This window comes from Pristis pectinata, chromosome 4 (genome assembly GCF_009764475.1).
Source record: "Pristis pectinata isolate sPriPec2 chromosome 4, sPriPec2.1.pri, whole genome shotgun sequence".
Lineage (NCBI taxonomy): Eukaryota > Metazoa > Chordata > Chondrichthyes > Rhinopristiformes > Pristidae > Pristis > Pristis pectinata.
The window spans coordinates 93,234,031-93,810,746 of NC_067408.1; the positions used below are offsets into that span (position 1 = coordinate 93,234,031).

A 576,716-nucleotide genomic window follows, 5' to 3' on the forward strand; every position below is an offset into this window, starting at 1 on the left:
TTTTTTTTCATTAAATCTAATTTTATTCCTACAACCTAGAGTTAGAGTCAATACAGCAACTAGGGTTGCTAACATCTCTGTAAGTCAACAGGAATAATAGATTAATCACCTGATTCCTGTCAGAACAATCATAGAGAATATTTAAATTGTGCTGGAATGCTGAAAAGATGTCTAAGTCAGTAAGTTTCTGTTCTAACTTAGACAAGTTGGAGGTTGGAGATTTCCATAATAAGAAGAGAAAATGCTGAAAATGTTGAGTAGGTCAAACAACATCAGTGGAGGGAGCTAGATATAATGCTTCCATTAAGTTCTAATGTAAGTTATAGACCAAAAGCATTACCTCTGATTCTCTACATAGATTCTGCCTGACATACTGAGACTCTTATAGACTTCTGGACATTAAGGGAATCAAGGGATATGAGGATAGGGCTGGAAAATGGCTCCAAGATAGACAATCACTATTGTCTTACAACATAGAAAATAGAACATTATAGCACAGTACAGGTCCTTTGGCCCACAATGTTGTGCCAACATTTTATCCTGCTCTAAGATCTATCTAACACTTCCCTCCCACGTAGCCCTCAATTTCTCTATCATTCACGTATCTATCTAAGAGTCTCTTAAATGTCCCTAATGTATCTGCCCCCACAACCTCTGACGGCAGTGCGTTCCATGCACCCACCACTCTCTGTGTAAAAAACTTACCCCTGACATCCCCCCTTATTTCTTCCTCCAGTCATCTTAAAATTATGCCCCCTCGTGTTAGCCATTGTCGCCCTGGGAAAAAGTCTCTGACTGTCCACTCGATCTATGCCTCTTATCATCTTGTACATCTCTATCAAGTCACCTCATATCCTCCTTCTCTCCAAAGAGAAAAGCCCTAGCTCACTCAACCTATCTTCATAAGACATGCTCTCCAATCCAGGTAGTATCCTGGTAAATCTCCTCTGCACCCTCTCTAAAGCTTCCACATCCTTCCTATAATGAGGTGACTAGAACTGAACACAATACTCCAAGTGTGGTCTAACCAGAGTTCTACAGAGCTGCAACATTACCTCATGGCTCTTGAACTCAATATCCCGACTAATGAAGACCAACACACCATACGCCTTCTTAATAACCCTATCAACCTTCGCGGCAACCTTGAGAGATCTATGGACGTGGACCCCAAGATCCCTCTGTTCCTCCACACTGCTAAGAGTCCTGCCATTAACCTTGTATTGTGCCTTCAAATTCGATCTCTTGAAGTGTATCACTTCACACTTTTCCGGGTTGAACTCCATCTGCCACTTCTCAGCTTAGGTCTGCATTCTATTAATATCCTGTTGTAATCTACAGCAACCTTCTACACTATCCACAACACCACCAACCTTTGTATCACCAGCAAACCTACTAACCCACCCTTCCACATCCTCATCCAAGTCATTTATAAGAATCACAAAGAGCAGGGGTTCCAGAACAGATTCCTGCAAATCACCTCTGGTCACCAACCTCCAGGCAGAATATGTTACATCTACCACCACCCTCTGTCTTCTATGAGCAAGCCTATTCTGAATCCACACAGCCAAGTTTCCCTGGATCCCATGCCTCCTGACTTTCTCAATGAAACTTCCATGAGGAACCTTATCAAACGCCTTACTAAAATCCCCCTTCACCACATCCACTGCTCTACCTTCATCAATGTGCTTTGTCACATCCTCAAAGAATTCAATCAGGCTCGTGAGGCATGACCTGTCCCTCACAAAGCCTCTTGATGCTTGATGCTCTTATCTTGATGCTCTTATGTTCTAAAGCATCAAGTTAAAGTACAGAACAAACATTTTTGCCATGTTTACCTCAGGATACGTGAACTGGTATTAATCTGTTTCCTCTGTTACTGATACTCTGCAGTCAATTGTTTAATAGAACAATTATAGGCAGCTTTAATTATACTTTTGGAAGTTTCCTTTTGCCTCTTCATCAACACTTATTTATACAGTAGATCTACAAATTACTGCATTATTGTGTCTCCTTAGCCACCATACTTTTTTCCAGCCAAGTCTATGCACAATTGCATGAAGGTCAAATTTTAACATATTTTGTTAATTGTGAAAAACAAATGTCCCATCATATTTTCCAGGGAGGGGTGGGGGATGGTGGTGGTGGGCTGTATATACTTTGGATGAAAGTCAATTCACAAATAGAAGAAAAGATAGCAAAAATTGGTACATTTTATGTGCTTAAGGATTAACTAACAGTGGGCAGTGCTTGTACCAAATTATTGTACAGGGTTTCTGTTCAGTTCAGTGTGCATCATTCATCTCTGTGAGTTTTTTACAATATTGTTTCGTTAAGTAATGTAATTGAGCTTTATGCGTAGAAGAAAATAATCTTATTCATATACCGCTCTTTATCTTCCACAAGGACTAAGCTGTACAGAAACTGTCTGCTTCAAAGTGGATGAGTTTTGAGTAACCCTGTTCTTGACCTTCTGAGATGAAACATTCTGGAATCTTATCTAACCAGAATTGGCAGCCCTGGCAACAATAGTTTATTAAAAGTTAATTATTAAGATTGTAAATGCTTTTATAGTCTTCTTTCACCTTAGATGCATAACTGCAGAATTAATATAGTGCAAGTGAATGAACATCTCTCTGACTGTTGTGAAACACAGTAAATGAATTAGGATTGCACAGATACATCAGATTGAGAACCAAAGGATTAAATGATCCTCATAAGCACAGTGAAAAATCTGCTGTGTTACCTTGAATACAATTTGATCTTTCACAGCTTTGATTCGGTTGTGAACAGTTAATGCAGTGGGAAATGTGGAAAAAAAACATATCAAAAAGTAGGGATGTTTAAGTCATCTTAGATTTTAAAAACAATAAATTGCAAGTAAATTGGATTAAAGGATATAGTCATGTGGTTGAGTTTTCAAAACAATATAAATTTTTTGTAATCCCATTATGCTCTCATTCAGGAGTCTAATATAATGTTACACCTTCTGGCTAACTGTTAGTACTAACTCTACAAATGAAATTACAGGACAAATGAAACATGCAAAAATGTGTTCATGAAATTGTTGTCAGAATGGGCAGCAATTGCAAAATACAGCCAGGATATATACATCATAAAGAAGCTGACAAATTTAAATTGCATCGTTCTGGTGAGTCAAATTAAATGCAGGAAAATGAAACGGTGCAATGGTAGACTGAAACAAAAATAAAGTTTTAGAACTATGGTATGTGTGGGACAAAGTTCTTTCACAGAGTTGACACATTCATAATGGACTAAATGTCTTCCTTCTGCGTGTAAGATTCTAAGATCCTGCAAAGAAATTGCTTTTCATGTCATATTAAAATGTTTATATGCAGGCACAATTTAACTTAATTTATATGATCTAGTGACATGAATTGAATTTTAACTTATTAATTTTTGATGAAGCATCTGTTTATGTGCTGGTAAGTTGAATTACAGTTAGCTTTATGTTGAGTCAAATTGCCTCTCTATGTCAATTCAATGCATGCAAATGTTGCAAGTATAATCCAGAGAGACAGAACAGACATGTCAATCATAACCACCCACTATTACAGCACTCAAAAGCAACTTGTGAACTTTAATTAAAAATAATTTGAATTATTAGCATAAAAACAGTCTATTGTAACCACAGCAATGTTTGTCTGAGCTGAGTTTGCTGATTTCATCTAAGGGGCAGGAACCCTGAAATGATATACTTCACTTTCAAATAGCCTACAAGCATGATAGTCTATGCTTACAAATGAAATGTGATCTTTTTGATAGAATGGCAGGAGTTAGTTCCCATGGATAGGTACTCCACTGTTAGTTACTGCCCTCAGGAAACTGTTGCACAACATCTCCCTCTTAATTTATCAGTGGGTAAGACAGATGTCTTCCAGCATAGCTAAATAGTTATGTGCAGATTATGGGGGTGTAATTGATATCTAGGAAGAGCACAAAACCAGTGCTAATGAGTCAGCAGAGCATTTTACACCCACTCTGGTTTCCTAATCCACTGAAGTCAACAATGAAATAATAATGCTCACCACTGACCTTGTAGAACAGTCCCCACAAAGTTATAATGATTTCTGCAGTGATCTCTGTCAGGTGTCAATCAAGGGGATGTCTTATATCTTGGAGCTGTGATATCATCAAGCTGGCTGAATACATTAAGGAATTCTCAAAGACAGCACATCCTGAAGCAAAAATCATGAATTTAATTTAGTTTTTAAACACTGAGTGTTAAATTAAGACTGTGACATATACAAATAATTAAAGTTGAAGCTCAGGTATTAAATGAACATTTTAAAATTCCATGCATTTTGAGTTATAAGTGCAATGAAATTACAATACACAAGCATAAAATTAATCCTTTGGGTCTGGACGGTTTGCTAGTGGTAGCTGTAGTTTTATATGCCACTTAGATCTTACAGAACAAAGAGTAAGATTTTCAGCGTATTTTGTAGCAGGGCATTTATAAATATTCACATCAGGTGAAATGATTTACCTTTTGCAGTATGGAAGTCTACAACCAGCTCAGCCTTTGGAGGAGTACTGAATCACTCTCAACAACCTTGGGATTTCATATTGAACTACGAATACACTGAAATCACAGATCTTCAAAGGAGTGATCGCAGCAAATAGTTTTGCCACCATTACTCCAAAAATGTGCATACCAGTAAGGCAGTGTACAAAATATGCTGTTGATCCACTGTAACTCAAACACAAATTTCACCCTTTATGTATATCTTAGCAGTTGACTCTCCAAAACTACAGGTCGCCTCCAAAAACAGCCAACTGAACTTCCTGGGTCTGAATAACTTGGTATCATATATGGAAACAATTAGCCATCATAAACAAATCATATAATGAGGGGAATTTTAATCAAGGATGGTGGACTGATGTGCTTCAGAAGGTAAAAATTTTGATATCTCCATCTGGACGCTGCTTAATCCTTAAACCTCACTTTGGAAAGAAAATGGAGGCTATGTGCATCATTTCAGCACACTTTTTATTTTCAACTGCTAGATGTGGTCCCAGGCTTTGGGGATCTAGTCAGGTTAAAAAGAGGTGAGAGGGGCCAGATCCAAGCATGCCTTTACTGCACTGGCAAAGAAAGGGGAAGGCGTTTCACCCAGGCCCAACTATCATACCTGCCTCAGTCAGATGTTCACAATTATATAACCTGTACCCACTCCCCCGTGTCTCATTGATCCCTCCCACCCTACTGCAGTGTTAGATTCATCCCTTATTTCTTCTGATTTGTCCCCCAGAATGTCTGATTTGATAAACCACCCACACTTGCCACAGGGTCCCATTCGGTCTACCCATAACTACCCAGACCCTCACAATGGCTCCCCTCACTTCCACTATTACCCTCAATTACTTGGAATCCACTCCAGTCTGCCTCTCTTGGTTGCCTGTTGTGACAAAAATAAATGAGAAAATATCCTGCATTTAATTTCCTTCCGATGTCAGGTTATCCCATTCTTCCAAGATTTCCATGTAAAATTCTTCTATCTTGCTCTTTTCCTAACCCTGAGAAAATATCAGGACTGTTATAGGAAAGCTCAAATGCAACTTACTACCTCACTGGAGTTTTACTGAAGATATTTAGATATTTTTAGATTAGATATTTCAAATTGCAACATTTTATCTATGATTTCACTTTGTGAAGATTTTAGTTTTAGATTTTGTTCTAATCACTTTAATACTGAACTAATATTAGGCAATATACTAGGAAGATTCATACAACCTGTACAGACGTGGGAGGAAAATCAATTCAAATTATTCTGTAAAATTCCTTGCCCTATAATCATCCAATGTATTTCCTATCATTCCATAGACAACTTGATTGACGTGGATGAGTTGGGCCAAAAGGCCTGTTTCCGTGCTGTATAACTTTATGTCTCTATGATGACAATACTGGACACAAGAGATACCTGTTCATCACCAGCACCCAGTGGTAAGGGAAAGAATTAAATATTAAAAGGAATGCAGAAAACTAGCCAATCTAAAAAATATTTTTTGCTATTCTCTGGGTTTTACTATTTATGTCACAGCAAAATGTCTATTACAAAATACATTGGCGAAACATTTTTGCCAGCCACAAGCTAAATGAATTTAGCTCCTTGTCTACTTTTATCTCTGTCTGCTGTGGCCTCCCTTTTAGCAAGTTAATCTCCAGCAATATGCTATATTCTTAGTGAATCTACCTTCCCTACATAAATAAATCTACTATTAATGTACCTATCTGGCTTCAGTTGCCTGCTAAAAAAAGCACGTAAGATAGGAAGTAGATTATAATGTACCCTAAAAACAAACACTTATCAAAATACACAACACTGCACGTCAAAGCTTCCATGTGGCTTTTGCATTGTGAAAATGAATTATGACTTCTGTATAACCAGAAGGTAAAAATTGAATGCCTGCTATAGCAGCATATCAATTGTTTGGGAGCAGTAGGAACTGCGCTGGTGATGCAGAAGCTGGTGTTCATTTGTCTAGAATCTCATGCAGGAACAACAGTAATCCAAATGATGTACTTCCTTATAAATAATGCATGTCTCCTCTTTGCATACAGCTCCAGGATGACATGTATGATGTGGAAAATATTGCCTTGCTATATATGTACTTTCCTTCTGCGAGTGAGTACTCTTCAGAGGAGGCAATAGCCCTTTTTCAGCTGCTTAATTTGAAATCCTGCCTTCTGACCCTGGTGTACTTACTGTGCATCCTGTGTCATGATGATTTGCATTATTCTGCAAATTCAGCTCAGTTCATTGTGGGAGCACAAAAAGCAACCCCAGTACAACTGCAGACAGTCCATATTCCTGATTATTTCTGGTATGTCCTTTCTGCTTTGGGCCCATTATATTTATTAACTATTTGCATATTCAGTCTTGAATTTCAGTGTGGGTTTGAGGACAATAAAATACACTGATGGAGCTGTTGTCATTTGGATCCAAAGTAAATTCTCAGTTTTTGAATTTACTGCCTAATGTTGATTATTGGTTAAGAGAGAATGAATTAATTCATGTCGTATCATATGAGTATTCTAATTGTTGGTGTAACAGTAAATTTATATTCAATGTAAAATCAGTATTCTAAGTCAATTCAGTATGCCAAATTTGGCATAATTTCTCCTTAGCTCAGAACTGGACAGTAAATCCTGCAATATTTTGTGAGGAATTATGTAGAATCACAAATGACACACGGCATTCTCTCCAGTACCTCTATAATATTATATTGCTTGACAGCCAGAATTGTACATTCTATTCCATGTCTGCTGTGATCAAGAGATGAAAATTTTTTTTAAAACTGCAATAGTTGGAAATCTGAAATAAAAACAGAAAATGCTGGAAATGGTCAGCAGATCAGACAGCTTCTGTGGAAGGAGAAACATAACTAACATTTCAGGTCAGAGATTTTTCATCAGAGCTGGGAAAATCTGTCAAATCATATGAAGGAAAATATATACAGGGAAATTACTATATAATAATGGTTTTCATTGTTATGAATGCAATATGTTGCTGAAATTTCAGATTTTGAAGTACTATAACCACCTTCTCAAGGACATTGGGGGATGGGCAATATATATCAACCTTCCTGCAGCTGCCCATATAAATAAATAACAATATAGGCTGCTGTGTTTGCTTAAAAAAAGCTGTGATTATGCTTCAACAGCAATTATTTAGCTATAAAGATTTTGGGGGTGTCCTGAAGATGAAGTTGCTATGTAGATGCATTCTTTCACATTTGCCTTAAGAATTCAAGGAAACATGAAGTCAGAACAGAAAATGCCACAAATACTCGGTGAAACAGGCAGTACTTGTGGAGAAGGAAACTGAGTTAATGACCTGGATTTTAAGATCCGTAGGCAGATGAAACTAGGAACAAATTAACTGACAGCTGTTTTGAAAGTAACAGAATATCACAAGGTACCCTCCAACCTACCAACATCCGCATTCAGCCCAAGCACACCAGGCTGCATGCAAGTAGCCCCACCTTGGGAAGGTGGTTTGCCAAGTTCTACAAAGGAATAGCTCACTAAGAGCAATGTTAACAGAATTTTTTAACTTTAACTCAGTGCACACAGGCTTTATAAGTTTTTTGGAACCCTCTAGTGAAGGAAAGAAGAGAGCAGAGCAGAATCAGATGAGTTGTGAATTGACAGGCATATCTATGACTAACTATTGCAAAATGTGGCTGAGTATCAGTGGCTGCTGCACAGACAGAAAATGAGGGATTTCACGGACAGAAAGTGTTGGGTATTTCTACAGAGTAAATTGGAGTAAGAAAAAATTTAGAAGGGCAGATTGAGGAGGTTCGATGAAACACTCACATTCTGCAAATGTATGTGTTACTGAACTCACATTTCTTGATCAGATGAGATCAGTAATCTGTTCACAGCATTGAATTTCCATGTCTTTCATATGTTTACACTTCTATACAACATAGGAGAATATCGAACCCTTCGAGTGTGTGCCAATTCTCAGAGCAATCCCATCAATCCCATTCCCCTACTTGTTTCCCTGTAGCCTGTTACCTCACATGCCCACTACCAACCCCTTTTCCCCCTCCACAAATTCTCCCATCTGTTACCTATATTAATCCACACTGTTAATATATAGTGGACAATTAACCTAACAACCAGGATGTTCTGGGGATGTGAGAGGAAACCAGTGAATGTGAGGGAAACCCATTTGGTCACAGGGAGAATGTGCAAATCCACATGGACAGCACAGAGTCTCTTAAGCTGTGAGACAGCTGTATCATCTACACTGCCAATTCAAGTGGGAGGGATCATATTCCTGCTACTTTCCTTACCTCCAGGCAGGCATTCTTATTCTTTTTGTTAGACTGCTTCCTCCCATTATTATGTCTCTGCAGAACCTGACAGTTCTTAAATGGATCTCAACTAACTTCAAACTAAAGTCACTAAACCCAAGGACACCTTGACTGGTTGGATCTCTATTTTTGCTATTGCTTTCCCTGTGCAGCCAATTCCAGAATTGATCAAATATCATATTTGCAATGTCCCTTTAAATAGAAGAACTGACTTTGAGTCATATATGTCCTTGTCAACTGCACTGAACCTAATTGGTTAGGAAACCTGGGTTAAAAAGCTACTAGTAAACATATTGGAGAAATCGATGGGTCCCTCGTGTGCTATTGGATCCCAAGTCCAATCCCAGCCTATTGGAATGTTAAAATTCAGCTCATTGCCTTTCATCTGCAATTTGAAAGTTACCTCTATTTACCTTTTTGCAGGTGCTCTTGATATTTCTTTAAATGTGAGATAAGAGTATATATTTTTTGTAAACTCTCAGTCTTCCTGTATGTTAAACAGAGACTCTTTAGAGTAGAAATTGCATTGTTGGCACATAGTTCAGCTTCTCTATTTGGAATCAGAGTAGATTTTACTCACATTGATAAAATATTGCTTTATAAAGCAGATAATTATTTTTTAATAAAGCTATTAAGTTATTACAGTTTAACATCTGTAAAAGGGACTGTTGGTTAATTATACAATGTAACATTTAAGGTGCAGAGGGTACAAAATATTAATCCATCTGATACAAGCCGATTAAACTATGAAGAAAGACATAACTACATTCCACGTATTATTTTTTAATCTTAAATTATTTGGATTTAAGTTACAACATTCCAGTTGCAGCTTCAATGTTATTGAATATATCGGGACCTTAGATTGCATGTTCAACATTTTTTATGCACATATAAACATGTAAACATTTCTCAGATCTCATACTTTGCTTTAAACCTAGCGATTGATATGGTAGGATAGGGAGATACATTATAACAAAGGCAGCTGGAAGGGATTTTGAATCTAAAGCCAAATATGTAAATTTCTGCTGTGGGTACCTGAGGCTCTAGCAAAAGAAACAATAATAAAAGCAGGAATGAAGAGGAGCTTTATGTTTCCATCTTGATATAGGGAAATCAGATGTATCTGATTCACTAGCTTAAAATCAAAATACTGCAGATGCTGAAAATCTGAAATGAAAATGGAATTGCTGAAAATACTCAGCAGGTTTGGCAACATGCATGGAGAAAGAAACAGAGTAACATTTTAGCTTGATGACCTTTTATCAGAATATTAAAAAACTAGATATCAAACATATTTTAAGTGCAGAAAGTGGTCAGAGGTTGAGAGAACACTGGGGATGTCAGTGATAGGGTGGAGACCAAGAGAGACCAGGACGTATTTCCAAATCAGAGAGGGTAGCTAAGGCTTGTTAATGACAGACGATGTGTCCAGTGAAGATGTACATCGGAGATAAATGAAAACAGAGAAGACAAAAAAGTACAGAGAAAAATGCTGAATCTGTAATATATAGACAGAGAGATAAAACACAGCAGATGTTGGAAATCTGAAATAAAAACAATGTGCCAGAAATATCTAGCAGTCTGTTTTCTTGGTTTTGATGAAAGCTCAGCAACCCGAAAAGTTGACTATGTTTTTCTCTCCAGTGGTGCTGCCTGACTTGCTGAGTAATTCCAGCATTTTCTGTTTTTATTTTTGGTTCACTCTTGTCCTTCAGGGAAGGAAATCTGCTGTCAGTATTGTCTATATGTGGTACTGAACCTGCATCAATGTGTTGACTCTGAAATGGCCCAGCAATTATAATCAAACTGCTATGTTTAAATAAAATAAACAAAACAAAGAGGGTGGACTTATACACTAAGCAAGGCATTGGATTTGGACATGGCAAAGTTGCTGTCATCCCAGAAGACCTTGCAAAGTGTTCTTCATTAATATCTGGGATTAGTGCCTAGACTGAAAGAGCCAACCTACAGACTAGTCAGAAACAACCTGAGACATTTGCATTCACAAATCATAGTTCTCTGCCAATGTCCCAGTCTCTCCCGAAATAACCCCTGAATACGTCCTGTCCCAGTGGCATGACATGCTCAGCAGAAGTGGCAGCAAAGTATCTACTACGCAAACAGGAAAGAGTGATTCTGGGAGTCCCCAACTTTGTCTCTGAACCTTGTGGAGGTTTGAGGACATCTCATAGAATCATAGAATCATAGAACAGTGCAGCACAATACAGGCCCTTCAGTCCACAATGTTGTGCCGCCCTTTAAACCTCGCCTAAAACTATCTACCCTCTCCCTCCCCCATATCCCTCTATTTTAAATTCCTCCATATGCTTATCTAGCAATCTCTTGAATTTGACCAATGTTCCTGCCTCCACCACCACCCCAGGCAGCGCATTCCATGCTCCAACCACTCTCTGGGTAAAAAACCTTCCTCTGGCATCTCTCTTGAACTTCCCACTCATTACTTTAAAGTCATGCCCTCTTGTATTGAGCATTGGTGCCCTGGGGAAGAGGCGCTGGCCATCTACTCTATCTATTCCTCTTAATATCTTGTGCACCTCTATCATGTCTCCTCTCATCTTCCTTCTCTCCAAAGTGTAAAGCCCTAGCTCCCTTAGTCTTTCCTCATAATCCATACTCTCTAAACCAGGCAGCATTCTGGTTAATCTCCTCTACACCCTTTCCAATGCTTCCACATCCTTCCTATAATGAGGTGACTAGATCTGATCAAATACAGCTAAAGAAGCCTATAGGCAGCCATCCTGTCTCAGGTGATGAACCTGCACCCCCAACATTGAGCCACAGTTGGAAGAGACAATGAGAGTAATAAGGGTACAGAATGTACTCTGAGTTGGGAACTTCAATATCCACTGACAAGAGTGGCATGGTAGTATGACCACTATCTGAGCTGCCCAAGTCCAGAAGGACATAACTAATACAATGGGTCAGTAGCAGTTGGTGAAAGAACCAACATTAAGGATACTTGTCATCACCAACCTACCTGTTGCAGATACATCTGTCCATGACAGAAATGGTGGAGGTGAACTCTACAAAGTCATTGTGAAGCTAAAGCCATATTTACATTAAGGATTTTCTCCACTATGTCATGTGATGTTATCTTCATTTCTAATGGGATAGATCAAGTGCAGATATAGCAGCTCAAAACTGGGCATCCATAAGGTGCCACGGGCCATCTACTGGGTAATGAAGCTGTGGATGCTTAACAGGGATATCCCCAAATAATCTTCTTCCTGTTGCTATTCAGTTTCAGCCTCATGGGTCTCAAATTCCAGGTTTCCTTGCTTCTCAAACTCTAACTTGCTTCTCAGTTTACAGATAGTGCAGCATGCACAATGAAGAAGTATCTGCATCTGCTTTGAGTGTGCTATACATCAATCCTGGGCTGATTCAAACAAGGAAATCACATATTGAGAAATCACTCCTATCCTGGTAGTTTTGTGGCTCTCACTGTGTCTGTGCTCAGCTTCTGCAGTTGGAGAGTACATGGTGTGAGGGGGAAGGGAAGAAGAGGCCGTTTCTTCTTCTCCTGTAGGCAGTGCAGTCTCACTGAAGATGAATCTTCATACTTCTGGAAAAATGGCCTTCCACATAAAGAAGCCCTGGGTTTACTATCCTTGAAGTTATTCTCCTTAAATTCTTTCCCAGGTCCTTAAAATCTGCCTACTAGATCTCATTCTTTTTTTATCCTAGGTTGTTGGTTCCAAAGTGTACCATAACTATTTTTCACTTCCTTCCCCCAACAGAATATCCTGCACAATGTCAACCATGTGCTTTATCTCAGCACCAGGAGGTAATAGCCCATGGGGACTCTTGTTGATAGCTATAGAAATGCCTATCTGCCCCTCACAAGCCCCCCCCCCAACAATAGAATACCTTATGACTAATGTATTTCTATGCTTCCATGACTCTACATCCGCTCAAAAACCCAGACAATCCTTTTCCCCATGGCTTCATGTTCAGGAAGTCCTTCAAAATGTTGTCACTTCCACTAGTCTCTAATGCTGAATATCACAGGCTTTGAAGGTTCCTGCTCTTCTTGCTTTTTCCAATGGCCACCTACTTGCTATCCTAAGCTCTCTCTGACCACAGGGTACCCATCTGCTAGAACACTGATTTCTGGAAATTCCCAGCCTCTCTAATGTTCTTCATGGATGCCAGCTGCCCCTCAACTCAGGAAGCTATAATCATAGCAACTAGAGGCACTTCCTGCACACAGGCAGAATCCAGAAGTTCCTACATGGTACAGGAATGACAGACAGTAGGTCTTGGTATTACTGCATTGTGGCTCCGGGGAATCAAAAGACTTACAAATGAGTTGTTCGGAAGCTGAAATGGAGTTATTATTAATTTCTGTCAATGGAATTACTGTTTCTGTCAATGTCAAGTTAGAATATGAAGATTGCAAAATGGAACATCATTGTTTGGCTGTAATTCAATTAACGTAGTTAATGTGTAAGTCAGTTTAAATATCTTTATTCCAAATATACAAAAAAATAAGGACTATTGACAATTCTAAAACATGAAGAGATAGCTAATAACATATAAAGTCATTTAGCCAATCATCTCCACTCCACTCCACTCCACTCCTCCAACAAGCTATATACAAACTGTGTTCTCTCAACATATTATTTCTGTTGATTAAATCCATTGATTTTTTTCCCTAATTATCAAAGTGCATAAGGACAAATATCAGGATCGCACACTAATATCACCATCTATAACATTTAACCATGCTCAATTCACAGTTGTTATTTGCAGAATTGTAATCATAGTATTTTGTAAGTTATTTGAACATCTGTATCCATAATTAATCTTTCGTCCCTTTCTTAACTACAGTCATCCAACAAAAAGTTAGTAATCGTCATTATATTTACTGCTTCTGAAGGAACATGAGAGTGAATCATAGGATCACATTATCATTGCAGATTATTTACCCTATCAAGGCTACACCAACTATTTGTAAAAGAAACCCAACTAGTCTAATCTATTTTTTTCTTTAAATACTTATCCAGTTCCTCTTTCAAATCCACCTCTCAGACAGTGTGTTTGAGATAAAACCTGGGCAATACAGGATTAGGTTTCTTCTAATGTCTCATTTGGAGCTTTTGCTAATTATCTTTGATTCTTGTTCCTTCTTCCAATGGAAACAACTTCATTATAATAATTAATATATATCAAGAAAACCAATGGACCCAGAAGAACATTCCTGCAAATTTTATTTTAATTCAAAATACTGTTTACTACTCCTCCTTGTTTCCACTGCCTCTTTAGTTCCGTTGGCTTATATAACATTACATAGGATTTTTTTGTATTTCCTGGGATCTGAGCATCACTGGTAAGGCCAGCATTTATTGCCCGTTCTTAATTGCCCTTGAGAAATTGAGCTGCTTTCTTGAATCACTGCAGTTCCTTTGGACAAGGTGCTATTAATTCCAGGATTTAGGCAACGAAGGACCACTGATAAGCAAGGATGGTATACAACTTGCAGGATAACCATGTATCTGCTGCCCTTTTTCATCTTGGTGGCAGAGCTCATGGGTTTGGGGATTGGTATTAGAGTAACTGCAGTGTATTTTGTAGATAGTATACACTGAAGTCTCTGTTCACTGATGGTGGAGCTAATGGAATGTTTAGGGTAGTGGATAGGATGCCAGTCAAGAGGACTGCTTTGTCCTCGATGGTGTTGAGCTACTTGAGAGTTGTTGGAAATGCACCTACTCAGGCAAGTAGAGAGTATTCCATCACACATTTCAGTCCTGATGCAGGGGTTTGACCTGAAAGTCGATAGTTCCTTTCAAATCCGCTTGCTAGAAATTTGGAGCTATCTGTTGTGCCATTGTACTGCCCACACACATCCCTTTTCTTTAGTGTATTTATCATCTTAGGTACCTACTGGTACTGTGGCACTGTAATAGGGCTCTGCTGTCTCTTCCATGGATTTTTAAAAATTATGTGGATGCAATTCATCAGAATTATGTTTTATTCTATTTGAGTGTGATTAGTTTCCTTAATCTATCCCCATTCCTGGATGAAATGCACTCGTTTCTTTACTCACCTCATTTAGCAGTATCATGTTTATTTCCTTCATCATCCTGGAAAATAACGAAGCATGTTGATGTTTTAATATTTCTACTATTTCCCTGTGTATTGTCCATGGGATTCAAATTTGCTGATAAGCATCTTGTGGCACTTCATCAAATGTCTTCTGAAAGGTGATATATGCAACGTCAACATCATTTCCCTCTATAAAAGTATCACAGTAAACAGAATGAAATAAAATTTTCCTTTTTTAACAGTTCGAGACTGGCTTTTGTCTACTAATCCTCTCCTGTCTAAGTGACTATTTATTTTGTCTGGGTAATTCTTTTTGAGCACTATCCCACCAAGGTTAGACAGGGCCACTGCTTTCATGAAAATAAGAGATAAATCAGAAGTCAAATTTTAGAATGAAGCAAAGATGTCAATGAAGTTATTTATTTTCAGAAAGTAATTGAATGTTATATTGATTAAAACAATAGATTGCTGAAAATTAAAATTCAAAAAAGCACACATCCAAAAGATAGAACATATTATTGAAACAGTATTTAATATAACCTTTGCAGCAAATATAATAACACAGTAGTAGATCAGCCCTGTTGCATGGTCACAGATTTGATTTCATTTAGGTAACTTTTTCATTGAATATCTAAAAAGGACAATTGCCTTTGATAATTTAATTTCCATTCTGAAGGGCTGGTAGGAGAAAACAAAAATATGTAGTAATCCAGTGCAAGTTTAGCTTTTTGGTAGATATAATTCAGAAATATCACAGTGGGGGTCTAGAGATGGTCAGGACAAAAGTACAGAACATAGATCAGTTGAAGCAGAGAATTGTAAGTTTTGTGCTTAATTATCCCTGAAGAAAGTGACAAAGAGCTCCAAATTAAGTAAATAATGTATTCCTATTGCTGATAACATACAAACTTTATTAAAAACAACAGAATTCAACTGCCTTTGGAGATAAATATTAAATTTCATTACAATGCACTATGGCTTACTACTTCCTGAATCTGGTATAGCAGAGCAAAGCTCAATCTAATGGATCAAAGTTATTTTCTTGAGAAAATTGGAATTGGAATTGGTTTATTATTGTCACTTGTACCAAAGTACAGTGAAAAACTTGTCTTGCATACCGTTCAAACAGATTAATTCATTACTCAGTGCATTGAGGTAGTACAAGGTAAAACAGTAACAGAATGCAGAATAAAGTGTAACAGCTACATCAGTGCAGGTAGACAATTAGGTGCAAGGTCATAACGAAGTAGATTGTGAGGTCAAGAGTCCATCTTATTGTACTAGCGAACCATTCAATGGTCTTGTAACAATGGGATAGGAGCTGTCCTTGAGCCTGGTGATACATGCTCTCAGGCTTTTGTATCTTCTGCCTTATGGGAGAGGGGAGAAGAGATAATGTCTGGAGTGGATGGCATCTTTGATTATGCTGGCTGCTTTACAGAGGCAGTGAGAAGTATAGACAGAGTCCATGGAGGGGAGGCTTGTTTCATGATGTGCTAAGCTGTGTGCAGAACTCTCTGAAGTTTCTTGCAGTCATGGGCTGAGCAGTTGCCATACCAAGCCATGATGCATCCAGATAGGATGCTTTCTGTGGTGCATCAATAAAAATTGGTGAGTGTCAGAGGGATAATAAACAATAGTCTAATGTTGGTGTCTTTACTGTCTAGATGTTCCAGAGATGAGTGTAGGGCTAAGGAGATGGCGTCCGCCGTAGACCTGTTTCAGCAATGGGTGAATTGCAGTGGGTTGAGGTTGTCTGGGAGGCTGGAGTTAATAAGCTAAGGCTGGAGTTAAGCCTTTTGAAGCACTTCATGATGGTAGATGTCAGAGCCACCAGAGCTACCTTGTTTTTCTTAGGCACTGGATGATGGTGGTCTTCTTAAAGCAGATGGGAACCTTAGTTTGAAGCAGCGAGAGGTTAAAAATGTCTTCAAATACCCTGCCAGCTGATCCGCACAGGATCTAAGGACACGGCCAGGGACAACATCTGATCCAGTTGCAAAGAGAAGTGTTGAGTCCCAGGTCTCGGAGTTTGGTGATAAATCTGCTTGGAACTATAGTGTTGAAGGCAGAGCCAGGCCAGATACTTTCCGTGGGTTCACCCTCTAGAAGACTGATCTTACATCCACAATGGTGACTATGGGTTCAGGTGCATTTGAGACTGTCAGGGTGGATGGTGACATACTAATCCCCTTCTGTTCAAAATGTGCATAGAATCAGGAAGGGATGCGCTGTTGTCGGCGATGCTGCCCGACTTCGTTTTGTGACTCATTATAGCATGTAAGCCCTGCCACAACTGGCAGCTGGTCTGGGACTCAATTTTAGACTGGTATTATCTCTTGGCATCCCTGGTAGCTTTACAGAAGTTGTATCTCGATTTCTTGAATAGGTCAGGGTCACCTGATCTGAATGTTGCAGTCTTAGACTGCAGTAGGGAGTGGATCTCCTGGTTCATCCATGGTTTCCATTTGGGAACACCCAAATTGTCTTCTTTGGTACACAGTCCTCAAGACAGTTGTTGATAAAGTCTGTGATGGTGATGACATACTCATCTAGGCTGGTAGCTGAGTCTTTGAACATGGACCAGTCTACCAATTCAAAGCAGTCGCGTAGAAGCTCATCTGTTTCCTCAGACCAGCACTGCACAGCTTTCTGTACTGGATCCTCCTGTTTCAGCTTCTGTTTCTGCAGGGAGAAGGAGCACAGCCTGGTCGTCTGATTTACCAAAGTGTGGGCGAGGGGTGGCTTGGTAGGCATCTTTGATGGTTGTATAGCAATGATCAACGGTGCTTAGGCCTCACCTTGCTGGCTGATTTTGCTGTGTAAGCTGTATGAAAAATTGTCTTATATGTTTTCATTGACCAGAAATTTAATCGCTTCTAAAAGTAATTTAAGGCTAAGTACTATGCATGGGCGGAATACTTATTATTATTAATATTTTCTTGTGGAATTAAAAAAATAATTGAAGATTTACTGACTTTTTTACTATGATAGTTTGTAATAATAACGTGCAACTTGAACATAAAATCTGCAATATATTTGTATTTTAAATTAGTAATTAATTAAAACATTCATATAATTATAATTTACAAAGATTAACAAAAACTAGTTGATACAAATGGATTGGGTTATTTACAAAAAACAATCATTTGAAGGTTTATGAAAGTCAGTCGTGGAAAAATATGTTTCTCACTCGGTTTGCTACAAACTTGCTTAATATTATTCTCATGACAATAATATTTATTGCGAAAGACATTACAGTATCAGTAATCTACCTTTCTGTCGATCATGTCAATAATTGTTACAGTCGAATAAAGTAATCAAATAATGGCCGTCAAGTATATAAGTGTCCACACATGTGAGGAAATGACCTATTGCCCAAAACGTAGAACAATGTAATGAGTAAGCGGGAGAATTTTCTGAAAGTAGATATTCTAATTACAAGATTTTAATAAAGCACCTATTCAAGTACTGATTTTTCTTAAATTCCGCAGCGCATAACTTCTTTTTACCTCTGTAGACCACTTGAACTAAACTCACAATGCTACAATATTAAAAACAAAGTAACAGGTTGCTATGAGAGTGTGCTGATTTATTCTATTGGCGAATTACAAAGAAATTAAAAAGAATGCCGCTAGTCTTAACCTGTTTAACGGGATTGTATGACAGCTTCCATGTTTGCAGGACAACCCCTTGTGTTCTATGATGCTTCCCCAACCTCGTGAATAGACGATTCATCTCTGAGAAACGCTCTGCAAACCTATCAAAGGGATAGGTCCGCAGTGAAGGAAACATATTTATACTAAAACTGAAAACGTAATTATTTCGGACAGGCATAAGCGCTTCAGCGAACCCTTGAATCATAGTAGTCTGCAATCCCTATGTACATTGCGATGATCGCTCAGAGAATGCCTCCCCGTCTAAATGGATACAAAGGATTGGGAAACGGAGATGAATGAATCAAAAGTAACGTTAAGGATTGCATCCTCAGGGCAAATAGTTGTTTATTTCATAGGAGCCGGTTTCTGATCTGAAACTCCAACTTATTTCACTGCAAATTGATTTTCTTCTCAGATTGCTTCACAACCTGGGCTGGTCTATAATTTCCTGAATGGAGGGGTTGCGCAAGAAAAAGGTTGGAATCAAGTCACATGTCAATCAAGGGGATTTTCGGTTTCTTTGATCCAATCGGATCCAGAACAGGCAGGATTGACTACAATTCCCATCATCCCTGGCGGTAGACTCAAGCGGTACGTCAATCAGGAATGGAACAGTCCAATGAGGTGCCAGGTTCCAGTCTGGACTTCCGGTTGGTGAGATTTCGACCGTTAGCGCAAATTTTCTCAGTGCGAGTGAGGCATGGCACCTGTATGAGGGACATCTGGTCGGACAGCTCTTGTCATCAATGCCTTCTTCGAAAATGCTTTTTAATGTAATTAAATATATATATTTATTACCAGGTGATAATTCCATTATCTCCATAATTTAATTTTTGTTTTCTCGAGAGAATAATTTTGAGGATTGGGGAAGAGGCGACGGCGAGGTGTCCAGTTTTTTTAAAAAAAAATATAATAATAAAATTTAGGGAATAAATACATGATGAAGAAGTTTAATTTCCGCAAGGTGTTGGACGGTTTGACAGCGGCGTCTTCGCCGGCTCACCCTGGCAGCGGTGGACTCGGATCCGGGGCAGGGGGCAGTGGAGGCGGTGTCAGTAGCGGAGGAGGCAGCGGCAGTGGTAGCGGCGGCGGTGGTACCTCGGGAGGAGGGAGAGGAGGAGCTGGGGATGCGGAAATACCCGAGACACTCACGTCGGATCACTTCCAGATCTGTAAGGTAATGGAAATAAACATCTTCAGAGAAAAAGACTGTAGGCAAAGGGCGAATGGAATGCACTTGACTTATTGTTGATATGCAATTAAAATAAGGTGCATTGATCTCCGCGTGACTATTGGAGTCTGAAATAACGTTTGAAAACTTTTACACTAAGAGCTCAGTCACGATTTTTCTAATACCGAGTCCAAATAATGAAGGTGGATGTTAGAATTATTGGTAATCCTAAGGGACTGATTGTATTAATATCTAATTAATTTTCTCAATGACTATTAAAGGTATATTATGATTAATATAAAAAAGCATTGTAGATAATGCTAATCGTTTTTGTAAGGGGAGAGAAAGCATCGTTTTGTTTTTGTTTTAAAATTAATTTAATTTATTGTATTTGAATCATTGCAAATCGTAATGAGGGAATTAATGAATAATGCAGGAATATTTAAATTTAAATTAAATTGTATGTAAATTAATCGAAATCAAAATATTGCATGTAAAAGCAAGCTCAATTTATGAAACATACTTGAAGTCAGTAAGTGTATCCTACATACATGCAGTGCTAAGGAGGTGGAGGTGCCAGAAACGTCTCACCTTAGAAGATACTAAGAAGAGACAACGTATGCTATGTTGACATGATAAAATAGGATGCAGTTACTTAAAATGCCTATCCTTGAACTTGTCAAAATGAGTTTAGCACTTACATTACCTTTCTTTAGATATATTCATTTCAAACTAAGATGTCAAACATAAATTGAAGTAAGCAGCAAGCTAAGAGAATTCAAGGGCAAAATGAAAAGGCTGTTTTTATTCTCCCCCCCCCCACCCTTCCCCATGTCGTGAAAGGTCTTAGTCTGTGAAAATATCACTCAGAAACACTACTATGTAAACAAAGATATGTATTTGAAACAGTGCCTCTTATTGGAAATGGATAATTCTTGGTCACAAGGAATGTAGCTTTCTTCTGTAAGTGCAATATATAATAGGTGATATTGTGATTTTTTTTCAAAAGGATAGCAGTCACTGATGACATTAACATTTTGAAACTTGAAATAAACATGTAAGGCATTTACTACAATAATTCTGTTTAAAAAGGTTGTCAGTAGATATTTTATTCTTAATTTTGAAAATGTTTTTATATGTAAGATAGGCATACAAAAATGAACTAAATGTGCAATCTGTTCTTTATAGAATATGTAAAGGTTTAAAACTATTTCTAGAATTACTGAGTTGTTTATAACAACTATGTGTGGAATATGAAAGTTATTTCTTCCTTGCAAAATAAATGATGCAATGATGTTGAGCTTCTGAAATGCTAAGGACCAGTTGTATGTCAAAATATGTGTTACTTACAAATCACCATATGTGAACTGCAATTCAAATAAAACATCTTAGTTGTGATTATCTTACACCAGAGAGCAATTTAGGGGGGTGGGGGGTTGGTTTCACTGGGCAAAGTAAGTTTTCAGAAAGTAGATTTAATTCTATGCATTCTGTAGTGACGCAGCAATTGACGTGATAGCCTTGCAAAGATTATCGTGCTGTTGGTTCATGCTATCATGCAGATGTTTGATTGCTGAGAATCTCTGAATATTGTAATGTAACTGTGAATCAATGATATTCTTGTGGCAGAAATTTTAGTCATGTATACAAATATACCGCAGAAATAATTTCCTGTAACGTATTTTAATATTTTAGAAAAAAAAATGTATACTGGAATATCAAAGATACGTTAATAAGTAACCATGCAACTAAATGTTGTAACAGACTTGGGTAACCAATTCTTTCTTTGGTCTCTTGTCTAGTGTTTGAAATGTGCATAAATTATTTCCTGTAATTTAAGAATATTACAAGTATTATCAAGGTGTAATGAGTACAACAGTTTGCATTAAAGTATAAGAAGGGAGTTTAAACCACTTAAATGACAATAGATGTGACAGACAGTTAGGTTGAGGGGGAGTGGGTGGAGTAAGGGTGTTCAACGTTCCAAAAAAATTGTGTTTCTGCCAAACACAATTATTTTTTTAATTTAAAATCCAGCCAATTTACACTTTTCATTGGTATCTATGCTTGGCAAATTCATTGTTATTAAAATTCAGTTTAATGAACTTAAAGTTGGTGAATTGATTATGAACATTCCAACCCTATAAATGTGTCCTGAATAGGTTCAGGATGTGGAGGGACTAACCAGCAGTTTAGAAGCCTACAGATGTTCTTCGCTCATGCTTATTCTTATATTTATTTACTGTAATGCATTTTTGGTCGATTATGTACCTGATTACATATTTGTAATCATGTATGTTCTCTAATTTTAATGAAACATCCTGTGGAAGGGTTAACTATTCTTTCATTCATGCTTAGATAATTAAAACATGTTTGAATATCCCTTTGGGCATTAAATATGAAGGGAAGTGATTTATTGATTTTTTTTAAATATTGAAGTGAGCAACTGCATAACTAATGAGCATTGCAGACTTGAGAACTAGGCGGTCTTTTTAAAATCAATAACAATTAATTTCTGTTTTAGGTTTGTAGTTTCAGAGAAAAGCTTAGTTCATTTTTTTAAAAATGGACATTACTTGGGTATGTTGTGGTACAAACAGTATATCGGGTACAGTCTATGCAAACTGAGGTGGTGACGTTTGGTAAAAATGCTTTATTGGATGTCAACAAAATAATATACAGACAAAATATTGATATCTAACGAAATGAAAGGGAAAACTCTGAAGGAAAGGTGCTGCAGGTCCCTTGCCAACAATAACAACTACTTTAAGGGGATGGATGGGGCATGAGGGAAGCATAATATTTGGTAATGCAGTTCAGTTGATTGAATATTCTACACATTTATGGATACCTTTCATTCCCCAGATAAAAGACGGACATTAGACTTGATGTTCTGGATATATGGTTTTGATTGTATACAGCGAGGAGCTTAACACTGTATGCATCAAAAATGAGACCATTTTATATATGATATGTGACTTACAAAAGAGAAAAAAAATCGATAAACTTCAGTTTAGATTTTAAATGACTGAAACCTGGAATAGAAAATTGTACAATTGTATTTTCCTAGTACAGAAATGATCCTCTCCTGGAATTGGGTAATAGGCAGTTTAGAGTAAGAGTTAAGTGGAAATGCTGTTTTTTTTTCTTAATTGCATAGCCTCTGTGAAATTAAAATATTGCTTTAACTCAGTTATTTGTCCTTTACAGTTACGATTCATTAATTCAATGCATTAGTCAAAGCCTAATCTCCTTTGGGGCAAGCGATATATTCTTGGAAATCTCAGAATTCCTGTATCAACAGGATTGGTGCCATGATACAGAAATTTCATCTTTCTCAGTGATGTGTTAATCATATTCCCTGCCGATATATGAATAAATCTGTCAGAATTCCTGTAACAAACACTTTGATATAAAGATCTTGCCAGGATTGAATAAAACTTTCTTTATTATTGCGTCACCTTTCAACAGTTAGTTGAAGATAACAGATATTTCTCCAGATAACATTTGGAGTACTTGACTAGTGCAGTTGCTGTGATCTTTTTGCTTCACAGTTCTAGAGATCCAGTTTTGATTTTGACTTTTGGTGCTGTCTCTGTGGAGTTTGTACATTTTCCCTGTGACTGCATGGGTTTTCCCTGGGTACTCTGGTTTCCTCCCCATCCTAAAACATTTGCTGGTAGTTGGATTAATTGGTTGCTAAGAATTGTTGCTCTAGTACAGCTGAGTGGTAGGAGATTCAAGGAAGTGATGATAGGCAGGTGTGAGAGAATAGATTGTAGGTAAATAAATGGGGCAGTGGAATGCTCAGAGCTGGCTTGGACTCAGTAGGCCAAATGGTCTCTTTCTCTGTCATCTGGAAAATATGAAATGGTGTAGGTATCTAAATGCAGTTTCTTGCTGACACAAAGGATGCTCACATGATGAAATTGAAATATGATTTTGAAACTTAGTTGTATTGTTTTCATAGGAATTTGGTGTTACATTGTGTGAAATATGTGAAATTCCTGTGCATTTAAAGTAATTCTTTGTATTACAAAATGTTAATTAATTTTAAAATCAATGGTTGGCAAAAAATGACATTTTGCATGAATAACATTAATTTATGTATTTTTTTATTTTGTCAGATAAAACTTAGACTTTTAGGCTGTGGTTATTGTGGAGATTAGATGGGCAGAGAAACTTGATCATGGGTTTTTGATCACGATTGAATCAAGTAGAAAGGAAGCGAGCTGAAAATGCATTTAATTTTTTCATATCAGGAGGGAAAATTGGAGGAGCATTGGGCTCAGCTGAGCTGGACTTGGCTAGCTGCCTGTGATTCCCACCTTCCTGCATTACAGAAGGCCAAACAAGCTGTCTCTCTATACTCAGAAGGTGTAGGCCTTGGGCAGCATACTACTGATTCCCTGTCCCAGAACATCCTGACAGCCCTTGACAAGTAAAAAGTTGGAAGTGGCACCTTTTTATCTGATATTCACACACATTTAAACAAAATCAAGATGGTGTTAAATACATTTTAAAAATTGTAAAAAATAATTAAAAGTCAACACAAATTATTTGTGTTTAGTTAATTTTAATGGCGAAAATAAATTAAAAAAAACAATTTAGCTTGTGTCTTTCTTCCTGATCTCCAGGCCAGAAATTCCCATTCAAATAAATGGTAATTGCATTCCTACAGTGGTGTGGCGGGTATAGTGTTGGAGTGTCAAGTTTCTTCAGTGTGATGTTAGGGAATCCCAGCACGATTGAGTTCTGCCATTGGACTCCATGTCAAGTCCAGCAACAGAGCAGAGTGACAGACGTTCTGGCATTTACTGCTCAGCACGTCCTGGACTTGCATGTGGATCCATGTAAATATGGGAATTAAAATCTGGGAACTGCTGAGCTCTGCCAGTTCCCTTTAGAACCACAAGCCACAGCTAGCATGGTGTGATTTAGTATGTCAGGCTGATTTGTTTCTTGCATGGACTTTTATATTTCATAGGAACTGGGCATTCAACCAGATGATTCCTATCTTCAGATAAGATTGACAATTAAAAGAAAGTAAAAATAATGACTGAAGCTCATTTAATAAAATAATAATTAAGCTGAATTTTATTATTTTTGACTACTTGTAAAGCTATAATAAGCTGCTTTTCTCTCATAATCACCTCAACTTTATCCAATGTGAATCTGAAATCTTAAAAGCATATTTAATTAACTAAGCATAAAAAAGTTTGCTTTTATGAATACACCTCAAGGTTAATTTTGATTGTTTAAAATTTTGGACTGTCCCATGAACATAAGCCTATTCTGCTATTCAATGAAATCCTCATTCATAAGGCCCTTGCTTGAACTCTACTTTCTTGGCCAATCCCTGTAACCCTTTACTCTTGGGCTTTTTATTTCTTAAGTGTTGGGGCTCAAACTTTTTTTATGTCAGGACCCAGAAGCAATGGCTTCTTCAAGAGCGATCTTATGTTTCACTATGGAAATATTTTCCAGTTCTTTTCCTGGCATCCTTTATGTTTGCTGATTGATTTTCAAAGTTTCCATGACGCAGCACTTGGAATATTGTGTTCAGTTTTGGTCACCCAGCTATAGGAAAAATGTAACTAAACTGGAAAGAGTGCAGAAAAGATTTAGAAGGATGCTGCCAGGACTTAAGGGACTGAGTTATAGGGCAAGGTTGGACAGGCTAGGATTTTATTCCTTAAAGTGTAAGATACTGAGAGGTGATCTTACAGAGGTGTATAAAATCATGAGGGGCATAGATAGGGTGAATGCACTGTCTTTTTCCCAGAGTTGGGGTATCAAGAACTGGGCATAGGTTTAAGGTGAGAGGGGAAAGATTTAAGAGGAACTTAAGGGGCAATTTATTTTACACAAAGGGTGGTATCCATGTGGAATGAGCTGCAGAGGAAGTGGTTCAGGCAGGTACAATAACAACTTTTACAAGACTGTTGGATAGCTACATTGATTAAAAAGTTTAGAAGGTTATGGGCTAAACACTGATATATGGGACTAGCTTGGATGGGGCACCTTGTTTGGCATGGACCAGTTGGGCTAAAGGGCCTGTTTTTGTACCCTATGACCTAATGACTATTAATTGCATTTATGATGTGACCAACTATTAAACATTTTAGCTGCTTTTAGTGCTTTAACTGTTGGAGATAATTCCATTTAGGTCCCAACTTAGTACTTTATATGAGAACTCGGTTTGAATGAAAACCTGCAGACATTATGACTCAGTAGGAGCAACATTGGGAAACCCTGGACTATGAAAATAAAATGTGGTAAAAACAAAAATATACTGAATTAATAAATTAAAGAACAAATTTGTAAAGAAAAAACAAACATTACAATGAGAGCAGTGAGACACTGAAATTTGCTGTGAGGATGTCCATTCTTGGCTCAATCCATTCTTGGCTCAATCTTTGATAAGGCCAGTCTATGCTTATGCTCTGGTCTCTGTTGATTTGTCCATTTTGTTTTTCAGATGTTAAAGTTGAGAAATCAATATTTGCATTGGCTGGAGGTTCCTCATTGTAGCAGTTTTGGAAAAGCATGAGAGATCTCCATGCTAGAGATGAGCTAGCCAGAATTCTCTGATTTTCTTTGCTTCAAAACCATATTTTGTTGCTTTAATCAGCTTGCACTGACACCAATGCTTCCATTTCAGTCAGGCTTAAACTCGTTGCTGAGAATATGGCTGCTACTGAGGGATGCCTTACCCACTAATACTTAAAAATTAATGTTTTTAAGAAAATAATTCTGAAAGTTCTCCTGAGTGCTAGTAATTTGCTCCAATTTGTCAAGGTTTTTATTTAATGTGATATGGAATGAGCTGCCAGAGGAAGTGGTTGAGGCAGCTACATCAACATTTAAAAGGCACTTGGACAGGTACATAGATTGGGAATGTTTAAAGGGATATGGGCCAAGCGTGGGCAAATGAGACTAGCTTAGCTGGGAATATTGATCGGCATGGACCAGTTGGGCCAAAGGGCCTGTTTCCATGCTGTATGACTCTAATGTGAGAGAATTACTATCCCCTTCAAGAAAGGCAGGAAGTACAGGGAATATTCCATGTTCTTCCAGTGCCAGTCTAGTTATGCCAGAATTTCAGATACTGTATGACATGAACCTTTGAAATGAGTTTCAGAGTGATGGGACCTTAGATTCCCTGCCATGAAAAACAACTTTAGTTTGTTCAGCTTTTTGAATATGTCCACCAAATAAGCAACTCTTGACAACCAATTGGTATCAAGAAAAAGGCTTGAAAATTCAGACTTGTTATTCTCCAGAAATGCTTGCACCTCCTCTCTGGGTTCATCCCCATAGATAATCAGCTGAAATCTTTATGGAATTGCAAGTGCTTGTTGGCAGCCCACATCTCTTTACAGAGAGCACTGAACAATCTAGTTTGCATTGGACATGTCTTAATCAAGTTCACTATTTTGACATCTGTGTCTTGCATTTCACTCACGTTAAAATTGCAAAGATTTGGATATCATAGCCTCCTTGTGTAAAATGCAGTGAGTCATTGTTACATTGGGCACATGTTTTTAAATATGAATAAAGCTTGACTTCCAGCCCATTAAATTCCTGGTCTTATCTGTACAGGTCTTGGTGGTTCCTCATTGCAGCAGTTTTGGATAAGCATGAAATATCTCCCAGAGAGATGTGCTAGCCAGAATTCTCTGATTTTGTTTGCTTCAAAACATATTTTGTTGTCTTAATCAGCTTGCACTAATACCAATGCTTCCATATCTCCCTTAAACTTTCCCTATCTCACCTTAGACCTATGCCCTCTACTATTTGACATTTCCACCCTGGGGAAAAAGATTTCATCTACCCTAACTATGCCTCTCATAATTTTGTATAGTTTTATCAGGTCATCCCTCAGCCTCAGATGCTCTGGACAAAACAATCCAAGTTTATCCAACCTCTCTAATAGCTAATAATCTCCAATCCAGTCAACATACTCTTCTGCACCCTCTCCAAAGCCTCCAAGTCCTTCCTGTTGTATGACGACCAGAAATAGATGCAATCCTCCAAATGTGTCTTAACCAAAGTTTTATACAACTGCAACATGACTTCCTGACTTTCCTGATGAATGGCATGCTTGCCTTCACATTCTTTACCACCCTGTCTACTTGTGTTGCCACTTTCAGGGAGCTACGGACTTGCACCCCTAGATTCCTCTCTACAACAATGCTACTGAAGGTCCTGCCATTTACTGTATTACTTTCCTTTTGCATTTGACTTCCCAAAATGCAACTGCAACACCTGACACTTGTCCGGATTAAACCCCATCTCCATCTATTGATCTTCAGCCAGAGACCTGCTCTGACACCACACATCTACGCGAACACGCATTCTACTCACGGCCACAATCTCTCTTGCCTTCTTGTGCTATCCTTATTCTTGCACTCCCCCATGCACAAGCTCCCTTCACCACATACACTTGCAAACTCCTCCACCCTTTCTCTCCCGCTCGCTCTAGGTCAGTTGGCATTTTTCAAACTAATATTTGGAAAGTTAACTTAAAAGAAAATTACAACTTTGCTTAAACCCCTTTGATTAGGGTGAAACATGGAAAATCTTTTACACAATGGCACTAGTATAGTGCAGTTAGAGCTGCTGCCTCACAGTTCCTGTGCCCCAGGTTCAATCTCATCCTCTGGTGCTCTCTGTGGAATATGCCCATTTTCCCTATGACTAAATGGTTCTCCACATTCCCAAGGATGCAATGTTAAGTTAATTGATTGCTGTAAGTTACCCCTAAGTGTAGGTGAGTGGCAGGAGAATTGGGGGAGGGGGGGAGTTGATGGGCATGTGATGGAGAATAGGTTACAGGGAATCAAGTGCACAATAGGACTGATTGGATTGCTCTGAGAGTGGGCATAGATTCAGGGGGCCTAAATACAAGTTATGATCTGAAACTAACTGTCTGATCAATATAGATTCCATTGTGGTTTACCAAGAGAACTGAATAAAAATTTGAAGGCAAGATATTAGCAAGGTTATGGGGAAGGAGCAGATGCTTGGGCAGATGGGATTGCTCTACAAAGTGGCACAGACTTAACAAGCTGAATGACCACCACCTGTGCTGTAAGAAAATGATCTGTGATTATTTTGTAAAACATATGTGGAATACTGAATCACAACGTACATTTTGAATGCTATAGCTCAAATAGTTTTGCATTGTCCTTGCGCTCATTGCCATCAGTTTCATCTTGATGTTCATTTTAATGGAAGAATTGTAACCTTACACAAGGTTGGTGTAGAATAGTAACTCAAGGTTGGTGTAGAATAGTGACTTAAGGTTGCAACTCAATTGATTTTTTTTTGTTATATAATGCTTTAATCTTAAAGGGTTTGGAGTTGTTGATCAAATTCCAGACTTTTGGGTAAAGGTTGCTAGTTTTCAAAATTAATGGCAGCATGTGATGAAGTAATATATGCCAGAGGTAAGAAATATTATTGAGTGACTTGTCTAGTTTTGCTTTTAAAAGGTTTGCATGTATTCAAACAGATACAGTAATAGCTTATATTTCTATAGCATATTTTAACAAAAGAGAATGTTCTTTGTGTTCAATTGTTGGGTGTCAGATGTGAGCAAGGGAGAAATTAAAGGTCTGGCAAAATTGAAAATGGGAAAAGGTTTTGTAAAGTAGTTGTGTTTATGGTGAACACAACAATCCGGAAGCAAAATGGCTAAAAACTCTGCTGTTAAGTGAAAAGGTCTGGTGCAACATGCATGCTAAAGTGAAGCACGTAAGAGAGAAATAAAGGACTGCAGATGCAGGAATCTAGGTGAAAAACACTGATGCTGGATGAACTCAGCAGGCCAGCCAGCCTCCGTGGAGGTAAGCAGGCGGTCAATATTTCGGGTCAGGACCCTTCTTCAGGACTGAAGATAGGAAAAGCGGAAGCCCAATATATAGGATGGAAAAGCAGAGCAGTGATAGGTGGACAAAAGAGGGGAGGTGGGGTGGGTACAAGGTGGTGATAGGTAGATGCAGGTAAGAGATAGTGATAGGCAGGTGTGGGGGAGGAGGGTAGAGCAGATCCACTGGGGGATGGGTCAAAGTGAAGGAGAGAAAGGGAAAAAGAAGGATAGTCTAAGAAAGGGAAGAAGCATGGTGGTGGGGGGGGTGTTTGGGGAAAGGGGGTGGGGATTACTTAAAGTGGGAATTCAATATTCATGCCATTGGGCTGCAAGATTCCAAGACGGAAAATGAGGTGCTGTTCCTCCAGTTTGCGCTTGGAATTCTCCTGGCAGTAGAGGATGCCGAGGACTGACATATCGTGGTAGTGTGGGAGGGGGAGTTGAAGTGACTGGCAACGGGGAGATGCAGATCACGGTTACAGAGGGAGGAGCTGTAATTGAGGTAGCTGTGGGCTTCAGTGGGTTTGTAGAAAATGTTGGTGGATAAGGAATCTCCTGAGATGGAGACGGAAAGATCAAGGAAGGAGAGAGAAGTGTCAGAGATGGTCCAAGTGAATTGAGAGCAGGGTGAAAATTGGTGGCGGAATTTATGAAACTGTTGAGTTCTGCATGGGTACAAGTGGTGGCACCAATGCAGTCATCGATATAGTGGAGAAAGAGTTGAGGAATGGGGCCAGAGTAGACTTGGAACAGAGACTATTCAACGTAGCTAACGAAGAGGTTGGGGCTCGCGCGAGTGCCCATGGCTACACCCTTGGTCTGTAGAAGATGAGAGGAATCGAAGCATATAAGAGCCCAGAGTTGTATTTGTTGTATTTCCCAGGGTTGCAGGGATAGAAGTGATTACAGAGATGGGAGAGAGGTGATGGACATATTTGTTGAGGAAGCTATCAGTGTGGAAGCTGATGCACTAAGGAATAGAGTCAGTAGAAATGGCCAAGAGCAGTGGTGGTAGATTGAAGAGATTTTGGTTAGGGCAGGATGGAATGCAGGGGATAAAGTCTGGATGAATAGGAATTTATAATGGGTAGAACTTGAAAGCCACTAAGAAAGCATTAAAGATTTCAGTGAAAGTATGGAAAGTCAGCATATGGGTAATATTTTGAAATTGGCAATAAGTGTTTGTTGGGATGGATTAATTTTAACCTCAGATAGGGCCCTGAGATTTTATGTTCTCTGGTTGAATTTAAGTGGCACCCAGGAAGGTGTTGGGTCCAAAGACTGAAATGCAGCATTTCTGGGTGGGAAGTAAGAGTATGGATATTGACCTGCTGACGTTGAACCTCAAAGATGGCCCTCATTCCTGACTTGGTAGTCAGATAGTTATGTAGCAGAATACTAGGTTGTAATTGAGGACTATGACAGAGATGTGAACATAATGTGTTGAAAGAGGGAAAGATTGGAAATGAGGTGACAATTAACAAGGGCTAAGTGACTGGGTAATTTCAAGATATTATAACAATTTGGAAAGGGAAAAGATCTGTCTGAAGGGAGCTTAGAAAGCCATTCATCTTATCAAAGTTGTTCTGACTGGGGAAGATCTATTCACTGAGTGTCTTTTATAAAACCATAGAACAATACAGGCCCTTTGGCCCACCATGTTGTGCTGACCTTCAAATCACACCTAAGACTATCTAACCCCTTCCTCCCACATATCCCTCTAACTTAAATTCCTCCACATGCTTATTTAACAATCTCTTGAACTTGACCAACGTATCAGCCTCCACCACCACCCGAGGCAGCGCATTCCATGCACCAACCACTCTCTGAGTAAAAAAACCTCCCTCTGACGTCTCCCTTGAACTTCCCCCCCCCCCCCTCATTACCTTAAAGCCATGCCCTCTTGTATTGAGCATTAGTGCCCTGGGAAAGAGGTGCTGGTTGTCCACTCTATCTATTCCTCTTAATATTTTGTATACCTCTATCATGTCTCCCCTCATCCTCCTCCGCTCCAATGAGTAAAGCCCTAGCTCCTTTAGTCTCTCCTCATAATCCATACTCTCTAATCCAGGCAGCATCCTGGTAAATCTTCTCTGCACCCTTTCCAACGCCTTCACATCCTTCCTGTAATGAGGCGACCAGAACTGGACACAGTACTCCAAGTGTGGCCTAACCAGAGTTTTGTAAAGCTGCATCGTTACTTCGCGGCTCTTAAACTCGATCCCATGGCTTATGAAAGCTAACATCCCATAAGCTTTCTTAACTACCCTATCCACCTGTGTGGCAACTTTCAGTGATCTGTGGATATGAACCCCCAGATCCCTCTGCTCCTCTACACTGCCCAGAATCCTGCCATTTACCTTGTATTCCACCTTGGAGTTTGTTCTTCCAAAGTGTACCACCTCACACTTCTCCAGATTGAACTCCATCTGCCAATTGTCAGCCCAGCTCTGCATCCTATCAATATCCCTCTGTAAGCTTCGACAGCCCGCCACACTATCCACAACACCACCGATCTTTGTGTTATCTGCAAACTTGCTAACCGACCCTTCTACCCCCTCATCTAAGTCATTAATAAATATCACAAAAAGTAGAGGTCCCGGAACCGATCTCTGTGGGACACCACTAGTCACAGCCCTCCAATCCGAATGCACTCCCTCCACCACAACCCTCTGCTTTCTACAGGCAAGCAAATTCTGAATCCACACGGCCAAGCCTCCCTGGATCCCTTGGCCTCTGACCTTCTGAAGAAGCCTACCATGTGGAACCTTGTCAAACGCCTTACTAAAATCCATGTAGACCACATCTACTGCACTACCCTCATCAATCTTCCTGGTCACGTCCTCAAAGAACCCTATCAGGCTAGTGAGGCAAGATCTTCCCTTCACAAATCCATGCTGGCTGTCCCTAATCAGTCCATGATTCTCTAAATGATCATAGATCCTATCTCTTAGAATCCTTTCTAGCAGCTTACCCACCACAGACGTAAGGCTCACTGGTCTGTAATTCCCTGGACTATCCCTAATACCTTTTCTGAATAAGGGGACAACATTCGCCACACTCCAATCCTCCGGTACCATCCCTGTGGACAACGAGGACTCAAAGATCCTAGCCAACGGTTCAGCAATCTCCTCCCTCACCTCACGAAGCAGCCTGGGGAATATTCCGTCAGGCCCCGGGGACTTACCTGTCCTAATATTTTCTAACAGCTCCAACACATCCTCTCTCTTGATATTTACATACTCTAGAACATTACCCTTACCAACACTGTCCTCAGCGTCATCAAGACCCCTCTCCTTGGTGAATACTGAAGAGAAGTATTCATTGAGAACCTCACCCACTTCCACAGCTTCCAGGCACAGCTTCCCACCTTTGTCTTTAATCGGATCTACCTTTACTCTAGCCATCCTTCTCTTCACGTACGAGTAAAAAGCCTTGGGATTCTCCTTAACCCTACTCGCCAAAGCCTTTTCATGTCCCCTTCTTGCTCTCCTCAGCCCCTTCTTAAGTTCCCTCCTTGCTACTCTATATTCCTCACGAGCCCTGTCTGATCCTTGCTGCTTACACCTTATGTATACTGCCGCCTTCTTCCTAACTAGTTTTTCCACCTCTCTTGTCACCCATGGTTCCTTCACCCTGCCATTCCTTCCCTGCCTCACCGGGAAAAATTTATCCCTAACGTCCTGCAAGAGATCCCTGAACATCGACCACATCTCTATAGTACATTTCCCTTCAAAAATGTCATCCCAATTCGCACTCTCAAGTTCTCACCTTATGGCCTCATAATTCGCCTTTCCCCAATTAAATATCTTCCTGTCCTCTTTGCTCCTGTCCCTGTCCATGACAATTCTAAAGGTTATGGAGCAGTGGTCGCTGTCCCCCAAATGCTCACCCACTGATAGATCTGTCACCTGACCCGGTTCATTACCTAAAACTAGATCTAATATGGCATTCCTTCTAGTCGGCCTGTCAGCATACTGTGACAGGAATCCATCCTGGACACACTTAACAAACTCTGCCCCGTCTAAACCTTTAGGACTAAGCAGGTGCCAATCAATATTTGGGAAGTTGAAGTCTCCTACTATAATAACTCTGTTATTTTTGCATCTTTCCAAAATCTGCCTCCCAATCTGCTCCTCAGTATCCCTACTGCTACCGGGGGGCCTATAGAATACTCCCAGTAGAGTGACTGCTCCTTTCTTGTTCCTAACTTCCACCCATATTGACTCTAGAGAGGATCCTTCTACATTATCCACCCTTTCTACAGCTGTAATAATGTCCCTGACCAGTATCGCCACCCCTCCTCCTCTTCTCCCTACCCCCATCTCTTTTAAAGCACTGAAAGCCAGGAATATTCAATATCCATTCCTGCCCTGCTATCAGCCATGTCTCTGTAATAGCTACAATATTGTAGTCCCATGTACTTATCCAAGCTCTCAGTTCATCTCCCTTATTCCTGATGCTTCTTGCATTTAAGTAAGTGCACTTTAGCCCATCCACCTTACTACTTTTATAGCCTGTACTCCGCTTCTCCTTCCTCAAAGCCTCTTTACCTGTTAGATCTGACTTTTCCCCATCCCCTTCTTCCTCTGACTTACTCCTCCAGTTCCCATCCCCTCGCAAACTAGTTTAAAACTAGTTTATGTAAATCTTTTTATCAAATTGTTATTTGCTTTCTTTCTTAAAAAAAAATCTATTATGGATTCTTCTACCACTGTTATAAGTACTAATAATTCTTGGAGTCAAAAGCTCCAATCATTTATTTTGCTGTTCATAAGTTTATGTGGCCCTGGTACTGACTCACTAGATAATGTTTCCTCTAAATTAATCCTTTCATGATTCTGAATTCCTCTATCAGATCACTTCATTATCTTTTATTTCTATTGCTCTATTATATCTTCATTAGTAAAATGTCCTCTAGTAAATATTAGTGTATTTCTTCATTCAAGGCCATTTCCCAATATTATAATTGAGCAGTATCTGAAACACATGGAGCCAAGAGGCTTGGTTCCTAGGGCACTTTGGGTTCCTTGGACAATCACACCAGAATCCTGCATGTTGTCTTCATTGATGACTTGCCACAGAACTTGAATTGACTAAGGAAGACCATGGTTGATGAAGATGTGCAGAATTGAGGTTGCCTGAAAAGATTAAGTACAGAATGGGGTCACTTTGTAACGTCTTGTGGGGATTGCTCTGCCACATCCAGGGGCACTTGACTGACAGGTAATTAAGATTGACCTTGCCAGTGAGGCCAATGTCTGGTAAATGGAGTTAAAAGAAAAACTTGGAGAACCTGTCTTGTAATTTCTGGGGTAGACAATGGAGAGAAGTTAGAAAGGCAAAAAGAGGAAAAATCCTAAGCCAGCCATGACTTTAGATTCTGCATTCTGTTATTGCTTTTCCCTTTGTACTTGATGTACTTGTGTTTGGAATGATCTGTCTGAATGTCATGCAAAACAGTTTTTCGCTGTATCTTGGCATATGTGACAAAATAATAAACCAATTACCAATTTAGGGAAATAATTTGGTAATATTCTCTTTGTCCCCAAAGTCTAACAAACAAATTCCAGGAGATTCCACTGACTAGAAAACTTATCCACTGATACCTTGCCTATCTTTTATATACTGAAGGCAGTAACTTGTTTGGATCACTTTTGAATAATTGCAGTGAGGTTGCAGTCATTGAACAAGTGGCATTTTGTTCCATGTGTCCATTATCTGTGAAAGGATTATCCTAGCATCCAAGTTAGGTCTGATTCTGTAAATAACTAGCATTTGCAGACTCTTAACCTATCCAGGTCAAGCAGCCTGGTCAGGAGGACGGAATTTAATTCCTCATTTACTTTGAAGATATTGGAAATTGTTGTCTTGTCCCCCTGAAGCTGTTTTTGTTCCTCATCATCCACAAACGAGACTAAAACTGAAAATAGTATTCTAGAGGCAGCTTAACCAAAGTTTTCATAAAATGATAATGCTTGTGCTGTTTGATTATCCATGACCAATAAATCTGACTTTCCTTTGCTTTTGAAGTATGTTTCCTCACTCAACAGCCCAAACTCTCTATTGTGCATGAGTGCTTAGTGATAGTTCCATTTAAGTCTGTATTGCTTTTTTATTGATTATTTAGTGACATTTGTTAGACATGTCAATACCTCATCTCATCACATTTAGATCTGCTTGCAATTTGTATTTCTCTTCTAAATCTTAATATTTGCACAAATTTTGGTTTCATCCTGGAACTTCTCAATTAGTACCCATTGATGAAGATTTGGAAGAGTAATGGCCATAGTCAAGAATGCTTTTCGAACTCCACACATATCCGGTCATAACACAGAAGCACTACCATTACAGGCTCCTGTTGCTTACAAGAATGCTCTGGAGTTCTCCCTAAACCGCAGATGTTTTGTAATTTTGAAGTTAATATTTGTAGAACATTTGAGCTTTCTTCCTTTTGTTCCAATTGTAACTCTTCCCAGTATGTGCTCTGGTTTGTAACAGAAATTATGGATTTCTGTAGGTAGCCATAACATTTGGAGATCCCTTGTCACAGAATTCCTTTAATCCAGTGATCTGGATAGAAGAGAGTCACTAGTGAGAACTGGTGTACTTAAAGGTGTCATGAAACCTAGCTCAGACCTGTATAAGTGCTTTTTGTTGTCATATGCAAGGCAGATTTTCAGGGAATGTGTTTCCTTGCAGTTCATATGTAGTTCCAGATCTTGTGACACATGCATGTCATTTTGCGTGAAACCTAGTGATCATGGCAAAACTAACAGCTCTCCATTTCTTCACTGCCTTTTATGGGTTATGAAGTGCATTGTTTTGTCAAGGAGTGCTTCCATCACATCTCTAGCTCAAACTTTATGATTGCTTATATTTATTGCAGTTTGGAATGTCTCTAAAATAATGTTTGAAGGCTACAGGCAACTTCCCAACGCAGGGAATTTTCCTGAAATAGTCGGAGATTAAAGTCACTCATTCATAATGGGAAGGATCCAGAAATGATAATTGGAGACATGAATTAATTGATTTTCTCATTGAGCATATTAGTTATAAACATGTATTGACTTAGTGTCTTACTGCAGGGAAGAATCCTGCACCTAGTTTAGGAAGAGTTTGTTGGCTTTCTGATTGGCATGCAAAATCAATGCTTTGTGGGGATAGTTGTGCCAGGGAACCAGTGATGGAGTGGGGAAGGGGCAACTGGAGGCAAGAAACTGTCCAACCAGAGTTGATCACCCTACCTCATCCATCAGGTTTGGAATGGAAGAGTGATTTGTGAAATACCCATGTCAAGGAACTCTTGCACTTTTTCGCCCTCTGAATGGCATCCTCTGTACTCCTTACTGGTGCTATGACTCCTCTTTCTCCTGCCACAGATTTTAAAAGAACAACCTAGAGTGAAAATCATAATGCTGCAGTCCAGTGGTCTTTTCATGTAGCATTGACGATGGATTAATTTGCGAAGAGCATTAATGAACAGGATTAAATTACTTGTTATTATGGATGGATTTTAAATCTCTGATGGTGTGGGAGTGGCTTAGACCGTCCGGTATGCATAGGAAACTTGAAATATGTGCAGCATCTCTGTCGATGACTTACAATCCTGGCTACAACACTGTTTGATTATTTCTGTGTTTTTTGGCCAATTTGAATGACTCATTCTCAACTGTATTTAATGGAACACCACACATATGAAAGGTGATGCAGTTGGAGTTGCCAGACAGAGATAAACATTAGTGAAATGAGGCAAGACAAACAAATACTGCAGCTCATTTTAGTAACTCATCCCTGTTTTTAAGTGCCATAAGGTTCTGCAGGGAAAGTCTCTTCACTACTAATGGGAGGAAGAAACCTGCTGCTGAATTAGAGAAGCTGTAGTTAGAGCTTGCCAGTCAGATCCATGGCAGGGGCAGGAAAGGTGATTACCGTGGCATGTTAACTTGCGTTTGATGTGTGTGCTATCCTAACTGTTTTTACTGTCTTAAGCCTACAACATATCACTTGTCACATCAACATAACTTGCACTTGTACCAATCCCTTCTTGTCTGTGCACTTCCTTGCATATTAGAATGGTCCTCACCATTGATCCTAACCTTTATGGAGCCATGCCTTTCCCAACAATAAATTTTCTCCATCCATCTGTTCAACACACATTACTCTCACTTGTAGGTCTCTTCTTTCCCTTCATACTGGAAAAATGAGCACTGAACATGAGAAATAGTGATAGGGAGAGAGGGAGAACCAGAAGTGGCTCTGCAATCACTTTTCAAATGACAGTTGCAGAGGAGGAGGTGCTGTACATCAGTGGAGTTGCTGCATATTTAGTTATTGGAAGTGGGAGACTACCCACCATCCATTTTCCACTTGGTGACAAAATTAAATAGTAGCCACATGACATTGCCATATAGAGTAAAATATAAACAGTCCATAAAACTCACTTAAAACTTTTTTTCTTGGTTCTAATTCATGGTTTTAACATCACACAAGGCCTTCAAGATTCTGCTAAAGTTGCCAGAGAAGAACAATGATGCTTTCATAGAGGTGGTCATTCCTTCAGACAGTACACAGTCATAGGACTTGTGCAAATGAAGTGCCAGCTTGCATGCTTGTACTTCAGTGGGTCTGATTGGACAGAGAGGTTTTCACCTGGTCACGTGGATCTCGAGAGAGCAAGAGCAGATTGGACTGCCTGAACAGCAGTGGAATCATTTTCAGAGGTTGCAGGATCTTTCACATTCTGCTTATAGCTCGATGCAGGTGTTGTGCCCAGGTGGCCATCAAATAGGCTGATGGAATTGCAGCAAACAACATGAGCTAAACTGGAGGGCATTGCTTCTTTATTTGGATATTGGAGGAGCATATTTCAAGCGTGACTGTTATGGTGTCACAGTCTTTTCAGTGATGCCTTCATCCATAGAAAGGGTGGCTTTCCTCATAGAGCATTATACCTAGTAATCAAATAAATTCAGGCAGTACTTCATTAATGGCTTGCACACTAAACTTATTTTTCACAATTGTGCTTTATTCTGTCAGTACTGTACACCCCACCTTGTCCTGATGTAATAATTGGTGTACAGTACATTAAGCAGCTTTTGTAGAAACCATATAGGTTTCAAAGTCCAGAGGAGCCTGTCAATAGCCAAATTGGGTATCCAATCAGTCTGTCTGTCTCTCTGCTGAAGCCACAGAGCTTGCACTTGGAAGTGGTTGGAAGAAGAAGTGTAAAAATTGTAGTGACACAAGGCAGTAAACATAGATATTTAATACAATGTCAGATTGATTCTGCCTTATTTTTAAGCCATATGTATATTTCTTTTTATATTGCCAGTTCTGCTCATTGAATATAACATAAGAAATTAAAACAAGAAGAAACCAGTCTGATCCTTGGCCTTCACTTTCTAACCTGATTCCATAACTGTTTACTCTGCTAAGATCCAAAATTCTTTCTGAGTTTTGAATATATTTAATGGGGCAGAACTTCTGTTGGCCCAAAGTTGCTTCCACCTTCCATTGGCCATGCTGTTAGTTTCAGTGGGGCTCCAGCACATTCCTTCAATGGGACCTTAGCATAGCCAAGCACAGCATTTGGTCCGCTTCAGCGGAGACAGCCAGCTGGACTGAAAAAAACACTTTGACAGCTGCTGAGGCCTCACAATCAGAGTCGTGGGCTTTCAAGTTGTCACGTGATCGGGACATTAAATGTTTGGGATGTCTTTCAAATTCATAAGTATTCAGTAGCACTTAGGGCATGCAAAATCTAAATGTTTTATTAAAAATAATTTATATTTGGAGTTATAGAGTCCACAGAAGCAGGCCCTCAGCCCATTATGAATTACAAGCAACCGTGGCATTACAGCAGTGCGGGTTATGGAAATTGGCCCTTAGAAAATTTGTGAATTACTACCAAAAAATCTGAGATACAGAATAAAAATTCACCCTTATGAAATTTAAATAAACACACAAATTTTTTTTCAGCCCACATTTCTTGATACATGTGCAAATAACATGGCTTCACATTACAAAAAAATTGCAGCTATGGACTGTTTACTGGAAACACACCCCTTTTCTTCCCTGTAACATGGAGGTTGCCTTTACCTATCTGTGCTAATCCCTTTCACCAGCACTTAGTCAGTAGCCTATTTTGCCTTGGTGATTCAAGTGCTCTTCCAGATGCTTCTGAATTGTTATGATCATATCTTCCTCCACCACCATCTCGGGCAGTGGATTCCAGGGTGCAATCACCTTCTAGGTGGGGGAAAAAAATACTTCCTCCAATCTCCCCTAAACTACTTATTCTTCACCTTAAACCTATGCCCTCTGGTCTTAGACATGTCTGCTATGGGGAGAAGTTTCTTCCTAGATACCCTATCTATTCCTCTCATAATTTTGTATACCTTTACCACATCACCTCTCAGCCTCATGTGCTCTAAGGAAAACAAATGCAGTCTCTCTTGGTAACTGAAATATTCCATTCCAGACAACATGCTGATGAATCTTCTCTGCACCCTCTCCAGTGCAATCATGCCTACTCTACAGTATGGTGACCAGAACTGCACACAGTATTCCAGCTGTGGCCTAGCCAATGTTTTATAAAGCTGTATCAAGATCACCCTGCTCTTAATTGCTATGCCCTGAATAACGTGCACTGTTCACCATCCTGTCTACCTGTTCTATCACCTTCAGGGGTTTCTGGATTTGTATACCAAGGTCCCTTTGTTCCTCAGTTCTGAGCCCTACCATTCATGATATATGTTCTACCCTTATTTGAATTGCCCACCCCCCAAAAATGCATCACTTCATACTTATCAGGATTAAGTTCCATGTGCTATTACCCTGCCCTATTTAGCAGTTGATCAATATCATTGACATTAGATTAACAGGCCTATAATGATGTAGCCTAATCCTGCTGGTCATCTTGAATAAGTACCACAATTGCTGTCTTCCAGTCATCTGGCATTTCAACTGTGGCCGGTAAAGATCTAACTATTTCTGTCAGGACTCCAGTAATGTCCTCCCTCTTCTCCATGGATTGCCACTTTGTCGTGGTGGAGAAGCTTGTGTGGTCCTGAGATCCCAAGAACGATGCTGTCTGGAGCTATGCTCCTGGTAGGGTCACCCATGGCGGTAAGATCGATGGTGAGGTCCCTGCCAAAGAACAATCTAACCAAGACCTCAGCGGTGGAACAGGCAGATGAAGTTATTTTGAACTCAACGGCTGTGAAGGCAGATGAAGGCTGCAACAAATCCATCAGCTCCAATCGTCGTGGTTTCCATGCCATTGGAATCAGTTGGTTGATTTGTGAAGTATCATGTGCTTCTTGTAGTGCAACATCAAGTACACATTAAACAAATACACGCACAGGCGTCTTCGCTCTGTGGGCTACTTGGAGCCAAGATTGGACTCAAGCCACTTGAGAGCCCATGAATAGATCAACGGAATGAAGACCATCATCCTTGACCTTGAGGGATAGCCACAACGATGGGAATATCCTCCCATAGCAGCCTTAAATGCATCTCTTGAGACCCTGGGTACTTATCAACTTTTATGCCCACTAAGGCATCTAAATGCCTCCTTTTTAATGTTAACAAGTTTTAGAATTTTGAATTCCAACCAAAGTCTCTAACCGCAATATCTCTTTTTCTTCTTGGTAAATACAGATTTTTTAAAAAAGTCATTTAAGACCTCACCTGTGTTCTCTGGCTCCACATACAGATTGCCCCTTTGGTCCCTAATAGATTCCACTCTTTCCACAGTTATCCTCTTGCTCTTAATATATTTATGAAATTCCTTGGGGGTTTTCCTTAATCATATCTTCTACTGATATTTTGTGGCCCCTCTTTGCCCCCACTACATCTCACCAAATTCCAGTGCACATATAACTAGACTTCCTTACTCTTGTACACCACTCTCCTTGCAATAAAGGCCAATGTTCCATTTGCCATCTTTTTTATTTCCTGCATGCATATTTTGTGTATGTGGACACTCAAAGCTCTCTGAACACTGACATTTAATAATCTCACATCAATTACACGATTTTCCATTCTTTTTCCTTGCATTATATTCATCTGCCATTTTCATTTGGTCAGTCACTAAAACGGTTATTCTCCCTTTGCAGCCCTTTCCTAAAGGACCTCCAAAACTGGGGTATCCTAGTTGCAGACTGCCGACTTGAAAACAACACATTTATTCTGCTGCTTTCTGTCTGTTAAATGATTCTCCATCCATGCTAATACACTATCACCGTCTAACCCATGAACCCTTATCTTGTGCAGCAGCCTTTTACATGGCATCTTACCAAATATATTTTGGTAATCTACTCACAATGTTCACTGACTCCTAATTATGCTTTCAACTGCAAGCAAAAGTTGTAAAAAAGAAAAACTGATAGGATCTTATGCCATATTTTACTATTGAAAATTTAAATGTCATTATAGTAGCTGCCCAAGCTAATTTAAAAAAAAATGTAATTCCTTTTATCTTCTGAACCTGTCATTGTTTGCTGAGGATGTTGGGAAAGTTTGAGCTGCTACAGGTGCTCTTTGGTGAGAGTCTCCTGTGAATGAAAAATGCATCATGGAATTTGTAACTTTGTCACAATATCTACAGAGTGAAATTATATAAAGCATTAATCATATTAACATTGGTTTCTTAAACAAACCTTATAACTGTAAATGGAAACATACCAATTACTATTTACTTCTTGAGTTCAGAGAAACCCCTGAGTAATATGAGCACAAAATCTACTCTGGGTAGACAGAAGGGATTTTAATATCCGTTGCCAAGAGTTGCTCATTAGCATTACTACAGACCAAGCTGGCCAATTTCTGAAGGACATAGTTGGCAGACTGGGCCTGCAGCAGGTGGTGAGAGAACAAACACAAAGGATAACTTTCTTAACCTGCTCTTTGCCTATCTGCCTTTTGCATTGAAACCATCTTAAACCAGATGTTCTCAGTGCATGATCTAACTTGCTTTCCTTCTGATATCCCACATTTCAGTTAGCCATCATCAGTAGTAGGAAAATGATCAAATCAATTATGAAGGACACCTTTATTAAAAATAAAATCATTTTAGGTAGAGCCAACATGTATTTATAAAGGGGAAATCATGTTTAACAAATCTATTAGAGATTTTTTTTTGAGGTTGTAACTAGCAGAATAAAACAAGGGGGAAACCGGTGGATGTGATATATTTGGACGTTCAGAAGGTCTTTCAGAAGGTGCCATGCAAAGGAAATAAATACAATTAGTGCACATGGGATTAGGGGTAATATATTGATGTAAATTGAGGATTAGTTAATAGACAGAAAATATGGAATGGTTGTTTTATTATAGAATTCATGTTGAGGTTGGGAGCTGTGATTAATGGAGTGCTACAGGGATTAGTACGACGCCTCAGTGATTTGGATAAGGAGCAAAGTGTAATATATCCAGGTTTGCTAATAATTCAAAGCTGGGTTAAATCTGGCATAATGATAATACACAGGTTTTATGGAAATATGGACAGGATAAATGAATGGACAAAGACAGGACAAATGGAATATAAAGTGGAAAAATGTGAGGTCATCCACTTTGACGGAAAGAAAAGAGCAGCATTTTTTTTAAATGGTGAGAGGTTGAAAGTTGTTGGTATCAGAGGGACCAAGGTATTCTTGTACGTGAATCACTGAAGGTTAACTTGCAGGTGTATGAAGCAATTAAGAAGCAAATAGTATGTTGGCCTTTATTGCAAAAGGTTTAAATGCAAGTGTAAAGACATCTTGCTGCAATAATACAAGGCCCTGATGAAACCACATCCAGAATATTGTATTTGGGCCATGAAGTCATATAATTGGAAACGGGCTCTTTGGCTCATGCCAGTATTAGTGCCAATACATAGCTATATTGTTTCTCAGTACTCTGTCCTTAACTTCTATACCATGGGAAGTGCTTCCTAAATGTTGTGACAGTACCTGCCTCCACAATGTTCACATGCAGTGTGTTTCAGGTTTCAAGCACCATGTGGGCTGAAAAATTTCTTTCTCCAAGTCCCTTCTAAATCTCCTCCACTTAAATCTATATCCTCTGGTTATATACATCTCCCTCTGGGGAAAAGTTTCTCACTATTTACCCTAGCTCTGCCCCTCATCATTTTGTATACCTCAATCAGCTCCTTCCTCAGCTTTTTCACACTAAACCCAGCCCATCCCAATCTGTCCTCATATGTAGTTCTGTACTTCCAAAACAAAGAGAGCTTGTGAGGCTGTATGGCTTACTCCTCCTCTTATTTCTTATGTGCTTATCATAGAAGTTAGTTCACAACCAGTTCTATTCACTCCTTATGATGTTGAGAGAGTGCCAAGTGTACAGGATACGGCTGGAGTTACTGATGCAGAGAATGTTGTGGTTGCAGTGCTGAGGACTTGTGCATCAAAATAAGCCATGCCTTTAGCCATGCTGCTTAGTATAGCTAAATTGCTGGTATCTACCTGCCAGTGTGAAAAATTACTCGGATGTGACTTGTATGCAAAAACATATATTAGGAGCAGGAGTAGGCACTTTACACCTTAAGCCTGCTCTGCCATTTAATAAGATCATCACTGGTCTGGTCTTCAATTTCACATTCTCAACCACCCTTCCATCCACTTGTTTATCAAGTGTCTATCTACCTCTTCTTCAAAGGTATTCAAAGACACTGCTTCCATCATTCTGTGAGGAAGAGTTCCAAAGCCTCATGAGATTCAGAGAGGGAAAAAAAAAAGACCTCATCATCTGTGTTTTAAACAAACACTTGTTTTTAAAAAGTGACCTCCTGTTCTAGATTCTTCCACGAAAAGAAACTATCTCCCTACATCCACTCTTTCATAACTCTACAGGATCATATCTGTTTCACAGAGTCATAGAGTTGTACAGCATAGAAACAGGGCCTTTGGCCCATTTCTATGTTGACCAGCATGCCTCTCTCTATACTAATCCCTCTGTGTCCCTTCCATATCCCTCTGTGCCCTGCTCTTTCAAGTACTTGTCAAGATGCCTCTTAAATGTTGTTATTATTCCTGTCTCCTCCTCCACCTCTGGCAGCTCATTCCAGTTACCAGCTGTTCTCTAGGTGAAAATATTTACCCCCTCAGATCTCCTTTAAACCTCCTTCCTCTCGTCTTAAAGCTATACCCGCTAGTTTCAGACCCCTATCATGGGAAACCGTCTGGCTATCTGCCCTATCTATGCCTCTCATAATTTTATATACCTCCAAGTCACCTCTCAGCCTCCTTCGCTCCAGGGAAAATAGACCCAGCCTGTCCAATCGCTCCTGATAACTCAAGGCCTCCAATTCAGGTAATATCCTTGTGAATCTTTTCTGTACACTTTCTAGCTTAATTGCATCCTTCCTATGGTGTGGTGACCAGAACTGCGCACATTACTTCAAGTGCAGCCTAACCAACGTTTTCTACAACTGTAACACGACATCCGAACTCTTGTACTCAGTCTTTTGGCTGACAAAAGCAAGCCTGCTTTCATCACCACACCATCGACCTGTGTTGCTACTTAAAGGGAATTTGTACCCCTAGGTCTCTCTGTTCAATAATACTCCCCAGGGCCTGCTATTCAATGCCAATCCCTCAATCAAATCCCCTCTACTCTTCTAAACTCCAGCAGATAGAAACCTAGACTGACCTCCCTTTCCTCATTTAATATTCTACCCATTCCAAATATTAGTCTAGTATAGCTTCTCTGAACTCTTTCTAATGCTTTAATCAGAGAAACAAAGGACTGCAGATGCTGGAATCTAGAAGAAAAACACTATGAAGGGTCCTGACCTGAAACGTTGACCACCTGCTTTTCTCCACGGATGCTGCCTGGCCTGCTGAGTTCCTCCAGCATCATTGTGTTTTTCATCGATGCTTTAACCATCCTTGAATAAGGCCAAAACTGTATTGCTTTCCAGGCGAGGTCTTGCCAGTGCCCCATATAACTGAATCATAACACCCTACTTTTGTATTCAATTTCCCTTGCAATAAACAATAACATTAGCCTTCATAATTACTTGCTGTATCTACATACCAGCCTTTTGTGAGTCAATTCAGTAGCATACCTGGATCCTTCTACATCTCATAGCTTTGCAATCTCTCACAATTAGGTAATATACTGTTTTATTTTTCCTGCCTAAGTAGAAAAGTCACATTTACAACATTATTACCCCATCTGCTAGATCTTCAAACACTTAATTAATCTACCTTGGTAGCCTCCTAACATCCTCTTCATAACATGCTTTCCTACTGATCTATGTATCATCAGCAAACTTAGCAACCATCCCTGTGGCATATCTCTCATTTCATTTTGCCTGCCAGATAAAGACCCATTTATGTCTACCCATCGGCTCCATGCCAGCTCCCTGAGAGCAATCCTATTAGTCCCATTCTTCCTCTTCCTATCTCTTTGTACTCCTGCACACATGTCTATCAATTTGATTTATTTTGCCATCAACCTACTCTAAATATACAGTCACCAATCAAACTATCAGCATATCTTTGGGATGTGAAAGGAAACTGGAGCACCTGGAAGAAACCCACGTAGTCATAAAGAGAACATGCAAGGTCTGCCCACTGTCACCTTGCCATTTTGAGCAAAGTAATAGAAGGTGTTTTTGACGATGTTATGGGATGGCACTCACTCACCACTTACCAAGTTTGAGTTTTGATAGAACTACCTGGCTTCAGAACTCATTAAGTACAGTCCTCATCCAATCATGGACGAAAGAGCTGAATTCCAGTGACAAGGTGAGAATGATAATGACATCATGGCTGCATTGACCCATCATGGCATCAAAGAACCTTGGCAAAACCAAAGTCAATAGGAATCGATAGGACATCTCTCCATTGCCTGGAGTAGTATCTCGCACAAAGAGCTTTGGTTGTTTGTTACAGATCAATCATCTCAGCTCCAGGGCATTGCTGCAGAAGTTCCCAGGGGCAATGTGGACTAATCTCCTGCAGCTACTTCCTTCCATTCTAAGGTCAGAAATGGGGAGGTTTGTTAATATGTGTACAATTTTCAGTACCTGGGTGACATTCAGGCATGGTGCTAATAAATGCCAAGTGACATTTGTGCTGTGTAAGTGCCAGCCAATGACCATATTCAGATGAGTGTATAACCATTTGCTCTTGGCATTACTATGACCGGGTCCCTCACCTTTGACACCCTGTGATAAATAGAAAATGTTGGGAATTATCAGCAGGTCAGGAGACATCCGTGGAAAGAGAAACGAGGTGATAGAAATATGTGAGAGATAGTAAAGGTGCAGGAGTACAAAGAAATAGGAAGAGGGAGAATGGGACTAATAGGATTGCTCTCAGGCAGTTGGCATGAATCATAACAGAGGAAACTTCAAAATTAAGTTGCAGAGATGGGGGAAAAAGGGAAATAGTGGAAGTGTCTGTTTTGGGGTTGAGACTAAGAGGGGCTAAGTGGTGGTGGTGCTTGCTGATAGAGGATTGTGAAGGGTTTTTAATTGCAGATAATCTGCCTGGAGGAGATGCAAGAAGAAGATGAATGAAAATGGAGGAGGAAAGGGAAAAAGTGTTAAAGCAATGCCAGGTTTGTAAAATATGCTGGAAATATGAAAACCCTTTCCCAATGCACAGTCTTCTGCACTGAATTCATAACAGTTCCTTGTGAATATCCCTATTGTTCAGGTGTGCAGTCTCAGTTTGGCACAACCAGGACTGGCAGGCACAGTTAACACTGAAATGATAAACTCCAGGGAGAGCTCAGTATTGCAGCAGAGGCTTCTGCTAATTTGGCAGGAGGCTGATCGGAAGATAGGCAAGCAGGTGCCCTTGCCTGATTGTCTGTCTTATGATAAAAGCCTTGCTAATGTTTCCCTGTAACTCATGAATTTACTGGAAGATAGCTGATTGTTTGAACTAACAGTGCTTTATTAAACAATGGAACTAGTAGAGAAGGAAGCATCATTTCTGTACTGTGTGCCCACAACATGACAGCCAGGCAACTTCTACATAGAGGCAGAAAGGTACTCTCAAATCATCTAGCTTGAACATCTTTGCAGTATACTCTCAGAGGATGTAGTCATGCAGTACACTTCATAAAGTGGTATCAACTAGTGTTATGTAAGCCATACCTGCTATGGTAAGAGCTGTCAGGCCAATGGAAGATGTGCCCCTGCTAGCTCTATTTCTCCCAATAGCCTGACCTGCCAAGTATTTTCTGTTTTATTTCTGATTTCCATCAGTTACAGTGCTTTGCTACAATTATTAAATTGCACTTTAATCATTCATGTATGTTGATATTTGGCACTATTGAGAAAAGATCTCATTGAAATACACAATGGATAAAGGTTACCACTTCTCGCTCCTTCAGTATTGACTTTTACTGTGAGGGGCTTTGGTTAGTATAATTCTATTTAAATAGAAATGGATTAGATTCTTGTGTTCTTTTGAGATAATGGCACCAGGTTCCTAAGCTCTATGTGTGTGTGTATATATAAAAAACAGGCCTAATGATAACCATAGAAGGGGTTCCAAAAATATCAGATTTTTGAGAAGCTGCTGAGGTGGAGATCCTGGAACCTCTTAAGCATTGGAGCAGTTCCAGAATGAGGGAGTACTGGAAATATGCTCTCTAGAATCATAGCTGCTTTTGAGAATGCTCCAGGCCTGAAAGTATTGGGAGGGTGAACCTTGAAAGAGTGTTTCTGGATCCTTAAACTGCCTTGGATTGTATGAGGGCAGTTTTGGAGATTGCTGGTTTTTGTCAATATTGTAATGGTGGTGTCCAAAAGCCTTACTGTGGAATGTATTCATGCTTTACACAGGCCTCTTCCTACCCTACATCATTTATCCCTGTCATCATGCCCTTCTCTTTACTTTTCTTTCAGCTTCCTCTTGAATGCCTGTATGTGAAATGTTTTATTTAATTTAGCAGTGGAGTTGGCACAGGATGGTAGTGTTGAATAGGAGAAAAAATAATGCAGAGAGGATTGGGGGAGAGAACTTGCAATTTTTTGTTGAGAGGACCACACTGAGAATAGTAGTAGATATAAGGTAGGTTAAGGTGTGTGTACGTAAATGTAAAAAGCATGGTGAACTCTTGACATATTTAAATGCGTGAAATCATTATGTTGTGCCAGTAACAGATGTCTGACATGGGGTGGGGGGAACACGGGAAAAGGTTGTAAATATTCCCAGATACAAGGTATTCAGGAAAGATGGAGAAGGGAAAAAAAAGAGTAGCAATATTTATTGTAGAGTACTTTGCAGTGCTGCAGAGAGTGGATATTTTAGAACTCCGTTTTAGAGTTAAGTAACAGTAGGTACAATTATGTTACTGGGACAGCTCTTTGGGCTCAAAACTAACTGGAAGTATATTGAGGACCAGATTGCAGGGAAATTACAGAGATATTACAGAGATATGCAAAAGCCATAGTCTTTATGGGAACATCAACTGTCCAAATATAGGATATTAATAATATAAGATGGGGAGAATTTCTGAAGTGTGTTCAGGAGAACTTTCTTGATTGATATATTTTTCGCTCATTGAAGATGATATTGCTAGACTTGAAAATGAGCCAAGCCAAATGGGTAAGTATCTTGAAAACAATGATTATAATGTTTAAATTAGCCAGCAAAAAGTATGTAGACCACTTCAGGCAAAAAACAGTCAACTGGGGAAGGGCCAATTTCACTGAGATAAGAGAGTATAAATTGAAATCAAACCCTGGTAGATAAAACTGTATTTGAGACATTTAAGTTGGAGATATTTTAGCGACTGTCTCAGTGCATCTCCATGAGGGAGAAAGTTACCTGGATGACCGAAAAGATTACTCTTTTTGCTGTGTTATTCCATCTAGGAAGATAGTAGGTTGTTAACACAAGTGGGAGCTAGACTGATAATGGAAAATTCAAGAGAAGTGAAAGATGAATTAAGGGAGACAAAAATGAGGAAAGATTGGCAGCAAGTATAAAAATGAACTCAAAAATCGTTCATTACTCTGAACAGGAATATGGTTGTAAGAGGAGAAAAAGGAAATCCCACTCATCATGGCAGAGGGTATGATTATGATACTAAGGTGCTTGAGGAATGGAAAATTACAAATGTTGCACTTTTGTTCAAAAACGAGTGTATGGACATATCCAGTTATTTTTACCTCGTAGTGGGGAAAGTTCTAGAAATCGTAATTATGGACAGAATTAATAGTCACATGGCAACTGTGGATTGATTAGAGAAAGCCAGTATGGATTTGTTGAAAGCAAATTCTGTCTAATTGATGATGTAATAGAGAAAGTTGTTGAAGGAAATGCTATTGGTGTGGTATATATGAACTTTCAAAAGACATTTGATAAAGGGCAAATAGGATCTTGGCAAGATTGAAGGCCATAGAATAAAATGCCCTTTTGCAGCATGGATAGAAAATTGGCTGAACAGATTACAGTTTAGTACTAAGGGTCAGAACAAGAACTACTGCTTTTCTTAATATATTTTTGATGACTTGGACTTCTGTGTACTGGGCACAATTTCATGGCGGTGTGGTGTACTAGAACTATGATGTAGACAGGATGGTGGAATGATAGATGAAATTTAATGATGAGAAGTACAAAGTGTTGCATTTTGGTGGGAAGAAAGAGAAGAGGCAATATAAACCACAGAACACAATTCAAAAAGGGTTACAAGAAGATGGGGGAAAATATGGTATATCTGCACTTCATTGAAAGTAGTAGAGCAGGTTGAGAAAGTGATTTTAAAAAAAACATGCAGGATCCTGGGCTTTATAAAGGAAAGAGTACAATCATGATCCATCCTAATTCCCTGACGGAAAGAATCTCAAGTGATATTCTACTCGATTCCACTCTCCACAGATGAAGAAGCATTTGGTTTCATCTTTTCAAAGATATTCTCCTTGTTCTACCCATTCTTCCCTCTTCTTCTGTGCTACTGAAAACTAACTTGTTTTTCTATCTTTCCTAGTTCTTGTTGATGGGTCCTGGACCTGAAATATTAACTGTTTCTCTTTCTAAAAATGCTGCTTGCTGAGGGTTTCCAGCACTTTCTGCTTGTGCTTTGGATTTCCAGCATCTACATTTTTTTTTTGATGAACCATAATGTTTTATGTACAGCTAGATGATGATATGATTGGCAATATTTTTGCCTATAACTATGAGCTCATTATTACTGTTGCAGGAGTCAGTTACAGATACTTACTGATTCATAATGTATGAGGATTGTGCTCTGGAGTCTTAATTTGTTACGATCTCATCTTGAAGTTTTTTAATTATATTCACCTTGCCATCTTAGGCTAAATGACTTGTTTCTTTACTGCAGTACTTTGATTCCATCATGCAATGTTCAGACCTTTCAGCATTTCAAAAGCTTGATTATAAATTCTCTGACATTGCATTTAAACATAGGTTTAAAAATTGGACATTTGGTATATGGGAAATTCTTTATCTTTTCATTGTGGGGTTAGGAGCATAAACAAGTGGAAGAATTAGGGCTGGCCTGCATTGAATGGGGTAAATTGGGGCTGGTCTGCATGAATGGAGACATTGGGGAAAAAGTGCCTACGAAAAGGAAAGTGGGATAAAGAAGCAATAAATGGGGAATTACAGCAGATTAGAGAAAAAAAGAGAACTTCAAGAAGGGCAGTAGTAAAAGGAAGGTGGAAGCAGGCACCATTAAGTGGATGAGTGAACTAATAATCTAGGATATTTGGGAGCTATTTGTAAATAAAGAAATTGGGCTGGGACACTAAGGAGAATAATTGGGCAACTGCTCTTTCAAAGAGTTAATACAGGCTTGACAGCTCATCTTTTTTTGTATTAGGTGTGATAATGCATGAACAGAGTTCCTAAAATTATCTTGTATTAAATCTGGGGTGAATCAGGGCAGATGGGTGCAATCTATGGATTGAACCTGGTTATGGGATATAACGATGAAAGAGAAAGTAATATTTGTTATTAAGGGTATCTTGCGAATCTTTGAGATGGAAATAGATGTCTGTCTGTGAACTGCTAAAACTGTGATACAAAAAAACCTGAAAAAATTCATGTCAAGTTCTTTGAACCCTGACTATATTATCAAGTAGCATTTATGTTGAAAATGTGAAATGTAAATATCTGTTTGCAGTTACAAAAAGGATATACAAGAGTCAAATATATTTGGAATTTTAAAAGGGTATCAAAAATGCCTTACTAGACACTGTGTTGAGAAGATATTGAATCAAGTGTCAAGGAGAAAGTGAATAGCAAGCTGGCCACAGGACAAAAAGTAGAGTAACAGTGAAAAGTGATGTTACATAAGGATTAAAGGTGAAACTACTGTTGTTCATCTCAGGCATGAATGACTTGGACTGGTATTGGAACCACAACTTTTGTAGAGTACACAAACTTAAGTTGTAGTTAATGCAGAGGAGGAATGCAGCAAAGTACAAGACAAATAAACTTGTAGACTGAGGAGTAGTTAGCAAATGAGCAATACAGATAAGTATACAGATAAGGTAGGTGGTTTACTTGGTAGGAAGAACAAGGAAACCATATACTCTTTGGAAAATAAATGTATAGGAGCATTGAGATTTGGATTACTGATGTCTAATCCACAAAAAAGCAAATTATTGGGCTTCACTTTTGGAAGGATGTGTAATTTGGTCCAATCTTGGTTATATAAAGGCATTGGAGAAGGTGCGAATTTTAATTTTGCAAAGATGATAACAGAATGGAGAGGTTACAATAAAACTCTGTTAATCTGCATGTTTGGTACTCTGGTGGTGCCAGACTAGCAGATTTTTTTGGACAATTGGATGTTATTCCAATTAATACTCCAACACTTGTTATTCGCATTTTTATATGTTACAAAGTAGTATGATGTATCTTCCAGTGAACCTGGTATGTTTAAAGGGAGCACAGGAACCTGGTTCCCGGTGTGTTAAAGGGAGCACAGGAAACAGAATCCCAGTGTGCTGAAGGGAGTGTGAGAACTAGTGCTTGATGACCGAGATGCTGAGCCATTAGGATTTCCAAACGATGAGATAGCAGATTATCAAAATTTTACTAGTATACCAATCAGGAAAGAGTGAACGGGCTGGGCTAATGTAAGGCAATAACAGTGAGTTCAGGAGAACATTATTTCCCAGAGTGTGGTCATACATTTGTCACTATGGGTAGTAGCTGCAGCAACCAGCATAGACGTATTTAAAGTGAAGGCAGGTGAGCATGTGGGAGAAATGTTAATAGGAATTAGGTTGGTTGGAGAAGGGGGAGGGAGAGGCATAAACATTGATAAGGATCAATTGTACTGGAAGGCCTGCTACTGCACTGTAAATTCTAAGTTTGTTTATTTGTTGATATTTGACAGATTCGGTATGTTTTATGCTATTTGAAAGAATTTTAAATAAGAATGTATAGATTTGAATGCAGGTTTATGACCCACAAAAGCTTTTAATGTACAATATATTACTTCAGTGAAAAGGATGCAAAATCAGTTTTTAATTTTTCCTTCGGTCCCACCTTTTATTTTGCAGACTGTACGTCATGGCTTCCCCTGCCAACCGACGGCCTTAGCTTTTGATCCAGTGCAAAAAATTCTGGCCATTGGGTGCCGCACAGGAGCTCTACGAATGTATCCTTTTTTCAAATAAAATGAAATTTTTGACTAGTTTCCAAGACGGACACTTGCATGTTCCCACCTACTGGTCATACAGCTTTCTTCTCCATTGAATCCAGAACATTTGCACTTCAGTCATGAATAATAAATTGTCTTTTCTAAAGCTTGTTCCAAAACTAAATATTATTTGAGTGAGTTGTGTTGAGCAGTGTTACACTTATTTGGGGCTGTGTTGGAATATGATAATACAATTCAAATTTGGAGGAGTTGCTTCTTCTTGTTCCATTTCACTTTGTATTTCTAAATATACTTTATTCATAAAATTCTAAAATATATAAGTAAAGAACTTTCAAGTTAACATTTGCATAACAAGTAATGTTATTCCATTAGCATTAACACATTATCATTTATCGTCTATTTGTAAACTTAAGGTAAATTGGTCATGAGGTTTTAACACAAATTGCAACTAATTTGTGTGCCATGCAAGTGGATCCTGAACTGTGTCCCTTCCTCTTGAAACAGTATATATTTTTAAGTTATTTATTATGTTTACAACAATTTTAGTTCCTTGCTGTCCAGGATGTACTCTCACCCCTGCAGTGCCCACCAATCCCAGAAGACCTCCAGTGAGTCAGCAAGCACAGTGTGCTCCCTCTCCGTGGACACCTGGGCATGGACGTATCCTCTGAAGAGAGGTGGGTAATCTGCTTGGACAGATTCTTCGGCCCACTGCCTGGACTTATGGAGGTCATCTTTGGCCAGCCCCGGGACTAGATGAACGTGCAGGTCCTCTGATTGATCTGCCCTCTCCGTTCCGGGTGCCCAAAGATCAACATTGTGGGGCTCAAGTGCAACCAGAACTTGAGCAGTCCTTTCAGATACTCAGACAGGGTTGTGCCATATCATTTGAGTTTGTAATCAATTTATAAAAGTTGAACAGCTTGGTGAGGAAATCTGTGATGATCTCTTAGCATTGAAATTACCATAATTTTTTAAACTTTATTTTTTATTTTAGTGCTTCTGTCTGTACAATTCAATACATACTTTCCAATCACTGTAAGGTCGAAATTCCTTTGTAGCTTTTAGGATTTACACCATGTGTTGCTAAAAATATACTTGCATTTCTTTCATCTTAATTTGTGAAAAATGCTGCTTACTTAATGGGGAAATATCTCGTGGAGCCACTCAGTACATATGCTTTTATCATGATTCAGGCTTACTAAAACTTTGGAATTCAAATCATGTATTAATAGTGACTCTCGATATAATTGAAAAAATTGAATGAAACTGCAGAAGGGGAACGCACAGAATCTTGGTTGTAATGTGAAATCCCTAATGAATGGAAAGATGCAATAAGTATACTTTTGAAGAAAATGTAGTAAATATTTGTAGAACTGTATATTTAACTCTTTAAAATTGGATCATTACTTTATGGAAGAAAATAACATGTAGAGATATTTCCTCTTTGTATTTCTTTATGTCTCTTATTGTTTTACACTTTGTGTGGCCTGGCAATCTGCTATCAGACATTGGCCAATGCAAATTTTTAGTTAACTTTAAAGGTTGTCTTGTAATACTCCTTGTTTTTGAAAAAAAGTTAAATTTTTACTTATGAAAATATATCATAATTTTCTACATCTCAAATAAATTTCCTCCTTTGTCTCCTTTGTTTCAAAAACATACCTGGTCTCTTCTTGTAAGTATAATTCTCCAGCCCCTGCATCATTTTTTAAATCTCTTGGGTGCTATCAAATTCTTCCTGTTGTGATAACTGTAAAAATACACAGTACTCTAAATGTAGCCTAATGCCTTGGATTGTGCTTTTCTTTAGACAGCAGTTCTGGAAGTCAGGTGCTAGTGAGTGTTGGGGTACAACTCTGTCCTACTAAGCTGAAGGTCAGGATACACTTCGGATCTGTCCCCTCAGCTTTGTGCATATTTGGAATGGGTCACCAACCTGGATTGAAAAAGTAAACGTTTTATTTCAGTAGTGTTTAATTTTAAATTAATATCAATTAATATATTTAAATATTTTTTAAAAATTTAAAAATCTTTTAAACCTATTTCAATTCTGAATCTCTAATTATCAGGGGCATTTGGAAACAATTGAAAAGGCCTTTAACAGAACACGCTGTGGTGGTGGTGTTGGGGGGGAGGCTGGAAATGAGGAGAGGTGAGAGAATCCAGTCCATCATTTTATATAGTGATAGTGTGCTCTCCCTATTCTTGTCTTGTGCTTCAGCTAATAAAGGCAAGGATCTTGTGTACTGCTGTAACCACCTGATCTACTTTGTCTTGCTACCTTCAGGAAATTGTGGGCAAGCACTCCAAGATCTCTGTGATCCTCTATACATCTTTATATCCTGTGATTTATAGTGTATTCCATGACCTTTTGCCTTCCCCAAATGCATTACCTCAGGCTTCTCTGAATTACATTTGTACCTTTTGTTCCATTAGGACGGCATGTTGTATATTGACATTTATTGCAAGGAAGTTGGTGTACAAAAATAAGTATGTCTTATGGTTCAGCATGGGTCCTCACTTGTAGTAGTATGTACGGTTTTGTTCTTTGTATGTGAATAAAGTGCATTATTGTTGTGGAATCAGCGCAGCATAAATTTACTGGGAGGGTGGTCTCCATTGTGGAGAGATTCTGGAAAATTGGTTTTTACTTGGAGTTAAGAAGAATGAGAGGCGATCTCATTGTGATGTACAAAATTCTAACGGGGATTAACAGATTCTGAGTTATTCTCAGATTGACAAAGTAGCAGCTGATTTGTTAAATTTAAACCTTAAAGGAAAATGGGAAATTCTCTATGCTTTATTCAGAATTTTCTTCTCTCAACCAACACCAAATCATATTTCTAGTTTATCTCACTGGTTTTTATAGGATGTTGTGATCTATATATGAAATAGATGTTACATTTTCCCATATAGTAGCAGTGACTGGGTTTCCAAATTAGGTATGATAAAAGGTCTAGAGCTAGTGAGTATAATCTCAGGATTAAAGGTTATCCATTTAAGATCGAGATATGACGACATTTCTTGATACAGCAAGTTGGAAAATTGTTGAAATTCTCCATTTGAGAGGGCAGTGAATGCATAGTCATTGAGAATTTAGAGACCAAGATCAGTAGATTTTTGGATTCTGGGTTGGACAGAACACAAGTTAAGCCATCTTGTTTCATAGTGGAGTATGCATGTAGGGCCATGTGGCCTATATTTCTGCTTTTACTTTACATGTTCTTGCAAAGGCAGACAAATTTAGAATTCTTTGAACTATATAGGTGAAAGTACATGTTGAATTTCAGAAGGAGTTTGATATCACAAGTGTTTGGTAAATTATATGTGCCAAACTGAAAACTAGTTTTCCAGAGCAGTGTTGTCTCTCTTGTACATTTTGACCTTAATGATGTATTGAGAAAATGCTAATAAAAATGGTCCATGCTGCTAATAAATGCTGATTTGTATTCCTGTCTGATGAAAATCATTTACGCTGCTAGCATAAACTGCCTTAAGGTGAATGCCAACTTAGATCACTTAAATTGATTTAATTTTGCTCCTATTGTTTAAACGCCATCTTTAATTTTGCATGGTGTATTAATTATTTTCATAGGGATATGTTCACCCAGCCCTCTCTTCCACTCATTAATTTTCATATGGCTTTGCCTTTATTTTTTTTCTGTCAAAATATTAACAAAATGAAATAAATTTGATACAGATTGTGATGTCAGTCTGATGCACAAACTTTTTTCAAAAGTCGTTATTCCAGTATGCGTTAAGGTTGGATGTCAGTGCTACTAAGAATATTAATTGTAAGATTAAATTATTTTATAATATTACCAAAAAATACTAATAAAAGTAAAAAAAAAATGAAAAATTTCAAACATGCATTTTAGTAAAATTGTTAAGACAAGTAATTTCGACTCCCAGTGGGGTTGAAAGTGGGTGAGAAATGTCAACTGCCTTGTCCCAAAGAGTGTCTGCAACTTGCCCATTACTTAATGGTGTAACTTTAAAGAAAAGTCTCCATCCTATCATAGCCATTCTGTTTGTCTCCACCTCTACTCTTCCTCTCAACCTTTTCACTTTTCCAATTCTGATGAAATGTCATTGAATTGAAATGTTAACTTTGTTTTTCCCTGTACAAATGTTGCCTGACCTGCAAAGTGTTTCCATCATTTTTTTTGCTTTTATTTGAGGTTTCTAGTATGTGCATTTTTTTTCGCTTTTTGATCACAACACTAAAGGGGCATTATGTCACTAGGTTGGAGTACTGGTGGGAATGGGTCTCTTGATGGCTACATCTGCATTTTCAAAATGGGTGGGGGGGGGTACAGGCACAGCAGTATGTAAGATGCTTTAAATTACCATTGTTGTATAGTTTCCCCTTTAAGATTTTGCTCATGTTAAAGAAGGTACATGGATGGTTTCCTTCTGAGATATCCATCATCACAGGGGGGAGAAAAAAGCCAATTTGATTCACTCTGCATGATATCACGAGGCAGCTGAGAACACTGGATATAGCAAAAAGCACAAGACTAGACAACATCCCAGCTGTGGTAATGAAGACCCATGCACAAACTGCCCATCTAATCAGACTGCTCCAGTATAGTTCCAACAGTTACAACTACCCAACAGTGTGGAAAATTGCACAGATGTGACTTGTTAACAAAATATTATATGACCAACTACATAAACACTATTGCTACAAAAATGAGTCAGAGGCTGGTGAGTGACTCGTCTCCAAACACCCCAAGACCTTTTCACCATCTACATGTCAGGAGTGTGATGGAAAACTGTCCACTTGCCTGGATGAATGCACCAGCAAGAAGCTCAGGACCATCTAGGACATTCTAACTACCTATATTGGCACCATATCCTACACCCTAAACATTGATTCCCTACACCACCAGCTAACAGTAGCTATGATGTATACGACCTACAAAATGCATTGCAGGCTACTCTAACAGCAGCTCTCAAGTTCTTGACCTCTCTTACCAAGGAATTCAAGAACAGCAGGTGCATAGGAAGATTGCCATCTGCAGGTTGCCATCTAAGTTGCACACATCCGACTGAGAAATATATTGCCGGTCCTTCATTACTGAGTCTAAATCCTGGAACACCCTAGCCAACTGCACATTGGGAGTATTTCACCAGAAGGACTGCAGCACTTCAAGGCAGTAGCTCACCATTACCTTCTCAAGAGCAATTAATGCTGGCAATGCCCAGATTCCTAAAATGAACTTAAAGGAAATTAACAAGATATTCCCAGATAAAGTTGTTACTACGAAGTGCTGGTCTTGGAGGTTAGAAAGTGAGGAAGTGCATCCAGCTTACTAAGTTAGTAGAGTTGGAAATGTTTGTCCTGAGAGGAATACATAAACATCTAGCTTGCTGTCTTAAAAGATCTTTTATGTGTTTTTCAGAATGGCTTGGAGTATTGCCTTTTGTTGTTTCCCTAAAGTGCAAAGTTTATCTGTGCTTCAGCAACTCCATAGTGTTGTGTTGACAACTGGCTTTGATTGGACTGTCCAAGTAAAAATCTTTTCCTCCTTGCCAACAAAGGAAGATGCAAACGATTTTTCAAAAGGACATGGGGGATATTTAAAAAGTAAAATAACTGATGTTGAGAATCTGAAATAAGACGGAAAATGCTGCAAGTGTTCAGCAGATTAGGCAGCATCTGCACAGAGAGAAACAGTTAATGCTTCAGGTCAGTGAGCTTTCATCAGTTCTGATGCAAGATCATCAATCTGAAACATTAATTCTGTTTCTCTCTGAGTGTTTACAAAATCTTTTTTTTTGGAGAGATGTTGAAGTCATTGACAAGGTGGAAAGAAGCACCAGAAATGAATTGAGTAGGTCAACAAGAGCACAGCAGATGGAGCAGTGAGGATTATTAGTGTCTTTAAACATAACCAAAAATATCAGTATCTGAGTTATGTACAGTTAAAATGTTTGTATATGGCCATTGTAAATTGTTTAGATTGTAAACCTGGTTCTTCCCACAAAAAAATTGCACCAGTGATTGAGAAAATACCTGATTTCTGTCCAGTTATTCATTAATTGAAGTGGGGATAACAAGCATTGTGGTTCATAAGATATTGAATTTTAGGCTGTATTTGAAGAAATTATTCTTGTTTCTTGGGTTGCAGATCCTGGACTAGGGAATGTCCTAATGATTAAAGCTGGGCACACTATAGTTTCTAATCTGCATGATAGGCACAGATTCAGAAGCCAATGCAGATAATTCATAAGATGAAATGTTTAATGTGAGAACTAATGATCTTTGGCAGGATAATTAGTTCTCATATTGAATTCTAAATGGACAAAGCACTACTAAGATGAAATTCAATATAGGTAATCACAAGTCTTGAACACCGGATTAAAAAATACAGTGCCATGTTTACTTGATGAATCATGTTGACTAGTTGGAGGAAAAAAACTGAAGAAATTGGAGAATGATGGTAGATGTGACATTTACTGAGCTGGTCCATTGTACAGGATGTTGTATGAGCTGTAAATAGGTAATGCTAGAGATGGATAGAATAAAGGGATTGAAGCTCAGTGCAGAATGGCAGATAACATTCTGATGTAATCTGCCATTTGGGTCAGTTTGAGATAGGGTGATGAAATTAGGACTCGGTTGTGGACTTTTCTGGATGGGTGCTTCACAGCACAACTTCATCCATGTTAATGAACTGTAGGAAGTACTGGCTCACTTGTGATTGAATAATAGGAACTGACCTGGCAGAATAATGGTGATCATGGAGCTCTGTTAATCATGCCATTTTAAACAAAAAGCTACAGACAAGCTTGTTGTCCAGACTTTGCCAGAGTCATCCTGGACAAGATCTTTGGAAATGTTAGGGTGGCTTCTACTAACTTCCAACCACTCACTTTATGGGTAGGTATCACCTGTCTTTTGCTTCAGAGACTTTGATTTTGCTTATTAGAAATGCAGCATGCAACACTGTGCTGAAGATTTTTTTTAAGTACATAATATTGCTGTTGATGCTTTTTAGCTAAAGTTTAATTTTCCTTTCAAGTTTTCATTAGGATGTGTGGTGTGGTTAATGCTGTATTCTTAATACTAAAATGAATTGTGTAGCATTATTCTTGTTTTTGATGCTGTTTACAGTGGCAGATTGCAAGAGCTATTGTCAGCCTTCAATACACTTGCAAAGATCAATGCATGCAATTTCTAGAGCAATCTCTCTAATGATATTTAATATTTCTTTCAATTTTTGTGTGGATTTTTCTCCACAAGCAATGGAAAGGAGATCGAGAAAAAATGTTGCAGACAATTAGAGGGAAATGCAAAACACTAGGGTCATAATATTGTAAGAATTTCCTTTTGCCATGTCCACTTTTGGATAATGTAAATGATAAACAATGCAGTATCTAGATCATTGTGTCATTAATTCAATAAGGAAATTGTGCATCTAGTTCCAGAAAATGACTAAGGTCACCTCACAATAACAACAGATAGATAGATAAATTCTTGGATATTATGGGAATTGAGGGATATAGTTATAGTGCACGGAAATGATGCTGAAATAAAAGATCAGCCAAGATCTTACTGAATGGTGTAGCACAGACTAATGGTTACTCCTGATATTTCTTGTGTTCTTAGTCTCTATTTAGATGGCACCTTTAATGTGGTCTTAAAAAAAGTGTTCTTTTTCCACAGATGTTGCCTTGACCTGAGTATTTCCAATATTTTCTGTTTTTGTTCCATGTTAAGGAGGGTATGAAGCTGAAAGAGAAAACATATAAGGAGGCAAAAGTTAGCAGTGGACCCGAAGACTGGGATAAATTCATAATCCAGCAATGGAGGACAAAAAAAGATGATGAAGAGAAAATAAATATTGAAGGCAAACTGGAGAGGAATATACAGTATATATAACAAGACAACAAGAACTTATTAAGTGTATGAAAATAAAGAGAGCAGTCCAAGTGAATGTATTCCCCCTATACGATGAGACTAGTGCATTAGTTGTGTGGAACAATGAAGTGGCAGAGGTATTAAAGACTGATGCAAAATAGCTCTTTGTGGTAGAACATTTGGCAAATAACTCATTAAGACTGAATAATCCCAGGGTAGAAATAAACATATCAATATCACTAAAGAAACTGTATTGGGCAAACTAATGGGTCTAAAGACAGATAATGCCCCTGGGACAGATAGCTTGCATTCTAGTATACTAAATGAAGTGGTTACTGAATTAGTGAATGTGTAGGTTGTAATCTTCCAAAAATACTTAGTTTCTGGAGAAATATCAGAGGTTTGGAAAACTGCTATTGTGAAATCCCTATTCAGAAGGGAGGGAGGCAAAAAGCAGGTAACGATAGGCAATTAGCCTAACATCTATTGTTGGAAAAAATATTAGAATCAATTTATAAGGAAGCAATAGCAACACATTTGGAAAATTGTAATCTAACCAGAGTCAATGAGTCAACATGACTTGATGATAATAAAATTATGGCTGAAAAAATATCGAGTTTTTTGAAGAAGCATCAACCAGAGTGGCTACAGAGGAACCAGTAGATGCATTGTTTTTGAACTTCCAGCATTTGACAAGGTCCCTCACAAATGGTTAAGACACAAGGGCTCATGGTAATATATTGGTATGGTTGAAGGACTGGCCAACAGATAGGAAGTTGTGTATGGGGATAAGGAGAATATTTTCAACACTGGCAACTTGTGAGCAATGTGGTGCCATAGGAATTGGTGCTGGGATTGCAGTTGTTTATAATATATGTTAATGACTTGGAAGAAGGAAGAGAAGATATTGTAGCCAAACTTGCACAAAATGGAAAATGAAGGGGAAAGCAAGTTGCAAAGTGGATACAAATAGCTTGCAAAGAGATTGATAGGTTAAATGAGTGAACTAAATGTTGTCAAATAAAGAATAATGCGGAAAATTGTGAAGTTGTTCATCTTGAAAGGAAGAACAATAAAATGGTATTACTTAAATAGAGAAAAAACACAGAAAACTGCAGTACAAAGGGAATTGGGAATTCTTGTGCATGAAAACTACTTTACAAGTACAGGAGGAGATAGAGAAGGCTAATGAAATGCTGGCTCTTATTCAAGAATATTGGAGTATATTACAACTGTACAAGGCACCAGTGAGATCACATCGAGAGTACCGAGAACAGTTTTGGTCCCCCTGTTTAAGGAAATTTTAAGGTTATTTTGATTGAGGTGGTTCAGGGAAGGTTCAGTAGGATGATCTTGGCTGTAAGAAAAATGGAGGGTTATGGGCTGTGAAGGAGGGAAGGATTAGATTGATCATGGAGGAGGTGCTCATATAGTTCAGCACAACATCATGGGCCGAAGGGCCCGCACTGTGCTGTACTCTTCTATGTTCTAAAATAAAGGGGTTATCCTATAAGGAAAGTTTAATTGGGTTGTGATAATTGGAATTTAGAAGAATGAGAGGCAATCTTATTGAAACATAAGATTTTTAAGTAAATAGGGTAAATACTGAGAGGATGTTTCCTGTAATGGGAGAGTCCAGAACCAGAGGGTATGGTTTTAGAATAAGGGTCTGCCCATTTAAGACTTGAGGAAGAATTTCTTCTGAGTATTTGGAATTATACTACAGAGTTGTGAAGGCAAAGTCATTTTTTGTTTTTAATTAAGGTACGAAAGAAATTTCTGCCCTTTCCCCAAAATCATCGCCTTAACAATTAGAAAAGTAGATGAGTAATGTCAGGTCAGCCATGAATTGAATATTGGAACAGACTTAATTGGCTGAATGGTGCACTCCTGTTCCTACTTCCTATGGTCTTAACAGGACAAATGAAGGAATGCTTTGTCAGACAAGTGGGCTTGTCATAAAGGAGGAAAGATGGAGTGATTTTGGGAGGGAATTCAATGGTTTGAGGCCTTTGCAGCTGAAGATATGGCTGCTAGTAGTGAAGCAATTTAATTGGATTTGGGGCTGGAAGAAATACATTGGGCATAGAAGCAATAACAGATATTGAGGGCAGAAGACATGGAGAGATTTGAAATGAATATGAGAATTTTAAAATCAAGGAACTGGTTAACTGTGAACTATTGTAGGTCAGGAAGATTGATAGATGATAATAGTTGGCAATAACCTTGACATTGACAACAGGGTTTTGAATGTCATGTATGGTGATTTGAGGAGAAGGAATAGGGTAGCAAAGTTAATTGAAGTGCACTGTGATCAGCTGTGACACTAACGATGCAAATAGTCTAGTTTTCTTTCAGATAGTTGCCAACGGAGAGGGCGTGAGTCCATGGCTCACAAATAGAGTTTATGATGGATTGTGAAGATAATACCTTCAGCCTTTCCATTAACTGGGTGATGTTCCATCATAATAAAGATTTAGTAGAGGAATGGGAGAGTCCAAGAATAGATCTTCATGGATTACCAGAGGCAGGGGTTCAGCTGGGGTAAGATAAGCTGTTACTACTGGTTCTCTAACTATGACTAGATGGATAATGTTGAAGGATTTTTAAAAATTAATTGTTTCAATTATGCAATTAAAAATAATTATCATTCCATTCACTGTTGAAAAGGGAATTAATAGCTTTATGGCTGATCCAGACAAAAATAGAACCTTAAATTTTGAATGATCTAACATAAATGTTTTGCCTTAATATATTATTATATACTTTAAGACTATCAACATGTTCAAATCCCACGATCAGTTGCCACTTGATCTTTCAACCCCACCGGTCTTCAACCATTCTGAACTTGGCATTCCATAAATTATGCAGTCTTGTGCATCCCTGATTTTCCTTTGCTCCATCATTGGCAACAAACCAATGTACTGTTATCACATAGTTTGATTAAATTCAGTACTAAACTTGTACAATAATACCTGTATTCTGATTTAGATAATGCATGGGGGAAAAAGAATGAGAGGCTAGAAGAAAGAGAGAGGGGGAGGAAGGAGGAGACATGTTAAGGGTACTTGCAAATCTCTCTTACCTTATCTCCGTTTGCTTCTGTTATTCAGGGGCCCAATGTCATGAGGTAATGGGTGCACTAGGCCTAACCTTGGTGGGTGAGGCCACGGCAAAGGGTGGAGAAGATGGCAAAGGGTTGAAAAGGGTGGTTTGCTTAAAGAGCTGGGGGTTATTTTTGCAGGCCCAGTGTAGTTTGATGGTTGTACTTTATGGTCCAGTAAGATCAGATGGTGGATAGTTAAGCTGTTTTAGCTGCCTAATATATTCAAGTGCATCTTCCATGAATTTCAAGGAGCAGCGATGAGAATTGTATCAAATATAGTGGAGACACATCAAAAATAGTGCATTGATTGTTGTGTAACCAATTAACCAATGTGGCAGGTATTTCATACGAGTAACATCCTATAAACAACTGAGATACTTAAAGGTTTTTAAGAGTATTGCACTTGACAAATTTGCTGCTGTATATTCTGTATTGCAATGGTAATTCTAGTTTCATAATACTTGTAAAGAACTCTGGGACATTTTGAGGCTATCAAGGATCTGTGGGAATACAAGTCATTTTCATTTTAGAATTTAGCACATGAATGTACATCAATGTAACTGAAAACATCAGAATTGCTTTTGAGGTATTTTGCATAATTCATTGGCTTGGAACTTGCATGGCATAGTGCCTACTTTATGGTTGTTCAACCCAGAATAAGAAACAAGAAGCACAAACATATTTCTGGCCAGAGGTTCACCCACCTACTTACAGAATGAAGAGAAACCAAGGGCATTCTTTTGCACATATAGTGTAGGCTTTAGAGTGTTAAAGTATGCAAATAGGTGGCCTACAGTCTGGTTGTGTCCTAAAGCCTGGTTGTGTCCTCTGTTCAGGATTGTTTTGTCCTAGCTACTGATCTCACCTGCTCCTATCCCCAAGTACTTGGCTTCTGATTCTTTTCCACCCTTTGACACAAATGACTCTGGTCTCCCTCAATATAGTCTTCAGCCCAATGTATTGTATTCTGCACTCTGGCAGCCCAAGCCAAAGAAACTCCAGGCCTATCAACTGTCAGCTGGTACCTTACCTATGCAACAGCTTGATTTTTCTTCATCTGACCTTCTCTGGTAGCTTGTTTGAAAGGTCAGATCACCAGATTTCACCACCTTCCCCAGGCTATTGTGCATCAGATTGAGAACTTGGAGTGGTTTCCAAACTGATGGTTATTATGCCTTTTTCCTATCTGCAATCTAACTCGCAAAGTGGGTATCTGTGAACAGAACATACAAAAAATATTAACTTGATTGTAATGTAATTTCTAAGGCCATTATAGTCATCCTTGTTCAACTATTCTAATTTATCAGTGAATATAATAATTACCAGTCCTGCTTCCCACTAAAATGGGGTTACAGCTTTAGTATTGTAATTGAAGATGTTTTTCTATTTGCAGATTTATTTATGGTGCTTATATGAAAACATATGCTGGCTTCAGCGCAGAGATTGGAATTCTATGAAGGTTAATTATCATTGGTGATTATACATTTGAAAGCTTCCTACTGCTTCTCCAGCTGTCTGCTTGTCTTCAATTTGTACTAACTTAAATCTTAAAAATTTTGTATCCACTACAATACATCACAGATGTGTCTTAATTTAATCATATTTAGACAGAAGGAAAACTTGTGTTTATTGTTAAAATTGTTATTTACAAAGCATGTAAAGCTAAGTTATGATTAAGTTTATTCTGTTTCAAAACTGAAATATAGTATTATGTAAAATTGCAAGACTCTGCTAGAAATTAAACTTGCAAGATCAGATGCAAGCAATTTTACCACCCCTTTGACATTTTGAAATTGTAGTTGTGTGGACTGATTACTCCCATTCTGTGCAGATTGCACTGTTGTGATCTTAGATTGCCTTTTATCCCACCTTTTTTAAACTTTCCATTTCACAGAAATCATTGAAATTAATATTTTTTATCATTAGTTTTTTTTTTATGTAAAATGGTGTGGAAATTTGATGTGGGTTTCTTTTTTGCCTGTTCCTCAGGTCTGAAATAGGCACCACAAAGTCAGATTTTGCAGTGTGACATCAAATGCACAAAAACACTGATGGCCATATTGGTTGGGGTGCCTGTTAAGCAGCTAGAAATGCAAATATCATTACAATGCCCTGTACCTGATTCCAAGTCTTTCAGTGAACTTGGTATTTGGGAATCCCTGAATCAGTTCCTAAAGTTGCTCAGTAAATTTCCACACTTTTATCTGGTATCCATAAGGTAAGCAACCTGCTCCATTATCTTTCATTTCACTGTAACAGCAATGTTAATTTACACCCATCATTTTTATTGGAGTATTTTGTAGGAATATAAGAGTTAGGGTGCAGTAGACCAGGTTAGAAGAGATGTAGCTGAACCTCTGCCTCACTTGGAAGGACTGTTTAGGCCCCTGGATGGTGGTGATGGAGGAGGTGTAGGGACACCTTCTGTGGTTGCAAAGGAAAGTACCAAGGGACAGGGAGGGATGGGTGGGAAAAGATGAGCAGACCAGGTAGTCATGGAGAGAACCATCCCTGTGGAAAGCAGAAAGAGGGGAAGATGTGGTAGGTGGTGGGATCCCGTTGGAGCTGGCAGTGGTGGTGAAGGATGATGTGCTGAATGCAGAGGATAGTGGGGTGAAGGTTAAGGACTGGGGAACTCTATCTCTGTTCTGTCTGAGGAGAGGGAGAGTGAGAGCAGGCATGGGGGAAATGGAAGTGACAAATGTACTGCTTGCTTCAGAATGCTTAATATTTGTGATGTGACAAATGTAACTACCATCCGCCCCATGAGTTCATGTGAAGATTACTGCAAAAGTGCAATTAGGATACAAAACAAATTTGCAATGCAGAACAGCTTCACCAAAGGACTGTCAGGAGCTCAGAAATCAATAATAAATTCAACTTTTACTTTCACCCACTTTGCTCCCAGCTGAAACAAGGATAGAATTCCCTTTGTCCTTGTCTTCCATCCCATTAGTCTCCACATTCAACATCCATAATTTCTGCCAGCTTCAAAGGATTCCACCATCAAACACATATTCCTATTTGAGCTCCTGTCAGCATTCTGAAGGGATCTTCCCTACATGACTCCCTGGTCTGCTCCCCCGTTTCCACCGACTTGCACCCGTTCTCACGGCTCTTCACCGTGCAACTGCAGGAGATGTAACACCTACCCGTCTACCTTTTTCCAACATCCATGGACCCAAACTCTTTATGGTCAAGCAACAATTCACTTGCATTTCCAAGTTAATATTGTTGTAAATGGTGCTCTAATTGATAAATGAAATGCAGATTGGGTGACTTTTGTGGAAAACCTCCATTCACTCCTTCGCTTCCTGACTTCCATTTGCCTACTATTTTAATTCTCCATGCTAATCCTGGTCTGACCTCTGTATTTGGCATTCTACATTGCTCCAACAATGCACAACCTGAGGAACAACATCTTTTATGCAGACACGTTGCTGCCCTTGAGACACAGTATTCAATTTAACAATTTTTGGGAAACCACCCTTTTTTCTCATCAGAGATAAGGCTATACTTCTCTGCTTCAAATTGTATTGCTCTCTTCTATGTCAAGCTGATGGTTTTTAAAGTTCAGGTGACCACCGCATTATGGGGAGGGGGGAAGAGGGTTGTGATCCTATAAACCATGAATTGAAAAAAAAAATCTGATTTTTTTGTTTATTTAGTTTTTTTTCCACATAAATTCTGTAAGAGTGAATTTTATTCTGTGTCTCAAACTTTTGGGTAGTGATTTGTGAATTCTGTCAGGGTGAATTTCCATTACCCAAAAGGCTAGAACATGGAGGTTGCCTGTAATTGTAACTCTGACAACTTTAGTCTGTACATTGTGGCAGACATTCTCTCGGTTCTCTGCATCCCTCCCCTGCTCTGCTTTCTCACTTATCTGGTTCTGATGAAGGATCCTTGACGTGAAATGTTGACTGTTTCTTTCCTTACAAAATGCTGCATGACCTGCTGACTGCTTCTGGCATTTTTTGATTATGCTTTGGAGTTATAGCATCTGCTCCATTCATCAAAGGACAAGTGAATAATGAGTTTCTTTTATGCTTCTAATGGGAACTATGTAGGTACAGGATATATTTTTCAGACCCACCATATATCTCGTCTCATTTTAGAGTCATAGAGTAATACAGCACAGAAACAGGCCCTTCAGCTCAACCAGTCCATGCCAACCAAAGTGCCTACCTGAGCTAGTCCCATTTACCTGCCGTGGCCCATATCCCTCTAAACCTTACCTATCCCTACACCTGTCCAAATGTCTTTTAAATATAGTAATTTTACCTGCCTCTACCGCTTCTCTGGCAGCTTGGTCCATATACCCACCACCCTCTGAGTAGGGGAGAAACTTGCCCCTCAGATCTCCTTGAAATCTTTCTCCTCTCACCTTGAACCAATGCCCTCTAGTTTTAGACTCCCCTAACCCTAGGAAAAAGACTGTTACTATCTGCCCCATCTGTGCCCCTCATGATTTTATAAACCTCTAAAACACCCTTCAGTCTCCTTCACTCCAGGGAAAATAGTCTCAGCTTATCCATTCTCTCCTTATAACTCAAGATCTCCAGTCCCAGAAGCATTATTGTGAATCTTTTCTGCACCTGCTCCAGCTTAATGACATCCTTCCTATACCCAGGTGACCAGAACTGCGGTCTCACCAATGTCTTGTACAGGTGTAACATGATGTCCCAACTCCTGTACTCAAAGCCCCAACTAATGAAGGCAAGTAATCTATACAGCTCCTTCAACACCCTGTCTACTTGTGTTGCCACTTTCAGGGAAGTATGTACTTGTGCCTGCAGGTCTCTCTGTTCAACAACACTCTCCAGGGCTCTGCTATTCATTATCTATGTCTTGCCCTGGTCTAGCTTCCCAAAATGTATCATTATTTTGTGGGAATACACTGAAATCTCACAAAGCCAATGGATTATATTGAGACTGGGAGTTTCAAAGATTTGGCAGGTTTTCGTGGCAATTATTTGAAATCTGGCCTTTTGGACTGGGCTAAAGCTGTTTACCTTTATAAAATACTTCTCAGCTGGAAGTGATAATTCAGTCTTGTCATCTGAATACTTAACACATTTGAGTAATTCAAATTTGAGTATATTTTAAAACATATTTATGTAATTTGTGCTGAATATTATGCGATTTACTCAATTAGAAATTCTAATGCCAGGCAAGTGAATTCAAATAATGTTCATTTTTTTCACCTCACTGGATCCAGCGATAGCAGGTTTGCCATTTCAAGAGAGATTGAGTAGATTAGACTTGTGTTCTATGGAGTTAAGAAGAAATAGAGGAGATCTCATGAAGCTGGACCATCTGGAAGCAGGGGTGATGTTTTCCTTGGCTGAACAGTCTAGAACCAGGGGTCATAGTGCCAGAATAAGAGGTAGGCCATTTACAACTAAGATGAAGAAAACATTCTTCATGCAGAGGGTGATGAATATTTGGAATTCTTTATCCTAAAGTGTGGTAGAGGCTCAGTTATTGAGTTCTCTCAAAACAGTGGTTAATGTAGGAAAACGACATTGAGGACAAAAGTCACCATGATCTGGATGAGTGGCAGAGAAGGCTCAAAGGAACATACAACCATCTGCTGCTCCTATTCTTTTTAGTTCTCAGCTTTGCTGAGAAAACCCCAGTCAATTCAGATGAGTAAAGAATGGTTTTGATATGAATCTTTTGCAATGAGGCAAATTTCAATTTCTCAGATTGGCATAATGCATATTGGCACAAATTTTGCTGACTGATAGCAAGCAATTCCGAAGGAAACTCTTTCATTCATTAGCATCCCTACACATCTTGATCTTAAATGTTCGCACAGGCAAAGGCAGAGGTCTTGGATGTGTTGGATGACAAATGTTGGTGCATCTGAATGTGTGCTCTGCTTCTGGATTTGCCATTGAGCCTAGTGGCAGAACAATGGCAAAGAGAGGATGCAGTCTTGCTTTACATCATGGAGAGCTGCAACGCAAACAACGACCTAATTGATAGGGTTGCTGACCCTGTGGGGAAAAGAAAGTTAAGTGCATTACCTATTTTACATCAGTTTACTGATTCCCTGCATTATTTAAATGTATCTAAGTGTCTCCTGACTATCACAAAGATTTAAAAAAAAATGCTAAAATCCTTTGGTTGTCAAGATGCTCTTGGAATGAAGCTTCATGATATGCTGCCTTATGCTTAGTTGGGTTCTTGCCACACGTATATTGGGTGTGGAGGTTGTGTCTATCTAGCTTCCCTGCATAGGGGAAAGAAGTTTGGGAATATGGGCATTTGGGGATCACTGATGGAAGTCTGGGCAGTGAACTGGGAATTGTCCATTTTATAATCTTTCATTATCAGTGATTCATTTCTAATATTGTTACAGCAGGTTGGTGATCTAACCAATAGAATTGGTCTTGTGGACTTTAACCATTTAAGAGTTTAATATATATTAATATATCAACTGCCTTGAGAATGCATATTTTTTTTCTTGAAGCTTGGTGTTCTAATCGGTTAACTTGTTTAATCACTCAATCATTAATAGTACATTTTCCATTCTTAATAAGGCTGCAGCTCATAAGACATGAAATGCAAACTTAATCACCTATTTGTACATCATATAACATTGATAAAATTATATCTAACTCTTAAAGAGAATTATAACATGGTTTTGTTCTTTCACTGAAAAAAGGGTCGAGTAGAGCATAAGTGTTTGGGCCAAATGGCCTGTGTCTGTGCATGTTTCAGATAAACTCAAAGGAGTAACATTTCTGAAGAAATGAGAAGTTGTTTTGAATTTCTTCTCACCATCTCCCCTAACCTGCCAAATATAAAAACATAATGAAATATAACAACAGAAAATCAAATCTTGTGACCATTTTTAAAATTCTGGTCAACTTAGTTCCCCTGAAGGATTGGCCTTTGTTGTGGTAGGGAATTTTGCCTAAAGCATAGTTTTTTTCATCTCTTTTGCTTTTGGATCAGAAAATTTTATTTTTGGGTGTACACTAATCCTTGTTGGCATCCTTGACCTCATTATCTCTTCTGTCTCAAATGAGTATTCCACTTTTTCAGTTCAAATATAAAATTAGAGATTTCATATTTTCATGTAACAAACTTTCTTAACACTGGGAATTTTTAACCTTGATGTATCAAAATTCATACTGAGCTTGAATATTGTTTCATATCCAGATATTTTTTCAGCATCTGCTTTGTCATTATTAGCATCATGTTTGCTGGCATTTTGCATGTGAGTCAGAAAATTATGCTAAAAAGATCCTATTCCAAAGATTTGAGCATGTAACCTAGGCAAACACTTCAATGTAGCATTAAAGGAATGCTGTTTTGCCCATGTTTGCTTTAGTCTTTCCAATAAATTATTTTCTTCCCTCCAGATGGATGTAAAAGATCTCAAAGCATTATTATAAAATGAGCAAAGAGCTGCTTCCTGCTTTGTTACCCATTTCCACCCTGCTTTCACTTTCACGTATTCCATCTCTAACGTTTCCTTTATTTCCATCTCAGGAGATAGGATAGTGACCAGTATCCACTACAAGCCGTGGACTCCCATAGCTATCTTCATTACATGTTGTTCAATCCTGCTTCCTGTAAGGACTCCATTCCAGTTTTCTATCAGAACTGTCTAGTATTTCCAGTATTTTCTGTTTTGGTGTGTTAGCTGATATTTATTCCATTGCCAAAAACTATAGGTGGAATGATTACGTTCAAGGATACATGAGATGTAGAATTGGAAGAGTGCAGAGATTTCATAAGTTAAAAGGCTGGTGGTGGTAAATCAGGAAGGAAGAAAGAATATAGTTTGTTTCATAACTTGTGGTTTCACAATGAATGAATTACTTTTGAAAATTAGTCACAGAGACCAATGGACAAAACAATATCCCATAAATGGCAACAATGTAAATGAACAAATAATTAAACTTTTTTTGTTAGCTACTTGTTTCTTGGTTCCACATGTTCTGAACTTAGTTTTTTAAGTAATTCATCTGCATTAACTATGGGTATCAGTGGACCTGGAAGAGTGGACCAGAGCATTTCAGAGTATGTGGTGGCTTTGGACTAAAAGGGGAAGGGAGAGGAAGATGTGTATGGTGATAGCATCCTGTGGAGGTGTTTGAAATTGTGGAGAATGATGGATTGAATGCAGAGGCTAGTGGAGTTGAAGGTGAGGAGAAAGTGAACCCTATCCTTGTTCTGGGTGGAAACAGAGAAATGTGCGTTGAAGTATATGAGAGCCCTGTTAACAGATGGAAAGGAAACCCTGGTTGAAGAAAAAGGAAGACATTGGAAACACAAGTGTGGAAAGTGGCATCAGAACAAATGTAATGGAGATCTTGCATATGCTGGACCTTTCCTTGGAATTTGTGTTGACTTTTAACATTTTCAGTTTCCAGATGTCTTCCATTACTTTGATTAATGATTCCATTATCTTTCTACCATTGACCTTAAATTAATTGGTTTACAGTTCCTTAGGCCTGTTCCTTTTACTATAAAGAAATCATTAGGATACTGCAAACCATTACAAATAGGAATTTGAGATTAAAGATGATCGCTAGAAAGAAACTAATTGTAACTTCTGTGAAATATAATTAAAATACTTTTGACTAGATATGGGCTAACTGATGGAGGCAGAAAGAGCATAATTCTTGCTTATGAAGTCCATTGTGCTCAGGGAAATGGAATAGATGGTGTAGTATACAGATATACTGGTTTTATGCACAAACTCTAATTCAAATTTCTAAAAATTGTACTTGAACCAAACATTTGGAAAATCTTGAAAGACAGAAATATAGAAAGATTGATGATAGCTACCAAAAAGGGAACCTTGGATTTCATGCGAAAATTTGGGATGTAAAGGGCATAAATTGAATGTCATCATTTTGCCCACTAGAAAGGTTTTTAAATTATTTTCTCACATATTCTAAATGTCCTTGCAGAGCATCATCGTTGATAGTGAATAATAAATAACTATACTTTAAATATGTCAATGTGTGTTAATTTCTAAATGTAATGATATATATTGGTAAATCCTGACATTGAAATCCTTGATGTTCTAACATTATGTTGTGTTCTAACATCAGATACAAGCAAATATTATTTTGCTTACCAGGCTTGGTCAGACATTGTTTTGCCCATGAGCCTTGATCATTAAAACATAGCAATGTGTTAATACACCTGTACCTCTTAAAGAAAGTTTTGATGTAGCCTTGAGACAGCTATTCTCTATTTAATGAGATAAACATTCGCTTGTAAGATTGGACTACTCCAGCAGCGATGATCTTGGTTAGTAAGTAAGTGTTAGCAGTTTATAAAGTCCACAACACCAGCAGGCTCACCTGCTCCATTCTAAGTTATTTGGTGGTTTAAACTTTTAGGCTGCAGGGTAACTTGCATATTTTCTTCATTCCACAAATGGAAGTGTGAATTCTGGTAGCAAATGTGTAGCTTGTGCTGGATTCCTTTTGCCTGTTTGTAAAAATAAATTTCATTACAACTTTAGGTAATCTAATATATACATATTGACTAGTAGGTTATGTAAAGTCTATATTTGGAGTGGAAAATGGAAGGTGCAATGACTTGCAATATCTACAGGCATATAAGACTTGTTGGTTGACAACTTGTGCCTATTTTCTTGCAGAAATTTGTGACCAAGCATTTCTTGATAAACATATAGGCCGTCCCCAGGCTACGAACACCTGACTTGCATACACTCGTGCATATGAATATGCTCACATAATATTAAATTCACAAGTCCAATGTACATACATACGTTCACTCCTATAAATGGCAGAACTGGTTTCCTCTCTCTCTACTTTAGGTCTCGCATAGTGTTAGGCCTCTAGGTTTCCTCTTTTCTAAAGAAAATAACTCCACTTTAGTCTGTCTGTCCTTCTAATTATAATTCATCAGTCCTGGCAGCAGCCATATAAATCTCCTCTGTGTCCTCTCCAGTGCTATCAAGTTCTTCCAGTAGTGTGGGGACGTGAACTAGACAAGGTACTCTGGCTGTGGCCTAACCAGAATTTTAAATGGCTCTTGCATGACCTTCCTGCTCTTCATATACTATACTCATTTGTTCCAGGCAAATATGCTAAATGTGTTTTAACCACTTTATCCACCTATCCTGCTACCTTCAGAGATTTGTGGACTTGCACTCCAAGATCCCCTACTCCTCTACAATAGTTGAGAGTTCTTCACTCATTATTTGTTTACCTTTTGTTATTTGCCCTTCCCAACTGCATTACTTCACACTTACTTAATTGAATGTAATATGCCTCTTTTGTGCCCACTTAGCTAGTTCAATATCCCTTTGCAGCCTCAAACTCTTTCTCACTGTCAACCACATCATCAATTTTGGTATCAGCAAACTTAATCATGGCCTTGTATGTAATTAAGTACAAGTTATTAATACATAATGAATGCAAGTTTTGTTTTAAAAGATGCCAAAATTTAAATTTTGTCCTAATGTTTAGAAAGAAAGTGAAGCTAATTCATTGTCATACGAAATGGAAATTACTAACTCAGTGCAATAACATTACTAAACAGTAACTTGTTCTTTCATAAGCTTTTCTGACATGCAGACAAAAGTTTTTCACTGTATCTCGGTATGCATGACGATACTATACCAATATCCAACTTAGTACAACTGTGTTAAACTTCATATGGAACTGAGTAGCCTATTGGAACGTATTTATTAAATTACTAATAACTATATGCAACCAGTGCGAGTAATATACAGTAGGCTGATTTGTTTTTGAATGTTCATAGTTTATGTTTAATTGGAGAAAGTAGATGATCCTGAAAACATCCATCACTGAAGGGATACATCAAAGTGTATGGGCAACAAGAGTATCGAAGAAGCTTTTAGTCAGTTTGGCAAAATAAATCATGGCCTACTTGAATTGGAATTATCTCAACACCTGCTATACCCCATCTGCTGGTGCATGGAATAAAATAGAATCATACAATAGTTATTACACAAGAGAAGTATTCAGCTCATTGATGAGAACAGTCTTCAGTCCCATTCCCTTGCACTATCCAAATAGCCCAACAAACTATTCTCTGAATTACTTCCTAATTCCTTTTTGAACATCCTGATTCCACGTTCGCTAGATTTACAGGAAGTACATTCCTGATTGTATCTGCCTTATAGTTTTTTAAACAAAGTTTTTTTCTTGCATCTCCTTTGTCTCTTTGCCCATAATTTTAAATCTCCTGTGCAAGTTTTTGAGACATATAATAATGGGAAGAGTTTCCTTCTATCTATTCTATATAATTCAGTCCTAATCTTGTTCATCTCTATCACATTTCCCCTCAATCGTTTTTGCATATTCTAACCTGATAGCAGAAACTAAATATGTTTAAGAAGTGGAATAGAAAATATCAAGAGAATTGTAGACCAGTCAGCTCAACATGGATGTCAGGAAAAATAGTGGGATCTCTTCCAGGAAGAACGATAGAAGGAAACATGTAGAAGAACATTCAAAAACAAAAGTCATAATCATAAATATTCAGCATGGACTTCAGAAGGGAAGGTCTTGCTTTACCAACCTTATTGAATTCTGTGAAGAGGTACCTGAGAGAGTGCTAAATTATAATGCTGGATATGTATTTTATCTTAATTATCAAAAGGCTTTTGAAAATATATCATGTAGTAGATAAACAAATAAGATGAGAAAATGTGGATTTAGGGAAGAGATAACAGAATGGATTCCCATCTGGCTTCAAGGTAAAACAGAGACAAAGTCAAGGGTAGTTATTCACAGTGAAAGAAGGTAGTTAGCAGTTTTCCCACAAGGATCCGTGCTAAGACCACTGCAGACTCTAAGACTTTCACTTCCTTATTAAAGTCAGGTAATTAGGATTAAACACAGCACCTCATTTGAGGTCAAATCACTGTTTTACACATAGTGAGCATAATTTCCTTGCTTTTCTATTATGTCTGTAATCCAGCATCCCATTGGTTTTGCTTATCACTCTCTCAATGTACCCCTATATAAGGCTGAAGCCCCAACCCTCAGATGAGTCTTGACAAAAGGCAAAGCTAGGGATTGAGCTTTGCCTCCTATAAATTTCTCTGATATTCAGAGATATTAAAAAAAACTAAAGTTGTAAATAATTTTAAAATTAAATTTAAAAAGTGAATACTTTAGAAACATTAGAAATAATTAAAACTATTTAAAATAAATAAAACCCAGAGGTATAGGCCTCAGGCAGTGCACTACAAAGTCTCCATAACCAGAATATCCTGCAGCCTTTGACAAATGAAAAGCTAGAGATGGAGCAGTCTTGCTGATATAAGGAAACTTGAAAGTTTGAGACTTGCTTACCTGGGAGTAGCAGAAAGCTAGTGGTTTCCTGAGCCAGCACAATTTGTCTTACTGTTTAATGCTTTCAAATAAATTGAAATGAATATCTGTCTTTCTTTTGGCATGGTCACATGAGAATTGCCAATGGCTTAAGGAAGGAGATGTCTCCTGTGAAATATAACAGCAATAATGTAGGGACAATAGTTATAAAAAAGATAACCATTTAATTTTTAAATATTTCATAAGCATTTTCAGAATTCTGTTCAGGAATGAAATAATACTAAACATGCCAAATATGGGTAGACAGAACTGGCTTACCTGTTTACCTTTTGTGGATCCACCTTTGTTGACTTGGTTGTAAATGCAGCTCAGCCTTGGCCAATGTAAAGTTGACACATGGAAGCAGATTGCATGCTGGCATACTTTCAGAGTGAGTTTTGGTGATCAAGTGCAAGAGTTTGAGATCAGAAATTGATTACCTGTACTTCATTTTCCTCATCATCCATGTACACAATGCAGACCAACTTTTCCTTCATTTTTGTAAATGGGGAAGTTTCGGTTTCTATTCATTTCTTGCATATTCCTTTGTATATTACAGAAATATTTATATTTGGTCACAGTGAATGCATTTCAAACCTTAAAGGTAAGTTGAAAATACTGTTATTCACCAATATATGAACAATGAGGACAGCAGAATACCAAAGCATAATCACAACCTCCAGCAGTAGATTCTCACAACCACTTTCTACTTCCAATTGCTATGCCAATTTTAAATATACCCATCATTTTTCATTTGAACTATCATAAGGAAACTAGGAGACAATAACAGTCTTGTCAGCCTTATATTATTGCATCTGAGATAATTGCCTTTCTTGTTAGAAAGTATAATTACAACATGAAACATTTGAATGGGAAATTTGTAGGAATTTGTGTTGAGTAAAACAAAATGGTCGAAATATGTGACTTTGCATTAATAGTTGAATTTCATCTGAACACCTTAGCCAGTTTTCCTCCACCCTCTATCCTGTTTTAAATGAAGACTATATTTGTCCTTAATTGCCAAGGGTTAATTTTGACTTTGTACAATAATGTAAACTGACATACTAATTTTAGATCTTTGAAATGTTAAATAGCTATTTCACTTTAATGTTTAAATTAGCTTCTCAGAATTTTGAATAATTTACTTAATAATTAAATTCTATCAAATTCTCTGTGATTTAACTTCAATGACCTCTCTCGATTTGCCTACAAAAACATCAGAGGTTAGGGAAATGGTTTTGAAAGAGAACAAGTGGTACCAAAGGAGAAAATTATTGAGCCTGATAAATCATAGTTAAATTCAAGGAAGAATAAATGTAGCATGGGTATTTGACATGTTGTATATTGCTGGATGTATTCATAAATATATTGTGGAAATGATTTTAAATTTTCAATTTGGATTAATAATCCTTATCTACATGCACCATATCTGCTCTTCCAGTAATAACCCTGGTCAGATTTTAATCCTTCATTTATGCACATTTTATTGTATTAGTTTGTATGATTTTCACCTTTTTGTAAATTGGATTTTCTTAGTTTCCATTTCAGTTTTATTAACGTTTGAATAAGTTTATAAATTGGTGCAAATTGTATATTTTGTGTAAGTTGGTGAAATATTGATAAGTAACCTCCATATTTGTGAACAGGCGGGGAGGGGTCAAAATCAGCTGAAGAACTTGGCAGGGTCAATTTTATTATGGAGGCTCTGCCAATCATAAGAACCATAATTCTAGACCCACCATCCATCTTGTAGGCCAAATGGACAGCTTTGCTGATGGGTAGGAAGGCTGGGAACAGTTATCCTCTAATTGGAAGGATAGCAGGGAAAGCCTCATGGTTGACCTTCTCATCTCTCAACGAGAATAAAATCGAATGGATCACTTGGATAAACCAAGGCACTGTACTCAGACACTGTTAATGTTTCAGTGACATCTCAGAAACCAAAGAGAGAGAACTCCTGCCTTGAGGGCATGGTTGCCCTCCGTACTAGGTGCTCCAGTCAGTTGTTTAATTGGGAGCATTGCCCTGTCAGCAGTCAAACAACAGCATGCAGCAGTTACACCCGGATCACTTCTTATAGCTGACATTCTAGATACCTCCACATTCCCTGGGTGCATCCAGTGTCACTGGCAAAATGGATGCTCCAGTTCTGCTGGCACAGTGAGGAAGGAGTGGTCCTGGGTCAAAGTAGAGTTTATTGTTGTATGCACAAGTACATGTATGCACAGGTGCAATGAAAAACTTACCTACAGCAGCATCACAGGCACATAGCATCATATAAGCAGCATTCAACAGAAAAACATAAATTACACACAACATTAACTCTGGATGTCATGGAAAAGGAATCTTATGCAGATTACCACTTAATGTCTCTCCTCTTGATGGAATATTACTTCATAGTGAATGCTTCATTGTAGAATTAAAAGAAACAGGTATATATTCTGAGTGGATATGCAAATCACCAAAAGTGGCTTTCAAGCACCACAACTGACTGAGCTGGCCAAGTCTTGAAGGACACAGCTGTCATACTGAGGCTGCTGCAGGTGGTAAGTGAACTAACATAAGGGATAAACATACTTGTTCTGGAATGTGGTGTACAAAAAAGCATGGAAAATTCAGATTGTGTAATTACTGTCCTGTGATTATACTTTCAATCTGAAGAACATAGATGCTCAGGGGGTCTGTGGTAGATGGTGAGTGAAATAACATGAAGGTTAGACCTTCTTGACCTCATCTTCATCAGTCTACCTGAAGCAGATGCATTTGTCTGAATAGCATTGGTAGAAGTGGCCACTGCACAGTCCTTGTGGAAGTCCAGCAGGAGCATGGGAGCATGGCCACTTGCAGTTCCTAGAGGGCTTGAATTAAAGGAAGAGGTTGGCCAGGCTAGGTCTTTATTCCTTGGAACGTAGGTAAATGAAGGGCAACCTTAAAGAAGTGTTTAAAGTTATGAGAGGCATAGGTAAGGTGGATGATAAGAGTCTTTTCCTCAGGGTAGAGGAGTCCAAAACCAGGGCGCATAGATTTAGGGTGAGAGGGCAAAGATTTAAAAGGGACCTGAATGGCAACTTTTTCACACAGACGGTGGTGAGTATATGGAATGAGCTGCCAGAGGAAGTGGTTGAGGCAGGTACAATAGTATCATTTAAGAAGCACTTGGATAGGTACATGGAGTGGTGGTTCTTGGAGGGATATGGGCCAAAAGCAGGAAATTGGAACTAGCTGGGTGGCCAATGTGGTCGGCATGGACTGGTTGGCCAAAGGGCCTGAATCTGTGCTGTATTGCTCTATGACATGATACTAATCTATTAAATTTTATCCAGCCATTTATTTGCCCACTCTGCAAGCAAATGTACATTTTTTTTTGCAGTTTATTTCTATCCTCAGTTTGTTACACTTCCAAGCATTGTGACATCTGTGAAAGATTTTGCCTTTCACACTAATGTCTGCCATTATTATATATCAAACAAGCATTGGCCAACACTGACCATCATCCAATCAAAAAAATAACTTTACCATTATTCTTGATTTCTGCATTGATGGCAATTTGCTTGCCATGCTGATACTAACTCTTTAATTGCATGGTCCTCAATCGTGCAAACTGTCTTTTTTATTGGACTTTATTGAAAGCCTTTTCTAAAAGCAAAACATGCTCCGCATGCTCTTAACCTTCTCTCTTCCCTCATCAAAAAAAGATTAGTCAGATTAGTGGATCATGGTTTGTCTTTAACAAAACCTCTTGGCTCTTTTATCAACTCAAACTTTTCCAAGTTCCTGTTATTTTTTTTTCAGCAAAAAATAAACTGCTGGAATTAAGCAGGTCAAGCAGCATCTGTGGAAGTAAAGGGATAATCGAAGTTTTGGGTCGGGACCCTGCATCGGAGCGCTGCTTGACTTGCTGGATTCTTTTAGCAAAGTATCTTTTGCTCCAGATTCCAGTATCTACAGTCCTTTGTGTCCCCTATTAATTTTTTCCTTGATTATTGTTTCTAAAAGCTTCCCATGACTAGAAGTAAACAGATTGGCCTTTGCTAGCTTGGGATGACCTTGTATCTCTCAATTTGCCTGATCTTCCTGCTTTCATTCTTGTGAATATATGAATAATTCAGAGATTAGTTTTTACTGTCCTGCTTTTTAATTCTTAATCTTAATCTCTGATGGAAGGACCTCAACTCTTCAACTCTGTCATTGGTTCCAAGGTAAACCAGTATTTCTGGCTCTTCCTTCCTCAATGTCCCAAATTCTCTCATGACATCTTTTACTGTGACATCAAGAAGGCAACACATGTAATTCTTGGCCCAAACGTCAAAATAAGAAGTTAATTCCAGCAGCTAAGTAAGAGTGAATGGTCTTGATATCAACGCAGCAATTGACCAAGCATAGCATCAAGGAGCCCAAGTAGTACTAGTCAATGGGAATCTCTTTTTACTGACTATATGCAGCAATGTCTGTACTTAAATTACAAAATATTTCGAAAGAATGTAATGATGTATATAAATCACAGTTACTTATTAATTATTTGGACAAGTTGTACAAGGTTGTCAAAAAGATAGTACACTTGTAGATGGACATGTCATTCAAAGCATGTTATTTTGTTACCAGTGGAGAATTACAAGTCAAAGACTAACTACATGGAATGAGCCCAGAGGAAGTGGTACAATTACAATGTTTAAGAGACATTTACATAGGTACATGGACAGGAAAGGTTTAGAAAGATATGGCCAAATGCAGGGAAATGGGACTAGCTCAAGCAGACAACTTGGTCAACATAGACAAGTTGGGCTGAAGAGCCTGCTTCCATGCTGTATAACTCTATAACTAGAATTATATCTTGTAGAAAGGAAGATGGTTGTGGTTCTCTGTTATCTAACAAAGAACCACAACCATTTTGTTTTTAAAGAAAACTTCCACGTTTTTATGCAAGGCCTGACCCATCTGCAGTTGCTTCATCCATGACCAGCCTACCATCAAGAAGTAGAGATATTCGCTGATGATTGTACGATATTTAATTACATGTGCAATTACTTGGGAAATGAAGTAGCCTCGCCTGCATGCAAGAAGATCTCACAACATTCAGGATGGGCTGATAATTGGCAAATAATGCTCTAGCCACATTGTCGGATGCCAAATACTGCATATCTCCAATGAGAGTCAAACTGCTTATCCTTGGCATTCAGTGGCGTTGATATCATTCCTCACTCAGCAACATTTAGGGTTCACCATTGATCAGAAACTCAACTGGACCAGGCACTTAAATACTGTGACTACAAAACAGGTCAGGGGCTAGGTATCTTGAAGCAAGTGACTCGTTTTCTGACTCCAAAAGCCCTTCCAACTTCAATAAGTCAGAACGTGGTGGAGAACTTCCCACTTGCATAGGTAAGCAGAGTTCCAATAACCCTCAAGGAACTCAAGACTGTCTAGTACAAAGCAGTTGGCTTGATTAAATGTCTGATCAGTAAGTTTATTAATACTGCCACTGTGCACCAGGATAATGTAACATCAACTGTATTTACTTGCCTAAGGTATTGCTGACACACAGAACAGAGAACATAGACAATAGAACAGCACAATAACAGGCCCTTCATCCCCTGATGTCTGTGCTAATCATGATACCAATCCAAACTAATCCCATCTGCCTGCACATGGTCTATCTCCCTCCATTCTCAGCCTGTTCGTGTGCCTGTGCAAATGCTTCATAAACATTGCTATTGTGTCTGCTTCCACCACTTCTCCTGGCAGTGCATTCCAGGCACCTGCTGTGTGTGTGTGGGAAGGGGAAAAGCTTGCCTCGTAAATTTCCTTCACACTTTCCCTTCTCACCTTAAAGCTATACCCGTAGTGTTTGACATTTTCACCCTGGGAAAAAGATGCTGACTATTCTCCCTGTCAATGCCTCTCATGATTTTATATTTCTATCAGGCCAGTATTTAGTCTCCGATGTTCCAGAGAAACCAGTCTAAGTTTGTCCAACCTCTCCTTATAGCTTATGCTCTCTAATCCAGGCAACATCCTGGTGAATCCCTTCTATACCCTCTCTAAAGCCTCCACATTCTTCCTGCAATACAGCAACCAGAACTGCTCACAATACTCCAAATGTGGTCTAACCAACATTTTATACAGTTGCAACATGACTTCCAAGTCTTATACTCAACACCCTGACCAATGAAGGCAAGTATGTTGAACACCGCCTTTACCACTTTCAGTAGGCTATGGATTTGCACCCCAAGATCACTCAGTGCATCAATGTTCCTAAGGGTTCTGTCATTTACTGTATACTTTCCTCTAGCATTTGACCTCCCAAAGTGGAATACCTCAACTTGTCTGGATTAATTTCTATCTGCCATTTTCCACCCATATTTCCAACTGGTCTATATCCTGCTGAATACTTTGACAACCTTCCTCACTGTCTACAACTCCTCCAATTCTCCTATACTAAAGTCCACATATACAACATCCTTTGCCCTACCCTCATCAATCATCATTGTCACTGCCTCAAAAAAAAACTCAATCATTTGTAAGACATGATCTCCCCTGCATAAAGTCATTCTAACTATCCCTGATAAGTCCATGGTTTTCCAAATGGGAGTAAATCCTGTCTCTAGGAATATTCTTCAATAATTTCCCTACCACTGATATAAGGCTCATTGGCCTACGATTTCCTGATTTCCCTTAAACGAAGGAACAACATTGGCTATTCTCCAGTCTTCTGGGCACCTTACCCATGGCTAAAGAGGATACAGAGACGTAGGTCAAAGCACCAGCAATCTTCTTTCTTGCCTTTCTCAATAACCTGGGATAGATTCCATCAGGCCCTGGTGACTTATCTACCTTAATGTTCTTCAATAGCTCCAACACCACCTCCTTAATATCAACATGCTCTAGAATATCAACATGTCCCTCCCTGATCTTGCTATCCTCCATGTCCCTCTCCTTGGTGATTACCAATGCAAAGTATTCATTTAGTACATTGTCCACTTCCTTTCCCTCCTTTGTCCTTGAGTGGTCCTACCTTCTCCCCAGTTACTCTCTTGTTTTTAATGTTTGTGTAAAATGCCTTAGGATTCTCTTAATCCTATTCATTGAAGACATTTCATGGCCCCATTTAGCCCTCCTGATTCCCTGATTCTTTCCTGCTTCCTTTATATTCTTCAAAGGCACTGCCTGATTTCAGCTTCCTGAACCTTGTATATGCTTATTTTTCCTTTTTGACTAAATTTGTGACATCTCTTGTCATTCCAAGGTTCCCAAACCTTGCCATCCTGTTGGTTTTTGACATGGGAACATGTTAGTCCTGAATTCTGACCAGCTAGCCTTTAAATGATTTCCACATTTCAGATGTGGACTTTCCCAATAACTGCTTCCAATCTACCCTCCCAAGATCCTATCTAATACTGTTGTAATTAGCCTTTCCCCAGTTTAGCACTTGCCCCAAGATCCAGTCTTATCCTTATCCATAACTAAAGGAGATCTGATCACTGTTCCCAAAATGCTCTCTCCAATCACATGGCTAGGCTGATTTCCCAATACAAGGTCTACTATGGCCCCTGCTGTGGTTGAATTATCTACATACTGTGTCAAGAAAACTTCCTAGATGCATTTAACAAATTCTGCTCCATCTAAGCCTCTGCCACTAAAGGAATACCATTCGCCCACTATAACTACCTTGTTGCTTTTACATCTTTCTGCCTACATATGTTTCTCTATCTCCCACTGGCTATTGGGAGGTCTGTAGTATTGCCCATCATGGTGATTGCACCTTTCTTATGCCTGAGCTCTACCGATATTGCCTCACTGGATGAGCCTTCCAGGACATTCTCTCCAAGTGCTGCTGTGACATTCTCCCTAATCAGTAGTGCAACTCCCCCACCTCTCTCATCCCTCGCTATTGCATCTCAAACATCTGAATCCTGGAATATTGAGCTGCCTGTCCCGCCCTTCTCTCAACCAAGTCTGTAATGGCTACAACATAGTTCCATGTACTAATGTAAGCCCTAAGTTCATCTGCCTTGTGCATGATACTCCTTGCATTGAAATAAATATACTTCAGCCCATTATCCCCACCTTGTTCATTAACCTGGCCCAGCCTGTCTGTCCTTTCGGCCTTACTTGACCTAACCTCTAACTTCTCAATTCCACCCACCCCCCCCCCCACCCCCCATTTGCTGTCCTACTGCTCTGGTTCTCATATCCCAAAAATGTACAAGTTGACAGGTTAATTAGCCACTGTAAATCAAACCTAGCATGTAGTTGAGTGGTAAAATCTGGAGGGGGGTGGTGGGGTGGATTTGGGAAGAATAAAGAAAATGGAATTGGTATAGGATTAGCATAAACGGATACTTGATGATTTTTATGCATTTGGTGGGCTAAAGAGCCTGTTTCTGTGATGTTATGGCTCTAAGAAAAATGATTAGTTAAATTTAGCAAATGTACATCACTGTCTTTTATCACAGTGTTTACATTTAAAGAGTCCTCCATTACCAGTCTAAACCTTATGATGTGATGGTCACTTGCATCTCCTACTGTAGGCATTCTCCTTCATGACACTTGGTGCACTTAGACAAACTCATTCCCCAGCATCAGATCCAGCAATGCTTCTTTCTTACGTGAGCTGAGAACATACCATGTTATTAGTCCTGGTGTGGGAAACGACCCTCCCCCTTCACAATGTTTTGTGGTTTACTCAGTGACATATTTAAACATATCATCCTGGAATCACATCTGTGGTTACCTAAATGCCTGTCTGCACACCTAACCATTGAATTTAGTGTTACTGTACCTCATACTGTACAGCTGCATCACCTATGATGCCATGGACTTGATTGTGGCTATGTTCTTCTGAAGTCCTTGTGCTCTCCTGTTTTCCAAACTGGTAGAGAACAGGATGCTCACAGTGGACCCCAGCAATATGAGTTTGGACCTCCATGTCAGCCTTGCCCCTTCACTCTGTGTGGAGATGTTCAAACTGTGGGATGGCCACCTCCTGAAACTTGCCACTGACTTAACATCTAGATTGTTATTCTGCATTCTGTTATTGTTTTCCCTTGCACTACCTCGGTGTACTGATGTGTAAATGATCTGTATGGATGGCATTCAAAACAAAGTTTTTCACTGTACCTCGGTATATGTGACAATAATAAACCAATGACCAACTAATGTGATGTCAGAGGCTGCTCAGGTCTTAATTTGAGTTCCTTGGTTGATCACACGTCATGCACATATAGTTAGGATGCAAGAAGCATTCAGAATTTCTGACATGGTGGGGTTGTGCATTCAATAGGACTGAGGAGCCGTGCCATGCATCTATTTGTTATAAAACCAGAAGTCCCACCTGAAGTCAACACTTAACAGCTGGACACTTTATTGTTTTATTTAATAATCATTATTTTCTTCTTGTCTGTAGAGATTCCAAGGCTTACCATACTCCTGACCTTCACATTCTTTTGAAATTGCACTCCACTTGAGCTGCACTCTCTAACCACCATCCACTCTGGCATCTACTTTGGCATTCGATGTAAATTAGATATGGGTACTTTGTTAGAAATAATGGTGGAGTTCTGAATAAAATGAAAATGTATCCAACATTAAAAAGCTTTAACTAGAAGAAACTTCAAGTTTTTGGTTTAAGTAAACACTGCTATAAAGCTAGCAGTTTTTACACCTCTGTTTTTTGTGTGAACAGTTAATGGCAGATTCTTTGACTTGTGTTCAATCAGACTAGGTCGTCCTGGAGTTGACTGCTACTGCCAGCATGATAGTGGGGCAGCTGTACTGCAGCTTCAGTTCCTGATAAATGAGGTAAGCTAACAATTCTAATTACATGGTTTTTGATAAACACAGTGTCTCATTGTCATGCAGTGGTCTACATTTAAAGGATGTAAGATTCTCTAGATTTAGAAGTGCAGCCCAGACCCTCGACTGATTTACAAGATCAACTCACTTAAATAATTTGGCAAGCTGATTGATTAGCCCAGAATACCATCTCAGAGTAGGTGGCTGTCACAGAATGGCTATGATATTGCCATGGCCTTTGAGCTGGGGAAAAGTGCTATATTTTTATGTGCTTCAGTCTGACCAATTGCACAGGATTTCCACACCAGTTCATTTTTATACTCTTTCCTTCCCTTGTTTTGCTGATAGGTCAGTGGTTACAAAAAGCGTTCACACCAGTTGCAAAATTTACTGTTGAGTTTGAGTAGTTGAATTTAACTCTACAAGTTTAGGTGATGGTGGGAAAGGTTATCTTCTGAAGAAGGGTCCTGACCCAAAAGGTTGACCACCTCATTTTCTCATCAGATGCTGCCTGGCCTGCTGAGTTCCTCCAGCATCATTGTGTTTTTCATCTAGATTCCAGCATCTGCAGTCCTTTCTAAGGTTATTTTTCACTTAGTAAACTGTCAATAAATCTATGTTGCCATCCATAGATGTATACATTTTATGTTCCTTAATGGCTTCATCTTTACGAAGTCTTTTAAAACCAGAGTATCTCAGTTCACTCCTCACAGTAAGCATCACTACTTATACATCTTGAGTTCATGAGGCAATATCATTCCTCATCACATCACTTTCCTGCTCCCTTCCCTTTTCCCTTTGGCTCTCTTGTAAGTTTCTTTAAGATTCTGCCTTAAGTATATTTAATGATTCCACCTCCACATCTCTTGGAGATAGTGACAACCCTCTGAGATATGAAATTCCTCTTTGTGTCTATCTTAAATGGGCAATCCTTTATTCTGAAACGTCCTCTAGTTCTAGATACCTCAGCTAGGGGAAACAGCCTCTGTGTCTATCCTGTCAATTCCCCTCAGAATTGCATGTTTCCATTTGATCATTCTGCCTCACCTGTTCATCCTCTTTTCCAATGTCAACCACTTCATCGAGGTGTGGTCCCATCAAAGCTCTATAAAGTTGCATCAAAATGCCCCTTTTTTACTCCATACCCTTTGCAGTAAAGATCGATTTCCCATTAGCCTTCCTAATTACCTGCTGAATCTGCATGCCAATCCTTTATGCATAAGGAACACCAGGTACTTTTGTACAACATTTTACAGTTTCATTCCATTAAAAAAATAATTTTGCCTTTTTCTTCCAAAGTTTCTAACCTCTCATTTTTCCACATTATATCCCATTTGTCAACTTCTTGCCTTGTACACTTAATATATCTATATCCCTTTGCAGCTTCTTCATAACTTGCTAACCCACTTATCTTTGTATCATCAGGAAACTTGTCTGCAGTGCATTCAGTTCTTCTTCCAAGCCATTGATATATATTGTAAATAGTTGAGGGGCCGGCACTGATCCCTGCAGCATCCCATTATTGCCAATCTGAAAATGACCCATTTATCTCAATCCTCTATTATTTAGCCAATCCTCTATTCATGCCAATATGCACTTAGAATCTCTGCCATTTGTCTATTTATCTGTTTATTTGTCATAGAGCCATTCATTCTCCCTGAAATACACCCTTGCAGTGATTTATGAAATATCTCCTTCTATTCTGCCACTGGTGATTTACTGTTTTACAATTTAATCTACTTTCCCAGTCCCCACTTTAGTCAATTCTATTCTCACAGCAATGTAATTGCCTTTATTTAAGCTTAGGGTGTTTGTTTCAGACCCAAGTTACTCACCCTCAGTCTGAAGTTGAAATTCTGCCATACTCTTTCCTTGGGCATCCAAGACATTATTAATCAATCATGTTAATTATTAATTAATCAACACAGCTCTAAAATAGCCTGCTCCTTTATTGGTTCCTCATCCATTAACTCCGTGGTACTTTTCTTAAAAGCCCTGATTATCTTTTGATTTATACTCTATTCCACAGCATAGTTGCTGTTTGGGAGCCTATCTGCTACTCCAACCAGAGATGTCTTACCCTTGCTGTTTCTTATCTTCATCCAGACTGATTCTACATCTTGAGCTCATGAGGCAATATCATTCCTCATTACTGTGGTGATCTCATCCTCTGTTGACAGAGCCACCCCAATTTTCCCTTTCTGCCTGACCTTCTGAAATGTCAAAAGCCCCTGAATATTCCAGTCTTGGTTACCTTGCTACCATGTCTCTAATGGCTCATGGATCATATTCATTTATTTCTATGCAACAAAATATCCTCCACCATTTCCAGTACTTCCAGGGTAATGGCAACACCAAAAGCATCTATCTCTTTCCTCCCCTTTCAGCATTCCAAGAGAGATTCTCCACATCCCCCGGTCTAAGCATAAGTCACCATCAACTTTCCCCTCCTGTTGAAGCCACAGATGAAACAGGTACCCTTTCAACTTATCCCTTCTCATCATCCAGAGCCCCAAAGACTCTTTCCTGATGAAATTCCAAACTGCTTTCAGTTAATCATATGATTCACTTTGCTCATGATATGGTCTCCTAAGTAAGCAAGACAAAACCCAGTTTGGCAATATCTTTAGTGGCTGTTGAACAGAGTTTCTGCAGGTCCAGTACTAAAAGCAGTCATTGCTTTTGAATTATGCTGGTTCCTTGTGTCACTGTTAATCTAATAAAACCACAAAGCTACAGGACAATTATTGGGTGGACTGGGACCTGCACCCTGGTTGAAGTGTGTGACTCCAATCAAGTATCTATGTTCTGCTACAGTAAGAGCCATTCTTCCATTAGAAATTTTTTTAAGCATAAACTTCTGTGTACCAGCAATGTTTTTACCTTCTTGAGGACAATTGGGTATGAGGAATAAGTGCATCCCAAAAAATGAATAGAACAAAAGTAGAATTGTGGAATCTGTTATTCTCACTTGACATGATGGGCAGTTTCAACTAACCATTTCATAATCAAAATGACCACAAGAATGTATACCTCCAGCTAGCCACTTTTTTTTACTAAATTTATTATTATTACTATTGGATTGCTTTTGTGCCAGTGTTGGCTCTTTCAGAAGTTATTAATCCCCTGTCCTTGCTTCATCATTGCTCTGCAAGTTTTTTTCCAATTATTTCCAAATTTTCCTTGAAAGGTACAATTGAATTTGCTTCTATTGTTTCAGGCAGTGAAGCCAGACTATAGTTGGCTTTGTAAACAAGATTTTTTTCCTCATGTCACTTCTGTTCTTTTTGCCAATTGCAACTGATCTGTGTGTGGTGACTGATTCCCCAACCACTAGAAGCAGATTCTCTTTTATTTCCCCATCGGCGATAATTTTGAACATCTCTAGCACTTCCCATTGACCTTGCAAACTTGCAGCCCCTGTAATCAATCGATACAAATGAAGTAACTTCAATGAACTATTTTATACTGTGGGAAGAAAGAATCAATCATTTCTACATTTTCTTTTTTTCACATCTCTGCAGGGAGCTTTAGTAAGTGCATGTGCAGATGACACACTTCATCTGTGGAATCTTCGGCAAAAGCGCCCAGCTATTCTTCACTCGCTTAAATTCAACAGAGAGAGGTAAGAGATCATTCTTGTTGCTATTTTATTGTATGATATAATTTTAAGTGTGGTTCATAGTTCACCGTTGTGATAATCTCAAAGGCATATTAATATTTTGAGAAAATCTGAAAAGTATATGGACCTTTTTTCTATACCAAAGATAACATGCAAGAATGTTTTCTTTTTATGTTAATTATGGAAGTGAGTGTGATTGGCATGGCCAAGATATAATATTCATCCTGTCCTTGTGAAACAACCATTTTGAATTGCTCTTTCTAGTTAAGGTGATGTTATTGGATACAGTAGTGAACAAGAAATGATGCATTCATATGATATGTGCAAGTTGGAGTGATGGCATTCCAGGCCTGTGCTTTCTGCATGTATCCTTGGTGGGAGAGAGTAAAGTTTTAGCAATTACCGGAAGGTCTCGAGCTTTTTAGGAACAAAAGAAATGAACGGGAATAGGTCTTTCAAACTCTCGTCTTCTCTGATGTTCATAAAAATCATCACCTCAACAATATTTTCTCGCTCTATCCCTACCACTCGAGTACACTAATATCTAAAAATCTACCAATCTCAGTGAATGCATCTTCTACCCTCAAGTAGGGTAGTTAAAAGATTCATCACTGTTTGGGTAAAGAAACTTCTCATTTCAATTTTAAATGGCTTAATCTTTATTCCAAGACTGAGCCCTGGATTTAGACTCTTCAGTCAGGGAAAGTGCTATCCATCATTTTGAGACATAAGAGACTGCAGATGCTGGAGTCTGGAGTAAGAAACAATCTGCTGGAGGAACCCAATGGGTCAGGCAGCATCTGTTGGGGGATGAGTGGGTGGGGTGGGGAAGGATAGGAATTTGTTGATGTTTTGAGTCAAAACCCTGCATCAGGACTAGGGTGGAGAGGGAAGATAGCCAGTATAAAGAAGACACGGGGAGTGGTGAGATGGGCCAGTAAGTGATTCAGCCAAGGAGGGGTGAAGGATGATCAGCAGTTGGAGCCAGTTTGAGGGGAGGGGAGGGTGAAGGTTGTGAATGGAATTGAGCATTGTGCATTGATCATTATTAGTGAACATCCTCACTTCTGACAGTATGGTTGAAGGAAGGGCATTGCTGATGAAGTTTAAGATAGCCCAAGGACATTGCCCTATAGAGATGTGTTGGAGTGATATATATAACTTGTAATCATCTTCCTTTGTGCAAGATATGACTCCAGCTAGTGGAGAGTTTCCCTGTTGTTGCCTTTTGTCTTCAGTTTTGCCTCGATAGGATGTGACATTTGGTTAGATGCTGCCTTGATGTCAAGGGTAGTCACTTTCACATCCCCTTGGAATTCAGCTTTTTTAACCATATTTGGGTGAAGGTTGAACAGAGATCTGGAACGTACAAAACTCAAACTAAGCAATGACGAGCAGGTTATTGGTGAGAAAGTGCTACTTGATAACAAGTGCTGATGATGTGGGAGCAGACTCGTTGGTAACTAGCTAGATTGGATTTTTCTTGGTTTTTGAGGACATAGGGTGTCACATGGCTTGGGGAACATGTATCCACACTGCTTAGTCTGGGATGTTGTTTGGACCCATTGTCTTCATTTACTATGTATCAAATTGACTAGCTTCTGTGATGGTGAAGATCTTGGTAGGAATCCAACGTGGACCATTCACTTGACACTTTCAAATGTGGTTGCAAACACTTCAAGCTTATCTTTGGCAATTAGCTCTTTATTGCAAGTTATTTTTGCTGTTTAGCAGGCATGCAGTCGTGTGTTGCAGCTTCAGGTTGACACTTCACTTTTTGTTGAACCTGAAGCTGTTTCCTGGAGGCCCATCTATACTTATTCAACCAGGACCGGTTTCCTACTTAGTAGTAATGATTGAGTGAGGGAAATTCTCTGTCATGAGATCACAGATGCAATACAATTCTGCTGTTGTTGATGGCCCACTGTGTCTCATGGATACCAAATTTTGAATTGCCAGATCTGTTCTGCATCCACCCCACTTAGAAAAATTAGTAATTGCAACATAATAGTATTCCTTATAGGTATCTCTGTTAAAGTTTAATCGGACTTGTTATTTTTCCTTTTCACCTTTTTGTGGCAATTTCCTCTGAATCTAATGAATTAAAGTAGAACAAAGCAGTTTCACTCAGGCCAGCGACATTGATCAAATGTGAATTCCTCGTGTGTGCTTAGACTGTTGAGTGTAGATATAATTAATATGGGTATTACTGTTGAATATGATTTTGTGCTTTAAGGCATCCAACTCTACACACTTTGCAATTAGAGTCTTTGGATAATCATCAGAAGCAGGATCCTGGATTTACCTCAATTCCACATCACTCCTGCTGTCAATTCGCATCTCCCAAACACCTAACCAGTTTATTAGAACTAACATCTGTTGTGTTATCTCACAGCTGACGTTGCTTTGATCAACCAACTAAAGAATATTAATCCAATACTGTATGTGTGTTTCTTGACCCTTGAAGAGAGTCATTTTGTTTAGTTTTTGACAGAATTTAGTTTTTGAATCAGATTTATTATCACTGACATATAGAACAGAGAACAGTACAGCACAGTACAGGCTCTTCAGCCCACAATGTTGTGCTCACCTATATAAACATACTCCATGATCAAACTAACCCATTCCTCCTACACAGCCTTTAACTCTCCATTTTGCTTACATCCATGTGCCTGTCTAAGAGTCTTTTAAATTTCCCTATTGTATCAGCCTCTCCCCGTCAGTGTGTTCCATGCATCCACCACTCTCTGTGACATCTCCCCTAAGCTTTCCTCCTCTGACCTTAAACTGATGTCCTCTGGTATTGGCCATTGCCACCCTGGGGAAAAGGTGCTGACTGTCCACTCTATCTATTATGCCCTTCTTCATCTTTTACACCTATCAAGTCGCCTCTCATCCTGAGTCACTCCAATGAGAAAAGCCCTAGCTTGCTCAACCTGTCCTCATAAGACTTGTTCTCTAATCCAGGCAGCATCCTGGTATATCTCCTCTGCACCCTCTCTAAAGCTTCCACATCCTTCCTATTATGAGGTGAACACAATACTCCAAGTGTGGTCTAACCAGAGCTGCAACATTACCTCACAGTTCTTGAACTCAATATCCCAACTAATGAAAGCCAGCACACCATACGTCGTCTTATCAACCCTATCAACCTGGGCAACAACTTTGAAGGATCCATGGACTTAGACCCCAAGATCCCTCTGTTCCTTCACTCTGCTAAGAATCCTGCCATTCACCTTGTACTCTGCCTTCAAGTTGGTTCTTCCAAAGTGTATCACTTCACACTTTTACAGATTGAACTCCATCTGCCACTTCTCTGCCCAACTCTGCATCCTGTCCCATTGTAACCCACGACAAACTTCTACACTATCCACAACGCCTCCAAACTTCGTGTCATCTGCAAACTTAGTAACCCATCCCTCCACTTCCTCATCCAAGTCATTTATAAAAATCACAAAAAGCAGGGGTCCCAGAACAAATCCCTGCAGAACACCACTAGTCACTGACCTCCAGGCAGAATATTCTCCATCTACCACCACCCTCTGCCTTCTGTGGGCAAGCCAATTCCAAATCCATGCAGCCAAGTCTCCATGGATCCTATGCTTCATGACTTTCTGGATTACGTGAAATTTGTTGTTTTGTGGCAACAATTTTATAAAAATGTATAAGTTACAAAAATAAGTAGTGCAAAAAATGGAATAATGAGGAAGTGTTCATTCGTTCATGGATTTTTCAGAAATCTAATGGCGGAGGGGATGCAGCTGTTTCTGAATTGTTGAGTTTGGATCTTCGGGCTCCTGTACCTCCTTCCTGGATGTAGGAAGGGCAAGACTGGCAGCTTAATGTTCCGGGGTTCCGTTGTTTCAGACGTGATAGAGGGGGAGGGATGAAAGGGGGAGGAGTGGTATTACTAGTCAGGGAAAATATCACAGCTGTGCATAGACAGGACAGCCTGGAGGGCTCATCTACAGAGGCCATATGGGTGGAGCTGAGGAACCAGAAAGGTGTGGCCACACTAATAGGGTTGTATTATAGACCGCCCAATAGTCAGAGAGAATTGGAGGAACAAATCTGTAGTGAGATGTAAGAAACAGAAAGTTGTAATAGTAGAGGATTTTAACTTTCCACATATTGACTGGGACTCCCACACTGTGAAAGGGCTGGATGGCTTGGAATTTGTCAGATGTGTTCAGGAAAGTTTTCTAAATCAATATATAGAGGTACCAACAAGAGAGAATGCAATACTTGATCTCCTATTAGGGAACCAGACAGGTCAGGTGACAGAAGTATGTGTAGGTGAGCATTTTGGGTCCAGTGACCATAATGTCAATAGTTTCAAGTTAATTATGGATAAGGACAGATCTGGTCCTCGAGTTGAGGTTCTAAATTGGAGAAAGGCCAATTTTGTGGAAATGAGAAAGGATCTAGGAAGAGTGGATTGGGATAAGTTGTTTTCTGGCAAGGATGTGTTCAGTAAGTGGAAGGCCTTCAAAGGCGAAATTTTGAGAGTGCAGAGTTTGCATGTTCCTGCCAGGTTTAAAGGCAAAGTTAACAAGCACAGGGAACCTTGGTTTTCAAGGGATATTGGCGAACTGGTTAAGAAAAAGAGAGAGGTGTATAGCAGGTATAGGCAACTAGGAACAAATGAGGTACTTGAAGAGTATAGAAAAAGTAAGAAAATACTAAAGAAGGAAATCAGGAAGGCAAAAAGAAGACATGAGGTTGCTTCGGCAGATAATGTGAAGGTAAACCCGAAGGGTTTCTACAAGTATATTAAGAGTAAAAGGATAGTAAGGGACAAAATTGGTCCCCTAGAAGATCAGAGTGGTCGTCTATGTGTGGATCCTCAGGAGATGGAGGCGATCTTAAACAGTTTTTTTGCATCAGTATTTACTCAGGAAACTGGCATAGTGGATATGGAAGGAAGGGAAACAAGCAATAGTGTCATGGAACATATAGAGATTAAAGAGGAGGAGGTGCTTGCTGCTTTACAGCGAATAAAGGTAGATAAATTCCCCAGGCCTGATAAGATATTTCCTTGGACATTGAGAGAGACTAGTGTAGAAATTGCAGGGGCCCTGGCAGATATATTTAAAACGTCCTTAGCCACTGGAGGGTAGCCACTGGAGGACTAGAGGGTAGCTCATGTTGTTCCGTTGTTTAAAAAAGGCTCTAAAAGTAAACCAGGTAATTACAGGCCAGTGAGCCTGACATCAGTAGTAGGTAAATTATTGGAAGGTGTTCTGAGAGATCGGATATACAAGTATTTGGATGGCCAAGGGCTGATTAAGGATAGTTAGCATGGCTTTGTGCATGGTAGATCGTGTTTAACGAACCTTGTAGAGTTTTTCGAGGAGGTTACCAAGAAAGTAGATGAAGGAAAGGCTGTGGATGTTGTCTACGTGGACTTTAGTAAGGCCTAAGTAAGGTTAGTTCAGAAGGTTCAGACACTAGGTATCCATGGAGAGGTTGTAAACTGGATTCGAAATTGGCTGTGTGGGAGAAGACAGAGAGTGGTAGTGGATGATTGTTTCTCAGACTGGAGGCCTGTGACTAGTGGTGTGCCTCAGGGATCTGTGCTGGGGCCATTGTTGTTTGTTGTCTATATCAATGATCTAGATGATAATGTGGTAAATTGGATCAGCAAGCTTGCTGATGACACTAAGATTGGAGGCGTAGTGGACAGCGAGGAAGGCTTTCAAAGCTTGCAGAGGGATCTGAACCAACTGGAAGAAAGTATTGAGTATAGGAGTTGGGATGTTATGGTGAGGTTGTATAAGACATTGGTGAGGCCAAATTTGGAATATTGTGTGCAGTTCTGGTCACCTAACTGTAGGAAGGATATCAGTAAGATTGAAAGAGTGCAGAGGAGATTTACTAGAATGTTGCTGGGTCTTCAGGAGTTGAGTTACAGGGAAAGATTGAACAAGTTAGGACTTTATTCCTTGGAGTGTAGAAGAATGAGGGGAGATTTGATAGAGGTTTACAAAATTATGAGGGGTATAGACAGAGTTAATGCGAGTAGGCTCTTTCCACCTAGATTAGGAGAGATGAGTACGAGAGGACATGGCTTTAGGGTGAAAGGGGAAAAGTTTAGGGGGAAATTCTTCACTCAGTGGTGGGAGTATGGAACGGGCTGCCATCTGATGTAGTAAATGCAGCTCACTCTTGAGTTTTAAGAATAAATTGGATAGATACATGGACGGGAGAGGTCTGGAGGGTTATGGACTAGGTGCAGGTAAATGGGACTAGCGGAATACCATTTCAGCACAGACTAGAAGGGCCGAATGGCCTGTTTTCTGTGCTGTAGTGTTCTATGGTTCCCGATGGTAGTAATGAGAATAGGGCATGTCCTGAATGGTGACAATGATGGATGCCACCTTCTTGAGGCACTGCCTCTTGAAGATGACCTTGAAGGTGGGGAGGGTTGTGCCTGTGGTGGAGCTGGCTGAGTCTATAACCCTTTGCAGCCTCTTGTGGTCCTGTGCATCGGCGGTTCCATACCAGGCTGTGATGCAACCAGTCAGAATGCTCTCCACCATACATCTATCAAAATCTGTAAGAGTCTTTGGTGGCATACCAAATCTCCTCAAACTCCTAACGAAGTAGAGTCACTGGTGTGCCTTCTTCATGATTGCATCAATGTGTTGGGCCTAGGATAGATCCTCTGAGATGTTGATGCCCAGGAACTTGAGCTGCTCACCCTTGCCACTGCTGATCCCTCAATGAGGACTGGTGTGTGTTCTCCTGATTTCCCCCTTCCTGAAGTCCACAATCATTTCCTTGGTCTTGCTGACATCGAGTGCAAGGTAGTTGTTGCGACGTCACTCAACCAGCCGATCTATCTCACTCCTGTAAGCCTCATCATCTGAGATTTGACCAACAACAGTGGTGTCATTGGCAAATTTATAGATGGTGTTTGAGCTGTGCTTAGCCACACAGTCAGGAGTGTAGAGAGAGAGAGAGTAGAGCAGTGGGCTAAGCACACATCGTTGATGTGTACCTGTGTTGATGGTCAGTGAGGAGATGTTATTACTAATCCACACTGACTGTGGTCTCCCTACAAGGACGTTTCTAAGGAAATATAAGGAAAGGTCTGAAGGACATTTCTCAAACTCCTGTCAAGATTCCAAGTGCCATGTGATAAAACAATATTTTTCATCCTTTCATTGGGTTATAGTATTGCTGTGACTGCACTCCTAAATCCATTGGGCAGCATTATGTAGGGAGATGGGGAAAAAATTTCCAAGTTTGAAAGTAATTGACATGATGGTTTCATTCACTGTATTAAAACTAAATGGCTGATATCAAATTTCAAGTTCCTGCTCAGTGGTCACAATATTGTGCTGCATTTCTGTTGAACATATCTCCTCATCTAATGTTTAAAAGCATTTTGTTGTTCTACACTGTATTCTCATGTAACTTTGAGATTTTGTACAGATCTTAGTTTCTTTCTAAAACATCTAAGTGTGTACATCCTATGATATTTTGATACTTCATTACCAATAAATATGGTTAAGAAATGTTACTCCAACTGAACACATTTGAAGACTGACCAGTTCTTTGTACCCACTGTTTTATTTCATGAATGCATATCTGCAGAACAAAGAGTAAGACTCCTCATTTGTTGAGTTCTGCATTGTTAGACCATATTTGAATTTGGTGAAGGTACAGTCCTTGACAATATTTTATTCTGGTGTAGCAAATAAAGACATCAGTAGTGAGAATTGAGCACAAAGGCAACAGCAGGAGGATTGGCTGCAAATTGTCCTTGGGCTTTTCTAAATATGTTCAACAGAAATGCAGCACAATATAGTGACCACTGAGCAGGATCTTGAAAGTTGACACCAGCCATTTAGTTTTAATACAGCAAATGAAACTACCAGCTTTAAGTAATTGAAAATTCCATCAGTCTCTGATTGCCTTGCATGTACTGCACTGCTGAATGTTGGAGACTAAGACCATACTCATTTGTCTCTGGACTACACATGGAGTCCAGGCACAGGGGCCAGTTATCGTATTCAGGAATCACCTCTCTGATTCCCAGCCAGTCCAAAGCCTTTTCATCACCTCTATAAGGCTCAACTCAGGAGTATGATGGAATACTCTCCACTTGTTTGGGTAAGTGGGGGTCCAACAACAGTCATAATGTTCAATGTCACCCAGGCAAACTAGCTTGTATGATTGGCACCCTAAATATTAATTCCCTGTATTACCAGCACACTGTGGGCACAGTGTTTGCAATCTATAAAATGCGTGTAATGCCTACCAAACCTGTGATCTTTGTCACCAAGAAGGACAAGGGCAGCAGGCACGTTGAAACACCACCAACTGTAGGTTGCCTTTTAAGTTGCAAGTTATTCAAATTTTGGAATCACATTCCCTTAGTTGTTGCTGAGTCTAAATCCTGAAACCGCCTATCCAACAGCCTTTTAGGAGTACGTTCACTCAAAGGACTACAGAATTTCAAGGGCATTTAGGTATGGGCAATAAGTTCTAGCTTTGCCAATGAATCTGAAAAATGAATCAGTGGGGATTCTAGGACTATAGATTAGGAGACAAGCAATGCCAAGTAATTTTCAAAATCATTTTATTTTTAGTTTAATGTTTTAAATTATTTTTAAATGTTCTGTATCTTAAATTAAATCTTTCTTTAAATAAACTTTATTTGTTTCAATTTTAATAGTGTTTATATGTCTGTCAGAGACATTAAAAGAACTCTTAAAGATCCTTGACAGATTTAATACATTTGCAAAGTTTTGTCCCCACTTTCACCTTCTGCCAAATCCTGTTAGGTGTATTTGACCCTTGCTTCTGGATCAGATGAATGCAGGTGTGCAGGGACTGCAGTTGGTGACTCCTGTACCTGGCCAAGTCCAATAAGATCCAACCCAATATGTTTGTGGGAGAAGGATTTGTAAGTCCAGTGCCCACTAAGTGGATGGAGGAATGCTGCTGACTTTCAGTATGGGCACTGCTGAACACTTTGAAAGATGACCTTGAGAAATTCAGGACACAGGAGGACCAACTTTGTACTGTACCACTCAAAACATATGCTGGAAATCTGATCTGGGATTGGCTAATGGGCAACAAAAGGGCATTAATGGTGTGGCTGTAATGGGATCACAAATATTTTTGTTTAGAGACAAAACAGCAGATTTGTGATCTATGGGATAATTACTTTTCTCCTGGATAGTAATTTAGCAGTCTTTGTAATCTGTTGAAACTAATTTCTGTATTTTTGCAAACAGTGGCAGCCACAGTCTTGATGGCAATGTCCTGAGCTGCCATGCCAGCAATTTAATCCTGGCTGACAAAGGTCTGAGATTTCACTGCAGCATCCAGCCTGTGAATGGCTTTCTGTTTGTGCTACAGTGGAAGATGGGACTGGCAGTCAAAAACTAATTTGAGGTTGGCTATACAAGTGCAGTTGCTCACCTCATACAGGATGGAAAGAATAAGCTAAAGGTTCTACATAAAGGAAAATAAATAAAACTGTAGATACTGGAATCTAAATCAAAAATAGGAAATGTTGGAAGAACTTGTTGGAAGAAACAATATTGGTGGAAAGGGAGATCAGTTAACACTTTGGGTCAGGGACCCTTCTTCAAAACTGAGGGAAGAGTGGAGGGTTTGCAGATTTCAAAGCAGAGCTGGTAACCCCTCCACTCTTCCCCCAGTTCTGGGAAGGGTCCCTGACCCGAAAATTTAACCAGCTTCTCTTTCCACAGATGCTGCTTGACTGGCTGAGTTCTTCCAACGTTTTCTGGTTTTGTTTCAGGTTCTGTAGAGTGCCTTTTGCAAGGATGATGCTTGAAGCCTCCGTGTTAATGTTGCATTTGGTCATTCTGGCCAGCTAACATTTCATTTTGCATATCCATCAGCCTTGTGTAGACTTCCTGTAGAAGTACTCATCCAAGTTCTCTGCAGTAGAACTTGTACATTATCCTGCTCTTTTAGCAGTTAGCATCTGTATCTGTAGATTTGAAGATGAGAGGGGGAATGTAAGTGTTGCTTATACTACCGGCTCCTCTTCTAAGTTGAGAAATTTTTGGATACCCAAGGAGAAGGAGGGCAGGAAAATTAAAATATGAGGATACAATCATATTCTATGGTTCAGCCTGCCATTGGTTACTAATTCAATAATTGGTACTCCAATGAGAGTGGGGACTATCTTAACGAATAAACGTAGAAAATCTTAGAAACACTCAGCAGGTCAGGTACCATTTGTGGAAAGGTGAACAGAGTTAATGTTTCAGTTGAAGATCCTTTGTCAAAACTAGAAAAGATAGAAAACAAGTTACTTTTAAACTGCAGAGAGGATGGAGGAGTGTTGGGATAGGGCAAGTAGTGTTTCTTGATGTATTGAAGCCAGGGTTGCTGTGGTGATAATCTGTTTATGGAACTGTCTGTTGATAGGTTATGCATTCTTGCACAGTGAGAGAGAACAAAGAAACATAATCAAGTGAAGGCCATTCGAGAGAGAGAGAGAGAGAACAGATAAAGGAATGTAAAAGCTGCAAATGCCCAGCAAGTCAGGCACTGCTAATTGAGAGAGAAAATTGAATTGATATTACAGATGGATGACTTGTTCTAATATGAACAGAGAAAGCAAGTTACCTAAAGTTGTAACATTTGATCTTGAGTGGAAAACTGCAAAACTTGCAGTATGGAAGATATTGGTACGAGTCCAGTTTGAGTATCCTGAGGTTTTAAGCAGGTAAATGAGGGGGCATGGTATATTAGAGTCTTAAAGAGATACAGCATGAAAACAGGACCTTTAGCTCACCAACTCCATGCCAACCATCAAGCATCCATTTTCGCACTAATCCAACCTTAACTAATTTTATCCTCCCCACATTCCCATTAACCCACACCCCACCCCAGATTACATCTGTTATCTATACATCAGGGGCAATTTACAGTGTTCAGTTAACCTACTAACTTGTTTATTGAATAGCGTCACAGTCTACTGACATTTGTGGAACTAGATGATGTGTCCACTGACTTTGACGATGGCCATTAAACTTACTACACAATGGCATTTAGATCTTTGGATCTTGACTGCTGGCTTTTCTGTGCCACAGCCTTGTCTTCCCATTTATTTTCGTTGCATGTCAGGAGAGGCTCCAGCAGGAACAGGATATCTCTTCTCTTCTCATCACCATCTCCTGCAAAAAAAGGCCTTCAGTGTGCACACTCAAGTTTTACCACTTCTGAATGTCTCCCAGGTCAGAATGAGTTCCAGCTGCAGGTATAATGCATTCCCTTTCAAGATATGCTGGCTGGCTTTGGGTAATGCATTCAGGCTTTGAGTGGGACTAGCCACACACAGTTGTGCTCTTTAATAACACATTTGATGCTAACTGAATGTAGCAACCATGTGAACAAGCAACTAACTTTGTGCAGCCAGCACAAAGTTGCTATACATTTAATTATGTGGAAGATGTTTGTCTCTTATTTAGGGACTAATCAATCAAGCCCCCATTTCATGATTCCAATCTTCTTTAAAGACTCATTCTCCTCTTATTAGGCAGTCCATCAGCATCCAGAATGACTTGCTTCTGCTTCAGTTCTACGAGTGAAGTCAGTGAAGAACCTGTGGCCTCGACCACAAATGAGGCAAAAGGTGCTTGATGGAACAGTGGAGTGAATAGTTTGGGAGGTCATGCACTCCTTCCACCATGTATGCTGGGCTTCTGTTTTCACCAGCAAAAGGAGCCAAAGCCCTCACTGCGTCTTCAAATTCACCTTTTTTTTTGAGTGATAATGGATTCTACATGTTGGTGGTTATGTTACCCCTTTTTCAAGTAAGCTTTGAGATCAACCTTGAATTTTTTTGTTTGTCATCTTTGCCCTAGCTGAACTTGGAGTATGCCCCATGTTCTGGCAGTCTGGAATCAGGCATGTGAATGATGTGGCATAACCATCAGAGCTGGGTGAGTGTAATTGGAGCCTCAAAGCTAGGGATATTGGCCTGGGAGGGATTGCTAATGTTAATTCGCTAATCCTGCTAGTGGATTTGGAGGATTTTGCAGAGACATCATTGGTGGTATCTCTTCAGCACTTTGTTGTGGCTACTGTAAGTATTTCTGTCTCAGAAGCATTGAGGAGGATGGAGATCACTGTGTTAGGTTTGAGGCCCTAATCTTCAACCATTGAGGGTCCAAGTCTGCACTAGTACATTGAAGTTACACTACTTCATCAACATTTGTGTTCATTGAGAGGTAGCTGCTGAAATATGTGGTGATCTACTTTTCCAGGATCTTGCTAGTCTTTATTATCGGGGAATGGTGTTGTGCAGTAAGGACAGATTGGTAGCCACACTTTTGTTTTCTGGATGTTTAGTGTAAGGCCCACTTTCTCATATTCTTCTGTGAACCAATCAATGATGACTTGAAGCTTGGCCTCTGAACGTGCACAAGTATGGTCTGCTCACTACTTTGTATTTACTAAGGTTGAAGTGACCTTGATTCTGAAGTGGAAGTGACATGGTTTGAAAGTTTACTTTTTGTCATTTAGATTAGCTCCACTCCAGTAGAAAGTTCGTCTGGAGCGAGGTGCGACAAGAAAGATTGAGAAAAGTGTTGGAGTGATCAGTTTTGCTTGGCACCATTCAGCACTGAGGTTGGGTCTGTTGTGGACTCATTGCTTAAAGACCTAAAAGGCTGCAGCCAGATTAAATCCAGCAATTTTATGATGCCCATGAAATTCAATGTGGTGTATATGATAAGACAGCAATTTCTTGTGTTTTGTTAAGGCTAATGTCAGAGGTGTGCATATCATCCATCAGTATGTGGCGATCACATGGCATAAATGATTCACATTGCAAACTTGTGAATATTCTTTACTAGCTGATATTGGAGAGCATTTATTCTAAAATTTATTTTCTCATCTCTATCAGGTTCCTAAACTGAATTCCCAGCCCATTTTTTTGCATTTATCATCTAAAATCTTTAATCCATCATGTTATCCACCATCTAGCTCTCAGTAGTTTCAGGAATTCCCTGCAGCAAAAAAACAAACTGCAAGAGGAACTCAGTGGGTCAGGCAGCATTTGTAGAGGGAAATGGACAGTTGACATTTTGGGTCAAGATCCTTCACCTGGACTGAAACAATAGAGTAGAGATACCAGTATAAAGAGGCAAGGGAGAATGCTGGGCAAGAGCTTGCAAGTAATAGGTGGATCCAGGTGAGGAGGAGTGATTGGCAGATGGAGTTGGGTGGGGGAGGGAAGGGTGGAAGTGCCAACAGAGGCTGGGAGATGATAGGTGGAGGAGAAAGATCTGCATATGATAAAATCTGATAAGAAAGGAAGGTGGAGCATGGAACCAAGTAAGGGGGTGGGATGAGGAGAGGGGTCCCAGCAGGAGGAGTGTGTGACTGGGCAGATGGAGTAGGTGGAGGAGGGGAAAGAAATCGGGTGAAAAGAATCCCCTCTTCTCTCAATTGTTTCACGTTTTTTTTGTCTTTTTTATGAATTTTTCCTTTGGAAAAGGGAAGGAATGTTATGAGGAGTTTGAAAAAGTAAGGAGGAAGAAAATATTTTCACTGGGAATAGGGTCAATTAACTGATTTATGCAGAGGATTATTTTTTATGTGGAGCATATGGTTATTGTCTTAGAATCAAAGAATGAACTCTGGTCCACCAAGCCTGCACCACCCACCGTTTACACTAATCTTACATGAATCCCATTTTATTTTTACTCTACCCTTATTCTCATCAGTTCCTCCCTAGATTCTACCACTCACTGACACACCAGGAGTAATTTTCAGCAGCCAATTAACCAAGCAGTCTTTGGGATGTGGAGGAAATCAGAGCATGCAGCGGAGACCCAAGGAGTCACAGGGAAAACTAGTAACTCCATATGGACAGTACCCAAGGTCAAGCTTGACCTCTGGTTGCGGGCAGTGCAAGGCAGCAGCTCTATTAGCAGTGCCGCTGGGCTGCCACAGTGGCAGAGCTAGTTTGTTTATTATTTGAAAAGCTCCAAATTCTATAGTAGAAAGGACTGCATATATACCTGAACATCAGTTTCGTGGAGAACGGGAGAAAGGAGGGGAATGGGACTAATTGGATAGCTTTAGTCAGCTTTGTCAAAAAACTTGAATGGCTTTCTCTACTGCATGATTCTATACTAATAACAGAAAGTGAGCTGTAGAACCAATTTATTATTGTGCACATATGTTTTACAAAGTCTTAGTAATTTTTTGTTTAACTTCCTGGCATCATCTTCATACTTCACCATCCTACATCCTTATTGCTTCTCTCTTAACAACATGACTAAACTGCCTTTCCAAACCCAATAGCAATTTCATCACGAAGAACCCCTCTCTGTGCTACTGTTTGCTACGAATTCCACATGTTTCATTTCTGTGTATGGGTAATCTCAAGCTTTGTATAAATATTTACAACAGTAATTACTTCAATTGTTGTCCTGTCAAAATGTTCTGTTTGCCTTTTTGATGTCTTGATCATGAGAGCTTACAACTTCCAAGTTCGTAAACTTCATTTCCTTCATTTTTACAAACTTCACCCTCTGGGGGAACAAATGTTCTTCTGCTTCATGGGTTTCTTCATTTCTAAGACTGAGATTATACATGCAGCTGTCTTTGACATCAATTCCGTGACCCACCCCCCTATTTTTCCAGCCTAATTCACATTCAACCCATTCTTTAATTCCAGTCACTTTGAAGTTTCTCTTTCCTCTCCCAATCTTGAGCATGCGTATAGTTGCTAGTCCTGCTTTCTCAACCATTGCATGGTCTTACCTTTGGGCTTGATTGCCTTTTGATATTGTAACTAATTTGGTCAAGGAGCACTCTTTTTTCCCTTCAAAACCACCTTCAGTAGGTATACTTCATTCTGATAAATGTTATTTCCTTTTGTACCTGTAGTCTTTTCTCACTGTTGGTGAATATGATACATATGAGTTGTTTTAGCCCATGAATATGCAGGGAATGGAGGGATATGGATCACGTGCAGGCAGAAGAGATTTAGTTTAATTTGGAATCGTGTTTGGTGCAGATGTGGTGGGCTGAAGGGCCTGTTCCTGTGCTGTACTGTTCTATGTTCTGTTCTAAACTCTCAGCCTCTAGCTGAAGATACAAAGTCTATGCTTAACAACTGTGATGTTTGCCTTCTGGTTTCAGTCTGCTTCATGATTGATTATGAAAAATTCTTAATTACCATTGTTTTCAACTCAGGGGAAATGTTCCTGATACAATTAATCAGAAGTAATAGCTTTTGTTGTGACATTTAGAGTTCCCAAAGGATTGATCTTTTAGCATTGTCTTGCTCCTCCATGCTCTTGGCAGATGAGATTCAATGTTGAGAAATGTGCGGTGGTACACATTGGAAGAAATAAACGGCAGATTATTTTCTAGATGGGGAGAAAATTCAAAATACAGAAGTGCAAAGGGACTTGGGGGTCCTTGTGTAAGATACCCTAAAGGTTAACCACCAGGTTGGATCAGTGGTAAGAAAAGCGAATGCTATGTTGGCATTCATTTGGAGAGGCATAACGTATAAAAGTAAGGATGTGTTGATGAGGCTCTATAGGGCACTGGTGAGACCTCATTTGGAATACTGTGTGCAGTCTTGGGCCCCTTATCTTAGGAGGGATGTACTGATGTTGCAGAGGGTTCAGAGAAGATTTACAAGGATGATTCCCAAAATGAAAGGGCTTACATACGATGAGCGACTGTCGGCTCTTGGGCTCTGCTCATTGGAGTACAGAAGAATGAGAGGGGACCTCATAGAAACATTTCGAATGTTGAAAGGACTGGACAGAGTAGATGTGGCTAAGTTGTTTCCCTTGGTGGGTGAGTCCAGGACCAGGGAGCACAGTCTTAGAATTAGAGGGTACCCATTTAGAACAGAGATGAGGAGAAATTTCTTTTGCCAGAGGATCGTGGATTTATGGAATTCATCACCAAATACATCTGTGGAGGCCTGATCATTGGGGGTGTTTAAGGAGGAGGTTGACAGGTATCTAATTAGTCAAGGGATATGGGGAAAAGGCCAGGAATTGGGGTCAGATGGGAGAATAGTTCAGCTCATGGTGAGGTAGCAGAGCAGACTTGATGGGCCGAATGACCTACTTATGTTCCTTTGTCTTGTGATCTTGTGACCACTTTCATATTTATACTGCCATGTGTATGATACCCAATTCTCCCTCTCCACCACTTCCCTAGCATTGATCGCTTTAATGCATTCAAATTATCTGATTGAATCTGTTGTCTACTCCACTCAAGTTCACCCATCCTCTTTCCAGTTATCCTGTAGCCAGCCAAGGCACCATACTGCAGGTCTGCCTTAATTTGCTGAGCAGCATTAAGATGCCTGTTTGACAGCAGTCAACTTGCCAATCAAATGTGGGTGAACTTTCTGTTTTATGGTCACTTCTTCATTCCCAATCAGCTGCTCAAAGCTTAAAACTATCCCTAGTATTTCTAACAGTGCCTACTTCAACCTCTTTCTCCAACATCAGTAAAGTTAATATTTCATGGTTATATAGAGTCATACAGCATGGTGGGTCAGGGGGCCTTTTTCCATGTCCATGCCTGTTATAAAGCACCTATCTTTACTAACCCCATTTTTCAGCACTCTACCCACAGCCTTCTACGGCATGGCATTTCTAAATATTTTCTAATTATTATGAGGGTACGTGCCTCCACCAACCCTCAGGTAGCGAGTTCTAAATTACTGCTATACACCGTACTCCAGCTGTGACCTAACTAATGTTTTATAATTATACCACAACCTCCCTGCTATTATGTTCTATGCCCAGTTCCCTTGCTAATGAAGGCAAGTATCCTATACATCATACTTGCTTACCTGTGCTGCTGCCTTTTGGGTTTCTTGTTCATGAACACCAAAATCCCTCTATTGCTTAATATTTCCAAGTCATTGTGTATGGCCTAGCCTAATAAGTCATTAAAAAATACATCATCTCACAATTCAAAACTCGTGTGTTTATATTCTAGTCTGTGTTAAACTCTGCTCATCAGTCACACCATGTTTGGTAAACTACACTAGCTCCTAGTCTGCCAAATTAACAAATTTAAGCTTGTTCAAATCACTCAGCAACTTCCACAGTTCTTCCTTTGCTATTCCCATAAGTTTAAACTTATTCCATACAGTTTAACCATCTCTTCCTCTTCCCTCTTTCTCTTGGATACAGCAATGGTGCATGCCATTAGTACTATTTTCTAAATATATTCTGCCTCTCTAATTCTTTCCATGCTTGAACTCTTTACTAAAACCTACATTCTTAATCCTCACCATCTGGGACATGCCCTCTTCTCGTTACTACCATTAGGGAGGAGGTACAGGAGCCTGAAGACTTGCACTCAATGATTCAGAAACAGCTTCTTCCCCTCTGCCATCATATTTCTGAACCCATGAGCACTACCTCATTATTCCTTTTTGCACCACTTATTTATTTTTGTAATTTATGGTAATTTTATGTCTTTGCACTGTACTGCTGCCTCAAAACAACAAATGTCAGGTCGTATAAGTCAGTAATAATAATTCTGATTCATGGTATAACTTTGTATTCATTGGAGAAAAGGAATAATGGTCCTCATTGCAATATTTAGAAAAAAATTAAGTGTCAGAGTCATGTCTTCTAGAATTTTAATAAATGTGCAGAGCAGTTTCTTTTGCTGTAGATTTGATTTTAAGTAAAAATGAGAATACTAATAATAATGTTTGACAGAAGTTGTCCATTTTTATGCAGATAAGTGAAGCAGCCACTTTTAAAGACCACATCACATTTCTCCTTTATCTAAATTAAAAATATGCAAATATAATAGAAATTATTTTATATCACCTGTTGGGTTTGTGTACTTGAGAATTTTGTGATTGATAATTCCAGCTATTCTAATGCATGGCAAATGCATGCATGCTTGCTAAGTTTGCAAACCATGTAATGAGAAAACTGCTGCTGTTTGAACCTCCTCCTTTTGGCAGAATGCCCGGACGATGGCATCATACCAGAGCAAATATAATTCAGTCATTAGCATCACAAGTAATATATTTAAATAATGTCACTCAAGAAAATATTTTTAATGGAATATAAACAAGCTCTGCAGGGGAGGAAAACCTTTTCATTAATTTCAGATTTCTGGAAGTTGGTAACTCTTTTGGAAATTCTGTTGTTATTCAGTAGATTTCCTTGCGTAAAATTCATGGGTTAATTCGTGCTTTATTTTAAAACGAAGTCCAAAGGTCAGGCCATTTTAAAGTCTTGCACAAATGAGCTGGAATTTGAGTTCCCCATGCTCACTGCTAAATTCAGAACAAAGTACAGTGCAAATTTAACATGTGGTAACCCAAAGAGTCAGGCTAATCCCTGTAGATGAGGCCCTGCACTGTAAAAGTGTCTTCCATATTGTAATAGTCATGCACAGCAATTGAGTAATTGTTGTGCATAAGACTATTACAATAAACTTTTTAAGACTATTACATACCCTTTTTTCTCATTAAACCATAAAAGTGAGAAAAATGGCAAGTGGTGAAGCATGCCCTGACATACCTAGAAATGTCAAAGACTGGATATTTCAGTGCATTTCAGATACTTCAACATATTCAAAACAATCAAACACTGCTAAAACCACTTACAATAGTTCATAAAAATTCAAGAAGACTTGAAAACAATTAAAGTTAGCAATATTAGCAAGTAATAACTTTACACCCTGGCTGCTATTTTCCTCCATTGAAAAGAATGATGAAGCATTAAATGCCCCAGTTCCAGCTTGGTGTGGATTTTCCTCTGTAATTGGTGAGGAATCTCTTCAACTTCTCACCCTCACACTGAACATTGTGAGGAGTTCAGTTTAGAGTCAGCAAAACAACATCAAACTGTCAAAGGCTTTTGAAAAGATCTCTCATGGTAGGTTTGTTCAGAAAGTTAAGACACAAGGCATCTGATATATTTTGGAAAAACTGGATCCAAAATTGGCTTGGTGATAGGACGCAGAGGGTAGTGGTGGATGGGTGTTCTTCTGACTGGAAGTCTGTTACAAGTGATGTACCACAGGGATCGGTGCTTTTTTCAGAATCAGATTTATTATCACTGACTTAAGTTGTGCAATTTGTTGTTTTGCGGCAGCAGTACAGTGCAAAGACATAAAAATTACTATAAATTACAAAATAATGCAAAAACAAAAGGAATAATGTAGTAGTGTTCTTGGGTTCATTGACTGTTCAGAAATCTGATGACAGAGAGGAAGAAGCTGGGACCTTTGTTGTTTGTAATATATATATAGATGCCTTGGATGAGAATGTACGTGCTCTGATTAGCAAGTTTGCAGGTGACGTGAAAATTTGTGAGCAAAGAGGGTTGTCTAAGGATGCAGCAAGACATTGATCAGCTGGAGAGTTGGGTGGATGGAATTTAGTCCAAACAACTGTGAGGAAATGTTCTTTGGGGAGTCAAATTCTGGTAGCACATAGAGAGTAAATGGCAGGGATCTTGCGAGTGTTGACAGTGGGACCTTGCCATCGCTTGCTGACACAGGTGGATAGGCAGCATTGATGTTACATGCCTTTAAGAAGGCACGGCACTGAATATAAGAGACACAAGAAATTCTGCAGATGCTGGAATCTGGAGCAATACACAAAAAGTGCTGGAGGAACTCAGCAGGTCAGGCAGCATCCATGGAGGGAAATAAGCAGTCGACTGTTTATTTCCCTCCATGGATGCTGCCTGACCTGCTGAGTTCCTCCAGCACATTTTGTGTATTGCACTGAATATAAGAGTTGAACAGTCATGTTACAGCCTCATAAAACATTGGTTCAACTGCACTTAAAGTATTGTGTACAGTTCTGGTAGCCACATTATTGGAAGTTTGTAGCAATAGAGAGAGTGCAGGTAAGATTAACCAGGATCTTATCTGGAATGGAGGACTCAAGGTAAAAGGAGAGATTGGATAGGCTGGCTTATGCTCACTAAACTGTAGGAGGCTGAGGGGTGACCTTAGAGGTTTATAAACTTATGAGGGGCATAGATAGGATGGATAGTCAGAGTCTTTTTTTCCAGGGCAGGAAAAATTCAAAGGAGATTTGAGGGGTTAAGTAAAGTTTCTCACTTACAAGTTAGTGGTTATCTGGAATGAGCTGCCAGGGGAGATGGTAGATGCAGATACAATTGCAACATTTAAAAGGCACTTGGATGGGTACTTAGACAGGAAAGGCATACAGGCCTAATCCAGGCAAATGAGGTTAGTGTAGATAGGCACTGAGTTCTGCATTGATTAGTTGGACCAAAAGGGTCCCTTTCTGTGCTGTATGATTCTATAATTTAACTGCAGATTGCAACTTCATGACCTTCACATGCATAAGTATAGAAATCTTGAAGTTGCATTTAATTATACAGATGAAGTTTAGTTTCTTTGACGTTGGTGCATAAAATCTGAGCCATTGGAGGTAAATGTGATGACAATTATGGAGAGTTGATCAAGCTCTTGGATCTGGTGTTGTATATTGGATAACTCTCTACTGATTACCAAATGACTAATGTTCTTATTTATCCAATAGATAGGCAAAAGTCTTCCAGAGAGGTGGAGTGTTAAAAATGATACACCATTCACTTTAAAAGAAAGCATGAGAGAGATATAGCAGATAATTAAGTACAAGCCAATGAACTTCATGTGTGTAAATTCTTAGAGACAGTAATTTGTGACAAAATGTTCACTCATTTATATGACAAGGGTTAATTGATAACATTTTTATAAGCAATTATATTTGTCAAGCATGATGAAGTAATGGAGAAGGTAGATGAGGACAGACCAACTGGTGTGCATGTGGACTTCCAAAAGACATTCTATATAGTGCAATGCAATAGATACGTATATTTACAAAATTAAATTCCAAGGGATTAAACAGCCAGTGATGTTGCAGATATGAAATTAGTTAAGAGATACAGTATATGGCAAGGAGCATTGGTGAACAATCATTTTCCAATAATTTTGGAGGGAAGTACACAGAGTGGATGTGGTTTAGGGCTACACCTTTTTTTTGTTCTATAGTAATTTTGTGGATGCTTGTATACCTCTATTTTAATTACTTGGATACAAACTATAACTTCAAGAGTTGCAGGTGATGCATAATCTTTCCCAAGGAAAGGGAATCAAAGACTAGAGGGCATAGGTTTAAGGTGAGAGGGGAAAGATTTGAAAGGGACCTCAGCAGCAGCAGCTTCATGAAGAGGGTGATGTGTATATGGAACAAGCTGCCAGAAGAAGTGGTTGAGGCAGGTACAATAACAACATTTAAAAGACACCTGGACAGGTACATGGATAGGAAAGTTTAGAAGGATATGGGCTAAACACAGGTAAATGGGACTGGCTTAGATGGGCATCTTGGTGGGCCTGGACCAGTTGGGCCAAAGGGCCTGTCTCCATGCTGGATTATTCTATGACTCTATTACGATGGATTTTGCAGGTAGATGCCAGCAAGTTCACTGTACATGTGTAATCCAACCCAGAAGTCTAGAACCTACTCACAATAGTTATGGCCATATGTTTTGATACCCTCTGGTGTTGGACCTCTCAATGGGTTCAGCTGCAGAACTCCATCTTGCTGTGATTCCAAAGCATTTAGGCTGGGGAATTGATTCTCAGATCCTGCACCAGATTAGATTTGGCACAGGATCCATGATCATTGGAATTCATAAGTTTTGTTTTTGCTTTCAATTATGTGTTTTTGTTTAGTTGAATTTATTTGAAATAATGCATTTATCATTTAATTCAGTTTTAGTAACTTATTAAGTGTTTCTAAATGGTGGAGTTTTGCCCACAGTCAAAGACTGTCAGTGAAATTTTGGAAGTGGGGCTTCTCCAGTCTTCCATTTGAGTCTGTTGCTCGGCCAACGAGGTGTGCAGGTCCTCTTTGGGTGCTGTGCGGATTCAGAGCAGGACCCAGGGGAGCTCGTCCACACAGTTAGGCCCTTTCAGGCGGACCATGAGAGCCAATTTCAAGTGACGGTGGAAACGTTCCACTAGTCCATTCGATTGTGGGTGGTAGGCAGTAGTGTGGTGTAACCGTGCTCCCAACAGGCTGGCCGCGGCCGACCACAGGCTGGAGGTGAACTGGGCGCCTCTGTCAGAGGTAATGTGGGCCAGTACCCCGAAGTGTGCTACCCAGGTTGCGATCAGCGCTCGGGTGCAGGAATCGGCGGAGGTGTCAGTGAGCAGAGCCGCCTCTGGCCATCTTGTGAACTGGTCTACCATAGTTAGGAGGTACCGCGCTCCTCTCGACACTGGCAGGGGCTCCACGATATCCACTTGAATGTGGTCGAACCTCTGGTGGGTGGGTTCGAACTGCTGCGGTGGGGCTTTGGTGTACTGCTGCACCTTGGCTGCTTGACACTGCACGCACGTTTTGGCCCATTCACTGACCTGTCTGCGAAGGCCGTGCCACACGAACCTGCTGGAGGCCATCCGGACAGTTGTCCTGATGGATGGGTGCGCCAAGTTGTGTATGGAGTCGAAAACTCATCGCCGCCAGGCTGCTGGGATGATGGGGCGAGGTTGGCCAGTAGCCACATCACACAGGAGGGTCCTCCCACCTGGGCTTACTAGAAAGTCCTGCAGCTGCAAACCCGAGACTGTGGTCCTGTAGCTGGGCAACTCGTCGTCTGCCTGCTGCGCCTCCGCTAGTGCTGCATAGTCCACCCCCTGGGACAGGGCCTGGATAGCTGGTCTGGAGAGTGCATCCGCCACGACGTTGTCCTTTCCCGAGACGTGCTGGTTGTCCGTCGTGTACTCGGAGATGTAGAACAGATGTCGCTGCTAGTGGGCCGACCAGGGATCGGATACCTTCGTGAATGCGAAGGTCAACGGTTTGTGGTCTGTGAACGCGGTGAACGGCCTGCCCTCTAAGAAATACCTGAAACGTCGGATGGCCAGATATAGTGCCAACAGCTCCCAGTTGAAAACACTGTACTTGAGTTCGGGTTGCCACAGGTGCCTGCTGAAGAATGCTAGGGGTTGCCAGTGCCCCTCGATGAGTTGCTCCAGCACCCCACTGACTGCCGTGTTGGATGTGTCCACTGTGAGGGCGGTTGGAACGTCCGTTCTGGGGTGCACCAGCATTGCGGTGTCTGCCAAGGCTTTCTTGGCTTTGACAAAAGCAGCCGCAGCCTCTTTGTCCCAAGTAATGTCCTTGCCTTTACCCGACATCAGGGTGAACAAAGGGCACATGACACGGGCTGCTGAGGGGAGGAAATGGCGGTAGAAGTTGACCATACCCACGAACTCCTGCAAGCCTTTGACTGTGTTGGGCCGGGCGAAGTGGTGGATCACGTCTACCTTGGTGGGCAGGGGCGCTGCCCTGTCTTTGGTAATCCTGTGGCCCAGGAAGTCGATGGTGTCGAGTCCGAACTGGCATTTGGCCGGGTTGATCGTGAGGCCAAAATCACTCACGCGGAGGTGAGACAGATGCTCCTGACGATTTCTGCTGGCTATGAGGATGTCGTCCAAATAGATGAACGCGAAGTCCAGGTCATGTCCCACCACATCCATTAGCCGCTGGAACGTCTGTGCGGCATTCTTCAGGCCAAATGGCATTCGGAGGAACTCAAACAGGCTGAATGGGGTAATGAGTGCTGTCTTGGGGATGTCTTCAGGGTGTACCGGGATTTGATGGTATCCCCGGACGAGGTCGACCTTGGAAAAGACGCTTGCCCCATGCAGGTTTGCTGCAAAGTCATGCATGTGCGGCATGGGGTAGCGGTCTGAGGTTGTAGCCTCATTCAGTCGATGGTAGTCGCCGCATGGTCTCCAGCCCCCGGCTGCTTTGCGCACCATGTGTAAAGGGGAAGCCCATGGGCTGTCTGACCTCTGTACGAGCCCCAATTCCTCCATCCTCTTGAACTCCTCCTTTGCCAGGCAGAGCTTGTCTGGGGGAAGCTGTCGTGCGTGGATGTGGAGGGGTGCTCCCTTGGTTGGAATGTGGTGCTGTACTCAGTGTCTGGGTATGGCTGCCGTGAACTGCGGTGCCAGAACTGATGGGAAGTCCGCCAGGATTCTGGTGAATTCATTGTCCGACAGCGTGACGCATTCCAGGTGTGGGGCCGGCAACTTGGCTTCGCCCAAAGAGAACGTCTGGAAAGTCTTGGCATGGACCAGCCTTCTCCTGTGCAAGTCGACTAGTAGGCTGTGAGCTCGCAAGAAGTCCAATCCCAGGAGTAGTTGGGCCATGGTGGCCAGTGTGAAGTCCCACGTGAACCGGCTGGCGCTGAACTGCAGTTGCACTGTGCGGGTGCCTTAGGTGCGCATCGTGCTGCCGTTTGCAGCCCTTAGGGTGGGTCCCGGCTCCCTGTTGCAGGTGTCGTACTCCATGGGGGGTAAGACGCTGATTTCTGCTCCGGTGTCGACCAAGAAGTGGTGTCCCGAACGGTTTGTCCCAGACGTACAAGAGGCTGTCCTGGTGACCAGCCGCCATAGCCATTAGCGGCGGCTGGCCTTGGCATTTCCAGAGAACTCGCAGGGCAGGCGACACCGGCGAGCTTCTGTGCCCCACCGCTGGTGGTAGAAACACCACTGTACAGTGGCCTCCTCACTCCTGCCTCTGGGTTGTGTGTGCTCCGTTGCTGGGCCTGGTTTGTCCTGGCGTTGGACACGTGGCTTGGTAATCTGGCCAATGGATGCCCCACTTTCCTTCTTGGCCTTCCACAGCATGTCTGCCCAGGCCACTACCTTCCGGGGGTCACTGAAATCTGCGTCAGCCAGTAGCAGATGTATGTCCTCGGGCAGTTGCTCTGGGAACGCCTGCTCGAACATGAGGCAGGGCTTGTGTCCGTCAGCCAGGGCCAGCATCTCGTTCATTAATGCTGACGGCGGCTAGTCCCCCAAACCGTCCAGGTGCAGCAAGTGGGCACTGCGCTCCCGTCGTGAGTGACCGAAGGTCTGTATGAGCAGCGCTTTGAATGCTTCCTCCAGGGGTGACTGTATGAAATCCTCAACCTGAGCGGCTGCCTCCTGGTCAAGGGAGCTCACCACATGATAGTAACGTGTGGAATCCGAAGATGTCTGCCGAATCTGGAACTGGGCTTCTGCTTGGTCAAACCACAGGCGTGGTCGCAGCATCCAGAAGGGTGGCAGTTTCAGCAAAACTGCGTGAACGGATGAAGAGTTGATCATCTTCGGTCCAAATCCCGTTTGGACCGTCGGGGTCACCAATGTAGCGATGGGCTACGCACTGAGCTAGGAATAACAACATGTAGTCGGTGGGTTGAACTTGAGACTGGTTTATTCGAATCTTGCCTTGCTGGCTTTTAAGCAGTTAACTTCCTGCGCTCGACATGTGGCGATGACGTCAGAGGTGCGCCAACCGAACCTCTTCCCGCACGTGGGCTTTCTCCCCTCACTGTTGAAGAAGAAGGCCCAGTGCCATTTTGTGGCTGGCCTATCTGCCGACGCACGCACTAACTTCAGAGCCGGTTCGCTTGTGTCGAAGGTGGGTCACCACAATATATAACTTATGCCCCAAAAATATGCCATGTGATAAAGAAACAGTTTTATTTTAAGAAACAGTTTAATTCTGGTGGTTGACCAAAGAAATATGTTTCACTTAATTTTGACAGTTTTGAATATTGGTAGAGATTGTAATTATTTTCATTGCATTTGTAATGAGTACTGCTCTCTAACTGTTTATTTTTTTGGGTTTATTGCACAGAATACAATTTGATTTATTTTTCTCTTTCTCCTCCAAATTGAAATTTGTTTCGATTTGTATTTTGGTTAACCATGACATTAAAGAAGAAAATACCAGAAAAATTATCAATGCAATGACACCTTGGGAACTAGTCCACAGTGCAAGGGGTTAAAAATAACACATTTGTCCTTTTTATTTTGACTCTGTAAGACAAGCTGAAAGCACTTGTTTCATAACCACAGATGGTAATGAGATATGAACCGTGTGTGGTCTGTAATTGCAGCATGTCTCATACTCAAGGAAATGAATTTTACTATTTTCCAAATGCCACCTGTGACGTGTCAACTTAGTGAATCACTTTCTTAGGTGTCAAGCATTGAGAAGCATTCTGAAAAGCATAAATGAGTACTTGAAGCATATATGCATTTAAAGCATAATTCCTTATAATGTAGACTCACTGGACTGAAATGGTTCCTTCCATGCCAGCTCACAGAGCAATCCCGTTCCTCCACTGATGTTTTCCCCTGTACTTAAACTCTGCACATTCCCATCAACTCTCCCACAGGTTCTACCCCTTACTTGCACACAAGGCAATTTACATCAACCATTTTACCTACCCTGCAGATCTTTGGGATATTGGGAGGAAACCGGAGCACACGGAGGAAACCCAGGTAGTCACGGGGACAATGTGCAAACTCCACACAGGAGATCAGGACTGGAAGAGTCTTTCATAATTTATTTACTATTGGAAATGTTTTAATTTTCTGCAGTGTGCCTTGAATTTGAAAAATAGAATTGAAAGGATCATGACTTAGGTTATTGTGTTGGTTTCTTGTGCTAAACTGAGCATACCATTACCTGCTTCTGTACAATCTGAATATCTATGGAACAGAAACTAAACTAAATGTAATGTCAATCAGAATTTAAAGAAAAATGAAATGAATTCTGAAGCCGTAAAATAAGAAGTTTGCACTTTATATTGGAGAAACCAGAGACTGCAAATGCTGGAATCTGGAGCAAAAGGAGGAACTCTGCAAGTTGGAGGAACTCAGCAAGTTGAGCAGCATCTGTGGGAGGAAAGGAATTGTCGACATTTCAGGTCGATAATTCCTTTCTTCCCACAGATGCTGCTTGACCCACTGAGTTCCTCCAGCAGCTTGTTTGTGGCATTTGATATTGTTCTGCATAGAAACTCTGTTGCAATGTTTTATGATGTCAAAATTAGTGTAAAATAGATTTTCAGCTAAAATGACTGATATATCCTCCTGGCATGTACAGTAGCACTGCATTACAAAATCTCCCCTAGCATCAATGTAAGTTAATCTACAAAATCTTATTTTAATGTAATCAGCTATAATGTGCTTATTATATTTATTTTGTTTGCTTCCAAAAGAAAATTGTTAAAATTCTTCTATTCTATCCATGAGTTGCCACAATTACTTGATCAGCTGTTTGAAGTGTTACCTCTAATCACATTGGTAAATCTCATTATCGTGCATTAAATAATCACTGCCTCAAAAAAAAAATCCAGCAGAGACAGTATTAAGAATCTATTCACTACTCAAGGGCTCTAATTTGTTTCCAAATGTTTTTACCACCAGCATCCTTTGAAATAAGATCTAAGATAAACACTTAAATTTTTTGAGATCCAATCTCTTTTTTTCCCCAAGATTAGAAGCTCAGGGATTCAAAAACCCTTGGATTTGTATTCCTGTTTACTGGAAAAAATAAAATTGTGGTTAGACAGATTAGGTGGTATTAATTGTTATCTTCCCAGTTTCTACTAGATAACTGGAATTTAAATTTACCCCGATAATTTGTAATAATCTTTTCAATGTGCCTGGCTTACAACATTCTACAAAACCATTATATTACCTTAGCATACTGCCATTACCTTTTTCATCTGGTCAATTCATTGTACTATATTTTAAATGTAGCTCAGTATATCACTTGGAAGAAGTGGTTCTTGACATAAAAGATGCCTTTGTCAATGTGATGTGATCTTACTACTGAGTTACAGTTGGACCTTGGAGATGGATTTGTTGTGGTATAGTATATGAATGCTTTACCTCATAGAACGTAAGGAATCTGGACATTGATAAAGACTGAATTTTGAAACCATTATAGTATAATATCTTCTCAATCTATGATGATGTGGACACTATTCAAGTCATTAACCCAGTATAATTTAGAACTTCCCAGCGGTGGTGGGCCATCTGCTTCTGCCGCTCATCTACCCACCAAGTCAAACTTTTAATATTTAAAATATTACTAAATGGGCAAGCTTGAATTGTTGCAATTTGGGAGGTCAAATGTAAGGGGAAAATATACAGTTAATGGCGGGACTCTTAACAGCACTGATGTACAGAGGGATCTTGGAGTCCAAGTTCATAGTCCACGGAAAGTGGCCATGCAAGTAGAAAGGGTGGATAAAGAAAGCATATGGCATGCTTGCCTTCATTGGTTAGGGCATTGAGTAGAAGAGTAAGGAAGTCACGTTGCAGCTATGTAAAACTTTGGTTAGGCTGCACTTCGAGGACTGTGTGCAATTCTGGTTGCCCCATTATAGGAAGGATGTGGAGGCTTTGGAAAGGGTACAGAAGAGGTATACCAGGATGCTGCCTGGATTAGAGGGCATGACCTATAAAGAGGTTGAACAAACGGGTTGTTTTCTCCGGAGTGTCGGAGGCTAAGTGGCGATGTTGATCTTATTGATGCTTCTCATAATGTCATAAGAAGTTTATAACATTATGAGAAGCGTCAATAGGGTAGACTGTCAGAATCTCTTACCCAGGGTAGAAATGTCAAATACTAGACAACATCCATTTAAGGTGAGGGGGAAGTTTAAAGGAGATGTGTGGGACAAGTTTTTTTTACACTGAGAGCGGTAGGTGCCTAGAACAGGCTGCTAGGGAAAAGGTGTAACCAGACAGGAGAGTGGTGTTTAAGAGGTTTCTAGATCGACACAAGAAGATAGACACAAGAATGGAGGGATATGGATCATGTGCAGCCAGAAGAGATTTAATTTAATTTGGCATCATGTTCAGCACAGACGTTGTGGGCTGAAAGGCTTGTTCCTGTGCTGCACATGTACTATGTTCTATTTAAAAGATAAAACCTCTAAAACATGCAAGAACATTTAATTAATCTCATTGAATTTAAACATATGTGAACTATCATATTCTTTGAGGCCTTCCTCACCATTGAAATGGATGCAATCTGCAGGCATCTATTTTATTCCCTTTTGAATCTATTTTGTATTTGCTCATTTGCCTTCTAGTCCCTTTTAATTTAAGGCTCTTCTAACATTTTCTACAGTGTCTAACCTGACATGTTCCTTCATGATGGTGATTTGCATGAAGTTGGTGCTCCATTGCCTGACACCATAAAGCAGTCCAACATTTGAGCATAGCAAATGCTTGTCAGGAAGTTTGTAGTTTTAGAGTAAGGAAGTCCTGATCGTCTTGAAGTGCCAGAAATTCCACCAGGACTTTAAATAAAGGGACTAGAAGGTTTGTATGGGGAGAGAAAAATTAGATTTTAAAGGAAAATAAATGGAAATTTGTGTATTGATAAGAGGGTGTGATAATCAGGGTCAGATAGTTTAATGGTAAGAGTACACAAGTAAATAAAGTCACTTCAAGGAACTAGAAATAAAAATAAAGGCATTGTATTTGAATACATGAAATACATGAAACAAAATAGATGAAGTGATGGAACAAATGGAGATGAATGGGTTTGATCAAATCAACATAAGAGACATGGTTGCATGTTGATCAAGGTCAGGAATTAAATATTCCAGAGTACTTGAAGTTTCAAAGAGACAAACAAATAAATATAGGGGTGGGAGTTTGTGGTGGGGAAGAGGGGAAGTTATATAAAGGCAGTACTGAAGAATATATTTCCAGAGCTAAAACCAGGGTGTTGAATCAGTAATTACAAGTGATAACATAATGTGGCTAAGGTGCTTTACAGCCTCCTAATAGCAGCATTACTGTTGATTCAAGAAATAAATTAAAAAGTAAGATAGTCTTGAAGCAAAAATGACTTAATTATATTAAGTAATTCTATTTAGATGGAGGAAGTTTTATATAGATTGAGGAAATACTATTGCAGGAGTCCTGGCTGAAATATATGCAGTCTCCGGAAGACTGGAGGCTGGCTAATGCTGTATCTTTATTTAAGAAGGCTCCAAAGAAAAACCTGGGAAGTATAGACCAGTAACCCAGCATCTGTGGTAAGTTACTGGAGGGGATTTTGAGGGATAAGGTGTACAAGCATTTGGGGAGACAGGTTAATTCGCGATAATCAGCATGGCTTTGTACATGGGAGATCATGTCTCATGAATTTGCTTGAGTTCTTTGAAGAAATAACCAAGAAGGTCAGTGAGGGCAAGGTGGTAGATGAGGTCTATATGAACTTCAGTAAGGCCTTTGATAAAATTCTGCATGGTAGGCTGCTATGGAAAGTTAGATTGCATGGGATCCATGGAGAACTGGCTAATTGGATGCAGAATTGGTTTGATGGTAGGAAGCAGAGGGTGGTGGTGACAGGTTGTTTTTCAGACTGGAGGCCCATTCCCCAGGGGTCGATGCTAGGCCCATTGCCATTTTTCATCTATATCAATGACTTGAATGAGAATGTACAAAGCATTGTTAGTAAATTTGCAGATGACACTAAAATAGGTGGTGTCATTGACAGTGAAGATGGTTATCAGGATTTACACAAGGATCTTGATCAGCTGGGTAAGTGGACTGAGGAATGATAAAAATGGAGTTTAATTCAGATAAGTGCAAGGTTTGCATTTTGGGAAGACAAATGAGCATAGGACTTTCATGGTGAACAGTAGGGCCTTGGCTAGTATTGTAAATCAGAGGGACCTAGGAGTACAAGTACATGGTTCCCTGAAAGTGGCATCACAGGTAGACAGGGTGGTAGAGAAGGCTTTTGGCACACTGATGTTTATCATTCAGGGCATTGAGTATAGAAGTTGGAATGTTATGTTGCATTTGTACAAGATGTTGGTGAGGCTGCATTTGGAATATTATGTTCCGTTTTGGTCACACTACTAAAGGAAAGATGCCATTAACCTGGAAAGGGTGCAGAGGAGATTTATGAGGATGTTGCCAGGACTCGAGGGACTGAATTAGAGATGTTGAGCAGGTTGGGACTTTTTTCACTGGAGCATAGGAGAATGAGCGGTGATCTTATAGAGGTGTTTAAGATTATGAGGGGCATTAGATAGGGTGAATGTGCACAATCTTTTTCCCAGGATTGGGGAATCAAGAAGTAGAAGGCATATGTTTAAGGTGAGAGGGGAGATTCTTAATAGGAACCTGAGGGGCAACTTTTTCACCCAGAGAGTGGTCAGTATATGGAATGAGCTGCCAGAGGAAGTGGTTGAGGCAGGTACATTAACGATATTTAAAAGGTACTTGGACACATACATGGATAGAAAAGACTTAGAGGGATATGTGCCAAACGCAGACAAATAGGACTAGCTTAGATGGGAATCTTAGTCGGCATGGACCATTTGGGCTGAAGGGCCTGTTTCCATGCTTTATGACTCTAAATCAAATAGGCAAAAAGTAACTTCGAGGATGAATTTATTCAGGATAGATTTCTGTAGGAATACATTGTGGAGCCAATTAAGCAAAAGGCAATTATAGATCGTATCCTGTATAATGAGTAATTAGTAACTTTAGACCAAGGGATTAATTAGTAATTTCAGAGTAAAGGGTTCTCAAGGAAAAGTGATCACAACAGGGCAGTTATTCACTGCTACCAACCCTTGAACCATGCCATTGGTTCCACCATGGTCCTGGATGCAGTCTTCTGCTGGAAACTTGGCTCCCGGTTTTTTTTGGCAAGAACCAGCACAGCATGGAGCATCAAGGGCCTCTCTAAATGTGACTGGCTAACTGACAGAACAACTTTGTCAACTTGTGAGGCCCTGTTCTCAGACTCACTAACTGGCAAAGCTGCCACTATCGTTGCATGTTTGTAAATGTCTTTAACGTGTGTAGTTTATGATCATCCTGGTTGGATTCAACTTATTTTAGCATTTAATTGCATACAGTGTTAATTAATTTCACTTCAAAGATTGTTTCTAAAAGTCTTCTATTTCATTAAGGTTTTTTTAGATTCCTGTATTTCATAGTTGGTTTTAAATTATGATATTGTATTCCTACACAATGCAAAATAAGATTGTTTGGTTTCAAAAAAGGACGCTGAATGCAATTATTAATTAATGAAACACTTGGAATCTATTAAGATTCTTGTGTCATAAGTATAGTCGGATGTACATAAAATCCAAATTTGTCATTTTGGGGGTGATGGCACTTTTGATCAGAATTTCATCCAGTAGTACAGAAAAATTATATTAAAGCAGAATATGGAAAATTAGAAAAAAATCAGTAAAAGCAAATGTTTTCCTACATAGAATTTTTTAGCAGAGAAGCAGTTCTTTGAACCTTTGTTCAAAATTAACCCCAAAACAAACGACTTCCCTCAAATGGCTTCCTGGAATGACCAAAAGTACCAACAGCACTTTCCTGGCAATGTGCCAGAAGCTCCACCCCTTTACAATTGAAATGCCCAATTGGACACAGAGAATGTCAAAGCCTTAGAGAGACTAAAAGAATGGTTTATTTGCATGATAGCAATAAGTGATTTCACTAATGTAGGACATTGGAGAAACTAAGATTATTCTTATTAATGTAGCATCTTTCAGACCTAACTAATCCTTAAAACCATGAAAATGGGTAAAGGTTTGGCAAATGAAGTATTTTTTTTATAAATAGAGGAGCTCCACTAGACACCAAAGTAAATATTACTTCAGGAGGCATGTCAAAGTGTAGCTAAGCACAGTATGAGAAATGACAGTGCCCCATTATTTTCCAATATAAGGACCATATGGATTCCTAAAAGGTTTCAGATGAGAGGCGATATATGATCCAAGGAGCAGAATGTTGAATCCATCTGGGTAGAGATTAGGAATAGTAAAGGGAGAAAATCACTGGTGGGAATTGTCAAAAGGCCACCAAATAATAACATTACAGTGGCATAGGCAATAAACAAAGAAATATCTGATGCATGTAAGAATGGAACAGCAGTTGTCATGGGGGAACTTTAACTTGCACATAGATTGGATGAATCAAGTTGGTCAAGGCAGTTTGAGGAGGACTTCATAGAATGCATCTGTGATAGCTTTCTTGAACAGCATGTTAGTGATGCTATCTTGGACCTAGTCCTGTGCAATGAGACAAGTAAAATTAACGATCTTGTAGTTAGGGATCCTCTTGGAAAGAGTGATCACGGTATGATTGAACTTCTCATACAAATGGAGAGTGAAGTAGTTCAATCTAAAACCAGTGTATTATGCCTAAACAAGGGAAATTACAACAGGATGAGGGAGGAGTTGGCTAAAGTAGTCTAGGAATACAGATTGTATGGTGGGACAGTTGAGGAACAGTGGAAGGCTTTCAAAGAGATTTTTCAAATTGCTCAACAAAAGTATATTCCAGTTAAAAGCAAGGATAATAAGGGTGGGGAAAGCTAGCCTTGGATAAGTAAAGGAAGGCATCAAACTAAAAGCTTATGCATACAAAGTCACCAGGAGTAGTGGGAAACTGGAAGACAGAAAACTTTAAAAAGCAACAAAGAACCACTAAGCAAGCAATAGGAAAGGGAAGATTGATTATGAAAGTAAACTATTACAAAATATAAAAACAGATAGTAAAAGCTGTTATAATTATATAAAGCAGAAAAGGGTGACTAAAGTAAACGCTGGTCTGTTGGAAGATGAGAAAGGGGAATTAATGTTGGGGAATGTGGAAATGGCCGAGATATTGAATGACTATTTTGTATCAGTCTTCCCAGAGAACACGTCTAACATACCAAAGAGAGATGTCATGGATGCAATGGGAGGTGTGGACCTCTGTACAATGGCTATTACTATAGAGCAAACTAGTGGGCCTAAAGGTAGATAAGTCCCCTGGTCCTGATGGAATGCATCTCAGGGTACTGAAAGAAATGGCGGAAGTTATAGTAGAGGCATTTGTGATTTACCAAAATTCTCTGGATTTTGGGCAGCTCTTGGCGGATTGGAAGACAGCGAATGTCACGCCACTGTTTAAAAAAGAATGTAGGCAAAAGGCAGGTAACTATAGGCTAGTTAGCTTAACTTCTGTAGTTGGGAAAATGCGTGAAGCTGTCATTAAGGAAAAAATAGTGAGACATCTGGATGGAAATGGTTCCATCGGGCATACACAGCATGGATTCAGGAAGGGCAAGTCCTGTTTGACAAATTTACTGGAGTTCTTTTCTCAAACTATATCATGTTTAAACTTGGAAAAAATTAGGAGTGGTACTTTTGATCCTTTGCTTAAATTTGAAGATATTTGGAGTCCATTTATTCAATATTTTCAAATGATATAGATCCCCTTTCAATAACTTTCCAATTTAGAGGAACGGAGTTGACGACATAATATTGCTCTGTTTCTACTGAGAAATTTTAGTCCAGTCTTTTTTGGTTTTTTTTGAATTTTTTTTGTTTAGCTTGTTATATTGTTAATAACAATTATATTAAAAAGAAATTAACAATTATATTGTTTATAATTTTTCTTATTGATTTGGGGATTTTTTTCTCTTTTTTTATTCATGTAATAAATCTTTTTCTTTCCTTTCTTTTATACTATATTCATTTACTAAGAGATCGTTGGATCTGCAGATTTTTTATATTTTATTGTTCTTTATGATCATCTAGGCCATGATTGTTCTCCTGATCTCTTTGTATTACATGTACAAACATTGATGTTATATATTAATCTGTATTAATTTTAAAACTAATAAAAAGATTGAAAAAGAAAGAAAGGAGTTCTTTGAGGATATAATGAGCACAGTGATTAGAGGGGAACAGGTGGATGTTCGATAAGGTGCTTCATTAAATACTTATCCATAAGATAGGGATGCATGGAGTTGAGGGTAATGTATTAGCATGGATAGAGGATTGGTTAACTAATAGAAGGCAGAGAGTTGGGATAAATGGATGTTTCTCTGGTTGGCAATCAGTGGTGAGCGGGTGCCGCAGGGGTCGGTGCTGGACCCGCAAATGTTCACTGCACACGTTAACGATTTGGAAGAGCGGACCGAGTATAGTGTATCTAAGTTTGCTGATACTAAATTAAGTGGCAAAGCAAATTGTGCAGAGGATGCAGAGAGTCTGCAGAGAGATATAGATAGGTTAAGTGAGTGGGCAAGGGTCTGGCAGGTGGAGTACAATGCTGGTAAATGTGAGCTCATCCACTTCAGAAGGAAAAATAGAAGATCAGATTATTATTTAAATGGTGAAAGATTGCAGCATGCTGTTGTGTAGAGAGACTTGGGAGTGCTTGTGCATGAATTGTAAAAGGTTGGTTTGCAGGTGCAACAGGCTATCAAGATGGAGGGATTGAATTTAAAAGCAGGGAGGTTATGCTGTACTGGTGAGGCTGCACCTGGAGTACTGTGTGCGGTTCTGGTCTCCTTACTTGAAAAGATATACTGGCTTTGGAGGTGGTACAGAGGAGGTTCACCAGGTTGATTCCGGAAATGAGGAGGTTAGCCTATGAGGAAAGATTGAGTTGCCTGGGACTATACTCACTGGAATTCAGAAGGATGAGAGGGGATCTTATAGAAACATATAAACGTATGAAAAGGATAGCTAAGATAGAAGCAGGAATGTTGTTTCTACTGGTAGGTGAGACTAGAACTAGGGGACATAGCCTCATGATTCGGGGAATAGATTTAAGATAGAGATGAGGAGGAACTGCTTTTCCCAGAGAGTAGTGAATCTGTGGAATTCTCTTCCCAGAGAAGCAGTAGAGGCTACCTCATTAAGTATATTTAAGACGCAGTTAGATAGATTTTTGCATAGGGGAATTGAGGATTATGGGGGAAAAAGCAGGTAGGTGGAGCTGAGTCCTTGGCCAGATCAGCCATGATCTTATTGAATGGTGGAGTAGGCTTGACGGGCCAGATGGCCTACTCCTGCTTCTATTTCTTATATTCTTATGAAGTGTGCTATAACTTTCTAGATGCCAAAAAGTTTGGAAGCATATCAAACACCCAATAATTCAGATAGTATGTCTTTAGTAATTGCAACAAACTGAACAAGCTATGATGCATTTTAACATAAATGTACTGAACACCCATGATGCCCCCTCCCTCCCCTCTTTATATGAAACAGTAAGGCACAAGGCAAAATGTTTCACTCCCCCAATTACAATTAGTATGATCCCTGACTCCCTTGATGGAGCAGTTCCTAATTTCTTTGAAGCCAGCCCTTCTCGGCTGTTGATATTCTTGGGCTGGAGTTCACATATCTCAACAAAGCAAATTTTCTTACCCTCTACCCTTTCCTGCTTCATGAGTATTACTTTCACAATTGGAACCAGCCTCCTTATTCAAAAATATCTCCTCCCTGTCATTGTGGTATTTAAATAGAATTAACCACTGTTTCTTTTCATTATGTCATCATCCTTATTTCTCCCTCTGTACTCTTTCCTTTATTTTGCCCTGCCTCCATTTTCTCCCATTTACTACCTTTTTCCCTTCTATCCCCACTCTTTACCCTGTTCTTTTCCTCTTCTTTCACTTTCCTGTTTATTTCCCTCTCCTCCTTCATTTCCCCTTTCTAACCTTCTTTTCCTTTCCTTTTCGCTCCACCTCTTTCATTCACTGCTTTTTCTTTCTCCATTTAATTATCTTCCCTTGTTATTCCACCTCATCCTCTCCACCCTCTCTTCTCATTCTCCTCCCTTTTCAAACAGCCCTTACTACATATTCCTATCTGTTGCATTCTTCCTTCTCAGTCCAGTTAAATGAGGCCAAGAATTTCATCTTGGTGGATTTTAAATATATTTTCTCATTTCCCATGCACATCATAACAAAATAAATGGTTTTTTTGGTAAATTATTGTTAATATTGCTGTTGAATTGCACATAAAATTGGCTTCTTAACTGGACATTTTCTTCTTGTTACATTTAAGAAAATTTTTGATGTTTTTGAAAAATATTGAATGTTATAACTGATTTTTTTTAAACCAGGATTACCTGCTGCCATCTCCCTTTCCAGAGTAAATGGTTATACGTGGGAACAGAGCGAGGAAACATGTATGTTGTAAATATTGAGTCTTTTGTCCTGTCGGGATACGTCATCATGTGGAATAAAGCAATAGAACTGTAAGTATCATCCATAAACCCAAGTACAAAATATTATTGTGGAAGAAAAGTCACATCAATTTACAATGGTCATTAATACTAAATATCCAGCATGATTTAAATTTATGTAATCCAATTCTGATAAGTGTGATTGGTCAGATGTAGATTTATTTTTCAAATTAATGTAATTTTCATTGTTCCTATTTAAATTGCATTGCATTATTTTATGAGGGTAAGCTATCAAAAAGTAATTGAGAAATTGTAACACCAGTGTCGTTTGCCTCAATATAGAAAGGGTTGAAGCTTGGGATTGCCTTTCTTGATATGATTGGTGAAGATATTTTGGTGGAGATGTTACTGATGAAGGTATCAGTGAAGAAGTCCAATTGGTGACATCATTTTGGCCACTTGGGGCAATTTTGTACAATAACATCCTGCATCAAATGGCTACAGAAGTATATCCAATGTTATCCTGGCTGTGTCTGAAACAAAAATTGCAAATAAGGGTTCTGTGCCTGAATATGGGCACTTCAGTAAAATTGGTGCAGGATTAGTCAGTCAGAAGAATGGGGTTAACTCTTAACTGCTCTCTGAAATCTACTAGAGAACCATTCTGCACTGTTGAGGGATAATTAGGGATTAACATCAAATGCAAAAGTTGTTGTGATATCACGTCCCATGGGCAAAAAAGCATGGGTAACAACTCGAAAGATGGTTGAGATATTTAAAGAATTTGTACCTCCATTAATATTTTTGATTAGTTTTTATAGGTTGTTGTTATATTTTTGAAGCAAATTGCACCCATCTATCTCTGTGTTTTTTCTATCAACTGGCAATATTCTATACTGGAAGGGAATTCATTCCATTAATATTAGACAGTCTGTGATCTGAGAATAAAGCAATTCTGTTCCTAGCTTTCTAAAGCTTTCATTCTGCACCAACTTTCAGTGTTTTCTGTATTTCACCCAGGCCATTGAGTAAAGGGCATGACAGTTTAGATAAATAGAAAACCTCCTAACCCCAGGCTTGTGTTTTTAGTTAGGAAGATGAGCACCAGTAAAGAACTTAACCATAATGAGTGCAGGAGTTTGCCTGAAGAAAGTATAGATGATGAGAAAGGATTGAACATTGTCGTAGTACAAAAGATTGCCCATCATGAAAAAAAAATGGAGGATTAAAAATATAGTGACTCTGATATTAGGGCAGGAAAAGCAGCAATTGTTTTCTATTAATTAGTTTATCCATTGGAAAGGAAAAGTCGTAGCTGTTTTCTAAAAATTGGATAACCCATAAGAAAAGAAACAAGCAAAAAACATAATGTTGGAAATCTAAATCTGTGATCGGGCATTTTGTTGGAATCTTAAAACAGAAATCCTGAAGTGTTGCGCATTAATATACAACTGGGAGGGATTGCCTCTGAAAATTCTTGATGTCGACTTGGTAGTCCAAATAGTCTCACATTAGGTCATATGTAGGTAAGAAATCTGCTGCAGGTTATCACCTGATAACACAAGTGAGAAAATAGTTGACCTTCCAAATTGGTGAATCACACAAAAAGAACTTAAACTAGCAAGAACAGAGAATGTATTTTCAGTAGGGAACTTGAATGTTCATCCCCCATAGTGGCTCACTAGCTCTAATGCTAATCTAGTCTTACTTAGAAACCAGACTGGGCTATTAAGAAAGAATGAAAAGGGGACAAAAATACTAGTTCCCTGTTGTAGCTGCATCTGCACTTGACAATATTGGTATGAGTGAACATGTCAAAATTCTCTTATGATTTAAAGTCTTATCTTCATAATAAGGACTCATTGCATGTTATGTGGCAATACTACCATTCTAAATGTTGATTAGGAACCAATCTAGCAGCCCACAACGGGACATTTATGAGGAGCCATGAGCTGTAGAAACAATTACAACAAATTGCATTTGTTATGATCCGTAACCTACAAAACTGACATTTCCCTCACTTTATCATTCAGCTATGAGGTCAATGTTAATTTAGAGTAGTTTGGAAGAATATGTCAGGTGATGCACCTAGGACTTTTAAGAATGAAGTGCTCAACTGTTGAATCTACAAGATACGATTACATGTCTGTTGAACAGCAGAAGCAGCTTGCTAGAAATAGACCTAAATGATTCTTCATCCAATGGGATGAGTCAAAGCTCTACTACCATATAATATTCAATCATGAAGAATGATTGACATTAGACTACTAAAGTGTGGATGAACCTCCATGAATATACCTTTTCTCAATGATGACATGCTCCTGTACAAATGCAAAATAACGCTGGAACAAATGAAAACTATCAGCCAGAAATTCTGAGTGGATGATCCATTTAAACTTCCTCCTGAGGTCCTCATTATCAGAGGCCAAACCTTTCAATTCACTATGCAATATCAAAATATGTCTGAACACACTGTACTCTTCAAACAATGAGTCCCAAACATCTCACTGCAGTATTGAAGATGTGCTCTGGAATTCACTGTACCTCCAATAAATTTATTCTTATACAGTTAAAACAGTGTTACACTTCACACACTGAACAATTGCCTGGGCATTGTCAGTCATAAAAAGCAAGTGAAATCCAGTCTGGCCAGTTACCATGCCTTCATGCTACTTGCAATAATCAGTGAAGTAATGGAAGAGGGTGTTGATGTGGCACTAATTCATTAATGACTTTCATACTGATGCTTATTTGAATTCTGCTGCGACCACTTTATTCCAGACCTCGTTAACCTAAAACAGGACAAAAGAGCTGAATTCCAAAGGCATGGTGAAAGTGACTGCCCTTGACATCAAGGCAACATTTGACAAAGTGTTGTTCCAGGAAGAATGAGTAAAATTTAATTCAATAGCAATTGAGGGAAACCTGGAGTCATGCCTTGCACAAAGCAAGCTCTTTTGTGGTTGTTGGAGACCAATCTTTTCAGTTTCCAGACATTCGTAGAGGATCTTGGTTAAAGGAAAAAAAATCTCATCTGTGGGACAGGATGATGTTTTAGAAGAATCATCAATTGAGGCTGTGTGGATTAAATGACAGAACAAAATGAACCATCACCCTGTTGGGGAGTGAAAAATCATGGGTGCAGATTTAACATAACTGGTAGAAAAATTAGAGGGGAGATAAGGAAAATATGTCTCATCCAGGGAGCACTAGGGGTCTGGAACTCACTGATTGAAGGGGTGGTAGAGGCAGAAAACCTTATCACATGTAAAATTTGGATTTTTCCTTGAAGAGTAAAAGCTAAATGCTGGAAGGAATGTGTAGGCTGGGTAGTCTTTTTAAACTGGCATGGGCAGGGTAGGCCAAATGGTGGCTTCCTGCATGGTTAATTTATATAATTTTGTATATTCCTTAGCAGTGCCCTAAACCCCATCTCCTCTTCTACTTCATCAGTGATGTTTTCAGCTCAGTCTATGCCCACATACAGCATGATTTGGATAACTTGATCTATTGAGTGGCAGGTAGTGTTCATATCATAAAGTCCTCGACAACAACCATCTCTGAATAAAAGTCTAGCCACCTTCCTTTGTCATTCAGTGACATTACCTTTATCATATTCCCCACCATCAACATTGATGGGGTAGAGTAGTTTACAATTTTCCTTAAACCTGTCAGCCCAAGTACATAAATATTCACATCTCCATGAGTTGTCCAGAGGTTGGGTGATCCTCTAGTGTGTGACTTAGCTCCTGACTCTCCAAAGCCATATTCTACCATTACCAGGGAACAAGTCAGAAATGTGATGGAGTACTGCCCTCCTACCTGGATGAATGCAACTGCAACAATATCCAAGAAGTTCAACTCCTAACAACGATGATTTCTATTTGCATGGTACCTTTAACATAGCAAGATATCTAAGGAATTTTACAAAAAACATTACTGTACAAAAAGAAATTATGAGGAAAACCATTAGGTAAAATTTAGCCAAATGATCACATGCTTGGTCAAAGAGATAAAAATAGTAGAAAGGTGGAGAAGTGAAGCAAATGAGTTTAAAGATGATCAAGAGGCTAGAAATAAAGGAGCACAGATATCTCAGTACTGAAGAAGACTACAGAGATGTTGGACTGTACAAGTGGACTGTTTTGAAAGCAAGGATGGGAGCCAATTGGGTATAGGGGCTGCGTGAGGAACAGGGAGATGTGTGGGTTAATTACGACTCATGGAATTGGAAGTGCTTATTCTTGCTTCTGTAAAAAGATTTTATTTTGACAGGGAAGCAATTGATTGACGGCATGAAAGAATCCTAGGCAGGGCAGACCCCCTTTTGATGTGCCCAATTTGTGGAAAAAATGTGTTTTAACAATCGTTGTATATCTACCTTCTTTCTCTTGTTGCACTCTCTCCAAAGCATTATACATCTTTTTTGTAAGAAAATGGCATATAATCTAAAAATCTGAAATTGTTACAGATCACTGGGTACCATTTTATTATAAGCTGCAACATGATTCAAGTGTTTGTGTATTAGTGCTAGCTCTACTTTGTATTTGAAGAAGATTTACTTGAAGTTTTTGAGGAGGCCGACCCATATAATCACATTTGCTCATTGATTTCCATTGTATATTTCCACCAGAAACTTGATGCATCTATTTGTCACTAGCTAGCCAAGCTCTGTGACAATTGCAGGTGATTTTGGGTGACCTTGGAAGACTGATCAGTTATTGCAAGCAACACTGATTTTTGTCAACTTGCAGAAAGACCAACTATGCAGAAGTTGATTAAGAGTATGAAATGCTCATGGTTGACATGTAAATAGAACTGCAGAAAGTTGGAACATTGAAATAGGCCATGGAATTTGCACTTAAGGCCAATGCTAATCATGTTCCCAAATCTCTTCCTGCATTCCTTCAACCCCTTTTTCTTTGTCCATCTGTCAAGTTTGGTGTTTTTAGGGTTGCATTATTTCTGCCTCAAACTACTAATTTTGGATGTGAATTCCATAACCTTATATGAAGAGTTATAAGGAAACCTCATGTAAACAGAAGTATGCCATTCTGTCCATTCCTGTCAGGAACGAGTAATAAGAAGGGGAAGCAAAGGGCCTGAAACAATATAATAGACAAAGGTAACAGACCCGAGTAGTGGGAAATAAAAACAGAAAATGCTGAAAGTAGTTAAGTCAGGCAGAATTCGTAGAAACACATATGGAGCCAGTGCTTCAACTGATTAACTTTGTGTCAACAAAGGGTGAGGGTCAAGAATAGCAGCCAAAATGTGCATGCAAGTACACACAGAAGAATTCGGGTTACAGTGGCAAATGTTAGGGAAGTCAGAGGAAGGCTGAAAACAAAATCATAGAAGCAATGCTAAGAGAGCCTAAAGTTTAAATATGACGTCTTCTAATAGTGTAGAGTTACTTTTGAAGACTGGAGAACCAGCACGGGGCATCAACAATAAATGTCAAGGTTTAGATTGTGCTGGAAAGAGGGCAAATCCAGGAGCTGATTGAAGAAAAGAGTGTTAGTGTACGCATTGCTGGAGGCTTACCACTATAAATAAAGAGATCGTGTAGTCTATCTTGAAGTAGCAGTTTAATGCGGGGGGTTAAATGTATAGTTACTTCAACTTTTCAAGTGCACTCCATTATGCTAGCAGAGGAGTAATGGCCAGTGGAAGAAAGATTGTTAACCTTAGCTTTCCTCTGGCAGTGTTGGTATGCAAAATTAACACCAATAGATAGCATTCTTATTACAGGAGGTGAAAGGTATGAAAGAATAGGGAGATTGAACAATGAGAGCAGGGAGTCAGGTGACTATGAAAGAAATACATATGATCCATACTGGTAAGATAGCTGACCTGTGCATCAACTGTTAGGAGGTAAGGAACATACAAGACAGGGGTGCAGTGGCAAGGATTGTGGGGCTTTTCCAACCAAAGTTTGTAGAAAGCAATATAGTTCTTTAAATTGCAGTGTGGCACTCTTGAGGGAACTGGTCCTGCACAGTGATGTCAATCAGCATGTGATGGACAATTAATGACACACACAATGTGGTTTACAAATGGTGCAGGCTTCAATCGCAAAAGTGGATCTTACCCAGAGGGTTAAGGTGTGTGTCTGCATTGCATAAGGAGTCTGGCCTAACTATGCCACAGAATTTGCCAGTGAAGCTTTATCCAGAATCCATCAATCTTATGGTGAGTTCCTGTTATTCTGCTTTCTTTTAACATCCTTACTGATTTCCCCTCACACGCCTATGCAATCTCCCTGCTCTTTGCCTCCGTGTCAACCCTATACTCTCTATCAATGCATTGAAGAATTTCTAGTTTGTTTAGCCAAAGAGAGAATAAATTTTACTAAGCATCCAAAATAAAAAAAAAGGTAGTGTGTAGCATAGCACCAAAGCTTTGCAGGTAGTTTGCGGGTTGACAATTTGGTCTGCATGGGTAACTTTGTAGCTACAAGTCATAGCTATGCCCTCAAGTCTAGAGCAGATCTCTGAATGTTGCATAAAACAGGCCGTATTTTTGTTGGCTAGATGGAAAGGTTTTGAGATTTTATAATTATTTCAATCTAGTAAACAAATTCAGAAACAGGATTAAGCATTCAGCCCTTGAGTTTGTCCTCCCATTCAGTTACATCATGACTGATCTGTTTATGATCTTCTTTATCCACTTATGGATTGGGGTATTAATGACAATACCAGAATCTATTACCTTTCCCTGATGGCCTTTGAGAAAGTGCTGGTGAGCCACTGCTGCAGAGTATCTGGTGAAGATACACCCACAGTGCTCTTGCATAGTGATTTCCAGGATTTAGACCTTCTGATGATATGAGCAGCAATATATTTCTGAGTCAGAATAGAATGTAGCCTGGAGGGGTATCTGCAGGAGCTGTTGTTCCATGTGCTTGTTGCCCCTTTTCTTCTATTTGTTGAAGGTTGTGGATTTGGGATGTACTATCAAAGAAGTCAAAATAAATCACTTAAATACATTTTATGGATTGTGTACGTGGTAGCCATGACTCACCAGTGAAGGACTGCATTGTGATGGGGTTCCAACTAGATAGGCTGCTTTGGTTTGGTTGATGATAGCTAAATGTTGGAATTGCATTCATCCTGGTAAAGGAAAAGTATTCCATCACACTGCTGATGTTCCTTGATGATGGTAAAAAGGCTTTGGGTGCCATCTGTTTGGAATTTGCACATTCTCCGTGCAACCATGTGCATTTCCTCTGGATGCTCCAGTTTCCTCCTGCATCCAAAGTAATGTGGGTGGGTAGGTTAATTACCCACTGTAAATTACCCATGGTGGTTTGTATAATTAATAGGAACACTGGGAGAATGAGTCATAGGGAAAATCAGTCAGGGGATGAATTACTCTGTGAGTCGGCATAGACTCAGTGTGGTCTGTGGTCTGTTTTTATGCCATAATGAAGTTGGGAGTCAAGGACTGAGTTACTCACCACAGAATACCCAGCCTTTATCCTGGTCTTGTATCTGCTCTATTTATGTCCAGTTATCTTTCTCATCAGGATACTGATGGCAGCAAATTTGGTGATGATATTGCTGTCGAACATTGTGGTTAGATGGACAATTCCTGACACTTGTGTGGCCAAATGTTCTTTGCCACACATCACGTATGCCTAGATGTTGATGTGTTTTGCTGCAAATATGCATGCATTGCAGTTTTTAAAGAGTTGCAAATGGAATTGAACATTGTGTTGTCATCAGCAAACATCCTCACTTCTGACCTTCTTAGAGGCTGAATCATTGAAACAGCTGAAGGTAATTGGGTGTTGATTTGTCTCCTAAAGAACTCCTGCAATGATTTCCTGGGTGAAGATGATTGACCCCATCAACCACAGCTATCTTCTTTTTCTGTGAGGTACAGCTCCAGACAGTAGGAGCTGTTTCCTCAATATTTGCATTGACATCAATTTTGTCATGGCTCCTTGATGCCACATTTGGTCACGTGCCACCTTGATGTCAGAGGCAGTCACCCTCACCTTGCCTCAGAAATTCAGCTCTTATTTGTGTCAACATAGATCTTTTGCTTCCACAGATGCTGTTTGACCCGCTGAGTTCTTCCAGCATTCTGTTTTTGTTCAGGAACACATTGAAGCCCTGCCTAGGCGGTGGAAGGAACACAGCATCCCACAAACCACCTACCCACTCACCCTGTCAGCCTCCTCCTGCCCCATCCGTGGAAGAGTCTGCTGTTTCCATGTTGACCTTATGAGCCAATGCAGAATCCACAAAACTAGAGTGGAAGTTATCTTTGATCCCGAGAAATTGCCTGATGTAGAAGACTACTTGGTTGTCAGGTAGATGGCAGTGTTGTATCTGTACTGGAAAACTTGTTAGGCACTGGTGACTCACCTTTGTTCCATATTTCCCGATGCCCTTACCTAATGAAGTATCTTTGCTTTCACAGGTCAACCTACATGCCCTTTTAGGGGGAGGATTCTGGATTTCCATTGCTGCATCTATGGAAAAATGCTTCTAAATAATTGGGCTTTAATTTTAAGATTGTGCCACCTTGTTTTAAATGCTTTCTCTGGAAAAACTTATATTTTCCAAATGCAAAATTCAGTTCCTAGTGTTTTGTTTTTGGGTGATAGAAATGCCATATTGCTTTCAAATAGAGTATAATGTGATGAATCAGTTAGTTGCTATATTGTTGAGGCCTTTAGTGCAGGTAACATCCGCCTTTTGTTTTATTTATACAGTTTTGGGGTCTGAGCCTTATTACGGGTAATGTCCTCAGCAACTCCAGTGATTGGTAGCCCTGTTTCCTACTATGGACAACATCATGCCACAGAGTCTGAACATTGACCCCCTAGTTAGCTGTTACCACCTTCAGTTGTACACCATCTTGTCCTGCTGGAAAGAGAAAAAATGTGAGGACATTGTGTGGTGTTTGACGGCTGAAATGTGGGCTTGAAGCTTGAACCAGTGCTAAAAGATTGAGGATAAGCTGAACTTAAAGTTGATCAATAGAAGCTTTTGATGGATGAATGTGACTAGTGGTGGAGTTGGTGGGATATGTCATTTGAAGATAAATTCATTAACCCTAAGGTCAGTGAACTTCCTTTATCCAACTCCTAGGGTCAGTTCTCCCTGTACTGTCTCCCATAGTCACCTGTTCCCCCTTCTTTCTGAGAGTTTGTCTGAAGGGTCTTCTAGACTCATTTAGCAGACAGCATGAAGGTTCTCTCCAATCAGCATGTATTTCGTCCTGCACCATAATCACCTTTCCATTTTCAGACGATACAAATTAGCCTTGCATTTACTCTATTGAAACGTAATGCTGTATAAATCTCAGTTAGATCCACCCCATATTTCCTTGATTGGGAATACAAGCCTTGTTTATGCACTTTTCTAAGCTCCTTTATTACTCTGGCAAGCCTGCACACTGCCCCCTCCCCCAACCCTCTCACCCTACACCACTCTTTCTCTGTTGCTGGTAAAGCTCTTCTGTGATACAAACTGTGTTCATTGATCCAGATGTAATCTAATGTAAATATAAATCTCTCTACAAATTTCAATAAATTATAATAATATTCTACATGTTAAATTAACATAACTCTTCAAGTGTGTAAACCCTGAGTTAAATGTCATTCAATGATTAGGAACATGTTTTTTGTGCTTTTACCCAAGTGACATTTATCCCATCTGCACAAAGAACAAGGAAAGAGGATGAAAACATGATGCTACCCTACTAACTCTAGTCCTTTTATTTTGACCCTTAATTGTGTGAGCTTCCCTCTGAAGGCTGACTTGTTTGCTATAGTTGTTGGTTAAGAGCTGTCGTGAGTGGGAAGAGGCAATAAAGGCTGACTTCATTTCTTTGTTTTCAGATGCTGTATCTTGGCATGTGGCAAAACTGCTCTAGGGGAGCTGCTGATCTTTGTCAGCATCCAACCATGCATTCAGAGCACTCTGCCCTGTAGCGATTTCTTGTACAGCTTTTGTTCCGACTAAGGTTTTCTTCTAATTGATTCAATTGAGTCGAGGTGGCAAAAAGAAATTTTTCATTGAAGGGACTCCATCAAGCAGAACCATGGATTGTGATCTTGCAAACAACATAATTTTATATGGGTGTGTTAATGTTTTTTTTAATTAAGTATTTTTTTCAATACTTTTTGTTATGAAAATTATATATTTTTTTGCAGGTCTACAAAAACTCACCCTGGCCCTGTTGTTCATTTAAGTGACAGCCCAAGGGACGAGGGGAAAGTAAGTAAGAAAGAAAAATAACATCATTGTTTTTTTGATATGTTTTTTTCTGTCAAGGAACAGAAGAGCTATTTGGACTCTTCAATCTCATATAAAAGTACCATATTCTCAATATCAATTATTTCTGGCATTTAGACAGGCAAACGCACAGGCAGGGAATAGAGGGATATGGACAATATGCAGGCAGATGGGATTAGTTAGATTGGCATTATGGTCAGCGCAGACATGGTGGGCTGAAGGACTTGTTCCCGTGCTGTACTTTCCTATGTTGTATGTTGTCATATTCATATTTTGCAGTTGAGAATTAAATCTGCCCACAAAGATCAGGTAAAATTATGGCATGAATTCCTGCTTTCTTGATGTCAGTTGCAGCCAGGTACCAATGATCAGGGATTTTAACACCCAGCAACCGTGATGGTGTTGAACTGACTGAGCAGCCAATCAAGTGAAGAATTGAGACAAATAGCAAACCAAGAAGGGAGCAGCAATAATTTTTAGCTGGCATTTTACAGAAAACAAACTAGAGATTGGATCATTTAAACTGAAGTACCATTTTAAAAAAAAATCAAATTATTTTAAACAGCATGGAACTTGAAGGAATTATTCTGAAGGAATGCAGCTGACATACACAAAATTAGCTTTTCAGCACCTGGGGGATTGTTCAGTTGTAATTATGAATTGGTGCGCCATTCAATATTGATTGAACTCTTCAGTTAATAAGGGATACCATTTACACGAAGAATAAAAGATTGAAGTCTATGTCAATTCACTAATTTACATTGGCTCAGCAAACTCTATGGAAGAGCAAGAATCACTGAAACAACTTCTGAGTTTGTACATTTAACCACATACGTGCATATTCCAGAAGTAGCTGTCAGATTTGTTGTTTCCCATTACAAATCCTGGGCTACAGATCTTCAGAGCATCACCACACACTTCTGTTTTAATGCAATTAAAAATGAAATGGCATTCTGTTTAAAATAAAACTACATAATTTTAAGGAGACATAAGACTGCAGATGCTGTAATCTGGAGCAAAGATCAAACCACTGGAGGAATTCAGCAGGTCAGGCAGAATCTGTGAAGGCAAAGGCATGATGCATGGTCTCGGCCTGAAACATCAACCATCCCTCTGCCTCCGCAGATGTTACCTGACCCACTGAATTCTTCCAGGGGCTTGATTTTTTGCTCCACAATTAAGGATATTTTTGTGAAAATGTATAGGTTTGGATTATATTGCATATTGCTAACAGTTCTGATTAGAAATGGCAGCATGCAATAATTAAAACTGAAGGAAGTCCCACTCGCGTGTTGTGAAATGTGGAAATCTGAGATAACCAAGATGATCAGTTTGTGGTGCCAGAGCCGTCTTGCTGGGACTCTGCAGCGTTATACTGGGGAGTTGCCTCCTGAATCCTGCACCAGGTGACCTGGTGCTCGTTCTATGACCCCAATTAATTTCATTAAGGTTTGAAGGGTGGGAATTTTGGGAACAAGGGGAAGGGTGAGTTACTTTTTAATTTTTTTGGTCTCTTTTATTGTTCTTAATTATTTAGTGATACTTTAGTGTTTTTAAATAATCTTTTTGAAAAAAGTTAATTTTTAATCTTTTTCGATAGCTTAATAGTTTGAGGCTGGTGAAGACATGTCCCTAACTTTGCCAGGCAAAGGCAATCAGGGGTGTTTCAGAATCAAGGTCTCCTCACTGCATTGGCCTGAGCTCGTGGACTGTGTGACACAGCTACTGAGGGTGGTGCTCTGCCTCCAATATCAAGAGATGTAGGGGACTAGGCCATGTGATCTGGCACATTTTACTTAATTCTTGCAATAGATGTAAATGGCATATTTTACCTGGGCATTGTTTCAGAGTTGGACAGCCATTTACATTTACAAAGTTACAAATATGTGTACATCATTTCTATTCTATTTATATTTTAAATACATAGAATTTTTTCCACTTGAGCCATCCAGTCTAATTTTATTTACAATTAAATAGCTATTTACCAGCTTAGATTCTATTTCATCCACTGGGTTGCAAAGGTTCTGCATTCCAATAACATCTTGCATAAAAAAAGTATTCAAACTCCCTTTAGTTTTTTTCAGAATTGACTTGAATTTTTGGCTACATCATTATCTTAGGAAACTAGGAAACAATTTATCATTATGCAATCTAATATTCCCCCAGTAAATACCTGTTGATAATCTCAATCTTCTCTGATACAGGGCATACGGAAATGTACATTGGAAGTAGGAGTAGGCCACTCAGTCTCTTAATGTTGTTCTGCCATTTGATAAGGTCACGGCTGATCTGATTGCAACCTCGGCTCCATGTTCCCATCTACCCACAGGAAACTTTCACCCCTTTGCTTATTAAATATCTATCAACCAATGCCTCAAAATATTCAATGACACTGCTTCCCTTCCCTTTTGAGGAAGAGAACTTCAAAGTTTTCTTTCATTTCTTTCTTAAATAGGCAACCTTTTATTTTTAAACAGTGGCATCCTGGTCTTAGATTCTCCCACAAGAGGAAATATCCTCTCCATATTCACCATGTCAAGACACCTTTGGATATTTGATGCTTTAATCAAGTCCCCTCTCACTCTTTTAAACTCCGGCACATGCAAGCCTAGCCTGCTCAAACTTTCCTTACACGACAACCCATCCATTCCAGGTATCAGTCTCATAAATCTTCTCTGAACTGCTTCCAACACACCAACATCCTTCCTTAAATAAGAAGATTAGTACTGTACTTAGTACTCCAGATGTGGTCTCACTGATGCCCTATACATCTGAAGCCTAATTACTTGTAGCACCTACCAACTAGTTCTTTGCAAATGATAAACCAGAATGCCCAAATCCCTCTGCATCTTACAGCTCTGCAACCTCTTGCTATTTACTTAATATGATTTTTTTTTATTTTTCCACATTTTCCCACATTATACTTACTATGTCAAGTCTGCATCCAGTCACTTAACTCATCTATGTCTCTTCTGTTGCCTCCTTGGGTCCTCTTCACAACTTATTTTCCTATCCACCTTTTGTCATCAGCAAATTTAGCAACTATACCTTTCAGCTCTATTTGCCTGTATGTTCTGTAAGAGCATGCTGCATTATCAGACTGTCACTTGTTGATTGATATATCATATGGTTGTACCCACAAAAATTTAACTTCATTCATTTTTTTAGGGAATCAAAATTAAGCAGGCACTTCTGTAGAAGGAGTCTGCTCTACCAGATTACCACCCAGTAATTAGTTCTGTTGTGCCCTCCAAATCACTAAGCAATGCTATGGGAAATCTGCTAGTTAGTCTGAAAGGTTACAAAAGATGTTATTTTTATTTCCATTGAAGTCATCTGGAATAACGTGCTCATGAGTTGTAGCTGCTGCAAGCAGATCAGTGGCCAATCAGCTTAGATCAAATAGGAACTTGTAATATGGTTAGGCTTGAGTTTAAAAGCTCCAGGGGATTTTTGGGGTGGGTGGATGGCTGCTGTAACAATGTATTTTGGTGGTGAGATTATCGTTTGACATCTATTTTAGGGAAGCAGACGGATGATGTTTCTGAATAAAGGAACTTTAGTTTGATTTTCAGTATGTTTGGGTTGAGGACAAGAAACATTACAATGAACAAATCTTTGAATGTTATTTTAAGCAGCAAATAGCAGATATTAATAAGTTGGCTGAACTGGACAGAATGAGAGCAAAACAAAGAAAGGTCAGTATTTAGGAAGGAGAGTCAAAAAGTAAAAGCTGGGGTTGCATTGCTAATGTAAGGAAAGATCAATGCAAAAGTGAGGAAGGCAGTTAGCTCAGATGTAGTATAATCTGTAATGGTAGAGCTAAGATATACCAACAGGCCGTATACAGATCCACAACTTGTAGGGGTGATGTTGGAAGTGGAATTAAACAGGAAATCAAAGGCATGTGGAATTAGGATACTACTGTAATCATGTGTGGCTTTATTCTACATATGGATTGGGCTAACCAAACAGCTAACAATACTGTGGGGGAGGAATTCCTGGAGCGTATACCAGATGGTTTTCTGGACTAAGGAACCAACTTGAGAACAGATCATTAACAGAACTTGGTATTGCGTAATGGGAGAAGGCGAAGGCCATTTGGGAAGGGGTGACCATAATATGATAGAATTCTTCATTAAGATGGAAGGTGAAGTAGTTGATTCTGAGACTAGGATCTGGTATCTAAATGAAGAAAACTACATAGGTATGAGGTGAAAATTGGCTAAGATAGATTGGGGAATGTTGCTTATTGGGTTGACATGGATGAACTACAACAATTGTTCATTCCTGACTGGCACCAAAATAGATTAGGAAGGATGGCACAATTATGGCTAACAATGGAAATTAAATCCAAGGAAGAAAAATAAAAATTGGCCTGAGGAGTAGGAAACAGTTTAGAACTCAGCAAACGAGGACCAAGGGATTAATTAAGAGGGAAAATTAGAATATGAGAGTAAGCTTGAAAAGAACATATAAACTGACTGTAAAAGCTTAAGATGTTTGAAGAGAAAAAGATGACTAAAGACAAAGTTAGGTATCTTGCTGTCAGAAACAGGAGAATTTATAATTGGGAATAAAGACAAGGCAGACTAATTGAGCAAATACTTTAGTTATGTTTTCACAAATTTAACCTTCCAGGAATGTTAGAGAACCTAGCTCTCATGAGAGGGCAGAACTGAAGAAAATGAGTATTAATAGGGAAATGGTGTTGGGGCCATTGAAATTGCTGATAAATCTCAGGACCCAATAGCCTGCATTCCAGCATAGTGAAGGAAGTAGCCCTAGAAATGGTGGTCATTTTCTAACATTCTTTGGACTCTGGGTCATTTCCTATTGATCACAAGGTGGCTAATGTAACCCAACCTTTTAAAGGGAGACAGAAAATAGAGAATTATTGACCAGTTAGCTTGATGTTGATGATGGGGGAAATGCTAGTAAAGATGTAGCAGCCATAAGTAACCAGGATCAGTCAAAGGCAGTGTGAATTGCCAAAAGGGAAATCATGCTTGACAAATTTACCAGAAATTTTTGATGATGTCACTTTTGGAGTAGGTGGAAGTTAATCAACAGATCTGGTGCATTTGGACTTTCTGAAGGCTTTCAACAAGGTCCCAAAAGAGATTACTGTGCAAAATCAAAGCACATGTGACTGGGGATAATGTACTGATATGGATAGAGAACTGGTTGGCAGGCAGGAAACAGAGCAGGAATTAACAGGTTCTTTTCAGAATAACAGGCAGTGACTAGTGGAGGACCACGGGTTCAGTGCTAGGACCCTAGCTGTACATCATATATTGGTCTAGGGAATTAAATGTGGTATCTCCAAGCTTGTGGATGACATATAGCTACTTGGGAGTGTGAGATGTGAGAAGGCTTCAGAATAATTTGGATAGGTTGAGTGAATGGACAGGAGCTGTGTTATGTCGATAAATGCCTTATGAGTATTGGTCCTATAGTGTCTCTGTGATCCCAGGTTTTCGTGCTGTTGCAGGGTTCAGTATGGAGTTAAATGGAATAAGAATGTACCACATGTTAATTCAGTTCAGATCAGACCCATTTCATCTATCTTTGTCCCTTTGCAGCTGGACTATTGGTTGCTACAGTGCCACCTTCATTTTCCACTTTTGTGACATCCTTGTTATTGGTACCAAGCCAATCAGGAACAGAGAACTGTGGAACTGATTGCTTCCAACGGTGTGTAGAAGACCTCATTCCCTTTCCAAGTCTAAACACTTGGGTATTTTTCTGTATTAACTTAGACCTCTAGCTATCTCCTATTATCATAGTAACAGCCAGTTTTTCTGTCTGTCTCTGAGACCTTGAATGCTATTAGAGGTATCTTAGAATGAATGTTTTTTATCTTGCTACAACCAGATGGCCAATTTTGCTGCTTCAAATTCATTAAGCCTCTGAGAGCTTGGACCTACTTTACTCCCTATGTACTCATGATTGTGTGGCAAAATGCTGCTCTAGCTTCATCTACAAGTTTGAAGATGACACCACTGTAGTGGGCTGGATCTCAAAAAACAAGACAGAGTAAAGGAAGTAGATAGAGAGCCTAGTGGCATGGTTTCAGGACAATAGCTTTTCCCTCAGTGTCAGCAAAACCAAAGAACCAGTCACTAACTTCGGTGAGTGGGGTGGAGCAGACACCCTTGCATGTATCAATGGTGCTGAGGTGGAGATGGTTGACAGCTTCAGGTTCCTAGGTGTAAATATCACTGTCCTGTCCTGGTCCAACCATGTAGATGTTATGGCCAAGGAAGCACACTAGCGCTTCTGCTTCCTCAGAAGGCTAAGGAAATTTGGCATGTCCCTGTTGATCCTCACCAATTTTTATAGATGCCCCATTGAAGGCATCCTATCTGGATGCATAACTGCACTGCTCAAGAATGCAAGAAATTGCAGAGAGTTGTGGGCATAGCTCAGTTCATCATGAAAACCAGCCTCCTCCCCATGGATCCTGTCTACACTTCTCGCTGCCTCAGAAAAGCAGCCAGCAGAATCAAAGACCCCTCCCACAGTGGACATTCTTTCTTCTCCCTCCTTCCATTGGGCAGAAGATACAAAAGCTTGAAAACACGCACCACCAGGCTCAAGGACAGCTTCTATTTCATGGTTATAAGACTCTTGAACAATCCTCTTGACCTCACAATCTACCTCGTCGTGGTCCTTGCACCTTATTGTCTACCTGCACTGCACTCTCTCTGTGACTGTAACGCTATTTCTGTGTTTTGTAAATGTTTTTCCCTTGTACTACCTCAAAGTACTTGTGTTTTGAAATTATCTGTAGGGATGGCTTGCAAAACAAAGTTTTTTCACTGTAGCTCGCTACATGTGACAATAATAAACCAATACCATTTACCAGCACTTGGTCTGTAGCTTATATGCCTCGGGAAATTCAGGTACTCAAACAGATACATTTTAAGTGTTTTAAGAGCACCTTACCTCCATGACTTTCTCAGGTAGTTCATTCCAGATTGCATCTACCCTCTGGTTTTATACATCTCTTATGTGGAAAGTTTTTCTTTATTCACCCTGTCTATGCCCCTCATGACTTTGTATACACCTAGCACTTTATTTGTCTCCCTGCACTGCAGATTAGGGCCCATGGGATCCAGGGCAAGTTGGTAAATTGCATCTAAAATTGTCTTGGCAATAGGAGCCAAAGGATGATGTTAGAGGGTTAATTTTTGTGATTGGATGCCTGTGACTAGTGGTGTTCCACAGAGATCAGTTCTAGAACCCTTGCTGTTTGTAATATTTGTGAATAATTTTCATGTAGATGTAGGAGACATGATTAGTAAATTTGCAGGTGGCATGGTGATCGGTGGAGTGTTGATAGTGTGGAAGAATTCTCAGGCTAAAGGGTGATATTGATGTGTTGGTGAAATGGCAGATGGAGTTTAATCCAGATAAATGTGAGGTGATGCATTTTGGGAGCACTAATGAAGCTAGGATATACACCACGAATGACAGGGTCCAAGGGAATATTGAGGAATGGAGGGACCTTGGCGTGCAAATCCAAAGATTCTTGAAGGTGGCGGCACAGGTAGATAATGTAGTTAAGAAGGCATATGGGACACTGGCCTTCATTAGTCGGGGCATTGAATACAAGATTCTGGGCACCACAGTATGGATGCAAGAGGGTGCAGAAAGATACACCAGGATGTTGCCTGAGATAGAGCGTTATAAGGAGAGACTGGGGAGGCTAGGTCTGGAACAGAGGAGACATGATTAAGGTGCTTATAAAACTATGAGGGGTATAGATCAGGTCGATTGCAGGAAACATTTCCCCATATCAGGAATAGATAAAACTAAAGAACATGGATGTAGGGTAAGTTATAAGAGATTTAGAGGGGATCTGAGGACCACCTTATTTCACCTATAGAGTGGTGAGTGCCTGGAATATGCTACTTGAGAGAATGGTAGAAACAGAGTCACTGACGGCACTTATGAAGCATCTAGATAAACCCTTGAATCACCTAGGCTTTGAAGGCCAAGGGCCAAGTGCTGGAAGATGGGATTAATATGGATGAGTGCCCACTGGTCAGCATGGATGTTGTGGTCTGAATGGCCTGTTTCCATGCTATATGATTCTATGACTCTGATTCTAATGGTGCTAGGCATCATCGAGACTGCACCTTGAATAATTTGTGCAATTTTGGTGTCCTCTGAGGAACAGTGTTTTTGCTGCAGAGCAAAGGCAGTGAAGGTTACTGATTCTTGGGATAGCAAGACTGAGGTATTAAGAGAGATTCAGACAACCTGCCTTGTGTATGTTAGTATTTAGAGAAATGAGAGGGAACCTTATTGAAATCTATAAAATCCTGATGGGCAGGGCAGAGTATGCGCAGAAAGGATGTTTTTGATGCTGGGGAGCTCCAGAACTGTGGGTCACAGCCTAAAGATAACAAGAAGGCCATTTAAGGCTGAGAAGAAGAGAAATGTCTTCAGCCAAAGAGTGGTGAATCTATAAGAATTCTCTACCACGTAAGTCAGCTGAGGCCAAATCATTGAATATACTTGAAGAGATCAAAGGAAGTGGGACAAAGGAGGGACAGGGTATTGAATTTGAATGACCAGCTGTGTGAAATGACAGAGTACGCTCAAAGCACTGAATGGTCTACTACTTCTCCTATTTTCTATGTTTCTATATCAAGGGAAAGAACAAGACTTGACCAAGATTTGGAAACATTGAAGTCCACTTCTAAAGAAAATTAGTTAATTATCACCTTTGAGCACATCTGCTACAATGAGCAATTAATAAATTAACAATTGTATTATTGTTGGGTATTTGGAGGTGGTATTGCTGAACAGGAGATGTGCATATTGTTGACTCATATGCATTGGATCTCATTATATTTCATTCTATAACAGTTATCATTGCCACCTAGATCTTTAAAAATAATGGGTGTAAATTTTGATGTTCATTGGACTTTTTTGTCTTCCGTAGCAGTTATGCTATTATTTAACTAGAAGGCTATACATTTGTGCTGACTACAGAAATATTACTCTGAAACTACAAGATACCACTTGTGTGTTGCTAAAAAGGAAGTGAATTTTAGTTCAATAGGACTTCCTATTCTCCATAATCATTACTTTTGAGGTAAGCAAGTGAACTTCAATTTTTGCAACTTAGTCCTGTTGGGAGTTCAAACTAAAGCTTTGGCTCACTTTTATATGGGAATACAACAAAGTGAATACAGGCAACAAAGCCTGACTGATTTTTTTTTTGAAGCAACAAAGTCTACTAATGCTCACCTTGCAGCTTCATAACAGAAGGACTTAAGACGAGAATTGGTTTACTGTCATGCCATGAGCCTTGGTTATAACATGAGCAGGTGCAGTGGTGGGAAATATTTTGACTATGCATGTGTTTCAGTAGGTTATCCCAATCAGTTAAAAGGGTGGGTACTGCTGCTGGCCCACATGTAAACTAAAATAACATTGAAAATATGTTGCCATAGTTCTGAACGTTGAACAATTCGATGGTTGGCAATCAAGCAACTAATGGAAGAAAGAGATTTCAGGAACATCATTCTTCAAAGATACTTGAACCCTGCACAAAATAAAATCAAACCAGAAGTGCCAAATGAATAATTAGTGCTGGAATATCAATGTTTTACCATTATATAAAGGTCTTGGATGACGGCATTAAAGGTACAGCTGCTAAATTTGCAGATGAAACAAAGATAGGTAGGAAAGTAACCTGTGAAAGGGACATAGAGACAACAAAGCAATGGAGATAGGTTAAATGAGTGGGCATAGATCTAGCAAATGGTGTCGTGAAATATCCATTTTAGTAGGAAAGATTTAAAAAAAACAATATCCTATCTAAATGGTGAGAGATTGCAGTGCTGTGAGATGCAGAAGAATCTGTATGTTCTAGTGAATGATTTGCAATGGCTAGTATGCAGGTACAGCAAATAATCAGGAGAGCTAACAGAATGTGTCATTTATTGTGTGGGGAATTGAACACAAAAGTAGGGAGGTTATGCTTCATTTGGTTCTTCTTGGGCTGGCCCTCATGATTGAGGATGACCTACTTGCTCTCCAGTTTTTTTTTGTTTCTGAGGTGTTTAATGTGTCCAGAGTGGTGACTCCAGTCCCTTCCACAGGTGGGACAGGTTGTGACCGATGAGGTGATTAGTTCATGAAGTGGACTGCTCCTATCACCACCCATTCAGGGCTTTTGTGCTTCTGATGCATGTTCACAAGTTTCTCAGTACTATCTAAATGATCTTTCTCTGAATTGCTGATGATGGAAATAAAAAATATTATTTGCTACTTATCAGTCCATGTCTTGCCACACACTTTTTGGGGAGTTCAGTGAGTGAAATGATAGAATCCTAGTGTAGGAGAAGCCCATTATCCAGCATGGCTGCACAGGCTTTCCTGAGTACTGACCCTCCTACAAAGAGGGCCATTTCTTTTTTAACTCCATCAGGAATTTCCATAATTTTGGACCTCAGTGAAATCTCTTTATCTTCTCTATGCTCTGAAGAACAATCACAGATCTTTGCAAACACCTGCAAACCCCTCATTGAAGGTAATGTTTTGTGTAAATCTCTTCATCTCTTCCTGTGTCTCCTAGACCTTTGGATTTCAGTTTGTTTTGATAATTATCACAGAGAATCAGAATACCAGAGAGGCACAAGAGAATGCAGATGCTGGAATCTGGAGCAAAAATCAAACTATTGGAGGAACTCAGCAGATCGAGCAACATATGTGGAGGCAAAGGCAAACAATGTTTCAGGTTGAGACTGTGCATCAGGACTGAGAGTGTGGAGGAGGATATAGGCAGGGTATGCCGGGGAGAAGAAACCCAGGTATATTTAGGTAGCCTACAATCCAATGGTATGAACAATGAATTCTCCAATTTCAAGTAACCCACTCCCTGTGTTCAGCAGGAATACAGAACGTTGGATTATTAGCAGCTTCTCCTCAGTGCTATTTTTCCCTAACTCAGTGGCCAGTGCAAGATTTGTCAACCTCCATTTCATTCTTTATTTAGTGCATCTCTTGCTTTTCTTCCTCTTTTTGTTCCATCTAACTCCATCTAATCTCTGCTTTTCTCAGAAATTATCATTTTGCAGGTATTAGCTTATTGCCGCGTAGTAGTATGCTTTGTGCAGTAGATAGGAGTATCAAGAAAATCCTTCTTTGTCAAGAAAGCATGAAGAGTCAGTAGAATTGCCCCAAGGTCATTCAGTGTGGATGGAGGAAAGTGTGGATGTACTCAAATCATTAAAAACAAGACCATGAGCACAAATGACGTGAACAAAACTGGATTTTATTTCAAGTGGTTTAGTGTTCAAAAGTTAAGAAATATTTCTTAAATTATGTAAAGGGTTTCATCAAACATTACCTTAAGGTACTGTTCAGTTTTGGCCACAAATTCCCAGGAAGGATACAGTGACTTTGGAAAGAATATATTGCAGGTTTATCAGCATGATACCAGACCTTGAAAGGATTAAATTGTGAACTTTTGGGTTGCAAAGGAAAGAAATTAAAAATAGAATCAGAAAATGACGGCAGCATGAAAATGCCAAAACAGAATAAAGAGGCAGTTTATAGAAAGGGAAGCAGATATGAAGTTGGCAGCACACAAAAATAACAAGTCAAAATAATTGGAGCTAAGCAACTCCAGCTTTGTGGGTGTAATATTACGTGAGATCTTCTGGAAATTTGTTGAGTTGTATATTCACTAGTTTTCACCAAATCTCTGGAGTTCGTTCCCTTAAATTTGATAATGTTGTTTACTCTCTACTTGTAGACTTTCAGGTCTAAACAGGTTGAATCTGTATTCTTTGGCGTTTAAAGAATGAAAAGTAATTGCATTGAAACCTATAAGATCTGAAAGGGGCAGGACAGGATAGATATTAAAATATTTTCACTAGTGGGAGAATGTTGAACAAGGGGGTGTAGTTTCAAGATAAGAAATCGGTCATTTAAAACCAAAGCGTATGTAAATTTCTTTTCACAATGGTGCTGAATCTCTTGAATTCTCTAACCTTGAAAGTTGTGGAGGCTAACTCATTAGAAATATTTAAATGGAGTTTGATAAATTTTTGCAAGATTGGGGGAATTGAAGGCTGAGGATCTAGCACAGGGATCACATTGAAGGCGGGGCAGGCTTGAGGGGCCAGATGGCCTATTCCTGCTTCTAATTTTTTTTGTATTTTTCTTGTATTCAAAACGTTATTAAATCTTCTCCATATTTCAACTGGTGTATTTCTACAATAATTTTCTAAAACAATTTTTTATAGGTGGTGCAGCTATGCCAAAAATATACCGTATGGTAGATTTTTGTATTTTTCCCCCAATTTCTGTATTTTTGTTTGCCCTTCATTTCATCTGTTCTGGTTATGCAGCCATTTGGCTGCAATGACCTGAGTTAACAGCATGCTGTCCTGCTTTCCCTCTTCTTACCCCCCCCCCCCCCCCCCCACCCCTCAACTATCATGCATGCCTTTTGCAGAAGAATTTAAAGTGTAATGAATATTCAGGAAATATGCTAGTTATTACAAATGGTTTTGATCTATATCTGTTCACTGTCTCTGTATACCAGGTGTGACAAAACAGCTGCTAAAATTGTGTGCTTATTGGGTAAAGCTTTTTCCATATATTCTGTTTCAAAGGAACTGACATTATGTCCTTTACATCTGAAATTGAAATTACCAGTTGTTTTCACATACTAACTGATTGTTTCCATAACTTTGAGAACCATGGGAACACTACCAAAGGACTTACTAGGTGTGTTTCTCTGTCTTTGTGCTTATGCTTTAGCCTGCATCAGCCTATATTTGCTCTACACCTCCATGATATATAGGACCACATGGAATATATGGTACTGAAAAAGACCATTTGATCTGACCGGTTATACCAGTATTTATGCACCTTCTGAGCATTCTCCTCTCTTTCCTCATCCAAGCCTATTAGTATATCTCTGCATTCCCTTGTATGCTTGTCCAGTCTCCCATTAAGTGCAGCCATATTATTTCCTTGGCCATTCCTTGTGGTAATGAGTTCCACGTTCTCATGCTTTCGGTAAATCTTCTTTTGAATTCCCTAATGGAATTCTCAGTGACCATCTTATATTGATAGCATCCCTTTATACTCTTCCCCACAATCTCTAAATATCTGAGCTATCAAATAATTCCTAATTTTAAAGACTTGTTTTTGGTTACCCCTCAGTCTTTTTCTCAAGACAGAAAAGACTAGACTTATCATCCTTTCCTGAAATGTATTCCCTCACATTTCTGGTATTATCTTTGCAAATCTTTGGTATCTCTCCAGTCCTGTACATCCATTTTATAATATGGTGACCAGAACTATATGTGATACTTTTAAATTTAGGTCAATCAAAGCTTGATACAATAATAGCATAACAAATCCCCACTCTTCAAATCTGTGCTTTGAGAAATAAACTATATTGCATGTTTATGTTTCATGATTGGGGTTGCAACCTTTAGTGATTACTGTATTTGTGCTCTGAGATCCCACTGTTCTTGCACTCCATCTAAACTTCCACCTTCGAAGTAATGTGACTTTTCTATATCTCCTATATCCCATATATCTGTGTTGAACTTCATTTTACAATTACTTGTCCATTCCGATGTTTATTAATGTTGTGCTGTAATGTTCTTGCAGTCCTCCTTACCCTCTTACCAAGTGACTTATCCCACACCAAACACTGCCCCCCACCCCACCTACCCACCTTCAGCTGATTTGGTTTCAACTGCAAATTTTATAAATTATGTTTTTATTCTAAAGTCTAAATCTTTAATGCAACCTTTAAACAGCAATAGTCCAGCAATGGTCTTTGTAAAACAAATGTTTCCCACCTTTCTCCCCCCCCCCCCCCACCAGGTATAATGAAGAGCTACACTTTACTCCCATTCTCTGTTTCCCCTCTTGAAGCCAGCGTGCAATCTATTCTGCTAAATTTTCCCTGATTTCACTTTCTCTGATGTTGTTCATTATTTTGTTCATTAGTATATTAAAGGGTACTTTATCAAAGGCCCTTTGCAAATCTAGGTAATTTACATCTACTCTCTGTTCTCCCTATTAGCTCCTTAAAAAATTCATTTGGATAGGTTGTAAGATTTTTTCCTTTTGAAATCTGCATGGTTTATTCATTATTATGTTTTTTTAAGATATTTTCTATTATTCTATTTAATAGGAGATCCATTATCTTTCCTATCACCAATATAAAGCTGACTGGTTTATAATTCCTGAGTACGTGCTGTCCCCCTTAAACATACATACAATATTAGCTATTCCTGAGTCCTCTGACATTACATGTTGAGTCACCTTTTTGAATCATTGCACTCCTTCCAGTGGAGGTACAACTGCAGTGTTATTGGGTGGGGAGTTGGAAAATCTGGATTAAACAGCAATGAAGGAGTAGAAATATAATTCTGAGTCAGAATGGCATGCAATTTAGAAGAAAACCTATAGGTCGTGGTATTCCCATGCACCTGCTGTCCTTGTCCTTCTTGGTGTAAAGCTTGAAGGTTTGGCAGGTACTGTCAGAATAGATCAGGCAATGAATTTTGTGCTGTCCACTGTACTCACCATGTTCTAGTGACAGGAAATGAATGTTCAGGGTGGTACATGGGTTTGCCAATCAAGCAGGCTGGTTTGTCCTAGATTGGCTTTGAGCTTCTTGAATATTGTTGGAGCTCCATTTGTTCAGGCAAGTGAAGAGTATTACATCATGTTCCTGACCTGAGCCTTGTAGATAGTCTGCCATGGAATTGGAGAGGAATTATCAAATGGAGCTGCTGGATAGTGGTAAAGTGTAGAGACAGATGCAGAGCCATCTGTCACAATATCATCTTGGACTCCTGTGTTTAGCATCACAGGAATATGGAACTCAGAAACTGATTGTTTAAATTTTCAGTGACTGAAAGCAGTCAGTCCTCAAATTTAAGTTCCTGGTCAGTTATCATTCCATTATGCTGCATTTCTGTTGAACAGCTAACCTTCACTGTTAGGGTTGTGTCCTCACCAAACTCGTACAGTTTAACAGCACTACATACAACAGAAGAGGAGGTTGATACTTGGTTTTGCAGATACGCATTTGCTAAATAAATAGTAGGTGAAGAGAACAAATCAGTCTTCAATTTTGATAACAGTAGAAGAAGCATTTCCCTATTTATTGATAATGAGGTATCAAAAAAATCATGGCATTCATGCATATAAATGCTTTGGAAAAGAAACCAGTAACTGTACATCTACTGTTCACTGGTGATTGAGGAAAGGCATGTTTGGGTGGTGGATGCATTGTGGTCAAACAGGCTGGTTTGGGTGGTGTCAAGTGTTGTTAGAACTGCACTCAATGCAATTAAAGAGTATTTCATCAAGGTCCTGAATTGTACATGGTGGAAAAAGCAGGTGGTGAGGCAGTTATCCAAGATACCCAATTTTCCATGCTGTATGACTCTAACTCTATTCCACTGCTTATGTAGCCACAGAATCTGTGTTTAGTTGAGTTGAGCTTTTGGTCATGGGTAATCTACTGCAGGTTGTTGATGATGAGGGACTCTGAAACGGTAATACTATTGAATTTCAGGTGTAAGCAGTTAGATTTTCTCTTATTGGAGATGGTGAATGCCTGGCACTTTCATAGTATAAATATTACTTGCCACATATAAAGTCATGCCTGAATGTTGTCTAGGTCTTGGTGTATGCACATGTGAACTGTCTTATTTATTAATTAGTTAGAAATTCTGCATTGTATTTTCTTTTTTCTACCTCAATGTAATTATGTATGGCATAATCTGTCTGAATGGCACACAAAACAAAAGCTTTTCACTGTATCTTGGTGCATGTGACAATAATAAACCAATACCAATATTAAACCAATACCAAATGGGGTTGACCATTGTAAAAAAAAATATCCCCACAACTAGATCCTACTGATTTCAGGGTTTCAGACTTAAAAATAAATTCTAGGATAGTCCACAGATCTTCTGCTACATTATCCCAGTGTGCCAAATATTCTCTGCCATGTATTGACTGCAGAGGAATTTAGGATCCTCTGTTATTCCATGGTTCTGGTCTAATTGTTTCCCATCATGTAACCCTGCCTTAAGAATTGTCCTTTACTTTGAATTCCCTGCATGCAGCACTATGGAAGATCAGCTAGTAGTCACAGATAGGTAGTTCAACTCTTTCTTGTTGGAGATGATCATTGCCTGGCACTTTTGTGATGTGAATGTCATTTGCATTTGTTACCTTACCTGAATGTTATCCAGCTCTTGCTGCATGTGGGCATGGACTGCTTAATTATGAGGATTGGAACTTTAATGCTGATATAGTAACTGTAATAGATGGTGACTTCACTACATTAAAACAAAAATCAAGGGATTTCACAAAGGTAAAATCAAACTCAAATAAGTTGAGTAATAACCTTGTAAGTGGCAAACAGATTCCATAAATGAAAGAATACAGCTGTTATAGTCAATCCTCAATTATTCAGAGTATGGAGGGAAGCACCTCTGTGGAGAACTTAAAAACAAATATGATATGAAATATCATTTGTATTAAGTGTATTAAAAGGCATCAGACATCTTACATAATACTTATAGTTTATTTAAATACTAGATCTTGTTTAAGATATTTTACAGTGGCATCTTTTTCCAGCTTCTTAAGCATCCATGCTTCTATTCAATGGTCCAAACCACATGTTTCCATTTATAGGTCTGTGCAGATATAATTACAATCCAGTATGACTCTAAGATACAATACTGTGTAAATAAACTTTTATAAGGTGGAAATGTTACTCGCATTTTAATGTACCCATTCTGTACTCTCCTGTAATTAATGCACTATTATGTACTTTTCCTTATTTTCTGGAGGCTGGCTTTTTGAGCCTGGAAGTGCAAACCTTTTAAACTGGCGGAACACAACTTTGAAACATTGTACAGCTAACTTGTTCGCTGGTAAATCTGCCCTCAGTAAATCGAGAGTCCACTATATTTTTAAATAATTAACTCTATTGTTGGCATGTTATAGAGGCTGCTGTTGTCTGTAAATGTTAGAAGGTGAATGGATCTTTCATTTAAAATGTCTCTGCGAGTGTACCTTCTCTCATTTTCTACACTGGCAAAGGAAAAGACTACACATATTTGGAATTTCTGTGCTACTAATACGTAAAAGGATAAGACTGCATCTGTGAAACATAAATGATCACAGCACATTTCATCCATATTAGAGTTGAAGCAAGCATATGGATCTGGAATTGACTATGTATCTTCTATTTCCTTTTGCAGCTCCTCTTGGGGTTTGAAAGTGGAACGGTTGTATTGTGGGACGTGAGGTCAAAGAGGGCAGATTTTAGGTTTTATTATGATGAGGTGAGTAAAATTTTTATGTTGGGAAATCATGAAATCACTGTTTGTGTGTGATGACAATATATTTTGACTGTGTCTATCAATATCTTCTACAAAATTTTTATTTTATGGATGTGTGCAAAATTGAGGTTTTATGATACAGAACAATTGGTACAAACAATACAAGCGATTGTAAGTCTTTGTATAAAGTTGGCGTGCTGTTGATGGCCTGTACAGCATTATTTAAAGAGAGACTGAAATTTGTTAAATTTCCTAAAGCGAGCTTTAGCAAGTAATGAATAGGATGTTGTGTATAATGATTTGATTGCACCACTACATATATTCCCACAAAATTATAAATACTGTAACTGCTTCAGTGAAAATATCTCATGATTTTTAAAATGGTGAAAAACAGTAATATTTTCAGAATAGGTTTTCCATTTACATTGTAAGACTGCTTACTTTATTTGAACAATTTAGCAAAGATTTAACTTTTTAAAGATGTTTTTGATGACTAAGCAAATGCAAGGCAAATTGATAATGAGAGAGATTTCTTTAAGTCTGTCCTAGTTAAGAATCTATGAAAGTATGGCCAAAATGGCCAGGTGCTAATAATATTCGAACTTGTGAATCTCAAATTTCCAAGATTAATCATAGTAGGAGATCCAGATTTTGACAGTAGCTTTTGCAATAATTACTAATTTTATATAGTCTGTGCTTAATAACAATATATATATATATGGTGTACTTGCAATTAATTTGTAGCAGTAAGCACTAAGTTGAATTAGAAAATTCAAGCAGTAAATAATTATTCCAAGGATTTGTGTACCAATTAAAAATGAGTAGCTGGAAAACCTCTGCAGATCAGGAAGCACTGGTGGAGAGATAGAAGGGTTAACAACCAAGATCTTGCTGAATCCAGATGCTACTCAGATTCACTGCCCGTGGTCCCCACCCATCCATACCCATTCAGAACACAGAGCCAATTTCACTGATCCTCTGCAACTGACAAGTATCCCGCAAGGCAGAGCGGGTTTGTACTGCAAGTAGGCTTCATGTGGCACAAACTGAAGCCCCACCTATAGAACACCTTGACAGTGATTGACAACTTCTATGCTGTAAATTTTTTTAAAGTTTTGAAATGTGCTGTGCGAACAGTTAATGACTTTCTGTATCATTGGAAGCTTACAGCCCTCTCAAAGTTGCCTGATGGCTCTACCTATTGATGTCTGGCAGGAGAGTGCAGACCGCCTTGCCAATAATTGTAAAGATGAAAATGACACAATTTCTGTGCCTCACATCCTTACCAGGCAGGTGCTGAGGCCATCAAAAAAAAGTAACATGATATGGAGAGCCCTGCTATATTAGAGGAACAGCAAATTCATCTCCATCTTCCAGGGCAGAGACCAGCAGACAATGTACTGTATATGCAGAAATTCATCAGGTTTGCAGGCTTCCCAGTAGTGCAGGCTATCTTTTGACTGCATCCATGTTGTCTTGAACACTACACTATGAAATGTGGAAATGTGCTTCTGTTGCCAGGGTTTCGGTCCTTGAATGGATATACAGAACATAATTTAAGAACATAACAAATAGAAATAGGAGTATCCCTTGAGTTAGCTTCACTATTCAGTAAGGCCGTATCTAACTGTGTGCCTGATTCCCATATCTTCTGATTCCTTGAGCTCAGTCTTGAATATATTCAATGGCTGAAGTAAAGAATTCCAAGAATTTACAACTCTTTGTAAAGGCATTTTTCCTCATCTCAACACCAAGTGGCTGACCCTTTATCCCAAGGCTTTGGTCTCTAATTCTAGATTCAGCAGAGAAAGAAAATGGCATCTATCCCCATTAATTGCTCTCAAAATTTTGTATGTCCGAAAGAGATCCCCCTTCATTCTTTTAAACTCCAGTGGGCATAGGCCAATCTTTCTTAACTTGTACAGTCCAATTGTATTCAAAGATCTTAACAATTGTCATCAGACCTGCTTGGAGCTTGAAGATCACTTTCATTTTATGGCCATCCATTGTGCGTTCTTTCTTTCAGACACTATGCCAGACAAAAATGACTGAATAAGAGCTATCCAGGCTCCTGACTCCATACACAAGAAGAGAATGTTCCCTAAATGGGAGACATGCTGCCACCACAAAATAATCAACTAGAACTTCATTGTAGGAAAACAATGATTCTTAATTCCTGGACCACTCTCAAGGTGTAATGCAATATCCTCAAGAAAGGGTCTTATGGTTTATTATTGCGTGCTGTATTCTCCAGAATCTAGTGATCATGTGGGTTTGGCCCTTGTCAGAGAGCAACTGAATGCATTACCCTTTCAGTGAGAAGAATTCTGAATCAAAATGCTGTACTCAGGGAAAGAAGTAGCCATGCCTGCATGCAGAAAGACATGAGGAACATTCAGGCATGAACTTATAAATGTAAAAATGTCAGACAGTCATTACCAGAAGATAATGTATTGTATGATTTTATTATGGTAGTCACATTATTTGTTATTTGCTTATCAGAGAAGTTGCAGATAGAACTGAGCATGATATAGTTGTCAGTGAACATCTGGATTTCTGGAACGTGAAGGTGTATTTTAAATATTTCTTTACAGCATGGAAGGAAGTCATTTGGCCCATCAAGTTTATGCCAGCTCTCAGAGTAATGCCATTACCCCACATTACCCTGTAATTTATTCTTTCTCAATGTCCATCAAATCCGCCCTGATTCTCCTACCACCACCTTCATGGTGTAATTTACAATAATGAATTATCTTACACCTGGCTCCTCTTCAGGATGTGGGAGGAAACAGGAGCACCCAGGGAAAACCAACTTGACACAGGATGAAGCTAGGATTGTATGCAATGGTTCTGTGATGTCCTAAGGCTGAAATGATTGAACTCCAGCAACCTTAACTACCTTTTGTGCTAGGTATAACTACAGAGTTTTATCCATTGATTTCAATTGGTTTAATTTTAATGAGACTTATCAATGTCATTGTTAGTCAAATACTCCAAGAGTAGTTAATCTCACCGTAATTCTTGAATTCAGCATTTATTGTCTTGTTGATAGCATCTTTCATCATTACATTGTGGGAGGAATTAGCCAAGTTGGATTTGTCCTTGTTTTTTCTGGACAGAATGTACCTGGATAATTTTCCATATTTTTGGGCAAATATCTAGGTTATTGCTGTACTAGAGCAGCTTGGTTTTGTCCACTAGTTTTGGGGGGGGTAAGATCTTCATCACTATAGCTGGGGCATTGTCTGGTTCCATAACCTTTGCTAGTGCTCTTAGCTATTTTTTAATAGCACAAGGTGAAGTGAATTGTCTGAAACCTGTCTTCAATAGTCAGGACTTCTAGAAGAGGCCAAGATTAACCATCTACTTGGCAGTTCTGCCTAAGTGTGGTTGCAAACAGTTCAGTCTCATCTTTTACATATGCCTGGTTCTCCATTGTTGAGAATGACTATATCCTTGAAGCCTTTCCTACTTATTAGATGCTTAATTGACCACCACCATTAATGACTACTTGTAGAGTTTTGATCTGATCTGTTGGTTGCATATAAGCTTAGCTTTGCCTACTGCTTGTTGCTTCCACTGCAAAGAATGCATGTGATCTTGTGTTGTAGCTTACAGTTGTGAGCACATCATTTTACATATGCCCAATTTGCTTTTCTCTACTTGCTTAACAGGGATTGGTCCTTGTCTTAGTACAGTGAAAGTTGTGCCAAGCCACAAGTTTTGGACTGTGTTATAATATTATTCCGCTGCTGCTGAGGACCCACAGCACCTCACAGATGCCTAGTTTTGTACTGCTGGATTTGTTATGAATCCATCCACTTAGCATGATGATGTCCTCAGTGTGAATTCTCCATAAGGATCAATGTATCATGCTCACATGTAGATTATAGATTGACAAGGATTAGATCACATTAATTCCTTGTTTTTTTTTTCCTCCTCATCTGCAGACCAAGTCCAGCAGCCACATCCATTATGTGTCAATCAGTATTGGTGACAGCAAGACATTTTTGGTGCTATACACTGAAGTACTCCACCAAGAGTGTATTTGCTGCCTTTGCTTCTGTCACGAACCAGCAACAAAAGAAACACACTGAGCATGATTCAGTGTTAAAAACTATTTTATTAATTACTACTTATGATAATACGTAAAATAAAAGTAAAAATGTTAGTATGTTAGAATTCAAAAATGTTAAACCTCGAACGTTAACCCCAAAACTAAACTCTTCATGTGTGTGTGGGTGTGGCAAAGTCCAAAACTCCCAGTTCCGGAATGGTTCTTAAAGTTCAGTTCCGCAAGCCATAAGGTGAAACATGAGCAAGGGCTTCTTCAACAACCACCGTTGTCTGAAGATAAGACGTAGACGTAGAGAAACATAGAGAGAGTACATATGAAATCCAAATGTTCCACGATGGAACCCAAACGACACTTCAGTGTTTACTCGGTAGTGACTTCCTCACCCCGAAAAGCATCCGAATCGTGGTCGTCCACACACAAATACCTGTTTCCCTCTACAGATCAGCAACAAAGTGAACTCCACCAGATTACTTCCAACTTCCATACATGGATTTCTGTGGCAAACACAGTTATTGTTTCTCATCCATCGATAGAGAAAACAAGCAGGCTGGTGTCTCTCTCCCCTTCTTCTGACTTCTTCAACAACGTCATTACATCCTTTATCTTCTATTGACGTAAGCACGCTCCACACACACATACACACACACTCTCTATCTTAAAGGGACTTTCACTGAGTCCGTAACACTTCTCTCTGCTTCCAAATTATGTTCAATATTGAAGTACCGTTTGATCAGCTGTGGGTGGGGATTGGGTGGGGTGGGTTGGGGGGAAGCAGTTAGTTGGTAATTATGTGGGTTTCCTTTCCAGGATTTGATCTAATACCATGAGACTTCATGGGGTCCAATCAAAATTGAGGACTCCCAAGGCATCCCCTCCACCAACTATTGTACCACCAGCTCTTGTGAGTGATTTCTTCCAGTGGAACAGGACATAACCAGTGGTGATAGAGGAAGAATTTGAAATGTTAGCTGAATAGGATGGTACTATATGAAGCTGCAGTTTGACTAAACCGTGGGACAGCTTTTCCAATTTAGGCACGTCTCCAGATGTTAGTGCAGAGGACTTTGTAGAATCAACTGGGCTGGATGTGCCTTTGCTTTCTTCAGATCTGGTGCACTGATGATCATCTAGTCTTGTTATGCTTAAGTTAACAGTTTAAATGGCTTCTTGGCCATTTCAGAAGATGGACATATATAGACAAGATTAACTAACACAGCAGATTTCCTTTTGTAAATTACATTTGTGAACAATTTATTATTACCATCTAATAATTCCATGGTTGTCAATTGTGACAGTATCCTTCTTTGCCATGTTTAACGTGAGCAGACTTTTTCTAGCACTGTCTACTGTATTTACAAAGATGTGGCTTAAACTAAGGCAAGAATGGTTACTAATAGGGTCCAGTTAAAAGAAAATTCTGGAGAAAGGGGTATTCAGAAAATTGGAATGAGAGGAGTGTTTAAAATATTCCATTATAGCAATGGAAAACAACTTATTGTTAAATAGGAAGGTAACCGTCAAAGTAGAGAAGAGGTTTTTGCAAAATGACCATGCTACTTTCAAGTTTGATATGTTCTAATTCAAACAAATACAAAAATATTCTGATTCCAGGGAATTAAGTGGAAAAACTAGGCAGTATTATGGTGTATCTAGGAATTTCAATTAATATTTAATTTTGCTATAAAAAGAGTGGTAAAATCTCATTTCAGTGAGATTAAGGGGAAATTTTGCTGATAAATTGTAAAGAGTAACACAGGACAAACAATAATTGGGATGCAGATTAACCATTTTCCCATGAGACTTCCTGCATAAGTACAGAAATTCATGTTAAAATAGCACGCAAATTTACCTGACAAATTTGGGATTAACATTAAAAAAAAGCAAAGTATCGATGGAAAGTTTTTAAAAAAGTTATATAGTACAGGCTAAGAGACAGAAAAGAAAATGGTAACAGTATAAAGAGTAATACTAAAGTATTTTATGCAGCCTATAAACAGAAGAATGGTAAAATATCTACTTTGTTACTTTGTAAATAGCAGTATAACCAAGCAGAGGTGATTTTTTTTTCTTCTTGTGCCCTCATTCAGTGGGTTTTCTGCGCAATGTTATGTCAAATAGAAGCTGTTTTCACATGTTAGTCACTCTTCAGGAACGGTTGTTCAGGAATGATCGCTTTTCTGGCCAGGATAGTAGAACAATAGAAAAACCTTTCCATTTATGATCAGGCCTTTTACCGGGCATGCAATTTCTCTCTTTTAAAGAAAGGCATAGCAAAAATCTTTGAATATCTTGCTATAATCTTTGTAATTCCCATGATTTATCAGAGACCCCTCTGTGGTTACTTGTTTATCCAACCTCAGACTTATGGATAGGTACATAAAGGTGTACTCAGCTGTAATAATATTTTGGATGTTTACCTTTTAACACCTTAAAATAAGTATATGAGTGTGATGGATACCCCTGTTGGGTGATGGGTGACCAGTGTGCAATGTGTATAAATGTGGAGAAGTTTCATCTATTCACGAATTTTGCATCAACAAACATTGTGAAGAGACTCTTTCCCATTTGCTATTGTCAGAATGATCAAACAAATTAGACTCTGTTACCATTTGATAAAAAGAGACCATATGAGTATGCCTTTTGGTTGCGTGACTACTCATCAACTTCAGCAAAAAATGCAGTGAATTCAAGAAACATCCGCACATGGGCTGGTAGCATGTCAACCCTTTTATATTACAAAAAAATCATCTCAGATTTTGTTATACAGTAGGAAGTATTTGACTGTGGGGGTGGTGGGGGAGTGGTGGTGGTGTTCCTGCTTTCCCTAGACAATGCTTTTCTCTTTTATCAACGTCTTCTGTGCTGCAAAAGCCTAGTGGACCTGCTGAACGCTGATCACTGCCTCATCAGCTGTGTTTGCTGGTAACCTGGACACTGTCAGTATTGTCATATTGTTATCAAGTGAGTCCTTTAGAGAGGAAATGGGAAAGATCTTAAGAAAGCAGTTAGGAGTGCGAAAGGGGACATGAAATGGCCCTGGTCAATGGAATTAGGGAGATTTTCAAAACCTTTTATAAATATATTAGAAGCAAAAGGGTAGTTAGGGAAAGAATAGGTCGCCTTGCAGATCTAAAGGGAAGTCTTTTTGTGTGGAGCCAGGGGAAGTGATTGGAGATTGCAGATGCTGTAATCTGGAGCAAAAAATGAGCTGCTGGAGGAACTCAGTGGGTCAGGCAGAATCTATAGAAGGAAATGGACAGTCGAGATGAAGGGTCTTGATGAAATCTATCCTAGGGTGTTCTGAGAAGAAAGGGAAGAGATTGCAGGGGATCTGGAGATTTTTGCATCATCTTTAACCACGAGTGAGATACCAGAAGACTGGAGGGTAGCTAATATTATTCCCATATTCATGAAGGTAGGGATAAGTCAGGAACCACAGGCCAGTGAGTCTTGTGTCAGTAGTAGGGAAACTATTGGAAAAAATTCTTAGGGATAGGATATATGATCACTTGGAAAGGCAGGGACTGATTAAGGAGAGTCAGCATGGTTTTGTGCATGGGAAATTCTGACTTACCTGTACCACAGGGATCAGTACTGGGACCTTTGTTGTCTGTCATATATACTTTTATTACTCTTTTTCTATTGTCTTTGGATATTGGGGTGACTCCTGAATATCTAAATGTGTAAATAGAATAAATTGATACTCTAGATCAATAAATATTACAAGGAACTATCTCTAATAATTAGTTTGAGATGTTGGAGTTTTAAAGTTCAACCAAGGAAAAATCCATTTTGCCACCAAACTTTTAGCCAACCACAGACCATCATTCAAATCTTCGGTCAAATCACAAAAATTCTTGCCTCAAAGCAGAATTATTTCATACTGCATAATTAGTCATTTATGTTGGCTATATTTGGTGAATGATTAATCTTTTGGAACCATGCACAGATATTTACAAAGTGGTATCATTTCAGTCAAAGGACTGATGTACTGTCCTTACCTATCTTTCCTACACACCTCTAATTTGCTGTATCTTGAAAACCTCTCTCAAAGGTTGCTCACCTTTTAACTGTAGCCAGATTCCTGACTGGCCAATAGATCTTCCTGAGATGAAAGTTTATTTATAACCAATATGGTGATTCAAAGGGATTAATATGCTATAGCAGTGGGGTGTATTGGAAAACATCCTAATTTGCAACCTCCAACATCTCAAACTAATTATTAGAGAGAGTTCCTTGTAATATTTATTTATCTAGAGCGTGGAAGGGGAAAAAGACAGGAAAACAAGTGTGCTCTAAGATATGCAATACTGGATGTGGTTGGAGACACAGCATGAAGATTCAAATAAGTGGATAAAGCATGTCCCCTTTATTGTTCGGCTATTAGGTATACAGCGAGAAGGGTACTTGAAGAAGCCAGGATTTAGCTCATGTTGAGTGGGGGTCTCTGTACAGTGAGTGAGGAAAGTCTTGTGAAAAGGCTGCAGATTTTCAAGGCTGGATGCTTGGGGGAATACCTAGTTTGATTGATCAGATGAACTGTATGGATAAAATTACTTCCATTTTTCACCCCTAGGTTGTGAAACTAATGACGGGATATTGTTTCAACTATGTAGAATATATTTTTTAAATTTATTGAGTTCTAATGAAATGTTTTTGTTACATGGGTGTTGAATAAAATTTAGAAGGTATGGGTAGATAATATTTTTTTTATCTATGTTTGTTGAACATAAGGTGCAAAAGTACATAGATCTGCAACAATTATTATGTTGTTTTAAAGATACCAGTGAATCATCGTATATTATCCAAAAGTATATAATGTACTCACCATAACTTCGTTTTTAGGCTATCCATTCTATCAGCTGGCATCACGAAGGGAAGCAATTCATGTGTAGCCATTCAGATGGTAGCTTAACTCTTTGGAACTTGAAAAACCCAAGCAAACCTTTTCAGATAATAGTACCACATGGTAAGCACTTGTGAAAACCAGTAGGTAAGTGCAGGTATATGTTGTGTTAATTTGCATAATGCCATTTAAAAAAATATACAAAATGATGTATAACACAGAAGAATTTGTTGTTTCCCATATTTTTGATTAAATGAATGCCTTCCAATAGCACATAAGATTGATCAGTCTGGCCTAATGGAGCAAACAGGGAGTAAGATAACTTATGCCAGAAAAGCTAAACTGAAGGCACATCCAGTATCTCATTTATTAGGTATCAAGCCACGAAGAGGATTTTAATTGTTAGCTTCTTCATGATTCACAGCAGCACATGGTTCTTAAAGGGAGGGGAGTGACCAGGATGGGAAGTGATGAAAAAGAGGAAGTGACTTAGAGAGGATGGGAGTGAAATAATCTTGAAAGAAAAGGTATCAGAGAAAGGGTAAGCAGTGTCTGTCAACAGTCTTCAGCTCTGCAATGTCATTCTTGGCTCCATATCCAAGTAAGTATCTTTTAACTTGCCTTTTTAGTATCAGTCTTCAGCCATCACTTTAAGGGTTGGTGATTAGGCCATGTGTAGACCATGTTTTCCTGAATGTATTTGGCCCAGTGCTGGTTCAGGGGATTTTGAAAAGGGGATTTCAAATAGGTGTTGGGCTCTGAATTTGCTTATGCAGAGGTGAGAACCCACTTTCCATTGACACCAAGATGGTCAGGAAAAATAAGGAGGCATATTGTCAGCTATAGGCAGCTGGGATCAAGCGAATCCCTTGAGTATAAGGGATGTAGGAATACACTTAAGAAAGAGATTGGGGGGGTCAAAAGGGGACATGAGCTATTCTTGGCAGAGAAGGTAAATTCAAGAGATTCTGTACGTATATTAAGAGCAAAAGAGTAACTAGGGAGAGAATAGGTCCCCTTAAGAATCAGTGTGGTTGACTGTGCGTGGAGCCACTGAAGATGGGCGAGGTCTCAAATGAATACTTCTCATATTTACCATGAGGAAGGTCATGGAAGCTTGGGAATTTGGGAAAGAGAGCAGTGATGACCTGAAACATATCGACCTTATGAAAAAGGAGGTACTGGTAGTATTGAGGCACATATACAGTAGGTGGATAAATCACTAGGGCTTGACCCTATGATATTGTGGGAAGCAAGGGAGGAAATTGCAGGTGCCTGGCGGAAACTTCAGTAACTTCCTTAGCCGCAGGTGAGGTACTAGAAGACTGGAGAGTGGCTAATGATATGCCTTTGGGTATAATAATAAACCAATTTACAATTTACTTTATTTAAGAAGGGGTGCAAGGACAAACCAGAGATCTACAGGCCAGTGAGCCCAACATCACTGGTGGGAAAGTTACTGGATGGGATTCTGAGAAACAGGATCTATCTGCATTTGGAAAGGCAAAGAATGAATAGGGATAATTTGCACGTCTCATGAATCTGACTGAGGTTTTTGGAAGAGGTGACCAAGAGGATTGACAAGGGCGGGGCAGTAGATGTTGTCCACCTGGATGTTAAGCCTTCTGACGAGGTGTTGCAAGGTAGACTGGTCCAGAAGGTTAGATCATATGGGATCCAGGCAGAGCTAGCCATCGGATGCAAAATTGGCTTGGTGGAAGGAGACAGAAGGTGGCAGGGAATTGGATACCTGAAACCATTCATGTGCTGTAGGATTGGTCCTGGTTCACTGTTGTTTGTCATGTATATTAACGATTTGGATGAGAATGTAGGTGGCAGGATTGGTCATTTGGTGGACAGTGAAGAAGGTTATCTAAGGTTTCAACAGGGATGATCAACAGAGATAGTGAGCAAAGGAATGGCAGATGGAATTTCACTCTGACAAGTGCTATGTGATGTGCTTTGGGAAGTTAAACAAGGCAGGACATACACAGTGAATGACAGGAACCTGGAGAGTGTTGTTGAACACAGAGACCTAGGGGTACAGGTACATATGTATCCGAAAGTGACAACACAGGTAGACAAGGTGATGAAGAAGGTGAATGGCAGGCTTGCTTTCATTGGGTAGGGAATTGAGTACAAGAGTTGGGACATCATATTACATTGGTACAAGGTGTTGATAAGATCACACCTGGAATATTGTGTGCACTTCTGGTCTTAGGAAAGATGTGATTAAGCTAGAGAGAGTGCAGAAAAGATTCACGAGTGTTGCTAGAACTGGAGGGGAGTTGTAAGGAGAGACTGGATAGGCTGGGACTCTTTTCCCTGGAACAAAGAAGGCTGATGGGTGACCATTATAGAAGTTTATAAAAATCACAAGGAGCATTGATAAGATAGATGGTCACAGTCTTTTTCCTAGGGTAGGGAGTCTAAAACTAGAGGGCATAGGTTTAAGGAGTGAGAGAAAAGATATAATGGGGACCTGAGAGACAAACGTTTTACACAGACGATGGTGGGTATATGCAACAAGTGGCCAGAGGAAGTTGTAGAAGTGGGTACAATTACAATGTTTAGAAGACGTTTGGACAGGCATGTGGATAGGAAAGATTCAAAAGGATATAGGCCAAATGCAGCCTAGTTCAGGAAGACATCTTGGCCAGCATGGACAAGTTGGGCTGAAGGTCCTGTTTCTGTGCCATATGACTCAATGACTGTCTCTTTATCTGCCTCACTAACTATAATGGACACTTAATTGCCCCCACCCTTCCCTGAATATTGCATAACTATAGGGAGAGACAAAATAAAAAGAATAAATTTTGGGTTAATATATATGGAAACAGAGTAATTACTCTTTACCCCTAATCCTAGAATTAGTTGCTAATTTTAAAAATTTAGAGTTTGGCAACTTGGATATTTTTTTCAAACTGTGTGTTTAAAAATTTGGATGCTGGGACAACTGAATATTCAAGAATGAGAATTTAGTTAGGTAAGGGCATCCAGGAGATAAAGCAGCAGTAAGAAACTGAAGTTCAGGTCCAGGTTAGGGTTCATTGTTAGGTTGCATGACGCATAAATGCTTTGCTTCCTGTGATGGACTTTTATGACCTGCAAAATTGTGTGAATTATACTGCTTTAACTAGGTCTTTAACTGTCCTGATGTATTTAGCCCTTGGGTACACAAGGATTGCACTTTGGATACAGATGTAATATCAATTGCACCCTGTAGGTTCAAGACTGCACTAGTCTCCAGCAAAATTAGGATGACATCATGTGAAACTTAAGAGACAGTGTGGAATTATAGCTGTTTACAAAATGAAATAAAGGTCATCAGGCTCAAAATATTTTTTTACTAGAATTATAGCTGTTTACAAAATGAAATAAAGGTCATCAGGCTCAAAATATTTTTTTACTAGAACATTGCAAAAGTAGTCCCATTGCTTCAATTGCATCCCATTGAAAATAATGGAATTTTGCACCATTTGATGAAGTTTGATAGGAAGGACTAATTGGCTTATTCAGAAGGAGCAAATTGCACTTGATTCCCATTTAGAAATGGGAAAATTGATCCATTCTTCTTTATGGAATTTAGTTACTATAAATTTGTGCCAGTCTCCTGCTTGGGATTTTGCAAAGGGGATTTCAAGTAGAAGTTGGGCCCTGAGTTTGCATGTACAGAGGCAAGAACCCACTTTTCATGATGTAATCTATGGACAGCTGTTTCTCTGCCTCATCAATTATGTTGGACGCTCATTTTCTGACCATCAAATTCACACCATTTGTTGTTTCCAAAAGTGCCTACCAATGTTCTTTACCTGATAATGACAGTAAGCATTTAAGTTTATTTTATTGATCTTAACAAGTCTTTTGATTCAGTTGCGAAAACCCTTGCAGCTACTGATTCGAGTATGCTTAAAAAAAATCCGTGTAAATGTTTTCATTTCTGTCCTGTAACATCAACTATTTTCTGAATGCAAGCAAGATGGATTAAGAGAATATTTACAATGCAGTTTGAAGTTTCTATGTTCTTGGGAGTGGCTAAATGAATAGCTACCAATCGCTTATAAATAAAATCCTTATTACATTCATGAATTCATTAATTGACAGAATTATAGTAGCAGCGACAGGTGAATCACTTGAATGAAACTATACCAAAAGAAAGTGAGAGACTGTTGTGGGAACATAAATGTGGTAGAGGAATGAAGAAGCTTGGGATTAGAAATCAAGAAATGCAGGATGAAATAAATAAATGGATTGAAACAATAATTAAAGATAAACTTGTGTGGTCTGCAAAACTGAAATTAGTAATCCAGATCTAGATTTTTCTCTTGTTCATCCATTGTAACATGCATGATGTTATGGAAGTTGAAAAATATTGATATATCACATGCAGTTATAAAAATGTAGATACATCACAGACTTAAAAAGTTGGTTATTATAAGCTAGTAACAGAATAAGGTAATTTCTTCTTCCTAGACAATCCCTTGTAATGCTTTCACTCCAGCTCTGTGGGTTCTGAGATGACTAAAGAGGCCAATGTGGGAACTGCAGATGGGGTAGGAGGTGCTGGGTGGGGGGGGGGGGGAGAGGGGGGAGAAGGGGGTGGGGGAGGGGGGATAGTTTGTGAGATGATGTGCACTTTCTACTATTTATTCTGGGTTTCTGTACATTTCCTAAACATGCTCTCAAAGTTCTTAGTGCCACCCCAAATGTTCCTTCTTTGTATTAAGTGGCTGAGGCCAAAAATTCCCTGGAGTCAGTGGGAAATTTGTATTTTTTCCCAAGAACATCCTCAAATCTTCCCAACATCAGCCTGGTAACATCTTTGTGTGTCTCTGGAGTTTGATGCCAGGCATGCAAACAACATGGCCTGCCCACTGGAGTCAATTGCATTTAATTTGGGCCTGAATACCATGGATGTTGGCCTGGCATGAGAGGACTGTCCTCGCAGCTAAAAAAAAATTAGACCTGTTTCTCTGGAGCTTAGAAGAATAGGGGGTAATCATTGAAACATAAGATCATAAGGGGTCATGACAGGTCAAATGCCGAGATGTTTCCACTAGTGGGAGAATATTGAGTAAGGGTAATATTACTTAATATTCAGTAATATTAAGTAATATTAACAAGAATATTAAGTAATATTAAAAAATAATCAATTACAAAATAAGGAGGTGGACATTTAAACTGACATGCATAGAAATTTCTTCTTGCAGAGGTGGTGAATCTCTGGAATTCTCTACCCCACAGGGTTGTGGAGGCTAAAGAGCTGATGCAGGAGGGTGGGCTTTAGGTACTTGGATCACTTCTGGGGTAGATGGGACCTGTACAAGAAGGACGGGTTAGACATAAACTGGAAGGGGACCAATATCATTGCAGGGAGGTTTGTGCATGCTACTCAGGAGGTTTTAAACTAATTTGGCAGGGAGGTGGGAAGCAGATTGCTGGTGCAGCAGGTGGAAAGAAAATTGAAGCGGATAAATCAGGCAAGTCCAGTGGATGGAGCAGAAACAGGCAGATTAGAGAGCATTGGAGGGCTGGCAGGCTCAACTACATTTACTTTGATGCAAGTCATCTCGCAGGTAAGTCAGACGAGCTTAGAGTGTGGGTCAGCTTTTGGAATCATGATATTATTGCAGTCGCAGATAGATAGTTTAGAGAAGGGCTGGACTGGCAGCTTATTGTTCCAGGGTGTAGAACTTTCAGATGTGACAGAAGAGAATGCAAAAGGGTAGGGGGAGTCACACTACTGTTTAGGGAGAATGTAATGGTAGTACTTAAAGATGTGCTGGAGGGATTGTCATTGATGCCATATGGGTAGAATTTAACAATAAGAGAAGGGAGCTGACTCTTTTGAGGTTATACTATAGGACTCCCAATAGTCAGTGGGAAGTGAGGGGACAGATATGTAAGCAAATCGCAAAAGGTGTAAGAGCTATAGGATTATAATAGTAGGGGGTTTTAACTTTCTCAATATTGACTGGGATTGCCTTAATGCAAAGGACTTAGATGAGGCAAAATTTGTTAAGTGTGTCCAAGAAAGTTTTTTTTTGAAACAATATGTAGATAATCCCACTAGAGATGGGATGACACCCTACCTTATCTTGGGAAATAAAAATGAGCAAGTTGTGGAAGTGCTGGTGGGGGAATACTTTGGGAACAGTGGCCGTAATTCTGTAAGTTTCAAGGTAGTTAAGGAAAGGGATGAGGTTTGTCCTCAAGTTATGGTTCTAAATTGGGGGGAGGCTGATTTCAATAGCACAAGAGAGGACCTGGTGAAAATAGATTGGGAGCAGATGCTTGTGGATAAAATGACAGCTGACAAGTGGGAGTCTTTTAAAAGATTGTTAAGAGTTCAGGGCCAGCATGTTCCAGTAAGAATGAAAGGCAAAGAGGCATGATTGGGGAACCTTGGATGACAAAGAATATTGAAGATTTAATCAATGTTTAAAAAAAAGGAAGCATATGGCAGGTGTAGGCAACTGGAATCAAGGGAGTCTCTTGAGGAATATGAAGAATGTAAGAGAGAACTTAAGAAAGAAATTAGGAGGGTAAAAAGGGGCCATGAAATAACCGTGGCAAGTAAGATTAAGGAGAATCCCAAGACATTCTATAAATTTGAAGCACAGGAGAGTCCCCAGGTAAAGAGTTAGCCTCCTTAGGGACCAAAGGTATAATCTACATGTGGAGCCAGGTAATGTGGGTAAGGTCCAAAATGAATACTTGCCATCTGTATTCACCAAGGGGAAGAAAGTAGAAGATAGTGAGTTCAGGGAGGGGTATGTGGATAATCTGGAGCAGGTCAGTATCAAGAAGGAGGAGGTGTTAGATGTCATGGGATCCATAAGGGCTGCTAAATCTTCGGGACTAGATAAGATATCCAAAGTTGCCGTGGTATGAAAAGGAGGAGATAGCTGAGATCTTCACATTTCACATTTTTGTTAGCTGCGGGTCAGATGCCAGGATTCTGGGCGATAGTTAGTGTTACTTTATTTAAGAAGAGATAAGCCAGGTAATTAAAACAAGAGGGCATAGGTTTAAGGTGAGGACTGAGCTTTAAAGAGGATTTGATGGTAAATTTTATTCTTACACAGAGAATGGTTGATATCTGGAACTTGCTGCCAGAGGAGATGGCAGAATCACTTACAGTCACTACACTTAGGGGACATTTAATCAGGCAGTTGAATAGGCAAAGCATACAGTCTTAATGTGGGCAAATGGGATTAGTGTAGGTGGGCATAAAGGCTGCCATGTTACGTGGTGGGCTGAAGAGCCCACTTCTGTGCTCAATGACTCTCTGGATCACTGCTGCCCTATAGACCATGAGTTTGCACAAGGTTTGAGCTCCTGATCTTCAAACACCCTTTTCCAAAATTGGCTAAAGATGGTGCTGGCACATTGAAGGTGGTGAGTTTCATTATCAATGCCTGCCATCACTGTGAAGTGACTTCCAAGATATGAAAAATAGTTTGAATTTTCAAGGGCTGTGGGAAAGTTGTCGTCAGGGATGTCCTCAACCTTCTCCCAGTGGCCAAAGTGCTGCTCCATGAATCAGAGTTTGGGATTCCGACCATCTAGTGGCACTGTAGACATGATCTTTACTGCCCAACAACTTAAAGAGAAATGCATGGAGCAGTGCCAACCATTATACATGGCCTATTTTGCCCTCACTAAAGCCTTTGACTCTATCAACCAGAAAAGACTATGGAGAACTCTCCTCAAACTCGGATGCCCACAGATATTAATCTCCATCATAATTTCTGATGGCATGTAGGACATGATGCTAACCAACTGAGCCATAACATGGCTAATCACAGTGAAGGCCGCTGTGAAACAAGCTGCGTTATTCCCTGATGGGTTCTTTTTTCCAATCTTTCTTGCTGCAGTGCTGCACTTCACATCCAATAATTTTTCTGCACCATTGGGGAAACTGATCAACCTGCAGTGACTTCATTCCAGAACCAAGGTCACACAAACCTCAGTGGTTGAGCCACAGTATGCAGGCGACACTTGTATTTGCATGTTGGGAAGCTGTTCAAGTTGGGAAATGAGATTAAGTTCAAACATCAAAGGGAAATGAAGCATGTTACATTAGAGACCAAAAAGATGCAAGACTAAGTGAAAATCTTTTTATCGTTATAATTAAAAAAAAGATCAAATATAGTATCTGTTCTCAACAGTTTAATATTTGATGCATCTATCTGGGGAAAGCACAAATTGATTTGATTGTTGTTAAATAGGAAAGTGCAATGTCTTGTTTTGTCTACTTCATGTATTGATCTCGTATTAGTATTATTAGGAATAGTACACTTTTTTTGTTTGATTAGCATGTTGTCTTCTAACATAAAATGCAAAATCAAAATAAATTGTGATGCTATTAATTGCCAATCCACATTGACTTTTATGGTGGAATAATTGGTGTCCAATTATATTGGTGTTTTTGAATGAGTGCTTTATCTGATGTGGCAATATTGCAGTTACAGTTTTTCATTTTGGTGTTTTACTAACAGGTAAAGTCCAGCGAGATGGTAAGAAACCTGAGTCTTGCAAACCAATCCTAAAAGTAGATCATAAGACTTGCAGAAATAGGCAAGTATAGTATTTTGTGTATGATGACTTTATGTAAGGACTACTTCTGTATAGTACAATCTGCCAGGAATTAAAAAGACTTGCAACAAATTGTGAACCAATTCTTTATTGTTTAGGTGGACTATTCACAACTGTTGCTGTTGCCATATTGGATTCTTTACAAATCTTTTGGGCTATCATTTATAATTTTACGGTGATCACTATTGTGATATTTTTGGGGTTCCACCTGGATTTTAATTTGATAGTTCATAAGATAAAGTTTTTGGAAGATTAAAATAACTCATCTGAAATCTGACTCCACTACAAAAAGACATTATAGACTAAATGTTACATGGTGTTTCTGATGGTTTGCATCTTTGCACAATCCACAAGTTCAGAATTCTTCTGTACCTCTCATAGCTGAAGAGTTTTCAGAGTAAATTGCAATCCTTCATAAATGTAACCAAGAAACCATTTTTCATAAATGAATCTGGACAGTGACTGATATATTTTACTTCTGTCCTGAACTGGATTTTCAGGGCACAGTAACTGACTTTTCCTAAGTTCTCTGGCCTGAAGTACTGATGACTGAAATTTAATTTTTTTTAACTTGGAGGTGGAGCACAAGCAGGTGGATGTTCCTGGCCAGAGAATTGAGGGGAAAATTTCACAGATGCTTATGAGGAACATGATCGAACAAAATACTATACTATAGGAGGAATAGTCAGTATGGTTGATTAAAAGCTTTTGTCAGATGAAGGTTTTAAAGAGGGTCTTAAATTATGAGATTAAAAATAGAAATTTCTGGAAATATTTTGCAGGTTAGACAGCATCATGGAAAAATCCTCAAGGTCAAATATCCTTCATCAGAATCTTGTGACAAAGGATCTTCGACCTGAATCATTAACTCTGGCTTTCTTTCAAAAGATGCTGCCTGACCAGCTGTATGTTTCCAGCATTTTTCTGTGTTCAGATTTTCTAGTATCTGCAGTGCTTTAATTTTCACTTAAATTATGAGTGAATTTGTGTGGAGGGGGGTAAGAAGTTTACCATGAGGATTTCAGAGCATTGGACTCAAGGCATAAATATCAATGATAGCATGAAGGCAATGGAACAAACTGAAGGAAAAAGTAGGAAAGAATGCACAATGGATCTCCATGAGGCAAAGATTTGAATATGAGAATACACATCTTGTTTGAATGGGGGATTTGGGTGATCAGGGCTTGATATGTTAAGATTCAGCAGCAGACTTTTTCACCTGTTCATTGAAGGAAAGGATGCCAGCCCGCATGAAAGCCGTACAGTTTAGTCTCAAGTTATGAGAATGAATGAAGGTTTCACTAGCAAATAAGGTGATGTACAGAGGAATGGGCAATGTTATGGAGATGAGTTAGGCAGTCTTTTAAAGAGAGTAAGTGGATCAAATGCTTAAGATCAGATAGGTGGTCATGGTCATGAACAGTCTAGTTCAGCTCAGACAACAACTGAAGAAATGATTAGAATCTATGAGAGTGAAATTTATAGTGGGGAAACAAATTTGATGCTTTCAGTTTTCCTAATTGAATAATATTGTGGTTCATGAAAGATTGAAAACACAGGTGGTTCAGATGGATAGTCTTCAGTTAGAGATGGATATCATAAAAGCACTCGTGGAATGTGACACACATCTTTGGTCAAAGTCATAAGGAATTTGTGGATGCAAAATAGGAAGCGCTGAAGAGCTGTTTGAGTGTCCAGTGATAACCTTGTAAGTTTAAAAAAATATTGAAATAAATTGTCAGTTTCTGGATGGGTATGAGTGATGCCAGGAAAGTTCAGTTCTTTGGAGCAGAACAGATTCAGGCAGTATCTGTGGGGAGAAAAACGGTCAACATTTCTGATCAATGACATTTCACTAGGGTTTTTAAGAAAGGTGAAAAATACTCATTTATGTTGCTTTACTTCTCTATTTAATAAAATACTTACAGAAATGCATTAAAAGATGAGGTTGCTGAGATAATGGAAATTGATGGATGTAATAAAGGCTTGGCTTGAAGTTTATAAGTACCAGGTTCGGATGGGATGCATCTAATGTTACTGAGTGAGGCAAGGTGAAAATTGTAAAGATAAAAAAGAATTGTCCACAGATACAGTGGTTTGGCTAAAGGATTGGAATATTAAAAATGTTTTACAAATTTAAGGCTAAAAATAGTAACTACATATTGTCATATTTCTCATGCCGAGAAAATTGGAAGAAATGATGATGCAGGACTTTGACTTGTGAATTAATAAATCTAACAGAAACAAAAACAAAAAATGTTGGAAAGCTCTCAACAAGTCAAGCAGCAAAATTAGGGAGCAATTTCACTTCAGGGACCCTTCATCAGAACTGGAAAAAGTGAGAGAACTTTTCTAAAGTGTTAAGTTGCAGAAAGAAGATAGGGTGGAGAACAGAGGTAATGTCTGTAATGCAATGCATATTGAAGCTATCATGGTAACAAATATATATAATTTTATATTTTTATTTGTGTGTGTGTGTAGATGTGTGTGTGTATATAATTTTTTATATATATAAAAAAATTAAAAATACATAAAGCAGTTGAAGATAAAAAGAAAAAACTGAAAAAGATACAACCATATGTGTTGTAGTAAAAATGGAATGGTTGCCTGAAATAATTAAATTCAGTATTATGTCATTGGGGCTTCACTGTACTTATACTGAAGACATGGTGCTGATCCTCACTTACACTGAGCAATGTTGGAGCAGAAGTGGGAGGTGGAATCAAAGTGCAAGTTTGGTGGAGAAGTAAAATGACAGGTAACTGGAAGCTCGGGGTCATCCTTGAAGACTGAACAAATGTTCTTTGAGCCAATCACCCAATCAGTATTTGGTCTCTCCAGTGTAGAGGACACTACATTGTGTTTACAAGATGTAATATGCAAAATTGAAAGAAGTGCAAGGAAATTGCAGCTTTACCTGGAAGGATTGTTTGGGTTCCTGGATGGTGCAAAGGAAAGAAGTAAAACGGCAGGTTCGCATGGGAAAGTCCTACAAGAAAAGGAGAGAATGGTGGAGATGGAATAGTGGGCCATTGAATTAGAGTGGAAGCAGTCCCTTCAGAATGCTGAAAGAGGCGAGAAGGGGAAGATGACCTGGTAATGGAATCCCATTGCAGGAGGCAAAGATTATGAAGGATGGTCTGTTGAATACAGAGGCTGGTAAAGTAGAAGGTGAAGGTAGAGGGAACTGGGAGGAGAGGGATGAGAGGAGAAGGCAGGAAGTAGAGGAGGCTTGATTGAGAGCTCTGTCAGCTGTGGTAGGTGAAAAATCATGGTTAGGAAAAAGGAAGATATGTTAAAGTCACTGGTTTGAAAAGTCTCTTTATTAGAACAGATACTGTGGGTAAAATGGAATGGAAGCAGAAAAGGATAAAATGCAGTTGAGTTAGCGATGAAAGTTTATGGGCTTCTAACAGATATTCGTAACTAACATATCCTCTGAGATGGGGATAAAGGTGTAAAGAAAGGGAAGGGAAAAGGCAGATATGGGCCATGTGAAGGTGAGAGCAGGATGGAAATTAGCAGCAAAGATAATGAAATTTTCAAATTTTGTGAAAGTGCACCAATAATGTCATCAATGTAACAAGAGAGTTGAAGGAGGGAACTAAAACCAGAAGCAAAAGGACTGTCCTATTTATCTAAGATAACTTGGGAGTTACTGTAGCTACATTTTTGGCTCAGAGAAAGCGAGTGGAGTTGGAGAATGTAAGAATAAGTTAAGCCAGGCAAAGAAGAGCAGTGGTGGAAGGGAATTAGTTAGACCTCAGTTCAAGAATGACGTGAAGGGTCCTCAGACTCTGCTGGTCTGAAATGGAGGCAAAGGGAAGGATTGGATGTCCATGGTGAAAATGGTGAAAGGTAGCCAACAAAGAGTTGGTATCAGGTTCAGAATTTGTGGCGATGAGGGTATGGGTAATGAGGGGAGGGGAGGTGATTGTGGAGTGGGGTTGAAGTTGACGTGTCTGCTTTGGACTGGGGATCAGGAGATTCACCATTTCACCATGGTTTCACTATCACTCCTGATTCCATACATTGCTGTGTTTTTACTCTTTCTCCTGTTTGATCCCTCAAAACGATCCATTCTTAGCTGAGGCGTCAGCTTCCACAGGGGTAACTGAGTTTTCAGTCGCCTCTCTCTCTCTAATTATCTGACCAGTTCCAACTCTAACTTCAGTTTTTGGCCTCCTACCTCACTCCAATGCCCAACATAAGCATGAGGAGCAGAACCTATCTTCCATCAGGGTATGTCGAAGTCCTTGGGACTTAATATTGAATTTAACAACTTTAGATAACTGCTGTATTTTTCTGTTTTCGATTTTTCTTTTTTTCTGCTCTAGTTTTTTTGTTACTTTGACAAATTGAGTTTGTAACCTTTTTATAGATATTCTCTGTTCTTTTTTCATTTTATTCCTACCCCACATCCTAAAATGCTTGATTTCGCACTTTTTCAGTTTGAAGCATCTTGACCCAAAACATCAACTTTCCTAACTGATGCTGCTTGACCTGCTGAGTGCTTCCAGCATTTTCTATTCTTGTTTCAGATTTCCAACACCAGTATTTTGCTCCAAAGTTCGACACAAATTTGTTTAAGGACATCATGTTTAGCTAACTTGATTTGAGTTTTGTGATGCAGTAGCAAACAGGGTCATGAGGGCAATTGTGGTTGATGATATGCATATGGACTTCTAAAAAGGATCTTCTAAAATGTCACAAAATAGGATTGTCGTCAGAATCAAAGCTTATGATATAAAAGTGGCAGTGGCAGCATGGGTACTAAGTGGACTCTGAGACTGATAGCTATATGTGTAAACAAAAGAGTAGCAGTTACTTCAAAAGTACTTTTTTTTTCTGTTCAATGACTCCAGTAGAAGCTCTGTAAAAAGAAGCCTGTCTGACTGTCAAAGCTGAGCAAACACACATGCTACATAGGATTAAGTAAGGGCTGATGTAGATTTGATTATTTCCTATTGAATACCATTTATGAAAAGTTCATTAATTTTAATTTAGCTGCATTTGAATCTCCCTATCCCCCTAGTAAGACCTCCCTTCCAAACTCCCTCTCTGCTTCTCCTCACAATCATCCTGCTCTACCTCAGTCCTTACTCTCCCACTCAATCTCTCACCCCCCTCTCCCCCCAACCACTCCCCCAACCCTCCATAGGGATGAATTCCTGAGGTTGAGCTTGTGGGCTCTGCAGTAATAGAGTTGCACCTGTTGGAACCCATTGCTACATTTGATGTGGCCCAATCAACTTGGCTCCATTCCCAATGGCTCAGTCATTCAACCCCACTTCTCGACCATCCCACAGGGCTTCTAAACCACTTAAATGTGGCCAGAGAAGCCACCTTCTGCGAACGATGTATGACATGGGAAAATCATAGTAGAACTGGCACACCAGAACTCCCAATAGGGATATCCCTGTAACTGCACAGGACTCTGTGCATTGACTGGGGAAAGGCACTAGGTGCATAGCAATTGTCTTCAGCAGACACTGATTGCTGTAGCTGAAACTCTTCAGAGGTTGAATTTTCTAAGCTAAAGTTTTAAGGCACTAAAAATCAAAAAGGCAAGTCATGTAAGTTGTAAACAATTATTTATTTATCATGTTAGAAGCATTATTTTCATCTTAGTATGTGAAAGACCAGTGTGGTGATCCACAGAGCTTGCCACCATCTGCACTTCCACGTCTTCGGCCACACAATTTCTTAGTAGAGACGAAAATTACTTTGGGCAGTATTAGGGAAATAATTCTGGGTAACTCTATTAATGCTGAAAAAGTGTGACTTTTGTTTGTACATTTTGCTTAATACTAATTCCTGCTTTGCAGATTTCATATTTGGTAGTGCCTGATTGATAACCCTGCCTTTCCTTTGATCTATATATCCATGGCATATAGAATTTTGTTCTGTTGCATTTACAAATACAAATTTTGAACCAATCAGAATGTTGCATCTGTAATTTGGCATAGGAGGTTGTGGCTGGTTGTGAATGAGAATGTCCAAATTCTTTATAATATTCTTTTTATTAAATTGGAAGAGGCGGAGATACAGTATACATTCAGTAACCTGCTGGTGTAAAACTAAGAGTGAAGATCTTTCAAATGTTAAAGAAACAGCCCAATTTTCATTTGTGTCAATTTTAATAAAAATGAAAATTGGTCAGCTTCTGTAAAAGGTGACTGCACTCTCAGTTGGTGAGATGAAAGTCTTCTGTCTTATTATGAAAGCTGTATCCTACCATCTATTGCACAATATGTTCTGCTACTAAGTTGGAGCTGCATTTCAATTTGGCTGTTTTTTTTAAGGTCACAAAGTTTAATTATTATTGGCAGAGTTCAGCTTTTGCTTGATCGGAAAGTTTGAAACTCTTTTATCATCTTAGGAATGCAGTTTAGAAGTAACTAAAAGTTTATGATTACTTTGTTTCAATATAAAACATAACACTTGCAAATGTTAGAATAGCTTTGTAATATATCAAGTATAACTTGGATGCTATCTAACTTTTTCATCTTCCAGTGAACCATTTATTATTTTTTCTGGAGGACTTTCCTATGATAAAGCATGCAGAAGACCCAGTCTGACGATTATGCATGGCAAATCCATTACAGTTCTGGAAATGGATTACCCCATTGTGGACTTCCTAACTCTTTGTGAAACACCATATCCAAATGGTAAATAAGCATGAGTGAACAGTTCAGACTTTATTTACTTGACAGAATTTGCTCATATTTTGTCATATATTCGGCAGACATGGTATCGGTGCATTATAATTGGCATCTATTTAACTACACTTTGTTTTACAGAATTCCAGGACCCTTATGCAGTAGTTGTACTACTTGAGAAAGATCTGATTGTTGTTGATCTTACACAAAACAAGTAAGGGTACTTGCATGTACAGTATATATTAGTTTTTATTTGTATAAAACATAAACAGAATAGCTTAAGATTATAGAAACAATTTCAGAAATATTTCATACTATAAACTCTTAACAGTAGTTGACAAGATTTGCTTCGCCTAGAAACTTTGATTGTTTTGTTTTCTAGAAAGTGCATTTCAAAGTTTGGGGAAATTCTTTGCTGACGTACCCAAGTCAAACTGAAGGGAGTCATCACTATTCATTAGTAAATTCACTACTTCATAAGTGGATAGTTAAGAGAAGGAAAGAAAACTACTCAGATTCACAGATGAAAGTATTTTTGTGCTATTAAGAGTTGGGCTCAGAATTTTCTCAGAGGCACCCTCCTGCTTCTATAATGTTTTTCAAAGTGTAGTAGAGGAAGTGCAGCTCTGAGGATATCGGTAATTATTAGGGTATTTTTTTAAATAAATACTGTACCCATTGTGGGACCTTGTGCTCTGTAGACATTCATTTCAAAATTAAGCACTGAATGCTAAAATATAAACTTTTATTACAAATTTTCAAAAATGCAGTTTAGTGCCTGTGTTTAGACCCCACACTATGGAGCTGTGCTCAGGATATTGAAATTACCCAAGATAGAATTCACCTAAGTTTGGGACCAAGGCCATAGCTTGCTCTTTGTTTAAAAAAAATGCCCATTTAAGTACTGTAGTCTCTGTATCCTGAACAAATTGTCCAGAAACTAAATATTCAAAGTTTATTGCTATTTATGGAATATCGATGCATTCAAAATGTGAAAACAGAAAAGTAATATAATGTGCAAGGTACTGTGTTATTTCTATTATCCCCAAGTGTCCCAAGTAGGGGTTTCCTGTACTGACCCATTTGATTGTTCGGAATGCACATCCTGCTTAAAAGGGTTGGTGATCTAGCATCATAGGTATCTGCTTATTTTTAAGCCCACAGGCAGTATTGGAGGGCAAAAAAATTAATTTAGTGAAATAATGGTCCATTCCTGTGCTGTAACATTCCATAAGGTGACCATAGTACTTATCTTCTGCTTAATTATTTTCATAGAATGTGCATAATGTCTTTTAAAAATAACTTCTGTTTTTTTGTTTCCCTGGTCAGTTTTCCCATCTTTGAAAACCCGTATCCAATGGATGTGCATGAATCTCCAGTGACTTGTTCTGAGTATTTTGCAGATTGTCCTCCTGATTTGATACCTGCCCTCTATTCTGTGGGAGCCAAACAACAAAAAAAGCAGGGATATAGCACAAAGGTAATGAAGTGCTATTGCTTTAGATGTTGCCCCTGAGGAAAAACCTGTTGCTGTCAACGTTGCTGTTATATCATGTTGGTTAAGTATTTAACAACTATCTTGTTTGGAAAACAGAAGAAAAACTAATGCGTGTAACCATAATTCATGGGGTCATTATGTCACTGATTTTTAGATGAATGCTATAATCTGTGCAATCAATTTTGAAAGATTTTTTGTCTCTTTTAAAACAAAATATTATGACATTCCTTTTACAATTTCATAGAGTTATACAGCACAGAAATAGGCCCTTTGGTCTATGCCAGCCAAGATGCCCCATCCAAGCTAGTCCCATTTGCCAGCATTTGGCCTATAACCTAAACCTTTCCAATCCATGTATCTGTCCAACTGTCTTTTAAAAAGTTGTTATTGTACACTTCATCTGGCAGCTCATTCCAAATAGATATCAAACTTTGTGTAAATAAAAAAAAAAGTTGCCACTCAGGCTCCTATTAAATCTTTCTCCTCTCACCTTAAACCTATACCCTCTAGTTCTTGATTCATCAACCCTGGGAAAAAGACTGAGTGCATTCACCTTATCAATACAATTCATGATTTTGTACACCTCTATAAGATCACCTCTCAGTCTCCTACACTCCAAGGAATAAAGTCCTATCCAGTCCAACCTCTCCCTGTAACTCAGTTCCTCAAGTCGTGGCAACATCTTTGTAAATCTTTTCTTCACTTTTTCCAGTTTAATTGCATCCTTCCTACAACAGGGTGACAAAATCTGTATACAATATTTCAAATGCGGCCTCACCAGCATCCTACACAACCACACCGTGACCTCCCAACTTTTATACACAATGCCCTTTTCTTATAAAGGCCACCGTGCCAAAAGCCGCCTTCACCACCTTGTCTACCTCTGACTCCACTTTTAGTAAGCCATGTACTTATACTCCAAAGTCCCTCTGTTCTGCAACATTCCCCAAGGCCTTGCCGTTCACTGTGAAAGACCTACCTGGATTTGACTTTCCAAAATGCAACAAGTTACACTTATTCGAATTAAACTCCATTTGCCATTCCTCAGCCCACTTAGCTGATCCAGATCCACCTGTAATTTTTGATAATCTTTCTCATTGTCTACCATACCACCTATTTTAGTGTCGTCTGCAATTTTGTGCAATACTATTTCATTTTTGAAAAAGACATAGAGGAATAAATGAGAAAGCTATTGAAACTTGGGAAGAAAAATGGGGTGACTACATTATAAATTCCACTAACTTTATTTCAATAAATTGGTGATATGATCTTAAGATGTAGATTTTATTTTTCTAAGACTATTGAAGCATTAAATGTCTATATGCAAACATTGTCTGAATTATTTACTCTGCACTGAACAGTGTACAGCAACTTTCAAAATTATCCATAGAGAAAATCAAAAATAAGGAATATGGATTGCTACTTTTCAAAACTAAACTAAATTTAACACGATTTGAGCCATCTTTAGAAATGTTTAATGATTCATTGTATTTATGTAACTACATATTTCATCACAATCTTTAGTGCTTTACCATTCTGTGAACAAAAACTGAAAAATGTGATCATGTCATGTAGGTGTGATGCTTAAACTAAAAAAGGACTTCTTTTTACACAGATTTGCTTTTCTAATTTTCAGCAAAATGATTCCTTTTTTTTCTTATGTGCAAATTAGATGCCCAGTTCTTTCAAAGATCAATTAATAAAGGAGTTCTTTGTGCAAAGTAATAACATTATTACTGTTATACAGAGTGGAATACTTAATTGCACTATATAATTAGGTACATGAGGACTGTCAAATTACTTTTTTTAAACAAAATTATGGCTTTATTTGCACCGTTCAACAATAATACAATACTTTTAAAACAATAGTGAGGGGGTCTTGGGGAAGATGTGAGAGTTAAGAAGTGGATTGGGATCTGAACTTAATTCCATAGGTGAGCATAATTGCCCTTGAAATTAAGGCAATATTTGACTTAGTGTGGCAATAAAGAGCATTGCTAAAACTTTGGTTAATGAGTATCAAGAGGAAGACATGCACCACTGATTGAAGTTATACCTCATGGAAAGGAAGGTGATGTGGTTTTTAGAAGTCTATCATCCCAGCTACAGGACATTGTTGCAGGAGTTCTTCAGGGCAATATCTGAAGCTCAATGATTTGCAGTTGCTTCATTAATGCAATTTACTTAAGACACAGTTAGATAGATTTTTGCATAGTAGGGTAATTAAGGGTTATGGGGAAAAGGCAGGTAGGTGGATCTGAGTCTACGGCCAGATCAGCCATGATCTTATTGAATGGCAAAGCAAGCTCAATGGGCCAGATGGCCTACTCCTGCTCCTATTTCTTATGTTCTCATGGAATTACGAAGGTTAGAAGAGGGGATGTTTGCTGGAGACTGTACAGTTCTATTCACAAGTCAAAGTTGAGTTTATTGTCATATGCACAAGTACATGTATGCACAGGTGCAATGAAAAGTTTAATTGCAGCAGCATCACAGGCACATAGCATCATACAAGCAGCATTCACAAGAAAAGCATAAAAACACAAAACATAAAAACATAAATAAACACAAGAAAAACATAAAAACACAAATGGAGCAAATTGTATTTCCCTATTAATTTTTAATGGAAGGGAATGACTGCAAAAGACTCTGGAATTAAGTTGTTAATTTAAAAAGACTTTCCCATTGCTTACTATTTTATAGAGTCATAGAGTTGTACAGCATAGAAACAGGTCCTTCGGCCACTGCTTCTATGCTAACCATTGTGCTTATCTATAGTAATCTCACCTAATTCCATATCCCTCTATCCCCTGGCCATTCAAGTACCTGTACAGATGTTCCTTAAATGTTACTGTTCCTCCTTACACCACTTCCTCTGGCAGCTCATTCCAGATACCAACCAGTGTGGTGATATTACTGTGGCAGTGATGCTTCACTCCCCAATGAGCTCAACGCCTTTTATGCACACTTTGAAAGGGGGAATAACTCTACACCTCTGTGAATCTCCACAGCATCTGGTCATCCTGTGATCTCTGTCTCAGAGGCCAATGTCAACATGGTGAACCCTTGCAAGGCATCAGGCTCCGATGGTGTAGCTGGCCGGATACTGAAAACCTGTGCTGACCAACTGGCAGGAGTGTTCAAGGACATCTTCAACCTCTCACTGCTAAGGTTCCCACCTGCTTCAAAAGCTGCCTCAATGACTATCACCCGGTAGCACTCACATCTACTGTGATGAAGTGCTTCAGGAGGTTGGTTATGGCTAGAATTAAATCCTGCCTGAGCAACGACCTGGACCTGCTGCAATTTACCTACCACCACAACAGGTCTTCAGCAGATGTGATCTCACTGGCTGTCCACTTTGTTTTGGAGCACCTAGACAAAAGCAAAACATATGTTGGGCTGCTGTTTATCAATTACAGCTCAGCTTTCAATACTATCATTCCCTCAGTATTAATCAACAAGCTTCAAAACCTGGGCCTCTGTACCTCCCTCTGCAACTGGATCCTTGACTTCCTTATTGGGAGACCACAGTCAGTGCGGATTGGAAACAAACTCTCCTCGCTGACAATCAACACTGGCGCATCTCAAGGATGTATGCTTAGCCCACTGCTCTACTGTATCTACACTCATGACTGTGTGGCTAAGCACAGCTCAAATGTCATCTTTTAATTTGTAAATGACACCACTGTTGCTGGTAAAATCTCAGATGGCGATGAGGAGGCTTACAGGAGTGAGATAGATTGGCTGGTTGAGTGGTGTCGCAACAACAATCTTGCACTCAATGTCAGCAAGACCAAAGAATTGATTGTGGACTTCAGGAAAGGGAAGGGGGAAGTCATAACACACACCAGTCCTCGTCAGCGGTGGAAAGGGTGCGCAGCTTCAAGTTCCTGGGCATCAACATCTATCATGGGCCCAACACATTGATGCAATCATGAAGAAGGCATGCTAGTGGCTCTACTTTGTTGGGAGTTTGAGGAGATTTGGTATGCCACCAAAGACTCTTGCAAATTTCTATAGATGTATGGTGGAGAGCATTCTGACTGGTTGCATCACCGCCTGTTATGGAGACTCCAATGCACAGGATTGCAAGAGGCTGCAGAGGGTTGTGCATTCAGTCAGCTCCATCATGGGCACAAACCTCCCCACCACTGAAGATATCTTCAAGAGGCGATGCCTCAAGAAGATGGCCTCCATCACTGAGGACTCTCATCATCTGGGACATGCCCTCTTCTCATTACTACCATCAAGGAGGAGGTACAGGAGCCTGAAGACCAACACTCAGTGATTTAAGAACAGCTTCTTCCCCTCCACCATCAGATTTCTGAAAGGTCCATGAACCCATGAACATTGTCTTATTATTCCTTTTTTTCGCAGTATTTATTTATTTTGCAACTTATAGTAATCTTTATGTCTTTGCACTGTACTGCTGCCGCAAAACAACAAATTTCTTGTCATACAAGTCAGTGATAATAGACCTGATTCTGTTTCTAATTGTTCATGTGAAAAAAAAATACCCCTCAGGTCCCCTTTAAATTTCCTCCATCTCACCCTAAACCTATGCCCTCTAGTCTCAGACATCGCCACCATGGGAAACGGACACTAGCTAAATACCCCATCTGTGCCTAAAGTATTTTTGAAATCTTACAAAAAAATTTAAAACCTAATGGCTATTAATTTTTTTTTTCAAGCTTTTATTTTAAAGAGTTTTAAAGTCTTTTGAATGCTGCAGAATGTTTTTAAATGCCTCAGAATATTCAAGTGTTATGAATTCTTCTGGCATGATGTTCTTAGGTGGTTCAGAGATATTTAAAATCTGATTGCCAAGATAATAAATCTTAGTTATAAATGTTTCAATTTTAAATATTTAAAATCTGACTGCAATAGATCACAAAGCTCTGCAATGGACTTCCTGTCTGCTAATAACATAAAACCGCAACATCCTTTAGGGTCGCAATTGTACATTTTTCGCAAGCATGTAAGCCAAGACTTCAAGATGTAGTTTGAAGCAAAGGAGCTGAACTGTACAGTTCCCTTGCATTTCTTTCTTTGTGCTGCACCATATAAACCAAGAAGTGCTATACTTAACTTTTACTTCAAACCAGAAGTTTTATTTTCCATCAGCGAGAAAGTTTTAACTCACTGTAAGAATTGTTTCAGTGAAGTCTTTTAAAACCTGGTATGAAAATCTAAGCCTATTGTGGATGTTCCTTCACTTGTTGTCCTCATTGAATTCAGCAGCTTCCACCTAGAGATCTCATGGTTTTCTGAGTTCTTTGAATGATTCACTTAGCGTCCCCTTTTTAGTGAGTTAACAGAAAATGATACTTTTCTTTTTAGATCATTCTAAACAATGTAATAAGTTAGAGACAGAAAATGCAGGCTTGGCAGCATTTGTGAAAAGAGAAATGACCAACAAGAGCCTTTGTCAGCATTAAGAAAAATAGTTTAAAAAAAAATAGGAATTTTAAATAGCCAAGAAGCATCTTCTCAGCAACTTAAAATTACATTTTTTATCTCTCTTTCCAGTTCTGATTTAGGGTTTCTGATCTGGAACATTAACTCTGTTTCTCTGTTTGCTGCCTGGCCTGCTGAGTGTTTCCAGCATTTTCTGGTTTTAATTTCAGATTTCCAGCATCTGCAGTTTTTAATTTTTATTTACTTTTATGGGTTATTCTCTATGAGAAGTCCACAAGCTTGTTTATTAAAAATATACAGTAAATAGACAAAAATGAGAAATTATAAAAAAATTGGGAAAGTATTAGTATAATTAGGGTAATGTGCTTTATATAATGCCTTTCATGACATCAAAGTAGTTTACATCTGCCTCAGTATTTGCTTCTTTAAGATACTCCAATACATGTTGTAAAGTTTTATACTTTAAAGGTGCTTTAAAAAATGTTTCTGTAATATTCTTTAATTCAAAATGAATTCTGCAGTTCCTTTAATATCTTGTGTTCTTCATGTGTTTTAAATTCTTGAGGTATTTTAGGATTGTGCTCCTTCTTCATTTATGAAAACTGATATAAAGAATTAATTTAATACATATTATTTGCTAATCCCTTGAATTTTCAATAGAATAGAACTGACCTATGCTGATCAAAGTTTTTTTTCTCTTTAAGCAAAGTGATGGGGAGTAGATTAGATCTTAAACTTAAAGTCAGAATTAAAATTTTGAATTTCTTCATATAACTTGCATCCCACTTAATGCAGATATCAGTGGTAATGTGTAAATGGATTCTATCTGCTTTTACTTTTAAAAGAAGAGACTGTTAGAAGGAGAGGTGGGCAGATTTCGACCAAGTTCAGATCTTTTGAACAGATTTGAGCTTTGTAAATTACCAGTTTATCTCTAATTTAAAAAAAGGAAAAGGGGCGGCTCGGTAGCATAGCAGTTAGCATGATGCTATTACAGCGCCAGCGATGAGGGTTCAATTCCCGTCGCTGTTTGTGAGGAGTTTGTACATTCTCCCCATGTCAGCGTGGGTTTCCTCCGGGTGCTCCGGTTCCTTCGCACATTCCAAAGGTGTGGAGGTTAGTAGGTTAACCTGGGTTTAAATAGGCGGCGTGGATTCATTGGGCTGGAAGGGCCTGTTACTGTTCTGTAAATAAAGTTTAAAGATTTTATTCCTAATTATCTGAAGATAACACTAAGTTCTTAACAAATTAGTACAAGTTCTTAAAAATGAAAGCACCCTTTAAACTAATTCTAATGATTCCACATTTTGTATTTCCCTAGGAATGGCCAATTGGTGGTGGTACATGGAATTTGGGTGCACAAACATATCCTGAAATCATCATAACAGGGTAAGGACTATGTCAAAATAGTTTATAGTTTGTTAGTTTTTAATATTTTATGATTTTATTGGTATAAACATGCATAGAATTGAACAATCCATAGCCAATATTTAGCATTTTAAGTGAATGTTATTCTTGATTTTTTTTTCCTCTGGGATGGACATCATTAGTGGGTCCGTCATGTTGTATTGGTGAATAATGAATTTCCCCATGGCATTTTAATCTTGTATTACAGAATGCCTACTTGTTTTGTGAGCCAAATTGTCTATAAAAAGTTTTAAATCAGGGCTTAGGAATTTCTAGGGTGATCTATGATATGCAGTCAATTTTGTCTGTAACAGCTTAAAACATATGTATTGTTTGTTGCAACTTGTTATTTTGCCAAAATCCAGTGGAATATGAAGCCCAAATTTGATAGGACTATAATGTGTATTGCATAAGTATGAAATTAGTAAGTATGAATTGGGCCAGTAAAGTAAAATGTTAACTGCTTTGTCCATGGACATTAATGATTTTATAGTTTTGTGTTGTTTTATGCTGTCATAACACATCTGTGAAGCAATAGCCAAGAAGCTATAATGGCAATAAATGCTCCCTTTGGCAGAATGGGTGAATTCCTCCATTAGAGAAAGGCTGGAGGAATGGAAGGGCCAATTCCTGTTCCTGGATTTCAGTCTTAAACCTATGTCTTGGTACTTACTCTGTCTAGTGGTGCCAGAGATGGATCACTGCTCTTGTTGTATAAAATTATCCTATTCAGATATAGGTGAAATAATCTACGATTTAAATGAACTGAATTCTGCTGATCTATAGCAGGCAGTTCCTTGGAGAACCATTGCTCAGCTACAGTGCAAGTTTCATTTTGAACTTTAGCACTGAGTCTGAGGTGATTCGTAATTCTTCTGAGCTGATACTGATAGCCTTTGTATCTTGCCTCTCAGCATCACACCAGCAGGACCTGTCTAAAGCAGCAGTCCCATTCTTTTTGAATGGGACCACTGAGCTTTTTAAAAAAAGTGTGTATATATAGCTATGTGATTTGGATTTTTATACTTTCTTTTTTATTGATATTAATACTTTCAATGAATTTAGATAAGTTGAATGTGTTTTCAGATACATCTGTTATTTTATGATTTAAAATTCAAACAAAAATATTGAAATGCATTTCAACTCTGTCTAAATGTCACGGATTATCAGGGACAATTAGAGACAGTGGAAATGGATAGCAAAAACAGTGAAAAGGTCATTAAGGTGGCCCATGGGTATGGCCTTAGTTTGCATGGCCTTCAGCCTGTTTACTTCCTCTCAGAACTCACAGGAAGGCTTCAAATACTTTGGGAGCCATGCGACCACAAGAGGTAATGGTGGGAAGCAAATGAAGATATCTGATTGTCATGTCCATTTGCACATTTAGAACTTCATAAATTTAAAACACTTCTGCGATTTTATTCTTGATTTTGTTAATGCTGCATCTGTCATCATTTTCTAAACACTAGCCAAATTACGTATTCTAATTGTACTTGTGCACTATTGCCCTGTTTACTTTTTATTTGCAATGGAACTGTTTTTCCACAGGCATGCAGATGGCTCTTTGAAGTTCTGGGATGCTTCTGCCAGTAAGTGTTAAAACTTTAACTATTTCATGCCATTTAAATGGTCTCTACATAAATCGATATGGAATTGTTATATTTAATTGTATATATGGGGTGATAAAGCAACAGTATTTTAAAGTGCATTGGAGACCTGCTATTTACTTTTAGGCCTAAGGTCTACTCTGCAACCAATGCACTGTGTTGTGGTGTACATCACAAGACATACTGGAATGTTGCACACAAGATGTGAATGAACTTCAGTCCTAGAACCTGTTAATTCAAAAAAAATAACATAGTTCAATTTTCTATGCCAGAACAATGCACCCTCAACTAGGTGATGAAGCATACATATGGCATGCCTGCTTTCGTAGGTCATGGCAGAGAATATAGTAGTTGGGTTGTTGCAACTTCACAAAACATTGGTTAGGCCACATATAGAGTATTGTGTGCAATTCTAGTTGCCACGGAATAGGCAGACTGTGATTACACTGGAGAGAGTGCATAGGAGATTCATTGGGATGTTGCATGGATTGGAGGACCTGAGTTATGTGTATCAAAAACACAAGTTTAAAGTGAGAGGAAGGAATTTTAAATGGAATCTGAGTGGTAAGGTTTTCACACAGAGTTCAAGTTTATTGTAATGGGCATACATATCCAACATAGAAATGCCATGAAAATTAGCTTTTTGTAGCAGCAGCACAGTACATTATAAACATAACAAAGATAAGTTACATAAACTTAAGTTAAATTATGCATACATGACTAAAATAAACATAACCACATTAGTGCAAGTTGAGGGAAATATGGACCGAGGTAGAATTAGGGTTTTTCAGGTTAATACTAAACATATTCAGATTGAGGTTCAAAATGTGCTGCCAGAGGAAGTGATGGAAGAAGATACAATTATTGTGTTTAAGGGGCATTTAGACAGACACTTAAGTACATAAGGAACAGAAGGATAGGTCCTGCTGCAGGCAAATTGGATTAGTGTAGATGAGTTTAAAGAACAGCATGGACTTGGTGGGCCAAGGGGCCATTTCTGTACTGTACAGTTCTGCGTCTTGTCTTGGAAGGACACCAATAATGTCCTTCAAAAGATTACAACTATGGTTTCATTAAGTTGCATTTTGACATGTAACAATGTGAAGATCAAGCTAGATAGATTCCGGAAAGGTGATATAAAAGAAAAACCAAGACGATACTGAGATAGTTAAACATCAGATTATCATCCTAGAAATGAGACAAAAGATACATTTACCAATTAATAATAAAGTTAATGAATGGTGAAAATACACAGCAGGTCAGCAGAATCTATGGAGAGAGAAACAGTTAATGTTTTAGGTTGATGACTTTTCAGCAGAATTGGGAAAATTAGAAATCTGTTTTTTTTTCGTAGTTATGACAGTATTATCAACTTAAATTGTTAACTCTCTTTCTCTCTTTATAAATGCTACTTCACCTACTGATTATTTCCAGTGTTCTGTTTTTATTTCAGGTTTCCAGCATCTGCAGTTCTCCTTTTAGAATAGTAAAGTCATATTACTGGTTTATCAACCGCTTTTTGTTTCTTAATTACCATTCCTATTTTTTTAACTGATCTATTTTACCTATCCTTTGTTAGTAACTCTTCAAGTATTATACAAGCTGAAAACCTCCAAAGTGTTTGAAAAACAGAAGGTGAAAGATGGAAAGCAGACTGCAGAGATTGTTGAGGAGGATCCTTATGCCATACAGATGATCAGTTGGTGTCCAGAGAGCAGAATTTTTTGTGTTGCTGGCATCTCAGCACATGTTATTGTTTATAGATTTAGCAAACATGAAGTTACAGCTGAGATATTGGTGAGTCCCAATTCTTTCTTATGGTTTTACAAATAACACAGTACTTATTTCCAAGAAAAAAATCAATATTAGTGGCACTGATTTTCTGATTTCAGCATTTTCATGTTAGATAACAATGTTAATGAGCAGACTTATAATTAACACATACAATTTGTTTGCAGTTGTCCCTGCATTTTATATTGAAATACTCTAATAATAAAAGTGAATAAACTAATACTACATTTAGTGGGGAAGGGGAGATGAACACTTGTGACTGTTGTTCTAAATCTTAGTAGTGACCATTCTATATGGGTTGCGTGGTTTCCAAAATTTATTGCAGCTTCTCCATTCCTGTGATATGCATTCACACAAGGACGACTGAGGATGTGTAGTGACACCAGGCAACATACAATGCATGTTTTGATGTCACTTGTACAAGTTATTTTCACATCCTGAGCATTTGAATGGCATGAGTCATTCAAATACACTGAGTCTCGTCAAGAAAGTTGAGGTTTGTTTCTGCATTACTTAAGGGGACCTATTTTACCTAGTTAGTGCTTCTGAGGTGCTGATCTTCTATAAAGATCATTCCTGCTTTAATCACTTATCTTGTTACTCACTCTGAACACTATCTGTCCCGACTCCACCCTCTCAACTACCAATGTTGTTCAAACTCTCTTCATACCACTCCACCTAACCTAATTCCAGGTCTATCCCTATCTTCTCTATCCCATTTCCCATTGTCCTCTCAGATGGTTTCCTCCACACCCCCCACCATCATCACTGCAATTTATGACCCACCTTTTTTCCGCTAGTTTCCATAGTTGCAGGGCTAACAGAAGAAAGACTTTTGCATGCATATTTAAGCATTCAAGACCTTAGTATTGCTTGACAGTCTGGTCGTTGTGTGCAAGAGAATATTCCTGTCTTGGGCATTGCACTTTTAGAGCACACTGTAGATTATATTCTGAAGTATAGAAATCATCAGTGAAATAATGCAGATGTAAAGAAACAACACAAGACTACACATGTAGTTTTGGGATTATTTAAAGATGTACCATGCTCTATTCCTTCTATTACTTCAGATGTACTATCCCAATACCATGCCTGCATTCTAATTCCAAATGTGCTGCTCTGACTTCTTCCCTTGTGAATGTATGAGATTTTTATTTCATTTTTCCAAATGTAGGCATCACTGGGTCTAAATCCTGGAACTAGCAACTCAACAGTATTATGGGAACAACTGCCATGTACTTCTGTCCCAAGTTGCTCTTGAAAAGGTGGTGATGAGCCTCTTCTTGAATTGCTACCATCCTTCTGTTGAAGGCATTCCCACAATGCTGTTGGGTAGGTAGCTCCAGGATTTAGACCCAATGACAATAAAGGAATGGCGACATATTTCCATGTTGGGATAGCGTAGGCATTGGAGGGGAATATTAAAGTTGCCCTTGAACTTTTTGGTGATAGAGATCAAGAGTTGCACTCATCCAGGCAAGTCAAATACAACCTTTATTGACAATAACAAGGCTTTGAGGTGCCAGGAGGCATGTCGCTCTCTGCAAGAATCCATCATCTGACCTGCTTATGCAGCCACAATAATTACGTGGCTAATCCAGCTGAGTTTCTGTTCAATAGTGACAGCCTAGGTGATGATGGTGAGGAACTTGATAATAGTAATGACATTGAATATTGAGGAAGGATAGACATTGGCAGCCTGTGCCTGAATGTTATCTAGGTTTTGCTGCATGCAGATAAAGACTGCTTCATTCGCTGAGGAGCTGCGAATAGAATTGAATATTATTCATTAATAAGCAAAATTCCCAATTCTTGACGTGCTGAAAGGAAGGTTGTTGATCTGAAGATAATTGGGCCTCAGACACTCCCAGCAACACTCCTGCAGTGATGTCATGAAGCTGAGATGGCTGACTTCTTAATACCTTCCTTTTGTACAAGGTTTGACTCCAACCAGTGGAGCATTTTCTCCTTGATCCCTATTGACTTCATTTTTATCAAGGTTACTTGATGCCATACTTGGCCAAATGAAAACTTGGGCCTCTTACTTCATGCCCAGGATTTAGCTCTTCATTTTCTATGTTCGGTCTAAGGCCATGATGAGATATGGAGCAGAGTGGTCCTAACCAAACTGTATATCATGAGCATGTTATTTGAGAAATAGTGTTGCTTGATAGCACTGACAACTGTATCTTTCATCATTTTTCTGATGATGGAGAGTAGGAAGATTGGGCAGTATTTAGCTGAATTGAATTTGCTTTATGTGAACTAGACAACTTTCCACATTGTTGGGTAGTTGCCAGTGTTGTAACTGTACAGGGACAGCTAGTTCTGGATCAAAAGTGTTCACTACTGCTGGAATGTTCTCTAGTCCCATTGCCTTTGTCCAGTGCACTCAGCAGTTTCTTGATATTGTGTGGAATGAATTAAATTGGTTGAGGACTAGCTTGTGTGATAGTGGGGATCTCAGAAGTGAATCTGAAACATCTTTGGCTGAATGTGTTGACAAATATTTAAGCCTTCCCTTTAGCATTCACATGCAACATGCCCATTTAGTTTGTGTAGAGGAGTTTTACCAGGATGCTGCCTGGATTAGAGGGCACGTGCGACCAGGAGAGGCTGGACAAACTTGGGCTCTTTTCTCTGGGGCGGAGGAGGCTGAGGGGTGATCAGTTGGAAATGTATAACATTATGAGGGGCATAGATAGGGTGGACAAGCAATATCTTTTTCCCCATTATTAAGCAATCCAATACCAGAGGGCATTCATTTTAAGGTGAGAGGGGGTAGGTTCAGAAGAGACGTGAGGAGTAAGTTTTTTACTCAGAGAGTGGTGGATGCCTGGAATGCATTGCCTGATAGGGTGGTGGAGGCAAATTCATTGGGGGCTTTTAAGAGGGGCTTGGATGGGCGTATGGATGACAAGAAGATGGAGGGATATGGGGATTCTGTAGGTAGGAGGGATTAGCTATGTCGGCACAACATTGTGGGTTGAAGGGCCTATTCTGTGCTGTATCTGCGTTCTATCTACACTACTGTCTAGGGCCCCAGAATTGCCCCTCAAACATGAGATTACAATTCATCTGGTATGCTACGTTAACTGTGGGAAAGGATCTAATATACATAGAACAGTACAGAACAGGAACAGGCCCTTTGGCCCACAATGTCTGTACCAACCATGATGCTAAATTAAACTAATCACATCTGCATGCACGTGATCCAGATCCCTCCATTTCCTGCACATTCATGTGCCTTTCTAAATGGTGATTGCTTTCTCGACATTCTCGTGCTCCCTGCACTATTTTACCATCCCCTTTTTCCTTCCTGGTCTGACTTTCTTTTATTTCTTTGTGCAAATTTATTCCTTAAGATTGTTAAATAAATGCAAATTATTGCTGTTGTTTTTTGTTCACTCTGTCCAAATGAATTTAACACACATTTCTGGAGAGGTATCTCAATTTTCTGGTCTTCACATTGACTTCAGACCTTAGCTACACTCTCCAATATCTGATCATTAGTGAATGAGTGCAATATGATCTATTAATGTCCACAGGGAGGGAAATGGGTTGACATTGTTGATCTTTACTGACAGGAAACTGAGCAATAGGATAGACCCAATTGTTGTTCTTGCAATTGGATGCACCTTTTTTTCTGAATTTTGTCTTCTAATTTCTTTTATCAACTGTTGTAGCTTGTTTTTTTCCCCTCATTTTTTCTTTATTTTCATTCATTTATGTACGTGAATCTGAGTTTTTTTTCATGTACTTTTTGCTGTTACATACCAGCAACAAAAGAAACACACCATGTCATGTATAAGTGTTAGAAACTATTTTATTAATAACTACTTATGATAATAAGAAAAGTAAAAATGTTAGATATTAAACATTAACCCCAAAAACTAAACTCGAAGTGTTTGTGTGGCAAATTCCCAAACTCCAAGTCCAAGAATAGTTCTCAAAGTTCAGTTCAGCAAGTCATAAGGTGAAACGTGAGCAAAGGCTTTTGCAAAACCACCGTCGACTGAAGAGAAAAGGTAGAGAGAGAATAGAGAGAAATTACGAAATCCAAATGTTCCACGATGGAACCCATACGACACCTCAGTCACTGACGATCTCCACTGCTTTGTTCCGAAGTATCTGCCACCCCAAAAGGCATTCGAGACATGGCCGTCCACAGAAATACCTGTTTCCTTCTACAGGTTAACGACCAAATGGACTCCACTGGATTACTCCCCAAATCCATATGTGGATTGTAGTGACAGACACAGTTAATGTTTTTCATCCATCGATACAGAGACCAGCAGTCAGTGTCTCTCTCTCTCCCTCTCTCTCTTTTCTGACTGAACCAAAACATCAGCACTTTGTTATCTTCTCCTGTTGCCGTAATGACGCCACACACACACACACACACACACACACACACACACACACACACACACACACACACACACTACTGTATTATGTCTTAAAGGGACATTCACCAAATAGCAACCTAATCCGTAACATTGCTCTTTAGCGGAGAAACACAGAACATAGAAATGCACAGCACAGGAACAGGTCCTTTTGGCCCTCCATATCCCTCTATTCCTTGCCCATTCATGTGTCTGTCAGTGCCTCTTAAACATTGCTATCATATCTGCTTCAACCACCTCCTCTGGCAGTGCATCCTGGAGGTCCCAGCACTGATCCTTGTGGACCACCAGTGGTCACAGATCTCCAGTCACCCTTCTACCACTGCCCTCTGCCTTCTATGGCACATCTAAAACATCTCTGCCCTGGAACATTGTGCTGCTAGTCCTGTCTTCTCTCAACCATGTTTCTGTAATGGTTACAACATTGTAGTTCCATGTTCTAATCCAGGCTCTAAGCTCAACTGCCTTACAGTCTCTGGAAAATAAAATTGAAGAACTCAGAGCAAGACTGCAGTACCAGAGGGACATCAGGACAGTTGTGTACTCTGCTTCACGGAGATATGACTCACCCCCAGCACTCTGGATACAGAGAGGGATGTAAAAGGGGATGGGGAGTTGCATCACTGATTAAGGAGAATGTCATGGCTGCACAAAGAGAGACATCTTGGAGGGCTTATTCAGTGAGGCAATATGGGAAGAACTCAAGAATAAGAAAGGTACAATCACTATGATGGGTTATACTATAGACCTCTGAATAGGCAGCAGGAGCTGGAGGAACAGATAGGCAGGCAGATCATGGGAAGATGTTTTTAAAAAAATAGGGTTATTGTCGTGGTTGATTTTAACTTCCCCAATATTGATTCAGAGTCCCTTAGTGCCAAGTTTTTAGATGAGGTAAAATTTGTTGTGCATTTTGGAGAGTTTCTTGAAATAATATGTAGATAGTCCAAATAGAAATGGGACTCTACTAGACATTGTATCGGGGAATAAGCATGGCCAGGTGATCAAAGTTTCAATGGGGAAGCATTTTGGGAACCTCAAGAAGGCGATATCCATCATTAAGGACCCTCACCATCCAGGACATGCCCTCTTCACATTACTACCATTGGGGAGGAGGTACAGGAGCCAGAAGACCCACCCTCAAGGTTTTGAGAACAGCTTCTTCCCCTCCGCCATCAAATTTCTGAATGGTCCTTGAACACCACTGCATTATTCATCTTTTGCACGATTAATTTATTTTTGTAACTTATAGTAATTTTTGTCTTGCACTGTACTGCTGCCACAAAACAACAAATTTCATGACATATGTCAGTGATAATAAACCTGATTCTGATTCTACCTGTTATACTCCTTGTATTAAAATAAATACACCAGGCCATTATTCCTGCCATATTCATTATCCCGGCCCTGACTGTTTTTGCTATTCGACTTGCATGTCTTAATCTCTATTTCCTCCTTAATCCTACTGATTTACTGCTCCTGCTCCCACCTACCTGCCACAATAGCACTGGCAAAACTGCCTGCAAAAATATTGGTGCCTCTCCAGTATAGGTGCAACCCGTCCTTGTAGAGGTCCTACCTGCCCTGGAAGAGAGTCCAATGATCTGGGTACCTGAAGCCCTCCCTCCTATATAAGCTCCTTAGCCACACTTTCAACTGTACTATCTTCCTATTTCTGGCCTCTTTAGCACATGGCACAGGAAGTAATCCCAAGATTACAAATTTAGAGGTGCTGCTTTTTAACTTTCTAACTATATCCCTAAATTCTTTATGCAGGACCTCATCTCTCTTCCAGCCTATGTCACCATAACCTCTGGCTGCTCACCTTCCCCTTCCAGAATGTCCTATACCTGCTCAGAGGCATTCTTGACACTATCCTGGGCTCTTGCTTGCGGTCACAGAAATGCCTATCAGTGTCCTTGACTATAGTGTCGCTTATCACTACCGCTCACCTAGACTTTGACCTTCCCTGCTGTGCAACAGTAGATGTCTCACTGTTGAACTTTAATATTTTCAAAACTGCTCCAGGAAATTGAATATTGTCATGCCCTCCCTTCATTAGTGTGTTTCCTGCATCATCCACATACTGTATCATTGTTGACACTACCTGGCTATTTCTTTGAATCTGCTGTATGAACTGAGAGCCAGGTGCAGAGGTGCCACCTGCAGCTGGATCTCAACAAGAACCATGCACAGAAAAATACTTGCAAAAGTACTAGCAAAACTGGTCACACAAAAATACTTGCAAAATGGTTGCAATACTGCAAATGTTAGCATCAGATATACAATCCCAGGAGTGTCCAATCTGGTTTGAGATGAGTTCTGAGGCTCATTTGATATTTGCCCTCAGACCTCATTAAAATGGAGTCAGTTTGGGCAGCTACCTCACAGTCAATGCTTGGATTCACAATTTAAGTCACATTAATCTTAAGAAATAACATTGGAAGCCTGATATTTTCCTGCAGGAATGAGAAAGCAGGTTGGGTGTTCCTGGATTACTTGTGCTATAGAATAGCAATGAGCAGAAAAGCAGATTTCTTGTCTGCCTTCTTAACTAAGTGAAGGTAAACACTAGCAAGGAAAAAAATGCAGGGTGAACAGATTTGTAAAAAGTTTTAAACCAGTAAGGCAAGGAATTGCACTTAATATTTTTTTTAATCTTTGTTTCAGGCTCTTGAGCTACGATTACAGTATGAAGTTGAAGACATTGTTACTCCAGAACCTGAATCTGTGCTGCCATTCACTGATGCATCTTCTCAGCTTTCATTTTCAAAGACTCCAGCATTATCTGGTAGTGCAAATACATTAACACCAGAGGGAGTGAAAGACAGCATCCCATGCCTCAAGTAAGTTGAACTCAATTTCCATACTTCTGTGAGTCATTATTTATGTTCTTTCAACTATCAGGCATAAAGTTCTTGAGATCATAAATTCTCAATGCTTAAAATCAAAAGCTCTTTATTGTCAAATTACAATGAGTGCAGGTCCCCAAGTGGTTGTCCTGGCATGTGTGTCAAGTCTGCTACCACCAAAATAAAAAGTAATACATTTTTCCGCATATGTAATCAGGATTGCCACATGGTGAGTATGGTTGAAAATATCTATTGACACATTGGCTCAAAAATAACTTCAGAAGTTGCGCATCTGTATTTAAATCCGAGCACTGAACTTACTGCATTTTCAGCATGTGATGTAGCGCCTCAGGATTGATATTGGAATTGGTTTATTATTGTCACTTGTACCAAGGTACAGTGAAAAACTTGTCTTGCATACCATTCGTACAGATCAATTCATTGAGTTAGTACAGAGTGCATTGAGGTAGTACAGGGTAAAAACAATAACAGAATACAGAGTAGATTGTCACAGCTACAGGGAAGTGCATTGCAGATAGACTAAGGTGCAAGGTCAAACAAGGTAAGTTGTGAGGTCAAGAGTCCATCTCATCGTATAAGGGAACTGTTCAATAGTCTTATCACCGTGGGATAGAAGCTGTCCTTGAGCCTGGTGTTATGTGCCCTCAGGCTCCTGTATCTTCTGCCTGATGGGAGAGGGAAGAAGAGAGAATGACCCGGGTGGGTGGGATCTTTAATTATGCTGGCTGCTTCACCAAGGCAATGAGAGGTGTAGACAGAAACAGAGGCAAAGCCAAGTAATAGGTGGCCAAGCCAAACCTGTCCACAAAATGGAGAATATAATTTGACATTCAGCTTAATCATGTTCTTGACTTAACTGGAACTGTTAAAGACTACCTGTTTTATTCAGAATCGAAGCCTATTTAAAATCTAAGGTAAATTTTTAAAGGAAGACAAATAAAATCTTAAAATAATACACTAAATACTTTGGGTTGAATCATGTTGGCTATCACCAGCAGTTCTACATAGATTGTCAGCATTCAGATGCTCCCAGATAACTGAGCTCCAGACTTGTGCGAACTGACTAAGTCTGGAAAGTCTTTAGAAACACCGATGCATTTGTCACATTACTGGATTTCATGTGGAGTCCAATAAGGAAACCCTGTCTTGCTGGATGGTGTAAGATTAGAATCCACCATATTCATTTAAACCAGGATTCCTGGCCTGTTTTAATGATCTTTTTAGGGTTTTAATGGGGCTCTAATTTTATTTTTAATCTTTATTAATTATTTAAAACAAATTGCTATTTTGGGCAAGACCTCATCAATCCACTGTCTAATGCCTATTCATTGATTTGGCTGTGCTACATCTCACTGGACTCCTGGGTGAGGAGGGTCGGCTTGACTGATCCTCTGCATCTGGCCTAACTTGATTTGGTCTTTAAAACAAGTAAATTAACAAATATTTACCAAACTCTCATGTAGACAATCCATCCATTGAGATCAACAAGGATACCCTTTCTGCATTATCTCCAACCTAGTGCAGAATCTTCAAGGAATAATACTGGCATAATTTCTCAATCATAATAAAAACAGAAAATGCTGGAAACACTCGGCAGGTCAGGCAGCATCTGTGGACCTGAAATGTTAACTATGTTTCTCTGTTTCTAGCAGAGTCTCCAACCTGACACACTAACTCTGTTTCTCTTTCCACTAATGCTGCTTGATCTGAGTGAGTCCAGCATTTTCTGCTTTTATTTCAGATTTTTAACATCTGCAGGTTCTTTTTCTGGTTTATATTTTTTTCATGACTTCTCATTCCCATTCTGAACACCAGCCTTTGACTGACAGCAATTTACAGACTTCAACATTTGTGGACACATGCAAAAAAAGTTGCTGTTAATTTTGCAGAGTATTGTCAATGAATTCTGACAGTTTTGCTGATCTTTCCCAGTAAAATCCAAGCCATTAATTTCCTGAGTTTTTTTTGCTGGCACCTTTTATTCTTTTGCTCAAAGATATTGAGCATAGTGATTAAGTTTGAAACTAATATCCAGACATCTGGATTATTAATCCAGAACCAAAATTTAAATCCTGTCATGCAGCCGTTGTGTTTAAAGTCAAGAACTTAAATTTGAAATGATAAGCAGCGTCAGTTGTCGTGACCATACCAGAACTGTTGCAGAAAATCCATCAGGTTCACGGATGCCTCTAAGTAAAGTTCTTGCCCATTCTGGATTATATATGACCCCACACCATTAATGTGGTTGACTGTTATCTGCTGTCTGAAATGCCCGAGCAAATTATTCAGTTCAAGGTATAACTAGGGATGACTAATGAATACTGGTTTTGTTACTTGGTGTTCATATTGTGTGAACAATAAACTCATTTTTCCTTTGCCATTTGTTATTTCTTTATTTTGATATTGTAGTGACTCACTGTCCGGTCAGGCAAACCGGCTCGGCAGTCGGGTCGCGCGGCATCGGAGCGACGATGCTCAAGATGGCAGCAGGCCTCGTCTTTCCTGAGCGACGGGGAGAACCCGCGCGCGGGAAAGACTTGATGATGTAGTAATTATGTCATTGCCGGTTGCATTGGGTGGGAACAGTCTCCCTTAAAAGGCCCGCGCAAGGCGGGAAAATAAACCAGTTCTTGTTTGACAATCCTTCGACTAGCGTCTTGTTTTATTTCACGGTGGCAACCGCTACAATATATTCCATTTTGATATAGTAATTACAATAGAATCTGAACCTTTCTATGCTACATTCTTTATTGTCCTACCACTGCTGGTTGTTTTACCACCTTTCAATTGCACCTTGCTTTTTAAATCATTACTGGTTTGCACTTACTGTTTCTTGTCTGACTAATTCTGGTGCAAGTGGATAAAAGTAACTTGATTAAAACATATGATTAATTACCTGGAAAGAGAGTAGATCAATAACTGAATAAATGAAGAGGATCTCTAAACCTTGCAGATTACAAAAGAAGAAAGGGAAGTTTATTGTAAAAAGATTGATTGCAAGTTAATTGCAATTATAATCACTGTTAAATAATAATTGAATGCCAATATTTTTAAATGTTCCAAAGAAAAACACTTTGGTCCCATTCAAAATTAAAGGCAATGGAAAATGCTTTGCCTTAATTGCCTCAAATGATATTTTTTAAGTACAAATCTCTTAAAACTTGCTCATACCTCTGTAACTTCATCCACTGGAACAACTCTCAAATCTCTGCACTACAGCCTTTCCATTAATATATGACTAATTTCAGAAAGAGCTCCAATGAATATTTACTTGTGTGGAATTCTTATTCTATCATCTTACTTTTGAATTGAAGGGTGAAAACTCGTCCTGTCAAAATGGCTCCTGGATACCAGGCTGATCTCATCATTCAGCTGGTATGGATTGATGGGGAACCACCTCAACAGATCACCAGCCTAGCAGTTAGTTCTGCCTATGGCCTGTAAGTAAACTAATCATGAATGATTGTGCCATTGACATATATTTAAGCATTCACCAGCATGAAATCAGATCTTAGGCTAAATCAGCATATAGGAAGTAGTAATTGTACAAGACAGGATGCAGGGAAGACTTACGAGGATGTCAACAGTGAGGGAAGATTGGATTGACTAGAGTGTTTTCTTTGAAACAAAAGGACTGAGGGGGCCTTAATTGAGGTATATAAAATTATAAGGCTTTCATGCAGTAAATAGGGAGAAATCAATTCCCTTGGTGAAAGGGTTAAAAATTGGGGAACATAAATTTAAAATGGTGGAGAAAAGAAGAAATGTTTTTACCTAGAGGGTGTTAGGGTTCTGGAACTCACTGTCAGAAAAGGTGGTGGAGGCAGAAAACCTCTTCTTATTTAAAACATAGTGGGATTTACACTTGAGATGTGAGTTGCATGGCTGCAGACCAGGTGCCAGAAGGTGGGATTAGGCTTGGCAAATCTTTTTTTGACCAGCTTGGCCTACTCTTCTATTTCTTATGTTCTTGTATTTACAGGAATTTTTGCAGTAATGTTCACCCTAGACATTTGCCTTGAATCAGTGTCTTCTGATTAACAACCCTTCAGCAACTTGAAATAGTTTCTCATTTACTCTTTTGAAGCCATTCATAATTTTGAACACCTCTACTGGTTCTCATGCTAACCTTGATTGAAAATCAAAAGAATGCAGATGATGAAAATGAGAAACAAAAATAAAGTGCTAGAAACATTCATCAGGTCAGGCAGCATCTATGGAAAAAGAAACGGCATTAACATTTCAGATCAAAGGTCTCACTTCAATCTTCTCTGCTCAAAGGAAATAACCAAAGTTTCTCTGGTCGCATCATGTAATTTGAATTTTTCATCTCTGTTATCCTGGTAAATGCCCTCTTTGCCTCAACAAAGGCTTCAGGATTTGTACATAGCAGCTGAAGCTGAGGTCTCACCAGTGATTTGTGAATATTTAGCATGACTTTAGCATAACAAATATCTTTAAGGCTTACTTAGCTGCTTTATCAACTTGGCCTGTTATCTTCAAGAATTAATAAACGTGCCTCATATCTTGATGAGTAGAGTTAATGTTAAAGGTCTCCTTCATTTATGATGACCTGGTGATCTTCTTAATAGAAATTAATATGTATACTGCAGCTTGTAACCAAAATAACATTTTCATTTTTCTTTGCATCTTATCTCCAGTGTGACATTTGGAAACTGCAATGGTTTGGCGGTTGTGGACTTTATGCAGAAGACGATTCTACTTAGTATGGGAACCATTGAGCTTTATGGTACAAGTGACCCATTTCAACGGCACCTTAAATCTCCCCGTAAGAGCAAACAGCTCACTGCAGGTACAATCTGAATATTAGGTTACAGTGTCTATCTTTGTTATAATGGAATGCACATTGCATGAAATTCTGATCATTCACCTGTTTTCTTCTTGTAAATCTGTAGTCACCTGTGGTGGACATAGTGTTGTCTATTTGTCTATTCATTTATTCATAGATATGGAGCAAGACAGGATATGTAAATTTGAGGGCTACTACAACAGTGTATTTTTTGGCCCAGATTGTTCTCATATTTCCCGACTATAGAAGGAAGCCATTTGCCCCATTGAGTCAGTACCAGCTCTCAGAGCATTCATCAGTCCTGTTCCCCCCACTTACTTCCTTGTAACCTATTCTCACATGCCCATCAACTACCCCAAATTCTCCTGCTACCTACCGAGATCAGGGATAATTTACAGCAGCTAATTAACCTACTAACCAATACATCTTTTGGGATCTGGGAAGAAACTGGAACACCTTGAAGGAAACCTACAAAGAGAAGGTGCAAACTCCACATCGTGAGTGTACAAGGTTGGAAACAAACCCGACTGCTGGAGCTGTGTGGCTGCAGCACTAACTTCTGTGCAACCATGTTTGACTCACATCCACCTACGAGTCACATTACAGTTGTGACCACAGTATGTGCCACTCGGGAAAACTTGGCAATCCTGGTGAACTTGTAAACATTGGCATGTGAGGAAAGTCATGTGCCCTGACCTTGCACTTGCTGAAAGTGCCACTTCCTTTGTTTCGTGGATGATTTTCACAGAAACCCTTGATGACGTGTCTTGGCTATGTCCTTTCCTGGGGTAGAAAGTGACATCATACCAACCCGCACACCCAAAGAAAGGAACACAGCTGAGTATCAACACTGGAATTTCCATGTAAATCATCTAGAAGGAAGTGGGAATTTGAAAAATGTTAAAAATATTCAACCTTTATTTAATTGTTTATCCAAAATACCTCTGTTTTGTTAGTGAATGTTTTGGGCAAACAATTACATCAGCAAAATCAACTTGTACCCTCACTCCACTCTGAGTTCTGGACTGAACTGTGATTGGCCAAGACCTCACCCAGTTAGAGGATTCCTGCGATTCAGCAGTCAGCTTGCACCAAAAAAACCTCAGCAGAACTGGATTGCTGAATGGCATTTTTGCTTCCTAAAATGCTATAAATTAGTGAAGTGACTTAATACCTATATTTACTATTATGTATAAAAGATGAACAAATTCCTGAAATTCTACGTGCCATATCCCTATATGATTATTTGTGCTTTTACTAAAGTACTCATTTTAATTTTCTAACTGCTACCTACATGTGAACCTGGAAATATATTCTAATGGAAGTTCACTTCTTAACATGATTGCAGCTTAACCTAGTACAAATCGAATCGATTTTTCCCAAGGTAAACATTGGGAAGTCTCAACAGGATTGACCTCCATGGAGAGTCTAGCAGCAAAGCATCTTTCCAGATACAGTCCCCACTTTTACCCGTTGTTGTTCAGGACTTCAATATTTGATAACATATTCACTGATGCCCCATATTTGCTTTCATTTAAATAGATAACTGCAATAGTTCCATTCTGGACTGCTGTGTTGGCTTTAATTAACAACTTTTCGAAACACAAAAGCAATAATACTTTTATGAAACTTACTAAAGCTAAAAATTTCAATAAATGCTATTTTCAAATAAAATGTCTTAGTTTGGGCATATCTGATTTTTTTACATCATTTGAAACTTGCATTTCTTTCCAATTATCTACGATATTTTATCCTTTGTTTCATTTTAAGAAATGTTAATTGTTATTGATTGCCCTTGAGACTAGGTAGTGGAGAAATCATGACCTAGGTTGATCGATAATCACTGTAATCAAAGCTTTATTAGAAAGTTGATAAGTATTGTCAAAGCAGGCTCTTCCCTTCCTACAGTCCTGCCATAGTTTGGTGATATAATTATTGCCAGGAGCAATTAATGTTTTTATTAATAAATATTGCTTTTAAACAGTGATGGACTTACTTTATCAAAACCATTGTTTGAAATCAAACTTGTGTACTTGGCCGAACAATGCTTCATTTCAGTCTTCAGTGGAAAATGAGATATTATAGCATTTTACTTCATAGGGTTAAGACCACAGCAGTCTCTGAGATAACTACACATCACAAAATCTTAATCTTAACACCAAATTAAGTCTTTATTCTCAGGGCCAATATACAAATTGATACATAAACATAAGGCTTATTCCACACTTCCATTTGGTGTTAATAGCAGTCTAGGAAACACAATTCACTGTAGTTAATCAGAATCTTCAAAGTAGTCAAAACAAAATTTATTAAGATGTAGTAACAATGCCTAGAAATTGGACTGTGTAGTGCCACACTAATTTCAATGAAATATAAAACATAATGGAAAATCAGAGATTAACAACGCATTGCACAGTCCACGATACTCCTTCCATTATTTATCTGATGTGGTCTTTGCGTTAGAAGGGTTTAGACATGTGAAGTGGCATGCATCACACACCTGAATATTATTTCTGGGATCTTCACACACAGGCCACTTGAGAACGTATTGCTTGCAAGATTTGTTTCAATGTTATTTGAAGGTGATCTGCCAGAGCAGGTCATGGCTTGAGGACTCTTAACACTGGGAACCCACCTCTGCTAAGACTCCTTTGGATAACTGCCTGGAATGTGTTTGTGCAGCATACTTTCACTCCCATACACAAAATCTTTGCAGATGCCCTGGTGAGAACTTACTTTTCTGGATCCAAAAAAACTAAAGTTCTGCATGATAACAGGTCTGCGCACAATGTATTGTGGTCACAGGAATGGGCCAACTCACCCCAACCTATGAATCGGCTGAAAAAAGTTTTTTGACAGCTTTCTCTCTGCAACGAACAGACTCGTATCCTCACCCCACCACCCTTTAGGATACCTTCATCCCCACGATGCTTGTGATCCTTTTCTAGCTCCCTGATAGCTGATCATCAGGATGTGGGCATCACTGAAAAGACCAGCATCATTACCCATCTAATTACCCTTGCGATCATGGTGTATAGTCATCATCCTGAATTGCTGCAATCAGTCTGGTAAAGGTACTCCTGCAAAGGTACTGGAATGGGAATTTCAGGTTTTAGGCCCAATGGAAATGATGAACCAGTGATATTTCTCAGCCAGGACTTGGAGAGAGACCCATAAGAGGTGCTGTTCCATGCTTCCCTTGTGCTTTTTTTGGTGGCAGAGATCATGGATTTGAGAAGTGTTGTTGAAGCCTGGGTGAATGCATTATGTAAACAACATACACTGCAGCCATGGTGTGCTGGTAGTGGAAGGAGTGAAGTTTAAGGTGGTGGATAGGGTGACAGTCAAACAGTCATCATGGATGACATTGAACTTGTTGATGATGTTGGAGCATTCCATCATTGTCCTGACTTGTGTCTTCTTGATGATAGAAAGGCACTGGAGTGTCAGGAGGTGAGTGATATGCTGCAGGATACACAGCTTTTATGGTATATATGTGGCTAATCAACATGGCAACCTCCTCAGGATGTAGATGGGGGACATTTGAATAGCAAGGGTATATGGACACTTATTAATATCATATACAGTGAGTCAAACTGGCTGAAGACTGGCTTCTGTGATGGTGGGGATCTCAGTAGAAAGCTGAGATGGATCAACAGTTTGGCACTTCTTGGCAGGATATACTTGTAAAATGCTTCAGCCTTGTCTATGGCATCATATGCTAGGCCCTACCTTTGTTGAGGCTGGGAATATTCTTTGAGCCACCTGCTCCTGTTAATTGACCATCACCATCCATGACTAGATGACACAGAATTGCAGAGCTTTGATTTGATACGTTGGTTGTGGGGTTGCTTAGTTTTATTTGTTGCATGTTGTTTAACCTGCATGTTGCAAGTTCAGCAGATCGATATTTCATTTTTAGGTATGTCTGATGCTGCTCTCGGCATGTCCTTTTGTACTCCTCACTGAACTAAGATTCATCTACTGGTTTGATATTAATGGTAGAATGAAGAAGATGCCAGGCCAAGAAATTACAAATTACAGTTGATTACATTTCTACTGCTGTTTATGACATTCTGTTGCACTTCATAAATCCCTAGTTTTGAGTTGCTAGATGTGTTCTGAGTTTTTTTCATTTAGCATGATGGTAGTGCCACACAACAACTGTCTTAACGTTGACATGGACAAATATTCTAGGGCAGGTAAATGGATGAGGTTATAGAAGTTTAACTCTCATGTTGGTTAACTAATTACCTACCATAGCTATGTTCTTTAGGACATGGCCAGAACAGTCAGAAATGATGTTACCCAATGACTTTAGTTGATGGACAATGAATAAAACTGAAAATGCTAGAATCTGAAACAAAATCAAAAATGCAGGAAGAGCTTAGCCAGTCAAGCAGCATCTGTGGAAACAGAAACAAGTTAACATTTCAGGTTAAAGTCCCTTTATCAGAAGTGAAAGAGAGAAAACCCTCTTTCTCATTTCCGATGAAGGGTCTTTTACCTGAAATGCTAACTGTTTTTTTTCTTTCCACGGATGCTGCTTCACTGGTTGAGTTCTTCCAGCATTTCAGTTTTTTTGTCTTGGTTATGGACATTGAAATCCCAAGCAAAGTACATTCTATGCCCTTGATATTTTCACTGCTTTTTCAGATGTTCACCATGGTTGTCATCAGCTGATGATGATGCTCATTTTTTTATCTGATTCTATGATGCCCTGGGTTTAGAGTTAGTGTTCTGGATTCCAGGCCTACTTCCTTCCACCGTGTACCACTATGCTGCCCCCCTCTGGTTAGTCTGCCCTGCGGATGGGACCAGACATGCCAAAAGATACTGATGGAGGATTGTGCCACAGTGTCTAAAGATATGATTCTGAGTACACCAATGACAGGTTGTTACTTGACTCATCTGTTAGACAGCTTTCCCAATTTGGAATCCGGTCCCCTGTTGTTAATGAGGAAGTTTTTGCAGGTTCAACTCAGCTGCTAGTAACTTCGCTCCATCTGAATTGGGGCTTTGATGCTGGGTCATCCACATGGTTGTATCTTTATCTTGTTTTAATATAGCAATTTTGATCCAACTGAGTGGCTTGGGTTAACCACATTGTGGGTCTGGTGTCATACTTAGGCCAGGTTGGGTAAGTATTACAGTTTTCCTCCTCTGGACAACATCACTGAAACTTGTTGTTTACTCTTCTGAGACTCCAGATTATTTAATTAACTGAATTCAAATAGCACAACTACTATGCTGGGATGCAGACTTTTTTGCACCTGGATTTTTCATCCAAGACTCTGGACTGAAAAATTCCAGAGTCTTGGATGAAAAACACTATGATGCTGGAGGAACTCAGCAGCCCAGGCAGCATCTGTGGAGAAAAGCAGGCAGTCAACGTTTCGGGTCAGGACCCTTCTTTAGGACTGAAGACAGGAAAAGGGGAAGCCCAATATATAGGAGGGAAAAGCAGAGCAGTGATAGGTGGACAAAAAAAGGAGGTGGGGTGGGCACGAGGTGGTGAAAGGTAGATGCAGGTAAGGGATAGTGGGAGGCAGGTCGGTGGGGGGGGAGAGCAGATCCACCAGGGGATGGGTCAAAGGTAAGGAGAGAAAGGAAAAAATGGGGGGTAGAAAAAAAGAGAGAGGCTAGGAAAGGGAAGAAGAGAAGAAGCGTGGGTGGGGAGGCGAGTTACTTAAAGTGGGAAAAATTAATGTTTATGCTGTTAAGCAACAAGGTTCCAAGATGGAAAATGAGATGCTCTTCCTTCAGTTTGCGCTTGGAATTCTCCTGGCAGTGGAGAAGGCCAAGGACTGACATATCAGTGATAGTGTGGGAGAGGGTGTTGAAGTGACTAGCAATGGGGAGGGGTGTTGAAGTGACTAGCAATGAGGAGAGGTGTTTGGCCTCGCCAATGTAGAGGAGGCCACACTTGGAGCACCAAATGCAGCAGATGATATTAAGGGAGGTGCAGGTGAATCTCTGTCTCACCTGAAAGGACTGTTTGAATCCCTGGCTGGAGGTGGTGTAGGGGCAGGTGTTGCACCTATGGTGGGGGCAGTGGAAAGTTCCCAGGGTGGGAGCAGGATGGGTGGGGGGGAAGGCGTGAACTAGGGAGTTGCGGAGGGAGCGGTCCTTGCAAAAGGCAGAGTGGAGTCCCGTTGGAGATGGTGGAAGTAGCAGAGAATGATGTGTTGGATATGTAGGCTGGTGGGATGAAATGTGAGGACAAGGGGGACCCTATCCTTGTTGGGTCTGGGGGTGGGGTGGGGGTCAGAGCAGAGATGCAGGAAATGGCAGAGATACAGGTGCAAGCTCTCTCGACCACAGACGGGGGAAGCCCTGGTTAGAAAAGAAGTTGGTCATCTCGGATGTCCTGGAGTGGAAAGCCTCATCATGGGAGCAGAGGCAGAGGATTTGAGAAAAAGGGATAGCATCTTTGCAAGAGACAGGGTGGGAGGAGCTGTAATCGAGGTAGCTGTGGGCATCAGTGGGTTTGTAGAAGATGTCAGTGGATAAGGAATCTCCTGAGATGGAGATGGAAAGATTGAGGAAGGAGAGAGAGGTGTCAGAGATGGTCCAGGTGAATTGGAGAGCAGGGTGAAAATTTATGGTGAAATTTATGAAATTGTAGAGTTCCACATGGGTACAAGAGGTGACGCCAATGCAGTTGTCGATATAGCGGAAAAAGAGTTGAGGAATGGGGCCGGAGTAGGCTTGGAACAGAGACTGTTCAACGTAGCCAACATTGCAGCAGGCATAGCTGGGGCCCATGCGAGTGCCCATAGCTACACTGTTGGTCTGTAGAAAGTGAGAGGAATCGAAAGTTAAGTTGTTTAGGGTGAGGACAAGTTCAGCCAAGTGGAGGAGAGTGTTAGCGGAAGGGGACTGGTTCTGTATTTGGTCAAGAAAGAAGTGGAGGACAGTGAGGCTGTCATGATTGGGAATGGAGGTATATAGGGACTGGACATCCATGGTGAAGGTGAGGTTGTGTGTGCCAGAGAACTTAAAGCTGTGGGCGAGTTGGAGAGTGTGTGTTATGTCTTGGACGTACTGTAGGTGGGAAGTGATTGGACCGGGGGGACAGGATAGTGTCCAGGTACGAGAATACAAGCTCCGTGGGGCAAGAGCATGCGGAGACAGTAGGTCTGCCGGGACAGTCCTCCTTGTGGATTTTGGGGAGGAGACCAAACGCAGACTAGGTGACTATTTCCCAGAACACCTGTGCTCTATCCATAACTGCTATCTGCATCTCCCCATTGCCAGTCACTTCAACACGCCCTCCCACACTATCACTGATATGTCAGTCCTTGGCCTCCTCCACAGCCAGGAGAATTCCAAGCGCAAACTGGAGGAACAGCACCTCATTTTCCATCTTGGAACCTTGCAGCCTAACAGCATGAACATTGATTCCTCCCACTTTAAGTACACTCCCACCCCCCCTTCCCCACAACCCCACCCCCCAAGCTTCTTCTCTTCTTCGCTTTCCGATCCCCTCTCTTTTTTTCTATGCCCCTTTTTTTTCCTTTCTCTCCTCACCTTTGACCCATCCCCCAGTGGATCTGCTCTCCTCTTCTCCCCTACACCTGCCTATCACTATCTCTTACCTGCATCTACCTATCACCACCTTGTTCCCACACTGCCTCCCCTCTTTTGTCCACCTATCACTGCTCTGCTTTTCCATCCTATATATTGGGCTTCCCCTTTTCCTATATTCAGCCCCGAAGAAGGGTCCTGACTTGAAACGTTGACCGCCTGTTTTTCTCCATAGATGCTGCCTGGCCTGCTGAGTTCCTCCAGCATCATAGTGTTTTTCATCTAGATTCCAGCATCTGCAGTCCTTTGTTGCTCTGGATAACTAGTCTGGCAGTATAAGAACCAAGCCAGCACAGTACTCCTCTGTTACCCTCCTGGCCTGTCATTCATGGCCCCAACACCTCTGCCAATCTTACAGTCCAATTACTCTATTCACTAATGCTGGCCCACTGTTCATTCCCTCCACTCCCAATCCTTGTCACCATATCCCACCCTTGGCCCCCCTCCCGCTACATCACTCCAGCATTTGTTGGCACGCAAGAGAAAGACCTTTCTTTACTGGAGGACTGTTCAGTAGCACACATTGCATTTTCTTTCATCTGCTGTTGAAGTTTCCAGCAGTAGGCCCTCAAACAAAACATTTGTTGGCCTATCATGAACTGACAGTTTGACAAACCTAAATAGATGCCTTTCAATTTCTAGGTAAATATGTGATCATCTGGACAGTCATACTTTTTGTAACAAATAATCAAGATACCAAACATATCCAACACATACACTTTAAGGCTAATTACTTAATCATTGATTTTATAATAGATTAAGAAATCAGTGATTTTTCCTTAACTCCGGTCAGGTTTGATTATTTAGCTTTGGCGTGTCTTAAACATAATTGTGCTCTGTAAAGTAGGGAATGGATATGGATAACCTGTCATTGTCAAGATGCATATACATAGAGCTACGTTGTATGTTTTTCTGTTGTTCACATTTAGTCGTTTTTAAAGATTAGTTATACCTTCACTTCACATTTCCTAAGTGTTTTTGAATGGCTTTGTCCTTGGTATGCACACAGAGGGCAACTTCTTTTTCAGTTTCTAGTTTCTCCTATATGCTGCTGAATGAAAACTTGCTATTTGATTGTTGGATGCCACTTTCTTTCACTTTAGTCTATGTCTATTTTTCTCTCCTCTGCCTGCTGCTGGTGATGATTTGGCATGCTGACAGAAAATCTTTGCATGCGTGGCCTGTCTAGTTTGTACTCACTGAAACGGCTCCGTACATCTTATCAGAGTAAGTTATCCATGTCTGTAGACCATATTTTATTCTGTTTTTGATGGATGACTGATGATTACTATTGTTTGCCACACTTGAGTGCAACTGGTTGAATTAATATTTTTAGTTGTAGTTTCTTAAGGAAGAGCCAGTACTATTTCTTGGTTAATTGCTCTTTTTGAAGTAGCATAATTTTGAAGTATTGACTTAAAATGCTTTGCCCTAATTAAGCTGGTACACATATTTTGTCAAAGCATCGTATTTCTTTTTACTTCATATATGTACTGTATTACCCATAACAGTGTGGCAAATAAGTTATCCATTTATTAGTTTAAAACAAAATGAAGTATGGTCTATAATTTTCCCAAACTTTGAATAGGTTGAGAAAAAATGGTACAGTGGATTCTTGTCACTAGCTAATTATGCATATCAGTAAGGGTCATGTGACAGTAGTATCTTGATAAATATTTTGCAATAAAATAATCATAAATTTGACATAATTTACTCTGTGATTTGAGTGCTGCTGTCCTTTTGCAGAGGTTGTAGTTGTAATCCAACTTTTGAGACACCCCTGGACATTTGCATCTTAATAGTATCACAGTCATAAACCACTTTTGTATCAAAAGGGCATCAGACATGATTTCATTTTAAAAAAACATTTTGAATTTTGGAACAATTTAAATGACAATTAAGTAAATGAAATTAACAATAAGAGCTGACAAAAAAGCAGAATCCACTGTATAGAGCAAGGCATCAGACTTGCCAATGGTCTCCAATTTATTCAGTCCTCACAGTCTGGTATAATGACTGATAATATAGAAGGTACAATATATTATCAGAATAGAAATGCAAGATAATCCAAATTGGTTTATATTGATTCCCTTCTTTCTCTTATCCAGGTTGTATTCTGTAAAATGGTGTTCAGCAATATGCCAAATGTTTAATTCTTTTATTACTTATGGAATTGATTTCAAAAATTTGAACTATTTAGGTTATTCTTGGTACATAATGCTTCTGACAGGAATGAAGTATTTAATTAATTTGGATTAAATGAAGCATTGTCTTTGAACAAAGATGAATACATTTCTCTTTGTCGATTATGTTAATTACACAAGTATGTCACAAAGCCTTGTATATTCACAGTTTCTTATTTTTAGACCTCGTATGTCATTTCTGGGAAGATGTGAAGTGATGTTCGTAGTAGGCCAAAAATCCTTCCCTGGGCCACAGTTTGAAGACTGTTAAGGGTGGATTCATTGCAACACTTCTATGAATGCATTCATGGCAGAATTTGTATCCAGTCAATGCATTTTATTAAATCAGGATGGGAGAAATTGATGCATTTTTATTTTAATGTTTTTTCCTGAATTGATTCTGGTTCAATTTGATTAGTATTGCGAACAATAATGAAAACCTAAGGCTGCACACGTTCTAAGAAATGTTATTATCTAATGAGATTGAGCACACCTTGATTATACTGAGTCAGAAAAAAAGTTACTCTATTAGGTTCTAAATTTAACAGGCACTATTTAGTTCACAACTCAACAATGTATGACTTGTGTATGTTTTATCTTGGGGCACATCTTTCTCCTCGTGAATGAAACTGGTAATAGCAATACCCATTTGCCATTATCATTTATGTTTAGGAGAATGCTGATTTCTTTCTCTTTTGAATCTTTGGTAGAACTTTCATCTGACCTTGTATTTAAACTACACTGTAAAAAATTGGATTCCTGTCAATTTGCTGGCCACATTTTAACGAAGCATATCAAAATTCTGCGCATAATTAGCAGTGCCAAGCAAGAAAGCATTAAGAATAGAACTAAAAAAGATCTAAGTAAGCATTAATATGCAACTTATTGTTAATGTTGACCTAGAAAATACTCTATCTCCTCATGATATGAAAATTAATTTGTTTTTCAGTTAATTTTTTTTTCCATTTTCCATCGGTTGGCAGTCTTTCAATGAACACCATTAACAGAAGTCCAAGTCAGACAAACCTCCCATTTCATACCAAGATATGCTGTTCTGGATACACACACCACACACACATCTCCTCCCATTCCATGAACCCGTTATCAGCCTATAGACATAATTTGCATTCTCTTTCTCTCCTGTCTTCATCCATTTAAAACCATCTGATCTATTTTCTTTAACCACCTACAATGATTAGAGTTCCACATTCTAACCACTCATTGTGTAAAAAATGTTTTGCTTAAATCCATTTTGGATTAAATATTTGCTGTCTTATGATTATGGCCTGTGGGGAAACATTCTCTCTACAGTTACCCTATCTTTTCCCATCTTTGTTTTTAATAAAAATGTTCTTAAAAGGTTTATAGATAATACTAAACTGAACTTGATGAAGAATGTGATGCTTTATAAGTCCTTAGAAGACTTGGGATTGGGCAGTTGTAGCAAATGAACATGGAAAATGTGAGGTGAAGCACAATGGTAAAGAAAGCAGAAGTATCATCTATGTGCTAGAAAAAAATGAAACTGAATGAGATAGAAACACAAAGTGTTCTAAAGTAAAAGGTTCACTTCTTCAAATCTTTTCCTTTTAAGAAAAGAAAGTCAAGGTTAATTAATCTTTAATCTTCTAATTCTGTTACCAGCTTTGTGAATCTCTTATTTTCTCTGGTGCTCTTGTGCCCTCTTTATTGTACGGACATGGACACAATGCATAACAGTTTTACGGACTCCTTGGCCATGACCTATACAGGTCTTAAGATATCTTCGCTAACTTTGAATATAATAGCCCAAAAATAAATCCTAATATTTTGTTAGCATTTTTAGTTACGTTGATAATCTGTAATGCTCCGTCTAATAACTAGTTCATATGTATCTATTAGAACATCATAAATGTGGCCTCTGTCATTCAGTAAGTTTATAGCTGATCTTATCTGAGTATTGTGTCTACATTCCTACCGGATCCCAATAACTCCTGACTCCCCAGGAGATGATACATTTGTCCATATCAGTCTTGAATATGTTTAATGACTCACTCCAAGAGAACTAACTTCATTCTCCCCATTCTCTTGAATAGAGAATTCCAAAGATTCATGAGAGAAGAAATTCCTCCTCATCTCTTGCATGGGCAAACCCTTGTTCTGAAACAATACCCTTGTTTAGCCACGTGTTGATTTTCCCAATTTGTTTTGTTTGTGCCTTTGCCAATCTGTATACAGTTTAGGCATATTGGCCTGATTTTTCTGCTAGCAAATTCAGTTTCATGCAAAATGGCAGTCTTTTACCTCCTGTAAATGTTTGGGACTCCTGCACAAGCATTCCCAAATGTGAATGTCCCAAATTGTTTATTTTTTTAATAGTTCTTGAATATTTGATTATTTATGATTGACAGAGAAAATCACAGGCACTCGAGTTCTTCAATAGCTTTGCCTGTTGTTTCAACCTGAAGATGTGTCATAGCATTAATTTTGGGATTTACTGTTGGAAAGGACTGCAGTGTTCAAGGCTTCACTGATCAGATCAAGCCCATTTCTCTGCAGAAGTTTGCATCAGGAGACCAGCTTTAGGTTTGATCGGGTTTAGCGAGTAGACAACTGATGGTGAGCACAAACAGCAAACAGTCTTATGGAAAATACAGGACTTAGAAATTTCAGTGAAGTTCTGCCTTTCGATTTAACTCCTAGCACCTAAAGCTCCTTCATCAGGACCAGTTTCCTAAACCATCCTACATCATTTGTTCCAACATGAAATATAACAACTAGATTCTCTGCCCTGCTTTCTAAGTTTTGTTTTCTAGACGCATTGAAATTTCCCCCTTCCTGACACCAGTTAAGCAACAATTTGTTTGGAATCTTAGAGTCACAGATTCATACAGCACAGAAACAGGCTCGTCAGCCCAACTCGTCCATGCCAACTAAGGTGACTTCCTGAGCTCATCCCATATGCCTGCATTTGACCGATATCCCTCTAAACCTTTCCTATCCATGTACTTTCCAAATGCCTTGAAACCTTTATAATTGTATGTGTCTCTACCACATACTCTGGCAGCTCATTCCATATACCCACCACCCTCTGTGTGGAAGAACTTGCCTCTGTTCCCTTTAAATCCTTTCCCTCTCACCTTAAACCTGTACCCTCTAGTTTTAGCCTCCCCTACCGTGGGGAAAAAGACTGTGCCAATCCTTTGCCCTTCATGATTTTATAATATGAGGTCACCCCTCCTTTGCTCCAGGGACAACTGTGCCAGCCTATCCATTCTCCCCTTGTAATTCAAGCCCTCCAGTCTCAGCAAAGTCATTGTGAATCTTTTCTGCACCCTCTCGAGCTTTATCACACCCTTCCTACGATATGGCAAACAGAACTGCACACAGTATTCCAGATGTGGTCTCACCAATGTCTTGTACAGCTATAACATGATGTCCCAACTCTTTTACACAGTACCCTGTCTGATAAAGGTAAACATTCCATATGCCTTCTCCTTGACTACCTGTGTCACCACTTTCAGGTAACTATGCACTTGTACCCCGAGGTCTCTCTGTTCCACAGCATGCCATAGTCATTCCCAAAATGTATCACCGCATTTGTCTGAGTTATATTCCATCTGCTATTTCTTGGCCCATTTTTCCGGTTGATATAAATCCTGCTTAGACAAACTTTTTCACTGTCCACCACTCCACCAACTTTGGTGTCATCCGCAAACTTACTAACCATGCCACCCACATTCTCATAAATGTCGTTGATGTATACGACAAACAACAGTGGACCCAACACTGATCTTTGTGGCGTACCATTGGTCACAGGCCTCCAATCCAAAAACCAACCCTCCATTACCACTCTCTTCTCTTTTCACCAAGCCAATTTTGTATCCTATTGGCTAGCTGACCCTGGATCCCATTTGATCTAACCTTCTGGACCAGTCTACCATGCAGAACCTTGTCAAAAGCCTTGCTTTGTCCTTGACTACCTAATTATGGATTATCCTATGACTAAAATCTCTCTATTTGCATTTAGTTTCTTTCCTACAGATTTTCTGCTTATCCTCATGGGCATGGAGTGCTTTGCACCTATAGAACTTGAATAATTTGTGTTCAACCTCATTAACTACCTGGACTATGATTCCCAGCCTCAGTTATTGAGAGTCATCTCTAGTTTCATATGGTATATTCTGGACTAAATTATTCTAAACAATCTGCAGCTCAATGACCCTGAGTTTTATACATCTGGAGACTTTTTTTTTGCAGATTTTTCTTTTTGCAGATATGATAGGAAAGCCTCATTAGCCATGAACTCTGATTTGCTACAATGTTGATAAACTATTTGTCTTTGTTTATTAATGTATTTGATGGTTATCTGTACTTTGAGCTGTTTTGTCCTTTGATGTCTAGGTTTGCTAAATAGCTGTATCTGGCTTGATAAATTAGTGCTAATTGTGAATCACTATTTTTCAGTTAACAATTAATTTAAATGCAGATATGATGTAATTCTTTAGTTCAGTTTTCCATTGACATAAAATAAAAATAGAAAATACTAGACATACCTAGCAGGTCAGACAGCATTTGTGTATGGGAAGAAAAATTTTGTGATTTTTTTTTAAAGTGGGATATGAATTTACTCTCTTTTTGTAATGACATCTCTGGCAAAGCCAACATTTTTGCCCACCCCTGACTGACCTTCAGAAGATAATGGTGACCCACTTTCTTGAACCACTATAGTCTTTTTGGTAAAGGGTTTCCACAATATTGAGAGGTAAGGAGATCCAGGAATTAGACCCAGTGATGATGAATGAATAGCAATATATTTCTAGTTCACAATAGCATCAAGACTTGAAGGAGAACCGCCCAGTGATGGTGTCCCCGTGCTCCTTTTGCCCTTGTATGTTGTGATGATAGAAATTAGTGGTTTGGGAGGATGATGTTGGAGTTCTCTAAGCAAGTGACTGCAATGCATGTTGTAGATGATACATATTTCAGCCATGGTCTAGCTGTGGTGGAGGGAATGGAAGTTTAGAGTGATGGCTGGAATACCAATCAAGAAGACTACTTTCCCTTGAAGTTTTAGAGCTACAGTCCTCTAGATAAGTGAGGATTATTCCATCAAGTTTCTGACTTGTGCCTTGTGGATTGTGTAAAGGTTATGGGGTGTCAGGTGTTGAGTTGCTGACTGCAGGATACCCAGCTTCTGGCCTTGTAGCCTGACTGTTTATGTGGCTGGTTCAGTTAAGTTTCTGATCAATGACATTCCCTGTATGTTTGAACAACTAGGTGATGGTACTACCATTGAATGTCACGGGGAGGTATTTGTAAGTTTGATTCTCTCTCATTGAATAAGGTCATCGCATGGCACTTTTTTTTTGCATTGCACTGAGTGCCTGCCCATGTCTAGGTCTTGTAGCACTTAACAAGGATTACTTAATTTTTCGTGAAGTTCTGAATGGAATTGAAGTGTTTTCTCCCTGGTATCCAGTAATTTCAGTTTTACCAGGAATCCTTGATTCCATACTTAGTCATGTTCTGCATAGGTATCAAGGGCCGTTACTTTTGCCTCACCTCTGAAGTTCAGTTCTTTGCTCCATGTTTGAATCAAGGCTGTGATGAAGTCTGGAGCCAGATGGTCCTGGCAAAACCCAAACTGAATAATAATGAACAGATTATTGGAGAGTGAGTACCACTATGTAGCATGTCAATGGTACCTTTCATCACTTCAGGCAACACTGAGCAGATTATTGGCAAATGTGTTCTGCTTGATAGCATTGTCATTGAATCCTTCCAACATTTTACCAATGATTGAGAATCAACTGGTTTGGCAGTAATTAGATGAATTGTATTTGTCTTGCTTTTAGTGAAGAGGACATAGCTGATTTTCCACATTGTTGATTTTCCACATTGTTGAGTAAATATCTGTGTTGTAATTATAGTGGAAGAGCTTGAATAAAAGGCATGGCTAATTCTGGAACACATGCCTACAAACTGGGCTGTTGTCTGGTTCCATAGCCTTTGCTATATCCAATATTGTCAGCTGCTCCTTTATATCACATGGTGTGAATTGAATTCGCAGTAGTCTAGCTTCTATGATAGTGGGGATCTCAGAAGGAAGCCAAGGTGATTAATCATTGAGCAATTCTGTCTGAATGTGGTTACAAATGCTTCAGCCTTGTCTTTAACATACACATTCTTTTGCTGAGGATGAGGTATTTTTGGAGGATAATTCCTGTTCCTTCCAGCTCTAGTGTCTCACAAATCTGTTAGAGTTTTTTTTTTGAAGAGGTAACCAAGAGGATAGATGAGGGTAGGGCAGTGGACATTGTCTATATGGATTTTAGCAAGGCATTTGACAAGATCCCACATGGAAGGTTAGTCTGAAAGGTTAGATTGCATGGGATCCAGGGAGAGCTAGCTAAGGGAATACATAATTGGCCTGATGGTAGGAAGAAAAGGGTAAGGTTGGAAGGTTGTTTCTCAGACAGGAGGCCTGTGACCAGTGCTGGGCCCATTGTTTGGTACACTTGCCTTCATCAGTCAGGACATCAAGTATAGGAATTAGGATGTTTTGTTGCAATTATACAAGACGTTGATAAGGCCACACTAGGAGTGTTGTGTACGGTTTTGGTTACCCTGTTATAGGAAAGATGTCATTAAGTTGGAAAGGGTGCAAAGACTATTTACAAAAATGTTGCCAGGACTCAAGGGCCTGAGTTATGGGGAGAAATTCGGTGGGCTACGAGTTTATTCATTGGCACATAGGAGACTGAGGGGTTATCTAATAGAGGTGTATAAAATCATGAAGGGCATGGATAAGGTGAATGCAAGTGGTCTTTTTTCCCAGGGAAAGGGAATCAAAACTGAGAGGGCATAGGTTTAAGGTGAGAGGGGAAAGATTTAAGAGGGACCTCGGGCAACGACTTCACGCAGAGGGTGGTGCATATATGGAATGACCTGCCAGAGTAAGTGGTTGAGGCAGGTACAATAACAACGTTTAAAAGACACTTGGACAGGTATGTGGATAGGAAAGGTTTATATGGGCCAAACATGGGCAAATAGGACTAGCGTAGATGTGCATCTTGGCCAGCATGGGCAAGTTGGGCCAAAGGGCCTCTCTCCGTGCTGTATTACTCTATGATTCAATACTCTACATTCATGCAACTATATATCAATAACTTTAGATACCAGCTGGTCTAAGTTCTGTTTTTCCAGATGCTCAGATACCTTGTACCAGTCAGATCACACCACTGAACTGATTATCATTATGCTGTGGGGTAACAAGTTGACAATTGTATTGTATCAAAGGAAATGTCTTATAATGTTGTCAAAAAGAGCAGTGACCCTGATTGTTGGAAAAATATCTGAATTCAGCAACAGAGGACTTGGGTGTTAATAAGAAGAGGAAAACAGAATGCTTGAGTAATCTAGCAAGAAATTTAAAAACGGACTGCAAAATGGCTATGCAACAGAAACAGACAGACTGAGGTAGCAGGAATCATATTGCAAATGAGGAAATGGCAGAGAAATGCAACGTATTTTCATCTTCTTTACAGAAGGCACACAAAACCATTTGGAAAGGGTACAGACTGAGAGGTTAAGAGAGAACAAGGATAATTAGACCAGATAGGGGAAAAATAAGCAGGATGGCTTTTTTTGTAATATGTGTGTCATTTTTCATCAGAAGTCTGGTTGCACACACAGAATTCCACTTGACTTTTCTGATGCTCATAAACAAAAGAACTAATATAGTAACACAAAAGGCGCTGGAGAAACTCAGCAGATCAGGCTCCTGTCTATGAAGGGAAATGGACGTTCGATGTTTTGGGTCAATGCCCTCTATCTGGATTGGAAGAAAAGGAAATAGCCAGTATAAAAAGGTGGAGGGAAGGGGTGGAGCAAGAACTAGCAGGTGATAGGTGGATACATGTGAGGGGGGCAATCGGGAGATGAGGGTGGGAATGATCCCAGAAGTTGGGAGGTGATAGGTGAAAGTGACAAAGGGCTGAAGATGATGGAATATGATAGAAGAAGACGGTGGTGCATGGAATAAAAGGATGGAGGGGGACCAGTGGGAGAAGCATGTGAGTGATGGGCAGATGGAGAGGGTGGGGGAGAGGAATGACATGGGGTGATGGGGGCCAGGTGGATCAGGAGGAGAGAGAAAAGGAAGAAAAAAGGCGAAAAGGGACGGTGGGGGGGGAAGCGGTTACCAGAAGTTTGAGAACTCGATATTCGTGTCACCAGGTTGGAGACTGCCCAGACGGAATATGAGGTGTTGTTCCTCAAATTTTCATTTGGCCGTGACCTGGCAGTGAATGAGACTGTGGACATTTGTTTGGCTGTGACTGTGACTAATATAGTAATCCTTTCTCAATTATCACAAGACTCAGCGAATTTGCAACAAATTTATTGCTAGTCAATTATCATTTATTGGCTGTTGAATTCATTTATAACATGTTAGGAATACGCCAATTGCTATCTTATAAGATTTTAAAGGTCATCTTTAATATTTGTTTTTCTTTTTTTTAAATTACATCTTTCCCTTCACTGTCCAATTTGAAAAGCTGCTCTTACAGCATTAAGTCCTGGCTGTTGTGAAGGTACGTTTGATATTTGCTTCCCTCTATTTGCTTGCTTGTTGATGTATATATGGAATGAAAGCAAATCATGATGTTCAATCCTTTAGCTAAATTAAATTACCAAAATCAATCCTTCACTCTTTCTTGAAAGCTAAGCATTAAATTGAGCTGGAATTTAATTTTAAATACCACATCCATGTTCTCCTAATATATTGTAGATAGTAAAACAAATAATTTAATTTTGTAAGGTTAATGTAAGGAATGAGATAACAGTACACTTAAAGGTATTAAAGAAAGGCAACATGGAATTTTGAAAGGGAAATTGTTTAACAAACCTACTGAAATATTTTGAGGTTGTAACTAGTGGTCTAGAGAAGGGAGAGCCAGTAGAGTTTCAATGCACTTGCATTTTCAGAAAGTTGTAATAAAAGTCCCACGATGAAGTTATTGCAGAGAATTAAAGTGCATAGTATTGGGGTAATGTATTGGCATGGATTGAAAATTGGTTGACAGGCAGGGAACACAGATTAGGGCTAAATAGGATGGCAGACAGTAGCTAGTGGGGTACCATACGGATCAGTGCTTACTCCTCGGTTATTAATAACATTTATCAGTGATCTGGATGTGGGAACCAAATGCGATGTTTTAAAGTTTGCCAATGACACTAGACTGATGGGATTGTGAATTGTGAGGAGGATGCAAAGAGGCTTCAAGATGAATAACCGGGCAAAAGCATGCTTGATGCCTTCCGATGCGGATATGTGTGAAGTAATCCATTTTGGTAGGAGAACCGGAAAGGTGGCATATTATAGAATTAGTTTATGAAGTGCTGTTGTACTGAAAACAATCTTGCAGGTGCAGCAAGCGGTTAAGAAGGCAATTGGAACATTAGCCTTTATAGCAAGAAGATTTAAGTACTGGACCAAAGATGTCTTGCCACAATTATATAGGGCTTGATGAGACCACACTTGGAATATTGTATGTTGTTTTAAGCTTTTTACTGAAGATAGGATGTACTTGCAATAGAGAGTGTGTAGCAAATCTTCACCAGATTGGTTCCTAGGATGGTGGGACTGCTCTATGAAGAAATATTAAGACACATGGGTTTGTATTCACTGGAGCTTAGAAGAATGAGAGGAAATATAATTAATCATAAATTCTGGCAAGGCTAGATAGACTAGATGTTGGGACTCAGTGCTGCTCATTCAGCACTGAGTACTCCACAGTCGTTCCAGGAGCAAATAACTATAACAGAAGGTTTCACTAGGGAGATGTGAGCATCTGCTCAGGTAAGTGCTTAAAAGTAGGCAGATCTGAGTTAATCTGTAAGCCAAAGACTAGCTCCAGTGTTTTAATGAGGAGACAAATAAGATTCTGTGTACTTGGTTGAATCAAATAAAATACGGAAGCATCTTCAATCATCACGTACCATACAGCTTGTTGTTGTAAACAGCCTTTGCTCTTATAGATTTAAAAAAAACTGTTATGTGGGTTCTCATTATATTGTTTGATCATTGTTTGCCATAAATTTGGCCCAAATAGATGAGATGATTCATATTTGATGCCTTGTCAACACTACTTTAATTGATCATACTTTAGGATCAAAATTGAAGTGTTCCAATTTGCCTCAGCATCCATGCGCCAGAAAGGAAACCACGTGGGGATCCCTTCCAAGTTTTCCAGTTACCCCTGGATATTGGAAAATGGGTGTGTCTTTAAACACCATTTGAGGACCTAAATCAACCTCATCCACAAAGCCCTCCACAAGGAAAAACTTATTTTGGCACACAAATAATGCCCATTTCCTCGATACCAGGTGTGGGGCAGATTTACCTTTAAATAGCTAATACATATGGAACCTCTAGCACTGGAAGAAACAAGGAGTTGAGACTAAATCAAAAATTCCATGAACAAAAAGCAAATTTCTTCACTAACTGTATTTGATTACATCACAGTTTTACTAGAAATCTTTTGATGCTTAAAATGCCATGTTGAAGCTGCTGTGCCCAGGGCACCCACTCAGGGTCATCAAGGCTGCAAGGATAGATTATTCTAAGTGCACTATTGCAATACATTGGTCCTCTGTATGTAACAGCACAAATTACTTGCCTTTATTGGAACAGATGTAGGGCAGGTTTGCCTTTAAGTAGCAGGAGAGTATGGGAAGAGCCAAAAAGGTCGATATCTGGGGTAGAGATTGTGGTGGTTGAGACTTCCCAATAAACAGAAGAATGGCTCGTCTTCTAAATGGCTGGCATGAACATGGCAGTATGAAATATATTTTTCTGTGCTATATGATTGTATTGAATGCCTCAGAATCACCCGGGAGGAATGAATAAGCCATGTCTTTGCTGCCATACTCTGGGGTCAGCTCAGATAGGGATGGGCCCTCTAATGCAGGAACAGGCCTTTCTAAGTCTAATTCAGTCCTGAAGTTGAGATTTATGAGATTAACAAACCACATACTTGTGGTAGAAAATCAACAGAGTAATGTCACTCATATATGACACCCAGATTGGCATTACTGCATGCACAATGTTCTCCTTGCTTAAATGCATGGTGAAAATATTTTTCCTTGGATCTCCTCTAAATCTTTTAACTTAAGTCTTTGCCCTCTAGCTTTACACGTGTCTGCTATAGGTAAAGTTTCCTACTATGGGCTGTCTCCGGGTTATGAATGCCCAACTTATGGAACCCATAGATATGAACGAGCTCCTGTAATATTTTTAAATTTAAAAGTCTGAAATATATACATGCTTTCATTCCTATAAATGACAGAACTATTTTCCTCTCTCAATCTCCACTTTTAGTAATTGTTATTTCTTATCAGTGTTGTGTTTTTACTGCCATTCGTTACAATCCTGTGGAAATATGGTTACCATCTGGAGTGATTTTTCTGTATTTTCTGACTTGGTGACAAAATCCACTTCTGGACATTTGTAAAAACAGAACCTGTTCATTACCCAAGAATGGCCTGTATCCACCTCACCTATGCTCCTCATAATTTTGTATACTCTGTCAGTTTCCCCCTCAGCCTCCTCAGCTCCAAGGATGACAAAACCCAGTCAATCAAGCTTTGCTCATAACTGAAGTGCTCCATCCAAAGCAACATCCCCATGAAGCTCATCTGCACTTGTGCCATGCAGTCGTGCCCTTTCTATAGTACAGTGTCCAGACTGCATGCAGTACTCCATCTGTGACCTAACCAATGTTATATAAAGTACCATAACCTCCTTGCTCTTGTATTTTGTGCCCTGGCCAATGTTGGCAACCAGCTTGCCCTGTGCTGTGCCTGTGCTGCCACCTTCAGGGATCCTTGGACTTGTACTCCAAGGTCCCTCTGTTCCTCAATACTCCCTACACCCCTACCATTCATTCTGTATGTCCGATCCTTATTAGTCCTCCCAAAGTGCATCACCTGGCGCTTATTGGGATTACATTTACCAACTTATCAGTATGATTCTATAGCCTATTGCTATTCTCCTCACTATCAACAACACCACCAATTTTTGTGTCATTTGCAACCTTACCTATTATCTACATTCATATCCAAATCATTAAGGTATATAACGAAGAGTAAGGGTCCAAGCACCAATTCTTGTGGTACACCATTGGTCACAGGCTTCCAATCACAAAAGAAACCATTAATCATCATCCTTCCCTCAATTACCAAGCCACTTTTGGATCCAGTTTGTTTACTTGTCTGTCTTGTGTCCCCATAGGCTCTAACCTTTTTGACCAGTTTCCCATGTGGAACCTTGTCAAAGTCCCTAAAGGTGACATCAACTACACTGCCCTCATTACATTTTGCAACCTCTGCAAAATTCAATCAAATTGTTCAGACAGGATCTGCTAAAGCCATGCTGACTATCTTTGATTAAGACCCGCCTTTCCAAGTGCAGATTAACTCTGTCTTTCAGAATTTGTTCCCAATAACTTTCCTATCATTGACATTAGACTTATGGGCCTCTAATTACCTGGCTTATCCCTGCTGCCCTTGAAGAAAAGTACCGGGTTTGCTATCCTCCATTTATTTGGCACCTTACCTGCATTGCCAGCAATCTCCTCCTCCCTTGCCTCCGATAGCAGTGTGGGATACATCCCATAGGGCCCTTGGGATTTATCCACCTTTTTGCCTACTGGGCACCTAATGCCTCCTTTTTAATGATAACATCATCTATAATTTCAAATTATATAAAAATGTGAAGATAAATGAACAAAAGCATATAACTATACATCTGCACCCGCTTGAGATTACTTTTCCGCTGGAGTCCAATTTCTCCATGGTATTTCATGTTTATATTTAACATTGTGCATTGTGTTGGTGAGAGTCAGTATATAGTTGAATCACAGCATACCAGAAGGAGTTGAAAATGATTGTTAGTGTTGCAGGATGGGTGAATAAGTGACTGGACTATCAATAATAAGAACCATGTTGGTCTGCAGTAATCCATTACACTTTGCTCATTAAAAAGAGTAGATACAGTGAAGTCAAAAGTACAGTTTGCAAGGACAGTGACTTAATTCTGTTGAATTTCAATTTTACTGAGTGGGGCTTGTCACCAGCATTTGCCATTGAAATGTGTTGATGCCACACACTTGACTTGTCCTGAGCCAAGGCCAGGCTCTGAGAGTGCCAGAGGAAGCCCCAGCCCCAGCCAAGTCTCCTTTTCCTTGTATGGCAATCTCGTGTAATTGTAGAATAACAGTTATAATTTTACAGTAAGATGCAGAGCTAAGTAATTGTATTTGGGGTAGTAGAGTGATAGCTTTTCATGTTCATGGATTGCACATTGACTTATCATGTATTGCACTGTCTGTTCCTGAAGGCCAGTCATGTATTTGACAAGTTCTTCATTTCCATGTGTATATTACTTGCTGTCAGTTCTGTGAATGCAGCTTAAAGATAAACAAAATGTGCATGAAATTTCCAAGCCAAGGATCCTCTGGAGTAGGTCTTTAACGGGGTGCTTATTTGTGACCACTTGTGAACCTTATTTGGGTTTCTAAGCTTCATGAGGATTGAAATTGCCTTCCTGGAAGTTGAATGTAAGGATCAGGAAGGACTTGCATAACTGCAAATATTCGCAGGGAACATTGGTGAGATCCGGGTAAATGGGGAAGTGTTCATTTTCGTCAATTCACTGGATTTCATGGTGTTTAGTTGGGACAAGTTTTGTTTGCTAGCTTGTCCCTGTGATGCATGTCATGGCCCTGACTTTGCCCAGTTTTACATTCAGAAATATTGAAAAGCTATTAAAAATGAAATTAATTTAAAATACATATAAGCAGTAAAGCTATTTCATCACCTAAAACATTGAAATGGTTTTAAATAATTAAAGTATTATTGAAAACACATAATTCAAAAAAATGTAACTTGCTTTGTCTGTCTTCATCACAGCCAAAAGCTCCATTGAAATCTTTCAGCAAGTAACTACATCACCCAGTCTGTGCATAGGATTCCCAAACAGTTCCAAGAGTGACATTGTGATCTCCCTCACAGCTAGAGTGACCTAGGTTCAGTCCTGACCTCTAGTGCTCTTTGTGTGAAAGTTGCATATTCTTCCTGTTACCCTATATCTTTGTGTGAAAGTTGCATATTCTTCCTGTTACCCTATCAGTTTTCTCTGGGTTCCCCTGAGTTTTCAAAATTTCTCCCACATCCCGAAAGATGTGTTGATTGGTAGCTTAATTGGCCATTGTAAATTGCCCCTAGTTTGTAGGAAGTTGATGGGAATGTTGGGAGAATAAAATGTGATTAGTGCATAATTAGTGCAAATGGATACTTGCTGGTTGGCATGGACTCAGTGGGCTGAAAGACCTGTTTCCGTGCTGTATGTGGAGTTGCTGGCAACATTCAGACTAATACTTATAATTAGGATGATCCCATACCTGGTTATTTTACTGACAATAGAAAGTTAATAAATGCAAGCACAAGGTGAAGTAATAATTCTGGTCCTTATTTGGCATAAAGAGATGATAGGATTGGAGGAAATTCTATCTCAAAATAAACAATGATTATTGGTGAGTTTGTTGCAAGTCTAGTTAATATGATTAGAAAGACTAGCTAAGAAATTCAGGCTCATCCATTCTGGGACATGCAAAGGTCTCAAGATATAGCCCCTTATCCTCAATTGTAAGGATTCTAACATTGTTGCTCAGGCCTCTTTTCCATTTGCAGAACAAATGGGATAGCATGTAAAGTTTGATAAATGAGGGAGAATGGGTAGTTAGATGTGGGCTACAGTGACCAGGGTTATGGAAATGGGCGAAACCAGCTCACATTCTTCTAAAGTGGTTTTGGATGAAGCATTTCTGTTCCTCTTGGCAGCACATTCATGTAATTATATCTAAGAGTTTACCCTTTGTGGTTGATGCCTAATAGGGGTGACACTTAAGGACAGCATGGTAGGTTTAAGTAAGCCTGTTTTTTCTGATTGCAACTTGCCATGACTCAGGACAGGCTAATTTTGCAGTGGTAGTCACAAAGAGGTATTAGCTTTACCTGGGCCACTTTTGGAGTTGACTTGCACTGGTCAACACTGTAGAAATTATAATCATACAGTATCCATTTTCACGATAAAACAATATTAAAATATTTAGCACTTTAAGAACAGAAAAGTGAAAATGACTTGAAATACTGCAGTCTTTCTAAGCAAAGTATATGAACTGCTCTATTGTAGGTTCTATCCAGTCCATTTGATCTGATGTACAAAGGTTTTGACATTCAAATAAATTGTTGTACTGTAGAAAGTGTTACACATAAACTATATCTTGAAACATGAGCATTCCAGTTTTATATCAGTAAAATCGGTCAAAAAATCAATTATTGCCCTTAGTGGCAGTGGAATCAAAAAAAAATGTAAAGCATTCGTTTATCTGATTTGCTGTGGAGATTTGGACAAGTCATTTGTTTCATGTTAGAATTGAAATGTAAAGGCAACATGTAAAAAGTTTTGAAAATTCAGGCTCAGATAATTAAATCTTGCCTTTGCTAGATATAAAGAAAATTCATTATTATGCATAACCTCATTGGTAATGTCTTTTCACTTTGGAATCCTTTACTAACTTATTGTAAATGTATTGAAGCTATTTTCCATTTTAATCCTATGTAATAGCATGGTATTTCTGCATTTCTGTTCCCAGGCTTGACTGAACTTGCGGATAGCCCTGGATCACTAGAGGTCGAACGCTGCAAATCACCCACCTCAGGTAGAGGTAATCAGTTTCTGTCCATTTATACTTGTCGTTATTTATGTCCTAGCTTTGTTATTTCATTATATCTATATTAGGTATTGAGCAAAATCATCGTACCTCTAATATTAGATCAATTACTTCAAATAGGCTGTATTTTGATGACTTCATAGCAAAGACGATAACAGACTCTTGTTTGATCAGATGGACATGAATTCACATGCTCAAATCCATTTTTCATTGGTAAGAATATGTTATTGGTCAGAAACACCTAAGTACTACTTTCCGAATCTGCTGTAACTACAAAAAAGTGTACAGTGGTTTCTGCAGAAAACATAAATGTCAAGAATTTTATAGTAAAATAATGCAGTTAAATGAAATAGAAAAGAAATGTTGTTGATGCTGGAATTCCTTGGGTGATATATTTCAGTTATTACTTTCTGTAGAAGTCATAGGAAGAAATTAGTAACATTTCAAAGAAAAATAGCTCTTGAAATTTTCAAAGTTTGCATTTGGTTTAGCTAGTACTTTGCACAGAATTAACTTTTTCTGTATACAGGAATACAATTTCACGCCAGGTATCAGTGGATCAACCACATAAATGGTTTTCTTAATTGAAGGAAGAATCTATAGGATGTATATATGTTATCCTGTCTGCTGGAATCCCTTTTCTCCCCCTCCAAGCCTTCATATACCCTTTTCTGTCAGGACTAAACTATATTCCTACACAGCTAAATTGAATATGTAGGCAAGTTGCTTCAAGAACATGGATGGAGTACAGAAAGAATCTCACAGGAGTTGCCAAGGTGAGTGAGTTCATCTCTAAATGGCATACCTGTCAATTCCACCAGTATCTTTATCCACTGTTCAGTTCGCCGTACACCCATCACCAAGCCATCGACTATCTTTATCAATCTATACTCAATCATAAAAATTATGTACTTTGCTACAGACACAGACAGATACAGAAACAGGCAGCATTGCAAGCCTCGCAAACACAACTCGCAACTCACCAGCGTCTGTTCAACACTGGTGATAATTCAGGATGATACTGTCGTAGAGACCGGTTTTGGCAGACTTGAACAGGTCTGGGCTAAAACCTTTGGGCCCTGCTCTGACTCCTGAGGAAGACAACCACTTGGCACAATGATTGGGTTTTCTTAGGGTTAACTTTTATCATAAGATGGCTAGCATGAGATTGTCATGTTGCCGTTGATCCTCGGTTGCACGAATGGTTAAAATTCCTAAGCCATTTGCATGTGGAATATGGTGAGGACATTGTGGAAGCCTTCAGGTAGGCATGTCCTTGTATAATTTTGGTATCAATGTAAAAGCAAACTTGTAATGCTCCAGAAATCATCATGTATGTCAAGGGTGGTAAAATATGGTATCCCTGAGAGGAGAATGGGAATCTCTCAGTGAAATGGAACACATGCCAGGATTACCGAGCTTAGTTTCCGATAGTGAATAGCCAGTTGCTATCTGGCTTTTTATTAGACCAAATAGGGGAATGGATTGTAAAAGTGCCCTGCATCCAACACCTGCTGTGAAAAGGATTTGGTGGTAAATTAGAGAGCTTTCATGTAGGATAATATACATTCGGTGCACAGAATTATTGTTGGCCCTTGGCACTCGGAGGATGTCAGGCATGCACAGTGATACCAGATTCTTTGTGGTATTCATTTTGATGTACCTTGCCCAAAATTCTATGCCATTTACGAGAACCCTGAGGTGGATTTTAGTCAGAGGATTGAGGCCTGCTTTGGCAGTCGTTAAATGACAGGGTGCTGCCTGGACCACTGCTGGAGAGTGAAGTATCTACATCTTCCAACATGACTGATTGATAGCACTAGCTACCTTCTTCTCTGTCATGATTTCCATCTCACACACTAGTTATCTGCCTAACCTGATGCTTAAATCATCACGGTGGAGAGAAGTCTTCAATCAAGCTCTCCCACCCAATGGTCTTCTCTCCAACCTCCAAATGGCAGGAGAAACTGTTATTACAAGATGAGGAGAATCTTTTGCTGAACACCCCTTGATTCAGACCCTGAACATCTTATGAGTACATTTTTTTAAAATAATTTTCCAAAGAAATAGTAACATTCTTTTAAAAAAGAGATTGCTGGAATAAACTGTCAACATTTCCCACATCACAATGGATGGATTTACAAATATGCATTTTTCCTGGAGGCATATGGTAATTCCAGGACAAACAACGGCAGAGGCACTGTAATTAGGATTCAAAGGGCAATGTTATTTTCTGCAATCAATATCCAATATTGCCATAAGTACTATCCTTCCTGGTACCTAAGTAATTGGGGCTGAGATGCAGTTAAGCGTTTGGCCTCGCCCTATCCGAGAGGTTCCCTTTGTCCTATTCATCCCATCTTCTCTGCAAGTTATACCTAGCTTGTTTTCTCTCTTCTCCAGTTCTGACTTAAGTTCTTCAACCTAAAATACTTAACGATGATGCTGGCACTTGGCAGATTGGAACCTTGGTCATGCTACTAACAAAGCAAGAAAATGATTCAGCAAATAGGAGATCCATGTCAAGCTCCTTTCTGTCCCATGAGCCTTCTCTTGACACACAGCATCCCTGCCCTTCTTGCATTTTTGCCACTAATGAAACTCAGGACATTAGATTTGCAGAACATACAGTATTCTGATACCATTAGTGGAATATAAATAAAATTATGCTAACACTAATACTGACGTGTATGTTGGTGGTAGAGTTTGAAGATGGCTTGATTAGAATCTTTGATACTTAAACGTATTAAAGGAGCTTGAATAGAATCGTTATACTTAAGCTTGAATAGAATCATTGTAATTAATAAATCGTATATTAGCAAAACTGGGTTCAGTTCCAAATTCAACCTCTTATCAGATGTTTCTCCCAAGATGGTCAAGATTCTGGACTCAGGAGGCCAGTTTCTGTTGGCTCGCTGAAAGAGCTGATTCTTTAGCTTTATTACCCTGTCCTTAATTTTTTTAATTTACAAATATTTAAGCACTTTTACTTACAAAGGGTATTATGAATTCTTAGTCCGCCACAGCTTCTGAGTGCTCCAAGCATTCATTTAATCTTCTTTGCCTTTACCACAAGCTTGATACCTGCAGTGCCATTGCCTAGACCACTGCATGGGCATCTGCAACACTCTCCTACTTCATTGTTATTTGTTATGCACCACATAATCATTACATAGTAGGAGAAAATGGAAGAAGAGGCTTTACAGATTTTATCACCCACCACATTTTGGGGGCAGGGCATTAGCTGTCCTAGTATTGGCAGCAGATCGCTTAAGTGCCCTGGTACCCTTGAAGACTCCTGGAACAGTGGTATCTAGGACTGTAATGACATCTGTTCGAGCTTGCATTAGCAGCAAGTTGAGTTTACAAGACACAATAAGAGGCTTCACAGCAACACTCAAGTTTCTTCACATGGACTGCACTGATACCTGACATTCCTTCCACCTATTGCATTTGTGGTAGTTTGGAGCCACCAACAATTACAAGAGAGAGGGAAGTATTGGTAAATATGTTACAGTGCATGCCTCTGTGTGGATGAATGTGAAATATGTTTGCCCTGACTCAATAAATGTGGTTATGAGATATGAGATCTTTGTGTAGTTGCAACACTAAATGAGTCAGTATGTTGCGACTATCAGGTAGGGGCATTGCTTGCAAGGATTATTGTTTGTTGGAAGTGTGATGCTTGTGTGTGAGTTTTTATGTGCATTTGTTGGTCGTTGACTTTAATGATGTTCGTTGAGCTTGACCTTTCAGATAACTCATGAAATAGTATTAAAAAAACACAAATGCTTGTAATCTGAAATAAAAACAGAACATGCTTGAAACACTCAAGGTGTCAGGCAGTACCTGTGGGGAGAGAAAAAGAATTAATGCTTCAGGTTGATGATCTGTCATCAAAACAGATGAAATTATTCCTGGTTATTGTGCACGTGAGTAAAGTATCACAATTAGCATTTCTTCAGCACTTGAATCCTTGCACAAAATGCATGCCTTAAAATTCTACATGAAGGGCAATGGAACAAGCATCAGTTCCCCGCGCGGCATCATTTCAGTACATTTTCGTGTATGTTTGAATTTTTAGGCTTTTTGATGTACTGATTTTATTGCATACTTTTTTCATACTTGTGGGAAAAAATGATGTATATTAGAATAATCAGTTAATTCTTTTAAATCCAGTCACAGTTTACTAAACAGTTTAGAAGTAGCAAACAATCAGATTTTTTTTTTGCACCAAGCAAACTGAAAACAGTAATACAAGGATTTATTTGGTTTGTCTCTACAGTTCTCTCTGAAAGACAAAATGACATAATTAAAACTGAAACAAATAAGTTGGTTCATACCTCAAGGTACTATTTCCAAGAAGAGATTTTTCTAGTTGTGTAGCCAACATTTTTTTCTTCCAACTGCAGAACAAATGTTTCTTCCAATCCTTCTCTTGCTCTTTGTCAGATTTTACCATGTTTTAATAGCTGCTGTTTTTTGCCTACATACAGCAATGACTGTACTTAAATTGCAAAATATTTCAAAGAATGTAATATGATATATAAATTACAGTTACTTATTACTTATATGGATAGGTTGTACAAGGTTGTCAAAAACAGTACATTTGTAAACATACAGTTCATGTCATTCAAAGCATGTTATTTTGTCACCAATGGAGAATCACAAGTTAAAGACTGAAAGAGTGAATTTTATTCATTTTTCATCAATCAAGCTCTGTGCCAGTAATAAATGTCAACCATGCAGCATTTACGTGTTCATTCATTTTGCTTTAAGAATAGCATGCATGGCTTTCAAAATGCTGATAGAAACTACTGAGCAATCCCACTTGTTTGTGGGTTGCACTTATCAGAGGCGTGATGATGGTGAACAGGTGCAAAAGGCTGGAAGAGTTAAAGCATGGCCAGAATGTGGCAATAAAGTTAAACGTGTTCATGGTTGTATGAAAGGCAATGCAGATTCTATCAAAGAGATAATTAAGGTAAAACATGAACTATTCTGTAATTATTATTACTGATTTTGTATAATTGCACATTATAGAGACCAAAAGTTAATGCATGATTTTACCTAACATTAAGAAAAAAACAAAAAAATTCACCCTTGAACTGAACGAAAAATAAAATCTGTGAAGTTCAAGCCCAGTGTATCTGGTTACAACAACCCAATAGTATATGTAATTACTCTATTATTAATTTTACTGGCTGCATGCTTTTGCTGTTGGAAACCAAATTGCCATTTTATAGTGAGGAGGAAATTTTGTAAAACAATAAGTTGTTATCAGTGGATCTGTTAGGTAGCAGAATAATGACAAATGGAATTTAATTCAGAGAAGTGTGAGGGAGAGCACACAAGCAAAAGGAATACAATGTACAATAGGATGCTGTGAGATATGGTGGAGCTGAGAAATTAGCTAAAAGTAGATATCCACAGATCTCTAAAGGGTACAGGTCAAGTAGATGAAGTCATTTAAAATATCTTCCTTTATTGGTCAAGATTAGAATATAAGAGCAGCAAGGTCAATGACAGAACTGTATAGAACACTAATTAGACTTGAGTAATGCATACAGTTTTGGTCATCACACAATGGACAAGATCTGCTAACATCAGAGAATGCTCAGTGGAGATCTATAAGGATGTAGCCATGAATAGTGAAGTTAAATTGTAACAGAAGATTGACTAAGCTGGGGTTGTTTTGCAGAAGGCTGATGAAAGTCATAAATAGGTATCTGTTTTCCTGTGAAGGGAGTTCAATAATAAATGGACGTGGAAATGAGGTAGAAGGCTGAGAGGGAATTTGAAGGAAAAGTATTTTCACCCGATAAGTGTTGAGGGAAACACTTGCACTGTATTTTTAGAAAATACCGGGATGAGTACTTATGCTGTAACTTGCAAGATTTTGAACTGAGAACTGGAAAGTGGGATTCATTATGAAAGGTGTTTTTTGACCAATTTAGAAGCAATGCACAGAATGTGCTGTGCACTTGTGCTGCAAATTTCTGTGATCTATACCGATATAAGCCTTGCATCAGTGGTGCATTTCTTACTTGCTACATGTCATATCTACATGTCAGAATTACGGTCATGTCTGGACCAACAGTTGGTTTGATTATTACCTCTTTACTGCTTTGTATGTATTCTCACCATTATATGACTTTTTTTTACACACCGAATGCCCAGGTAGCTCTGCTGCTTCTCCAATATACATCTTCCAAATCTGTTGCCCCAGGATTTTCTTTTTTTAACATCCCATTTTAAAAGTTTGGTATAGGTCTCCAAGCAACTGTTATTTTTTTCTGCCACTGGGTAAGCTAGATTTCAATTTGCCTTCAATTCTACTTTTCAATGTAGATTTATTTAATTTTAAATTTGGTTAAATGCCACTGCCTTCATTAGACTGAGTTTCTTTTCCCTCTTCAGTTTATGTAAGCCAGACCTATTCAATTGCACAACACTTGCCAGTGCACCTTGCTGATCACCATGTGCGTGCTCCCCCTAAAATGCCTGTGCCTCGGGCTGGTGCATCATGGCCTAGTCCTAATCAGGCCTGTCACCAGCCATATCCATTCCCACCATAATGCATATTAATAATATGTGCCAACCCATTCTCATCATTCATTTCTATCTGTCTGCACTCTTTATCGAGAATTTGATTTTCTTTAAAGCATTCATGGTGTTCCAATTTACAATGTGTGATAAGACCATAAGATATAGGAGCAGAATTAGGCCATTCAGCCATTGAGTCTGCTCCACCATTTGATCATAGCTGATTTATTTTTCCCCTCAATCCCATTCTCTTGCCTTCTCCCTGTAACCTTTAACATCCTTACTAATCAAGAACTTATCAACCTCCACTTTAAATATACCCACTGACTTAGCCTTTACAGCCATCTGTGGCAATGAATTCCACAGATTCATCACTCGCTGGCTAACAAATACAGAGGGTGGTGATGTAAGTGTCTTAAAAACAAAATACTATTTTATTTGGTGAGGCAGTGATGGTAAAATATTTGTGGTGAATGGAGGAAGAAGAACATGTTAGAATGGGGTACCTGGCCAAGTACTGAAAACCTGTGCCAACCAACTGGCTGGAGTGTTCAAGGGCATCCTCAACCTCTCTCTGCTGTGGTATGAGGTTCCCACCTACTTCAAAAGGCAGCAATCATTCTAGTGCCCAAGAATAGCAGAGTGAGCTGCCTCAACGACTACCACCCGGTAGAACTCACATCTACTGTGATGAAGTGCTTCAGGAGGTTGGTTGTGACTAGAATTAACTCCTGCCTGAGCAAGGACCTGGACCTGCTGCAATTTGCCTACCACCACAACAGGTCTACAATAGATGCGATCTCACTGGATCTCCACTCTGCTTTGGAGCACCTAGACAACCGCAAGACATACGTCAGGCTGCTGTTTATCAATTACATCTTGGCGTTCAACACAATCATTCCCTCAGTACTAATAACCAAGCTTCAAAACCTGGGCCTCTACCTCCCTCTGCAACTGGATTCGCTACTTCCTTACAGGGAGACCACAGTTAGTGCAGATCAGTAACTACATCTCCTCCTCATTGACCATCAACACAGGCACACCTCAAGGATGTGTGCTTAGCCCACTGCTCTACTCTCTCTGCACTCATGACTGTGTGGCTAAGCACAGCTCAAATGCCATCTATAAATTCGCCAGTGACACCACTGTTGTGGGTAGAAACTCAGATGGCGATGAGGAGGCTTACAGGAGCGAGAGAGATCAGCTGGTTGAGTGGTGTCACAACAACAACCTCGCACTCAACATCAGCAAGACCAAGGATCTGATTGTGGACTTCAGGAAGGGGAAGTCAAGAGAACACACACCAGTCCTCATTGAGGGGTCAGCGGTGGAAAGGGTGAGGAGCTTCAAGTTCCTGGGCATCATCATCTCAGAAGTTCTGTCCTGGGCCCAACACATTACTGCAATCACTACGAAGGCATGCCAGTGGCTCTATTTATGGGTTTGAGGAGATTTGGTGTGTCACCAAAGACTTACAGATTTCTATAGGTGTATGCTGGAGAGCATCCTGACTGGTTGCATCACAACCTGGTAAGGAGGCTCCAATGTACAGGATGGAAAGAGGTTGCAGAGGGTTGTAGACTCAGCCAGTTCCATCACAGGTTCAACCCTCCCCACCATCGAGGACATCTTCAAGAGGTGGTGCCATAAGAAGGCAGCATCTGTCACTGAGGACCCTCACCATCAGGGACATGCCCTCTTCTCATTACTACCATCAGGGAGGAGGTATTGGAGCCAGAAGACCCAAAGTCAATGATTCTGGAACAGCTTCTTCCCCTCCGCCATCAGATTTCTGAACAATCCATGAACACTACCTCATTATTCCCTTTTATTACACAATTTCTTTTTGTAATTTATAGATTTTTATATCTTTGCATTTTACGTCTTATGCTGCAAAACAGCAAATTTCATGTCATATGTCAGTGTTAATAAATCTGATTCTGATTAGAAGAGTTGAGAGTTTATGGGTGATATTGTGGAGCTGGAAATTACAGATTGTGACAGGATATGGATTGCAGCGTTTTGGATGAGGTAAAGATTATGCAGGGTAGAGAATGGGAGGATATTATACGATTAATCAAGTTTAAAGGTGCCTAAGACATGAATAAAGGTTTGGCTTATACAACGGAGGTGGTTGGCAATGCTATGGGCATGGAAGAAGAAAGCCTTTGTGAGTAAGAGGAATTAGGTTTTGTCCATTCAATTCTTGGATAAATAAATTGTGAAGATTTGAGATAATCTGGGTTATCTTGAAATATTGGGGAAGGAATCAATGACTTCTGTATAAACAATGCTTATTGAAACAAAAATGCAACTTAATCCAATGTCAGAAAAGCATTTTGACCAGTCTGAGGCAGAACAGGGTTGTAATAGACTGCCAAGAAGTTGAGTTGAATATTATCAGTATACAATTAGAAGCTAATTTCATGTCTTTGGTTGATTTCACCAAGGAAGAAACACCAACCTGTAGACTTTCTTGTAGTCCAGGATTCAAATATTTTATCCTTGCCTATCACCAGAGCAACGGTTTAACATTTGTGAGTGGAGGTAGACTGATTTCTTATCGATTCTTGAGTGGGTATCTGTTGCAAATTCTAATGAAACTGTCACAAGTTCTATTGATGTCAGCAACAAATAAAAAGCTTCCCTGACTTTGCCACAATATTGGTTGCAGATCAGAGTCTATCAATCAATTGGAACATCTGTTTCGTGAGTGACCTCATCTGAGCTGTTTCTGAAAGCTCCTTTTCAAATAATTACCCTTGAAGTCATGAGCCAATTTTACTTTGACCTTCACTAATTTGCTATCTGTAATTTCCAGCTCCACAATATCACCCATAAGCTCTCAACTCTTCTAATCAGAATCAGATTTATTAACACTGACATATGACATGAAATTTGCTGTTTTGCAGCATAAGACATAAAATGCAAAGATATAAAAATCTATAAATTACAAAAAGAAATTGTGCAATAATAGGGAATAATGAGGTAGTACCTCATTTCTCTGATTGTTCCAAGTAACACGAGTATATAAGTGATGGTGTCGTAAGTGTTCAACAGTGCAAAATTATGATCAACAGTGGAAGTGAGTGAATAGTGAAGTGAGTGACATAGCATTTGGTAAAATATAATTAAAGAAAATTATGAGATGCATTGTGCATGTGCTAGGAGAAGCGATGGAAATGGAATCATTGATGTATTCCACTAGATAATTAGCCTGTAGTCCTTGATATGTTCGTAATCTGACACACCATCTATTTTTAACCCTAAAAGAGGAGCTTTTAACTGTAAAAGAGTTAGAAGAGCAAAATGAAGAGGTAGTGGGGAGATGGGAGTAATCAGCAAGGAGAGTGCATTGAGAAAAAGCAAGATAAAGAAATAAAGACTCAAGTACAAGCAGGGACCGTGTTCGTTGACTTGCTGTGTTCACTGCTGCAGTTATGTATCACTCATGGAATAAGAAATCTTTCTCATTTACATGATACACTGCTAAGCTTGAAGTGGTATTTTCATTGAAATTGAGAAGTGATCATGTCATGGTTTCCCAGATGAATGCAGCTCCAAAGCAACAATCTCCTAAATGACAGAAACAAGTGGAGGGAAAAAAAGTGAAATAATCAGTAATAATTCTTTTTTTTTTTACCAGCCCTGTTATATATGATGATTCGTAGTTAATATCAAATAGTATGCTGCATAAGTAGTCACATAGTATAACTTCATTGACTCAAAAGTCATTAACAATCTTCCAAAGTACTCTTCATTTTACACCAAGCTGTACAGTGAAAGTATTTTTTTAACCAAAAGGAAGTTGAATGTCTTTTACAATACTGTATGTATCAGTGGCATTTAGCAAATTACTTTTCATTGAACTTGCCTCCCCTTCACAAAGTGCGCAGACGTCTCTCATCACATATATATATCTTCGTGTGGTACAACAAACAACATCATCTAATCATACCTGTAAAATGAACAAAGATTTCATTACACGAAGATCACACTGGAAAACTTAATTTTCAATGTTAGTGTGACTCATTCACAAAAAGAAACAATAAGACTAGCTCAATGTGTGGAGATGGAAAGTATTTATACTTGTTTAAAATGTTATAATGCACAATCCAAATTTTGCTATTTTATATGAGCACACTCAGAAAATAAATATAAATCATCATGCGTGTAATTAAAATAGGCTTTTAGTATGTGTTCAACAACATCCAATAATTCTGTTTGCAGATTCAATATTTTTTCATTAATGCAGTACTATGTTGTTGTTTCCCTCCATTTCACACATTCAAACATCAACTCCATTTTGAAACAGTAACTTGAGCATTTTGTTCTCTGTGAAATATCTTTATTAGCGAGCAATGGTGCTCATGAAATACTGCAAAATGAGACAAGGACATAGTATTCAGTCTCGTATGGTGGCTTTTCCAAGGATTCCTGAAAGAAAAAAATACTTAGAGTATTTTCATCTCCCAGTGTTAAATATACACTATGTTTTCACACATTAAAAATCCACTCAGTCTGTCTTCAGCAACACAACATTTGTTGAGCATACCAAATCTCACTTTGTTCTGTGCTTTTCTTGTTTATCCAGCTTTGCAAACTCAGTACTTTTTAGCACGCGATCTTGCAAATTTTGTTTTCTAGTATTAATTGTTGCTTTTTGTTTTTTCTTTCTGTTGTTTCAGTAAAAGGACCAAGAAAGTTAAGTCTGCCGACAGATCTTAAGACTGATCTCGGTACGGTAGGCGAAGCTGACAGTTTATTTTTTCAGGTTATTCGGGTTGGGGATGAGCAAATTTTACCAAATTGAGATAAATTAAACTAAACCAGACAGTGGTTGTGAGAGACTCTGTTAAGGACATTCATTATAAATATATATTTTTATAAATATAGACAGAATATGTCCTCTGAGCTCCACACCATATCTGTTTATTGTCAAATGATTCTTTGCTCATCTCAAACTGTTTTTCTTTTGTTCCCACTTTATTTTTAAATCTTAATTTTTGTATTATATTTTTGGTTAATTTAAATAGTTTGTATGCTTTTTTTAATAAAATAAGTAACTTATTTTGCCTTCCTAGCCCAGAATTTACAACTGGTAAACTTTAAAATCTGTAAAATAATGCATTCCATCCATTAAAATTTGTTCTAAAGTTCAAAATATTTTAAGATACTGAACATTCACATAGAGAGGAAAATAGAATATTTCCACTGGTGAAGTACAAAGTTTCTCCTGGAAGCAAATAAGGTATTGCTTAATGGAAATTTCTGCAATATGGATGTTAGCCTTCTCCTTCTCCATTATTTTCCAGAAATGATCAGTGTGGGTAATGTGTTCAACTGGAACATAATTGGTTTTGTAACCATCTGTGTCTGGGCAGCCAAAGTATTCTTCAGCTGTCTGTGTACAGTGCCATATAAGAGCTTGTCATTAAAAAAAAGCCCACATTTCTGCTGTTCCTATTTTATTGTAAGCTTATGAAATGTGTGTTCTTTTATGACACCTGTCTTCTGAGCACTAAACAAAATTAGGCTTTAAGTCATTAATTTATCATTTAAGGAGATATAAAAAGAAGACAAATAATTATCTGAAATTACCAGTGGAATAGAAAAACAATGCTAGAAATGTGAAATGCAAAGAGGCATGTATTGAAAGCATCAAGTTCAGTTGGCAATATTATGCTCATGTAGCGACTCACCGTCCGAGCAAGCGAACCGGCTTGGCGGTCAGGTTGCGCATCATCAGAGCAGCGAGGCCCAAGATGGCGCTGGGCCTTCATCTTCCCCGAGCGACAGGGAGAACCCATGTGCGGGAAAAGTTTGATGACATAGTGCATACGTCATTTCCATTTTCGGTGGGCAGGAACCGTTCCTCTTAAAAGGCCTGCGCAAGGCGGGAAAATAAATCAGTTTTGTTCTGCAGCTCATCGACTAGTGTCTTACTTTCGCGTCACGTTAGCAGCCGCTACATTGGTGACCCCGACAGTCCAAACGGATTTTGGACCCACACAATGGACAACGCAGCAGCCAACACAGTGGCACTCAAGCTGCCCACCTTTTGGATGCTTCGGCCCCACGTCTGGTTCAACCAGGCCAAAGCACAATTCCAACTTCGGCAGATCACCTCCAACTCCGCAAAGTACTCCGGACCAGGAGACAGCTGCCCAGGTCGGAGACTTCATCCAATCTCCTCCGGAGGCAGATAAGTACCCGGCCTTTGAGGCCCTTCTCCTTTGGACCTTCGGTCTCTCCCATCGCGAGCGCGCCACCTGCCTGCTTCACCTCGACGGCCTGGGAGGCAGATCTCCGTCGGCCCTCATGAACGAGAGGCTGGCCTTGGCTGAGGGACACAGGCCCTACCTGATGTTCGAGCAGGCCTTCCTCGAACAGCTGCCCAACGACATTCACCTATTGCTGGCCGGCGCCGACTTCAGCAACCCACGTGTGGTAGCCGCCCGGGCAGATATCCTGTGGAAGGCCAAACGCGAGAGCAGTTCGTCCGTCGGCCAAATCGCTAGACAGCGGGCCCCATGCCTGCCTAACCCAGTCCCAGCAGCCTAGCGACCACACCCCAGAAACACAGACAGCTAGCTGTGTTTCTATCATCAGAGGTGGGGCGCAGAGGCCTGTTGATGCCACCTACCCTGCAAGCTTCAGGGAAACGCCAGGGCCAGCCACCACTGATGGCTACGATGTCTGGCCACCAACACAGCCTCCTATTCGTTTGGGACAAGCAGTCCGGCCATCGCTTCCTCGTTGATATGGGAGCAGAGGTCAGTATTTTGCCCCAGACCGGCCGCGACACTCGCAGCAGGCAACAGGGACCCGCCCTCAAGGCCGCAAGTGGCACGACCATACGAACTTTTGGCACCCGCACAATCCAGTTATAATTCAATGACAGCCATTTTACCTGGAACTTCACCCTTGCTGCCATCGCCCAGCCACTCCTGGGAGCTGATTTTCTCCGGGCCCACAACCTGTTAGTTGACCTATGAGGGAAACGGCTAATGCACTCCAGAACTTTCCAGACTTACTCTCTGGGAGACGCCAGCCTACCAGCCCCACGCCTGGACTCCGTTTCCCAGTCTGGCAATGAGTTCACCAAGCTCCTAGCCGTGTTCCCATCGGTCCTGGCACCTCAGTTCACGTATTCGATGCCCAAACATGGGGTGCGGCACCACAACAGGGCCACCCCTTCATGCTCGAGCACGACGACTCCCTCCCGACAAGCTTTTCCTGGTGGAGTTCCGCCGCCTGGAGGAGCTAGGGATCGATCGTAGGTCAGACAGCCCCTGGGCCTCCCCCCTGCACATGGTACCCAAAGCCACCAGTGGGTGGAGGCCCTGTGACGACTACAGCAGGCTTAACGACGCCACCACCCCAGACCGCTACCCCGTCCCTCATATCCAGGACTTCGCGGTGAACCTACACAGGGCCCACATCTTCTCCAAGGTGGACCTCGTCCAGGGATACTACCAAATCCCGGTCTATCCTGACGACGTCCCCAAAACTGCGATCATCACTCCATTTGGCCTCTTCGAATTCCTTCGGATGCCGTTCGGCCTTAAGAACGCCACGCAGACGTTCCAGCGGCTGATGGACGCGGTAGGCCAAGATTTGGGCTTCGTGTTCATTTATTTAGATGACATTCTGATCGCCAGTCGTAACTGCCAAGAACACCTTTCCCACCTCCACCAACTGTACTCCCGCCTCAGTGAATTTGGCCTCACTATCAACCCAGCCAAGTGCCAATTTGGCCTCAACTCTATCGATTTTCTTGGCCACCAAATCACCAGCAAGGGAGCAGCACCTCTACCCGCCAAGGTAGGCACTATCCGCCATTTTGCCCGGCCCAACACAGTCGAGGGCCTGCAAGAATTCGTCGGCATGGTGAACTTTTACCATCGTTTCATCCCTGCAGCAGCCCGTATCATGCACCCTTTGTTCTCACTGATGGCTGGTAAGGGCAAAGACATCGCCTGGACCGACAAGGCCGCGGCTGCCTTCGTTAAGGCCAAACAAGCCCTAGCAGACGTCGCGATGCTGGTACACCCCAGGACAGATGTCCCAACCGCCCTCACGGTGGACGCATCCAGCACTGTGGTTGGCAGGGTACTAGAACAACTAATCGAAGGCCGTTGGCAACCCTTGGCATTTTTTAGCAGGCACCTTGGACCGCCCGAACTTAAATACAGCACCTTTGATTGAGAACTACTAGTGCTGTACCTGGCGATCAGACATTTTCGGTACTTTTTAGAAGGCAGACCTTTCACCGCTTTCACTGATCACAAGCCATTGTCTTTCGCCTTCTCTAAGGTCTCTGATCCCTGGTCGGCCCGCCAGCAGCGATATTTGTCCTACATTTCCGAATTCACAACCGATATCCAACATGTCTCTGGAAAGGACAATGTCGTTGCTGACGCGCTTTCCAGACCGACCATCCACAGCCTGTCCCTGGGGGTGGACTACGCGGCCCTGGCTGATGCGCAGCAAGCCAACGATGAGCTGCCCAGCTACAGAACTGCAGTTTCAGGCCTGCAGCTCCAAGATTTCGTAGTCGGCCCAGATCAACAGACCCTCCTGTGCGACATCGCAACAGGTCCGCCCCACCCGATAGTCCCTGAAGCCTGGCGGAAATGCGTCTTTGACTCGGTGCATGGGTTGGCGCACCCATCCATCAGAGCAACTGTGCGACTGGTCAGTGCAAACAGGTGGACTGCGCAAACAGGTCAGTGAGTGGGCCAGGACTTGTCCGCACTGCGAGACATCAAAAATCCAATGACACACCAAGGTCCCACCACAGCAGTTCGAGCCTACCCGTAGAAGGTTTGACCACATCCACGTCGACCTCATTGGTCCTCTGCCAGTTTCAAGAGGAGCCCGGTACCTCCTTACCATCGTGGACCGGTTCACGAGGTGGCCAGAGGCAACCCCTCTATCCGACATCACGACTGATTCCTGCGCCCGGGCACTGCTCACAACTTGGACCTCGAGTTTTGGTGTTCCGGCCCACATCACTTCAGACAGGGGCGCCCAGTTTACCTCCAGCCTCTGGTCTGCATTAGCGAACATGCTGGGGACGCAGCTGCACACCACCACGGCCTACCACCCTCAATCAAACGGGTTGGTGGAACGTTTCCACTGCCATCTGAAATCAGCCCTGATGGCCCGCCTGAAAGGTCCTAACTGGGTCGACGAACTGCCTTGGGTCCTGCTCGGCATACGCACTGCCCCCAAGGAAGATCTCCATGCCTCATCAGCTGAACTCGTGTACGGTGCGCCCCTGGTCGTCCCAGGGAGTTTCATACCTGCCCTTCGGGGCCAAGAGGAACAACCCACGGCAGTTCTGGGAAGACTGCGCAAGAGGCTCGGCAGCTTGGCACCGATTCCCACTTCGCGGCATGGTCAAGCCCCATCCTGTGAGCCCAAGGAACTACAAGACTGTAACTTCATTTTCGTTCACAGGGGCACACCACGGGCACCGTTGCAACGACCATATGAGGGGCCGTTCCTGGTCATCAGGAATAATGGGTCCACCTTTATTTTGGACACCGGGGGCAAGGAAGAGGTTTTCATGACGGACCGCCTCAAACCAGCCCATTTAGATCTACAACGACCGGTTGAGGTCCCAACACTGCGACGCAGAGGCCGACCTCCTAAGCAACGGCTAGCACAGCCCGCGAACCTTGGGGACCGTATCGCCGGTTCTTGGGGGCGGTGGGGGGTTGCGTTGTGTAGCGACTCACCATCCGAGCAATCGAACCGGCTCGGCGGTCAGGTCGCACGTCGTCGGAGCGGCGAGGCCCAAGATGGCGCTGGGCCTTTATCTTACCCAAGCGACAGGGAGAACCCGCGCGTGGGAAAAGTTTGATGATGTAGCACATACGTCATTTCCGTTTTCAGTGGACGGGAACCATTCCTCTTAAGAGGCCCACTCAAGGCGGGAAAATAAATCAGTTTTGTTCTGCAGCTCGTCGACTAGTGTCTTACTTTTGCATTGTGGTAGCAGCCGCTACACTCACTTGTTTTGACTCGCATGCCTGAAATCATTTCAGTGAGATTAGAATCAGAAGTCAGGTGAATGAGACAGTTTCTGGCACTTGGATACTTGGTAGGAGGTACTGGGAGCTGCACCTATACCAACTGCACAGTCAGTGGGAACTCTGAAAAGTTAGGGATAACTGAAGAGCAAGGCTGAATACAGTAAGCTGACAGGGGAGGTAAAAAGAAAAATGATATACGAGAACAGAATATCATAAAATGAGACTAAAATCTTTTATAGCCTGTAAAGAGTAAGTGGGTAGTAAGAGGAGGGGGTGAGGCTATTAGGGACAAAAGTGATCTAAGTTTGGAAGCAGAAGACAAGTTTGGAATACTTAATAGATACATTATATCGACCTTTAGGTAAGAAGAGGATTCTGCCAAAATCTCAGAAGTGAAGGTGGCAGAGATAATAGAAAGGAGAACATTGAAAAGGTTGGGTATGCTTAAAGGTATTTTAAAGGTTGGTTGATAAAGTTTTAAAAAAAAAGTCATTAAGTCCAAATAGGAAAATCCCAGGGCTGCTGAGGCAGGTGCAATTGGAGATTGCTGAAAGGCTTGATTTAATCTTCCTATCCTCCCTGGACTGAAAAATGGCAAATGTGACACACTTGTCAAAAAGGGCTTTAAGGTCATGCCAGCTAATTATAATTCTGACAGTTTAACCTCTGCAGAGAAGCTTTTCTAAGTAATCAGATAAAAATTTGATTAAGCACTTAAAGAGATGCATGCATTAATACAGAAGAGCCAGCAGAGGTTTGTTAAAGGCAAATAGTGTTTGACATAACTGATTGGATTTCTTGATGAGGTAACATAAGGTTGATGAAGAGAATACAGTATATCTTTACGGATTTTCAGAAGGTGTTTAACAATATTCCACACAAAAGTCTGGTTAGCAAAATTGAGTACCATAGGAGTAGAGGGTCAGAGGTCACTTGGATAAAAATCAGGCTTCGGAATAGAAAACAGAATTGTGGTGCAAGATTGTTTTTCAGTTTGGAAATGGTAGACCGTGATCTTCCTCAGAGCTTGATGATGCAACCACTTTTGTTTTGCTATATTAATGGATATGAACGTGCGGAGTAGAATTTTCAAAATTTGCAGACATGCAAAAGGAAACGAATAGATGCAAGAGGACATAGGCTCACAGAACAATCAAGTGACAGATGAATCTTAATACAATTCAGTGTCAAGTGATACATTTTGATAGAGAACAAGGAGAGACTGTATAGACTTAATGGCACAGTTTTAAGGATTGTGCAGAACAGAGGTATCTGGATCTATATATACAGTAGATACATCTTTGAAAGGGGCAGAATATGTTGAGATAGTGATTAGTAAACTTAGATCTTGGGCTTCATAAATAAAAAATATATGCCTAGAAACAGGACCATTTGGTGCTTAATTTTTATATGCAAGTTGTTAATAAAAGCTACTTAATATGTTTTAAAGGAATTGTGCCTATTTTCATTGGAAATATTACCCACTGCAGAATTCGTCAGGACACTTGCGTGTGCTGTTCAGTTTTATGTAGAAAAAGATTTCCCAAAAATGTACTATGGAGATGTGGTCGATGTTCAGGGATCTTTTGCAGGATGTTAGGGATAAATTTGTCCTGGTGAGGCAGAGAAGGAATGGTAGGGTGAAGGAACTGTGGGTGATGAGAGAGGTGGAACAACTAGTTAGGAAGAAGAGGGCAACATACATAAGGTGTAAGCAGCAAGGATCGGACAGGGCTCGTGAGGAATATAGAGTAGCAAGGAAGGAACTTAAGAAAGGACTGAGGAGAGCGAGAAGGGGACATGAAAAGGCTTTGGCGAGTTGGGTTAAGGAGAATCCCAAGGCTTTTTTCTCGTACGTAAAGAAGGATGGCTAGGGTAAAGGTAGGTCCGATTAGAGACAAAGGTGGGAGGATGTGCCTGGAAGCTGTGGAAGTGGATAAGGTTCTCATGAATACTTCTCTTCAGTATTCACCAAGGAGACTGTTCTTGATGATGCTGAGAACAGTGTAAGTGAGGGTTTCAACAGGATGAATTGGGCATTTTGGTTGCAGCACTTCTGTTCAGCTGTGTTGCAACACACATGGTTCAGCTGTGAGTACATCATGCAATTTTTCAGATGTGTTTGTGATTTAAAGGGATTCAGCTGACATTGAAACGTGATTTGGCACTCTCAGAACTCGCTGTAGTCTGCTGAAATGTCATCCAAGGTCATAGATCCCACTGAAACGCAGTGAGTGACTTTTTCCTACTTTTAAGGGTCAAATGAAATAGGGGCTTAAGAAGTCATACCAATGGGTGATCATCGACATATCACGAATGCCCTGGAGCAATGTCACGTAGCACACATTGATTTATCAAGCTTTATGGATGAGGCAGAGCAGTAAGGACGTCAATGGCAGCAGATTCCGCAATCTTTTTACTTGTACCCCATTGATAAAGGGTACAATCATAGACAGAAAACACATTCGGTGATTCATTCAGAGGACTTAAAAGGAGAGATGAAAATATATTGGCAGTTTGTCTTAGAAAAAAGCTATCCTCATGTCCCTTGTGTTTCACTACGTTATATTTGGACATATAAGTCTTGGTAGTAATATTGCAAGTCTTCTGTAGCTACAGTCTCATTTCTGAAAGGCTCATTCCTATTACCTGTGGTCTGTATAGATGACCTTGAAGACCCACGAGAAGCTCTTAGCCTTAACAGGCAGCTAAAGGCTGCTGCCTAATTGAAAGAGCAGTCTAGGATTCTTGGCTATGGGGGGCACTGATGAGCATGCTGTTTGAGAGCCAGTGGTAAGAGGTGACTTCGTGCACAGATGAGATGGTTTATCAATGCAGTGAACCTGCACACCAGACGACGCAAGAAACTACAGGTGTTGGAATCTAGAGCAACAACAATCTGCTGGAGGAACAGTGGATGAAGCAGCATCTGTGGCTGGAAAGGAATTGTCAATGCTTCAGGCTGAAACCCTGCATCAGAACTACCAGGTTTGTTGCTGCACACCAGCTGACCAGACAGGATTGGTTAGGCAATGGTGTAACAATTGGATTGAACTCCGACTGGTCCACTGCTGCATCAACCTCCAGTCCCATGAGCTTGAGTGTCTGGTCTCTGCTGTCCTCAGCCATCAGAGACAACACTGCAGAGTGAGAGCAAAACTGCTCATGATAAGAGGTGTGTGAGCAAAGACTGTTTTATGTCTGCTTCTACAGGCAAGGACAATCTCATGCCATGTCTATTCTCCTGTGGGAGAATATTATTCTCTTTGGCTTTTCACCAAGAGAACAGTGATCTGCAGACAGTGGTATCCCACTGTACCACAGGAATATGAAGCTGCTCTCTAGTGGCATATTGCTGCACCCATGTAGCAGAGATCAGCCACCTATCTTGATTAGTGCATGAACACACTAAAATTTAATGTATCCAAAATCTTCAGTTGTTCCAGTTAGTGCTGTTTAAAGAGGTTGACTAAGCCTTTGCAAAGAAGTATGCATGGCCTCTAGAAGAGAAGTGATGACATCACACATCCTAGCTCCACACAGCGTTGTGTGAGAGCATGGAGATGAACTCCTCTTGGCTCTCTGTCATCTGCATTTGGTCAGGCAACCCCAACAGCTTGCTAACCTTCTCGGTGTGAATTGCATCAGCCTTGACAAGAAAGCAACTGAGTTGATGCACTCACTTGCCTGAATCCTCCAGACCATCACAGATGATCAGACTCCCATGTCTGGTGAGCACAGACTTTGCTTGCTGCCACACTGCAGTCCACTGGTGCCTGCTTGATCACCATATAAGGTGCATCTCCCTAAACTAATATTTTCATCTCTCACTGTTCTGATCTCTGACTTAGTAACGTGGGTTTTTGGGTGCAATGAAGCAGTGTGCACTTTGTTATTATCTTCCTTTTCTTGTTCTTCACCTTTCCCTCTAATGTCCTCTCTTGCTCTTCCTCTGGTGTCTCCTCTGGCAGCTCCAGGTACATTCCCTCTTCCTCTCAGTGTACCGCTAACCTCCATTGATACAGCGTAAAGACAAGCCAGTGGCATTCACAAGATCCTGCTCTATGCCTTCATGTCAGTGCAGCTTCACAGATGGCTGAAAGGTTGTGTATTACTGGTGATATCAGAAGGCAGATTACATTAGTATGAAACATTTGAGTGCTTAACTGTAGGCTTTGCATTCCTTTTGCAGTTCCACTGCTCATCGGTCTCGGTTTCTGGTACAGTCGATGCTGATTTCTTGTTGCCCCTCTCCAGAACAGGAGGCACTCCTACCCACATCCCTTGGTTTAAGCACTGTGGTGTAATCAGTCCTGCTCTTTTTATGCTGCCAGTATTACCTATACAGGTTGCACCTCTGTATGCTGGAAGTGGCAACTCACAGGAGTTACTACATCCAGGATACAGAAGTACTGATGGAGGAAAATAGCATTCAAAATGTATACAAGGAGAAGTGAGGCTTATTCATGCTGTTCATTGGTAACAAAAGAAGGACAAAGGGAAGTATTTTCAACTCCATTAATTTCTTACAGCACAAACTGGGCTATCCATTTTAAATACATAGGCAATTTTCAAGTATGCAGTTATTATTAATTTACCTTGCAAAGCTAAAGCTTCATCACACTTAGAAGTTATAGTCTGGATGATTCGACTATAATAAAATACACAATTGTGACAAAGGTTTAATGACTTTAAGATGTGTTAATATTAAGATTCTATTACCCACATGAATAAATTTAAATATAGATTTTTACAGCCCTCTAACTGTAGCAATGAAGTGCCACCCTGTTATACAAACTCTCTGTTACTGGACTTGACCTTCTGCTGGTGGAATTTTACCAGTTCTCAGGAGAGAAACATTTTGAATTTGAAATGCCTTGTCCCCTCTAAACTTCTAATGGCTATGAACAAAGCAGAATTGGTGATAGTTAAAGGGGGGAAATGATCATTCAAAGCAACTGCTTCCAGCATTCATGCTAATAGAGCTTCAAATAAGAGGAAAAAAGGAGGAAAACTGGGTTGTTTAAGGCATCATATCTTGATTAACAAAATAACACTAAGGAAATATTTTATCTTCAGTACTACGTGAATGTCACAATAAATAAATTCAGTCAAAACTTTTTAAATTTACTTCAGGAATCAGTTACCATCTTGCTCTCTAGGGTCTGTGAAAGGTTCCTGTTTTGAAGGGAAAACAGCTGTTTCAAAGAACTCAGTGAAAGCTTTTGAGAAGACTAGAACAATATTTGAAGGTATGTTATGAGGCAATGATTTATGATATTTTTGAATTAAAAATGATCAAAGTTCATCAAAAATGGATAACTGTCTTAATTACACAACAACATAAATTTCATGTTGAATTCAAAGCTATTCCAAAATTCAGTAGGGTAGGAGGCACCCATTTCTTGGCTGGTAAACAACCATGATCCAGCTGATGCAATTGTCAAGTGGATCTTAACTGGGTGAGTAACTTGTCTGCTTGGAATAAGCTATTTAAATATACAAACCTTGCTCCTACACGGGTTGTGAAATATGATACAAAGCACAGACATGTATGCACTGTACCAGGTGGTACTGGATGCTGAGCTGCCTTACTAGTGGTCTCTGAAGGGACTGTTGCAAGTTACTCAACAAGAATGAATAAATTTCTAGAGTGAGAGCAATGACTGCTCCTGCATCCACCATGTAAACTCTGGCTCCCTTTCAGTCCTTTCATTGTGTTCTCCCCAATTAATCTACTCAGCTTGGAAGCTGTTAGGTTTTCCACCCTCCTTAACTGATGTGTTGTAGAGAGATCCCCATTTGGTATCTGTTAGTAGTAATTCACATGATGTCCAAGCCCAAATATATCTCAGCTGCCATCTTCAACATTGCAGTACTCCTACAGTACTGCGCCTTGCTAAGGTGAATAGTTGTTGATTCATTTTGTACCTTTTGAAGTACCACCTCATTATATGAGTAGAGCCCAAGGACAAATTTGTGATATATTTCTCTATCCCTGTTTTTCTATGAATTTTATTCAAAAGCTTTTCAACTATCCCACAATTCTGAGCCCATAATACAACAACTTTAGTTGGAAGTTCTGTTCTATCTTGAGAATGAGCACTTATTCCACATGCATAGCTGGTAAAGAGCCCTCTTAGTTCATGTGTACATGCCCTTATTTACAGATTGACTAGGATATGCAGTCTATCTGGCTAACATTAAAGTTTGCAATATACCATATGTGACTTTCTAGCACCCCCTTCTCAATCTTTTGACTTGTCTAAAAAAAAATTTGTTGTTTTCAACTTTGCACATTTTATTCTGTGTAAACATAGTGCTGGTTCTATAGGAAGATTTGGAACTCTTTAGGTAAGGTTCTTATATGATGTAATTAATTTTACAGTTTCTGGAGCTTGGGCTTTGAAAATCTTGACAATATGCATCTGATGAAATTACAGATATGTTCAATTTAAGTAATCTTGTGTCATATCTTAACATCTCGAAAGGTAAACTTCAATTCTTGTATCTTTGTTTGATTTCAAAAAAAAACTTTAAAAATTGAAAACATATGTTTTATCACATAAAGACTAATATTGTAGGATGGTTTCTTCACATGCATTCAGAACATTGGATTAAAATATCAGAAGAATGAAAGTTGGATGATGGCCTCTTGTTGAATAAATTTGACATTTGGGATGTGCATTATTTTGAATATGTTACATGGATATGACTTCCTGAAGACTGCCATCTGCCATTTCCACTCTTAAGTGGTATCTGCTCCTAATCAGTGGTATCCTTCTGGCTGATAACCTTCATCCTTGAGCCCCAAAGACACCCACATGAGGTGTCATAATTTGGTGTAGGCACTAAGGCAGACAACAACATTACATGTACAAACTTTCAAAGCCGCTTTCTGTGTGATGTGAACTATCCACAGTGATAAAACACCAAATAAGTGTCCACAAGTCAAAACTCAAAAATGACAATAAATGACAAACATCAATTAGCCTGTAAATACTGGGCAATCTATTTAAATGATGCATTGAGATGACTAACCTGCGACTTATTGGCATCTTAATTTCACTTAGCAGATTTAGAAAACTGAAAATGGATGCTTTAAAAATTACAATATTCTGAATTTAAACATTCTGCTTCTAAAATATTCCCAAGTTGCTTTTTTGTCATCAGCTTATCTACTTTACACAATTTGACCGGTAATCCACTTCTGACCAGAAATTTGCCTGCATTTCCTGTCCACTGTAGTAGCAGTAGGCTAGCCATTCACTACCTAACAAAAAGAACAGTGTGATCAAACTTCTCAACCTCATCCAAAATCCAGATTTTAGGAATAATCAAGACCTTGAGGTAAAATCTTTAAAAGTAAACCAAGTGATACAAAAGATTATATTTACATATTATCATATATGTGAAACAATTAATTCTTGTATTTTTAAAGTGTTATTTAAAAACTTCATTTTGGATATTAGAAATTTTGGTTAGGGAAAGAAAGGGCAGATGTAAAATGTATCTTGTGAGTTGATTGGTTCATCACGTGCAAAATAATTGTAGATTATTTTCTTCATTAAGTAACATGATTTGATTATAAATGTGCATGTAATTAGTTTTCATTTTAAATGTTGTCATAAATATTTGACATTGTTTCAGGAAGTAAAGAATGTGCACCAGAAATACCTACCATATGTTATATTAGTATATGTGTAAAATCCAATTATTTGAATCTTGAAGATGTAATTGATACCATTCTTCGCTTACATATACGACATTTATAGGCTTAAAAAGTTTCATGATTTAATCTCATCTTCAAGCTATCTCATTTACTTTACAGTGATGTATTTTTCAAGCCTTTGTGGTGTTTAAAAGTGCCTAGTTCTGTTTATAAAAGTAATAGAACTGTATTGCAATCATATGAAATATTTGGAATATTTTCTAAGAATTTATTTATTCATGCTTTCATTCAGTGTCATATTATGTTGGAAAATCAGAAATATACTCTGTGACCCTCCACATCATCAGTGCAACTTACTCACCTGTGCCACCTTTAGAACCGGCTCCTGGGAGAGGACCCAGTTGTGGATAGAAATTTGTTATGGTTTTGGGGGCCAGTGCTGGCTTCTGATGCCAAGAAATAATTTCAATGACCATGATGATTTCACAGAAAGCTATGAATAAAAAGGCGGGCACAATAATTAAATATTAGAACAAACTGAGTATTATCTTACTTTGGCTCACTGCGAAAGTACAGATGGCAGATCTGGAACAAGGACAATTATAATAAATTTAGCATTAGATCTAGGGGTAGGGTTGAGTTTCCATGGAATTGGAGTGGATGGAATCCAGCATAATTTGTACTGAATTCCAAATTCTAAAGGAGAACATTTTTTTTATTTTAGATAGGTCCACACTATATGAATTCTGCATGGCATTTTGCAGAACAGTCCTTTATGCATTGAGTATCATATTAAACAAATGTTGAAGTCTTTCGAGTTGTAACAGGTATTTTTTGCCCAGGCATAAATCTCTCAAATGAAAATAAAAAAACTGCAGAAGTTGGAAATCTGAAATAAAACCAGAAAATGTTGGGAAAACATAGCAGGTTAGCATCATTGGTGGAAAGGGAAACATTTAGCTTTTCAGATTGAAGACCCTTCCTCAGAACTGATGCAAGATTCTGCCAGATCTGCTGAGTTTCAACAGAATTTTCTGCTTTTAAAAACCATCAAAGCCTCCCTCATCCATTATCTTCAATTCTCTTCACACCAGTTATTCAAAGGACCTGCTCTACATTTCACTTAAGGCCATGGTGAGCAGCCTATCTGTACAATACTATTTATTAATATACACACAACTACCACCTCCACCACCAGTTCTCTGTTCCTTAAAAAAAAGCGCACAGTAATAGTCTGATAATCTGTCAACCTTTGAATTTTGGTAGCAAATGTTGTGCACAATTCGATACTACTCCAATTAATACACCAATATATTTTAATTCACTTTTTTAAGATATTATACAGTAGTATAATAAATGTTTCAGTGAACCAGCTGAGTTTAAAAGGAGCACAGGAAACAGAACCGGGTGAGCCGGATGCTGAACAATTGGGAATTTCAAATAATAGACTAGCGGATTATTGAAGTTTTACTGTACCTATTTTTCAGCTACTGCCTGGTGATCCTCCTGTAGAGCTGAAGGTTGCAGAGATTTGGAGGGAGAGGCCATGAAGGGGTTTGAAAACAAGAATTAGAATTTTTAAATGGAGGTGTTGCTCAATTGAAAGCTGATTTAGTTCAGAAAAGCTTGTGTGATTTGTGAAATGAATAATGAAAATTATAACACAAACAACAATTGTGGATGAGGAGGTTTGTGCAGGACACAAGATTAGAAGCTGACCAGCAGAATCTTTACATAGGTCAGTATTGAAGTAATAGATGCCTTTTTTAATTTGATTAGGCCAACTAACTTTAAATTAGTTTTTATTTCTGGTCTAGGTTTTTACTTGTCCATGTTTACTGCATTTGTTTTTAGTCGCAGTGAAAATAACAGTGTGAGATGGTTAATTAACAATTAAGCTGTGTTTTTGATATTATTAAAAGATATCTTGCTTCCTTATCATTTTTAAATGCCCCGTAATAAAAATTTTTTTGAAAACATTCAGTTATAACTTTATCTCCAATCATGAAATGCCATTGGTTTTTGTTACTGGAATATTTCATACAGCTTATCGGCAAAATAATTTCTGAGGAAGGATCCTCATTGCCATATCCAGTTCAGAGGCATCAAGGGACTCCATATGATTACTCTGTTAGATTGATTCTAAAATCTACCATTTGTTGTGCTTATTTTAGATCACATCAACGGAGTGTGCACAAGCCCTACATCCCAACCCTGCAACACTGGGAAGCGCCTTTCCATTGCAGATACTTCAAAACTGAACCGTCGTGGACCAGGGCGACCACCTTTTCGAAAAGCACAGTCTGCTGCCTGCATGGAAATCTCATTGCCTCTCACCCACACAGAAGGTGTGTGTGAGTGTATGTGCGTACATGTATGTGTTTTAGTGTATTCCCTGTTGACTGCAGTGATATGTGGTCCAAAAACATTGCTTCTAGCTTCTTATTTCTATTTAATATCAATGTGATTCCAAATGCTGGTGATTAGAGTTACTAAGTTAACCATCTGGAGTTAGTGCAGGTACACTGGCCTATAGTTAGCTCATTCCCCTGAATATGATTCTACTTGTGTTCTCGTGCATTTATGTACTATTGAAGGATATGCCACCAGTGAAAACTCTTGTATGATCTTCTTCAATGAAAATAACTAAATTTAAAATGCAAGCCTGCACATAAACATTATCATGATTTAAATCAAATTATTTTCTGACTCTCAAAATTTAGTCTGTTTGATAGAGATGCTGCCAAGAAAAATCAGCCTTATTTACAAAATTGTACTTCCAGAACTTTGCTCAGCAACATAATACCCTGGCATGCTATTCTGACAAGTTTTGCAAATTGTTTGGAACTAGACAAACATGTTTTATGGTCATTTTCATCATGGAGAAGACATGCTTATATCTGTTGACAGTATTAGATGCATTGTTGTTTGGGTTCATCAATTAAAACATAAAAATACAAGTTCAAGGTGTGCTGTATCATTCAGAGTATTTTGCTGGAGAAACTCTCATAATATTTCAGAGTGGCATATGTAATGCCCTAGTGTGGGAATGATAAGTTAATTCTGGAAGCCTAGCTTTGGATGAAAATGTTGATAAAATATGGTCTAAGTCAGCTAATGGTTTTCAGAAGAAGCACTGTAAAAGTTAATATACTGACTTTAAGCAAAGGCTATAGTTATTTAGAAAAGGTATTTTGTAAACATCTTCAGTTGCTTAATAACTTTTGTTCCATTGTAAGCTTAGAGTTTGCTTTGTTTGCTTATAACTACATAATGTTAAATTCTCTATGCATTTCCTCAAACAAAAAATGAAGCAGTTCATCCTTGCATGCAGCAGAAAGTTTCAGGCATTGGCCAATAAGTAGCTAGTAACATTTGCACCACAAAAGTACTGCACAATGATCATCTCAAGTTAGAGAGAGTCTAACTGCTTACACTTAACATTCAGTTGTCATTACCACTGTCAAATACTCCACCCTCAATATCCAGTGAGCCGCTTCTAACCAGAAATTTAACTAGACTAGGCACATTGACCTAATGACTGCAAGAGCATGTTGGAGGCTGCCAAACACATCAGGAGTGTGAGGGCATACTCCACTCGAGCAGCATGACACCCTTGAAGATGAGGAAGCCTACTTTATTGGCTCCCAAAACCCTAAAGATTTGCATCCTCCACCATGGTTGTGGAGTGCTCCATCTACAACAGTACTGTAACTATTCACTTAGACTACTCTGACAGCATCTCCCAAACACATGACCTATATCACCTAAGAAGAGCAGGGCCAACAGGCCAATGTGATTTTACTGGAGCAAAATAAATTCTGAAAAAGTACCAAGGAATCTTAATAACAATGTATATTTCCACTCAATCTCTCACTTCCAGGTTTAGTTATTGTGAAGCAGTAATAGATTACAAAAGGATGATCATTCTTTATCAGTTAATCAAGTGTATGTTTGGCAAAATCATCACACAGTTATTCTGATAGATTGCCTCTTTATTATTCCAGACCTTTCAGCCTATTTTTATCACACATAAGGTGTGAATGAATGTTAAGTACTGCAGGTTAAATTTATACTAATGATACAGAAATTTAATGAGAGAAAATCCATATGGTTACTCCAGAATACTACTAATGTTAGTCTATGGAAGCTTGAAATAAAAAGAAACAAGGTGCTGGAAGTACTCAATAGTCGAGCGACATCTCAGGAAACAAACATCATAAAGATGAAACATTAACAATTTATTTTTCTCTCCAAAGATGCTGCCTGACCTGTTGCATATTTCCAGTATTTTCAATACGTTGACTGAAATAGTATAGCATATATGACATTAAAATACTATGATTTAAAATGGAACACAGCCTTCTCTTGGTTGATAGCACTCTGAAGTGTTACATGTTATATATGAGATCTTTTCCTGAAGACCTTTCTAGAACTATTAAACTTGTTGCAAAGTAAGTGATACCATCTGAGTAATATTTAGAACATTGATTATTCAAAAAAAATCTTGTTTGTTGGTTTATATATGTCTTAAACAGTTTGACTATTATAATTCAGCAAAATCATCACAAATGTTATTCAGTTTTATTTTTAACCAACTAGTGCTTTATCCTGAATACAGGCGTGAAATAGTAATATGTCCTTAATTCAGTCTCTGAAGTTTAATACAGATCTGCCAAATGATCATGCAAAGCTATGGCTTTGATTTGCAAACATATCTTAAATGTTAAAGGAACCTTCTGGAATGTAGTTTGGTTTTAAATAGACTACTGAAAAGTTCTGTCTTGTTTTAATTGACCATTGACTCTGCTTCCCCACTCCTTAATGGCAGTTTTAGACATTATATTTGTTTGGAAGAACTTTACCAGTTTCTTGGCATCCTTAACAGCTGAATACATGACTTATGAATGAATGGCCAGATTGTCCTGGATTCATGACCCGCAGTGCCTGCCTCCACTTATTTTCTCCTAAATAAGCAGGGTTGGCTGAGGTGACCTTGCACCCAATAGGCATCTCTCTGAGACATTTAAAAAGTATTCAAATAGATATAAATAATTCAGATTATTTAGTTTTTTAATTTAAAAATAATTAAAAGCATGTCAAAATATCACTTAATATTTGAAATATTTAAAAAGCACTGACTAAGCACAGGAACTATTTGTGCACCAGCCCCCTGGTCTGATGTGAAATGCATCTGGCCTCTTCTGTACATCAAGTTGAGTCCAATGACAGAGAAAGCAGGTGTATGGGCACCTCACCTTCAACACATTTCCAACTTCTGCCTTTCACTGTGCACATGTAAAAGCCCAAGTTAGCCAGCAGTTTGTGTGTCAGTTCATCAGTCAACACAGTCCAGGCCATTAGCTAGTGTTCCCTTTCTCTATCATTTATAACAAACTCCTCAGTGGAGATCCATATTTGTGATATTGGGCCAAGATGGATTTGGCTACTATGCCCCACATGGTCAGTCATTCAACATCAAGAAAATTTTAACAAATTAAAAAAATAACTGCAGCATGACAAAGTGGTGCATGGAAGATACAACGTTGGGAAGGAAAAAGGAGAAATCCAGTCGCAGAATTAAAATCCTGCAATGGGACAGTAATGAGTGGATCTGTGGGTTCTTGTAGGACCTTTGACGTTCTGCTGCACTGCTACCATTCAAAATGTATATTATGTATATTTCACATCCCTTTATAGCAAAAATGTCATTTTTTTTCATTATTTTCCTCAGCTTGTGAAATATGTGCAGAAGTAACAATAAAGGAGGGGTCTCATCTCAGTGATACCCCCACGATTAGCTATGCCATGCTTTTCTTCCTGAGAAATGGATAGATAACACTTGTTGGGCCAGAATACAATGTCATTTTCTTGCAACTTCTTCAAATAATCCAACAAACAGTCATATTAAAGGACCAATGTGTCACAAGAAAAATCATTATACTTATATGTTGTATGTCATATAGGGCCCACTTGAACAATCTGTGGAAAGCTTTTGTTCATTCTCCCCCACCCCCCCCCCCACCCAAAGAATTTGTTCAAAAGAGCCAATTATCTGTTTCTTCACATTACCAGCATTGTCCTCTTTACAAACAGCAGCAAGTTAACAAAAACTTACAAAGTTTCTGTTTTAGAAAAGTATGTTGTGATTATTATTTTCTAAATCTTATTTTCAAGGGTTCAACTCGTTATTTGGCTAGAGTAAACTAGTGTTTGAGTCGGGTTCATAGGGTATGAGTGATACTGTTCTGGGTAATAGGGGAGATTGGACGGTGTGGGTGAAAATGTGTATAGTCTGATTTTTCCATTTCAACAAACAATAAGATTGTTTGTGATTTCTGAAATTTTTATTGTCATTTTAATTCCAACATTATTTTTGCTTCAGGCTATAAACAATTTGAATGTTGAGGAATAGCAACAATCCTCTTACTGCTAACAACTACTATAAAAATCTGTAATTCTGTTAACTATGACAGATTGTGAGTACAAATTAACTCCAGAAGATGTTCAAAATTCACATTCCTGTGTCGCATAAGAATAGGGAGTGGGAGCAGGACATCTGGCTCTGTGTCACCATTAATCAAATCATGATTGATCATCTACCTCAATGCCATTTTTCTGCACTATTCCTGTGTGCCTTAATTCCCTTAATATTCAGAAATTAATTGGGTATCTGTTTTGAATGAGTTTCCGCAGGCCTCTGGGATAGAGAATTCCAAATATTCACCACTTTCTGCGTGAAGAAATTTCTCCAGTTCAAAATGGTCTACCCCCTTCTCAGACTGTGACCTCTGGTGGTTCATATATTACCAGCCAGGGAAAACATTCCCCCTCCATCTACCTTGCTGAGCCCTGAAGGAAATTTGTAGGTTTCAATGAGATCCTCTTTCTCATTCTTTTAAACTCTATAGGCCCAATCTATTCTCTCTTACCTGCTTGGCCAAACCTGCCATCCCTGTAACCGTTCCAGTGAATCTTTGCTGCTGTTCCTTACTGGCAAGTACGTCACTTTTTAGGAGACCAAAACTGTATACAATACTGCAGGTGCTGTCTCAGCAAAGCCTTATATAATTGCAGTAAGATTTTAAAAGATATGACAATGAGGTAAGACACTTCATAAAATCCATCAATTGCAAAATATTTATCCATCTCATTGGGAAGAAGAGGGTTCTTTTTACTTTGAACTGCTGCTAAAGTAACTGAACCATTGCCCCTTGTTAATCTTGATATTTCTGTCCATGTCAATTCCTGTCAGTGTTTGGATTTTACTCTATTTCATCATTCAGCCAAAATAAATTCTAATTGGACAATGTTAGCATGTGCCAGTGATTATACACATTTTACTTGCCTCTAAATTTTACAGATTCTGTTAATGCTCTTAGAAGACAACCCAGCTGGTGTTAATGCTATGAAATTTTCAACTGGCTACCAGCATTTTTCAATATATTTACAAAAAAATGACTCAAAAGCAACTAAAACCAACAATAAAATATACATATTGATGGTATAAGCAAACCAGATATCTGAAGTAGAACAATTAGCCAATGCGTAGTAGTAGATGAGATGACTGAAGTAATCTACTTAACCGATGAGAGACGACATGTTTAAAAACTACTTTCTGAGAAAGTTGTATATCATACTCTATAATATTGAAATCCATAAAATGTTTCTATTAACATACCTTGTCTCATTGCGCCATATAAAAGTCTCCAGTTTTCATTGGACTATCAACTGATGGATAATCATTAATAAGGGAATGATTTGTCCCAATTTTGTCCACAAGTAGCCATGATGAAAATGCTAAAAACACAGCCACTGTGTCTGTTATCTCAGATCACAAAATAAATTGCTTCTGAATTCAAAGGTCGTAAGAATTATGATCATTAACTTTTCTTCCTAATAGGAGTGATTTGACATAGGCTTTCATCATGGCAGCAAATGTTATTTATGTGGGAATTTTTAATTTATTAATTTATGGGATCTTTACAGTGTGAATTATTAGAGGCAGTGTGAACACAGAGCTTTCGAGGGGAAATTGTAGGCAAAAAGTCCAAGACAACTGAAAATAAGGCCAGCGATGAAGGTACAGAAAGAGAGGAGATACACAAGGAGTAACACTGATTTTGTGGATGAGAAGGATATAGGTCAGGCATGGTTGGAAAAGGTTACAGTGATGGAAGGAGACTACCTTATTATATTTGACAATTCACTTCTCCCCATATTGAAAGTTCCCTTTTAATTTTTTTTTATTTATTCTATTCAACTAACACCATAAATCCAAAAAATGTAGAGGAAGTCTAGAAGCCAAGCAATCTTTCCCATTTTGTGGGGGAAATGTATGAAATCCAGTTTCATTACCAGCCATACGTAGCACATAGAAAAACAGACTAACACTTGGCTGTCATGTCTAATGAAGCATTCATTATGCTTTTATGTGTCAACACAAGTCAGAATAGTACAATTAGATTTGAGAACCTGTGTCATACAACACTAGACATCGATGTGACAACACCTGGATAACTAAAATTCATAAATGTAAAATACATTAATAAATCCAATTTAATATAAAGTAATTATAACCACCTATTTTAAATAGAAATCTAGTTAAGTATAGCTTTCCAGAAACATTTTTCAAAACAAATGTATGTTACTGAAAGACCAAGTTAATATTGCATTTGGATTTAGGGTATAAATCACTACAATCAAAAAACAGCTCAAAAAATATGGAGTATGTGCTATAGCTCATTTCCCCATTACCTTATGAGCACAAGTCCTACTCCAAATATCAGAACACAAATCAATTCCACAATTCCAATACTAAGGGAGTGCTACATTGTCATAGTGTTGTCTTTTGGAGTAAATATTAAATTTAAGGCCTAGTAATTTCTAGGGTAGGGACATGTTTGGCACAGCTTTGTGGGCCGAAGGGCCTGAATTGTACTGTAGTTTTTCTATGTTCTATCTTCAGGAGAAGTAAAAAAAAATCATGCTATTTCAAAGAAGAGCATGGAAATTAAACAGTGTGGTGGCCAGTATTTAATGAGTCATTAAAAATAGCTTATCTAGTTACTATATCATTGTTTTTAGAAGCATCAGTTGGTTAGTGTATTTCCTACCTAGAACAATGGTTACTCATTCAAGCATATTTCATTGGTTTTAAAGAAATCTAGGATATATTGTCTTGAAAAGCACTATGTAAGTCTAAGTTTTTATGGCTATTTAGGCATTTAAGATTAACCTATGTGGAAGGAATCCTATTCATTCATTTTCCACTGTAATTACCCATTATTTTTTGAATTATATGGCATGAATTTTTCAATGCTCATAAACTAAACTGTGCAAGTTTAATAACTATTAAACAAGTGTATTCTCTAAACTAAAAGAACCAAAATTATATTCTATTCTCCCAGATTTAAATTATGAAATAATTTACTTGGCAGTAATATGCATATTGATGTCAGTTATTTGTATGTGTGCATGTTATTTTTCATGAGGATTATCAAACCTCAGGTTAGACTGATCTGATAAAAATGTGTACTTTCATATATGCTCAAATGTCATACTTGCATCAGTGAAGCTCAGCAGAGGTTACATTTCTCTACATATGATGTGTGAGTTACATTGATTACCATATAATTATCAGTGAGTGTTACTATAAGCAATTTTCGTTTTTACTGATGCTGATGTAATGAAAGGCCCATTTGCACACTTTTGGGGACAGTAAACCACACTTCCAAATGAGTAATACTTCAGCAATTGCTCAGCATCAGCATTTGCTCTCACAATGAACATCATACTTCCCCATAGCCATGGGGTGAAAAAGGTAAGAATGACTTCTATCAGTAAAGATGAATAATTTTACTGCTGAAGCAAGCCTCCTAACAAAATAACATTAATAAAATGTGATTCCTTATTAAAACTACATTGTTTTTAAACGTGATTATTTGCCTTAAACTTTCCATTGTTTAGACTGAACGAAAAATTATTTTGAACTTTTTGTTTCAAGAAGAAGCTTTAATACATTGACAGTCCAGGCCTTTGCACAAGAAATTAGTAACCTCACAATAAGATGTCCAAGGTTTGTTTTAAGACTGTTATCTTCAGCTTCGTTTAAAACATGTAAGTCCTATCAATGCATTTTATGTTAAAATAACTAGTGATCCAGATTTTGTAATAATATGATTAGACTTGTTTATGCATTTAAATTTTTCACATTGCATTTGGCTGGAAGCAGTTCAGAATGTCAGAGAAATGGCATCTGGGACCTAAGTGAACAGACTAACTATGTGTTAGCTCCTTAGCAATAATAACTTGCATTTTGAAAGAATTTTACTGCAGGAAATCACCCTCAAGCACTTCACAAGAGAGTTTTCAAACAAAATTTGACACCAAATCACTGAGGGAAATGTTAGGAGAGATGGTCAAAGCTTGATCAAAGAAAGATTTTAAGGAATGTCTTAAAGAAGAGAAAAGTTGAAGGAGGAACTTCCAAAGTACTTGGGCAGTTGAAAATACCACCAGGAGTTGTGGATCAATTTACCAATCAGATTGAAGGATCAAGAAATAACCACAAGGTGTATAAGTTAGTGGATGAATTCAAAACAGGTAAAGAAATGGAAATAGAGGGAAAGATGAATTAGATTGAGAGTGCAGGAAAATAAAAATACTTAAAATTTGTTATTTTAAAATCTCAACCAATTAATATATGAAAAAGTGAGATCCCACTCATATAATAGAAACAAAAATTGCTGAAAGGACACAACAGGTCAAACTGCATCTGCAGAAAGGCAAAAAATAGTGTTAATTATACCTTGTATCTTTGGATCTGTTATTGAAGACTTGCACAACTCTTAATTTTCAAAGAGAAATTGACTTGCAGAAATTACAGAAATTTAATGAGAATAGTTAATTTTAATATACAGGAACTATGAGATTCAACTAAAGTCATTCTCGAGTATTCATAGCAATGTTCCCCTTTTCTTCAAAATGATACTGTATTAGTTTCAATAAAAGCAATTTGATTTTGAATACAATATTAACAGTGCAATAATTGAATAGTGCCTAACTTTACTGAGCCATTCGAATTCATTGAGATTATTGGACCCAAGCTGGCAATCATCTATGAGCAACTTATTTTGGCATGAAATTAGCAAACTGTACAGAAACATGAAGTACAATGATTGAAATTCTGGAAGTATACATTCATCAAGCCTTACAACTCCTAGTAATATTAATGCTTAAAAGAATTGCTTAAGCCTTTTCAATTGTTTCTCAACCTCAGCTGATTTTGTTGTTCACTGGTTTTATACAGAAAGTAAAGAAAATTCTTTTAGTCGGTCACGAAGTTCCAGCGTCTCCAGCATTGACAAAGAATCAAAGGAAGCCATAACTGCTCTGTACTTCATGGAGTCCTTCAGCCGAAAGATGGACTCGACCCTCTCGCCGTGCCTATGGGTTGGTACCAGTTTGGGTACAGTCCTAGTTATCTCATTGAACCTTCCTCCGGAGGAGCAAAGATATTCGGAGCCACTTATGGTCTCTCCCAGTGGTAAGAAATTTCTTTATGTTTACTTCATAATGTGACCTTATTTTCGCAAAGATTTTGAAATCAACTTCCTTGATTTTATTTTTGGTTATCACATAGAAGACAAAGTTGGAATCTGGTTATCATACAAAAGACAGAGAGAAAAAAAAGGGTCATTTTCAGACTCGAAAGATGTAAGTAGTGGAGTGCCCCAAGGATTAGTTGTTGGCCCTTATTTACTATTAATGTTAATGACTTGGAGGAGGGGGCGAAGTGTAAGGTATCCATTTTGCCAATGACACAAAAGTAGGTGAGGGGGCATGTTGCAGTGAGGATATTTGGACCCTGCAGAAGGATATAGATAGATTGAGTGAATGAGCAAAAACTTGTCAAATGGTGTTTAATGTGGAAAGAGTAAAGTCATGCACTTCAGTAAGGGGAATCAAAAGACAGTCTGTTGTCTAAATTGACAGAGGTTCCAATGAGTGGAGTACTGATGGTAATCTTATGCATGAATCACAAAGTTAGCAGGTAGATGCAACAAGTAGTTTGGACGTCTTTATTGCAGTGAGTTGGAGTTTAAAAACAAGAAAAGTATTGTTACAATTGTACAGGATGTTGGTTGGCCACACCTGGAGCCACTTTGTTCCCCTTATTTAAGAAAGGATATGTTAACATTGGCAGCAGTTGAAAAGCAATTCACTACGTTAATTCCTGGGATGAGAGGGTTGTTGTACCATGAGTTACTAAAGTTAGATTTGTATTCTTTGAATGAAAGGTGATCTTCTTGAAATAAATGGGGTCATGATAGGGTAGATGTTGAGATGTTTCCACTAATGGAAGAGTCTCAAACGAGGGAGCATGTTACAAGATAATGGGGTGGTCATTTAAAACTGAGGTGCATCAGAATTTCTTCTCACAGAACGCGGCAAATCTGTGTAATTCCCTACCCCTGAGGAATGTGGAGCTAGATCATTGGAGGTATTTAAAAAGGAACTAGATAATTATTTGAAAGATTGAGGAATTGAGAGCTGTGGGAAATTGGCACAGATGAGGCCTGTGACATATCAGCCATGATCATATTGAATGGCAGGGCAGGCTTGAGGTGCCAGGTGGCCTATTCCTGCTCCTGTTTTCTTGCGTCCTTCATAACAACAACTAAACAATATACATTTATGTAGCTTCCTTAGCGTAATCAGACTGGACTCAATGACATTTTGGCTTCCTTTCCTATTGTGCAACTGGAAGTAATATAATTGAGCATTTCCATTAACTCTAAGAGCTTTCCCCTAAAATAATTGGATTTGAACCTCTGGATTTCATATTGGAGGAAAAAGTCTGTTCAGTAGAGTTGTGACAGTATAGGTGGAAATATGCTCAGAAGCCTGCTACGGTGCAAAAAGACCTTATTTTGTGTTGATATCATTTTTAGGTAAGTTCTTTCAGTTACCATTCTACTCAGTTAAGTTGGTTGGTATGTATGCAAGTATGTAAATGATGAACATATTAAGGATATAAATAATGAACATTCATTTACATTGATTTGGCAATAAATATAAAAATATACATTGCAATATGATTATTTCAATATTTTAGACGTTATCTCAGAATTAGGAATGTCATTGGCTCTCAAAACCTAACCTGTTAAATTTTCCTCATCTTCCAATGAGGATTTTCATATGGAGCCCTGACCCTTGAGCACCATTTCTGATGCCTATTTGATAATGCATAGTGATACATCTTAATAATAGTTTGTCTTATTAACTGCATTTGGTAAAGTCAGCAGATGTACCTCTTGGATGCATACAAATTGCCTTATCCTCTGGATAAGATTGATGTTATAATTGAGGATGTTTAATGTTTGGATCAATAATATTATGATTATGTATCCTTTTTAATAAAGACTGACTGAATGAATTTAGCAAACTAGAATTGCTTGCAAAGTATTTTCTGGAGTCTGATGTTACAAGTTTCTCACAACCAGAGTTAAAAATAAATTATGTGGCGTTACTTTAATTCCATTTGAAATGCATATAAAAATAGGGAATGGGGAATGTAATGTATTAAAATTAATAAAATACTAGTGACTGTGTCATGACATACAGTTTTTTTGATATTTTTCAGGCACTGTTTTAATGTTGAAAGGAGCCATATTAACATTTTCTTCCTTGGATTCTCTGGGTGGTCTAATACATCCCCCATATGAGGTGTGGAGAGATCCAAACAGTGAAGATAAAGATGATAAAGGACGGAAAAGAAAACTAGTAAGATTTTCACCATCTTCCTCTCAGGAGATGGCAGACCACCAGTATGTAGTGCTCTGCTCTGAAAAACAAGCCAAACTTTATTCCCTTCCTTCTCAATGCTGCTTGTATGTACACAATATCACAGAGACTTCCTTTGTATTACGAGCAGATGTGGTAACGATGTGCAATAGCGTCTGCCTGGCTTGCTTCTGTGCTAATGGACATATTATGACCTTAAGGTAACTTTCATGTACTGTAAGTGCTTGACTTTCCGACTATAATTTCACTGTTTATGATTATAAAGTTACATTTGTGAAACTTTTTGTGAAGATTTATAATATACATATTTAAGTAATTTTCTGTCATTTCTCTTTTCCTTTCCAATCTTCTCAAACCATAAATTTCTTGCAGCTGCCTTGGGAAGTCAGAGGGCATTTTGTCATGATGCCATTGCTCTCTTCAGTTCATTTCTTAATCTCTTTTACATAGCATTCACTCGTCCCTTGGTTTGGCTGCATTTGAGATTTCTTTCTTTCTCCAAAGAAGTTCAGGTAACATTAATGCTGCAAAAAGACCACCAGATACTCCATCCCAACAGTCTGCTCTACTGACTATTAGAGTTCCAACCGCGCATCAGAGAATTGTTTTGATGCAGTTTTTTACATTAGCAGCCACCTAAAATCATGATGAATCATAAATTATCTTTTCTTAATTATCTTGTATCTAATTATGCTAACTAAAGAGTAATGTTATCTCAGTACATTTGATTTAATCTTTCAGCATATTACTCACTGGGCTACACATGTTAAGAAGCCATCCGCATCTTGTTCATAACCAAAGTGCTTTATCACTAGCTTCCGAGTACTTTACTCTGTTTTCTTCATTGTGCGGTTTGCTCCCTTTTCCTATTTACATGTGATTCCATGTTTTCTCCATTGAGTTATGGGGTTTATTTAAAATCAATGAAACCTAGATGGTAAATGGGGATCTTAAGACCATAAGATATAGGAGCAGAATTCGGCCATTCGGCCCATTGGGTATCCTCCACCATTCAATCATGGCTGATTTTTTTTTCAAACCCATTCTCCTGCCTTCTCCACCCTTAACTCATTTACCAAGCAAGAATCTGTCAATCTCTGCCTTAAGTGCACCCAGTGACTTAGCTTCCACAACCCTCTGTGGCAACGAATTCCACAGATTCACCACCCTCTGGTTGAAGAAATTCCCCCTCATCTCAGTTTTAAAGGGACATCCCTTTATTCTGAGCTTGATCCTAGACTCTCCTACTAATGTTAACATTCTCTCTACATCCACTCTATCCAGGCCTTTCAGTATCTGGTAGGTTTCAATGAGATAAACCCCACCCCCACCTCCCCCCTCACCCCTTCTGAAGTCCATAGAGTACAGGCACAGAGACATCAATTGCTACTCATAACGTCAAGCCTTTCATTCCTGGAATCATTCTTGTGAGCCTCCTCTAAACTCTCTTCAGGGCCAGGATATCTTTCCTTAGATATGGGCCCAAAATTGCTTACAGTACTCCAAATGCGATCTGACTAATGCCTTTATAAATCTTCAGCAGTACATTCTTGCTTTTAAGTTCTAGTCCTCTCAAAATGAATGCCAACATTGCATTTGCCTTCTTTACTACTGACTCGACCTAGAAGTTAAACTTAAGGGAATCCTGAACTAGGACTCCTAAGTCCCTTTGCACCTCCAATTTCTGAATTCTCTCTTCATTTAGAAAATAGTTACACATTATGAGTCTTAATTGTGAATATAACACATGTAAGATTTTGTTTTACAAGCATTGTAAGTAATATGATTGAAAAGCAAAAAGAAACAAAAATAATGGAAGTCTGAATTAAAATAGGAAATGCTGGGGATATTCAACAAGTCAAGCAATATTGAAGAGAAACACATTTAACATTTCGATGGTTCATCATCAGAACTGGATAAATTAGAAAACAAGCTTGTTTTAAGTTGCAGAGGGGGGGAAAGGTGGCGAGAACAAAGGGAATAGAGTCCTAGAGTTGTACAGGCCAGAATCAAGCCCTTCAGCCCACGGTTCAGCCCTTTGACAGCCGTGGCACCCATTTACTAATCCCATTAACCCACATTTGGTCCATAGCCTTCTATGCCCTCTCAATTCAAGTGCTTGTCCAGATGCTTCATAAATGCTCTGAGAATATCTGCCTCTTCCACTTCAGGCAGCACATTCCAGATTCCAACCATCCTCTGGATAAAAAGAAAACTCCCCTCCCCCCCCCCCCCCCCCCCAAACCTCCTACCTCTCACCTTAAACCGATGCCCTCTTGTCTTAAATACCCCCACCGTGGGAAAAAGATTCTTACTATCTACCTTGTCTATCTCCACATAATTTTGTATACCTGTGATAAGGTTGACCAGGTGACATAATTGCTTTTTGTGCCTGAGAAAGGGAAATGAAAGCTTTTTAATTATAACTGATCTTTCTAAAGGAATGTAAATAAAGGAAGGTGAATGAGGGCAGTTAGAGAGAAATAAACAACCCACAAGACCTGTGAGCTGCTGAGTACAGCAGTTGCTAAAAATCTGAAAAGAGAATGCTGGAAATATTCAGCAGAGATTAGTTAGTACATGTGGAGAGAGAAAAAAAATGAGTTAATGTCATTGGTGGTTGACTGGTAAATTACCGGAATACAGATAAACTATATGATGGTTATCAGAAGCAATAAAAACAAATTAACTCCAGTTTACCTGTCACCTCCAATGAAATGGAAATGTTCTTTGGGGTCTTAAACTGCAATGAATAATTTTTGCTTTTTTTTTTACCTTTTTTTTTAAACCATAGCTTGCCAAGCCTTAGGCCATTGCTGGATGTAAACTACCTGCCATTAACTGATATGAGAATAGCTCGGACTTTCTGCTTTACAAATGGTGGACAGGCTCTGTATCTGAGTTCACCCAGTGAAATCCAGCGAATTACCTACAGTCAAGAGATGTGTGAAAATCTTCAGGTAAGAATACCATTCCATTTAGAAGCAATTAGTCTTGTTTGAGAGTCCAATAACATGGGATTTGTTTTTTTAAATAAGAAAATACTCGGTGAAATATTTGGCTGAAATGTGCTGATTATGACTGGCAGTTCTTAAGTGTTGATGTTCAGTCTCTTTCCGGTAAGTAAATCCCAGGCTTCCACAGACCAGCTACAAGTCCTGTTCATGTTGAATGAGGCTTTCTCATTCCACACTATAATTGGACTCCACTTGAACTCCAAATGCAGTGCTCTAAAGTGCTAGGATATCTCCATGTTATTGCCAGGGGATTCGCCTTTGCTATTCTACACCAACCGGATCTGTCCAATTCATGTGAAAGAGTATTCCTGATCTGGAGATTAAGTGGGAAAAGGTAAATGAATTAGTTTTTACTTAATATTTAAGTAATATATTGGTGCTTTAATGTTTCTTTTTAATTTATTTTTTAATCATTTAAACTTATATTACTTCAATGTTTTAAATTTCTTTTATTTTGCAATTAATAATAAAAATATTAACAGTTTTTAAGAGGCTCTGACCCCAGCTTTGCCACCTGTCCAAGGTGTCCAGGCATTCAGGGGCAGGGCCTCAGCACTTTTGGTCTTCATTTGGGATCTGTACAGCACTAAGTCCTTATGACACCTTCTGGGTATAGGATGTCAACCTGAATTTAGATCGTCTGAATCTAGCCCAGGTAAGTGTGACCAATCAGCAGTGTCTTCAAAATTCAATTCAGTCCAGCCCTATGTTATTTTTCAGGGATTTTAATATTGAAGTTCAAGAAATTGCAAAACATGCTAGATATTGTAATAGGTGGTATTTATTAAATGCAATATATTTTGATTTTAATTGAAATCAAATGATTTAGTGAAATGTTATGGTGCTTGAAGATCCAAAGTGTGAATCAGATAATTATCGCCACCAACAAAAGTTCACCCATAAAGACTTTGGCCCGAATGAGATGGGCCAAACAGTAGTGGCACGGAAACGTAGCAGTTAGCGTGACACTGTTACAGTGCCAGCAATTAGGGTTCAATTCCCGTCGCTGCCTGTAAGGAGTTTGTACTTTCTCCCTGTGTCAGTGTGAGTTTCCTCCTGGTGCTCTGGTTTCCTCCCACATTTGAAAGACGTACGCGTAGATTAACATGGGTTTAAATGGACGGCATGGACTCGTTGGGCCAGAAGGGCCTGTTACTGTGCTGTATGAATAAAGTTTTAAAGTAAACGTTTAACAATGAGCTTATTTCAGGGAACTGGTAGAAATGACAAAAAATAAGGTTGCACTACATTTCATATGATTATGTATAATATAATATTGAAGATAATGTTACATTTCTCCTGAGAAATAACATTTGATACCTTTCCCTTAAGGCTTTTTGTTGAATTCTCCACATCAAGAGTTATTGCAACTTCTAAAATAGAACTGAAGATGAAATTGTTGTTTCTGGCTTCTACCCAATTGTGTTTTGCTCTGGTTTTGTAGGGAGCAGCAGTTAGAATGATATTGTAATTTCCCACTGATATTAATGTGCATTACACCACTTCCAGTGAATTGAGCTCCATGTACTTTCTGGAGACTTGCTGATTATTGCTGGTTAGGAAAGTTAGCTATTGTGATGCATTTTGCACATAAAAGTAAGAAAATCTCCACTCACCAGCATAGTTCCTATTTATGGGGACCATTTTTTTTCTCTCTCAATACAGTATCCAGTATGACTCCATACTTGTAGTTGCCTGCTACTATATTAGGAAAGGTACCAGCACTTAAAGTATTTCACTGGAAATATGGAGTAGGCAGATCATCATTATGTTTAATCAGCACACGCACTAATTTGATAGTGATGGCATCATCAGAGCTCAATAATGCATCTAACGCCATGTGGTAATTCATGCCCTGTATATGTGTTCAATAACACTAAAGACCCCACCAGTAATATTTAAACAAATTGTCAACAACTGGTATGTTCTCTGTTGAGTAATTGAGTGTTGTTTTGATTTAACTCTTTATTTCTAGTCCTTGAAAATGTTAAAGCTAGAAGGACAATGGCAGCAAAAGTATGGGGACTCCTCCACTTGGAAGTGGCCCTCCAACCACACCACCACGACTTGGAAATATATTGCCATTCCTTCACCTCACTGGGTCAAAATACTGCAATTATCTCCCTAACAGCATCATGGGCATACTCATACCTCAAGGACTGCAGTGGTTCAAGAAGGAAGCTCACCACCACCTTCTCAAGGGCAACCAGGAATAGGCAATTAAATGCTGGCTGAGCCTGTGAAGCCCACATCCCTTGAATAAATATTTTAAAAAAAACATTGATTGACATGCCAGCCATTGAAAGAATTTGTTTTGATTTCAAGGTCCTGCAATAACTATTTGCTGCCAGATACCCGTGCTTTATTAATTATTCCCTTAGGATTGCAGCATGACAGAGAAAATTAGCAGAGAAGGTGAACAAGGGGAATAGGTTGAAGGGAAGAAGAGCTCTCAGAAGGAGGCTATATCTACCCAGTATCTTCTGGGAGACCTCTGCTACCTGAAAGTCTGCAGGAACGTTATGAGGCATCTGTACTGCACTGAGAATGTCTTTGTTGACATGACAGTGACTGACCCTGACAGCTAAGTAGCACTTTACAAAGTGTGTGGCATCAAAGAGTTTTAAGAAATATTGAATTCAAATGAAATCAGGGAAAACTTGCACAAAGTAAAATTGATAAGCAAAAAGCTGCAAATGCTGGAAATCTGAAATATAAATAGAGAATTCTGGAAATACTCAACAGCTCAGGTAGCATCTATGGAGAAAGAAATAGTATTTCAGGCTGATGATTGTTGAGAACTGGTATGTTTGAACATGCAGAGAAAGGAAGAAATGGAGAGAACAGAGGGAATATCTGTAATAATGTGGAGACCAAGAAGAGGCAGATGATACAGATTGGTGTAGACCAGGAGTGGGTGCTTGCTAATGGAACCTACTCTTATTACTACCATCAGGGAGGAGGTACAGGAGCCTGAAGACTCAAACTCAATGATTTAGGAACAGCTTCTTCCCCTCCATCATCAGATTTCTGAATGATCCATGAACACTACCTCATTATTCCTTTTTCTTTGCACTGTTTATTTTTGTAATTTTATAGATCTTTGTCCTTGCACTGTACTGCTGCTGCAAAACAACAAATTTCATGTCGTATGTCAATAATAATAAATCTGATTCGGATACTCTGGAGGAGATGTTAATAAAAGGGTGAGAGTGGAGGGAGAGGGAAAAAAGCAGCCGGAACTATAAGATGCAAAAAACATCAGTTCCTTTAAAAAAAAAGGAGGAGAATGGAGAGAGAAAAGCAGAGCTGCTGTCATCAAGCTGAAACGCCAACACTGCCCCACTCCCACACACCATCCTCCATCGCTCCCAAGCACACCCAGCATTTCCTGCTCTTAAACTAGAACTAGTCATAATCTGAAAGGTTGGTTATCTGAAATTATTGAATTCTAGGCTGAACCCATGGACTGAAGCATGCCCAGACACAAGAAGTGATGCTGCTCTTTGAGCTTGTGTTGGATTTCATTTGGAATGAATGTAAAAGGTCAAAGACAGAAAGTGGGAGTGGGATGGAAAATTAACATGTCAGGCAGCTGAAAGCTCAGGGTCATCCTTGAATGGAGGTATTACCCAAATTGATCACCGGATCTGCATTTGGTTTCTTCAGTGTTGAGGAGACCACATCATGAGCACCCAATGCAGTACACTAAACTGGAAGAAGTGTAAGTAAATCCTCTATCCTCCCTCAGATTAGTTGCCTTTAGCAAGCCCTCAGCACCTTCTCCCAATCAACATCAGTCTGTGCCCTTCATTTTCTCTTGGTCTGCACATTATCACAAACATCCCCTTTGTTCTCTCCATTCTCCTCCACTCCCGCCCCTGACCCCATCTCTAAAAGTTTAAATGTGTTTTTTTTCTAAATGTCTCTCTGTTGTAGGGAAGGGCTATTGGCCTGAAACGTTAACTCTGTTTCTCTTGCCTAGATGCAGACTGGCCTTCTGAGTATTTCTTTATGAAGAGAAATTGTGATTGTTGGAGCTCAATCATTTCAGCCCAGAATATCCCTACTGCAATCCCTCAGGGAAGTGTCCCTAACCATTTTTAACTGCTTCATCAATGATCTTTCCTCCATCACTCCATCAAAATAGTTAGATTTAGAGAAGTTCACTGATTGCACAAGGTCCAATTCCATTCACATCTCTTCAGATAATGAAGAAAGCCATGCTTACAATAGTCAGATGTAAACTAATAAGTGACATTACATTCGCATTAAACTGTAAGCATCTCCATCAACTGAGAGTCTACCACAATTCACAGTCACATTATGTATCAAGTGTCAACTTGAAAATGTACTGTAACTAGAGGGAATTCTAGTGTTTAACTGGTGTATCATCATACCACAATAACAGCCTTCAGTCTGCAACAGCCTGCTTTGAATTCTGCATGTAACCTACGGTGACCAAAAAAAAAGGTGGCTTCTGGACAAGAAGGGCTACTCACCAACCCCAAGGATCTTGACTCACTAGCTCAACAGCAGTTAGCAAATAACAACGTGCAGTTATCTCTTTCAATCTGATGGATTAGATCATTGGTGTGTTTAAGCAACAGTTCTGCTCCTAGGCCACTCTGAATATTCAAACAGAGTGGGTCTTGATAATCATTGTGGTCTACTGTATGTTGCTCAGTCTGCCTCTGTGAGGGGAGGTCAATTGATGTGACATTCAAAGAAAACACTCAAACTAAAGTTTAATACAACTTGATCCTTATTAATACTCAGATAACTTAAAATATACAGACATTCAGTTAACCCTTATAACTCTCAATTAACATTTAATTCACCGTCCTAGCTTGCTACATTAGATAACAAAACTCACGATTTGGACTTGGATACTACTCGTGCAAGATGAACTGGCTGGGCTCACTTCCATGGGTCTTGGTCTTCTCTTGAGTTCCAGACTCAGGGTCCTCCTCCTGCAGTAGTTGTTCCTGGGTTATGGCACCAATGTACTTGATTATTTTATATATTTTTACATCGATCTTTTAGAACGCAAGGACTTCTTAAAACCCAACTGAGCCAAAGAGTCACAGAGGAGCATGGATGTGATTTCTCCTGTCAGTTCTCTCACATAGGTATTATGACAAAATCTTTCCACCTAGGATATTCACAGTTTTAACCTAAACCTCTGGTTATCTCTTTATTACCATAGTGACAGTGGGACCTTCTGCTTGCTGTTGTGGTCTTCGATACATGGAAAATATTTCAGAGTTTCTCATCTCCCTACAACCACTGGTCACTACGTTGTTTTCAATTTGTTAGGTCTCTGAGACTTTGAGCTAGGAGCCCTCACTAAGAGTAAGGAGACTGAGCTTTCTGATACTTTCCAACTCCTTTTACTTATTTCATGAAGATCCAGTTTCACTCTGAACCCCCCCTGTTTAATTGCTACAGATGACCTCTCACAACAGCTCTCAGTTCACAATTCTGTGGTCAATCAATCATTACTGGAGAGCATTCATCCAATTAAACAGCTATCAATTCTCTTAACATTCTCAAAGGACTTCACAGACCATTAACTAAACTTGTGTGAGGCTTGTTCAGCCTATAAACACTGTCTAGTCTTCTGTTCTGGGATGTTGTGCTCTCTCTCTCTCTCATAACCTGTTGCTCATATAAAGTTGGTTTATTTTCCCATCATGCTTTGTAGAGGTTTATCTGCTAGCCATATGGCTAAAAACCTTTTGGACTTGTCTTTGGAGGACCTTCAGATCTTCTGTGGATAAAGGACATTCACTCTTCTCCACAAATCCTTCATGTGAACTTTGGAAAACTGTTGTGCCCAGTCATTCCATTGTTATTATCTGCATCTTCTATTATGTCGCAAATACCTCAACAACGACTTTCACAGCCTATTCTAGCTACAATGCACATCTGCTCTAAAAAATGTAGGCTGGCTAGAAATGCTAGTATTTGTAAAATCAGTACAAAAATCCAACAAGATGCAATTATATTGATGCTTCCAATTTTACAATGTTGTTTCCAAATTGCAAGTAATTGTGGTAATTTCAGTAAGCTGACAAAATTGTTACTTTTTTCTAATACCTTCCTTTCCATAAATTTTGACATTATTGGTTCTAATGATTCATTTATATTTTCAGGAAATGCTTGGAGATTTGTTTACTCCTATTGAAACTCCAGAGGCCCAGAACAGAGGGTTTTTAAAGGGGTTGTTTGGAGGAAGTGGACAAACGTTTGATAGAGAAGAGTTATGTAAGTTAATGAGAAGACATTGTAACTTCCCTTTAGGACACTTCGCAGACAATACCATTGTCATAAATTAAATTAATTTAGGTGTTCCTTCACACTAGATTTTGATAAGGCAGAAGTTGATGTCATTGTATTACAATATTTAGTGTGGTGAATTGGTCTGCTGGAGTGTCCAAATTCATTTCCTTTGTCATAATATGCTGGAAGGTAATTTCCCTCAACAAGTTTTGTGCCAATTTACCTTTTGTCCCTCTTCTGGTGAAATAGTCATCTTAAAAGAGAATCATGAGTTACTTGATTCTTAAAATAGATAAGAGAGTACTACTAGAGACTTATTTTGCCTCAAGTGCTTTCAAAGTACAGAAAAAATCTTTCCAGTGTTTTTGAGGGAAATGTTTAAACAGCTGAAATTTAACATTTTCATATCAGGCATGAGATGTATCCTAAGAAGTGATTTTAGTTGCAGGGTAACAAACCATATGAAAGGTTAATTTGGTTTTGCAGCATCGTCCTAAAATGGTACTACCCTATGAAAGATCTAGAGACAATCTGAAGTCCAGCTATAAGTTTTACTACTCTCTAGTCAAAAAATGTAGATGACTGTTTATTCCCTGTTACCTTAAAAACATGAATGCAAATAATAATTTAATAATCTTCATATTTTTTCTGATTTTCCTCTTTCAAGTTGGAGAGGCTTCGGCAGGCAAGGCATCTCGGACTCTTGCTCAGCACATCCCTGGACCTGGTGGGCTTGAGGGAGTTAAGGGTGCTGCATCTGGAGTTGTCGGTGATCTAGCCCGTGCTCGTATTGCTTTAGATGAACGTGGACAAAGACTAGGGGAACTGGAAGACCGAACTGCTGCTATGATGGCGAGTGCAGAGACCTTCTCCAAACATGCACATGAGGTAAAAAGCATTTGATTCTATAAAGAATTTTGTCTTTGGAATTTATCTCCCTGTGTAAGCATTCAAACATATATCTGTGTCCTAATGTTGCACATATGTTGTCCTCTGAGCTGAATTATCCTGGAAGAACACCAAATGTGAATTGAACTATATCTCTCCAAGGAGAAAGATCATAATGCCTTTAATAATTCTCTATATGTATTTATAATGTAGCTTTGCAAATTCAGCAAGAAAACAGTAACCGTTCTCTGATCCTGAATACAGTCCACGATTAGTTACATTCACTTTTAACTATTGTTTTTCATTTTCACCTGCCTTGTTAGCATTGTTGCTTTGGCCTTTACTAAAATAGCTTTAAATTATAAACCATTTAGTGATAGGGCAACCAATATGATTAGACAATGGTATATTCCTCTAAACAGAAGCAAAATGGCAGCATCACCTACATTGCCTGGTTAGGGACATGAAAAAATTCCACTCTTGTAAGTTAATGTCACAGGCACTGAGATGTATAAACCAGAAATTTCTGTGTTAGCAAAGCCACATTAATTGAGTTTGTCTATCACTATTCATTCTGTAAATTCAGACTTTTAGTGGACTTTTTAGCATGATTTCTAGAGTCTTTTTGAATTCTGCATAAACCACAAAGGATTTCTGTGACCAGAATAAGCAGTATTGATGCTGTTTCATCAATCTAAAGGATTCTCACTGAGAAAACAGACATTGAAGTGGGAAATAAAAACAGAAATCAGAAATTTATAACAAAGAGAACCACTGTGTAGGTAAGAAAAAAGCTACCTGGGCTTTTTCCATATCCCAACTCTCAGTCTTTATCTGTATAGATTACAGCACTTTGAATGCATACTCAGTAACTTTTAAATGTAATGAGGTTTCTGCCTCCACCACCCTTTAAGGCATTGAGTCCCAGACCCATACCTTTCGTTGGATGGAAACTTTTTTTTTTCCTCAGCTGCACTTATGTCCTTCTAACAATTACCTTTAAACCTTATGATCTCTTTGATAGGATAAATAGATTTTCCAAAGAGAACAACTGCAGTCTAGTCAATGTCATCTCATACATAAATTTCTCTAGCTTTGGGGACATCATTGTTAATCTCATCTCTTTAATCCTATAATGTCCCTCCTGTTGAATACTAACTAGGACTCTACACAGTATTCCAAGAGTGGCCTAAAAAACTAGTGTTTTATATAGTTCTAGCATGACTTCCCTGTTCTTATAATTAGTGCCCTAAGCCAAAGAAGTCAAGTCAAAAAGATGCATTTCACTGTGTGTTTTGATGTACATGTGACCAATAAAGATATCTTATCTCTTAAGTATCACTTCATGCTGTCTTATTTATCTAATCTATCAATTCTGCTACTACCTTGTGCTCCAGGATCTCTCAGTTCCTCTACACTATTTAGTATCCTAAAGTTCATTCCGTATTCCTTTTACTTTGTTTCCCCTCCCCAAATACATTGTCACACACTTAAATAAATTCAATTCCATTTGTCACTTTTATTGCCCACCTGAACAGTCTGTTGATTTCTTCCTGCAGCCTACACCTTTCTCACAATAATTGACACTGATAATTTTGGTACCATGTTAAGTTTCATATTCATAGACCCTACATGGTATAAATTGTAATTAAATAGTTGTTTAGGAAGCAAAATTAAGACTTATTTACACAAATGGGATTAAGATAAAAACGTAAAAAGTGAAAAAAAACTATCTTAATTTTGAAAGAATGAATTCTACATGTAAAATTTATATTTTTTCCAGCATCAGCGAGGTTATTCAATGGTAATTATCATTGCTTCAATGTTAAAACCTCAGTTACTTGTTCTGACGTGGGTCCAACTTTTAATTTTTTTTAAAACAAGCCTAATGGATTATTGTTCTGAATTCACAACACAACAGCTATCTTTGTGCAAGTTCTATCAACAAAGACTGCAACTATACACCCTGTAAAAGAATAGGATATAATTTTGGAGACAGTGACCATAACTCCTTGACCTTTACTATAGCCTTGGAGAGGGATAGGAGCAGATGATGTGGAAAAGTATTTAATTGGGGGAGCGGGAATTATGATGCTATTAGGCAGGAACTTGGGAGCCTAAATTGGGAACAGATATTCTTTGAGAAGTGCACAATGGAAATGTGGAGGTTGTTTTGGGAGTACTTGCATGGGGTTCTGGATAGGTTTGTTCCATTGAGGCAGGGTAATGATGGTAGAGTGAAGGAACCATGGTTGACGAGACGTAGAACACCTTGTCAAGAGGAAGAAAGAAGCTTACCTAAGGTTTAGAAAGCAAGGATCAGACAGGGCTCTGAAGAGTTACAATGTAGCCAGGAGGGAGCTTAAGAATGTACTCAGGAGAGCTAGGAAGAGACATGAGAAGGCCTTGGTGCTTAGGATGATGGAAAACCCCAAAGCGTTCTACACGTATGTGAAGAATAAGGGGATGACTAGACTGAGTGTAGGACCGATCAGGGATAAAAGAGGAAACGTGCCTGGAGTTGGAAGAGGTAGGGGAGGTTCTTAACAAATATTTTGATTCCGTCTTCACCAGTGAGAGAGACCTTGATGTTTGTGAGGATGGCATACAACAGGCTGATATGGTAGGGCATGTCGACATGAGGAAAGAGGATGTGCTGGAACATTTGGAAAACATTAGGATAGATAAGTCTCCGGGACCGGGTGGGATATATCCAAGGTTATTACGGGAAGCGAGGGAAGAGATTGCTGTGCCTTTGGTGATGACCTTTGCATCCTCACTGGCTACAGGAGTAGTGCCAGATGATTGGAGGGTGGCAAATGTTGTTCCTTTGTTTCAGAAAGGGAGTAGGGACAAACCTGGGAATTACAGGCCAGTGAATCTTCAGTGGTGGACAAATTACTGGAGAAGATTGTTAGAGACAGGATTTATGGGCATTTAGGGACAGTCAGCATGGCTTTGTGAGGGGCAGATCATGCCTCACGAGCCTGATTGAATTCTTTGAGGATGTGACTAAGCACATTGATGAAGGTCGAGCAGTGGATGTGGTGTTTAGTAGGGCATTTGATAAAGTTCCTCATGGAAGACTCATTCAGAAAGTCCGGAGACATGGGATCCAGGGTAACTTGGCTGTGTGGATTCAGAATCGGCTTGCCCATAAAAGACAGAGGGTGGTGGTAGATGGAGCATATTCTGACTGGAGGTCAGTGACCAGTGGTGTTCTGCAGGGATCTGTTCTGGAACTCCTGCTCTTTGTGATTTTTATAAATGACTTGAATGAGGGTGTGGAAGGGTAGGTTAGTAAGTTTGAAGATGACATGAAGGTTGGTATTGGTTTATTATTGTCGCTTGTACCGAGGTACAGTGAAAAGCTTGTCTTACAAACCGATCATACAGGTCAATTCATTACACAGTGCAGTTGCATTGAGTTAGTACAAAGTGCGTTGATGTAGTACAGGTAATAACAGTACAGAGTAAGGTGTCACAGCTACAGAGAAAGTGCAGTGTAATAAGGTGTGAGGTCACAACAAGTGATGTGAGGTCATAGTCCATCTCATTGTATAAGGGAACCGTTCAATAGTCTTATCACAGTGGGGTAGAAGCTGTCCTTAAGTCTGGTGGTACGTGCCCTCAGGCACCTGTATCTTCTACCCGATGGAAGAGGAGAGAAGAGAGAATTTCCCGGGTGGGTGGGGTCTTTGATTATGCTGGCTGCTACACCAAGACAACGAGAGGTAAAGACAGAGTCCAAGGAGGTGTTGTGGATAGTGTAGAAGGTTGCTGTAGGTTAAAACAGGATATTGATAGAATGCAGAGCTGGGCTGAGAAATGGCAGATGGAGTTCAACCCGGTAAAGTGTGAAGTGATGCACTTTGGAAGATCAGATTTGAAGGCGGAATACAAGGTTAATGGCAGGACTCTTAGCAGTGTGGAGGGATGTTGGGGTCCACGTCCGTAGATCCCTCAAGGTTGCTGCACAGGTTGATAGGGTTGTTAGGAAGGCATATGGTGTGTTGGCCTTCATTAGTCGGGGTGTTGAGTTCAAGAGCTGCCAGGTAATGTTGCAGCTCTATAAAACTCTGGTTAGACCACACTCGGAGTATCATGTTCAGTTCTGGTCACCTCATTATAGGGAGGATGATCTACACCATGGTAAACAAAGTGGTATGACCAATATCTAGATTTGCATGTCACTGTAGATAAAGTGAGGAACTCAATAATTAGACCTGTGTGCTTCTGAGAACTGGTGCCTTGCTGGGTTGTCCTGGTATTTGGGCATTAAATCCAAATTTTATTTAACTGATCATCAAATGGATTATTTTAAAAAATTTCTGATTTTTAGAGAGCCTGAATTTGGATGTTCAGTTTATGGTATCAAACACTCCATTATCTATTTTTCTGTTATGTCAAGAGGATTTAACTATAGTGCCAGTGCTAACTTTCTTAATTTACCTTGATCTAAAATGACTTACCAGTAATTTGGATATTTTCGTATTTCTATAAAAAGTAATGCAGTTGAGCAAATTTGTCTTGCTTTCAATCACACCTTAATCAGGACTGTCAGCTTGGCTGTGTTGAGGAAAGATAGTGTCTGACTAACTTGATTGACATTCTTACTAAGATACCAAAGGTCAATGAGCACAGTGTATTTGATGTAGTCTAATTGGATTTCAGTGAGGCTTTTGATTTATTCCCAGATGGCAGGCTGGTCAAAAAAGTAAAAGTGCATGGGATCCGAGAGAGGATGGCAAATTGCATTCAAAATTGTCGCTTTGGCAAGAACAGAAGTTACTGACCAAATGGTGTTTTTGTGACTGAAAGGCTGTTACCAGAAGGGTTCCACAAGCCTCAATGCTCAGTCCCTTGCTTTTTTTTAAATATAAATGATGTAGACCTAAATGTTTGGGACGTATAAAGAAGTTTGCATGTGATATAAATATTGCTCATGTGATTAACAGTGGGGAGGAAAGCTTTAGGCTTCAGGAAGATATAAATGATCTTGCAAATTGGGCAGAAAAACGGTATGTGCAATTTAATCCGCAGGGATCTGTTCTGGGACCCCTGTTCTTTGTGATTTTTATAAACGACTTGGATGAGGATGTGGAAAGGTGGGTTAGTAAGTTTGCTGATGATACAAAGGTTGGTGGTGTAGTGGACAGTGTGGAAGGTTGCTGTTGATTACAACAGGATATTGATAGAACACAGACCTGGGCTGAGAAGTAGCAGATGGAGTTCAACCCAGATAACTGTGAAGTGATACACTTCAGGAGATCGAATTTGAAGACAGAATACAAGGTTAATGGCAGGACTCTTAGCAGTATGGAGGAAGAAAGGGATCTTGGGGTCCACGTGCATAGATCCCTCAAGGTTGCCACAGAGGTCGATAGGATTGTTAAGAAGGCGTATGGAGTGTTGGCCTTCATTAGTCGGGGTATTGAGTTCAAGAGCTGCGAGGTGATGTTACAGCTCTATAGAACTCTGGTTAGACCACACTTGGAGTATTGTGTTCAGTTCTGGTCGCCTCATTGTAGGAAGGATGTGGAAGCTATAGAGAGGGTGCAGAGGCTATTTACCAGGATGCTGCCTTGATTGAAGAGCATGTCTTATGAAGATAGGTTGAGTGAGCTAGGGCTTTTCTCTTTGGAGCAAAGGATAGGAGGTGACCTGATAGAGGTGTACAAGATGATAAGAGGCATAGATCGAGTGGACAGTCAGAGACTTTATCCCAGGGTGAAAATGGATCACATGAGGGGGAACAATTTTAAGGTGATCGGAGGAAGGCATGGGGGGATGTCAGAGGCAAGTTTTTTTTTATCAGAGAGTGGTGGGTGCATGGAACGCACTGCCGGTAGAGGTGGTGGAAGCATGTACAGTAGGGACATTTAAGAGACTCTTAGATAGCCACACGAATGATAGGTAAATGGAGGGCTATGTGGGAGGGAAGGGTTAGATAGATCTTAAAGTAGAATAAAATGTCAGCACAACATTGTGGGCCGAAGATCCTGTACTGTGCTGTAATGTTCTATGTTCTAAATTACTGGAGGAAATTCTGAGGGACAGGATCTACCAGCATTTGGATAGACAGAGTCTGATTAGGAGGAATCAGCATGGCTTTGTGTGTGGAAAGTCATGCTTGATGAACCTTTTTAGAGTTTTTTGAAGAGGTAACCAAAAAGGTAGATGAGGGTAGGGCAGTGGATGTTGTCTGTTTGGACTTTAGCAAGGCTTTTGACAAGGTCTCGCATGGTAGGCTGGTCTGGAAGGTTCAGTCCCATGGAATCCAGGGAGAGCTAATTAGGTGGATTCAAAGTTGACTCGCAGGTATGAAGCAAAGGGTGGTGGTTGAAGGTTGTTTCTCAGAATGGAGGCCGGTGACTAGTGGTGTGCTGCAGGGGTTGGTGTTGGGACCCTTGTTATTCATTATTTAGATAAATTATTTGGATGTGAATGCACAGGGCTTGATCAGGAAGTTTGCAGTTGACACAAAATTGGGAGATGTTGATGATGAAGAAGGTTATTGGTCAGTAAGGCAGGTACAATAGTATTATTTAAGAAGCATTTGGACAGGTACATGAAGGGGTGGGGCTTGGAGGGATATGGGCTGAATGCAGGAAACTAGGACTATCTGGGTGGGCATCCTGGTCGGCATGGACTTGTTGGGCTGAAGAGCCTGTATCCATGCTGTATTGTTCTATGATATATGAGCAGGAACATTATGTATACAACACCAGTTAGGCTACAGCTTGAGTACTGCATGTAGTTATGGTCACCACAACACAGAAAAGATGTGATTACACCAGAGAGATGCCGAGTAATTTATCAAGATGTTGCAAGACTAGTAAAGTATTGCCATATGGAAAATTTGGATAAGCAAGGATTATTTTATTTGGAAGAGAGAAGTCTATAGGTAGACTTAAGTGAGGTGTATAAAATTATGAGGGACCTAGGTAGAATAAAAAGGATCTATTTTCCTTCGTAGATGTGTTTTAAAAAAAACAGCGCATAGGTTTTGAGTAATTATTGTAACGGTTAGAAGGGAGATATGTTTTCACACTGGAGTCATCAGGATATGAAACTCACAACATGAAGAGTTGGTTTGGTGAAACCCTCCTTATAACTTAAAAGTAATTGGATGTATACTTGAAGAGCCGTGCCTGTAAGAATCTGAAGCCATTGTTAGAAGGTGGAATCAACATAAGAAATAGGAACTGGAGTGGGCCATCCAGATCTTAAAACCTGCTCTGCCATTCATCGAGATGATGGCTGATCTTCTATCTCAACACCAGTTGTCTGCATTATCCCGTGTCCCTCAATTTCCTTAATACCGAGAAATCTATTGTCTTTATGAATGAACTCAATAATTTAGCCTCCACAGCCCTCTGAGGTAGAGGGTTCCAAAGATTCACCATCCCCTGAGTTAAGCTATTTCCCCTCATCTCAGTCCTAAATAACTTGCCCCTTATTCTGAGACTGAGGATTTGAAATTCCACAGATGCCATGATGGGATTTGAACCTCAGCCAATCTCTGGATTGCTAGTCCAAGTTTCTGGAATACACTGGTACTTTACTTAGATCCCAGGAGCAAGACCAAGAACAGAATCAGTGCTAAAAGGGGTATTATACCAATATACATATTTAGATATGTCACTCACATCACTGCTGTGCTGGGAACCTTGAGCAAACCTCTGTCCTCCAGCTCCTATGTAGAAGGTTGTTTGTTATCACTGTTACTGCAAGGTGCCCAGGTTAGAGGAACAGGTCTCATTAATGAGCAGAACTCATTTATCAATGTCCTGTTGTAGCTCTGAGCTCAGGATAATCATTTGTTACCTTGAACATACCCTTTCATCTGAAACTACTCTCCATTTACCATTGTTGCACACTACTTTGCTGGGAACCTGGCATGAACCCAGCAATGAAATGCCCATGTCTCAGTCTGGAGAGCTTGCCTGGGAGAGCTGGTCTCTATGAATGGTGAGGCTCTTTAGTGCTGAGATGTGGCCATTGCTGGAGACTGGCATTTGCTATGTGTTGGCCAACTGCTCAAATCCTATGGTTTCTTTCATCAACACCTATCTCCCTCTCAGCTATACAGCCCTCCTCAGCCCAAAGCTTTCTCAATGGTGTCAAAGTCAGCAATAGCTGTTTGCTTTGAGCTTGCACAGCTAAGAAAGAGGTGGGAACGGCAGCTCCCATTGCATCCAACAGGAGCCGATGGGAAAACCATAGGATCTGTACGGTCTCTCAACATGTGAGTAGGTGCTGCCAGACCTTGGTAATGCCTCACACTCGCTGTGCCTGCCAGCGCACAGCCCTACATTCTCAATACTTAGCTCACCCCAGCCTACCCAAACCTCACAGCCAGCCTCTCCATGCTGACCAATTCATCGGATGCAAGTTGTTCCCAGCACAGCAGCATGAAACAATGGGGAAGGCAGTGGTTCCCAACAAGTTCTTGGCTCACCAGTGAGGAAGGCAGGGGATTTCACCACATTCCCAGCACAACATCACACAGCCATTGTGGATGTTAAGGTACAGGCGGCTCCATGAGTGTTCGGACAGAAGCACTTTAACAAATCAGAGCTCAGCAGGGTACTTGTGTACTAATCAAAGCATTGAAGAAGTTGGAAATTGGAAATAAAAACAAATTGTTGGAAGCATTCAGCAGGTTGAATAGTGTCTGTGGAAAGGGGAATTGGTTTATTATTGTCACATATACTGAGATACAGTGGAAAAGCTTTTGTTTGCATGCTATCCAGATAGATTATTCCATGCATAAGTACATCAAGGTAGTAAAAATGAAAACAGAATGCTGAATATAGTGTTGCAGTTACAGAGAAAGTGCAGTGCAGGTAGACAAAGTGCAAGGGACATGATGATTGGGAGATCAAGAGTTTATCTTTTAGCATACGAGAGGTCCATTCAACAGTCTGATAATAGTGGGATAGAAGCTGCCCCTGATCCTGGTGGTACGTGATCTCAAGCTTTTGCATACTCTGCCCAATGGAAGAGGAGAGAAGGGAGAATGACTGTGGTGGGAGGGTCCTTGATTATATTGGCTGCTTTCCTGAGGCAGTGGGAAGTGTAGACAGATTCAATGGGGGGGGGGGGGCTGGTTTATGTAATGGACTGGCTGCGTTCACAACTCACAGGACAAATTGTTGGTGATATTTACATCTAGGAACTTGAAGCTCTCAAACATCTCCACCTCAGCACCATTAATACAGAGAAGGTACTATGTTTCAGGTTTTTCCAGAAATGCTTCACCTGCTGAGTGTTTCCAGCACTTTCTGTTATTACTTGTGGATTACTGGTCTGGTAACAACAAAAGCACCACTGCTGTAGATTGACAATTGAAACAGAACTATTCAAAAGCAGAGTGAATGGCCTCCTGCATCATACGTTTTTTTGTGATTCTTCACTTCTGAGAGTATCCATGAGTAATTTTATATATAAATGTGTATATTACATGTCAGTTTTTCACCTGCAGTGTGATTGTTTCAATTCTGTAAAATGCAGTTGAAATGCATTTTCTGCATATACACTCACAATTCAGTTTTTCCTGCAGAATATGATAACTCAATAGTATGAATGAAATAACAGAAATAATACAATAACGAAGTAATTGCTAAAGTATGAATTATCAGATAATTTAAGTTATGCACTGTTGGTTAAAAAAGAATAGATTGTATTGTGAAATCGACAGGAGTTGAAATGTTCATTTACCTGCATGTGGAGGTTAGCCTTTTGCCGTTATATTGATAGTGTATGTTGGGTTTTCCAGACAGCTTCAAATGTATGTTCCCAAATCTAATATACCACCTTATTATCAAAATCCATCAGAATCACTGTGCTTACTAGTAGTTGCTGCCTTTGCTTTACACTTGAGAAAAGCCTAATTTCTCAGCAAAAGCAGAGTAAAATGAAGAGAACTTGAGTACCATTGAGAAATCCCTGAGGTTGAGAACTCCCAGAGCAGTGCATGCATCATGGTACAAAGCTAATTAGGTGGAAGTCATGTCACATTACCTCCTGCTTTCATCTGGCAGTGATGGAGACTGAGACAGGATTGCACACTAATGATGGGCTTTTCTCCTTGCATCCAGTCCACTCAAAATACTGAGAAGAATGTGGATATAACATTTTGTGGTTAGTTGCAAAATGTTGGTTACTTTTATAGGGGAAGCAGGTAAGACCTGGGGGTTTTTGTGCTATAATGCTGACGTTTTTGTTTTGTATTTGTCTTTCCTCATCTAAATTCTTACCATTGGGTGTTTCTGCACCAAAGCTATGTAAGGTATATGATATTGATATGAATCTAGAAATTAGGTGAATTCAGCTCTGTTATGGTGAAAGAAACTTCAGATATGTCATGTTTCATCTAATATTCCCAGCTGGAGGGAAATGAAGTTCATCTCTCTTTAGTCTGAAGTTGGTGAATGCTTACCATCCATGGTGTTTTCTACACATCTCTGTAAACATTCTTTTATGTGCAATTAGTCTTATGTCATTGAATTGCTGCTAATAATCTCTCACTTGGATTTTTTTTTCTCCTTTTTCAGTTGATGCTCAAATGCAGAGATAAGAAGTGGTATCAGTTCTGAAGACATCAAGAACAGTCAACTATGTGTTAATTCAATAATGCCATTCAGGGAAATGGATGTTGTCTCCTTCCATTGGTTGCTGGAAAGGAAATGGCTTTTCTCCTCCAAAACTCCTATTCTCAAAAATAATTTGAAAAATAACTTGACTCCTTCTGTTTCGACAAATGAAAGAACAAAAGCTTAGTATGAGGTCTCAGTCCATTGAGACTAGGATTTTATCCTCGAAGCTTATGTTTCCATTTCACCAAACTGCAATAGAGGACTCCCACTTTATTTAACTAGAGCTTTTTCCTCACTCAGAGTAGGGGAAGGCAACCCAGTAGCAACTTGTACAGATTTGAATGATAATGCTCTTATAGAAAATAGACTTACTTTAATACCTTGCATGGAAAAAATACCATCCTTATGATAAACAAAAGCATGTTATTATGGAGACTGGAGGGGATGGATTTCATTTCTAGCTTTGACAGAATACAAAGAGAAAACAAGAAAAATATTTCTATTTTTAAATCTGCATAGCAAAGCCAAAACTGGCATGTGAACTGCAACAGAAAATTGACTGTTTGATGGCTGAATGAATGAATGTTTGGATGTGCTGTTCAACAAACTGGAAACTGTTGAATACCAGATAACCTGGCAGTGAATCTTTAAATTTCATTAAAACTTCCCTTAGCTACAGATTCTGCTTTGCATTAGCATATTGCTCTGGTATGATAAAGAATATGCAGCATGATTGATGTTAACTACAATAGAGCAGAAGGTCAACCATTAGATTTGTTTCTTGATTACTCTGTTACAGGGTGTAATGGATATTTTTTTCTTTGAGAACTTGGGCAAACTGGAGTCTATCAAATTGTCAATATTTTATTCTGCAAGCATTTTTATGGCAAACAGTCATTATTCAGGTTGCAGAAGGTTATGTACTTTGAGGAGTTGGATAATTTATGTGCTAAGAGGCAAACATTCTATGGCATCCCACTCTCCTTCACCACTAACACAATCTCAGTTTACTTCACTTGGATTGGTTGGAAGAAAGACAGGAGGAAAAATTTAAATTAACTTTAAATCAGAACCTCTCTGTAGCATAACCTTGTGCATAAGTCAAGTATTGCTCATATATCTAAAATGAAACTGACATTGTTCACTCCATGGCTCCATATAAACATGTACTGATGACCAAAACATTAAGCAAAATATGGCATATTCTGGAACGTTTACAGCATTTTCTGTTTTAATCACTGATGCAAAGATGGTGATACGATAATATCAAGTTCAATTTGCATCTCTTTGCTCCCAAGGGCTTTGCTGCTTACAAGTACAAAAGTTCCACAATCAAAACTAGAATTTCACATTCGGAGTGACACATGCATGGAGTCCATCTGTTTTGCTGTCTCCAAAGTACACAGTTCAACAGAGCTCATGTTATCAGATTTACAAATAAGTACATTGTACATTCTCTCCAATATCAACATCACAGTTTTAACACTGCATTGGCATTTGATTGCAATTTACATTGCTGTCAGTTTGCTTTATAATTGGATGAACTGACTGATTGCTTGATGGTTCCTTATTTCTACCAATCCATTCACAATGTAAATCCTGTGAAGATCCCAGTTAATCTGGGCCAGGATAGCCAGAACTGAATGATCCATCACCATTTGTATGGAGTCCGATTGTCAAAATGATGTACTCTGTTGTGGATTTCTTGCCTGGTATGTGGTGATTTTTTTTTAAGGTGGGGCAATCTGTGCCAGTTTCATTTTAATCTCTGACATAAAAGTTAGGGTTTGTATTTGTGCCTTGTGTTAAATGTTACAGTGTCTTGATCTTTTGGAACACTTATACTGCAGATTTACTTTAGATGTATTTTTCCCCCAAATGTTGAGAAGATGGTGGTTAATATGTTTCAATTGAAATCATGTATTACAATACTTGACCCTTTAATTTTATACACGGATATTGCAGAGAAATGCTTTCAACTCTAATGATTATGCAGGATTAAATGAAGCTAACTTTTCCCCCGATCCCATTCTCACCAGGACATCATCAGAACACTAAAAATTCCCTCATTTATTGCCACTGCACCAACGATCTTGCCCAGTTCAAATTAGCCTTTATATAGACAAATTAATGCTGGTTTCACTCTATTATCATCAAAGCATAATCAATAAAGCACCAATTATTAAAGAAAGCTGCCTATAAAGTTCTCTACCCCTTTCTAAGGCATAGACTTCTTTCTTTTCTGCCATCGATTGCTAATGACATCCACAAGTTGTGATGTCGTCAAGTCATCTCACTGACAGTAAATGAGGAAGGAAAAAAAAGCACAATTTTTAGATACCATTCAAAATATTTTACAGAACATTAACTGAAAATTGGAACAGAGAGAAAGAATTGTGTGTAAACTAGAAGCAGACAACATAAAAAATCTTGTTGAAGAATGCTTTTAACTCAAAATACATCATTTGAAATACATGAGGGAATTACAATCCATAAATTTAATTTTTTTTTAGGGATAGAAAGTAGAAATTATAGCTTGGTAAGCCACTAAAATCTCCAATCTCATGCAACAAAGCATGATATTTAGGATATTTCCTAGTGAGACTAGTCTGCATATGTAATCTTTGTCAATTCATTTAATTTCCTTTGAATACTGTTGAGAAGGCAACAAAACAGCTGAACATTTGGAGGAAGGCAGAAATAATGGCAGCAACTTTGGGATTTCCATATAAACAATGTATGTAAATGCTGAATTTGTTGTCAGTTTTGTGTCGTAATGACAGCAAATGCTATTTATTTGAGTGCTATTATAACTGCACAATCTAGTCTGAGTATATTTTGGGACATTCAAAGAATAAAGTGTTGAGAACTATGGTATTGAGGCATTATAAAGTCTACTGAGAATACTTTAATCATCTACAGTTCTAGTCTATTCAATGCTGCCCCTTAATCCAGTTTCAGTCAGAACTATCTTCCGTTCCATTCCCATTTTTATCAATCCCTTTCCAAACCATCAATAAGAGGTATAATCATTAGTTTCTCTCGTTTTATTTTATTTTCTTTCTCCCTCAAATTTCTTATATCAGGAGCTAACCATGTGGGAAATCAAGCTTCGTTAGAATAATGTGTGTATAGTATTCAAATTATAGAAATTCCCTACAATTCGAGACTTGGTTAACTATATATATATATATTATATATATATATATATATATATATATATATATATTCCTGATTTAGGAAAAATACAGAACATATTGCAAACTATGAAAAGGTTTGCGCTGTTCTGTGGGCATTAGGTTCAAATTTTATCATAGGTGTTGATTCCTTTTACTTGCTAAATTTTCATGTTCAAAGTCCCATTTCCCCATAGAGCAGTCTTCATGTAGATGAACAATTTTAGCTGGACTGTGGGTTAATCATATTGCCACTCTACGATATCCCTGTCACATTTTTTGTGGAAAGTCAACAGCTGCAAAATGTTCGATTTTGCACTGTAACTGAGAAAATTCCCATTGCTAGGTTAACCAAACCCACTTTATTTCTCTTATTTGTCATTTGCAATTATTATTAAAATAAATCTCCAGTCTGAAGATCCATAGTTTGAAAATAGGCAAAATTCAAATGCTTGTGTTTTCAGGACTGACACCAGAGTGAGATGCTGTGGGCTACCATACTCCACATATTTGGGTAAATGTAATAGATATTTGTAAATTTTTGGAATTACACATGTATAACGTTTACAGGCTACATCTGATATACAAAAATACCACCTTTAAAGATTGATATTGATTGGTAATTAAAATTCATATGTGGAGTTCGTCAGGGTCCCAAGAATTGGACTGAAGGTCTGTATTGTTTTGATTTATTTTAAAAAATGTTCAATTGGTAGGATGGTCAACTAACTTCAAATCATTCTACCATTAGTTCTATTATATTACACACTATTATCTTTTTACAAAAAGCTGCCAATTTAAATTTAATGTTTTCCATATGTTACATGTTCTCTTCAGTTCAGTGAAGATGTCCCTATATCTGTAGTTAGAAATATTGGTGCTAGATCTCATTAATTTTGCACAAATAAAGGACCATAACCTTTTGTTATTACACACTCAGGTACACCATAGAAACAATGAAAATGTCTTTCAAATCTGAATTACTCCTTTGTGCACCAAGTCATTTGATTTAGCTACTTTGGTTTTTTTTGGTAGATTTTCATTTCCTAAACAGAATTCATTATTTCTTTTACAAGACAGATACAAATGCCTTTTTGATATTTTGATGGTAATCATCTTTGTGAGACTGCATGACAACAAATCAGATGCAATTGCATCCTGCACTCTGGCTTAAAATCTCTTGGGCTCAAATCAAATGACACTCTCTGTGAAGGAATGAATAAAATCCAAACTCATCTTTGCGGTGTGCTCTCAGATAATATCACATTTTTAGGGAACCTTGAAAGCATTTCATGGCACTTTAATGGTCTGTGAAACAATTAGTTGTAGCATTTTAAATGATAATCAGCAAGAAAAGCACTTTATTATTAAGCCCATCACTGTAACATTTTTATCATGGTTATGACTACCAAAGATAGAGATAATTGCTCAGTGGTGGCAGGACTTATTGATGTTCTTTCATGCATGTGCAATCCCCATGCCAGTGAAATATGACTTCCTTGTACAAGTGAAAGAATACAATAATCGCCATCATCCATGATGTATTATGTTTATTCTCTGCAGGTAATAAATTGGTTAAGACATTTTAAGTTATCTTAGAATGCCACATTTGCATTCCAATGATTGTATTCATTTCATATATTTATTATTTCACCGATACTTTTTATCACTGTCCAGAAAAATATTGTTCATTGCTTCAGAATAAACCATTATAGCAAGGGAGAACTTCCAAAATTGTTTAACTGTCTAGTAATTTACAGTTGTGTGAAAATTGTGACAAAATTCAATATAAGCAAAACACTTCAAATTTATTTTAGTGATTATATTATGCCTTGAGTGATTCAACGATAAATAAAAAAAATCACTAAAGACGAGTTCGTTAACAAACCTCAATTGTGTTTCACTATATCACTAATAGACGTTTCAGAGTGGATATGACCATTTTCAGATTGAGTTAATTTCAACCACTAAGAAAGAAAGATCATTTTGTTTCCTTCTAAAGTAATTGATTAGTCATTCTCATGGGTTAAAGAATCATTGATGCATCTGTGTAGATGTATACAGATGTTAGTTATTGGTTGATTTCAACACACAGTGATCATTTCGATACTTCCTTTGCTAGATGCTGAATAAGTAGGGTTAATTGTGCAGGCTTTTGTGATAGCTTCAGGAAAAATCTGCCATTACTCTGCATCTGGTTCCTTATTTTTAGGCATTGAACTTCATTTCCAAATGTCTTTTTTGTTCAGGGGAATATGGTGGGTTGTTTATCATAAGCTGTCAGAGATAATGTTCGTGCTGCATGTTAATTGGCCTTATGTAGTAGCCTTCTTTTGGAGTTAGCATATGCTCATTTGATTTTGATGCTGGCCTTTCAATGTGATGCAGAACTGAGTCCAAATATTCTGTTCAGCTGTCCATTACAGGAGCTCAGTATTCCTTCAGCCACAGTTCATGGAATGGGATCAGGCACACACAGAAATAAGGGAACAGGATGTTGATAAGAACAATATGCACATTTGTGTGATGCTGTTGTCTGATTCTGACACAAAATACCAGCCATCAAGAAACAGGTCTGCAACAAAATTTGGGACAATTACCAGTGCAGTGGTAAGTTTTGTGATTACTTGGCACATTTTCAATCGCATTGTTGCCCAAATTTTAAGCACAAATGGGGCAATAAGAATTGCCATCACTATCTTTTTTTTGTCTTTTAAATCATGATACTAAGAGCAGCACTTGGATTTTGAAATTAGATCATGGGAAATGCACTAGATTGCCTTTCTTTGTAGATTTCTCTCTATTCCTTTTCATTCCCCAGCAGGTTTATCATAACATTGAGGAATTCTGAGTATATCTATACATTGCTGTTTATAGTGAAGCTGACCAGATCCCACCAATGTGTTGTGTTATTGAGTCTTCCAGTGCCCTATTCTGCTTATTGGTATGTAATTTAGTCAGCAAATGAGTGAGCAAGAACATATGTTGTGGTGCTTGAATAATTATTTGAAGTACCTTAGTACACGTAGCAACATCTAAGGCTATGGAACCTTCATTGTCTATAAGTAGTGACTCCTTGCATAGCAGCCAGATGCTAGATTGCTTTTTTAATTATTCTATTTCTTTAAGAATCCTTTGCAGTCTAAGCAGTTGTCATGTATCAATTGCTCAAGATGGTTGTCATGGAGGCTCTTTAAAGGTACCACTTGAGAAAGAATTTGATTTTATTTTACTTTAAAAATATATTGAATCGAGTCATTTTTCAGTTTAGATTGTTGCATGTATCACTTCAATGAGTGTGGACATTAAGAGACACTCACTGATGTTGCTAATGCATACAACCTCACTAGCACTTCATTGGTAATTAGTAATTACAGCATTGCTCAAAAAGAATGTGTTATTATATATATTCTGTGGACTGTTTAAATATTTATGGGCTTTGTATTAACAATAGTGTGTTAGAAACAAACACCATACTGCTTCATACCAATTGATAAGATACTGTATGTGTCTCCTTCTACTGATGCACTGAGGGAAGGAACAGTCTATCATTAACATCTTTACAAGGGGTGAATGGAAATAATAAAAATGGTGGAATAATGGTGATTCTGTGAATATTTAGCCCACAGCCTCCTTTTCTGTATACAACAATGACCAACTCTGATCAACTGTGAAAGCAGTTTTGTGTATGAATTTTGAATGGTTAGAAGAAGTAGTGGATGGAGGGAGCGGGTGGTTCAATTTTCTGCTGTCAATATCCATTCAAGATGTTTCTTATTTTTGTACCATAACTAAACAAAGTTTTATTTATTTGAGGCTTGTTCCAGAAAATACTAGTCTCACAAATGATGTTTGTAAGCTTCTCTGATGATATCACCACATGATGTTTCAGATCAAAAGAGGCTTTCTCATCCTTGTGTAAATTTGGGTAGTTATCAGTCCAGAAGCCTGCATGTACAGGGCTTGGAAATAGTGGTGCCACATTCCAAAAATAAGCATAGCAATATGAAATGCAGTTAAACACTTTTATAAATACTTAGCAGCAATTATTCATATTTTCTTTTGATAGTGATTTTCTGATTAATAATACCATGTTTACTTTTAAAAAGTTGTGTATTGTTACCAGACAAAATATTTCAAGTTAGCAATTTAAAGAATTTCTTGCCATTTTAAAAACAGCTAAAGCCAAAAAAGGGAAATAAGGTGGTCTGAAATTTTCGTATTGAAAATTACACTATCTCTTCATCATATCTGTGACTTAGCATGAATTCATATGATGTTTCTATGTATCATTTAAAGGGCAGATTTTAACCAAAGGCTGCCAGTGAAAATTGTCATAACTAACCCTGTTGCAGTTATTTGTGTTTTATCTTAAAATGCTTATTCAATGATCTGGCATTTCTGTAGGTTGTAGAATTAAAACTGTATATGGTTGTATATACAATGTTATATATGTTTGTTAGTGCATAATGTTGATGCTTTTTATTGGGATATGAGGTATTCATGGAATAAACCTCATTTATATTGGAAAAAGAGCATTGATAATTAAAATGTGGACTATAATTATCTAGATTTTCACTGGAAAACAAATCTTTTCTGCAACACATACCAGTACACCCAGCTTTAAATATAATTAACGTATTGGCCTGTTAGTATATTGAAAGACTACAAGAAATAGAAGCAGAAATGTCATCTAGTCCCTTGTGCCTGCTCTGCAATTCAGTAGGATCATGGATGATTATTATTTAGCTGACTGCCATTTTCCTACACCATCCCCATCATATCAATCACTTGGTGGCTGGGGTGGATTAAAACAAGAATAACAAACTTTTTTTTTATCTATTCTATTTGCCACTGATTTTCTTTTTTGCTCTTTTACAAGGAAAGATAAGCTTGAGAGACAGGAATCAATCAGTTACTCAACAATTTGCATATAACAGGAGTTTTAACCGAGCTTGGCAGGAAATCTGGTAGTGTTATTTCAGTGCAAGGTTACTGCAGCCTGATCAGCTAAGACGAGCTTATATGCAGTTTGTGTAAACAATGGTTTCAATAAGTATGGAAGCAGACTTGAATATCTAGTACAGTGGGCTTCTGGTTAATGCATAAACAATTCAGGTGAGTCATAAACAAATTAAACTATATTCAGTAAATTCAGCAATGTCTGAAGTGGTAACAAGGAGAAATATACCAGTCCTGAAAGATTACAGATTGCTAAAAATCCAATACTCTTGCTACCGTACTACAGGGAACAGAGAATGCATCCTTACCACATGCTACACTGGTAAATGCATGACAAAAAGTGTCCACTTTGAAACCACCAGTTGAATTGTTTTATTATATGACATTAGAACTGTAGGTTTAGAATAAATCATTAGTTTCATATGCACAATGTTTTGATCAATTTTACAAAATGATATCACCTGTTCAAAAAGTAATTGTTATTTGTTAAAGTATCTGTTGAATAATTCATCTTTTCTAAACAGTTCTGATTCAAAGCAGTAACACATACAGAAAATAACCCAAATACAGTTTGAAATTTATCTTTCATAGATTACATTAAATGTAGCAAAATTCTAAGTTTATGGATAATGTCCAGCAATAAATAACTACATTTCACTAGCATACATTTTCCTCTCAGTAAGAGTAATGTCCTTCTGTGTTACTGATATCTGTTTAAAAAAAAAATCTGACATAAATTTCAGTAATTGGATAGTTATTCCCTTCCCCCTTTTAATATAAATTATGCCAGAAGGTTATCAATTTGCTTTATAACCATACTTCCAACTTCAATATACAAGAATAGAGATCCATTCATGATATTATAACCCCAAAAATAGTGATAACCTTTGTACTTAATGAGATGAACCACAAAGTTAAGTTGTCTAACATGACTAATAGATATCTCAGCTACAAGTTTTCAAAAAGGGTCAAATCCTGCTTGTATGAAAATTACTGTCTATTTAGCTAAACCCTACAGATGTTGGATATTTGAAGTCTGTAAAAACTTAATTTATTATTTATAATAATAATTCTTGTATGAATGAGTTTTCCACTAACTTGCAGTATATAGAAAAATCCTTTTATCAAGCTGATCACTAAATATCATTAACCAATGTCAGCAATTCATTGTTGAAAATCTAACGATCTGCTTTCATTAAAAAGATATTCTAACTTAATCACCAAAACATGCTTCCATTTTCTTGAAACTATCTTAAGTAGCACCATTTATTAACTTATATTATAATTATATTATATATATATCAATCAGTATAGAATAAATTAATTAATTTACATTTTTTAATTTGTCAAGTTCTTCATGACAAGGCTAAGTCCTGAAGATTGCCCCAACTGGGACCAAACTTTACTTTGACAGAGAGTTTTACCAGCAGTTTCATGGCATTTTCCATTTCATTTTTCATTATCTGAGCAACCTGAGGAGCAGAAAAATGAGGGAGGGTAAGATGAACAGTAACTCAATGTAATCAGCAATCATCTAATTCACATCGGAAAGCTTAAAGGGCAAAGGCTGGTTTGTTGATCTCTACTGAAATACAGAAATGCAACAGAGCAACACAGATTATCCCTTCATAGATTGCAGCAGCTGTGCTGCAGCATAGTCCAATTAATCTCATCTGATTCAGCCCAACTGGTGCTTCAATGTCATACTGTTTTTCCCTTGCAACAAATCCAGAGCTCCCTGCATAATGAGAGAGAGAGAGAGAGATGATAAAGCAAATAAACCCATGTATGGCAAATGTCCAGTTCTAAATACTATATAGAACCAGGCTGATTACAAAAGAGGAAGTGAAAATAAAACAAGAAAATATAAGAGAGTTCAAAAGTAGGCATATAAATAGTAAAAGGATAGTACGCAGCGTAGGGCCTATTAAGAACAAAAAAAAAGTTGCACATGGCTACTGAGGGCATTGTTAAGGTACAAAAGAATACTTTGCCTCTCTCTTCACCAAGGATATGGGTCTTCCAAAGCAAGAGGAGATAGTTGAAACACTGGATCCATTATAAACTAATAGCATGCATGTTACATAATTTGGCTGAACTTTTGGTAACTCAACAGGACTGAATGGCATGCTTCTTCAGAGATAAAAAGACGGATAGGAGGAAATCACAAGGGCATTGACCATAATTTTTCAATGTTCTGTAGATACAGATGTGGTGCCAAAGCTTTAGAGTCGATTATAATACTCATTTGTTCAAAAAAGGGAGTAAGAGTAAGTCTAGCAGCTATAGGCCAGTCAGTACAGATGTATTAAGGACAAATCACATCTGACCAATGTGACGTACATGAACTTCCAGAAGGCTTTTGATAAGGTGCTTCATAACAGGTTTATTAACAAAATCAAACCTCATGGCTTAAATGGGGCATGTGACACAAATTATGTTGGCCAAGTAACAGATGGAGAGTCATAGTGAATGGTTTCTTGGATTGGAGAAAAGTGACTAGAGGTCACCATTGGAATGGTGTTGGGGCCATTATTTTGTTTTTTGACCTACACTGATGCCCTGGACTTGGGGGTCATACAAGCACAATTACTAAATTTGCAAATAACACAAAACTTGGCGGTGTAGTGAAGAGGATAATAAATGATTGCAGCAGGATATAAACAAGCTGGTGGAATGGGAAGCTGCACCGATATAGTTTACTGTGGAGAGAGAGGATATGATGCATTTTGGTAGAAAGAATGAGGAGGTACATCATTGAATAAAAAGGACGCTGCTTTAAAAGGGGTGCAGGAGCAGAGGGATTGGGAGTATGTTTGCACAAAGTGGAACAGCAGGTTGAGAAAGCAGTTAATAAGGCATGATTTGGGGCTTTATCAACACGGGTAATAAAAACAGGGAAGTTGTGCTGAACTCAAAGGGTTTTGACCTGGAGAAGCTGGGGCTATTTACTTTAGATTAGAAAAGGCTGAGGGGAGACATGACATAAATGGATAAAATAACGAGGGGTCTGGAGAATGGAACTCTTCCCAGTGATGGAATGGTAGAGGACTATAGGTCAGAGACATAAAGAGGGAAGAGAATTTTCCTTGGGTAGCATGAATCTGGAAAGGCACTGCCTGCAGATGTGTTGGAGACAGGTTCCATTATGGCCTTTAGAGGGAATTGGATAAATATATAGTGAAGAAAAAAAACAAAGGGTATGGAGAAAGGGCTCGGAGGTGGAACAAGTTAAAATAGATAGGATTACATTCAGCATCACCTTTTTCTGAACTAATCAAGTCAATTTTATTCCTTAAGTTATCATTAAACTGCAGACATTTTGGTAAAGAAAATTTGTAGGATTATATCAATCTCATATCCATTAATTATGATTTTGGTGTCTAATTCCTCCTTTAATATTGTGATTATGTGCAGAAATGCATATAACTCTTGTGTGAAAATAATCCTGCCACCATTCCTAGTAATCAGTCTTAAATGTATCCCCTTATTTAACTATTTACTAATTAGGAATTGGAATTGGTTTATTATAGTCACATGCATTGAGGTACAGTGAAAAGCTCATCTTGCATACTGTTCATACGGATCAATTCATTACACAGTACACTAAGGTAGTACAAAGTAAAACAATAACAGAATGCAGAATAAAGTGTCACAGCTACACTGCAGGTGGACAATAAGGTGCAAGGTCATAACAAGGTAGATTGTGAGGTCTAGAGTCCATTTTATTGTACTAGGGAATCATTCAATAGTCTTATAACAGCTGGATAGAAGCTGTCCTTGAGCCTAATGAGGGAGGGAAGAAGAGAGAATGCCCAGGTGGGTGGGGTCATTGATTATGCTGGCTGCTTTACCAAAGCAGCGAGAAGTATAGACAGAGTCCATGGAGGGGAGGCTGGTTTCCATGATGGGCTGAGTTGTGTCCACAGCTTACTATGGCAACTGCTCTGCAGTTTCTTGCAGTCACAGGCAGAGCAATTGCCATACCAAGCTGTGGTGCATTAATTGAGCATTTCTATTGGATCTATCCTTAAGCCTTTTGCAATTTTTTTTTGTAAATATAACTAAATCCATTTATTCCTGGTCCTCAGTGATTTTGCAATCCATATAGCTTCTATAATGAGATGTGCAAAACCTTGCACAGCCTCACTAATGAGTTAGCAAATCCATCATAGCATTTTGTTTCTGCAATCATGGCAGAATTTAGAATCCCAGTGGCTTGTTTCCAAGTTTCACATTTGTATTTTGAGTGTGAAGCAAGTACTTATGGGAATAATGACAAATTCTTTACAATCCCACCTGTATTACATCATTCTCTGCAACTTCATAAAGGAGTTCGTCATGCATCTGCAAGATGAAAAAACCTCCGCTTTCTGGTTGTAACATTTCTCGCTGTTTCTTCTTTTCAGTGATACCTACATACAGATGTAAATGTCACTTATTCACAAACTATGAAGCCATTCAACTCAATTTGATTTCTCATTTTCTCAACATGGTATCATCAAATAAAATGACAATATAAGAAAATAATCAAATTCATTCTTTTACACTAAATTCAATATGATTTTTATGGGATAACTTCCACAGAAAATCTCTTTTCCCACAGTATTATGCCATGAAATGATGGCAAGAACTGGAGCTGTTGTGAATGGTACATAGGTGTTCAATGCATCACTGGTGCAACAATTTGTTTTATATCGGACAAGGGAATACAAATGAATAGACAAATGCTTAAATACAACCACATGGACAAGACAATTTTCAGGCTGCCTAAACATCAGGGATTATTTTGAATAAGGGAAAGGAAGTATTATATTGCTCCATTATAATTGCTTGGAAGATAGTGCTGCTGGTCATGCTTCTCCTATGGAATACTAATAGTGAGTGAAATGAGGAAGCATTAATCCCTTAGATAACAGGTGCAGTGCAAATTAAAGAACCATTTAAAAATATTTTTATCCAACCCATATAAACTCATTCTTGCCAAAGAGTCATTGTAGTAGTGAGCTATGTTCCCTTACTACTCATATGAGTTTATATGATTCACCTCAGCTAAACTGATGCAAAAACCAGGCTTGAGCAGGGTTTTTTCCCCCACCTATCCCAACTGCTTTTGCAGCTGGAATTTGTGTTTCATTCAGAATTATGAATCCATGGCTCAGGCTAGTCAGTCCAGGGAAAAACAACACATAATTGTAGCTTACAAGAACTGAGTTTGATAAAACCATTAAACTGGCAATTAAGCACAGTACATCTAGAAAAGGCAATAAGTGTATATGATAAAATAATGAATTTCACTTGTTTCTTATTCCAGAATTGTAGGCAATTTTTCTTCCCATAAATTGCAGTCCCACCTCGGATTGATTACTAAACTATAAAGAATTCCGTTACCCTCAGAAACCAAACATATTACGTGAATGTGTTATATTGATTTGAAAGCCATCAGGATCCTCCAACAAGTACATCTCTAATTTAGTTCAGTGGCAGATTAGGCACAGAGGTCAAAGAAAAGTCCATAGATTGTTCACTGCTCCTATGAGAAGTGGTAAAAAGACAATTTGGCTCTCACCCAGTCTTCGGTCTCCATGAACCTTACACATCCAGTGACCATGTGATTTGGCAACAGAGGGGAAGGTTTCCTCTAATCGTTTCTGAATATTAACAGTAGCTATTTTTACCAGATCAGCTGCTGATCCTTGTACAGTGGTGTTCACTGCTTGTCGCTGAGCCTGTTGGGATACAGTAATCAAAATAAGAATTTGCAAGGGTACATAATTGTGTCTAAACGGCAAGCTCACATACAAGCTTATTTTTGAAAGGGCATTGGGGTGTATAAGACAGATGCTCTATTCGAGAAAATATTCTTGTAACATACAAAACAACTCTAAATAAACAGCTTGGCTTTAAAGTTAAGCAAGTGTGTTAGTTTTAATTATTAAATACTGTATACTCACATTTGGAATTTGTTTTGCAAATAATATCTTAATTTCAGTTTATGGATATCACAATCTCTGTCAGTTTCAGTGGGAGCTTCTTGAACACATCTGCAGTTTTAGTTATCAACTGTAGATCTATACAAGGTTGTGGTTTATCTAGGCAACCCAATTAATTTTTATTAAACTCTGAGAAAGTATGCTTGAATAGTATTTCAGCGTGTGGGATGATTATTAAGTTTACGTGGCTAAAGCCACACTTGCCCGTAGCTCAATACTGATGACCAACTGCACGAGCTGATTGGAGCAATTACATTCAGCATTCAATTAGTTATCATTGAAGCCTTTTATCATTTGTGGAAAATGTTTAAGTCTGTTTACTCACAACATATCTTAAGTTTTTCAATAATGCTTAGGGAGTCCAACATAGCCCTTGAACACTTTGTAAGCAAGGTCAGACACTACATTGGAGACAAGAGACTGCAACAGATGCTGGAATCTGGAGCAACACACAAGGCACTGGAGGATCTCAGCAGGCCAGGCAGCATCTATGGAGGGAAATGGACAGTCGACATTTCGGGTCAAGACCCTTCATCTGGACTGCCATCCTATTCACTACATTGATTAAGGTTGATGCAAGATTGTCTACTAATCCAACGTAATCATCATTCTTCCAAATTTTTAGATTTGTCATTAAGTCTGAATTTACACAGCTAGTTTAGACCAAACTTGCAATACAAATGCGTTAAAGGTTAGCTTTTGTCATGTTCATGCAATTCCTAAGCAATAAAATCAAATTTGTTCCTTTGTTTTATAGGTGTTGTCATACAGACCACAGATATTGGCAACAGGCTTTTTTTTTCATAGTTCAAATAGTTACAGAACACTTTAAGGAAAGGTCCTTGCCAAAACATATCAAGAATAAGCACAAATAACTTTCAATTTGCAAATCCTGTTTTGAGAATAAGTTTCTGGGAAGGATGGTGCAAATATTACTACAGCTGGACTCCAATTTGCTGAACAAAAATGTTTAAAAAGACTTTGGCCGTAACAGATGCTGAAGAGATAGGGAGCCATTCAATTACTGGGCACTAGCAAATAGTGTTGTGCAATGAACACGATTTCATTGGGGAGCTTAAGGTAAAGGAACCCTTAGGAGGCAGTGATCATAATGAGATAGAATTCACCCTGCAATTTAAGAGGGAGAAGCTAAAATCAGATGTATTAGTATTACAGCTGAATAAAAGTAACTACAGAGGCATGAGAGAGGAGCTAGCCAAAGTTGATTGGAAAGCGATCCTAACAGGGATGACGATAGAGCAGCAATGGCAGGAGTTTCTGGGAGTAATTTGGAAGATGCAGGATCAGTTCATCCCAAAGCAGCAGCAGCATTCTAAAAAGGAGGATGAGGCAACAGTGGCTGACAAGGGAAGTCCAAGACAGCCTAAAAGCAAAAGAGAGGGTATACAATATTGCAAAAACTAGTGGGAAGCTAGAGAATTCGGAAGCTTTTAAAAACCAACAGAAGGCAACCAAAAAAACAAGGGAGAGAAGTTGAAATATGAAGTTAAGTTAGCCAATAATATAAAAGAGGTTACCAAAGTTTTTTCAGATATATAAAGAATAAAAGAGGCAAGAGTGGACATCATGACACTAGAGAGGTAGTAATGGGGAACAAAGAAATGGATGAACTGAATAAGTATTTTATGTCAGTCTTCACTGTGGAAGACACCAGCAACATGCCAGAAATTCAAGAGAGTCAGTCGCTTTTACTACACTCACTTCTGCCCTAAGGAGAAGGTGCTTGGGAAGCTGAGAGGTCTGAAGGCAGATAAGTCACCTGGACTGGATGGACTACACCCAGGGTTCTGAAAGAGGTAGCTGAAGAGATTGTGGAGGCATTAGTAGTGATCTTTCAAGAATCACTAGACAGGAATGGTTCCGGAGGACTGGAACATCGCACATGTCATTCCACACTTTAAGAAGGGAGGGAGGCAAAAGACAGGAAATTATAGGCCAGTTAGCCTGACTTCAGTGGTTGATAAGATGTTAGAGCCTATTCTTAAGGATGAGGTTTCTGAGTACTTGGAAACACATGATAAAATAGGCTGAAGTCAGCCTGGTTTCCTTAAAGGGAAATCTTGCCTGATAAATCTGCTGGAATTCTTTGAGGAAGCAACAGGCAGGATGGACAAAGGAGAGTCAGTGAATGTTGTTTACTTGAATTTTCAGAAGGCCTCTAACAAGGTGCCACGCATGAGGCTGCTAAACAAGCTAGGAGCCCATGGTATTACAGGAAAGGTACTAGCGTGGACAGAAGATTGACTGACTGGCAGAAGGCAAAGAGTGGGAATAAAGGGGGCCTGTTCTGGTTGGCTGCCAGTGACTTGTGGTGTTCCGCAGGGGTCGGTGTTGGGTCCGCTACTCATCGTGTTATATGTTAATGATCTGGATGACAGAATTGATGGCTTTGTGGCCAAATTTGCGGATGATACAAAGATAGGTGGAGGGTCAGGTAGTGTTAAGGAGGCAGGGTGTCTTCAGCAGGACTTGAACAGGTTGGGAGAATGGGCAAAGAAGTGGCAGATAAGATAAGGTACCTTTATTAGTCACGTGTACATTGAAACACAGTGAAATGCGTCTTTTTTGCTTAGTGTTTTGGGGGCAGCCTGCTTCCGGCACCAACATAGCATGCCCACAACTTCCTAACCTGTATGTCTTTTGGAATGTGGGATGGAATGCAGCACAGGGAAGTATATGGTCATGCACTTTGGTCGAAGGAATAAAGGAGTAGAATATTTTCTAAACGGGGAGCAAATTCGGAAATCAGAGGTGCAAAGGGACTTGGGAGTCCTAGTGCAGGATTCCCTAAAGGTTAACTTGCAGGTTGAATCGGTAATAAGGAAGGTAAATGCAATGTTAGCATTCATTTCGCGAGGACTAGAATATAAAAGGATGTAATGCTGAGGCTTTATAAGGCGTTGGTCAGACCACATTTGGAGTATTATGAGCCATTTGGGCATTGGAGAGGGTCCAGAGGAGGTTGACAAGAATGATCCTGGGAATGAAAGGATTAACATTTGAGAAGCATTTGATGGCTCTGGGCCTGTACTTGCTGGAGTTTAGAAGGATAAGGGAGGATTTTGTTAAAATCTATCGAATGTTGAAAGGCCTGGAATAGAGTGGACATGGAGAGGATGGTTCCAGTCGTGGGAGAGTCTAAGATCAGAGGGCACAGCCTCAGAATAGAAGGACGTTCCTTTAGAACAGAGATGAAGAGGAATTTCTTTAGCCAGAGGGTGGTGAATCTGTGGAATTCATTGCCACAGACAGCTGTGGAGGCCAAGTCATTGGGTATATTTAAAGCAGAGGTTGATAGGTTTTTGATTAGTAAGGGCATCAAAGGTTATGGGGAGAAGGCAGAAGAATGAGGAAAAATTAACCAGCCATGATCAAATGGCCTGATTCTGCTCATGTCTTATGACAGTGTCAGCACCACAGCAGTAACATCCATAACTGGAGGTAGTTTGTAGAAATTAAGTCTCCATTGAACAAGGTCTACCCATACGATTATGCAGTCAGAGTCAGTAAACTAAAATACATACGTGAGCTTTAACATGAGGATTGTGATCCTTTATTGCTGGAAGGTACCGTTTCCTGCCAAGAATTGTTTGAACAAATCCATTTTCCTGACAACTTTTTACTGTTTCCCGTAGAAATGCCTGAATCCCTACAGAAAAATGGTTAATTTGAAAAATGTTAACTCTTTAAAAAAAAAGTTCTTTTTTAAATTAAGAGATAGAACCTGCATATTCTCATAATTTATGGCGTATAATAGCACTGTGGTTTTAAATTCCAGAAGCCTGCTGGAATAATGATCTGGGGACATGCAAATTTAAATTTCTCAGCTGCAGCATTTAATTAAATAGATCAGAAATAAAAAGCTACATTAGTAATGGTGACAATCAAACTACTGGTATGTCACACAAATCCACTCAATTTATCAATGTCATTTCAGGAAACAAATGTGCCATTCAGCAATCCACATAGCCTTGGTGGTTCACTCAACTTCCTTCTAAAATGGCTCAGCAACCTGTGTGTCTCAAGGCAAGCAGGCAATGAATCCTAACCACGTCAATGACATCTACATCGCAAGATTGAATAAGAGCAGGTTGTCACAATAACCCCTCAACTTCATGTTGCTTTAACATGTTAAGAAGGTTTCCTTCCTTATTCTTTTCAAAGCCATGGATTCTAAAAACATCGAGGCTTGAAGTTGTGGGTGTTTACTTGTATCAGAAATCCAAGAAGCTAAAGCAATGATGAAACCTCTCTCTCACAGTGATTGGTTTCTTCCCACTGCTCTGAGAATTAGCAGAGATTCCTTTACCTCTGTAGCGAGACTTGAATGTTTCTAGGTAGCGACTTGCTTCATTCTCATCCAGGCCCATTTGCTCACCGAGAGACTTGGCTCCAATCCCATAAATTATACCATAACAGATCTAAAGGAGAAAGGATACTAACACATTAGAGGTCAAAGAGCAATTATAAGACAATACACAAGATTACATGAGTATTAATTACTTGATACCAACAGAAACTCATTGCTTATAAATCATTGAGTCTACAAGCTAGTAATTAGTTTTAATAAAAAGTAGTTATTAATCACACAATAGTAAGGCATGGGAGGAGGATATGCAGCCCACTGGGTGCATGTCGGCTCTTTCAAAGAGCAATCCTTTTAGTTAGATAGATGCCAAGAGACTGCATTCTCAAGCAGCAGAATCCAGACACAAGAGACTGCAGATGTAGAATCCAGAGGGCATAGTCTCAGTAAAAGGTCAGACATTTAGGACTAAGCTAAGGAGAAATTTCATTGTTCAGAGGATTGTAAATCTTTAGAACTTCTCATTCATTGAGTACATTCAAGATTGAGAATGCTGGATTTGTAGGCACCAGAAAAATCAGATGCAATGGGTAGGTGAGGCATAACAGCAGACCTGATGACAAGATCACCCACAATGATGGGATGACTGAACATGTTTCGGTGGATGTTTTACTCCCGCTTCTATTTATGTTGCGACTATGTGACCACATCACTTTGTGTCCTGCTCATGTTATGTTGCATTGTAACCATCAGGTTGTGTTGTCCATGTCACACCACATCAGTGTGGTCATATTGCTTTGTGCCCTGTGCATGTAGCCATGCCACAATGTCCATTTTATGGTGTTCACTTCATGTTGTATTCTGGTATTAGGGTATTCTTTTGTTATGTCCCACACACCCAATCTTTTCCAAATCCATGACATCTTTTTCTCTTTCACATATTTATCCAGTTTCCTTGTCACTCATTGAAAGAGTCAATCATAGAAAATGATAAAGGTCCTTTAGGCCACCAAGTCAGCATCAACCATCAGGCACCTGTTCACACTAATCCCTCCACATTCGCATCAACTTCCCCCAAATTCTATTACTCACCCACACACTAGGGGCAGTTTACAGTAGCCAATTAAACTGTCAAGCTTCTGGAATGTGGGAGGAAACTGGAGCACTCAGAGGGAACCCACATGGTCACAGGGGGTACATGCAAATTCCACATAAGACTACACCAAAGATCTGGATTAAACCTGATCACTGGAGCCGTGATGCAGCAGCTCTACCAGCTACCTCTCTACTTACTACCCATAATTTAATCATACAACTACATAAACTCATCTCAATATACTGCTTTGCTATATAACTGAACAATACATTAACTGACTTTTAATCATAGAATATTTGGCAAGTGTTTGTGGTTTATATAAACAAAAGTCAAAGATATTCATTAAAACAGTAGGTTTGAATTTCAGAAAAAAAGTACCGATTTATATGTTCCACTAGTATCAATGTGAATATCTTGGTTTGATAAAAGGGGAAAGAACAATACACAGTATTGCCATGCAATACAAACTGGAAAAAAAAGTCAATACTTTTGCTCAGAGGGATAGGCCTTACTCAAAATAGTTCAAATTTTCATTTTTCATAGAAAATTTACACTATTGCTTTCAGTTGGAAGCAAAATTATTCATGTTACCTACATCATATTGTGAAAGTACACTAGTGATATCTTGACTTTCAACTGACCTGCTTGGCCTGTTGTCGCAATTCGTCACTTACTGCTGCTGGCTCCACCATTTTCCATTCTGCAGCAATGCTCTTAAACACATCTTCCCCACTGTTTAGGATCTGAATAAGGCTGTTATCCTTGGCAAGATGAGCCAGAATTCGTAGCTCCAGCTGAGAGTAATCTGCTGCCAAAATCAGGCCACCTTCAAGGAAAAGTGAATTATTTAGTGTTAGTTTCTTAATCCACAACCCATTCATGATATGCAGACGTTGTTTGATAATAACTTTGTGAAACAGTTCATTTAAAGATACAGAGGCACAAGACCCAGTCATCATTATTAAGCAGCAGCAGCAGCTTATGCCCATCTAATCCACTAATTGAAGAAAGCAAGTTTCAGCAACAGGAAGCTAAGTAGATGTGTCAGTTTAACAATGAGTGCAAAAACAGCCTGGGATAAACATAAATCTGCTACGAATGATCAAACTTCATTTCATTGTGGGTTTGTACCTATGGAAGTGCAGTCAGTTTTTGTTCCTGGTCATTTGCTAGGGATTTTGAAGTAATCCCATTAATAACAATTTTACTTCTATAAAAAGAGAATCCAAATTACCTGAGAAGGGTATAAAAGCATGCCTTATACTGACAGCAAATGGCAGGCCTTTATCGGTCTTTCCATCACCCATTGTGGCCTTTCCAGATAATGGTATTATGCTGTGGCCTTGCCTTCTCCTAAAACATAAATATATGAAGTTAAATTTAAAAGCATTGCAACACTCTTCCTCTATCGTATTAGTGCTAATTATTGTACAATGCCACTATGTGTTAAATAAACCACAGAAAAAACAGAGGAGTTACAAATGCAAGGCTGATTACAAAGCAAGACATGCTCTATCAAAAAAGCTTGTATTTACAACTTACATGCCGATGAGTTGCAGGTGCTTTAGACCACACAGATCAGGTTGCCTAATAAAGACTGTAATGTAGCTGACAATAATATGGAATAAGAACTTGCAAATTTTACTTCAATTTTAGAACTTTTTAATGATTGATACAAGGGAAAATCACAGAAACATAATTAACATTATACCAGTTGTTATGTACAAAACATTTCGCTAAACATCCTTCAAACTCTCACATGGTCCATTTAGTAACCAAATGGCTCTACCTAAACATTTATTTTTCACCAGCATTTCAAAGTGAAAATAAATGGAGATCACAAAGTCACAACTGAAAAATAACTTTCCTCACATCAGGTGAGATTTACAAGGTTTTACTTGAAGTATTACCTGGATCGTGTAAGTACAATGTTGCTTGTTCCTTGGAAGGGGGGACTCTCTCTGATCACTGATGGCATTTCAATTTCAAAATCCTTTGGTATGTTCTGCAGATTTGGCTCAGTGAAACTGATTCGACCTTTTTAAAATAATAGGGTTATAATAAAGGCAACTAAATGCTGGCTCAGCCTGTGAAGCCCACATCCCTTGAATTAATAGAAATGAATAAATATGCATTTGCAGAGCATGCATTCACAATAGCAAATTATGTATCAGAAGGAAAAACTTAATATAAATTATTAGGTCATAAATCTCACACAAGGTAATATTTTGCTATTCTTCTCCTATTCCTTACTAAAAATGGCAAAGGCAGTGTGTACAATGCCATCAGAGAATGGAATGAAATCCCACATGGTAACATTTCACATCTTACAAACTTTGTAAACCCTACTTTAAAGAATTAAAGTTCTACTAAGGTTCTCCAAAACTCCCGAAGGTTATACTAGCCTTATTGCTTCCCATATTATGGCCCAAACAAAAACAGTTTCTGTACCTCAAGCCCTGGCAACATCCTTGTAAACCTTTTCTGCACTCTTTCCAGTTTAATAACATCTTTCCTACAGCAGGGTGACCAAAACTGAATGCAATATTCCAAGTGTGGTCTCACCAACGGCCTGTACAACTGCACCATGACCTCCCAACTTTTATACTCACTGCCCTGAAGGCCAGAGTACCGAAAGCCTTCTTCACCATCCTGTCTATCTGTGACTCCACTTTCAGTGAACCATGTACTTGTACTCCAAGGTCCCTCCGCTCCACAACACTCCCTGGGACCCTGCCATTCACTGTGAAATTCCTACCTGAATTTGACTTTCCAAAATACAACACCTTGCACTTATCTGAATTAAACTCCATTTCCTCAGCCCACTTACTCAACTGATCAAGATCCCCCTGTAATTTTTGATAACCTTCTTCATTGTCCCCTATCCCACCATCACACTCTGCTTTCTACCAACAAGCCAATTGTGTATCCAATTTGCCAGCTCTCCCTAGATTCCATATGATCCAACCTTCCAGAACAGCCTACCATATGGAACATTATTAAAAGCCTTACTGAAGTACATATAAACCACGTCTACCACCCTGCCCTCATCAACTTTCTTGGTCACCTCATCAAAAAACTCAATCATGTTCGTAAGACACAACCTCCCACGCATAAAGCCATGCAAATTACCCCAATCGACTCGTCTTTCCAGATGTATGCGCATCTTATCCCTCAGAATCCTCTTCAGTAACTTACCTACCACAGATGTTAGACTTACTGGTCTATAATTCCCAGGTTTTTCTTTGCCGTCCTTCTTAAATAAAGGCACAACATTCGTTACCTTCCAGTCTACCTACAACTAACAATGATGCAAATATCTCAGCCAGGCCTCCCACAATTTCTTCTCTAGCCTCCTACATTGTTTTTGGATATACATGGTCAGGCCCTGGAGATTTGTCTGTCTTCATTCCTTTTTAAGACATCCAGCATCTCCTGTACTGTAACGTGGACTTTCCCCAAGACCTCCCCATTTATTTTCCTAGTTCCGAAGTCTTCATGTCTCTCCACAGTAAAAACAGAGGATAAATATTAAGGACCTTGCCCATCTCTTGTGGCTCCACACAAAGATGTCCCTATGGCCTTTGAGGGTCCTAGTTTCTCTCTAGTTACTCTTTTCCCCTTAATATACTGATAAAATCTCTTTGAATTTTCCTTAATCATCTTTGCCAAAGCTATCTCATGCCCCCTTTTTGCCCTCCTGATTTCCTTCTTGAGTACACTCCTGCATCTCTTGTACTCCTCCAGGGAATCGCTTGATCCCAGCTGTCTGTTCCTGACCCATGCTTCTTTTTTCCTGGCCAGGGCCTCAATATCCCTTGTCATCCAGGATTTCCTACTCCTATCAGCCTTGCCCTTCCCTCTAACAGGGACATGCAGACCTTGAGCTCTCACTATCTCACCATTAAAAGCCTCCCAACTTGCCTGTGGTCTCTTTGCCCACAAACAACCTACTCCAATCAACCTTTGCGAGCTCCTGTCTCCTCCCGTCAAAATTCACCTTGCCCCAGTTAAGAATGTGAACCTATGGACCAGTTCTGTCCCCTTCCATTACTATTTTAAAACTAATAGAGAAGGGTGGGTTAGGAAGTTTGCTGATGACACGAAGGTTAGTGGTGGTGTGGATAGTGTAGAAGGTTGCTGTAGATTACAACAGGACATCGATAGGATGCAGAGCTGGGCTGAGAAGTGGCAGATGGAGTTCAACCCGGAAAAGTGTGAAGTGATACACTTCGGGAGATCGAATTCGAAGGCAGAATACAAGGTTAATGGCAGGACTCTTAGTAGTGTGGAGGAACAGAGCGATCTTGGGGTCCACATCCATAGATCCCTCAAGGTTGCCGCATAGGTCGATAAGGTTGTTAAGGTGGTATATGGTGTGTTGGCCTTCATTAGTCGGGGTATTGAGTTCAAGAGCTGCGAGGTAACGTTGCACCTCTATAGAACTCTGGTTAGACCACACTCGGAGTATTGTGTTCAGTTCTGGTCACCTCATTATAGGGAGGATGTGGAGGCTTTAGAGGCAGAGGAGATTTACCAAGATGCTGCTTGAACTGGAGAGCATGTCTTATGAGGCTAGGTTGAGAGAGTTAGGGCTTTTCTCTTTGGAGAGGAGGAGGATGAGAGGTGACTTGATAGAGGTGTACAAGATGATAAGAGGCATAGATCAAGTGGACAGTCAGAGACTTTTCCCAGGGTGACAATGGCTAACACAAGGGGGCATAATTTTAAGGTGATTGGAGGAAGGTATAAGGGGGAGGTCAGGGGTAAGTTTTGTTTTTACACAGAGAGTGGTGGGTGCGTGGAACGCACTGCCGACAGAGGCTGTGGGGTCAGATACATTAGGGACATTTAAAAGACTCTCAGATAGCCACATGAATAATAGAGAAATGGGAAGAAAGGGTTAGATAGATATTAGAGCAGGATAAAACGTCGGCACAATATTGTGGGCCGAAGGGCCTGTACTGTGCTGTAGTGTTCTATGTTCTAATAGAACTATGGTCACGGGTCCCAAAGTGCTCCCCCACTGTCACCTTAGTCATCTGCCCCACTCTATTACCCAAGAGAAGGTTTGTCCTCTCCCTAGTAGGGGCCTCTATATGTTGTGTTACGGACTCAGTGAAAGTCCCTTTAAGATAGAGAGTGTGTGTGTATGTGTGTGTGGGGCGTGCTTACGTCAATAGAAGATAAAGGACGTAATGACGTTGTTGAAGAAGTTAGAAGAAGAAGAAAGAAGGAGAGAGAGAGAGAGAAGGGAGAGAGACACCAGCCTGCTTGTTTTCTCTATCGATGGATGAGAAACAATAACTGTGTTTGCTACTGAAATCCATGTATGGAAGTTGGAAGTAATGCGGTGGAGTTCACTTTGTTGCTGACCTGTAGAAGGAAACAGGTATTTGTGTGTGGACGACCACGATTCGGATGCTTTTCAGGGTGAGGAAGTCACTACTGAGTAAACACTGAAGTGTCGTTTGGGTTCCATCGTGGAACATTTGGATTTCGTATGTACTCTCTCTATGTTTTTCTACATCTACGTCTTATCTTCTGACAACGGTGGTTGTTGAAGAAGCCCTTGCTCATGTTTCACCTTATGGCTTGCGGAACTGAACTTTAAGAACCATTCCGGAACTGGGAGTTTTGGACTTTGCCACACACACACACGAAGAGTTTAGTTTTGGGGTTAACGTTCGAGGTTTAACATTTTTGAATTCTAACATACTAACATTTTTACTTTTATTTTACGTATTATCATAAGTAGTGATTAATAAAATAGTTTTTAACACTGAATCATGCTCAGTGTGTTTCTTTTGTTGTTGGTTCGTGACAGTCGCCCAAGGAAACTTTCCTGAACACACTTAACAAGTTCCACTACATCTAAGCCCTTAACAGTATGGCAGTCCCAGTCTATGTCAGGAAAGTTAAAATCCCCTTCTATGACAACCCTATTATTCTTACAACTCTGCAGAGTCTCCCTGCATATTTGTTCTTCTAATTCCTGTTGACAATTTGGGGACCTATAGTACAATCCCAACAATGCGATCATCCCCTTATTTCTCAGCTCCACCCATAGAGCCTCACTGGATAATCCTTCAGTAATTTCATTTGACTGCTGCTGCTGACATACCCCTTAATCAGCAATCCATTCCCCCTCCTCTCTTTCTTCCGCCTCTATTCCACCTAAAGCACCTGTACCCCGGAACATTAAGCTGCCAGTCCTGTTCCTCCTTTAGCCATGTTTCTGTAATGGCTATAACATCCCAGTCCCACATAGCTATCCAAGTCCTATGTTCACCCGCTTTACCCGTCAGACCTCTTGCATTGAATTAAATGCAATTTAATCCAATAGGCTTTCCTCGCTCCCTGCCATTCCTATTCAACTTGCTGTCACTGACCTCTGCATCACCTTCCAGCCTCTCATTTGCTTTCCTGATGCTTGGGATCCCACCCCACTGCCAATCTAGTTTAAACACAGCTTAGCAGCACTAGCACATCTGCCAATCAGGATATTGGTCCCCTCCAGTTCAGGTGTAACCCATCCCTCTTGTACAGGTCACTGCAGCCCCAGAAGAGATCCCAATGGTCCAAAAATCTGAATCCCTGTCCCCTGCACCAATTTTTCAGCCACACATTCATTTGCCATATCCTCCTATCCATACCCTCACTACTATGTAGCACTGGAAGTAATCCAGAGACTACTGCCCTTGAGGTCCTGCTTTTTAACTTCTTCCCTAGCTCCCTATATTCACTCCACAGGACATCATCCCTCTCTCTACCTACGTCATTTGTGCCAACATGCACAACGACTTCTGGCTGCTCACCCTCCCGCTTGAGAATGTTCTGCAGCCACTCCATGACATCCTGGACCCTGGTACCAGGGAGGCAACACACCATTCCAGAGTCCCTTGTATTCTTTAGAATTTAGAAGAACAAGATGAGATCTCATCAAAACTTACAAGATTGTTAAGAAGGTTTGTCAGGCTAGATGCAGAGGGGATGTTTCCCAAGTCTAGGACCAAGAGGCACAGTTTGAAAATAACAGGTAGGTCATTAAGAACTGAGAAGAGGAAATACTTCTTCACTCAGAGGGTGGTGAACCTTCAGGATACTATACCCCAGAAAGCTATGGAAACTCAGTCATTATGTTCATTCAGAACAGAGAATGATTGATTTCTGCCCAGTACGGGATATGAGGATAGTGCTGGAAAATGGCACTGAGGTAAAAGAGCAGCCATAATCTCAGTGAAGGGCTGCATAGCCTACTCTTGCTCCTATTTCTTATGTTCTTATGACTCCCGAGTACAGGTGAGGTCTCATCCGATCACCATTCTTGGGATTCCTGCACTCCTACATTGAAGTTCTCATGGAACCAACAGGGCAAGCACAATCCTCCACTGATTGCCCAGCAGTTAGGTTGAGAAATCTGCCCATTTGTACCAAGTTAACCTGGTGCAAGTCCAGCTGCCAACTGATGCTCAAGTAGCAAGTAAATTAATTTTTATTTGAGTTGAATATATTATCTTTGCTTCTGTTCTAGTGCTCCAAGTATTTTCTAATGATCTATTTTTTCTGAATAATTTTAAATAAAAATTACCACCTTTTTTTTGTATATGTCAGAATAAGAATACGCTGGGCCCATGAATCAGCTGTGATCCAGCTTTCCATCAGAAGTCTGCACCCAGATGGCCTACTCCAAGAGGTCATGTGCCTTCCACTTAGCAGAAGTTCTGGCCCAGAATTAAAGTATCAACAGATGAGCCAAACGACCTACTGGACGTCCTATATTTCAGTTTTAAGCACATTAACCTATCTCCCTTTATTTTAACATTGGGAGTAACTGGGTCAAAGTGAAAGCCACATTTACCTGTGGCACTGTGCGTCTGTGAGATGGAGTAGATCCTTTCCATTCCCAGCCAAGCATGGAGATGTTTCTCTCGTTGCAGAGGGAGCACTACTTTGGTCATTGCATTAGTGATTCTCCTCCATTCCAAGATTAAACCTGGTAAAGGGTGAAGTGGCTTCAATTTCTCCAATACCTCCTGAAATATAAAATGGTGTAATAAATGTGAGAATGAAAGGAAAGAAATATTCCTATTTTTGGAGGTAGTGCTTTTATAAGCAAACTAAAAGCAATATTATACAGCAAAATGGAAACACAAGAGAGACTGCAGATGCTGGAAAATATCAGTTTTCTCCTTGTCCATATTGTTCACAACAATATCGAAGTCTTAGAAGGATCTCTATCTTTGTATTTACCATTGACTTAATCTTCACTTTAATCTATATTTCAAGCAAATCTAATTTCTCTTGTATTTTGATAATGCATCAGAAACTGATGACTGTGTACATTGAGTTGTTTATAATATTGGGGTATTCTTCCAGGCTATTTCAGTGTAGATTTTAAGTAGCCTGTGTGACAGAGCATACGTTATCAATTCATACTGCTGCCTGCTGGGCCAATAAAAAAATCCTCGAAGGTTACGTGTTCAGTATTTATTTGTGTTCAGTATTTATTTCAGTCCTTTTCAAGGACATTTATTGATGTTCCATAGAGTCAGAGTTATACAGCACGGATACATGCCCTTTGGCTCAACTCATCCAACGTGCCTTTCTGAGCTATTCCCATTTGATAGAAGTGGGAAGTGCGGTGTTGAGACTGTGGAGGGGAGATCTCTTGACGTGATGAAATCTGTAACAGACGGTAGCCTGGTGCTTGTTGGTGGAAGTCAAGGTCACAGAGAGTTTCTCCCTCTTCTGACCCCATACCTTGCCCCAGCTCCAACCCCTGCTGGATCTTCACCATCCACCTGCCCCCCCAAACTCCTTGTCTTTGATGCCGAGTGATCAGTCCTCAGCGGAGGCTTCACCTTTGTACCCCCTTGCTCACACTTCAATGAGTTCGGGGCCTGTCATGATTTCAAGCTCTTCTTCTGTCGTCTCAGTGCCCATTTCTTTGGCAAGGAGTCTTCAGCCCCCACTGATGACCCTTCTCATAATTCCAATACTCCCCTCCCTCTTGGACACCACCTTTGAACCTTTTACCCTCTCTTCATCTTTTCATCTGCAATTGCTGTTATGACATCAGCCTCCTCGACTCTCCTGGCCTACTCCAACTCACCTCCTCCAAACGTGCAGCCCTCCAATCACTTTGCACCAATTGCAACCTAGTCATCAAACCCGCAGACAAGGGTGGTGCCATTGTACTCTGGCAGACTGACTTCTACCCTGCAGAGGCCAGATTACAGCCCTCAGATACCTCCTCATACGAACCCCTGGACCATGACCCCACCAATGAACATCCCACTGACACAGATCTCATCACATCAAGAGATCTCCCCTCCACGGTCTCCAATCTGATTGTTCCCCAGCCCCGCACTTCCTGCTTCTATCTCTTGCCCAACCTCCACAAACAAGACTGTCATTGTCACTGCCTGCTCTTGCCCCATTAAATTCATCTCCTCCTACCTGGACTCCCCTTGTCCAGTCCCTTCCTACCTATATCCAGGACACCTCGCATGCCCTCCACCATTTTGACAACTTCCAATTCCCGGCCCCCACTGCATCATCTTCATTCTGGATGCCCAGACTTTATACACCTCCATCCCCTATCACGAAGGTCTTAAAGCTCTCCACTCCTTTCTGCAACAAAGATTCAACCAGTTCCCCTCCACCAACACTCTCATCTGCCTGGCTGAACTTGTTTTTACCCTGAACAACTTCTCTTTTGACTCCTCTCACAAATCAAAGGTGTAGCCATGGGCACCCACATGGGCCTCAGCTATACCCGTCTTTTCATTGGCCTCATGGAACAGTCCCTGTTCCAAACCTTCTCTAATACCACTCCCTAACTCTGTTACATTGACAATTGCAATAGGTGCTGCCTCCTGCACCCAGCAGAACTCATCAGTCTTATCACCTTTGCCAGCTCAGGAGAAACAATCCACTGACATTTACTATAAACCTACTGACTCCCACAGCTACTTAGATGACACCTCTTCCCACTCTGTGTCTTGTAAGAATGCCATTCCTTTCTCCCAGTTTCTCCATCTCCACCTTCAAGATGAGATCTTCCATTCCAGATAATCTGGAATGTTTTCCTTTATCAGGAAACATGGCTTCCCTTCTGCTGTGGTTACGGAGCTCGCTCTCACATTTCTTCTGTTCCTCATACTTCTACTCTCACCCCACCTCCCTCCAGACAGAACAGAGACGGATTTCCCGTAGTCCTCACCTTTCACCCTACGAGCCTCCACATCCAGCATATCATCCTTCGTCATTTTCACCAGCTGCAATGAGACCCCACCACCAGCCCCTCCCCACCTCTTTCCGCAGGGACCACCACCTCTGTCAATCCCTGGTCTGCTCATTGCTCTCGACCCACCCCTCCCTGACACTTTCCCCTGCAGGGGATGTAACACTTGTCCTTGCACCGGCTCCCTCACCATCATCCAGGGACCTAAACAGCCCTTTCAGGTGAGGCAAAGATTCACATGCACCTCTTCCAACCTCATCTACTGCAATTCAGTGCTCCTGATGTGGCTTCCACTACATCGGAGGGACCAAGCACAGACTGGCGACCGTTTTGCAGAGTACCCATGCTCTGTCTGCAATGGCCATCCCGAGCTCCCAGTTGCATACCATTTCAAGTTCCCCTTCCCATCGCACACCGTCCTGTCCACCCTCTGCCTTCTCCACCGCCAGGGAGAGGCCCAAAGCAAACTAGTGGAGCATCGTCTGGGGAGTCTACGACCCAATGGCAGGAACACTGAGTTTTCCAATACCCTCTCCTCTAGTGGGGTTTTTTCACCCCCATTCCTCCCACCATTTTCTCCAATCCTCCTCCGGTCTTCCCATTTTTGTCCCCTTTGCCACACCCCTATTCCAGCTCCCCCCTTCACCCATCTTCGTCCACCTGCCCCTCCTGGTTCCATCTACCCACTACACACACAGTTCACACATAGGCGTTCCCCTGCCCCTCGCCTATCTGGTTCCAGTTCCAACTGCCATACACCTCTCTCTCCTAATGGCTCCCATTAACACTTCCCTTACTGAGCAGAATCCAGCACTGGTAGCCCTTTGTGTTTCCACATCACCTTCCAGCTGCTGTCTCCAATCTTCACTTTCCCCTCTCCCACCTCCTTCCATCTGCCTCATCACCCCCCCCCAGCCTTTGTCTACCTCTTATCTATCATCCACCTGCCACTGTCTCCCAACTCCACCAGCCCCTCCCCTCCGCTACCCAGTGCAACCTGCCTGTCATCACCCCTCCTCAGTCCACCAAATTCTTGGGCTCCCGCCTCTCCACTCTCCCCTCTCTCTTTATACCGGCCATCTTCCCTCTCCATGCTCAGTCCCGATGCAGGGTTTCGACCCAAAATGTCAACACTTCCTTCCCCCACCCCCAACAGATGCTGCTCAACCTATTGAGTTGCTCCAACAGATTTGTCTGTTAGTCCCATTTGCCCTTGTATGGCCCATATCCCTCTAAACTTTTCCTATCCATGTATCTGTCCAATTGTCTTTTAGACACTATAATTATACCCACCTCTACCACCTCCTCTGGCAGCTCGTTCCATATACCCACCAACCTCCATGTGGAAAATATGCCTCTCAGGTCCCCTTTAAATCTTTCCCCTCTCACCTTAAACCTATACCCTCTAGGTTTAGACTCCCCTAGGAAAAAAACTGTGACCATCCATCTAACTACTAGAACTAGGGGACATAGCCTCTAGAGTCAGGGGAATAGATTTAGGATGGAGATGAAGAGGAACTGCTCTTCACAGAGAGTAGTGAACCTATGGAATTCTCTGCCCAGGGTAGCAGTGGAGGCTACCTCATTAAATATACTTAAGACACAGTTAGATAGATGTTTGCGTAGTAGGGGCATTGAAAGTTATGGGAAAAGGCAGGTGTAGCTGAGTCCACAGCCAGATCAGCCATGAACTTATTGAACGGCAGAGCAGGTTTGACAGGCCAGATGGCCTACTCCTGCTCCTATTTCTTATGTTCTGTGCCCCTCATGATTTTATAAACATCTATAAGGTCACCCCTCAGCCTCCACTCCAGGGGAAAGAGTCCCAGCTTACCCCGTCTCTCCTTATAACTCAAGCCCTCCAGTGCTGGCAATATCCTTGTGAATAGTTTCTGTACGCTCGCTAGCTTAACCACATCCTTCCTGTAGTATGGCAACCAGAACTGCACACAATATTCCAGATGCAGTCTCACCAATACCTTGTACAGCTGTAACATGACATCTCAACTCCTGTATTCAGTGCCGTCCGATGAAGGCAAGAATGTCATGTGCCTTCTTCACCACAAGTACATAGTTCCCTGTGTCACCAATTTCAGGGAAATATGTACTTGTACCCAGAGGTCTTCTGTTCAGCAACACTCCCCACGGCCCTGCCATTCACTGTGTGCGTCCTGCCTTGGTGTAACTTCCCAAAATGCACCACTTTGCACTTGTCTGAGTTAAATTCCGTCTGCTATTCCTTTGCCCACTTTTATGCTTTACCTCTGTTAAATGTTTCCTTATAAGGTATTCAGAACAGTTTCTACTGCTTACACACATTATCTTCCAAATATTCAAACTCCCATTTCCCAATCATTTCCTAGTTATTCTTTCTAGTGATCAAAAATTACTAAGATTTGAATAATCACTAAGTAATTACCTTGCTTGTGCTGAATTGTTTGGCCAGCCTGACACATCCTCCCACTGGTGCTGTCCTCCTTGTGGAGCCAAGAGTCCTCTTCCCTTTAATGTTGGTATCTCCATTAGGAGGAAGTTTGAGCTCCAAAAACAGAACCTGGAATATTAAGTAAATCAGTGAAGCAGTCAGAATTTTATGAGGCTTTAGAACTGGGCTACTGTGCTTGCTTGCAAGTCAAAAACACACAGCACAGAAAAGGGCCCTTTGGCCCACTATGTCCATGCTGACCATTTGGGCCAACTATACTAACCCCATTTGCCCACATTAGGACCATATCCTTCTCTGCCTATTTAAGAGCCTGTTTAAATGCCTCTTAAGCATAGTGATTGTATCTGATTCCATCATGTCTGGCAGCAAGTTCCAGATATCAACCACTCGCTATGTTTAAATAAAAAAACTTTCTCCTCAAATCCCTTTTAAAACTTCTTCCTCTCATCTTAAACGTATGCCCTCGTTTCTGATAATGCCTACCCTGGGAATAAGATTCTGACTATCTACTCTATCTATGCCTCTCACAATCTCATAGACTTCTATCAGGTCACACCTCAGCCTCCTTTACTTCAGGGAAAATAAGCTCAGCCTATCCACACTCTCCCCATAGTCCTCCAATCCAGGCTACATCCCAGTGAATCTCCTCTGCGCTCTCTCCAGCATAACCACATCCTTCCTATAGTGTGGCAACCCAAATTGCACACGATACTCCAAGTGTGACCTAACTAGCATTTTGTAAAGTTGCAACATAACATCCCAACTCTTATATTCAATGTCCCAACCATTAAGGCAAGCATGCATTATGCCTTCTTCGCCACCTTACCTACCCTTTTTACCACTTGCAGGAAATTATGGAGTTGGACACCAAGGCCTCTCTGTTCATCAACATAACTTTTGACTGTACATTGCTACCCCTATTTGACTTCCCAAAGTGCATCACCTCACACTTGTCAGGTTTAAAATCCATCCACCAACTTTCCATCTGATCTATACCCTTTTGCTGCTATCTTCCTGTTCACGCAGTAACAATTCACATTATCAGGTATGTTGTAAATACAGAAATTAAAGCTGCGATTCATGCTTGCGTATTGCTAATATGATCAATACATTAATTGTTTTCATTCTGCTATAACAGCATAAAGCCTATATTCAAATTTGCAAATTATAAACAACAGAACTGAGGAATAGATAGAATGAAACAATATGCCCATCTTAAAAATATGAGCATGAGTGTTGCAGCATCACAACCCTGGATTTTAATTCAAGCAGCAGAGTACTCCAGAGGTCTGAATGATGCTCTGTACACAAGGAAAAAAATACGGTTAATTAAATGTGTGAAATAAGATGGTAATATCAGCAGCGGTGGCCTAGAAATCACCAGATTGTTACAAGAACCCATCCATTTCATAAATGCCCTTCATGTAATAATAATAATAAAACCAGATGGATCACCTGACATTGACCTAAACAAAAATCACACCCCAATCAGTTAATACTGCAAAGAACTCACTAGTGTCAAAATTGGAAAAATTACCCAAAGAGTTTTCAAGAAACAACAGAGTATACAACTTGTATAATCACCACTCCATCTCTCTCCTTATAATCAATGTAATGAAGACATCAACAGTGCTGTCAAATAGCCCTTACCTATAGGCTGCATGCTGTTTGGGTTCCTTCAGGTCTAGACTTCACCAGTTTTGGTCCAAATATGGTCAAAAGGGCGAAATTCCAGGGGTGGGGTGAGGTGAGAGTGATTGTCTAACAATGTTAGAGTAAGTATGGCATTGAAGAGCATAACGAAAACTTAGTTAGTGAGATTAAGGTAGAGATCTTGCACTGACTAGAGCCCAGCCTGGTAACAGACACAATATGTTCTTGAAGGCTATCGGTATCAATGACAGGAGCTTCTCAAGGTAATGTTTTAAGAACAACCATCTGCAATTCCCTCACTGATTTTCATTCCATCAGAATGAAGTTTCTGGTTGACTGCAACGTTCCACTTCATCTGCAGCAACAAAGATAACGCAGCAGTCTTTCATGCATTAAAACTAGAAAGTGTTCAGCTTGAGCTACTGGTTGACAAGTATCGTGCCAGGCAATGACCATCTCCAATAATAAACTCTAACCACAACTTCTTGATATTTGACAGTATTAAAAGTTGTCAAACCACCACCTGGCAGCATCAGAGCACGTCTGAGGCCGGGTATCCAGTGACGAGCAACTCACCTCTTGATTCCCAAAAGACTTTCCACTGTATTTACAAAATACAGTGCAGCAACTTGCCAAGGCTTCTTCAACAGGAGATTCCAAATCCAAAGACAGCAACATCAGTAATGGTCAGATTTAATTAACAGCCTAACCGTGCATGATCATTTAGCCAAAACATAATCAGAAATTGATAAGTTCAAAGCAGAGAAGTACAGAACTCCACAAAAAGCTAGATTCAGGCAACGATACTTGCTATGCAATGAGAAAGAAACTATCCAAATGAAAAATGGTAAATCTGTTGAAAGATAAAATAACACAAGTTCAATGGGAGATGTTCAAAACAGAACAATGTGATAGAGAACCAGTTTAAACACCCTAGGGCAAGGCATCCACTTACTAATGAGTCGCTGGTGATTAAAAGGTACAAGGAGCAACACTAAATTGAAAGAAAAGGCATAAAAAAGGTCAAATCTACGCAGAACCTGGGAACTGGAAGAAATCCAAAGAAATAATAAACGCAGCATGAAGTGTAAAAGAAATCTGAAAGGATTTTCCAAACTAACATCAAATATATTTATTTTTGCATTAGGAAAGTGAGTGTATTTTGTATTAGGAAAGAAAGAATAATAAGAATCCCTCTGATAAAAGTGATATTTCTAAATACTGATGCAAAGTTAAGAGACAAAACTGCCAGACATAAAGGAAACTAATATTGAATCAGGGTCAAGGACTCAATAAAATAACAGTTATGAAGAAAATTTCTTTCAATCAGAAAATGTTGCAGGTCTCTAATGAGTGAAGTACAGTTGTTCCAGTGCATGAAAGGTGATACAAGGAAACCAAAGAACTGTAGACATAATTGTTTTATTATTCTTCTAGTGGATATACCAACTGGAACTTCCCTGGAATTCAAAAATCAAAAGGGAGATTTAACCAAAGTTTTCAAGATATTAAAAGAAACTAAAAAGATAGGCAGAAATTATTTCTGCTGGTTGAATTATCTAAAAAGACTACAAGACTTTCAGGTGTAACATTTTTGCCTGCCAAGCAGGTGGTAAATGATTGCAACTCTCTTCTGCAAATAACAACTGATCCAGGTCAGTGATTAAAATTTAAAGTTGGAGCTGACAGATTGTTAACCAAAGACAGAGGAAAATGAAACAAAGACAGGCATATGGCATTAGTCAGAGATCAGCCACAATTTCACTGAATGGAAGAAAATGCTTAAAGCTCCAAACGGCTTACTCCTGTTCCATTACACCACAATCCTGCATGTTCCTGAACTAGAAGTATATATCCAACCCTTGATTGTCAGTGATTAAAAATCCCAGAACTTCCTACCTGGTAGCACATTCAACACAAGGATTGCAGGAGTTTCTCAAAGGTAGGGCAGCAAATTCTAATCTTTCCATCAATGCTCAGCTCCAACAGAGATATAAAAGCCTAGTTTCGGTCTAAAACATTGGGATGTAAACCTAATCCTAAAAATCATTCCATTTGAATAATTGCACTACAGCCAATAGGAAAAAAAGTTAAACTGAAATGATAACATTTTAAGTGAAATGGTTAAATAATCAAACCTATTCAAATAAAAAAGTCTATAGATGCATGCTACAATCTTACCTTGGCAATGTCATCTGGGCTGGTCAGAGAGAAACTGTGACCCACTAGCTGATAAGCTTGTGCTTCTATGTCTGCAAGTTTAGCCTGCATTATATATTTTTGGCTCTCACATTCAGCAGTACTGAATCCTATTCCATTCATCTCCAGCAATGCCAGACAATACTGGGTCTTCATTTCAACATTGCAAAACACGTCTGTAACAGAGTAGAGAAAATAACATGCCAGTAAAGCCTAACACCAGAGAGGGAGGTCCTTCATCACCTTGCCGCACACCCTTCCCTACCCTCCTCCACAAAGGTTAATTGTTGGAATTTCCTGCACTCTGATGCGAGGATGATGAGGAGCAGGTGTTGGGTAGATGATGTTAAATTTTAATTTTAAAAAACAACAAAAGTCATAGTTCAGAAGAATGACTCGTATAACAATTACATGTAATTCATGATGTATTCAAGTAAAATTTTTGATTAGTTTTGCATTCCAGGAACAGAAGATATCCAGCACCAACAAATATATGCTCATGCCCACAGATCCTTCCCAGTACTCGCCGCTAAGAAAATTTTTCATGTTCTTTTTTAAGCAGGCCTATTTTCTACCACTTCCTTTCTTGCAAGTACATGCTCCTCCATTTGTAACCTGTACACCAAAAAAGTATTTATACCCCACCTCCATCATAAGCCCAGAAAGAATTTACTTTTCCAGTGAAGAAAAATCTCATTTCCACAACCTGAATTTCAGATCCCTCACACAACACAGCAGTTTTTTTTTGTATTCCTTATGGAATTTCATTCTTAGTAAGTGCAAGAGACATGCAAGTCCAGCATCGCAGGTAGACAGGGTGGTGAAGGCAGCTTCTGGCACGCTGGCCTTCAACAATTAGGGCACTGAGTATAGAGGCTGGGATGTTATGTTGCAGTCATACAAGATGTTGGTGAGGCTGCATTTGGAGTATTGTGTTCAGTTTTGGTCATCCTGCTATAGGAAAGATGCCATTAAGCTGGAAAGAGTGCAGAGGAGATTTACGAGGACGTTGCTGGGACTCGGGGGACTGAGTTATGGAGAGAGATTGAGCAGGTTGGGACTTTTTTTTCCCACTGGAGCATAGGAGAACAAGGGGTGATCTTATAGAGGTGTATAAAATTATGAGGGGCATAGATAGCATGAATATACAGTGGGTTGGGGAATCAAGAACTAGAGGGCATAGGTTTGAGGTGAGAGGGGAGATCCTGACAGGCAACCATTTCACCCAGAGAGTGGTCAGCAAATGGAACGAGCTGCCAGAGGAAGTGGTCGAGGCAGGTACATTAACAACATTTAAAAAAGGTATTAGGATAGGTACATGCATAGGAATGGTTTAGAGGGATATGGGCCAAATGCAAGCAAATGAGACTAGCTAAGATGGGAATCTAGGTCGGAATGGACCAATTGGGCTGAAGGGCCTGTTTCCATGCTGTATGACTCTATGACTGTTGCACATATAGTGTGCAGAGAAGATGCAGGCAACGTTTAGATTGATTTTTATCCTGTGCCTTTCTGATTGTTCAAATCCAGCTTAAACAGCTCATACATCCTTAAGGAGGCTCATGAGAAACCAAGCTGCACAACTCAAATCATCCATCTACCAGTTTATATAAGCAGCAAAACTTATTTAGGACAAGCTCTCACCCAAGTTACACTCTGTGCACCATACCTTGCAGATTTTCTTTCTCAAGTAGAATATTAAGTTGATTCATTACATTAAAGACCAACACAGACTCAATGGAGGCTCTATGACGGCCTGAGACATCTGCTTGTACATCCAGCCCAAGACTCTGAATGCCACGACTTGTTTTCACCCCTTCTAACAGTGCAAGTTGATGAGGGAGAAAATTGGTCACTATGTTGTGAAGGGTTCTCTCTTTGGAACCAGGATCCAGCAGCCAACATGCAACCTAGAAGAAGAAAAAAACAAACATTTACTATAAGTTTTGTTTCCAAAATGGCAACCAATAAATTGAGTAATGACTGAATCAGGATTTCAGCAAAATATAATTATTACCTTTGGATCTTCATAATTGCCTTCCATGGAGATATTGCAGGCCTCAAGGAGAATTTTGTAGTGTTGTTTAAAGTCATACACAATAACTGAACGTTGTGCCTCAGTAGTTACACCCTGCTCTAAGCATGAACGCACATGGAGAAGCCGGTCTTTCACAGAAAGATCAGGATCTAGAGGCGGAGGGGCCAAACTGTTGCTTAAATCTCCTTGAAAAATATAAAATGAATTAAAGGTGGGCAATAACTACAGATATTTTCCATAGGATGGTGCATATTATTAAATATATTTATATACCATCTTTAACAAAGATACAACCAAATAAATTTGTGCACATGAACACAACTTAAGTAACAATCAAGTCCTCTATCTGACTCAATTAACATTGTTTGTTGAGGGAGATGAAAGTCCAAACAAATTGATTTGGAAGGATGGCTACTCTGATCTGATTTTGACTGAATTAAGCTTTTCTTACCAGTGTTTTGCTGACCATCCTGCAAGGAGATGTAATAAGCATCTTTCCCTCCCCAAGATACACACAATCCAATTACTACAAGGTCCTTGTGACTGCTCACTTCAAAGCCATCAGTTTTGGTTTGGATCTTTGTGGCCTGGGCTAGAAAGGGATTAAAAGGAGTCAAATAAACAAACAACCTTTCATCCACAAGGACATACTCAATGCTCAAAAGTAAAATATCAAAATTAATGCTTTAACCCAAAGAGTAAACAACCAGTCTGAGTTTGTATTATTATTTGAGAGGTTAAGGATAGCTGACGTTTGCAACCAAGAGCTGGATCTGCTTCATATTTGTTAATACCCAAAAAAACTCAGGATTTAAAACCCTCACACCTTTTAACTTTTTTTTAAAATTACATAGGAGTAAATTAAGTGTCAGTAGTTAGATACGAGCCCAACAAAGCCTTAGCTCAGTTACGCGGAGGGGGGAAAGTCATCTGGCAATAAAGATCTGCATTTGAGCGAGTTGGGTTAACTGATTCTAGTCCCCACAAAACTCATTTTAATTTACCACTGTCGGCATTCTTTGGGCAATCAAATGGTTGTCACAGGATGTGAAAAATGAGAAAATGTCACTTTTTAAATTTATTTTTTGAAATTGCCCATTGCTAGCAAGGCCTGTATTTATTGCCCATCCCCAGCTGCCCTCGAGAAGATTGTGTTGAGCTGTACTTCTTCAGAAGAACTTACTTCCACAGTGCTGTTGGGAGGTATCAGGATTTGGACCCAGCAACAATGAGTGAACAGCAAAATATTTTTATGTCAGCATGTTGTGTGACTTCGAGGACACGTAAGAGTCAACCATGCAAGTCAACCTGGAGTCACATGTAGACCATACACAGCAAAGACAGCAAATTTCCTCCCCTCAAGCCTTTGGTGAACTTGATAGCTTTTGATGACATCCTGTAGTTTTGTGGTCATTGTTACTGATGACTAGTATTTTTTTTAATTCCATACTATTAATTTAATTTAATTTAATTTACACAGCTGCTGTGTTGGGAATTGAGGTCTGACTCCAGACTGCTTGTGCAGCTCTCTAGATTACTTATCTGGTAACTTAGCTGCTGCTTCACCACCATATCTTATTAGTGGGTGCTCTTTTCAGGTTGGGGCATGATTGAATAAAAGGTATTCACTTGGATTCCAGAACAGGGTTTTAAGTTACATTCCAACTTTCTTTCCATCCAGAGGAATTACTAGTTTTTAAACAAAAGCCATCCCAATAGAGATCAGGAATTTTATGTAGACAGAGACATGGCAGAAAATTCATTTAACATTTACTACGAAATAAACTGTACAAGGGTGTGCATATCACAGTGTACAACTGAGCTACCCTCTAGTTAGAGTGTAACGGCACATGCCACAACTTTCTTTGTAACTTTACCCACCTTGTTTAAATCTTCCACCTATCTCTGAGCTGGGTGACAAAACACACTCCTTTTTCTCACAAGCAGCAGCTAGTGCAAATCTTCGTTTACTTTTCCACTCTTTTATGAATGTCTGGAAAAGAACCCGGCTACTTGCCACATCAATAATGGTGAATGTCTCTGCACTGGAGGGCCCAGGTGGTGATGCTAAATTGTCTTGAGAAAGTTGAAGCAAAAACTCTTCATCAATGAAAGAACCTTCAGCATCAGCATTGCAATTTATCACATAACTACAGTCAACATGATGAGATGGAGAAATTCCTGCTCCTGCTTTTCCAAAAACAGGATTTTGAGATAAGCAAACAGGGGTCATTTTGGTCAACAATTGCTTTTTGCACTTTTCTTCTGATTTTTCATTTGTCACAGCAGAAAATGCCATTTTGATTTTGGGAGTTACAGGATCATTGGGGGGTGTTGGAGGAACTTCATTCCGAATGTCTGACCTGGATTCACACTGCTCTTCCAATTCCGAAACGGGTGACTGGTTAAATGTATCCAGCTTTTTGTTTTGATTTAATGACACCTGATTAAAAGCTTTCTCTGTTTGATTTAACACCAGACCATGCTGTTGATGTGGAGCATTGGAGCTTTCTTTTGTATGGTTCTGAAAGCCATCAATTTCTGTAAATTTCCTCAAACAGTGGTCATTCTCCAGGTTTGTTTCTTCTCTGTTGGTTTGGGCATTTAAACCTGAACATTTTAGACCTGGGGAAGCTGGCAGATGATTTAGTAAATCCTTCATCCCTGAATTTAGCTCAAGTGATGTGCCTGACCACATCCAGGTATTGCTATCCACCACCTTATTTTCCTCCAAAGATTCAGATAACTCTTTAGTTAATGGTCTTTGCTTTGGCTTGTTCTTTGTCTGATCATTCACCATTTTTTCATCTTGCAGTCTTACACAGTCAGTAATATCAGATGCACTCCCATTTAGATTTAGGACATGCAACTCCTTTGAGCTCTGAATGAGAGAATTGTCATTTTGGCTGAAATCTCTAAAATTGGAGGGATTAAAGGACAAATCATTCCAGTGCAAACTTTCTTCAGTAGTTTGTACATCATTTTGATTGTGAATTTCATCTTCTGCAAACAGACTAAAGGAAGTCGAGCTCTCAGTATGCATATCTGATTTAAGTACAAGCTGTTGACCAGGTGGAAATTCCAGTGCATTCATGTCATCACACAAGGACAGTTCGGTGAAACTATCAAATAGACTATCACTCATGTTCAGTGTCTTCTCATTGTCAGTAATAGAATGGCCTCGGTGTTCTTGAAAATTGAGTTTTACACTACTGGAATGTGTATTATTCACTGCACCATTCAGTATTTGAACAACTGGGACAGTTTCTTCAGAAGAGGCTGGTGTCTTGTAATCTAGTATGAAGTTTTCTAGTTGAGTATCAATTAAAGATAAATCATTGGCTTTCAGTAAAGGATGAACTATTTGAGAGGATGCAGCTGGAACACTGTTGGGAGATGATATGGACTTCACCAAGTTAGAAGACATTTCCTTTCCAACAGTGGAGCTAGAATGTGTTAAATGCAGAGTTTTCTGTCTCACAGCAGTCTTGTTTTTCACCATCTCATTTTCAGTTGAAGTGTCACCAGCAGACTGGTCTGTTTTTGTTTCAATATTAAAAAAGTGCTCACCATTTTCTGTCACATTTTGGACTTCTACTCTGCATTCAGCTTCCTGTTGGTATTTACAAGGAGCCAACACCACAGCAGCATAGTCTATAATCTTCTCAATTTGCGAATCCAACTGAAAACTCTCATCAAATTCTCTTGTCATAGAACTCAGCTCAGATGACTTGCAACCAGTAACGTTTGAACTATATGGTTTATTTTCACTAATAATGCACTCTTCATTCTTTGGATTATTAGAGTCATTCTCAAACTGCATTTGGTGCAAAGTTTGAACTGTATTTTCTGCAACAGTCTTTTCTTCATGATTCACATCACTGTTTTTGTCCAGAACACAATTCCTTCCAACAATATCTCTTTCAACTTTAATATTACTCTGAAATTGTTGTCTGACATTTGATTGATCCATACTGGTTGGCTTACAATTCCCATCAACTACAGTACAAATATTTTCTTTGGGAAGGCTATCTGACAGCTGCTTGTTGGTAGTTTCCCTGTTGGGAATCAGGCTTTCTGCATTCCTCACACAAGTCACTTCAGTCTTATCAGCAGTACATCCCAAAGCATCATGTTCCTGATTGCTCTCAGCAGGCTCCTTCTGTGTTGCAGTCAACAGCTGGTCGTGGTTCCATTCAATGCCCATTGAAGCTAAATCTTGTTGAAGATGATTCCTGGCCTCTTGTACAATCAACACTGCAGCTTCTCTCTCAGTTAGCCCTTTTCTTCCAGTCACCCATATACAACGCGTCTTCCTGCGCTCTTGAGCTTCATACTCCGTCTCATCAACTGCTCTCCTAGAGCTGATGAAAGAAGAAATGATTTATTGAATAACTTTTGCTTAAGTTTATAGTTTGCTTTTAAGCAAAGGCCATTTATTTTGTTGGTAGCATGGGAGGAGGATTATTGCAAGTTTTATTTTTGAAATAGGGAAAACGGATTCATGAAGTGCATTCTGCCAGGCTTGTGCTTAGGCTGGGGAGAAAATTAATACATGTTTGGAATTAAAACACAAGGGTTATTATTTCAATCACTTCAGTCAGTGGGATTTAAAAGGAACAAATTTGTAGAGAGAAAACAAACGGTTGCAAGAAAAATAAGGTTTTGATAGTAGGTGATTTTAACTTTCCACATATTGACTGGGACTTGAAAAGGGATTGGATGGGATGGAGTTTGTCAAATGTGTTCAGGAAAGTTTTCCTCAATCAATATGTAGAGGTCCCAACTAGAGAGAGCGCAATACTGGATCTCCTCTTGGGGAACAAGAGAGTGTGTGTAGGGGAACACTTTGGATCTAGTGATCATAATTCCATTAGTTTCATGATAATCATGGAGAAGGATAGGACTGGTCCTCAGGTTGAGATTCTAAATTGGAGTAAGGCCAATTTTGATGGTATCAGAAGGGATCTGGCAGGCGTGGATTGGGATAGGCTGTTTTCTGGAAAAGAGATGCTTGGTAAGTGGGAGGCTTTCAAAAGTGAAATATTGAGACTACAGAAACTGTACGTTCCTGTTAGAATAAAAGGCAAGGCTAACATGTTAGGGAACCTTGGTTATCAAGGGATATTGAGGTTCTGGTAAAGAAAAAGGAGGTGCATATTAGGTATAGGCCATTAGGATCAAATGAGGTGCTTAAGGAGTATAAGAAATGCAAGAGAACACTTAAAAGAGAAATCAGGAGGGCATAAAGACGACAAGAGGTTGTCTGGCAGACAGAGTGAAAGAGAATCTCAAGGGTTTCTATAACTATATTAAGAGCAAAAGAGTAGCAAGGGACAAAATTGGTCCTCTTGAAGATCAGCATGGTCACCTATGCATGGAGCCAAAAGAGATTTGGGGGGGGGGGGGGGGGGGGGGGGGAAGGATCTTAAATTAATTTTTTGCATCCGTACTTACTCTGGAGACAGGCACAGAGACTATAGAACCGAGACAAAAGAGTAGGGAGGTCATGGACCATATCTGGATTACGGAAGAGGAGGTGCTAGCTATCTTGAGGTGAATTGAGGTACCAGACAAGGTGTCCCCTCAGACCTGTGGGAGGCTAGTGCAGAAATTGCAGGGGCCCTGGCAGAGATATTTAAAACGTTCTTGGCCACGGTGAGGTGCCGGAGGACTGGAGGATAGCTATTGTTGTTCAGTTGTTCAAGGAAGGATCAAAGAATAACCCGGGAAATTAAAGGCCAGTGAGCCTGATGTCAGTCGTGGGTAAATTATTGGAAGGTATTCTAAAGGACAGGATATACAAGTATTTGGATAGACAGAGCCTGATTAGGGATAGTCAGCATGGCTTTGTGCGTGGTAGGTCACGTCTAACCAATCTTATAGAGTGCTTCGAGGAGGTTACCAAGAAGGTCGATGAGGGAAAGGCCGTGGACGTGTCAAAGGCCTTACAACAGCCCACATGGGAGGCTGCTCCAGAAGGTTAAGTTGCTTGATATTCAGGATGAGGTAGCCAATTGGATTCAACATCGGCTTAGCGGGAGAAGCCAGAGAGTGGTGGTAGATGGTCGTCTCTCTGACTGGAGGCCTGTGACTAGTGGTGTGCCACAGGGATCGGTGCTGGGTACGTTGTTGTTTATCATCTATATTAATGATTTAGATGATAATGTGATAAACTGGATCAGGAAATTTGCAGATGACACCAAGATTAGGGGTGGACAGCGAGGAAGGCTATCAAAGCTTGCAGCGTGATCTTGACCAGCTAAGAAAATGGACTGAAAAATGGCAGATGGAGTTCAATGCAGACAAGTGCAAGCTGTTGCACCTTGGGAGGACAAACCAAGGTAAGACTTATACAGTGAATGGTAGGGCTCTGAGGTGTGCAGTAGAATAAAAAGGACCTGGGAATACAGATCCATAGTTCCTTGAAAGTGTCGTCACAGCTAAATAGGATCATAAAGACAGCTTTTGGCACTTTGGCCTTCATAAATCAGGGTAATAAGTACAGGAGTTGGGAAGTTATGTTAAAGTTGTACAAGATGTTGGTAAGGCCGAATTTGGAGTATTGTGTGCAGTTCTGGTCACCAGCCTACAGGAATGATATCAATAAGCTTAAAAGAGTGCAGAGAAAATTTACAAGGATGTTGCTGGGACTTGAGGACCTGAGTTATATGGTTGAATAGGTTAGGACTTTATTCCCTGGAGTGCAGGAGAATAAGGAGAGATCTTAGAGGTATACAAAATTATGAGGGGTATAGATAGGGTGAACGCATATAGACTTTTTCCCCTAAGGCTGAGTGAGTCCTAGAGGACATACTGTAGACTTAGGGTGAAAGGGGAATCTGAGGGGGTAACTTCTTCACTCAGGGGGTGGTGTGAGTGTGGAACGAGCTGCCAGCGGAAGTGGTAGATGTGGGTTCAATTGCAACATTTAAGACAGGTTTGGTTAGGTACATGGATGGGAAGGGTTTGGAGGGATATGGTCTGGAGGGATATGGTCTGGGTGCAGGTAGATGGGACTAGGCAGAAGATCAGGTCAGCATGAATTAGATGGGCTGAAGGGCCTGTTTCTGTGCTGTAGTGCTCTATGACTATTAATTTCAGTGTGGCTACTGGTGGAGTGTCAGCAGTGACTTCAGAAGTAGGGGAGCAAGATGATGCATCTGAGTCTTAAATCACTATAGGAAGTAGTGTGAGTGGAAGTGGACCAGGTGAGCCACATGGTTTCTAGCATTCAAACTGCATGTCAAATGTTCAGTGATCAGACTCATTCTTGAATAAAACATCACACTGCTGAGGTACATTGAAATATATGGCAGAAAGTGTGGTGAAGTAAGGACTGCATTTCATAAAATTCAAACAACTAACATTTTCAAAAATACAACACAAAAACGAGCATACCTTGAAATGTACAAAATGTAAAGTCTTATTCAATTTTAACAAACTCAGAATTCCACTGATTCCCATTAATAATATGTGCAAATACATGGAAATTCATCATTTATAAAGCATGAAAGTTTTGAAGTGTGAACCAATAAAAACAATTTTCTTAAAGTAGTTAGAGTCAATAGCACAAGTTTTCTGTTGCATGATTTACAGAAGACGAGTATGCAGGTCCAAGGAGTCATTAGGAAAGCTGACAGAATGACATTGTTTGTTGCTGGGGGAAATCGAAGTAGGAAGGCTATACTCCAGTTATACAGGACATGTGGAGTATTGCCAAGTCCAAGTACAGGCTCAGTGCACTCAAACTAATGTTCTGTCAAGAGTGTGTCCTTCCTCTGCAACTGGAGGGGGTGGGGGGGGGGGGTGGTACCAGCAGCAGGAAGGATAGCACATGTGTAGCTGGAGCCAAGGACCAGGAACAGAGCCCAGTATCCAGTATGCAACCAGGCTCAGGAACTAGTGACAGGGTGACAATCTAGGAGGAAAGCAATGGGCAAAGGCTCTTGTGTCCACACGTGTGTGTCTGGGTGAGCCTGCAAGCGTGTACATGCTTGTGACACTGTGAGAGTGCACACATTTATGTGTAAGCATTAATACTCATGCAGCAGAGAGACCAGTCTCCAGTCATCTTAGTCCTCCTTGCACCCTTCCCCATTCCTACCCTCTTTGCCGCTGGATCAAGACATTGCTTTGTGAAGTCTGCATGGCAGCTGGTGGGAGTGGCTATTTCACATTAAAAGCAGCTAGGCACAGGCAACTTCCAATCCAGAACATAAAGTTAAAAACCTGAAATGCCAGGACAATTCTAACAGCAGTAGATCTGAATGCCATTCTGCTATCATAGCTCAGGAACTCAGACACTTACTCATCAACCACAAAGCACGACACATCGGGCAGAAGGCGGCCAATTTAAAGAACAAGGTGGTGGTACACCTTCTTCGTGGCGAGGGGGAAGATTGGAGGCAGGCAAACCAAAAGAAATGCTCCCTTCAAGAGTGAGTTTTGCCATCAATAATGAGCTTGCCTAGTGTGTTAGAGACTGTCCCTGCAGAATTGGCAAATGCCATATGGCTCTGTGGTCACTCCATCACAGAGCCAACATGCTACAGTCATCAATGCAGATGACACAACCTGGAAGCTTCAGAAAAATTCCAGGTGGATTACTACTCTGATCTTGAAAAATATGCTGGTCCACATCCCAAAGAAAGACAACCCAATTTTCCCAGATGCCTTCAATACCATGGTGGGAAGGGATACAACAGTCTAGCAAGACATAATAGGCAAGGAAGGAGAAGACCAACTCCAATGGAGTCCTTAGCATGACAAAATGATTGAGCATAGCCTTGTCAAAACAAAACATCATTTTATCAGAGAGACAAGCACAAGATGTCACTGCAACACCCCGGTCCAAGCATTTTCTGAGCGAGGGACTGCAAAGATGTTCACAATCACCCGTGCTGTGACAAGACCAAATGAGTGCTTGACTGATCACTAACTGATCCCGTCTATTATTCCCATCAAAATATCAGCATCAGCTGAAGCTTTGCTGCAAGGTTGATGTCTAAGCTCCCAAGGACTCCAAAAAGCAGCTCTTCTCAGACAGTGCCTCACAGACAACTCCCATACTAGAGGATCCAGAGAGTGGGTCTTGGACTACCCCAAGATCTGCTATAATTAGCACCCACGTAGAGACTCTTAGCTTCTCTATCAAGAACAACCAGAGCTGATTTAGTGTGAATGACCAGATGATTGAGAAGGCAAGAAATAGCAAACCTAAGGTGTTCCTAAATTGGAAGCTTCACCTTTATTCAGGGAAAAAGAAACTGCTCTACATGCACCTGAAGGCAGAGGTCCAGCAGAAAACCCAAACCTAACGTGCAGATAGTGAATGGAGTGATTGCAGGAGACTCAGCAACCCACAAACACATAGATGCTTTTACAGTGCTGAAGAAGCCACAAGGTCCAAACACCCAAAGCCTTACTTCACTGAAAGCCAAGTGCAGGGCTGAAATCATCTTGGACTGAGAGGCAGTCAACACACACTGGAAGGACCACTTTGAAGTCTCCTCAACCAAGATTCTGTCCTTGATATAAATGCCCCAGATTTTATCACATAGCAGCTTTTTCTAGCTTTGCTTTCACTTCTGACCAATAAGTCATCAAAAATGCCAACTTCAAGATAAGGTGGCCTAGGGAGCAGAGTTCCCTGTTCAAATCCTAAAACTTGACAGTGAGAAGCTTCAGCAACAAGTTCATAATCTCATCATCTATCCTTGGGAAGAGGAGGCTATACCAGGGAACTCAGAGATGCCGTAATGATGGCCACCTTCAAGAAACAACACAGGTCCAATTGTGGAAATTGCAGATGGGTGTCCTTGCTATGGGCTGCAGGAAAGTCAGCACCTGAATCCTCCTCAACCATCTCCTCCCAGTGGCTAGTGTAAATTCTGTCCATCCAGAGACACAACGGCCAGCTCCAAGAAAAATGCAGAGAACAGAACCAGCCACTACACATGGCAGCCTTCTACCTCACAACAGGCTTTGACTCCATCAAATTGGAAAGGACTGTGTTATAACCCCAAAACTTCTCTCATTTTATTTTTTCACTACAATGTTGCAACTCACCTTCAACAAACTTCCCATGGGAGTGGAGCTTACCTTCAGATCAATAGGGAAACTGTTCAACTTGTGGTGACTACACACCAGAACCAAGGTCAATCAAACCTCAATAGATAAGCTACAGTATTCGAATGAGCTGAGCTCCAAGACATTGTTCATTGAAATGTACAGAGTATGGGCCTTGCACTCAACATCTGCAAAACCAAGGTTGTCTACTAACCTGCCTCCAATGCACCACACTGCCCTCTGACAATATAGGTTCACAGTGAAACACTGAAAAATGTGGACCACTTCCCATATCTCAGGAGGCAGACAATGATTTTACCGATGCACCATAGAAAGCATCCTATCTGGATGTATCACGGCTTGGTACGGCAACTGGTCTGTCCAGGACTGCAAGAAACTGCAGAGAGTTGTGGACACAGCCCAGCGCATCACAGACACCAGCCTCCCCTCCTTGCACTCTGTCTTTACCTCTCGTTGTCTTGGTGTAGCAGCCAGCATAATCAAAGACCCCACCCACACAGGACATTTTCGCTTCTCTCCTCTTCCGTCAGGTAGAAGATACAGGAGCCTGAGGGCACATACCACCAGACTTAAGGACAGCTTCTACCCCACTGTGATAAGACTATTGAATGGTTCCTTTATACAATGAGATGGACTATGACCTCATGATCTATCTTGTTCTGACCTTGCACCTTACTGCACTGCACTTTCTCTGTAGCTGTGACACTTTACTCTGTACTGTTATTGTTTTTACCTGTACTACATCAATGCACTCTGTACTGACTCAATGTATCTGCACTGTGTAATGAATTGAACTGTTCGATCGGTTTGTAAGACAAGCTTTTCACTGACAAGAATAAACCAATACCAATGATATAATTCACCTTCTCCTTCAATACACCAGCATAGCCTTTGGTCATTTGAGGAAAAGAGTATTTGAAGATCAAGACCTCAGACCTGCCACAAAACTCATAGTCTGTTGGGCAGCAGTAATCCCTGCCTTCCTATATGCTTCAAAGATCCCTATATACAGCAGGCATCAAGGCCCTGCAAAATACCATCAATACCACCTCTGCAAAATCCCCCAAATTCACTGAAAAGATAGCAATATTAGCATCCTCTTCCAGGCCAACACCCCCAGCACCGAGGCCCTAGTTACTCATTCAAACACCCAACACCAGTCTCACGAGAAAGATACTCTATTCCAAGCTCTGTTAAGCTTCCCTGATGAAATGTAACATCCCTACTGACTCTTGGAAACTTCTGGCTCACAACAGCTCAAAATGCAGAAGGAGTATTCACTATTGCTGAGGGATTGGTACTAACAACCATGATGCCACACATTGGGAGCACACAGACTGCAGCATAAGCAACAGAAAGAGCAAACCACCTTGCAAATCATCCACTTGCCTGCCCTGTCTGTGAAAGGTCCACATTGGCTTTGTGGGTTCTGGGGTGGCTAAAGTGGAAGCAAGTCATCCTCAATCTCAAGGAATGCCTGAGAAATTGATGATATAGGGTGTTGGTGAGACAACATCTGGAGTATTGTGTACAGTATTGGTCTCTTTATTTAAGGAAGGATGTAAATATGTTGGAAACAGTTCAGAGATTGTTTATTAAACAATAGCTCAATGGACAGATTGTTTTAGAAAGAAAGATTGCACAGGCCAAGCTGGAGTTTAGAGGACTGAAGGGTGACTTGATTGAAACATACAAGAGCCTGAGGGATCTTGTCAGGGTAGATATGCAGAGAATGTTTCGTCTTGTGGGAGAATCTATAACTTGGGGGAGGGAAGGGGTCACCTTAAAATTGGGGGCAGGAGGGAGGGCAATGGCCGTCACTGATTTAAAACAGGAATGAGGTGAAATCTTTCAGAGGGTCATAATTCTTTGGAACTCTCTTCTACAAAAGGCTTATGGAAGCAGAGTCTTAGAATATTATTAAAGCAGTGGATGATGGATTTTTGATAGGGGGGGTGAAAAATTGCCACACTACTGGATTAGGGTGTTGAGATTACAGTCAGATCAGTTTTAATCTTATTGAACAGGAGGCTCAAGAGGCCCAGTGGTCTATTCCTGCTCCTAATTCATAAGTTGTATGCTGCAAGAATTAATTTCTTTAAACTTTGAGTGTGTTGCCTTTGACTAAACTAAATACATTCTATCAAGTGATTATTGATTTAGAGGTGGTAATGTCAAATCTATTAAGGATGGGAATGTGATAATTTTTTCATTAATAAATTGAACAAATTTTTTTTGAATAGAAATGTGAAGTAGAGAAATATGAACAGTCACTATAATGTTTTGAAACATTGGCAATACATCAAAAAATGTAAATGTTGCTGCATCGTGCATAATTCTCAAATCTACATAAAACAAATTCCATATGCGAGAGGTTTATAGATAGTTATACATCTTCAAGCCTTAAGGTAACATACTGTTAAATCTGTACCTTTTAAATGGGACTGCATTTCTCAGGGCTGTTTCTACATCAGCAGGGTTCCCATGTGCGAGCTCAGAAATAGTGCCAAATCCAGCATTATACAGTGCTCGTGCACGCTGTGCATTCAGCAAGGAAATCCGCACCAGATCACAGAGTTGCCGTTGAACTCCAAAACTAAGGCGGCTCTGAAACTGCGAGAGGAGCATTTCCATATTGTGCCATCCAAGCCTGTTACTGAACACTGTCACCATACCTGTATAAGATAGAAAGAAATCAGTTAACACTCTTAATGTTCACAAAACAGCTTTAGAAAAAAAAAATGCCACTTCAAAGCAAATTAATCTTTCACAAGGAAAGATTAATTAATATAGTCCTTAAAAGCAGTTGTTCTTTGTCACGTTTTACACTTCACCTGCATAAGATGCTGCAGATTGCTGCAGTGACTGAAGTTGCCCTCGACAACAGTGGTATTTTTTAGCAACTATTCCAAGAGGAACTTCATTGATTAGGTCTAGTAACACAAGACTGGTAAAAAACCTGGAATAGTTGAAGGAATAAAAATCAGTTATGCAGATTTACAGCAATTCACATGGTTCAAGATTAGAATTTTTACATTAGAAGGACACCTACTGAAATCCCACATTATCGTGGCCCAAGCACAGCACGGCATTTACTGGCACCGCTTAGCTTCTAACTGGGTTTTATGATTTCAAAATTCAATTCAAACATATACATTTTTGCACAGAATCTGCTCCTCACTGGCACGTACAAGCCAAACAACAGAACTGGCAAGAGGTGACTTAAAGGTTCCATTGAAGCCAACAGTCTCAAAAAACCTTAAGTTCAAAAAGCAGCCCAATATTTGATTATATACATAATAGAAAAATCCCATTATTTTAGCACCTCCCAATTTTGAAGAAATTGTAGGCTTTAGTGAATAAATTTGTGTTCTATTGCAGAATATGGTTGTTACATTATTTCAATAATCATAATAATATACAGTACTTTTTTCAGACACTTTAATGCACAATGGCACTCTAACCTCTCTCATTCACAGTTCACACAAGCAGTTTTCATCAATCCAACATCTTTCTCCTCAGTTACTAATTCCAATGCAATGCTATTATTTATTAAAAGCAAAAAAACAAAAGAAAATGGTGCTGCCACAGGCCAATTGACCCCTCAAGCCTGCTCCACCAATCGATAAGGTCATGGCCGATCCCATCTTGGCCTCAACACTACTTTCCCACTCTCTCCCCATACTCAACTACTTCTTTGTAGTTGAAATGTATGACAATTATTGCCTTGAATATATTCAATGAGTGTGTCCCCACTGCTCTCTGGGCTACAGAATTCCAAAATTCATGCCCGAGGAGAAATTCCTCCTCATCTCTGTCTGACTTGGGCAACCCCTTGTTCTGTAACTATACCCCTTATTCTAGATATCCCATCAATCTGCCTCAGAATTTTTTACGTTTCAATAAGATCACCTCTCATCCTGCTATACCCCCATGGGTAAAGGCCCAATCTGTTCAACCTTCCTTCATACATCAACCTTTTCATCCCTGAAATCAACCTAATGAAAAATCTTTGCACTGCCTCCAAAGCAATCACATCCTAGTGACCAAAACTGTGTGACATATTCCAGGTGCAATCTCACAAGCACCCTGTAAAGTTTCATCAAAGCTCCATACCTATTGCACTAAAGGCCAACATTCCATTAGTCTAATTACTTGCTGTATGTACATGCTAACTCTTAGTTTCATATTTATTGACCCTCAGATTCCTGAGTACCACCAATTTTGTAATCTCACACCATTTAAATAATAACTTGCATTTTCATTCATCCTCCACACTTACCACATCATATTCCAGCTTCCAACTTTTGCCTACTCACTTATTTATATAGCTTTGCAGTCTCTTTGCGCTCTCCAGCCTTTACCTCATCTGCAGATTTAGCACTTTGATTTCTTCATGCAAGTTATTAATACATTTTATAGATAGTGAGGCCCCAACACTGATCTCTGAGGCATCACAGTAGTTACTGATTGTCCAGATATAAATGACCTACATATCCCAAAACCTTGTTTTCTGTTAGCAAGCCAATCCCCTATTATTGTCAAAATATCACCCCCAACCTTTGGCACTCTTATCTTGCACATAATTTTTTGTGTGGTACTTTGTTCAATGTCTGCTGGAGATCCAAACACCCTGTTTGTTACATCCTCAAAGAATTCTAGCAAATTTTTCAAACACAATTACCCCTTTCATAGAACAATGTTGACTCTACTGGCAGACACGAGTTTCTTTTTGGGCACAGTAAGATGCCACAAACAGAAAGGAGGAAAACAGTGAATCTTCTATTGTTGTCATTGATCAAGGAAGAACTTAAACTAGCGCCAGGGGATCTTTAACGCTTACTGACATAAAAGTGTGAAGAGGACATTTCATATTTTTCAATCATTTTCATTTTTAAACAAACACCAAACATATTTATTTATTTGCAGCCAGTAGTATAATATACACAAAGCTATGGGTTTCCCCACAATTCTCAATTTATCCTGATATGTTAGCATTTCTCTTTAGGTTGGTGGAGGAGGAAAGAACCAGCTACTGTAGTGCAACTGCATGCCAAACATCGTCACAGCCTCACATTTGAAATGAGAGTGACTATTTACCCACTCAAGAAAATTGACACTACCTGTAATTATAGGTTTACAGAATAATTCTAAGTTCTTGAATCAGACAATGAAATTAGAGAAGAAAGCAAAAGGAAACCATTATAGAACTAAATTTGGAAGTATGATGCAGATTAGAAAAGCATTATATGGTTCTGGAAGATTATCTAATGTATAATTGACCCACACACATCCATGAAGTGTGAGTGTCAATCCCCCATTTGTTCTTAACTGGATCTGACAAATGGTTAGCGAATAGCTATAATCCCATTAATTGCTTCTACTGGAAAATTCTTTGAATTTCCTTCAAAATCAAATAGTCCTACCAAAGTACACATTAATCATGTCTTTTCAGTGAGCTTTTTAAACCCTAACCCTTTTTAATTCCTGTGACCAGGACACCTTTGACGTTTATTGCTCAAATCTAGTTGCCTGAAGGCATTGGGTTTTTCTTCCTGAGCCACTGCGGTCCAAAACTAGATCAAATTCCCGGAATTCATATTTCAACAATAAATCATATTTTACAGGGAGGTGAAAAGCAATTGTGATGAAACAAATAGATAAGTAAAAGCCAATATTTCATTTATACCTTTTGTGGATGGCCATTTGTCTGTGCTGTCTGCTAGTCTTTGGAATAAGTTTTCCTTTAATTGAACGGGCCAAGAATCCTTCTTCAATTCCAACCAACTCTGCTACTCTCTTCAATGAGGCTGACAAGTTCTCCCACAAGCAGAAGAATTGATACCAGTCAATGGTTACCCATTCTTCATAGACTGGTGTGATCTAAGTCAGTAGGGAAAGATAAAACTGTATCAGCATTTCACCACACTAAGAGCTTTCCATTAATGTAATGCTTTCTTTTAATTGATAAATAACAGCAGACATCATTCATATATTTCGTCCACAGACTTGACCTACTTGAACTACACCATCAGATAAATCATGGTAATGCTCATAAAGTACTCCTAGATCTGAAGCAGAGTTATGAATAAACACATAAGATAGGTTAACAGCAAAGTAAGTAACTACTGTTACCAAGAATAGTATACACACAAGAAATTCACACTAGTTTCCACAGCATTTCCAAGGAATAGCATAAACAATTAACATTCTGTTTATAGAAAAATCCTAAGAGGATTCTGCAGTCCAAGGTTAAAGGCCATTCACCTGAAACATGAATACCATTTATCTCTCTTCACAGGTGCTGCACGAGTTGCTGAGTATTCCCATCAGTATTGTTTTAACATCAGATTTACAGCACTGTAGTATTTTGATTCTGTATGTAAAATATCAGAAGCAGGATGTCTGTAGCTCACCCTGTTGGTGGAACTCAGCCTCCAGCAGGAGAAAATGTATTGTGGTTTACGTGGTTTAACGGTCTTGATTGCTCACCCTCTTCTTTAAAGACAAATCTTAAAACCTCTTCCTTGGACAAAGCTTTGGTCACATGTTAAAACAGAGATATGGGCCTGGGTGAAAGCAAAGACGAGAGCAAGGGGAATCCTAGAGGACACCACCTAGGAAGCTGCAATGGGAAATTAATGTACTCCTGAACCTGAAATGAAGCAGGACAAAAGCCATGGAAGTAATAGATGGAAATATGAGTTATTACTGTAGGTCCCACTCAAGCTGCAGGAGGAGGAGCCCAAAATAGAAGCTGCTCAGCACAGAATCCAAAATAGTAACAGCAGTTAGTTTGGTGGGATTTGTAGGCCAAATGTAGAGTCTGTCCAACAATATGGAGACACAAGGGACTGCAGATGCTGGAATCTGGAGCAACACAAAAAGCACTAGAAGAACTCAGCAGGTCAGGCAGCATCTATGGAGGGAAATGGACAGTCGACATTTCAGGTCGAGACTCTTCATCATGCATCCAAATGAAGGGTTTCGACCTCAAATGTCAACTGTCCATTTCCCTCCATGGATGCTGCCTGACCCATTGAGCTTATCCAACAATGCATCCATATTTGGGTTCATGAAGGCATTGCCAGAAGCACTGGTGTTGGGATATGTGTAAAATCTGTAAGACTGAATACAGTATCTAATTTTCATGAATCCTGATCCACAATTTTCAGAATGAGTTCCACACAAGTCATAGTATGAATTCACCCACTTAATACACATGATCTGCTCCAGTTTGGAAAATGTGGCTTATTTGGGAGACAGGAATGAGGGGGTTAAGGCCACAGTCCGTCCAAGTAAGGATACCTCAGTTTGATTAGTTGAAGAAAATGTCGATGCTTGTTGTGCTCACATATGCCATGAATCTTGTGCAGATGCTGAGAAAGTTGCTATATTAGAGCAATGTCTGCCAACAGTCTCACAGAAAGTTTGTGACCAATTGCCAATGAGGTGAACTGAGTGTGCCATCACTGTTGCCAGTAATATCCTGTCCAATGTTCCTTTTAAAAATTGTATAACATAGCACTCCCAACAGTAATATAATCATGAACATATTAATAGCAATTTCAAAAATATATTGCTCATTTCCCAAATACAATTTTAGTCAAGAACGTAGCATCTGAATATGCTGTTGCTAAAGGAAATATGCTGTTCAAAATAGACCAGTACACAACCCGTACAGCGCGCAAATCAGAAATGCGGTTGCGAGCTAGGTTCCCACACATATAAGTTGCTCCATTCGTCATAAGGCAAGGGATTGACCTGCAAAATCTTCTCACGGCTTAAGATCTTCAGAGGTTCAGGGTGATATCAGAAGCATGAGGTTTATAATTGGGTATAGCGGTCATTGTGACGTCTATTGAACAAGATTAATGGTAAAAGTGATTAATGAATAATGTACCTGATAGAGAATATGAAGGTCATTCTCCAAAACAAATCCTTTCATTGCTTTTTGCAAGTCTGCAAAGATTCTTAGTGCATCTGGAGGAGACAGGGAAGAGGCAAGAGTGGCTGCTCCCAATTGTGTGGGACGATACAGTTGAACTAAAAAAAAGTAAAACCTATTAAGCACTATTATATTACAATAAGACAGTACACATGGGAGCCATATAGCCTGTGATGTCTCTAGGATTCTTTGAATGAGCTGTCCAATGTAGTGTCAACTTTTCTCCCCCATATTCTTGGTCTATTCAGGTACTGCATTCATGGCTCAAATAACAATCCATTATCTCCATTGCTCCTAATTCAATATGTAAAAAATGAAACAGTCTGCGGTGAATGTGGCAAAGGCAGAGGATCTTGGATAAGCTTAAGCAGCTCCTTTGGAACTCATCCTGCCGGAGTGGAAGTAAATCATGCTCAACCAAGGGGGACTACTGCATAAAAAAGATAAAGCAAAACCTGGACAATGTTTAAACTTAGGCTAATTAGTGATATGTAACATTTGCACACAGTCAGTGACCATCCTGAACGACCTCCCCTTGACATTCATTGGCATTACCATCAACAAGAACATTGTAGGTCACCACAGATCAGAATTTTATTTGATCAGCCACATTAACATATGGAAACAACAGATCAGAAATAGCTATTCCATGCAAAGTAGTTCAAAATCTTTCCACCATCTACAAGCTACAACAGAATGTAATAGGATTTTCTTTACTTGCCTGGATGAGTGCAGTTCCAATATTTTAACCTCAGCATCATCCAGGACCAAACGACCCATGTGATTGGTATCCAGTCCACCATTTTAAATATTCACTTCCTCCACTATCAGGACACCACAGCTCTGGTGCACACCCTTCATCAGATATAACTAGAGCAATCTGACAAGACTTCTTCAATATCACGTATCAAGCTTGCAATCACGATTGCCTTGAAGGACAAGACGACCAGGTGCATGGGAATACTACCATTTCTAAGTCACAGCCCATTTCTTTGATGGGTCGGAACCCTGCAATTATCTACCAAATAGCAGTGTGGAAACACCTTCACCACACAAGTTTGAACAGTTGAAGGCAGCAGCTCATCACCACTTTCTCAAGGGTAGTTAGGGCTAGGGAATAACTGCTGGGCTTGCCCATGTCACACATATCATGTAAATGATAAAAAGGATAGTTTGAGCTACAGGATTGCTGAGGCCACTGGAGGTGAACTGTACCCTCGTTAGAAAAGTCAAGGGAGAAAAAAAAATGCAATTAACCAGGTGCAAGTCAACTCTGGAAGTAAGATCAGAGGACAGATTTTCACCCTGTTCCATTCATTACACAATCAAGGCAGAAAGAACATAATTTACAAAGAACTGTCTGAATATTAGACAGGTTAACCATTACTGGTTGTCAACAAATGTACAAATTAAAACAATAAATTGCTTTTGAAAAGAAGTTTGAATGTTCACAAATTTATACTGGATACAGAACATTAAACAAACTAGGTAAAATTAAACAAATGGAAAATTACATTAAATTGACAAAAATTTAATGTAAAAACATGTTGAACTGGATAAATAAAACTAAACAATATAAAGAAAAAAAATGTTTCTAAAAAATAATGTGCAGAATGGAACTAGCTTTACAACAGTAGAAATTGGACAGTTTGTCTGAACACTAGAAAGTGCATAAGACTATTATTTATTTGCCTGATAATAAAATAGAGTTATAGGAAAAAATTACTTTTATCTCCTTCCCGGTCCTCTTCCAGTATCTGAATAAACTCATTCTCCATCAAGTACTCAATAGAATCGTCAATGGTGTTGCCTTGGATTGATGTTACTTCACTTTCAAGTGCACTAGCAGCCAACAGTGTGCATGAAGTATACACACGTACATCTTCTGGGGTGCTGGCAACACCACTTACTATTATCTGAAATCAGAATAAATATGAACTGCTGTAAATTCTACAATGTCCAAAACATTACACATTTGATTATATTCATAAGTGGTCTATTTAGATGCAATCACAGAATTCTAAAACAGCACCACTTCCCAACCACCTCAAACAATATCTTAAACAATAATCTTCCTCGTAATTAACTAAAATGTGAGAGTATATATGGCATGTTCCTGTCTAAGACCATTTCTACTTGCATGTATGTACCATAATCTGGCAGATTAATGAAAAAAAACCACCAGGATTAATAACCCAGCGAAAATATTCACAAGGACAATTTAACCTGTTGATCAGGAAACATTTGGGTTTTATGACCCAGTCTCTCTGGAGGTAACAATGCCTATTTAACTTGCAGATTCTATTAGCATATACACAAGCCTCTCAATAGGACCATGCAACTGAGAGACTAAATTGAACTTTCAACAATTACTAAAAAAAAGTCAGACAACAGATGCATTTGTTCACGTTGGAATCACAGTTAGCAGCACCCAAACAATGACAGCATTAAAAATAACCAGTGGTTAAATAACAAGTCAGTATCTGAGGCTACAAAATCAGTTATGTCTCAACAATTCAAATTAAATGCTCACCAGTAATAACTTTGCCATCAAAGTTAATTTATTTTACTATTAGCCTCTTCAAAAATTTATAGTTAACATTATTGGATGACCAGTCTAGTGAATAGATTATACATTTGTCAACATTGTTATTCTCAGAACTTATGATTTATACAATTTTGTCCACGAGCTGGTGCATTTGAAGTGGCTACCTGTCCAGACCCTAAAAAGCTGGCAAAAAGCTTCTGAGACATCAGCAATAACCCTGCTCCTTTCAAGATCCATCCCCCAAATCCTTGCCTCATTTTATTTTCCTACAGTGGTGGATATCTGAATCAGGCAAATTCAGTCTTGCCTCCTTTAATCTCAGGGGAACTTGCAAATCAAAATGACACACCTATATCTGCCTGTATGTGATTGGCATTGCTGTATCTGAACTTCTTTAGGCCATTATATTTTCCAAATGTAAAGTTAATTTCCCATAAATACTTGAAGTAGTTGAATGAACTTTACCACAAAGACATCTATTAGAATCAACAAGTACATTTAAGAACAGAAGGGCTTAACATCTAAAAACTGTTTGGTAAATCTTCAATTCCCTTGGGCAATTTAGCTGACACGTCATAGACATTCAGCAGGGAAACAGGCCCTCAGGCCCAAGACCATGCCAATTATCAACCATCAATCCTACATTAATCCCTTTTGATTACTCTCCCACATTCCCATCAACTCCCCCAGATTCTATCTACACACCAGAGGCCATTCACAGTGGCCAACTAATCAACCAACCTGCACATCTTTGGGATGTGGGAAGAAAACAGAGCACCTGGACAAAACCCACGTGATCACAAGGAAGATGTGCAAACTCCACACAGACAGCACTGGAGATCAGGATTGAACCCTGGTCGCTGGAGCTGAGAGGCACCAGCTGCACCACTCAATTATTTTGGTATCAATGATTCCCCAATCCCAAAACTTTGAAAGTAACTCTGATGATCTCTAAATCTATAAACCATTGGCTTCTTGACATCACAGGTCATTGTTCACTCCCCTGCTCTGATTTCTTTTCACATACGTTTCACATATATCCTGTAAGGGTTTGTCAATCAGCCATCCCCAGGTCTGCAGTTTGATGGCTCATTTTCTACCCCCAGTGAGAAATGTTATGTCTTTGCAAGTCTGATGGCTGAATTGGCATGAATGTTTCATTTCCTTAGAAATGACTCTGAACATTGGTTCCTACCTGAAGATATTTTTAAATTAACCCTTTGGGCATTTCTCCTCCAAGTCACCTTTGCTGGCAATCAATTCAAAAAAGGCTATCCTCAACGATGCTCCAAATGTGGAGCAAACCGATTATTTTATCTACAGCTTTGGTGAGAGCTATGCTTTTATCTGAACAAATAAATTATTTTTTTTAATCCACTGACAAAGAGAAATATACCCACTAATCACGAATGAATGATCTGATTGGCTGCAGTGCTTGGTAAATTGGCTGGTTTTGTTTGAGGTTTTCTGACATATGTAGAATTTTCAACAATACCCAATTCTGGCAAACTAAGACTATTGCATCAAAAATTTACTTTCATCTCATTTTATATATCTGACAATGTTATTTTATATTTTGCAGTAGCTATGGCAGAGTTTCAATTAAATTTTAAGGGTTTGCAGATGCTTCATAGCTAATTTAACATCTATTAAACATCAAATTTGACTTATTGCACATTATTAACAAACTTATCAACAATGGGATGGAAATAAACATCACGAGACTCCAGAGAGCTAAAGTTTTTTAGCCAAGACCTGTAAATACATTGGGTTGAACGAGTTCCATAACTATTGGATCTAACCTCAAGGATGGCTCGGATCATGCTGGTGGTGACGTCCTCTCCCTCCTTCTTCACAAGGCAGCTGTGCACGGGTTTAAGAGAGCCTTGTAACAGGCTCATTCCTTTGGTTCTTTCTGAATTTTTACACACCAATATACTTTCGCCTTCAACAAAGTATAAAATTGAACATTTTAGATATCTTCTACTTAAATATCATGTATTCCTCCTCTACTTGCTACTCTTCTAAGAAAATAGAATTAAAATAAAGTGATGAATTCACATGAACTTCACTCACTATAACAATTCTATTTTAAATATACACAAATATTAAGTATACAAATCATTAAAACAAAATCATAAAAAATTTAAAGTTTTACTGAATAACTAACAGACCTTGCAGACATGTGATGAATGCCAGAATGACTGGACTAAATTGGGACAAAATTGTTCATGAATCAATTCCAAATGACCTCATTATTACCTGTTGGTTTATACCTCAATTTAAATATGTTTAGGTTTTACTTCACATATTATTTGGCAGATGATTTTAATTTAATTTAAAGTTACATAATTACTGTTAAAAAGTTATGAAAATTCATGACTTTCCAATGGATAATACATTCCTAAAAGAGCTACGGATAACCAAGGGTAGAACAGTTTTAAGGAGAAAACACTTCTCCCTGAAGATCGCAGTAAAGACTCCAGTGGTAAATTAGTCACTGGAATACTCATTGTAGTTCTTCATAGATACCTCACTTCAAATCAGCACAGTTGTTCCATGGGCGAGGTTTTATCATTCTTGTTTCCCTTCTTTATGATGGTATTTCAGCACAAGCCTTACTGACATGCAGGGCTTCACCATTTGGGATTAGATTGGCTTCACAGAACAAGTTTATAAAAATGGATTTGCAAATGCAAGTTTGTACTTGATATTCAGGTCAGCAATGAGCACAGGCAGCATGTTCTGGCCCAATAACAGATCAGTCTTATTTTGCACAGATTCATTGCTATACTTAGGCTAATATTCTGTCAATATGAAGATCTGAATGACCATGTGCTCACACTCCTATTACTCCAAACAATTAATCTATAAATCTATGAAACATAATTATCCTATATGAAGGAACTGGGAATTGAAAAGCTCTCTTCATCACTATAGATCAGGAGTATCATCCTGCCGTCCCTTGTAGAAACTAGTATTAAGAAGTGTATTCAAAGTCAGAATAATTTTATTTTAAAAGATATACTCTGTTTAAATAACATCTGATATAAAGTTGATAATAAACTTTTTGATAGTCTGTTAATCTGATAGATCAATCATTTTTTAAATGAATACCCTGGAAATTCAATGAAATCAGTTACCAGCAGACTAGCATCAGATATCCAACTACTCGTTGAAAAAAAGTCTTGGTGTATCCAATTCCTGGTAGTATTTCGAATTTACACTATTTAGTGATGATTAATTAGGACTGCACTCTAAGAAACAATATCACTGTTTGACTTACTACCCAAAAGGTAAGTTTCATGAATTATACAACTATTTCCAAGTAACAGCAGGCTATGCTAACCCATGGTGTCCACTCCTTTTCTCCCAGCTCTCCCAGACATCTGTTTGTATGTAATAACGTCAAGAAGTCGTCCATTAAACACTGGTGATCTCACAATCACACGACGAGCTGGTAAATTCACACCAGAGGAGAGGGTGGAGGTAGCCACAAGAACACGAATTAAACCCTGACGAAATGCTCCCTCAATAATATCCCGTTCATCGAAAGTCAATCCTAACATGGAAATAAGAAAAAAAAATCATAAACAGATTAAGTAATCATGCTCACCAATTACTAATGCAGACTTTGCACAATTCAATATGAATTTGGAAAAAGCCTCACAATCTCCTTTTATGTAAAACATCAACTGAAAAGTACCTCATACAGCACAAGTGTGTGGTAGCATGTTCTACTGAGTACAAAGATCAAGAACTTAATCAGTGGGAAAATTGCAAAAAATTAAACCTTAACTTGTAAATTCCTTTATATTATTAGTCAATGGAGAGCAATCTGCCTGCCTAGAACTGGTTAACTGGTAATTTCAGCAGAAACTAAATCAACACTTGGGAATTTGGGAGTATATTTGCAAGTAGTTTTTACTAACCCATGGAGTGATTTTCATCCGAGTATAATTCCTACAGAGTGCAAAAGAATTTGGTGAGTGGGTGTTTGATGTAGTGGGGGTGAGGTCATTGGCAGAATTAAAATAGATAGATAGGTTATTTATTAAGAATCATTAGAAATATTAGAATTGTTGTCTAAATTATAATGAAGAATTGAAACTAATAATAACAGATTATTAGCTAGATTAAAAGTGCATTTAGAATTTGAATAATAACATTTCAAAAGAAAGCTAAATAAACAAAGTAAGATGGAGATGATGGGGAAGGTGATGTGTTGTGACTTTAGCATTTAGAGATTTGTGAAGGCGAGTTAAATTTCAAGTAAACATACCTACAGAAGGTGTCCGCAGTTCAAGGAACTTTGGTTGTCAAGGAACTAAAGTTTGAGCTTCAGAAATTGTGAAGCATTCACGAAGGGAGAAACTTATCTGGTTACTTTGTTTCAAGAGGCAATTGTATCCCTGAGGTTAAGTACTGTAGATCGGTTAATGGTCAGGAACAGTAGGGTGTGACTGCAAATCAGTTAAGGGAACTCAGAAGGTAGTACCGGAGCACCCTCAGCAAACCAACCTATGATAGGCTCTTGCAGACGGAGGATGAGAGCAAGCACAGCTGGATGAATGAGCAAACTGACCATAACACCGTGTTACACCAGGCCATTCACTTGGATAGTCTGATGTATCACAGTGATGTCATAAGGATTATTAAGGAATAAAAAGGAATGTGATTGTGAAAGGGTACAATACAGTTAAGGGGGTAGTAGCCATTCTTCACAGCTTCACAGCCACAAGAAAGTTATGCACCCTGTTCAATTAAGAACAACATCTCAGAACTGGAGGGGTATTGGAATGGGAAGGGTTTGTCTGAACCAGTTCAGTTGTCTTGGTCCTCACTGCAATTAATACAAGTAGGACTTAAGAAAGAAAGTTTCGCTGAGGGCGTATGTAGAGCCTGAGTATAAATTAAAAAGCAGAACCACAAAGGTAGTCCCTGGGTCACTCCCTGAACCACTTGCAAATTGGCCTAAGGTCAAACAGATCAGAGTGATGTACGAGAAAAGAGGTTCAATACAAGCCATGCTGTGAAAAGAGACGGCTATTCCATTGGGTCAGGTTTCACTTGAATTGTGAGACCAATGTCCTTACAAATCAAATAACTGGCCCTAAAAACAGATTTTGAACTAAATTGTGGGAAATTGGGAATGGTCAAGGTGGGAGGGGGTGTTGGAGAAAGGGTTCAGGTGAAGGGAAAATTATAGTTTAGTAGAACAAGGTAAAAAGTATGAGTAATTATAACCCAAGTGCAATAGAAAAGAACAGGACATGGAATGGTGATAATGCAGAAGCAAGTAGTGTTACAAAGAGAGGACTATTGATTAAAAAGTCAAAATTAAAGCCCTTCTATCTGAATGCACCAGGCAATCATAATGAGATAAATTAACGGCAGAAGTAAAGATATTTGGGTATGACCCAACGTCAAATCATTCTGCTGTTTTGCGCTCAATGTTGTATTTATTATTACCATAAATACTGTTTACTCTGTGAGCTTTAAGCAAGTAAGGAATTGTATATGACAATGAACTAATCTAAGTTGCAACATAACATCCCAACCCTTGTATCCTATGCCCCAACTATGAAAGCAAGCAATATACCTTCTTCACCACCCCATCGACCTGTGTTTCCACTTTCAGAGAACTATGGATTTGGACTCCTTGGTCTCTCTGTTTATCAACAATTCGTAGTGCCCTACCATTTACTGTATCTATCCTACCCTTATTTGACTTCCCAAAACGCATCACCTTGCACACATCAGGATTAAATTTCATCAGCCAATACTCCACCCAATTTTGCATCTGATCTACATCCTATTGCAGCCTTGGACAACTTTCCTTGCTATCCACACCACCACCAATTTTCATGTCATCCGCAAACTTGATAATCATACATCCTACATTATCCAGCAGTTTAAGTTTGTTCTCCTTGAACTGATCTATAGTATTGGCTCAGTTTATCCACAAATCTTATTTGTGAAGCTTATCCACAAATTCAAATAAGCCATTCCTGGGTAAATATACATGATCTTAATCATCTTCACACACAAATTAGCCTTATGCAAAAAAAGTATTATATTTACTTATCAATTTGCTCATTCAGAAAAATAGCTAGCAATTACATTTTACATTGATACAAATAAACAATACCAGCATGATGAAAGCCCACTCCCTGAGGTACAGTGCGACCAAGCACCACATCGAGTCCTGTTGGCGATCGCTTCAACTGGTCCACAATTTCCTGAAGTTCATCCCTGCGCAGTGCAAATGGAAGCAATTTGGATGCTTTTACAAATCCTACATTAAAACACACAGAAAATGTAATAATGAAACACATGAACCACAAAATTTAATTACATTTGATGAAAAATTCAAATGAAGTGATACACAATACCATAGGATAATCACTTAACACGATTCAAAGCAGAGAAGCTAAATATTCAGGCCTTGTGCCTCCATCAGCTATTTGAAAAAGCCATCCAACTAGTCTCACTTTCCTGCTCTTTTGCCAAAGATGTGCCTATTTTTTTCCTTTTAAAGTATTATCCAGTTCTCTTATAGAAGTTAGTATTGAATCACACTTGCTAAGTTTAGCATGCTGGAAAAAAAATGACAGTTGTGTGACTAACTCATGGACTTGGAGATTCTACCCCACCCCACCCAAGTCCTTAACATTCCTTTTGAAATCCACAATTAAATCTGTTTCCATAGCCATTGCAGTCTCTATGTACTAAGAGTAAAAGAGAGGCAAGAGTGGACATCGGACCGCTGGAAAATGATGCTGGAGAGGTAGTAATGGCGAACAAAGAAATGGCAGATGAACTGAGCAAGTATTTTGCATCAGTGTGGAAGACACCAGAAACATGGCAGAAATTCGAGAGTCAGGAGGCGGAAGCGAGTGCAGTCGCTTTTATTAAGGAGAATGTGCTTGGGAAGCTGAAAGGTCTTAAGGTAGATAAGTCACCTGAACTGGATGGACTACACCCAGGGTTCTGAAAGAGGTAGCTGAAGAGATTGTGGAGGCATTAGTTGTGATCTTTCAAGAATCACTAGAGTCAGGAATGGCTCCTGAGGACTGGAAAATCGCAAATGTCATTCCACTCTTTAAGGGAGGAAGGCAAAAGACAGGAAATTATAGGCCAGTTAGCCTGATTTCAGTGGTTGATAAGATGTTAGAGCCCATTTTTAAGGATGAGGTTTTGGGGTACTTGGAAGCTCATGATAAAATAGGCCACAGTCAGCATGGTTTCCTTAAGGGGAGATCTTGCCTGACAAATCTGTTGAATTCTTTGAGGAAGTAACAGGCAGGATAGACAAATGAGAGTTAGTGGATGTTGTTTACTTGGATTTTCAGAAGGCCTTTGACAAGTGCCGCATATGAGGCTGCTAAACAAGATAAGAGCCCATGGTATTACAGGAAAGGTACCAGCATGGACAGAAGATTGGCTGACTGGCAGAAGGCAAAGAGTGGGAATAAAGGGGGCCTTTTCTGGCTGGCTGCCGGTGACAAGTGGTGTTCTGCAGGGGTCAGTGGTGGGTCCGCTACTTTTCACATTATATGTTAATGATCTGAATGATGGAATTGATAGCTTTGTGGCCAAATCTGTGGATGACACAAAGATAGGTGGAGGGGCAGGTAGTGTTGAGGAAGCAGGGACTCTGCAGAAGGGCTTGGACAGGTTGAGAGAATGGGCAAAGAAGTGGCAGATGGAATACAACTTAGGGAAGTGTACGGTCATGCACTTTGGTAGAAGCAATAAATGCACAGACTATTTTCTAAACAGGGAGCGAATTCAGAAATCGGTGCAAAGGAACTTGGGAGTCCTAGAGCAGGACTTCCTAAAGGTTAACTTGCAGGTTGAGTCGGTAATAAGGAAGGCAAATGCAATGTTAGCATTCATTTCGAGAGAACTAGAATATAAAAGCAAGGATGTAATGCTGAGGCTTTATAAGGCATTGGTCAGACCACATTTAGAGTATTGTGAGCAGGTTTGGGCCCCAAATCTCAGGAAGGATGTGCTGGCATTGGAGACGATGCAGAGGATGTTTACAAGAATGATCCTGGGAATGAAAGGGTTAATGTACGCGGAGTGTTTGATGGCCGTGGGCCTGTACTTGCTGGAGTTTAGAAGGATGAGGGGGGGATCTCATTGAAACCTACCAAATATTGAAAGGCCTGGATAGAGTGGAGGTGGAGAGGATGTTCCCAGTAGTGGGAGAGTCTAGGACCAGAGGGCACAGCCTCAGAATAGAAGGACGTCCCTTTAGAACAGAGATGAGGAGGAGTGTCTTTAGCCAGAGGTGGTGAATCTGTGGAATTCATTGCTACAGACGGCTGTGGAGGCCAAGTCATTGGGTATATCTAAAGCTGAAGTTGATAGGTTCTTGATTAGCAAGGGTGTCAAAGGTTATGGGGAGAAGGCAGGAGAATGAGGTTGAGAGGGAAAAGTATATCAGCCATGATCGAATGGCAGAGCAGACTCAAAGGGCTGAATGGCCTAATTCTGCTACTGTGTCTCATGGTACTAATAACTAAGCTTCAAAACCTGGACCTCTGTACGTCCCTCTGCAACAAGATCCTCATCTTCCTTATTGGGAGACCACAGTCAGTGCGAATCAGTAATAATATCTCCTCCCCGCTGACTAACAACACAGGACACCTCAAGAATGCGTGCTTAGCCCACTGCTCTACTCTCGCTACACTCCTGACTGTGTGGCTAAGCACAGCTCAAACATCATCTATAAATTCGCCAATGACACCACTATTGTTGGTTGAATCTCAGATGATGATGATGAGGCGGCTTACAGGAGTGAGGTAGAGCGGCTGGTTGAGTGGTGTCACAACAACAACCTTGTACTCAATGTCAGCAAGACCAAGGAATTGATTGTGGACTTCAGGAAGGGGAAGTCAGGAGAACACACACCAGTCCTCACTGAGGGGTCAGCAGTGGAAAGGATGAGCAGCCTCATGTTCCTGGGCATCATTATCTCAGAGGATCTATCCTGGGCCCAACACATTGATGCAATCACAAAAAAGGCATTCCAGTGGCTCTGCTTTGTTAGGAGTTCGAGGAGATTTGGTATGTCACCAAAGACTCCTACAAATTTCTATGGATGTACAGTGGAGGGCATTCTGACTGGTTGCATCACCGCCTGGTATGGAACCTTAATGCGCAGGATCAAAAGAGGCTGCAGAGGGTTATAGACTCAGCCAGCTCCATCACGGGCACAACCCTCTCCACCATCAAGGACATCTTCAAGAGGTGGTGCCTCAAGGCAGCGGCATCCATCATTAAGGACCCTCACCATCCAGGATATGCCTTCTTCTCAATACTACCATCAGGGAGGTGGTACAGGAGCCTGAAGACCCACACTCAACAATTCAGGAACACTAATGGTGGAACACTTCTGCTCCGCCACAAGATTTCTGAACAATCCATGAACACTACCTCATTATTCTTCTCTCTTGCACTATTTATTTTTGTAATTTAAAAGTTTTATGTCTTTGCACTGTACCGCAAAACAACAAACTTCATGTCATATGTCAGTGATAATACATCTGATTCTGATTCACTAAATCTGAACATCCAAATTATCAACTCTAAAAGGCAAACTAGAATAATTCTCAAATAACCAGAGTCTGAATTAATGAGTAACAAGGGTACTCACCTTCTGTGCCAACAGCAGCACTGTGGTGCAAATGGCAGAACTCTCTGGCTATGGTTTCAGACAGCTTTTCGCACCAATTCTTAGAAGGACAGAAGAGAAGGACGGAGTGGCCATCATGTACAGTCTCATAGCAAAGACTGACTATATCGTCCTCATCACCCTACAAGCAATAATGTACACATTGACATCAACTACCAACAATTATAAACCATCAAGTGGATTTTTCATTAGTAATTATAGGTCTGTCCGATTAAACTTCTTGGATTCGAGCATTTCTATGAAAATCACTCAAACAGCTACACGAGGTTTCACACAAATTGTTAAGTAAAATTGCTCCCACATATGCTCATTTGTACATCTTTTGCAGGTCAGGATAAGGGAGGGGTGAGAGGCATATATTAATTACAAACTTGTATGAAGGACTAAAAACACAAGGCAAGGAAAATATAAAATTGTGAACCTGTCAATTCCAACCAAAAGCATTCCTTTAATTTTGCTCCATTGATGAATACGTACTGATAAACTTAAGAAAGGTTAGCACTGTGATAAAACAATTCAATCTTTCACTGCAAAGCTAAACATTGAGGCTTCAGCCAGGGTTTACAGATTCCAAATTTATGAGGGGATGCACATGCATCCACATTACTTTTGACTTTTTATTTACCCAAGGGATTTTGGTACTTTTTAAACATATTTTGTGCTATATTCTGTGGATATAAATTATTAAAATTTATCAGGGGCAACAACACTCTTTTCAAAATTCCCAGTATTTCATGCCCACTAGGGTTGCTCACAAAGGAACATGTAAAAACTATTGCTTTCCCCAATTTTACTCAATTGCTTACCAAAGTGGTTTTTCATTACCATATGGACCATCGTGTGATTTCTCTTCAAGGATAAAATATTAATTTTCATATGACTGGAGAAATTTTATGATGCAGCCCACATCCAAATGATTTTTTTGGCTTATGATTAAAACAAAATGGAAGCAGAACTGGGCAATACAGATTTCTAATTTTGTGCTTCCATTCATAACATGGCTGATCCTATAACTCAAGTGCATCTTCCGTATTTCCCGTGACTCCCTTAAGAGCCCTTAAATCTATGAATCTCAGTCTTGAAAATATACTCAATGACTGATCAGACATAATGTTCTTGTTTAGAGAATTCTAAAGATTTATCCCACTTAAGGCATTTTCCCTCAGTCCTAAATGGTCAACCCTTTATCCTCTGGCAACACAGTGGCACAGCCAGTGGAGCTGCTGCCTCACAGCTCCAGCGACCTGGGTTCAATGCTGACCTTGGGTGCTGTCTGTATGGAATTTGTACATTCTCCCCGTGCGAGTTTCCTCCGGGTGCTCCAGTTTCCTCCCATATCCCAAAGACGTGCAGGTTTGTAGGTGAATTGACTACTATAAATTGCCCCAAGTATTTAGGTGAGTGGCAGAATCTGGAAGAGTTGATGGGAAAGTGGGAGAATAAAATGGGTTTGGGTAGGATTGGTTAAAAAAAGGATGTTTGATAGCTAGCGCAGGCTGTGCACTGAAGGGCCTATTTCTCTGCTGTATCTCTCTGTGACTCTATCCATCCAGTCAATGCCTTTCAGAATACATGGTTCAGTGAGATTGCCTCTTATTCTTCCAAACTCCAGTAAATAGAGACCAATCTTTCTCTTTCGATCTGCCAATTACAAGTTTTCCATCCTAAGAATCAGTTTAGTGAATTTTATGCTGTATCACTTCCAATTATACCTTTCTTTATATACGGAATCAATAACTACATGGAACATAAAGTGCTCAAAGCCTCCCTGAAAGAAAAACAATATCTCCACTGATTCCTGAGAATCTCTGACTCATGACTGCACAAGGCGTAGGAGCATTTGGGATGGTATTGAGAACATCAGTTCCTTACAGTGAGAACATGTACAAGCCATGCATAAGCAGCAGAAGGAATGGACCACCTCACAAACCACCTACTCACCACCCCACAGGCCACTACCTGCCACGTCTGTGGTTCCCATGTTGGTGTTTTTAGTCACTAAACTGGAGTGAAAGTAAGTTATCCTTGATCCTCATAAGTCATAGTACCCCCAATGTGATCAGATCAAAGTTCTTTATAATTGCAGCAAGACTTTAGGAGCCTTATCTCCAATTCAGGGATTCAAAATTTCAAGTTGCTAATCATAGTTAGAATTATGACAGTAAACTCAATTTTTAGGAAAACTTACCCAAATCCTTACCTTTACCTGAAGAACAGGTTGAAATTCTCGTATCATTGTCATTGTTGAATCATAAATTTTATTCCCAATTTTTAACCGTTCCATTAGAGGTACAGGCCTGAAGTCCGTACAATACAGTTCTGCATTTAGCCAGGTGGCTACAGTCCCTAGGTTTGGAAGGGTGGCACTCATTCCCACAATCTGTATTCCATCACTAAGTCTCTGTTCTTCTGATGAAACCTTACGACTGAAATTCAAGAAATATATCCATCAACGTCAGGGCTGGCAGGCATGCCTATTTGTAAGTCCACCTGTGACCAATGGGAGTCATTCAGGATCAACAGCTTCCCATAATGAAGAAAGATAGGGCTGACAAGTCCAAAAGACCCAGTACATCAAGAAATATTGACGGTTGCATAAAGAATGAGGTTTGTGTAGGGCGAGGTCTCAAATGAATTATCTGCATTCACTGAAAAAACATTGCAGTCAAATTCAGGGAAGGGATTGGTGGAACTCTAGAACAAATTGTCATTGAAAAGGAGGAGATATTACATGTCTTAGCAGCTTAAAGGTGGATAAATTCCCAACACTTGCAATGGGCAAAGGAAAAGATCGCTGGGGCTCTGACAGAAATCTTCTCTGGCCACAGAGGAGGTGCCAAATGCCTTTAGGAGAGCAAATTTGGTACACTTCTTCAAGAAGAGCAGCAGGGAGGAGCCAGCAAGTCTAATATCAGTGGTAAGGAAATTATTGGAAAAAATTGAGGGTAGGATTAATCTGCATTTGGAGAGGCAAAGATTGGTCAAGGGTAATCAGCATGGCTTCGTTAAGAGGAGATCCCATTTGACTGAGTGAATCTTTTTGAACATGTAACTAAGAGTGCTGATAAGGGTAAAACAGTTGATGTACTTCAGGAAGCCTTTAACAAGGTCCCACATGGGAGACTAGCCCAAAAGGCAAGAGCCCATGGGATCTGAGAGAAGTTGGCAAATTGAATCTGAAAATGGCTTAATGACAGGAGGCAGAGGGTGATGGTTGAGGGTTATTTTTGTAATTGCAAGCCTTTGACCAGTGGTGTGCCACAAGGATTGGTACTGTACCCTTAATCACATATTCCAATTTCAAAAATTTAACATGGACATAAGGGTCTGAATGCCACCCCTTTATCCCTTAAATTTTTAATCATTCTTTGAATTGCAGTCTAGAAGTGTGACACAAGAGGCATGTCAGCAAAGGTTCAATGCAAGAATTAATAATTATTTAGGAACCTATAATTTGATTTTATCTTTGTGTGTATTTATAGAACAAATCACAGGATTAGGAGGGTGAGTACAGTTGAGTGGAACTAATTAAATAATTCATTCAAATAACCAAATTATACAATGCTCTAAGTGGCCCCTTCTCTGCTGTTAATTATTTGATACTGTACAGAAAGGCAGCCCTTCACTTATGCATAATAGTATATCTGAGATCAGGACTGAATCTCTGCCACAAACAAATTACTATTGTCAGAAATGTGTGACATCAGAAGAACACTGGATTTTTGTGTCTAATCAATGGCAGCAGTTTGTAAAAATGTACCTTTTTTCTCTCTTTTTAGTGACGTATAATATCTTGGTTAAGAGAAGTTCCAACAAGTATCCTCTATGAGAGTCCCCCAACATATGCAACTCATCTACTACTATTATTCCTATGGTAGCAAAAGAAACAACAAAAAAAAAATCAGAAAGCCATGATAAGGAGCTGGAATCACACATTAAGTGTGGTGTGAACATACAATATACTCAGAAACAAGCTTGCCACCAATAGAACACAGTGATAATACACACATCATTGGTTAAAAAAAAATTAACACACAATTTAAAAAGTGCTGCAAATGCCAGAAACCAAAAGTAAAACCACAAACTGATGGAAATACTTGGGCCCAGCAGCATCAGTGGAGGAAGAAACAGATTTAATATTTCAAATCAATGACCTTTCATCAAAGTAAAAATATATTTTGGGCTCTCACCAAGTTGATCTACTTTCTCCTCTTCAATAATTCGATTGATGAGTCCATTTGCTTTCTCAATTGTACACACAGCTACATCCAGTGATGAAAATCCACCAGCAGGTGATGTGCTTCCCATATATCCCTCTACTCTCACCATCGCATCTTGGAATAAGTTCTGAGATAGAGACCAAGGATATTCACACATCAGTTTCTTTTCCCCTTCAGCTGGTGTCATTTTTTGCAATTATGATACAGAAATAGGAAGATAGACAAAAGAAATAATAGTTAATTACATTCACCTCGCACTGTATCACTTATGTGTTCCTAACAGATGCAATAAGAGGTTACATAAATGCAATTATTTTGATCCCATTACCATTCAATTCCACCCATTTTGCTTTCAAAGAGCATTCCCACATTGAATAAGACTGAAACTAACTTGGATTGTACAGAAATGTTACAATCCGATGAAACTTCTATCTCATCAGATTTGGCTCGACTTGGCCATAAATCTGACTGGAACACAGATCTACAGACAAAAGTTCAAACCTCATGACTGTCCTTGTGCACAGTCATTCAAAGCAAATATGCAGGTGTAACTAGTAATTAGGAAGGCAAATGGTATGTAAAGCTTTGTTAGAAGAGAATTTGACTACAGGAGCAAAGATGTCTTACTGTAGTCATATAGGATCTTGGTGACTCAGCTGGAGTATTATGTACAGTTTTGGTCTCAGCTTTAAAATATACACATGCCATAGAAGGAGTCCAGTGAAGATTCACCACACTGGTTTCTGGGAAGGCAAATCTCCTCACTCAGAGGGTGGTGAATCTTTGGAATTCTCTTCCCTGGGTGTTGTAGAGGCTCAGTAATTGAGTTCACAATAGATCTCAAGATAATAAAGTTGAAGGATATGAAAAGGCAGAAAACAGAGCTGAGATAAAAAAATCAGCCATAATCTTGATGAATGGTAAAGCAGGAAGAGCCCGATGGTCTACCAAAAATCTAAAAAACTGAATAAATTACAATGCTCAAATTATCAGCAGTTCCCTGTTGGACAAGTGTTATTCCTGACAGTTTCTTCAATGATTGACAGCAAACTAAAATATAATAGTGCATTCTAAACAATGGTAGGAGAGGAAGGTAAATTTGTTTCGATTATTCACTGTAATAAGCAAACCCTGACACAGCCCTCATTATTTCTACGAATATTAATGGTTTTCTAGTCCTCTCCCATTATGACAATGGAAATTGGAGTTCACAAGCATTGCCAGTCCTCCATTCTCCATGAACCTAAAGAGCAAGTTCCAAGAATCTGTACAGTTCTGTAGATTTTCAGCGGGCAATCCTGTTGTCACCTGATATTAATACATATGTTACTAGGAGTCATTGGATAAAGATCAGAGGTCCAAAGTTGGCAAATTAGCCTCCAAAATATTCTAGGGGTGCCAAGGCTAATTTTAAAGTCCATAACTACTATTTCAATAAAGATTACCTGATTAAGGACAGGTTACTTATCAAGAATAGGCTTATTGGTTGCAACCATTAATCAGTGAGATGAGCTATTGGTCACAGTTCAATATCACTCTTAATAACATCAAATATATTTAACAAATCCTAATAATTGCCACTGGTACTTCCAATTCCATCACAGTATGGCTATGTTGCAAGATTCAGTGATGCCAATGGACTTGAATGATTAAATTTTTTTTTAAAAATGCAAAAATAAAAACATAAAATGCCAGAAATACTCAACAGGTCATCCTGCATCTGCAGAGAGAGAAACAGAGCTAACGTTTCAGGTCAAAAATCTTTCATCAGAACTGGGAAGGAAATCCACTTTCCTTGCAACTTAACAAGCTTTTTTTTGCCTCCTTCCCAGTTCTTACAAAGGGTCTTTGACCTAAAGCTTTAGCTTTCTCTTCCCACAGATACAGTCTGAATTGAGTGATTAACTAATTACTGTGTTATTTCAATTTGATCTGAATGACAAATAAATCAGTGAAGAATAGATTGATTTCTCCTATGACAGACTGCAAATAACAAACGCAAGAAAAATGATTCTAGGATGGTATCATTAAGACTTCAAGGAGCTGAACTTAACAAATGTGTCCAGAGCAAAGATGTTTCTCATTGACCATTTCATCTCAAGTCTCAGCCACAATTTAACATAACCATCCATGTCAACTAGACATAAATGAGAAGTTTCAACTGGCCCCACATGAACATCAAAAGTAGATGTGTTGAATTATAATTATATTTTGGCATTTGTCACATCACTAGGTTCTGCACTCACCTGCAGGTAATACATTTTCTCCTTTGCCACAGAAACAAACGGCAAAATGAACAGAGCCTTCTTTCTCCTTTCCAGAACTCTCTTTAGAATGAGCAATTCTGCAACAAATGTCTTCCCAGCACTAGTTGGGGCTATAACGCAAAGATATTTGTGCTTATTTTTTTGTTGTAATTGTACCAGGAATAATTGTCACATACCCATCTCTGGATGTCAGTGTTTGAGTTCCAATGGTAAATATTAATAGCTCTTTTATAAACCTAGTTTCCAATCATGTTAATCATGATTTATTTATTCTAAAATTTAATCATATTTGGTAATTTTAGAAAACAACAGATGAAATTAATAAAACTAGTGTTCAATAATGAGCATTTTTCCACCAAAGTTACTGAACAAAAGAAGAGTTTCTGCGATAACATTAATTCCAAAGACGTGACTTGTGCCATTTCCTTTGATGACCAGTTGAAAACAACATTCAAATTAGGAATCTGAATCAACCCAGCCCAGAATGAAATGGGGAACTAAAGCAAATATCCGTACATTAATAATGTGGCATTTGCAAATACAATGCACAACTATTTTTATTTAATGGAATATTCAACTCATTAAACCAATTCCTCCCACAGCCACTTTCTTGGGAGATTAACCACATGTATCAAGTTCTGCCACATCTCCTCACTCCCCAAATGCAAATATACAACTTTATCTGTCATTGCAAAAATTTAACAGGCAAGTTGTGCACCCATTTTGCCTCATCTTCCCAATGTGGAAAGACATTTCCTCATTTAGGTAAAATCTTATCCCATCCACACTGTAGCAATGTCATCCATGACTAGCACACTTGTTCTAAGACATTTCTATGATGTTCAGATTGGGAAAAGTTTCTCTCTTCTTCCCACACACCATTCTTTCATTGTAATCAAATTGAGTTCAGGGACTTCACAGAATTATGGGAAATTTACAATACAGTCAGTCCATCGTGTCCCTTACCTTATTGTACATCCCAAGATGCAGCATCTCTCATTTCTCAGGATTAAATGTATTTGGCAATTTTATGCCAACTGACCAAACCTATTGCGTGCTACTGAAGTTGAAAGCTTTCTTCCTCCATAAAATCACTATCATTTTTTGCACCATCTGCAAATTTCTTTATCGTGCCCCTACATTTAGTCTCAGTCATTAATTAATCAAGAGACCAAGTACTGAGCCTTTTGGAACCCACCGGTTATATCCTTCAGGTTACAAAATTACCCATCAATTGTTACTCTCTGCTTCCTGCCATTAAGCCAATTTTGGACACAATTCGCCTCTCTCCTTTAGATCCCAAGCACCTTTACTTTTTTGACCAGCCTGCCACATGAGAGCTTGTCAAAAGCCTTGCTAAAATCCACAAGAACTACCTGAAACACTATGCTTTTATCAACCTTTGCCACGGCCTCAAAGATGCAATGAAATCCACGCTGACTGTCCTTGATTAATCTGTTCCTTACTCACTGAAGGTTTATACCGTCCATAGAATTGTCTAATAATTTACCCACAACTGAATTTAAACGAAATAGCCTATAATTACCTGGTTTATACCTTCTCTAATTAAACAATAGGACAACAGTAGCAGTCCTTTAATTCTACAGCACCTCTCCGAGAGCCAGAAATGATTCAAAAAATTATAGTCGGAGACTGCAATTTCCTACATTGCTTCTGTTAATAACCTGGGATATATTTTAACTGGCCTTGCAAATTTATCCACTTTCAAGGATGCTAAACTAATTAGCATCAACTAATTGAGACTGTAACCTACTACTGAATGACACTTTCAGTAACACTTACTTTTAAGGCCTTCTATTGCAAATTCATTGCTAATGCAGTGTGATAAAAATCCTGCAACCAACTTTAATTTTCATTCAGTGCATCTTGATAATGAAAAATTCACCCACACCTTCTAGCAATTCCATTGGAAGGCACAACAACACTGCTTCTGAAGCCCATCTAGAGTAACTAGAATACTTCTAGAGAACCAGATGGAATATGCAAAAATTGACCAAAAAATGTATAATGTTAGTGTATGTCACCACTGATATTTTAGCCTATATGTGAAAGGTGGTCTAATTGAGGCCTATTTCACCCACCAGAATACTGAAATCAACTCAAATATTTAAAATAGTAAACTACCTGAATAGACCAAGTTTCTTCCCTCCAATACACGATTTTGCATAAGACATTCAGCTTGCCATTCAAAAATGCTCACCACCCCCAAGCTCCAATATTTCTCCAGAACTACTTTGGGTATTCCCCAATTCGACAGTAGCAGCAGCTCCTTTTGTTCTGTTGTAGCAGCTATCTCCCCACATTGTCCTGGAATAAAATGAAAACAACCCTAAAGAGACTGCAGATTGATCTGCGAGACATTTCAGTGATTATCCACTATGTCATGCAAAATACCTTCATTTTAGACAAAAATTGTTGAAATTTATTGCAGTAGAGAAATGTTTCTGATCAGTTATTACTTAAAAGTGATTAGCCATGTATTATCATTGGGTGATCTACAAACACATCCTTTTTGTAATTAGTAAGTTTTACACTCAACATTTGATACAATTATTCTAGAAAACAACTGGTAATACTGCAAGGATATGGTGACTAAAACCAAAATAACATATTATATCATGGTATTATACACTCATCAAGCAGTACGAGATTTGCACTCAGATACTTGCTCTGGATCTGTAATCATTTTGACTTGACTAGCAGATGTATTACAAAACAGTTTCGCAAGTAGAGCGTCAGCAATGGACAAAACCAAGAAGGGGCAATCAGATGGGAGGTGGTAGAGGAGGTTTAAAAAAAAGAGGCTGCAAGGTCACAGATGCTAATGTGTGATCTTTAATTTGTGAACAAGCCATCCTCATCTCCTCTGGCCTATATGTGACTTCAAACCCAGAGAAACATAGTTAACTGTTAACCATCCTCTGAAATGGCCTTAGCAAGCCATCAGTTGTATCATGTTAAAACTGATGGCACAGCACCAAATTTAGAGGGAGCAAAGTTGCTCCTTCTTTCATAAACAAAACATACTCATTTAAAATGTTTCATTTTATTGCTTTTTCTTCATTCATTCATTCCAATTATGAAATAAATGAAACCAGAAACATTTTGTAAACTGTAGGAACTGAATTCCCTCCTCCACCACACCAAATTGGATCCATGCATTGAATATGAAGGACATTTGTACTAATGGAGCAACATAAAGAATGTAAAAGCAAAGAGGTCCAAAGATTGTTTTCCTTCCAATATTCTATCTTAAATGGGAAATTAATGGAATCTTAAATATACAATTTAGTAATCAGACCAGGACAGAAACAGAGACATACCTAACAAAAGTAGTCATCATAAACTGCAACATCAAAAGGTGCCCACAGGTTTGCTTCCAAAATAGCTTGCAATTTTGTTTTTCTTAAGAGTTAATGGAGAACATTATTACATTTGCTCATATTAAATAGACTGTACCTGTTGCTGTTGCTGTTGCTGTCAAGGACTCACTGAGTTTGCTGCCATCTAACAAACTTTGACTGAGGCCAGGAGGAGCTGTCAGTACTGACAAGGGACAGTTAGAATGAGAAAGCTGCTTCTCTTGCAATAGTTTCTGGTTGTTAGGACTAAGTATGATATGTCCCCCTGAAGTTTTTAAGTTCTTATCCAGCTTGTGCACAATTCTAACTTGCCTTTTAACCACAGGCCTTGCTTTTTGAAACTTCTGTTGGGCTTCATTAAAGGCTGATGAATACCCAGGAGAAATCATTACTTTCTTTGCAGTAGGGCAGGCTGAAGTATCTGAATCTACACTGTTGATAGATGAGGGCCTTTCCCTTTTGTGTCTGTTGACCAGCAGTAATGTCCTTCCACCAGTCTTCATAACACTACCCACAGATCCATGATCCTCAATAGAACTTCTGTCCATTTCCTCATGAACACAATGCAAAGGGTTATCAATCAAATCACAGGTAATTTGTGTTATTTCTGACAAAGCTTTTGCCTGTAATGTAGGTGTCCTGTTTTGCAATGACTTCTGTCCCACACTTCTGCTACTATATTCCCTTGCTTCAGAATGTAATTTTAAGCACTTTTTGTCTTCAGTAAAAAGATCACATTGATTTACTTCTTTGGTCATGTTTCCATCCGAATTGGAAGCCACCTTACAATTGTTCAAATATATGGCTTTTACAGCATCTTCTTTTGGAATTCCAGGACTCCAGTTTTTCTCAAGGTCCAATGCTGCCTGTACAAGTTCATCATCTAGTGATAACGATGAATCAGACACAAAAGCACAACTTGCAACGATTGGCTCAACCTTAGAAGGAACCTGAATGAAAGCAGAAGTATATGAAGGCATTGTTTTATTTATCATACAGTGACTAACACCTCCATTGCTCAGGAACCTATTTTAAGGTGTGGACCATAGAATATTTCCCCGAAATATACCAGTGATGCACAGAATTTCTATATGTGCATAAGCAAAAATAACGATGGTTTAATTACAAGCATAACCCTTTGAAATTTATGTGTTGAGTGATCTGCAAGTCTTTTCATCATTTTCCATTTATTTCCAATTTTCAGAATCTAAAATTGGTTCTTTTATTTGTAGTCTCCGAAATCCAGTTGTTTAGTGATCATTCTATTGCCCAGTATTCAGTTTCTACCAGTTTACTTATAATTTAGTTAGGTACATGAAGAGTTGTGTAAACATTAGCAACATATTTTTGCCGAGAGACATTAAACCTCAAATATTTATACAATTCACTTGGGAGGTTTCAGAGGAAGAAATTCAGTAAAAGTAGCTGTAACAAAAGTGACACCTGACTACACATCCAAGGTTTCTTTAAAGCCACTGCATATAAATTTCCACTCTCATATCTCACGCAGTGCTGTAGCCAACTACTACTACCTGATAGAACATCTAGGTTTTGCTAACAGGAGACGAACATTATAATGTTGACCATTTTAAGTGGCAGTTTAGGCTATAATCTACAAACTAACATTTGTACGATAATCCACCAGTAAGGATTTTTTTTTCCCAGTGTTTCAATTGTATTTAAAAATCAAGAAACTTCCTTGTCCTCACAGTAAAACCCACCTTGGTGCAGGTCCCATTCACTTGATTTTCCTTGCCATCTGAATCTTCCATGTGAATTTGCTGCCGCAAGCGACCTGATCGTCGAAGGGTTGGGGAATGTGAATCAATCACACTGTTTGTATAGAAACAAAAGTCACACAATGATCTCCAATTAATTCTGCTCTAACTAGTAACAAGGATTTAAGAAAGATGTATACACCACCAGAGCAAAATATACAATTCCAATATACATCACCTGCTCATTCCTGCACAGGACACTTCCTTCAACTCCAAAGCACACTTGAGAAACTGTAGCAAAATCTGATGGTATCATAGAAATGCAGCCAGAAGAATGGGGCCAGTATTAGCACCTAAATGAGCAGTACATCATCACCCTGAGCAGATTCAAAACCTTATTTTGATTTTCCTAAACCCTGAATTCTCAATTCTCTGCTCTCCTTCAAATAACTTGCACACCATTTATCAATATCATCATGCATTTTTTTAAAATTACATTCATAACATGTGGACATGGCCAGTATTTATTATTCATTCCTAATTGCTCCTGAACCAAGGATGCACGTCAAGAGTCATCAGGCAAGGACAGAAGATTTCCTTTGCTTTAGTGAACCAAATGGGTTTTAAGGACAAACTGGTAGTTTCATGGTCACTGTCACTGAGGTCATTTTATTTTTAAACAAATATCCAGATTTATTTACTTGAATTTAGATTCTATGGCTACCATGGTGACACTTGACCTCATGTGTTGGGATAAATGGTCCAGAATTCTGGAAGTTAGTCCAGTTACATAACTATCATGCTACCATAGAATAGTACAGCACAGGAACAGACCCTCTGGCCGACTATGTCAACACAGACCTTGACGCCAATCTAACTAATCTCATCTGCCTGCAAGTAGTCCTCATCCCTCTATTCCCTGCCTGTTCATGTGTGTCTAAATGCCTCTAAAATATTGATATTGTATCTTCTTCTACCATCACCCCAGGAAGCATGTCCCAGGCACCTACCACCCCATGTAAAAACAATTTGCCTTGCACATCTCTTTTAAACTTACCCCTCATGCTACAAACCCATGCTTTCTAGTATTTGACAGTTCCACCAAAAGAGCTCTATCTACCCTATTTATGCCTCGTAATATTATTTACTTGTATCAGGTCACCCTTCAAGCTCTGAAACTCAAGAGAAAACAACTCAAGGCTATCCCATCTCTCCTTATAGCTAATACTCTCCAATCCAGGCAGTATACTGATGAATCTCTTCTGCACCATCTCGAAAGTCTCCACATCCTTCCTATCAAGTGGTGACCAGAACACAATAATCCAATCAAATTTTTATACAGCTGCAACACGACTTGCCAACTTTTAGACTCAATGTCCCAACCAGTGAAGGCAAGTATGCCGTGCACCTTCGATACCACCTTATCCACGTAGTCACTTTCAGGGAGCTATGCACTTGCACCCCAAGATCCCCGTATGCATCAATGCTCCCAATCATCCAGCCATTTACTGTATACTTTTCTCTTACATTTACCCTCCCAAAATTCATCACCTCACACTTGTCTGAATTAAACTCTATCTGCCATTTCTCCAACTAAATTTCTAACTGATTAAGAACTAGAGGGCAAATGTTTAAATTGAGAGGGGAGAGATTTATCAGGAATCTAGGGGGCAATGTTTTCATCCAGAGGATGGTCCATATGTGGAATGAGCTGCTAGAGAAAGTGGTTGAGGCAGGTGCATTAACAACATTTAAAAAGACACTTGTACAGGTACATGGGTAGGAAATTTGCAGATGATACCACCGTTGTAGGCCGTATCTCAAACAGCGATGAGTCGGAGTACAGAAAGGAGATAGAGAGCTTAGTGGAATGGTGTCATGACAACAACCTTTCCCTCAATGTCAACAAAACAAAAAAGCTGGTCATTGACTTCAGGAAAGGGGGCTGTGTACATGCACCTGTCTACGTCAATGGTGCTGAGGTCGAGAGGGTTGAGAGCTTCAAGTTCCTGGGAATGAACATCACCAACAGCCTGTCCTGGTCAAATCATGTAGATGCCACGGCCAAGAAAGCTCATCAGCGCCTCTACTTCCTCAGGAGGCTAAAGAAATTCAGTTCGCCCCTTTGACTCTCACCAACTTTTACCGATGCACCATAGAAAGCATCCTATCTGGATATATCACGGCTTGGTATGGCAACTGCTCTGCCCAGGACCACAAGAAACTGCAGAGAGTTGTGGACACAGCCCAGCGCATCACGGACACCAGCCTCCCCTCCTTGGACTTTGTCTTTACCTCTCGTTATCTTGGTGAAGCAGCCAGCATAATCAAAGACCCCACCCACCCGGGACATTCTCTCTTCTTTCCTCTTCCATCGGGTAGAAGATACAGGAGCCTGAGGGCACGTACCACCAAACTTTAGGACAGCTTCTACCCCACTGTGATAAGACTATTGAACGGTTCCCTTATACAATGAGATGGACTATGACCTCACAATCTACCTTGTTGTGGCCTTGCACCTTATTGCACTGCACTTTGTCTGTAGCTGTGATACTTTACTCTGTACTGTTATTGTTTTTACCTGTACTACATCAATGGACTCTGTACTAACTCAATGTAACTGCACTGTGTAATGAATTGACCTGTACGATCGGTATGCAAGACAAGTTTTTCACTGTACCTCAGTACAAGTGACAAAAATAAACCAATACCAAATGTTCAGAGGGCCAACATGGCAAATGGAACTAGCTAAGATAGGAATTTTGGTCAGCATGGATCAGGTGAGCTGAAGGGCCTGTTTCCATGCTCTATGATCTATATCCTTTGACAACCTTCCTCACTATCTACAACTCCACCAATTTCCATGTCATCTCCAAACTTACCAATCAGACCACCTACATTTCATCTATATTACAAACAGAGGTCCCAGCACTGATCATTGCAGAACAACACTGGTCACAGACTTACAGTCAGAAAAATACCCCTCCATCTTCTATGACCAAGCCAATTTTGTATCCAACTCACCCTGGATCCCATGTAACTTAATATTCCGGACCAACGTACCATGAGGGACCTTGTCAAATACCTTACTAAAGTCCATATAGAAAACACCCACTGCCCTACCCTCATTCCCCTGTGTCACTTCCTCAAAATACTCATTGTGAGACAAGACCTCCCCCACACAAAGCTATGCTGACCATCCCAAATAAGTCCATGCTTTTCCAAATGTGAGCAAATCCTGTCCCTAAGAATTTTCTCCAATTATTTCCCTATCACTGATGCAAGACTCACTGGCCTATAATTTCCTGGTTTGTTCATTACCGTTCTTAAACAAAGGAACAATATTGGCCTTTCTCCAGTCTTTTGGCACCTTATCTGTGGCTAAAGAGGATACGAAGATTTTGGTGAATGCCACAGCAAACTCTTCCCTTGCCCCCCTCAGTATCCTGTGATAGATTCCATCAGTCCCTGCGGACATCCACCTTAATGTTTTTTCAAGACACCGAACATCTACTTCTTCTTAATATCGACATGCCCAAAAACATCAACATACCCCTCCCTAATCTCACCATCATCCACATCCTTCTCCTTGGTGAATACCGATGCAAAGTACTCATATAGGACCTCTCTCACTTCCTCTCGCTCCATGCATAAAATCCCTCCTTTGTTCTTGAGTGGACCTACCCTTTCCCTAACTACTCTCTTGCTCCTAATGTACACATAAAATGCCTTGGAATTGTCATTAATCCTACTCACCAAGGAAATTTCATGGCCCCTTTTAGCCCTCCTAATTCCTTGTTTAAGTTCTTTCCTACTTCCTTTATATTCCCCATGGACCTTGTCCAATTTGAGCTTCTGAAACCTTACATACGTTTCCTTTATCTCTTTGACTAAATTTACAATATCTCGTCATCCAAGATTCATGATCCTTGCCATATCCTTATCTTTCATCTTCACAGGAACAAGCTGGTCGTGAACTCTAACCAGCTGGCTTTTAAAATACTCCCACACGTCAGATGTGGACTTGCCTCCAAACAGCCGCTCCCAATCTACTTTCCCCAGTTCCTGCCTAACACCAGTCTTATCTTAGGGCAGGCATGGTAGTGTAGTGGTTAGTGTAACGCTATTACAGCGCCAGAGACCCAGGTTCAATTCCAGCCGCTGTCTGTAAGGAGTTTGTACATTCTCCCTCTGACTGCATGGGTTTCCTCCGGGTGCTCCAGTTTCCTCCCACATTGCAAAGACATACAGTTTAAGAGTTGTGGGCCGCTATGTTGACACCGGAAGCGTGGCGACACCTGCGGGTTGCCCCCAAAACATTCTATGGAAAAATGAATTTCACTGTGCGTTTCGATGTACATGTGACTAATAAAGAAATCTTATCTTATTCATAGCCATCTTAAAAATTATGGAAATATTATCACTATTCCCAAAATGCTCAATCACTGAACTCCGATCACCTGGCTCAGCTCATTTCCCCGTACAATGTTTAGTATGGCTCCTTCCCTAGTTGATGTATCTACATTTTGTTTCCAAAAAAAACCCTGCTGGTGCACCTTTAAGCCCCTGGCATTAAAGGAGTCCCAGTCAATATTGGGGAAGTTAAAATTACCCACAACTTTTTTTTTAAAACACATCTTTCCATGATCTGTCTACCTCTTGGTTCTTCTATCAGGAAGCTTATAGTATAACCCCATCATAGTGATTGCAGCTTTCTTATTCCTGAGCTCTACCTGGATGAACCTTCCAAGAAGTCCTTTCTAAGTGCAGCTGTGACATTCTTCCTAATTAAATAAAGCAACTCCCCCGCCTCTTTTACATCCCTCCCAATCAAGTCTGAAACATCTTAACCCTGGAACTTTGAGCTGCCAGTTCTACTCTTCCCTCAACCAAGTTTCTGTAAATGACTACAACATCGTAGTTCCATGTATTAATCCAGGCTCCAAACTCATTTGCCTAGCCCATTATACACCTTACATTAAAATAAATACACAAGACTGTCATACTACTCCTCAGTAACAGTGCAACTTCACTTTGTTTGGGGTCTGATTTTTTTTTGAAGTATTTATGTGGAAGGGATAGCAATTCAAAATTGCAAAACACTGCAAAGTTACTTTGATGGTCTGATAAGTAAATTTCTTGTGATTTAAATAAGATATCTACCAGTGCAGGTGGCATAGTAATTGTACCAATAGACTAATAACTCAAAAAGGTCTGAACAAACAATCCAGAAAATAGATGTCCAAATCCCCCATGAATTCAGTTTTATATATTTGGAAATATAAGGCAGTATTTGTTAAGCAGTAATGGCAATAGGAAAAAAAATCTTCACTTATACTTTAATGGGGGAAAAAAGTGTCATTCCCTAAAACGTCAAGTTTATATGTGACTTCAGTCTTACACCAACGTAGTTAACCCCTAAATGGACTAAAACGGCCCCGCAAGCCAAGCAACTTAAGACTTGATAATGAAGATACCGAGCCTTACCACGTACTTTTACATCCCAACAAAACCACAGGGCTTCTTACCATTGCTTTCTAACAGAAACTCGGCGTTGTCCCATATATCTTGGCTGGGGCTTAATGGCTGAAGTGATATTTTCATTCGTCATTTTTGCAGATTTTATTCTCAAATTCATAGATTGCTCAACACAGCATTTTGAAGCCAATTCTCCGGAACATTTTTCAAGTGTTACTCTCCATTTCGAAATTACTATACTCCATAGATATTTTTAGTTTGCTCGCCCATTGTCGTAGATTTATTTATCAGTACGTCATGTTAATTGGTAATGAATCACGCACCATGTTCTCTACGGTTAAACGATACAAAACATTTAATGCATTTCAAATTAACTACGTCCGCACTTCAATTCCTTTTGCACAGCTTCCGTCGTTCCTTAAAATCTCTCATTCTTATTCGGATAATAGAAGTTGCCTTCGTCAACGATCGTTCAGTCTCAAAAGGTCCAAGCGTTAGCCTCTTATATTTCGGAATATTTCCAATTATTTTCAGATATGTGTCACCGAGGACCTTGAACTAAAACGGAGGCCTGGAGTTACCGTCTGAAGCCGCCCGAGAGCCCAGCAGAGCCGCCAGAAACTCCGCACAAACGTCCATCTGCTCCGCAGCATCGCACTGGATTCATTTCAAACAGCCCGCCACCGGCAACAGGAACCTGTTCCGCCGCTGAAACCGTCCCCGGCGTCTTCTGCCGGCCGGGCCCGCACCGCCGGCGTCCCAGGCTCATAGAGCTGGGAGACAGGCCCTTCGGCCCAACACATCCATGCCGATCAAGGTGCCTATTCTAAATTACTCCCATATCCCTGCATTTGGCCCACATCCCTCTAAATCTGTCCAAATGTCTTTTAAAACTTATAATTGTGCCCGCCTCTACCTCTGGCAGCTAGTTCCATTTACCAACCACTGCTGAGAAAAATTTGCCTCTCAGGTCCCCTTTAAATCTTTCCCCTCCCACCTTAAATCTATGCCCTCTAGTTTTAGACTCCCCTACCCTGGGAAAAAGACTCTGTGCATCATCTATGCCCCTCATGATTTTATGAACCCCTATAATATCACCCCTCAGCCTCCTCTCAGTCGAACCTGTGCTGCTGGGACCCTCACTACCACCCCATCAACTGTTGGTAAAATCTCAGATGGGGACGAGCAGGCATGCAGGAGTGAGATCGTTCGGCTGGCCGAGTGTGGTTGCGATAACAACCTCACACTCAACATCAACAAGACCAAGGAATTGATTGTGGACTTCAGGAAGGAGAAGATAGGAGAACACACACTAGTCCTCATTGAGGAGTCAGTAGTGGAAAGGATGAGGAGCTTCAAGTTCCTGGGTGTCAACCTCTCTATCCTGGGCCCAACACATTGATGCAACCATGAAGAAGGCATGCCAGTGGCTCTACTTCATTAGGAGTTTGAGGAGATTTGGTATGTCACCAAAGACGTTTACAAATTTCTATAGATATATAGTGGAGAGTATTCTGACTAGTTGTATCACAGCCTGGTATGGGGGCTCCAATGCACAGGATCGTAAGAGGCTGCAGAGGGTTGTGGACTCAGCCAGCTCCATCATGGGCACAATCCTCCCCACCATCAAGAGGCAGTGCCTTAAGGAGGTGGCACTAAGGACCCTCACCATCCGGGGCATGCCCTCTTCACGTTACTACCATTAGGGAGGAAGTACAGGATCCACACTCAACAATTTAGGAACAGCTTCTTCCCCTCCGCCATCAGATTTCTGAACAGTCCGTGAACTCATGAACACTACTTCATTATTCCTTTTTTTGTACTATGTATTTATTTTGTAATTTATAGTAATTTTATATCTTTGCACTGTGCTGCTGCCACAAAACAACAAATTTCACAACTTACAAGTCAGTGATAATAAACCTGATTCTGATTCTGAAAACTGTTAATTGAAACGATCATCATCACTATAAAAGGTCTCATATTGTAATTTACAAATTTTCCATGGTCAGGAAAGTTTAATGAGGGCAAGTACACAAGCCGCCACTAAATCGGTTGCCTGTTTAGGGTCTGCTTTGAAATATCAAATTGTTCATATATTCAAAATGTGGCTGACACTTCAGTGACTGTCATTTTTAGAGCAGGACGAATTGCGAGATCTAACTTACTGATTGCGAAAATTGCTCCTGTAGATCGCCATCCTCAGAAAGCATTCCAACATAGCCAGTGATAGCTCTTAGAAAATTTTCTTACCAATTTTGTTTGCCCAATTGAACTCTGGTCGCCTGCAAGGAAAACACCCATAGGTTCACATGAGACTGTAGAGAGAAGACATGTCCATTGGTTTGACTGCCTTTATATGCCAGAACCAGAAAATAAATCAGTAAATTTAAATTTAAACACTAAATTTAATAATTGGGTTGGCTAAGGTTTCCCAAGTAATTCTATCTGTTATATTTTCTATAACAGTCCAGGGAATCATTGATGGGAGATAATACACCACAATATAAGAATTTAAATACTTTTGAAAATGTTCATACTGAAAAATTGGGAAAAAATGAACCAAAATGAATTTAATGATCATCACAGAAGAATTAGCAATTATTCTGTTCTATGAAGGTGAACAGCAGAAATGCTGCATAGATTTATCATTACTGAACTCCTGATTAACAAAACTAGATGAAATTTGAAATTATTTGATGAGGGAGAGATAATCCTCAAAGCCTCTTCAATGAAATTGACAATTCAGAGACATGAGTTAAAATGACACAAGAAAATAGGAGCAGGAGTAGGCCCCCTCAAGCCTACCCTGCTCTTCAGTATGATCATGGCTATTCTACCCTAGTCCTCAGCTCCTCTTCTGTGCCTGTTCCCCATAGCCCTGAATTCCCTAATCTTTTAAGAATGTATCTACCTCTTTAAATAAATACCTCAAATGGTATTTTGTGCCTCCACAACCCCACAGGGTAGAGAATTCCAGACATTCACCAGGATCTTCAAGAAGAAATTCTGATGCATCTCAGTTTTAAATGACTGTCCCTTCATCTTGTAACTATATTCCCTTGTGTGAGACTCTCCACTGGTGGAAACATCTCAACAGTCTACCCTGTCACACCCCAACAGGATCTTATATGTTTCAATAGGTTCATCCCTCATTACAAACTCCAATGAATACTGATCCGACTTCTTTAGCTGCTCGTGTCAGGACAACCCTTTCATCCCAGGAATTAGTGTAGTGAATCCCTCCAGTGCTGGTATAAGCTTTCTTAAACAAGGAGACCAACACTGCACAGAACTTCAAGTGTGGCCTCACCAACACCTTGTACAATTGTAATAACAGTTCCAATCCCTCTGCAACAAAGGTCAATGTGTCATTTGCCTTCTTGACTACTTGCTTTACCTGAACATGAGATCCCTCTGTACTTCATTACTCTCCATTTGTATAATAGTGCACCTTTAGATCCCTCATACACATTTTTGCCATATTAAACTCCATTTGCCAATTTAACCTATCTACATCCTGTTGCAGAGTCCAAATATCCTCATGACAACATACCTATCCATCCATTTTAGTGTCATTGGCAAATTAGGATACCTCAAACTCTTCCAGTTCATCAGTATAAGAATAAGTGAGGGCCAATTCTTTGGGCACTCCAGTAATTACAGTGTTCCATCCTGATAAACAACAGTTGAGAATACAAATTCAATTAATTAAATTAATCTGGAATTTAAAGAAAAGATGTTATTAATGGTGACCATTAAACTACTGGATTGCTATTTTAAAAAAATGATCTTCAGGGAAGAAGATCTGCCACCTTTACCTAGTCTGGCCAACAGACTCAAAGCACATCAACTCACACGTTCTCAACTGGCCCTTGAAATGGTTTAGCATCTTAGCATGTCATTCTGTTGTATCAAACCACTACATTATAGCAGTATAGCAATAAAACCAGACCAACCACAAAGCACAAACCTCAGCTCTGAATTCAGACAGAGCGTGATCACTTCTAGCCCAGATGACTCTGAAATTCCTCCATACAAACATCTGTGACCAGGTATCAAAATTGGGAAAGCTGTCCCACAGGCTAGTTCAGCAATAGTCTAACATAGTTATGCTCAAAGAATCATACCCTACTGCAATGTGTTAGACTTCTCTTTCCATGGGTACATAGAACACTACAGCACAGTACGGGCCTTTCAGCCCATGATGTTGTGCCAACATTTTATCCTGCTCTAATATCTATCTAACCCTTCCCTCCCACATAGCTCCCCATTTCTTTATCATTCATGTGGCTATCTAAGAGTCTCTTAAATGTCCCTACTGTATCTGCCCCCACAACCTCTGCCTGCAGTGCGTTCCATGCACCCACCACTCTCTGTGTAAAAAAACTTACCTCTGACGTCCCCCTACACCTTCCTCCAATCACCTTAAAATTATGCCCCTTCGTGTTAGCCATTTTCACCCTGGGAAAAAGTCTCTGACTGTCCACTCAATCTATGCCTCTTATCAGCTTGTAGACCTCTATCAAGTCACCTCTCATCCTCCTTCTCTCCAGTGATAAAAGCACTAGGTCACTCAACCTATCCTCATAAGACATGCTCTCCAATCCAGGCAACATCCTGGTAAATCTCCTCTGCACCCTCCCTGAAGCTTCCACATCCTTCCTATAATGAGGCGACCAGAATTGAACACAATACAAAAGTGTGGTCTAACAAGGGTTCTATAAAGCTGCAACATTACCTCACGATCCTTGAACTCAATACCCCGATTAAAAAAGGCCAACACACCATATGCCTTAACAACCCTATCGACCTGCGCAGCAACCTTGAGGGATCTATGGATGTGGACCCCAAGATCCCTTGGTTCCTTCACACTGCTAAGAGTCCTATCTCATCAACAGGACAAATCACTGGGGTGGCAATACAATAGTATACAGGTCATAGAGAGTTGCCTTGACAGTCCCCATGTACTTTCATGTCAAAAAGTTGTCTGAAAGCAACACTGAAAGTAGAATGGTCAAAGATGGGGAATTTCAATGTCCATCACTAAGAGTGGCACAGTTTCAATGCCACAGACTGGCTTGGCTGCCACGCTGGCTCTAGTGGTGAGCAAATCAAAGCAGTATTTCACCAAAAGTGGCATAAACAGGCTGTGGTAAAACTGTCAATAAGCATCATGGGGAATGGTCGACAATGGCTGATGTCATACTTTGCAAAAAGGAAAGTATCATTGTGGTTGTCAGCAAAACAAAACAGATGGTCATTGACTTCAGGAAGCGGGGCAGATTACACGCCCCTGTATGTATCAATGGTGCTAAGGTGGAGGTGGTTGAGAGCTTCAAGTTCCTGTCACCATTAGCTTGTCCTGTTCCAACCACATAGACACAATAGCCAAGAAAGCACACCAGCGCCTATACTTCCTCAGACGGCTAAGGAAATTCAGCATGTCCCCAACGATCCTCACAAATTTTTATAGATGCACCACAGAGAGCATTCTATCCGGAATCATCACAGCTTGGTATGGCAACTGCTCTGCCCAAGACTACAAGAAATTGCAGAGAGTTGTGAACGCAGCCCAGTCTACCACGGAAACCAGCCTCCCCTTCATTTACTCTGTCTACACTCCCCCTTTCCTTGAGAAAGCAGCCAACATTATCAAAGACCCCTCCCACCACAGTCTTTCTCTCTTCACCCCCTTCCATCAGGCAGAAGATATAAAAGCCTGAAAACATGCACCACCAAGCTCAAGGACAGCTTCTATTCCACTAAGACTCTTGAACAGACCTCTTGAATGATAAAGATGAACTCTTGATCTCTTAGCCTACCTTGTTGTGGCCTTGCACCTTATTTGTCTGCCTGCACTGCGCTTTCTCTGTAACAGTAACACTATATTCTGCATTCTGTTTTTGCTTTTCCCTTTGTACTACCTCGATGTACTAATGGTTGGAATGATCTGTCTGGATGGCATGCAAAACAAAGCTTTTCACAGTATTGCAGTACATGGGACAATAATAAACCAATTACCAATTGTTAGAGATCAAACATCGCAGCCCCTGGATATAGTCAGGAATTCCTCAAAGGCAGAATCTTAGATTTAACTGTCTTCAGCTGCATCTCAATGACCTTCCTTCCATCATAAATGAGGGCAGTCACTGATTGCATAGTGCGCAGTTCTATTTACAAATCCTGAGAAAATGAAGCAGTCCATGAAGGGAAAAAAAGGCCAAATCTATGTGAGGAGCCAAGTGATGTGTGTGAGATCCTAATTGAATACTTCTCATCTGTATTCACCAAGGAAAAGGACATAAAAGATAGCAAGTGCAGGGCTGGGTATGTGGATAATCTAGAGCAGTTCAATATGAAGAAGGAGGAGATGTTGGATGTCATGAGAAGCATAAGATTTGATAAGTACTCAGGGCCTAATGCGATCTATCCCAGGTTATGGGAAGCAAGGGAGGAGGTTGTTGGGGCCCTGGCGAAAACCTTTGCAGCTTGTTGTTCTTTTACTTAAGAAGGGCAGATGGGATAAGGCCGGAGAGGCTTGCATCAGTGGTAGGAAAATTATTGGAGAAAATCCGAAGCAATAGGATTTATGTACACTTGGAAAGTCAGGAGCTGACCAGGTTTAGTCATCATGGCTTTGTAATTGGGGAAATCCTATTTTACTAATTTGGTTGAGTTTTTTGAGGATGTAACTAAGAAGATTAAAGAAGGTAGGATGGTTAACATTGTCTATTTGGACTTAAGTAAGGCATTTGAAAAGATCCTGCATAGTAGGCTGATCCAGAGGTTATGGCACATGGGATCCAAGGTAAATTGGCTAATTGGATCCAAAACTGGCTTGGTGATACAAGGCAGATGGTAGTGGTGAAGGATTGGTGCCAGTGGTACCTAACAACTTTAATGAGAACGTGGGAGGTATGATTAGCAAGTTTGTGAATGACATGAAAGTTGGTGGTGTTGTGGAAAGTGAGGAAGTTTGTCTTAGGCTACAGCAGGATACACAGCAAATAGAAAGTTGGGCAAAGCGTTGGCAGGTGGAACTTAATCCCGAAAAGTGCGAGATGATGCACTTTGGGAAGTCAGATAAGGGGAGCTCATATACAGTAAATGATAGAGCATTAAGGAATGTTGATGAACAAAGTGACCTTGGGCTTCAAGTCCATAGACTCCTGAAAGTGGCAACATGGGTGGATAGGGTGGTGAAGAAGGCATATGGCATGCTTGTATTCATAGGTCAGGGCAAAGAATATAAAAGTTATGACTTTACATTGTAACTTTATAAGACACTGGTTAGGCCACACTTTGAATATTGTGTGCATTTCTGGTCTCCACATTATAGGAAGGATATGGTTGTGCTGGAGAGAGTGCATTCACCGGGACGTTGCATGGATTGGAGGATTTTAGTTATAGGGAGAGATTGTATAGGCTGGGCTTGTTTTCCCTAGAGCAAAGGAGGCTGAGGGGTAGCCTGATAGAGGTATACAAGATTATGAGAGGCATAAATAGGGTGGATCGTCAGAATCTGTAGAGGTATCAAAAATAAAAGGACATAGGTTTAAGGTGAGAGAGAAGAGATTTAAGAGGGGATTTAAGGGGGATCTTTTCTTACACAGAGGGAGGTTGGTATATGTAACTCTCTGCCGGTGGAGGTGATGGAATCAGATACAATCACTATGTTTAAGAGACACTTAGACAGGCATTTAAATAGTCAAGGCAAAGAAGGATATGGACTGGCAAGTGGGATTAGTGTAGATGGGCAAAAAGGTTGGCATGGAGGTGGTTGGCTGAAGGGCCTATTTCCATGCTGTTCAGCTCTATGACTGGATGATTCTATGATTCCATGCTTGCATGCAACAAGACGCCACAATATTCAGGCAGTCATAACAAGTTACAAGTGCCAGGCAATGACCATCTCCAACATGAAAGAATCTAACCGCTACCACTGATTCAGTGGTGTTATCACTGTTGAGTCTCCCACTCTCAACACCCTGAGGGTCACTATGGACCAGAAACTTGATTGAACAAGTCCCTAAACACTGTGGCCAAAAGAGCAAGTCAGAGACCATATATTCTCAGAACAGCAACATTTCAAGAAGATGGCTGAACATAATTTTCTTTCGAAACATTGGGAATGAGCAATAAATGGAGACCACATTTTATAAATGAAAAGTATGTTACTTTCAAAACAGTTTTCTCATGGCTTAATAGCTATAAAATCTGGAAGTCCCTTGGTGCAATGCCTACAATATGATATGTAGGATGGTTGCAGTGGGAGGCAGAAGTTGGGAAAATATAATTAGTTTCATTGGCTAGGAGGATACAAAATTAACCAGGGTACTCTCTCGATTACTATCTAATGTGTGTAATGATCATTGAATAAGGACCGGAGCAGATCAACTAAACACATGCATGAAGAATGGTTAGATACTGGAGTGTCTCAAATGCCTCCAAATTGTATGTCATTATAAATTTATATTCTCAGAAGATAAGAAATATTGGAAGAAATTAGCATTAAAACAATTCTTTGACAATGGTTCTTCACTTAGAAAAATCATCAATGTTAATTCACTTGTCAGACTCTGAAAAAAAATTAAACAATTTTCAGTTTCTCTGATTGCTTACCACAAATCATATTCTCCACAAATTATAACTTCTGATTAATTTTATTTCAGGCCTGTGTGTGTGTGTGTGTGTGTGTGTGTGTGTGTGTGTGTGTGTGTGTGTGTGTGTGTGTGTGTGTGTGTGTGTGTGTGTGTGTGTATACTTTATTTCTAAGCCAAGTACAGTAAAACACTTCCCCATTGGTATATTATTAAAATAAAAACAGAAATAAAAATGCTGGAAATACTCAGCAGGTCAGGTCACACTGTGGGAAGAGAAACAGAGTTAACATTTCCTGTATAACATTAACATTATAATATTACTGTTTCATTAGTTCTTTATCACATCAGAAGAGAATGAACCAAATGTTATTTGTACCGTCTTATTTGAACCAATGATCGGTCTTCAGTGTTCCAAAGCAGTTTTGCCAGGTAACTCTAAAAAAATTAAACTAATATAGTGAAAGGAGAAACTGTGTTTCGAGTCTGAAGAGCTTCGTGACAGTTGATGCTGCTGCCTCAAAGTTCCAGGCACCTTGATTCAATCCCGACCTCAGGTGCAGGCAGTCTGAGCTTACACATTCTCCCATTACCACATAGGTTTCCTGCAAGGGCTACAGCTTCCTCCCACATCCCAAAAGTGTACTGCTAGGTTAACTGGCGACAATAAATTACCCCTTATTGTAGGTAAGGGTTAGAAAAAGAATCAAAGAGGAATTGATAAGCATGTGAGAAAGAATAAGTTGCAGGGGTACAGGTGAGTAAGAAGGGGGAATGGGACTGATGGGATTTCTATGCTGAGAGCCGGAATGGGCCCAATGGGCAAATGACCTCTGTTTGTATTATAATAAATAAGTAAGTTTTCCTCATGGTAGATGGACATATGCATCATGGAGCTCGACAAAGTTAGCAACTGTGGATTAGTGGGCTGCACTTCGACCCAAGTCAGAAGCTTATAGGTTCCAATCCCCCTTCTGACACAGCAGCATGAAAAAAAACAGCATTTCTAGACAGTATGGAGGACGCTTCAGTGCGTTAGGTGCCATCTAAGTCTGCTTGAGTATAATTCTTCTTACTGATCATGCAACACCACGTCTATTACAGTATATCAGTTTGAAAACCAGTATTAAGATAAAGTTTAATGAAGTACATATACTCTAATGAAATTCTTCCTTTATATTTTATTGAATTTAAATTTTGCTACAAGTCTTAAAAGTTTGAACTGCGTAGAGGCAAAAGAGTTTGGATGCCAATACCAGTACAGAGCAGTCATCCGTCTACTAATTTGCTTTCTGTGAATATACCAACCGGCCAGCAACTCTGAAGGGTAGAGTCTCAAGTTCCCTTCTTATCATTCAGTCATTTGAGTTAAATAAATACCATCCCCACACACTGCCATTGACAAGTTTCAGTAGCGCTGATCAAGAATCAATTGAAATTTAACTTGTATTAACATGATACATACAGCTGTAACTCCAAATATTCCTGCACTGTGAGAAGAATTATGTTTGGCTGTTAACACTTGTAATACAAAAGCCCAGTTAAAATCTCCCTGTTTTCAATATTTTAGATGACTGTAATTTATAAATCTATTTCCTGAAGCCACATGCAACATGCTAAATGGTCAGTATTTAAATCATTTCTGTTGTCCAATAGAATGTACGTGGTTCAGGCAATGGTAGAATTTGCATCATTTACTGACTGGTACACCTGGCCAGAAGAAGTAAACTATTCTTGTAAAACTCCACAGTCCTGATTCCCCACCTAATTCCTATGAGATCACAGACTTTGCAATCTTTCCTTGCAGAAATGAAGTCTCCATAACCCCAAACTTCACTACTTCCACCACTATGCAGTCTCCACTCCTTCAAATTTTACAATGTCTTGGCAATTCCCATCTTGTGACTTCACCTCAATCACCATTAGCAAGACAGAGATTAATTGATATTTAAATATTTAGGGAATTAAGAGATAAAAGATTGGTGCAGGAAAGTAGCTTCAAAATAAAAGATCAACCAGGATCTTACTGAATGGCAGAGCAGACATGAGGGGACAAATGGCCTACATATCTGTTGCCTTTCCCACCAGCCAGCCTGGCAATGAATGAGAGAGAGAGAGGTGGGGGGGAGAGAGGGGGAGAAAGAGAGAGAGAGGGAGAGAGAATCTTAAAAAAACAAATCCAATCACAGCCTTTAATTAAAACTCCAGAGTGTTCAGGAAGGCTCGTACTAAGTTTCCCCACATTAACTCCTCCAAGATTGCTCCTCAATAAATATTAAGGCCTTTGCATCTGTAATGAGTCTTGGCTTCAACACTTCCAATCTAATCCCTCTCCGCTTCTGTCCTATTACAACCCAATGTTATACTCAACTTTTGAGTACATAAGTCATCTTTTCTTCAACAGATCCAAGGATCTCAGTCTCATCAACTAGTATGCAAAGCATTACAAAATGAATACTCCACTGATAACCAAAGTACAAATGATGTGTACAATAGTGCAAAGATTACTGACATCAATGTCAATATATTTCAATAGCAGTTCTTTCATTTATAGTGCTTTGGCATATTGTAGCATCGTAAACAATGTTTTTTTCAATAGCAGGACCTATTGTAATGTAGACAAAATGCACCAACGTCCCACAAACAGCCAAGCTGGTGGATCAATTAATTTGATTTTTGCAGGTACTTCTTGAAGTAGGAATACTGTTAGAACATCAGAGAATGTCCAATCTTTTTTTAAACATTGGGATCTTTAAACTCCCATCTCAACAGTAACAGGCAACTTCATGGTTACCTCAAGATGGCAGTAGAGGTTCAGCCTATAATTTGACCTCAAAAGCAAGGTAGAAATTCTAAAAGCACAATATTCTGACTCATAGACAATGTTCCAAGACAGGTATTAACTGAATCAAATTGACTTCCTCTGAAATATTAACACCAAGAAGCTAACATTTGTGCATCGCAGATTGACTCTGTTTTCTAACCTCCATCCTGAGAGTATAGTTCTCAATGTTCTTCAGTGGGCAAGACATTCCAGTCGTAGTTGTGGCCTTCCTGGGCAATAGAACATTTCTCAATTTTAAATCATATTGTTTGTTTTGTAAATTTGTTTAAAAAAACATGGTGGGCATGCAACGTAATCTTCAATGTGATATACCATTGTTGAAACATGTAACAAAGATCTGCATAGCCACATCATTTTCTAAAATTCTGGCCACTGAAGTGGAAGATATTTGTTCTGTGAATGAACATTCTTTCTCTGTGTCAATAAGGAGCTTGGGTATTACAGCAATGTGTTCAAGGCAATGAAGGATTCATTTTTAATACCATAACCCCTAGTCAAGAGTCAGAATATCTCAGAGGGTCTATGACACATGCAATTCTCTTTAGAAGCACAATTGTCCTATTTTCAATTTTAATACAGCAAAACTTCATTAAGAAATAACTATTTTCCCATTTCATTCTGTCATATCATTCTGTAGCTAACTACAAATAAATGTACAGAAGCAAATCAGATTGAGTTGTTCTTCCTCTACCATTCAAGTTCAGGTTCTGCCCTGAATGTTCCATAGCTGACATTCCCAAAATCCTACTCTGATGAGAACTGAAGGAACTGTACCCTACAATGCAAAAGAGAAGCCTGTTGGCAGATCCATGTACCACACTAATAACAATATACATTTTAAGTTTCTGACATGACATTATCTGAGTAAATTAGATTCTGACTATAAAAAGAAACTCCCGATACAATAAATTGTTTGCAAGCTCCTATCTGTTCCTATTGATACACCTACATGAAACAACTCTTATATTCAAGTCTGGTTTAACATAATGTTTATGCACTTTGTCTTATTACATAAGGATAACCTGTGGTCAAACATCCATTATATATTACCTTGCAACATTGCCCTAGCTTAAGTTTATATGTCAAGCAGAATACAGTCTGTGCTTCATATATGATATGATTTTTACTAATACAATGTCCTAAATATAAACTGTGATACTTACCATTTCAGAGTACCGAATTAACAGTAACATAATCAGGATCAAAACATTAAAATTTCATGCAATCAGATTGGAAAATCTATTTGCTGTTTTTTTTCTGTTAAACATATGAATAAGGCTCATTTTCTCTTGTTCTGGTTTCTGAGTTCTGCACATGTTGATGAGAGGCACACGCTTTGATCTACACTCTGTCACATAGTATGAACAAGTTTTCAGATGTTCTGCCATGCTGGGGTTGTCATTAAAATTCCAGTTTTCAATTGTGGAAAAGAAAGAGCTGAATTGCCATTTCTGTAATAAAAAGAAAGTTATATTATTAATTCAAGGTTCAGTTTGCAAAATCAAATTATAGAAGTTAAAGATACACTTAATGTTGTAAAGAGGTAATACCATGAAATAACTAATGTGAGAATTTTTACCCCAAGTGCAAGCACTTTTAGTTGATTATTGTGCAGCATTTAATAGCTGGCTTAAGATAAGAATTCAAGAAGAGCCAAATAAGATTCCCTAGAGTAGATTGCTTGAGACAGTTAAAACTGATTTCCATATCTTAGAGCTGAGGTTCTGCTTACTTCTACTACTTTATATAAGTACAAAGGGGAGGAATCAGTCAAAGGAGCTCTAAAGATTGAGAAATTTTAGACATTAATTATATCCAAAACCACTCATGCAGATATTTTCCATAATCATCTTTGCTGGTTCATGATTCAATATGCCCAAATCAGGTCCTCTGAGAAAAGTACTAGCGTCCACAGATGGCTACAGTGTGATTCTGCTAATTATGCTGTTTCACAAAGCGCTTCAAATTATGGTCATTTTCTTTCACTCACAGCACGTTTGAAAAGTTTTAACTTATCACCAGTAAACCCATTGAATTGTTCACCATGCTTTAATTTTAAGTCATTTTTGTTCATTTTAAATCCAGTTGCTCATAGGAGGAAGGAATAGACACTCCTATTTAGAAATAGTTATTTCTGGTGACAAAGTCCTTAACTATTGTAATACACAAAGCTACTGCTCTAAGGTACATAAAGAAATAATTTTAATGGACAATAAAATAAAATAATTAATCATAATCTATTGTACTGCCCAATCACAGTGCTTCATGGACAAATTTATGTTTATGATTAAGCAAATAAATCCTAAAAATATGAAGTCTAATCTAATCTGGAGATTATAAATGCCATTTTGGTATGGGTCTTAGACCATGGACCCATTCAAAAACACAAACAAACTCTGAGCAACCGGGCAATTCATTTATACACTCCTGGACCACTATGTGGGGAAGGGGCAGGAGAGGAGACAAGCTCCACTGATCTCTATGGGTAACTGTAATCATACGTGTCAGAACAAGAGATTGATAGTTTCTGATTTCTCTTTGTGGCAAGTCTAATGAGTGCCTAATATGAAAAAACAGTAATTATATTGAGAGAAATCATTATCACAAATCCTTAAAATGACTTTGGTGCTGCTTGTGCTTTAGTACAAGATACTGAGATTCCTTTAGGAATATAAATAAGATTTATTCGAAACTAACCTTATCTTACATATACAAGGAAAACCTCTACCAGCAGCAAGAATGTATTAGTAGTTGTATCATCTATTTCAAATGGTAGGAACTTCTACAAAATGAGCAGCATCAATTGCATTCATTGAGCTCAATATAGCTAGAGATCCAGTAGCAGATACATTATTGAAACTATTTATAATCCAGAAGCCTGGACAATCTACAAATTATGAAATCTAATTCCACCATTGCAGTCTATTGAATTTGAATTCCATTCTTAAAAAACCGGGAATTACAAGCAGTCAGTCAGTAAACGTGATCATGAAGTTCTCAAGATTTATAAATGTAACTGGTTTATTATAGTCCTTTAGGGAAGGAAATCTGTTCTTAAACCATCCGGTCTGGATTCACATGGTTGGGTCCCCATTCATCATTATGAAGGGACTATTCCTTCCACGACTCCTTGATCCACTTTTCCATCTCCATCAACTATTCCCCTTCTCATGGCACTTTCCCATGTAACTATGGGTATCAGAATGTCTGCCTATTTACCTCTTCCCTTCCCACCAATCAGGATGCAAACAGATGAAGCAGTAATTTCATTCACACATTTAGAATATCTCATTTGGTGCTCATGACATGGCCTTCTCTAAATCAGAGCAACCAAACATAGATTGGGGAAAACTTTGCGGAACTGCTCCTTTCGATCTGCAAGGGTGACCATGAACTTCCATTTATCCATCACACTAATTCTCCATCCTACTCCCACTCTGACCTCTATCCCTGCCCCCATATATTGCTCCAATGATACCCAACAGAAACTTGAGGAACAGCTACTCATCTTCAGACTAGGCACATTACAACCCTTGCAACTTACTACAGAGTTTAATAATTTCAGGTAAACCCCCTTTTTTCACGGTTGTGGCTGTAACTTTGTTTCAATTTGTCCCTCTATCATTTTGTCCTAATTGCCAGTTTCTAAAGTAATTGTTACCTTGATTATTTTAGCCTGCACCCTATCATAGACATCTTTCTCTCTCTGCAAATTAAATCATGCTCGTCTTCTTTCTTTTCCAGATTTGATGAAAGGTTCTTGACTGTTTCCAGCCTGTTGCTCTCCTCCCTCTGACTGTCTGACCTGCTGAATGCTTCCAGCACTCTCTAGTTTTAGTTGGCTCCTAACTTCCTTTGAAATAACTTAGCAAATCATTCAGTTTCTTAGGGTGAGTAGCAGGTGTGAGTCTTCTCAGGGACACCTACATTCCAAAAAAGAATAAAAATGACGCAGATTTTGCAGTTGCTGCTGACTGTATGATCTCATTCAGCTCACAAACCCTCTGTGGTCATTTGAGTAGTATCATCTTTATTGAGCCTCTGAAAAGGGGATCGAGACCATTGTGAATAAGGCAACTGCATGATTTCAACCACCCAGGTTTAAGAAATTTCAATGAGACATGCAGAGCCCAAACCAGAAAGAGAAAACTAGAATGTTTAAATCAATGTAAAATCATGCATAGAAAACAAAAATAACAAAAGTGGAAAAGATGGAATTGAGAGATAAGGAAATGGAAATGTTTCCTTAAAATGTAAAATCGTAAACAGCAGAATGGGACAACACTTCTGTAGTTTTCATTTCCAGAATGTTTGTTTTGCAGTAGTTAAGACCTATCATTTTATTAAATTTCATCACACTTGAATGGGCAAGCTATTTCTGTAATGTTTAGTGGATATCCAGTAGGTAAATATTGCAACTTCAGACTCTTACATGTATTATGATTTGGAGTTAACTAGGCAAGGTACCACATAGTACAGCCTGTGAAGGAGAAGGTTAATTGGACAGTAAATCCTGTTTTTTACTCTGCATGTGCAGATGCTTTCTGATTTACACCATAATGAAGGCGAACACTAATTGCCTCACCATTATTCTCATTGTAAAAGCCGGACTCTGGAAAAGTATGCTGTTCAGGGACCTTGAGGTCTAGCATATTATTCTTTTGCCTTCCTAATATGCTAGGAGCAATGACAGAACAGTGTTTTATTGCAGTGTCTTCAAAGGACAGTGGGCCAATACAAAGAAATTATCTATTATTTGAATTATACAACGTATTATCAGCAATGTTGTTTTGTTATCATTAGGTATGAGTTAAACACACTGTGGGAATGCATGTGATCAAGAATCTGAATGCCATGAATTGCTTTTCCCAGATTTAGTAACATTACAATCAAGTCTGGTTATTTTTAAACTGTCAGAGATTACAGATAGAGGAGAACTAAATGAAGGTCAACATACCATCAATGTATGCTTTGGTAATGGAAAAATAGCAAATTGGGGTCATTGACTTTGCAGAAAATAATTTTTAGGCTATTGAAGAACATTTTGTTTCTGAATAACATTTAGAAATATTTTCATAGTAAAGTGTGATTATTACTGGTATTTTCAATAAATACCTCATACCAATGGAAAAGCAATAGAATGAACAAATAGCCAGTAATATATCAAAATATCCCAAGGTGCTTTACAGACATCATCAAACAAAACTTAACATCAAACCACATAAGGAGATATTGACAGAGAAACATCAACAAAACTGCTAACATTATCATGCATCACTGACAGTAACTTTGGGATTTCTGTGCATGCAAACACAGCAGTCCCAAAGTTGCTATTAACACTTCATGGCTTTGAAGATGACAGAGAACTAGTGCTGAAATTTATACAGAAGTCAGCAGGGGAATGGCAAATTTGGCAAAACGCCTTAGAACAGGCCCTTCAGCCCACAATGCTGTGCCGACATCTTATCCTGCTCTAAGATCTATCTAACCCTTCCCTCCCACATAGCCCTCCATTTCTCTATTATTCATATGGCTATCTAAGAGTCTCTTAAACGTCCCTAATGTATTTGCCCCCACAACCTCTGCCAGCAGTGCGTTCCATGCACCCACCACACTCTGTGTAAAAAACTTACCTCTGACATCCCCCTTATATCTTCTTCCAATCACCTTAAAATTATGCCCCCTCATGTTAGCCATTTTCGCCCTGGGAAAAAGTATCTGACTGTCCACTCAATCTATGCCTCTTATCATCTTGTACACTTCTATCAAGTCACCTCCCATCCTCCTTCTCTCCAAAGAGAAAAGCCCTAGCTCACTCAACCTATCTTCATAAGACATGCTCTCCAATCCAGGCAGCATCCTGGTAAATCTCCTCTGCACCCTCTCTAAAGCTTCAACCTCCTTCCTATAATGAGGCGACCAGAACTGAACACAATACTCCAAGTGTGGTCTAACGAGAGTTCTTTTGAGCTGCATTATTACCTTGCGGCTCTTGAACTCAGTACCCCGACTAATGAAGGCCAACACACCATATGCCTTCTTAACAACCCTATCGACCTGCGCGGCAACTTTGAGGGATCTGTGGACGTGGACCCCAAGATCCCTCTATTCCTCCACACTGCTAGAGTCCTGCCATTAGCCTTGTATTCTGCCTTCAAATTCGATCTCCTGACGTGTATCACTTCACACTTTTCCAGGCTGAACTCCATCTGCCACTTCTCAGCCCAGGTCTACATTCTATCAATATCCTGTTGTAATCTACAGCAACCTTCTACACTATCCACAACACCACCAACCTTTGTATCATCAGCAAACTTACTAACCCACCCTTCCACATCCTCATCCAAGCCTTATCCCAGATTTGCTGAAGAATCCTGTATTGAGAAAAAACCAAGGGTACTAGTCTTTCCCCTTGGTTTGAACAGGACAGTAAATTTTTTTAAAAATATTAATTTTTATGCTTTAAAATCCTTGAAGGTGTAGAAGTGTTTAAAAGTATTCAGGAATCTTCAGAAGTATTAAGTAATCACCTAAGACTGCACCAATTTTTGTCATGCTTGCAAACTTACTAATCAGATCACCTACATTCTCATCTAAGTCATTTATATATATTACAAACAACAAAGGTCCCAGAACTGATCCCTGCGGTACACCACTTGCTACAGACTTCCAGTCAGAAAAACACTCTTCCACTGCTATCCTCTGCTTCGCACCACCAACCCAATTTTGTATCCAGTTTACCAACTTGCCTCAGACCCCTTGTGCCTTAACCTTCTGGACCAGCCTACCATGTGGGACCTTGTCAAAAGCTTTACTAAAGTCCATGTAAACCATGTCTACCTTGCTGCCTACATCAATATTCTTAAAGAGGCTTTGTTCAGATTTTTCTTTAAATAACCTAACATTAAGTATGAATACAGAGGATCAAGAAGGCAAGATATGGTTACATTTATTTATGTCTCAATTATAGAGATAAGAAGGCAGCCACTAAGGTTTTTAGTAGTTTTCTTTAAAAACTCCAATCAACATAATGAAATATACTTGCCCTTTTTCGAGCTCTCCAAGAAAAACTTCCAGGCGAGTAATTTTTCTTTTCCCAGACAAGATGGACCATGCCATGCTCTTGCAGTAATGCAGAGGAGACCTCATTCATCAATACAGACACTTGGGACAACTGTGTTAGGCTATAACCATCCAAGAAGCTTGCAATGTGCCTCAGGATCTCAAATGGAAGGCTACATAGGCTAAGTAAATTCTTCCCAATTCCCCATGCATTTATGTCCCCATTACCATTCTGACACAAAACTGGAGGAACATCTGGCTTGATTGCAAACGCACTTAGTTGTTGATTGTAGATCATCTTTGCCTTCTGTGCAGAGGGACAGAATCTCTGTTGGGTGTAGGAACAGCCAAGATAAGCTAAAGGACATTTCTGTACCATCCATCCATTCAGGGATGACTGAATGTCAGCATGTACATTTTTAAAGTGTGATGAAAACTCATCTCGTCTGAAGAAATGGTGACACATGAATGTAAAGACAGAAATCGACTTGCTATATCTTTTTGTGATGCATTCTGTCTGGAGTTGCAAATATAGGCAAGAAGCTTTCTCTGCCGCTACATCAGCCAAAACCACATCACGACCAAAAGGAGCAGAGGGAAAAGAATAAGTCTGAGTCGCAACATCAGTTACTAGTCTATTAGTGGTCTTTGTTTCTGATATGGCATGGCCTTTTAGCATTTTCTCCAAATAACAAAGCAATGAAATAGTTACTTCATCATTTTGAGGAATCACTGTGTCTAGGTCAGAAGTGTCCACAGATTTGGTTTCCATTTCTTTCTTACGTGACGAATAATGTTCACGATTCATTCGGTAGCTGGTTGGAATCTTAAATGTGTTGACAGTTACAACCTCCTGGGCCTCCAGATTTCCATAAACAAAGTCTTTTTCTTTGGGTGTACATGCACGCATCTGACCAAATCGAATAAGCATACTGCCATGATGCACCAAGTACATATTGAAATGTTTTCTATCCATCCGAGATTGCAGTCTTTCCAGGACACCTTCTTGCCAAGGAGCTTCACCTGTGATTTCTACTGCTGTTAACAAAGATGGGTCCGATGAATTGGTTTTATTTTCAGTCACATTTTTCTTATTATCAGTGCTGTTTGCTTTCTTGCTTTTCTGAGTATTTATAACTTCTGCAGTTTTCTCTTCAGTCATACAGCCACCTTTATCCTTACTGAAGATACCCTCCCAAGAAGAATACTTAGCAAAATCTATCACTTCCTCAGATTCTGTTGTTTGTTCTTCTTGGGTTAGTTCAACCATGTCTTCTACATCAGTACTGATTTTGTCAATTCCATTTTGATGCACTTCTGTTCCTGTTTTGAGATAATCGCTATCCAAACAAGCAGAAGCCACAAGCGATCCTCCTTCTGCCCCTGTTTCTTTCAAATCCAAATCATTCTCATTAACATTCTCTGCCATCTCTGGAAAAAGTTCTGCCATCCTCACAGAATTGAAAATTATTTGCTGATCCCTCATTGCAGTGCCCAACACTAAATTCTCCGGATTCAGGGATTCTTCAACAACATTATTCATTATTATGTCTTCTTCATTAGCTGGCCAGCGATTCCATTGCATTGAGCAGCACACAATGCTGGCAGGGCAGACACGAAGGTGTTTGGAAAGTTTGTAGCGTGCCATGGAGAAGGGGCAGCCAAAGGCTGAATTTATGCAAGGAACATGTTCCAGAGGACACAATAGAGTGTGCTCATTTTCCTTACACTGATGAAAAACAGCCCCACACTTGGAAGGACAACTGATAACCAAACAGGAAATAGAAGGTTCAAATGACTTTTTACAGTGGCGACTGTAACATTTTTCACAATGTACGTGCAATCGAGGAGCTAAACTTCTATTTTTGATCTACAAAAGCAAAAGACATTTCATTAATTTAATTGTTTTACCTGATTCTATATCCTTCTGTGGTGGGTGTAAATATTTTATGTACATTTGCAATGTTAGCCTAAAATTATGAAAATCTGAATGCAACTGTGTGTCATACATTAAAATGTAAATCAAATATTTATAGGTAACTCCCTGGAAAGTGTGAATCACTTTCTGCATGCAAGGTTCCAGCTCTCAATGAAGGAAAACATGATGAAATGCATCACTTCTTCCAGTGTGCCAGCAGAGCTTTTCACCTACTGAGGTAAAGAATTTTCAAACAGCAAGATTCCCAATACCAACATCATGGACTACCAAGCAGAAATTATTCCTACGCTCTCGTACGTTTTGGAGACATGGGCAACCTACAGAAGGCACTGCAAAGTACTAGAGAATGCTGTCTCTCCAACATCCTGAGCACTGAGGCACTGATTGTGCTACATAATTCCAGTGGGTGAGCCACATTGTCTGCATGCCTGATACGAGACTCCCAAAACAAGTATCTCGACTTCCAGTGAGGCAAGAGATTTCCGGGTAGACAGACAAAACACATCAAGGATGTTCTTAAAGTCCTTGAGTAAAACATGTCATACCCACTAATTCCCATCCCTGATCCATCCCTGCTCAAAATGGAGAAAGCATGTCCAGGAAGGCACTGAGCATCTCAGGTCTTTACAAGGGGAACACGTGGAAGCCACAAGACCATGTGCAAATAATACGAAAAATGCACACCATTAACAACCCATCCAAACACCTAGTTAAGCTCTATGTGTCCAACTTGTGACAAAGTCTGTGGATCCCTCATAGGACTCATCAGTTATTTCAAAACTCAGCCTTGATCCTAAGGAATAGCCTTAAAAGACAAGTAACACTTTTCTAGGTCATAAGGAACTCAATTTTTGTTTTACTTGGCCAAGTGCAGCGACTCCAGGCCACAGTAACAGAACTCAAATTACTGCTCAATGTCACACAGCTTGGAAACAAGCCCTTTGGCCCACCGCGTCCATATTATTTGCAGACAGCTGACTGGTAACATGCAGATGAAGTTAGAGATTAAAGGTACAGTGGCATAGTTAGTGGAACTAGTGCCTCACAACTCCAGTGACTCAGGTTCAATCCTGACTTCTGGTGCTGTCTAGGCAGAGTTTGTATGTTCTCCTTGTAACCACATGCAGGTAGGTTCGTTAATTGGCCACAGTGAATTGCCCCTAATGTATTTGTGCATGGCAGAAACTGGGACAGTTGGTGGGAATGAAAGGAGAATAAAAATGGATTGGTGCAAAGGTCTACTTGATGGTCAATGGAAAAAAGAAGCTAAATAACCTTTTCCTGTTGTAATATGTCTATGTTTCTTGAAGATAGCATGCACAGGAGTAGGACTAGGAATAGGCCATACGGCTCCTTGAGCCCATAGCACCATTTAGTAAGATCATGATGATCTGATTTTTGGACTCTTCCACTTTCCAGCTGATAGACATAAGCCTTGATTTCCCCTAGAGCAAAAATCTATCCATCTTAATTTTAAATATACTTAATAACTCAGTATCCATAACCCCAAGTTTCACATTCCTCTGACAGTCGACATTCCTTTTCAGCTCAGTCTATAGTAGATACTCCTTATCCTGAGATTATGCACCCTAGTAGTAGACTTCCTTTTCCAGAGGAAACATCCTGACGGCATCTATCCTGTCAAGCTCCCTCAGGATCTTATGGTACAAGGTGGCCATCTCTCATTCTTCTAAACTACAGAAAGTACAGACCCATTCTGTTCATGCTGTTCTCAGTCAATAAGTTACAGTTTTATGAAGCATTGGTTAGGCCACACCTGGAGTATTGTGTGCAGTTCTGGTTGCCACACCATAAAACGTGATTACTCTGGAGACCATGCGGAGGAGATTCACCAGGATATTGCCTGGATTGAAGGATTAAGGTTATGAAGAAAAACTAGATAGGCTGGGTTTTTTTGCCTTAGAACAGAGAAGACTTGAGGGTGACCTGATAGAGATGTGGAGGATAGATAAAGCAGATAGTAAAAATCTTTTAATCATGGTGGTGGTGTCTAAGGCAAGAGGGATAGATGTAAAGTGAGAGGTAGAAGGTTTAAAGGGGATCAGAGGGGGAGTTTCTTCCACAGAGTGCTTGGAATCTGGAATGCACTACCAGGAGAGAAGGTGGAGGCAAAGACAATCACAATATTTAAGAAGCATCTAGACAAGTACATGAATTGCCAAGGCATAGAAGACTATCGACTTAATGCAGGTAAATGGGATTAGTGTAGATAAGTACAATGGGTGGCATGGACATGGTGGAGGAAAGGGCCTGTTTCTGTGCTGTACAACTCCATAACCCAACCTGCTCTCCACAACCAACTCCTTCATCCCAGAAATTAATATGGTGAACTTTTGCTACACTACCTCCAAGTCATGTTTATCCTTCCTTAAATAAACCGACCATACTTATAATATATGGTCGGTACGGTCTCCTTCAAGACGGAGCAAGAATTCCTTACTCATGTATTCTATCTTTCTTGCAATAAAGGTCAAGGTTCCATTTGCCTTCCTAATCATTAGCTTTACCTACGTGCTAATTTCCTCCCTTTATTTTACAGGACCACCCAGATCTCTCTGAGCTCCAATATTTAATTCTGTAACATCAGTTAAATAATATTTTCCTTATCTATTCTTTCTACTGACATCACATTTTCACACATTGTACTATTTACTATTTTTTGCCCACACACTTAACCTATTTCTCTCCTGCTACTCTCTGTGTCCTACCTGTTAAGCAATCCACTTCCTACACTAAAATATTACCTTCAACCCCAAAAGCCTTGGACAGGAACATAAATGCAGTCCACCCAACTCTTTTTTCTCCCATTTCTGTTACAAAAAATCTCATCCTGCAATCAACATTTCATCTCAGTGAGAAGCTCTTTCTGGCAATAAACAATGAGAATTTTAGTAAGAGAGCCATAAATGATGATTCAAGCTGCAGTGCTCAAACCAGAAAAAAGCAAAAGAGTAGTGGCGGAGAGATCAAGGTGAAATCTGATGGTAAGGGCCAGCTGCATAATCATCACATTGGGCAATGAAGGTGTTGAAAGATATAAATGTTAAATATCTATGGGGAATTAAAAGGATAATACTTAAAATAATAGAAACAAAATGATTTTTTTAGCCTTTTTGAAATTTTGTTCATTTATTTTTACACTGACAATCAAGTTCATATTGAAGTTTCTTACCATTTTGATTAATCCTCTTGCTTCTCAGCTGAAAGAATAAAGAAAATGTTAGATATAATTCAACAAATTTGAGGGTAACAATTTTACAAAAAAAGTCTGTGGCAACAATTTTGAATGTTTTAAAAGTTTTAACTTTTAAAAGCGACTTCCATAGAATATGATTTATGTATGTTATGGGTGAAGCAGTGTGTGTGGTGTGATGGGAATGAAGGAGAAGTTCATTATTCTACCAGCAATATCAATTCTTCTCAGGTCAAGAATAAGTAGAAGATCCATTACAGAGCTCCACAGCATCTTCTCAATATCTTGACACAACATCAACATCAAAGTGACATGCTTATTTCTTACATTTTATTCTAAATTTCTCTATATAATACAGCCAATTAGTGTTATGGTTGAACATTTTTAGAAATAATCATTGAAGTTATTTTCGGTCTTCAGATATCCAGAAGATGTTTTCAGACCTGTTATTGAGGGAGAAACAACAATTCATCTGACAGAATTTACATTCACTTGATAAAAAGAAAATGCTCATGGAGACAAACTGGCCAAAATAACCTTTAAACCAGTTTTCACAAGGTAATCAGAAATGAAGAATACCATAAGGCCATTTTCATCTATCCATTCAAAAAGACAATGAACTTCTGCTCTTTAGGTTCAATTGTTTTCATTTTTAACCTGGAACCTATTTCATGTGTTCAGCATTCTCTGTGTAGAAAGACTTTTCTTGAATTATTCTTATATTTTCCATTTTACAAATCTGATAAGTGTCTGCCTGTCCAACTCCTAAAAATTAAGCATTTTTTTTAGATTTAGCCTTTCCATAATGTTTACTTTAGCGTATAGACAATGAGTTTGAGCTTAATGCCAGGAATAAGCAATTAGCAGCTTTTTATGTTTCCAAATTTCTTCAATGCAGTCTGCCTTACTCTTTTTTTTCTCCCATTTCTCCGTTACAGAAAGTCTCAGCTGAAATTTTAAATTGGTTGAGAATGATATGGATTTCAAAGTCCTTCTAATGTAGTAAGTATTGAGACTGAGAAGCTTCATGTCCAAGATTCTTCAGATGTCCAACATAAAGGGAAAAGCAGCACAAATTAGAAAATTACTTGTCCTTAGAAAGATATATTATCAAATTACTGTCTACTCCCACAATGAGTAACAGAATCTGTTCAGAATAACTTTTGCTTCGGCATGTTTTCATCCTATTAATTTTCTGTATCTAAAGATCATTAGCAAGGAGGCCAAAGGCTTCCTTGAGAAGTATATCTGCTCTTCCAGGCTCACAATGACTGCTGGAAAAGGGTCTTACTTTGTGAAGCAGTTGCCTCCTCTAATTCAGTGCTGGGACTACTTTATGATCAGTTACAAAGAAAAAGAGTAGGAGAAAAGCAATGAGAGAAAATTAGAGTAATAATGTCAGAATTATGGAAGAATGAAAAGGAATATTAAGGAGAAGAATCATGAAAATAGAAAGTGGGAGAATGACAATGAAAAAAAAATCAGAGGGAGTAAATGAGTGAATATAAAGGAATCACATGGGAGAGAAAATTACCAAATGAAAACTCCAGAAAGACTGGGAGAAGGATGCAAAAAATGAGAATGTAAGAGAAAGAAAGATTAAGAATGACAATGGGTCTGGCGCAGAGAGCAAAAGAAAAAGATGGCAAAAAAATGATGAGAATGGGAATGTCAGTGAAAGTTGAAAATAACTGGAAATGAATTACAGAAAGGTTACAGCATGAAAGGAGGCTGAATACCCTGCAAATCCCAATAATCCTGCCATTTTGATTCCCCTCAAGTACTTACTGCCTCCATTACTCTCCTGGCAGCAGATTCCAGATTCTATCTTCACCACATAAAAAGGTCACTTTAAGGTAATGCCACCTTTGGTCCTTTTGCCAATTACCTTTATTCTATATCTTGTAGTTCTTGGCCCTTCCTGCAAAGGGTACAGTTTCTTTCTCTCTACCCTGACCGCCCTTGATAATTTTAAATACCACTGTCAGATCCACTCTCAACCCTATCTGTTGCAAGAAAAGCAATCCCAGTCTCTCCAGTCCATCCACATAACTAGAGATGCTCATCCTTGGAATCATTCCAGTAACATTTCTTTCTGCAGCCTCTCAAAGACCTTCATGTCTTTCCTAAACAGTGGTGGCAACAACTGGACAATAAATTCCAGTTGTACCTTGAACCAGTGTTTTATAAAAGTTCATTATGAATTCTTTGCTCGTTTGTTCTATGTCTCTACTTATAAAACACAACATCTAATATCCTTTCATAAGTCACTTTCTCCATCTGCCCTGCCATTTTCAATAACTTATGTCCATATACCCATGGATCACTCTGTTCCATATTTTAGAATTATGACTTCTAATTCATATGGCCATTTTGATATCTTGATATTGAAAGTTAGAGAATAAAAAAAGACAAGAAAGAAAGAATAAGCATGAAAAATCAGTGAGTTTAATTGAAAGAAAGAATTTAACTAAGAATGGAGAAATGAAAAAAAGTGAAAGATAGAATGACAAATTACAGCGACAAAGCAAATGCAAGTGAAAGAGCAAGCAAGTAAAAGACAAATTGAGATTATGGGCCAGATTTTATTGGAAAAAGATATCTTGTTATTAGATCTGTTCCTGAATGTTCAAGATTGTAAAAATTTTGCTCTTCAATATGCCAAGACTGTCATCTGATAATAATGAAGCAAGGGTAACAAAACCTATAAGAATTTGTAAATAATGGGAGAAACAACATATCTCAGATTGAGAAATAAATTGAGGAATGACTGTACGCGAATTAAGAATGAATTCGGGCAAATTTGGCACAGAAAGAGAGATGGTGAAAAATAATAATTGCATTAAAAGAGAAAATAAAATTGAAAGAAAAATCTTTAAAAATGGTTTTGATATTCATGAAAAGAATTTACAAGATGAAGAATAACAAGCACTCAAAAACACTTTAAGTGTAATCTAATGTGCTTAAACTGTTAATTACAGGACTTCGCTTTCTATGATTCTAGTCTGCAATAATTGCACAAATGTAGCATCATCTCAAAACTCTTACAGGTATTCCAGTGCATGAATGAGTGATGCAAACAAGCATCCTCAAAAAATCCAGGACTGCATGGTTAAGGATTTGTTGAAGATTGGGTGCTGCAAAGGCTCTGTGTGGAAGTTTAGGACTCTCCCTTCATTGCAGTCTAATTGGTTGAAATCTGTGTTAAAACCTCTGAATTATTTCATTGTCCACATAGTCAACCTTGAGCTTCCAGTTGCCTGTCACATTAATTCCATATCCAATTCCTTCTCTGGCCTATCTTCCTGTGGTCTCCTGCACTGTTCTAATGAGAGCCAATGCAAACTTGAGGAATAGCACATCATCTTCTGTCTGGGTGAATGGCAATCTTCAGGACTCAATACTGAATTTAACAATTTCAAATAACTTGCTTTTTTCTGTTCTTATCAGAATTGTCCAGTTCTGCTGTAAAATTATCCAAGTGTAATATTAACTCAGTTTTTCTCTCTCTCTACAAGAACATCTGGTTCCTTTGAACATCAGCATTACCCAATCTCTCACCTTTTAAAAATATTCCATGTATCTTACATTTTTTGCACACTATATTTCATCTGCCATGTTCTCATTCACTCACTTAGTTTGTCTACATTTCCTTAAGACTCTTTACATTTCTCCTGTCTCCTCATAATTCCATCTAATTTTGTATTGTCAGCAAACTCAGAAATATGACATTCAAATTGTTGATGTAGATCATGAATAGCAGTCTTTAATGTACACATCAGCTGACCATCTATGCCCCACAAGGGTACATTTGTACAAGGATTCATAACTCGCTGAGTTATTTTTTACCCTTTATCCTTAGTTCACCTCTCATTCCTGTAAACTGCAAGCAGCATATTTAGCATCTCATATTGGAAAACTCCCTCATTCTGGGTATCAATCTAATGAAGTTTTGTTGCAATGCCCCCAAGACAAACATGTCCTTCCTTAGAACGGAGAGACCAACCTAAACACAATATTCCAGCTAAGATCTCACCGAAGCTCTACATAATTGTGGCATGACCATTTAACTATTAAACTGTTTGCTGTATCTGATGTTAATTTACTCTGTTCAACAGTATGATTACTGTTGGGGAACATCACCAATTTTTGTTTTGCCTTTTCTTATTTTATATTTCCACCCACTTTAATTCAATAATGCGATTGTAAAGATTCTTTATCTCATTTGCTGCAATCACCAGGTGTATCCCACCACCTTAATCATTCTGCCTTTCATTTCTAAAAGTTAAGTACACTGGCATATTTACCTCCCCATCTTGATCACTCTGCAGCATCATCATCATCAAACCCATTTATCACAATTTCTTTCATCTATCTGTTATAAATGCCTACAGTGTTCAGATACAGCCTCTTCTACCTATTTTTCCTTGATATGAAATTAGTCTCTAATTCCCAGTGATTAGTATTAACTAAGTCTTTTCCTGAAATATTTTTCCAATTCACTGCTCTGTTTTACAACCTTGTCATTTCGATTAAGACTTATAAATTTACCCTCATCTGAACTCTCCCTTTCCCATATTAGCTTAAAGCCCTACCTACAATCTTAGCTATTAGATTTGCCTAGATTCTGGTCTCGTCCCAATGAAACAGCCCGTTTTCCCTAAAACTAGTTCCTTCGCACCATAAATAAAAATGCCTGCCTCCCACATCACTCTTCCAGCCACACATTTAAATTTCATTTTTCCTATGCCAATTTGTACCTGGCTCAGGCAGTAATCCAGACATTATTACCTTAGAAGTTCCTATTTTTAATTTGTTCTCTGGTTTGTCAAACTCCCTCAGCAGAACTTCTTTCCTAGTTCTACCTATCTCATTGCTTTCCATGTGCATCTGATTCTTCTCCATCCTTCCACAAGTTCTACTCCAGCCACATGGCATAATAGGTATCTGAGTCTTCTAGACTCCCAGTCACTGGTGCAGAGAAGAGTTTTTATTTCACTGATTTACTAATCCCCCATCTTTACCACATTCCTTTTGGCTCCATCCACTTTAATAATTTCCTCTACAGTGGTGTCATCAACAACTTGACTTTCTTCTCTTCCCTTGATTCATTATTATTGTTTCTTCATACCTGTTTGATAATGCCAAAAGCTGAGACTCCTCCATCACTACACCTGAAATACCCTTGTATGCCTGAGTTACAGTCATATACTATTTTAAAAGGATTCACAGGAAATTTATTTTTCAGCCAATTTAGATACTGTTTTTTTTTCACTTCTGGCAACTGATTTACAATTCATTCTTGTACCTTCGCCTTCCTGGCCACGAAGATTGTGAACTGGTGGGTTTCACGGACAGGATTAGCTAACGAGGAACAAGGAAGGAATTGGGTTAGAAATTGCAAAAAGGCATGAATTCAGTACAAGCATAGCAAGAAACAAAGAAGTAAATTCTGTTCAATCACCAAGAGGAAGTGAAGGAAGTGGCAGGGGTACATGAATGGATGGTCTCAATCTTGTGGCAAAAAACAATTGAGCTCATCGTACATTGTAGGATATCAGGATAGAGGAGGTAGTGGTTGGTTAGTTAAGAAGGCAGGCATAGATGTAATAAACCAAAGAGCTCTTGTGTGTTTTGGATTTCAATGATTTCTACTTCTATGATTTCTATTCTACAATAGCAGTTGTCTCTTTTTTTTCCTTAAAAAAAAGAGGGAGAACAGACTGATCATGTAGCATTAAAGGCACATAAAAAACACCTGCCCCAGAGAAGATAAATCGAGGAATTTCTATTTTCAACTGATTCAGTCCTATTTTCAGTTGGCTAAGTAATACTTCTAGCTGCATGATCACCAGTCTACAGAAAAATAAGTTTCATGGTCCAAATGAGATTAGCAAAATCTGAGATATGTTCATCTGTATCCTATCCCAATCACAATTATTTGACAGCTGCAAGTTTAAATCTTTTTGCTTTGGTACTTGAAATCTTAAGGCCCCTTAAGCTGCTCCATGATCTTAAATCCTGCACAGGAAGCAATTTCCCACCAAATGGCAAGCTTCCATCGAAATGATTGACTATAGTCAAAGTTTTCCCACATTATTCAGGGTGAAAATCTTCTAAGCTAACATTAGGAGAACATAATGAAGTTATTCCCTTCTGCCACAGTTCTAATAATTGGACTATTGAGATAAACATGGGCTGGCATGACAAAACACAACTATAATCAAAACATCTTGCTTGTAATACCAGTAGTTAGTAAGAATATCAATTAGTCAAAATTGTCTTTATTATTCTTAATTCAAAATGTGTAACTCCTTTGTCAGTATACAATCTTTCTCCAGCTTTTCATGTAAAGTTGTGTTTAGTTATTGGATCACAAGATCCAATTGATCCAGCACTATATACAGGCCACACAACACTTCCTGAAGAATCAGTTTAATATGCAGCACACATCTTTAAGTTTAACCTTCACAAAAACAAAATGAGCTAAGCATCGCTGGAAATCAATCCAAACTTACCTTTAAAGATGCCGAGAACAACTTTGTTGTTGAGTTTAGTCCTCCCAGCTCAGATCTGAATACTACACGTCTGGCTCATGAAGAGGTCACATTTATATTTAGATAAATGTGTATGGTATTAAAAATAAACTAAATTCGAGCTTCTGGAATGAGCTCTGATATTTGGAATAGTACCAAAACAACAATTTATTAATGCCCAAAACTGCTATTTCTTAGCTTGTTAAATTATGACATCTTCTCAGTCATTAACCAACATAATGAATAATAAATGTTTTCCACTTAAGTTAAAAGTATATGCATATACAGAGTACTTTTACATTTTAAATAACAATATTAGAGGCATTAGGAAAATAAGTGTCAAACTCTTGAAAAAATGATTAAAAGTTTCCAAAAAACATAATGCAATGTGGTTTCTATATACATAAGGAAAAGTTAGTTATAAAAAAACTTTCATTTTGTTTATTAGCTATGAGAGCCCAGCTGTCATGCTCCATCTATCATGTTACAAATCTGATTTCCAGCTTCCGCCAATACTTTGAGGTTGCAGGAGTAGGTCAGAAGGTTACTGCAAGTGAAAGCACAGCATCAAGGCTAAAATTAATGTAGTTGAAAATCAAAAGGCTATGGATGTTGGAAATCCAAAATAAAAACAGAAAGGGCTGGAGTACCCTGAAGTCAGGTCACATTCGGTGGGGACAGGGAAAGAGTTAATGATTCAGGTTGATGACCCATCATCAGAACTACACAGTAGTATTGTGTAAGCCTGAATTTATATTCCTTATTGTTTTTGTTACGTAGATAGCTGGTTTAACACAAATCACCTGCAATGAAAGATTTTAAATGTAGAAAGCAATTATTTTTATCTCAACTACGATTTCTATACCCTCATAATTAAAACTAGTCCATCCCTGGCACTTATTACACAGTTCATAACCAGGGCACCGGACCGTGACCTGTATTACTGCCATCAAAGACAGGCTATTATCCAAATCCTTATTAATATCTGCTTCCATCAAAGCCTCTGCATAAATCATGAAGGTACTCCCGCTGTGATATGTAGTGAGTTCCAGAATTTTGTCCCAGAAAAGATGAAATGCTGATGATATTTTTCCAAGTTAGGATGGTGTGTGATTGGAGGCAAAACTTAGAGGTGGTGGTATTCCCTTGCAGTTGCTGTCCTTGTCCTTCTTAGTTGTGGAGGTCACAAGCCTGATAGGCACTGTTGAAAGTGTGAAGTTATTGCAGTCTAAACCGCAGACACAGTGCACCAGTGAATGGGACACCAATTAAAAGATATTCTCACTGGATGGTATTGGAATTCAGAGCTTTGTTGGAGTTATATTTATCCAGGAAAATGGAAAGTATTCCATCACACTCCTGATTGGGACTTGTAGGTGATGGAAAGATTTCATTAAGTCAAGAGGTGTCTCACCCTGCCACAGAATATACAGTCTCTGACCTGTTCTTGTCGATACTGTTATGTCTTTGAAATTTATGAGACCCACGATGCTGGTGATGGAAGATTCAATTAATTGAATATCAAGGGAAGCTAATTAGGCATTTCCTTGTTAGTGGTTGTCATAGCCTGGCATTCAGCAGTTAGTTGCTAGATGTCGGCTGAAACCGGAATGTTGGAATTGCTCCGCTGGGAACCAGAATGTAGCCAATGGGCCGAATGCCCTTCTGTGATGTAATAAGTAATTTAATAACTTATTTGCATTTAAATGCCTTTGATATGGACCTTTTTATGTTTGTATTGATACACCATGCTTTAAAGCAATTAAGCATATTTCTCCCTTTATCTCTCTTAATCAATGATGTTTAAAAGAATTCTAAATTATGATGATGACATATGTGATGACTGCTATCAGATAGAATGCAAAAATTTGGGCCAGAATGTTGGACCTGCATTCACTGCATTTTACCTGACAGTACAAAAAACTGTAAATGTTCACCATCTTAATGAAATTTCCTCTGCATTAGAGAAACCAAACACAGATTCTGTGACCACTTTATAAAACACCTCCATTCAGTCTGCAAAGTGGATCCGAGCTGCAGTCATCTGACACTTTAATTCTTCATTCCACTCCCATTCTATCTTTGGCTTCCTCCACTGTTCCAAAAATGCCTAACATAAGCTCCAGGAACAGAGGAACAGCACATCACTATCTATCTAGGCCAGTGGCAGCCCTTAGAATTTAATACTGAATCCAACAATTTCAGGTAACTTGCCTTTTCTGTTTGTTTCACAACTGGCCAATTCTGATGCAAAGTCATCCACTTATGACAATAACTTGTTTTTTCTCTTTCCACAGATACTACCTGACTTGCTGGGTATTTCCAGCATTCTCTTTTCTTTCACATTTCCAGCAAATGCTGTCCTCTGCTTCTGACAGTTCCAACATGTTCTTTTGTTTTTTTTTCTCTATTTGCCAGCATTGAAAGCAATTACATTACCAGGACAACCCTGGACTCCACCCTACCACAGACATTTCCTTTCCATCCCTTGCCCTTTTTGCAACCTGAAACACACTTACTTTCTCACTTCTCCAGTTCTGATGAAGGGTCATTGAGCTGAAATGTTGACTTCATTTCTCTCTTCACTGATGCTATGTGACCTGCTGAGTATCTTTGGTATTATTCGTTTCTGGTTTGGATGGAGTTCGGCCATCTATCTCATTAGCAAATCCCATGCTGCTCTATTCTTAATGGAAGGCACAGAATGTTATGTGACTAACCCTCACATCTGCTGACGACCCAAGCAATAAAGGCATATTATCATCCCTCCCAAAACTGTTTTATCAACATCACAGGCAATATCTGAGGCCTGAATTTCCTTTATTATTCTGAATTAAACAAGAGTTAATTTTAATGGATTGGGGCCCTGGAAACTGAACAACATTAAGTATTTTGCAAAGCATATTTGAACATTAGCCCAATTATTGAAAGGTAACAACACACTACCTCTTTCAGAATTATAGAATGTGTCAAATATATATTTCTATGTACACTATTAGATCGGCAGATTTAAAATCTTTACAGTACATTACTGCATAATTAATCCTACAAAAAAAAGGACAACTCAATGAAGATGCTAGGCAGAGACCAAACACAGTCCTTTTGACCTTCAGGGAACAATAACATTGTGGTTAAATTACTGCACTAAAGCCAGAGTTCTGGACCATTGATCCAAAGCCATAAGTTCAAATCTCAATATAGTTACTGGGACATTTAAATTCAAGTAAATTCAAATGAGGATTTTTTTAAAGTTATTGTCAGTAATGGTAATGCATGGAACCATTGGATTGTTGTAAAAACCCTTCAGGTTCATTTATGACCTACATGGAAGAAAATAAGCAGCCCTTACCCATTCTGGCCGATGTGTGATTCCAGACCCACCTGTGTTGTCAGTGTTATAACACAACTTTATAAAACATTAAGTGGAGTACTGGGTGCAGTTCTGGTTACCCCACTATAGGAATGATGTAATTGCACAGAAAAGGGTGCAATCACATTCCATTGTTCCCTTTCTCCTGCTGTCTAAAGTTCACTGGCTCCTGACCCAGGCATGCACACAAGGATCCTTCCACACACTGTACCCCGTGTTGCTACCTTGTCTCTCTGCTGATTCTTTCTCCCCTTCTCTCTTTTCTGAACCAGATGTCCAGAACAGTAAGGTTTACCTAGAGAGGGTGAGAATGTCAGTATTCAGGAGAATATGGGATGCGATACCTAGTCCTTAGCACTGCTGGCCCCAAACCAGAAAATTTGCAGCAGGAGTATAGTATTATGGAATCCACAATTTGAGCAAAATTGAAATTTAGATTTATTCCCATCTCAAAACCTGTCCAAATTTTAGCATCACTATTCTACCAGAAATCCGATAACTTGTTAAAAAGAGGACTGAACCTGGGATCTTTCTAATCTGTATGGTCCAGTTACCTAGTGCTATGCAATTAAAAATATAAGACATAGGAGCAGCAGTAGGCAATATGGCTCTGTGGCTGTGATCTGTGGGGAGGGGAGCAGGAGAACCACATACAAACTGACAGAGTACTTTGTTGGTGCCAAGAGATTAATTTCTGATCTCTTAGTCCCTCTAAAATTATATAAAAAATACTTTGATTAATCTTTTTAAAGCACTTAAGAATCATAAGTTAGGATGCTAAGGATCAATACAAATGATTAGAGGTGTCAGTAGCACATGGCTCACACACTCAAAACTGCAATTAGAAAATTAGATGGGTCATTGGACCACAATTTTTATTTTGCATTGCCTCCTGTCTGAAGACTGAAAACACAGGTCCCCTGGCTGACAAGCCACCTGCATAAATGCTTTGAAGTCTGAGCAGCATGCAGCCTAATTATATAGGCAATCTAATTTCTCAACTCTCATACATACCCTTACATAGTACTTGGATATACTGTAAAGCAGTATATGGTCCATTTCATCCCCTCACCAAAATCATTTATGAGATAAACAAACAAAGATCCTAACATAGAGTGCTATTTAAGAAAATCTTATCCATCTTACATCTTATGAAAATCTTATGTCAGATGCTTTCCAGAAATCGAAGTATACAATTATCTGATTACAAAATCCTCAAAGAGCATAAATAAAGTGAATGAAGCAGGGTCTGTATTTCAGAGCCATGATGGGATTCTGTACCAACTTCTGATCTCTCCAGGCAATCACAAATCAAACTCTTACAATGCTTTAATATATCCCTCCAAAAACTTGCATCCCAATTTATCAGAATTAATGAAACCACCATTACTTTCCCTTGAGGACAAATATCTCAGTTGTATATGTTCATATAGTATTTTCATTGAAAAGCTGCAGTGTTTTGCTTTCTTTGTTGAACTGTTTCAATTATAGGTTGGATTTGTACTTTCAACATTTCCAAATTATTTGTTTTGTTAGCCTTCATGGATGAACCAGAAGCCAAATAGTTTTTTTTTCCAGTATAATGAAGACATTTTACACATAAATTTACTCTCACTCGACATTTTCCAGAATTATTTCCATACCATCTCACTGGCCTTTTGCACGCTTATCTTCTTATCTAAATTACTGATGTCCTCATTAATGTTCTTCAGTGGCATCATTAACTTGAGCTGGAGAAAAGAAACAATATCGAGTACAAGTTACAGGAAAATTAGAAACAGATTATTCACTTCTGAAATATCATATATCAAGTTCTGCTGTTTCTTAGCCACCTCCCCATTACTGCTTACTTGGCTATTATATACAATTTTGCATTTAAACATTTGCAAAAGGCTTGCCTATTTTTAATTTATATGGGTTTACTATTAATCACCAGCTGAAGGACGGCTCAAATCACCTACTTTAAGAGGAATTCCACTTTCACTGGCTATTCCCATGTATCCTATGTCCCTCCCAATACTTTCTCTAGATCCTGTAGGAATTAATTCTTTCATCCAATTTATAGTTAAATATTAATACACTTTACTACATCTAGAATCAACAACTAGCAACAAACTACATATTTTTTGAAATAAAGAACCCGTTTAATGCAAGTGATATGAATCAGCTAACGAGACTTCTAATATCAAAGCTAACAGCAACATAGTCTAACAAGACAGAAAATGTTGTTGGTACATAATGCGGAATACAACAGACAATTCCAATTGAAATGTATCCCTCAAATGACGTCCCTCAAACTTGCATTTTCATGTTTCAACAAAGAAGAAAATGTTTTAAAAAATCTAGAAATTTAACTCAAACATTTTAACATCAAATCCTGACAGACTTGAAGTGCCAGTATTTCTATTTCAGAATTACAGTAATTACAGTTTTTAAATATTTATGTTTGTCAACCAATTTTCCAAATATATTGGTACTGTCACAGTAAATCTAAGAAATTTCAGTGTTGCTTCTCAACCACCAAAATGCTATTTCAGTCTCTTCCTTTACAGATTAAGGTGGGGCTACTGGAACGTTTATTCCCTCATGGCCTAGGTTTATATAATCCTTCCATGATCTTTCAAAATGCTCCCTTTGCAGAACCTTGCAACATAGAAATGCACCTCCTAAGTCAACAGTCCATATTGATATTTATTTCCAGACAACTTGTCAAATCTCTCTTGCTCACTTCCATTCCACTTAATACTTTTCTTTCAAGATAACTCCCAAATAACTTACAAGCACTGCTTCAATTATGGTTTGGGCAGAGCATTCCACATTCTAACCACCTTCAAAAAATGTTCTTATCATCTCTTTGGTTCTTCTTGTGACTATCTGAAATGTATGTGCATATTGCAGTCTTGTCTATCTGAACTGAAGTCTACAAGGAACCATGGCATTGTGTCACTGATATAAAGCCTCAGTGTTTCAATTTATGTTGCTATAATGTTGCTTAAAGGTAACAGAACTACACAACTTAATTTTTCACAGGAAGACTGAGAAATTTGATACTAAGGGAATTGTAGTATCTGCTGGCAGTTTAGTGTTGCTCCTTGCTGAGACGATAACAGAAATATCAACAGAATATCAGAAAATGCTGGAAATGCTCAGCAGGTCAGTCTGAATCTGTGGGGAAAGAAACACAGAGTTAACATTTCAGGCTGAAGTCTCTTTGTCAGAAGAGTTTTTGACATGAAACATTAACTCTGTTTCTCTCCCCACAGATGCAGCCTAAGCTGCTGAGTATTTCCAGCTCTATCCATTTTTATTTTAGACTTCCAGCATCTACAGTTATCTTTATTTTCATCAACAGAATATCCGTAATTGAAGACAGTAAATTCTCAGTAGTGACTAGTTCAACATTGTATCAAATGTCATGCCACATGATACATTCAGTTAATAGAGGAACACTTGCACTTATACACGACGAGAATCAAAGTTATAGAGATCTAGAAGGAAAGTAGGCCCAAGGCACAGGATCATTCACAAACTGGATCATTCACAAACTTCTTAAGTGACAAGGCAGGCTGAAAGGGTCATATGGTCCTACTCCCGTTTCTATCTCCTGTGTTAGTAGGATTCACAAGAATATAAGATGCTCTCCAAAAAATCCAGTGGGAAGTTCCAAGGAAACCACTCTACCAAAAGAGTAGTGAAGAATGTGGGACATTCTACCACAAGGAACAATTGAGGCAAAAGGAGAAATAGAAATAAATGCTGGGACAATGTTAGATGCTGAGGACTTGCTTCCTTTCAGAGGAATCTAGAACTACAGGACATTGTTTCAGAATACAGAGCTGCTCATTTAAGACAGAGAAGCAATATCCTCTCTCAGGGGTTGTGAATTCTCTATCTGAGATCTGTGGAAGCTGGATCATTGAAATTGATTCCTCCAGGCCCCAGATAAACATTTTTTTTTCTTCCAGAGAAGTTATGGGGAACAAGTAGGAAAGTGGAGCTGAGGCCAAGATCAGATCAGCCATATTTTGGATGGGCAACTCCTGTTAATATTATTAACCTCATGATCTACCTTGACGTGACCTTGTACCTTATTGCACTGCACTTTCTCTGTAGCTGTGACACTTTACTCTGTACTGTTATTGCTTTTACCTGTACTACATCAATGCACTCTGTACTAACTCAATGTAACTGCACTGTGTAATGAATTGACCTGTAAGATCGGTATGCAAGACAAGTTTTTCACTGTACCTCGGTACAAGTGACAATAATAAACCAATACCAATATGTTAATAGCAGCGTACAGTAGGAGGAAGGTTATGGAGTATTACCAGCAACATGGCCTAGTCTCTCTGCTGTAGATTCATTACAATACGACGCGAACACAGTATAGTTGTGTTTAGGTTCCACAAACTATATTTTATAGTTGCCACCGACCCCCAAACTAATCAGAAAACTGTGATTGGCTACAACACCGCGTCACTTACAGCCCCCCCCCCCCCCCGACGTCAGAGGGCTCGGCGTCCCGTCACGTGACCCGCCGCCGCGGTCATCGAGGAGATCCCCTCACAACTCGACACGCGGGTTGGTGACGTATTTGTCAATGGACCGAGATCCGTCACCGAGAAAAATGGCCGATGAGGACGATGAGCCGGCGGTGAGTCTGCTGCCTTCAGATACCGAGAGCGCTGGCTGTAACGACGGGAGTGTTGGATTCGCGGTGTCGCTGCCGTCAGACGGTAGCACTTGGGGGACAGAAACGCGTTTAAAGCGGTGCAATAGAAGCAGAAATGGCTGGAAGCACTCGGCCGGTCGGGCAGCATCTGTGGAAGGGGATCGAGGACACCCTGGTGTGGACGGAGGGTCCCGGACCACAAACGTCAACTGTTCCTGTCTCCACAGATTCTGCCTGACCTGCTTGATTATTTCCACCAGTTTCTGTTGTTATTTCAGATTTATAGCAGCTGCAGATTTTCTTTAAATTTTCACTTAAAACGGTAAAATGTGGCTGCTAATTTTAACAAAAACTGAAGATCCAAATCAGACCCTTGAGTAAAGCAGTAATAAAGTAGGAAATTAAGCTAAGCTGTGTGTAACTATTTTTCTGTTCTTTTTAAAGTTTGTAATTTGGTGGGGAACCTATATACGGTGGTAGAGGCTGTGGGTTTAGGAGATGCTATTGTAGTACCCTGAGGAAGTAACTGTTATGCATTTTGTAGATATAACCACTGTATGCTGGTGGTGTAGAGAATGAAGGTTCAGGCAAGTGGAGAAGGTTCCAGTCAAGTGAGCTGCTTTGTTTTGGATGTTGTGCTTCCTGAGAGCTATTGGAGTTGCAGTCACATAAGAACACAAGAAAATAAAAGCAGGAGTAGGCCACTGGATCTGTCAAGCCTGCCCTGCCTTTCAATATGATCATGACTGATCTGTGCTGGCCAAATCCCTGTAGCCCTCAGTTCCTTGATCTTTCCAATATTTATCTATTTCTACCTTAAATATGTCTAATGATCTGGCTTCCTCCACTCTCTGTGGCAGAGAGTTCCAAAGTTTCACTACCCTCTGAGAGAAACATTTTTTACACATCTCACTTTTAAATATATCACCCCCTTATCTTGTGATCATATTCCCTTGTATGAGACTATCCCACTAGTGCAAATATCTCAATATCTACCCTGTCAAGCCCCCTTTGGATATTTTTATGTTTGAGTAAGGTCACCCTCATTCATCTAAACTTTAAGGAATACAAACCCCATACTCTCTAGTCTGTCTTGATAGGATGACCCTCTCATCCCAAGAATTAAGCTGACGAATCTCCTTTCAACTGCCTCCAATACTATTATATGCTTTATTTATGCAAGGGGACCAAAACTCTGCACAGTACTCCAGGTGTAGCCTCGCCAACACCCTGAACGATTGTAGCAAAACCTCCCTATTTTTAAACTCCAATCCCTTTGAAATAAAGGATAAAATTCCGTTTCCCTTCTTAATAACTTGTTGGACCTACCTACTAACTTCTTGTGCACTAGAACACCTAGATCCCTCATTTGCAATCTCTCTGCGTTTTGATTAATAACTGCCTTTTGACTCCTCTTACCAAAATGCATGACCTCACTATTTCCACATTCAAACTCATTTGCCAAGGCTTTATCACATACTTAGGTCACCAGGCCTAACAACTCCCTGTATGGCTTGATGACAAACTATCTTTGAAAAGAGTCCTGTGAAGAGAGATAATTGTTACATTTCTCCAATAAAGAACTTAATGTGTGGGGTGTAAAGTCCTCATTAGTGACATCTTGGGGCTATCAAAATTCTGACCAATGTCTCACAGTAACAATATGATCATACTTTGAGAATTGTACTTTTCAGACAATAACTCGGACTCTTCCTTCACCATCCCTGGTATATCATAATACAGCAGAACCAGCAGCAAAGTGATATCCATTTATGAAAATATGGCACTTGAATCCTGAGCACTTACTCCAGGCCCCATGAAATTTATGGCATCAAGAAAAATATAACAACAAAACCTCTTGCTCATAACACTTAATCAACAAGTGTGCTGAAGATTCAGAACAAATCCAGCAGCTCAAACTTGGCCATCTATAAAATTCCACTACAGTCTATAACCTCATGGCTCAGTATAGCCATCATTTTAACATTGAAGTCTGGCTCGGTGGTAATGAGGAGTAGAAGAGCATGTAGAGAACAGTGCTAAATATACCTAAAATTGAGTTACTACGAAACAAGACAATATGCAGGCTGAACAGTGGAACTAATGTGTTTTAGACAATAGTTATTTTGCAACCAACAGATTGATCATGCTATATTCAGTTCTGAATGGTGATGACAATTAAACTTCTAATCAGAGGAGGAGGTAATTCTGTGACTGAATGTCTGAATATGAATCCTAGCATATGAGTGCAAAAGAAGGCGTGAAGCATTTGCACTTATTTTCTATATAACACAAAATTCAATGAAAATACAATCTCTTCTACCTTCTCTTAATTATCCTTTACTATTGTTATTTTTCATTGCCAGTCTTAAGAATATTTGCTCCTTTGATCTTTCCCATAACCGTGCCTATTATTCTATGCCATAATATTCATTCTGAGATATTCCCAAACCTTCCATCACTCAGTCAAACACCCAATTCTGATAATAGATTGGTAGCACAAAGTAGAGCTAAACAGAGTTCCGTCACAATTGTTGGCAGCCCTCTTTGCAGAGAACAGTGAATATTGCAGCCTAAGAAGGAGGGTTTGCAATGATTCATGTAACAAAATAGTCCAGTCCAAAATAGGCATGATCTACCATCATGATTACAAATACATTTACCATAAATTGGATTTACACCACGTAATATAAGAACATATAAATTAGGAACAGAAAACAGGCCACTCAGCCACTCAAGACTTTTCTACTATTTAATAAGACCATGGCTGATTTGATTGTTACCACAGCTCTGCATTTCTGCCAGCCCAGATATTTTGTTTATGGTAACAAGTTCAGCCATGGTCACTGGCCTTGGAGTCTGTGCAGCCAAACAAAGAGAGGAGGAGACAGCAGCTTCCATCATATCCAGTGGGAAGTGATGAGAGAGACTCGGGTCCAAGCAATGTGTCAGTACGTGGAGTAGATGCTGCTGGTCCTCACCCACATCTCATCAATGAGCACTGCTGCACTGCTCTCCCTAGCCTGCCCAACACCAGCCCTCACAGGCACCCTCTCGGCACCAACCCATGGGTAATTCTTTGCTGCGGGAGCATCAAGGGAAAGTAGGAATCCATATCGAGTTCCCAGTAGGGCAGCACATAATCTGAATGGATGTCTATTGTTGAAGTATAAGGAGTGGGTTTGATGGTCACGGTCTCGTTTAACGCACACAGAAGGAAAGAAGTGATCAAGGATTTTGTGTTTGCTGCAATGTCCATTTGGAATCTTAAGACCACTTGTGAATGTCCTCTTTTAGGGCTGAGCTCAGATCAGAAATTTCAGATCATTTATCATTTAATCAGCTGAATTTCAATATTTGTTTCTAATTCCTATTATTGTATTTGTTCTGGCCAAATTAAGGATTTGGGTGGCAAAGTGTGGTCTTGGTACTCAAGGATGGTTAGAGGAATTTCTCCTTGCTGCTCTGAATGGATCCAAATTTGTTGGGTCTAGAACTACTGGGATGGATGGGGGTGCAGTAATGGTATAGTGCTGTAAATTTGCAGCATTGGATAAACTTAACCATAAAAATATGCTTCTAGTAAATACATGAGATAAATGTCTTGGTTTTTAGCTGTATCCTGGTGATTAATCAACGTGACCTCTCATAGCTACAGCTCCAGGAGATACAAAGCAATTCTGTGCATGTGGTACATTAGCAATGTATCTTTCACTTTTACTTTATGGTTGGACAGAGCAAAGGGAAAATGTAATCTTTGTGGTATTTTTTGCATTATAGTTTGATGAAGATGTGGAGGAGAGTGGAAGTGGTGCAGAGGGTGGACAAGGCAGAAGAAAAAGATTATTTTCCAAGGAATGTAAGTCAATTCTGCTAAACTATTGGAAACCAGTAATCCATTGCTAAGTTAATAATATGTGTAAACTGTAGACTACAGTTAAAATTCAACTCCACAGTACTCTGTTTTCACTGACTATTCACCAATTAATTCATCATAGTCACGTTTTTATTGATCATTTGATATGACTTTGAGAGTTAGGTTTTGAGTGATCAGAATTTGTGAACTTTTTGTTTTCATAAGGAAATGCAGTGACATTTATGCAAAATCTTCACAAACCTTTCCTATAGTTTTGTTTGTTGCAACCCTCCTTATTGTAACACCTGCTGGAATATTGAAAAAACATTCAGAATGGAAATTTGTTGTTTTTGAATTTTTTTTCCTTTTATTGATGTAATTCAAAGATGTGGTATTAATCAGATGTGTAAATTGTACACCCCCTTTTAAGGTCATAAGCACATACATTTTGCCTTTAACTTGCTGTGAAGAAGCAGACGTGTATGGAACAGGAGGAAGCCGTTGGGCTGACCACAATGATGTTGGCCTAAAAGAGCTATCCAGTCTAATCCCACTTCCCAGCTTGTCATTTGTAGTCATGTTAGTGCATCAAGTGCTCTTTGAATGCATTTAAAATGTGATTTAAGGGTTTCAACTTCATGGGCATGAAGCTCCATCCTAGAATCATGCCTGCAGCTGCAGTACTCTGCACATCTTCCAATAATTGTTGAATATCCTGTCACCTTCAGTAGATTAATTGTTTTAAGGTAGCTTTAGTATTGATTATTACTGATCATATTTCCGAGTAAAGGTTAAGATTAGGCACTTGCAGTAGATATTGAAAGCTTATCAAATTATAACAGTTGAACATTTTGAAATTCCTGTTCTTACCACACAGTGAGATGCATGATGTATGGCTTTGGGGATGACCAGAATCCTTATACTGAATCAGTGGACATCCTGGAGGATCTCGTTATAGAGTTTATCACTGAAATGGTGAGATTAGCTACACAAATTGTTGTCTGCAAACAAATTTGATTATTTACAATGGCATATAGAGTATAAATTTGGGAGAATATGCTGCTGAAAACACTGAGACTTTTTTTCAAAGCATCATCACAACATTTCTTAATTGAGTTCATACAAGCCATTCATTGTACTATTCAATTCAAGTAAAGTTGTGAAAATGTTTCATTCAAAAATGAATCAAAATTGCAAATGCAATTTAAGGACACCAAAACAGAATCATAATATTTTAACAGAACTAAAGGAAGTTATTCAGCCTTGATTGATCTGCAGTTTTTTGGGAGCACCATCTGATTAGTCGCAAGGCCAATTTCCTCTTTAAAGTTAGTATTAACATTGTCTCCTACTTCCTTTCAGGCAGTGCATGATGCCAAATCATAACAATTCATTACATAAAAGAAATTTTGCTTGCCTTAGTATTGTTTTGCCAATTATTTTAAATTTGGCTATAGGACATGGATTTATATATTTATTCTATTTCATTTGCTTTCTTGAATGCCCAGTCTAGATTATGCTTTCATCACTTCTCTCCTTTGCAGGGATGGCTTTCATAATTGTAGTTGGTTACTGTGTCCTTCACACAGTTCATGATATCTGCTTCCTGCCAAGTGAAGGCTCCAAACCATGTTTGAAGGTTGTATAATGACCAACTAATGAGTTTTTTTGAGACAAGGGTCACCAAGGTCTGTTAGGTGTTGAGGTAATTCCTGTTATTAATGTTGAAATAAAGGTAGCTTCCAATGGGAAACTTGGAACACACCTTATTGTTGCTAAATGGGGGAGAGTTGCAGCACACCAGAGCTGTGTCAATTGACTAGCCAGCCTGATTGACTTGCAGCTTTTGAAGGAGTGGGATTGACGTTGGGTTCTGCAACACAATTAGTCAGATATGACTGTCTGAGAGTCTGCACTCCATGTCGATGAACAGAATTTCCAACAATATAGAGTTTTATTAAACTCTGAGAAATAGGTTATTTTTTCCAACATTTCTGGATTTGCTGTGCTAATTTGCTCAAAACAATTTATACAGTTCATTTATGACAAACTTCATAGTAAATATATCAAATTTCTTTTATTGCCTTCATGAGTCTTGGGTTCTTTCATGTCTTATGTCTGTATATCATCTGTTGCAGATATCTGTCCAAATAAATGGATGTGGTACAGCAGTATATTTTTTGCTTTTTTTAAACATAATTGTTACTTGTAATTTTTTACTACATAGACGCACAAGGCCATGTCAATAGGACGTCAGGGGCGAGTTCAAGTGGAAGATATTGTCTTTCTCATTCGTAAAGATCCCAGGAAGTTTGCAAGAGTGAAAGACCTGCTGACAATGAATGAAGAATTGAAACGTGCCAGGAAAGCTTTTGATGAAGCTAATTATGGCTCTTAGTTTCAGAAGGTGCCATGTCATAGAGTAAGTGGTAACTCAATTTTGCCAGCCTCTGAAACATTTACTTGAAGCACAATGTTTCACTCAGGATCTGACTACAAATATCAATATGGTAGGATAAGGTGTAGAGGTAATTTGGTAACATGGAGTAGTAAAGTTTAAATTGGCTGCATTGCTGCAGAGAGAGATGGAGATTTGTTAACTTTTTTCATCACAATGTAAACATTGTTATTGGCTGAGGAACTGAATGGAGCAATTCTTGTAGTCTTTAAAAGATTTATGTACATATCAGGAAAAATCATTTTGCACAGTAACTGTAAATTGGCCTTTTCTGCTGTAGTAAATGTTATTGAAATCTGATGTTAATGAAAAGCAAATAGTCTTCAAGTGAAGTGGAATTGGAGGGCAAGAAATAATTGGACCAGAGGTGCAGAATTAATACTCTACCCATTTTAAAGTCATAAATTCTGTCCATTGTAATTTATAATAGGAGTATATTATGTATGTATTTTGCAATAGCAAGTGACAACTAAACTTGTCTTGCAGTCATTACACCCTCCTACAAGTTATTTCAGGGACAAGGTGTAAAGGTAGTTTGACAAGTTTATGTATAAAGTTTCCATTATAAATGTGGATGTTTTAATGTATAATGTTGACAAAAAGTATGCATTGGCAATATTTGCATAAAGACAAAGTAAAATATCACAAGACACTTAATAGGAGCATTACATCAGAGATTTCTTTTGGAGCTGCTTTGATTGTATTTTAGCAGCTACATATTTTGTTTGGTCCAAGACATTTGTATGAAAGTACTTTGTTCAAATTTGGGACCCTCTCTAAAACATTCATATAATCAAACCAAAGATCTTTCCATGGATAATGATGAAATAAAAACAATACAGTGCATATTATAGTTTATTACAATTGTGTGACCTTTAATTTTTTACTAACTCTTTGTAAAATGTACAGTATGAGTACTTTAACACATTTTTATGCTTAATAAAGACTAAATCTAAAACTGAGTATTTATTTATATTGGCACCATCAAAGTCAAGGTAGGTCATGCAAGGGGTTTCCACCAGTTTGCTTGATGGGAAAATTAATATTGCCACAGACTCCCACCAGTATTTTCAATGGAATATATGAAAATTTGCCATTAGTTTTTTTCAGTACTATGCCACTTTACTCATAGCTGACTTATTTTAATTGACTTGGATACAGTAAAATTTGATTCGGGTTTATCATCCTCATTCCATTAAACCTAGGGTACAGAATCTCACTGAACTGCTGCAGATGATGAATCAGCTGCAAGTTGCTGAAATAATGCTATCTGGTTGTTTATTTTGGATATCAGTAAAACCACATTAAAATAAGCATGTAGATGCATGGCAAAAAATGAACTTTTTTTCCAGTCTTTTGATATTCATCGAGTAGTATTTGTTTATTGTTTCCCATGCCACGTTCATTATCACATTGGTAGTGTTCAGAGCTCTGGAGTCTGAGTAGGAGCCAATGGAGCATATTTCTTATGAATACTGCTCCAAGAATTGTTCGTACCTGCAGGAGAAAATAACACAGTAGAAATAAGACAAGGATAAGATGTACTTTCCGAAAAACAAGTGCATACAGACTTTTTCTTTTAAATTTGATACATTTTCATGTCCTTGCATTTACTGTTAAGCAAACAATATAGATTAAGATATAATACTTTTCTTAGATATTACTTTTGAAACAGCTTATTGGGAACTTATATCCATGTGACCATAATAATCCATTATACACCTCCAGATTAATGCTTACGTAGTGGTCAGTTGGTTTTAGTTTATACAACAGTGATAGTACTTTCCACAGATTACTGTTGATACTAGGTGCCTGATAAAGTTTATTATTAATGTTAGAAACAATCCTATCCTCTTACAGATATTTCTATATTAAATCCTATGATAGGCAACTCTCTTCTCTGTTTATGTGGAAGCAGTATTATTGGTGTTCCAATTATGATATACAGGAAGCACAAGAAAACCAAACTGGAATGTAGTACAAAAAGTGATCAGAGGCATGTAAGAACACTTGCTATCAAAAATATATAGCACAAGAATACCAGACTGATCTTAGATTAGTGAGTGAGTGTTTCCAAAATATATTTTGACTGCCAGGTCTTTTACTTTCACAGTGGGAGATCAAATTAAAATGTATTCAATATATTTATTGTAAGAAAATTGTCATTCATTCAGTTTTATGCAATATTGTCTGTTACATGTTGTTCTAAATATAAAATTTAAGTAAGATTGGAGAACTCTTAAGTTTTAAGAATGTGAAAATAGCTAAATTTAGCCAACCATCTCCTCCCCCAACTTTTCACCCTCCACCTTTCACCCCCCCCCCCCCCCCACCAAACTCCAAGCTAAATACAAACTTAGTAAGTACAAATCTACTTTCTACCCTTAGTACTGCAGTTGTTTGTTGCATTTTAGGGCTGCCTGAAGGAGTTATTCTTGCTCATGGGAACTGAACGCAAGTTAACTGAAAGCTTTTAGGATACTTACTCCCTGGTTTACACATCAGTCCACAATTTCCCTACATCCTGTTCATTTCAATGGATTGATAAAATTTAGGCCAATGAGTGCATAGTAGAAAAACTGGGCCAGAAGATTAATACGAGTATGTCCTTTGTGAACAATCTAATTAAAATAATACCTTAATGGGATATCAGGAAACAGCCAAAGTGAATAGCTTTGTTATTCATGAATATCTGAGAAACATATACGTATTACAACAGATTAACCATGTAGACCTTGCTATGAACATTGTTAGCTTAGCCATAATTAACATAGAATTGAACAATCAAACAAATAGCATTTACATACCCAATTTCCAGATCAGTTAACTACAAATCTTGAATTTCTTCCCATATATAAACAATTGGAATGCCTCTGAAGAACCATATAGACTCCACTAAGAATGTTAATGGCACAGAAATATCTGATCATCTGTTTAATATCCTTTAAGTAGAATTTACCTAACCAATTTATGGATCACTGAAAAAAATTATTGAATTTCCTACTTTATGAAAGACTGAAATACGATAAGTGATCAAATAAGCAGAGCTGAATCACTCTTTAATCATTGATGTAATGTAACTATACATAGAAAACAGTTATTGAAAGAACTATCCATTAACAAAGATGGTAAAATGACAAATACAAGAAGTGAGGAGCAGGGGTAAGCTATTCACCCCTTCGAGTCTGCTCCTCCATTTAGTCAGATCATGGGTCTTCATTGATTCCCTTAATATCTAAAAAAATCTATCAATTTCTATCTTGAATATATTCAGCAACTATGCCTTCACTAGCCTTCTGGATAGAGCATTACATCACCCTCTGAGTGAAGAAATTTCTTCTCACCTGTCCAGAATAGCTGAATCCTTATTTTAGGACCATGACTCCTGAGTATTGACATCTAGCCAGGTGAGACAGCAAAGCTGCACCTACCCTGTCAAGCCCTTCATAAAAATTGCATGTCTCAAGAGAGTAAAGGCCTAATCTCGTATCACAAACGCACCAACCCAGGATGTAAGTATCCATCTAAGAGTTCAAATACAATCAAAATAAGAAATAATTCAATTCTACCATAGAAATAAGTTAACAGTAAAAGACTGCCATTAAATACAACACTAGTTTAGCATTCATGTGCCAGTCACATTTGGATAATTTCAGATGTTTAAAGTAAATAAAATGGAAAAGTCACCTTGGTGCAGTATGGGGTGTTCATCTGCATTTGTCTTGAGTTAAAGTAGATCAGAATATGTAACTTACATTGATCTATAATGCTGTACGTAAATGAAATTTAGCTTTCCAGCAATGCCATCTCCCACAAAGAAGAATTGCAATTCCACATTGTCACGTTTTCAAACATTTATAAAGACCCTCACATAAAAATAATATTGTCCAATTACAGCTAAATGCAGTATGTTATAACTATTTATACACTAAAGATAGATCTAGAAAAATGTTCTTTATATAGGAAGTTTACATTCAGATCCTACAGAGAAGTATATTAAGCTCTAAAACTATAGGCATTGGTGACAACACAAAGGTAGGAATGTTTGATCCATTGAGTCATTCCATTCAATACTGGGCAATTTGTGTGGTTTGTTACCTTTTCAATTTCTTTCCCCAGACAAATTAAGAATGCAGATAACATTCTAAGAAAGGTGAAATAATTTGCATTTGCATTTTGCTTTACCTTAACAGTATTTTGTAACAGAACACTTTGTACCCTCACTGTCATGAGGGCAAAATTATGAATTTTCTTCGGATATTGCTGCTAACATTGATTATGTAGAATTGACTGAAAGCAACTCAGCCACAATGTTCTGGCTTAATGTTGTGAGTGCCACTCCTGAGCCTTCCCACTAATCTCAGTCCCATCCCCACCTTTACCCCTTGAGAAAGATGGGGTGGGGAGAAACATTATTATCTGTTCATTCAGACTTTAGCCCACTAACATATATGTCAAAACATACTCCCAGAACCTGACTACATCAAACAAAGGTGCCATGTATACAGAACATATCATGAATCAAACCACAGAAATTCACTGTACTAAAATTGGCATTTTGTCTGTTGTATCTACGCCAATAGATTTAGAATATAGGTCTTCATGGTTATGTGAAATGCGTCACACTATTCATCCACAAAACAAACACCCACAGTATTGTCGTAAGACTAAATCTTGTTTCTACACTTTGAGGCAAACTTTCTTCAGATTACATGAGAAATCAACATAATTCGGGACAGGGATGAAATATGATTGCCCAGCATCCCCATTTTCCATCAGAATGATTTCTGGAGGATTCTGAACACAATTAATGTGCATCAAAAATGTAGGAACTCTAACATTCCAAAGCAATGTTGATTACTTGAATGAAATTTGCAGAGCCAAGAAGGGTGTACTTTTTTTGGCAATTCATGACAATTGAAGGTTTCACTTAAGCTGAAGCACTACCCTTCTCCCCATTACTGTTGTCTTTCAATTTACTGTTGAGATAATAGCATTGGTTATAAAGATGTATATATGGCCAATTCCTAAATACCCAGAGAAGGTAGTCTTTGTGGGGTGCTGCAGTCCTTTGATGGTGGTATTTCCATGATCATGTTTGAGTAAGGATCATAAAATTCCTAGTCTCTGATGGTGAAAGAACTGATTGTGTTTTCTCCACTTTTCCTATTTGGTAGAGTTATAGGGATATGTGCTGTTAAATGAACATAAGTCTACATTTAGTCTCCTGGAATCTTGTTTTTTTTTGCAGGTGATATTAACAGGGAATAAAAGGCAACTTTAAACGATCATGATACTTGATGAGGAAGTGAGCATTTACTTGCAAAATTTCCTGGCCGCGCTCATGGTCTACATGGATGTAGGATATAGATCTTTTGTAATGCATGAACGCCCCAGTGCTGTGTATAGGAGCATGTGTTCAAAATAACAGCATCCTGGATTTCACATAAATGAGATGAAATTATTTGATTAACAAACTTCGTTAGTTGTTCACTGATCCTCATGTTTTACAAACTGGTGCAGACTAGGTTTTGTTTCAAAAATTTCAAGGTGCTAATGCTACTAGAATATGCAAAACAAAAATCAAAGAGAAGCCTATTCTTGATTAAAAGCAAATGCATTATACCAAAGATAAATACAAACATCAATGTATGCATGTATAGCCTATTTTAACTTTTTTTTAATAATGGAAGAGACATTATGTTGCCCCAGAATCAGTTGCCCCCGGTCCCTGTGCCACATTGATTGTTTCAGCATAACCACAGCTGCAGCCCAGCTCTGCACACTTTGGCTTAGGGGCTGTCTTTGCTCGGGCAGCCATTTGAACTCACTGATAGCCAGTCAGTCCCTGCATCTTACACTCCCAGACTGTGATAGTTATGAGTGTGATTGGGGCTATTTCTTCTTTGGGACATGTAAGAAAAAATGCTGTTACATTTAAAAATCTGAAAAACATACCCACACACTAAAAATGAATTCAATCATCAAAACTAACAAATGATAAAACCATAACTACTTATTTTTCTTCCAGGAGCCGATGTCTTCTATTGATTTGAATGGGGGTTGCCATGCTGGTGGAAGATTTAAATTGGCACAAGTTCACCAGGCAGATTTCCCAGCTCTCAAGCTGGGAGGAGTGCAGAAGGTTGAGCCAGCCTATTGGACTTCCTGGAAAGTCCATTGGAGCAGCATGCGGCAGACAAAGCCAGCAAGAGCTGGGCAGAAAATGCCATTTAGACCAATACCAATGTTGAAAACAGGGACTCCTGGAAGTTCTGGCATTAAAGCAAAAGGTATGCCCCAAATGTTCATATACTGCAACAGAATGGGAATTCTGTATCTGGCTAAAAAAAAATTATATAAGATATGGAATGATTAGGCTGTGGAACTGAATGTCTTCCTACAATGGGAAAAGAACTGAATTGAAAATTAAAATATTAAAATGCTGAAAATCTGAAACAAAAACAGAAAATACTGGAATTATTCTGCAGGACTGGCAGCATCTATAGAGAGAGAAACAGTTTCAGGTTGCTGACCCTTCATCAGACTTTCATTACAAACAGAATTTGTAATAAGTTAATGTGAGCATGCAATTAAACATGTTTTAAGTTTTAATCCTTTAGATGACATCATTTGCTAATTTATCCCAAACATTATGTATCTGTTTGGTAGGCTAAACAAACTGATAAAAAAGTTTAACTCAGAGTATTAAAAGGAAACTATATTAAGTCCAAATTAATACTGTATGTCAACAACAGCAGGACACCCCAACTGATCAAGGATAGTTTTTCCACTTACCACATATATTGTGGTCCAGCAGAATCAGATAGCCAAGTTAGTTTTTTTAGATGTAGTGGTAAGCTTTGAAGCAACAATGTACTTACACATGAATGGACAGACACAAGGTTTTATCATATTTACTGGATCATTATTTCATGTACTCTTTTTCACTGGTATATTCCATAAATGATCCAGTCATATCTGCAAAGTCTTCCAGAACTAGGCTGGTTGAATCCTCACCAATAAGGTCGGTGTGATCCGGAGATGTTTTTTTACAGGGAGATTCTTGAGGATTAACTGAGCTCTGAGGAACATGATGGGGACTTTCTGCAATCTTCTCTTTCTCAGATTCGACAGAAGGTGCTAATACATGATAAAGACTTGGTAGACGGATGTCATAACGGACCCCGCCCCTGCAGTAGAGCTTGTCAATAAGTGAGTAAAGTTTATCTGCAATGTCATTTCCTAGCAGAACAGTGAATAGGCGTGCAATATAGTGGTGTTTAGCCAAGAGTAGATATAACTTTCTTCTCTTCCATGTCACATAGCAACAATCTGTTTCTGCTGTCAGTGTCACCTGAAAAACAGATACATTGATAGATGACATAGTTGTAGCAGAAGGACTTAAATTCCAAGTATCACCAAGTGAAAACTTGCATGCATGATGTCTGTAGACCATGTATTCTAAGTTTCTTTTCCATGGCACTATTTTTATGCCTCTGAAGAGCTTTTCCAAATGATGTCTAGAAAATCAAGGGAAATATGCCCAAAATTTACCAGTATGCAATTCCAGCGGGCAAAAAAAAAACCATCCTGCTGAGAATGTTATTTATAACATCATCCCTTATATGTCCAGATGGGACAGAGAATATTGGCCACAAATAAATTTCCTTAAGGGAAATTTTAAAAATGTTTTAAATGCTTTATATGATAAGTTTACAGAAAATGTGCTTTAATAATGAAATTTAAAATGTAGCTCATTGTTTATAGAATGTGTATTGTCATTAGATTATCTCCAATTGACATAAAATACTCAGATTACTGAAATGAGAGGAGAAAATATTGGAAACATTCAGTATGTCAGTCAGCACAAGTAGGCAATGGTAAGGTTAACAACTCAGGTTCTGGATCTTATGTCAGAACTATTTCAAATTTCATATTCAGAAATATTTCATATTTCTAGCATCTTCAGTCTATGATGTCTTGGTTTTAAATATTCACATTGTGAATACTTTGAAGATTAACTAGATTAAATGAAATTTATAACAGCAATTGAGGAATAACTTTGTGATTTCCTGTTTCTTACCTCCTCAATCTAGAGGATAAGCAAGACCACGAAGGTCATCAAGGAATCGATAATAAGTTTTAATTTAATTTTAAATAAATCTATTAGTTCCTGTCAGGTTCTGTATTAACACATTTTAACAAGATTAGAGAGTTTGCTGGGTATCCCATGATATCTCCAGTACAATGCTAATTTCAAGGAATGATAACAGTGCACTATTCCACTTACAACATACGTAAGGATTTAGGTTTGCATGAAATCAGGTGCTCCTAAGAGAATGTTTTTCTTGTTGGCTCTTGGTTTATTTTTCCTTAAAATACTCCTACATCATAATGAAAACTGCGAATATAAAATTCTCATGCCTGTCCATAGATACTATTAAAATATATAGTCACAAGACAATCATCATTTGTCCAAAACTTATTTATCTTGGTGATTCACTTTAAGCATCAAAAACATAAAAAAAGAAGAAAATTGTATTACTTGAAAACTGCCCTCTTCATTAGGCCGCAGAGATTCCCATTCTGGTGAGTCAAGGAACTGATAGGGAAAGATATAGTGCAGAAACTGCTGATCATGAGAAACACGAACCCTATAAAACACAAAATGTTTTTGTTGCCTTTACAAATTATGTATTTTTTCATATTTGTTTTAAAAGTAGTATTTTGTTTGGAGGTTGTTTTCTGAATCAAGTCTCTCCATGTCATGCAGTACATACGCACAGCGCACAGGGATGGTATTCCCTTAGCTCTACCAAATTCAATCTATATTCAGAAAATAGGACTTTTCAACATTGCTAGTTCAGCTTGGTTTAACAAGTATGAAGGAAAAAGTAGGAAACTGCTATACAAAACATATAGTTTTACATTGTGATCATTGCTTTTCTTAGGCATTTTAAAATATGATCTGGGCCACCAAAATCACTTCCTTTGCTCTCCTAATTTTTGAAATTTTGAAAGGAATCACTGATTTAGATTAGCCAATGCTGATACATTGATCAGTTCTGGGGAAATGATGATGTTGAATCAGAGTAACTGATGACATTTTTTATACAAGTGTAACATTCTCAGGAAAACATTTATGATGATTTGGTTAATGAATTCTCATTTTTTGTATCCGTGCATTAATTAACTAGAGCAAAATTGTACAAGGTGCCAATAAGCATGGTTTTACCAAAATGAGTGCAAAGGACAGTATGGTAGTTGGTGGAGGGAGACCTGTTTATGGAAAGTTGTGAGGCTATAAATGATATCTGTATCATCCTGTGTGGAGAAATCGAGAACTGCTGCAAAGGTAGCTTGTAGAATGTGGTGCACAAGGAAAATCATTGTGGACATTAAGTAGGCTAAATAGGTTGTACTTATTTGCAGCAATACACAAAAGACTGCAGGAGCTCAGTAGGTCAGGCAGCGTCTATGAAGGGAAATGGACAGTCGACGTTTTGGGCTGAGACCCTTCATCAGGACTGGGAGGAAAACTTCTTCAAGGTAGGCATACCTCAGAGACTTTGCAGTGGAGCAGCAAAATGGAGACGCAAGAGACTGCAGATGCTGGAATCTGGAGCAACACACAAAGGAGCTGGAGGAGCTCAGTGGGTCAGGCAGCATCTATGGAGGGAAATGGACAGTCGACCTGCATACCATTTGCCAGTGGTGTTCTATCATATCTGAAGTTGAAAGCATTATGCATCAATAGGACAGGCTTTACATGTTGTATGCAAAAAGGTCTTTTGCCTGGTGGTTCAGGTGAAGCTATGGATCACAAACACAAGAGGTAGATATTAGAGATGATAGGGGGTAGAAACAGGATCAGAGTTTAGAAATGACTGGATGGTGGAAGGGTAGATGGTTGATTGGGTATTTGCCTTCCAAACTATTAAACAGAACACATATTGGGGGCAATGATACAGACTCATTTGTGTAAAAGTGGTGGGTTGTTTTGCAAGTGGAAAGCGTTAATTAGATAGGATATCTTTATTAGTCACATGCACATCAAAACACACAGTGAAATGCATCTCTTGCATAGAGTGTCCTGGGGGCAGCCTGCAAGTATCGCCATGCTTCTGGCACCAACATAGCATGCCCACAGCTCCTAACCCATACATCTTTGGAATGTGGGAGGAAATCAGAGCACCTGGAGGAAACCCACGCAGACACAGGGAGAACATACAAACTCCCTACAGACAGTGACCGGAATTGAACCTGGGTCACTGACACCGTAATAGCATTATACTAACTGCTAGACTACCATGCCACGTTACTGGGTAGAAGGCATGCATTGAATGGCTTGATTAATGTTTGTGAGGCACAAATGGCTGTAGCAAGAAAGGGGATTATTGTGGGACACCAAACTACTACAGAATCTTGCTGATATTGGTGTATTTTAATAACATCTGTTGAGCCACCACAGAGTGTACATTTGGTGAGGTAAAGCCCTGTGTTGTAAACAAAATATGATTGGATTCTGAAAATAAAAAAAAATTGCAAATGCTGGAAACCTGAAATAAAGATAGAATATGGTGAAAACACTCAGCTGGTCAGAAAGCATCTGTGGAAAGAGTTAAAATTTCAGATCAGAGCCTCTTTGTCAGAACTGGAGAAAGAGTGAAAAAAAAGGTGGTTTTAAATTGCAGGGAAGGCTGTGGGAGGAATGGATACAGACAGAGGGAATATGTGTGATAGAGTGAGACCAGTTCAAATAGGTTAATGAGGGCAGTTAGAGGCTAATTACAGTTCTTTATCTGTGTTATTTGTCGCTAATGACAAGATAGTGGGACATGCTCACCATGTCAGACCATACTAATGGAGAGAGAATAACTCAGCCAACATCACAGATGGATGAGTTACAGTAGAACAAGCCAGTTCTGAGACAGACAGAGAAAGCGAGTTACCTGAAGCTGGAGAACCTGATACTGAGGCTGGAAGGCTGCAACATACCCAAATGCTTCAGTTTTACTTGACACCCACCCTTAAATGTTTATCTGGTGCATTGACAACTGCAGTGGCGGTTCTTCCTGCACTTACAGAACTTGAAAATGTCATTAGTTTTGCTGCTAATTTCGACCCTGCTCTCATCTTCACATGGTCCTTTTTTGACATTTGCCTTCCGTTTCTGGATCTCTTTATCTCCACCTTAGGAGATAGGCTAGGTACAAACATCCATTATAACCCTACGGTTTCCCATAGCTACCTTGACTATACTTCATCCCAGCCTGCCTTTCATCCCATTCTCCCTTTTCCTCCATCTTTGTCACATTTGTTCCGATGATGAGACTTTCCACAAAGGTATCTCTGAAATGTCTTCCTTCTTCCTAAATTGTGCTTTCCCTCCACCATGGTGGACAGGGCCTATGACCAGATCCATCTATGTCATGCATCTTTGTTCTCATGCCTCTTCTCATGCAGAGAGCAAGGACTGAGTTCCCCAGTCCTCACCTTCCAACATCACCTTCAATAGGATTCCTCCACCAGAAAGATATTCCCCTCCACGTTCAGCATTTTGAAAGGACTGTTCCCTTCACATCTCCCTAGTCTGCTCTTTCGTCCTCACCAACCACTCCCTGTCTCAATGCACTTTCCCATGAAGCTTCAGGAGATGCAACATCTGTCCTCCCACTGCTTCCCCTTCCACCATCCAGGGACCCAAACAGTCTTTATAAGTGAAGCAGCACTGCAATCAATGTTCACAATGTGGTCTCCTCCATGCTGCAGAAACAACCTGTGTAATAGCTGATTGCTCTGTGAAGCACCTACATTCAGCTCATTGAAGTGACCCTGAGCTCCCTGTTGCCTGCTTCTTTAATCATTCAACCCATTCCCATTCTGCCCTTTCTGGCTATTGTCTCCTGCATCATTACAACAAGGCTTGAGGAACAAAACCTCATCTTCCATCTGGACACATTGGAGTTTTCCAGATTCAAAGTCAAATTATCCAACATTAGGTAACTGGCTTTCTCTGGCCGTATAAGAATGGGCCTTTTCTGCTCTCAGTCATCCATCTGTGATAGTGGCTTAGTTTTTCTCTCCGCTTTTGGACAACCTGATCTGCAGAGTATGTTTCACAGCTCTGCTAACAGCAAAATACAGAGACAACAAATGTAATCACCCTCTAATTGTCTCCTTTTACCCATTTGAACTGGAACCACCGTACCATTGATATTCCCTCTGTCCTGTCCAGCCCTCCCAACACCTCCCTATATCTTTAAACCACTTTTTAATCTCTTTCCCAATTCTGACAAAGGTTCTCTTACCCGAAACGGTAACTCTGTTTCTCTTTCCAGACATACTGTCTAACCTGCTGAGTGCTTCCAGCATTTTCTTGGTTGTAGCTGGTGGTTCAGTTTGGTGGGTCGGTCACTTTTTCATGTGTTCTCTGCCTTTCCTTTCAGCCCCACTACAGATTCCCAAATGAAATATTAACTTGTGATCAGTCATCCTGAATCACTGTTAATATGCAGAAATCTGTTCATCAATCTACCAAGATTCATTATTTTAACTGCCTTTATTTACTCGGAGTGGCCACATATTAACAAAATGATAGTTAATAGTTCACAAAATTTTGAAATATTTTGTTAATCCTTTGGTAATCTGATACACGAGGTGAACACGATTCACTTAAGTGGTGTGAACATCTTCTAGCATCCACACCCGACCTCCCCAATATGTGAACTAGGCACAGACTCACACTAACCATAAAAACTGAGACCTATCCGATCAAACTTGGAAATACTCATGTTACACATTTTACTTTGTGCCATCTTCAGCTTCATCTTTTCTACCTTCTACACAATACAGAGAAGGGTGGAGCAGACGGTCATAAAACAAAATAATTTACCCTTTTAGCCAAAAAGCGATATTTATCCCCCTCATTTTTAGGAAACAAATCGGAACTCCGTGTGTTTAACCAGAATACGTGCGTTTGTACAGCTGTGAAAGTTTTATATTTAACAGGGGTATTTACCAAATATGATCATCTTTCAGAATAAAATGCTGAGATTTGTCAAGATCTATGAAATTAATATTTTGCATGGTTTTACAAAGTAAGTGAAAGCACTCAACCGTAAAGATGCACCTTTGAAGGGATGAATATTTGTGTAAAGAAGCGCTCTCCACCTACCTGCCCGAGAGCAGCAGCGACAAGCGATCGATCGCCGTTTTCCCCTCCACCGCGTAGTTCTGGTCGCGGGCGAGGCTCATTACTTCGGCATCGCAGCATCTCACGATCTCCTTGTAGACGTTCAGGGGCACCTCCAGCGGCCGAAACATGGCTTTATAAAGATTAGTGAAGTCCTCCTCGAAAGTTACCTTGCGGAGCCGGTAGCCAACGTGGGCGAGTTGGACCAAGCACAGCGTAAAAAGTAACAGACTCCACATAAAGATATCCACCCCGCAGGCATCGACCCAGCCCCAGAGAGACTGGATGAAAAAACCAATGCCTAAAAGGCTGAAGATATAAACTAGTCCGAAAAAGCCACTGCCACTCATGTAGCCCAGTGTGAACATGACATTGGCTAAGTGAAAGATTGCCCCCTCACTCCCATGCTTCAGAACCTTGCAGTCAAAGCCGTCGTACAAAATAGTTTCGAGGAAACTTGAGTTTTCCCTCAACATTTTTCCTCAAAAGCCAAATTTGGGAGATGTGAGTTCGTGAACTAATCGAGCGGTAGCCCCAGGCTGGCAAAGACAAAGCAGCGTGTTTGCGTGTACGCAAGGAGAGAGCGAGCGAGCGAGAGAGGTTTTGATCTGTCTTGGCAACAGAGCGAAGTTACAGAGAAAAGGTTACCATGTTTGGAATTGAAATCCAAGGAGGGCTGAGTGGGAAGGGGATAACAGATGGCACTTAACATAATTGTGGCACTGTTGATAGGCGATTGCTATAACTTGAAAATGCACCCAATCTCATACAGACAACATTGTGTAAAATAGATAGTTAACAGTAGAATCTGAGCTATATATTCTGCAACTTAAATTCTGAGCTGCACTGTTCCCTAACCTTCAATATAAACAAAAACATTTTTTTCAGCATTCATTTTAACTCTCTCAATTCCATTCAACAAGAAGGATCCCGACCATGTCCTCTTGTAGAGGACCTGAATAAATTAAGACATTAACTTAATGGCCTAATTAAAAGTGTTGTGGTCAACCCAGTGGAGTAGGTGGCAGAGTAAAGGTTCTGAGTTCAAAGCTCACTCCAGAAATTTGAGCCCAGATTACAGGCTCCCCACAGCAGTACTGAGGAATTGCTGTATTGTTGAAGGTACCATCTTTTCTCCTCCATGTAGGAGAAATTAAAAACAGATTGGGTAACCACTTGGCAGAACACCACTGTTCAGCTCTAAAGGGTGATACTGAGTTTCTATTTGCCTTTTACTTTAATTCTCCATCCCACTATGACCTCTCTGTTTTTGACCCTTTATCCCCCCACAAGCTTTACAAACAGCATCTCATCTTCCACCCAGGCATGTTACAATATTGAATTCAACTATTTCAGACAACCAATCTTTTCAGTTGGCTGCCTGATCTGCTGGGCAGTTCCAAGGTTCTCTTTCACCTCAGCAGTTGCTGTGTTTTTGTATCTCACACTTGCAGATGTTTTTTTTCTTTTCCCTATTGTCATTCAACTCCTTTTTATACTTCTTGAAGACAGGTCAGCTACACTTAACATGCCTTCACCACCCTCAGCTGGCACCAATATTATGCGTGTCATTTCACCCTATCAGAGGCAGTTCCTTTGTTTTCTGCACACCTCCACCTTCTGCGACTTAAAAAATGATTTTTTCCCAACTGTATTTAATTTTGATGAAAGACCATTATACTGAAACATTTACTCTTTCTACAGATGCTGACCTGCTGAGTATTTCCAGCTGTTTCTGTATTTCTTCCCTCTCTGATAGTGTCAGATGTCTGTCCTTCTCAAGTGGCTCCAAAAGTTCCCCAAGTAATTTTTAAGGAGTGTTATCCTGAACAATATCTCTCCCAAAGCTGACATTTAAAAATCAATGATCTTATTAGAACATAGAACAGTACAGCCCAGGAACAGGCCCTTCAGCCCACGATGTCTGTGCTGAACACAATGCCAAATTAAACTAAATCTCTTCTGCCTGCACATGATCTATATCCCTCCATTCCCTGTATATTCATGTGTCTATCTAAAAGCCTCTTAAATGCCACTATCATATCTGTTTTCAGCACTACCCACCCAAGCATCTCAGACACCTGCCACCCTTTGTGTAAAACACTTGTCCCACTCATCTCTCTTCAACTTTCCCCTTCTTGCCTTAAATGCATGTCCTCTAGTATTTGACATTGCTTCCTTTGGAGAAAGATTCTCACCATCTACCCTATGTATGCCTCTCATAATTTTATGAACTTCTATCAGGTCCCCCCTCAGCCCCCAATGCTCCAGAGAAAACAACCCAAGTTTGTCTGACCTGTCCTTATAGCTCATACCCTCTAATTCAGGCAGCGTCTTGGTAAACCTCTTCCGTACCCTTTCCAAAGCTTCCACATCCTTCCTTTAATGGGGTGAACAGAATTGCACACAATATTCCAGTTGCAGCCTACGCAAAGTTTTATATAGCTGCAACATGACTTCCCTACTTTGATACTCAAAGCCCCAACCAATGAAGGCAAGCATGTTATATGCCTTCTTTACAACTCTGTCTATGTGCATGGCCACTTTCAGGGAGCTATGAACTTGGACCCAAGATCCCTCTGTATATCAATGTTGTCAAGGGTCCTTACATTAACTATATACTTTCCCCTTACATTTGACCTTCCAAAGTGCAACACCTCACACTTATCCAGATTAAACTCCATCTGCCATTTTTCCGCCCTTATCTGTAACTGATCTATATTCTGCTTTATGCTTAGAAGACCTTCTTCACTGTCTGCAACTCCACCAATCTTTGTGTTGTCTGCAAACTTACTAATCAGTCAACTTACATTTTCATTCAAGTCATTTATACATATCACAAACAGTGGTTCCAGCACTGATCCCTGTGGAATATCACTGGTCACGGACCTCCAGCAGGAATAACATCCTTTCACCACTACCCTCTGTCTTCTTTGGGTGAGATAATTCTGAGTCCAAACTACCAAGTCACTGTGGATCCCATGCATCTTAATCTTCTGGATCAGCCTACTGTGAGGGTCAAATGCCTTACTAAAGTCCATGTAGACAATATCCACTGCCCTACCTTTGTCAATCACCTTTGTCAGCTCCTCAAAAAACTCGATCAAGTTTGTAAAACATGACCTGCCCTGCACCAAGCCATGCTGACTGTCCCTAATGAGGTTGTGCCTTTCCAAATGTGCATAAATCCTATCTCTAAGAATAATTATTTGCATATGTTGCATTCCTAACTTAACAGTGATGACAGCCATAGTAGTTAAGAGTTTGAGAAATCCCAAATTGTGAAAGGTGTCACATAAATGCAAAAACGTTTTAATTCTTTAATCATACTATGTTGTGTTCAGCCTAAAACCAAACAAGGGTACGGTTTCAGACTGGGTGGGCCTAGGCAACTGGATTACTTTTGCAACTTTTGTCTTCAAAAGACTGCTCTATCTGTTAGTCATACAACCTTGCATTTACTGTAATAAAATCTCCAAATCATTCTGAATATTTCATCGGCAAGGGTGTCACTAACAAGACCAACAGTTATTACATATTGAGAAGGTGGTGGTTGAAATAAAAAGAGAGAACGCTGGAAATACGCAGCAGGTCAGGAAGCATTGTGGAGAGAGAAACTGAGTTAATATTTCAGGTCAAATACTCTTGCAGCAGGTGGTGGTCCAGCTTTCTTTATAAACCGCTACAGTCAATATGGTCAAGCTACTCTCACAATGCTGTATTGAGAAAGTTCCAGAATTTTGACCTGGCCACTGTGAAAGAAGACAACAGGTGTAATTTGGAGAGGAATTTAGAGATTATGGTACTTTGTAGAGATATATCCTGCCTACGAACAGCAGGACAAATCCAAAAAATATCATTGAATATCATTGTATGAGCTCACTCTCAATCATCAGGAAAGTGATCCTCATTCCTCTCTCTCTCTCTCTCTCTCTCTCACACACACACACACACACACACACACACACACACTCGAGAGGCCGCAGTCACATGGAAACCAGCCCATTTTTACAGCCATGTCCTTCAGAACTCATCCGTTTCAACATGATATCAAGAAACAGCTGAGAGAACTGAATATAGCAAGGTAATGGGATAAGTCAACATCCCAATTTTGTATTGAAAACTTGTGCCCCAGAACTAGCTGTGCATTTAGCCAAGCTGTTCCAGTACAGTTACAATCTGACCATGTGAAAAATTGCCCAGGTACGCCCTGTTCACAAAATAAAACAGGCCAAATCCTATCTGGCTAATTAGAGTGATAAGAATCTATGTTCAATTATTAACAAAATAATGGAAAATGTATTTGATAGTCCTATCAAGGGGCATATACTCATGAATAGTCTGTTCACTGATGCCCATTTTGGGGTTCACTAGGACCATTCAGCACCAGACCTCATCATTGCCTTGGTCCAATATTGATTCCAGAGGTGAGGCAACAGTGACTGTCTTCAACATCAATGAAGCATTTGACCAAGTGGAGCACCAAGGTGGTTGTGGTGATAGTTGTGGTTATTGATTGGTGATCTCCACACTGTCACCACGGCGGGAATTTCTTAGGGCAGAGTCCTAGGTCCAATCATTTTCAGCTGCTTCATCAATGACCTCCAGTCTATAATAAGATCAGAAGGGAGGGTGTTTGCTGATGATTGCATAATGTTCAGTTCCTGTTGCAACTCTACAGCAAATGAAGCAGTCCATTTCTACTGCAGAAAGATTTTAGACAACCCTCATGCATGGGCTGATAAATGGCTAGTAACATTCATGCCACAATCATGCCAGGTAATGACCATCACCAACAAAAGAGAATCTAATCTTCATACTCCCCTACCAGTCTGGGAGGTCACAATTTATCAGAAACACAAATGGACTACCAGCATAAATACAGGCTCCAAGGGCAGGTCAAAGGCATTAAAACCTTTTTATCATTTACAAGCCACGTGTCAGGAGTATGATGAAATACTTGCTGTTTGCTTGAATAAAACAGCTCCAACAACATTCAAGCAGCTCAACAGCTTCTAGGACAAAGCAACCACAGGACTGGCACCCAATCCACCACTCTAAGCATTCATTCCCTCCACCATCAGCACACAATGACTGCAGTATGTCCCAGCTATAAAATGCATTGCAGTTACTCACCCAGGCTACTCCTGCTTCATTTACCAAACCCACAACTTCTACCTCCAAGAAGGCTTTGAAGTGCATGCTTTTCATCCAAGTTGCACACCACTCTGAGTTGGAAATATTTCACTAGCCCTTCATTAACACTGGGTCTAAATATTGAACCCCTACCCAATTGCATTGTAGGAGTATCTTCACCAAAAGAACTACAGCAGTTCCAGAAAGCAGCTCACCAAAACCATCTCCAGAGCAATTAGGGATGGGCAATTAATGCCGACCTTGCCAATGATGCCCACATTTTGCAATAACTATGTGACTGTATTGATCACTGAAGAATATAATAATCCAAAGAGAAATAAAAATCATTTCAAAAACAAAATAGATGCGCTATGAGGCTAAATTAGAGAAGTTATATTGTAATAATAATTCACTATTTAATATTACCAATAAAATGAACTTAGAATATTACCTGAGGATCGATGACTCCTCCAGCTAAAAGTATAAAACTAATTGGGCTGGATCCGGCTAGTGATGTCAGTGCCTAGCTATTTAAACGGCAGCTAATCACAGAATTTTGTGCATTGCTGCCAGTTGTATAACTCCTTGATATTCTGACAGATTTGTGATGCTGAATTGGTTGATTTACTCCTGGTATAGGATCCAAGACCCCATTGATTTTAATAGGGATTGTGCAACTTTGGATTAGAAGGCAAAAGGGGGTTTCTTTTTTTATAATTTCTGTTTAGTTTACTTATTTAAGTATTGTGACAAAAGAGGCCATTTGGCCCTTTGAGTCTATGCCAGTTCCCAACAGAACCCCATTCCCCCTCTTACTTCCCTGCAGCCTTGTAACTTATTCTCTCCTCCACATGGCCATCGACTCCCCTTTGATTCTTTTATTGCCACTACTATATTAAGGGGCTATTCTACAGTAGCCAATTAACCTGCCATCGTGCCTTTGGGATGTTAGAGGAAAACAAAGCACCCAGCAGTTTCATGCGGAGAACATGCAAACTCCATGCAGACAGCACCCAGAGGCAGAATTGGACTCAGGTTCTTGGAGGTATGAGGCAACAACACTACTTGCTGCACTAATGTGCCACTCTCAAGTTTAGTTCAACAATTTTTATGTGTTTTTAGTTAACTTCATTTTATTTTTTTGAAACTTTTATTCATTTTTGAATTTTTGTTTATAATTTACTTCAGTTTTGATAGCCTTTAAAACAATTAAAATCCCTCATAGTTTTTATAGCTGCCAATGTGGTGACAGGGCCTCTTTATTGTTCTGTTGGAGCTAAGGTCCTGCCATCACTGAGATCATGCTACTAAAGCTGTGGATGCCACAGACCAGTGAGATTAGCCCTTCACACCTGAACTAGGGGACAGGAAGACCAGGGGTGGCAATTCTGGGCAGGGGATCATGCCAGTAAGATCTGTACCCACGTACAGTGTATACCTCATTATTTAAAAGGGATCCAATGACAACAAGACAGTTTTTAATTTACCTACAGCACCAAGAAAAGGCAAATTCAAAACATGTTCTGTTTAAACCAATTAAAAGATATCTAAAATGTTAAGAAGATCGGTGTTTGACATATTGATAGGGATTCCCTACTAAGAAAATTCAACCAAAAATGACAATGCCCGTAACTTATTAACACAAACCATTTTGGAGATTCCTATAGTACATCATGGATACAGAACAACACAATCATTATGTTCTTAAAATAGCTTAAATATTAAAGACATGAAGTCCTCCAGCAGCTGTAATCCACATTGACAGCTGTTGCTGTCATTGAATGCGACCAAAAGCAAAATGATTCCTTTAAAAAATGGAAATATAAACCATATATAGTGAATACACTTGTAATTTAATACAAAAATTTAGCTGTCATTGTTCATGGAAACAGTAAATTACATATTATAACATTTTCTATTGGGACTCTGTAGTTCAGGAACATAGTTTCAGTTTAAACTCTGATTTGATTTTCATATGAAGGCAATTTCAAGTTTTGGAGGTTTAATTCCCAAAGCGGAATATGTTCTTTTAAATCTAATAGAGAAACAAAATCACACACTTGCACAGAGCTCTCCAGAAATGAAACATACACATGAGCTCTCCAGAAAGGAAAGAACCAGCATTAAAAAAAATCAATTTGATACAACAGGAGGAATGTTTAACATGTTTGAAGAACTCTCATGGATACCTTTACATTATACATTGGAAAAGACCAATTTTTTGGAACACTGCAGAAGTTAGTTGCCATGGAAATACTCATTTACCTTCTGGTAATTGTAAGTAGGAATTCGGTAGCTTTGCATTTGATGGGAAAAATGTGCCATTTGGAGGTGGAATGAAAAGTACAAGTCCTCCCCAGCTTATGAACACCCGACTTATGTACAGCCCGTACATACGAATGAGTGTTTGGAAGACTGGTGGTATGGACTTGCTGGCTGCTGCAGGGCTGCAGACATCTTCTGCTGTTTGGGAACACGGTTTGTGACCGCATTTCTGACTTATGAACAGTTCACAGGAACAGAACCCTGCATAATCAGTTGAGGACTTGTACTGCAAATACATATTCAGGCATCCAGTCTGAGGGACTACCCTTTCTGATAGCTTATCACAATCACTGAATTCCAAGGATGAAACTGATGAACCATTTCTATTAGAGACATTCAAACAATGTTTTACCTTCAAAAACGTTAGCTTCATGGCATAATAAGCAATCATCAAAGGCTGCTTCCTGTATAATAGCTACTATCATACATATTAATATTTCTGTGCTCAAACTGTTTTACCATCAAAATTGGATGCCAGTGAAGTCAATGAATTATGTTTGATACCTAATTTTCCAGATATGTCTCCACTGCATTTGAAACCTTACACCACTACCCAAATTTACCAGAGAGTAGGCTGAAAATCACAACCTGCTTAGCAGTTTTCGTCCTTTAGACATTTTTTATCAAGGACATTTTGTTTTCTTTCAAACCTTAACTAAGATTTCTGCTGGTCAAAATATGTCAAACAAAGGCACTTTTTTAAAAATGCAGCTCCAAAAATATCTTTGGCTCACACATCAGAGTACGGTTAGCAGATTACCCGCAGTGCATGTGACATGTTTACTGACGGACTTCTGCTTCCAATTGCAATTCCCGATGTAATCACAAAATTAATTTATATTATTACTTATTTTAACTGGTCTGTGTGTTCTGATTATTGATTTTGTTTCTGATCGTATCAGAAACATGTTAAACAACCTCTATTATCCATCTGGTAATTACAGTGCTGAGTTGCTATTCTATTTTTCCACCCACTGGTGCTTAATAAATTTGAACTGTGGAAGTAAAATAGATAAATTACCGGTTTATGATAATATGATTTTACATTTAATAGAGTCGTTGTACAAACAAAATAATGTTTCCCATAATCTAACAGTGACACTTGTTAATTCAGCTACAGTATTCAGAGCTTATGTTATAAAAGACAATGTGTAACACATCCAATATTGTTGTTAATGGATGGGAAATTGAAATGTAAGGAGGAAAGAATGAGTTTGCATAAGGATATAGACTAGTCAAGCAGGTAAGCAAGGAGGAGACAGATAGACTACATTGTGAGAAAATGCAAAGAAGTTCACTTTGGGAGAGAGAATATTTTTTAAATGGTGGCAGAGTGGTAATAAACAGAGGCTTTGTGGCATGCTGCGCAAGGTGCGGCAGAAAGGAAGTGTGTAGTGTTATGGATCAGGTTGCTATTTGGTGCATGTCCCTTTAAAACATAGCACAGTAGAGTAGTAGTGTGTGTGTGTGTGTGGTGTCGTCACTTCAGCAAGATAACAATGTGCTGACGTTTTTTGCTCAGTGAGTCTGTGAGAAGAGAGAGAGAGAGAGAGAGACAGTGACTGCTAGTCTCTGTTTTGATGGATGAAGAACAATAACTGTGTCTGTCACTACAATCCATGTATGGATTTTTGGAGCAATCCAGTGGAGTCCACTTTGTCGTTAACCTGTAGAGGGAAACAGGTATTTGTGTGGACGGCCACATCTCAAATGCCTTTTGGGGTGGCAGATACCTCGGAACAAAGCAGTGGAGATCATCAGTGATTGAGGTGTTGTATGGGTTCCATCGTGGAACATTTGGATTTCGTAATTTCTCTCTATTCTCTCTCTACATCTTCTCTTCAGTCAATGGTGGTTTTGCAAAAGCCTTTGCTCACGTTTCACCTTATGACTTGCTGAACTGAACTTTGAGACTTATTCCTGGACTTGGAGTTTGGGAATTTGCCACACACACACTTCGAGTTTAGTTTTGGGGTTAATGTTTAATATTTAAAATTTTAACTTTTCTTATTATTATAAATAGTTATTAATAAAATAGTTTCCAACACTTATACATGACTCGGTGTGTTTCTTTTGTTGCTGGTATGTAACAGTAGGCATTTAGGAAAGCAAATGGATGTTGGCTTTTATGTCAAGGCCTTTGTGTACAAAAGTAAGGAAATCTCATTGATTATAGATGGGCTTTGGTGAAAACTCATTTGGAGTACCGTTTGCTGTTTTGGTCTCTGTAACTGAAGTCATACTTGCCTTTCTGCCATGGAGGTGTGAATTGTTGATGAATTCACAAGATTAGATAACTTTCTTATTTAGAAAGATTGCGAAAGATTAGCCTATATTCCCTGGAGTTTAGAAAAATGAGAAATGATCCCTTTGAGACTGATTAGGGATAATCAGCATGGCTTTGTTCATGGGAGGTCATGTCTCACAAATTTGATTTAATTTTTTTTTGAGGAGGTGACCAAGAGGATTGATGAGGGCAGGGAGGTAGACATTACTTACATGGACTTTAGCAAGTATGGGTTTATGGAACAAGCTGACAAAGGAGGTAGTGGAAGCAGGCACAATTACAATGTTTAAAAGACAGTTGGACAGGTACATGGATAGGAAAGGTTGAGAGGAATTTGGGCCAAACACAGGCAAATGGCAATAGCATAGATAGGCATCTTGGCTGACATGGACATGTTTGGCTGAAGAGCTTGTTTCCATGCTGAATCTATGAAAAAATAATTAGCAAGTCAGATGCTTAGAGGGTATTTTTTACGATCTAGGAAGTGAGTGGAGGTTCTTCCTCCTGTCCAGGATATTTCCAGTTTTGTTTTACAAATCCAGGCAATAAATCACATACAAGCATTTTAAAGTGGAAAGCTGAAGATTAAAAATATGCCCAAAATTGCACCGCAGGAGCTTCAATGCCAGAGCATACACAACATAGAAATTGTACTAAACAGGTGAAAAAAATTGCAAGAGATATTCGTAAAGGGAGCAATCACAATAAGTATCACAAATATTCAGTAATACCAATATTGCTTGATATTTTGGCAGCAGTTTTGAAATATTAAAGATGTTCAATACTAGACAAAAAATTTTGCTCTAAGGTCACTCAGCTAAAATTAACTGTTAGGCTAAAATGATGTACCTGGCCTATAAGTGATATACTAATATAGCAGTGAAAAATATGGGTCAATTTTTATGTAATTTTGAGCAATTGTACTCTTTAATAGTCTTTAAGTACTTAAATATAGATTCTCTGCTCAAAAAAGTAATAAAAACAATTTCCTTAATTGGAATTAGTACATTCAGTGATTACTAGAAGACAAGATCTGAGACCATTTCTTGTAAACTTTTTTATTACAAACTTTCATCATTCTTCTGATGATCTAATTCTAGTATATCCCTCACCTTCTTCGATTTCTCTGTCTTCATTTCTGGGGGTGGCCACCATCCAATATCAAATTAATCACTGACTCGCGCAGTTACCTTGATTACATTTAACACACCCCTCTCCCTGCAACCCATTCCGCTTCATCCACTTTTTGTAAGGACTCTGATCAAGTCACCTACTTTTTCCCTCTCTGTTACATTTGTTCTGGCAATGCCACCTTTCACGCTAGTACTTTCAATATATCTTTCTTTTCCTACAAGTGTGATTTACAGGATCTGGAACTTTGTTCATTCTGTTTCCAAATGTTAGTACCCGACCTTCACCTGGATATGAACTTCATAACCAATATTAGGTTACTGATCCTCATCCTCAACCCTACCATCCAGTGTATTCAGTGGAGCTTGTTTTACTCTTCCATCACTTTTAACACCTAGTCCTCATCCCAGAGCACCTTCCTATTGAAATGTGATTGATGCAACACTAACTTTTTCACCTCCTCAGCTCCCATAATCCAGGGTTCCAAACATTCCTTCTCGATGAAACAAGAATATTCTTGCACTTTCAATTTAGTAAACCACAATTCACTCTTCTGCTCAGTGTGAACCTGCAATTCCACTCATTTCCTATTTAGTTCTTTGCATAATTCTCATTCTGATAATGGCCTTCTATAGTGTTCCAACAAAGGTCCACAGAAGCTTGAGAAGCATATCTCAGCTTTTAATTAAGTAAATTAGACACTTCTGCAGTCAACATCAAGTTCAATGCTATCAAAGCACAACCATTTTTTCAAACAGCGGGTGCTATACTTGTTCTGTTGCCATTTATAGTCTCTCTGCATTGATTTTTTGTTTCCTTACTTGTCTCATTCTGTCTTGCACCATCATTCCTCTTCCTATTTAATCCCTCCTGTCTTCTACCTTTTTGTAGATTTTACCTTGTGTTCTTTCCTCCCTTCCCCACTGCCCTTTCTCTTCTTCTGTATATTCATAAAACCTGTTCCATCTCTAATATTTTCTAGTTCCAACAAAAGACCATAAATGAAAAAGACCATTAATGTAATGTTCATTCTGTTTCACACTCCAGTTGCTGCCTGATCTGCCATGTCTTTCTTGCACAATCTGTTTATATCCTAATAATGGCTATAGAGCACCTCCCTCATAACTAGATCTAGTCACCACTAAACCATCAACCAAGTTCACTCAAGAAGACCACGGTATATGGAAGTCATTTAATAGGACTAACTTAGATGGGATTCTTGGCCAGCATGGACCAGTTGGGCCAATGGGCCTGTTTCCATGCTGTATGACTCTATGACTTAATAGGAGAGAAAACCATCCTATAGGAATGCATCTCTCCTTATAACATGGGATTCAATTGGAAAGCAGGGTTCACGTTACAGAAAATTATGATATGGATGGTTTTCCAGGAATGCAACCCCTCCATATCACCTGTGTTTCTTATGCACTTCTGAATGGCTAGTAGGATCACCTTTAATGAACAGCAGATGGTGTAAGGGATGAGCAAATGGAGGAAAGGATGGTTTTTATGAGCAGAATTCACACTGATTCAGACGGCAGCTATTTGGCTACTGGATTGATTGTTGAGGTGGTGTGACTTCCACCTGTGGCAGAGAGCAGTGAGAGCCTCTTCATGTTGAATAAGTAGCCTTTTGGGTGCGATTCTCATTAGTAAGTGGAAATATTGCTTTGTGGCTAACAACCGGGGCTAAATTAAAAAAGAACACACTGCAGTGAAGTTTGATGGTAATAAAACACATTTCGGAACTAATGAAACTTTTTGGAATCCATGTAGGTAAATCCTGGGGCTTGGAGCGCAAGTACAATTATGCATCTGAATTTGCAACTGGGCTCATGATTATAGAACTTATATTAAAAGTTACAAAGTGCCCTTAGAGACACAGAAATCAATTAAATGGAAGAAAAAATATCCACTGTATACTGTGGGAATATGTTAATTGACTTCAGATTTAGAATGTAGTCAAATATAGGACATATTATAGGTACAGAAATAACAAACTGTTCAGTCAAAAATCAATGCTTATTCAATGCAATTATTAACAACTTTTTTAAAAAACACTCTCACACTAAGATTTACAACATAGACATGCCCTAATATTTTGTTTTCCAGCAAAAACAATTCCATGAATAATTATAAACATCAGTTTCACTTTGTAGCATTCTTCCCTATGAATCAAAGCTTCAAACTCAAACCTCACCTTAGAACTGAAACCTTTAATCTAACACAGCAGCAACCAAATATTTTGGTTTAAGAGGTTGCATTGAAGTACATCATTTAACATTTAAATGCTTGTTCCCATTAATTTATCTCATGTGACAGATCCTGATGCTTTGATTTAGAATAGTCCTTCAGAAATCCTAAGGGTCATAAATTCAAAAGCACAAATAAATGAATAAGTATAAATACAACGGAGCTGTCAGGGCATTGTGGGCTAGATAATTGAGATAGTTTGGACACTCCAGATCTAGGCTCCACTCCAGTACAGTGCTAAAGGTGCATAACATTGTTGACAGTGTTTCCCATTGGGCAAGATGTTAAACCAAGGATCCCTTATGCCAGTGAATCAGATCAGTATTGTGTACTATTGTACTGTTTTATGAGTAAAGCATACTCCTAATATTTGCCTTCAGTCAGGTAGCCCCACAGTTCAAGCAAAATGACTGCTCCGTTTTTGTCTATCAAAATTTTAAGTAAATCATTGTAATTATATCAAGTAATTCTGTGGACATCATATAACCGATTCCTTTCTAGATTTATTCAAAAATCAAATATATAGAAAAAGGCATCAAATTAATTACAATGCTCTGAAGTATGTGAAAAATGAAACATTTTTTGTGTAATGTATTGTTAAATTGTCTTCTTTCTCAATCTCATTCTACAAATGGAGGTTTAAAACATTACCCCTGAAATTTCATGTACTCAGTTGGACTGGATTTCTACCAGCAAACCAGATCTTGAGTTGAGTCCTCTGGTTCAGCTCATTTGGATTTCCATTAGAGGGAATTCCACTATAATTCCCTTTTCATAGTTTTGATCTTCATCACTTGGTTAATAGTTAGTTTCTAGATGATATCCCTGCTAAAGTTTTAAGACTTAGTGAGAAACCTCAGTCACAAATTCGCAAACCTATCTGCAAAAGAGAACATGATGGGAGGACATCAAGGATGTTATCAGTATGAAGAGGCTCTCGCTGCTCCCTACTACAGGGAAAGGCACACCTGGATCCTCGGCAACAATCAATCCAGTAGCCAAATAGCTGCTCTCTGAATCAGTGTGAATTCTGCTCATAACCTTCAATGCATGACAACTCTAAGAGAGTTGCAGGGAGCAGGACCAATCACAATAAATAACCCTTGTGGACCTCACTGAAGTTCTTGATTCCATCAGTTGAGAGGGACTGTGTCTAAAAACAAAGAAAAAGCAACAGCAATTTCTTGGAATTTGAAATAAAAAGAATGCTGGAAATACTCAGCAGATTAGATAGCATCTGTGGAGAGAGAAAAACTAAGTGGTGTTACAGGTGCATGACCTTACATCAGAACTGATTAGTTCTGATATAAACAGCAAAGGTTGATTAACTGAAACTCCAATTCAATTTATTTCAAAGTTCTAAACATGCCAGCCAGGGGAAACATTGACTTCCTATCTCCCTGTCAACCCCCTTAAAAATGTTGTTCATTTCAATTTGATTACATCTTGTCCTTTTTCATTCTTCTTGATACTATGAAGCTGGTGTAACTCGAGGGGCTTAAGATAGAAATTAATTTCACATTTTCAGTGAAGTGCAAAACCTTTTTCATCATGATGTGCCACATACAGAAAAATGTCATGAGTCCAAAAGTTAAGTTATACGCCTTAAGGATTTGCAAATTCCCATTTCATTTTGCATTGAAACAAAGTTTAAATTGTAATGAGATTCCATTTGACCACAGCTAAATCTATTGCCTGAAATTACTGATAATGAACCACCTAGTCAATTTTTGTTATCATAAAAGGCTGAAAAACAAAAGCTACAACATACATTGGAGAATTAAATATCTAAATAATACAATTTTTAATCTATTACAATGCTGCTGCTGTTTCCCTTGACCCCAATGATGTCACACCAATCTGAAGTGTTTAGCAGTACATTGGACCCAATTCAACTGAGAGAATTACATAACTGACATAAAAGCTCAAACCACATTGTGACCCCACAAAACTGATAGGAAGATTAATATCTAGTTCTATATAAATATTAAACAACTTTAAGAAATAGCTAAATCCTTAAGTTAATCATAAAATCAGAATAGCACAACATTGAAGGGAACCTCCAATCCATCAAATCTGCAAGTGCTTTTTTTAAAAAAAGCAATCCAGTTAGTCCCATTCATTGATCTTGCTACATAATCATAGATGTTTACATAAAAGAGAAATTGCTAAGTGACAGCTAATGTAGAGAATTATGTAAAATACAATAAATTTACCTGGGTCTGAAAATCAGGGAAATTATTCATCATTCTAATAAGCACACAAACTACACCAGTTTGAACTGGAAATTTGTAATTTAAAGCTGGACTACCTAGAAATATGATCACATTCTTTCGAAGGCTTACCACCTGAGTATAATTGTAATTGACGCAAATCAGCTTGTTGATTACGAGTGTACTGAATTTATAAAACCATTCTAGACTACAACACTACCATTATATTTTCAAAAGTTAAAAAAAACAAATAGGAAAGAATAGATTGTACATTTAAGACTTCTCTGGCTGGTGTATAGATAATATAAAACCACCCATGATAATATAAAAGTTGGGGAGGTCATTGTTAATGAAGAGGAAAAGTTAAACCAAAGAACAAATGAACTGGGTACTAGGATATGCAAGGCTAACATATATATTTAATTATTTTTTTAAAATTCCATAAATTGATTTATTGATTATTCCCTTTCAAGTAGGTACAGAATGGTTAGAAACCCTGTACATTGCAAAGTCTTGTTGAATTTTGCAGCTCATGACTAATTCATTGAATGTACAACTTGAAATAAACTTTTTTTTCTTTTTCAATCTTTTTATTAGTTTTCAAATTAATGCAGATTGATATATAGCATCAATATTTATACATGTAATACAAGGAGACCAGGATAACAATCATGGCATAGATAATCATAAAGAACAATAAAATATAAAAAAATCTGTAGATCCAATGATCTCTTAGTAAATGAATATAATATAAAAGAAAGGAAAGAAAAAGATTTATTATATAAATTAAAAGAAAAGAAAAAAAAACCCAAATCAATAAGAAAAATTATAAACAATATAAACTAAACTAACCAGAAAAATTGCAAAAAAAACAAACGACAAAAAAAAGAAAAAAAAACTGGGCTAAAATTTCTCAGTAGAAACAGAGCAATATTATGTCGTCAGCTCCGTCCCTCTAAGTTAGAAAGTTATTGAAAGGAGATCTACATCATGTGAAAATATTGAATAAATGGACTCCAAATATCTTCAAATTTAAGCAAAGGATCAACAGTACCACTCCTAATTTTTTCCAAGTTTAAACATGATATAGTTTGAGAAAACCATTGAAAAGTAGTAGGGGGTTTTGGATCCTTCCATTTAAGCAAAATGGATCGTTTGGCCATTAATGTAACAAAAGCAATCATACGATCAGCGGAAGCAGATAAACGGCCAGACTCTATCCTTGGTAATCCAAAAATTGCAGTGATAGGGTGAGGTTGTATATCAATCTTCAATACGTTTGAAATAATGTTAAGAATGTCTTTCCAATATTTTTCTAAGAGGACAGGACCAAAACATATGTGTCAAAGAAGCCACATTTGATTTGCAACTATCACATATAGGATTTATATGGTTATAAAAATGAGCTAGCTTATCTTTGGACATATGGGTCCTGTGAACTACCTTAAACTGTATCAACGAGTGTCTGGCACACATTGAAGATGTATTACCTCAATGAAGAATTTTCTTCCAAGTCTCTGTAGGTAAAGATGTCTGGAGTTCACTTTCCCATTCATTCTTAATTTTGTCCAATGATTCTGGACGTATTTTCATAATTAAATCATAGATTATTGCTATCAAGTCGTTCTGATAAGGATTAAGACCTAAAATTTTTTCCGTAGTTTCAGTTTTGTAAGGTGTCGGAAAAGAGGGTATCGTAGCTTTTAATAAATTTCTAATCTGCAAATATCGAAAAAAGTGTGATCTAGGCAAATTGTATTTGTTAGACAATTGTTCAAAAGATGAAAAACAGTTATCAACGAATAGATCGCGAAAACATACTATTCCCTTCCTTTTCCATATGGAAAAAGCTAAGTCAACTCTGGATGGATGAAAGAAAAAATTAGATGGAATGGGACTTGACAAGTTAAATTTATTCAATGCAAAAAATTTACAAAATTGAAACCATATTCATATTGTATGTTTAACAATTAGGTTAGTCATATGTTTACTTAATTTGGTAAGTGTAAAAGGGAGTGAAGCTCCTAAAATAGAAACTAATGAAAATTCAAGTACTGATTGGTGCTCAAGGTATACCCATTTGCGGCATTGAATTACATCTAAATCTTGTATCCAAAAAATTAAATATCTGATATTAATTGCCCAATAATATAATCTAAAGTTAGGCAAGGCCATACCATCATCCTTTTTTAGTTTTTGTAAGTATTTCTTACTTAACCTTGGGTTTTTATTCTGTCAAATATATGAAAGAATTTTAGAATCAATAGTGTCAAAAAAAGATTTCAGGACAAAAGTTGGAACTGCTTGAAATAAATATAAAAATTTTGGTAAAATATTCATCTTAATCGCATTAATTCAGCCTACCAATGATAAAGACAGTGGGGACCATTTAGTGAATAATTGTCTAACATGGTCAGTTAAAGGCAATAGATTAGCTTTAAATAAGTCCTTATGTTTCTTGGTAATTTTAACACCTAAATACATAAAGTAGTCAGTTACCAATCTAAAAGGTAATTGGCTATAAATTGGGGTTTGCATATTCAATGGAAAAAGTTCGCTCTTAGTAAGATTTAATCTATAGGCAGAAAAAACACTAAACTGATCTAGTAGTGATAGTACTGCGGGGATAGATTCATCCGGATTAGAAATATAAAGTAACAGGTCATCTGCGTAGAGAGATATCTTATGAATCTTCTGTCCGTGAGTAATGCCACATACATTTGAAGAGTCCTGGAGTGCAATAGCCAAGGGTTCTAAAGCAACATCAAATAATAAAGGGCTCAACGGGCAACCTTGTCTAACACCTTGAAAAAGCCTAAACAAAGGAGATCTTTGATTATTAATAACTATTGAAGCCATAGGTGTATAATAAATCATTTTAATCGCAGATATAAATTTAGGGCTAAAATTAAATTTTTGAAGTGTAGTGAATAGATATTCCCATTCAACTCTGTCAAACGCCTTTTCAGCATCTAGTGAAACAACACATTCTGGGATTTGGGATGAAGGAGTATATATAATATTCATTAATCTCCTGATATTAAAATGTAAATAACGATTCTGAATAAATCCTGTCTGGTCTTCAGGGATAATTTGTGGGAGAACCTTTTCCAGTCTAAAGGCCAATATTTTGGAAAATATTTTTGAATCTACATTTAATAAAGAAATAGGTCTATAAGATGCACAATCAGTGGGATCTTTATCCTTTTTAAGAATTAAAGAAATAGTTGCTTCATAGAAAGATTGTGGTAGTTTACCCACTGATAGGGCATCTTTAAAAATTTTGGCTAACCAGGGAACAAGAATATCAGAAAAGGATTCAAAAAATTCAGCTGTATATCCATCAGGGCTGGGTGCTTTAACCGAGTTCATTGAAAATATTACTTTCTTTATTTTTTCCTCTGAAATGGGAGCATCTAATGTAGAACATTCATTTAAAGATAGTTGGGGAATCTTCAGATCTCTTAAAAATTCATACATTAATGTAGGATCCTCAGGGGATTCTGATTGGTATAAAGAAGAATAAAATTCTTGAAAGGATTTGTTGATTTGAACATGATCTATCATGTAGGTACCATCTGGTTTACAAATTTTATTAATCTGAAGTTTAGATAAAGTAGCTTTCAACTGGTTGGCCAATAATTTACTGGATTTGTCACCATGTTTTGTTTTTAAGTAGTAGATTTTCAATTGAAGACGTTAATAATAAACTATGTTGTAGTTGGAGTTCTGTTCTCTTTTTAAAAAGCTCCAGATTCGAAGTGTCAGAATATTTTTTATCGATTTCTTTAATCTTGTCAACCAATATACATATTTCATTATTAGTTCGTTTTTTCAAACCAGCGGAATATGAAATAATTTGACCACGGATATATGTTTTAAAAGATGCAAAGCAGATGTTTAAAAAATTCAGGGTGATCTACATTGGGTGCATAAACATTAACCATAACAACTTTTTTATTATGAAGCAGACCAGTAATTAATAAAAATCTACCATTTGGTCTGATATTGTCTCATGATCGACAAACGAAATTGAGGAGTCTATAAAAATAGAAACTCCTTTCACCTTTGCTTGTGAATTTGAATGGAACTGTTGACCCCTCCAAAATCTAAAAAAACGTTGATTATCTTTCTTCCTGATATGAGTCTCCTGAACGAAAATAATCTGAGCATTTAATCTATGAAAAACTTTAAAAATCTTCCTGCGTTTAAGCGGATTATTTAAACCGTTAACATCCTATGAAATAAAATCAATAGTCTTATCCATTTTAACAGATTAAAAAACATATGGTATGTAAAGGGTTAATATTGGTATTTCCAAGTCTTACCAACAGGAAAGAGTAAAAAAAAATTCAAAGAGGAAACGGATGTGATAACAATTTAGAAAAATTTGTAGTTTAGCCCAGAAGAAAAAAAACATAAAAATAACCCCAACAGCCCGAAAACTTACCAATATTATTGGCAGCCAGAAAGCTACCCTCTAATTGAACAAACCCCAGTTCTATTGGTGGCAGTAGTCCAAATTGAAAAAATATATAAACCACCCATGTTTTGTCTAAAAATGAACACATACCAACAGAGATACCGAACTCATAATTGTGAGATTGAAACAGAGCCAAAGGGCGTCAACAGCCCACAATTATAAAATACGATTTAATAATTATTTCGAAAAGAAAGCAAACGATTAGTCATTTTGTTAAATTCTTAATTGTTATTAAAACAAAACATTAAAAATATTAAAAGAAGAAAAAAGGTTTAAATCTAAAAATTAATTAGATAATAAAACAAGTAGGTTGTAAATCAAAGGAAAAACACTGTGTCTCTTCCGCATTTCTTAGCTTCTAAAATTAAAAGCTAAGTCAAAAGAAAATTCTCGGCTTCTTGAATGGATTTAAACCATTTGCGAGATTTATTAGGTAATGAAATTCTCAACCTTGCTGGGAATAATAATGCAGGATGATAGTTGCTTTGATAGAGACGAGCCATAATTGGTTTGTAGGTCAGCCTTTCTTTCATAACTTCTGGGGTGTAATCTTCAACTATTCGAAACTTCATTGTTTAAATTGAATCATTCCACGTCTACGAGTGGTACGAATCAGGAGTTCCTTGACGCTGACATAATGGAATCTCAGTATTACTGGCTGTAGTTTTTGATCCGGAGCAGGTTTAGATCTTAATGCTCTGTGAGCCCTATCCAGAGTAGGCTGAACAGGGAACATTTCGGGACCAAAAACATCGACCAAAAGATTAGAAAAGAATTCTGTAGGGTTACCAGTCTCAGTGTTCTCTGGAAAATTGATGATCCTTAAATTTTTCCTTCTGTTGCGTCCTTCCAGGTGGATGATCCTCTGTTGTTGCTTTTCCAGGTTTTGCTTGGTCGTAATTAAGGCTTTTTCAAGTGAATGGAGTTTGGCATCTCTCTCTTTACCAGCTTGGTCGAGTTCAGCAATTAATTGCATTTGTTTGGCATTCTCCTGGATAAGAGTATTTTGTTTGTCTTCAAAGTCTTTTAAAATAGACTTCAATTCGGCAAAGCTCCGATCGAACTTTCTATCCAGATTAGAAATAGCTTCCAAAGCAGGTTGGTCTCCAATACCTTTACCATTAGCAGAGGCTTTAGATCTGGTGGTCATTTTAACAGTTAAAAATCAAGATTAAACTTGCACCAATATTGTAAAAGGCTTATTAAAGGGTGGTAAATAATAGATTGAAAAGTGCCTGGACCAAGGCCAAGTTATGACTTAGTCCATCAAGCGCCACCAACAGACTCCTGAAATAAATTCTCAGTATATTGATAATCAGAAGCTTGTCATTACTGCACAAAATGAAGTAGAATCAAAGTGACTTTTTAGAAAACTTTTATTAAAGGATGAACCATACAAATTTGCAGGTATCTCTGGCTATAAGTAACTCTGAACAAGGAAAAGCAGAAATGATCACTGTCATCAGACTATTTCTTTGGAAAAATAAATCGCTAATAAGAGTCTTCAGTTCCAGCTTTTGTAACAATTCATTTGTATAAGAATGTGTCCACATACAACTCATCTTCATTCACCTCCAAGCAGGCAGTGTAGCATACTTAAATTAATTCCAGACACAATCCTGTTTGGTGAATAAAAACATAAATAAGATAAATAGTCATGAATGTGATTAAATTTGATTAATAAGAAATGAATATGTTGTGCAAATGCCCCAACATTTCTGCAGGTACTGAATCAATGTATGATTTAATCAAAGTATCCTCAAACTACCTGATTCTATTAGTTTCCAACTGAAGTGCAATGTGGCACTTATTAAAGGTCACTGTCTTTATCTATGTAAGGAACATCATCCAGGAATTGTGCTACCACTCAAGCAAAAAGCTAAAAAGGTTGCCTGGGTCACTAGCGCTGAAAAAAATAATATTGTAGCTATTGTCTGTTGTAATTAATTTCTGACATTCAGGTCATTGAATTAATAAAAGGAAATGGTGTTACAACTTGAAAGCACGCAAGAGGATCTTTACTGATTATTTCAACATTCAAAATCAGCTTATTTGCAGTAACTCAAATTTATTGCACATGTAGACCAAAAAGGATGCTATAGACAATGAGTTCAAATAGCTAAGTTTAGTTGTTTTTTTTCTCTTTGTCTACTCTGCAAATCAAGGAATTGCAGAATCAAAATATAGCAAGAAGCCAGGAGAACCTAATCGGCATCATCAAGCTAAACACCTAAGGCTATCAACATTTATGTAAACAAAAAGTTTGTGTGCCAGTGTTTATTGAGATTGTACTTGTGTTGATTGGAATGCCACTCATTTAACTTTACACTTAAATTATGTACATCTAGTTGTTGGCCAATACCCAAGCACAGAATATTCCATGCCTACTTGAGTGAGGATTAAATCAATGTGATTACAACAAAGACTAGATGCTAGGTCTTAATTGATCAAACAAAAATCATAACAAATTGCAAAGTTTAGATGAAAAATATTTTTGAAAATATGAAGAGGATCAATACTCACCGCACATCTCCAAAATGGTGCCTCATCAGACCTTAAATCCCAATGCCCTCATACATTCTTTGTGAGCCTCAATTAAGTCTTTGCAGTTCTCCTCCCCTTTCTCAATGATACTACACAGAAATCAAAGTAGATTGCTTCAAATTACAACAGAAAAACTGCCACGAACAACAAAATACATCAGAATCCATTTCAGAATGAAAACTGGAACTCTCCTTTATATGTTTTATACCATCACCTTCTACTATTTAGTCAATTTATAACTGTCCATTGTGGGGTGGGCGGAACTAAATGGACAACAGAGAAGCAATGGGTGTGGACGGGTGTGGAAATTAAAAACACACTCAACTTCAGCCGAGACCATGACAGGGGAAATGAAAGATTGTATACAGAACTTAGAGTTGAGGAGATAGACTGTAAGGAGTTGACAGCATAGCAAGCATGTAAAGGTTTATGGGGATAATTCACAGAGATTAAGCATATAATTCATAGCATTACAGAGTTGACTGTGGGAATAGAGAAGTAAGAGGCCAAGATGTTCCCACTTAGCATCAGAATACATTCTGGATTATGTTGTATAATGATTCTTTCCATATTCTCCTGTGAGAAACACCCTGCAGAATATAGGATATGCACTAATTATACATGTATTTTTTAGTATTTTACCTTTCTCTCCAAAATATTCTTTGTTATAAAATAGCTACTACAAATAATCTGCAATTGTACTCATTGCATAAGGCTCATCAGCAAAACACACTCATGGAAACTTTTTTTTCCCCAAAGCACAAGTAAATAATCATATAGAAGAATTCATACTAAATCAATTTAGTCTCCCTTCAGCTTCTTTAATTTCCAAAGGAAGCAACTCCAGGTTATCCAATTTTTCCTCAAAGCTGCAACTTTTCAGTCTTGGCAACATTCTTGTAAGTGGCATCATTCTTCTTTAACCAGCATTCAGGCTTACTGAAGTTTCAAGAAATACTAGGATCTCTATAATCTACCGTGAAAAAAGTGGATTAATTGCTCACAGGGTTGACATTATTACTTGGTGTCAAGATGGTGTCAACAACTTCGCTGAGCCATAGCCTGCTCCCAAGTTAATGTATAAACCTATCACAGACATCGTTCTTTCTTTGCACAGAAAAACAATATGTAATCTTTCCTGGTCTATTAAAGGAGAAGGGTGGCATAGGCTGGCAAGTTGGTGAAATAGCATTCTAAGCTACCTCAAGACTCTGCTGCTTTGCCAAAAACCTACCAGTCACCAGATGGTAACTGTGGAAGACACCAGTAACATGCCAGAAATTCGAGAGTCAGGGGGCAGAAGTGAGTGTAGTCGCTATTACTAACGAGGAGCTTGGGAAGCTGAAAGGTCTGAAGGTGGATAAGAGTTAGCTGAAGAGACTGTGGAGGCATTAGTAGTGATCTTTCAAGAATCACTAGATTCAGGAATGGTTCCAGAGGACTGGAAAATCGTAAATGCCACTCCTCTCTTTAAGAAGGGAGAGGGCAAAAGACAGGAAATTATAGGCCAGTTAGCCTGACTTCAGTGGTTGGTAAGATGTTAGAGTCCATTATTAAGGACGAGGTTTCAGGGTACATGGAAGCTCATGATAAAATAGGCCAAAGTCAGCATGGTTTCCTTAAGGGGAAATCTTGCCTGACAAATCTGTTGGAATTCTTCGAGGAAGTAACAGGCAGGATAGACAAAGAAGAGTCAGTGGATGTTGTTTACTTGGATTTTCAGAAGGCCTTTGACAAGGTGCTGCACATCAGGCTGCTAAACAAGATAGGAGCCCATGGTATTAAAGGAAAGGTACTAGCGTGGATAGAAGATTGGCTGAATGGAAGAAGGCAAAGAGTGGGAATAGGTTTGGCCACCGGTGACTAGTGGTGTTCCACAGGGGTCAGTGTTGGGTCTGCTACTTTTCACGTTATATGTTAATGATCTGGATGGTGGAATTAATGGTTTTGTGGCCAAGTTTGCACATGATACAAAGATAAGTGGAGGGACAGGTAGTGTTGAGGAAGCAGGGAGTCTGCAGAAGGACTTGGACAGGTTGGGAGAATGGGCAAAGAAGTGGCAAATGGAATACAGTCTAGGAAAGTGTACAGTCATGCACCTTGGTAGAAGGAATAAAGGCATAGAATATTTTCTAAATGGGGAGTGGATTCAGAAATTGGAGGTGCAAAGAGACGTGGGAATCCTAGTGCAGGATTTTCTAAAGGTCAACTTGCAGGTTGAGTCAGTGGTAAGGAAGGCAAATGCAATGTTAGCATTCGTTTCGAGAGGACTAGATTATGAAAGCAAGGATGTAATGCTGAGGCTTTATAAGGTGTTGGTCAGACCACATTTAGAGTATTGTGAACAGTTTTGGGCCCAATATCTAAGGAAGGATGTGCTGGCATTGGAGAGTGTCCAGAGGAGGTTTATAAGAATGATCCTGGGATTAACATATGAGGAGCATTTGATGGCTCTGAGCCTGTACTCGCTGGAGTTTAGAAGGATGAGGGGGGATCTCATTGAAACCTATCGAATATTGAAATGGATATGTTTCCAGTAGTGAGAGAGTCTAGCACCAGAGGGCACAGCCTCAGAATAGAAGGACATTTCAAATAGAGATGAGGAAGAATGTCTTTAGCCAGAGGTGGTGAATCTGTGGAATTCACTGCCACAGACGGCTGTGGAGGCCAAGTCATTGGGTATATTTAAAGTGGAGGTTGATAGGTTCTTGATTAGTAAGGGTGTCAAAGGTTACAGGGAGAAGGCTGGAGAATGGAGTTGAGAGGGAAGAAAAAAATCAGCCATGATTGAATAGCGGAGCAGACTCGGTGGGTTGAATGTCCTAATTCTGCTCCTATGTCTTATAGTTACTGTTGCAAAACTTAAGGCTATAGATGAATCACACCATAATCAAAAACTCCATGCCATGGCAGTAGGGACATTTTCTGTCAATTACTTTCTTCCAGTTGCAGCCACACACCACAATGCTATCTTTTTCTGTAGATCTTCGATTTTGGGCTACTCCCTTACATAGCTACCATCTTCTGTCCTTCAGCTTCACCTCTGGCCTTGCCAACTGCTTTGCCAACCCTGATGCCTTGGCCACTACATATCCTACAATACTCAAACTTTATTCACCTACTGCACTAAATAAAGTTTTTTTTTTCTGTCAACCGTCTTGTCCATCTGTTTTTGTCCATGTTCCCGAATCTCCGCTCTTACCTCCCCCTTCTCTCACTTACATCTTGATCTATTTCCATAACCTCACCCTTCCTTTACATGAGTACTCCACGTGGTCTTGGCTTTGGTATGTAAATTACAGAAGTACAGTATGCCACTGAATGGGAGTTTTCGAAATGAACACCTTGTTTTCAGGGTTGCGCAATGCCATGGAAGATTGCAAGTGTTACATAAACTTGCAACAACTTTCCTTAATTGATGCTTGGTGTCGTATTCTCGATGTGTTGCCAAGGAGGAACTTTGTTTTCAGACTTACCGAGTCTACAGCAGCGCTATACTTATACTCTCATTTTTTAAAAAATCGAACATATGTTCCACTATTATAATAAATGGCTTTGCGATTACTACCGCAAATTTTATTTGCGAGGATTGAATCCCTTCAATTTTCATTGTTGAAGTGTACAGGCAGGAATGAGAAACGGATACAACTACAGATGAAACATGACATCAAATAATGTGAAAATTGGGGACAGTTTTTTAGCAGATAAACAATAAGCAGCGAAATGATGATATAAATAGAGGAACTAAAAGTGTCACATTACCAGGCATCCCTGACTTTTTTGGTCTCAGGACATGCACAGCATGGTTTCAGAGGTTTCTTCTCCTCAGCGTGTCCAGAAGACACTGTCCCCAATGATGTGGGCACCGTTAATTCAGACATCTTGGTTTGATATTATGCTTAATCACTTGTTAGTTTGTGGACAAATTTATTTATTCGCTTTCCACCTTCAAACGTCCCAACAGCAACAATTTCAATCCTACGCAATGAGCCTGATGGTCCAGTTTCTCTTTGCACTTGACGAGAGGCATCCTGGGTTTTGTAGTTCTCGTTCAGACGTGATTTATAATGGAAGTATTATATACGAACTACATATTCCAGAATACTCCGCCTATGCGTTTTACGTGCACGGATATCCGCGTCTTGTCGCGGATATGATGATATTTGCCGTTCAAAGAATACGTGCACGGCGTTTGCAAGTAGTGCCACGAATATAATTAATTTCTCAGAAGCATGGATAACTGCTAAAACATATGCATCTTGTTTATTCCACTCTCTTAACTATTTTACACCTGCATATATATCATTCACACACTGCTATGCTCTTTTTGAAAACAATGATTCACATATTTACGTTTAGAGAGTTAACATCTTTACAATTTTTCTGAGTGTCTTTGACTTTTTCAAATGAAATGGGAGATCGCAAGTGTTACATAATGCAACAACTTCCCTTAAGTAATGGTTGGCGTTATACTCTCGATGTCAGTTGCTGTGGAGTAACTTCCTTTGCTTGAAAATTAGGGTGGAGAAATGGCAGATGGAGTTTAATCCAGACAAGTGTGAGGTGATGTATTTTGGGAGGTCAAATGCAAGAGAAAAATATACAGTAAATGGCAAGATACATAAAGGCACTGATGTACAGAGGGATCTTGGAGTCCCAAGCACATAGCTCCCTGAAAGGGGCAACACAAGTTGATAGAATAGTAAGGAAGGCATAGGGCATTATTGCCTCGATCGGTCAGGACAGTGAGTATAAAAGTTGGGGAGTCATGTTGCAAGTGTACAAAACTTTGTGGTTAGACCACATTTCTGGTTGCCGCATTATAGGAAGGATGTGAAGGCTTTGAAGAAGGTGCAGAGGAGGTGCACCAGGATGTTGCCTGGATTGCAGTACATTAGCTATTAGGAGAGGTTGGAAAAACTTGGATTGTTTTGTCTGGAGCGTCAAAGCCTGAGGGGCAACCTAACAGAAGTAAATAAAATCATGAACGGCATATATAGTATGGATAGTCAGAATCATTTTCCCAGGGTGGAAATGTCAAATACTAGAGGGCATAGGTTTAAGGTGGGGGAGGGGGGAGTTTAAAAGAGGTGTGCGAGGAGAGTTTTTTTACACAGATTGTTTTTTTTACACAGAGAGTGCTCTGCCAGGGGAGGTGGTATAAGCAGATACTACACAATGTTGAAGAGGCATTAAGATAGACACGTGAACAAGCAGGGAATAGAGGGATATGGACCGTGTGCAGGCAGATAAGGTTAGTTAACTGGCATCAGTGGGCAGTTAGGGGCTTGTTGTAACTTGCTATACTGTTCTATGACCTTTGATCTGTGTCTTTGGTAATAAATAAAAATTTTTAAAAACTGCAGCTACTGGAAGTCTGAAGTAAGCACAGTTCTGATAAAAGATTTTAACCCAATAGGTTAACTGTTTCTCTGCCTGACATATTGAATGTTTCCAGCGTTTTCTCTTTTGTTTCTATGTCTTTTATTTGTTTAGACTGCAAGGGTGATCCTAAGTTTCACACGGACATAGAAATTATAAAGAGAAGTAGGCCTGCTCCACCACTTAATATCATGGCTTATATGACTGTAGTCTCAACTCCATGTTCCTGTTCACCTGAGGTAACTTTTCACTCCCTTGTTTATCAAGTATCCATCAACTTCTGCCTTAAAATATTCAAAAGCTCTGCTTCCACCAGTCTTTGAGGCAGAGTTTAAAAGACCCTTGACTCTGAGAAAAAAAATCCTCTCATCCTATCTTAAAACAGTGACCTCAAGTTCTAAATTCTCCCACAAGAGAAAACATTCTCTCTATATCTCCCCTGTCGAGATCCCTTTCGATCTTAGATGTTTCAATGAAGGCCCCTCAAACTCTTTTAGACTCCAACAAATACAAACCTATCATGTTCAACCTTATGTCTTATGATAATTGGCGGATTCCAACCTGCTTCCAGCACATCAACATCCTTCCTTAAATAAGGAGACTAATACTGTACTCCAGGAGTGGTCTAAGACTTGATATAATTGAAGCATAATCTCCATACTTTTTTCTTATTTCCCTTGCAATCAACAATATCATTCCATCAGTTTTCCTAATTACTGTGGCTCCATTTGGGATTTTTACAAATCATGCATTAGAACACCCAGATCGCTCTGCATCTCAGCACTGCAACCTCTCACTGTTTAAGAAATATGCTAATTTTCCTGAGAGTATTGCTAATTGCACATTTACATTATTTACCATTTGCCAGATCTTTGCCCACTCATTTAACCCAGGTGTATCCCTATTGCCCTAAGCTTCCAGTCACTTGTTACTTTAATCCTCTATAACACTTTCACTCTGCTATTGGCCACTACACTGTTTAACAAAGCTCAAAAAAGGGTGCCTCAACATCTGTTTAATTGTTGAATTGAACATCGACTCAATATCCAATTCAACAATTTCCAGATAACCAGCCTTTCTTTACTTTTTGTGTCAGAACTGGCCAGTTCTGATGCAAGGTCCCCAGAGCTCTCTCCACAGATGCCACCTAATGAACTAATTATTTCCAACAGTTTCTTTTACTTCTGCTTTTGGAGTCTGACAGTTTTGCCACCGTTGTTCCAGGTCCAAAACCCTTTGTTAGAACTGGGAAAGAGAGGAAACATGTTAGTTTTCAATAGCAGAGAAGGTTGTGGAGGAATGGGTAGAATAACGCAATCTCTGGGAGTGTGAGACCATATTAGTTAATGTAACAATTGGAGTATCAATTAGAAGCCCATTATGTTTCTTTGCCTGTGTAATTTGTTGTTAATAGCAAGACTGTGGGACATGTACAGCACATCAGGCTATACCGGTAGAAAAAAAAGACCTGAGCCAAACTAATGACAGGCAGAGATGGCCACTTCTAATACTGATAGAAAGAAAGAGTAACCAAAAGTTTGAGAATTTTATATTGAGTCCAAAAGGCTGCAACATGCTTGGATAGATGAGGAGTTATTCCTCAAGCTTGAGTTGGGCCTCACTGTAACAGTGCACGAGGCCACAGATAGATAGGTCAGAGTGGGAGTGGGAGGGGGAAATTAAAGTGACAGACAACTGGAAGCCCAGGATTACTCCTGCAGACACAACACAGATGTTCCACAAAGCAATCATCAAATCCGCTATTGGTTTCCTCATTGTGAAGGAGACCACACTGTGAGCACAAATGCAGTACACTAGATTGGAAGTCAAGTGAATTGCTGCTTCACCTTGAAAGACTGTTTGGGTCCCTAAATGGTGAGAAAAGAAGAGGCTAAAGCACAGGTGTTGCATCTCCTGCAGCTACATGGGAAAGTGAGTTAGAGGGTGGTTAGTAGGGATGTAAACGCAAACTAGGGATTTGTGAAGGGTGCAGTCCCTTCAAAAAGGTGTAAGGGGAGGGGAATATGTACCTGGTGGTGGACCTTGTTGGAGCTGGCAGAAATTGTGAAGGATGCGCCATCGTGCATGATTGAATCTCTCTGCTGCTCAATTGCTGGTAAGCCAGCACTACAGCAACTCTAAGTAGAAAAACACAATTTTTTTGCAGAACCTGATTGCTACTCTCTTCCCCTTAGGTTAAACTTCCCTGAACAAGAGTATGCAGATTATAACTACTCATCAACAAAGAACATAATAATTACTATCTCAGCCTACTTCTCAAACTTGTCATCAAGCAACAAAACACATTTAGGTAGATATAATTTAAAGATTAAGTCCCTCTGCTGTCTTCCATTGCTGCATATGGTGTCTTTGGTATGGAAGAGGTTCTGCTACAGCCTTACATGCAGGAAAAAAGTCTTACATTGTCTTGAGCTGGAGGAATATCTGCTGGCATTATTAGAACTCATGAAGGTAAGAGGTGGCCTACACATGCACGTGTCTATTTTCCACTGTGCATGTCAAAGGTTCTGTATGCTTGACAATCTTTCCAGAAGTCCACAGACACTTTGGATGTCTGAAGTCCTGGACTATCATCCTCTCCTCAGGATAGAGCATGCCATTAGGCCTGGCTCATCTGATGCTGTCAATTGCTGTTTATAAACAGTGGAGAACAATCAGGTTTGAGCAAGGCCAGCTAAGTGCATTGACATTTCAAAACAATTCAGCAGGCCACTTTGTGAGGCGTGTTCAAGTATGCAAATAGGAAATGAACCAACTTCTGGGAAGAAGGAATGGATCTGTTTCATCCGTTTGTTCCACCCATTCAGCTGCACCATTAGTTGCAGGATGAAATGATGGGGACAAAATAGGTGGATCCCATTTCATTTCAGGAAAAGCTTAAATTAGTTCATAACAAATTGAGGACTGTTTTCTAACACAAGCTCTCTTCATGCACTATAAGATGCAAAGCGATTCCTTATAAGATTACCAGTAGTGGTTAGTTGTGTAGCATGCACTTCCAGCCATTTTGAGTGGATATCAATCACAACTAGAAAATGCTGTTTGTCCAGATGCAGCAGGACAAGAACAGGTTGATATTTATTGAACAGTTTCACAGGGCACACATTGACTTGCAAAATTCTTTGACTTGATCCAATCTTGGCTACCAGAAATAATTCTTGGCGAAAACCATTATGAGCAGAATGACTGGGTGACATTCATGTTGGTCAGCTAGCAAACATTTCCTGAACTTTGGAGGTATTGTGACTCTGGAACTCCACAGGACATTGCCTTCATCTGAGGATAACTGTTTAGCTGGAGGCAAGATGTCAAGTATCCCATCAGGCTTTGGAAGGACATTCTGACTGGAAAGAAAAGCTGGGAACTACAGAACAAAGAGCACAATGAAAGAAGGTCACAAGATCAACATTTGGTCAGTTTCAATGTGAGGAAGTAGCGTTGTGGTGAGATAGCCCTGTGAACAATGCTGTTGGAAATTATTCCACTATGAACCATCCAGAGAGCAGAAAAAGTAAATGAGGATGTTTTAGGACTATCATTCTGTGGACAAAACACTTTTGATGAATTGTGAAGCACAGGAACCCCTTACAATTAAAGAACCCTCTGGCTGATAAGAAAATACATGCTCTTGTTTACCCCATCCTGGATGTTAATTGTGATGGGATGATCAACATTGATGGGGATTAGCTCTACGATAAGGATGGAAAAGAGGAAAGGAAACAGACGTGTCTTGTTGTTCAGTCCTTGAATGAATGACAGCTTGAATGAATGACTTCGGAATTGTGAGCTCCTGGACTGGGGTAAGAACAAAGAAAACCTTAAGAAGATTGGAAAGCATATCATATAAAAGGGCTGTTTGAGACATTGATAGTGACAACCAGGAACAACCATTTCAAGAAGGAAGACCCTGAGTTCAGAACTCAGAAAACCTGTTGGGGTGAACGTGGCCAGTTTTATCTCACATGGGTAGTATTTAAGTCTGAGCTGTGAGTCTTGTGATTTAATAAAAGTGATAAGTTGGAATGGTAAATTGAATGTGTAGAAGACAGTCATATGCATGCATGCTTAAGTAACTCGATTGCTAATAAAGTTGTACTAAACCTTGGTTTAGAGTCTCTTGTTCCACACATCATTTGATACCCCGTAGAGGTAATAGGGTCAATAACTGGTCCCTTTATCAGTATGCATCTCCCAGAACATTGGGCCAGCCCACTAGGGTTAACTCCAAGACTTTTGAAAGCTCAGGGTCTCATTTTGTTTCTCTAGTGGCACCATCACTTGACATACCATACTTGAAAAATTGGTTTATCGTCATCACTTCCTCCATGATTTTTGTACAGCAGTCAAGGCAGCCATAAGCATTTGCACAGTCCTGAGAACATCTGTACTTTATTTTGTAGTCATAGGCCATTGAGATCAAGGCCCAGCACTGCATTCTCAGTGTTGGCTGGACTGGTTTGTTGGCTTTGGTTCAAATACGGTCAGGACAGATATGTGGTCTGTCAGCAAGCTTAATTATCAACCATACAAATATTTGTGAAATTTCTTAACCCTGAAGATTATGCCCAGTGTTTCTTTTTCAAATGGAGCATAAATTTGCTCACATATTGTCAGGGTTTTGGAAGCAAAAGCATTTTGGCGTTCCACACCTGAAAGTTCTACATGTGAAATGATTGCATCAACTCCATATGGGACTGTATTACAAACAAGTCTCAGTGGCTTATCTGAATTCTCAGAATCAGAATCCACAGTCAGTGCAGATTGGTAACAACATCAACGCCTCACTGACAATCAACACAGGCGCACCTCAAGGATGCGTGCTTCGCCCACTACTCTGGTCTCTGTAAACTCATGACTGCGTGGCTCAGCACAGCTCAAACGCCATCTAAAAATTTGCCGATGACACTACTGTTGTTGGTAGAATCTCAGATGGCAATGAGAGGGCATACAGGAATGAGATAGATCAGCTGGTTGAGTGGTATTCCAACAACAACGTCACACTCAACATCAGCAAGAGCAAGGAATTGATTGTGGACCTCAGGAAGGGGAAGTTGGGAGAACACACTCCAGTCCTCATTGAGGGATCAGCAGTGGAAAGGGTGAGCAGCTTCAAGTTCCTGGGCGTCAACATCTCAGAAGATCTATCCTGGGCCCAACACATTGATGCAATCATGAGGAAGCCATGCCAGTGGCTCCACTTCATTAGGGCTTTGAGGAGATTTGGTATGTCACCAAAGACTCTTGCAACTTTCTCTAGATGTACGGTGGACAGCATTCTGACTGGTTGCATCACAGCCTAGTATGGAGGCTCCAATGCACAGGATAGCAAGTGGCTGCAGAGGGTTGTAGACTCAGCCAGCTTCATCATGGGCATAACTCTCTCTACCATTGAGAACATCTTCAAGAGGTGGTGCCTCAAGAGAATGGCATCCATCACTAAAGACCTTCACCATCCGGGACATGCCCTCTTCTCATTACCACCATTGGGGAGGAGGTACAGGAGCCTGAAGACCCACACTCAGTGATTTAGGAACAGCTTCTTCTCCCCCGCCATCAGATTTCTGAATGATCAATGAACTGTACTTCATCAATCCTCCACCCGCACACCCCCCACCACCCCTGGCTATTTATTTATTTATTTTGTAATTTATAGTAATTTCATGTCTTTGCACTGAACTGCTGCTGCAAAACAACACATTTCATAACATACAAGTCAGTGACAATAAACCTGATTCTGAATTCAACAAACACAAGAATGACCTTAGCTTTGCCACATCGGTTGGTACAGGTGTGCTAAAATAGCATCCACTTTCTTTTGAGTCAGGTACAGGGCTTACACATCTATTCAACAGCCCAGGCATTCCAATGACCTTTGCTGGGATTTGCATCTTGTTAGGTTCTCTCTGATTCCATATCACTGTGATCTGGGAATGACCTCCTCCAGGGTTGTCAGATGATCTGTTACTGCCAGGGCTGGAACCAGCATATCATCATCCAGCGTATGCAAAATCTGGTCCAATGTATGCTGGTAAGTCACTGGTGCTGTTGGAACTCCATAGGCTGGGCAATAATATCTGTACTGTCCTTTTTTGAGGGTAATAATAAAGCAGACTTCTGACCCTGGTCCAACTGGTATGCAAAGGATAAATCCAGTTTATTTTAGAATCTTTCATCTGCAAAGTTAGCAAATAAGTCCTCTGCATCGGGTAATAGATATGTTTCAGCTTTTATACAGCAATTTACCAAGACCTTGTAGTCGTTACATGCCTCACTGTGTTGTCTTGCTTGGGTACAACAACAATGGGAGTTGTCCAGTAACTTCTCTAAAGACATGATGCAATGATCCAGTTCATTCTTAACTACTTCTTTCATGTTAAGGCTTATGGAAGATGGGAGTGGTTTCTGCTTCTATGTGGATATCCACTTTGAAATCCTTTATCTTCCCATTTCCCTCCTTAAAGATAGAATCATATCTATCCAATTGCAAAACAACGTGCAGAAAATGCGCAGTACCCAGTTCAAGTCAATTTTACTTTATTGCCAGTATCTCCATTATAATAATATGGAGAGAGAGTCTGAACTATATACTATTCATTTGGGTGCAGTTTTCTTTATTTTTCTCTTTCTGAATTTCCCTGCTAAACCGCTGGTAAACCAGCATTATGGCAAGGCAATGAACTGCACAATTCAATTTAATACAGAATGTATTAACTTTTTCCTAGCAAATCAGCAAAGAACAATACTGTAACATAAACAATGCACTGAATATTATCTTCTTGTTACAAGTCACACACAGTACAAAAGCACTTGAATATTAAATTGAGCAACAAATCACTAACAGTGAATATTACTTGAGTTTATCACTGTAACTAAGTGACCAAATCCAAATTTACAATTGTTTTGAGCTAGCCTTTTAAATAGCGAGTTTATCAATGGCTCAAGTCCATGCCAATATTTAGTAAGATCCAAAAACCTTCTGCTTGTAATCATTGAGGTCAGATTAAGTCACTCTTTCATTTGAGATGAGGGAGTGGTTTCTGTACGTTGAATTAATGATTTATTTCACGTTGGGTTCATCTTTTTCACTTGAACCTTTGGTTCTGACTGAACCTGTTTCATACAAATGTGAAAATACCCGAGCAGTTTCTCTCTCACCATCTTAGAATACTCCTACCATTTATAATGCAGAAGTTCTTACAGAAAAATAATAAAAATTTCCTCACATCGACATAGAGACTAATGAGGAGTGCTATTTTTATCCAAGACAAGACAAATTCTGCTCCTTTATGACACGTGTCAGAAGTGCTTGTTCTTTCATGGTCAACTATCCCCAATGGCTTTGCTTCATTTGCTCTGAAGTCTTTAAGGCAACCTCAAGAAATTTTACAGGTCATTGCTCCTATAAGGAAACAAAGAATAATTTAAAAGGGATGGCCATTATTCCTCTTTATCCTAGCTTTACCCACTACTAAAAATATTTTTTCTTCATATTTTCTATCATTGGTCTTTATTACTTTAAACATCTTGATTTTATTACCCAACTGTTAAACTCAAGAAAATATAAACTCTATATAACCTGTCCTTATTAGAGTAACAGTCATAGAGTTGTACAGCACAGAAATAGGCCCAACTCTTCCATGCTGATTGTAAATACATTAGGCTTGTATCCCTCTACTCCTTTCCTATCCAAGTACCTGCCCAAATGCCTTTTAAACACCGTATTTGTATCTTCCTCTACCACTTCCTCTGGCAGCTTGTTCCACGTAACCACCACCTTCTGTGTGAAAAACTAGCCCCTCAGATCTCCTTTAATTTTTTTCCCTCTCACCTTAACCTATGCCCTTTAGTTTTAGACACCCAACCTAGGAAAAAGACTCTGACTATCTACCCTATCTATGTGCCTCATAATTTTATAAACCTCTAAAAGGTCACCCTTCAGCCTCCTATGTTTCAGTGAAAATAAACTCAGCCTAACCAATCTCTCCTTATAAGTAAAGTGCACCACTGCAGGCAACACCCTGGTGAATTTCTTCTGCACTCTTTCTAATGCTACCATATTCTTCCTGTAGTGTGGTGACCAGAACTGTACACAATACTCCAAATCTAGGTGCAACATGACATCCCATATCCTATATTCAGTGCCTTGGCTAATGAATGCAAATGTGCCGATTGCCTTCTTCCTATCCACTTGTGTCACCATTTACAGGGAGCTATGAACTTGCACCTAAAGATCCTTTGATACATCAGCACTCCTGAGGTCCTACCCATTTACTGAATATGTTCTGTTAGTATTTGATGTCCCAAGATTCATTACCTCACACTCCTCTGTGGATTATTTAAACTTCTAAGCATCGATAGCTTTCTAATAGAGATCCTTTTAAAGCAATATATAATGAAAGGTCCAGAAATAGGACCTAAAGCAATACTGAAATAAAAACAGAAAATCTTGGAAACACTCAGTGTGTCAGGCAGAAACTGTGGAAAGAGAAAAAAAAGAAAAGAAAGTTCACATTTCAGTTCTGATGAAGGTTCTTAGACCTAAAATGTTAACGCTTTTTCTCTTTCTGCAGATGCTGCCTGACCTGGTTGTACGATACTAACTGGTATAGTTCTAGCAATAATAGATGGGGAATTTTCCAAAAAAATGAATGGCATGAGCACAACAATGCTACCTTCATAAATAATTGGAAATCATTCCAGAATAAACAAGACTGATATAGGAGTGATGAACCACATTTAAAACAAGTAGTAACAAAATGACTCACAAAAAACACTTAAGTAATGCCAGAAAACTATTTATGTTAAACTGAAGGATATGGGAGAGATGAAACAAGATCCTGAATGAATGTGATCACAGGGTAGAAGGTCTGGACTCAAAAACTCAGAGAGCCGTACATGACTGAAAACCAGATTGGCTGGTGGTAGTTGCTTGAAGAAGTCAGAATTATAGTGAGGTATATACATATGTTAAAAGAGATAATAGTACTTACGGGATCTGGAGGCAGTAAATAAATAAAACACAGTAAGATTATCAGAAAGATGGCTAATTTGATGGGATGCAAAATAATATAGTATTTAGAAATGTGGAGTATTTAGAGAAAGTAAAAGCTGGGGAAGGAGATAGAGTTTAGACCCACATCAGAGCTATAGATAATGGCAATATGGCAAATAAATTGCTGGTATTCCTCAGGTATTACAATCATAAATTGAATAAGTTAAAATGAAACTCAGTAATCCAGAAAGGAAACTGAGAGAATTATGGTCCTTTGTCTAGTGTTCCCATTTCCAAAACCTTGGTTCATTCTAGACTGCTTTTGCCTTCAATTCATACTTGCCTTCAGTTTCTGTTTTTTTTTCAAATGGTGTTGTGCACGCCCAGGTTTATCCACAATTGTGCCAGAACATTCTAACACCTTATAACGTTTTTGCATTTTTAATTATATTGCCAACAGTACCCTCAACTCCTATGCCTGGCTTCATTGCAAAACCCATTGCATGAAACCCCAGTGGATCCATTCCATTGACTTGCCTCCTGCCACTGAGGCTAATAGGAGGCCATTTCTGTTAGCCTTTATTACCTTCAAGGATTTGAATGCTGGTGCAATGTGACATGTGAGGCTGGTTGGCTCCCATAGGAGCTGTTGCAAGGCCCTCGATCTTTTCTACCCACGTGACCTAGAGTCTTCATGCCTTTAAAATTGCTGTGGCCTTATACTTTCTTCCAAATCTACCTGCAGTATTCACATGACTCAGCCTTGACGAAGATGACTGCATGTGATTACCAACTCTTGTGAGCCCGTTGCTTGCTTGTACCTCAGATTCATGTTCTCTATTCTAGTGGTAATCCTATATGCTTCTCAACTGTTAGGTTCTCTGCATTAAACCAGCTCACTTGAATTCCTAACATTTTCCAACAACGTTGGATTCAAATAGCCCATCAAGGTCTGCACTATATCCTTATATAACACCTCTCCTGTAGTACGTGATGTCAATCTCAACTCTCCCTTTGATAATTCTCCACTTTACTGCAGGCTGCATTATCACGTTTCTCTCTTCCTATATCGCCATGTTCCTCTTCTGTTTTCTTTCACGAACATATCCACATTTAAGGGCAAGTAGGTGAATCTACTCATACTTCTCGGGGCTCCCTCTCATAGCTGATGGATCATTATTGCTCTAGCTCGAGGATGACATTTCTTCATCACTGTCTTGCTCCTCCCTTATGAAGCATTTCTGAAACAGCTCACTGTCTTTCACTAAGATGCGTACTAATTCGATCAAACCTGAAAATTAACCAGTGTTTTCCAAAATCCTGAAACTTTTACACATGCAAAATAAAATTTGAATGAGCGGGTCGTTTTGGGCAGTTGGGCTCGCGCGGCGGAACGCCGGGGGCGGGGCAGCTGCCTGGTCCAGTTCGGTGGCGCTACGTCACAGACCCCAGGCGCATCATGGCAGAGCGCCAAAATGGACAGAGAACCGAGGAGAACAGGGGGGAGGGGGCAAAGAAGGTCAATTTCACCGATGAGCGGGGGCGGGGGGGTTGAAGACGGTCAGACTCATGAGGGCGAAAAGGAGGAAGATAGTCGGAGAATCGAGGTCGCATTAAGGGAGGAGGAAGGGGAGACAGCCGAGGGTGTGAAGGAGGGGGGCGGGAGAGGATGATCGGAGGAACGAGGGATTCGACGATTCAAGGGGAGACGAGGGGGAACCAGCCGAGGGTGTGAGGGAGGAGCAGGGAGAGGATGGCCGGGGATCCGAGGGATCCGACGCTTTAAGGGAAGATGATGAGGAACCAACCGAGGGTGTGAGGGAGGAGCGGGGGAGAGGATGGCCGCGGATCCGAGGGATTCGACGCTTTAAGGGAAGACGAAGGGGGAAATGGTCGAAGGTGTGAGGGAGGAGCGGGGAGTGATTGACCAGGGATCGAGGGATTTGAAGCTTTATGAGAAGACGATGGACCAAGGGCCCAGGGTGAGAAGGCGGGAGGAGAATATGGCCACACGGTACCGAATGTCGAAGGGGGTCGTGGTCAGAACGTGGAGCAAGAGGCCGGAAATGACAGGGGAACAGAAGGCGACGAAGAAGTCAAAAGGAAGAGCAGTTTGGACGTTAAAATGGAAATAATTAAAAGAACTAGCATCGACATGTCAAAGGATAAACTAGAGTCAGATTGCGTAGACTTTGTGAGAAATGAAGAGACCAAAACTGTCAGTACAGTGCGTAATCGCCACATACCGATCAGGTGCCTTTTAAAAGTAATGCAGCAACTACGAGAGCCTCAAATAAATAGACTGACGTTGTATGTTTTTGGCAGTGAAGATGCGGTATTGAAAGAGTGTGAACGCGCTAGGAATACGGGTACCTTCATCATTCACCCTTACAGCACACTCAGGTAAACATTTTACCACTCGTAATCTACTCAAATGTAATCCATAACACTATATATGTACTGATAAATCGTGCCTTTTGATTTGCACCACCATCAATTTTGACATTTAATCTCTCATGTTTTTGACTACTTCACGGGTCCTTTTTGTTCTTTCATCTCCTCTCTTTCTCTGCAACTTGAATTATTTTATCTAATTGTAATGAAAGGTCATTGACCTGAAACAGAAAATGCTGCTGGATTTGTTGAGTATTTTCAGAATTTTCCATTTTTAATTAAGATTTCCAGCATTTACAATATTATTCTGTTGTAGGGATGAAAATTGAGTATCCTTTCTCTTCCAGGAATACCCACTTTAAAAAGGTTCTGCTCTTCTTACCAATGGTGTTTTATTTCTTTTGCCTTTTTGCATCTTGCGATACTTGTTTTATTTCTTTATCCTATCATAATACCCATTTGCCTTGTATCATCTTCCCATCTGTCACTTAAACTTGCCTCTCTTTCATGCTTTCACATACCTCCCTTTTTGTTCATTCACCACTCCCCACTTTGTGATGTCCTGTTAAGTTTTTCTCTCCTTGGATGCTGGCTGACTTCTCAAGAATTTCAGTACTCTCATGAACTGATGAGCTTGATCTGGATACCAAAATATTGATTTTACAGACTGAGAAGAAAAAGTTTGAATATCATGATCTAAGATGTGGCACAGAATGTATGGTCTAATGAGCAGTGGTGATCCTTGCCCTCCCATAGTGTTCTGAGATTTGGACTACCTGCAGCAGGCATCCCAAAGTACAGGAAATATACCAAGAATATTTTTTGCAGAAAATCCTCCCAATTTACTGGAAGGATAAACAAACAAAGATCAGTACCCTCTCCCAGGCACATCCCCAGCATTGAGGCCCTAATTACATGTAGTGGGATTTTTGAGCACACCACACTGTTCATGTGCCCTGGAGCAGAACCCCAAATAGGCGCTCTATCCGAATTCTGACAAGGGAAGAGATTGTCAAGTGAACAGAGGAAATGATTCAAGATGTTCTCGAGTCCTTATTTTAGAAAAAAATGCAATATCCCTTTGACTCCTGGAAACCACCATCCATGACTGCTCAAAGTGGAGAAAGAACATTTGGGATTGCAGACAGAAACTCAGTGTATACAGCAGAGGGAATGCACCTGACAACTACGTAACTGCCCCATCCTGTTGGGCACCACCTGCCTCATTTGTGGTTGAGTCCACGGGTCCTCAGACTATCTCAGACCACAACAGAAGTGGAAGCAAGTGATCATCAGTCCTGTGGGACTGCCTAAAAAGATCCATATGGACATATCCCTGCTGCTTGGCCAGAATTTAATCCTTTGGTTGGAGTTAATTTTCAAGCTTCTGGTCAGCCAAATGCAACCATTCTGCTGTAGTGCTTTGTAACTTTTTCTGATTTACTTTTTTTTCTGTTGGATCAATTAGAATAGAACAAGAAACAAATTTACATTCTTTGATGCAACCATAGATTAATCAAATTAACTTTAAAGAAATTATGGCTGCTACTGCTTCTATTAAATTTAAAATGTGGCTGCTGGCTTTACTTCTGATTGAACTATTCCATTTTTGTTTTTGGGGTCCTGCTGTAAGGTGTTGTAGCAAATTCATTTTGATTTCAATACTCAAGTTACTTCATTTGGGTTATAGAACTATGGCCACGAAAGCTACCGTACAAATCAATCAAAAGAGAGTACATAAAATATTGTTGCACTAAAGAGTTAGCATTGGAATTTTAGAGATACCATTCAGAATGAGTTTTATAGTTAACAAACCTCATATTTAAATGTGTGGAAATACAAAGAAATGATTAATTCTAGAAATCTTAACGACAATAAATGAAGGAAACACACTCCACAAATCAGTAAGCATACTTGGAGAGAAATAAGCCTACTTTGTTTCTCCATACACCCAATAAAGTAATTTGGTGAGTACAGTATTGAAATTTAGACCAATCTGCCACAAGAGTTTACAGCATTTAAAGAGAAAAGAACAAAGGGAAGGAGAGAAGTGCAAACAACTTGTATGCTGTTAGCAAACAGCTGATGCTAAGGTGACTCTGCAGGAGGAGGCATCATAGAAAGAAATTTCATTTATTCAGCACCTTTTGTAAGATTTTTACAGCCAATGAAGTACCTGTGAAAGTGTTTAAATGTAGGAAATGCTGCAGCCTATTTGTACATAACAAAGGTCCATAATCAGCTGTGAGAAAGTGACTCATGGACCTGCACTTGCTGTTTTTGTAGCTGGTTCAGTTAACCTCCTGCTTAATGGTGACACCCAGAATGTTGATGGTCAGGGTCTTGGTGAAGCCAGTTTCATTGGATGTCAAAGGTTGGGGGATTAAATTCTATCTTGTTGACAGTTGTCATTGCTTGGGACTTGCAGGGTACAAATGTTACTAGTTTTTAGCTTCTGCCTGAATGCTATGTCTGTCATGCTGCATGCAGACATTAGTTACTGCATTTGCTGAGGAAATACAAATGGAATTGAACAGTATGCAAACATCAGTGAACACCTCCCTTCTGACACTATGATGGAAGAAGCAGTTGAAGATCGTTGGGCAGAGGGTTCTGCCTTGAAAAACTCTGATAGTGATGAGATGATTAACACCCAACAAAAATAACCTACTTGATTAGAACCCTAATCACCATCCTGAATGTTCCTTTATGCTACCACTTGCAGCATTATTGCATCTACAAAATGCAATACAGGTACCCAGGCTGTTCAGACAGTACCTCCCAAATCCCTGATCTCTTCCAGCAAGGATAATAAAAACAGTGGATGCTGGGAGCACCACCATCTGCAAGTTCCACTCAAAGTTGCGCATCACCCTGACTTGGAAATATATCACCCGTCCTTCATCATTGCTGGGTCTAAATACCTAACAGAATGATTGCAGCAGTTCAGGAAGGTGGATCATCACCACCTTGTCAAGGGTAATTTGGGATGGCAATATTGCTAGCCTTGATATGTTTCAGGCAGTCTGATAACAAAGAAGTGATCTTAGAGATAGTGGAAATGGAGAGTTAGGCTTCATTGGCCTGCTTTATGAGATATTTCTTTGTATACATTTTGTGAAAAATTATTTCAGAAATTTTTGAAATCTTAAAATCTAAAAATGAGCAAGAATTTATTCAGAAGTATTTATTTCAGAATAATTTCAGTTTTTATTTCTTTATTATTGTTTCTAAATGATTTTGCTGACATTAAATAGAGTGGTTGTTTTTCCATTTATAGGACCTACTATGTCATGTTTAAGTTGGTGCTTACATTCCTCAATCTTATTTTTACACCACTTGGGATTACTTTCTTTGACCAAGATCAAGGCATAAAAACATTTGGATGGCGAAGCTTCAGTTTTGCATCTGACATTTTTTTTCTTGTTGACATCATTATAAATTTTAGAGTGGGCATCTATACTGAAGATCGGGAGGTAAGAAATGCAAATATCTTAAATGTCCATTACAGCATAGTTAATGAAAAGCCTCTAACTCATTTATTTCAACATGTTATTTCCAAGAGGCCATAAAGTTATACACTGCAATAACTGTACTGTCTATTCATAACTTGCAAACTCTAGGTTGAATAAAACTGTCCTTACCAAGTAATTTAACTCGATTGCACAGAAGTTATTTATTACAGTAGTCTACATGTGGAACATGAATACAGTAACATCTGTGCTTGCCTTTACCTACAGGTGGTCATTTTGAATCCAACAGATATTGCACAACAATACATCAAAACCTGGCTTCTGGCTGACCTAGCTGCAGCTTTTCCTCTGGATTCTATATTGTTTCTTGTTAAGGTAAGAATACTGAGGTGAAATAAGCTAATTCATTTCGTAGGCTACAATCTATATATGTTTTTAAAAAGAACCCTATGCACTGCACATTTATTGTCTCAATGTTAATAATTGTCATAAATATTAATGTTTGTAATTTGTTTTATGTAAATAGTTGTTTTGAAAACTGAATATGTATATATCAAGGATGAAAAGTTATCAAAGTGAACTGGAGTGCCTAGTTGAAGTCACTTATCTTGTGAGTGGTGGAGCAGCCCTGAGGGGCCAAATGGCCTCCTCTTGTTCCTAATTTGTATGCTCATATTATAGTAAACTGCCTATTCTCTCCACAGGTGGCAGAAACCACAGCTCTGCTTGGATTATAGATTATGAAACACTGGCATAGATTACAAAACCAGAGGTTATGTTGAATCTGTAGAAAACATTAGTTAGGTTACAACTGTTGTGTTGCATGAAATTTTGCTCACCCAACTTTAGGAAGGATGTGAAGGTCATAGGGAGAGTGCAGAAAAGTTCGCTAGGATAGTTCCAGAGTTGAGAGATTTCATCTGTAAGGTTAGATTTGAGGAGCTGAGGTTAGAAGTACCCAAAGCGGGCTGACAAAGCCCAGTTATATATATATATATAGCTATAAAAAAAAGAAAATACTGGAGAAAATGAGTGGCATTGCAGAAGGTGTTTGGAGTTCTTGCTGGCTACTTTTCATCAGACCTGGGAAAGGTGGTTGCTCACCTAGAGTCATACAGCATGAAAACAGCCCCTTCAGCCCACAAGCCTGTGTCAACCATTAGACACCCATTTACACTAACCCCATCTTATTCTCCCCAGATTCCACCTCTTACCTACACCCTCAATTTACAGGGGCCAATTAACCTACCAATCTGCAATCTCTGTGATGTGGGAGGAAAAATGAGCATTTGGAGGAAACCCATGCAGGGAGAATGTGCAAATTCCAAACAGACAGCACTGGAGGTCAAGATTGAACTCAGGTAGCTAGAGCTGTGAGACTGCAGCTCTATTAGTGCACCTTTTGATTCTGTAGCAGTCATTGCACAAACACGTTATCTTGTCCAGTAAACTAGTTGAAGTATTTGATGAGCACAGACCAGCATGGACCAATTTAATGTCAATCTTGATGGATTTATACATTGCGATAATGGGTTCCAAGAATGGTTTGGAAGTGTGCATGCAGAGAGAAACGGCACCACATTTGCAGGATGTTCAGAGTGACTTTGTGTTAAATCTTTTCTTCATGATCTTTTTAGTGACTTCAAGTGGTTCACGTACTTGCATGCTTGAGCTAGATTGGTATGTGTAGCTGGAATGCCATGTAAATGTTACTCTCGGTGCTTGATGTCACTATGGATTTACTTCATTTGCTGTATGCTTACATTGTTATCCATCATCATTTCTGATTCAAGCAGATAGGAATCTGCACTTTGACCTGTGAAAAGAAATGTACCATAAGTGCAATGTAAGTCAAAAATCCAAAATAGAGATCTTGAATATAAAGAATTGCAAAAAAAGAATTGTATTATGTGAGTAACTGCTGTGAATTGCAACAATGTTTGTAGACTGTTACAAAATAGCAGTCTCTGAAAAGCTCATACTTGCCTATGTGTATGTCTCTACATTCTGCAATGAACTTTTGGTTAAGAACCCACTGAGCATACATATTTACTGAATGACTGTGTTAGATGAGTCTATGAAGCCTACAGTTAATTGTGGCAAGGTGCTACAATAAGTCATGGGAGCCTTTTTGTTTCTACTTGGAAATGGACATGCTTTTTTGGAAATAACACTATTGAAATAGAGAACTAGGGCAAAGGTGCTCAAAATCAGGCCATAAACTCGAGGGCAATCTTCTTTGTAGACAGGGGGCCAGACACTTTTGCTACGTTTTCAAATGTATCAGCCAATTTTAATGTCCCATTAAATGAAAGAATGTAGAAATTACAAAATAATTTCTATTCAATGCCAGCAGAGGATATAGAAATTTTAAAAATTTGTCCTTGGAATCAATGGTCAGGAGAAGCAATTAGTGACTATACAGTTGCTCCCAAATATTTTTTGCAACCGTGAGATGTTTATGGAGGATTTAAGATCTACCTTTGCCACATACTGATTTCCTGAAGAACTGGTATTAGATGGTGTTCCACTGTCTAGATTGTTTCAGTTTGAACAATTCATGAATAATGAAATAAAACACCATTTAAGTTCTCCTTTCCAGCTACCTTCAACTGGGAAGCAGGGAGCTTTGTTTGCATGGTGAAGTAATTGAAAAAAACTTTATATTTGAAGCATCAGCTACATCAACTGGTAGCTGATGGTAGGTTTCAACTGGTAGGTTTCTCTTGTTATAGGAGAACTGTATACTTCACAACACAATGCACCACTGCAGAAATGTTAATGAACAGAAGACTCAGATTGCAATTAAGTCTTGTCCAACCTAGTATAGAAGGGAAAATGGAAAAGAGACAATTAAAGCCTCAAGAAGAAGTAGTTCAGCTTCCATAACAGAATTTGTGTACTGAAACCTCCCAGCAGGTGGCAGATGAGTAGGTAGGATATTGAAGAATAGTGGAATATATTGAAGAATAATGGGTCTAAGAATTATCTTGTGAATATCAGTGAGAAATTCCATAAAGTCCACATTGACCATTTTAACCTAGTGAATGATAATCGGGAAATGGCAGAGCAGACTGAGATCAAAATACTTTTGATGCAAGTCCTACTGTTGTTCAAGAGGACTATACATGTGATGTTTCCATTGATAATCAAGGTGAGATGACTCTTCTTGTTACTACCATTGGAGAGGAGGTACAGGAGCCTGAAGACCCACATTCAACATCTTAGGAACAGCTTCTTCCCCACCACCATCAGATTTCTGAACGGTCCATGAGTACTACTTCATTATTCCTTTTTTGCACTATTTATTTATTTTGTAATTTATAGAAATTTTTATGTCTTGCTCTGTTATCCTACTGCAGAACAACAAATTTCGTGACATATGTAAGTGATAATAAATCTGATTCTGATTAAATGCAGAATTTAATACTCCAACAATATCTAGCAAAGCTATAATTCCTGCACAAGTAACGCCAGGACACAGCATGCAGAGTCCAGTGACTTGATTCAATTTATAAACATGTTAAGTCAGTTTATTGTTTTTAAGGGAATGTAATATAGGTTGTGAAAAATGACTTTTACTTTAAATCTGTTACTCCTTTAAGAATTCTGTCATGAGACCAACTGTTCTCTAGGTTGCAACAATGTAGCAAGTTTCAGCCGGGATATCTGCTTATCTATTTGTGGCCTGTAGAATTAAAGTGAAGGAATAAAGTACTCACATTGTTTGAACTCCTGATGTCTCATGTATGTAAGTCTCTACATTCTGGAGTGGACTTTATTAGATGGTAAGAACCCACTGAGCACACACAGATTACAACTTACGTCAGATTCTCTCAGAAGTTGTTCAATTTCCATGACAGAATTTGTGTAGTGAAACCTCCCAGCAGGTGGGAGCTGCTGGGGGCATGACCTCTGTACTACACCGCCTAAGGTTTGCTTGTGGTTTGGACCTCACTGTTCAACCCTATGGTGTGGAAGGTCAATGAGTACAAGCCTCGATAGCAGGCCCAAGTGAGTACAAGGAGGTAGGGACCATGGACAGCAATTCTGGGCAGTGGACTGGAAGGTAGAAAGAACTTGTTATCATAGCTTGATTGAACTTTACAATAGGCACTCAGTTTATTATTAGTAAAAGAACATTTTAGACTTTCTTGCATCCTGACATTCCACTGAGATGTTAGTTCAGTAATCATTGTTCCTACTTGATAATACAAAAAAATTTAATCAACAACTGTGTTGTTATAATGTTTTGTTTTTCAGGTTGCTGGATATCAGAGGTTCCGTTCTTACACCTTCTCTAAATTTTTAAGACTTCTTTATTTTGGTCGGATAATAAGTTTGATACGACTTCTGCATGTCTCCAATTTTATGAGACACTTCAAAGAATGGGAACTGGTAAGGAAATTTAATGTCAAAGATATTTTTTATTAATGAGGTATAATTTTTCTAGAACATTCGTATTTGATTGCATAATTGTCACTGCTAAGCACATTTTCTTCTCTACATAACTTTCGTAAGGAAAAACAACTTAAGATTCAGAGTTGAAATGCTAATATGTGGTATGTTGACTCAGCATTTGGAGACTGGTTTGCACCTGCAGTCTTGCATGTGGTGAGTTACTGATCTCAGCTGTGGTATGCCTGGGACTGCAAGTGGATGAAAAGTATTTGAATGATGGGGTCAAGCTTTTCAGCTCTCAAAGATAAATTTGAAGCAGAAACTGACTGTTACATTAACTATAACAGTTACATGGTCCAGTGGAGAAATGGAAAGAAGGGTTAAAGAGCACTTGCATTTTTGAAAAATACACCAGATATTTGATTCTTATTTTCAGCAATGCATTGACTATTTTTCTTATGACTGAACCCTTTGGGAGCTTCACATCTTGTTATTTTGTTCTCAAGAGGTTTTGGACACTTGCAACTCCTTTGGGAGCCCTCATCTAACTGTGAAGACTCCTCCATTTGAGGGACCAGGGGAAATGGAGGAACTGAAGTTTTGGGGACTACATCTCAACAGGTTTGGCAACCTACAGTGATTTACCTTGCACCTTATGCAACACATAGGTTGAATGTCCTACAGAAGTTCAACAACACTATGAGGTCATTACATCAAAATTACTTTCCAGAAATTTTGTAAAATAATTGGATGAAATTCGGGTCTGAGTGTGGATAGGAGAAAATGTGACTTACTCCAAAACGTTTAGGATGAGAAATCTGACTTTGATTACTTAAGGTAAATGCATGAAAGTATCAGCTGCCATGTATATGCACTCTGCAGTTCTGTTGGACTGAATTTAATTACATTGAATTTGTGAAGGTAAACACAGCTGGCAACTGATGTTCCTGCATGTGTTTAAATATAGTGACAAGAGAATGATTTCCCCCTTTAAACTTTACTTTCATTGTGCAACTATGATCTCAAAATCGATAAGGTCTAAGGTCTGAAAAAGATGTATTTGATAGCATCAGAGTAATAGACAGTTAGGGGCTTATAGTGAGTCATTGCTATGAAACCAATAAGCCAACAGATCAGAAAGAGCTTCTTTTATAACACTCATTTCATGCAGGCATTGAATGTTTAGGTTGCATTCAGCTACTTCAAGACATTAAGAAACAATCTGCTAATTTAAATAAAATCAAAGGCCATAGTAACGCTAATGCAGTGTAGGTACACAGGCTTTGAGTGCCACAGGTGTTTGACATGGGTGCTGTCCACCCATGTCGGAATAGGCCTAGGCTTCAAAACTCCATAATATTGGAAGTTGGTGCCTGAATGGACAATGTTTCATTATAAGCTTCACGTACCTTTAGCATTTCAAAAGAGGTTGCCTGGAAATTAGACACTGCTTCAAAAGGTACTTACCCAGTTAATTCTCAGTGAGCTACAATTCTGCAGACTCAAAACATTGTGTGTTACTGAAGAAGTCTTGTGCAATAAGGTAATCTCCTTTTGTGCACTTCAGGTCAGCAGATCAATGGATGGAGATGACTTGAGTGGGGTTGTCCCAGGTAGAGTGGGCGCAGGGGAGCTAAGGGAAGTAGGACCTAAATAGTAACTGTCTTATAGGGAATCTACCTGAGTTGGGTTTAAACGCTGCACCTGCCTAGGGGCACAGCAGTACAATAGCAAGCTTAGTTTGAAGTATGGCTAGCCTGTTGTCAGAATTATTTTATATGCAGGTTGTTGTGAGCAGAGGTTGTGCCTTGGCATGACGGATTCTTCCCTGTGTTTCTGGAAAGCTCCTGCTGGAAGGATTGCTTCCTTTTGACATAAGTTTAACTTTATTTTTGTGGACAGCAGTGCACAGGCATTGCTGGCTGGTAATTGCAAATTCCTGGCCATGTCTTCTTTCCTCATTTGGAACTTGACCTTTGTTGGTTAACTGTCTGGGTTGGGTAATCATCAGGAAAAATGGGATTCCATTTAGATGCAAAGTATGCTATTCAATATGGGACTGACTGTTGGCAATTCAAGGCACCAGCTGCAGGCTCCTCTGTGTTAGGACATAAGATGCATGGTGCACCTGGTACAAAAATTAAGGTTCTCATAGGAAGGCATGGACTTTCAATAATGTATCATTTTTATTGAAGTTGGATTGTGCACAAAGAAATAATGCTCTGTGATCCAGTTTCCTTGCCTCTAGGCAATCTGTTCATTGGCTTATGTCAATATTGTATCTAGAAAGAGTGCAAAGCAGTCTTAATATACCTTAATATTCAGTTTTCTTTTCTCTTTGGAAAAGCGTGTGGCTTTTCCCCAGTATCTTCATTTGATATAACAAATGAGATTAGAAACTCATTACAAGGGCAAACTCAGTGGCCAACATACTGTACCTTTGTGCCACCAGACCAAAATAATATAAATTTAGATTAACATTAATTGAAATGCAGGATGTGCATTTAAGAATAAAATGAGCTTTACATTTGGTACTTATTGAAACCTTCCCAGAATAGGGAAATTTTTACTGTAGACCTTTGATTGATTTTCACATAAATAGTGTTCCTGTTTTCTTTAGGCAACAGACTTAAATCTGGAACCTATACAGTTACTTCTGCGTACTTTGTCTGTTTGCTTTATAATGCTAATGGTCTGTCATTGGAATGGGTGCCTTCAGTTCTTTATTCCTATGATACAAGGATTTCCTAACAATAGTTGGGTGGTAAAAGCAAATCTCACAGTGAGTAATATTTTTATTTTCTAGGCTGATTATTAATAATTAAAATGTACTTTGGGGAAATTCAAAGTTAGTTGAAAAAATGTTTAGCAAATTATACCTGGTTTTTAATACTTCATATCCATATTTTTCCATAAGTTTGTCATTTAAATGGTGTTCTGCGTAGGTTTCTTTATATTGCACTGGATACTTGGCTTTAATGTAAGTTTTAGAGAAAAGGTAACATGGTTCTTTTACATTTTTTTGCTATTTACGTGATGCATTTGTACAGTTTACTTTCATGGCATTTACACAAGCACATGAGAATTAAATTCAATTAGTTTTCTTCTTGTATCTAAATCTGACACTTGCATCAATAGATGAAGTCTTCTGGCACGGTTATGTATACCAATATCATATTAGTCCAAATGGGATTGAAATATTCAGTGCAGCTCAGAAAATTTACAAATGTTTAGTTGCAAATGCCACTTGTTGTAAATTAAATGTGTTTATTTGTACATGCCTCCTAGTGTAATCCCATTCTCATTGCTTGCTCCCTGTATTGTTTTCCCATACAATGTGGATAATTTTTACCTGCCGTGTTTTGGTGGTAATCTGGAAAAAACAGATGACCTTATGTTGGAGAATCATCTTGAAGGGATGTAAATTGAATGGCCTAAAAATTCTTAGGTATGGCACAATGTTCTTGTGTGCTACATTTCAAAAAAACATGCAATGAAATGTTCAACTTTGTCATCTGGCTGTGTAGGAGGCTTGGCCGAATCCAGCTGTAATGGCTGGCAATCCCTGGAATTACCTTTTGCATTTCTAAGAACTGTTGGAATCCATTCCATGAGTCAGAGCAAGCCCTTCCCACAACAAACCACACCGAGGACAGTAAGCCCCTCATGTTTGCAGTACAATATTGATAATCCTAAATGAAGCAGGCCTTAGCCAGAGAGATGAGCCCTATTTCAGCATCATTTCAAGTGGGCCTGACTGTACCTGGATAGTGGCTGACATTTCCTTCCAAATACTGTTTTACTCGGGGATTGATCCCCTGCCTTGCACCCACCCTTTTACCAGTGATGACTTAAAACCACCCCATTCATCTTTCTGATCATTAATGCCATGCTGAACCCCTTCTCAGCTGATAATCCTGATTCTTTCACAAATAACCCTCCCCCCAGTTTCCTCAGCTGACATCCCCCTCAGCCCACCAATACCTCTAACTGAAATATCTCCCCCCATAGTCCTCATTTTCTTCCCATGATCTTCTCTCTCCCTCTGCAATCCCTCCCTCCCCTCTGCTTGTTGCTTTTCTTCCCTTGTCCCTAGCCTCATGCCATAACTCTTTGCTCTCACCCCAAGCTATTGCTTGACTCATTGTCTCAGCAACTTCCACTCTTTGCAAAAGCAGGACCACATCACGAAGGTTTACAGGGTTCATTGTAGAACACCATTTATTTCACAGAAAAGGCCTTGGGCCTGGTTCTCAAAAGAATACCCTGCTCTCATAAATTACTGCACTGCCCTGTTTATAGATGTTTATCAGGTGCTTTACAGGTAATTGCCTGTCATATTCTACAGCCAACAGGTTATTTGCTCTTGTAAATTAATGTTCACATACTGTTTGTCATTATTGTTCTCAATTTAATGTCATTTATAAATGTTGTTATTGCTGTTTTAATACTTCAGTTCTGATTATTTATGTCTGTTGTATATACTGAGCAGGCTTGAAGCCCACCTTTGTAAATATGCTCCTGGTTCAACATTCTTTTTAACTGTTCTATCTGTTCAAACACCGTTTCTTTTTCCTCGTGGTTACATTGTCTGTGTCATTATCTTTATTTTGAGCCTTATACATAATATTTACCAAATATCTTTTGAAAATGTATTACCTCTGTTGCTTTTTTTATTGATATGCTCCTATTTCTTTAAAGAATTCTGCAAAGTTAATCAAACATAAACTTCCTTTTAAGAATTCACATTAACTTGCATAGATTAATTTATGTCACTTCAATTTCAGACCATTTTTATATTCGAGGAACAGGTACAAGTAGTTTAGGATTATTCTATTCCAGACAGGATCTCAAATATAAAAATACTGAAACTCATGGTCATGCTAGGATAGTGGTATGTTAGTGGATCAGTAAACCAGAGACTTTGATTAATAATCTGGAGAATATGAACACAAATCTCATTATGGCAGTTGGAAAATTCGATTTCAGTTTAAAAAGTCTTACATTGTTTAAAAATTTCTTGAGTTTTAACTGCTTTTAGTTTTTGAATGTCAGGAGCACTGAGAAACATTCATAAATATCATAAATCAAGAGTTTGATGGCTGTCAAAGTTCTTTTCGGCTCTTTCATGAACAGGAATTGTTCTGCATTTCTTCTCCCATGTGATGTGTATGACTGTGCAGGGCCTCACTACTTAGTAACCAAAGCCGTCCATGTTCTAAGTTAACATAAGTAGACCTGCAAAAGCTAAACTCATACTTCTTGCATAGGTCTGCAGCAAGAGTGGATAGTAGGAAGTTCTGGGCCATTAATTTTGTACTTCTCTGTACAGAAGATTCTGTTTTATTTTACAGAAAGCATGGTGGGCAGATCAATATGCAGCTGGAGTGCTTCGTGCTATCTCTCACACACTAGGCAACGGTTATGGGACAGGAGGTTTACCTACAGGTACCAAAATTGATGAACAATCAGATCTAGATTTAAAACAGTTCAAGCACTCTGATAAAAAGTATTTTCCATTCTAGTCCCATGGGGGAAGTTGATAAGCAAGAAGCATACAAATAGCTAGTTTGTACCCTTGTTCATATAATAAATCTTTATTTATTGTGATATCTAGTCAGATTTCTAGGATTAACCACAACATCTCCACTTACAATTCATGAATATACATGCACTAAGGGAATGCAGCACAGTCTTTGTGAAGTACAGTATTTTGGATAAGATATTAAACCAAGGAATAGTCTGAATCTCAGTTGGATATAAAGATTACATTGCATGCTTTGTAAAAGAACATGGGGAAAATCTTCCAGTGGCCTGACCAATTTTTGTTTCAAACCTGTATCACTAAAACTGATCATTGGATCATTATCAAACTACTGACTGTGGAAACTTGCTGTGCACCAAATTGGCCATTGCATTTCCAATATTTCAACAGTGCCTACACCTCAAGAATATATAATTGGCTCAAAAGTATATCATGGGCTGGAACCTTTGAGGTTGTGAAATATGTGAAATAAATGGAAGTTCTTTAATTTCTTCATTGTATGGTCACCAAATAATTATCATATGGTACACACAGGAATATTTTGGCATATTAACATAGGATTTTATGTGTTTTTTTTACTTTACACTTCTGTAGTTTCCATTAGAATAACTGATTCAGATTTCTACAGACTCAATCTGTCCTTCAACCTGGTTCTCCTAAGTCAGCACATTAACATAACATTGGGGAAAATTTGGGTATCTTACTACCGTGAGAAGCAGAAAATTGCATCAAAATCCTTTTTATGGATTAGGGCAAATAAACTGGGGTCTCACAGTAGGCAATAGTCTTCGGAAGCTTTGAGAACCTTCCAAAAGCACGTCAAAGCAATTAGCAAACTTTGTCAAGGCTAAAGAGCTAGAGAAGTAAAATTCCCATACTCAGTAGTTAACACTCACATGTATGAAGAGAATCATACATTGCAATATGTGCCCCCCATGTTCTGATAACTTCTCAAACGTCTATTAGAATTTAATTGATAGGTTACTGCACACAGTTCATGAACTAAAAAAGCAAATTCTTGTTATTTAAAATATTTACTTTTAAGTTGTTCCAGGATTGGAAACATTTTGAGTTACTGGTTTTTAGATTGCTTTTCATTAATGTTTTAATATCATGCTTCTCAAGCACTTTAGTGAAAATTGAGGAGACAATGAACAGATAAATTTTTCCTCAAAGAGACATTCCTTAAGGAAGAATCTGACCTCTCTTGAAAACTCCAGCAGGGTGATTTCAAATCTATTATAGACAATATCAGAACATTAGAGATAATAGTTATGTCATTTGCATAATATATTAGTTGCAGACAATGTTTACTACAGAAAGGATTGTTTTCTTACCTTATTGCATGAAATATAATTGTTATTTTTCATTGAATTATTTTGCAGAATTAACAGAGGTTGCATATACAGTGGTCAGTATGATTTCTGGAGCCCTGATGTATTCATTAATGGTGGGAAATGTGGCAGCTATGGTATTAAATGCAGATGCTCCAGGACGCATGTACAGACAAAAGGTTTGTAAAATTTAATATGAGAATGTTGTTTCTAACTATATCTAGATATAACAAAGGCTTAGACCTTACTCTGAACTTTGAACAATGCATTGGAGAAACACTGCAGCCAAAACTTCCCTGAAAACCTTTGACATCTGGCAAACTTCCAACCTCAGCTTTGAGCATTCAGGGGTTCAGAAACACGGTGTAGTAAAAATGAAATAACTAAAAATGTTAAAAATCAGTATTTTTAACCATTCAAAAATCAATAATAGCAATTAAAATACTTTTAAATAATTAAGAATGGAACTCAATTTCTTAGCTTTCTTTCTGTTAGCCCCACAATGCCAATAACCTGGCACAGAACCAAATAGTTAATTCCCTAGCTGGGGAATCTCAGCAAGATGGAGCTCTGCCTTTGGACACCAATGGAACTTCAGTGACTAAGTATAGGACTTCTGGTTTTAATGACACGCAGAAGACCTACGTTTGCTGGGGAAGAAGTGGAAGAAGGAGAGCACGGTACATTATTGCTTCAATCCCCACCAAGTATATGCTTAATAATGGCACCACACAGGTACCACATGTCACAAGAGTAAACACCTGGCTCTAGTGGGCTGCAGGCAAGAAGAAACGGAGATCTAATGCATCAGGTCACCAATAGGTGACTCCACGGCTCCTGGAGACATTACTTGAGGACCATACTAGGGTAGCATTGAGAAATAGCTAGTGCTTCATCTGGTATCTGGCCTATCAGATTGAATGAACAAGAAGATGAGGAGCATTGTGGAATTTCATAGGCAGTTGCATGGAGTGAGGAGAGCATCATTATGGAAATGATGCAACACAGTGGCAGATGGAGTAGGTTTCTGCTACCATGAGGAATAGTCTGAGTCCGTCATGGCTTTGAAAACTGCGAGAGCTAGCAGCAGATCAATTTTAAGCCTGAACAGGTTCAGCAAGAATAGACACTTCACGGGAACCTGTTGCATTCTTCAGGGGGTAGGCAACTGCTTTCCAGGACGTTTTCACAGGGGTTGGTAGGGGTCTGGAATTATGTCGACTGTAGTATGACCACAATAGATTCAGAGATGGAAAGTAGTCTGCTTCCTCAGAAATAAAGCATACCTGGCCCTGCCACTGGCTTTCAGACTATGCCCCAGCAATTGACCTACAGTCAGATTTCCCAGACCACTAATTCTGCTGTTAGCATAGAGCAGTTGGAAGCCAACCTTTCTGGGGCAAGAACATTGTGGGAATTCAGCATGGATAGCCGTTAACCCACCCAGGAAAGGGGGCATTTGGATGGTAGCCATGAGGGAATGGAAGGAGAGGGGGACATCACAACAGTGTGTTAGGACAATAAAGCCAACATGAGAAGCTGGAATGACATGGAAGCACCAGCTGTTACATAGATTATATGTTATATTCTGTTTGATTCGGATATAAAATTGACAGTATTTTGTCCTGAATGAAAGGCTTTCTATGCTTATTATGTCATAATTTAGATTTTTTTAAGATAATTAGTAAAGTATTTTGCTTAACCTTAGCAGAAGATTTGAAAGGGAGATAGTTGGCCTGCAGGGAGTGGATGCATTGTGCACCTTGTACTCATGATGCTCTAAACAAAGAGGAATGACTGCTCATTAAAACACAAATAGTAATACATTTTCTATCAAGGCAAAGCTTGTAATCAACCTTGAAGGGAGCACAGTGGCCTGTGTCTACACATTGACTATAGTTGGGGAAAATGCTTTTGTTTTCAAATAAATAAAGGTTCAAAAGGAGCCCCTCATCAGAACAAATGCACACACTTTGACCTTTGGCTTTTATCTCTTGTGGTCACAGAGGATTCCCTCAAAGATAAACTCTTGTAGGAACAAAATTATAACTGGACATATGAAAGGAGAATTGTGTCTTATTGTGGAGAAAGTAACAGGTGGATTTTGGCATTCATAAAAATAGAGAGAATCCGTGCTTAGAGATCTCATATTCATTTGCATACAACATTCAAATTTAAGAACAGGAGTAGGTCACCTGGCCCCTCAAGCCTGCTCTGCCATTTAATAAGATAATTGATCTGATTGTAAACTCAATTCTGCAATCCAGCCTATTGCAGTAACCTTTCAACCTCCTGTGTATTAAGTGTCTATCTACCCCTGCTTTAAAAATATTCAAAGACTATGCTTCCAGCACCTTTCGAAGAAGAGAATTCCAAAATTCACATCATGAGAGAAAAAAGTCTGCCTTTATTTTAAATAGTATCATCTTATTTTTAAATAGTGACCCCTACTTCTAAATTATCCCATGGAGAAGCATCCTTTCTACATCAACCCTATCAAGCCCCTTTAGGATATTGTATATTTCAATCACTTCCACTCACTTATCTAAACTCCAGCAGGTGTAAGCCTAGCCTGTTCAATCTTTCCTCATAAGACAATCTGCCCATTCCAGGTAACAGTCTGGTGAGCTTCCTCTGGACTGCTTTAAAAGCATTTACATGCTTCCTTAAATAGGAAGACCAGTGCTATACACAATACTCCAGATGTAATCTTAGCAATATGCTGTGAACTGAGGCATAATCTCCGTATTACTCCACCTACATCTCTCAGCATTTTATATTTTTGTATTCAATTTGTGGAGCAATAAATGACAGCATTCTGTTAACTTTCCTAATTATTTGATGTACCTGTAAAATAGCCCTTTGCAAATCATGCACGAGGACATCTGTATCAATCTACATTTTTTATTTTTCTTGCTAAAATGGACAAGTTCACATTTTCCCACATGATATGCCATTTGAAAAAATTTTGCCTACTTTATCCCTTTGTAGCCTCCCTTAAATCCTCTTCACAACTTTCCTACTAATCTTTGTGTCAACAGCAAAACTTAGCAACCAGAATATGGTATGCAGTATGGAGCAGCAAGGGTTCAAAGTGAAAATATGCATTTTCCTTCAAATCATAGATCTGCGTTGCAGATAGCATTATGAAAATCTCATTAGTCCACCGGTGACCAACAACAGGCATGTTTCACTACAATGTATTGGAAAATAAGGATGCTGGGGAATGGTGTTTCATTACTATTGGCATTAATGGTTTTATGCAAGGCTAGAAACATGTCACAATACGGAAGTGTAAATTACGTCAAGAACTATCTGGCTAAAGATCCAGAGTGGCGCAAATGTCACAGAAATGGCCATGAATACATTTCACTGGAGGAAAAATAATTGATTTTCAAATGTGTAATGTTGCAAGGAGTGACATTATAAGATTTAATTTCTAGGCCAATGACTCTTTAGTGACTGGCAAATAGTTGCAGTTTAACATCTTATCTGCAAGTTGATTACTTTGACAATGCTGCATTACTGTATTACATTTAAGTATCAGCCTATGTCATGTGCATATGTCAATACTGGAACCTGAATTAGTGATCTGTTCAAATATGCAATGGTACCATTGTACCAAACTGAAACTTTGGATGTGAAAGCAATCAGTTTTTTTTCCCTGGGTAACAAATGGAGAATAATATAGTGGCCGCCTTTGGATTTCTTACATCCTCACCTCAACTTGACAGAATTATCATGTTTATTATAATAGTGAAGACATGAAATCATAAGCAATTTCCAAGTGTGGTCTTGTATCAATGTAGATTATTGGAAGGCATATTTTTGAATATGCTTCCCCTGCTCTAACATCAGAGTGCATTGAATTCAGTGTAAAAGGCATATATCAGATATTTATAGAAGTGTCAAAGCCATTGATATGATTTAAGTTTTAGCAGAACTAGAATCTAGGTGTGATATCACATCCATTGCAAAATAGAGTTCATTCATAATTTGGAATTTCCAGCTTGTCTCCACTGTTATATATATCTCTTTTATTAATTATTTGTGTTTTAGGTTGACCGATCACATGAACACTTAGAATATTGTGTTCAGTTCTGGTCGCCTCATTATAGGAAGGATGTGGAAGCTTTAGAGAGGGTGCAGAGGAGATTTACCAGGATGCTGCCTGGATTAGAGAATATGTCTAATGAGGAAAGGCTGAGCAAGCTAGGGCTTTTCTCTTTAGAGCAATGGAGAATGAGAGGCGACTTGATAGAGATGTATAAGATTATGAGGGGCATAGATAGAGTGGACAGCCAGCACCTCTATCCCAGGGCAGCAATGGCCAATACCAGAGGACAGCTGTTTAAGGTGAGAGGAAGAAAGTTTGGGGGGGGGGGGTGTTGGAGGTAGGCTTTTCACACAGTGGTGGTGAATGCACTGCCTGGGATAGTGGTAGAGGCTGATACAATAGGGAAATTTAAAAAACTTAGATAGGCACATGGATGTAAGAAAAATGGAGGGTTATAGGCTGTGTAGGAGGGAAGGGTTAGATTGATAATGGAGTAGGTTTATATAGATCAGCACAACATCGTGGGCCGAAGAGTCCCTACTGTGCTTTACTGTTCTATATCATGTGAGCCCTGTTTTGAGCCAGTATGTGTGTTGACTCAATGTACAAAATTTAACAATTTCCAACCTGAGAACACATTCCGTTGATTATATGTTAATTTGCTTGGGAGAGATACCAGAGGATTGTAGATGCAAAATAAAATTCAGTCTGCATTTTGTGCGAATTTATGTTGCATTTTATTTTCAGGATTCATTTTGCACAAGCCAGTATTGCAAGTCTTGTTACACCTTATGAATTTGAACAACTTTGTAAATCAATTATGTGATCAGCTTGCACTGTTTGTTACAAAAGGCTGTCATTTGGATCTGAAGAATGCAAGTATTTAACTAAGAGATTAAAGTTTAGATAATTCTTTCTTTTTCAATTTAGCTATGTCAAGTGGAACAGTACATGAAAAATAGGAGACTCCCACGGAATTTACAGTTAAAGATTTCAAACTATTACAGAGAACGTTATCATGGCAAATGGTTTGACCAACAAGGAATTGTTTCTGAATTGTCAGAATATTTGAGAGAGGTATTGAACTGTGAAAATGCATATAGAGTGTTGAACATTAAGGAAATTGTCAAATTTTAAGAAATAATAAATAAGTAATCTATAATAATTAAAAAGCAATCATTTATTTTCACTTGAAAATAAGAAAACTTTTTCAAAGGCTTTTTGACAATAATGGTAAAACTATTTGCTGTTAATTAGTTTTAGTGGAGCTCAAATATTCTCTTCAGGTTTCCAGAAAATTTGATTTTTTGGAAAAATAGCAAAAATAATCCCAAAATATTCAGCATTCTATCAAATCCTTGCCTTGTACATAAATAATTGTGTTTCTGGCCTGAGAAGACCAGCATGAATAAAAGAAAATCATATCTAATATGTTTTACCTAGTTAACCTTGAAAAATTAGTCATTCATTGTCTGAAAAATATTAATCACGTTGTATATCATCTTATTGCATATATAAGGGGCTTAATTTTGTGCTAGCATTTACCAGTTGAACTTAGCTCATGCTAATTAAAGCACACCCGCACATCCCAAAATGTTGCAGCTTTCTTTCCTGCAACTAGTGATGTAAGTCGACTGCAGGTGGAAACCATGGCAGAGCATAGGTGAGCACTGGCTGATTTTGTTTTAGTTAAACATGGTTCTGGATGCCGTTGTCAGTGTTGTGGAGAGAAGGAGAGAGGTCCTCTACCTGCATGGAGCCAGGAAGCCTCCTAGGCCCAGGTCAAAGTCAGAAACTAAAGTTCCAAGGATTTGAATGCAATGAGATTAATGGTCAGTGAATACTTCAGCAAATTCTATCAGCCAGCAGCTTTAGCACTAGTTTTACTGCTCTGTGCATTATAGTCTCATCATTCAATTTATAATAATCTGTCAGTCAAAACATATAACAAGCATTCATATGTCCTTCCACATAGTTACCACGATACGTCCTCCCCAGTTTACGAATGCGCAGCTTATGTACAGCCCATACGTGCGAATCAGCATTTGGGAGATCTGTGGGATGGATTTTCCAGCTGCACCAGCTGCAGGGGTCTTCTGCTGTGTGGGAATTCAGTTTGCAGCCGCATTTTCCAACTTGTGAACTGTTTGGGTTATGAACAGTTCGTGGGAACAGAAGCCTTTCGTAACATGGGGATCTATATTAAAAATTTTGCAACCACATCTCATTCTCACAGCTATTCGAATATGGGAGGTACATCACCTAAACATTGGATTACAAAACACTAATGCATTTTTTCTGTCTCGTTCAAAAAGATGACAAGTATCTAGACCATTGGGACAAACCCAGGTCCAGTGACCTACTGCCCAGAAGACAGAATGCTTGTCCTTATTGGGGTATCTATCACTGAGTCTGGAGCCAGCGACAGGACTAAGATAAATGGCAGTATGCTCATACTTAATCCTCTCAACATTCTGGTTCCCTCTTGTCCTATAATTTTTTTCTATTCACAGGCCAGACTAGAGTACAAAAACAGACACTACTCTGAGCTTTATTATGGCAAGAGATGACCAGGAGGACAAAGGAAACACTTCAAGGATCTTTTCAAGGCTCCTTAAAAAAGTGTAACGTGTATCTTGTTGTAATAACTGAAATGACAAATACAATTCTGGTTCCCATCTATCCACTCTAGTTGAGATTTCCTAAAAATAAGTACTAATAAATTTGTCAGGCACAAATCCTCTTTCATGAAGCTATACTTCTAATACTGCTTAATTAGATTTTCCAAACTTGCTACTATTATTTACTTAATAATTGCTTCAAACATTTTTCCAACAATAGATGTTAGGCTAGTTGGCCATGATTACACACTTTTTGCCTTTATTTTTGAATAGGCTGTCACATTGCAGTTTTTCAATGTTCTCTAGAATCTTCTCCAGATCCTGAGGATTTTCGGAATATTATGACTTGTGCATCCACTATCTCAGTAGTCTTTTGAAGATGTTAGGATGCAAGCCATCAGGGCAGGGGACTTAATAGCCTTTAGATTCATTCTATGGTGATGGTATTTAATTCTTCCCAAACGTTATTAATGAAATATTCATAGTATCTTCTGCCATAAAGCTTGAAGCAAAATATCTGTTTAACTCATCAGTCATTTCCTTGTTCCCATATGTTTCCTTGGTCTCGTTCTGTAAGGGACAAATGTTTATTTGACGTTATTTATCCTTTTTATAAATGTAAAGATGCTATTATTGCCTGTTTTTATATTCTTTGCAAGTTTGCCCTCATAGTTTATTGTCTCATTCTTTATCTTTTTTATTCTCCTTTGTTAGATTCAGAATTTATCCCAGTCTTTGGGTCTACCACTAGCTTTTGCCTCTTGTACGTTTTCTCTTTCCACTTAATACCCTTCTTAACTTCTTTGGTTAGCCATGGTTGGTTCAATCCTCCCATAGATTCTTTCCTTCTTAATGGAATACATTTTTGTTGAACTATCATCTTTCCTCCTTAAATATTTGTCACTGTCTTTCCTGCTAATATATCTGCCCAATCCATTTTAGTAAACTTTTTATCCTCATCCCATTGTGATTCCCTTTAAGTTTAAAAACAGTTTTTCCCAATTTTTTTTCCAATGTTTATTTTGAGAGAAACTCCAGTTTCTCACTCTCAAAATAAATACAAAACCTTTGTGATCTCTGCTTCCTAGGGAATCTTTTACTCTGAGAGCATTTATCAAACCTGCCTCATTACCCATTACCAGATCCAAGATTAGCCTATAGCCTGGTTGGCTACGTTACATATATGAATCTGGGAAATTATGCTGAATGCACTAAATGAATTTGTTTTCATAGCTACCCTATCCACCTTAACCTTTCCAAATTAACCCAATCTACCTGAAGTTTAAGCTATTTTATACATATCCCCATTATTTGTTGTTTTATATCCTTCCTAGAATGTAAATACTGTTTGGGGGTATATACACTACTTCTACCACTGTCTTCTTTCCCTTGCTATTTTTGCCTCCACCCAAATGGACTCAGCATCTTCTGATCCTGGATGGTGTAGCTGTAGACAAACAGTTAAAGAGTTGTATTCCTTCCTTGGCAGTGCTAAGTGAGATAATTGAACTTCCTCTGGCGCTGCAGTTATGTCCTGGGTGTTTTCTTGCTCAGAATCACATAATCCAGTCTCTTATTCAGCTTGGAGTATAAAAACAACAACAATAGGCCAATCAGCTCCTTGACTCTGCTCTGCAATTCAATAAGATGACAGCTCATCCAGTCTTGACCTGGAACATCCCTTTCCCACTCTTTCCTGTTGCCCCTTGCCCAGAATTCAAAAAAGTTGCAACATTAATCAGGCAAATCCACATTTCAGGCAGCACTGAATGGCTGTAGGAAAGCTTGTCTGGCTGTCAATTTATAGTCATGAATTATTTTAGTATTCCTTCTCCAAAAGCAGTAGTTGTAATAATTTATTATTTTGTTACAGGATATTTTGAGTTATCTATGCAGAAATCTGGTCAATAATGTGCCAATGTTCCAAAATGCGGATCTGAATTTTTTGAAAGCTATCATCACTAACCTGTGTTACGAAGTCTTTCAGAAGGATGATGTGATAATAAGGGAAGGTGCTGCGGCGGAAAGGATGTTCTTCATTGAATCTGGTATTGTGTCAGTGGAGACAGCATATTATCAAAAGCTGCTTTCTGATGGTGCTTACTTTGGAGGTTTGTAACACAAGATCTTCTGTAATGGAAATGTTACAGACCCTGAGAGACACAATACATTAGAATAATATGGATGTAACTCTGCATTTAATTGAGAGATTCTGAATTTTTAAGATGACTATCAATTCCACTTGATCAACTTCAAAATAGTGTTCCTTGTTGCATTTCAAACCCTTAGAGTTAAAGATCTAGGGCATAAAACAAATCCAAAGAGTTTAACTGTATTTTCATTCCTCATACTTCTTAGTATGGGGAGTTACACCTTAGCAATTACCTTAACAATGAAAAGTACAAAATAGCATTTGGGGTTTCCAACTGCAAGTCAGAAAAGGATGCCCAAATTATTTAGGTTTTACTAATTCAAAGGCTAATGCATAACCAATGTGTAAATCATAAAGGTCGCCTTCATCTAGATGTGGTAATTAGCCCTTGAAATGTTTTACTGTGTTTTTTAAAAAAAAGCTATATAAATGCTAGCTGTTTTGTAGAAACTAGTATGATTGTACCCATATTAAAGATGTGGTAATACATGAACCTCAAGATTATCTTTCAGTATCAACCTAATTACAAGTACCCAGCTTAAGATGGAAACACTGCTTCAATAATCTAAGTGATTTTTTTTTATTATTAGTTCAGGTAACATTCCAAGTGGCTATGATATTTGAGTTTATTGATTTCCAGGACCTTTGACAAACTTCTTTGTCAAAGGGTGAATTTAAAGCAGTGGAAATTCAAGGTAAAGTTGAAAATACGTGAAAAAATGGCCAATGAAAATTAAGCAATACTTAGTCAGGTGTGAGAATTGTAATGAAGGGAATTATTCAATATAATTCTCAAGGGAGAAGTGCTAATTGATTACTGTTTGCAACTTATCTGTGATTTGGATGCAAATTCATTCCAAAATGGTCAGGTCCAATAATCAGGAGGCAAGTTTAGTTGAAGAAGGCAGCAAATTAGATAAAAACTATAATATAAACACAAAATGCTGGGTAAACTCTAGAGGTTGGGCAGCATTTGAGAAGAAAGAAATCATCAGAAGTGAAAAAATTATAGCTGTAACAGGTTTTAGTTACTTACAGATATTAGCATAAAAACAAAATGCAATTTATATTTGGTCTAGTGTAAGGGAGATTGCACCATGAACAGCAGATTAGTATGATTACTGAGTAGCTTTATTTAGTTCACAAGCACCTCCTGAGATTCCACCTTTGTGTCATCTTGAATTTCCTCCCAATCCAATTCAGATTCTTTCAGTCTTGGTCTCCCACACTGTTACAAGCCAAAGAGACGGTTTAGGAGCAGCACTTTTTCTTTCAATTAGGCACTTTCTGGACTCGATATCATGTTTAACAATTTCAGAATATAACCGTTGTTCTTTATTATTTCAGACTGCAGTGCGGGTAATGATTCTGTTGTTGCCCTTTACAAGTTCTCTGGACCAAACTTTTATCCATTTATTTCCATTACTATCACTTTTGCCTTGATTCATCCTCCCATTTGTTTTTTAAAGTCATTCCTCTCCACCATTCTATCAATGGTCTTAACTTTTTTTAAACTTGTGGCAAGACCAATATTACCAGGTCAAGATATAATCCTGCAAAGATTGCCTAAATCGGTGCCAGAGCTCTGGGATACTTTTAAAGAGGTAGCAATGTTTGCGATCAAATATATTTCTAATAAAAAAAAGGGAACTGCCATATCCAGACTACTGTAGGTATTCCAAGAATGTGCAAGGTAAGATAGCACAATAAAGGAAAAATTATGAAAGATACCAAGAACTCAAGACTGCAGGCAGGAAGAGAAAGGAGAGGGAGAGTAGAAAGGTCAAATTAAAAGGGGAGATAGGAAAGTAAGGAGGAAGCTTTAGGAAATAAATAGGACCTAGAGGAAATAGTAGGTCCTTTTGGAGACCAAAATGGTAGTCAAAAGAAGGAGACATGTTTTCAGTTCAAAGTGAATGACTATATGAAAACTTTTTAAAGATTTTATAGGCATTGAAATTGAAGAAGAATATGAAGTCTTTGAAATGATTAACATAGAGAGAGGCAATAACAGATTAATCTGTTAACGGGTTGAGCATCTAAATTGATGTACTCAGATAAAACATATTCTTGGCTCCCAGGGGAGAGCTGGCTGTGTGTGTGGTGTGCAAAGACTGGAAGGCAGCTAACGTGCTACATTTGTTTAAAAAATGAGGAAGAGAAAGACTTAAGTATGGGTCAATCAGTCTAACATTGATTGTGGACAAATTATTGCAAAAAATTCTGAGAGACAGTATTAAGCGGCATTTAGAGAGGCACAGGATGGATTTGTTAAAGGAATGTAACATCTGACTAACAATGAATTTTTTGAAGTGGTAACAAAGAAGATCAATGGGAGCATTGAATGTAGTCTGCAATTAAGCCATAGCTAAGTGCTTTCTACATTTCTATTCATCACATTGTAGGAAGGATATGATGTACTAAAGAACTTGGAGAGGAGGTAAATGAGGCTATGCTAGGGTTAGAAAATGTTAGATTTGACAGGGGGCTGAGTAGAATGAGGTAGCTTTCTTTCAAACAAAAGAGATGAAGGGAAGGTTTAATTGAAGTGTACAAAACAGAGCTCCAGACTGAAGAGGAAGACTGTATTTCACTTTGCAGAAGGGTGAAATTTAGGGTACATAGTTTTAAGTTAATTGGCAGAAAGGTTAAGGAAAATGTGGTGAGAATATTTTTCGCCTGGTGAATAATTGGGCTCTGGAACTTAGTGCAGATTCTTTAATCTGATTGTTTAAAAAGACAGGCCATTGTATAATGTACTCACACATCCTTTTTACATATACTTCACAAGATAAATTGATGAATTAATAGAAATGTCTGCTGACAAGCCTAGGTCAAGTCTTGAGCAACTGTATCTGAAAGGAATGGTAAAAGCAATTTTCCAGACCAGTAGTTTTTAGCCATGGGTATAGCAGCACCATTTCCCCATATAACTCCAAACTGTGTATCTAAAGTACTTGCGCAAGCAACAAAAATAAAACAAATGTAATGTTATTTACTAAAATTCTTAATTATTTTCAGAGATCTGCCTACTCACTAAAGGTTACCGTAAAGCAACTGTCCGGGCAATTAGTCTTTGCAAATTATATTCATTGACAGCAGACAAATTTAATGATTTGTTGAAGCAATTTCCTGCTGCTAGGGAGGAAGTAGTAAACATGGCAGCCCAAAGGCAAAGAACCCTCAAAGGTAAGTGAAAATGTAGCGATCATCAAGGTCTGTGTTTAAGTGAAGATGGTTGGCTGATCCTACCATTCCAATGACTCTTGGGATATTTCTGAGTCTGCTGTGGTTTATGGAAGCACATGCCAATGTCAGCAGTGTATGCTCACCAGACATTCAAAAATAAGTTCTTTCTGTATCAATGTGATTGGCAAGGACTAATTGATGAGTTTGTTCATATATTTGTATCATTTAGATATAGAAATTGCAGTCTTCTACAAAACCAAATTGAACACAATGGGGGGATAAAAGTAACTTTAACATTAAATCTTCCCTTGAAAGATTCTGGCTAAAATCAAAAGTGGAATTTGTTAGATGCTGCCCTTTCAGAACAGAACTATAGCAAGATTAGGTCATAGAGCCCCTCAAGCCTGCTTTGCAATGCAATAAGCTGTATCCTCAACTCTGCTTTCCCCTATTTCTGATCCCCATAATCCTAGATTTTTTCTGTAATTATGTTGGCAATTCTCTTAACCCATTTATATACTTTTACAGACTCTTTGTGCCCTCTTCAGACAGTTTTCCATCTGTCTTTTTATTAGTAGCAGTCTAGGATATGCCACACTCAGTTCCTTCTCAAAGTTATTAATATATGTATTTGAATTATTGAGAAGGTAATACTGATCCCAGAGGCACCTCACTGGTTATGTTTTGCCAATCTACAAATTAGGAGCAGGAGTAGGGCACCAGGCCCTGAAGCATGCTCTGCCGTTTAATCAGATTGTGGTTGAGTTGATTGTAACCTCAACTATGTATTTTCATCTGCCAGGTCTTATCGGGTATCTATCTACCCCCTGCCTTTTGTCCCTTGGTTACTTAGTTTTTGGTGTGATTTTATCTATGCTCATTTGACAAATCTACATGAAGAATAAAGTCCCCCATCGTGATTGTATTACCTTTTGTTACAAGCCTGCATTATTTCTTGATTGGCTTTCAGTCCAACAATATAACCATTGTTAAGTGGTTTATAGATTACACCCATCAGTATTTAATAAGAACAAATCATGGTGAAATGAATATTCAGTAGAAGAAGAAAAAAAGATTGCTGAATTACTTTGTGTTTTTTTTGCTCCTAATCAAGATAAATTTCATCCGTTTTCTACCTTTAGTTTAATCTTATGTTCATTTTACTAACTTCCAATTATTTTGTTGCATTGTCAGAAGCCATTGATCAGTGGAAGACTGCCATAGATCTTCAATCTCCTTAGCAAACAGGAAGAATCTGTAAAAATCTGTATATTTTGTATTTGTATAATATTATTTGACAATCAATTTAAAATAATAAACTCGATTGAATTCCTTAATTAGAGCTGATTTTTTTTAAAGAAGTACTTAAATCCACAAAATAGAAATAATTGCAGACTTGCATGCAATCCTAAATTTGAATTGTAAAGAACATATATTTAACATATTTTGACTTCCTGGTGATCCATCATTTTTATCGACTCGCATGTAAATATGCAAGTGATTAATATTCAAAAGAACAACTGTGCAGACATTCAATTTTGTAAGCCATAATTCCTCAGTGATGCTGTATATGGATGGATGAGGAATGGGACTAATATGCTCACATAGAATCAGGCCATTAATAGAACCAAACAATTATTAGAAGTAGTTATTGTAGAAACATCAGGCCTGTATAAATCAACAATGTTTGGAATTATGTCTCATCATTTTCATAGAGAAATATTATCTACAAAATTCATTAAAACGGCATCTCTACATAGGACATAGCAATTGCCAGTTCCAAGTTTTTATCTTTTACAAGTTATCTTAGCAGCCTGCTGAGAGATTTTCCACCCAAGCTTCACCTCTACCAATTTCCTCCTATGATCTCACAGTTGCCCACATCGGCCAATAGAAGCATAGTCAGATAGTTTTAAAATTTTGAGGACATAACCAAGTGTTCGTTTAGATTCTCTTGCACTTCTGCTCACCTTCCATCCCTGAAAATTAAGTGGTGCTAGAAAACCTGTGAAGTGCCTTGCACTTGTAATTTCTGATCATTTAAGGAAATTTAACAATATCAGCTAGGAATTTAACTGCATCTCTGTGACTTGAACTAATGGGTTTAAATCTGATGAGGAGATTGACAATCATTGCCTGAATCTATAGAAGCACAATACATTCAGGCAATGCTGCACACAGGCAATAAAGAACTCCACAGGAACTATCTTCTAGTTTCATGCTGGAAATCTCATGGAAGGTTGAATTTTTCTTGACATCAGGACAGAGATGTGGTTGCATTTGAAACCTGACTAGATTTTCTTGAGGAGTACTGCTTTGCCTAGCTGTTAAACTGATGGCAGCATTTAACCTTTATGCATTTGGTTAAATCTTGATGGCCCTTATTAACACTAGTCATATCAATCAATCAATAGTTATACTCTGCATTAGACATGCTGAGTATTTTTCATTATTTCCCACTTTTATTTCTGCTCTTGATGTGCTATTCAGAATGCCTCTGAATTTGTTCAGTTTCCCATGGACTCGCCAGCAAAATAAAATACATTATCTTCTTTTAAGCTGGACTGCTACACATGGATCATAGCATTAATACTACTTAGCTGGTTTTAAAAACTCTGACTATATTCATTCATAGACCAGGATATAATTTCCTGAATGTGCAAGTAGAGTGATGGTCTTAATTGCGTTTGAGTTATTTAGGGGACCAAGTATTCCAGATTGTGCCAACGTTGATGACATCCTTTTCAGAACTCAAGGCTATTGAAAACAGGATCAATTTAGTACTATCAGCATCATTATGGAACTGCAGTATTTTAAACAAAATTCTGATAGCAACAATAAAATTGTGTGCTCGGGTTGTTTTTACTTTGATGTGAACATAATTATATAAACAGATAAAATGCGAAATGAATGGAATATGAAAGGTTACATGGAAGTGGATATTCTATATTTCAGAACACATTTTGATTTCGACATGTTCTGCTTCCATCTATGTAAAGTACCATTAATTATAATATATAATCATAAGACATTGAAAATGACTAAATTAAGTGATAATTGCAAAGGCAAAAAACATGAACTGGAATGTATGCTGATATAAAAGTCAAACAACTACAGATGCTGAAGATCTAAAATAAAAACTGAATATGTTTGGAATACATAGCAGGTCAGACAGCATATGTGAAAGAAGAAGCAGAATCAACATTTCAGGTTAAGAACCATTTGTCAGAACTGGGAAAGAGAAAACAAATTTTAAGTTGCAGAAAAGGTAAATGGTTGGTGAGTTTGGAAGAGTGGACCAGGCAGTTGTAAAGTGTTCTGTCCCTGTTGAAAGGAAGATGTGTCCAGAGGTGCAATATTGTTGAAGCTAGTGGAAACTGAAGGATGATCTGTTGAGTGAGGAGGTTGGAAGGTGGGGACTAGGTGAATTGAATCTTTGTGTTGAATCCATTAGCACAGCCTGACCTACTAGGCATGTCCTACTGCCCTGCAGTTAGCAACTTTTTATATACCCTTTGTTTATATTGTCTCTAACTGCCCCCATTAACCCATCAACTGGACGACCTCTACAAGTTATCCCTCTGGCAACCTTGGCCTCACTAAATCAATGATACACCCTTTGTCCTATTCATCCCACCCCCACTTTCTCTGCAACTTAAAACTAACATTTTCCTTCTATCAGTTCTGATGATTGGTTGTAAATTTGAGACGAAACTCTGTTTCTCTTTCCATAAATTATGCCAGACCTGCTGAGTGTTTCCAGTATTATCTGCTTTTATATATGCATTGTTATACAATTACATATTTTTCAAAGTTCTGAATAGATTTTGCGAGATGCTTTGTAATGATTTGAGAAGAAAATGGAGTAAATTGTTTCTTGCTAGTTACAACCTGAAATATACAATATATAAATAATGTACATACAAAATCTTCAATGTTGCAAAGTATTTCAAAGCCCTTCACAAGAGCATTATCAAGTAAATGTATAGGGCAGATGACTCAGTTTTAAAAACTGCTATGAAGGAGGAAAGAGTACTGTGATGGTGTTGTTTGAAGTAGTTATTTTTGGACTCTGGGAGCTGTACGTACAGCTGCCTGCGATGGAAAATGTTCTTTTTTTGTTTTTTCTAAAAGTTGCTGATTTGGATGTAGTTTAGTGTGAAAATTCTTGTTCCAACTTGAGCAATAAGCCAAAAGAAAGCTAAAAGAAGCCGAGTGACCAGTTGTACAAGTACCTTTTCAGTTGCAGTAAATGCTAATCCTTGTCAGCATTACTTCTGACAGGCTTGTAGCTAGTTCCCACAATATTTAATTAGGATATATGTATAACTATAGCTGATTTAAATATTGTATTTTCCCCAAGCTTTGCAGTGCGAAATACAATATATTTGATCTTACTGTAGAAATGTTATTCATATTTGAAGCAAGCATTTTGTAACAGATTGGACTTCTTCACATAAATACTGCAAGCTGCACTCAAGGATAACCAGTGACCTTCATCCCAATAAAATTATAAAAAATGCTTTTCTCCAGGGCTGCCAGTTGTAACACATTGCATGGTAGTGTAGTGGTTAGCGTAACGCAATTAACAGTGCCAGCGACCCAGGTTCAATTCTGGCCATTGTCTGTAAGGAGTTTGTACGTTCTCCCTGTGTCTGTGTGGGTTTACTCCAGGTGCTCTGGTTTCCTCCCACATTCCAAAGACATATGGGTTAGGAAGTTGTGGGCATGCTATGTTGGCTCCAGAAGCGTGGCCACACTCATGGGCTGCCCCCAGAACACTAGACAAAAGATGCATTTCTCTGTGTGTTTCGATGTTCGTACATGTGACTAATAAAGATATCTTGAAACTGATTTCAAGAGTTTCCTAGCCAAGCTGGGAGGGTGGAAAATTTTATTACCGTTTTTGGAAATGTTCATTTAAAAGCGAAACAGAAGCACATCTTAATATCCCTTGGAGTTTTCTGTTAACTTGCTTACAGCCGCATTTTGGGGATTATTCTTTAGTTTCTGGAATGTCCCTGTTAATCTGGAGCATTGGCAGTTTTATTGGCCGTCAAATTGGTCAATTATTTTAGAAGGCAAATATTATACAATGAAGACTTTCCTCAACGTTAAGGTCATTCTCGGGGGGTGGGGTGGGGTGGGGGGGGGGGGGTTGGAGGTGTTGTCTCTTTATCTGGTATTTAGGCAGCCCTGTTTCCGTTTATAATAGGCGGTAACTGTAAGTACCCTGGCGGGCAGGTGGCGTTGTGTGTGGATGACTGTTTTCCAGGTTCATCTCTCCTGTTTCGATTCTCATTTGCCTTTCATGCAGGTGTTGCTATGGTTACTGTGATCTACTAACAGGGTTGTTGAACGGATTCCATCAGCGAAAACGAGTGCAAAAGGATTATTATCGGCAATTGCAAAGGCGTTTGAGGAAAAATATTATCAACTACAGTCTTTTTTAATTCAAGCCGCTTTACAGCAGAGCGAAGCACCATGAGCTTCACTCTAACTCAGAACCTGCAGCCGAAGCAACGATTCAAGGCCGAGCGGCCCCACGACTACATTTACGGTAGAACAGGTTACTCCATTCCGGGGTTGCTTATAATTGATTTGTTTTAATTTTTTGTATGATTTTTTTAAAAAACTTTTTAATCCTTCTCTCCATTGACTTTCATCCTCTGCTTTCCTGACACGCTGGAGTTAAAATTCTGTGATTATTTGCCGCCTGGGAGTGCATCATTCAAAAAGCTATTCAGTGGCTGTGAAAGTGAACGGAAAACTATTTGGGGGCAATGCACCTGAATTTAATCCTCCCTTCTCTGTACACATTGAATTTTAGAATGGTACAGTGCAGAAGGAAGCTAATCGGACCACCTTTATGCCAACTTTCTTACCGTATTTATCCAATTCCATTTGGAAGGCAGTTGTTAAATCTGCTTTAGTCATTGTTTGAGGCCAAATCCCTTTCTCATGTCACCTGTTTTTTGTTATCAACTACCTTGAAATTGTGCCCTCTAATCATCAAAAGGGATAAATTGAGAGTCGAGCAAAGGAGGCGAAGTCAATGCAGGGCCCCTGGGGAGTGTTGTTAAACAGAGGCACTTAGGGGTATAAACACAGTTCCATGAAAGTGGCGACAAAGGTAGATAGAGTGATGAGAAGGTGTATGGCACATTTGCCTTCATTGGCTGAAGCACTGAATACAAGAGTTGGAATGTCATGTTACAATTGTACAGAACTTCGAGTATTGTGTGCAGTTCTGGTTACCCTGCTATAGGAAGGGTATGATTAAGTTGGAGAGAGTACAGAAAAGATTCACAAGGATGTTGCTTGGGCTGGAACTGTTCCCCTAGGAGCAAAGGCGGCTGATGGATGACCTTTCAAAGATTTATCAAATCATGAAAGGCATAGATAGGGTAGATGGTCACAGTCTTTTTCCCAGGGTAGGGGAGTCTAAAACTAGAGGGCGAAGGTTTAAGGAGAATGGGAAAATATTTAAAGAGGATCTGAGGGGCAAGCATTTCACACAGAGGGTGGTGGGTAAATGGAATGAGCTGCCAGAGGAAATGGTAGAGGCAGGTACAATTACAACATCCAAAAGTCATTTGGACTGGTACATGGATAGGAACATTTAAGAGGGTTATGTATTACAAGGAAATAGCAGAGAAGTTAAACGGATATTTTGCATCAGTCTTTATGGCAGAAGATTATACCGTAGGGTGTAGATGTGTCGTAGAATTTAAGGAGAATTTTTGGAAAGGTGGAGATTTAAAACATTAATACTGAATAATGCTGAGAGGGAATTAAATACCATGAAATTTGGTGAAGAATTAATATTAGGCAAACTAATAGGGCTAAAGGCTGATAAGTCCCCTGTGCAGATGGCTTGCATGCTAAGGTCCTGAAAGAATTGACTACAGAGATGGTGGATTTGTTATAATCTTCAAAGCTTTCTTAGATTCTATAGATGTGCCAGTTCTGTAGAAGGTTTGGAAATCTACCATTGTGATATTCCTATTCAAAATAGTAGGGAGGAAATACAAGGTTAACTATTAGCAAAAATGAGCTGCTGGAGGAACTCCAGCGTCTGCAGTCTCTTGTGTCTGCAAGGTTAACAATCGGCTGATTAGCCTAACATCTATTGTTGGAAAAGTGTTAGCATCAATTATTAAGGAAGTAATAGCACATTTGAAAAATACTGGTCTGATCAAGTAGAGTCAACATGGCTTCACAAGGTGGAGATATCACCAAATTTATGAGAGATTTTTGTGGAAATCTTGACCAGATTGGATAGAGGGGATCCTGCAGAATTATTTGGACTCCTTGAAGATATTTGATAAAAGTGAAATGTAGACATAGAGTCATAAAAGATGGAAACAGATCCATCGGCCTACCAAGTCTTCACCCATCATCAAGCACCCATTTGCACTAATTCTATTTTATTCTCATTATGATCATTTTTTCTGTGATGCTTCCTCATTCACAATATTCTCTTCGTGGCCTAGTTTAGTGCCCGGATCCAACAATATTTCCTTCCTCTTTGGATGGAAACTCCCCCATTCTGCTGCCCCCCCCACCCTGTTCTCTGCTGAACCTACCCTTTACCCCATTGTCACTAACAACAGCCCCAAGACCCAGGCCCTAACACCAAAACACCCAAACTACCTGAATCCACACCACCCATCAGCCTCCTCGACCAACTGAACCAATAACTTTCAAACCCCTTAATCTCCCAGCAGAAGCCTTTATCAACACCTCATGGTACCTCAATGATCCTTTGCTGCAAGCTTTTGGCATGATTTTCCCTGGTCTTTGGCCAATAATTGATCATAATCCTGAACTTCCTTTGCGATTCATGGACATTATCCTTCTCTCCTGACAAAATTGCAGATTGACTTTTATCTCACTTATCTTTGTCCCTTTCTTGCCTCTGCACCGCACGTACACAGACACATACACCCTTAACGTCACATCACAAGCCTCTATTGGGCCTCCAGGTGCTGGTCAAACCACACTACCGCCTCCTGTCAACGTGGGTCACTATAGGCCACTTTCTCTTGGCCAGCACTGCAACTTTTTCCTGAATCGAGATCACTATCCCTCTTCCTTTCTTCCTGCTCTGTCTTTCCTAAATATTTTCACTGAAGCATTCAGTCCTTCCCTCTTTTGAACTACATCTTTGTTTTCACCAGTACCTTATGTCCCTATCTGGCTATTGGTGCCTGGAGCTGACTAACTTTATTAAACACACATTTCATTTGCACATTGGCACTCCAAGCCTAACTTCAATCGTATTGTATTTTTTATGATCCCAATTAATTCTTCAATACACCTAGCACAATATGTTCTCTAGCACAGTTTTCTGTGCTGCTTGCTTCTTTTTAATATGATATCCTAGTAGTCAACCCTCACTGAATTAGTTAAACCTTCCAACCTTACTTTGGGGAGCAGCTGTTTTGTCAGTGGAAGGAGGCAGCCAAGGACGACCCTGGTGATGACTTTCTCTGTGACAGGCAGCAGGAAGACCTCTTTGTAGTAACCATTGTTGAACTTCACTCCTTTCTTGAAAATGGTCACGATTACGGCATCTCTGGTATCTTGTCTTCCCAAGTGTGGACAGTGATATTGTGAAAGGATAGGTGAACCAATGTAAGCATTCCCTTCCAGGCCAACATCTCCCACAATGAGGCTACATTTGGCTAACCACTTTGCATGCACACTCTTCTAAAATATTGGTTAGGCCACAGCTGGAAAGTCATGCGCAGTTGTAGTTACCAAAGCATAGGAAGGAGAAGGTGCAGAGGACGTTCACCAAGGATGTTGCCTGGGATGGAATGTTTCAGTCATGAGGAGAGATTGGATTTGTTGGGTTGTTTTCCTGGGAGCAGAGGAGGCTGATGGGGACCTGATAGAAGTATACAAAGTTACTAAGGGCAGAGATAGGGCAGATTCTAAGAAACCTTTCACCATGGCAGGGATGTTTAAGACCAGGTGGTGTGAGTTTAAGATGAGAAGTAGGAGGGTTAAAGGGGATCTGAGGAAGATTTTTTCACCCAGAGAGTGGTTGTAATCTGGAATGCACTGCAGGTACTCTCACACATTTAAGAAGCATCTGGATGAACACTTGAATCACCAAGGTATAGTCGGGTATGGACCAAATACTGGTAAATGGGATCAGTATAGATGAGTACTTGATGGTGAGCATGACCGTGGTGGGTTGAAGGGGCTCTTTCCATGACTGTCTCTATGACTCCATGACAACACTGGACTCCTGGAACAGACACTCTGCTCTATGGGAGGTGATTACCAGGCGGGCATAGAGCAAAAGATTCAAGGATGTGTTCAAAGCTTTTCTGAAGCTTTACCTCCCATAGCTGCACAAAGTGGAATAGGAGGGTTTGGCATGAAAACCCTGAGGTCACGCAGTGGAAGTGCACAGAAGCCCTGCATGAGCAGCAGAAGCAGTACACTATCTCACAAACTACCCACTGAGCCTGCCAACTGCCTCCTACCCCATCTGTAGAATAGTCTGTGATTCATACCTCAGAACCCACCAAACTGGCATGGAAGTGAGTCATCCTCAATCCGGAGGGACTGTCTAACTGCTTAAGGGAAGGCTAACCTGCCCATGAGCCCAGTTCAGTTTGGGGGTACCAGTTTATTTTGATCAGTTCCTTATTGCCATAAAATCTGTACCATTGCTACAAGAGACTTGGGCCTCTCCTTTGTGTTATGTTATTTATTTATTTATAGTCTTGCTATTGTCTGGTAATGGCAGTAATAGAGAAGCACTACCTTTTGAAATCTGGCTTTTTGACACAAGAATAGGTTGGCATCCTTAAAATGGGCTAGACAGACAGTTTGTGGTGGATCTTATACACTCAAGCCTTATACATTGTGGAATGTGTGAAGAATTTGGGTAAGCCCATGGGCTGGAAATGAATCCACAGGGTCATAGTGGGGCAAGGTTGGGGATCGGAAGGGTAAGTCTCAATCCTGACCAATGAATAGAAGAATCAGGGCAAGAGGTGGCTGCCGGATATCACCATGAGGTAGGATCAGTGGGAGGTTGGACTACCTTGTTGATCAGGAACATGATCAGTGCTCAGTCATAGGATCAGAAGTTGGAGAGAGTGGGATGGTAGATGATAACTGGGGGTAATTTATGATAGGTAGTTGGAGAAAGGGGTATGATTGAGCAATTACTAATAAATCATAGGTTGCAATGATATAATCATTGACAAAGTAACACTATCTTGCTATCTGTTGCCACTGTTTAATTTTCTTGCTTGGTATGCTAAAGATATGAAAAAAGGAAAAATGCTCAATGGCTGATGTCTCAAGCAGCACACAACCTAATTTTATAGGAACTGAGCCAGCATAAATAGCATCTTTAAAAACAAATTACAATCGTAATTTATAACATTAATAGCAATTTGCTGCAGATTAATGCACTAATGGAATTCCTGTGGTTTGATAGTAATTTTCTTTGTAGCATGTTGTACAGTTAATGATTTGATAAGCTTGTTTCCACAGCTGTCACTTTTCTTGGGTGTGTGAAACATTTTTATTAAAGATCTTGGACTCAGATACTTTAATTGGATTGATACCCTGATGAACAAAATTTGCTGTTGAGCACTTAGTAATCTCCTCCTGCATTCATTTTTGGGCTAAGCTGTAGGTTAAAGTATGCATAAAATTGGGACTCAGAGGATTGTCATTCAAGTACTTGTCTCCCAATTATTTGTCCATAGAACGTAGAATAGTGCTGCACAGGAGCAGGTCCTTCAGCCCACAATGTCTGTGCCGACCATGATGCCAAATTAAACTAAACCTATCTGCCTGCACTTAATCATTATTCCTCCATTTCCTGCATGTTCATGTGCCTGTCCAAATCACTCTCAAATGTCACTATCATGTCTGCTTCCACCACCACCCTTGGCAGCATGTTCCAAGCACCCACCACTCTGTGGGGGGGAAATCTTGCCCTGCACATCTCCTTTAAACTTTCTCCCTCGTCCTCTAGTATTTGACATTTCTTTTATGCTAGGTAAAAGACTCTATCTACCTTATCTATTGCCTCTCATAATTTTATAAAAATAAATACTCCACTAGTATATAGCTCATAATAAGATTTCTGCCCTATCATTTACCGAAGATGTCTTCATTGTCCTTTTAAGTGAACTTGTTTTACAGGTGGACAGTTAATTGGCTCCATTGTGTTGTCACAGTAAGAGCTGTGACTGGTGCACTGAATTTCCTGTCTTGGGTTCTGTTTATTTCGTTGGGTTCCATTTATTCTGTACAGCAACGTAAATGGGACTCGCAAGGTAATATACAATTGGCAGCTAACCTTGTGTAAAGGAGATTACATGTTTTTGGGAAAATGGCAGCGACACAAAAAAGCACATCACAATGAATTTTTTTGACAATTTAGACTAGATCAATGTTTAGTTTATTCACTACTCCTCCCAACTCCATCTAGCCAGAGCTCTCAGAACAACTACATGAGACTTAAACATTTCAGAGGGTGTCGTATATACAGGTGCCCAAACTATCTTATTTATATAAATAAGCTAGCGATGAGGCAGCTATATGGCAGAACTTCTGGCCTGCTATAACTCTGGGGTGCGGTGGCCCAATCAGAATTTCCAGATCCATATTTCTGTGTGAAGCCTCTGCCCTTCAGCTTTTTTTTCTCTAAATCGGTAGCTCAGTTTTCAGAAATGGTATCTTCACAGGAGATAAATATAATTTACTTTTGAATGAATGACAGCACAGTGAAAAAATTAGCAAATAAATGCAGTTATGTGAAAATTGATGTTACAGTTTTGTGAATTATTGGAAATTAACTTGTTGGAGATGTTGATGACTATATAAAACTGTCATTTTTATTTGAATGTATGCTCAGCAATATTTCTTATCAAGTTAAGGGGAAATGGTTCTGTTGATAAGCCATTGAATAACTTCTCTTGTCTGCCACAGATCCACTGTATGTGTTGTCTAGTGAGAAAGACCATGCCAAGATGTCCATGAAGGCATTCACATCCACTAACAGATTAGTGAGTACTCACAAATGTAGTTTCAGTGTAATGTGACCTAAGATTAAGTCTTAACTAAAATGTTCCCGTGTTGAGAGGATGAATGCTCTAGCAATTTTTCAATGGTATTGATATGGATGGAAACTAAAAGAACAAATTTTTTCATATGTATTATTACTGATCAGCATCCACCTGTGATCTCAAGGTGTTATTCAATGTTTCTGAATGTTCTCATTTCTCAAAATTACACACTACCTCTACGTTTTTGAAAGGCAAATAACAATCAGTATTACTATCTGTATTCTCCCCTCTCTCACCCACATGTTACATCTTTTTGGTTATCTCACAATCCGGTTCCTAAGAAGAGAAAAATCAACTTTCCATTTTCAGTTAAGCACAAACAAAATAGGATGAACTTCAACCCTTAAAGTAATCATCATAGTTTCCTTCACATGAATGCTGTGATTCTAATATCTTTATGGGCCACAATACCACTGCATCTGAATGGAGCAGTTAAGAATGTGGCATGGTCCCAGATATTAACATGCTATTTTACACACTATTGGGTTAGTAGGAAAGTGGTCATCGATATACCAGAAAAAAAGTTGAGGGAGGGTGCCTGGGCAAAACTAAAACACAGATTGTTCCACATAACCCCATAAAAAGATAGATGTGGCCTTGGCCCATGAATGTTTCCACAGCTGCATCTTTGATCTAAAGATCTGGATCTGCTTCATGCACGGATACAGAACTCTCACATTTCATAACCTTTTCTGCCAATTTGTACCCTGTTTTCACCTTCACCTATTCCACCTTTGACTATTCCCTTCTTGTTCTTGGTCACCTTCTCTCCATCTTGGGGGAAAAGGCTGGTGACAAACATCCATTACAAACTTCCACAGCCATCTCAGCGATACTTCCTTCCACCCTGTCTCCTGTAATGACTCCATTCCATTCTCTCAGTTCCTCCGTCCCCATCATATTTTCTCAAATGATAAGACTTTCCACACAGGTGCCTCTGAATTCTGTTAGCTTATAAAATCTCTACAGTACTACTGGCAGATAGAATGTAATGATAAAGTAAGCTACTAAATGACATAAAGTCACAAATTATTCATTTTTTGATACTAAACAGAAACATTTAAACAATAAAAAAAACCGATCTTACAAAGCATAGAAAAGCTCACCATATTGACTGCTCTGCTGATTTATGCAATGTCATAATTGTTTATTTATACATATTTATGTTAGCATGTGGTTTAACTTGTTCTCTTGGCATCTAGCTATCATAAATTCTCTACCTTTCTTTCAGAAAAAAATATCTGATTATAACGCCATGTTCAGTAATTTGCAGCATTTCCCAAGGTATTTTCTGCAACTGGACCACAACAACCCAGTCCCAAAATTTATTGATCAACGCTGGAGAGGATATGAAGAGAAAAGACAAGATGCTATCAAGCAACTGGCAAAGTAATTGCCACTTTCTTTTGATATGACCTAAATGGGCTAACTAATGTACACATTATTATTAGTAAATCATAAACCACTTGAAAATAATTCAGTTACTACATACTGCTTTAACATACTGTTTTAGAATTCTATTACTGTTCATGTTATATATTTCTTTTAAATTATAAAACATTATGATTTTGTTGAAATAGTTAAGAGTAGCTGATTACTCCAGTGTTTTTCACATCTCCCATTTTATATTAATAAAGCCCACTCACAATTAGCACGTATGAAAGGCTCATCCCTATAGTTTATACTGTTCCTGGGTGAGGTGTGTGAAGTTGATGGGGGCTGTATTATCACCCTTCCAAATTACATTAGGATATTAGGAAACCCCAACTTAATTTTGAGTGAGAATAAGAGAGAGCTCAATTAACATTAGCAAATTATCATTAAATCAGATACTTCACAGATTTTGTAAGTTCAGCCAAGTGTTCAGATTGTTGAACTGTTCAAAATGTTAGATGTGTGCTGGGTGGAATTTTCTTATGTCTGGGACCTAGATTTGTACAGAGCTCTGTGTTGCCTTATACTGTGAGAAGTAGTTCAGAATACAAACAACAATTCAATGGGAATATTTTAAAGAGCTGACATAGGTGAACATTTTAACAAGATTTATTAATTAAGTACATCATTACTCATTTCTCTTTATAGAATGTCTTTGCTTGTATTTTACTTTTTTTTGTTTTTGCAAGCAGAAACTAAGAAGTAATTGAAATCCATGATAAAAGTATTTTTTTTCTTCTCAGATATGACTCGTCTCTTAAAATGCAGATGCAAGTACCGCAAGATCCAGAAGTGTGTGGCAGGGACCGGTACAAGTATTTCACAAGGTAAGATAACTAAAGAAAATTTTTTTGATTGCCAATATATTTACAAAATTTGGCATGAGCATAACGTGAAAAGTACTTCTTGTTTTTTTTAGGTTTGAATTATTGATAGTTTGAATTGAAAGTTCCTGTGCTGTGCTATTCTAATTACCGGATAATTATGGATTTGTTTTTTAGTACCACTCCCTTCCACTCCAATGGTTTGTTTCTCATTTAATCATGTGCTATATAAAAATAAAATCATTTGATTTTAATGTTGAGGTTCTTGTAAAGAAGCTATTTGCGCAGTTCCATGCAAGTTGTAAGCTTATACTGCAAGTACATTGAATATACAATGATAAAATAAAAATAGAAAATGCTGGAAGTGCTCAGCAGGTTATGCAGCATCTGTGGAGAGAGAAACAGAGTTAACGTTTCAGGTCGGAGACCTTTGTCACAATCTTGACCAAAATGGAGCTGGTTTGAGGAAAGTACATTTTGTGCAGAGGTCAATGTTTAAACATGGTGCCACTTCTGAAGAAATGCAGAGAAATTGAAGCCATATCTCTTTTCCTGAGGAGAGTGATCTGCTCATTTGTAGCATCTCCCTGTTCATGCAGGAGAGCATCACAAACCAGCTAGCTGCTGACATGTAGCATTGCTTTGCACTGGATAACTGTGAGCTGTTCATGGGTGGTATCCATGTGTCCACTGAGTGTCACAATCTGCTTACGAATGCCATCTCCCTGCTCAGTAAGGACAGTTTTCTGCTGATGAATGGTGTCTCCTTGCTCAGTAAAAATAGTTTTCTGCTGATGAATGGCCTCTCTTTGCTGAGAAAGAATGTCGAGCTGCCGACAGGTGGCATATTGCTCTTCTGTTAGAGCTTCAAGCTGCTCCTGTGTGGCAGAGACAAATTTCTAGCTGGATCAAGATGAGACTGCGGAGAGGAACAGGGTGCAGCAAGTAGATGTGCTACTTCACAACGCCAGGCCCTGGGTTCAATCCTGACCCTAGGTACTGACTGTGGGGTTTGCACGTTCTCCCTGTGACCATGGGTGATCCAGTTTCCTCCTACATCCCAAAGACATGTGGGTTTGCTTTTCCTATAGTGTGGCGACCAGAGCTGTACACAATATTCCAGCTGTGGCTTGTACAAATTTTATAAAATTTGTAACAAGGCCTCCCTGCTTTTATAAGACCATCTTGTTCTTTCAACTGGCCATCTCCTAACAATGTGCCTCACTCAGTGCAGCATTGTGGATGTGAAAACATCCGTGTTCCCTAGCTACAAAACAGTAGAGCTGTTCAGGTCTGTCAGTGTTGGATTGTCCATGAGGGTCCCGACATTCCATGTTCCAAATGCCTTATTGTGGAGTGGAGGTTGTTTGTGCATCATTTCTTCAAAGCCATTGTGATCCCCAGCTCTGGCTGCGCTCGTAGGTCACGTTCCCGAATCCCTGCCCCAATTCTGTTTGTTTGCTGTCTAATGCACTTGATGGTAAATGATGACCATTCTATTTTCCTCTCAACTGGAAAACACTTTGAACGATTAAACCTTTTTAAAGCTCGGGCGTATAACACAACGGCAGTCACCATTCACCAAATCGGAAACAGTTAGTGGGACTGGATGAGGACTGGCTGGACGGGAGCTGTTGTAATATATGGGGATGAATGAGAACCTGGAATTGAAACTAGGGCAGGGTCTAAGGAACTCCTAACACCTACTGCTTGTGCAGGAAAGCTTAGCTCTTGTCATTGGGTTGTGAGTTGCAGACTCAATTCGTACTAGTGGTTCTATAGTTGTTGCAATGTGCTTACGTAAGATAAGCAATGACTGAGAAGGGACTTGGAATTTAAGTGGGTTTGGAAGAATGCAGCTCTATACATTGTGGGATGAAGGATGAATGAAATTGCTAACATGTTCTGAGCAATTGGAGAAGTTGATAAAGGCTGGTCCTGCCAGAGCCTTGGTGGTGGTGGTGGGGGGGGGAGGGAGGTGGAATAAAAACATTGAAAGGTTATTTTCCATATTGTAATATTACAGTGTTTTTTTAAATGTAAGTTTACTTATAATAACATTGCCACCAGTATAAATAAAACTCTTCAAGTTATTTCTCAATGGCCCTTCGATTTTTTTTTTAGTATATTCCACCCCTTCATTTCAAAGATGATGAAATTTCATTAACACATTTTTATGTTGGCCTGCCCATGTAATCAGAGTTTCAGTGGGACAGCATTTTGGGGACAGTGATCATACCAGCATAAATTTTCAGACAGTTGTGGATAAGACTGGACCTCTGAGGGGGGTGGGGGGAAGTGCTAAATTGGGGAAAAGCTAATTACAACAGTATTAGGGAGGAGCTGGGGACAGTAGATTTGGAGCGGCTGTTATTGGTTAAGTCCACATGGGGCATGTGGGAAACATTTAAAGGCCCGCTGGTCAGGACTCAGGACCAACGTGTTCTTGTGAAGAAGAAAGGCAGGGATGGCAAGGTTTGGGAACCTTGGATCACAAGAGATGTTGCAAACTGAGTCAAAAAGTAAATGGAAGCATATGTAAGGTTTAGGAAGCTGAAATCGGACATGGCCCTTGAGGAATATAAAGGAAGTAGGAAAGAACTTAAACAGGGGATCAGGAGGGCTGAAAGGGCCATGAAATGTCCTTGGCTGGTAGGATTCAAGAAAATCACAAGGCATTTTATCCATATATTTAAGTCAAGAGGGTAACTAGGGAGGGAACTTATACCTGGAGCTAGAGGAAGTGGGTGAGGTACTAAGTGAGTACTTCACTTTGGTATTCACTAAAGAGAAGGACATGGAGGATAGTGAGATTAGGGAGGGATGTTCTAATATTCTTGGGTAAGGTGAGAGCATTGGTCTACAGAGGGATCTTGGGGTGCAAGTCCATAGTTCCCTGAAAGTAACAACACAAGTAGATAGGGTAGTAAGGAAGGTGTCCGGCATACTTACCTTCATCGGTTGGGGTGTTGAGTATAAAAGTCAGGAACTCAGGTTGCAGTTGTATAAAACTTTGATTAGGCCACATCTGAAGTATTGTGTGCAGTTCTGATCGTTGCAATACAGGAAGGATGCAAAAGCTTTTGAGATGGTGCCGAAGAGGTTCACCAGGACATTGCCTGGATTGAAGAGTATTAGCTATTAGGAGAGGTTGGACAAACTTGGATTATTTTCTCTGGAGAGTCAGACGCTGAAGGTCAACCTGAAAGAAGTATATAAAATTATGAGAGGCATGGATAGGGTAAGTAGTCAGTCTTTTTCCCCAGGTGGAAATATCAAATACTAGAGGGTATAGATTTAAGGTGAGAGGGAGAAAGTTTAAAGGAGATTTAGAGGCAAGTTTTTTGCACAGGGAGTGGTAGGTGCCTGGAACCCATTGCCAGGGGAGGTAATGGAAGCAGATGTGATAGCAACGTTTAAAGAGGCGTTTAGACAGGCACATGAACAGGTAGGGAATGAAGGATAGAGACTGTGTGTAGGTGGATGGGATCAGTTTAAATTGGCATCATGGTCAACACAGACCTCATTGGCCGAAGGGCCTGTTCCTGTTCTATACTGTTCCATGTAATGGGAATTTAACATTTTCTTCTAAAATACATCTCATAGTTTTCTAACATTGATATCTAACCGTGGGTAATAATTTTCCACCATGTAATCAGTTAGTAATAAATTTGCCAGCTTTTTTTTCACTGCAATTGCTAACTGTAAAATAGAGGAAATAATTTGAACAATTTAAGGATCAATTAAAATTTTAAATTCTGTCAATGCTGTACTATTTTTGGCATTTTATAGCTACACATTCTGCTATCTGTGGCATTTCATGTTGTTTCATCTTTAGTATTTGTTCACACCTTAGTGTAATCAACCTGCTGTTTCCAGAGCGCTTGTATACTCTCTTCCTTCAATTAAGGGACTTTTGGCTCAAATCCTGCCTACCATTTGCTATGGCAGGTTTCTCTTTTGTAGCTGGTGGTAAGGGTATTAAATTGAATATGTTGTGCCTAGTTTCCAGTGGATGTTTTCAATGTCTTTTTTGGTTTCTTCTGAAGGTTGGCATCTCTAACAGTTTAGGACTTTTTCAATCCAAGATCCTGGATATGTGCTTGAATTTGCAACATTATGTCAGCAGTTGAACATGCAATCAAAGTTTTACTATATCTAAAATGAATCTATATATTAACACATTCCTCAAAATATATGTATACCACACACACCAAATTGTCTTGGATGGAATGGTGTCTGCTATTTTCTAAGAGATTGCTGAGAATGGAGAATTTAGGCATATGTTTTCTAATGGAGAAAAGTTTTAATTGTTGATCGTAAATTCATTCCTTTAAAGACCCTCAGCAGATTCCCAATTGTGCACATAAACAGTGGACCATTCTACTTTCAAAGGACTTGAAAGGCATGAGATTGGAAACTTAACCAGTACTGTTATCGTTGCATTGTTGTCACTTGTATGCATTGGTAAAGTTGACACATATCAGCAAGAAATCCTTTGCTTTTCCTCCCAGATTGAGAAAATAAATTTGGTGGAAGGAAGCAACAGTTGAAACTTAAGGAAAAAAGACTGAAATCTATTTGAACTACTTTGTCTTTAGGTTGTTAACAAATTTTGGTTCATTATAGCAATCTTGTATGACATTTTTAATTTTATATTCTATTTGCATTACAGACCTATTATTCCTTTTGTACAACAGTTGCCTGTGAATGTAATTCTGGAAATGTCCAAGTAAGTTCATAATAACCTTTTTTTTTTTGCTGACTAGTGATTTGTTTGGTGTGATATCTTACTTTGACAGCTTTTTCGCCTTTCTTTGAAGCGGTTGGTAGGAAGGGAAGGAACTGAACCAGTTGAACTTCTATGTGTGTACATAATTTCTGTGGTTATACTAAATAAGAAGTTTAATGAGGGTAAGGACTTTGAAAAGGAGATTTTAAATCTAGAAGCTGTTTAAGATGGATATTTGCATTTATAAAGTGCATTTTGTAGCATCAGGATGTCTGATTGTCACCAAGTACTTTTTGAAATTATTATTGTTATATTGGTAATGACTACTCTTTACTGATATTTAATATCACAGCCTAGAAATTACTGGATAGCACAAACTTTCAGCGTTTTGTCAATGAATTTCTGGGTAAAGATTTTTGTAAAATCTTCTCAGTAACTTGTAAGGCACCTTGCATATATTAAAAGATTTGATCATGTGTTACTATGTATATCATGCTCACGGGCACGTACTAACTCAATGTAACTGCACTGTGTAATGAACTGACCTGTACGATCAGTATGCAAGACGAGTTTTTCACTGTACCTTGGTACAAGTGACAATAATAAACCAAAATCAAAACCAAAAACCGGAACCAATTTGTTTGTAGCACAGATTTTATGCATCTCTTGTTGAATTGGTTTTTGTATGTCAGTTAGTGCAGAGTGGCCCACTCTTAAGAAATCAGATCTGAAAAGCAGGAACAAGCCTTGTTCCTATTCTATTCTGGAGTTAGTTGGAGTAGACCTTATTGGGGTCAACCTACAGAAATTTGAACCTGTAACAATTTGGGAGTGTTCTCAGAATTTTTGAGGTAAAGCTTTCTATTTTTAACAGGGTAGGTGCTTTGGTTGTGCTCTGAAGATCCCCCAGCATGACCAGGAGGAGGAGGTGAAGGGTAAAAGGAGAGGGAAGGAGAAAGGTTCTGGCCAGGAGGGCCTATGCCCCAAAAGTCTTAAAGGAGCAAAGATTCTTACCTCCACTTGTACAGGGAGCAATGAATGCAGAGGTCTCTGGGCAGGCGAGTCTACTCCCCAAAAGTTTCTGGTACCAAAACTCTTAACTGCACCTGTTTAACGAGCATTGCATCCACAGGCTAAGTTTTTCAAAGATGGAGGTAGAACCATAGAAAACTACAGCACAGAAAAACAGGCCATTTGGCCCTTCTAGTCTGTGCCGAAATATTATTCTGCTAGTTGCATTTACCTGCCCCCAGCCCATACCCCTCCAGACCTCTCTCGTCCATGTATCTATCCAATTTACTCTTAAAAGTTAAGAGCGAGCCCGCATTTACCACATCAGATGGCAGCCCGTTCCACACTCCCACCACTCTGAGTGAAGAAGTTCCCTCTAATGTTCCCCCTAAACCTTTCCCCTTTCACCCTAAAGCCATGTCCTCTCGAACTTATCTCTCCTAATCTAGGTGGAAAGAGCCTACTTGCATTAACTCTGTCTATGCCCCTCATCATTTTATAAACCTCTATCATATCTCCCCTCACTCTTCTCTGCTCCAAGGAATAAAGTCCTAACATGCTCAATCTTTCCCTGTAACTCAACTCCTGAAGACCCAGCAACATTCTTGTAGATCTCCTCTGCACTCTTTCAATCTTACTGACATCCTTCCTGTAGTTTGGCAATCAGAACTGCACACAATATTCTAAATTTGGTCTCACCAATGACTTATACAACCTCACCAAAACATTCCAACTCCTATACTCAATACTTTGATTTATAAATGCCAGGATGCCAAAAGCCTTTTTTACAACCCTGTCTACCTGTGATTCTACTTTCAAGGAATTATATATCTGAACTCCCAGATCCCTTTGTTCCTCCGCACTCCTCAGTGCCCTACCAGTTACTGTGTATGTCCTCCCTTGATTTGTCCTTCCAAAATGCAACACCTCACACTTGTCTGCATTAAATTCCATCTGCCATTTTCTGGACCATTCTTCCATTTGGTCCAGATCCCTCTGCAAGCTTTGAAAGCCTTCCTCGCTGTCCACTACGCCTCCAATCTTAGTGTCATCCGCAAACTTACTAATCCAATTTACCACATTATCTTCTAGATCATTGATATATACAACAAACAACAATGGCCCCAACACAGAACCCTGAGGCACACCACTAGTCACAGGCCTCCAATCTGAGAAACAACCATCCACAACCACTCTCTGTCTTCTCCCACTCAGCCAATTTCGAATCCAGTTTACAACCTTTCCATGGATACCCATTGACTGAACCTTCTGAACTAATCTCCCATGTGGGACCTTGTCAAAGGCCTTACTAAAGTCCATGTAGACAACATCCACAGCCTTACGTTCATCTACTTTCTTAGTGACCTCCTCAAAAAAACTCCACAAGATTCGTTAAACATGATCTGCCACGCACAAAGCCATGCTAGCTATCCTTAATCAACCCTTGGCTGTCCAAGTACTTATGTCCTATCTCTCAGAACACCTTCCAATAATTTACCCACTACTGATGTCAGGCTCACTGGCCTGTAATTACCTGGTTTACTCTTCGAGCCTTTCTTAAACAATGGAACAACATGAGCTATCCTCCAGTCCTCTGGCACCGCACCCATGGCCAAGGACATTTTAAATATATCTGCTAGGGCCCCTGCAATTTCTACACTATTCTATCTCAAGGTCTGAGGAAATATCTTGTCAGGCCCTGGGGATTTATCTACCTTTATTTGCTGTAAAGCATCAAGTACCTCCTCCTTTTTAATCTCTATATGTTCCATGACACTAGTGCTTGTTTCCCTTCCTTCCATATCCACGCTGCCAGTTTACTGAGTAAATACTGATGCAAAAAACCTGTTTAAGACCTCCCCCATCTCCTGAGGCTCCACACATATACGACCACTCTGATCTTCTAGGAGACCAATTCTGTCTCTTACTATCCTTTTGCTCTTGATATACCTGTAGAAACCCTTTGGGTTTACCTTCACATTATCTGCCAAAGCACTTGCCACAGGTAAAGCTCTAGCCAAGCATTTCTGCTTTTTAATCTGCACCTCATAGCTTCTATATTATTGCAAATGTTGGCAGCTGATAATCTGGTACGTATCACAGTATGCAGCATGCTGCTGCATTAAACAGTATCCTGGAGGCTCATACAGAGAGGAATGTTCATCTCCTTCTCTTTGAGCAGAGATCACCAAGAAACAAGAGCACCAGAAAACAGGTGTGGGGATTTGCCCAGATTGTGGGCTTCCTGAAAGTTCCAGGTGTGTTATACTGAACCGAAGGGACACTCTGGAGTCCACATGTCAAGCCAGAGCTCATTGTTAACTGGAAAAGCTGTCATTTCGCTGAACGTACAAAATTGTGTGTGATCATAGTCAATATAATTAATATTTGGGGGGCTCATCTAGCACTTTCATCTTGAGACGTTATCTAGTGCCTGCCATATTCCAATGCCATGCCATGCAAAGACTATGTCCATTATCCATGTTTGCTCACTCCAGTTGGGTCTCTTGGAAGTACTGGAGAGCTAGAACCACTGGGCCTCAAGGCACATTGTGGAGGTTGTCATTGGGGTTCTCGGGGTTAGATTACGCTGCTTGGACTGTTAGGGAGTGTCATGTGGAAGCTTTCAAAGTGCATTGTGCTGCATCCTACACAGTCTCACAAAAAGAAGAGAGCTCAATTCTTGCTCACTGCAACAATAGGAGGAGCAGAAGAAAATGGAGGAAGTGGAAGAGGAGAGGGAAGAGGATGCAAGGAATGGGAGGAAGAAACTAGAAGGTGATGATGAAGAGAGTGCTCCTGATATCCCTGATGAGGATCAGTTCAACAGCTAAAGGCTCATACAGTAAGGCAGTCCATGCACAAGCTCAGCAAGACCTTGTTTCCATTCAGATTTAAAATGCCAACTGGCAAATTAACATTATGCTGCAGTGACTCGTAAGCATTACCCAGTGGTGATCATTTCCAACAGATGGATATCTCACCAGTTCCATGACATTATTGCCACAGTGTTTTAGGGATTTCCACTGACCAGAAACTTATGTGGATCAGTTACTTAATCACTGTGGTGTGTCACAGGTTGTATGTTTCCATAGTGAGCACATGCCTCTTTATTCACTAAATCGTTTAGAAGGCATAAGTCAGGATTGCAAGACTTCTTCATAGGTCCAATCAGACTGAAAAGTACTCCCCATTTGTCTCAATATCCTCAGCTACAAGCACACCAAAGAAGCTTGACTTATTCAACGCAGTCCAGCCTGCTGTATTTCCATCCACATTAACTACCTTGAGCTTCACTGCAGTCCAGCATTATTGTGATACCTGCAGTGTGCACCATGGTCATTGTGACCATCTTAATCCCCTTCTGCAGAAATCATGAAAATCAGATTTAAGCAAATGAACATACAAAACATTTTTATACAACAAATCAAAACCAGAAGCATTAACTGTCCACATGCATTACTTCAGTACTCGGCTTCTACATGCCTGGTCACTCAATGTGTGCAGCTTCCACCTCTTAAAAGTACCTTCTGTCTCTGAAATGCCAGGATGTGAGTAGGTGGATGCAATTGTCAGATGGAGCAATGGTGTTTTTATTCTTCTTTCTGACTCGTCGGGCTTGGTACTCAGCCTCTTGCATTGGCATTTGTCATTATCCGATTTGAGAAAGGTACAGGGCTATGGTCATGGTGTGGGGAGGGGCTGGGGACAGGTATTTGCACTACAAAAATAGCAGACAATGGCCATCTTCAGTGAGAGAATGTAACCGTCCACATCATTTAACCTTTATCATGTTCCCCACCACCAGTCTTTTGTGGGGCATTATTGAACAGAAAATTAAATGGGGCAATCATGTAAACACTGTGGCTACAAAAGCAGATCAGAGATTGGGTTTCTTGCACTGTGTGACTCACCTCCTAGCTCCCCTAAGCCTTTCCACCATCCACAAGGCAGCCTGCATATTTGGCATCCCATCCACTTCCTAAAATTTCACACCTTCCACCACTGTTGCATCATGACTGTAGCACATATTCCCTGCAACATTCACTCTAGCAATTTACTAAAGTTTTGAAAACCCTATCCAAACCCATGACCTCTGCACCACCTGGAAGGACAAGGGCACCTGATGCATGGGAAAGTCTCCACTTGCCAAATTCCCCTCTAAATCACACATTACCCTGACTTGGAAATATATGGCCACGTTGTAGTTGGTGGACACTTGATATTGCTGAGAAGGGAGATTGGATATCTGCCCACATTCATTCTCAGTGATCTCTGAACCTCTTCTGGCTGAGCCCATGATTGAGAGCACCCTCACTGTGGTAAACCATGGCAACTCTATGGCCCCTCCCAGCTGAGCCACTGTGTGCTAATTTATCTTGCAAAGAGAAGGAAAGGTGTTAGTCAGTGTGATACAATGTGAGTGTTTCATGTGCTGCGACTGACTAGATGGAAATATGTGCATGTGTGTGATGTGTTAGTGTAGGGTGAACATGAAGAATACTTTCCATACATCAGGAGCAACTTCTTGATGAAGGCAGCTATCGATAATGAAATTCACCATTGCTTCCAGTGATCAAGCACAGTCTTTGTAGTCTGTGGAAAAGTTTGAAGATCTGGACCTCAAACCTGGCACAAAGCTCTTGATCTACCAGACAACAGGCACCTTAAAGTATTAGAGAAGTATCACCATTGGTGTTTCCACAGAAAAATAAGAATGACAAGTGTATGAGTATGTGTTACTCCAAGTGAATGATAAATGGTGGTGTAAGGGGTTATTATTAGCTCAGTGAATAAGATGTGGCATATGGAACAACTGATGAGTGTTGTGCATTTATTAGTAAACGGACTCTGTTCAGGTGCTGGTGGATGTTGACTACATTGTGAAGTCATTAAACTTTTTCCCACAATAGGACCTACAGGAATCATTCCTCTTCTTTGCTGTCCTGGGCACCAATTTCCTCTAATATATTTTCTCGGGCCTTTGTGGCTTCCTGGGCCTCCGAGTCTTTGGTGTGACTTTGATTAGGATTTGAAGGTCTGTATCATTGAAATTTCTTATGGTTACTATGTAATACTGAGGAAGTAATTAAATTGGTCATTGCTTAAGCACTGGAATAATTGCATGGTGCTATACTCTGACAATGTATATTACTATTGCTGATGGCTGAGTACTGCCATATGTAAGTTCAATTTTGTTGCACATCTGAAACTAGCAGTTTCTTCCTTTCCATCACTGCAAGTCATTGAGTATTGTAGGTATCATTTCATTGCTGGTGAACCCCAGGAGTCAAATTATGGGAACATCAGCAGGCATGTAGGCAATTCTGTAAGCTTATTTCATTGAAGATTTATTCATTACATGGTTAGTAATTATGCACCTCCCCAATGTGTTATTCCAATCAAAATTATGACAGAATAAACTGGCTTGGCCAGTTCACTGGTAGCTGTTATAAATAATAATGAGTTTACAATTAGGAATTGAAAAACCTGTACACTTAAGAAGCTATTTAATTTGTTTAATTCTGCAAATGCTATGTTAAACCTGGATTTCATTATGTTAACTGGGGACAATGGCATTTGTAGGGTTTGTTTAAATGTATTTAATTTAAAATTTAACAGAATTAATCTTCCTGCTATAATAAGTATAACTATTGAACCATAATAATGGAATGTTTCAAGAGGTATTTTTGATATGACTATGAGCATACTTTCTTGCATGTATGAGCTATTTGGCTATGTGTACGTTGTATTCTGGTGCAGTGTGAAATTGCCCTAACTGATTCTTGCAAATGTTTAAACAGTATTTCTTTTTATAGATACCTGTGTGCAATTTTATCAGGCATTTTAAAATAATCCATGTATTTTAAAATTAGAATAGTTCGTCATGCGTGGAATTTGGAACAAACTATTCCATTTAAACTCGAATCATATTGCTGGTACCAAAGGACACAGGATTGTAATATATGCCATTTTTTTAACTAGATAGATAAACAAGGCAAATACAAGTTGGTGAGCTTATCAATAGATCTGAACTGCTCTACTACCATAGCTCAGAATTAGCTATTGCCAATTACACCTCTGTCCTGAGTGAGACACCATAGACAGGAGATGACCAATTTAAAGAGCAAAGTGATGGGTACGTTTTCCTCTGAAGAAGTAAACTAGATGAAGAATGTTGTCATCAAGGAGTGAGCTTTGCTGTCAAGAATGAGCTAGACCTTCATCTCAGTGACTCCCACTGTGGAACTGATGAATGCCTTGTGACTGGTTCATTTTGACACAGAACCAACATGCAATGGTCAACAGGGCATTCACCCAACCCTGGAAGGTTTGGATGAGGCCAAGAAGCATTTGTACTCTGACCTTGAAAAAATCCTAGTCTGCACCTAGAATGTGACAAACTGATCCTCCTGAATGACTTCGACAACAAGGTGCTAAGGGACAGAACTCTCTGAAAAGACAAACAGTTTAGGGAAAAGTAACTCCAGTGGAGCTCATCTCCTGACAAGATGCTTAGAACACAGTTTTGTCATAACTAACACCTTGTTTCATCAAAGTGATAAGCACAAGAACTCACAGCAACCCCCATGGTCTAAGCACTGGAATCTATTAGACCATAATATTGTCTAATAGGTGAGATGCTGCAAAGATGTCTATAACACCCATGCAATGATGGGTACTGTTTTATTACTGCCTATAATTTCCATTAACCTAACCCCAAAACATCAGCATCAACAGAAACATTGCGTTGAAGATCTACGTTGAAGCTCACAAGAACCCCACAAAGATAACTGTTTTAAGACAGCTCTTCACCTACTGATTCCCAGCCAACAGGACTCTTTGTGGTGTCTACAGCATATAGGCTGCTATGAAGCTTTCCCTAATTGAAACTTGTGAAATGACTCTTGACTTCACTACCAAGAAGAACCAGGACTGGTTTGATGAAAATGTCTAGAATATTGAGAAGATAATTAACCACAACCTTAAGGAATTCCAGGACTGGAAATTCTGTTATTATTTTTGGGAAAACAAGTAGATCTATAGGCACCTGGAGACAGTTTCCTTCAAAAACCTGTGATCTAAAGTCCAGGTGGTGGATGGAAAAAGGGCAGGAGGTTCAGAACCTCGCTGACAGTTCTGACCTCCATGAGTTCTTCAGCATCCTCAAGGCTATTTATGACCCAAACCCAAATGCCCCATCCAACTGAGATCCAAGAACAGAGGCGAACATATCAAGGACAAAGAGGCAGTTAAGGGAAGACATCCTGGAGGGATCATCTACTGAGTCAGTGTGGGTGGAGGTCAGAAACAGGAAGAGAACAATCATTCTATTGGGAGTATTCTATAGATGTTCCCCTCGCCACCACCCCCCCCCCCCCCCACCCAATAGCAACAGGGATACAGAGGAATAGATTGGGAGGCAGATTTTGGAAAGTTGCAAAAATAACAGGGTTGTTGTCGTGGGTGATTTCAACATCCCTAATATTGATTGGCACTTCCTTAGTGCAAAAGGTTTGGATGGAGTGGAATGTGTTAGGTGTGTCCAGGAAGGATTCTTGACACAATATGTAGACAGGCTGACTAGAGGAGAGGCTATTCTGGATCTGGTACTAGACAATGAACCTGGTCAGGTGCCAGATCTGTTGGTGGGTGAGTATTTTGGAGACAGTGACCACAACTCCTTGACCTTTACCCTTGCCTTGGAGAGGGATAGGAGCAGATGGTATGGGAATGTATTTAACTGGGGGAGGGGGAATTATGATACTATTAGGCAGGAGCTTGGGAGTGTAAATTGGGAACAGATGTTCTTGGGGAAGTGCACAGCGGAAATGTGGAGGTTGTTTAAGGAATACTTGCATGAGGCTCTGGCTAGGTTTGTCCCATTGAGTCAGGGTAAGGATGGTAGAGTGCAGGAACCATGGTTGACACAAAATGTAGAATATCTTGTCAAGAAGAAGAAAGAAGCTTATCTAAGGTTTAGAAAACATGGGTCAGACAGGGCTCTGGAGAGTTGCAAGGTAGCCAGGAAGGAGCTTAAGAATGGACTTAAGAGAGCTAGAAGGGGGCATGAGAAGTCCTTGGCGAGTAGGACTTCTACCCAAGGTGTTCTACTCATATGTGAAGGACAGGAGGATGACTAGAGTGAAGGTAGGACCAATTAGGGATAGAGGAAGAAACATGGCTGGAGTCGGAAGAGGTAGGGGAAGTCCTTAATGAATACTTTGCTTCAGTATTCACCTGTGAGAGAGAACTTGACGTTTGTGAGGACAGCGTAAAACAGGCTGATAAGCTAAAACAGGATGTTAAGAAACTGGATGTGCTGGAACTTTAGAAAAACATTAGGATAGACAAGTCCCTGGGGCTGGACAGGATATATCCCAGGATACTACGGGAAGTGAGGGAAGAGATTTTCTGAGCCCTTGGGGATGAGCTTTGCGTCCTCACTGGCCACAGGAGTAGTACCAGAAGATTGGATGGTGGCAAATGTTATTAATTTGCTCAAGAAAGAGAGTAGGAATTATAGACCAGCGAGTCTTACTTCAGTGGTGGGCAAATTATTGGAAAAGATTCTTAGGGACAGGATTTATGAGCATTTGGAGAAGCATGGTCTGATTAGGGATAGTCAGCATGGCTTTGTGAAGGGCAGGTCATGCCTCACGAGTTTGATTGAATTCTTTGAGGATGTAACAAAACACATTGAGGGTAGAGCAGTGGATGTGGTGTATATGGACCTTAGTAAGGCGTTTGATAAGGTTCCTCATGGTAGGCTCATTCAGAAGGTTGGGAGGCATGGGAGCCAGGGAAACTTGGCTGTGTGGATTCGGAATTGGCTTGCCCAGAAGGCAGAGGGTGGTTATAGATGGAGTGTATTCTGCCTGGAGGTCGGTGACCAGTGGTGTTCCGCAGGGATCTGTTCTGGGACCCTTGCTCGTTGTGATTTTTTTTTATATAAATGACTTGGGTGAGGAAGTGGAGGGGTGGGTTAGTAACTTTGAAGATGACACAAACATTGGTGGTGTTGTGGATAGTAGAGAAGGTTGTTGAGGGTTACAACAGGACATTGATAGGATGCAAAGCTGGGCTGAGAAGTGGCAGAGGGAGTTCAACCCAGAGAAGTGTGAAGTGATTTGCTTTGGAAGGTCAAAGTTGAAGGCAGAATATAGGATTAATGGCAGGATTCTCAACAGTATGGAGGAAGAGAGGGATCTTGGGGTCTCAGTCCATAGATCGTTATAGACCAGTGAGTCTTACTTCAGTGGTGGGCAGATTTATTTGATTAGGAATTATTTATTTATTTGATCCCTCAAAGTTGCCATGCAAGTTGATAGGGTTGTTAAGAAGGCGTATGGCGTGTTGGCCTTCATTAGTCTGGGGACTGAGTTCAAGAGCCGCGAGGTAATGTTACAGCTCTATAAAAATACTTAGAATATTGTGTTTAGTTCCAGTCGCCTCACTGTAGGAAGGATGTGGAAGCTTTAGAAAGGGTGTAGAGGAGATTTACTAGGATGCTACCATGTCTTATGTCGATAGGTTGAGTGAGCTAGGGCTTTTCTCTTTGGAGAGAAGGAGGATGAGAGGTGACCTGATAGAGGTGTACAAGACGATAAGAGGCATAGATCGAGTGGACAGCCAGAAGTTTTTTTCCCAGGGCAGAAATGGCTAACATGAGGGGGCATAATTTTAAGATGATTGGAGGAAAGTACAGGGGGGGATATCGGAGGTAAGTGTTTTACAGAGAGGGGTGGGTGCATAGAGTGTGCTGCCGGGAGTGCTGGTAGAAGCAAATACATTAGGGACATTTAAGAGACTCTTAGATAGGCACATGGATGATAGAAAAACGGAGGGGTATGTGCGAGGGAATGGTTAAATTGATCTTAGAGTAGATCAAAAGGTCGGCACAACATCCTGGGCTGAAGTGCCTGTACTGTGCTGTAATGTTCTATGTTCTTAACACCCACTGTAAGGAACACTTTGAAGACCTCCTCAACCATGACTCTCTTCTCGGTGTGAGCACTCTTGATTCCAATCCACAGCAGCCTTTTCGGTATAGCCTTGTCATCGCTCCTAATCTTAAAGGCTCCAACCCAACTAAAAAAGACAATAGGGCCTCAGGAGAAGACTGTATCTCTGCTGTAATTTTGAAACTCGACAATGAAGAGCTTTACTCACATATCCACAATCTCATCTTCATATCTGGGAAGAAGAGGATATACCAGGGGACCTCAGATGCTGTGATCCTGATCGTATTCAAGAAAAGCAGCATCTGATTTCTAACTACACAGGTCTCTCTGCTATCTGCCACAGGGAAAGTCATCATCAGGGTCCTTCTCAAAACATCTTCTATCAGTGATCGAAGAGCTGCTCCATAAAGATGTAAATTCCATCCATCTAGAGACACAGTGGAACGGGGCAACAACTTCAAGAGAAATACAGGGGGCAGCATAAACCGCTATATGTGGCCTTGGACTTTCTTTCACCTCAGTAAAACGTCCAGCTTCATGAAATGAGAGGGACTTGTCTCCATTTTATGCTTGCTTCATAATTGTATGCAAACCATGAACCTAATTAACTGATCCCAACAATTTCTTTCAATTCGTTCCAATGCTATACATCACTTCCAACAAATTCCCTGCAGAGTGGAGGTAACTTCAGAACTAGTGGGAATTTGTTCATGCTATAGTAGCCACTTGAGCTCCAAGCCAAAGTCAACTTGTTTGCTGAAGCACACAAGAGAATGCTCAACATCCACAAAACAATGGTTCTCTACCAACCTACCCCTGATGTACAACATTGCTTTCTGACAATTAAGGATCACTTCTTTTATCTCAGGAGCCACCTTTTAGCAAAGGCAGCCATCAATGATGAAATCGTCACCATTGTCTTCAGTGCACCAGCATAACTTTTGGCCATTTAAGGAAGATCAAGACCTCAGAAGTCGTGCCCTCCCATATGTTTCTCACGTAGAACTACCTAAAATAGACACCTCCAAGCACTAGAAAGATAGCACTAACCCTTCCGTGCAAATCCCTCCAATTTCAGAGGAAGGATAAGAGAACCATTGTCTGTGTTCTCTCCCATGCCACATCCTCAATATTGAGGCCCTGGTTAAAATCAGACTGTTCTGTAGTTCCCATACTGGCCTTATCAGTCACTTTGGTAACCACAATGGAAGTAAGTCCCCCTTGATCCTGAGCAACTATCTAAGGAGAGTAATCTATTGGACATGATAATTAAATTTGGGGAAAAAATATGGGCTAATAAATGAAAGCACAAATTTGCTAAGGGCAAATCAAATTTGACTAATTAGATTGCATTTTTGGTAAAATAATGGAAAGGGTTAATGAGAATGGTATGGTAAATTTTATGTAAATGGACTGTTAGATATTACTTGGAATAGTGCCAGATAATATAAAAGAGCATTATTCAAGTCTGTTGCATTAAAGGGACAATATCAGTGTGGGTATGAAATTAGATAAAGTACAGAGCAGATGGAAGATGTGTTCACACAAATAGCGAAAAGTGGGATTTGCTATTGGAACGGTTGTTATTTCTGACACCTATTAGTAACCTGGATGGGTGGACAAGACATAATTTCAATCATGAAGGTGAATCAAAGATGATGGGTAAGATGGTAGTCTTCGGAAGGACTTAGACTGGTTAAATAAGCAGACGTGTGATCGATGACATTTTAGGATAAGACATTGTAAACTAAAGGAGACACAAGAGACTGCAGATGCTAGAATTTATGTATTTATAAACTAAATATAGTTTTAAAGCAGCTGCAGGAACAGAGAAAGCTGTGGGCCTGGAAAATATTTACTTGACTGATGCTAGAGATTTAAATGATGTGGGGAGATGAGAGAAGCCTGAATTGTTATTCGAGCAGAGAAACTAAAGTAGAGATTTGATGAGAGTTCAAAATCATAAATCACTTCCATTGGCAGAAGCACCAGTAAAGAAAGGAATTAAGAGCAAACAATCTGCTGGAGGAAATCAGCAGGTTGAGCAACATCTGTTGGGGGGCAGGGGGGAAGGAACTGTCAATATTTCAGGTCGAGATCCTGCAACAGGACCATCCTGATGCAGGGTCTCGACCTGAAGCGTTGACAATTCCTTTCTCCCCATCGATGCTGTTCAACCTGCTGAGTTCCTCCAGCAGATTGTTTGTTGCTCCAGATTCCAGCACCTGCAGTCTCACCAAAGGAATTAAGGTTGGCAAAAGGACTAAGGGCAATATGAGGAAATATTTCTACATAACATATTTTTGTGATCTGAATGCACTGCCTGAAAGAGTTGTGAAAACAGTAACTTTCAAAAGGGAATATAATTAATAAGACAAAATTGTAGCACTATGGAAAAATTGCATTAGGCTGGAGCTTGCTATATAACTATGCCAGTGAGTTGGCATGAGCTTTGTGAGGTGAATGGGTTCTGTCTATACTGCATCATTTTATTATTCTTTGATAATTTGGTAGTAAGATATTAAATCATGCAGGCTAGAAGGATCAGATTTGCTTCCAACTCGACTGAACTTGGCTTAACTGTCTGTGGACCAAAGAGGCAAAAAAAAAGTAATTGCTTTCCAATGTATTTAGTTTGAAAAGTGTGCAGTTGAGGACAGGGTCATTTTTTGGACATAATCTCCACATCAAAACAGTTTCCAATATTGATCATCTTGGCTTAAGCATAACAAATTCCTATTTGGTAAAAAATTGTCAAGGGGGCATTGGGCACTGCCACAGGCATGAATAAGACTCGGTTCCTTCAAGAAAATTGAGGGAAAACCTGCAAAAGCTATTGTTGTAAAATTAAATGAGTGCAAGCAGAGTCTGATCATAAGCAAATAATAGGTTCTTAGATTAACAATACATGAAAGATAAATGGAAATAAGTAGGAAAAGTGTTAACAATATTTTAATGAAACAATAACCCTGGAGAGATGATAATATCAGGGCACCAGCAATTATTCCAATCATGTTAGATCTGGCATGCCATTGAGAAGACATGCCCATGGTCCTTGTACAAAAGTACATGATCTGAATATTGAGGCTTTTGTCAGATATCATGGGTTCAAGTCCCACTCCTGAGAGTTGAGTACATAACTTGGGATTAGAGTACTTATGGGTGCTGGACTGTTGAGATATTGAACAGAGACCATTTTCCCTCCCAGTCAAAGTGAACCCAAAGCACTATTCAAAGATGAAAAGGGAGTTATTTCTGTGTCCTACTTCGGGTTTATCTCTTAAGCAATAGCATTCATGGTTTAAATATAACGTCTTATCTGGTCACTTATTTAATCACAGTTTGTGAGTAAATGGCTGCCATAATTCAGCAATGAATATATTCCCAAACTTTTTTGAGTACCCTGAGATTGTGAAAGGTATTTTCTTTTGTTGGTTTGTGGAAGAATTTGCCTGAGTCCTTTACATCTAGACAGCCAACTGTAAATCTTGTGCAGGTGTGGTTTCATCTTGGGTTTAATTACGTGCCTTAATAAAATTAAAATTTCTGGAGGTAACTTTGCTTTCTTTTGTATTTATTTTCTGACAATTTTTTTTCCAGGGATGGCTCTCTGACAAACTGTGAGGATCTTGATTTTCAGACTCCATCCAGGCGGACAGTAGGGGTGCAGACGGATTACAGGGACAGTGAAACACAAACTGACCCATACTCTCCAGAATATGTTGTGCGTCCTGGGTCAGCTCCTGAACTCCTCACACTGGCTGCATTGAAATTTGGTGAGTTGTATGTAAACTTCAACAATGTGCAAGAGTAATGAGTAAATTAGTAATCTAATGACAGTTAAAGTAACATAATGCTCATGACTGATCATTTATGGAGCACTCCATGCTGTGCTTTGACTTGCAATTAAAATAAAATTAATAAAAATAATTCCCCTAAATTGTTTCTCCTCCCAATAAAATATTCAACCATGCAAATGGGTATACACTAATAAAGTAAACTTGTAAATCTAAAATTTCAGGCCTTAAAGGCAGCCATTGCACCAAGCCATGTGGCAAAAAAGATAGTTCAATGGTTTAATTGTTGCAGGCGTGCCAGCACTGTGCCGAGCCTTCAAATAGTTTCCAGGCACAGCAACACCACCAGAATGCAAAAAAATGTTGATTTCTTCTTAAAGTGTACTCTAGACACTATCTCAATTCCTTGAACATTCCATTTCTCCCATGTGACTGTAGGCCGAGGTTTACCAGCAGGCTTAGCGGAAGTGGAAATGATACAACGTGCACGAGAAAAGCGGGCTTGGGAAGCTTCGCTACCTCTGCTGAGTGATCACCGGCAACTTGAGAAAAGGAAGAAGATGATGGAGGAGATGGAAAGAGATGAATGGGCATTCCGGGAACTAGAAATTGAAAAGTATGCATTGAAGGTCCACGTTAAAATCCAATGCTCTGGAAGAACTTAATTTGAATGGGCAAATCGTATATGTAAAAAAAAATGCCCAGTTTACTTTAGGCTTGTTTAAGAAAACTGTTCAGCTAAGCACAGTACAATAGATGGGCAAGAATGACTTTTAATTGGAATACACCAATAGATAAAAGGTGGTAACAACTTGGAAATTAGAAGATTCTAACTGAACTTTTTGTAGATTAGTACTTCAGTCCAGTATTGGAGGAGATCTGGATAGTCGTTAGTCATATCCTTTGATCATAAATTGAGGGCTTGTCTGGCCTCTCAGGACGACATAAGCAGTTTCACAAAATAGTTCGGAATGGCACAAGAGAGTCCTCCTACTGTTTTGCCCAATGTTTATCCCACAGCCAATACCTAAAAATAGTTGATTTATTTCATTACTGTTTTTAAGACTTTACTGAATGCATATTAACCACCAGGTTTCCTACATTGCAAAATTTATAGCACTAAATTGTTTTGGTACATCCTTGCTTCACGAATGGTGCTATATAGGTGTAAAAGCAAAATGCATCATTTGGTAGAAGTTACTTTGAACCCACTAATGCATTCAGTCCACTATACCCATATAAATTAACAGGTGTATGTTGCGCAAGATGCTAATGCTAACATACCAAGTCTTTTATGCATTAACAAAGGCATGAGACACAGGGAAGAATTAGTACAAAGTCCAGATTTTTGTACAACTCATGTGAAGACTCTGATTGTAAATTGTATATTTTACTTCTGTTGCAGTTGGATTACAAAGCAAACAAAAATACAGTGTAAAAAAAATATATGCATACCATAGCACACACGATCCCATTTCTTGGTTAAAGTGTTCATTTCATTATATAGTTTTGTATAAACTGAGACCAACCAGTTATTCAAAGGATTCTGCCATGTCTCTGTCAGTGAGTTAACGTGCTTCTCCTTGTTCTGAAATTCCCTGCCTCTCTAACTTCCTTTTGCAGTTTTAAGACTCTACTTAAGACCTTTTTTTGACTTTAATCATCTGCCCTAATATCTCATAGTTCGGCTCAGTGACAGCATTCCTTTCGCAATGACTTTGGCACATGCCACGTTAAAGTGCCATATATTCATATTTACAGTTATTTTAGTGCCCCAACCTTTCTTTAACTTTTGTTATTTATGTATCCTTGCAACAGCTTTAATTTTGAGAATCTAATTTTGTAACTTTCCTTTGCCTTTCATATTTTCCTTAACATCTCCTAAGTTCCTTACCTTCCCTCTCATCCTGCCCTTCATATCTAAATAACTGTGTCTTTTACTTTATATTAAAATTTTCTTTTAGTTGTTCATTTATCCACATTGCCACCATATTATCTTATTTTGATTTCCTTGGAGAAGCTGTTTCATTGCAGTTAATGATATTAGCATCTCCCCAACAATTTGAAAAGTTGCCCAGTGTATATTAGAGATACCTCCTTTTGCCCTTGATCTCTTCCCACCAAGTGGCATGTTTCCAATCCAGGCCGCCTTGCACCCTTTCCCTACTACTCCACTTATCCAAGGCCCTGTCCTTTAATTGTGTGTTTTGATACATGAGTTCTTCCTCTGAGAATAGCTTTGTTTGTAAAATACATTGAGTATTTTTAAACCAGGATCATTTTGTTTTTAAAATCTGCAAATTTCTTGTTTTAAATGGTTCATTGCTGCACTAGATATTGCATTAGCTCAGTGAGATATTAGAGGAATTAAAAATGTTGCTGAAACAAAGCACAATGGTGACAATGAAGTATTTCATTTGAATGAGAATATTTTAAAAGGAAGGAGGATAAAATATTGTAACAGAGAATTTATTGAAGGAGCATCAACTAAACTTGAGCATAATATGTTGTCTATGGAATACACCCAAAGCATCTCATTCAGTGGCAAGGGGATTGTATCCAGCAGATGCAGACTTAAGGTAATTTTTGTAAAAGATACACAAGGGAGAGAATTTTTATATGCAAGAGGCTTATTACTATATGGAATCTATTGCCTAAAAGGGTTGTGGAAGCAGATGTAACTGTTGCTTTCAAAGGGGAATTGGAAATATATTAGAAAGAAAAGTAGTAGCATGTTTGAAGTTGGATTCCCAGCTCCTGTACCTTCTATCAAATATATTGCAGTAATTCTATGAGATTAAAAAGCTAGCCTTACAATATGATTTTTAAAAATATATATTTTACTTCCTCTTTAAGGCTTCAGGAAATTCGACTAGATGTTCTGAAGAACTTGTTAAGACAACGTGAAGCAAAGCAACAAGAAATGAATGTGAAACGGGTTGACGCTCAATGGTCCAAACAGCAACAGAAAAAAGCAGCAACTGTAAAGAAGATAAGACTGGAGCACATCAAAGGTCATTTATTCTTTTTGTTTTGCCCACAGTTTATCATGTGGCGAATGATGAGAAAAACAGATATCCTGACGGATCTTATCCATGGCTGATTCCTATCTTGCAGGTCTCCGTTGCTGTCCTTTTTTTTAACAAAAAAGAAGGTGACTTTTATAATTTGCAACATCTTAAGTTAATATCCCCATCGAGAATTATATGTAATTTCATCATTAGTGATGTTATGGAGCTTATGAAACAGTAATATATAATCTATCCATATAGATGGGAATATTCATTCCAAAAGGGTTATTTAATACTATAAGGCTAAAGCTGCTGGAAGTACTCAGCAAGTCAGGCAGCTTATGTGGAGAGAGAAGCAATTAATATTACAAATTGCTATCTCTCTTCATGGATTAGCTGTGCATTTCTAGCATTTTCGGTTTTCTAGCTTCTGGGTTTTTTGAATGGTTGTTTTCTTGAAGAGTGGAAAATCTGAGCCAGTAAGTTTACCCCTCCTCTTCCTTGCTTCATTAGCATTAGCTCCCAGAAAGAAGATCCTTGATCTTCAAAACTCATTTTCAAATTCCTTAATTGCATTGCCTGTCATTATCTGTGTTGCTTCCTCCATCTTTTAAAACCTTCCAGGATCTATGCATTTCTGATTTTTGGCCTCTTGCAATCCCTAATTTTCATCCCAGCATGATCGCTGGCTGTGTCTTCACCAGCCTAGGCCCTAAATTATGGCATTCTCTCTCATATCTCTCCAACTGTCTCTTCTGCTTTAAGGTGCTTCTTTAATCGTTGACCAAACTTTGATCCATAGTCTTGTCAGCACTTTATGTAACTCTGTATCATATAAGCATTACATTATTATAAATCAAATATAAAGTGCCTGGGGACATTTTACTATTTAAGGATGCCATATATCAGAATCAGGTTTATTATGATGGACATATGTTGTGAAATTTATTGTTTTGCGGCAACAATACAGTGCAAGACATAAATTACTAAGTTACAAAATAAATAAATAGTGCAAAAGAGGAATAACAAGGTAGTGTTCATGGACCTTTCGGAAATCTGATGGCGGAGGGGAAGAAGCTGTTCCTAAAACGTTGAGTCTGGGTCTTCAGGCTCCTGTACCTCCTCCCTAATGGTAGTAATGCGAAGAGGGCATGTCCCAGATGGTGAGGGTCCTTAATTATGGATGCCGTCTTCTTGAGGCACCGCCTCTTGAAGATGCCCTCGATGGTGGGGAGGGTTGTGCCAGTGATGGAGCTGGCTGAGTCTACAACCCTCTGTAGCCTCTTTCGATCCTGCACATTGGAGCCTCCGTATCACGCAGTAATGCAACCAGTCAGAATTGTTACTTGTAGGTATTCAGGATGTTGCTGGATCGTGTTATCCAAAAACACTTGGGCTGAGCCAAGATGACTAGCAAACTATCCATTTGTTGTCGACCTATCAACACAGTGCAATTTCTCCTAAAACACATCAGCATTTCTATTTTCATTCTCTACATTTAAGAGTGAGCCGTATGTTTTAACATGTTGCCTTTAGTGTCAACTTTTTCTCAATCACTAACCCTTCCATGTGGGTCATTGTTCCTGGCACAGAGCCTAGTCTACAGTCTTCTTGGACCCCATTTCCACTCTGTGAGGCTCTGTGGTAGTTGTAGCTATCCCTACTATAAAGAAATTGCACGTAAGCAACTTCCATTCCTCAATATGACTTTCAGAACCTGGAATTTCAGGATTCTTGTAGACAGTCCAAACAGCAAAGAATGTCGCTTCATTATCCTAATGCAGGGACTCTGATGTTCTTACATTGACATCCTTGACACAATGAGCAACAGATGACCATCTTAAGGAACAAGTTGGAGGGGCAAATGGGAAGAGGAATGTAGTCTTCATGGGTTCAGTTGCACCAAGGATGAACCAGTTGGGCATCTTGGTGACTCCCCGTGTGGGGAATAAGTGAATGTCTCATGACCCCCTCCAATTGACTCTTATGGAGAATCAGCACACTGATTGTCAGCCCAGAAGCTGCAGATGAGGCCAAAGAGAATCTCTATTCCAACTTCAAAAAAAACCTTGGCTTTAGTCCCAGAGGAGATGAACTGATCCTCTGAGCTACCTTAATTCCAGGATCAGAAATGACTCAGTACACTAGAAAAGCACAAGTTGTGAGGAGAGAATAAAGAAATCTAACCTTGTCCTCCTGATAAAATGCTTGCAATAAGGTCCACTCATAACCAACAGAGTGCAAGCTGAAGACTGCGCAAAACACTTCAAATCTAAGATTAGGTCATCATCCAAGCGAAAGACCACAAGAATGCCCACATTACCCAATCTGTGACTGATACCAATGACCTTTGGACTGACTACTTGCCTAGTCAGCATTGTTCTCTCCAAGAGATTGGCCTCAAATCAATGGTAGAAACAAAAGCACAGCCATAATAAAATCAGTATTGACTGTCTCAGGGATCCTGCAAAAATAGCTCTTCACAGACAGTATCTTGCAGGCAACCTGATGACCCTCATACACAGAAACTGCAGAGATCCCACAACATCTGAACTGCCTTGGTCCAGTAAAATAACTAGAAAACACCCAGGACTGGTTTAATTAAATGACCAGGTGATCCAGGAGGTAGAAGGCAAATACAAGATATTATTGTTATTATTATTATTTATTATTAGAAACCTCACTATGTTCCGAAGGAAAGGAAACAGCTCGACAAAGAAAGGAAACATCAACTGTTGATGTTCAACAAAAATGCATGTCTTAAAGAACAGATTGTGGATGGGAAGAGTGCATGAGATTCAATCAAAACCATCTACAGCCCAGATACCTAAGGAAACACCCAGCTGAGAACCAATAACAGAAGAGAACTTAAGGATGGGGAGGCAGTCAGTGCCTGCTCGAAGGAGGAAGGAATAAATCCTTCAACCTAGGTTCTATCCCTGACATGAAATTCCTTGCCTGTTTCCTATAGAAAACTATCTAAAGCAGCCTCATCGTCACCATCTCAGAAAGCCAAAAGGCTACATTGTCAGCTGAAAAGCAAGGCCATAGGAGCAGGTAGTATGCCTGCTGAGGTTCTAAAACTTAGCAGAGGTGATCTTCAGATGCTAATTCCACCTCGTCTCCCATATCTGAGAAGGAAAGGACATTCTAGGGGTACCTTTTAGACTAATTAAGACGGTCTTCAAGAAAGGAGACAAATCTGGTGGGAGCTCCGTGATGCCTGTCATGGGGAAAGTTGTCTCAAGGCTCCTTCTCAACTGACTCCCTCGGTGGCAAAAGAGTTGCTCCCTGATCTGCATTGTAGATGCCAACTATCCAGTTTTATACTAGGCATGATCCTCACCGTGCACCAGCTCCGAAGGAAATCCAGGTAGCAGCATCGACCACTTACATGGCCTTTATTGACCCTGCAAAGCCTTTGACTCCATCAGTCAAGAGGCACTATGGAGTATCATTATTAAATTTGGCTCCTTTTAGAGGCTTATCTCCATCCTACCTAATGGCTTACAAGCCATGATCTTAATAACTCCACTCAATCTCAGTGGAGACTGGTGTCGAACAAGGCTGTATTATGACTGGAGGACTTTTGAACCTTTATTGCTGTAATGATGCAATTTACCTCCAATGAGCTTCCTGCTGGAATGGAGCTAATCTACAGGACAGATGGGAAAGTATTTAAACTATCATGCATCCTCTCCAGAACCTCAGTCCTCAAGTTGTATTACTTGGGTGATACTTGCATATGTGTACATAGGGAGACCAAACTCCAAGTTATCAACTCCTACCTGAAGCAGGCAAAAGAATGGGCTTTTCATTAATCATCTGCAAAATAAGAGCCCTCTACTAAGCTGCCCCACTACACAACAAATTCTGACATTGAAGGTCCACATTGAGACCCTGGAAAATATGAACAACTTCCCATATCTCAGGAGCCACATGTTCAGTACTTTCAGCAGAAGCTAAGTCACACAGTTAACTAAATTGTGCTCAGTCACTTCAAACGCTAAATGATCCTGGGAAAAAACAACTTTAAACCTTTTTTAGCTGTAGTAGAAATCAATTTATATATCATTTATAAGTAATCACTTAACCTGGGGTGGCATAGTGACGCAACGGGTAGATCTGTTGCCTCACAGTTCTAGTGATCTTGTTCAATCGTGTTCTCCGTGTAAGGTTTCCCCAGTTGCTCCAGTTTCCTCCCACATCCCAAAGTCACACAGGTTGGTAGGTAAAATTGGCCAATCTAAATTGCCCCTAATGTGCTGTATATGTGAGTGGTAGGAGGGAGTTGATGAAATTCTACCACTCACATATGCTTTGGGGACAATTTAGAGTGGCGAGAACAAAAAGGGGATTAATATAAATGGTTTGGTGCAGACTTGGTGGGCCAAGGTGCCTGTTTCTATACTTTATGACTCCATAATATGAGGTGACATCGAAATCTAATTCATAGACATCTGTATAAACAACTAGGGTCCTTGTGGGATTGTGTTTTTGGGAAAAGAAACTAAATTACTGATGAAAAACACCATGATGATGGAGGAGCTCAGCAGGTCAGGCAGCATCCGTGGAGATAAGCAGGTGGTCAATGTTTCAGGTCAGGACCCTTCTTCAGGACTGAAGATAGGAAAAGGGGAGGCCCAATATATAGGAGGGAAAAGCAGAGCAGTGGTAGGTGGACAAAAGAGGGGAGGCAGGGTGGGCACGGTGGTGATGGGTGGATGCAGGTAAGAGATAGTGATAGGCAGATTCGGGGCAGGAGGAGAGAGCAGATCCATTGGGGGATGGGTCAACGGTAAGGTGGAAAAGGGGTAGAAAAAAGAGAAGCTAGGAAAGGGAAGAAAAGAAGGGGCATGGTTGGGGGGTTTGTGGGGGATTACTTAAAGTGGGAGAATTCAATGTTCAATGAAACCAATGAAAATCAAGATGCTGAAAATCTGAAATAAAAACAAATTGCTGGTAAGCTCAGTGGGTCAGGCAGCATCAGTGGTGAGAGAAGCTGAATTAATGTTTATGGTCTGAGACACTTCGTAAGAACTGGGAAAGAGAAAAATCAAAGTAGTTTTCAGGTCAGAATTTGTGATGAAGGGTCTCAGTCCTGCAATATTAACTCTGTTTCTTTTTCCACAGATGCTTGACCTATCCAGTGAATTACTTGCTAAACACAAGAGGGGTTCATAAATTCTAGTACCCAAACAAAGTGACCTTTTTGGCTTTAGCATGAGAAATGTTGAGCCTATTTCAAAAATTGGCCATTGTACTAAGAATACATTTTAAATTGTGGGAAAACTTGTATTCTGATTATTTTTAATGTTTTATCATTTTTTACTAGAAATAAGAAAATTAACAGCTAGGAGAAGGAATGTGGAAGGGAAGCTTGAACGGCGTAGCCTCATAAAAGACTATGCAAATTATGGTTCGCAGGTTTATGCACCTATTTCTCGAATTGGCCAGTTTCCAGACCAGAACTCAGAGCGATTTGTTGTGAAAAGCCATTTTCTATCCACGTATGATGGTAAGTCAGTGCTATGGTAATGTATAAATGTGTATAGCTTTTGGAGTCTATTTCACCCGAATGTCTGAAAGGGAAAACTTTATACAGTCATTTTACAAAAATGTCAAATAGATTCCAGAAATACGAAAGAAAATCTGAGGGAAGTGAAGAGTCACTTGATTTTAAATAAAAGAAACAAACCAACTGAGATACTCAGCAGGTCAGACAGCACCAGTCAATAAAACAATTTTCATTGGAACAATTTTCATTGGGACAGGACCATCTCATTCAGCTATTAGGATCAAATCCCGATTGATCTGTACCTCATTTAACTGCCTTTCTCCATATCCCTTAAAACTCTTACACAAAAAAAGTATTGATTTTAATATTGAAAATACCTCTCGACTCATGAAAGAGAAAATTCCAATATTCTAATACAATTTTTGCTGGAGACATTTAAACTGTATTATCTGGTAAATTTTTCCTTGTATCTCCTTTTGTGAGTTTGCTGGCCAAAGCTTTTGAGATGCCTGTCCTTCACTTTGTTATTAAATTTTAACCCATTTGCAATAAAGACCAATATTCCATTAGCGTTTTCATACGTGTTAACATTTAGAGGTTTAAGAAAATAGTTGACCCCCCCCTCCACCCACCACTGCAATATCGACCCATGCCCCAATCAGACCGACCCCCTACCCATCAGTGTACATATTGACCCAGTGATTGGCCCAGACTTCAACCCGCTTCCTAATGGTGGCCTTGATCTTCTTCTCACTCACCTTCACCAACTCCCACCCTTGCCTGATTCCAGACCTCGACCTGATCCCGTTTCCTGATCACCCTTCACCACAAATCCCTGCCCACACCATACCTCAGCAGCTCATCCATTTGGCCACCTGACCCAACACACTCCCCCAGTTAGGCATATAATTTGCCATCTTTCCCTTCCCCGATGTTTCCAGTCCTGGGTGGCACATTATCAGTGATGGAAAAAGTGCAACACCTGTTCAGCAGCAGGCCCCGGGCAATAATAAAGTTTGCCACAATGACCCACAGTCACATGGTTTGCTGCACTGTTGTGGCTATTTGCATTTAGGCAGACTATAATTTCTAGCAGTTACACTGGGAGACACAAGTAATTTTTCATTTATATTCCATTTGATTGCTGCTGATACAAAGGTACCAAATGGACATTCCACTGCAGGTTGTTTTTGTTGGAGGATAGAAATTAGTCAGCTCCCATGCTAAACTGGTTGACAGATCAAGTTTGGGAATGGGACAGAAGTAATCCCAGAGCAGCTTCATATAAGCTAGCTCTCAGCTTCTCTCTAGCTAACAGGCTGAGCTTTTTTAAACTGGACTCGGTCCATAAAAATTATAAACAGGAGTATAAAAAATGCTAGGCTGTTTACTCACTTTCCAACATTCCCTTTAAGTACCAAGTGTAGGCTGCTCACTGCCCGGTCCAAGTAGGAGCGTAAATCTGGGAATCACGCTCTGCCTATTTGAGGCAGAGTGTGATTCCCAGCTGGGGCTTTAAGAACAAGTTTATATAATTTAAGTTGTTCCAGCCACCTATTTTTTCAAATGAAAATTAGCCACGTTGGCAGTTTTTTAAAAAAAAAAATCTGCTTTTACTGTTTTTATATGTTAGAATCAAGCAAAAATCTTCCTCCACCGTGAAATGTCTGATATTTTGAATGCAGCTGTGCATAATCTGATTCTGTATTACCATTTGAGGAATATCTTTGACACTGTGGGAATGCTAGCTCTGTATGAAATGGTAAAATTCACCGGAGGACAACCAAAGGATGGTCAATTGGTCCAGCTTCTTGAAATATTCTCTCCCCAGCCAGTAGCACCTACCAATGTATCTGGAAATAGAGATAACCACACCCAACTCTGACAGATGCTTAATATAAACAGAGGAGCCATGTCATTTATTTAAATGTTGACTTAACATTATCATATGATTTCCGTTCAGCCATATATTTCTGCTGTCCAAGCACCAGAACAGTTTTATTAGCCTTTGCATGAGAAATGCTTTTCTGTGGCATTCTGATGGCATTTTCATCTACATACTCAATACATAGTTCTCTGATATTCTACACAATAACTTGTTATAGATACCGGCAAAATTACTGGCATGTGCTTGTTGTGCATATTAGAAAGCTCTACGTCTCCAAGCGGCTGATTTTCCCACTATTAAAATTAATTGAGGGGAAAGCAACAAAAAGGCAGCAAATCACTTTCCAGGCATTCCCAGTCTGTTGATAAACAAATCCTGGGTATGCCTGCAATGTTGATGTGAAAGATCTCAGTGACCTGATAACTCCACTGAAAAGTTAAAGGATATCCACATGTTCTACAAGCCCAGATCATGAAAGGCGCAAAGAAAGAAAAAACAATGCATATAATTAAGCTCCTCTTCAAAATAAAATGAAAGGGATATTTATTGTTCACTAATAGTTTCAAGCTGCTTCAGGCCTGTACTGCACATTTTAAAAATGCTTTAGGTCTGCTAGATTTGGAGGACTCGCTGCCTGATTTTGTTACTCAACCACGTATACGAGTTCAGAGACCAAAACTTACAACAAAGGATGGCTTCTTGAAGTATTCTGCTCGAAAGGAAGTGGAATTGGCTAAGCTTCACAAGGTACACTTACTGAAAAGATGCTAGCTCGGGGGCTTGTTGACTCTGATTTTGTAATGTTAGTTTTATAAGTTTTGAGGAGCTTGCCAATACTTAAACATTCAACCATGGATTTTTATTATATACCACTTACTTAAGTGGTGCACAACTGATAGTCTCTATTTTAGCCCAGCTAAACAACTATTTCACACTGCATTTAAAATTCTTACTGGGACTTCCATGCATGTGATAAGCCAGTTCACATAGATGATGTCAGTAGGCACTTAGCCCACTAAAAGTGCCACACATCTTTCAGGTTAGAAAACACTGTGGCTAACTCAAAGGAAATGAGTTTTTCGCAGTGTCCTCATACACTGCACTGGCACTGCTTGAAGCAGTGATCAAACACCTTTGCCTGCGCTTGGGAGTCTTTTGCATATCAGCTTGAGAGCTTGCAGGCACCACAGAAGGTGAACAGTAACAATTCTGAACTTTAGGTGAGCGCTGAAAAGCTTGTTTTCACTAGTTATTGGCTCCTTGTCGCCAGAATCTGTGCTTGACAACTCTAGCTAATTAAGGCATTGTGCCTGGAAAGGGTACCCACCAGTTTGAGTTGGGTGACCATTCCTTAAAACATTATTGTGCAGGTAGAAGATAAGTGACTATAATGTTTGACAAGAGAGAGTTGCCTTGATGGAATTTTCTCTGTGTGTGTGTTTTTGTGTGTGTTTTTGTGTGTGTGTGTGTTTTTGTGTGTGTGTGTGTGTGTGTGTGTGTGTTTTCCTGCAGTAGTGAGTATCTGAGGGAGGGGGAGGGACACATAACTTGCATGTGTGTGTGCATGTGCACATGTACTTGTGTATACTTAAGTGTGTGCTATCAGATGTAGGGGTGTTGCAGCACTGGTGAGTGTGGACATATTGCAGTGCTGATATTGTCAGATACTACTTGGCCAAACCAGAGAGGTATTGGCACCAGATCTATGATGGTAAAGTCCTGGTATCTCTCACTCTACTCATCTCCTGCTGATCCTACTCTATTTGGTGGGGTCTTTTGGTATCTCCCTGCACTCTTGACTTCATCAACCAAGATAACCAGTCATTTTAAAATCTGGCAATCTGCTCCCAGCCCAGCTGAAGATAACCATGGAACCACAAAGTGAGCCTGAGACAGTGCAGACCTCTCCTTTAAAAGAACCAATCCTTGATGCATCTAATGTAGGTTCAGTTTCCTGGTGCATGGTATTCATTAGATAACTAACACTGAATGCCCTGCTATAGAGAAATCAAGATACTAGGCATTCCTTTGAGCCTGAGACAGTGCAGACCTCTCCTTTAAAAGAACCAATCCTTGATGCATCTAATGTAGGTTCAGTTTCCTGGTGCATGGTATTCATTAGATAACTAACACTGAATGCCCTGCTATAGAGAAATCAAGATACTAGGCATTCCTAAACAAGCACAAGCTCGTTCTTGAAAACCATGTTAGAAAATTAGATTTGGGTAAGAATGGAAGAAAAAGGCACAGGTCTCCCACACAGCTTGCCTGATTTATTTTATGGCAAAAGAATTTCTAGGCAGGTCACTACAGCCACCATAGTATAACTGCTTAATCTGGTGTTGCCTGATAGGCCTGCCATTTTAGGAGAGAAGTTCATTAACAGAGAATCTGTGATTATAAACGGAAAGATCTGCTAGAGAGGTCAAATTGCAGTTGAACTGTCCAGAAAGAAAGGAAAACTAAATAATAAAAGTTAGTGAGGCCACATAAGTGAAAAACAGCAATGAAAGAAAAGAAAGCAAAATTTGGTGCTTTGAGATAGGACATTCAACCTACTTAACAACAATTATGATATTATTTAAGTGTGGAAAGCTGTGAATACCTTATTCAATGCTTTGGTTGATTAATTTATTTTTTTCCTATAGATTGATTAAACTTGTGTTGGCCAGTGTTACCAATTAGAATTTTAGCAATGGCTCAACTATTACCTTTAAGAAGTATTTTGCTTCTTCCCTTGTCCTTTCTCCCAGCACTGAGGTTGATTTCAGTTTGGATCCTCACCTCTGCTCCCTGCCCCTCACCCCAACCGTATCCTTTTCCCTCCTGCAGCCATCCTCCCCATTTACTCCATTGAGTAGGATTCAGACTTCAGCCCACTTCTTGCATGGGCATGATTTTGGGCATTTCCTTCCCCTCCCTCTCTCTACCTGAGAAAGCTTTAATCATTTACTCTTCCCACCCCACCCAAGAGGATTTGACCCCAGTGAACAATGTCTCCACCCCTGCCACAATCCTCTTCTGGGCAAGATTTCTTCTCCCCATTCAACATAGTATTAGATCTACATCACCTCCCCAGGCAACAGCACTTCAGCCCACCATCTTGATGAAGATCATTCCATCTTTGTTCCCTATTCCTATTACCTTCTCTCCTCTCCCTTCCTTCCCGCTGTCCCCCCCCCAAGTCCATCCCTCTCTACTAACTTTAGGCACATTGTTTGGAAAATATTATTGTTTTTACTTAGCCTAGATTTAAGAAATATATTTTGCACTAATAGAGAAGTACTGTATGATTCAATGATGGTGAACTTAATCTTAACTCAATTATTTAAAAATAGTGGGAAGTAAACTAACAACATCTTTACCTGTAAAACTCAGGCCATACAGGATGCAAAATTTAAAGGAGAAAAGCTGGAAAAGCCTCTTCGCTTTTTGTTCAAGATTATTAAACCTGTTCCTCGTCCTCCAACACCTACAGTTGAACCACCGCCTGAGGTAAGAACAAAGCATAAAATGGCTACCCTTCAATGGCAATGGTATCTTTTTTAACAATTTATTTTCCAAGACAGTTTATCCTTAAAATAAAGAAATGAAAATACTTATTTACAGAGTCTGACAAAAATGAGCTTGCATTGATCTATAAATAATATGCCTGGAGACCTTGATTTGGCATAACAGGAATTCTTGAATGATACTACGTTGCATTTACTGAAAAAGGACATTTGTACAAGAGGGAGCACAAATCAAACTGACTAGACATTCATGCCTCACACAAGCCTTCTTCCACCAATTTTCGTCTAACTTGATCAACCTATCTTGTCCCTTGCTCAGGTTTATTTAACATTCCCTTAAGTGGTATTGAGATGTACTAAATGATGGAACAGCTTCAAAAGGCCGAGTGGCCCACTCCTGCACCTATTTTTCTATGTTAATGATAGGATGGATAGAAAAAAAAATGTGGAACTGCAAAACAATTTGCCTGATATCTGTTGTTAGCAAAATGCTGGAATCCATTGGCAAGGTCGTGGTAACAGGGTAATTAAAGAAAATACTAAAATTAATGGACAAATCGACATTGTTTTATGAAGCAAAAATCATGTTTAATAAAGTTTTTTTTGTAGATGTATCTAACAGGGCAGATAAGAGAGAACTAAGAATACTCTATCTTTGGATTTTCAAAAGGTATTTGGCAAGGACCACACAAAAGACTAATACATTATATGCAGGCCAGAACTTGCTGGAAATGCTGCCACTTCTGTGCCAAACTGCTGACGTTTCTCATCATGTGTCAGTAAATTCAGGGTTCCTATACCAATGTGAAAGTCTGAAACTGACTGGCTACTCGTTGCTGGCATTTTGTTATCTGCACTTGAATGTTTTTTCAAGATTTTTTAATTAAAATTATATGTAATGATGAAGAGGAATTTACCAGTCACATTTTGTTGAGGAGTATCTCTCTAATACATGAAATGTTGAATGATCACAGTACTCCAAAGATATTTATAGAAGTGCTGTGAGCTAAAAGTCCAGAATCTGCAGATAGCAAGCAAGTCAGCTGTGCTCGGCATAAGTTTGATGTTTAGTATTTGCGTCAAGTGGAACCATCAGCAGGACTTTGCTAGGAGGAGCTATCCCAATTCTACACAATGATGAGGCTTCTAAGACATCAGCGCCATTGCATTGAGCAATGGAGGTGGTGCCAGAATACATTCTACTTCATCATCAGAAACATTTCCAAACCTGTTAAACATTGTTCAATTATTAATGTTAAAAATAAATCTAAAAATACTAATATAGTTACCCCAGCCCATTTTTTTTCTGTTGAAATCAAAGAATTATGGCCAGATTGTACAACAATAATACTGAGTTTCCATTGCCTGGAGCACAGATTAGAAAAATACCATGAACAGCTGGCAGCAGCTTTTGGACTTCTACATTCAAGTGAAAATCCTGAAGTTGCTGACTATTAGTGAGGAAATGTTGGCAGTTGGACAAGTCACTGCTGACTATTCAATACAAAATCTGAACCAGTTACTTGACAAAGTATTGAGTGATAGCGCCATCTTAAGGAAAACAGTCCTGCTGCATGCAAGCATGCACTGCTTTATTTACATATCTCCTGATGGAAGGGAGATCATTGATGAAGCAGATGAAGATATCCTGGGCTGGGATGATTAACTTCCTAACAACCATAATGTTTCTATGTGCAAGGTACGACTCCAAGCCATTGGAGTACTTTCTCTCTGATGCCCATTGAATTTGATTTTAACAAGGCACCTTGATGTGTCGAGAACAGTGACTTGCATCTAACCTCTGGAATTCAGCTCTTTAGTCTATTTTTTTTGGGACCAAGGCTGTAATAAGTTCTGGAGCTTAGTGGTCCTGGCAAAACTCATTTGGGAATTGGCAAGCAGGTTATTGGCGAGTTTTAAAAAAAACCTGCTGGAGGAACTCAGAGGGTCAGGCAGCATCAGTAGATGAAGGGTCTTGACCCAAAACGTCGACTGTCCACTTCCCTCTACAGATGCTGCCTGAATGGCTGAGTTCCTCCAGCAGCTGGTTTTTTCGCTCCAGATTCCAGCATTTGCAGTCTCTTGTGTCTGTATTGGTGAGTAAATACTGCTGACAGTGACATCTTTTATCACTTTGCTGCTGATTGAGAGTAGACTGAGTTGGGTGGTAATTAACCAAATTGGATATATCCTGTTTTGTGAACAGGATATTCCTGGGCAAATGTTCACATAGTTGGTTGGATGGCAATGTTGTGGCTATACTGGAATAGCTCGGCTAGAGGTACAGCTAATTCTGGAGCATAGATCTTCAAAACTACAGTAAGGATGTTATCTGGTCTAAGTCTTTGCTGTATCCAGTGCTCTCAGTCATCCTTAGCACATCAAGTGAATTGAATTGGTTGAAGTCTGGCTTCTGTGATGGTGAGATATCAAGAAGAATCCAAGATGGATGATGCATCCTGCGCTCATAGCTGAACATGATTGTGAATGCTTCAGTCTTGTCTGTAGCACTCACATAGTGTTTCCAGCCATTGTTGAGATTGGGGATATTCTTGGAGTCTCCTCCTCCTGTTAACTGTTTATTTGTCCACCAGCATTCATGACCATTTGTGCCATTTGTGGTGATGCTTCAGTCTGATCCATTGGTTATGCAATAGCTTTGCTCTTTTTTTTTACATGCTGTTCAGCACATGCAGCTATGCTGTGCTGCAGCTTCACTAGGCTGGCACTTTGATCATTTTTAGGTATGTTCCCTGCTGCCTTTCTACACTCCTTGGTAACCTAGGATTGATCCCCTGACTTGATGGTAATGGTAGAGTGAGGAATATGCTGAGACATGAAGATAAAGATTGCAGTGGTGTACATTACTGCTGCTGTTACGGTCCATAATGCCTCATGGACATCCAGTATCGAGCTGCCAGATCTGTTCTAAATCTATCCCATTTATCTCGATTGTAGTGCTACACAACTCAACGAAGAGTGTTCTCAGTATGAAGACGTAACTCTGTCTTCATAAGAACTGTATAGTGATTAATTCTATCAGTGCTTTCCAGATCCATTTGTCAAGGTAAGGTACCTACTTGATGAAAATCAAAAAGACTGCAGATTCTGGAAAGCTGAACTAAAAACAGAAAATGCAGAAAAGTCCCTACAGGTTGGACAATATCTGTAGAAAGAGAAACGGTTAAGGTTTCAAGTCTAAGGCCGTTCAGCAGAACTAAAAAAGAGAGAAACTAGTTAATCTAGATAGCGGAGAAGTGGGTGATGACAATGGCTGGTACAAGGAGAATTTCTCTGATAAGGTGAAATAATGAGGCCATATAGCTGCTTTGTCTGTGTAATGTGTTGCTTATGTGGTAAAGTCTGAGTGGTGTTGTAAGGTCTGGTCTACTGGGACATACTCAGCACACCAGGCAATACAATTGAAAGAAAAAAGGTTTTTAAGAAAAAAGGGCAGGCAAAAGGCTGGCACTATCAAGCTATGCTTGGTGAAGTCCCCTGCCCAGACTACATTCTGTACCCTTCCTACTGTCTGTGCTTTTGACAAGTGTCATTCAACATTTAGGAGTACTGATTTATCAGGAGGTGGTAATCAGGAGGAGGTTTCCTTGCCCACATTTAGCATGATGTCATGAGACTCCAAGAGGTCTGGAGTTAATGTTGTGGGTTTCAAGGGCTTTCCCACCCTCCAGTAGGTCCATCCTGTCAGTGTGACAGGAGGTAGCCAGAGATGGTGATGGGGGAGTCTGGCACGTTGTCTGCAAGATATGATTCTGCGAGTACAACTGTACCAGTCAATTGCTTGACCTGTCTGTGGGATGGGTCTCTCAGATAAGACACCAGTTCCTGGATGTCTGTGAAGAGAACTGTGCAAGGTCATCTGGACTGGGAGTTTCTTTGCAGTGTCTGAATTTGGTGCCAAGGTTGTTTGTAGGTGGTTCATCTGCTCTTCTGTTTAAACATAGCAGTACAAGGTTGCTTCAAAGGGAATTTAAAAGTTAGCTATGTGGTCTGTGTTTGGAGTCACAAACAGACCGGATTAGGTAAAGAGGGCAGATTTCCTTGCCTGAAGGACATTAGTGAGCCAGATAGGTTTTTACAACCATCCAATAGCTTTTATTGTTGTAATCACCATCAGTGCTAAAACTAATTGTTATTGTTTATCCACATTCCAGATTACTAACTGAATTTATATTCTACAGCTGCCATGGTGGGATTTGAACTCTGATATCTGGGCCCTATGTAAAAGTAGTATAATGTTTTTACTCCAGTATTCAAAGCCAAGCAGGCACGTGAGCTACTCTTCCCCATGGTCTGACTGCACTCCCATCATGCCTAGTGGCTCACTGCCTGCAGACTCTGCCACTAAACCATCTTGTGCTGTATGTAAAGTGCCAGAAGTTGAGCTGTGAATGCAATTATTGAATAGTGATCCATTGTCATCTTTACGCTTTTTGACTGGTCCTCTCCAGGTGGTGGTATTTGGGTCCTGAAGTAAGAAAATCACTTTGGGGACATTGTGAGGGGACGAGGAAGCTAAAATCATCTGAATCTTATCAGGGAAGAGTAAGTTTACTATGAAGGATATGTGGGGCATGAGGATAGGTAGAGCATCGTTTTTAAGGATTGCTGATTTTCTATCATCAGTGGCCATTTTATCACATGCTTTCATACACTGTTGAATTTCTACCCATAGAACTATACTTCTAAGCCTTTTTTTTAAAAAACACAATTTGTTTTTGGAGAAATTCAAATAATGGACAATGCATTCACAGAAGACCTACACTATCTGTTCTAATTTCTCATTATTTCAGGGAGAGGAAGAAAAGGAACTAGCTGTCATTTACCTGCAGAAATTAATAAGAGGAAGAGCTATTCAGAATATGGTAAGTTTTTATGAGGTATTTATGGATTATAAATATAGATGTATTCTAGTTAAGTATTGAAATTTATCAACATGCACTGTTCTGTCCTTTGGAAGAATTTGAGGAACTATATCTTAAACTGTGAGAAGAGAGCAACACTATTGTATCTTATAATTGTTCAAGAGAGCAACACTATTGTCATCTTATCATTGTTGAAAACAAGTTGATTTTTGTCATTGGAAAATTTTTGCATAATGGTAAAGGGATATCTTGTTTGTTTCACTTAAATTTATACTGTGTGCAGTCCGGTCATTTGATGCATACAACATGGAACTGGAATATTGGAATAAAACGGTTTGAAGTGAAAGATAATTTTGGTAATCTTGGAATTATGGGAGAACACTAACATGCCAATATTTCTGTAGATGTTTGAAGGCAAGGAGAAGCGTATTGAGCTGCTCCATGAACTTCGCACCACTCACGCACTCCAGGAGGACAGGCAGCTAGTGAAGGAAGCAGAAAAGCAGGCAATATTAGCCTTGCAGCAAGAACGAGACTTAAAGCAACAAAAGGTAAAGCAAAAGATTTGTAATATTTAATGGAAATTACTTTTGTTGAATCATTGTTAAGCTTGCTTTGTTACATGTAGGGCTAGCTTTGTACATCAAACTAAAGATCAAGTATTGAAACCATGACTGGTTTTCCTGAATGTCATTGGCCTAGAGCTAATTTTTCTGAAGACAAACCAACTTGATAAAGAAATCATCAAACAGGCTTGGGATATTTTATGTGCTTGCAACATATTTCATATGTGGGTCCTGGTCTCCTTTTGTAACTAATAGTATTCTTCTATCGCAGAATGTATGTGTGCATGCTGCCTTTAATTTTGGATGCTTTGATGTTAATTTAGTGCCTTTAAAATGGATGTTACACATCAATTATCTAATCCAGTCTGTTTCTGGTGGTCCTGATATACATTATCAAATAAAGTTCAGGGCATTTAGCAATTTAAAATTGATGTACAGAGGAATCTTGGGGTCCAAGTCCAAAGTGGCCACATAAGTTGATAGGGTGGTGAAGCTGGCATATGGCATGCTTGCCTTTAGTTGAGGCATTGAGTTCAAGAGTCAGAAAGTTATGATGCAGCTTTATAAAACTCTGGTTCAGCTGCATCTGGAGTATTGCATTCAATTCTGATCACTGCCATTATAGGAAGAACGTGGAGGTATAGAGAGGTGCAGAAGAGGTTTACCAGGATACTGCCTGGATTAGAGGGCATGTGCTATAAAGAGAGGTTGGACAAACTAGGGTTGTTTCCTCTGGAGCGGCAGAGGCTGAAAAGAGACCTGATAGAAGTTTATAAAATTATGAGAGGCGTAGACAGCCAGTATCTTTGCTCAGGTTGGAGATGTCTAATACTAGAGGGCATGCATTTAAGGTGAGGAGGAAGGTTCAAAGGAGATGAGTGGGGCAAGTTTTTATTTTACAGAGTGGTTGGTGCCTGGAATGTGCTGCCACGGCTGCTGGTGGAGGCAGATACGACAGAGACATTTAAGAGGCTCTTAAATAGGCACATGAATATGCAGAGAATGGAGGGACGTGGACCACGTGCAGGCAGAAGGGGTTAGGCATAATCAGTTTAATTAGTTTGGCCAAACATCATGGGCCGAGGGACCCATTCCTGTGCTGTACTGTTCTATGTTCAATGTTGATATTTAACTGAAGAATAGAAATAAAATACTAAGTTGAATCTTGCCTAGATCAAACTATATTAATCTTTTGTAAATGGTTGTTTTTAAAACAAGATATAATGGATTCTAGTTAGTATAATTTCTTCTTCTTTCTCATAGCATTCCACAATGGAAGACTATCTCTCACACATGGAGGGTCGTGTACTTGCAGATATGTTTGACTTCCTGAATAAGGAGCTTCAGCGATTACAGGAGGAGCGACGTATTCATGCAATAGTTATGTTAGCTGAGCGCCGTCGTCGGATCAGAGAAGCAGAAGAGAGTGGCTTACGTCAAGTTGAGCAGAGGCGCAGAAGGGAGGAGGATGAAATTTTCAAACAGGTCAGACATATGCAAATAAATTTGCAGTATATCAAATGGGTTATTAGTTTGCAATTTTTGTGTCACACATGTAAACAATTCATGTCAAATCAGGAAGGAACAGAAATGAAAGAATGTATTTGCATTATGCTTTGCAGCCAAAGTATTTATGAACTATGTTCACTTGTAATTCAGGAAATACAGCAGCTAAGCTGTCCAGGGCCAAGTCACACAAACATCATGTGATATTGACTAGATAATCAGTTTAGCAATGTTGATTAAGAAATAAATATTGACTGGGACACCAGGGAAAACGTGCTTCTTTGAAAGATTGCCATGGGATCTTGTAATCCATTTTAAAAGGTAAACAAGACCTAAGTTTAGCATTTCATTTCCAAAGATGTCACCTCCTGGCATTATCCTGCTCCCTTGGTACTGCAAAAGTGTTGGTCTAAATTTTGTGCAGGAGTTCCTAACTGGAACTTGAACTCACAATCAGCTGAATCAAGTAAGGATGCTAACTAGTAGTTTGGAGGTAAAAACAGAATATGCTCAAACTACTCAGCATATCATGTTATATTGGTGGAGAATAAAAAAGGATAATCATTTCACACATTGACTTTTCATCAGCTACTGAGTGTAGCTTGTTTTTAATCTAAATTTTCACCGACTGCAATTTTTTTTGCCTTGCTGACACTAAAGCTCATAATACAAAATGGAGTTGTAGAAATATGAACCCATCCAAGTCTTATCAATACTTTATTTGGAGTTTCAAAAGTACATACATTACCATTCCTGTGCAGTTTACAATAATTTTTTCTATCTAATCTTTCAGGATGTGGGTGTTACTGTCAAGGCCAACATCTGTTGCCCATCACTAATTGCTCTTGACAAGGTAGTGGTGAGCTACTTCTGTGAACCTCTGCAGGTTCTCACATAATGGTGATGGAAAGGAAGTTCCAATATTTATACCCAGCTGATGATGAAGGAATAGCAATACATTTAAAAGTCAGAATGGTGTGCAACCTGGAGGGCAACATGTAGGTAGTGGTGTTCCCTTGCAACTGCTGCCCTTGTCCTTCTTGGCGGTAGAGGTTATGGGGTTGGGAGTGCTGTTGGTCTGCCTTGGGTGAGCACTTTGCAGTTGGTACACACTATAGCTGTGGTGCACTGGTGGTGGAGGGAATGAACTTTAGGGTGGTGGAGTGGCTGCCAAGCATGCAAGCTGCATTACCTGGATAGTGCCAAGCTTCTTGAGTGCTATATGGCATGGACAGGTTGGGCTGAAGGACCTGTTTCCATGCTGTGTAACTCCATTGGAGTCTATCGCAGCTGTAATCATTACGCAGTTGACCTGTGCCTTGTAAATGCTGGCATGGCTTCGAGGTGTTAGGTGTTGAATCACTCACTGCAGAAAATCCAACCTCTAACCTACTTTTGTAACTACAGTATTTGTGTCTGGTCCAGCTGAGTTTCGATTTAGTGGTTACCACCTCCACCACCCACGCCCCCCCCCCACCCCCAACTTCCCTCCAGAAGTTGATGTTATGAAACTCAGCAATAGCAATGCCACTGAATATATCGAGTAGGTGGTGAAACACTCCCTGGTCTGACTTGATCATTTTGTGGTTTGAATGTTGCTTTCCACTAATTAGCTCAAGCCTGAGTGTTCTCCAGGTGCTGGTGTGGACTGCTCCATTTGCAGAAAAATTGTGAATGGAATTGAATATTGTGCAGTAATCAGTATATTTCTCTACTCCTGAACTTATGATGATGGAAGGTCATTGATGAAGCACTAGCCTGATAATCTCCTGCAGAGATGTACTGAGGCTGGGATTACTGACCTCCAACAACTACAGATACAACTCCAACCCTTTTCTTTTATGCCTCGGTGAAATGACGCCTTGGTATCAAGAGGAATCACTCTCATCTCACCTCTGAAATTCAGCTCCTTTGTTCATGTTTGGACCAAGGCTGTGATGTCTGGAGCCCGGTAGCATTGGTGAAACTTGAAGTTGGCATCAGTGAGCAGGTTATTGGAGAGAAAGTGCTTCTTAATAGTATTGTTCATGACACTTCCCATCACTTTGCTACTGATAGAGTGTAGACTGATTGGGGGGATAATTAGCCAGATTCGATTTGTCCTGCTTTTTGTGAACACGACATACCTGAACAATTTTCCACATTGGTGGATAGATGTAGTGTTATAAAACCATCCTGGACCAGTTTAACTGGAAGAGCAGCTGGTTCTGGAATGCAGGGTCTTTGTTATTTCAACCAGGGAGTGCTCCCATAGCCTTTGTTGTTTTTAATGTTTATATCCACTTTATAGTAGCAGAATTGCATTAATTAACAGTTTGAAAATTTAAAACATTATGCTCAATGCATTCTGTCTGTAATCACTTCTTGACAATAAAACATTATTTCATATTGTCAAATATAATTTTGCTGCTGATGAAATGTCCCACCTTGCTTAAAGCCTTTCAGGAAACCTTTCATTGCAACATTTTACCACCTTAAATCAGGAGAGTGATATTCAATACTACTTGATGCAAACAACCAACTTTGATAATGGTTAGAATAGCTGATTACATAATCATACACACTGATTTGTGTGATGGGAACAATCAGTCTGAAAGTTAGGATAGATTTTGTTGTGGATAAAAACATGGACACCAGCAAGCAGATGACCAAATCAACAGCCAAGGATGCATTGAGCTGAAAGAAAAGAGAGAAGACGCAACAGTGCAGTTGTAAGCCATGGTGGCAGAGCTTTCCTGGGGAAGATGCAGAAAGATGTGGTCCTGAAAGGTGGTTTGAAACTGTCTGTGCCATGGATATAGAAACAGCTTTGTCAGTAATCAGTACTACGGGAATAGAGAGTTGATGGGAGATGGGAAGGTCAAAGGAGTGACCATGAACATGAATAAAATAATTTTTATGGGAGGACAGGATGATAGTGAATGCAGGGGTAAGGAAAAGTGAGTGAAATTCTTAGAATGAGTGGTTGGTCAGTGCATGAAAGAAGAAAATAAGGATATCAAGGGAGAATTGCCAGGATAGGGCATGGGAGATGGTGGACAACAAGAATTTTTAAGTGAACAATGAAAATCAGAAAAACTGCAGATGCTGGAAATGGCAAATAAAAACAAAATGTGCTGGAAAAACTCAGCAGGTCACATAGCATCTGTGGAAAGAGAAACCATTAATGGTTCAGGACTGGAACCCTTCATCAGAATTAAAAGTGAAAGCTAATAGTGTGAGGCATCTTTTGTCCCCAAGCCTGTCCTCAAGCAGTGGATGGTTTTGACAGAGGAGAATGGTATCAGGTCCTGGACCCGATTTTTCACCCCCCCCCCCCCCCCCCCCCAGCATTTTCTGTTTTTATTTTAAAGTCAACAATTGGAGTGGTACAGAATGGAATACTCAGTTGAGTATGGGGAGAACGCAGGATACATCTGGCATTGAGGAGCATCCTGATTTGCATGGGGCAGGTGATGGTCAGTTTGGGGGTCTCTGATAGTTGTTGCTATCCTTGAGCCAAATTCCATTCAAAGTTAGAATGTCAATACATCTATCTAAAATGGGTTTTAGATATTCTGATCTGTCAGGTAAATCCAAAAGAGAGTGATGGGTGGTGCGAATACGTGGGGAAGGAAATTAGTAACATTAGCCCTCAGGCATTTTGTTGGAATTTCGAAGCCATTAGAATTTCGCTTTCACCTGATGATCACTTGCAGTATGTTTGTATTTAAGCAGTACATACCTACCAATTAGTAACACTTGAAAATATAGAAAAAGAAAGTCAAAGGGAGGATGTCTTTTGTCAGCCTTATTTGAGTTATTTTGAAGATTAAATTATTTAAATTTTAAGAGGATAATTACTTCATGATTACTGTTTTTAATGTAAAAATTCTATTTCCTGACAGTAGTTAAACCACTTATAAGAGACAGTATTCTTCCCATATTTTTTAAATAAATTAAAAACCAATTAGTTGAATTTCGAAGCACTAATTATCATCTTTGTTTCGTTGATTGTAATTAGAATGTCTACAACATTATTTATATAGTGCCTTTAAAGCAGGAAATTGTTCCATGGTACTTCATGATATTGGAATCAAATTAAAGCCAAAATGTCAAACCAAGGAAAATGGAAATAAAAAACAGTGACAAAATGTTGGTGCAAACAGATGGATATTCAAGGTTTTGTTTTTAGGCAGTGAAAGGAAGAACAGTTTCACTGGCTTTATCTGTTGGAATAACCTGTTTGCCAGTCTTGGAACCAAGAGATTTGGAAATACTCAAGAAAGGGATAGTTTGAAGTGGGCAGTGTTGTGGGTTGGAGAATGGATCTGAAATAGGAAGAGATGAGGCAATGAATATGTTTAAACAAGAGCATGAGAATTTTTTTTTAAATTGGGACACGGGTATTGATAGTCACTGGTTATTCATTTGAATGTAGATTATATGGCTGTGAATAACAAAGGTCAAATTGGAATGTAAATTACATTTTGGTTAATGATGTGCTTGCTGGGATCTTTTAATTATCTGTTTTTAAGTATCTTTGGTTTTAAATGTTTTGAAATGTTAGGAACATACAAAACCTTTGGAAATCCTTTGAAGCTTTGGCAGACAGCAAAGATGGGGTTTTACCCAGAGAAGTTTCATAGACAGAGAGTTTGTTCATGATCTGAATTTGTGGTTTGAGGTCCATGCACCACACAACGCCTTGTCAGTCATCTTTGGGACCATCTCAGCCAGCAAGATGGGCCATAAGGACTGAGATCTCATGTGGTCAGGGGTAGTCTTGATATGTTCAGCAGTGTAAGCGCCCCACTCGTTAAAGCTTGGGCTAGTGTAGGCAATTGAGAACAGTGTAGGCCTGAAGGGAATTGGAGTGGCATAAATAGGCTGAAGAGCTTTGGATGTGTTGAACTTTATAGTAGGTGGGAGGTCAACTAGGATCAGGAGAGCACTAGAAAAGATGGAGATTTAAGCATCAGCTGTCATGTGTTAAGGGTGAAATGCATGTTGTTACAGATGTGAAAATAGAAGATATTTTTAAAGAATAGGGTTTGCAGTCAAAACCTCAACCTGGAGTTAAATAGAAGCTGACTCTTCATGGCCTCAGCATGCTGTGTGTTGGCTTCTGTCTTCCCGGTTTTTTTACCAGCAGCAAATTGTAGCTCATTCACCACGGGATGTCAAATATCACAGAAACAGGAGGTAAATCGAGAGAGATGGTAGAGCTTGATGTCATCAGAGTGCATTTGGAAGCTGAGCCCAGATCAACATTGTCAACAAGGGGTAAGTATAAATAAGGGCAGGAAGGACTATCCTTGGCAAACTCTGGTGTGGAACCTGAAGGGGGAGCTATTGTTGGAGATTCTTGGACTTATAATCAGATGGATAAAAGCAGAACCAAAGATGGTCTGCTGTGGCTCACCAAGTGACCTATTTCTTGGCCAATAAAAGTATATAGTTCCTTAACTATCTTGTCCATTTATCCTGCTAGGTTGAAGATGTTGTGGGCAAAGTCCCTCTATTCCAAAACATTTCTGAACACCCTAACATCTGTTGTGCACAAGATAGATTTAAAAAAATATAGACATTTAAAAAAAACTGACATAAAGGCACAAAATGCTGGAACTACTCAGAAGGTTAGGTATGATCTCTGGAAAGAAAAAAAAACAGATAATACCAAGTGACCTAACCTGCTTTAGTCCACTGTGTCCTCACCAAACATCCATCTGTAAATGATCACCTCCTGAATCATGCCATTTTAGTGGCTTTGAGCCTCACAATGCTCTGAGGTGATAACAACTACTGATCATCCTCCTGAAATCTGAAACTCAAGCTTTGTGAGGGGCAGGTCAGATCTTACAAATTTGATTGAATTTTTTTGAGGAGGTGACGATGATTGATGAGGGTAGGGCAGTGGATGTTTTCTACATGGATTATAGTAAAGCATTTGACAAGATTCCTCATGGTGGGCTCATCCAGGAGATTAAGATGCATGGGATTCATGCATCTTAATCTTCTTGGTAGATTGGATTCAAAATTGGTTTGGCTATCGAAGGCAGAAGGTAGTAGTGGAGGGGTGCTAATCTGACTGGAGGTCTGTGGTGTTCAGCAGGGATCAGTGCTGGGACTTCTGTTGTTTGTGAAATATATAAATGACTTGAACGAAAATGTAGATGAGCTGATTAGTAAGTTTGCAGATAGCACAAAAATCAGTGGAATTGTGGATAGTGAAGAAGGTTTTCTAAGGATACAGCAGAATGTAGATCGGGGGGGAGTAATGGCAGATGGAGTTTAATCTGGGCAAGTGTGAGGTGTTGCACTTTAGGAGGTCAGATGTAAGGGGAACATACACAATAAATGGCAGGGCCCTTAAGAGCACAAATGTACTGAGGGATCTTGGGGTCCAAGACCATAGCTCCTTGAAAGTGGCAACACAAGTAGGTTGGTAAAGAAAACTTATGGCATGCTTGCCTTCATCGGTTGGGACATTGAGTATAAGAGTCAGGAAGTCATATTGCAACTGTATAAAACTTAGGTTAGGCTGCACTTGGAGTATTGTGTTCTGTTCTGGTTGCCCCATTACGGGAAAAATGTGGAGGCTTTGGAGAGGGTGCAAAAGAGATTCACCAGGATGCTGCCTGAATTGGAGAGTACTTGCAATAAAGAGAGATTGAACAAACTTGGATTACTTTATCTGGAGCAGTGATGGCTGAGAGGAGACCTAACAGAAGTTTATAAAAATTATGAGAAACATGAACAGGGTAGATAGTCTGTCTCTTTCTCAGGGTAGAAATGTGAGATACTAGAAAGCGTAGCTTTAAGATGAGAGGGGGAAAGTTTAAGGGGGATGTGTGGGGCAAATTTCTTTGCAGAGGGTGGTAGGTGCCTGGAACACGCTGCCAGGGGAGGTGATGGAAGCAGACACAGTAGTGGCATTTAGACAGACTCACTAACATGAAGACAATGGAGGGATATGGATCCTATGCAGGTAGATAGGACTAGTTTCATTAGGCATCGTGGGCCGAAGGACCTGTTCCTCTAGCTATGTTCTTAAGCTCCTCTAGCTAACTTGACTTGTATGTCAAAAAACATGCTGGAGCAATAGGGAATGCATTCAAGTGGATTGAAATACCCTATCACATTGCTAGCTAAAAATTTGCAAAGCTCAGAATACCAATCGGCAGATTCTCTAAACCTTGTTTTCTTTATTTTATTTTTTGTTTACAAAATTGGTTATGTTTAATTTTATTTGACCAGATGCAGCAAGATCTGGACTCACCATATGTGGAGTCTGCCCATCTGGACTTTTACATCTTTTACATTTATAGAGGGCCAAAAAAGCTGTTCCACTCAAGATGGAGTAGGCTCTGAGAGGAGAGTAGCCCTCGGGCAGTGTGCTGCTGATACCTGCCTCCAGAACAGCCCGATAACCTTAAACAACTGACAGCTATCAAGGGCATTTGAATTGTTTTTAAATATCTATAGTTGTCAAAGGTATTTAAATGTTATTCAAATAAATGTAATTACAAATATAAAAATTGTTATAAAATATTAGTGGTCCTGTAAAGTGTTGTGTATATGTATGTGTGTGTATCTATATACATATATATATATATATATATATATAAAAAAAAATTAAACCTGGTAAAATAATTCAGAAACTTGTCTTTCCCCAGTGTCAGCATGCTCATTCATACTCCAACGAGTCTGGACATAAAGTTGAGGGGTCAGATGAGTAGTGCATACAGCCCTCCTCTCTGTCACAACAGTACACTGCCATTGTACTCTGAGCCCAGTGGTAGAGGTGGTGGCTTAGCTAAGCAGATGTGGAAAACCAAGACAAGTTGAGCTGTGAATAACTGACAGCTGGTGGTTCCGTATGGAATCAACTTGATTCAACCCAGTAATTAATTCTTGTTCAAGTTGTTATGTAATAGCTTTATTTAACCCATTAGCCTAACAAAGATAATCAGAAAACCTGTCTTACCAGTAAAACTCAAATAATCTATCTGATTTGTTTGGAAATCTCAGTGATTCAACATCTGGCTCACTGGGTGTTGATTCCTCTGATCCCTTTAACAGACGGGGGCCCTGGTTCCGACACTCCCTTTAACATACCGGGGCATCATTCCAACACTCCGTTTAAACTCACCAGGGCCCTGATTCATGTGGCCCTTTTAAACTTGCTGGCTTTGCTGGAAATTTTAAAATACAACTCCATAACATTTTTTTAAAAAGTGAATTTAAAAATGTTTGAATATTACTTGAAATAACATCCAATGGTCTGGAAAATCTGAAGGTCTAGTACAAAAGTCCCAAGTGTGCTGGATTCATTGTCCTCACCAAACAACCTGCATGGTCCTGTCCAGTGTTGTTGGTCTGATTTTTTTTTGCTCTTTGACTTGAAGCTACATGTTCCCACTGCCTTTGTAGGTAAGTGGATGCCCTGAAATTTGGCCTCTTATTTTACCAGCTCTTATTCAGTTTTTCTCAGGCCCATTGTTCCTTCCACTGATATTAGGTAATCAACCACACTTGTTCAGAAAGTAGAGTCATAAATATGGAGTTTCTTCTTTAGGTTTTAAGAAATTTGAATGTTTACTTCTTTCTTACTTTTTACACTTCTAATTGAAATAACAGTCATAATTTCCATCCATTTTTTCTCTCTATTCAATCTATCTTTCCACTTTCATTTCTTGCTGTATCTAACCTGATATTGAATTCATCCAATTTAATTTACACTCAATCATTCCTTTTATTTTACATTCTATAGATTGCTTTAGGTAAGGAAATAGCCTGATGGTCCTATTGCTACCTAGTTGTAAATGATCTCTTGTTCTTGCTGTATTATTAGCTTTCATTTCCAACAATGTTTTAGAGAAAACATTTTTAAAGCATTGAACACATCCAATTGATGCGGCACAATGTAAAATTCCCTGAGTAAGCAAAGTCTGGCCTATTATTTTTAAATTCACTGAACTAATTACTGATAAAATATATCAAAATATCAAGGTACGGACTGAAGAAATATAGTTGTTAGTGATAGAATACAATTGAGATTGGATTGCTGGAATTTCGGCTTGGCATTTCAAGTTATTTTGCTTACAACATACATTACAGAATATTTACTTTCTCATTAAGGGATACTACTTTCATTTAAGAATCACTGTGTCATTGCACACATCAGGCTTGCGGTTCAATCTGTGGTGACGTGGAATGTAAGTAAAGAATGGGACTGAGGTGGAGGAAGACTGAACATGATACCTGAGTGTGTCTTGAGGTGACAATAATTAGAAAATTATTAATACCCCTGCAGTTCAATTTCTGACAAAGGGCCTTTGACCCGAAGTGTTAAATCTGATTCTCTCTCTTTAGATGCTGTCTGACCCACTGAGCATTTCCAGCAATTTTTGTTCTAATTTCAGATTTCCAGTATCTGCAGTTTTTTTTATTTTCATTTCAAGAAAGTTGCCTGGTGCAGACAATCTCAATGGGTAAACAAGAAAATTGTTAACGTAACCTTTTGGTCTCTTACTAACTAACTTGAATGTTTTTCTATCATCCTTTTGTGGTACAGGTTATTAAAGTGCACCAGACCACAGTGGACTCTTATTTGGAGGATATCCTGTTGAAATCCATGCAAAATACAGCAGAAGATCAAGCACGCCAAGAGATCCGTAAAATGGCTGATGAAATCAATGACATTGCCTATGAAATGGAACAACAGTATGTAGCTATTAATTACTTAATTTTTTTGCATTTAAAATTGGCTTTGTATGAATTTCATTAATCTGATTGAAATACAAAGCCAGATGTTGGGCTTTTCTGCCTCTTATACCAGAATTCCCATCTTTAAAGATCATTGTATCTAAATGAAAATTACTTTGGCCTGATACTCTTTACAAATGTTATCATTCAGAATATATTTTAAGTTTACTTTAGTCCAGTATATTTCTCAGTATTGCACTACATCCATCTATTCCACCAACCTGTTTATATTCCTCTGCAATCTTCCTCACAGTTTGGCATGCCTTCTATTTTTGTATCATTGGCATATTCAATATCATTCCTTTTGTGCATATATCCAAGTAAATTCTATCAATGTAGAACAGAAGATGTCAGCACAAATTACTAAAGCATATTACTCACATTCTGCTAATCTCAAAAATATTATTAACTTCGCTTTGTCTTTTCCGCATTTCTGTCCATGCAATTGCATCATGTTTTTTTACTGTGGAAAAGGATGTAGTGAATTCAAGAAGGAGATCAAGGATATCCTGAAACATATAGACATTACGAAAGAGGAGGTATGGGCGGTCTTGAAGAGCATAAAGGTGAATAAATCCCCAGGGCCTGACCAGGTGTATCCTAGGATGTGGTGGGAAGCAGAGATTTTTTTTGTATCTTTTTTTGGGTGAGGTACCAAGAGACTGGAGGATGGCTTATGTTGTGGCTTTATTGAAGAAGAGCTGCAAGGACAAACCAGGGAATGACAGGCTAGTGAGCCTAACATCAATAGTGGGAAAGTTACTGGAAGGGATTCTGAGATACAGGATTTGCTTGCATTTGGAAATCGAAGACTGATTAGGAATAGTCATCATGGCATTGTGTGTGGGAAATCACGTCTTGCACATATGATTGAAGAGGTGACCAAGAGGATTGATGAGGGCAAGGCGGTGGACAGCATCTACATGGACTATAACAAGACCTTTGACAAGCACCCACACAGTAGGCTGGTCCAGAAGGTTAGAACACGTAGGATCCAGGTATAGCTAACCAACTGGATACAAAATTGGCTAGATGGTAAGAGGCAGAGGGTGGTAGTGGAGGGCTGGTTTTCAGACTGGTGGGATTGTGCCACAGGGATCAGTGCTGGGTCCCCTGTTTGTTATGTATTTTAATTACCTGGATGAGAATATAGGTGGCATGATTAGTAAGTTTGCAGGTGACACCAAAATTGTCATTTTTGTGGACCGTGAAGAAGGTTGTCTAAGGTTATAAAAGAATATTGATCAACTGGGAAAGTGGACAAAGGAAAGACTGATGGAATTTAACTCAGATGGGTGTGAAATATGTATTTTGAGAAGTAAACCGAGCCAGTACATACAGGTGGGGCCCTGGGGAGTGTTGTTGAACAAAAAGACCTAGGATACAAGTACATAGTTCCCTGAAAGTGGCAACACTGGTGGACAGGGTAGTGAAGGCAGTGTATGGCATACTTACTTTCAATGGCCAAAGTGTTGAGTCCAAGCATCGGAATGTCATGTTACAGTTGTACAAGACGTTGTTTAGACTACATTTGGAATATTGTGTTCAGTTCTGGTCACCACACTGTAGGAAGGATGTGATTAAGCTAGAGAAGATGCAGTAAAGCTTCACAAGAATGATGCCAGGACTGGAGGGCTTGGCAGTGACTGTCCTCCCTAGAATGAAAGAAGCTGAGGGGTGACCTAAATAGAGGTTGATAGAATATTGGAGGGCACAGATGGTCACAATCTTTGTCCCAGAGTAGGGGAGTCTAAAACTAAAGGGCATAGGTTTAAGGTGAGAGGGAAAAGATTTAAGATAAGATATCTTTATTTGTCACATATACATGGAAACACAGTGGAATGCATGTTTTGCATAGAGTATGCTGGGGGCAGCCTGCAAGTGTCACCACGCTTCTGGCGCCAACATAGCATGCCCACAACTTCCTAACCCGTACGCCTTTGGAATGAGGGAGGAAACCCACATAGACACAGGGAGAACGTACAAACTCCTTACAGACAGCGGCCGGAATTGAACCCGGGTCGCTGGTGCTGTAATAGAGTTACGCTAACTGCTACACTACCATGTATTGAGAAATAGAACCTGGAATGTTTCTCAATTTCCATCATTCTACTATAATATTCAGCATTAGAGTAACAATTTTGAAAATACTTTAAAACCTTGCTTTTTTATGTATGTACTGTTTTTAGCCATAGATGATTGCCACAGGTTTTAATCAGCTTATGATACCTCATCCTATACTGTAAACATCAGATATTGTACAAATCAGTCGAAAGGAATTAAGTCACAGAATAGTCTCGTGGTATAGTGCTTGTAAATGCAGTCTCATTTTTCTCACTACTTAAATTTCTTAACAGCTGCAGGGAATGTTTGTTCATTCATAACAAACCTCTACCTCCAAGTAAAAATAGGCAGATTATGTAAGGAAAGGATAGAAATTTAAAAATACTAATAGCTGACTTGCTGGGACTCAGTTTTCCATCTTCACTTTAAACCCACCAGGACCCTAGTTCTCACACTCCCTTTAAAGTCACGAGGGTTTATTTCATTTAAACTTGCATGGTTCACTGGAAAATCTATTCTACTACTGTTTAACATATTTATTTCAAAAAATGAATTAAGTGTTAAATTGGGGCAACAGGAATAATATCCATTAGTCTGGAGTATTTGCTAATCCAGCATCAAAATCTTAAGGGTGCTGGATTATTGGACTTCTTCTGTAAAACAAAAAGACAGAAAAATGCAAATAGCTCTCTATTCATAGATCACCTGAAAGTATCCACAATGTTGGATGTGCACTTAGTAAGGTTTATACAATTCCAGGGTTTTTCAATCTTCACGTAGACTGGAAAAATGAAATAGGCAAAGTGCCTTGGAAGCAGAGTTCAGCTGAGGCAATTTTCCAGAAAGCTCTGCAGGGAGCCAACTGGGGAGCAGACTGCTTCAACTGTGGCATTGTATAATAGGCTGGTTATTTAATAATCTTATGGTGAAAATCCTCTGAACAGTGATCATAATGTGAAATAATTTTAAATGTAATTTTACCTGCAACTGTATCTTGAATTTGAAGGAAGCTTATCAAAGACTTGAGGGTCAAGTTGGCCAGGGCTGTTAATCAAATTTCTGAAAAAAGGATATTACAGTTTTTGTGTAGGGAAAGATTTTAATTTTTCATGATAATATAAAGATTACACTGGAAAAATAGAACAGCTGTACCTATCCAGTGAAGTTAAAGACAGTATTAGATTTTAAAAGTTTATAATATTACTAAAAAGAGCAGTAAGCTGAGGATTTTGAAGATCTTTAAAAATCAGAGGCAGAGGCAAGTTGGGTAGTGGAATGGAGCGGAGTGCAAGATCCTGGCCAGTATTAAAACCAAATTGTAAAAGATCTTATAGCAATGTAAAAAGAAGAAAATTAGCCAAAGTTAACACTGATCCTTTGGAGACATGAGCAATGAGAAATTATAATATGGAATAAGGAAATGTAGAGAGGTTTTGTTTAGTGTTTGCCTTCACAGTAAATAGAACAAAGAAGATACCAGAAAAGGGTGGAGTATTGACAGCCATTGATGGAACTGGGGGATTTAAAAACTAATATTTTAAAATATTCAGATACTGTGTGGATGTGTTGGTTTTAACTCTGAATGGTTTTAACTCCTGAAATGCTGGAGATTGTATGAAATGAGAGAGAACTCTATTCCTGACAGCAGTAGTAAGGAAAATTCAACAATCTAATTGACTGAGGACAATGGATATAATATATTCAGATTTTCAGATGGCATGCAATGAAGTGACACACAAAAAAATGGCAGAAGAAATTATGGATTGCAATTAATGCATTAGCATAGATAGAGGATTGCTTAATGCACGAGTACTTGCAGCTATGTAACTCACAATCTCTCTCCATCAATGACTTAAATGGAAAACCAGGTACATGCAACACATTTGCTAATGATATACTGCTGAGTAAGTAACCTGCAAGAACAAAAAGAGACTGCCAAGAAGTAAGGACTGGTTAAGTAAATAGGCAAGAAGATGGTCAAAGGAATATAACCCGTGCAAGTATGAAATTATCCACTTTGGTAGGAAATGGAAAAGGAGAATATATGTTGGATGTTAAAATTAGTAGGTAGGTCCATGTATTTATGTCATAAAAGATTAACTGGGAGACACATGGAAGGGAAATATCAGCATTTATAACAAAATGTTAAAATTATAAGATAAAATAAATCTTGCTTTAAATCTACAGGGCTTGGGTGATTTTTGAATCTTGGAGGTATGGATGCTTAGTCAAAAAGTATACTTAATGTGTTCAATAGATTTGAGGTTTCATGGAAATTGAATGGTTCCACCATGGAAAATGGTGTAGGATTTCAACCGTAATCTTTTGAATGGCAGATTGGATGCAAGATGCTAAATGGCCTATTCCTGCTCCTATTTATTAGGTTGTTGCAATAACAATGTATGGATTTAATTCTGCTACTCTGACACTGTTCGTTTTCTCATTAGCTGGACAAATCTACAGGCAGAAGAGATTGTTTCAGAATTGGTCCATGGCTTCCTTATTCCAGAAGCACACAAAATGATGATGAGGGACAGAGGTATGAAACATTAAAATGCATAAAATGAGAATGAGAAACATTTGCTTCAATGTTAATGGGGGAAAGAAAGAAGTAGAGTACAATATCAATGAGAATTGATTTACAATGAATCTCTCAAATTTTCTGTTGTTCCTGTTGTACTATACCAAGAGCAATGCTATTTTCTGGTCTTAATTTAAAGAGAGATTCATGTTCATGAAGAGGAAAAATATCACAATTGCTAGAAGTTGCATTCTCTCTATTTCACAATAAAAAGCATTTTTAAGTAAATCCCATTACATAAAGGTTTTCATTTTAAAAGTGTCTTTATTTTGCATTACTGTTTCATCGACTGTACATAGAAACTCATTCACAAAATTTTTTTTCTTTTCCTCCAACAGTAAGACTATTCCAAAGTAGGCACCGACTTGCTGCCCACCGCATTATTCATAATGAGAGTGAACAAATTATAACTGAGACAAACGTTCCTATGTCACCATCAGAAGCAGCATCAAGCAAAGCTGCAGCGGATGTTCTGAACAATGCAGTCACTGAGGTTGAAGAAATGATGAAACGGACGGATGAATCATAAAGTGAGAAACTAGCAGATTTTAAAGCTGCATCTGAGATTAGAAAAGGGTACGGGGGTTAACTTTCTATTGCAGCATAATGTGATTGCCCACTAGGATAGAATTCAGCCTGTTTTTATCCCATGATTTCGGCTATAATGAAATCCCTTCTTAGACCATGGAAAGTATAGAGCATGGCTTTCTCTCACAGAACACATACACTAACCAAGAAACATTATGTTGGCATTGATACTGACCTGGCATAATCACAAAGATACCTGGTCAAAATTTCTTACCTTTTTAACATTTTCCTCCATCCTTTCTGAAAATGCTGAGGTCTAGACATTAGATTGCTTTGTGCCATTTTAATTGGTACTGAGAGTAGAAATTTGTTTGGTATTTAGTTTACAAATCACACAATTGTTGCAGGTCATACACTGCATGTCAAATTGAATAGCATGGTAAAGTATGCATTACATGAAATATGAATTAGGAGTAGGAGTAGGCCACAACCTGGAGTCTACTCTGCCATTAAATATCACGGTTGATCAGACCGTAAGCGCAAATCTACATTTCCTACCTGTCCCCATAACCTTTCACCCCTTTGCTCAGCTGGTGACTTTTGTTTTTATCTAGTGGTGATTTGATGCCAGCCTTGACAAATTGAACCACATCCATCCAGTTAACACAGTGTGAATCACACATTACACTTGGTCTTGCCACTATGAAGAAATGCATTGAACCATCCTCCTGCAATATTTGAAGAGATCTCAGTTACTTGCTGCAAAAACAGAAATTCTGGAGGAACACAACCAGTCAAGCACCATCCATGGAAAGAGAAAGCAGTTAAATTTTTCAGGTCAAAGACCCTTCATAGGAACTGGTTTCTCTTTCCGCAGATGGCTGAGTTCTCCCAGCATTTTCTGTTTCTGTTTCAGATTCCAGCATCTGCTGTCTTATTTGTTTTCAATCACTTGCAGGTTTGTTGGATATTGAGTAGGTCAGGTTATTTGCAATGGTGCTGTTTAGCATTAATTAAAGTAGGAAACTCTGAGGTTCAAACACACACTTTTGATCAATAAGTAGGTTGTAGTCTGTTCACTTTACAGGGCAATTGGGAAGAGCCCAAAATCAAGGTCATTTAGGCAGATAAGGCTGAAGCAGAAGTGAGAGAAGGGCTCTATCCAAGGCGATCTATCATGGAATCATAAAATTGTACAGCACATGAATAGGCCCTGCAGCCCACCACATCCATGCGCATCTTTTTGCCCGTCCACACCAAACCCATTTGCTCGCAGTTTGATCAGTGTTTTGTAAAGTTGCTGCCTAATGTCCCTACTTTTATAATCTATGCCCCCAGGCTATGAAGGCCAGCATGTCATATGCCTTCTTCACCACTTTCAGGGAACTATGGATTTGTACCCCAAGGTCCCTCAGATCATCAACATTCCTTAGTGCCCTACCAGTTACTCTATGTCCAACCCCTATTTGACTTCCCAAAATAAATCACCTTGCACTTTCAGGATTAAATTCTATCTGCCATTGCTCTGCCCAACTTTCTGTCTGATCTATATCGTGCTGTAACCTTAGGTAATCTTCCTCACTATCCACAAACTTGCTAATCATATCTCCTACATTCACATCCAAGTTGTTCATGTGCATCACAAACAACAAGGATCACAGCACAATTGGTCACAATCTTCCAATCAGAAAAGCATCCTTCCTCCACCACCCTCTGCCTCCAATCACCAAGCCAACCTTGGATCCAGTTAGCCAGCTTGCCTTGGATCTTGTGTCTCTTAACCTTCTGAACTAGCCTACAATGTGGGACCTTGTCAAATGCCTTACTAAAGTCCATATAGACAATGCCTACTTCAGTCATCTTAGTTGCCTCCACAAAAACTCAATTAATTTAGAGAGGCAGGATTTCCCCTGCACAAAGCCATCCTGATCAGCCCCTGCCTCTCTAAATGTACATAAATCCTTTCCCGTAGGATTTTCTCTGATAATTCCCTTACTTTTGTAGTTTTCTAGCTTACCCCTGCTACCCTTAAGAAAGGAACATCATTACTAACCTTCAGGGAATAGATTTTATTCGTCTAACATAGGAAGAAAATGTCCAGAGGCTAAGATTCTCCATGGATATGATCACTGAGTTGGCCTATTGCAACGTAAAGCTCCAGCCACAGAATCAGACCTCTACTGTTCAATCTATAGCAGTGGAAGTCATGGCACCTCGCAACTTCTTTACATACTGCTTATTCTAAGAAGCAGTATGAACAGAGATGTCATAGTTTGGAGTTCACTCTAGTCAAGGAGAAGCAAGTATCTCTTTGACAGCATGGAAACTTGGATTTGCCTAGTTAGCAGAATTACCCATGATCCACTGGGTGATGGCCTGCAATGTGCTGTTAAGAGCTTCACCCAGGAACCTTGATCTGTTCAGGAATTCTAACTACAAGCAGATTTGCTTCCTGAAAGCTCAGTTAGCCTGAAGCACAGCCAAAAAAATATGGCACGTGCAATGCAGTGAAGTCTCTCACATGATTCTTTCATTCCTAGACTGCGCTCACCATAGTTCAGCCAGCATACCAGATCAATGTGTGGCTCTTAGCAGACAAGAGTCTTATCACCTTAATTCTGCACACCAGACACCAGCTAGAACTCCAGTAAATGCAGTTAAGCACTCCTATAACAAAAGCTATTGAGCATCCTACAACATTGGAAAGCAATCATTGGAATTTATGTTCAAGGATGCCACTACCTGGATTGCTCTGGGATTATACTGCAATACATTTCAGAGATTTCTCACTTTGCCATCTTCTGCTGTAACCTATATAATCCCATCTGTATTTGAGGACATCATTACACTGCAGCACTTCACCAGGAGAGGAGGAAAAAGAAGAACATGAGCATTATAAGGCCAAGAGGTGTAAACAAGAGGCCTCTTCTAGATATGCTGTTCACCACAACCTTGTGTGCCCATCTATTACCTTATCTGGGCATTGTTCCAGTTTGGGCTGGTAAGTGGCAAGTTACATTCATGTTACACAAATGCTTGACAGTGACCATTTCCAGTATTTGAGAGGGTTTAAATACTTCCCCTCCATATTTCAAAGACAATACCGTTACTTAACACCCCTGGCTCCTGCCCCCACCTAAAAAACATCTTGGGATCTTCATTAATCAGAAACTTACCTGGACAGACAGGTCAGAGTCCGAGTCAGAGTATTCTTCAGTGAGACACTCACCCAACTCGGCAAATCCTTTCTGCCATCTGCAGTGTAGGAGATAGTACTAGAATGGAGCCTGGACAAATGGAACTCCAAACACAGTAAAGAATTTTCTCCACGTGCTGGAAGGAGACCAGCTCAAGCTTTCTGAAAAATGTTTTCCATTTACCTGTTTGAATATAATTCCACTCATAATGAAGAAGCTCAATTTCATTCATGGCACTCGCATCAAAATATCTGCCATTGAAACCACCTGCACAATGGATGGCATCAACTTTGCAGGGCTTCTTCAACAGCACTTGCCATATCTAGGATCTCTAGAATTTAAAAGGGTAAGAGCAGCAATCATATGGGTACACCAGCACTTTTATAGTAACCTCCAAGTCACAGAATGTCCTAACTGGGGGGAAAAGTTCTGCTCGTCCCCCTTTTTCTGGATCAAACTCTTCTGTGTGTATCCGATTGTTCTGCCTCTGCAGCAACGTAAGGCTCCCTTCTTGCATTGGAGGAGGTTGTAAATGGTCAAGAAGGATGACTTCAAATCTCTCTGGACCTAGAGAACTTGGTCTCAAATTGCACCATCTTAGGCAGCAGCCTAAGATAGCTGTCTTTCGAGCAATAGCAAAGACACTGGCAAGAGGTCAGTGCTCAAATCGCAAAGCTTTACCTGACAGAGTAGCTGATTTAGCATCCACAGAGTTGCTGCCACGCTTCTGTAAAAGTGTTTTTGTTGTTGTAGTAACCTGTCAGAGGATGTGTTGCTGAGGTGTTTGGCACACTGAATACAGATGTTCAGAGCCATTATGACAGCAGTCTAAACCAGCATGGCAACAAACTGAACTTGCAAACTAGATTTTAGAGTTTTCATTGCAACATTGGTTTCTGCCTGTGCTGCAGTGGAAGGCAAGAGCTCAGCCATCAGATACTGCATAGTGGTTAGGCATGCAAGCGTTGCAAATAGATACAACCACCACTGCCATGCTGGAAAGAATTAGCTTCATGTTCCACGTAAAGCCATAGGTGTGATTGTTAATGTTTCACAGAGTTTTTCAGGTGAGGGTGACAATGCTCTAATCATCGTGTTCTGCAGGCCAATCAGCCTTCATCTGTAGATTGCACCAAAGGCTTCATCTGACTGCTCTGGGTATGAGTTTGGGTGCAAGTGGTGATAAAGATTTGACAAAATATGGGCATCTGATTGTTAGGTTCCAGTCTTGCTAAGTTGTTAACAGTGAATGGTGGAGGTAGCTGGCATGGAACAGTGCAAGGCAAATGGGCAGATTGTTTGAAGAGGAGGGTTGATGATACATTCACTGAGTAACTGCATTGTATCCAGGTTGTCACTGCAGCTCTTCAGCTGTGAACTCGGTGGCTACCTCCTACCAATAGTGTTTCTTAAGAAAGACTTCCTGGGTCTCTTGGTTCTTGGCATTCAATTGTTTATTACTTACATTAATGATCTAGAGGAGGGAACGAAATGCAAGGTTTCCAAGTTTGCTGATGATACAAAAATAAGTGGAAGGGCATGTTGTGATGAGGACATTGTGATTCTGTAACAGGACCAAGATAGATCGAGTGATTGGGTGAAAGCCTGGCAAATGGAGGTCAACCAGGGTAAGTGTGAGGTCATGCACCTCAGTAGGAAGAATCAAAAGGCAGCTTATTATCTAAGTGGAAAGAGATTGTAAATGTGTGAAGTTAAGAGGGATCTAGGTGTTTTTGTGCATGAATTATAAAAAGTTAGGCAAATTCAATTAGTAAGAAGGCAAACGGCATGTTGGCCTTTATTGCGAAGGGGTTGGAGTTTAAGAATTGGGAGGTTTTGTTACAGTTTTACAGGTTGTTGGTGAGGCCACACCTGGAATACTGTGTTTGTCTTAACAAGAAAAGCTTGATGGTTTGGATCTGTATTCCTTGGAGTTTAGAAGGATGAGGGGTGACATCAGATTTTGTAAGTTTAAGTGAAGGGGCTTGACAGGGTAGATGTTGAGATGTTTTCACTAGTGGGAGAATCACAAACGAGGAAACATAATTACAAAATAAGGGGCTGGTCATTTAAACCTAAGGTCCATAGAAATTCCTGCTCTGAGGGTAGTGAATCTCTGGAACTCTGCCCTGGAGGTGGAGATAGATGAATATTTGAAAGATTGAGGAATTAAGGGGTGTATGGGAACTGACACAGAAGAGGAGTCGAGGCCAGAATAGATCAGCCATGATCATATTGAATGGTGGGGGTAGGTTTGAGGGGTTGAGTGGCCTACTCCTGCTCTTATTTTCTTGCATTTTTGTGTAAAGGACATTTCTTCTCCTCCTCCCACTAGAACAGTTTGTGGGAATAAACTGGCTGAACTTGGTGGAACCAAGCCTAGTTCTGTACTTACTGATTGGTGGAACACATTCATTAGGAATGAGGATGAAATTACACCTTCTAATTGTACATGGCCAGAATTAATTAATGTGACTATAGCAGAGCATCATTTTTTCTAACAAACACCAGTGAGCCACAGTCTGAGATTTATTACATTATTAAAAAGATGTAATATTGGATAAGAATGAACACTAGGTTCATTGCATTTTTAGCATACTTTGCAAAATATATATGTGTTATGGTTTAAAAAAAATAAAACATTTTGTTAAATCTATTACATTGTGGGGAGAGATTAAAATTTTGCACATACTTTCATTGTATTTTTTTTAAAAGATAACCTTCCATCTCCAAGCATATCTTTACCTATTCTTGGCTCAATTTGTATGTTGCAGGGATATTCATATAAAGCATAGTCATTCTAACAAATCGAATGGTTTAGTTGTTAAACTTCACATGAGACACTTCTAGCAAACAAATTGCAAATAGAAAAAAAATACAAAAGTGAATAAAAGAGCTTGCATTACACTTGCATTACATCATTTCTTGCATTATCTACTGGATCTCAGATTCTATGCTTAAACAATTTGTTCAACAAATCTAATAGTTTTTGATAGTTCAAAACCTACTTTGAAAATTACTGCTGAGTAATAAACATTCAGCAGTGTTCTTGACACTTCATTTTCTACATCCTCCAGAATAGTTTGGCTGTTTGGCTCTGGAGCTATATGTGTGTACTCGATACTGCTATTGAAAATCAGACAACCAAATGCATTTGTTTCTGTTTATCCTGTTTGTACATTGAGGTTTGGAGGGAGCTATTCTTGGCACTGTTTTATCACTGATAATTCTTAAATTAAAAACATCAAGTCCTCTTAATTTTACCATCTTGGCGGTGTGATAAGAATAAATACAAAGGTGAGATTTGTACATATGCAACAGCTGTAATTAAAAAATGCCCTTAAATTTATAGAGATAAAGTAAACAAAGCAGAATAGGAAAAATAGACAGTGAACCAAATTAATTAGAATTTAAAAGTTTTCCTGTATAAAGTGTTAATTTCAATGTTAAGTAAGTTGCTACAGCGTAACTCCTAGATGATGCACATAACTTGCGTAAAACATAGGTAGTGGAGGTGTGAGTGTACAAAGGGGTGGAGTGGGTGCCAATCAAGTGGGCTACTTTGCCATGATGTTGAGCTTCGTGAGTATAATTGGAGCTGCATTCATTCAGGAAATTCATCATACTTCTACCTTGTTGATTGTGGAAAGGTTTTAAGGAATGTGAAGATCGGGCATTGCTTCAGAATGCCTAGCAGAATTCCCTGTTCTTGTAGCCGCAGTGCTTATGTGACTGGTCCAATGAAGTCTCTGGTCAATGATGAGCCACCCCAGGATTTTGATGATCAAAGTATCATTTATTGTGAGGGGTGAATGATTAAACTTGCCCTCTTTGGAGATGATCATTGCCTGGCACTTAAGTAACATTTGCACTGCACATCAGCCCAAACCTGAAATGGTGTCAAGATCTTGCCATACACAAGCATGGTCTGCTTCATTGTGGAAGTATAATTGGTTTCTTATTGTCACATGTACCAAGGTACAGTGCAAAACTTGTCTTGCAGACCGTTATCTGCAGTGTCCCAAATGGAACTGAACACTATGCAGTGGTCAGCAAATATCTCCACTCTGACATTATGAAGATAAGAGAGTAATTGATTAATCAGCTGAAGGTGATAGGCAAAGGACAGTGACCTAGGACTGAGATTCATCACCAGTGGGTACATTCCTTTATCCTAAATATGGCTCCTTCCTGGATACGAAGAACAGACACTCTCACTGGTCTTCTGCTCTTTTAACCCACGTTTGGACTGTCCTGAACTATCTCCTCCCCTACCCTCTTCTTTTTAAATTGAATGTTACCTTTTCAGTTGCTCTGTCCTCATGCACCTCTTCAGAAGAGGAGTAAAGGTCTTGTCACAATGGTGCCATAGAATACTTACATTCATTTGAGGAGGCAGATTGGGGACTAGGTTAATGCCCCATCATGCATACACTGGGCAAAAGCGATATTTTGGCTAATCCTACTATGAGCTTTCAGTCTATGGTGTTAAAGATTATGACACCCAAGGTACTTAAAATGTGATGAAGATTACTGTCTCAACTGCCCTTTCGAGCAGCAAATTTAAGATCCATCAGTATCTCGGAAAAAGAAAAAATCTTTCCAATGCAATCTTCCACGTAAAGTTGTGTCTCCCTATCAAAGACTTCTCTGTCAAGGGATCCTTTCTAAGCCTTTCATAACTTTATACACCTTTTTGGTTTTCTCTGTTCGTAGAAAATAACCCAGAGTTTAATGCAAGCAAATGTGAGGTGTTGTACTTTGGGAGGTCTAATGTAAGGGCACGGTAGTGTAGCAGTTAACGTAACGCTATTACAGTGCCAGCGACCTGGGTTCAATTCTGCCGCTGTGTGTAAGGAGGTTGTACATTCTCTCTGTGTCTGCGTGGGTTTCCTCCCACATTCTAAAGACGTTCAGGTCAGGAGCTGTGGGCATGCTATGTTAGTGCCGGAAGAGTGGCGACACTTGTGGGCTGCCCCCAGCGCATCCTCAGTAATGCAAAAAGATGCATTTCACTGTGTGTTTCGATGTACATGTGACTAATAAGTAAATAGCTTAAGTAAATATCTTAAAGTATTTGGTTAATGGCAGGACCCTTAACAGTATTGATGTACAGAGGGATCTTGAGGTCCAAGTCCATAGCTCACCGAAAGTGGCCATGGAAGTAGATAGGGTGGTAAAGGTGGCATTCAGCACGCTTGCCTTCATTAGTTGAGGCATTGAGTATAAGAGTTAGGAAGTTATGTTGCAGCTTTATAAAACTCTGGTTAGGCCGCATCTGGAGTATTGCATTCAGTTCTGGTCGCCCCATTGTAGGAAGGCCATGGAGAGGGTGCAGAAGAGGTTTAGCAAGATGCTGCCTGGATGAGAGGGCATCTGCTATGAGAGGTTGGACAAACTTGTTTTCTCTGGAGCGGCAGAGGCTGAGGGGGGACCTGATAAAAGTTTATAAATTTATGAGAGGCATAGAGTAGATAGCTGGTATCTTTTTTCCCAGGGCCAAAATGTCTAATATTAGAGGGCATGCATTTAAGGTGAGAGGGGGAAAGTTCAAAGGGGATGCGCAGGACAAGTTTTTTTTTTACACACGGAGTGGTGGGTGCTAGAATGCGCTGAGCAGTGTAGGGCCTGTTCTTGTGCTGTACTCTTCTATGTTCTATGTTAATGCCACACGAGCTAATCTCTCCACATCTCTACTGCCCTGGTAACATCCTCAAACAGCCCTGCCACCTTCCTCGTACTATCATATCCTTCAGAAATGTTAGGTCACAGCTGAAGCACTGTATGCAACTCTTCTCTGAAGCTCTATCACAGCTTCTGTGGTCTTGTATTATATGCTTCAGCCAAGAAAAGAATTGAATATCTTCAAGATCACCAGTAGTTCAGGGATCTGTGGATATGCACTTAAGATTCTCTGTTCCTTTTCACTTCTTAATTCCCCACCATTTAACTGTGTATTCCCTCACCTTCTTTGCCTTCTCCAAATGTATCATCTCACACTTCTTATGACTACATTGCCAATTTTATCATTTGAAGACTTCTTAATCAAGGTCCCTACATTTGAAGTCCAAATCCACCCTTGCAGAACTTCACCGCATACAGTTATCCAGTATGCTTCAGAACATTACCCTTTGCTTCCTGCTGCAGAGCCACTGTTGTCTGACTTGCCAATTTCACTTGGATCCCTTGGCTTTTTATTTTCTGATCAGTTGGACTTTGTTAAATGCCTTGCAAAAATCCACACAGGTTACATCAACTGGTCAACCTTCACCGAACCTGCCTATCACCGAGAAATTCAATCAAATTAGTCCATACTGTTCTTCTTTAAAAGCCTGTTCTGAAAAGGATTTATGCTGTCCCTCAGTTTTTTTTCCAGTAATTTGTTCACTGCTGATGTTGGTATTTCATCAGCCAACCTCTTTTTGAATAATGGTATATTAGCAATTTCCAGTGTTCTGGCACCATCTCTTTCAATTTATTTAGAATTACATAGCTAACTTCTTCCTGTACACACATGCAAGAATTTTGGTTTCTAACAGGAGCTATACTTCATTATTCATGTGATCAACATTAAATAGAATTACCTCATCAATTCTGTCCTTGACGCAAGCGCACTTGTCTCCATTCCACAGCAGCTGATCCGGGCCTTGCTGCCTCAACTAACCAACAAGTCTTTGAGAACGCGACATCCCCACTCAAAAATATCAAGGTCTTGGGAATGGACTGTATCCCTGCTGAAATCCTAAAACATTGCAAAGAAGAACTTCAGTAATAAATTCACAGCCTCACGTCTGGGAAGAGGAGGATATTCCAGGAGATCTCAGAAATGCCATATTTGCAATTATCTTCAACAAAGGAGACGACCTACTAAGAAGTGCAGATGGGTCTCCTTGCTGTCTGCCTCAGGCAAAGTCATTGCCAGGGTCGCCTCAACCATCTCCCCCCTCCCCAGCAGCCAAAGAGTTGCTCCCTGAAGCAGAGCGAGGTCCAACGAATATGATCGTAACCATGTGACAACCCTATGAAAAATACAGAGAGCAGCAGTGGGCACTGCACTCAGCCTTTTCAACATCGCCAAGGGGGTTTAAAGAATGAAGGTCTGAACTTCTGTTATTCCCTCTCTTTTTGGAATGTCTCAAGAACATTTTACATGGGCCAGGTGATTTACTCAGTTAAAGATAAAGCTCTGTAATTTTTACTCCGTTTCCCTTAATTATTTCCAGTATTTCACACTCTTCTTCTGCAATCCTGTATCATCATCCTCATTGTGAAAACAGATGCAAGATCTTAATCTCTGCCTGAGGTTTCCTAGAACTTTCTGACAATGTTTTTTTCATACACCCTCTTTTCCTTCCTAATTCTTTCTTAACTTCACCTTTGTGATTTCCATACTTCATCTGTGCTCTTTGTAGCACTGAGCAGTTGATATTGTCCTAACCTTCCCATTTTTTTCTTCAAGATAGTTGACAGGGGTCTAAAATGAAGTTAAGTTTGTTTCATTTAGTTGGAGCAACAGTCATCCAGACAGTGCAAAGGCTTTGTGAAGTTAAGAACCCAGCTCCTCACTACACAGTGCCAAGCCCCCAACATGCACTTTTATAGCCACAAAAATGAGGGTCTGATGAAAGGTGCTGCTCAACCTGCTATGTATTTTCTTGCATTTTCTGTATTTTTATTTTCAGAATTCTACCAGCTAGAGTATCGTGTTTTTGCATGTTAGTTTCTGCTTGATGCTGATCCCCAGACTGTTGATAATGGGGAGTTTGGCAATGCTATTGTCAGATATAAAGGGGAAAT

The 576,716-nt window shown here is 39.2% G+C and overlaps 7 protein-coding genes across 17 annotated transcripts; 3 read left to right on the plus strand and 4 right to left on the minus strand.

Moving 5' to 3' along the window:
* The first annotated feature begins 19,204 nt into the window (after positions 1-19,204).
* On the plus strand, positions 19,205-294,557 carry stxbp5l (syntaxin binding protein 5L). 10 transcript variants are annotated; one of them, XM_052013888.1, is made up of 29 exons: positions 19,205-19,758; positions 53,145-53,242; positions 86,291-86,372; positions 89,891-89,991; positions 126,742-126,876; positions 136,979-137,042; positions 154,349-154,432; positions 163,353-163,476; positions 171,858-171,936; positions 178,471-178,625; positions 178,758-178,830; positions 179,946-180,096; positions 186,857-186,924; positions 188,491-188,531; positions 190,129-190,346; positions 197,417-197,592; positions 200,934-201,059; positions 202,281-202,432; positions 211,181-211,246; positions 227,904-227,975; positions 239,216-239,266; positions 249,736-249,825; positions 254,420-254,593; positions 263,557-263,793; positions 265,894-266,254; positions 268,849-269,014; positions 275,230-275,341; positions 276,024-276,244; positions 286,807-294,557. In XM_052013888.1, the coding sequence occupies exons 1-29, from the start codon at positions 19,519-19,521 to the stop codon at positions 286,846-286,848; spliced, it is 3,759 nt and encodes a 1,252-aa protein (XP_051869848.1). In that variant the 5' UTR covers positions 19,205-19,518; the 3' UTR covers positions 286,849-294,557. The 10 variants fall into 10 exon arrangements, with proteins under 10 accessions (XP_051869848.1, XP_051869849.1, XP_051869850.1 ...); XM_052013889.1 differs by lacking the exon at positions 211,181-211,246 and adding an exon at positions 220,743-220,778; XM_052013890.1 differs by lacking the exon at positions 211,181-211,246.
* Positions 294,558-296,100: 1,543 nt separating this feature from the next.
* Positions 296,101-365,594, minus strand: polq (polymerase (DNA directed), theta). The gene is made up of 30 exons (XM_052014252.1): positions 365,252-365,594; positions 363,917-364,099; positions 361,751-361,881; positions 359,475-359,631; positions 359,045-359,153; positions 357,485-357,710; positions 355,246-355,405; positions 351,727-351,873; positions 348,925-349,137; positions 347,378-347,520; positions 344,754-344,943; positions 342,983-343,125; positions 340,769-340,962; positions 337,914-338,038; positions 337,511-337,754; positions 326,869-329,351; positions 325,439-325,579; positions 324,967-325,172; positions 324,619-324,859; positions 322,932-323,125; positions 319,071-319,205; positions 314,264-314,438; positions 308,313-308,439; positions 307,637-307,755; positions 307,044-307,228; positions 305,310-305,421; positions 304,525-304,649; positions 300,556-300,715; positions 299,286-299,401; positions 296,101-296,458 (listed from the first exon to the last, which is right to left on the minus strand). The coding sequence occupies exons 1-30, from the start codon at positions 365,541-365,543 to the stop codon at positions 296,342-296,344; spliced, it is 7,293 nt and encodes a 2,430-aa protein (XP_051870212.1). The 5' UTR covers positions 365,544-365,594; the 3' UTR covers positions 296,101-296,341.
* Positions 365,595-382,137: 16,543 nt separating this feature from the next.
* On the minus strand, positions 382,138-410,389 carry LOC127569487 (F-box only protein 40-like). Its single transcript, XM_052014194.1, has 5 exons — positions 410,248-410,389; positions 407,563-407,649; positions 395,993-396,020; positions 390,844-392,730; positions 382,138-385,249 (listed from the first exon to the last, which is right to left on the minus strand). Exons 3-5 carry the CDS (start codon positions 395,993-395,995, stop codon positions 385,016-385,018), a joined length of 2,124 nt encoding a protein of 707 aa, XP_051870154.1. The 5' UTR covers positions 395,996-396,020; positions 407,563-407,649; positions 410,248-410,389; the 3' UTR covers positions 382,138-385,015.
* A 74-nt stretch (positions 410,390-410,463) lies between these two features.
* Positions 410,464-417,854, plus strand: taf13 (TATA-box binding protein associated factor 13). Its single transcript, XM_052013929.1, has 4 exons — positions 410,464-410,573; positions 414,372-414,450; positions 415,325-415,422; positions 416,675-417,854. The coding sequence occupies exons 1-4, from the start codon at positions 410,520-410,522 to the stop codon at positions 416,843-416,845; spliced, it is 402 nt and encodes a 133-aa protein (XP_051869889.1). The 5' UTR covers positions 410,464-410,519; the 3' UTR covers positions 416,846-417,854.
* A 399-nt stretch (positions 417,855-418,253) lies between these two features.
* popdc2 (popeye domain containing 2) lies at positions 418,254-430,607 on the minus strand. 2 transcript variants are annotated; one of them, XM_052013927.1, is made up of 4 exons: positions 430,086-430,607; positions 425,454-425,562; positions 423,790-424,262; positions 418,254-418,402 (listed from the first exon to the last, which is right to left on the minus strand). In XM_052013927.1, exons 1-3 carry the CDS (start codon positions 430,577-430,579, stop codon positions 423,834-423,836), a joined length of 1,032 nt encoding a protein of 343 aa, XP_051869887.1. In that variant the 5' UTR covers positions 430,580-430,607; the 3' UTR covers positions 418,254-418,402; positions 423,790-423,833. The 2 variants fall into 2 exon arrangements, with proteins under 2 accessions (XP_051869887.1, XP_051869888.1); XM_052013928.1 differs by having other exon boundaries at positions 418,286-418,402; positions 423,926-424,262.
* Positions 430,608-451,289: 20,682 nt separating this feature from the next.
* On the minus strand, positions 451,290-456,495 carry LOC127569582 (cytochrome c oxidase copper chaperone). The gene is made up of 3 exons (XM_052014350.1): positions 456,238-456,495; positions 452,455-452,564; positions 451,290-451,550 (listed from the first exon to the last, which is right to left on the minus strand). The coding sequence occupies exons 1-2, from the start codon at positions 456,354-456,356 to the stop codon at positions 452,480-452,482; spliced, it is 204 nt and encodes a 67-aa protein (XP_051870310.1). The 5' UTR covers positions 456,357-456,495; the 3' UTR covers positions 451,290-451,550; positions 452,455-452,479.
* A 45,025-nt stretch (positions 456,496-501,520) lies between these two features.
* On the plus strand, positions 501,521-565,723 carry cfap91 (cilia and flagella associated protein 91). Its single transcript, XM_052014465.1, has 17 exons — positions 501,521-501,596; positions 508,013-508,089; positions 509,381-509,538; positions 510,327-510,410; positions 515,083-515,139; positions 529,716-529,891; positions 530,351-530,528; positions 532,769-532,926; positions 538,259-538,441; positions 540,937-541,076; positions 543,708-543,824; positions 548,656-548,727; positions 549,132-549,278; positions 550,557-550,778; positions 560,359-560,507; positions 565,061-565,152; positions 565,533-565,723. The coding sequence occupies exons 1-17, from the start codon at positions 501,521-501,523 to the stop codon at positions 565,721-565,723; spliced, it is 2,277 nt and encodes a 758-aa protein (XP_051870425.1).
* Positions 565,724-576,716: the final 10,993 nt, after the last annotated feature.

Coding starts and splice junctions, on each gene's coding strand:
- stxbp5l (XM_052013888.1), top strand. CDS start 19,519: ATGATGAAGAAGTTTAATTTCCGCAAGGTGTTGGACGGTTTGACAGCG. Junction 126,877..136,978: donor TGGAATAAAGCAATAGAACT/GTAAGTATCATC, acceptor ATTTTTTTGCAG/GTCTACAAAAACTCACCCTG. Junction 266,255..268,848: donor GGACATATTATGACCTTAAG/GTAACTTTCATG, acceptor TTTAAACCATAG/CTTGCCAAGCCTTAGGCCAT.
- polq (XM_052014252.1), bottom strand. CDS start 365,543: ATGATTTCTCCTGGGTATTCATCAGCCTTTAATGAAGCCCAACAGAAG. Junction 351,874..355,245: donor TGCTGCTGTTGGCACAGAAG/GTGAGTACCCTT, acceptor GTTTTAATGTAG/GATTTGTAAAAGCATCCAAA. Junction 325,173..325,438: donor GGATGGTCAGCAAAACACTG/GTAAGAAAAGCT, acceptor ATATTTTTCAAG/GAGATTTAAGCAACAGTTTG.
- LOC127569487 (XM_052014194.1), bottom strand. Junction 385,250..390,843: donor CTTGGAGAGCTCGAAAAAGG/GCAAGTATATTT, acceptor TTTTTATTACAG/AAATGGCAATTCAGCTCTTT.
- taf13 (XM_052013929.1), top strand. CDS start 410,520: ATGGACCGAGATCCGTCACCGAGAAAAATGGCCGATGAGGACGATGAG. Junction 410,574..414,371: donor ATGAGGACGATGAGCCGGCG/GTGAGTCTGCTG, acceptor TTTGCATTATAG/TTTGATGAAGATGTGGAGGA. Junction 415,423..416,674: donor TAGAGTTTATCACTGAAATG/GTGAGATTAGCT, acceptor TTTACTACATAG/ACGCACAAGGCCATGTCAAT.
- popdc2 (XM_052013927.1), bottom strand. CDS start 430,579: ATGTTGAGGGAAAACTCAAGTTTCCTCGAAACTATTTTGTACGACGGC. Junction 425,563..430,085: donor TCGCTGCTGCTCTCGGGCAG/GTAGGTGGAGAG, acceptor TGTGTTTTATAG/GGTTCGTGTTTCTCATGATC. Junction 424,263..425,453: donor ATGAAGAGGGCAGTTTTCAA/GTAATACAATTT, acceptor TCTGTTTTTCAG/GTGACACTGACAGCAGAAAC.
- LOC127569582 (XM_052014350.1), bottom strand. CDS start 456,356: ATGTCTGAATTAACGGTGCCCACATCATTGGGGACAGTGTCTTCTGGA. Junction 452,565..456,237: donor AAAAAAGTCAGGGATGCCTG/GTAATGTGACAC, acceptor ATTTCTGTGTAG/TATCATTGAGAAAGGGGAGG.
- cfap91 (XM_052014465.1), top strand. CDS start 501,521: ATGAGCTTCACTCTAACTCAGAACCTGCAGCCGAAGCAACGATTCAAG. Junction 543,825..548,655: donor CAGTTGAACCACCGCCTGAG/GTAAGAACAAAG, acceptor TCATTATTTCAG/GGAGAGGAAGAAAAGGAACT. Junction 548,728..549,131: donor GAAGAGCTATTCAGAATATG/GTAAGTTTTTAT, acceptor ATATTTCTGTAG/ATGTTTGAAGGCAAGGAGAA.